The sequence below is a fragment of the Schistocerca cancellata genome, chromosome 2 (genome assembly GCF_023864275.1).
Source record: "Schistocerca cancellata isolate TAMUIC-IGC-003103 chromosome 2, iqSchCanc2.1, whole genome shotgun sequence".
Lineage (NCBI taxonomy): Eukaryota > Metazoa > Arthropoda > Insecta > Orthoptera > Acrididae > Schistocerca > Schistocerca cancellata.
In genome coordinates, this window is record NC_064627.1 from 169,430,461 (window position 1) to 170,007,176 (window position 576,716).

The following is a 576,716-nucleotide window of genomic DNA, read 5'->3' on the forward strand; positions in this document are numbered from 1 at the left end:
ACTATGGGGGACCTCCAGAAACTGATAGAATGGCTACCATTGCTCTGACTTCCCTTAACGTGGAAAGAGAGAGAGAGAGAGACACGAATGCTGGCATGGGTAACGTCCTCTCTGAACAAAGGTGTAGCGCCTCATCATCTTTTCAGACATCTCAATTATGCATACAGAGGCATGAAGGATGTATCCAGGTATGGGGGCTCAAGGACAATGGACGATCCCAGATCGTACTCGTCATCGTCATACAGGCTCAGCACCAAGTGTGATTATGTGGGGTGCATTGTACAAGCATGATCACCTCTGAACTGTGTAAGGTTATGCCCTATTGGAGTCTGCTATTAGGTGGCATGCATCCCATGGTCTCACAGCTCGCTAAAAGCAGTCTGTTGTCCCTGCACATCCTGGACACGTAATCCACATTGTATGACTCTGAACAAGTGGGCCCAAGGCGGCCTTCTTTCAAAACACAGCCCAGCCAGTCTCTAATCCCCATCCCCAATGAGCGTGTTGCCGACCCATCTAACAGTGTGTGGGCACACTGTCTGGCGGACCCTACGATCCTGCATGGCTCTAAGCACAATGGGACTTAACATCTGAGGTCATCAGTCTCCTAGACTTAGAACTACTTAAATCTAACTAACCTAAGGACATCACATACATCCATGCCCGAGGCAGGATTCTTAACTGCGACCGTAGCACCTGCGCGGTTCCGGACTGAAGCTCCTAGAACCACTCGGCCACAGCGGCCGGCTACCATCCTGCACTGATTGAATGTAGGACAGCGACCAGCAAACCAACACATCCAGACCACAGACCTGATTGCCATAAAACCGTCCACACAAAGGCGAACGGATCATGACAGACCCACTTAGCACAGGGAGGAAGGAGGGGGAGGGGTTTGGTGGATTGCTCAGTCTGTGATGAGTGGCTTAATATCTGCCTGGCAGGTCCCTTCACATGTGTTCGGAGGAAATTATGTATTCTTCGCGAGTTGTTGCATTGTTGTATCTGCTTGTGATGCAATGGTAAATACGGCGCAATGTTGAAATAAAGTCATGAGTTAGAGTCAACTTCATGATCTATTTTTTAAATCTTCCTTTGGGTGTCTGCTGACGATATCAGTCTAATGGAATCTCAAAGGTAACTCGCTAAATTTTCTAATTCACCAGCAACAGAAAAGATATCAAAAAATTTCCTGTAAGACAGTTCGTTACTTCGTCACAATTAAAGGAGTTCACATTGAAAATTTTCCTCAATCCTATAGCGGTCACCGCCCACCACAGCCCGTCGTCAGGCACCGTCCGATCAGGTGGAAGTGGTGTGGTGCTAAAAGGGTATTTATCGATTGTCATTTTCTTATGTGAAGTTCTAGTATTTATCTTTCAGCTTTGTGTTGGATTTTGGTTATTTCAAGCTAATGGACGTTGTTGAAGCATTGTAAAATAGTGTTGCAAGTGGAAAAATGTCTAGCATTTGCTACATATTATCGCTTTGTGTTTAATAGAGTGGCTGTTCCGTGAATGGGGGTGTGGGTCTGGCTCCTCACAGTTTATGGTCCTACCACATTGCGCTCATTCTCCACGGAGTCCAACTTGCTTCTTTTTTACCTGTACGTGCAGTTTAATATAGGAAATTGTAATTAAATATTTTTAATCACTGGTACTGATTCACATTTCATAATCCAGTGAGGATTAATTTATTCTGACTAGATTTGACTCTTTCTTATGGATTTTACGTAGGTTAAGAGACAGTTTATAAAAACGGTTATGTAACAACTGGGACAGCTGATGATTTTGACAGAGGTCATTATATTTCTGATGTGTTAAGGGTGGTGGCTGTACCATGTGATCCAACACACTGTGACGTTACCTTTCTGCGACATAAGGCAAGATCGCGAGTATCGCATACTGTTCTTCAAATGGCTCTGAGCACTATGGGACTTAACATCTATGGTCATCAGTCCCCTAGAACTTAGAACTGCTTAAAACTAACTAACCTAAGGACATCACACAACACCCAGTCATTACGAGGCAGAGAAAATCCCTGACCCCGCCGGGAATCGAACCCGGGAACCCGGGCGTGGGAAGCGAGAACGCTACCGCACGACCACGAGCTGCGGACCCCGCATACTGTTCTGATCAACTTGGATAGACAAGGTCGACTGTTACCATGGACAGAAATTTCGCCACACATCTCGAACACTGGGTTGCTGATAGGCAAGCTACCACTTCTCACACACTATGGTGGTAAAATTGGAACTAGAATTGAAACAGCACAGGATGCATAAAACCTGGCCGTTCAGCTACAGTCGCCATTACTGGCAACCTCTCAGAATTCCAGCCCTCTGCACGTTCTGGCAATACTATGGGAAGCGAAAGTGTTCGGAGGAAATTATGTATTCTTCGCGAGTTGTTGCATTGTTGTATCTGCTTGTGATGCAATGGTAAATACGGCGCAATGTTGAAATAAAGTCATGAGTTCGAGTCAACTTCATGATCTATTTTTTAAATCTTCCTTTGGGTGTCTGCTGACGATATCAGTCTAATGGAATCTCAAAGGTAACTCGCTAAATTTTCTAATTCACCAGCAACAGAAAAGATATCAAAAAATTTCCTGTAAGACAGTTCGTTACTTCGTCACAATTAAAGGAGTTCACATTGAAAATTTTCCTCAATCCTATAGCGGTCACCGCCCACCACAGCCCGTCGTCAGGCACCGTCCGATCAGGTGGAAGTGGTGTGGTGCTAAAAGGGTATTTATCGATTGTCATTTTCTTATGTGAAGTTCTAGTATTTATCTTTCAGCTTTGTGTTGGATTTTGGTTATTTCAAGCTAATGGACGTTGTTGAAGCATTGTAAAATAGTGTTGCAAGTGGAAAAATGTCTAGCATTTGCTACATATTATCGCTTTGTGTTTAATAGAGTGGTGAAGGTGATGGATATAGCTCGAAATCTTTGTGTTCTGTGTGGGGCGAGCGTCTTTATGCAAAACACGTTATAAAAAGCTTTTATTGTTGCAAGACCATGGTGCCCTTACCTCTCAGCCAGGTAGCTCCTCAATTTGGCATCGTGAGGCTGAGTGGTTTGTAGCGCAGTTATCGCATCAAGAAAAAATCCCTGGAAGCACCGGCAATCGCACTCGGCTTCTCTGCTTGAGGTTCTGACTCGAGCAAAGGACAGTGCGGACATAATATTTTGCATCTCATGACTCAAAAAAGGTGTTGTGCATTACAAACTCCTCCCAAGGCGTGTGTCCATTGCCGCTGGGGTTTATTGCCAACGAATAAGGCAACTTTTGACCACAGTTTAAGATAAGCGACTGACAAAACTACATTACGAGTTGCTACTACACAATAATGCGTTCTGATGATTTCAAAAACAAAGCTATCTGTCAATTTGTTTGGTACGTCATCCTTCATCAACTTTGTCTTTCGATCTTACGCCCTCAAATGTTTACCTTTTCCGCTCGTTATCAAACAACCATCAAGAAAATTCCCTTCCAGACTGAAATGCACTTCAAACCTGGTTTGACGGCATCATTAACTCAGAACCAATAGGTTTCTACAGGGGTGGAATTTGTAAACTACCTGAGAAAGTCAGACTGTTTTAGACTATATGAGAGGAAATATTGCTAATGACTAATTTCTCTGTAATTTTCTCTGTTGTGTTCAGTAATCTAATTTGCATTGTATAATACAAATATAATGCAATTTACTGCAATAACCTTAAGACAAAAATTTATTTAATGAAACATAACGTATCTGTTGCACAACTGTTCCTATACCGGCACGAATTAGTGAGATATTATTCACACTGGACTTCGAAAAGGTCTGTGTTTACTTCTGGTCCTGTGTCGCACTCATATAGTACCGAAATGTGGCATTTCGCAAATAAAATTATGTATTCAAAAAATCAAAAATGATGTCGGAAAAAGTGGAAAGAGGCACTATCAATTGTGCAGGATGATAAGTTTTTTGCCACGCTGGAAGTAATCATACGACTTTCGATAAAGAAGTTTTCTTAAGATTTTCTTATTGATTTCCGATCTGGCTGCCTGCAGCTAAAAATCTGGCTTTCATCGGGACTGTAGCCATGAGCCAAATCAAGCCTCTCTTACAGGCGATCAATTTACCACACAGGTAGAAAGAGCCGTGGTACTCGCCTTTCCTTGTTGCTACAGCGATGGCTAGGAGAGATTAATCACAATGTAAAAGACTAGATTAGTTGCAATATACATGTGGGATGATTTTCCTGGACTCAAAACCATAATTTTATAGCCCTGTCTCACATCTTAAGTGAAAATCACTCAGACTACTGAATGGAAATGTTACCAATATATACAGTGAATTTACCAGGATAATTTGTAAGTAGGCTGTTTATGTTTTCTTTATGTAAGTAGGCTGTTTATGTTTTCTTATTGGCAAAGTTACGTAGCGCTTAATTCCTGTAACACTGATGTATATGTCTATTTCTATTCTTTTGTAAAGCCTGTATTACTACAAATGTTATCTGTATTGTTATGTTCTTTAATGATGTATTTTGTACCTTTATTATTGTATTTTTATGTTATAAAATTGTAATTGACACCAGTTAATCAAATTAAGTAACTTGTAAGTTACATTTCACTGCACACGTTTCTGTTGGTCATACTATATGGACAATATGTGAGAAGTAGGGACTGATAGTGTTTGCACGTCTGTTAATAATTCAGCAAGGGACTGGTTAACAGCATTGCTGGTTCTAAGGATAAAAAAAAATTAAAAAAAAACTTTGTGAATGCACAAGTGGTGGTTTATGGACTTGCTATCTTCTCTGCAAGAATCTTCGATGGTGATTGTGCACCTGCACAGTCGCAGCAGATGGCTGCTGGCCATCTCTACAAGGACTACAGTGGGTCTGCACCTCTGGTGGCCCACCAATACCATACTCTCTACCAGGACTCCAGTGGGTCTACTCTGTGATGACCTACCTACCAATATTCATCAACTTCGACTGACTCTGCTGTGGGTTTGCTCTGTTGTGGCCCATTACCTGTCAGCATATCAAGAGTCAGCACTGTCTTTCTGTTGGAAGGACAACACTACTTCTTCAAGACTGCATGGACATCCACTACATCCGTGTGCATTGTCTTTTACTGCTCAGACTTTGATAAAAGAAACGGCAGTTTTACTGTGATGAATGATCAGGACTGTCTTTATGGACTGTGAGAAAATTTTAGCTTTTGACCAACATTGTATAAATAAGTGTGTGCATTTGATATCTTTGTTATTGTAATTATGAAAAAATTTATCAAATCATTATTGGCCACTGGCCAAAACAATTTGTACAATTTTTTGTGGGGAGCATGGGGGCTATGTAAGTAGGCTGTTTATGTTTTCTTTATGTAAGTAGGCTGTTTATGTTTTCTTATTGGCAAAGTTACGTAGCGCTCTATATGAAAATCACTGGCTGTGCTGTGTGCAGTCTGTGGCTAGTTTGCATTGTTGTCTGCCATTGTAGTGTTGGGCAGCGGCAGCTGGATGTGAACAGCGCGTAGCGTTGCGCAGTTGGAGGTGAGCCGCCAGCAGTGGTGGATGTGAGGAGAGAGATGGCGGAGTTTTGTAATTTGTCATGAACTGCTATATATATATTATGACTATTAAGGTAAATACATTGTTTGTTCTCTATTAATATCTTTCATTTGCTAACTATCCCTATCAGTAGTTAGTGCCTTCTGTAGTTTGAATCTTTTATTTAGCTGGCAGTAGTGGCGCTCGCTGTATTGCAGTAGTTCGAGTAACGAAGATTTTTGTGAGGTAAGTGATTTGTAAAAGGTATAGGTTAAAGTTAGTCAGGGCCATTGTTTTGTAGGGATTATTGAAAGTCAGATTGCGTTGCGCTAAAAATATTGTGTGTCAGTTTAAGCACAGTCGTGTATAAATTCTTCAAAGGGGACGTTTCAAATTCTGTGCTATTTAGCAAGTAACTCATCGGTCACAGAGTTGACAAACATATCCTGCGTTTTTGTCAAGATTCATTTATATTACCAGTAAGAAGAATACCTGCCAGGGTGCTCCTTGAGTGGGATGGGAAGTACGTACAGCTTGCTTCCCAAACACACGGCTGCAGATGGCAAGATAACTCAAAGTGAGTGTCGGTGAGTCTTAGTCGCATTTCTGTAACTAGGTTCATGGTTTAGAACGTACTTACTAATAATATTCAGATAAACCAATTGTAAACTGAACGTCATAAATCAATAACTGCCACAATTATTTCTGGTTGTCTTAAGCGTACTCAAAACTAAAAGGGTCCTCCACCAGATACGAGACACTTTCTTGGAATATCTGCAATGGTTATACTATAAACTTATGAGTAGGCAGTAATACATATTTTTTTTAAATTGCAGACTTAAAAATATTTTCTTGAGAATGCTGTCATTGCCACTATCCCCAAAAGAGATAGACATAAATCAAGAGGCAACAACATGGCACTGATTGCAAAAAGTGAACATCCCCAAGGAGACTTTGTAAACTACGAATGACATAGCACCAAATCAAGAAAGGATACTGTGCAACAAACCACATGCAATGACAGGAAACGCGAGATCAAAGAGCCGTTGGAAACAGAACCAGCTAATGTACGCAGTGAAAGTTCGAATCCAGTTTCTGCTAACACGAAATGAGAAGCAGCTGTTATCAGAACGCGGAACAAGGAACACGAAACGCTGACAGTAATGTCTAGAATAAGGCGTCCTTAACAAAACTGCCGTTTAGTCTATGCTGACGCTTTGTCAATAAATGCAAAAAGCGCCTATGTCGAAGAGCTTTCAGAGTGTAGTATGCTTAAGAAAGAGAGAACTTTGAAATAACAACAAGTTCACCCTGGTGCTGAGATTCCATACAGGACCGGGATAGAGTGTCGTTAGTTTAGACGCTGACGTTTTCATGTGAACGATACTTCTAGGCCAAGAGTTCTCAAACTTTTCCGCTGTTGGAACACTTTGAGACTCCTGGTACTTTGATGGAAAGCCTTGTTTATTATGAAGGTCAATAATTTTTCTTAAAAAGATGAGAAAGATTTCGTTTATTCAGTGATTACTTCAATTTTAAAGCTTCATTAATTATACGGAAATCACAATAAACCCTTATAAATAACTACGAGTAGTTTCGTCAACATGTCGAGAAAAAAAAAAGTTTTTGCGGAGCACTTATGCACTACACGCAGAACCTTGTGTCCCGTGGAACACAGTTTCGGAGTTGTGACGTAATGGCACACATGGGCAGACAGTTCTAAAATTTGCAGAAATTATCCATACACTGCTGATACCTAATGTCAAACTACCACAACATTGAATGATATAGCACTCCGTCTTCAGGCCACTAGTGGAGGGGCGTGTGGTCAACACACTGCTCTCCCGGTCGTTACGATGGTTTTCTGTGACCGGAGCCGCTAGTATTCGATCGAGGATCTCCTCAGCTTGCATCAAGAGACTGAGTGCACTCCGAAAAACGCAAACAGCGCAAGGCCGGCCCGGATGGTCACCCATCCAAGTGCCGGCCACACCCAACAGCGCTTTACTTCGGTAATTTAACGGTAACCGTTGTATCCACTGCGACAAGGCCGTTGCCCTTGCGTAATATAGCCCAGGCTGTATTTGTGCCTGTGAAAGAACTACTCAACAGTGGGTGAATAGTATCAACACCTCTGCGCCCCCCACAAAAACAGACCCATCATATGCCAATTAATCGCAGCAAAATGCCCTATGCTTGCATCTTTCTACCAACGAGTTAATTTCTTTCGCACGAGACAATAAACAAGGGTTACCGTCAATTGCACCATCGATTACACCCACTCCGTCCCACCATCCACCACATTCACTGTAACGGTCTCGTTAATTATGACCCTGAATGCTGAATTATATATATGTTAAGCAGCTTCTTGTTGCCATCTTTTCGGACTGGTCAGTCTGCCGTTGCTTCCAAGACAAATATTTAAAGTAAATGCAAATATTCTGTACGGCGAACATCCAGGGTTTGTATTCTTCCATATTCACGATTCAAAAATTACTGAAAGTAAGTGTCAGAAAAACACCTATGAGCTTATAAATTATAAACACATCAAAACGTTTTGCATCATCATGGTTACCAGAACTCCTAAAGATACACGTTCACTGTGGATTTATGACAGACACAGTCCTTTTGACTGTTCAGAGATGCCACTAAATCCGCCCAAAGATGTAAACAACCATACATCAGCAGCGCCTATAAGACGGAGGGGATCCGAGAGCCGATCAGTTCCATTCATTCCACCAGGAAGGAGGAACAGTGCTCGTGTTGCTAGTAGTTCAACCACGGTCAATACCGCGGTTCGATGACGTCCGCATTGTTACTTTGTGCCAGGAAGGGCTCTCAACAAGGGAAGTATCCAGGCGTCTCGGGGTGAACAAAAGCGATGTTGTTCGGACATAGAGGAATACAGAGAGACAGGAACTTTCGATGACATGCCTCGCTCAGGTCGCCCAATTGATACAACTTCCGTGGATGTCCGCTACCCACGGATTATGGTTCGGAGGAACCCTGACAGCAACGCCACCACGTTGAATAATGCTTTTCGTGCAGCCACAGGACGTCGTGTTACGACTCAAACCGTGCGCAATAGCCTGCATGATGCGCAACTTTACTCCCGACGTCCATGGCGAGGTCCATCTTTGCAACCACGACACCATGCAGCGCTGTACAGATGGGCCCAACAACATGCCGAATGGACCGCTCAGGGCTGACATAATGTTTTCTTCACCGATGAATGTCGCATATGCCTTCAACCAGACAATAGTAGAAGACATGTTTGGAGGCAACCCAGTCAGGTTGGACGCCTTAGACACACTGTCCAGCGAGTGCAGCAAGGTGGAGGTTCCCTGCTGTTTTGGGGTGGCATTATGTGGGGCCGACGTATGCCGCTGGTGGTCATGGAAGGCGCCGTAACGGCTGTACTATACGTGAAAGCCATCCTCCAACCCATGGTGCAACCATATCGGCAGCATATTGGCAAGGCATTCGTCTTCATGTACGGCAATTAGCGCCCCCATTGTGCACATCTTGTGAATGACTTCCTTCAGGATAACGACATCACTCAGCTAGAGTTGCCAGCATTTCCTCCAGAGAGGAACCCTATCGAACATGCCTGGGATGGATTGAAAATGGCTGATTATGGACGACGTGACCCATGAACCACTCTGAGGGATATACGCCGAATCGCCGTTGAGGAGTGAGACAATCTGGACCAACAGTGCCTTGATGAACTTGTGGATAGTACGCCATGACGAATACAGGCATGCATCAATGCAAGAGGACGTACTACTGGAAATTAGAGGTCCCGGTGTGTACAGCAATCTGGACCACCACCTCCGAAGGTCTCGCTGTATGGTGGTACAACATGCAATGTGTGGTTTCCATGAGGAATAAAAAGGGTGTAAATGATGTTTATGTTGATCTCTGTTCCAATTTTCTCTGGAAGTTTCGGTACTCTCGGAACCGAGGTGACGCAAAACTTTTTTTGATGTGTGTAATTAGTGAAATGTGGCGAATTAAAAAAATGTTCAAATGTGTGAGAAATCTTATGGGACTTAACTGCTAAGGTCATCAGTCCCTAAGCTTACACACTACTTAACCTAAATTATCCTAAGGACAAACATACACACCCATGCCCGAGAGAGGACTCGAGCCGGCCGGGGTGGCCTAGCGGTTCTAGGCGCTACAGTGTGGAACCGCGCGACCGCTACGATCGCAGGTTCGAATCCGGCCTCAGGTATGGATGTATGTGATATCCTTAGGTTAGTTAGGTTTAAGTAGTTCTAAGTTCTAGGGGACTGAAGACCTCAGAAGTTAAGTTCCATAGTGCTCAGTGCCATTTTTTTGAGAACTCGAACCTCCGCCGGGACTAACCGCACAGTCCATGACTGCAGCGCTTAGACCGCTCGGTTAATCCCGTGCGGGAGTGGCGAACTCTTCAGTCATCTGACGACCATGACGAGCTATGAAAAGTTCATTTTTTAACCTGAACAGCACTGAAGTACGAACTCAGGTGTTTGCTAGGATTCTGTTTCTTAATAAAGTTGCAGTCGTTTACAATTAAAATAGAGGAGGAACGAAAACATCTGACTTTAAATATACTTTTCCCGAGCGACTTGAATTTATGGCTACAGTTGTAGTAGTACACAGCTAGCGAGGGATCGAAATTGTTAACACCCTTTCAGTGCTGTAGTAGTGACTAAGGTAGAAAGAAGCAGATTTCCCGCAAAATTAATTGTGAGATACATTGTAGTCGTACAATAACCTTCTTGCGGTCGAAAAGTTAGATTTTCCAACTCATTGTCACTCACCAGGCGCGAATTGTTCAGAACCTTTCATCAATATTGCAAGTAAATACCTAGTGACCTTAGTCGGATACTGCAGTTCCAGTCCTGGAAGTCCAGCGACTATCACTAAGCTGCCAAACAACTTCCCGATGGCATTTTATGTGTAAATGTTTTTCGAGATTTTCGAACATTTTTCTTGGTATCCATGTAAAGGAACTATTTCCTTAGTCATTGTTCTGTGATCGAGCTAACCCATGTCAAATATATGTACATTAGAGTGTAGCGACTGTATACTCGGATAACCAGCAGTCAGTATATTTCAGAACAGTGGAAACAGGACTGCAGCGAGCTGATTATTTAACCAACGGTAACATAATGAACCAGTGTAATTATCGTCATTTCTGTTGCATATGAGACGATAATATTAGTTTAGCAATTTTATGCAAAATTAATGTAACTACCACAAGAATGAACTCTGTAGCCATTTTTGTATCATTAGCTGCATGAGTTTGGGACTATGTCCGTGAAGTCGGATTATTCAAATTGGTACCAAATACAAGTCCCGTTATTTTTAAATTGACTCTGCAGTGTGAGAAAAGTGTAACTTCTCCATTATATGTAAAAACGCTATTTACGAAACGAGGCGTAAAAAGAACCATTACAGATGAAAAAACAGTACTAAAACAAGGAAAATCATTAAAATTGCAAAAACAATACTAAAACAGGCGAGATATGGTGTGAAACAAGATGCATTAATTAGCATTACTTACAGCAACTACTTACTGCATGAAAAATTGCAGCTACGATCTGAAAACACGCGTTTGACGAAAAGTCTTTATAAATACGTAACTCATCTGCACATGACATATTTAACTTTATTTTCTACAAGTATTCTACTGTAAAGGTGTGCGACTGTATTCAAAATGTTTGCGAAAGAAACACACATAGGCAATACATAGATTTTTATTATTTCATTTGTCAGCCCACAGAAGCTCTAGAAGTTCTTATTATGGTAAAACGTGTACTTGTCAGAAAGTGGCAAAAGAACGAGGAACGATAGAGAGCTCAGAGTTGTGGCCAAAACTTGTCTTTTCTCTCATAGACTGAAGTTGTGTTTAATTATTCTTAACAACAGTACATATATTGCATTAACAGTACCAAATAACCGCCAAATGGCAATAGACGTAAAAATCATTAACGTTGGTTGTGAATATAACAGTCATACGACGTTACAATGCAGTAACTAACTGCAAAACAAGGAAGACGATGATCTCGTTCGAAAAGCAATACGTCATGGCACTCCATAGCTTACAATGAGGTGACGAAAGTTATGGGACGGCGACATGCACATATACATATGGCGGTAGTATCGCTTACACGAGGTATAAAAGGGCAGTGGATTGGTGGAGCTGTCATTCGTACTCAGATGACTCATGTGAAAATATTTCCAACGTGATTATGGGTGCACGACAGAAATCAACAGACTTGGAATGCGGATTGGTATTTGAAGCTAGGTGCATGGGGCACTGCATTTCGTAAATCGTTAGAGAATTCAGTACTCAGAGAACCAGAGTGTTAAGAGCGTGCCGAGAGTATCACAGTTCAGACATTACCTCTCACCACGGACCACGCAGTAGCCGACAACGTCGACTTAACGACCGAGCACCGGCGTTTGCACAGAGATGTCAGTGCTAACAGACAAGCAACACCGTGTGAAATAACTGCAGAAATCAATGTGTGACATACGACGAACGTTATTTAGGACAGTGCGGCGAAATTTGACGTTAATGGGCTTTGGCAGGATACACGAGAGCGTTTGCTAAAAATACGACATAACCTGCAGCGCCTCTCGCGGGTTGGTGACCGTATCGGTCGAACGCTAGACGACACGAAAACCGTGGCCTGGTCAATGGAGTCCAGATTTCAGTTGGTAAGAACCGATGGTAGGGTTTCAGTGTGGAGCATACACCATAGTTCATACATTACTGGCCTTTAAAATTGCTACACCAAGAAGAAATGATAAACGGGTATTCATTGGACAAATATATTATACTAGAACTGAGATGTGATTACATTCTCACGAAATTTTTGTGCATAGATCCTGAGAAATCAGTACCCAGAACAACCACCTCTGGCCGCAATAACGGCCTTCATACGCCTGCGCATTGAGTCAAACAGAGATTGGATGGCGTGTAAGGGTACAGCTGCCCATGCAGCTTCAACACGATACCACAGATCATCAAGAGTAGTGACTGGCATATTGTGACGAGCCAGTTGCTCGGCCACCATTGACCAGACGTTTTCAATTCGTGAGAGATCTGGAGAATATGCTGGCCAGGGCAGCAGTTGAACATTTTCTGTGTCCAGAAAGGACCGAACAGAACCTGCAACATGCGGTCGTGCATTATCCTGCTGAAATGTAGGGTTTCGCAGGGATGGAATGAGGGGTAGAGCCACGGGTCGTAACACATCTGAAATGTAACGTCCACTGTTCAAAGTGCCGTCAATGCGAACAAGAGGTGACCGAGACGTGTAACCAACGGCACCCCATACCATCATGCCGGATGATACGCCAGTATGGCGATGACGAATACACGCTTCGAATGTGCGTTCACGGCGATGTCGCCAAACACGGATGCGACCATCACGATGCTGTAAACAGAACCTGGACTCATCCGAAAAAATGACGTTCTGCAATTCGTGCACCCAGTTTCATTGTTGAGTACACCATCGCAGGCGCTCCTGTCTGTGACGCAGCGTCAAGGGTAACCGCAGCCATCGTCTCCGAGCTGATGGTCCATGCTGCTGCAAATGTCGTCGAACTGTTCGTGCAGATGGTTGTTGTCTTGCAAACGTCCCCATATGTTGACTCAGGGATCTAAACGTGGCTGCACGATCCGTTACAGCCACGCGGATAAGATGCCTGTCATCTAGACTGCTAGTGATACGGGGCTGTTGGGATCCAGCACGGTGTACCGTATTACCTTCTTGAACCCACCGATTCCATATTCTGCTAGCAGTCATTGGATCTCGAGCAACGCGAGCAGCAGTGTCGCGATATGATAAACTGCAATCGCGATAGGCTACAATCCGACCTTTATCTAAGTCAGAAACGTGATGGTACGCATTTCTCCTCCTTACACGAGGCATCACAATAACGTTTCACCAGGCAACTCCTGTCAACTGCTGCTTGTGTATGAGAAATCGGTTGGAAACTTTCCTCATGTCAGCACGTTGTAGGTGTCGCCACCGGCGCCAACCTTGTGCCAATGCTCTGGAAAGCGAATCATTTGCATATCACAGCATCTTCTACCCGTCGTTTAAATTTCGCGTCTGTATCACGTCATCTTCGTGGTCCAGCAATTTTAATGGCCAGTAGTGTATTAAACCAAAATTTGTTTGCAGTGTTACCCAAGAAGTTTGCTGTAGCTCAGCATCTTCAGAAGCATGAATACATGTTGGTGGTAATGAGATAGGTGCCTCGTATATTAGAGTGAGCAGAATGATGGGTTTTCCCTTCAAAAGTTACAGGTTTTAGATTCCATTGTATGCATTTTTTTTAAAGAAACGTGAAGCGGTGTAACAGATTAGGTGTTCCCAGCCGCGTATCAGAGCATAGCATATGTTAGCTAGAGGAGCAGTCTGAAATAGGCAGAGCTTGATCAGAGTTGCCAGAGGTGCCAGCACGCTATCTTTACGTAGGCAGTCATCGCTAGATCAAGTGCATCACAACTAAAGTCGTTCAAAGCAGATGGGCAGCGTAACACCATCACATTCACTGAGCACCCCTTGATTCCGGTGACACAATTGTTATTATTATCCGCTGACAACGATTACAATATAACTGTTGTTGATGCTTTGCACGAAAAGCGAAAACCGCCTTAGGAAAAAGAATTCCTTATTTCAATGTGCTTACAACGGGAACAATTTAAAATAATAATAAGAGGTTAACAAAGTAGAACAAAGGTGCAGACTCCAAGTATTTTCTCGAGTTATTGTAGTTTGATCTTAATTCCTGATAGTTGCACACTAACGGGTCTTTTCGGCTTTCTGAATATTCGTATAGGAATCATCGAAGCGAAATTACTAGAAGAGGCGACTATCTTAAACAATACTTCGTTGTAGGTTAATGTGACTCAGAAAGCAACATTAATTTGACTTTCAGTCCATCTGACGACTTACTGGACGATTTCTGAACTGCTCTGATCGCTGCGTTGCCTACCACTTAAGTTCTGTTAAGTGCTGCGGCAGCTGGCAGTCAGTGCTGAATGCAGACAGTCGCAAAAATCTTCAGTGGTGTAGGGGGTTCTCTCATTTGCTGGATGTCCCTCGTACCGTAATTGTTAAAAAATGTAAGGCTCATTCTGCAGAGAAACTCGATGCCTGCAAGTCCTTATTTCTGCATATTTGCTTATTGCCGCTCTATAATGTCTTACGGAATAATTTTCTGGAGGAACTCGTCACCTAGAAAGGAAGTATCGATTGCACAAAAGCGATCAATAAAAATAATATGCGGCGTTCAATAATGTAAGTCATGGATTTACCTCTTAAAGGACCTAAACATTTCAACAGAGCCATCATCACGCATGTATGCGCTAATGAAATAAATCCATCACAATTTGATAAGATGTCCGTACCTACACCAAGCGAGGTGACGCAATGGTTAGCACACTGGACTCGATATTCGGGAGAACGACGGTTCAAACCTCTGTCAGGTCTTCCTGATTTAGGTTTTCCGTAATTACCCTAAATCACTTCAGGCAAATTCCGGAATGGATCCTTTGAAAGGACACGGCCGACTTCCTTCCCCATCCTTTCCTAAGGCTGTGGGACCAATGACCTCGCTGTTTGGACACCTCCCCCAAATAAACAAACCGACCAGTCCATACTTACAACACTGAACGGCAAAATAACCTTTATTATCCATTGGTAGAGCTGTCAGTGATTCAAAAAGGAGTTCAATGTGCAGCAATAAAAATTTTTGGTAATGTGTACAATAATATAGAATATCTGACATGTGGGGAAGCAAGCTTTAAACCTAATTTAAAATAGTTTCTCCCAGACAAGTCCTACTCCACTGATGAATTTCTTCTTCAAAGCTGGTAGTTAGTATTTAAGAAAATAAAATAAATTCAAAAAGTGTAGTTGCAGGAATAGGACTAAGACAATAATGCGTTTATTAATGTTAACACTAATCATGTACATGCATCTTGTAAATTGACTCATTCTAAAGCATTTCGATAAAAGAATCGTTCAAATGATCTATAGAGCATGTAACTAACTAACTTAAATAACAATGTGCGAACAGTAATAGCGCATGAAAGGAAGGAATAGAGAGCTCCCTGCTTTTTGCAATCTTTTCGATCGGTACTGTGGTAAGAGTCTGTCATCATAAAACGCCTCAGAACCATAGAATGTTTATTACCTCATCTCAGACTAAAGTAAGTGCTATAATATGAGAGAAGGATATGAATTATATGATTCCCCGAAAAATTACTGGTGTATTAGTTCGGGTGCAAAAAAGCTCCTGAGTTCTTCTTGTTGAATTCTGGTTGAATTTTGGTATCAGCTGACACGATACTGCTTCCACTTGCTCCATCGCTTCGGTGAATAGATTCTCACGTTGGCTACTTGAATAATGTGCAGACAGTGATGGCTGTACGCTGCTTTCGGAGTCAGGATGACGTCTCTCCACCTATATCTTACCATCTGCTGCCCCATACACACGTTGGACGCTGCACTTGTAAGTCACGACATCGAGAGTAAAAAATTAATTTTGTAACTTTCTGTCACCTTAAAATACTTACACTGGTATATCATTCAATTTTTATTGTCGTTTGTCTTTTTAGTCTTAATGGTATTTATTCACACAATATGCAAATGTGATCGAACACACACACACACACACACATACACGCACACACACAGTCATTGTGTCCAGTGAGAGAGACGACCAATGCCTTCTCAACATACGCACCAATTCATTCCCTAGTTGTCGTCAACTGCGGGAGATTTCTCAGTTTGCTGGCACTGCAAGAATTATGAGAAGGAGCCTGAAAGATAGTATACTTTTATCACGAAGAGTTGCGATGAAGCAACTCTACTCACTATCAGAAGTCGATTGCATGACTTTTGCGGAAGAGTATTCTTCTTATAGGCAACTCATCCAGCATCTTTACGTAGCATTTTTCGAAGGCGTCATGGTACTGATTTCCCTATCTGTAAGTACGTCGATAGTGTAATGTAATGGTTTATCTCCCACCACGGATTTTCTATATTCGTCCAATGACGACTTGCATTTGTAGGTTCACAAGGCAAGGACCTCGATGGCTCTGAACCAGAACCCGCATCCTTCCTACTTCGCTGTGTATTCACAATGTTCTTCTTGATGCTACAATTTTAATTCCATCACTGAAAATACAGATTGTTCCCTTATCTACTACCTTAAATTGCTTCTTATGAAGGATACATTTGCTGCTTGGTGGCTCTTGATGTTATGTTAATTGGACTCATATGAAGCAAATTTTTTATTGCTGTAATTGGGGCTTGGATTTTTGTTACTTATTACTTTTTTGTAACTATGATCATCGCTTTGTAGGCATTTATATTACAGTGCTTTTCATAATTTTTGGTATTGATTGGACCACCAGCTTGCTTAATAGTGATTAAAGGTGCGAAATTAACCACTTTCAAATGAAAATAAAATTATTTATAAATGGTTACCTGATGCAGGAAAAATTTTTTTGTAGGGTTTCTCAGTAAAAAAAATTAAAAATAAGCTATTTTATACTCTTATTTCTTAGATTGATGTGGGTTAATTAATTAAAATGGAATGTTAATAGATTTTATCTCAGCCAGTAAACTTCGTTTGAATAACTGATATGCTCTGGTTGAGAACACTGCATGAATGTTTCTTTCTTTACTGGAGGCAGTACTATTAAAATAATAAAATATAGTACAGAAAAACTTAACTCCCCGTTTTAATTAAGCTGAACTCTGCCTTCCAGCAGCCTGGTTACATCAGACCGGCGAGTGCGTTGGTAGACGACATTGTTTGGAGGCCAATGACCGATCTGATTATTACGCGGTTCGCGTGATAACATCGCCCGGATTTTGACAGAAAAAGATCGGTAAAAATGGGGATGTATGAATTATAGTCTGATGGATTAAACGGCTAACGAACACTGACATTGTTCTGCCATGATCACCAAACAATGCGGCAGCAACTTCTCTTTGATGCTGCCTGAAACTGGACTAAAAAATGTATAATGAAATCACATGTAACATAATAGCAAGGAAAAGCATCTTCAAATGAAACAAGGCTACTTAACACTGAATTAACATAATTATTCAACAAAAGCGTGCAAGTTACACAAATGAGACTTACGCAGCTTATCTCTGTAGAGGAGGAAAAAAAAGAGAGAGAGAACAAACGAATGTATCTACCACACTTAGTTTCAGAGAGTCTTCTTTACGCTTCTTTAGAAAAGTCATGAATAATTAAACTACATCATTTCATCAGTACATAGTTTCTTTAAATAACATACAAATTTATTTATAGATGTAAAATTATTTGTATCATTTTCAGGCATTATTTAAAATTGGGGCTACGTTTTACACATTGTAAAATAACATTTCAGTTTCTTCTTTCTTAAAAACAGGACAATTTTCTTCTAACGTCTACGCAGTGAAGTCTTCCGCAGTTCACTCGAGTTTTCAATGCGATATTCGCGATTCTACATCGATTGTTGAGGGGGGTGGGGTTGCAATGAAACAATGCTATCGGTAATTAGTTGTGCACATAGTGTCAGGTACTTCCTTTTTGCATCGGCTATATTAACAACTCTCTCATACTTATCAAAATACTCAAACAACTAAAAAAAAAATGGCTCTGAGCACTATGGGACTTAACAGCTATGGTCATCAGTCCCCTAGAACTTAGAACTACTTAAACCTAACTAACCTAAGGACAGCACACAACACCCAGCCATCACGAGGCAGAGAAAATCCCTGACCCCGCCGGGAATCGAACCCGGGAACCCGGGCGTGGGAAGCGAGAACGCTACCGCACGACCACGAGATGCGGGCACTCAAACAACTGTCGTTATCCTTTGAAAAAGAAAAAGATACGTTTTCACAAAATTCAAGATTTCTGAAAAACAGATGCGTAGTAAAATAACGCTTATTTAAGTTTGAAAACACTGGAAGGTTGGGAGGAGTGGAGGAGGAGAATGGAACCGCGAGACCGGTACGGTCGCAGGTTCGAATCCTGCCTCGGGAATGGATGTGTGTGACGTCCTTAGGTTAGTTAGGTTTAACTAGTTCTAAGTTCTAGGGGACTAATGACCTCAGAAGTTGAGTCCCATAGTGCTCAGAGCCATTTGAACCATTTTTTGAGGAGGAGAAATATTGTTCATTTGATGGCCAGGATTTATTGACGACTGACGTTTATCACGTAAACGTACCTTTACAGCATGGAAACTACACTGTCAACCGGCCGGAGTGGCCTAGCGGTTCTAGGCGCTACAGTCTGGAGGTGCGCGACCGCTACGGTCACAGGTACGAATCCTGCCTCGGGCATGGATGTGTGTGATGTCCTTAGGTTAGTTAGGTTTAAGTAGTTCTAAGTTCTAGGGGACCGATGACCTGAGAAGTTCAGTCCCATAGTGCTCAGTGCCATTTGAACTACACTGTCAACACCATATATATTCACAGTGGTCAATTTTCTCAACTATTATACTTGTACTTCTGGAGAAATAGACGTTGTAATAATACATATTACAGCCCAAACTGGCAAAACGACGATAATACTAACGTTAAACATATATGTCTCATTAACACTGGCTGGCTCTGAGCACTATGGGACTTAACAGCTGTGGTCATCAGTCCCCTAGAACTTAGAACTACTTAAACCTAACTAGCCTAAGGACATCACACACATCCATGCCCGAGGCAGGATTCGAACCTGCGACCGTAGCAGTCGCGCGATTCCGGACTGCGCGCCTAGAACCGCGAGACCACAGCGGCCGGCCCATTAACACTGTTGCGGGAATCCACGTAACCTGCGAACAACGGGGTGTAGATACTGTGGCATATGGAGCAACGGAGAGGGCCTACTAATAACCGAGATTGTTAAGGCGACCGCTAGCAATCAGCGGGAAATCTGCGTTCGAGTCCCGGTCCGGCATAAATTTTCGTATGTCACCAATAGGTATGATTTCCACACCTAATACAACTGATGTCAAAAATATTTGTAATTGTGGCAGTTTTCGTAGAATATTTCTCTGCCACCGAACAGCATCTGTGGGCCAATTTGTAAGCGCATTGACACTGCGGAGAAGCATACAAGGCTGTTTTTGCTACTGTGGGGTCACAGTATGTTTGTCCGCTGCACTCGGCAACTATGTCCTCCATATGTCCACCTCCCATCAACAACCACCACATTCCCCTCACCAACACTGCAATACATACTTGACAGGAAACTAATACGAAATGGATCCCTCCTTGCCATTCAACACAAAGTTTGACGCCGACTCAAAGTACTAATAGGACATACCAGGGATTTACATCTTTATGACATTATCCTCACATATAAATCCCTCATACACCCTGTCATAACTTTTACCAACATTGCCAGACCCCTTCATCTAAAATTTCATACGGCCCAAAAAAGACTTGCACACCACCTCGCCCTCCCTACCGCGCGGGGTAGCCGAGTGATCTTGTCACGGTCCGCGCGGCTGCCCCGTCGGTGGTTCGAGTCCTTCCTCGGGCATGGGTGTGTGTGTGTGTGTGTGTGTGTGTGTGTGTGTGTGTATTGTCCTTAGCGTAAGGTAGTTTTAGTTAGATTAAGTAGTGCGTAAGCTTAGGGACCGGTGACCTCAGCAGTTTGTTCTTCACCCTTCACGTTCGCATGTCTACCACAACTCGTATCCTACGTCAACTCGTCCATTTCCCACATATTCCACTCTTCTTGGAGCACTTTATCATCCAGTTCATTTAACCGAAAACGCAGCCCCACCAACCGATACCCTACTCACCAAACTAGAAACCCTGCTGCGCCATAATACACCGAGGTGCCAAAGAAACTGGTATAGCCATGCGAATTCAAATACACAGATATATGTACACAGGCAGAATGCGGCGTTGCATTCGGCTACGCCAACGTAAGACAACAAGTATCCGGCGCAGTAGTTAGATTGGTTACTGCTGCTACAATGACAAGTTAGCAAGATTTGAGTGAGTTTGAAGGTAGTGCTATAGTCGGCGCACAAGCGATCGAATACAGCCTCTCCAAGATAGTGGCGATTTTCTTGTACGACCATTTCACGAGTGTACTGTGAATATCAGGAATCCGCTAAAACATCAAATCTCCAACATCGCTGCGGCCGTAAAAAGATCCTGCAAGAACGGGGCCAACGATGACTGAAGAGAATTTTTCAACGTGAAAGAAGCGCAGCCCTTCCACAAATTGCTGTAGATTTCAATATTGGACCATCAACAAGTGTCAGCGTGCGAACTATTCAACGAAACATTATCAGTAAGAGCTTTCAGAGCCAAAGGCCCACTTGTGTACCCTTGATGACTGCACGACACAAAGCTTTACGCCTCGCCTGAGCTCGTCAGTACCGACATCGGGCTGTTGATGACTGGACACACATTGTCTGGTTGGTGCAAATGGCTCTGAGCGCTTTGCGACTTAGCTTCTGAGGTCATCAGTCGCCTAGAACTTAGAACTAATTAAACCTTACTAACCTAAGGACATCACACACATCCATGCCCGAGGCAGGATTCGAACCTGCGACCGTAGCGGTCGCTCGGTTCCAGACTGTAGCGCCTAGAACCGCACGGCCACTCCGGCCGGCTATTTCCTGGTTGGACGAGTCTCGTTTCAAATTGGATCGGGCCGATGTTCGTGTACGGGTATGGAACAACCTCATGAATCCAAGGACCCTGCATGTCAGCAGGGGACTGTTCAAGCAGGTGGGGGCACTGTAATGAAGTGGGGCGTGTGCAGTTGGAGTGATATGGGACCCCTGATACGTCTAGATACGACTCTGGCAGATGACATGTATGTAAGCATCCTGTCTGATCACCTGCGTCCATCCATGTCCATTGTCCATTCCGACAGATTTGGACAATTCTAGCACGACAATACGACACCCCACACGTCCAGAATTACTATAGAGTGGCCCCAGGAACACTCTTCTGAGTTAAAACACTTCCGCTGGCCACGAAACTCCCCAGACTTGAACATTATTGTGCGTATCTGGGATGCTTTGCAACCTGCTGTTCAGAAGAGATCTCCACTGCGTTGCATTCTTACGGATTTATGGACAGCCCAGCATGATTCATGGTGTCAATTCCCTCCGGCACTACTTCAGACATAGTCGACTCCACGCCACGTCGTGTAGCGGTATTTCTGCGTGCTCGGGTGACCTTACACGACAATAGGCAGGTGTACCACTTTCTTTGGCTCTTCAGTGTATAGTATCACACCTCCACTCCTCTCCCAACTACAACTTCAATCCGTTCCCATTATCCAACGATGCAATCCGCCCAGAGACAAACTCTTCTTTCCATCCCCTCTCAGCAATATTCCACCTCATCGTATCGTTTCGTTTCCTCACTTCTCCAACCTCATGTAATGGATTACTCTACGCAAGACGATTTTTTGTATTTGTGTAATTTTCTCTGTTCTTGAAGTATTTTTCTGTGCTGATGTCAGATCCGTTATTGGTATTTTTCTAACACTTACAGTTTCCTCAAAAATCAAGTAAACTCAGTTTTCATTTAAACCTAAGTTCCACAGAGAGGAATTTTATTGCAAGGAAAGGAAATCTTAGTTTATTAAGATTCGGGCTATTAGAAGGGAAACTTTAGTTCATTGTTGACATGCTGTGGTGTTGTGAGCTTATATTTGTGCTACTAAGTGTAGTTTTGCAGCTTTTTAGAAATGAGTTACTGCAAGTGTATGAATAACCCAAACGTATTCTGTTCTCTGTATAATAGCTACATAATTTAAAGTAGACAGGCGCGGCAGTGAGAATTTGGATCGAGGAGGCAGGCGTGTCAGGATAATCCGTACAGTTGTGATAACCTCTGTGCCAAGGTAGGTTAGTGGCTAACGCACCTGCCTAGTAAGCAGGGGACCCGGGTTCGATTCCCAGCGTTGGTACAGATTCCCACTCGCCGCTTCAGTCTACATACATAAAAGCTACATAATTGCTAAGTAACGACAGGACATCAACACTTTCATGAAAAGTGTCTGCTACACATACTTTGGAGTAAGACACTTGGTGATCAAGATAAAAGCAGGGCACTGCACAAGGTATTCCGAACATATGTCGTGCGACTGAGACTGTGTAAAAACGGGAAGAGGAAATGAATGCCTTTTCAGTCCCTATGTTGGAAGGAACCTCAAAATCATGTATATTATTGTTATTTTTGTACGATTAACTTTAAAGCTCATAACGCCAGAAGGAGGAAGGATGTAAAATGTTCTAACATTTATCCGGCCTTACAATCAGTTGCGCACAGTGAATCTCTCTCTATTCCAAATCTGCCTAACATACCTAAAGATACGTGACATAAGAACAGCTTGAAAATTGAATGCGATGATAGCGATGATTCACAAGGTGGAAGAAGATGCTGCAGCAGAATTACTTGGTCCAAATGAACTAAATAATTAATTTGCTGCTTCAATCTGACAGAACACGCCGCTGGATTGCTTGGGTCAAAACTTAAACGGAGACAGAATATAATAAATGAATCTCTTGTCCAACCAAGCAAGATGCCATACCTTCGCTTCACAACTCGCTATGATTAAGGAAATAGTTCATTAAATTACTTGCAAAAGATGGTGACAAGAAGGGTTCGTTGTGGGATCACAGATCAGAAATTTCATGGAAGACAATTTGTTTGAAGGTGCGATGAATCCTGTGGAAAAGGGGCTTGGGTTCCGCTTAAAGAAGCAGTGGCCATCTTTCTGGGCAAGAATAAACATTCAAATTATAAAAGCCCTGTTAAAACAATGTTTCAGAATTCCATGAAATTAGGATGCAACATGAGTATGAAGCTTCATTTTATACACTCACAACTTTATTTTTGCAGTACGAACCTTGGCGAAATCAACGAAAAGCAAGGTGAACAGGTCCTCTAGAACATCAAGGATATGGAAAAGAGATGCCAGAGAACGCGGAACGCAAACATTATGGCCGACGACTTTTTTATAATTAAGCACTGTGGCACTGGTAAAGCGATACAATCAAGGAAGAGAAGTTTCTTTCCATGAAAGGACATGGTGCAGTGAAATCAGCGAAGTGAAACTAAATTGTCATACGTGTGTTGTATTTCTGTAATAATAATTATTAGCATTTTTAAGTGAACATATAAAACTGTCTACTGTAATGCAGTTCGTAATGATTCTATGAGATTACAAAATAATGTATTTATTTTTAATACAATTAAACAAATTCCCCGTCAGAAATAGTATAACTTTAGCTAGATCTCCGAATGTGATTTGTACAAAAATGTAACGTGTTTGAGCGTCATGAAGGTATTTTCAAAGAATTAAATGAAACTGGTTTAAAAAAGCAGTTAAATAGTATTATTGTGTAACGATCCACAGACCAAGCGTCCTTTACATGGGAACAGAACATATCTCTGAACTACATTCAAAATTTTATCGAGCAGTTTCCGGTTCACAAAGTATAAATTATACTTTCACTATGAGGAAATAAAGGGCAAACATTCACAGAGAAATAGTGAGAGGATATTACGAACGCTGTAACAGAAGAGTCCAACAAATTCCTATATTTAAACATCCGATGACTAAATTATTCGGAAAGCAATAACTTTATTACGTATGTTCTCTTAATGTTGTGGAAATTCGCCGGGAATGACAGGTCGTTCGGATTCCGTGTTACTATAAGACCCCTTTCTCCGCAAGCAATAATGGAATAAGTTAAAGACACCCAAGTCACAGAAGCGTAGTTCAAACGAAAATACTCCACTAAGCCCTTGAGCTACAGGGACATATTATTTTATTGGTTCAGTAAAGGTTTTATTTGTTTTAAGATGTACGGTTCCCCCTTCGCTCTTCGTTTAAGTAACACGTGTCTGACTGTATCAATATGATTGTTGCTGACGTACCTCCTGTGGTCTGGTGCCCAGCAATCATCATTTTGCGAGCATTCTACGGCTGGAGTGGCTTCTCGCTTCCCGCATTGAAGTACAGTGCTCCACTTGCTTCAAAAGATTAAAAACGGAAGACGCACAACGAACTTCCACATAGTCTTACAAGAAGACATCCACAATGTCCCTTGGAATAGAAGGTAAATTTCGTTGATATACCAATAATTATATTGATGTGCTATAAACTTGCAATAGTAATTGAACTTAATTGTCCGCAGCTCGTGGTCGTGCGGTAGCGTTCTCACTTCCCACGCCCGGGTTCGATTCCCGGTGGGGTCAGGGATTTTCTCTGCCTCGTGATGATTGGGTGTTGTGTGATGTCCTTAGGTTAGTTAGGTTTAAGTAGTTCTAAGTTCTAGGGGACTGATGACCATAGATGTTAAGTCCCATAGTGCTCAGAGCCATTTGAACCATTTTTTTAACTTAATTTCGTGGTTGCTTCAGGGTAAAAAATTCGCCGCGCCTGTATACATCATCGCCATCTTTGCTGGAGATAGTGAGACCGATTTCTGCCACAGCCTCAACCTCGTATCGATCCAGAGCTTCTACTCCTTCAGCTTCATTAGAATTTTTCAATATTTGTTCAACTTCTACGTCTATTGCTGGAAATAACAGCAATAAAAAAAACCGAAAATCGGTTATTTCAAGGAACGGTTATCTTGAGTGGTTAGAACAATGAGGTTAAACTGGAGACAAAAAGGAAACGATATAACGGAAACAGGTTGTCGCATCTATAGCCGCCATCCCAGGAGCTGCACAGTGTCGTTGTGACTCTCCTTCATTGCTTTCAGTGAACACACAGACGAGCTCCATATCAGCCAACTGTATCAGTAAAACTATTTATACAGCTGTGTATCAATAACAACAATAACAACTGCTTGCAAATCAGTAGACGATTGCAAATCCTTCAATTTGGACGCCACTTATGGCGACCAGCGTGTTCCTAATCTACTCCAGTAATCCAACCGACTAAAGGGACCCACAGTTTAACGTGGAACCCAAGCCGCATGTCATTCCTGGCGCCTCTTCACTTCGCTAGGAGACAAAGGCTAGAATAAACGCACACCGAAGAGTTCCCTGGTCCGACCAGGATTCGATCCCGCGGCCTGTCAGTATCCAGACATTCGCATTACTGTTAGTCGCCAGGCGCAAAGGTGCACCACGGTGAACGTAAAAAGACACTTCGTAAGAAACACACCTGAGACAGACACAAGCTGTACTAAATGCAAACTTGAGGGCTAAGAGTAAAGTGGCCATTACCGTAGTCACATGGTTCAAATGGCTCTGAGCACTATGGGTCTTAACATCTGAGGTCATCAGTTCCCTAGACTTAGAAATACTTAAACCTAACTAACCTAAGGGCATCACACACATCCATGCCCAAGGCAGGATTCGAACCTGTGACCGTAGCAGCAGCGCGGTTCCGGACTGAAGCGCCTAGAACCGCTCGGTCACAACGGCCGGCTTACCGTAGTCAACAGCAACTGACGCACACTATCTGATCAAAAATATCTGGGCACCTGCCAGAGGTCATTACTACGACCTGTGCGCACCCTTCACGTTTATGATGGTTTGGAAGCTTGCAGGGGCACTTCCAATGAGGTGTACGAATCTCTGTGGAGAAATGGCAGCCGATTCTGCCTCAAGACCGAAACAAGAGGGGGCAGTGGTGTTGAATATTGGCGTCTGGAGAAAGACGACGTTGTAACTCATGCCAAAATTGTTCCACGGCTCCAGGCCGAACTCTAGGCGTCCCACTCCATTCCAGATATGTTATTGTCCACAAATCACTGCCTCACAGATGCTGGGTTATGGCAGGGTGCATTGCCATGATCGTCAAGTTATCGTCTTAGAACTGTATACATTGTGTTCATCCTACCGCATTCAGCGTTTTCTTAAGCGCAATAAGACACCCACACCATACGCTAAATAAACACCCCATTACCTTCACAATCACTCGTTTCGAGCCATCCACAATCCAGTTGCTTCGCTATTTACACCACCTCAAATATCACTTAGCAGTGACAAACGAAATGTTTGACTTTTGAGGAGCTATTCGACCTTTTTACGCCATTCTCTTTAACTCTTTACGGCCAGTTATTGTACTAGCTATACTCCTAGTAGCACTTTGCAACTCACGAATGATTCCTTCTGCTGATTTCATGCGATTCGTTAGAGCCTCCGTAATTCCAGATGGTCCCCATCCGTCAGTTCCTTCTTGTTTACACTTCACAGTCACATTGCCAACAGTCGACTTGGGCAGTTTTAGAAGGGCTGAAATGTCTGGTGTATTCAGCTGACATCCAGTAACAAGTCGACGTTTGAAGTTATTGGGGTCTCCTGGCTGGTGTTCCTGCTTTCGCGCTGACAACACAATACTTCCAGCCAATTATTGAACTGCACGAAATAAAATCGTCATAACTTCTGAACGGTTTGCATTAGGACGTTCAAACTGCACGATTGGCCACGGGGCGTAATGGGAATTAGTATCCGCATGCATGGTTTGGTTAAGCGACGAAGCCCTCTTTCACTTGGGTTAGTTCGTCACTAAGCAAATTTGGCGCATTTGGGAGACCGAGAATCCGCATTTCACGATAGAGAAATATCTTCACCCTCAACGAGTGACTGTGTGGTGTGCAATGTCCAGTCACGGTATAATCGGTGCCATATTCCTTGATGTACATGAAGGTTTTGGAAGATTTATTTCATCCCCATTACCCAAAGTGACCCTGATTTCGACAACATGTGGTTCACGCAAGACGCAGCTCAACACCACCGAAGCAGGAGAGTGTTTGATGTCCTGGAAGAGCACTTTTGGGACCGCATTCTGGCTCTGGGGTACGCAGAGACCACTCGCATGGGCCTCAATTGGCCGCCTTATTCTCCGGATCTGAACACATGCGACTTCTTTTTGTGAAGCTATATTAAAGACAAGGCGTACAGCAATAACACCAAAACCATTGCTGAGCCAAAAACAGCCATTCATGAGGTCTTTCGACAGCATCGATGTTCCAAGAGTTCAGCGGGCTACGCAGAATTTCGCTATTTGTCTACGCCACATTATCGCCAATGATGGCGGGCTTATCGAACATGTCATAACCTAAATCTGAATATCTGTAGTGACGTTTACATGAATATAGAGTGTGCACGGCGTAGTTTGTAACTAATTTCCGTTTTTTTCATATAGTTCAATTATTGTCAAAAAATGGTTCAAATGGCTCTGAGCACTATGGGACTCAACTTCTGAGGTCATTATGTAAGTAGGCTGTTTAAGTTTTCTTATTGGCAACGTTACGTAGCGCTCTGTATGAAAATCACTGGCTGTGCTGTGTGCAGTCTGTGGCTAGTTTGCATTGTTGTCTGCCATTGTAGTGTTGGGCAGCGGCAGCTGGATGTGAACAGTGCGTAGCGTTGCGCAGTTGGAGGTGAGCCGCCAGCAGTGGTGAATGTGGGGAGAGAGATGGCGGAGTTTTGAAATTTGTAATACTGGATATTATGAACTGCTATGTATATTATGATTTTTCAACACTATTAAGGTAAATACATTGTTTAAAGTTATTCTGATCTTTTATGTATTTACTTATGTCATATTTCCTGTAACACTGATGTATATGTTTATTTCTATTCTTTTGTAAAGCCCCTATTACTACAAATGTTATCTGTATTATTATGTTTTAATGATGTATTTTGTACCTTTGTTATTGTATTTTTTATGTTATGAAATTGTAATTGACACCAGTTCATCAAATTAAGTAACTTGTAAGTTACATTTCACTGCACACGTTTCTGTTGGTCATAGTATATGGACAATATGTGAGAAGTAGGGACTGATAGTGTTTGCACGTGTGTTAATAATTCAGCAAGGGACTGGATAACAGCATTGCTGGTTCTAAGGACAATTCCAAAAAGTTTGTGAGTGCACAAGTAGTGGTTATGGACTTGCTATATTATCCGCAAGACTCTTCAATGGTGATTGTGCACCTGCACAGTCACAACAGATGGCTGCTGGCCATCTCTACAAGGACTACAGTGGGTCTGCTCTGTGATGACCTACCTACCAATATTCTTCAAAACTTCGAATGACTCTACTGTGGGTTTGCTCTGTTGTGACCCATTACCTGTCTGCATGTCAAGAGTCAGCATTGTCTTTCTGTTGGAAGGACAACACTACTTCTTCAAGACTGCATGGAAATCCACTACTTCCGTGTGCATTGTCTTTTACTGCTCAGACTTTAAGAAAAGAAAGGGCAGTTTTACTGTCTTTATGGACTGTGAGAAAATTTTAGCTTTTGACCAACATTGTATTAATAATTGTGTGCATTTGATATCTTTCTTACTGTAATTATGAAAAAATTTTTCAAATCTGTATTGGCCAATGCCCAAAACAATTTGTAAAATTTTTATGTGGGGAGCATGGGGGCTATGTAAGTAGGCTGTTTAAGTTTTCTTATTGGCAACGTTACGTAGCGCTATGTATGAAAATCACTGGCTGTGCTGTGTGCAGTCTGTGGCTAGTTTACATTGTTGTCTGCCATTGTAGTGTTGGGCAGCGGCAGCTGGATGTGAACAGTGCGTAGCGTTGCGCAGTTGGAGGTGAGCCGCCAGCAGTGGTGGATGTGGGGAGAGAGATGGCGGAGTTTTGAAATTTGTAATACTGGATATTATGAACTGCTATGTATATTATGATTTTTCAACACTATTAAGGTAAATACATTGTTTTTTCTCTATTAACATCTTTCAATTGCTAACTATGCCTATCAGTAGTTAGTGCCTTCTGTAGTTTGAATCATTTATTTAGCTGGCAGTAGTGGCGCTCGCTGTATTTCAGTAGCTTGAGTAACGAAGATTTTTGTGAGGTAAGTGATTTGTGAAAGGTACAGGTTAATGTTAGTCAGGGCCATTCCTTTGTAGGGATTTCTGAAAGTCAGATTGCGTTGCGCTAAAAAATATTGTGTGTCAGTTTAAGCACAGTTATGTATAATTGTTGAAAGGGGATGTTTCAATTATTCCCCTCGAACTTAGAACTAGCTAAACCTAACTAACCTAAGGACATCACACACATCCATGCCCGAGGCAGTATTCGAACCTGTGACCGTAGCGGTCTCGCGGTTCCAGACTGCAGCGCCTAGAACCGCACAGCCACTTTGGCCGGCAATAATTGTCACCCAGTATATTGGCGACTCCCTCTCTCTTGTCATCTAGTGGCCCTTTCTGCATTAAATAGGAGTTTCCGCATTCTTTTGATCAGATAGTATACAGCGAATAAATGGAGCAAGTTTGTTTCCAAATATGAATCACGGCTTATGCCATCGACCTGTGCCGAGCGCGGTCCAGATATTTTCAGTGAATTTCAAGCACAAAGATATGTAAGACGAAACTAAAACTGAAACTCTACGATCAGGTCCTGAAGATCAAGTGATGTCAACCGGCCGCCGTGTGGTACTCTGCCACTCGGCGCCATGTGGATGAGGTACGTTAGAGCATGGAGTTAGCACAGTGCTCTCATGAACGTTGTCGACATTTAGACCTTGGAGCCGCTACATCTCAGTCACGTGGCTCCTGAGATGGCATACGCTGAGTGCACCCGGATCCAGTCCTTCCCCCAAGGCAAAATCCTTGATGGTACAGGGAGTCGATCCTAGGTCCTTTACGTGGTGGCTATCTACTGAACTAAGTAGGCGGACCACAAATATAATTCGGGGCAAGAAATTAACCGAAATTCAATTACTCTTTTCTGATCCACCGGCGACCATGGGTCCCATGCACTAAAATATCCAGAAAAAATCCGTGAAGAGATTCTGAAATTTTGTCACTATAGTTCAACAATATCAGAGAGGGATATCAGGGAAATATACCGTCCGATCGCATTAAAGGCCGGCTGCGGTGGCCGAGCGGTTCTAGGCGCTTCAGTCTGGAACCGCGTGACTGCTACGGTCGCAGGCTCGAATCCTGCCTCGGGCATGGATGTGTGTGATGTACTTAGGTTAGTTAGGTTTAAGTGGTTCTAAGTTCTAGGCGACTGATGACCTCCGATGTTAAATCCCATAGTTCTCAGAGCCATTTGAACCATTTTCGTATTAATGTAACCACCTGTCAAGAGAATGAATCACCATCTTTTCCAGCGCGGACAGAGGGTCAGTGGGGTTCTGTAAGGTACTAAGAGGTACCAGGTTTAGAGAGGGTGCGTTTCTGGATGAGGTATCGAATATATTGCTTCCCCCTACTTACACCTGCCCTATGAGATCACGAATGTAAAATTAGAGAGATTCGGGCGCGCACGAAGGTTTTACGGCAGTCGTTCTTCCCGCGAACCATACGCGACTGGAACAGGAAAGGGAGGTAATGAGAGTGACACGTAAAGTGCCCTCCGCCACACACCGTTGGGTGGCTTGCGGAGTATAAATGTAGATGTAGATGTAGATGTGAAGCCATAGCGAATCCTGTGCCGTAGCCAGCTGCGCGAGGTTTCTCGGATGAGGATCCATGGCGCGAACAGCCCCATCGAGGCAGTCTCACAGATTCTCGATTCTCAGGGAGTTTGGCGGCCAAAGGGCATGGTAAACTCATCCTGATGTCCTTCGAACCACGGCAGGCTGTGTGACAAGTCTCATTGTCGTTCTGGTAGATGCCATCGTACCATGGGATAAAAATGCATCTCGCAGGGATGTACATGGTCTCTAAGGATAGATGCATGCCTTTATTGATCCATTGTGCTTTTCAGAACGACGAGATCATCCAGGAAATGCCACGAAAACATTCCCCAGTCCACAACGCTCCCTCCATCGGCCTGGACCCTTCCAAAGATTCTTGCAGAGCCGTACACGCCAACTGCCAACTGTCTGAGAAGAAAACGTGAGTCATTTGAAAAGGCGAACAGGCCATCTGCCGCTACTCAGTGGACGTCCATTAGCGGTGTTGTTGTGGTCTTCAGCCCTGAGACTGGTTTGATGCAGCTCTCCATGCTAATCTATACTGTGCAAGCTTATTCATCTCCCAGTACCTACTGCAACCTACACCCTTCTGAATCTGCTTACTGTATTCATCTCTTCGTCCCCCTCTACGATTGTTACCCTCCACGATGCCCTCCAATGCTAAATTTGTGATCCCTTGATGCCTCAGAACATGTCCTACCGACCGGTCCCATCTTCTTGTCAAGTTGTGCCACAAACTCATCTTCTCCCCAATTCTATTCAATATCTCCTCATTAGTTATGTAACTTACCCATTTAATCTTCAGCATTCTTCTGTGGCACCTCATTTCGAAAGCTTTTATTCTCTTCTTGTCCAAACTGTTTATCGTCCATGTTTCACTTCCATACATGGCTACACTCCATACAAATACATTCAGAAACGACTTCCTCGCACTTAAATCTATACTCGATGTCAACAAATTTCTCTTCTTCATAAACGCTTTCCTTGCCATTGCCAGTCTAAATTTTATATCCTCTCTACTTCGACCATCATGAGTTATTTTGCTCCCCAAATAGCAAAACTCCTTTATTACTTTTAGTGTCTCATTTCCTAATCCAATTCCCTCAGCATCACCCGACTTAATTCGACTATATCCCATTATCCTCGTTTTGCTTTTGTTGATGTTCATCTTTTATTCTCCTTTCAAGACACTGTTCATTCCGTTCAACCGCTCTTCCAAGTCCTTTGCTGTCTCTGACAGAATTACAATGTCGTCGGCGAACCTCAAAGTTTTTATTTCTTCTCCATGGATTTTAATACCTACTCCGAATTTTTCTTTTGTTTCCTTTACTGCTTGCTCAATATACAGAGTGAATAACATCGAGGAGAGGCTACAAGCCTGTCTCACTCCCTTTCCAACGACTGCTTCCCTCTCATGTCCCTCGACTCTTGTAACTGCCATCTGGTTTCTGTACAAATTGTAAATGGCCTTTCGCTCCCTGTATTTTACCCCTGCCACCTTCAGAATTTGAAAGAGAGTTTTCCAGTCAACATTGTCAAAAGCTTTCTCTAAGTCTACAAATGTTAGAAACGTAGGTTTGTCTTTCCTTAATCTATCTTCTAAGATAAGTCGTAGGGTCAGTATTGCCTCACGTGTTCCAATATTTCTACGGAATCCAAACTGATCTTCCCCGATGTCGGCTTCTACCAGTTTTTCCATTCGTCTATAAAGAATTCGCGTTAGTATTTTGCAGCTGTGACTTATTAAACTGATATTTCGGTAATTTTCACATCTGTCAACACCATTAGCGGTATTGGCATATAAATTCCAGCCTTCGTCGGCAATAAGCAGCAGTTAGCATGGATGCATGAGACAGGCGACTGCTGCGGAGGCCCATGCGTAGCAACATTCACTGAACGGTCGTCGCCGAGACACAGTTGGTAGCCCCTTGGTTCATGTGGGCGGTCAGTTGCTCAACAGTTGCACGCCTATTCGTCCGTACACATCCCCGTAGGCGCCGTTCACCCCTGTCATCTACGGCCCTTGGTGCAGCACCGTTGCCTCGGTGTTGGTTTTGGATAGAGCCATTTTTTCATGCACGGTATACTTTAAACACAACGGGACGCGAACAGTTTATAAACTTAGGCATTTCGGAAATGCCATCCCCCTATAATTGTTCCCTTTTGGACGTAGAATAAATCACTCCGTTTCTACATTATGACAACGACTGCACTTTTCTCCGCACTCCTCTCCCTCCCCACCCTCCCTGCTGGTGCTGGTACCTGCAGTCTGTGAGTTGTTACTGCACGATGAGTCGAACATAGGTGGTGGTCATATTATTGTGACTGGACCGTGTAGTATATAACGTTCTTTTGCAATTTATTAGCGACTGGTATGTTGGAGATACTGCAACAAGTGTCAGTCGTCCTGCTACCTGTCAGCCCAAGACGAGCGAGATGGAAATTGGGGGACAGAGGGCGTGGGAGGCACAGCCAAACCACGTCTGCAGAACGCAGATGGGGTGCGTGGGGAGGAATCGATAAAGACGGGACTGTGTGCGGCGCAGTGTGGGGCAGTGGCCTTTTAAATCAATATACCACACCGGCGGCGCACAGATGACGAATAGCCGCTCTGGGCTTCGGCAACATCCCTCGGAGCGCTGTTGGCCCCTGCCCTAGTCAGGCAGCCTGGCCTCCCAGCGCCGATCGATTCCGGAATCGGTAGCACACAGCATCACAAAGTCTAACAGGTCCTTGCCCCGAGGAAGGCCGCTGCAGCATGGTCGAAACATTCGTTATTTTAATGCATTGCGTGTGAAGAACAGTGAAGGAGTTGGAAGGGGAAAAGGAAACGGAATCAAACTTCGCAGGTTTAGACGATTTGTTGTTTTATTTCAGTGATTACGAAATCGAGTCAAATTTACAAAGAACTTGGCACTATGAGCCCCCTTATTAGTATGACACTGCAATCCCCTCTGGTCTGGATACTTCTGATGATTCGGTTGAGAAGGGTGTCATAAGGTCATTGTATCTTCTCCTGAGTGAAGCTGGCGTACAACTGTTGTAAATGGCCGTTGATGTCCTACATACTGACAGTGAGACGGAGTTGACATCCGAATTCGTCCCAAACATGTTCTATCGGGATCAGATACGGACATCCTGGTAGCAACAGGAGTACCTCATCATCACTCAGAGAGTTCGTAGTGACATATGTCGTGTATGGACAACCATTGTAGTACTGAAAAAATGGCTCCACGATACTGTCGAGTGGGAGGTAACGCATGTCCGAGGCGTACCTTTGTGCCGTCATTATTTTCTGGATCATACCAGTAGTCTCCTGAAGTCATACCTGACAGATCCCCTTAGCTTGATGCCAGGAGTAACACCGCTGTTTCTCTCCAGAACATTTGGAAGATACCACGTGTGGCAGGAAGAAAGAGGTGTGAATTTTTATTTAAATTCTATAAATGAAATCCAAGGAGTGCTGTTCACCATATAAGTGGTTTATTCAGTGAAACTGCATTAAACTGCATACGCAAGTTTTATCAAATTCATTTAACAATCACTCACAAAATATTCAAATAATGATAAACAAAAATAAAAAAAGATTGGGTCGCCAGATACTGTAGAAAGTATAAAAAAAATAGAACTGGATTGGCACCAAGAGCTCACAACAAGGGAATTATATGTGGTGCCTGCCCTGGTATTTGTCTTTTAACGTGAGGATTGTAGGACTTCATTCCAATTTAACATATAAATAAATTACACGAGACGGGTTGACCTGGTGTAATAAATGAGGAGGGAATAAAAAAGAGAAATAGCTGAACATATGACTGTCTTAACGAGCAGACGGTGAATACTGTGCCTTGCGTCTTTATGAGCATCTAAAACATTGCAAGGAAATTGAAGAAAGCGAAAGAAGAATGTGCAGCTAGGAAAGCGGGCGTTTTCTGTATTACCATGTGTTGTATAACTAGAGAAATCCGAAATGGTCGCGTTAAACTCAAGCAGTCTGGCGTGAGGTCTGAAACAGGATACGTAATGAATGCTATAAAGAAAAGTACGTTGCTTCTGGAATACTTAACTTTAATCCACATTTGTAGAACATTGCTCTTGATAATACAATAATAACCTCGCTTATAAATGGAATACGGCGCCTTGCTAGGTCGTAGCAATTGTAGCTGAAGGCTATGTTAACTATCGTCTCGGCAAATGAGAGCGTAATTCTCAGTGAACCATGGCTAGCAACGTCGGCTGTACAACTGGGCGAGTGCTAGTACGTCTCTTTAGACCTGCCTTGTGGTGGCGCTCGGTCTGCAATTATTGACAGTGGCGACACGCGGGTCCGTCGTATACTAGCGGACCGCGGCCGATTTAAAAGCTACCACCTAGCAAGTGTGGTGTCTGGCGGTGACACCACACCATGTTCATAGCGTGGTCGGCGTGGCGGTGGAGTCGGCTGATTGCGTGCGGCTGCATCAAGACTCTGCCGGCGTCGTAGTTGATAGCGTCTAACGTGCCCTACGCTGAAAATAGTGACCGAAACCTGCTACTGGAAGTTATAATTACTGGACGACGGTATGCGTCCATCTGCAAGTGCAAACCTACGTGAAACTGCATTAAACAAAGCTCAAAACTGTTCTAACAATACTACCGTCACCGGACATGTAGTAAATCAAATGATCCTGAGTTAAGCTCTTGATAACGCGCACAGTGAGTGAAGCTCGCCTACTTGGATCTAACAAACTTTGCTCTCTATGCTGTTTGCGACGAAGGCAAAGTGCATTGTCTCATGACAACCGATAAGAGAATCGTTGCGACTTATCGGAAGCAGTCTAGAGTGTACTCCTGCCTCCTCAGAAGCAATATTCGGAATGCCTAATACTAGTGCGTTCCTCGCACCTGGAGAGAGAGAGCCGCTCCCCTCCAGCGTCTAGTCTCCGCCCTTCCGCAAATTACGTAGCTCGTACTATCTTTCAAAGTGAACATTAGATTCTTGCCAATGAAGAAGTCCCTTTCAAAATTTCCTCCCTCCCTGCCGTCGCATTCCGCGACGAAAAGAGAGCCATACTCTGTGTGAGACAGAGTGTACAAATAAACCAAGACTTCTCCCTTTGAGTATTGCCGCTACGTTCCCAGGTGTTCCGCTCGCGGGAAACGGCCCAAAATTCCCCGGGTCACTTGAGATTCTTGGACACCCAAGTCGTGCTGTTGCTATTCAACTCGCCGCTCTGCCCGCGTTACCTAGAATCGTGACAAAACTGTTCTTCGCTCTAAGTTTGTAGTTTCCGCTGCCTCGGTTACACGTGCGAATGTCCACGGCTTCCCTTGGCAGCGTGTTAATGTATGCAGTGTCTTCGCCTGTCGTCAATCCTCTGGAGGCCCGCCCTCTGTGAAGCGTGCCGACATAGGCGCGCGACCGCCGTTCGCCCGTGCTCACAATCTGTGTCCACGTGGTCGCCGGGCTTCCTAGCTAGGAACGCATCAGAAGAATTCCTTTCATGCACAAAGTGTACCAAGTCTGCAAAGAGAAGAATCATAGCCTTTTACCGATGCTTAATGACACAATAATTCACCTCCATCACACTTCATATATTGCAATAAACAAGTGACATTTTAAAAGTAATGATCTCCTTTAATTATAAACATGAAAAACTTTGACGCTTTTCACATTGGAAGAATGGGACCTCACCTCAGATCGCCAGCATAGCCGCTGACGATTGTCATTCGTGGTGGTGCCCTTGTAACATCTGAATGCCCCACAGATCTGGGGATTGAACGATTTGATCAACCGGCCAAGTGGGGATAAAAAATGAGGCCCATTTCAGAATTAATTAGTGGCTGGAAACGCTGTCTTCCAAGAGAACACAACGTATTTGTGTCCTGCACAGTCTTCACTCGACATCTGGTGCATCCCTTTTATATCCCATAAGTCCTGGTAACAACAGCAAACACCAACAACACTGTATCACTCTGGAAACAATTCTGCCGGCCGGAGTGGCCGAGAGGTTCCAAACGCTACAGTCTGGAACCGCGCGACCGCTACGGTCGCAGGTTCGAATCCTGCCTCGGGCATGGATATGTGTGATGTCCTTAGGTTAGTTAGGTTTAAGTAGTTCTAAGTTCTATGGGACTGATGACCTCAGATGATCAGTCCCATAGTGCTCAGAGCCATTTGAACCATTTGAAACAATTCTACTTGTCACAGATATTTACAGATCACCAATTACATAAACGCTGATGGTGTGTTAGTGTACGAATTCACGTTGACATCTGGCCATATATAATTGGTACTTCACTGCAGGCAGTGTATTTAACATAAGATGACGCAACTGTACACCTAGAAGGATACTTGTGAGTACAGCAGGTGCTGTTCTGCATCTGTACTCCGAAGGCCCCCTTATCTTCAGCGAAAAAGTGAGTATGAATCACGGCAATGTGCAACACCACCGCTTCACAGTAGACGCACAGTGGACGCAGCAAGGAAACGGTGACTTTAGGACGGAACGTATGATGTTCCCGAGCTGTGACAGGAGTTTCGGCTCGAGAGATACCAGCTAGTATTTGTGGTTCCGGCGTACAGTTAACAGCAGCAGAGAAATGGAAGACAGTATGTCATCAACATGGTGTACAGTGAGAGACAAAGCAGAGGATGTCAGTTATATTTAGTGGATAATGCCCTACGTGGCAAAAACATGCACATCAGTGTGAACATCAGACCGAAAGTTGGAACTCTCAGGGTACGCAGTCAACGAATGTTGCTAGAAGATTTCCCTTCTTGAAGTGCGGATGAAACAACATCTCGTTAATTTCATTACTCTCTTTACTATTAAAGCTACTCTAATTTCATTATTTTTTGTCGGATATGTGTAGTTAGATGGTAACCATTTTATCATAGTCTCATTCTCCCTTACCTCTATCTTCCTTCCTTCTCTCCGTTACTTTATTTTCCTTAATTCTGTTTCTGCTTGTTAGGTAGTTAAGCAAAGGTGGTGTTAAGGTTTGGAGCTGTACTGATGACGATTTATAACTATGAATTGTAACGAATTACAATAAATATAGAACATGGCTTGCAGCAATAGAAGGAAAAGGATAGATTGCTACTCCACGTAAAGACGACACGTTGACTTTCAAACAGGTACATCAAAAGACAGTTACGATGCAGCTGTCGGTTGAAGCCTTCTTCCTGCTGGCGGAGATGGCGGCCATGTGTGTGAGGCGTGTTTTTTGTGAGAATGCATGTACGTGTGTTTTCCTTTCTGAAGAAAGCACTGGCCGAAAGTTAAATCGTAACAGTCTTTTCGTTATGCCTGTCTGCAAATCAGCGAGTGATAGATATCTGTCCTTTTTCTTATGTTGTTGATATTCCAACCTGGAGTCTCGATCGTTTGATTTTAAACATGGCCTGCAGTTGCTTCTAGGCTTAAAATCATACATAAAACGAAAACAAACACAAAGACACCTTACTGTGTTTGGTGGAGCTTCCATTTTGTACCACTATTTTCGCTCCAGCCCGTCGCTTTTCTATTTATGAATGTTATGCGAGGAGAGCGGCTGTCGATAAAAGTCGGTATGATCCCTTATTTCTTGTGCCATTTTTCACTTTTTCCGAGTAGGCGGAAAACTTCGATGGCTGCAGTTTGTAGCCCGTTCGCACAGTTGCAGTTGTTCTCTGCTGGATTATTGGCTCTGAGCACTATGGGACTTAACTGCTGTGGTCATAAGTCCCCTAGAACTTAGAACTACTTAAACCTAACTAACCTAAGGACATCACACACATCCATGCCCGAGGCAGGATTCGAACCTGCGACCGTAGCGGTCGTGCGGTTCCAGACTGTAGCGCCTTTAACCGCTCGGCCACTCTGGCCGGCTCTGGATTATTAATGTCACTCTTATGTACGAGGGTCGTTCAGTAAGTAATGCCCCACTTTTTTCTCAGAACGTACTTATCGTTAAGACTCAGAATTTGGTGACAATACACATCAACATGTCTTGTCCATGTTCTATTTTTCTACGTAGTCTCGATTACGTTCTATGGCCGCACGCCAACGTTATGGAAGGGCATGTATTTCCTGCTAGTAAAAGCTCTTGTGCTTAGGCGTAGCCATATTTTCACTGCATGACTGACCCTCTCGTCATCTTCAATGTGTGTTCCCCGTAGAGAATCTTTAAGCGGCACGAACAATGGCATCCGCAAGATTCAGCATGTCTGGAGCAGTGGCTGTGACAGGACGTTCCGAGCGCGGCTGACCATGGGGCTCTGTTTCTGCATTTCCTGAGGCTGTAACTTTCTTTACCCGTCGCCGAACTGAACTATCAACTGCAGCATCGCCATACACTGCACACGAACGTTTATGGATGTTCACCACGGTTTCTTTTCCGACACACAAGAATTCAATAACAGCACGCTGCTTGTAACGTGAGTCGTATATAAACGCCATTTTGACGCTGTACTACGGCTCTGCCATCTGCCTGAACGGTTAGAAACTTCACTGGCGCACAGAACAGACATCAAATGTGAAGCGCCAACAAGGACATTTGTCGATGTATATTAATGGCTTTTTAAAAACATGTGGGGCATTACTTATTGAACGGTCCTCTTACATTGCCGCAAAAAGAAATATAACATACTAAAGCGATGTGCTCAGTGGCAGCAATCGTGTTAGTTATTCATTCGTCACGGTCATCGGCGATCAGATAGCGTACCGGAGTCCAATCCGTGTACCCGTGTTTCGACTGTACAGGCAGTAACTGTGTTGAGTTCAGTGGTGAAGAGTGTTTCCAACATTCTTTCTACGATACAACCTTCCCCGCCGACAGGTATGTACTCCTTTTGAACAGTTTTAGCCATTTGAAGGGGGTCGCATTGTTGGCCTGCAAGAAGCTGGATTGCTGCACATGTTGGGCACAATGTGTCGGTGGTTCGTCACTGCCCTCAACAATGGACTTTGGAACGTCCCCACACCTGTAGACAAGTTTATGGACCCTAGCGTGGTGGAGAAGCACATCAAATTCGACGCAGTGTGCGATGAGCGGTTTCTCACCGAGCATCAGCCAAGAACGAAATCGGGGCACATATTGCGCCTGCTGTAGTCAGGGACCATTGGGAACCATCGGCTCGCAGCAGGATTTATATCACTTGTGCCTCTGGCCAGGCTACCACTGACATCACGAACCCGTTGACCATGGCTACTCTGGTATGCTGGAAGACATGTCAGGAGAATGGAGTGACGCTCTGTCGCCTTCAGTGATGAGAATAGGTTTCGTGAACAACAAATGACCTGCCCAGTAAGATCACCAATTCTCTCGCTAGTTGAACATACACTGAAGCGCCAAACCAACTGGAATAGACATGCGTATTCAAATACGTAAACAGGCAGAATACGGCCCTGCGGTCGGCAACGCCTTTATTAGACAACAAGTGGCTGGCGCAGTTGTTAGATCGGTTACTGCTGCTAAAATCGAAGGTTATCAAGATTTTAGTGAGTTTGAACGTGGTGTTATAGTCGGCGCACGAGCGATTGGCAACAGCACCTCGCAGGTAGCGATGAATTGGGGATTTTCCCGTACGACCATTTCACGAGTGTAACATTATCATCAGGAATCCGCTAAAACATCAGCTCTCCGACATCGCTGCGGCCGGAAAAAGATCCTGGAAGAACGGGACCAACGACGACTGAAGAGAATCGTTCAACGAGACAGAAGTGCAAAACTTCTGCAAATTGCTGCAGGTTTCAGTGCTGGGCCATCAACAAGTCTCAACCTGCGAACCATTCAACGAAACATCATCGAAATGGGCTATCGGAGCCGAAGGCCCACTCGTGTACCCTTGATGACTGCACAACACAAAGCTTTATGACTCATCTGGGGCCCATCAACGCAGACATTGGACTTATGGTAACTGGAGACATATTGCCTGGTCGGGCGAGCCTCGTTTCAAATTATATTGAGCGGATGGAAGTGTACGGGTATGGAGACTACCTCATGAATCCATGTACCCTGCATGTCAGCAGGGAACTGTTCAAGCTGGTGGAGGCTCCCCGATACGTCTAGATATGACTCTGACAAGTGACACGTACGTAAGCATCCTGTCCGATCACCTGCATCCATCCATGTCCATTGTGCATTCCGACGGACTTGGACAATTCCAGCAGGAGAGTGCGACACCCCACACGTCCATAATTGCTACAGAGTGGCTCCAGGAATACTCTTGTGAGTTTAAACACTTCCGCTGGTCACTAAACCCCCCAGGCATGAACATTACTGAGCATATCTGGGATGCCTTGCAACGTTCTGTTCAGGGGAGATCTCCATCCCTTGTCCTCTTACGGGTATAAAGGACAGCCCTGCAGGTTTCATGGTGTCAGTTCCCTCCAGCACTACTTCAGATATTAGTCGAGTCCATGCCACATCGTGTTGCGGCACTTCTGTGCTCGCGGGGACCCTTCACTATATTAGGCAGGTGTACCAGTTTCTTTGGCTCTTCAGTGTTTATGGGCATGATGATGCGGGAACTTACTAGTTCTCCAGGACCTGCAACAACTGTTACCAATTTGCAACAAAAGCGAAAGATGTTTGGGGCAGTGTATCGCAAGATGCTATGCGGCACCTTCATGATCGTTTGCATGACACAATACGCGCCTTCATTGCTGCCAGAGGCGGGGGAGGGGGTACACTGTGGATTGATGCGACTGTTTGGGCAGGCTTTACTGGCCCACGTGCGTTTCATTTTGTCTGATTTTCTTATCATATACTCATTCAATAATGAACTACTTGTCACCTCACTTGTCAATAAAGTGACGTAATCCTTGAGGTGGTGTATTTTTTTCCGGTAGCGTATACACACACACACACACACACACACACACACTCACACACACAATTTAAATTTTGTCTTGCCAATGGACAACATTTTGCCGGAAGTAAATTGAAGTAATTCCTACCCCCCAAATATCTATCCCTTGTTCCACGAAGTATGTTAGGGAGGTTTTCCTTGGTTGTAAGCCGAATAGCTGCACTGGAGGTGAACTGGTAATTCCTTCGTATTTATTCCCAACTGGGAAACGCCCCTGGTCCACTACCGTCCTGATGGGGTGTCTAGCTGCCAATTACTGCGCCTTTTAATGGTCCATATCTTAAAGAACCCCCGCTCTGTTCCATATAGTAAAGACTCATTACGCGAAAATGTGTGGGAGCAGGAAATATGTTGGCCGACTCTTCCTGGAACATACAGTCTTTGAAATTTCAGCAGTAAACTCATGATGCTCAACTCCTCTCTTGTAGGGTCTGTCAGAGATGGCTACCGAGTATCTCTGTAACGCTCTCTCGCCTACTGAATGGTCCAGCGACCAAAAGCGCCGCTCTTCGTGGGATCTTCTCTACATCCTCTATTACCGTGAAAGGGGGCTGTCCCATTTGCCATGAGGATTTTCAGGAAGTTTGGCCATATATGTAAATGAAGTTGCGAATTTAATAAAGGCACTCAACCTCTATAATATCGATGTATCATACATAGTCTTTGTAAGCCTGTGTTCGAGACCAGAGAGGTTGGTTAGAGTAAGTCAGAGAGTAGCAGTATGTGTTGGACAGTCTGGCAATGTACTTGGCTTGAAAAGAATGGTGTCTGGCATACCGTGTAGTGGAGGCAGCGTTATTTAAAAATGATTTTGTAATAACTTGTTTTGAGGAAAGCTATCGAGCAATTGAGATTTTATTAATGGAAGAATGGTAAAAACCAACGTTTAAGGTAATAATGTCTTTTATAATTGTATCTGTGTAGCTTTTTATAGTTAGAACATTGCGTATGTTTGAAGTATGCTGTAGAAATTTTGTAATGCAGTATGTGGTCTCGTCTTAAAGTTAAAAACAAGTGTCAAGGAAGGCAATTGTACGCTGGACAGTTATTAAGAAGTATTTTGCTAACTCGCCTAGGTGTGAGAAATTTATAAAAGGGTATATTGTTGTCATGTCTTAATTAAGTATAGTTAAATTCGGAGTCTTGATTCTGATTTATCAGCCGTTAAGATTAGTTCCCCACTTTCATTTTTACTTTCGTGACTGTATGCACGCTCGAGTTGCACAAAGGCGAGTTGCGTACCGAGAAACTTTTTAATGAAAACTGGTAAGATACGGTCTTGCATTGCACATCGCAAGTACGGGCAATGAAATATCGTTTTGACAATCACATTTTTAATTATTCCTAATAGCTGCAAGCTGCAGAGCAGACGAGAGTTCCGTGAACACAGGCAGTCTAATAAATTTAATTACCATCAAGTTCCCATCCACTGTAAGGCACAGTGATTGTGAGAGTGTTTTTGTGAAAATAATATCAAATTAATTCAGAGGATTAATACCAGAAGATTTCAGTAAAGTGCTTTCTTGTGAATTTTCAAGCTGTTTTATCAGAATATCAAATGCGTTAATTTTTATGTTCATTTGGTGTGTAATTACAATAACAGTTTTGATATAGTGATTGTTTGCTGGATTAGCAACATTCAGGACCAACATTTTAGTCTGAATCATTTTGTTTTGCAGTCAAATGGCGTATGTAAATTTCGTTGAAAACGGATTGCTTTCTCGCAGGCGGTTTACCTAATGTACCGGCGTGAACTACAAATTGATATTTCCACTTAGTTCTGTTACCATGCACCGAAATTAATATATTTCGATATCAAAATAAGTTTTACGTATTTTTCAGATACCAACTACAAGTTACTATGAAGGGCATCCTTATAACAGAACCGAGCGAGATGGAGCAGTGGTTAGACACTGGACTCGCATTCTGGAGGACGACGGTTCAATCCCGCGTCCGGCCATCGCGATTTAGGTTATCCGTGATTTCCCTAAATCGCTCCAGGCAAATGCCGGGATGGTTCCTTTCAAAGGGCTCGGCCGACTTCCTTCCCCGTCCTTCCCTAAACCGATGAGACCGATGACCCCGCTGTCTGGTCTCCTTCCCCAAACAAACCAACCAACCAACTTATAAGAGAAGCAGATTGACGAACGAATAGTGCAAGCATTTTGTAAGCCACTTATTTCATAGATAATTACATTTTCTTGAATTTCTCCCTGTGAATCTCTGTCTGGCAAATGATTTCCCTTCAGTTTAGTTTATATGGTCATGTTTAGCTATTTTTGGTTGGGTATTGTTTTCAGTAATTTGTCGCTAACATTGCAGTCAAATAACTGTGGAAGTCCTCGCCCATTAGCTACCAGTCCCGGACGACCGTACCACAATCTTTCTTTCACTTTGGGTGATGCAAGAATGAGAGATGGACTCAGTCTTCACCAGAACTTGACATTTTTATCAACACGAAAAAAAGGAAGGAAAGTTTGGAAAAAATTATTGTTGTAATAAAGAAAAAGAAATAATCGAACAGACCTGCCTTGTACTGACTTCATATCTGCACTTTTTCACACAATTTTAACTTAAAGATATTGTATTTGTCACTGAGCTTTTGCGTACTCGATCGCTCTATTAGGCTTCTCGCATTATAGATCGGTCGTCACTAACCTACAATAACAGTTCACATTAATGAAAGTATGGGAGGATTCGGAGCTGGTTACCAAAACCAGAGATGCCGTAGACCAGGAAATCAGGAGCTGTGCGCCAATCAGAGTGCAGAAATGGACGGGTGGGCTTGTAGCAGGCTAGGTGTGCACTCTCATTTTACCAGCCAGATCGTTTGTGAGTTTTTTTCAGTATCTGGTGTTTAATGTGTTTGTATGTCATCAGTCTTTTGACTGGTGTGATACAACCAGCCAGAATTTCTCTCGTCTTCCAAACTCTTCTTCTCAGAGTAGCACTTGCACTCAAAGTTATGAATTATTTCTTGAACATATTTCAATCACTATCTTCTGGTTCAGTTTATACCCTCTACAGCTTCCTCAGATATGATGCAGGTTATTCCTTGATCTCTTCGTCCTATCGCACTGTCCCTTCTTGTCAGTGCTTTGCACCTTCCGTTCTCCTCGCCGATTCTGTGGAGTTTCTCAGTTCTTCTCTCTTCAGTTCACCTAATTTTCCATCCTATCGCACCTCCTTGTCTAATTTTCAACTCCTCCTACAGCCCGCGTCTCAAATGCTTCGAATTTCTTCTGTTCCGGTTTTCCCACAGTCCGTGTTTCACTACCACGCAATGCTGTGCTCCAAACGTGCATTCTCAGAAATTTCTTCCTCAAATTATGGCCGTTGTTTGATAGTTGTAGACTTCTTTTGGCCAGTGATGCCGTATTTGCCTGCACAAGTCTGCTTTTTATCTCGCCCATAATGTTTTACTGCGCTTCCAAGGTGTCGAAATTCCTTTACTACGTCTACTTCGTGGGCCACACTTTTTATTGTAAACTTACTGTTAATCTCTTTACTGCTTCTCTTAATTACTTTCGCCTTTATTTGGCGTGCTCTCAGAACATACCTGAGATGGAGAAAGTCATGGGATAGCGATATGCACAAACACACCCCCAGATACAGAAGGGCAGTACATTGGAGGTGCTGTCATTTGTCTCACGTGTTTCATGTGAAAAGATTTCCGACATAAATACGGTAGCATGATGGGAATTAAAAGGCTTTGAAAGCGAAGTCATAGTTGCGAGATAGACGCATGGTACAGTCCATTTCGGATATCGTTAGGTAATTCAATATTGTAAGATCCACAGTGTCAAATGTGTACTGAGAATACCGAATTTCAGCATTACTTCTCACCACGGACAACACTGTGGGTGACAGCCTTCACTTAACGACCGAGAGCAGCGGCGTTTGAGTAGAGTTGTGTAACGTTCCCTGGCAGCACACACACTATTAATAAACTAAAATGACATTTAATTGTACTATGTACGCCGCTATGAAGCAATTCGTATATACTGTAATTATTTAACAAAAAATATTAGTTAATTTTGTATAAAGACATTGGTTGTTATTGTAATATTTTCTGTAATAATATTCTCGATGTATTTATGATTGTAATATTTCTATACTCATAATGTAATTAGGAAATATGTTAATATCTGCGATGAAAAAATGTAAAATATAGCCACAGAGGAAAATAATGTTGTAAGATTACAAAGAGATATTCATAATCAGCAATAGTATAAATAGCACTACATAATGTGCACTCTTTGTCATCTCCCTCGAGAGCTGAGAGAGAGGAACCTGTGACGTAGCATTATATGAATGAGTAGACTTCTTTTGTCTGTTTCTATCTTTAGCCGCCATTAAAGGAGAAATTATAAAGGTGTGTAATTTTAATTATTGTTATGGTCTAAATACATTATAATTCATCAAAATTGTGTATTACTAATGTAAATTAGCTTACCCATGTCATCTATAATATTTCTTTAAAGAATTTTCAGCACTTTTAGCGATTATCGTTGGTGTTGCTGGGCTGTGCCGCGACCGAACGATTAGCAGCGGCAGCACATTTAAAAAATTGTTCCGTTATAAAATTAACCAAACCCGTAAATCGGGAGCAGGTAAAATTAGCAGTGAATTACGAAATATTATTCTTTTACAGCGATCCTGAGGCTGACTGAATTTATTACTGGTTTTACATTTGTGCATTCATAGGCGGATAATTAACGTTGAAGTTGTTAATCAGTTGGTTCTTTCAATTTCTAAAGCAAATAACTTAAACGTATAGTGAAGTGTGTTTTGTCAATGATAATTAAACGTTCAGGTCGGCTTGGCAATATTTAACCATTTTATCCTAACAGAGACAGTCTTGTGTTCCATAGCTAACGCCGGGAAAGAATTCAGTAAATATTTAAAAACCCACTGCATCTAGAAAATATGTGCCAAGGCCGAAATACGTAAATTATTTAATTTAAATAATTTTCAAAGTCATAAATGTTATTAATCAGTTAGTTTGAATTTATCAGCATGAGAGGTTTGCTAAAGTTCACGTAATTTTAAATGTGCTTAATTCTGTCTAGCTGAATTTTTATTACCACACGTAAAAAAGGGGTTCTAGAACAAAGTTCGTTCTGAAAGAGTAAATAATAAAAATATTTAAAGCCATTTATTCCCCATTTTCATCCATTCATTTTACATAATAAATATTTTTTTAATATTATATATATATATTTTTTCATCAAACTGGCGCCCAACAATGCGGGGCCCGAATAAGCAGTGGCCACAAAATACCTGTGAGATAATTAGGGAATTATTGTAGTCGAATTTTGTTGGAGACCAATTAATAATTTTTTCATGTATTGTATGTATTGCCTAACCAATATTGTGTGGTAATACCTGTATATGATTTTTGCATGAGAACACTATATACCTGGAGGCAAACTGAAGAGGAGATCTCATTATATCAAAAAATTAATTACCTACCACAATACCAGGGGGCAGCTGCACCCAAGATAGATCACCAAAAGGTAAAGCTACAGTGTAGTTGTCCTGTGGATAGTAAAGTAGCCTCAGTGCGGTGTTCTCGGATCATTAGTGGTGTGCTTGTTGTTAAGTGTTTTTCTTTTTTTTTTTAAATAACAGGACATTTGAGTAGTTAGTCTTAAGTGTGTTTCAACAAATGACCATTTCTTGTGTGATTATGTCAGTGAAACCTGAGTGTTAGGATATTTAGTTCAGATTTTTTTCTTTTGTTGACTATGGTTAGATTGCGTAGTCAGAAAAATATAAACATGTATAATGAAGAACAGTTACTAGCAGTGATACCGAGTTAGAAAGAGGGGCACAAAGTAATGTTAGTGGCGTAGTTCAGAAAGTACAATATGAGAATCTGGGGGCAGAAGGGCAAGAAATGTTGCCACTGCCAGCCGGTGATTCACTTGAAAGTAGAGACACTGTGCCACCCGCACGCACTAGACACGGACCAGAGAGTGGTGAGGTGTCAAAAGTGCAATCATTAAGAGTTATGTTCGAGTGCATGCTCAATTTCCAAGCTGAATTTGCACGTATGCAAGCAGAACGCGATAGAGAACGTGATGCTAAACAAGCAGAGCGTGATCGACGCCTGCATGAGAGAGACTTGCAGTTAATGCAATCTTTGGAAGCTATGAAAAGTGAGATTGTTAGTTTGAGACAAAACTATGAAACCATACCCAAAGCGGTGCAAGAACTGAGCGAAAGAGTAGATAATATCCAGGTGGCTAACGCCAGTATCGTAGATGAAATCAGTGTACTGGCTAACAGGATGGAAAAATTAGTTGACACCAAGTCAAGCAAGAGAGCAGAAAATGTCCGAACAGGCGAACAAAACTGAAAAGGAATTTACGAACTGGTTAGAGGCAAAAGACACCGACCTTAAAAAACAGACGAGAAGGTGCACGCCGCGATTGAGGCTAAAGACTTGGACTCGTGTGCTGAAGTGCAGGACCTAACAAGGGCGGTGCACACTGACATACCGCTGTGGGAGCGGAATAACCGTCGTTTTGCGGAGCTGGAAAACAGCTTGTTGCACAGCATCGCACAGGCGTGTGTGACGCTAGCCAGGTCCAACAATGATAGGCATATAAATACAGCAGTGAAAAATTGCGACTGCGAGACAGAATAGGCAACCAATGTTGGCGAAACAAACAAATGTCACTTCAAAATAGTGATTGAAGAAAGCCTGATTAAAAACCGACAGTTTCAGATCTTTACAACGGAGAAGAAATCTGTTCACCCTGTAATATTTATCAGGGGATTTAGAAACATTTTGCCTAGTGTTTGGAGTCATACACAGAAAATACAGTACGTTATGTCTTACATACAAGGAGATGCTGTATTATGGGCAACCGAAGCAGCTGACAGTTGCGACACATATGAGCAATTTGAAAAGGCATTCTTGGCCAAATATTGGTCAACATGTATTCAGGAGAGATTACGGAAAGAGGTATATAATCCAGAGCCGTATTCTCCACGATTAGGCAATTTTCGAAAATATTTTGAGAAATACATTAATAAGACCCGTTACTCGGACGAGCAGATTTCATCGCGGGATTTGATCAGGCTTTTGAAATCACACTTGCCGATACACGTAAAGGAAAAACTTATACACGTACCGGAGAACGACATGGAACATTTCTTGTCTGTTCTGGACTCAATTGGCCTGATTCAGGAGGATGTTAAGGCAGCCTCTGAACAGGCTAGAAGTGACGGAAACGGTTACAGAAATGGTCGAAATAACACGCCTCCACCATATAATGGAAACGGCGGAGGTGACAATAGGAGACAAGATTATGTACAAAACGGGAATAGAGGTACAGACCGGAACGGCAATAGTCCGCCGGTGAACAATGACCGGAAAAGGAGGTTCGACGACCGATATGAAACAGGCCCACCAAGCAATAGTAGATGGAAAAATGCCAGGGGGCCGTGGAACACCAATACCTATAACAATGCAAACCGAACTTGGCCACAGAACCAGAGGCCCAGTCCGGACCGGCAAAACAGGGAAAGGTATGACAATAACCGACCGCCACCACAAAATGCGCCAATTGCGCAACCGTGGCGGCCGACGCAACACAACTTACACATAGTGGAGGTCAGCGACACAGAGCAGCCACACCCATCCACCAGTAATAATCCAACAAACTAGATTCAGCCGAGATACGCTCTCCATCGTCGGCTGAGGTTTGGAGTGAGAGCAGCCTGACACAGAACAAAACATCGGAAATCTGTATCCTCAGGTATAATGACGGGGTACAGATGGGACATGAATTAATAACTGAACCACCCACGTGCATAAAGGAGCACAAAGACAAAGTACAAACGATAATAGAGATCAAAATTAACAATATTGATGTGCAAGCAATCGTAGATACAGGTGCTACTGTCAGTGTCATGAGTATGGACCTATTCAGAGTACTGGGGAAAGAAAAGCGTATGCTGACTTTTCCTGTGAACAATTGCAAAGTCACTGGAGCCATCAGTGCACAGCGACAAATAATTAAACTCCAAGTGCGGGTAGAGATGTATACAGGGGGAGAAGCCATAGCGTGCTCGTTCCTGGTAGTAAAGGGTTTAAAGGTAGCCTGCATTTTGGGTGTAGATTTTTTGAGAGAAAGGGACGCAGTAATCGACCTTTCTCGGGGAAAATTAAGTTTGATGAACACGGGTAGGAGGATATAATTGTCCATGCTCAGATGTGAAGAGGTACATGTGCCTAATTGTAATGCTATTAACATAAAATGTAGGAATCAGTGGACACTACATTTAGACAATCATTCTCTAGGACAAAATCTCTATTATCCAGGCGTACAAGGTGATCAATTAAAAGCAAATGTGGACGCACTTGTGAACAAAGTATCACAGTCCGAAAATTTGAACTCAATGCAACAGGATTTGGTACAGTTATTATCTGACTATGCAGACGTATTTTCAGAACGACCAAGGAGGGATATCAATACAATATCGAGGTGAAGCCTCACAAAACCTACTGTCGAGCCTCATACTCCATTCCTTGGTCCAAGAAGGAAATAGTAGCTAAGGAAATTAGAAAGCTGATCGAGTGGGGAATAATAGAACCGTCTTTGTCCCCTTATAGTAGTCCTTTGGTGGCGGTGGCAAAAGCAGACGGACAGGTACGGTTAGTATTAGATGCAAGAGACATTAACGAAATTATTGTACGTGTCAGGACTCATCCGGAAAACTTAGATGAGCAAATTCAATAATTTTTTTTTCTTTATTGGAATTTTAATCACCTCATGCAGGCGGGATGTCAGCAGCATATTACACTGCTCTTCAGCCTTAAGTGGTACAATAATATGACATATGTGACACAGACAATACTATAAAAACGGCGGCAAAAAATGTAGATACAAAAAACAACAAACATGAAGCCGTTCACGCTGGACGAGAAAAAATACTAACACATGTTGACACGGCGCACATAACACGGATAACTGCGATGGCACACGTGAACAGTGGAGGCGTGACGGCGAGAGAACAGGAAACACAAAACAAAGGCACACACACGAGACACTGATGGCGATGACCTCCGGCGCGCGAAAGTCCACTGAGCGTGTACGAGTCCGGGGACCTGCCAAGAGAGGAGGAGGGGGGGGGTGGGAGAGGGAGAGGGGAGAGCAGAGATGCCATGGGCAGGGGAGAGAGGGGGAAGGGAGAAAGGGGGAGGGGAAGCCCGGGGGAAGAGGGGTGGAGGAAGGGGGATGGGGGGAAAAGGAAAGAGAAGGGAGGGCAAGGGAGGGAGGGTGCCTAAAGGAAAGGACACAGGAAGTGGGGGGAGGATCAAAGTTGATAGAAGGGATAGATGGAGGGGAGGAGGACATCAGCAGGGAGGGGGAGCTGGCGGAAGTCACCTTGGGAGAGGGTAAGGAAGGTGGAGAGATGGAGACCGGGTGGGACATGGGAATACAGGCGTGGCAGTGGGCGGGGGTGGGAGAGGAGGGGTGAGACAAGCTGGTGAGGAGGATCGAGTTTGCGGGAGGTGTACAGGATCTGTATCCTTTCAAGAAAAGGAGGAGGTGGGGGAGGGGAATGAGATCGTACAGGATCCGCGTGGGGGAGGGGAGAAGTATGCGATAGGCGAGGCAGAGAGCATGGCGTTCAAGGATTTGGAGGGATTTATAAAAGGTAGGGGGGGCGGAGATTCAGGCCAGATGGGCGTAACAAAGGATAGGGCAGATGAGGGATTTATGCGTGTGGAGGATGGTGGAGGGGTACAGACCTCATGTACGGCCGGAAAGGAGCTTGAGGAGACGGAGTCGGGAGTGTGCCTTGGCTTGGATTGTCCGGAGATGGGAAGTCCAGGAGAGGCGACGGTCGAGGGTGTTCAAAAATTCCATAGAGTGCAATATTTGACATCTGTTGATATGAAAAGTTCATTCTGGCAAATCCTGCTCACTCCCGAATCGAGGAAATATACTGCATTTATATTTGGGGGGAGAAGCAACCAATTTACGGTACTACCTTTTGGCCTAAATGTAAGTGCAGGAGTTTTCATAACAGCCCTCGACGCGGTTTTGGGTCCGGATTTGCTGCAAAGGGTAACAGTGTATGTAGATCTGGTGGTTGCTACTGCCACCTGGGAGGAGCACGTAGAACTACTGGGTAGAGTCTTAGAAAGGTTTAAGCAAGTGGGAGTAACAGCGAATCTTGAGAAATCCAAATTTGGACGTAATCAGATTAAATTTCTAGGTCACATAATAACACCACAAAGCATCAAACCTGACAGCAAAAAACTTGACGCAATTCGTGGCTTTCTGAGCCCGAGAACTAAGAGACAACTCAAAGCGTTTATAGGTCTTGCATCCTTTTTTAGACGGTTTGTTCCAAACCAATTAATGAATAACGAGTCGTTATTGAGCCTGTTGTGTAAAAATGCGCACCAGGTGTGGGAAGAAGAATGTCAACGCGCATTTGACGCTATCAAAAACGCCTTGGTGAATGCGAACATACTGCGACATCCAGACATGACAAAAGATTTTTGCATAGCGACAGATTCGTGTTCATACGGTCTGGGCGCTTGTTTGTTTCAGTGGGACAGGAGCTACGACCACACAACAATCAATGTAATCGGTTTTGCTAGCCGCACACTAAACAGCTCTGAGAGAGCGTATTCCGCTACCAAGTTAGAGGCTCTTGCAGTGGTTTGGGCGGTAAAGAAATTCAACTATTACATCCATGGCAAAGAAATCAAAGTATTCAATGACCACCAGGCTCTGAGCTATTTAATGTTTTGCAAATTATGCCATACCGCTTGCTAAGATGGAGGTTAGCATTGCAGGAATATAAAATTAATATTATGTACATAAAAGGATAAGATAATGTTGTAGCTGACGCCTTGTCGAGGCTCCCACAAGGGCTATCCTCAGTGTCAAAGATTTTGGAACAATCGGAGGAATATCGAATACTCTTAGTACAAGATAAGGTACATAGGAGGGACTTTTTACATATGTGTAAGAATATGTCTACATTGCAGGAAACTGATCCGATTTGGCGAGATGTCATTAGCAAAATTAAAGAAGGTACCAATCTTAAAAGTGTGCAGAACTTCAAAATAGTAGATAATATTCTGTATTATAAAACAGGTGTGTCAAATGACCATGGAGTCGTGTGTATACCGCAACAGGCTACCCCAACTACAGTGTGGCACACGCACTTAGCATGGGGTCACGCTGGGATAGGCAAAACAATAAGGATTTTATCCAGATACTGTTACTTTAAGGGAATAAGTCAGCAGACTCGCACCATTATCAGAACTTGTCCTCTGTGCCAAAAAGCTAAGTTTCAAAATAAATCCACAAGGTTTGAACTGCATCCTATAGTGCCTCAGCGGCCACTTCAGTTAGTATCTATAGACATAGCAGGACCTTACCCTCGAGCCAGGGGTGGATTAAAGTACATTTTAGCGGTATATGACCTTTTCTCTAAACACTTAAAAATATACTGCCTTAAATCAGCCACCGCTCGTGGAATAGTTAAATGGTTAGGGAAAGAATATTTTACACAGGTGGGTAAGCCTGAATCGATAATATCAGATAATGCTTCCTATTTTACAGGTCATACCTGGAAAAACTATTTACATGAACAAGGCATAAAGCACATACTAATATCCCATTTTCATCAGCAGGCAAGTTTAGTAGAAAGAACATTTGTAGAGTTAAATAAATTTTTCAGGTTATATATCGCATATAAGCACACAAGATGGCCAGATCTGATATCTAAATTTTTGGAAATTCACAACGCAAACCCGCATGCCTCTACGGGGTATCCACCAACCGAGATTATAATGAATAATAATAGAGTACTGAATGAGTGGCTGGCACCTTTGCCTAAGGTCCCAGTCATTCCTGAGCCTAAGGAAGAGGGGATAAGGAAAGCAGGGTGCAACCTTACCAGGTGCGCTCAGAAAAGGAAAGAAAAATATAATCGACATGTGACGAATAATCGAAAACTTAGAGTTGGGGACTTGGTGCTCTTACGCAATCATCCTAAGTCCTCAGTACCCTTGAAACAGAATAGCAAGTGGCAATTGGTGTGCAATGGACCTTTTAGAATAGTAAGTGTGCCACATGAGTGTAGCTATCTCTTAGCAGATCCCCAATCAGTGAGAGTACGGGGACAGTATCCGCGCAAGGATGTGAAAATATTCCTACAATAAATGACTAATAGTCCTATGTGTTATGTGTAAAAAGGTACACCATTCTTTTGGAAATGAATCAACATTAATGATGTGTGATCTGTAGAGATAATGTACTAGTGTAGAAGTATTTAGTGATAAGAATATGATTGACTTTCTCTTTTGCTTATGATTGTTTGTGTTATGTCTTCTTTTTAATTAGTGTTAGCTTAAACATGCTCTAAATCTCTGCACAGATAACCTGATTAGTGCAATTATTTGTAGTGTTGAACTGTGACAGAGATCAGTCAGGAGGAACATTTTAGTAGTGATTCATTTGTGTACTGCATGATATTCTATATGTGTGTCAAACTTGAAATATTTCTTGGTACAGTCTTTTCTATTTTATATATATATATATATATATATATATATATATATATATATATATATATATATATACGTCTAGCTGTCAGATTGACAGGTTCGAACCCAGAATAATATTAATAATATGAGACCCTGAGAACTTCATTTTCAAACCAGTATTATCAAAGAGAGCAATGCACCCAGTAGTGACCCAAGGGCACCATGGGAGGCAAACTTATTGCAAATTTAAGTAACGCAAAGTTACGCACAAAGAAGCTTCAACTGAAGCATGTGCAGATCGAATCAGTAAAAAGAGCTAGCCTGATACAGTCCAAGTCAATTTTAGCCTACAGAGACTACACTGTAGTTACATAGGACCTTGCAAGTAAAGTGAGACATAATTTCAAAGGAGTTCGTGAACAATATGCCTGAATCCGGCTGGAATGCACAAATAAAATCTACTAGAACATAAATATAGATGATTTTTGGGCAAACTAATACGAAATTTTAATATTTGTTACCACGTACGCAATTATCACACACCTTGGTAAAGAGCGAACAAAGAAGTTACGAATGTGCTGTTACAAAACATTGCACAACGGATATTGTAACTGAAAAAACTTAAACAAAAGTGCAGTATTGTGTGGCAGAGACAGGCAGTGACTGTTAAAACTGCAGCAATACGTCACGAGGTTGTTTTGAACAAGCAATAAGAAACTGTATCATCGCCGTGTGTGCAAATGGACAAGGAACTAACACGACACGAACAGTGAGCCGATAATAGACGGTGGACCAAGCTAGTGTCAAACTATAACTTGTACTCTTTGTGTGTCAAGGGACGCCAGGAAAGCGCATTGACTGCAGAGATACATTTTGTTCTAAGGTGAAAACTTGCGTGTGACTAATGACAAGTCAGGACATGGTGAAAAAATATTGTGTGCCCATAAAACGCGTTACTGTGACAACGAAACATTGTGCAAACCAGACTAGTGAAGGCCTACTGAATAATAACTGCCAATAACTGTGTGCGTTATTTCTCACAGCAGGAAAAATGCCCATTAGGATAGTACACTTTGTGAACTTGTTGCATGTTTGCTGGAGCACTGCAAGAAGATGTCACACGGGCGTGCTGATACACAACGCGCATCCGGCTACTTCAGCCATGCAGCGACCGTGTGAAGTTAGCACCCTTTTTTTCAGAAATGTATATTTTTTTCAGAGTTCTTGATAGATATGAAATAGTTCTAAAGTTCTTTGTACAAAATTTCAATAGTTCTGCAGAATTTAGCGAAGAAAACAACAATACTCGAAAAAATTTTCGTATCGAAAACATTCTTTGTCATTTTCCGCAAAATGTAAATAAGTACGACAGATCTGAGCACAGTTCTGAATAGAGCTCCAAGAGTTCTATCGAAAATCCCAGTAACATTTTTCTGTGCAGCTAATAGTTTTCGAAATAATTGCAATTTAAGGAGAAAATCATTTCACTTACTGTGAAGTTGGCACCCTTTTTTTCAGAAATGTATATTTTTTCCAGAGTTCTTGACAAATATGCCATAGTTCTAGAGTTCTTTGTACAAAATTTCAATAGTTCTGCAGAATTTAGCGAAGAAAACAACAATACTCGAAAAACATTTTGCATTGAAAACATTCTTTGTCAATTTCCGCAAAATGTAAATAAGTACGACAGTTCTGAGCACAGTTCTGAATAGAGCTCCAAGAGTTCTATCGAAAATCCCAGTAACATTTTTTTGTGCAGCTAATAGTTTACGAGATAATTGCAATTTAAGGAGAAAATCTTTTCACTTACTGTGAAGTTGGCACCCTTTTTTTCAGAAATTTATATTTTTATCGGAGTTCTTGACAGATATGCCATAGTTCTAGAGTTCTTTGTACAAAATTTGAATAGTCCTGCAGAATTTTGCGAAGAAAACAACAAAATTCGAATAAATTTTCGTATCGAAAACATTCTTTGTCAATTTTCGCAAAAAATAAACTCGTACAACAGTTCTGAGGACGGTTCTGAACAGAACCCCAAGAGCTCTATCGAAAATCCCAATAACATTTTTCTATGGCTGTAATAGTTTATGAGATAAATTGATTTAATGTGGGACCCACTTTCTCTACAGAAAATATAAAAATATTCGTACATCAGTTCTGATGACAGTTCTGGACACCATGTGAAGAGTTCTATCGAAAATCCTGGTGGTATTTTTTTTGTGCAGGTAATAGTTTAAGAGGAAATTGCAACATAATTAAGAACTCTATAAGAGCTCCCACTGTGAAGCTGGCACCCTTTTTTACAGAAATATATATTTTTTTCAGAGTTCTTGATAGATAAGCCATAGTTCTAGAGTTCTTTGTACAAAATTTCAATAGTTCTGCAGAATTTAGCGAAGAAAACAACATTACTCGTAAAAATTGTAGTATCGAAACGATTTTTTGTCGATTTTTGCAAAAAGTAAATTCGTACAACAGTTCTGAGGATAGTTCTTAACAGAGCCCCAATAGTTCTATCGAAAATACAAATAACATTTTTTTGTGCAGCTAATAGTTTGCGAGATAATTGGAATTTAAGGAGAAAGTCTTTTCACTTACTGTGAAGTTGGCACCCTTTTTTTCAGAAATGTACATTTTTTTCAGAGTTCTTGATAAATATGCCATAGTTCTAGAGTTCCTTGTACAAAATTTCAATAGTTCTGCAGAATTTAGCGAAGAAAACAACAATACTCGAAAAAATTTTGGTATAGCAAACATTATTTGTTAATTTTCGCGATAAGTAAATTCGTACAACAGTTCTGAGGACAGTTCTGAACAGAACCCCAATAGGTATACCGAATATCCTAATAACAGTTTTTTGTGCAGCTAATAGGTTACGAGATAATTGCAATTTAAGGAGGAAACCTCTTCACTTACTGTGAATTTGGCACCCTTTTTTTCAGAAATGTACATTTTTTCAGAGTTCTTGATAGAAATGCCATAGTTCTAGAGTTCTTTGTACAAAATTTGAATAGTCCTGCAGAATTTTGCGAAGAAAACAACAAAATTCGAATAAATTTTCGTATCGAAAACATTCTTTGTCAATTTTCGAAAAAAATAAATTCGTACAACAGTTCTGAACAGAACACCAAGAGCTCTATCGAAAATCCTAATAACATCTCTTTGTGGCGGTGATAGTTTATACGGTAACTGTTTTGATGGAAGACCTACTGTATCCACAGAAAAAAATTAAATCTTGCAACAGTTTTGATGAACAGTTCTGGATAACACCTCAAGACTTATATCGATCATCATAATAACATTTCTTGTGTTTATAATAGTTTGTAAGATAATTGATTAATTGTGGGGCTCACTTGCCCTAAAAAAAATTATGTCTATTCGTATGTTCTGATGACAGCTCTGGATTGCAATGTAAGAGTTCTATCGAAAATACTGGTAACATATTCTGTGCAAGTGTATTGTTTACGTAGTAACTGCATTTAATAAGGAATGCTTATGAGCATTTCCCGTGAAGTTGGCACCCCTTTTACGAGAAATTACATTTTTTTAATAGTTCTTTATATGTATGCAATAGTTCTAGATTTCCCTGCTCAAAACACGAATAGTTCTGCAGAATTTCGGGTAGAAAACAATAACTGGGCAAAATTTTGGTATAGTAAAAAATTATTTGTCAGTTTGGAAAAAATAAATTTGTATAACAGTTCTATTGGCATTTCTCGATATCACCCGAAGAGTTGTATTGAAACTGATAAAAACAATTTTGTGGCGATAATAGTTTATACGATAATTGTTTTAATCTGATACTTTCTCTACGAAAACAAAATTCGTAGAATAGTTCTGATGACAGTTCTAAATAGCACCTACAGAGTTCTACCAAAAACTATAATAACATTTTTCGTGACGATGACAATATATGAGATAATTAATGTGAGACTCACTTTCGTCATGTAAAAGTAATAAATTCGTAAAAAAGGTCTGATGGCATTTCTTAATAGGACCCTAAGTGTTCTACCGAAAACTGTAATAACATTTTTTGTGGGGATAACAATTAATGAGATAATATCATTTACGAGAGATCCACTTTGTCTACATTATAATAAATTGGCACAACCCTTTCTGGATAGCACCGAAAGAGTTCTTTTAAAAATACTAATAACATTTTTATGGTGCCAATAGATTATGAAATAGATTGTGTGTTCACTCTGCAGTGGGTGTGCGCCGATGTGAAACTTACTGGCAGATAAAAACTATGTACTGTGCCAGGTCTCTAACCCCAGGCTGTGACGAAGGAACATCGTCACAATATCCTTTCTTCCAGGAGTGCTACTTCTGCAATTTTCGTAGGACAACTTCTGCGAAATTGGGAAAGCAGGAGATGAGGTACTGCTAGAAGTACAGCTATGAGGACGGATCGTAAATTCTCACCTTTATTTTGGAATTATGTGAGACATAAACAATGTTACTTTGTGCAGTGCGGTACACAAGAACCTCTTTTATCCGGACTATGTGGGACTGGAAGTAATCCGGATAACCGAAAATCCGGATATATATTCTACTAAATACAAAAAGTCTAAATGTTCAGCACTGTACAAATGCCGGTACACCTTCTTAAGACTGATTGTAGTAACTGTAGGTGGAAGCGTGGGATGTGCACGCTTAGATGATTCAAAGAGAGAAGGCTCGTCAGTGCAAAACAGATGGCTGAGAGGGCAGATACATTCACACACGCCACTAACCAGGTGGTGTCACACCTGTCGAGAAGCGCACCAGAGGTACAATGAGCTCTGGTGGAGTGCGGTTGGCGTGGTTACCATGCAACTTACTTGATGGACACCAATACACCGCTATATTAATGTACAATACTTGAGAAACAATGTCATTCAAACACTCTGAGCTCCTTTATCACTCAGTACTAGACTAAATTAGCGGCCTAGTGATAAGCAGATACAAAGATACAAAAGATACAAATCTTTAGTTCAGTTTTCTGTAATCAACGTGTTTGCATACTGAGATACTGTTACCGGTATCTCATCCACTATTAAAGCTACATAAACAAAGCTGTGGATGAATATTAATATAGTGCTTGCCTACACACTGAATCACATTATTCAACAATGGATTAAGTATTTTAAGCTGCAGTATCTCATATTATGTTCTTAAATCATTAGGAGAAAAAATTTACTCTTAAAATACATTTTTTAAAAATAATCAAAACATGAAACGTAAATATTACTGGTTTGCTGTTTCAACAATGTAATAATTCAAAGAATAAAATTTGTTTTTTATCTTTTATTTGGAATAGCGTCAAGTACATTGAACCTAAAATAACATTTACGTGTAATTCAGCATGTAAGAATACATCCATATTCACTGCACAGTGTTTTCCACAGATTTACAATTTTTTTCACCTGGAGCTCACAATATACCAATTCTTTGATAAAAGTTTCATTCCTGAATCTATTGACAGTCTTGCATTATTAAATTTCAAAGTACCAGTAAAAACTACAGGCTGTGATGTACAGGTCCATTAACAACTCTTCTTCAGGATACACTAAACAATACACTACGTAAACAATACACTTGCACAGAATATGTTACCAGTATTTTCGATAGAACTCTTACATTGCTATCCAGAGCTGTCATCAGAACATACGAATAGACATAATTTTTTTTAGGGTAAGTGAGCCCCACAATTAATCAATTATCTTACAAACTATTATAACCACAGGAAATGTTATTATGATGATCGATAGAAGCCTTGGGGTGTTATCCAGAACTGTTCATCAAAACTGTTGCAGGATTTAATTTTTTTCTGTGGATACAGTAGGTCTTCCATCAAAACAGTTACCGTATAAACTATCACCGCCACAAAGAGATGTTATTAGGATTTTCGATAGAGCTCTTGGTGTTCTGTTCAGAACTGTTGTACGAATTTATTTTTTTCGAAAATTGACAAAGAATGTTTTCGATACGAAAATTTATTCGAATTTTGTTGTTTTCTTCGCAAAATTTTGCAGGACTATTCAAATTTTGTACAAAGAACTCTAGAACTATGGCATTTCTATCAAGAGCTCTGAAAAAATGTACATTTCTGAAAAAAAGGGTGCCAAATTCACAGTAAGTGAAGAGGTTTCCTCCTTAAATTGCAATTATCTCGTAACCTATTAGCTGCACAAAAAACTGTTATTAGGATATTCGGTATACCTATTGGGGTTCTGTTCAGAACTGTCCTCAGAACTGTTGTACGAATTTACTTATCGCGAAAATTAACAAATAATGTTTGCTATACCAAAATTTTTTCGAGTATTGTTGTTTTCTTCGCTAAATTCTGCAGAACTATTGAAATTTTGTACAAGGAACTCTAGGACTATGGCATATTTATCAAGAACTCTGAAAAAAATGTACATTTCTGAAAAAAAGGGTGCCAACTTCACAGTAAGTGAAAAGACTTTCTCCTTAAATTGCAATTATCTCGCAAACTATTAGCTGCACAAAAAAATGTTATTTGTATTTTCGATAGAACTATTGGGGCTCTGTTAAGAACTATCCTCAGAACTGTTGTACGAATTTACTTTTTGCAAAAATCGACAAAAAATCGTTTCGATACCACAATTTTTACGAGTAATGTTGTTTTCTTCGCTAAATTCTGCAGAACTATTGAAATTTTGTACAAAGAACTCTAGAACTATGGCTTATCTATCAAGAACTCTGAAAAAAATATATATTTCTGTAAAAAAGGGTGCCAGCTTCACAGTGGGAGCTCTTATAGAGTTCTTAATTATGTTGCAATTTCCTCTTAAACTATTACCTGCACAAAAAAATACTACCAGGATTTTCGATAGAACTCTTCACGTGGTGTCCAGAACTGTCATCAGAACTGTTGTACGAATATATTTATATTTTCTGTAGAGAAAGTGTGTCCCACATTAAATCAATTTATCTCATAAACTATTATAGCCATAGAAAAATGTTATTGGGATTTTCGATAGAGCTCTTGGGGTTCTGTTCAGAACCGTCCTCAGAACTGTTGTACGAGTTTAATTTTTGCGAAAATTGACAATGAATGTTTTCGATACGAAAATGTTTTCGAATATTGTTGTGTTCTTCGCTAATTCTACAGAACTATTGAAATTTTGTACAAAGAACTCTAGAACTATTGCATATCTGTCAAGAACTCTGAAAAAAATATAAATTTCTGAAAAAAAGGGTGCCAACTTCACAGTAAGTGAAAAGATTTTCTCCTTAAATTGCAATTATCTCGTAAACTATTAGCTGCACAAAAAAATGTTACTGGGATTTTCGATAGAACTCTTGGAGCTCTATTCAGAACTGTGCTCAGAACTGTCGTACTTATTTACATTTTGCGGAAATTGACAAAGAATGTTTTCGGTACGAAAATTTTTTCGTGTATTGTTGTTTTCTTCGCTAAATTTTGCAGAACTATTGAAATTTTGTACAAAGAACTCTAGAACTATTTCATATCTATTAAGAACTCTGAAAAAAATATACATTTCTGAAAAAAAGGGTGCTAACTTCACACGACTCCACAGCAACCCGTAGCAGACCAGACAGCCACACGCCTCTCCGCGCCGTAGCTGTGAACACCGGGGGCGGTGACCTACACGGAGCAGGCGCGTCATGCCGAGCGCCGCTCAACAATCACTCCGCACCGCTCACCAACTACAGCATTATTGACATATTCCAAAATATTTACACAAACTGCGTAACATGTCCATGAACTCGATTTTTGACAAACATTGAACACTTATTATGTATACCCGTAAATTGACGAGAGAAAATGATCACTAACAAGTGTAGGAGATGGATTTGTAACACGTAGGTAGTGAGAACATTATGAAAGTGACGTTGTACTAAATGATTTCAAAAAACTAAGTGATATATCCTAGGACAAGTGACCTTGCAGTATATCGCAAAATGATAACCCTGAGTTGTTAAACTCACACAACAAACTTTCGTTGAACTGTATGTGACTGTGATATTATGTAACCGTTGAAGACAAACTGCTAAATCATTTCAAAACAATTACTGTTAAAGAGACAAGATTAATCATGAACCAACTGGGCTCCGGCACAGTTTTGCCCAGGTTTCCTGTCTGCCTTCGCCCAAATGGGGGAGCCATGAACATATATAACCCTGGGACTAATTAAAAGAGCCATTCCATTAAAAAAAAAAAGAATTGTAAAGAACGTTACTGGCACCATTGTGTCAAAGTATAGAAACTCTTTGCCAAATGCTGCCAGGGGGCAATGTAACGTTCCCTGGCAGCACACACACTATTAATAAACTAAAATGACATTTAATTGTACTATGTACGCCGCTATGAAGCATTTCGTATATACTGTAATTATTTAACAAAAAATATTAGTTAATTTTGTATAAAGGACGTTGGTTATTATTGTAATATTTTCTGTAATAATATTCTCGGTGTATTTATGATTGTAATATTTCTATACTCATAATGTCATTACGAAATATGTTAATATCTGCGATGAAAAAATGTAAAATATAGCCACAGAGGAAAATAATGTTGTAAGATTACAAAGAGATATTCATAATCAGCAATAGTATAAATAGCATTACATAATGTGCATTCTTTGTCGTCTCCCTCGAGAGCTGAGAGAGAAAGGAACCTGTGACGTAGCATTATATGAATGAGTAGACTTCTTTTGTTTGTTTCTATCTTTAGCCGCCATTAGAGGAGATATTATAACGGTGTGTAATTTTAATTATTGTTATGGTCTAAATAAATTATAATTCATCAAAATTGTGTATTACTAATGTAAATTAGCTTGCCCATGTCATCTATAATATTTCTTTAAAGAATTTTCAGCACTTTTAGCGATTATCGTTGGTGTTGCTGGGCTGTGCCGCGACCGAACGATTAGCAGCGGCGGCACATTTAAAAAATTGTTCCGCTATAAAGTTAACCAAACCCGTAAATCGGGAGCAGGTAAAATTAGCAGTGAATTACGAAATATTATTCTTTTACAGCGATCCTGAGGCTGACTGAATTTATTACTGGTTTTACATTTGTGCATTCAAAGGCGGATAATTAACGTTGAAGTTGTTAATCAGTTGGTTCTTTTAATTTCTAAAGCAAATAACTTAAACGTATAGTGAAGTGTGTTTTGTCAATGATAATTAAACGTTCAGGTCGGCTTGGCAATATTTAACCATTTTATCCTAACAGAGACAGTCTTGTGTTCCATAGCTAACGCCGGGAAAGAATTCAGTAAATATGTAAAAACCCACTGCATATAGAAAATATGTGCCATGGCCGAAATACGTAAATTATTTAATTTAAATAATTTTCAAAGTCATAAATGTTATTAATCAGTTAGTTTGAATTTATCAGCATGAGAGGTTTGCTAAAGTTCACGTAAGTTTAAATGTTCTTAATTCTACCTAAATTAATTTTTATTACCACACATAAATAAGGGGTTCTACAACAAAGTTCGTACTGAAAGAGTAAATAACAAAAATATTTCCCCATTTTCATCCATTCATTTTACATTATATACATATATTTCATCTAAGTTGTCAGTGCTAACAACACTGCGTGACATAACCGCATAAACCAATGTGGGACGTACGGCTAACGTATTTGTTAGGACAGGGCGGCGAAATTTGGCGTTAATGGGCTACAGCAGCAGACGACCGATGCGACTGACATTGCTAATAGCACAACAACGCCTGCAGCCCCTTTCCTGGGCTCGTAACCACATCGATTGAACGCTAGACAACTCCGTAACCGTGGCCTGGTCAGATGAGTCCCGATTTCAATTGATAAGAACTCATTGTAGGGTTCGAGTGTGGCGCAGACCCCACGAATCCACGGATCCAAGTTGTGAACAAGGCACTGTACAAGCTGGTGGTAGTGCCATAATGGTGAGGACTGTGTTTACATGGAAATGAGGGGGTCCTCTGGTCCAACTGCTACTTGTAGACCATTTTCAGCTATTCGTGGTCTTCATGTTCCCAAACAATGGAATTTTTATGGATGACAATGCGCCAATTCTCCAGGCCACAATTGTTCGCTGTCGTTTTGAATAAAATTCTGGACAATTCGGGCAAACGATTTGGCCACTCGGATCGCCCTGAGTAGATACCATCGAACATTTATAGGGCATAACAGAGTGTTCAGTTCGTGCACAACATCCTGCACCAGCAACACCTTTGCAATTATGGCCAGCTACAAGGGCAGCATCGCTCTGCATATCTCCAGGGGCCTTCAAAGGACTTGTTCAGTCCATGACACGTCGAGTTACTGCACTACACCGGGCAAAGGGAGGCTCGACACGATGTTAGGAAGTATCCAATGACTTTTTTCACCTTAGTGATCATTAGGTTTATTATTGCGCGGAACACTTTCTGCAACTGTGCCTCTGTCTTACTGAGGATAGCAGTGTGATCAGGGAATCTTATCATTGACATCCTTACACATTGAATTTTAATCCCTCTTTTGAATCATTGTTTTGGGGTGATTTCCTCCTCACTGTATAGGTTGTACACTAGCGGGAAAGACTGCGAGCGTACATTACACCCTTTCTAATCGGAGCACTTCGGCTTTCGTCTTCTATGTCTTCCATTCTCGTCGTCCTCTACAGGATTTCTGTTGGGTAACCGAAATACACACTTGACGATATATTTCACGAGTATTCTTCCAGTTCTCACTCATGTGTCCGTGTTGTCGGTGAATCCTCTTCCTCCTGAAGCTGTGGCCCAGACTTCTTCGGATTTATGGGACGCTCGATCCAGCGACCACTGCCATCGTTCTTACAGAAAACTGACTGTAGGTACTGCACGCAACTGCGTCCTTGTAGGCGATCTTTCTCTTGCTTGACGAGCACGTTGGAAAAGGGAAGTTTCTTATCTCTCTGTCATGAACCTCAAGTTTTGATACAGATAATTCAGATGTTGAAAAATGCCTTTTAGATGGTGTCATCCGTGCCACCGGTACACGAATTGATCATCTACCTATCGGATGAAACAAGAAGGCTTTTGGACTGCTGACTAATGCTTCTTCAGATGCCGATATTAACATGCTGGCCATCACTTGTGTTGGCGGGAAGTCCGTCGCCACTTAATCAGTCTATACGTACAAGTAGGTACATGTCATACCGGAGTCACTAGAGTGGCTACTAATAAAGGTTTGCCACCAAATGTAGCGTTTTCTCAAATATGATAATAAGGCTATATTAAGTTTCAATAAACTAGTGGAAATAGCATGTATAATGTCGCAAGTGTTCAACAGCTAAACGTCATTAAATTGCTCTGTTTCAGGTGTAACGATATGAAATTCATACAATTGCGATCGGACCTGCGCTCCAATAATAATGTCGCGGAGAATAATTGCAACAGTGAGAGCAGTTTGCAAACTACAGCTATTGAAGTTATCTATTGGCTCTGGAAAGGTGAAAAAAAAAAGAGTATGCCGTATAGTAATGGTGCGCCATCGCTTCTCAATTTACGATATTACTGACTGTTTTATTCTGGATGTATTCATCGCTGCACTGCGAGAGAAATTTTTGCGTTCAAATAATTTCATTAATTCTCTGGTGTACCACGTATAAACAAAAATTACAGAGAACTCCAGTCTACGGAAGCTTACACAGAATCCATATGCTTTTAGCTCCAGTATTACTATGTACTTTTACTTCGGCAGCTGCACTGTTCTGTAAGCCCTTGAGACTTCAGACTGAAGACTTAACTGCGAAAAAGTATGAAAATTATGTATATTTCAGGTAACATTGAAAAAAATAAGCAACTAAGGTTAATTTTCGAAGGTAAATTAAACCAAAAAGAAGAATTCAGTTCTTTGGTTGGCGTGAAATTTTAAATTTTTCTTGGACATTAATTGGTAAAACACATTCCCCATAGTTTACAAGTCAAAAGCTGTATCGCAATCAGTACATTTCCCTACTTAAAGTCTTATATTAATTCACCGTCCAGCCACATTAAAGTGATAACCTGTAAAGAACAACCTTTCGCCGAGCGGTTCTAGGCGCTTCAGTCTGGAACCGAGCGACCGCAACGATCGCAGGTACGATGCCTGCCTCGGGCATGGATGTGTGTGATGTCCTTAGGTTAGTTAGGTTTAAGTAGTTCTAAGTTCTATGGGACTGATGACCTCAGATGTTAAGTCCCATAGTGCTCAGAACCATTTGAACCATTTGAGAACCACCTTTCGCAGCTCAGAAAGCTGGGAGACGCGAAGGGTTGGGTTGGGTTGTTTGGGGGACGAGACCAAACAGCGAGGTCATCGGTCTCATGGGATTAGGGAAGGACGGGGAAGGAAGTCGGCCGTGCCCTTTCAAAGGCATTGCCTGGAGCGATTTAGGGAAATCACGGAAAACCTAAATCAGGATGGCCGAACGCGGGATTGAGCCGTCGTCCTCCCGAATGCGAGGCCAGTGTGCTGACCACTGCGCCACCTCGCTCGGTGAGACGCGAAGGAAGAATGTCAATGAGTTTCTGGAAGGTACCGATATGGATGTGGAGCAATGCCAATTCTAATACCATGGCCAGCTGTGATAGGTTTGTCCACCAAGGATTCATGGCGCGAACAGCCCGATCGAGGTGGTCCCGAACATTCTCCATTGGGTTTAAACCCGGGGAGTTTGGTGGCCAGGGCAGTATGGTAAACTCACACCAGCGCTCTTCAAACCATTCACGTACACAGCGAGCTGTGTACATTGTCTTGGTAATAAACGCTGTCGTCTAGAGGGAAAAAGTGGCTTGGACATAGACCCCCTCCCCGTGATAAATGCATACTTGTGTCGATCTATTATGCTTTTCCGAGTGACGAGATCATCCAGGAAATGTCAGAAAAGCATTCGCATCCAGCCTGGATCCTTCGCTTTGAGATATTTTATTCCGTACACGCCAACGGCCACGAGTCCGACGGAGCATAAAATGTGATTCATCTAAAAAGAGCTCCCGTCGCACTCAGTGGACATCCAGTTGTGACACTGGCGGCGTGCACATTCCAGCCTTCGTACCGATGAACGGCAGTCAACACGGGTGTTTGTACAAGACGCCTTCTGCAGAGGCCCATAAGCAGCAACCTTCGCTGAACGGTCGTTGGGGATACTCAGTTGGTAGCCCCTTGGGTCATCTGGGCGGTCAGTTACTGTATTTCACGCATATTCGCTCGTACACATCTCCGCAGCTACCGCTGACTCCTGTCATCTAAGGCCCGTGGTGGAGGACACTTGCATCAGCGCCAGTTTTGGGTAACAGCTTTTCGCCGCGCAACGGTATACTTCAACCACGGTGGCATATGAACGGTTTATAAACTTAGCTGTTTTGGAAATGCTTCCACTCTTGCGCTGTATTTTGCACATCGGATAAATCGCCCCGTTTGCGTAATACGATAATGACTGCACTGTTTTCTGTATTCCCCACAGACTGGTTATGGGAGAATTAACGGGGTAGCTAAATCGAAACTTGTTGAAGTGGCTTTAAGTGCTTCATGTATTGAACGAAAAATTTAACCAGTTAAGTGTTTCATTCCACTTATTTTGATCTTATGAGAAATTATAAGGGCCGCCTTTAAGTTGCGATTGACTCGCTCGACAAAGGAAGGCTGTGAGTAGCAGGGAATTATGGTGACATGTTTAACAGTATTCTGAAAGCAAAAATACCTGCATTCCCTAAAAACAAAAGCAGGTGCGCTATCACTGAAACCCAAGGTGGACCAAAACGTGTAAATATTTGGAAATTTGTCGTAAGTTCCAAAAAATGTTCAAATGTGTGTGAAATCTTGTGGGACTTAACTGCTAAGGTCATCAGTCTCTAAGCTTACACACTACTTAACCTAAATTATCCTAAGGACAAACACACACACCCATGCCCGAGGGAGGACTCGAACTTTAGCCGGGACCAGTCAAAAGTCCATGACTGCAGCGCCTAGACCGCTCGGCTAATCCCGCGCGGCTGTGGAAAGTTCCTAGGGGACCAAACTGCAGAGTTCATCGGTCGGTAGGCTTACACACTATTTAATCTAACTTGAACTGACTTATTCTAAGGACAACACTCACACCTATACCCGAGGCAGGACTTGAACCTCCGGCGGGGGGAGCAGCGCGAACCGTGGGAAGGCTTCCCAAATGATGTATCGTCATGCCCGCATTCATAGCCTTACTGGAGATCAGTCACGAAAAACGATAATGCGTAGACGATCACAAACACATATATCCTACCATTTCTAGTCCGCGGTTGTGGACCGAAATAATCAATAAACAACTCATTCTTGGCTCCACATCTCGGTAAGACTGCAACAAGCCTTGCCTGGTATTCGGACTGGGCTTCGCTAACTGACGTTCCTAACACTTTAACACTAGCTTGTGGATGTCAAAATAGAGAGTTCCCCTAGTTAAGCGCTCCTTAGCCTTAGCTATAGTATTAAATACGCCCGGATAGTGCACGCAACCTGACTGATGGAAACAGATAAAAACGGCAGGCGCTAAATTAGCCGGCAGACATTTTCTGTTTATCATTCTCTAAGGCGCGGTAGCAAAGCAATCCGTTACTGAAGCTGCAGCCAGGTAACTCGACCCCCTCGGTGAGCTATTGGCAAATACTATTAATCTTGGTATCCTTTGCTTGTTGTTTGGCCAAATACTGGAATAACTCAGGGATTTCGCTGAGAACAGCAAAGTTACAGTCCGATGGCTGCCGCACGTACTTCACAACCTGCTCAATGTCACTAAACATTCTACTAAGATTATCAGCTGGCTGATTCTTCGTGGAATGAATATGTCTAAGCCGCGCGGAGTGGCCGCGTAGTTTAGGGGGCCATGTCACGGACTGTGCGGCCGCTCCCGCCGGACGTTCGAGTCCTCCCTCGGGCATGTGTATGTGTGTGTGTGTGTGTGTGTGTGTGTGTGTGTGTGTGTGTGTGTGTGTGTGTGTGTGTGTGGTGTTCTTAGTTCATGTTAGTTTAAACAGTTTGTAAGTCCAGGGACCGATGGCCAGCAGTTTGGTCCCATAGGAATTCACACACATTTGAACATTTTGAATATGTCTAACACAGATCGGAATGCAGAAATACGGAAGCCTTACTGCACTATGCGTCCAGTCACACGTGGCTAAGGGCTTATTATCAGTCTGAAGCTAAAAGGTTCGATGTTCTAAATAAAATTTGAACTTTTTTAAGGCATCCAATACTGCCAGAGCTTCTAAATCTTGACTGAATAATTGACCTCTGCACTACATAATTTCCTGGACGCATATCCGACATGACGTCGCTTGTCATCGTATTCCTGCAGCAAGACAGCCCCCAGTCCAGAGTTGGACGCGTCTGTTTGAAGCGTAAAGTATTTCTCAAAATCAGGAGTAGCTGTCACAGCAGCACTAAGAGCCTGCTGCAGGATATCAAAAGCAGCTTGCTGAATGACCATCCATTAAAACGGCACGCCCTTAAATGCAACACCTTAAGAGGAGATGCAAGCTCAGCAAATCCTGAAATGAAGTTACAAAGATATCGAGCAATATCTCTTTTACTGTTAGGCTGAGGAAGATCCCTGATGGTCTTGGTACCTTCTGTGTCGACCTTAACTCCACTTGGTGACACTAAATGTCACAGGAATGATATTTTCGAACGCTTCAAATTCACCTTAGTAGGGTTAACACTAAGACCAGCAAACCTAAACCTCTCCAAGACATTAGGTAAATGGCCAACCTGATCTTGAAACGTGTGGCTATGTACAATCATGTCATCGAAATAGTTTTATACGGAATGAAATGTCAATTTACCCAAGACAGAATTTAAGAGTCTAGACAAAATGTATGCACCAGTAAATAATCCAAGTGGGATTCAGTTAAATTCAAACAAATTGTAATCGCTGCAGAAATCAGTTAATGATTTCGAATCCTTTATGAGGGGTTTCTGATGAAAGGCATGGATGAAATCTAACACAGAGGAGAAATGGGCTCCAGCGTACCACGTAAAAAAATTGTGCAATTAGGGAAGTGGCAGTGGATCGATAACTGCGTTATGATTTAGTGCCCTGTAATCAACAACCTGCCCATCCCACTGCCCTTACGTTTGGGCACCAGAAACATGGGTTACGCGTATGGAGATGTTGATCACCTGGTAACCACTTCTTGCAAAGTTTTATCAATAATTTCTGTCATTTCCTCAATTTTGAGTGGGGACAATCTATAAGGTGGGTGGCGCACTGGGATATAATCAGTCAGCTGGACTCAGTTGGTTGGTTGTTTTGGGGAAGGAGACCAGACAGCGAGGTCATCGGTCTCATCGGATTAGGGAAGGACGGGGAAGGAAGTCGGCCGTGCCTTTTGAAAGGAACCATCCCGGCATTTGCCTGGAGCGATTTAGGGAAATCACGGAAAACCCAAATCAGGATGGCCGGACGCGGGATTGAACCGTCGTCCTGCCGAATGCGAGTCCAGTGCCTAACCACTGCGCCACCTCGCTCGGTTGGCTGGACTCAGTATTGAATACGATTAGAAACACCTAAATGCTCTGAAAGAACATCTTAAAATTCTTCCAGAACCGTCACCAAGCTCTCAGCGTCTTCCCTTGTCAAATGAGTAACATCAAACTCCATTTAATTTGCTCGAACATACACTACTGGACATTAAAATTGCTACACCATGACGATGACGAGCTACAGACGCGAAATTCAAGCGACAGGAAGACGATGCTGTGATATGCAAATGATTAGCTTTTCAGAACATTCACACAAGGTTGGCGCCGGTGGCGACACCTACAACGTGCTGACATGAGGAAACTTTCCAACCGATTTCTCGTACACAAACAGCAGTTGACCAGCGTCGCCTGGTGAAACGTTGTTGAGATGCCTCGTTTAAGGAGGAGAAATGCGTACAGTCACGTTTCCGACTTCGGTAAAGGTCGGATTGTAGCCTATCACGATTGCGGTTTATAGTATCGCGTCATTGCTGCTCGCTTTGGTCGACATTTGGAAGACATTCTTACCAAGTCCCGTAAGAGTTCGGGGAATACGTGTGCATCCGCACAGTAGAAGAAGGTCATGTCCGGTATTGCCAGAAGTATATACTTACATTGATATGGTGTCTGTTCTTTCGGACATGTCTTATATACTGTTCGACGTCCAACGTTGTTGCCTGTTTTGGGAGGAAGTGTGAGTTGGTACACTCTGCGGTACGGTGGCCTCAGATGTGGGGCTCATTTGCGGAAACTGTTAACACAAACCGCTGGATGCATCGTTTTGTGGGATACTGTTTGCAGAAGGTGAGCATCGCGTGCGTTCGATGTATGAGTCGTTCCCTTGAAAACGAGCTGTTGGCCTGAGCCACTTTCTCTTCGTGTTATTACCCTAAGGATTCATCTCGAATACATTTGAATATTTTATTGTGGTTTTAATTATCGGTTTCTGATGGCCATTTGCTCTCCACATAGGTTCTAAGTTGTTGAACATTTAACTTACAGCGAACTGTAAGTTGTGGATTTCAAATTTATTGTTTACCTCATTCTGAACTGTTGTGCACTATCACAAGTACGAAAGATGTTTACCTATAAATTATTTGACTGCCGTTGTGCGGAACCGAGCTATTTAGTTTGCTTTACAGTTAGCTCAGTTAAATTTATGAAGTTAAAGTTTTCCAATGGGTCAGTGTAATGGAAATTTTCTTAAAGAGTTCATTACCTGCAGATAAGTTCACAAGTCTTAAATTTTATTTGTTGCTCAGTTTTTTAAGGTTTCCTGTTTTAAAGATTTCTTTATTTATCTTCAGTTTAACTTACAGATTTCAACATTTTAAATATTGTTGCTCAGTTTCTAATAGGAATCCTTAGAATTTCACTAAGTCATTTGTGGCCGATACTGGCTGGCATTAAGTTTTAATGTTTTGTATCTTTTACACTGTACCCTCTCTCTCTTAGTTGCGCCTTAACTGTCCAAACGGCCAATCTGAGAATTCGTTCGCTGTGGGTCGGAACTGAATCACTGTAAAATTAAATTTGAAGTGTTCTTCCTGTTATGAAATGGTGAAATTGGTGATGAGACGCTGCCCACTTTGTCCACTTTTTTCACTGATTCACTTGCACTGGGTGTGTTAAATATTCTCGAGGATCAATAGAGAGACTGTTTAGTTTTGTTAAATATTTTCGTGGCGTAGACGTTTACCGCTAGAAAAAGCCTCACTCCATGTCAAATGGTAGCAGAGCATTCGTTTAAGCGGTAACTTCATACGAGGAAGGACGTTTAACTAGGCTGTATTGTTTATTGTAATTGTACTTAAGACTGAATTTTTCTGACTCTTGTGTAGTGCTCAAGCTCTTGCTTTCAGCTTTAACTGGTTATCATAGTTACACGAGAGATTTTGGGTATGGGGCATCTCAAACAAGCAGTATCTGACGTTTGAACTCTGTATGTGTGAGCAGCCGGTGGAAGGAAGTGTCGCGGAACTGCTGCAGAGGCTCAGCAACGCCATTGTCTGCCCCTTTTGTGTAACCGCGGAGACGGTGGTCGAGGTAAGGGACGCACTCCGCGTGTGCACTGAGCTGTTTCCCGGAATTCAAAACTATGTCGAACTCTTGCAGTGTAGTGACCCATCTTGCTGACAGTTGTGTCGGATTCAATATCATCTTAGTGATCTATAATCGGGTGGCGGTATAAGTGTTGTTAACACAAATCCCGTGGAAAATTTTATAACTGAATAGTTGTTACGAGGGTCACTCCAAAAGAAATGCACACTACTTTTGTAAAAATACAGTTTTCATTCTGCATGTGTGAATGTTTTACAGTGTGTAGATGCATCCTTCCCACTTGTTTTCAAACTTAGTTCAACCTGTTCCCGTGAGTGGCGCCGTCGCAGCATGTCTTCAAGACGGCTGCTACACTTGACGTTCGTCAGAAGCAACGTGCTGTCATAGAATTCCTGTGCTGTGAAAACGAGACAGTGGGAAACATCCACAAGAGGTTGAAAAAGGTGTATGCTGCTGTCGATCGCAGTACAGTTTGTCGTTGGGCGAGCAGTTTACGTGATGAAAGCGGACACGGCAACATTGAGGATTGTCCTCGCAGCGGCAGGCCTCGTACTGCACACACTCCAGACAATGTACAGAGGTTTAACGAATTGGTGACTGCTGACAGACACATCACAGTGAACGAATTTTCACGCTACGTTGGGACAGGGGAAGGAAGTGTTTGCAGAATAGTGAAAGTGTTGGCGTTAAAAAAGGTTTGTTCCAGGTGGGTTCCCAGGATGTTGACAGTGGCTCACAAAGAAACAAGAAAATCGGTATGCAGCGAACTTTTGGAACAGTACGAGAATGGTGGAGAAGAATTTCTTGGAAGAATTGTGACAGGTGATGAAACATGGCTCCATCATTTTTCACCAGAGATGAAGAGGCATTTGGAGGTATTTGGAATGGCATCATGCAAATTCACCCAAGAAAAAAATTCAAAACCACACCTTCTGCTGGAAAAGTTACGGCTACGGTGTTTTTCGATTCGTAAGGACTCTTGCTTGTGGACATCATGCCAAGTGGAACCACCATAAATTCTGATGCATATGTGACGACACTGAAGAAATTCAAGCTCGGCAGTGTCGTTTTCGACCACATCGGCAAAAGCAGGACGTTTTGCTGTTGCGCAATACTGTACGGCCACATGTCAGTCAAAAAACCATGGAAGCGATCACAAGACTCGGATGGACAACACTGAAACACCTGCCTTACAGTTCTGACCTGGCTGCATGTGACTATGCTCTCTTTGGAAAATTTAAAGACTCTCTTCGTGGAACAAGGTTTGAAGATGATGACTCCCTTGTGCACGTTGCCAAACAGTGGCTCCAACAGGTTGGTCCAGAATTTTACCGTGCGGGTTTACAGGTGCTGGTTCCAAGATGGCGTAAGGCAGTTGAGAGGGATGGAAAATTATGTGGAGAAGTGAAAATATTGTTCCTAAAGGATGTATCTACACGCTGCAAAACTTTCAAACATATAGAATAAAAGATGGATTAAAAAAATAGTGTGCATTTCTTTTGGAGTGACCCTCGTAGAAAAAATTGTTTTCCTTCACAGAAAATGAATGTGCTTCATTGTGAGGGCAGTGAGGAAGGTCAGACGAATTCGGATGTCGGTAACCATGGTGACAAATCAGTTAACAGCAGGCAGACTGAAGTTTCCAACTCTTCTGGTAAATTTCCGAATCCGATATTGCCGATTCTACAAGGGGTTGTCAGCTTAGCATTGAGATAAAGGCCAGTATTGTAAAAATTTCATGCTTATTTGCTAGGTTAATGATCCATGTTGAGGTTTTTCAAATTTCTCATGTTGTCATTTTACAAATGGTTTATCCATTGGCCGAGGGGCGCCTGGTCAGCATGATTTATAACATTATTCTCGAAGGTCAATCACTGAAGCATTTCTGCGATAAAATTATTGAGGTAATTGTCTCAGAGAGAGTGAGAGATGATCCTAGTCTTCTTCTTCCATTGTCACTGCATCCCAGGGTGGGACTTGGTCTCCTCAAGAATTTTCAACCATTCCTTTCTAGACTTCGCTGTAGACCTCCAGTTAGGCAAGCAATTCGGGTAGCGTCTTCTCCAACCTCATCACTCCATCTCAACCTCGTTGTTCCTCTTGCTCTTCTTCCTCCAGATTCACTACAGCAGGCTTTCCTTGCAGGATCTGTCTCATGAAGTAGTGTTACATGTCCGGCCCATCTTATTCTACAAGACTTTATGAATTTGACCACATCATACTCTTTATAGCAGTCATAGAGCTCGTCATTTCTTCGCCTTCTCCAACTCCCATTTTCGTACGCAGGTCCAAAGATTCTCGTCAATATACTCCTTTCATGTGATCGCAGTCTGCTTTCACCCTGGTTTGCAATCGTCCATGTTTCTGAACCATACGTAAGTACTGGGCGTATCAGCGTTTTATAGAGTCGGCACTTAGTCTCTCGTGTTAAAAGCTTGGATTTAAAATGTCGCAGCATTAGTTCTTATGGGGGCCATAATCTCAGTCGAATTGCTGCCATTTTCTTCTATCTTTGCGCCCAGATATGTGAAACACTCCACTCGTTCAAACGTCATTCCGTGAAGGGTGAATGTGAGTTGTAAAGGTCGATTTGTGCCATTATACATATATTTAGTCTTTCCGTCATTAATTTTCAGACCCATCTTCTCAGCCCTCAGTTCTAGAGGTGAGAAGGCACTTTGTAGATGTCTAAATGTTCTGCTCACTAGGTCCAAATCATCTGCATATTCTAACAAAAAAATGGTTCAAATGGCTCTGAGCACTATGCGACTTAACTTCTGAGGTCATCAGTCACCTAGAACTTAGAACTAATTAAACCTAACTAACCTAAGGACATCACACCCATCCATGCCCGAGGCAGGATTCGAACCTGCGACCGTAGCGGTCGCTCGGTTCCAGACTGTAGCGCCCAGAACGGCACGGCCACTCCGGCCGGCGCATATTCTAACAGTTGTACGGACTTACTGTAGACAGTACCTCTTGTCTGGATAACCGAGTCACGCACCAAATTGAAGAGTAGATAGGAAAGCCCATCCCTTTTGTGTTAGCCCAGTTCGTGTGGGAAACTAAGGTGATAGCCTAGACTGCACTCGCACAGTACACTGGGAATACCTTAGGGTGACCTCTATCAAATGCACCAACTTCCCAGGCACACGAAATTCCCGTATAGCCTCATAAAGCGTAGCACGATTTATTTTGTCGTAAGCAGATCTGAAATCAGTGGAAAGATGGTGCACAGCAACATTAAATATTTGTTTCACAGTAGACTTTCCTGGTCTGCATCCACGTTGATAACTTCCAATAATGTTTTCTGCAATAGGTGAGAGTCTACTAAAAGTGTCATGCCTCCGTAGTTGCCACATTTAAGTATATCTTTCTTATGTATCAAACGCACTATCCCTAAATTCCACTCTTATAGCAACTCTTCCTTTTCCCAGATAAGGCACAAAATCTTGTATACTCTGCTTTTTAACTCAACTGCTCCGGCTTTCAATAGTTCTGATGTAATATTATCAGTCCCTGGTGTTGGGTTGGGTTGTTTGGGGAAGGAGACCAGAGAGCGAGATCATCGGTCTCATCGGATTGGGGAAGGACGGGGAAGGAAGTCGGCCGTGTCCTTTCAAAGGAACCATCCTGGAATTTGCCTTGAGCGATTTAGGGAAATCACGGTAAACCTAAATCAGGATGGCCGGACGCGGGATTTAACCGTCGTCCTCCCGAATGCGAGTCCAGTGTAGTCACTGGTGTTTTATTGTTGAGAGGAGATGAACCTATTAACGAATTTTATTTTCGCGTTCAGTCGTCGACCGAGTCCTTTGCTAACTACGTCAAAAGTAATAGGATGGCTAAAGTTTCTTTAGGCCTTAATGTCACTGAAGAACGAACTTTTGCTAGTATTTTGACGGTATGCAGCAGGAAGGTCGCCCGAGAGTTGCATTCTGCGAGAAACCTGAAAGGTTTCGTGTTCTCGATCACATTGCTAGCACTATTGGAGGAATTCGTTTTAGTGAAGAGAAAAGGGACAGTCCGAAGTGCGTTGTTGAAGAAAGTACAACCCCTTCTCACGTGTTTATTGAAAAACAATATCCTATCAAGCATAGAAATTGTGCGCAACCAGTCCATTTGGCCAGAAACTGCCCGGCATGTAAAGAGAGTAATACAAGCTGTCGCCAGTAGCGGCCCGCCAGCCGTCGTCGTGCGTACTGGGTGCCGCCAGGGTGTAATAACCTCAGTGCTGTTGGTCGTGGTACGTTGCTGCTTGTGTGCGCCTTATTTAACCAAGAGCCAATGTGTGCACTTTGCAACTAGGGCAGCACTTTGAGTTTAATCAGTTTACAATGGTTTTTAAGGTATACAAACATTTGTAAATTTTCTGACCTAACACCAGTGAAGCAAAACTCTTTCAGTTAATGGCGAGTCTGCTCCTATTATGGATCGAGTGAGGGTTCACACTAAGATTTATGATTTCTCTTGGACCATTACCTTCGGCATCGTGAAGTGTCTGCCTCTTGATAACATTTTGCGTTGTGATTTTCTAGATAAGGCAAACTGTGTGTTGAATTTCGCAGATCTTTTGATTTAAGCTCAGGTCAGGTCTGAGTTATCAGTTTTGCAGTCATTCTAAGTTCGCGTTTAATTACACTATTGGCCATTAAAATTGCTACACCAAGAAGAAATGGAGATGATAAACGTATATTCATTGGACAAATATGTTATGCTAGAACTGAAATGTGATTACATTTTCACGCAATTTGGGTGCATAGATCCTGAGAAATCAGTACGCAGAACAAACACCTCTGGCCGTAATAACGGCCTTCATACGCCTGGGCATTGAGTCAAACAGAGCTTGGATGGCGTCTACAGGTACAGCTGCCCATGCAGCTCCAACACGATACCACAGTTCATCAAGAGTAGTGACTGGCGTATTGTGACGAGCCAGTTGCTCGCCCACCATTGACCAGACGTTTTAAATTGGTGAGAGATCTGGAGAACGTGCTGGCCAGGGCAGCAGTCGAACATTTTCTGTATCCAGAAAGGCCCGTACAGGACCTGCAACATGCGGTCGTGCATTATCCTGCTGAAATGTAGGATTTCGCAGGGATCGAGTGAAGGGTAGAGCCTCTGGTCGTAACACATCTGAAATGTAACGTCCACTGTTCAAAGTGCCGTCAATGCGAACAAGAGGTGACGGACACGTGTAACCAATAGCACCCCATACCATCACGCCGGGTGATACGCCATTATGACGAATACACGCTTCCAATGTGCGTTCACAGCGACGTCGCCAAACACGGATGCGACCATCATGATACTGTAAACAGAACCTGGATTCATCCGAAAAAATGACGTTTTGCCATTCGTGCATCCAGGTTCGTCGTTGAGTACACCATCGCAGGCGGTCCTGTGTGTGACGCAGCGTCATGGGTAACCGGAGCCATGGTCTCCGAGTTGATAGTCCATGTTGGTGCAAACGTCGTCGAACTGTTCATGCAGATGGTTGTTGTCTTGCAAACGTCCCCATCTGTTGACTCAGAGATCGAGACGTGGCTGCACGATCCGTTACAGCCATGCGGATAAGATGCCTGTCATCTCGACTGCTAGTGATACGAGACCGTTGGGATCCAGCACGGCGTTCCCTATTACCCTGCTGAACCACCGATTCCATATTCTGCTAACAGTCATTGGATCACGACCAACGCGAGCAGTAATGTCGCGATACGATAAACCGCAATCGCGATAGGCTACAATCCGACATTTATCAAAGTCAGAAACGTTATGGTTCGCATTTCTCCTCCTTACATGAGGCATGACAACAACGTTTCACCAGGCAACGCCGCTCAATTGCTGTTTGTGTATGAGAAATCGGTTGTAAATTTTCCTCATATCAGCACGTTGTAGGTTTCGCCACCGGTGCCAACCTTGTGTGAATGCTCTGAGAAGCTAATCATTTGCATATCACAGCATCTTCTTCCTGTCGGTTAAATTTCGCGTCTGTAGCACGTCATCTTCGTGGTGTAGCAATTTTAATGGCCAGTAGTGTAGAACCCAATACGTTGTCGTCGACGTCGCATGTTCATCAGAGACAAGGGTATCGTCAGGAGTGCCCCAGGGTAGTGTGGTAGGACCGCTGCTGTTCTCTATACACATAAATGATTTGGCGGACAGGGTGGGCTGCAATCGGCAGTTGTTTGCTGAAGATGCTGTGGTGAGCGGTAAGGCCTTGTAGTTGAGTGACTCTAGGAAGATACAAGACGACTTAGACAAAATTTCCAGTTAATGTGATGTGGAAAAATGTAAGTTAATGCTGATGAGTAGAAAAAAACCGTAATGTCCGGATACATCTTTAGTAGTGTCCTGCTTCACACAGTCACATCATTTAAATATCTGGGCGTAACACTGCAAAGCGATATGAAATGGATCGGGCATGTGAGAGCTGTGATAGGGAAGGCGAATTGTCGACTTCATTTTATTGGGAGAATTTTAGGAAAGACGGTTCACCTATTCTTGAGTACTGTGCGAGTGTTTGGGATCCGTAACAGGTCGGGGTAAAGGAAGATATCGACGCAATTCAGAGGTGGGCTGCTAGATTTCTTACCAGTGGGTTCGAACAAACCGTATGTGTTTGGAAGGTGCTTCAGGAACTCAAAAGGGCGTTCTTATCGGGAAACACCCCGCAGAGAATTTACAGAAGCTGACTGCCGAACGATTCTACCGCCGCCAACATACACTGCGCCTAAAGGTCACGAAGATAAGATTCGAGAAATTAGGGTTCATACGGAGACATATAGACAATCGTTTTTCCCTCGCTCTATCTGCGAGTGGAACAGGAAAGGAAATGACTAGTCGTGGTACAGGGTACCCTCGGCCACGCACCGTACGGTGGCTTTCCAAGTACCTAAGTAGATGTATATATAGATGAAGGTGCAGAAATGATCCTGCTGTATCAAGGCACCATAGCGTCATGTAATCCACAAGTGATGCCCAGCAAGAGGATACACAGGCTGTCCATAGCTGAGTGAGAATGATATTTACCCTTTGCTCATACCAGACTCGGACATCAGCGTTACCACATACACTCCTTATGGGCTCTGCAAGAAAGTCCTCAGATGAACACTGACTTATGCCGACAACAAGTCACAGCAATCGGCCATAACTTCACAGTTTCGCTTCCAGGGCCGACTCCACGTGAGCCTCAGCTCACTGCTAGAAGAAGCCTCACCAAACCCTACGGGCAGCGTCCCCAGAGCGGCCGCTGGCAGCTTTAGGCGAATGATAACACACATAAAATCAAATCGAGCTGTCAGTCTCGAGCACCAAACTGACTGAATTATAATAAACCACCTATGCAACGGATCGTATATGAGACATGCTCCTAACAAAAATCTCTTCAACCAAGTCTAGTAAATTACTTAACTCTAGGGTATTTTGTCGAAAACTGACATGGTGAGAGAGTGCTCTTTAAGAATTAACCGGTAAACCTGTAAACCACTCCGTAGCTCGTGGTCTAGTGGGTAGCGTTACTGCCTCTGGATCACGGAGTCGCGCATTCATTCCCGGCGGGGTCGGGGCTTTTGTCCACCTGGCGACTGTGTGTTTGTGTTGTCCTCACCATCATTTGGGTAGTGGCGAGACTGGAAATGGAAAGATTGGAACTTGTACGGGCGCTGATTACCATGATGTTGAGCGCCCCACAAACCAACATCATCATCATACAAACCACTCAGTTTAAATTCATCTCATCTCTTACATCTAAAAGTCCAGATATCTTTCAATGTTATGCTTCACTCCTAACAGGAGCGTCGCCTATACCCTTGAGGCTGGAAAATAACACAACCCGTCTATTTATAAGAAGGCAAATAAACGAATGCGTAGAGTTACAGACCTGGGCCCTATTGCATTCTTTAAGCTCAAATATTAAGTTCTTGAAAAAAAAATGAACCTGCTCTCTAAGAATGAACACCGATTCAGGAATAACCACTCCTGTGCAACAACGCTTGTTTTATTCACGTACGAGTATGGTATCTTACAGACTGTAGATGCAGATGAACAGGTAAATTACGTATCTTGTCTAACAGGGTCCAAAACGGTATGCTAGACCCTCTTTTCTCAATATTTTCTCCTTTGGGGCACACTAAAGTACGTTTCAAACTTTCACGACACACCAGCATGTGACTTTTTTCGTAGACGCAAAAAAGCAACTACATAAGTTTATTTATCTTATTATGGAAGGATATGATATACTAATTTTATAAATTTACTGGCTGAGAAATCTGGCATTGCCCACCTCAGAATATATGGCATGGGAGAAAGCATGAATACCATTCTAGATACGAGATGCATACCGACGTATATCTCATTAAGGATATTATGAATGCAATTTACCTGTTGGTAAGGTAGTCCAGCCGTGGTGCATGTCAGTGGGTGAGTGTGGTTAACAAAAACCCACGAAATATGGAGCAATATATACTGTCATGTAAAGCCAAATGACAGGTGACTTACTGTATGTGTGAAAATGTTTTTATTGTTCAGGACTATTAGTTCTCTTAGAAAGAACGAAGTGTATACTAATGGACTGAACAATTCAAAAGGGGCTGAACAGACATAAAGGCCCAAAGGAAGAGCAAGATGCCCAGCCACATCTACCACTGGCAACAACATTGAGAAATTCCGTGACCTGAATTTGACTAACAGTCGAGTGACTGTTGATGAAGTGATCGACCAAGTGTACATTAGTCATATTTCTACATACTTGGTCAAGTCAGTGAATATGACTACCTGTGAAAGGCCTTTGCAGTGCGAAGAGCTGCGAGACGCTCCGTAAGAGAGTCAATGCGGTTCTAGATGGTACAAACAGAGAACGGGAGCCATGCTGACTCCACAGTCGTGACCAGTTGCTCAAGGTTTTTGGGTTGTGGATCCATGACGCGAACCACCCGATCGAGGTGCTTCCCCAGATTCTCATCTGGGTTTAAAGCCGGGGACTTTGGCTGCCAGTGGAATATAGTAAACTGATTCTCGGGCTCTTATAACCACGCACGTACACTGTGAATGCGTCATAGGTTGCGTTGTCCTACTGCAAGATGCCACCATGCCGAGGATGCAACAAACTGCATGTAAAGTTGGGCATGGTCCCCGAGGATAGATCCATAATTCATTGGTACATTGTGCCTTCCAGAATAACGACACCACCAAGGGAATGCCACGAACACATTTCCAAGATCATAATGTTTCCTCCTCTAGCCTGGATCTTCGACAACTGTTGCAGGGCCTTACACGTCAATGGCCATCTTTATGATGGAGCGTAAAACATGGTTCATGTAAAAAGGCCACCTGTCGCCAGTCAGTGGACGTCCAGATGCGGTATTGGCACGCAAATTCCTTCCTTCCTCGATAGTGAACAGCAGTCAGTAAGAGTGCATGAAACAGATGTCTGCCGCAGAGGCCTATACACAGCAACGTTCGCAGAATAATCATTGAGGAAACGTTGTTGGTAACCACTTGGTTCATCTGGGCAGTCAGTTGCTCAACAGTTGCAGACCTATTCGCCCATGCACATCTCTGCAGTCATCCTTCACCCCTGTCATCTATGGCCCATTGTGCAACACATTTGCCTTGCCACCAGTTTTGGATACCGTCATTTTGCTATAGACCGTGTACTTTCACCATCTACATCTACCTCTCCATCAATACTCCACAAGCCACCTCACGGGGTGTGGCGGAGGGTACCTTGAGTACCTCTGTCGGTTATCCCTTCTATTCCAGTCTCGTATTGTTCGTGGAAAGAAAGATTGTCGGTATGCCTCTGTGTGGGCTCTACTCTCTCTGATTTTATCCTCATGGTCTCTTCGCGAGATATACATAGGAGGGAGCAATATATTGCTTGACTCCTCGGTGAAGGTATGTTCTCGAAACTTCAACAAAAGCCTGTACCGAGCTACTGAACGTCTCTCTTGCAGAGTTTTCCACTGGAGTTTATCTATCATGTCCGTTACGCTTTCGCGTTTACTAAATGATCCTGTAACGAAGCGCGCTGCTCTCTGTTGGATCTTCTCTATCCCTTCTATCAACCCTATCTGGAACAGATCCCACACCGGTGACCAGTATTCAAGCAGTTGGCGAACGAGTTTACTGTAACCTACTTCCTTTGTTTTCGGACTGCATTTCCTTAGGATTCTTCCAATGAATCTCAGTCTAACATCAGCTTTACCGACCATTAATTTTATATGGTCATTCCATTTTAAATCACTTCTAATGCCTACTCCCAGATAATTTATGGAATTAAATGCTTCCAGTTTCTGACCTGCTATATTGTTGCTAAATCATAAAGGATCTTTCTTTCTATGTATTCGCAGCACATTACACTTGTCTACATTGGGATTCAATTGCCATTCCCTGCACCAAGCGTCAATTCGTTGCAGATCCTCCTGCATTTCAGTACAATTTTCTGTTGTTACAACCTCTCGATATACTACAGCATCATCCGCAAATAGCCTCAGTGAACTTCCGATGTTATCCACAAGGTCATTTATATATATTGTGAATAGCAACGATCCTACAACACTCCCCTGTGGCACACCTGAAATCACTCTTACTTCAGAACACATCTCTCCATTGAGAATGACATGCTGTGTTCTGTTATCTAGGAACTCTTCAATCCAGTCACACAAGTAGTCTGATAGTCCAAATGTTCTTACTCTGTTCATTAAACGACTGTGGTGAACTGTACCAAACGCCTTGCGGAAGTCAAGAAACACGGCATCTACCTGGGAACCCGTGTCTATGGCCCTCTGAGTCTCGTGGACGAATAGCGCGAGCTGGGTTTCCACGATCGTTTTTTTTCGAAACCCATGCTGATTTCTACAGAGTAGATTTCTAGTCTCCAGAGAAGTCATTATACTCGAACATAATTCGCGTTCCAAAATTCTACAACTAATCGACGTTAGAGATATAGGTCTATAGTTCTGCACATCTGTTCGACGTCCCTTCTTGAAAACGGGGATGACCTGTGCTCTTTTCCAATCTTTTGGAACGCTACGCTCTTCTGGAGAACCAAGGTACATCGCTGCAAGAGGGGGGGGGGGGGGGGGGGGGGGCAAGTTCCTTCGCGTACTCTGTGTAAAATCGAACTGATATCCCATCAGGTCCAGCGGCCTTTCCTCTCTTGTTTTTCTATCCCTCTTGCATCTATTTCGATATCTACCATTTTGTCATCTGTACGACAATCTAGAGTAGGAACTACAGTGCAGTCTTCCTCTGTGAAACAGCTTTAGAAAAAGACATTTAGTACTTCGGCCTTTAGTCTGTCATCCTCTGTTTCAGTACCATTTTGGTCACAGAGTGTCTGGACATTTTGTTTTGATCCACCTACCGCTTTGACATAAGACCAAAATTTCTTAGGATTTTCTGCCAAGTCAGTACACAGAACTTTACTTTCGAATTCGTTGAACGCCTCTCTCATAGCCCTCCTCACACTACATTTCGCTTCGCGTAATTTTTGTTCGTCTGCAAGGCTTTGGCTATGTTTATGTTTGCTGCGAAGTTCCCTTTGCTTCCGTAGCAGTTTTCTAACTCGGTTGTTGTACCACGGTGGCTCTTTTCCATCTCTTACGATCTTACTTGGCACATACTCATCTAATGCATATTGTACGATGGTTTTGAACTTTGTCCACTGATCCTCAACACTATCTGTACTTGAGATAAAACTTTTGTGTTGAGCCATCAAGCACTCTGAAATCTGCTTTTTGTCACTTTCGCTGAACAGAAAAATCTTCCTACCTTTTTCACTATTTCTATTTACGGCTGAAATCACCGATGCTGTAACCGCTTTATGGTCGCTGATTCCCTGTTCTGCGTTAACTGTTTCAAATAGTTCGGGTCTGTTTGTCACCAGAAGGACTAATATTTTATCGCCACGAGTCGGTTCTCTGTTTAACTGCTCCAGGTAGTTTTCAGATAATGCACTTAAAAAAATTTCACTGGATTCTTTGTCCCTGCCACCCGTTATAAACGTTTGAGTCTCCCAGTCTATATCTGGTTACTTAAAATCTCCACCCAAAACTATAACATGGTCGGGAAATCTACTCGAAATATTTTCCAAATTATCCTTCAGTTGTGCTGCCCTAACAGCTGGCGGAACGGGAAAAATTTTACCAACTTAGCCGTTTGTCAATGATCGTGCTCTTTTGGATGTCGGATAAATCTCTCCGTTTCCGCGTTACGATAACGGCTGTACTGTTTTCCACGTCTTCCCGACACGCTTTATATGTCATGCTGCTACTGTCGTCTGTGAGTGGTTATTGCTAGTTGACGTCAAAGATAGGCAGTAGTCACCAGGTCCAACTTTCGTAAAGTCTCTGTAGGATCAGTTCCGAAACAGCTCCATGAAGAGCATAAGCTCAGTTAAGTGACAATCTGTCAGCAACTACTGGACCGTAGTGGTAATGAAGATGAAATTTTGTGAAAAGAATCGTCACTGCAGATTAAATACGGGTTAGTTAATTTGAACCAGAGAGCAAGCGCCAAAATGGAAACTTCCCGGAACTGCCACCAAAAAGAAATTCAAGAGGGAACCCTTTGGAGAAAAATGATGCTCAAAGTTTTTGGGACGCACAAGTGTCGCTTCTGGAGATGCTCAAAATTTCTGGAATTCACAAGTGTCGCTTCTGGAACATTAACTAAAAAGGCGTCAACAGTAAACAGTCACTTCGGAATAAGCTTTTCAAATGGATTTCTTTTTTTGCTTGACAACAGGCGTCAACATATTGGCAACCATACCTTTCAAACTCTTCAGAATAGGTGCCGTATTTCAAAATGATAGTGTACCTGTATAAAGTCCTCATCTCGCCCCGTCTGTTGTCCATTGGTCTGGCCGATTCAAAGATAATCTAGGACGCTGTCGATTCAGCTCCGATGAAGAGATGGAGGAAGAAGTGCACACGTAGCTTCCTGCTCAACGGAAAAGGTATTTTTCCGAGTGTATTGGGAAGTTTGTGAAACTTTGAATGAAGTACACTCAAAATTATGGTGAGAAATGATCTCATTATAGATTTTGTACTGTTATTGTAATGGATTAGAAAACTGTTGTGACAATGCTTTTTGACTTACCTTCGTACTTGTGAGAAGTAGTCTAAACCACGTGATATATAGTGGTGTATACCATGGAGATGCAGATGTACTATGATAGTCAAGTATTAGGACAACCTAATTTTGGTTCCACCTGGTTTGCATGCCACCCACATAACGGAACTGTCTTCAAGGTCCTCTGCTCTCTTTTCGGTACACCCGTTTGACTAAATAAAATGGTTACTACAAGAGACCATTAGAAAAAAACGTCTCTCTACCATTATTTTTCAAGACGCAAATTAATACCATGATAAAGCAAATATAAAAAAACACGTTATTGAAGATGACACAGTTCTTAACGCTTGTAAACTCAAATTTACTGTAACAGTTCACATTTCAAAAAGCAAGTTTCAACTTGAGGTTACATGATCGACATTTTTGTACTAGAACTGGGCCAGAGACTCCACTCCAGCAACTACTGTCCGTATTAACAAACCAGGAAAGATGTTGCATATGGTTTCAGTCACAAATAAGACGGCGTGCGAATGTTTAAACTTGAAGTGACTTGTTGTAAAATTTTGTGCTGGGCAGAGATTCGAAATCAGAAAGTAAAAGTAGTAGTAGCTTTCCTCATCTGTAGATTTTTTGCAGGAATGTTGGACATATCTTGATACTTCAATTTAAAAGCAACAAAAATAAAGGAATTCACATATACAGACTTTTACATACTTACAAGTCTAGTATGACAAGGATGGGACTGATAGTTGGTCGTGGCCTTATATTAGGAACTATCCAAGCATTTTCCTGAAGTAAGTTAGGGAAAGAACGGGAAACCAAAATCAGGATGGCTGGATCAAGATTGGAGCCTCCAACCCTCCAGAGTACAAGACTACTGTATTTGAAACAGAGCTGCCTCATTCGGTTTATCCCTAGTGTGGAATATTGTTTTGCAAGTAAGTTATTTGTTAATGTAAAAGGCTTTGGCACATCAATCATTTCTCACATCGCGCCACTACACACATTGTACATGTATGTTTCATAACTCTCCACATCATCTGACGTCCAGAAACATTTAGCGTACTGCAGCTTCCCATTTGCTAGCCTGAGAAACTAAGATCGTTAAATAATTACAATCAAATGTTGGATATCAAAATATTTCAACAATAGCGAGATGATTAAAAGTGAAATTTGTTTTCAGTTTCAACATTTTGTTGACAGGGAACTAACAACCTTTTTAATATTTCGTGCCAACACTTGCAGTATACTTGTTTGGTGGATAATTTGGAACCAGTTGATTCATTTTCAAGTCAGACCTATTGAGGCTACACTGAGAATGCCTGGTCTCAACAACGCACATCAAATGTCAATGCGTGCTACATTATGTGATCAAAAGTATCCGGACACCCCCAAAAACATACGTTTTTCATATGAGATGCATTTTGTTGCCACCTACTGCCAGGTACTCAACATCAGCGACCTCAGTAATCATTAGACATAGTGAGAGAGGAGAATGGAACGCTCCGCGGAACTCACGGACTTCGAACGTGGTCAGGCGATTGGGTATCACTTGTATCATACGTCTGTACGAGAGATTTCTACACTCCTAAGCATCCATAGATCCAATGCCTCCGATGTGATAGCGAAGTGGAAACGTGGAGGGACACGTTCAGCACAAAAGCGTACACGCCGACCTCTTCTGTTGACCGACAGAGACCGACGACAGTTGAAGAGGATCGAAATGTGTAATAGGGAGACATCTATCCATACCATTACACAGGAATCCCAACTACATCCGGATCCACTGCAAGTACTATGACAGTTAGGCGAGAGGTGAGAAAACTTAGATTTCATGGTCAAGCGGATCCTAGTAAGCCACACGTCACGCCGGTAAATGCCAAAAGACGCCTCGCTTGGTGTGAGGAGTGTAAACATTAGACGATTGGACAGTGGAAAAACTTTGTGTCGAGTGACGAATCACGGTATACAATATGGCGACCCCATGGCAGGGTGTGGATATGGCGAATGCCCGGTGAACTTCATGTGCCAGCGTGTGTAGTGTCAACAGTAAAATTCGGAGGAGGTGGTGTTATGGTATGGTGGTATTTTTCATGGAGGGGGCTTGCACCCTTTGTTGTTTTGCGTGGAACTATCACAGCACAGGCCTACATTGATGTTTTAAGCACCTTCTTGCTTCCCACTGTTGAAGAGCAATTCGGGGATGACGACTGCATCTTTCAGCACGATCGAGCATTCATGGCCTTTGGTGGTGTGTTTACACGACAATAACATCCTTGTAATGGACTGGCCTCCACAGAATCCTGAAATGAATCCTATAGAACACCTCTAGGATGTTTTGGAACGCCGCCTTCGTGCCAGGTCTCACCGACCGACATTGATACCTCTCCTCAGTGCAGCCCTTCGTGAAGAATGGGCTTCCATTCCCCAAGAAACCTTTCAGCACCTGACTGAGCGTATGCCAGCGAGAGTGGAAGCTGTCATCAAGGCTAAGGGTGGGCCAACACCATACTGAATTCCAGCGTTACCGATGGAGGGCGCCACGAACTTGTAAGTCAATTTCAGCCAGGTGTCCGGATACTTTTGATCATATAGTGTATGTAAAATGTCGCAGAATGACTGTCACATATGCCTCTTAGCTGCTAAGAGCCATTACTTTTTACCGCGTTTCGTCTCTTATAACTGCGTAATTGGGGGCGTAGTGACTTTTCCACATATTATGTGAGAAATACTGGTGTACGAAATCCGCCACGGCCAAATTTACCTGAAAGAAGTGCCTTGGTGCGTTAAGTTCGTGGAGATTTTGTTTGGCATTTTGTCACACAGTTTGTTACAAGCACGTTTATCAGTCGTCACTTATTATTTGCGGTGCTACACTGTTATTGCATTGATGATCTATTGAATGTTGCACATTAGATGGTTGTGAGGATTGTTGTTTAAGCGTCAGAAAACGGAGCCTGAAATGGGGAAGAAGTATAACATTTGCAACATTTTGTTCTCTCTGTATCTAATAGAGGGTTGCAGGAAACAGAGGTAGCTGGAAATATTTGTGCCAGGTATGAGGTGAGTGCGCAGAAGAAATCACGTCAGAAAATTGTTTTCTCGTTTCAGATACGATCGTTTAAACGTGAAGTATTCAAGAATACCAGTGGGTTTTGATGAATGACGTTTCTACAATTTACCAATGTACTTCACCCGATTATTGGCAAATGTGGTGATCTGCTGCCATTCAACCTTCGTGAGTCACTTGTATTCAATGGATAATTTCAAAGAAAAAACGAAGAAGGAAGCCTAAGGTTAAAGGTCCCGTCGAATGCGAGGTCATTAGAGACGAAGCAGAAGCTACGTCTGCAAAAGATGGGGAAAGAAATCAACTGTGTCCCTTCAACCGAAAGCTCTCAACATTTCCTTCATCGATTTAAGAAAATAATTGGAAACCTGAATCAGGTCGTTCAGTCGGGGTTTGAACCACCGAGTGTTAACTTCATAAGAGAAAATAATGATAGACCATAGCAAGGTATCTGAAACAAGGGCTAGTGTATCCTCAGAATATAACCGGCACAAAAAGGTGATTTGCGCTAAGAACTGCATTCCAGGGATGTACCCATCATAGATGCCAGCTGCTGCCAACAACTGAGAGGCCTGCGGTTGGCAACATTAGAACAGCGACTAAGGAAACTGCATCCGGTGTTGTTACTAAACGAGAACACCCATCTACGCTCTGTTGATTTCACAAAAGTAACTATCCAGGAGCTTTGCTTGAAACCCATCCCTACCGCACTTTTTCTTCTAATACAGCGGCCTCCACTGTTTACCTTTCTTGTTCGTTATCAAACACCGCCCAGGAAAATTTTTTTGTGGACTGCAATGCTTTTCAAACTTTGATTGACGAAATCTTTATCTCCGAACGTAGATTTCTACAGGCGTGGAATCCAAAAACTACCTGAGCTCCATGAGACTCTTTTTGTTAACGTGCTGTACGTTTTTCTGTTGTATTCAAGAAAACAACGAGAAACGCAATAAAAATATGCCCTGTTCCAATACAAATGATTACAACTAACTACGTTACCCTTACGGAAAAAATCTAATTTAATAAAACAAATAGTATTTATAATTCCAGCCTGCCAAAAATATTACCCATTAGCAAAATATTTCACGCTCTTGAGTACGATTTGGGCTGTGTCTATGTGAAGTGTTGTGTCCTACCAAAGACGCTTTTCGGGAGAACTACAAAACCTCGCAGTGAGAGTAGACCACAAAAGAAACCCAATTCACTTAGCTAGCTATTTTTTTATTTTTAGTAACTTCTTTCATAGGTTTAAAATTGATATCCAACTGAAATTGCCTCTTCTGCTATATCTTTCCTGCGACAATAAAGGTCTCTTTAAACCTGAATCAATCCTTCGCAATGAAGCAGATAAATGAACAAAAAAAAAAAAAAAAATATGTAAAAGCGCGTTTAGAACTTCAAAGGTCTCTTCAAATTAATAAATGTTGGCTTGTAACTTATTTGAGTTCAAACTTATCAAACTCTTACTAGCGTAAATTGTGGTCTTCAACAACTGCAAGCAATACTTTTTCAGTACCTGCTGAAGCCTTCATCACTACCGTAGCAGTCCTGGAGCAAACGAAGACCCCACCGGTCTATACCCATGTCAGCTATCCCCTTTTTCAAGATCATATGTTAACTATTTTTCATTATTTGATTCTCTGTTTTCCGAAAAACATATTCCCAAAATATTTTTGGTTATATTTTTGCTTTTACAATGCAGTTTCCTTACCTACATGTGGACATATTGATCAAATTCCAGTATGTTGTTTTGGCCTTTTTGTTCATGGTGTTGTTGATAAAGTTTCCAAGTAACCACACTATAACTTTATTTTACTGTTCAGAAGACAATACTTTTGTAGTAAAATATATTATTCATTGTAAATTATCTTCCATCACTTCTTTTGATGAAGGCAGTGAGAGTAGACTCATGAAGAAACCAAGTTAACAAATACCCCGCACCACACATACTCAATCGAATTGTGTATTTACAAAAAAGTAAAACGTATGTTGGTAGAAGCAGAAAAATATAAATTTTAACAAGGATACAATACCACAACCCGTTAAAATTTTCGCCTATATATCTAAGGAGTAAGAATTCATGTCTGCCACAAAGCTTAAGATGGAGAAGTTAAGATTTTCCGTATACGTTTTCCAGCCAGAAGACTAGAGCTCCGAAAGAGCAGACGTAAAAAGCAATCAACTTATATAGATGTACAGAGAGATTAGAAGTTAGAGCTAATGCGTCTTCCCTTTACAAAGCGGTAGCATTACCACTTTTCTAGCGAGCCGCCGCTAACTGCCGTACGGTGTCATTGTTGTAGTGATCGACAAAACAGATGATTTTCAATGTTAAGTGTATGATTAGTTATAGAATCTACGTGAAATGACCTTCTTACAAGAAAAATAATAAATTAAACAACCCAATGCAGCCCCTAAACTGAGAATCATTCAGAATATTTATCGGAAATGACAAGGAATTACCAAGTGAATTTAACAGCACAATTCTGAACCACTCAAGAAGTAAATCGACGATTACATTGTTGTCAAATATGTTCTACTGTTGACTGGCGACTCCATAGGGTCGTGTGTGCACAACGACCATATACGTGAAATTAGAAGGAAGGTCAGCGTTGGCCGTAATTTTGATGGTTTATTGACAGCAAAATCGATTTTCGATCATATAGTGATCATGTTCAGTGTTTAGTATTTTTTGAGGGATCTAAAATTAAAATCCCCTCTCACACCGGCCTGATTTAGCTTCACTGATCAGGATAGTAAAAAATATGCGTATATGAAGGGAATTTTCATTAACAAAGCAGGCTTATCACATTCATACAGTTAAATACTGTTCTATCCTGATTAAATTGAGCTCAACTTAAATTCCATCAGGCAGTGAAGCAATTTCGAAGTCTCGGTGCGACGGAAATTGTCAGTCGATCTCCTGCAAACATTTGTAATAATTATTAACTTTCGGTGATCACATGGGGAAGACCGGAGATCTGCTGTTAAGACCCTGTTAGCCTATTTATTGGTAGTAATAAACTGGATATCTTGAGCATACAAAACGGCAGGTTCATCCAGTGTAAATCAGACGTTCCCCACTGATCCCGTGCAACACAGCGTAGTAAGCAGACACTGTCAATAATAATCAGTTAAATAATACGCGAACACACTTAATTTTGTTTAGTTCATGTGTTAAATGCCTTCTCATACAGAATCTCATCAAGATGGCGACTAGCTCAACAATACATACATATATATCTTCGTTCTTTCACCGCTAATCCCCCACCACTCCTTCATTCTTTTCATAAGAGAAAACAGACAGCGGAGAAGCTATTACATGGAGTAAATGGACGCTCCAAGGAATAATAGATATTTCGAGATACGTACTGAGTTATATAATTTATAAAATTTCTGAAAATATCGCGGAGAGACCGCTGCAAGAGACATTACAAGTGCTGTAGTGTACAAATTAAACTCATAGGCTCTGGTGTCAATTTATTATCAGTTACCAAAGCTATGTAACAATCACAATAATTGTACACAGTTTACACGCTGTTTACCTCAGTTATTGTAATCGTTTCATAGCTTTCGTTGTTTCAGCATCCTGCGCTGTATACACTGTACACTGCAGCCTTCGGAACACCGTCAGTTTAATTGTAACCACTCGGTACATTTTCCCTTCTCTGTCAACTCTGAAAGTTTGTAACACCATCACGGTATCACTCTGTTAATATCTACGATGTAAGGGGAAGATGATGCTCACCCACCACGAGTAGTCGATTTTGACCTGAAAGTCGCCCGTGCAAAACGGGCTTCAGTCGCCGCGCTCGTCCAAGCACGTCGCAGGTGCGTGTGTGTGCTGCGCTTTTGTTTTGTTGGTCGCCGGGCGGGGTAAGGCGAGCGGCAATAACTCGGGCGGTGCGCCGGCAGGCTGCGCGCGCAGCCGGTGGCGTGTCGTGGTGGGGGCGGCGCCCGGCGCATCTGCCCCCGGCCGCCTCACTCGGCTGCTCGCCGCTGCCGCCGCCGCCGCCGCCTCCGCACGCCAGCAGCTGCCCCCGCCAGCATGCTGCGCGCCGTCTTCGCTGCCGTCCTCGTGTGCGCCGCACTAGCTCCCACAGGTAACAACACCTGCCACTCCTCACTGTCCCACCGTGCTGCCCACCTGATAGTTTACTACTCCTCAAAATTCCATTCTTGCTTCCTCTTGCCCTTCAGATGTCATGGGAACTACAGCGGCTATTCTTAACAAACCGAGAGCATAAAATTAATTATAAAGTTAATAATAAAAACCATCTACATTATCATTGTTTTTACCATGGCAGGGTACCCAGCTTCACTGTATGGACTTCTTTTTCTATATAGGAATGTCAACACGCCAGATACATGTACTCTCATGTCGGATATGTAGTGCATTTTTAAAAATTTACGAAATTGTTGTAGAATATATAATTACCACCATTTCGCAAACTGCATTTGTGAATACACAGCTACGGGTATCTGGCATGTTGATATCCTTATATGTACACTGAAGCCCTGACGATGAAACTGTGACTTTGAAACGTACTCTGGGGTGGTGAAAACACTGTAAACGTAGACGGTTTTTACCGTTAAGTTTTCGTCTAACTTTTCATATCGAAAATCATATTGTACAATCATGAGCTGCTCTGGAAGACATTCGTCACTGCTGACAATTTCGAAAATTTTCAAAAAGCATCGTAAGACAGAGGAAACTTTGTGCAGAAGATACAGTGTTTTAATATTGTAAGCGTCACGTCCAGTGTCAGTTTCTGACGCATGACAGAGCGGGGTTGAACTTCATGTATGTATTTAAAATTTCCTGTGTCTGATCGTGATTTCTGATCACCGGAACTGGTAGCAATAATATAATTTCCGACATGTAAGTCCGATCTGTGGTGCGCCAGCTACTGAAAATATGTCTTACTTTTCCTTTTATTCTGATGCAGTTTAAACTTGATACCTAATGTTTTTCCCTCATAAACGGATAGTTTCCCCCTGTACGTTTGGTGAGCCACCTAGACTGTTATCCTCAAATATTTTAGAAAGGACTGATGGCGTATAAAGACGGTAGTTTTCAGTATGCTCCATGCTGCCAACTTTTTTGTCTACCGATATACAGGGTGTTACAAAAAGGTACGGCCAAACTTTCAGGAAACATTCCTCACACACAAATAAAGAAAAGATGTTATGTAGACATGTGTCCGGAAACGCTTAATTTCCATGTTAGAGCTCATTTTAGTTTCGTCAGTATGTACTGTACTTCCTCGATTCACCGTCATGATTTCATACGGGATACTCTACCTGTGCTGCTAGAACATGTACCTTTACAAGTATGACACAACATGTGGTTCATGCACGATGGAGCTCCTGCACATTTCTGTCTAGGTGTTCGTACGCTTCTCAACAACAGATTCGGTGACCGATGGATTGGTAGAGGCGGACCAATTCCTTGGCCTCCACGCTCTCCTGACCTCAACCCTCTTGACTTTCATTTAGGGTGGATGTATGTATCCTCGCTAACGGAGGACATTTTGAACATTTCCTGTAACAAAGTGTTTGAAGTCACGCTGGTACGTTCTGTTGCTGTGTGTTTCCATTCCATGATTAATGTGATTTGAAGGGAAGTAATAAAATGAGCTCTAACATGGAAAGTAAGCGTTTCCGGACACATGTCCACATAACTAATTTTCTTTCTTTGTGTGTGAAGAATGTTTCTTGAAAGTTTGGCCGTACCTTTTTGTAACACCCTGTATAGAATCAATAATTTTTGTGTGGTCCGACGTACATCCTTCTGCGACATCTCGGTGCTCTTTGAATTTAAAATGCAACGTATGTCAGCGTTTGCAGTGAAACGTTTTACTACAAATCAGCCAGTAATTTTGCTATATACGGAGGTGCCCATTGCTGAAACACAGCAGTTTCAGCTCTGTTGCTATGTAAACAAAGACTAGCTGGTCTGAAACAGTATATGGCAGAAGAAATGATCCTCACATCCGGATCATTCACATTTTCTGCAAGAACATTCACTGCCAACATTCAGAAGCGTTATTTAATTGTGCTCCTCCTTTCATAAGTCTCAAAGAATCGTTTGAAAAGTTCTTCCATATACTTGCTTCAGTATTTTAGAAGACAAGGAATTTACTATCGTTCGAAGGCCACACTATCACCTTGCCTGCATGTCGGTGCAACATAGCCGCATCAGTCGCCCTGGGTTGCAAGTAAGCTGCAGCAACGCTCTCAATCGTAAACTTTTTGATCACTATACGGAAAATAGCTGCCACTTTTGCGTACCGTTAATACTACTACACTTTTTCTTTGTATTTGCTCTATATATGCACGAATAATAGTTTTCTACGCTTTGTTGGTTTCCTGGGAGCTATTCGCGAAGTTACCTCCAGCAAGTGTATTTCCTATTAGTATTGCTTACAGGCCTATATCTGCTGAATTGCAGCATTCAGAATTTTACATTAAGGTACATCGTCACATTCGATGTACGCCATATTTCAGTTGAAAGTCAGAGTTTGGAAGCAAGTTGCTTATTTAGAGAGGTCACAATGCCATACGACGTACAGCTGCCCTTATTACCACAGCGTCTACGAATGCCACACCGAGAGACTATCTACAGTGTTGCGGCACACGTAAACCGATGTTTTCTTCTGTTCCTCCCGCAAAGCTGCGAAATGTGCTGCACTAGTTTTGAGGGCTAACTTGGGTAATTATAGAGTTTGGAAGTCTCCCTTGCGTTACTGAGCAGTAATGGTAAAAATGGGAAGTTCTGGTTCGTAATTGTTGACCAATACTGGAGGCAAATAGTTATCCAGTGAGTCCTGGTAGGCTTCGTAACTGAAGTTTATAAGGACTAATACTGATGGATCGAGAGATGGATCGAGACCAAATTACAAAATATACGTCCTTCCTATGATGTCCGTCAAATTTTGCAGTCAGAGCAATGTCCTCTGGTACTTACTCAGTGCGACCAAACGCGTCTAACAGACAGTCAAAGTCAGTATCGTAGTCTGTCAGTTCAAATAACGCTCTTCCATTGTTGTGGAGTCAATTGGTAACCACGTTTCCCACCCGTGTAATCGCAAGGAAGCGTTCTTATCTCTGGCCTTTAGTTTGACTAGCAGATTCCTAGTATAAACTCACTTCTACCGTTCGTAGTAGGACTGCATTTATCGAAAGCATATTTCCATCGAAAAAAGCACATTCTATTCCACTACACACTGACGATGTTGCCGGTTAAACGTATCTCGCTCTTGGCAGAGGGAACTGTGAAGCGCAATTGTTTTTTGTTTACTTTTGACTACCGTATCACTCACAAGAGTACCACGCCTACTCGTAATCACTGATTTATGATATATGATATGTGCGGGGCTTGGCCTGACAAGAAAGTGACATAAGTGGAAATTCCAGAAGGTGAAGCTTTTTGAGTGTTCGTGTGCGTCGGTTGATACACTAGCTATTTACATCCGAGGGTCTGGGAGTCGACTCCCAATCCAGAAGCTTTTTTCCATTTTTTATTTGCAATTTTTACTTTACTTACACTGCACATAAACCGAAGTAATGCCCAGTATATTGTATTTATTAATATCTTCATAAAAGCCATGAAAAGGAAAGGCAAAAGAAATTTGTACTGCAAAATAATTCCCAAGAAAAGACTGACTTACAGCGTCCTCAAGGACTCTGCGAGTAACTTTCCAAGTACGGATTGTAATTACAACCTACAGGGCTTCCGTTGATTTTCGAGCAGCCCTCGGCAGCTGCAAGTGAACAGTAAGTGCCCAGTGTTTTCGATTAATATCACCACAGCACTGTAAATAATCAGTTATGAAATAATAAAAGACTCTAATTTTGTATACAGAGTTCTCGTGTACGCCCTACAATACCTTCCTGGAAATTTATTTGCAATCCCAAATTTGTTTTTGCCTTTTCTTGTCATGCCTTTAATGAAAATATTAAAAATGCCGTACACTGAGCTTTATTTCTGTTTATTTTCTCTATAATTTAGGTAAAAATTGAGAATAAAAAAAAAAGGTTTCCACATAGTGAGTCGACCCAACGACCCTTGGGTTATCGTTCCGTATTCTTTCCGCAGCGTCTGTCGCTGCATGGACACTACGCCGACACAAATGCCTCATATCTCGCCCATCTAGCGCTAAAAATGCTACTTTCTTCTAAAAGCTTCACAGGTTTTGCTCTCCCACTTTCGTTTAAGGCCAACCCCTGCTTACAACATGCATCAACATGACATCGGTGATGATGATTGGGTTGGTGCCCTTGCTACTGTTGAACGACTCGTATGAGTATGAGTACAATATGACGTATTGAATGAAAGAATGGGTAAGATCGTAATAATTATACTTTCAGTCTCGAATTCTGTTAATGATATCTGTCTGTTTTACACTTAACAAACAGTTTCTTTTCAAAATACAGAGATTCCATAGACGTAAGACGCACTTGAGTTGCGCTTGATGTTCGCGTAGTTTCTTTTTAATGGTGGATGCAGGAAGCTATCCCATCCATATCCTACCAGTTATAGCCGCCGTGAAGTCCGGTGTACTCAGCGCATTCGTATTATCGGTCTATAGGCTCCCGGATCGCCATACATCCTTTGACAGCGGTATCATTAAAGGTACATCGGACAAGAGAATAGCAAACTTCATCCTGAAAATGGAATGACTTTCATGAATAAAATGTTGCTAATGAATTGTCTGTGTTTGTATTACTGGGATATTGATGAAGAAAACGGACATACGCCGTCAGTAATATTTTTGTACATAATTTTTATGTCTGTTTCTTCTTTAGTGCATGTACGTAGATGTCTGTTATAGCTTAGTGATCACTGATCACTGGACGCAGTGAATGAGAACACGCCACAAGGTCTACATCGTTACTGGGCTTTTTCAGTGTGCGTCTGCAAATATTTCACCATCACAACCATTTTGTGAAGCTCTCATGTCATCAAAGTTTAACAAAACTAGACCTCAGGATCTGTACACCATGTTTCACAGACGTGTTAAGTCTCAACTTTATCTATGATAATGAATAGAGGCTGAAGCAATTAATTAAAACTTGCATCAAGACCGGGATTCGACACTGGATATTCTACTAAGATGGCAGATGCACTAACCGCTGCGTCACCCTGACACAACTGCTAACACAGCTGTATGGATTGCCTTAGTACGTCTCCCTCCCAAACACAGACTCCACGCCTCAGTCCATCTCGATGTCCCTCTTCTTAACGCATATTAGTTTTGCAGAGGCCTTCTAATATTGGAATAGCGCTTTAGCATTGAGCCAAAAAGAGGATAATCCTGCCAGTACGTCAGGCTGAGATGATATGTTAATCAAATGACGTTATATGTGGCGCAGAGACGTGTTAAGTCTCAACTTTATCTATGATAATGAATACAGGTGGAAGCACTGGATTAAAATTTGTACAAATGCTGGGATTCGAAACCAGGTCTTCTCCTCACGAGGCAGATGTGATAACTACTGTGTCACCTTGGCAGTACGGCTAACACAGCCGCATAGATTGGCCTAGTAGGTCTCTCTCCCCAACACAACACCAATTCACGATTCAGCCCGTCCTCGTTTTCCCCTCATTAACTCGTATCAACTTCTGTCTGTATTCTTTACCATTTTTTCAAATGCTTATAAGCTATGGGACACCACATACAAAAATACATTGCTTATAATGGTATTTTGTTCGCATAAAAGGTATGAAGGAAGATTACAGTTTAACATCCCGTCGACACTAAGGTCATTGGAACCATCTTGGCATTTGCCTGGAGCGATTTAGGGAAATCACGAAAAACATAAATCTAGGTGGCCGGACAGGGACTTGAACCTCTGTCGCTCCAAATACGACACAATTATGTTAACCACTGCCCTACCTTGCTCAGAAATTTTTCTTGTCTTCTGATTTTTTAAACGAATATCACTTACCATAATATTTAGAAGCACCTTGTGAAACACAGAATGACGAAAGTGTGTGTGGCCGAGTAATTCGCTCAGTTTCGGATTTAACACATAACATTCTGCTGGTCAAGTAGCGTCAGGAGGTATATGAAGCCACCAACTACCAGTAATATTGCCACAAGCCATATAACAATGCCGACTCCATCGAGAAACTGGAAAAAGAAAAGAAGGAGCTTCTGCTTGTCAAGAAGGGCTCGTGGTTCAGGAAATGGTAGGAGTGCAAAGCGGCTGTGGTTCGTGTGAGTGTAAGCTCTTAACGAAGTTTAATTCAGTTTATTAATAAGTGTAAAAAGCCCAGAGATCACATAAAAGCCGGCCGGGATGGCCGAGCGGTTCTAGGCGCTACAGTCTGAAACCGCGCGACCGCTAAGGTCGCAGGTTCGAATCCTGCGTCGGGCATGGATGTGTGTGATGTCCTTAGGTTAGTTAGGTTTAAGTAGTTCTAAGTTCTAGGGGACTGATGACCTCAGAAGTTAAGTCCCATAGTGCTCAGAGCCATAAAAAAAAAAAAACAACCAGAGAACCCAGCACCGAGATTAACAAAATATCACTTAAAACCTAATACAAGGTAATGCACCTGCATAAAATTTGCCACGTTAGAAACAAACACTTTACAATAAAGGGGGCACAGATTAATTTAATAAATAACAAAATACTATTATCTAATATCATTCGACAGAGTTTCAAACAATTAGCTCCTCCGGACTGACTTAGCTTTACAATAAAAGGGGCATGAATTAATATACACAAACAACATCAAGGAGACTACGAGAATACTCAGTATGAGGTGGTGTCCAAGAACTAAATGCTAAACTTTACCAAACCAAATCTGACGCTTTATTTAATACTAAACAACTAATACAAGACAGACAAAATTCACAATAAAACCAGCCATATGTACACCCTGAAGTACACAAAAGGTAAAAACAATAAAACCATGGAATACAACAGAAATAGCAAGTAAAATCTCGCTAGAGTCACTTCGATCAAGTAGAACTACTTCAGCTAAATACACGAGACTCAACAGCAGCCTCGTTGTGTTTCTGAAATATAACAAATAGGTTTCCAGAATGAGATTTTCACTCTGTAGCGGAGTGTGCGCTGATATAAAACTTCCTGGCAGGTTAAAACTGTGTGCCGGGCCGAGACTCGAACTCGTGACCTTTGCCTTTCGCGGGCCAGTGCTCTGGAAGTTTCATATCAGCACACACTCCGCTGCAGAGTGAAAATCTCATTCTGGAAACATCCCCCAGACTGTGGCTAAGCCATGTCTCCGCCATATCGTTTCTTTAAGGAGTGCTAATTCTGCAGGGTTCGCGGAAGAGCTTCTGTAAAGTTTGGAACGTAGGAGACGAGGTACTGGCAGAAGTAAAGCTGTGAGGACCTGGCGTGAGTTGTGGTTGGGTAGCTCAGATGGTAGAACACTTGCCCACGCAAGGCAAAGGTCCCGAGTTCGAGTCTCGGCCCGGCACACAGTTTTAATCTGCCAGGAAGTTTCATAACAAATAGATGACTTAAGTAGGCCAGCCGTGACTCGGTCATATGTATTACAGGCTAAGCACAGGTCACGCCACACTCAGTCTCCTCTGTCGTATCCGAAAACACGCCACAGCGACCAACTCTTCACACCTAGCTTTTCTGGGTTCCCAGGAACCGCAAAGCCAAGCACCTTCCGTTGCTTTATATGAAACAATGCTCCAAGCTGACAGCGGGGCACCACCAGCCACGGCTGTCTGTCCACCCGGCTGCCACGTTACTGCACCCCACCCTACCTGCTTCGCCTCTCCTGGTGGCTCTTCTCATACTCCCAGTCGCTAGTAGTGTTCTCTGTCGCTGGCCGTTCTGAACTCCCTCTGCTCCACTGTGGCCGTCAATATCGTGGCGACAGTGGCTTGTCTGTTGGCAGTCCAAAGGGAGCTGCATCGACACTGGCGACCCTGGGTCAGTAAGGCCAGCTCACAAACAAGCTCAGCCAGTATCCCATGCATGTCCCCAGTGTACCACCAACGACATGCCCGCCACTGTCCGTGGACTCAGGTGCTAGCTCCAAGATGTAACTGTCACTACAGTTCCGATCATCAGACTTCCCACTGCTGTACCTCTTGGGCACACCTCATCTTGGCGTGGCTCTGCATCCGCAAAACTAGCAGATAAGTGCACCTCCAACTATGGCACAAACAGGCGCTGGGTTCAAAGTGGGGAGGGAATTCAATTGCGCTGTGAATTGTAAATTACGAAATTCTGCGGCCATGAGGTTACGAATACCTCCATGTCGAGTGCAACGGAAAAGTGGTAGTGTGTGTGTGTGTGTGTGTGTGTGTGTGTGTGTGTGTGTGAGAGAGAGAGAGAGAGAGAGAGAGAGAGAGAGAGAGAGAGAGAGAGAGAGAATTGTGTCATTTACATTTCAAATTTTACAATGGTACTATATCCATGCCAGGAGAAGTTGCAGCAGTTTTTTTTTCGTAAGTCAGCCTGAATTACCACAGAGATGGCTGACGATTGCCACAAGGACTTCACCACTTGCGGATATCTCATGGCATGACTATAGTGCATTATTTTTATGTACTACGGTTGACACTTTCAGATGTATTTGCAGTTCTTATTTTATTTGAAATCGATTTCGGTGTCACATTGAATCATTTTAGGAACATTGTGCAATGTACTGCTTGTTAACGTTGACTGCCCCATGACTATGATCTTGTTCATTGTGAATTCACAGGCTTGAGCCATTACCCAGTACGGCACACCGAATGTCTGAACATCAGTATTCTGATAGGCGGAGGCAATCAAGTTCAACGAACTGTGAATCTCAGAAGGGGCCTGAAGATGGTAATCGATTGCCAATAAAATAGGACGTATACTGCTAAACGTGTCATGCGTGCTATATAAAGTTATAGTAAAAGCTGTTATCCCACAATACGTCGCAAGATGGACATATGGACATATGGACATGGTACGTAACGATTCCACAGAAAACAGCGACAGCTCTTTGTGCAATTCCTATATTTTATGGCTGTCTGGTCCTGCCATAGCAAGTAAAACCTTTTTTATCTACGTGAAAGAGACCCACCTCACACGTCTTTATTTTATTTGTTTTCTGGTAACGTTCCAGATCATCCGAGAACATTCGAAAACATCGTAAAAATGAACACACTAAAAATCGTTAACAAATTAGAATTTCACCCTCAAAAATATGTCGAATGCTCAAAAATACTGTTAAGTACTCTTAAATCCATTGAAGTACTCAACAGAACTTCCAATAGTGCTAACGAAATTTTGCCACTCACACAACACATTCCTGCTATTTCTCTACTAAATTTCTTGGCATCGCAGAAGTGGTATACTTGATTTATTTTACCAATGACAACGTGTTTTTTGTACTCTTTAGCCGTGTTGTAACGGAATTTTTCACCTGCCAAGATGTAATATCTACTTATTTTTCTTTGCGCATCTCATACACTAATGTTTTGCTCATGTGCTTGCGGTCGTCATCCTCCACGAACTAAACTCATTGCAATTCTACTTGGGTCAGTTCGTAATCTGATTTCTTGAGCAGTTTCTCTACGGCTACCTGGTGAGTGTATCACTCGAACCTCCTCTGTAATTTCATCTCGTTGTTCATCTTTTAAGTTTGCTCTCAGTCTATTCATTCTCTTTCGCTCTGAAGTTGAAAATTACACAATAAATAAAAATGAAAACCCACTGATGATGGCACAGTGGTGCCGAAACATGTTTGGGTACTAAAAAAAACGGTGTTTTGCATAACTGGCGGACCTCACACCCAGCAATTCTAACTCCAAACACGTCCAACACAAGGAGCTGCAAATAAAAATGATGAAAAAATGATTCTGGCTTTTCAACAGTTTCATTTCTTCTCCTTCTTTTCTTTTCAGCGCAGGCAAGATCTCCACTCCAACTTTTCGGCATTTACTTGAATGTTAGTATTACTTAATAAACTGAAATTTCTCTTACTACACTGTTCACTACATTAAACAATTCACTTTCACTTGAACCTTTTTCACTTTCTGTCGGTTTAATTTTTCCTTGATCCGCTCTAATCGATTTCCATATGTAAACTGACACGTGCACCTTTCCATCGCATATGTTATACCCCTCTGAGCTGGAACGGACAAACAACACTAAACGCTGATTAAGTACTGCCCGCAAAAAAATAAAGCAACCAGAAGACATGGTAGAATGTCAATATAACCTCCTACTCATACACGCCATCGACGGGTGTATCATCTGAATTGTAGTTCTCTGTAACAGGTAGGATGGCCAGCAGAGAGCACTTTTTTCATCGTTTTTTTTTTCATCGTTATTACCGGCCGTGGTAGGGACTAAGGGGTATATAAGCGTCAAATGTTCAGTGATCACTACGAATGCAGACAGATGCCGTTTACTGATATGAGACATCTGAAAGAGTTTGAAAGAGGCTTCATTGTGGATCTCCATTTGGCTGGTTGGTCGAATCATGAATTGCCACGTTTGTGGGGGAGTCGGATGTGACAGTGACCCGATGCTAGACTACATGGCAACATGAAGCAGTCATACTTGTCGTCAAGATTCCAGTCTGCCATGTCTGGCTTCTTCAGCCTGCGCCTGCCCTCCCAGAACAAGTACTCCCTAGGACATCCTTTGTCACCCCCACACCCTTGGCTGGAGACCAGCAGCAGCCGGCCTGGAGAATTACCCCCACATGCGTAGGCTGCCGTCAATACCACAACGCAAACGGCTGGGTCTGGGCCGGGACCCTAGCCTGGAAACATGGACTGCTCATGAATGGTGTTACACCGTGTTCAGCGATGAATCGAGGTTCTACATTACCCCGGATAGCCGTCGTGGGCGACTATGGCGGAGACATGGGCAGAGGTCTCATTCATCCAAAGTTAGGGAGAGGCACAGCGGTGTTGCTCCAGGCGCCTTGGGAGCCAGAGGATATGATTCTAGATCACGGTTTGCTAGTGATTGGAGGAACACAAATGCCACAACGGTACTGGACGGACATCTTGCGTCGTCACGTTCTACCTCTCGTGAGACAGTAGCATGGTGCTATTTTTCAACGGGACAGTACTCGTCTACAAGTGTTTGAACTGTCTGGATGATATTGTACTCCTGTGGCAGGAAGATTCTCTAATCTATCCCCTGCACAACATGTGAGAGACCAGCTTGGTTGTCAGTTGCATCGAAGTGCTAGAATGGACGATAACAAGGCCTTGTTACATTAGTTGTAGACTATCTTGTCTCAGAACAGAATCATTTCATGCATCCAGGCTATGGAGGTGCCACGTCATACTGTTAAATGAGTTCATACTGCAGAGTTCTTTGTAAATTTGACTATATTGTAATCACTGAAATAACATCGCATACCTCCTCAGCTCGTAAAGTTTCATTTCCTTTCCTCCGTCCCTTCTGGGTGGTTCACATCTTATTTTATTTTATTTTCATTTTTTTATTTTCTTCCGGCAGTATATACAGTGTGTTCAATTTGTCTGAAGGCACTGAAATATCTTGAAAACGACACACTGGATCCAAAAAATTTATAATTCAGTTTATAATTAAAATTTGGACGTCTCAAAGGGAGACATCCAATGATACGAAACTGGAATTTCCTACTCCAACCCGTGTTTGGTGACGGGTGGTGGATTGAGGGGGGGGGGGGGGGGGAGTTCAACCAACTTTTGAATGGTAACCCACATTTTTCGCTGCAGATTTGGATTATACGGAAACAAATACATCAGTTTTATCTGAAACATCATTTTTGTCGTTTCGCGAGACATGATGCTGTACTTGAAAAGATCAAAATAGGTAGAAAATTGTATGTTTAAAAATGCTTTCCAATGACACTTGATTTAACGACCCATCTCCACGCTGCGAGAATAGGACAGACAGTTGTTTCATAACTTTTAATTGGAAATCCCGTTCTCAATGTTATATTCCTCCTACGAAACGAAATGGGGATTGCTCGACGCACCAATGCGGCCGTGAAACAAACTACGACTTATCATAACTGACGTTACAATCCCATTAAAAATTATGAAATAATTTCCTGTCCCACCCTCACATCGTGGAGCTAGGGGAGGTTAATTCAAGTGTCATTCGATAACGTACTGAGACAGGGTTTTATTTCCATTTTAGTTTTTCCGATTACAGCGCTATGTGTCACGAAACAAAAAAATGTTTAAGACAAAACTTATGTTTTCTTTCGTAAAATCTGAATCTGCAATCAGAAATGGGAGTTACCGTGTGAGATTATAAAGTGGCCCCTTACCTCCACATGAGGGGTGGTGTAGGGTATCTAGCTTGGTGTCGCTGAATGTCCCGCTCCGAAACAAATAAAAAGATTTAATCATAATTTTTTCTGATCCGATGCGTTGTTTTCGATATATTTCAATGTCTTCAGATAAATTGAACATCCTGTATGTTGATTTACATCCCTTGTTCACATGTGGTAAGCGCAAGGTCATGGTTCACCACATCGAGCAGCCTTTTCAGAGGGAGAATTAGAGTGGTCTGAGCGGGATGCACGAGATGCACGGGCCCTTGCACGAACTTGTGACGTCACACTAGTAGGCTTGTCCGCCACTCTTCGGGAACTTTCGGCTCCACGCAGGGCCCATGCGAAATCAGTATTTAATTGAAAAGGTACCCACTAAAGGTCGCTAATCGTCATCGACAACTTGCGAGGATTTAAAAGCACAGTTAATAATTATTAAATTCCTATGAAATAGTTATTCGCTCCCCTCCGGACACGGCTGCTGGCACTCGTAAGACCTGCACTGTCACGTGCTGTGACGTACGCGCCACACACTTTCTTTCTCGTGGACCTCGAGTGTGGGTTGCTTTGTTCGCAGCGAACGGCGTTCGGCGAGCTTCGGCGGATGTCACGTCCCGGCCGTGCGATACGGCCATCAGTTGTTCCAGCGACCGTCAGTGCAGCAGGAAGCGTGCTTCATCGTCCGCGCTTAACTGCACTACTGATGAGAGATGACTCTGACATCTGTTCCACATTTGCAGTCCTACTGGTATTCAACATTTTCCATAAATTAATGTGTCCGCCCACAATAGCTGAGTGGTCAGCGCGACAGAATGTCAGTCCTGAGGGCCCGCGTTCAATTCCCGGCTACGTCGAAGATTTTCTCCGCTCAGGGACTGGGTGTTGTGTTGTTTCATCCCCATCGACACGCAAGTAGCCGAAGTGGCGTCAAATCGAAAGACTTGCATCCTGCGAACGGGCTACCCGACTGGAGGCCCTAGTCACACGACAAAAGAAAAAATAGATTAATGTTACAGTTAGTGATGTTTCCAACGATGAAGTCTTATTCTCCCACATCAGTAAACGAATATGCGAAATGTCGGCCGTTAATTGAAAGTTTAATTATGCTCCTACTGCCAGTAGCGAGCCAAAATTCGCATCGGACCTTCCAGAAAGCTACAAGGGGCATTCGTATGTAATACAACACATTTTGTTCCTTAAAGCAGGTTGGTTTTATTCAGGATGCCAATAGGCCATAGTATTAAGGACTCTTTTGGCTACAAAACCCTATTTTTTAACATTATCTCCGTTCAACATGCCGGCCTTACGCCACCTTACTAGGAGGGCTTGTATATCAGCATGGAACCATTCTACGGTCGACGTCGGAGCCAATGTCATGTATCATCAATAACCTCCCCATCATCCTCCTGCCTGTGGAGTGCACCCTTCATCGAGCCAAAGAGATGGAAGTCGGAAGGCGTGACATCCGGAAGATGAGGAAGAAAAGTCCAAAGAAGCTTTCCGAGCTCCTGTCGGGTGCGTAGGCTTCTGCAAGGCCTTGCGTTGTCTTGGAGTACGAGAAGTTTTTGTGGCGACGAGCACTCTGAAGTCGTTTCTTCAATTCCCTGGGGCTAGCACGATACACATCAGATCTGATCATTGCACCATGATGGAGGACATCAAACAGAACAACCGCTACAGAGTCCCAGAAGACCGTCGCCATGATTTTAGCGGCTGAAGGTGAGGCTTTGAACGTTTTCTTCAGAGAAGAGGTGGTCTGGCCCAATCCACGGATCGCCGTTTTGTTTCCAGTTCGAAGTGATGAAATCATGTTTCACAGCTTGTGACGATCTTCAACAAAAAATTATCACAATCAGCCTCGTAAGGCGCAGACAACTCCGCACAAATGTTCCATCGTTGCTCTTCATGATCTTCTGTTAGTCGGTGAGGAACTCAGCGGGGACACACCTTTGAGTACCCCAACTGTTGCACTGGTGTGTCAGCACAACCAACACAGACCTCCAGTTGGGCAGCGATGTTTTTCATTACGATCCGTCGGTCACCTCGAATGAGAGCGTCCGCACGTTGCCACACTGCAGGAATCACAGTTGTGTCCGGCCGGCCGGCACACGGGAAGTAAGACAGTTTTGAGCGACCTTGATGTGACGATGACAGACGCCTGTAATATTTCTGGCTTAGTCAACCATCATATTACACTCCAAGAAGCTGTTCCCAGAGCAGTAGAGATGCAAGAAGTCTATAGATGACGAAAAGTGGTGTGAGGTACGTGTGACAGATGTTAGATTCACTACCATTCCCGTGAAAAGGACCGCCAGCATAATGCTACTGCTCTGTGATTGGCTGCTGTGTTCGGAACAAGGGCGCCAAAATGTTAAAGTATAGTTATTATTATTAGTTAAACTACACATGGTAATGACTTCACTTTTTAATATACATATCTCTCAACAGCTGACTATCAATCAGTCATTTTAGAATTATTAAAAACCATTTAAATCAGAAACAAAAGATTGACGAAATTGCAGACGAAGCACTTCGGAACCGTTCGGGTCACGCCTTTTCTGGTACGGCGCGCGAAGTGTTTCCGGCTGTTCGTCACTCTGGATTAGGCAGTCGAGAAGAACAGACATGTTGTCTGTCGTAGAATGTGTTTCCAATTTTTATTTAAGTTCCTCTTCGTCACTCCGGATTAGGCAGTCGAGATGTACAGTCATGTTGTCTGTGGCAGGATGTGTTTGTCAGTATTCAGTATTAAAAGATTCACTCCGGTAGTCATGAGGCACAGACACGTGCCACAAATAATGTAAAGATACATTTTCGTAAACATTGTGTTTGATCGTGTACTTTGCTGTATCAAAAGGTGTTTTATTAAGATCATGTAGTCTTCTCGTGTGGCTATATTAAAATACGCGAGTGGCATCCAAAGAAGTGATACATTATTTCAGAACAGAACCTCGCTAAAAGTCAGTTTCAGCCTCAAGATACAGAACCTACGACCTGCGGGCTGTTTTCTGCTCTGGGGACATCAGCTTGAAGACAGCAGGTTAGTGAACTATAACAGAACCTTCGTATTCCACACAGTGCAGTGGAAACAACTAGGCGCCTCACGTGTACTGCATGCACAGAACAAATGTGATCAGTGACACGTCATCTGCAGTAATGCAGAGGAGGTAAAGAGGATGATCGTTTTTAACACCAACAGTCACTTCATTCTTCCTTTCTTGAGGTACGCCTCGTCCAACGATTCACCGTGCTTTTGTTCACTGTCAGGTCTCCGTAGATATTCTGCAGGCGCTTATGAATAGTTGCTCTCGGTTCCGCCAATAGAAACTCAGTGATATCTCTCTGCTTGGAACATACCACCGTTACAAACTCCCTTTTGAAGGCTACGTATAGCGCTGCCACCTATCGGAACGTCATATAACTACAGGGACTGAAGTGGGAATATTCCACGATGTCCCACAACAAATTCTGCATTTTTTCAACCGAAACTGGCCGACAAAAAATGGGTTACATTACTTACTGAACGCCCCTCGTACAACCCCACTTCAAGATGTTCTCCACAAGGGGTAGAATACGTTGAATTTTAACGAGAAATTATTCCGACCACGACACAATATTCCGGAATATTTTAATAAGTATGTACCCTCTGTCACACTTCATACCATGGCACAGACGTAGATGTGGATAGACGTAGGGTCATCAGTATTTCCTTAAAGCAGTATTCATTGCAGTTTCGTGTGTTTTGTGGTCACTTTAACAAAGCCCTGTCGGAACGTTCCATCCATTTACACTACTATCTGGATCTTGGTCTTTTAATTAGGACGTAATGTTTATAATGGTGAGAAGTAGCTGGGTCGATTAATGCATGTATTTTTTGTATTCAGTATTATACTACTTACGTCCACGCAACGTGGTAAGCGTTTCTTATAGAGCACCTTATGATTTTGATTTGAGCAACGTCTCTCAATCGACTCATTTTCCAAGGCAACGAACCATCAATACAACTATTGTGCAACGACTTGCCTATCTCCATTACTTTAATCGCTTTCGTAAAGCCAAAAGTGAACGGCTCCTGAAAGATGCACTGGCTTCAATGTCTTTATACTGTCAGAAGGGCTGAATACCAGACCAGTACTACGTCCAGCTTGCGGTGGTAGATTATTCGGGTGCACAATGGATCCAAGATCAATACTTTTTATTTGTAATTATGATAACCGGTTTCGGTTTATAACGCCATCCTCAGACAAAACGCTCCAGATGACGTAAGTAGTAGGTGCATTGAGCTGCTCTGTAGTACCCACTGATACCTGTCAGTAACAGCTCACAGTACCACTCGGTATTAAAGAGCAGCTCAGTACACCGACTCCTTACGTCATCTGGAGCCTTGGGTCCGAGAATTGTGTTTAAGCCGAAACAGGCTACCATAATAAAAAATAAGAAGTTATTGTGATTTGGACTGCTTTTTATTAAAATACTGTACTATAAAGGAACTATGAATTTATGCTCTTGATTAGCGGCTATTAGCTATGAAACTAACTCTTTAATTATTTTTTTTATTAAACACTGACCTACAAAATTTTCCCTGACAAAAACAACTCAGACTTAACCTATTTATTTATTACCCACAATATACAAGCCCAATGCAGTATGACTGCTATACATTGATAACATGACTTCCAATAATTAACAGAAAAGAATAGCCCTGAATTGCAAGAAATCCTAACAATAATACAGATCCAAAAAATATGTAATTAAAAAAATATTAAACTATCTCCAGCTCTGTTAATTGCCTAAACTCATTTCCATCACGAATCCCGATAGCGGAACCCTATTCTTTTTCATAAGCCACGTACCTCACAGAAAATCTTCGTAACACGAACTACAGCAGTTACAGCAAGTAGCAACAACGGCCAGCTAAAAAATGATTCTACGACTATAGATTCTTAACTACTAGGAAGCATATGGTTAGCAGAAAGGAAGATTTTGTTGAAGGAGCAAACAATGTATTTAGAAAATTTTACCTTATTCATGTGACATCCCGTTCTAAAAATTATATATTGTTAATAATTCCACTATCTAACATTGTCAGTCATGCATTCATCCTCACACATTTCCTTGCGTATTTTCTTATAAACGTGTCATTTCATCTCACTTTACAATGCATGTCCTGCCAACACAGAGTCTCCACTAAGAAAATCATATCCATACACTTCCCTATCCACTCGCTAACTGCTAGTCCTTCCAACCACAGAATCTCTTGCCGAGGGTGCAGAGTGCTGTCAGCGATATTAACACAGTCTATAGCGCTGCCAACATACAAACAGGATACTCACAGCTACACTGTCCGACCTGTTGAGAACTGTGGTGTCACCGCCAGACACCACAGTTGCTAGGTGGTAGCCTTTAAATTGGCCGCGGTCCGTTAGTATACGTCGGACCCGCGTGTCGCCACTATCAGTGATTGCAGACCGAGCGCCGCCACACGGCAGGTCTAGTCTAGAGATTCACTAGCACTCGACCCCAGTGGTACAGCCGACTTTGCTAGCGATGGTTCACTGACTACATACGCTCTCATTTGCAGAGACGACAGTTTAGCATAGCCTTCAGCTACGTCATTTGCTACGATCTAGCAAGGCCATATTCAGTTACTTCGAATGTATTCTGAACAGATACTATTGTGAATCATGTACCGTCAAAAGCGACGTTCATCATTAATGGATCAAAGTTAAGTATCAAACTAATTACGACCGCTTTCTGAATTCTCATTCCTTTGCATGTTCCAGACATCACATCAGTATAGTTCTTCCCTCCTCACGCCAGCCTGCGTGAGATAAAACGCGTGCATTTCGGCCTCCTCTAGTAACACAGTGTTGGCTCTTCTGTCAACACAACAAGAACTCAGCGTATTTTCTTAGACTTGTCCAGGAAAATGCCTCGACGGTGCCCTACCTTCACGTCCGAACGCAGTTCTCACAATGTTTTTCATGGTATTGAGATTAGTAACGATATACTGATGTTGAAATATCCCGGAGTACGTAAAACAACGCTTTCCGATTTCTTGATGAGTGAGAGTCTTTCAAAGCAGTTTCTGTTAGTTTCCTGAGAACGCAGAGAAATAGTGACCACAGTTTTTGCAACACAGACAGTACCTGACGCATAGAATCACAATACGCACTGCCGCGAGTGATTTTCCTAAGTGAGTTATGGGCATATTTCTGGCTATTTATAGGTCGTGTTTAACTGAGATCAACAAGAGTGCCCCAGCGAGACAACTAGACATTCTGTTTCTGCTCAGCAGAGAATTAACGTCGTCTCGGTTCGTTTAACTGCAGTGGTGCACCAGAGTGTGGGTTTCAGTCCGATGGCCTTCCTTGTTAAGCGCTTGGAGGTTTGCCAGAGGAGCTTCTCATGACAGAATGATGCCAACACGTTTCCGTGATCCCCTCTCGGCTGACTGCAGTGCAGCCGGGAAACGCACACAAAATGTCCGATGCACTAAATCAAAAACTTAAAAAGTGCATTTCTCTAGTAGCACACTCATGCAGTGCAGATGCGGTTATCTGAATTAAAACTACTTCAGAAAATTTATGATAGATGAAAACTGTGCACACTACCGAGACTCCAACACATAATCCTGTATTTCGCGGGCGACGCCCTTACAGAGTGATCAGTTCAGAGTGATCAGTGATCAGACGGCGCTACTTTAGGTCAGACACTTGCCCACCGCCCAATACGATGTTTTAATCGAAAAGAGGAGAGGACACATTTAAAAGTTTTCTAGTTGTTTTCCTTTAATAAAATATGTTTGGAATGTAGGAATTGCTGTGTAAGGTAAGTTTTGTGTATGATTTGTTTCAATTGCATTTATACATCAATCAAATTTCTTCTAAGTTTTAATATAAAGCGACATCGTACAAGTTTGTCTTCAGTATTTGACAGTGTACCGTTAAGACCGTGTCACTGTAAGCAAGACAAGTGGTATGATATACAATGTTCATACTGTAATTAGCCAGAATCCTTTCCTTTAGCTCTGTAGTATTGTAAACACAGTATCAGAACCCAATTGTCATTTAATTTCATATTTTTTAACAGGCTGAGGACGGACGACACTGTCCGAAACCGTTCAGTCTGAGTTAATAAACTGCGATCGACAGATGCAAAATTAGTGTCTTCCTTACAAACAAGGATCGCGGTAACTCGTCAACCTTCAATTATGTCCAGTTTTTAAGAAGCATCGGAGGAGTTTGAAAGTAGGAAAGAGGTAATGGCTGGAGTCGTATTTGCAAAATTCATTCAACAACAATATTTCCTGTTAAGGTCTACTATCCTCTTTCCATATCTCACGTCTAACAACTTCAGTCTTTCAGCTACTTTCATAATAGCGTTCCCTCTGTTGCAGAATGATTACAGTCATCTCACAGTTACATATACTTCAAGTACTGGAAGTCCATTTAGTTACTCACTTACAAGTCGCATATTCATGAAACCGATAGCGCAGGTTTCATTACAACAACTTTAATCTGTTCAGTTAAAAACCTGTTGCTATTACTGTATCTGGGAGCGAGGGCGTTCCGGTCTTTTTGGAAAAAAAAGAGGGCCCCTCCACGCCCACACCGGCATGATGGCCTACTCAATAGGTCTACTGCCATCTCTGCATAAGGGTTAGTATTCACTAAAGTGAGGTGTCGCAGGATGTGGGTACTGTGATATTTGCGTACGTCTGGTTAGGGTTAACCATTAATACGCGCTCATCTGGAGATAGATTGGGTCGAAATCGAACGAAGGGTAGCGGTTTGAAGGGCAGAGGAAGAAAAGTGCCAAGGCAAGAGCCAACGGAAAAAACCTCTGCGATAGTTAGGTCGGGTGATAAGAGCAGTAGCGGTTGTCTTGTTGCCTGCGGTAGGTCGTGCAAGGATAGGCTTTGTTAGTAGTGGGTATCATGCATGTCGATACCTTGACGTTGTGCAGTTGTGCTGCTCGGCGGCTGGCGCTGGGTGCTGGTACAGAGTCCTCGTTCAGCGTCAGCAACCTGCAACAGTTAGGTTTATTATCGATCTTGTGTACGATAGGTCATATACCGGAAGCACAGTGTGAGGGAATGTTGGCTGGTTGTTTGTGCGTCTGTGGGCGAGCTCGTCGTTGTCCCTGCTGTGGCCTGTTGGTCGGCTCTAGTAGCAGCTGGTAGTTACCAGTCAGTGTTGCTCATATGCAGGAGCTTGCCGACGTTTGTCGCTTGTTTGCGTATGTTAGCTTACCATAGGTGGCTATGCCCTAGCTATCAGTGTCTTTGGCCGCTTGTGCTTCCACCTGTGGTTGTGATCGTAGTTTCCCAGAGTGAGGATGAAAGGATTGTTCGAGTGTCTCGAGTTCCTGTACATTCGTGTGGCGTGTTTTTTGAATACTTCCTTGAGGGTATCAAGGCGGTATTCATGGTGAAGATCCACGGTGCGTGTGTAGCGTGGGGCGTTGCTAATGATTCGTAGCACCTTGTTCTGTATGATCTGCAGGCGGCGCAGTCGTGTAGGAGTTGTATATCCCCAGACGGGAGCTGCGTACGTCATCAGAGGTCTGCTCAGTGTCATGTATATGGACCTCGACACCCTCTTATTCAGTGCGCTTTCCCTGTGGAGCATTGGGTAGAGCCGTTTGAGCCTCGCGTGCGCTCGGTTGGCAACGTACTCGATGTGGTCCCCCCATGTAAGTTTCCGGTCAAGCCAGACACCAAGGTATCTGACTTTCTCTCGGAAACGTATTGGGCGTGTATGTAGTGTTATCGGTCTACAGTGTTAATGTTTGCGCATTAGTTTCGGTCTGCGTGTGAACAGAACTGCTTCGCACTTGTCGACATTTACTTTAATACGCCATCGCTCCAGCCAAGGCTCAGCTGTTCTGAGTGCTATCTGTATTCGTGAATTGATGTTCGACGGTTTCCAATCTTGCGCAAGGATGGCGGTGTCATCCGCGTAGACGGCTAACGTCGTGTTTTGTGTTGCTGGGAAGTCATTAATGTACAGGTTAAACAAGATGGGCCCCAGGATGCTTCCTTGGTGTACTCCAGCTTGGATACGGTGTTGTGTTGATTGTTTATCCTGCTCGTTACTGTTGAAACATCTGTTCGTGAGATATGAGTGTATGAGACGTACGAGTCCGTCCGGGAAATCAGCTTCGCTTAGTTTGGATATGAGTCCGTTGTGCCAGAGACGGTCGAAAGCCTTTTCGATGTCCAGGAACACGGCCCCTGTGGCTTTGTTGATGTTGTAGCCGTGTGTTATATGTTCGACTACGCGGAGGAGTTGCTGTGTTGTCGAGTGGTGATTCCTAAAGCCGAATTGCTCCGGTCTTAGGGTGTCATTGGCGATGTAATGCCTAGTGATACGTTTTAATATTACCTTCTCAACAATCTTGCTGAGCGAACACAGCAGGCTGATGGGTCGGTAATTTTGTGGGAGGGAGTGGTTTTTCCCTGGCTTCCTGAACATCAGGACCTTGGCCAGTCGGCTTAGCGTGAGTTTTTATTGTGGACGCGCTGAACAAGTTGATAGTACAAATGGCTCTGAGCACTATGGAACTTAACTTCTGAGGTCATCAGTCCCCTAGAACTTAGAACTACTTAAACCTAAGGACATCACACATATCCATGCCGGAGGCAGGATTCGAACCTGCGACCATAGAGGTCGCGCGGTTCCAGGCTGCAGCGCCTAGAACCGCTCGGCCACGCGGCCGGCTTGATAGTACACCGAGGTGAGGAAAGTCATGGGATAGCTCCTAATATCATGTCGGACCCCCTTTTGCCCGGCGTAGTACTGCATCTCGACGTCAGAACCCTTGCAGAAATGTAGTGTCATGTTGCCTCTATAGCCGTCCATAATTGCGAAGTGTTGCCAGTGAAGGATTTTGTGGACGAACTGACCTCTCGATTATGTCCCATAAATGTTCGATTTGATTCATGTTTGGCGCTCTGGGTGGCCATCTCATTCGCTCAAATAGTCCAGAATGTTCTTCAAACCAATGGCGAACAACTGTGGCCCGGTGTCATGGCGCATTGCCGTCGATAAAAATTCCGCCGTTGTCCTGGAAAGAAGACCATGAGTGGCTGCAGATGGTCTCCAAGTAGCCGAACATAACCATTTTCGGTCAGTTCTCGGTTCACTTGGACCAGAGGACAGAGTCTATTCCACGTAAACACAGCCCATACTGTTATGGAGCCACCACCAGCTTGCACGGTGCTTTGTAGACAACTCGGGTCCTTGCCTTCGTGGGATCATCAGCTCTTACCAATTGAATCTGGGATTCACGGTATTCCAGTAGTCTAGGTTCCAACCAATATGGTCAGGTGTCCAGGATAGGTGCTGCAGGCGATAATACACTCTTAGCAAAGGCACTAGCATCGGTCGTCTGCTGCCGTAGGCCATTCACGCCAAATTTCGCCGCACTTTGCTAACAGATGTGTTCGTCGTACGTCCCACATTGATTTCTGCTGTTATCTCACGCAGTGTTGCTTGTCTGTTAGCACTGACAACTCTACGCAAACACTGCTGCTCTCCGTCGTTAAGTGAAGGCCATCGCCCACTGTGTTGTCTGTGGTGATAGATAATTCCTGAAATTTGATATTCTCGGCACACTGTTGACGCTGTGTATCTCGGAACATTGAATTCCCTTACGATTCCCAAAATGGACTGTCCCATGTGTCTAGCTCCAATCGCCATTCCGCGTTTAAAGTCTGTTAATTGCCGTCGTGCGGTCATATTCACGTCGGAAACCTTTTCACATGAATCATCTGAGTGCAAATGCCGGCCGGGGTGGCCGAGCGGTTCTAGGCACTACAGTCTGGAACCGCGAGACCGCTACGGTCGCAGGTTCGAATCCTGCCTCGGGCATGGATGTGTGTGATGTCCTTAGGTTAGTTAGGTTTAAGTAGTTCTAAGTTCTAGGGGACTGATGACCACAGCACTTAAGTCCCATAGTGCTCAGAGCCATTTGAACCATTTTTTGAGTGCAAATGACAGCTCCGCCATTGTACTGACTTTTTATACCTTGTGTACGCGGTACTTCCGTCATGTGCATATGTTCATACCACTATCCCGCGACTTTTGTTAGCTCAGTGTATATGCACTGTTCTCTTGAAACGATTCACAGTGGGATGCGCTTTCGTAAGTCACCACTGTACATGTTAACTGAAATCACGTGTTTCTGGTAACGGCAACGGGGCATCATGTGCAATAATATCGTGGTCGTGCAGTTTAGCACTGCATCTTCATGACGAACCTGCGTGACCGGCGTTCATTCCCCATCACTTCCTCTGCACGCAGTACGGAAGTACGCGCCAGGCAGTTTCCTTAGTCGCTGTCAAGCGAGAGCGCCCACAGTGGGTGAGGGGCAACTGGCGATGGGCCATGTCACGCGGCTAAGGAAACACGGACTTTATACAGCTCCGTCACAGCGTACCGGCACTAATTGACCTGCCAAGCGTTATAGTGCATTTAGAATTTTAATTTTGCTTCAGCTGTCGATTTTCCATGTTTTCTGCGGTGAAAGTATAAGCTGTACTCCTGAGTTTCGCCAGGTACTACCACAGCGACTGAGTATGATTATGTGTAGCGAAAAGTGATAATCGAATAGTGAATGTTACACAAGATCACTGATTTAGCTATGGAACTGTGAATTTACGTGAATGATTAGATGATGAATTAATGTGAATGTAGGGTCCGTCGGCGTATACTGTTGGTGAAAATCTCCCGTGTTTCCGGCTCGCTGGCAGTGTTGAAATACCGCGACGTTTCGACGAGTGTCACACTCACCGGAAGGCGATGGGTTTGAGACCCGTGGAAACGTCGCGGTGATTTAACAGTGTCAGCAGACTGGAAACCGGAGAGTTTTTCACCATCTGTTAAAACAATGTTCACATTGAGTCTGCAGCTATAATCGGACTGACGCTGGGACTTATTTCGCACAGAACAAATGGAAAAGACTGATCAGAACTGTATTCGCGACTGCTCATACATTGAGACTCCTGCCATACAATTTACTGGCATCTTATGAAAATTTGTGCTGGAACGTGACTAGAATCTGGATTTTCCGCTTTGTGCGAGCGGTCGCCTTAACCACTTCGGTTATCTGTGCAAGCTCCTAGGACCGAGCCAAATCTTCATATGTCACCATACGTCCACTTATTGCACTCGCACAATCGCTCTGATTCCCGCATACGACACTGCATAGTAGACAGTTAAACACAGACACTGCAAATGCACTGAAGAGCCAAACAAACTAGAACACATGCCTAATATCGTATATCGCGAGCACACAAAGTGCCCCAAGACGACGTGGCATGGACTCGACTAATGTCTGAAGTAGTGCTGGAGGGAGCTGACGTCATGAATTCTGCAGGGCTCAACATGAATCGATAAGATTACGAGAGGATGGAGGTCTCTTCCGAACAGCACGTTGAAAGGCAGCCCAGATATGCTCAATAATATTCGTGTCTGGGGAGTTTGGTGGCCAGCGGAAGTGATTAAACTCTGAAGAGTGTTCCTAGTGCCACTCTGTAGCAATTATGGACGCATGGGATGTCGCATTGTCCTGCGGGAATTACCCAAGTACGTCGGAATGCACAATGGACATGAATGGATGCAGGTGATCAGACAGGATGCTTACGTACGTGTCACCTGTCAGAGTCGTATCTAGACGTATCAGGGGTCCCATATCACTCCAGTTGCACACCATTACAGAGCTTGAAGAGTCCCCTACTGACATGCAGGGTACATAGATTTTCAATATTGTCTCCATACCCTTACACGTCCATCCTCTCGATCAAATTTGAAACGAGACTCGTCCGACCAGGCAACATATTTCCAATCAACAATAGTCCAACATCGATGTTGGCGGGCCCAGGCGAGGTTCAAATGGTTCAAATGGCTCTAAGCACTATGGAACTGAACATCTGAGGTCATCAAAATTACTACACCACGAAGATGACGTGCTACAGAAGCGAAATTTAACCGACAGGAAGAAGATTCTGTGATATTCAAATGCTTAGCTTTTCAGAGAATTCACACAAGGCTGGCGCCGGTGGGGACCCCTATAACGTGCTGACATGAGGAAAGATTCCCACCGATTTCTCGTACACAAACGGCAGTTGACCGGCGTTGCCTGGTGAAACTGTGTTGTGATGCCTCGTGTAAGTAGGAGAAATGCGTAGCCTATCGCGACTGCGGTTTATCGTATAGCGACATTGCTGCTCGAGTTGGTCGAGATCCAATGACTGTTAGCAGAATATGGAATCGGTGGGTTCAGGAGGGTAATACGGAACGTCGTGTTGGATCCCAACGGCCTCGTATCACTAGCAGTCGAGATGACAGGCATCTTATCCGCATGGCTGTAACGGATCGTGCAGCGACGTCTCGATCCCTGAGTCAACAGATGGGGACGTTTGCAAGCGAACAACCATCTGCACGAACAGTTCGACGACGTTTGCAGCAGCATGGACTATCAGCTCGGAGACCATGGCTGCGGTTACCCTTGACGCTGCATCACAGACAGGAGCGCCTGCGATGGTTTACTCAACGACGAACCTGGGTGCACGAATGGTAAAACGTCGTGTTTTCGGATGAATCCAGGTGCTGTTTACAGCATCATGATGCTCGCATCCGTGTTTGGCGACATCGCGGTGTCGCACATTGGAAGAGTGTATTCGTCGTCGCCATACTAGCGTATCACCCGGCGTGATGGTATGGGGTGCAATTGGTTACACGTCTCGGTCACCTCTTGTTCGCATTGACGGCACTTTGAACAGTGGACGTTACATTTCAGATGTGTTACGACGCGTGGCTCTACCCTTCATTCGATCGCTGCGAAACCCTACATTTCAGCAGGATAATGCACGACCGCATGTTGCAGGTCTTGTACGGGCCTTTCTGGATACAGAAAATGTTGGACTGCTGCCCTGGCCAGCACATTCTCCAAATCTCTCACCAATTGAAAACGTCTGGTCAATGGTGGCCGAGCAACTAACTCGTCACAATACGCCAGTCACTACTCTTGATGAACTGTGGTTTCCTGTTGAAGCTGCATGGGCAGCTGTACTTTTACACGCCATCCATGCTCTGTTTGACTCAATGCCCAGGCGTATCAATGCCGTTATTGCGGCCAGAGGTGGTTGTTCTGGGTACTGATTTCTCAGGATGTATGCACCAAATTGGTTGAAAATGTAATCACATGTGAGTTCTAGTATAATATATTTATCCAATAATACCCGTTTATCATCTGCATTTCTTCTTGGTGTGCAATTTTAATGACCAGTAGTGTAATATACAGAGTGTTTCCGTAAGAGCGTACAAAAATGTATCAGGACATAGAGAATGCTCCACTGAACAATTTGAGGTAGGAAGCCTGGGGTCGGAGAAGGCAACTGAAGAATATATGGATGTATACTTGTCTACGACTTTATTTAGCACCACTGTTTTCCAGCTTATTTACAACTAACATGCGTGCAAGTTTACACGTACTCTGCTGTTTATTTGCCTGTACATTGTTTCCTGCAAGGAAACAAGGAGGTCGTGCCTGGTTACTAGGAAGTCATCATTCTGGTTTTGTTTAATTTGTTTATACATAAGGTATTTACATATTTATGCATAAGGAATTTACATTGTTCAATGACAGAACGTGCTACGAATCAACGACAGACCCATTCATTACTCAGCGCTATTTAGAGACTGACAGTACAAAACGATGGAGCAGTACCTGGTACAGTTTCGCAGAACTCACTGACATTGACAGTGTGTGTGGGAAGGACGTTGCAATGCTCACGCCGGCGGAAGGCGGCACAGGGAACATTTTCCTCACTAGTATCATCCGTCACAGCGAGTGTTTTATTCTCTCGCTCAACGGATTTGGGGAGTAGTTCTCTGGAAAGAAGAAGCGATGGATCTGATAACATGAGGGCCACTCGCACACCTAATTTTGAAGAGGAGATGCTGGTACATGTTGCAGTTGATCCCACTGCCAGTACTCGTCGTATTGCACGTGAAATGGGCGCCGCACATACCAGCGTGTGGCGTGTTTTCCACGAACAACAAATACACCCACATCACCCATAACGAGTTCACGCAATGCTTATGACTGTCTTTACACCAAGGGTCAGATTGTGTCAGTGGTTACTCAGACAAGACATTTATCTACCCGATTTCCTCCAGATCGTGCTGTTTACTGACGATGCATCATTTGATCGCGATGTTATTTCCAACAGCAGGAATAGCCGTGAGAGGGATGAGGAAAACCCTTACGCTGTAGTAGAGTCACACCATCAAGTACGTTCTGCTGTGAATAACTGGGCCGGTACTGTAAGCGACGATCTCATTGGGCCATATCATCTACCTGGCAGTGTAAATCGCCACCTGTACTTGAGATTCATGTAAAGAGTCGTGGGAGAACGTACCCTTGGCTGTTCGTGATGGTTCAAATGTATCTGAGCACTATGGGACTTAACTGCTGAGGTCATCACTCCCCTAGAACTTAGAACTACTTAAACCTAACTAACCTAAGGACATCACACACATCCATGCCCAAGGCAGGATTCGGACCTGCGACCGTAGCGGTCACGCGGTTCCAGACTGTAGCGCCTAGAACCGCTCGGTCACTCCGGCCGGCGGCTGTTCGTGAGAGGATATGGATACAACACGACGGAACACCACCTCACTGCAGTATGAGTGTCCATATCCATCCCAGTGCTGTATTTCATGGTCGCCGGATTGGAAGGAGAGATCCTACTCCATGGCGTGCGAGGTCACCTGATCTGAACCACTTGATTATTTTCTGTGGGGGGAACCAAAGTCACTTGTGTGCGAGAACCGAGTGGATAGGGCCATGGAATTAGTTGCCAGATTTGTAGTTGCCTGTAATGTAATTCGAAACATAACAGGGTGCGTCAGAATTTTGTTCGCCGATGTCATGCTCGCATTGAGGTAGAGGGCCGTCAGTTTCAGTACATTTTGTAAGATACAGTACAAATGATAAGTTCATTATTTCAGTGATGGTATTTGCAGTTACCTGTAACTAATGTAAATAAAAAAGTACACAGCACTGTGATTTTATTCCTATTATCTCCTTAAGTACGCTTCTCCGACCCCAGGTTCCCTACCTCAAACTGTTCATTGGAGCATCCTCTACGTCCTGTTAAATTTTTCCACTCTCTTACGGAAACACCCTGTTAAGAGATAGTGTTTTCTCCTTCGGACACACATGTCCGCCAGAACAGACGTCATACCTATGTAATATTTGTACGACAGACGGCGCCACGACATTTCAGTGCAGAGGCGCAACAGTATGCGATCCCTAGCTGGAATATGGTTAGGCTGCGAGGGAGTGGATTAATGGATAGCAGGCGCTGCTCTGTAACGTGCGACATATGGAGAGTTGGGTCCGACGGGAGCGTGCTCTGTTAGCTGAGATGGTGAAGGAAACCACTCGCGTAAAACGGGAAAATCGAGTTCGACTCTCGGTCCAGCACGAGTTTTCATCTGTCGTTGCTGAGTCCGCCCAGTGCCCCCCTGCAGATAAACGTCGGCTACTTCTTCCGTCACACATTTGTTTTTCATCTCGAATGCGGGTCTCAAATGCTTCCCGAAAGGTGGATGTCAAGAGGTTCAAATGGTTCAAATGGCTCTGAGCACTATGGGACTTAACATCTTAGGTCATCAATCCCCTAGAACTTAGAACTACTTAAACCGAACTAACCTAAGGACATCACACACATCCATGCCCGAGGCAGGATTCGAACCTGCGACCGTAGCAGTCCTGCGGTTCCGGACTGCAGCGCCTAGAACCTCACGGCCACCGCGGCCGGCGATGTCATGAGGACTTCCTGTTTCGTGACTAGCCCCTTCCCATGATTCGACCCCACTGGACTTTTTTTACTGTGGGGCTTTGTGGAAACATTTTGAAAGCAAAACTTCTGCAGAGATTGAAGAGGGTCCTCTGACAAGAACTCTTCTTACGTGAGATAGTGGCACTATCAGCACGTGTAGAACATCATGTGAAGATGTCCTGCCTGCTTACCAGTTAAGGTCGCCACTATGAAAAACTCCTCTAAATATGGCAACCTTTGAACGTGGTGCAGTTAAATAAACTTGTTAGAAAACTGTGTCTATATGGATTTGATCTTCAGACCAAGATATCAGCTGAAAATATGCAGTCTATAAACGAGTCCGTGATCGTATATGGCACTTCGGTCGTAACTGTCCGTCTTGACCACACAATATTGTACAGGGTGTCCGAGGAGGAATCAGTATTCAGGGATATGACAGGAACGATCATTCGTAGCCAAAAATTGTATTAAGCATGAGCTCTAATGCGCACTTTAGGAGGTGTAAGTGTGGTGTCACCGCCAGACACCACACTTGCTAGGTGGTAGCCTTTAAATCGGCCGCGGTCCGTTAGTATACTTCGGACCCGCGTGTCGCCACTATCAGTGATTGTAGACCGAGCGCCGCCACACGGCAGGTCTAGAGAGACTTCCTAGCACTCGCCCCAGTTGTACAACCGACTTTGCTAGCGATGGTTCACTGACAAAATACGCTCTCATTTGCCGAGACGATAGTTAGCATAGCCTTCAGCTACGTCATTTGCTACGACCTAGCAAGGCGCCATGTTCAGTTACTATTGATACTGTAATCATGTACCGTCAAGAGCGACGCTCATCATTTATGGATTAAAGTTAAGTATTCCTCCAGCCACGTCCGTTTTTTGCTAAAGTCTAATTTCCTTGATCTGTTCCAGACCTCACGCCAGCCTGCGTGAGCTAAAACGCGTGCCTTTCGGCTTCCTCTAATATCACGGTGTTGGCTCTCCTGCCAACCCACAACAGTAAGCACTTGTTCATGTTTGACAGTGTGAAATCTCTTCTACCCTAAGCTCTTTGCGTTTCATAGTTTGGAAGGAGATAGTATGGACAAAAACAAAACAAAAAATCTAAGTAAACGTGAGCTCTGAAATGTATACTTGTTGACTAGAACAGGTGTGTTTAATACGTAGTGGCGACGATGAACAAGTGCTCGTAACTCTTTAAGTTATGCCCTTTAGAGTCTATGTTTAATGAACATTTTTTCTTGTGTTAGTCCATACTATCACCTCACAAAATTTGAAAAACGAAGAACTCGTAGTAGAAGAGACTTGTTTTACAGTATCGAAGATGAGGACGTCCTCATAGCTGGTAAGGTATGCGTTTTAGAACCTATGTTTAATAAACTCCTATGATTGTTCTTGTCATATCCCTGACCATTCTTGTTGGGACACCCTGTATAATTCACAGTATGACTAGGGGTCGTAAAAACAAAATCGAAAAGAAACTCTACTGTTAGTATTATAGGTTCACTTGACTGAAGTGCAAGCGTACAGAGAAAATCTAAGAATACATAATGAGGATAACATGAGTGATAGCACTAACAAACGATTAAGACTGTTCCGATAAACGTGTCAACGTCAAATGCTTTGTACACACAGTTACACGAACAACTGCCAAGTCAAGCGAATGTCGAATCGGTAGATTCAGGGCGGCGGCGACAGTGGTCTCCCAACGACAGCACCGGTACAGGGGTGGCAACACGTCGTATTAATTTATTAAACACTTCGTTGTATTAATTTATTTGTAAGTGAGTCACTGTACGCGCACCGTAGCTTGACATTCAACGCATGGGCTGCTGGGAGCGACTGCAAACGGTTCTGGCTGTTGCACTGCTCCCAGAAACCGCCGAGTACGAAGTTACATTGTGTGTAAAGCAATGAGTTCGATGTAGCACATTATTGATTTTCCTGCCGCAAGAAGGCTATGAACTTAGCCCGAGTTTCAGCCGGGAATTTCGCTGATCTGCGCTTCAACAAGCGGATGGAATTCAGTCCACTCTAATTCTCAAACTTCTGACGGAGGGGAAAATTTACTCCTAAACTTCTACGTGCAATTTACCCGTCATTGAATTTTTCCAAGTTGGTCTCACGCATAGCTGTTGTGAACAGCAGAGCTGTATTGTTCCTTTTCTTAGCGCCTACGGCTTAGGCTTATCATTGATCTGAACGGGAGAAAGTGTAAAAAATAACGAACTCTAAATTGTTTAAGTGTGGAAAGGAGTTATAACAACAGAACTGCTTTGCTAGAAGAAGGCCTCATGAATACAGGTTGCAGTTTACTCAACCTGGTAAATGAGAACATACATTTCCAGTTTTTCGGTTACAAACGTTTCTGTAGGGTTCTCATAATATGCGTCACTGTTAAGATAAAAAGATTTTTTGATGTAATTATTCTATTTTCCACTGAAGGATCACTTGTTGTCGGTGAAAGAAATTAAGTGGTGGTATTCTATAGTAGGTGAGTGCAAGTACTCTTGAAACTCAGAGATATCTGAATTCCAACTCTAAGATGGAAATCTCACCGATAATAGGAGTTTCTTAGTAATAATGACATGAAACACTAAATACATCACTGATGTCCTGTAGACACTGTCAGTGCGTGTTCTGTTGAAGATAATCATTGAAAGACCGCAGGATACATTCGTGTCACGAAAACGATAAACCCTTTTCATTCCCACGAAAAAATATATCACAAATTTTCTGCTATTTTCAGCTATGAGTTGGTCTTCAGCACAGACTTTTTGGTTTCTTTTCTTTAAAATGTGACAAATGTCTTACTACCTGCTTCTATTATTTTGATGTTTAATAACACTCTGCAAATGGAAATACTTCCTACATGAATACTCATGACCAAAACAAGAGACATGCTCTTCCATATTCATATCTCAAAGCACGATACTTAAGTAATTTAGACCATCTAGTTGATTTGTTAGTACTCCTCCGGGGGGCGGGGGGAGTATACATGCACAGAAACTGCCTTGTAGCTCTCCTCTGATAAAAACGACTTAAAGTCGGCCTTAGACGGTTCAGTTTCAGTACGTCTTACAGAAGAATTTTTTTTATCATGATTACTCTGGAAGAAGACATTACTCTCGAAGAATACATGATTAGTTAATTTTACCACTCCACAACGTGGTCTGTAATACCGAAGAAGAGCAAATGTTTCTTGAAGCAAACGTGACTGAAGTTCGTAGATGCTAAGCAGCTCTGATGCCCATCAACCTGGCATCTACCTCTTCCAAGATGTTTTTGCATGTAGCCAATGACATTGACGCAGTTTCTGGAAATGAATATCTGGAAATGAATATCTGTACGCCACCGCCTATTCACCTCTTTGTAGGGAAAAGATGACGAGGAAAGTTTACCATGACATCCTTAGTAGCACAAAAAATACCCGTCACTTCCCACCAACAAAAGAAACACACCACTCTAGCGCCCGAACGTTACAGTTTACTAGGTGTAATTCCGTGGACTTCAATGTAACAAGACAGTGTTCGGTACCAAGAATTAAATTGAATTATCCTGTGGTATGAAGGAACGAAATGTTGTAAAAGAGTTCTCTCCTTTGCCAACCGCTGCATCCCACAGTAGCACTTATAACGAACGTCCTCAGTCATTCGTTGGATATATTCCAATCTCCATATTCCCCTGCGGTCTTACTCTCTGTAGCTCTCCATATACAATGCAAGTTATTTGTTGGTGTCTTAACGTATGTCCCTTCTTCTTGTCATTGCTTTCCATTTATTTCTTTCCTTGACGATTCTGGAGAACTCATCATTTCTGATTACACCCCAACATATCCGATAGCAAAACATTCGAACTATCGAAGCAGTCCCATGTACAGTACGAATGTAATCATTGCGTTTCATGAGGATAATATTTAACAAATCTGCGAGGCTTTGATAAATGACATGTGAAAGGTGTTTCGTGATTCCTTTACGCGTGACAAACGTCCTCAGGTGACGAATAATTTCGAAAGGGACTGGGACATTTGTTCCTAACCGAAGTGAATAAAGAAGGAACTCATTCACAGACTTCTTTATACCAGTTACCTTAGAGTATTCAGTTCCTATAAACATGCTGCATTCGTTTTATGGTACATTATCTGTTGTCATTCCCGATGGACACAGCTGATTTTTATCGGAAATTATGTACTATCTAGACTGCAGAAAGATTCTAGTGCCGCCAACGTACATTTCGCGTAAGGATCACAAAGAGAAGATAGGAGAAATTAGGGCTCATACGGAGGCATATAGACAGTCGTTTCTCTCTCGCTCTATTAGCGAATGGAACAGGAAAGGAAATGACTAGTAATGGTACAAGGCACCCTCCGCCATGCACTATACCGTGGCTTGCGGAATACTGCAAAATGACAGTAATGTTACAGGATGCCGCAAACAATATTACCGTTTTTTAGCCAAACTTGTCCGGGAAAGTCTTAATTTTATCCATTGCTACCAGTAAAATCTTATAAGAAGAAAAGCGTATAATGTGCATTGCATGGCCTAAGCCTTCTCCTTAGGGAATTTATATCTGCCGAAATGTCTGGCCGCGCGTTAAATGTGACAAGTCTTGAGCAATGTAGAGTCCCTTGACACTATTTTTTTTTTATGAGGGAAGGAAAAGGCTGCAGCGCCAAACATGAGATTTGTTCTTCCACTATTTCTTCCGTGGGTACGTTACTTTCGTAAAATAAAGAACAACAGCCTCCTGTCACAATGCACGATGCATTTCGAGCGCTGGGGGCTTGTCTTCAGGTGCTTTGACAGTATACATCGACTTTTTTCAGATTTGTTTTCAGATTTTAAACACGTTGTTTTAACTTATGTTCTGAAGTGTGGGGTTGATCTGTTATTCTGTTACTCTGCGCAACGGATTAATCTGAGATGTACCCTTTACCCGGTGGCTCCTCCGAGATGCAATTTCCACCCCCACACTACTACAGAAGTCAGACAAACGCTCCCAACGTTCTTAAGAGAAATGCCTGAAAAACTTTCAGTAATAAATATCTTCTGGAGTCGTCCGCTGTAAGGATATGACACAAAAATTCACAAAATTTCTTACGTAACTGATGGGATACTTGGGTACTGGAGAAGTGCTAGTTAGTGTAAGAAAAACATGAAACTAAAGAAAGTTATTATTTATTTTGCAAAAATTCTGAGAAATCACCATGGCACTTTTAGTTATGAGTTGAACAAGTTATATCCTGGTTCTTTTCGGAATGTTACCTCTCAAGGATAGGATTCCCTAATGAAATTTCGATGCAAAGTTTAAGATGGTTGTTGACTTGGTAGAATGGCTGAGAGGCGCGCCTACTCAACTTGAATAATTATCCTTTAGAATGTTGCTAGGTACGGTCGAGGCTGTAGCGTGTGAAATGCAGTGAAGTGTACTCTTGTGGAGGAAATATGGGACTCGCAATAGCTGTAGCGCACAATACCGTAAGCTGCGATGACTGCTGTCTGCGCGGCTCGCTGCTGACAAATAAGATAACTCTCATTCTATCAAGATTGACCTTCACCAATCAAACTCTCCCTATGCCTTGATGAAGTCAAGGACTCCTATTCGCCCCTAGTCTAACTATAGGCGTGGTATACCGGTCAGATAACCAGTCCACCGCGATGCCACTCAAAATTCGCTCGTAGGCGTTTAACTATAACTCTGTCCGTTCACACCGCGCAATAAGTGTGTCGGCCAACACAGTGAACAACGCTTAATCACAAGGACTCAATATAGAGTAGCACTTCGACTCGCTCTCGACAGAGGTGCTCTCCCAGTGAAGTACTGAGGAGAGACTTGTACCTCGCTCCAAGAGCGACAACGGAATGGCGCCTCTCCATGCTAGACATGAAGGGGTATATCTTTCGGTCTCTTCCATTATTCCTTCAACTCAAGGCGTCAGAAATATCGTCTGCCAATCAGCATTGCTCTTCTAAAACGGGAGAATGACGTTTCGTTTAAGGCAGGGCTTAACAACTGGCCTGTTTTGAGCGCGAGTACTCGCGTCTGCTCAGGCACGTGCTCGCGAGCAGGTGCAAGGTCGCGGAGTAGGGAGGGAGGGGAGGGAGGGGAAATGCGCGCACACGTTTGTATAGGGCCGCAGCGTGCCTATTGAATTCGCGCCGACTGTGTAACGTTTAAAGTACTAAGATCAGCTCTAACAGTCACTTCGCTGGTTAAGAATCATGTCAAGTCGCCGTTGTGTAACCCCAACCATGCTTACGCAGTTCAACCCCCATTGGGAAGAAATGTATCTGTTTACAGAAAAAGATGGTGTTGCAAAATGTTTAGTATGTCACAAAACGCTGAATTCTTTTAGGAAATTTAATTTGCAGCGACATTATATGTCGTACCACGCGAAAGACTACGGGAGTGGAAAATGTGATGGACCAGATCGTGCACAGGAAGTTATTAAACTTAAAAGGAAGCATCCGAAGAAGATCTGGACGACAAAGAAAAATCAACTGAGGCAGCTCTCAGAGCGAGTTACAAAATTGCTTTGCTTTTAGCAAAATCCCTGCGCCCCTTCACTGATGTCGATTTAATAAAAGAATGTTTGGTAGTTGCAGCGGAACATTTGTGTCTATCTCAAGTTGAACAGTTTCGAATTGTGCCATTATCTAACATGACCATTATGCGTCGCATACAGAACGTGGCAGACGACGTCCAGAGCCAGCTTGCAAATATCTGTAAAGATTTTATGGCGTATTCTCTAGCTCTGGACGAAAGTGTTGATATCACTCCAACAGCACAGATTGCCATATTTATTAGAGATGTTAATAGAGATCTTCAGGTGAGGGAGGAGCTCCTCGATGTAGTAGCTATGAAGCACACTACAACCCGAGGTGATATTTTAAGTAGTGTTGAAGAAAGTGTTTAAAATATAGGATTGTCGTGGAATTCTTTAGTTTCAGTGTCTACAGACGGTGCACCAGCGATGACAGGGAAAAAATCAGGTTTCGTTGCGCTGTTGAAGGAGAAAATGCAAAAACTGACCGTGCCGAATGAATAAGGGGTGTTCACTGTGTGATCCACCAGGAAAACTTATGTGCAAAGAATATCGCTCTAGAAAATGTGATGAGTGTTGTTGTTCATACCACCAATTATATAAGGAAGCATGGGCTAGAACACAGACAATTTAAAAGCTTTCTTGAGGATGTAGAAAGCCAGTATGGTAGACTGCCTTATTACAGCGAGGTCCGCTGGCTTAGTCGTGGCGAATTATTAAATCGATTTTTTTGCCTATTAGATGAGATAAATATGTTCATGGAAATAAATAACATGTGTGTTCCTGAATTGAAAGAGCCTTCATGGAAATGTGATCTCGCGTTCTTAGGAGATTTAACTAGCCATCTGAATGCTTTGAACATTTCACTACAAGCTAAAGATCTGCTAATTACTCATTTCATAGATCGAATACGAGCTTTTGAAATGAAATTGACACTTTGGGTGAGTATGCTGGAAACAGGAAATCTAGCTCATTTTCCTAAATTATCATCCATGCAAGATGTTCACAAAGACTGTGAACGTTATTCACATAGTTTAGTTGCCCTTAAGGAAGAATTTGATCAACGCTTTCAATATCTAACAGCACTAGACAGTGATTTTGATCTGTTCTCCTCTCCATATTCAGCGAATATTGAAGAGATTCGTCCTGAGCTGCAACTAGAAATTATTGACCTGCAGTGTGACAGAGAATACAGAGGCAAATTTCAGAACTAGAAAAACAGTTTGGAATTCTACAGACACTTCCCTCAGGATAGATTTCCTCATTTGCACAAACTGGCGGCTACAATAATATCAATGTTCAGTTCCACGTATGTTTGTGAACAACTGTTCTCTGCAATGAAATGTAACAAGACGCGCCTGAGAAACGCATTGTCTGATCGAAATTTAAACTGCACGCTGCGCTTACAATGTACAAGAACAGTTACTCGGAACATAGACGCAATTGTAAAGGGCAAAAAGTACAAGATAACCGAGAATCCCACACTTCAGTGACACCTTTTATTGTGTAACAGTTCACAAATTAATACGAATGTAGAGGCATACACTAAGCTAATAAAATTATGTGGCATGTGTACAATCTCCTTTACTTGTTTCATTTGTCGCAGTAATAACTCGTGAGTGATATCCCTGCAGGTGGCAGTGGATTTACATTGACTGGCGGCAGCTGTTGTGTGCCCCACGTGACTCTCCCCACTCTCCGTTCTGGTCCGGTAGTGGGGGTAGCGTGCTTGCGCTGCTCCGTGCTCGCGCCTTGCTGCTCACAGCTTGCTCCGCGAACACGTATGTTGTGAAGCCCTGGTTTAAGGCGACCAATCCAGAAACCTGTAGCATTGGCGTTTGGCGTTTGCTGTCTCCCTGTGAAAACCTCTGAAACTGCATGCTATGTGTAAAGAATGCGTAGGCTGGCCGCTCCCACACAATGTAGCGGAATTTGCTTTTAAGCCGAACATGGGGTTGTTCCCCCCTTTCACTCGGGCACACGCTGTGCGCTACACGGGTGGTCACCAGCCGACATAGGCTGGATCGTCCTCTGAAGGGACCAGTGTCCGGTTGTGTGGTTTCTTTCCCGAACTAAAAGCTTCTGTGACCATCATGTCTGGAATGTATGTGTGTACGCCAGCCTCGAGTACTTCAACCAAGGTGTGCTTACTTGTTAATTGCATATGGTTTACATGAATTCATACAACACTGACTTTATCTTATCGAGTTTGGGTTCGAATGAAGCGTCTTGATGTGCAGAATATGATTGTGAGGGCGGAATATGTAAGCAATGAAGGTCAGGAGACCATGACGTCTAACAATGTTTACAAAATGTGCTGTAGAATGAAAAGCGAATATGTTTACATATACGTGCTTTCTCACACTGTGCTTCAAAAACTATGTATCCACCACTGAAACAGACCAGAATTAACTTATATCTTGGGAAAAATCGATGTAGACTGTCAAAGCACCAGACGACGAGCCCCTAGGAGTCGAAATGCATCGTGCATCGAAATAAAATCGCGATTGTGACTTAAGGCAGTTGTTCGTTTTCTTTTTAATGCGCTGCGTTACTTATTGAAGGCGCCTATACATTACGGACTTAGTGTTTTCATTCGACTCACCCACTTCAGGCGCAGGGCCTGCAGCCTCTTTATTCATACGTCGATGCCTCGACCGTGCAGCTGCCGTGACTCCGGAGAGGGAGAGAGTACTCGAGAGCGGGTGGGGCCCAGCACGCGGCAGATAGGCGCCCCACAATAGCGGAAGCGGCGGCTGCGGACAGATAAAGCGTAGCCGCGCGACATCCTGCAACCAGGCCGCCGCCGCTGCTGCCTATTCCTGGCCTACCCCGGTCTGACGCTATCGCAAGGTGGGGCGCAAGACTGCCGCACTCGGCACGGCTTCCAGGCATGCCACACACTACCACCAGAGTACGTACATACTGTGCTGTCTGACAAAAAATGTCAAGTACTCAGAAGAGGAAAAGGAAACGAAATGAAATGTCACAGGCTGAGACGGTATGTGAAGTTAAGTCAGTCATTACAAAATCGAGTCACGTTGACATTAGTCCAGTCAAATTAGACATTAAGCCAGGCATTTTAAAAAACAAACTGAAACTTGGCAGAAACGTTAAGAAAATTCCAAAAGTCCCAAAAAACACACTTTGGGGAAAGTCTACCGTCTTGAAAAGGCCGTCGCCAACTTGAAATATTCGAGTTTTACACCAAATTAATAGTTGTAACGTATTACTATCTTTACGACGTTTCTCATCGAGCCATATACGCTACCTCGCATTTCTAGCTGCTTCTCTCACACAAATAATGATAAAAAATCAGAGATCCAGGGTCGCTACCTGCCCAAGCCCTTCCTAACTGTTTAGAAAAAACGGAGCTGGAAAGTTATTAGTTTAATTACTTTAATAATTTAATTACAAGTATGCAAATTTCTTTAAGTAACCAGATAAATAGCACTCCGTGCATGAAGCAACTTGATTAATTCAGGATTGGAAATCGGAGTAAGTGGGTAAGATCAACACCACAGAATTTATCTTTCACGTAGATTATTTATTGTAGCTAATTATTTGGTTGCACATCCTAACTACACATAACTGGTGCCTGACTAGAAATATTTAAGTAAGAATTACGTGAGAATGTGACAGAGCACAATTTAACTACAACAAGAAGAAACACAGAAAACGGGGGTGGGAGACAATGGTACTATAATGTCCTTTGCATTCATACCATAAATATATCTCAGTGAGATTAGCATTACGATTCTACGCATGCATTATTCTGGACAGAGGTTTAACCAATGCACGAGGCTGTGTGATAATTATTCAACATACTAACTGCGTCTGCTGCTTGCAAACGGACGAACTAGTGCCCATGGTGCATTCCGAATCACACTGTTGTACTGCTCTGTAGAAAGCGCACGAAAGAACAGATATTCTTGCAGAAATTATAGCTCATTAAACAAGCAAACTGTTAAAATAAAACCTATTACTGTGCCGTGGAGGACCTGAAGGGTCATTGATTACCAAACACGTGGCACAAAATCGACACACAAAGACAAAAGCAGCTTCCACACTTTTAACACAAACACCCAAAAATCGCCTGTTTAAAGCAATATAATTAAGGCACATTCGGAAAAATAACTCGCTTCACGCGCTTCAGTTAAGCTGAAGTTCTTAAGTATTTCAACAGTTAAACATAACGAAGTTCTAACTCAACCTGCTTCCTATCACCTGAGACCCCCCTTAAGACATACGATCCGTACTCACCAAGCGTTCACCGAAGAGTGCCCCTTTCTCTCACGAGATTACCTAACTCCCCGTGCAGCGGAAGCTACCAGAGGGGTAGCCCACCGTCACCAACTTCACACACAAAAACAGCCTTTGACACAGCCTTCGACTAAGATGGGTAAACCTCTCTGTTCAGGTATTGGAAACCTAAGTTGATCATCCTGTGCTCTCCTTCGAACGAGAAGCAACATCGTCAGCCGATGACCAACTCAGCGTTTCCCACAAAACAAAACCGAAACTCCACATTAAAACACACATATAATATTCAATAGGCCTTATTTGAGTTCTCAGTCTTTCTGGAAGAGCTCATGAATTGAGCTAAAATCAGGTAGTAAAGTGAATAAGTTGTACCGAATTCGACAAGCGTCTTATGTAACGACTTCACAGAGACGTTTCATGGTGTCGTCTAAAACTATGAAATTATTTACTATTGTCCCGTTTTGCTTTTCAAGAAACGTTTGTCATGTCAGAAGTTCTCGCCTAATAGATTAGCAACCCGTCGGACAGACCCATCACGCGGGCAGCCTTCTTTGCCCCTTCATGCCTCAGCATCGCAAGGGCAACACGATGCTGTTGTGACCGGCCACTAGGGGCACTGTTGGCGCCAGCAGAGGGCACTGCAAATAAAGAACAATCTTGCGTCCGCGCTCCAAGTGAAAGAGAAATGGCTTCCACAGTATTCCGCCACAAGTAGCTACATAAGCCGGCAACAGGATAGCACCAGTCAGTCATGGTTCGATGCCTTCCCCGGTCAAGGCGACAGGTGCCACTCACTCGATCAAACAGGACTGCACTCTAAGTCCGTCGTCGGTTGGTCTGTCGCACTCTCCCGCCGACTGATATTCAGGAACGTTAACTTCGGCAGCAGCACAGAGTGTTCATCAGTGACGTTATTCTCAATAGGACTTTCCAGCCTTTTCGGCCCAAGCTCTGAGTGTTATTTTATTGAACCGGAACTCGGACAGTCGTCGTCCTTGGACTCACGAGGGGACCCTCCATACTGTAAATCGCGGATTTTGATGCGCTTCAAATACGTGGTAGAGGTACTTACCCTGAGTATCTGGATATCCGGTTTTGTAACGACGGGCCTTGGTTTTTGAGAAAATCGATTTTGAAAATTCATTGCGCTATATATACGCTCCTGGAAATTGAAATAAGAACACCGTGAATTCATTGTCCCAGGAAGGGGAAACTTTATTGACACATTCCTGGGGTCAGATACATCACATGATCACACTGACAGAACCACAGGCACATAGACACAGGCAACAGAGCATGCACAATGTCGGCACTAGTACAGTGTATATCCACCTTTCGCAGCAATGCAGGCTGCTATTCTCCCATGGAGACGATCGTAGAGATGCTGGATGTAGTCCTGTGGAACGGCTTGCCATGCCATTTCCACCTGGCGCCTCAGTTGGACCAGCGTTCGTGCTGGACGTGCAGACCGCGTGAGACGACGCTTCATCCAGTCCCAAACATGCTCAATGGGGGACAGATCCGGAGATCTTGCTGGCCAGGGTAGTTGACTTACACCTTCTAGAGCACGTTGGGTGGCACGGGATACATGCGGACGTGCATTGTCCTGTTGGAACAGCAAGTTCCCTTGCCGGTCTAGGAATGGTAGAACGATGGGTTCGATGACGGTTTGGATGTACCGTGCACTATTCAGTGTCCCCTCGACGATCACCAGTGGTGTACGGCCAGTGTAGGAGATCGCTCCCCACACCATGATGCCGGGTGTTGGCCCTGTGTGCCTCGGTCGTATGCAGTCCTGATTGTGGCGCTCACCTGCACGGCGCCAAACACGCATACGACCATCATTGACACCAAGGCAGAAGCGACTCTCATCGCTGAAGACGACACGTCTCCATTCGTCCCTCCATTCACGCCTGTCGCGACACCACTGGAGGCGGGCTGCACGATGTTGGGGCGTGAGCGGAAGACGGCCTAACGGTGTGCGGGACCGTAGCCCCGCTTCATGGAGACGGTTGCGAATGGTCCTCGCCGATACCCCAGGAGCAACAGTGTCCCTAATTTGCTGGGAAGTGGCGGTGCGGTCCCCTATGGCACTGCGTAGGATCCTACGGTCTTGGCGTACATCCGTGCGTCGCTGCGGTCCGGTCCCAGGTCGACGGGCACGTGCACCTTCCGCCGACCACTGGCGACAACATCGATGTACTGTGGAGACCTCACGCCCCACGTGTTGAGCAATTCGGCGGTACGTCCACCCGGCCTCCCGCATGCCCACTATACGCCCTCGCTCAAAGTCCGTCAACTGACATACGGTTCACGTCCACGCTGTCGCGGCATGCTACCAGTGTTAAAGACTGCGATGGAGCTCCGTATGCCACGGCAAACTGGCTGACACTGATGGCGGCGGTGCACAAATGCTGCGCAGCTAGCGCCATTCGACGGCCAACACCGCGGTTCCTGGTGTGTCCGCTGTGCCGTGCGTGTGATCATTGCTTGTACAGCCCTCTCGCAGTGTCCGGAGCAAGTATGGTGGGTCTGACACACCGGTGTCAATGTGTTCTTTTTTCCATTTCCAGGAGTGTATATCTGTAACATTACATGTGTTCCTAACAAGTCAGCGTAGCACAGCGGTAAAGGTTGACGGCTACCGCGCTGGAGGTACCGTGTTCGAATCCTGCTGGTGTACTTTTTTTTCAAAATCGAGCGAATTTTTCAATTTCATTTCAAAGAATATCAACAAACAGTGTAAGGTGTTAAAAATTATAAGGTTATATGCATTTATTATTTTTTTCAAATATTCATTCCGTTTGTGGTTCGCATCATATACTCCCAATTCATCTTCTTCGTTGAAATCTATCAGTTCATCATCAATAATGATCTGTCTTTCGACCAAGAGATCCTGTATTGCGATACATATCTCATTGGCAATTGCAACGGAATTGACAGAGGTCACGCTAGGCGTTGTATTCGTTACGAGATTCAGATCGCGAAGTACATTTTCGGCGTATTTAATGGCATTTGTGATTTCGCCTTTTGATTCTTCATTCAACTCCTCTGCTTGTGGATTTTCTTCTGGATGCACTACTGCAGAAACTCTTGGTTCTTCCATTTCACAGAATTTTTCTAACACACGGCACGAGAGACGCTTTGCGAGCAACTGACGCTGTAGTTAGATGCGAACGTAAAGGAATGCAACTGACATCCTCATTGGCCTAGTAGCTGGGGTTCCCGTTACGGCTAACAATATTCACGGGAGAGGGGACGATAATGGGTGGAGATCGATTTCAGGAAATACATGAAGCGACCGTTGTACGAACATTTGGAACTCCAACTGCGGACCACAAACGGAATGAATATTTGATAAAATCAATAACTTAATACATCTTTATAATTTCGCACACCTTACACTGTTTGTTGATATTCTTTGAAATAAAATTGAAAAATTCGGTCGATTTTGAAAAAAAAAGTATGCGAGCAGGGTTGGAACACGGTACCTCCAGCGCGGTAGGCGTGATCCTAAGCTGACCTGTTCGGGACACATGTAATGTTACGGATATACAAACCACAACCGCGCAATGAACTTCAAAATTGATTTTCTCAAAAAACAAGGCCAGTCGCTAAAAAACCGGACAGCCAGGTACTAAGGGTAAGTACCTCTACAACATATTCGAAGCGCATCAAAATCCGCGATTTTCAGTATGGAGGGCCCCGTTGTCAGACGTAGCCACCATGAACTTAATATCGAGACTGTGATCATAGCCGATCTTAGCGCCTAGAAGGTGCTCACTGCTCATTTTTCTCCGGGCCGTGTTTTTACTCTCGGCGAACTTACTTTCTGACCAGTGGCATCGGCCCTCAGTGCCAGTCTAGCCCTGTTGTGATCCACAGTTATTTTGTACCTATTGTGTACGCGTTTATTCTTGGCTTCTAATTCCCTGCCGCTGAAGCAGAAGTTTTTTCAAAAATGGTTCAAATGGCTCTGAGCACTATGGGACTTAACATCTATGGTCATCAGTCCCCTAGAACTTAGAACTACTTAAACCTAACTAACCTAAGGACAGCACACAACACCCAGCCATCACGAGGCAGAGAAAATCCCCGACCCCGCCGGGAATCGAACCCGGGAACCCGGGCATGGGAAGCGAGAACGCTACCGCACGACCACGAGATGCGGGCCAAAAATGTTTCAAACGGCTCTGAGCACTATGCGACTTAACTTCTGAGGTCATCAGTCGCCTAGAACTTAGAACTAATTAAACCTAACTAACCTAAGGACATCACACACATCCATGCCCGAGGCAGGATTCGAACCTGCGACCGTAGCGGTCGCTCGGTTCCAGACTGCAGCGCCCAGAACCGCACGGCCACTTCGGCCGGCTACAGCGAAAGCTCACCGATCCGATTACGCTGAAGTATCCCACACGAGTCACTGAGCTGAGCCTCTGATGGGCTTACCGTAATGCGACGACAATACGGATTAGGAGAGGGGACTGGGGAGGCAGTCTTCTAATTGCGTGGGTGCTCCGCATCTGGCCCTACAAGTTGCAACAGGTTACCACCTGGTGACAATCTGGAACACGTGGAGTTGCAGTAAGCAGCGGTAATTACTTGCGTCTTCTGTGAAAGTGCTTTATCAGCTTTACTGTATTCGTGGGATATATTTCAACGAATTCACTTTGTTTTCATTTGACAAACAAAGAAAATGCTAGAGACATATCTCTATTAGTAAATACACTAATGATTGACTGTAAAGTTAGTTCACTGGAATCGCCGTGTACAACGGAACGAAAGCCCCATTTTCAGGATTCTAGCAATTTATTTGACGTGGCTATATTACTTGCCGGAGGCAGTAATACATACAACCACACACACACACACACACACACACACACACACACACACGAACACATAGACATACACATAAGAGAGGGTATGCAAATAAAAAAAAAAGAATGATCTTTTAAAAGCTATATATTTTCAAATTCTTTGCAAAACACTCTTATCCCCCTCAAAATACTCTCCATTACGACTAATACATTTGTCCCACCGATACCTCCGCGGTTCGAAGCATTTTTTGTAGTCGTCCTTAGAAATGCCTGAGAGCACCTTCCTTGCTTTTTCTTAACTTCTTCAGTGGTGTCAAGTTTGTGTCCTATCATGCCCTTTTCATGTGTGGAAATAAGAAAAAATCGGACGGAGCTAGGTCAGGCGAGTAATGTGCGTGGGGCAGCTGAATCATGCCATTTTGATCCAAAAACTGTCTAACAGAGATGGCAGTGTCTGCAGGTGCGTTGTCGTGCTGGAAAAACCTGTCTCCTACCTGCCACAAATCGGGGCTTTTTTTTACGAAAACTGTTGCTCCAAGATAATCCACTTTTCTCTGGCAATTGATCCGTTGTCTTTCGACGGTCTGTGAGTACAAGCTCTCGAATTTTTTCAATATTTTCGTCGATTCGGGCAGTTGACAGATATATAGAACGAAATTTGTCATCAATCGACATGTCGCCATTTTTAAATCGAGAAAACCGCTCTACGCTTCAGTTTTTCCCATAGCGTCATTTTGGTAAGCTGTTTTCAATATTTAAACAGTTACAGCAGCATTTTTGCCGAGTAGAAAACATAATTTCACACCCTGCGCGTTGTTAATTGAAACTTTCCATCATAAAAAACGAAACAAAAACAAAACGGCGCTAGCAAAAACAATCACTGCAGATCAACACAGGGCGGCACTGAATCGGCAATGAGTTGCGCTGTACATACCTAGCGGCAGAAATTCGTACGACACAAACTCCGCCCACGGCAGCCCGGTTTATTTTGGGATCCCCCTCGTACACACCATGATGGCAGTGAGCAAAAAGTGTGCTCACAGACAGTCAGTACCGTCACTCTCACTTCGTCAGTGATCATTAAATAGCCTACCTCATTAGCTACACACTGTTGGTGTCTCACTGTTAGCTAGGGGTAATGACTATGAGGACTTTTTTCCATGTACAATACTCTCTTTTTGCTCGAACTGTACGACACTGGATTAAGAAGTCAGCTTGTCAATGACTAGCGCAAACAATGGAGTATAATCTTCGAAAGCTCATGCGCCAAAGAAACTGGTAGAGGTATGCATATTGAAATACAGACTTACGTAAACAAGCACAATACGGCGCTGCAGTCGACAACGCCTATACGCCTATGTAAGACAACAATTGTTAGATCGGTTACTGCAGCTTGATTGGCAGGTTATCGAGATTTAAGTGAATTGGAACGTGCTGTTACAGTCAGCGCAGTAGCGATGGGACACAGCGTCTCCGAGATAGGGATGAAGTGGGTATTCTCCCATATGACCCTTTCGCGATTGTACCATGAATATCAGGAATCCGGTGAAACGTCAAAAATCCGCCACTGCTGCAGGCGCAAAAGATCCTGCTAGAACGGGACCAACAACGACTGAAGAGAATCGTTCAAGGTGACAGAAGTTCAACCCATCCCCAGATTGCTGCAGATTTCAGTGACGGGCCATCAACAAGTGTCAGCGTGCGATCCATTCAACGAAACATCATCGATATGGGCTTTCGGAGAGGAAGGCCCACCCGTGTACACTTGATGACTGCACGATACAAAGCTTTACGCCACGCTTGTGCCCCTCAAAGCCGACATTCGACTGTTGATGACTGGAAACATTTTGTCTGGTCGCACGACTCTCGTTTGAAGTTGTATCGAGCGGATGGACGTGTAGTGGTATGGAGACAACCTCATGAATCCGTGGACCCTGCACGTCAGCGGAGGTGTTTTCAAGCTTGTGGAGGCTCTGTAATGGTATGAGGCGTGAGCAGTTGGAATGATATGGGACCCCTGATACGTCTAGATACGACTCTGACAGGAGACAATTACGTAAGCATCCTGTCCGATCACCTGCATCCGTTCATGTCCATTGTGTATTCCGACGGACTTGTGTAATTCCAGCAGGACAATGCTATACCCCACACGTCCAGGATTGTTACACTCTTCTGAGTTTAAACACTTCCGCTGGCCACCAAACTCCCCAGACGTGAACATTTTTGAGCATATCTCTGATACCTTGCAACATGCTGTTCAGACGAGATCTCCACACCGTCGTACTCTTATGGATTTATGGACAACCCTGCAGGATTCCTGCAGTCAGTTCCCTCCAGCACTACTTCAGACATTAGTCGAGTGTTTGCCACGTCGTGTTGCGGCACTTCTGCGTGCTCGCGGGGGCCCTACACGATATTAGGCAGGTATACCACTTTCTCTTCAGTGTATATACGAGGATGACGGTGCAGTCAACTTCGATGTGAGTATTCTTCAGGCATAAGAGAGTCAGTCACGGGCTTGTGATATACTTAGGAAAATATGTAGTGGATACAATGAAATATTAGTAAATTACGTGCAAATGTCTTCGTGTGTGTGTGTGTGTGTGTGTGTGTGTATTTTTGTGTGTCTAGAGGCGCTGAGTTGGGGGATAAGAAATCTAAGTCTTCGGCTACACGTTTTAGAAGAGGAAAGCTATGTCGAACGTTATATGTGAGGAGCAATGAAAGCACTTTGAGAAGAGACTTTTTTTCATATAGGAAATAGAATGTGCGTCTTCCCATGTAAGTCAGCCGTTGTGGGGAGACACAATCGCGTAACGGGCGGGGTCGAACAGCCCTCGTTAAAGTGTCAGCCGTTCTCTCTGTCTTAGCTGACAGCAGAGCTTCCATCAGCCTCTTATTTACGACTTGGTTCGGCGGAGCTCGTAACACATCAGAGACGCCCACTGCTGGGAGGTGCCATTTATCTCCGCTCTGTTTGAGAACTGTCACGCCTTCGGAACGCTGTTGATCACGGAATGAAGCGTCCTAAAACAGCGCAGTTATGTAGGAGACAGTGGCTACTTGTAGGTCGTTTTGAAAAACTGATGCTTGCTCGTGGAAGTACTCCATGAACAAAGTCAGCTCTTTAAGCAAATGCAAACCTGTGAGGTCTTCCGGTCTTGTACCATCACGTGACACACTCCCCTACTGCCGGCATTCTTTTTTGTGACATCGACCTTGAGTGCCCGTTTCATTTGCTTCATAAATACGACTCACTTATTTTCTCTGGGGTGTTTTCCGAAGCAGTTTTCTTCATTTCCGTTTCCAGTACCATTTCTGTCAATGTTTCGAATGTATTTTTAGTACTGAAATAGTTGAAATATATTAAACGTACTGAAATTAACTGTTCATCATGTGGATTTGCTGTTCTTGTGTGTTCCGCGTTTGCAGATAAAATTATTTGTTATAAGATCTGCCTGTTATGGAAAACACTGTACTTCCAAGTGACCCAACCATGATTCAGCAACTGTATGCTATCATCATCAGTGTGTTTTCTTTATTAAAATGTGGAAATGTAAACATTGATAACTAAGCTACGAAAATTAGATCTCAAAACAGTATTTGTTTCTTTTTGTCGTTACCGTAACTTTACATTTAATGCTTCTGTAGGACCATTTGTATATTATCATATACTGGTATCGTGTCACCTGGCCCGCCCGATTAGCAGTGCGGTCCAATGCACGGCTTTCCGAATTGGGAAGGAGCGCCTGGTCCCCGGCACGAATCCGCCCGTCTGACTTGTGTCGAGGTCCGATGAGCCGGCTAGTCTGTGGATGGTTTTTAGGCGGTTTTCCATCTTCCTCGATGAATGCGGGCTGGTTCCCCTCATCCCGCCTCAGCTACACAATGTCGGCGATTGCTGCGCAAACAAGTTCTCCACGTACGTGTGCACCACCATTACTCTACCACTCAAACATAGGGGTCACACTCGACTGCTGTGAGACGTTCTCTGGGGGGGGGGGGGGGGGGGGGCACCGGAGGCCGAACCGCACAATAACCCAGCAAGAGTGGTTCGGTGTGGGGCGGAGGAGGGGTGAAATGGACTGCGGTAGTCGTCGTGGGGTTGTGGACCACTGCGGCTGCGGCGGGGACGGAGGTTCTCCGTCGTTTCTACGCCCCCGGTTAACATACAATACAATACCATACAATACAATCGTGTCACCAGCAGCCAAACGATGTTAATGTGAATATGGTAGACGAGTTAACACATCACTTTATGTTTAAACGTAATGTTGTAGTGCGAAGGCATTTCGTGCATATACACTCCTGGAAATGGAAAAAAGAACACATTGACACCGGTGTGTCAGACCCACCATACTTGCTCCGGACACTGCGAGAGGGCTGTACAAGCAATGATCACACGCACGGCACAGCGGACACACCAGGAACCGCGGTGTTGGCCGTCGAATGGCGCTAGCTGCGCAGCATTTGTGCACCGCCGCCGTCAGTGTCAGCCAGTTTGCCGTGGCATACGGAGCTCCATCGCAGTCTTTAACACTGGTAGCATGCCGCGACAGCGTGGACGTGAACCGTATGTGCAGTTGACGGACTTTGAGCGAGGGCGTATAGTGGGCATGCGGGAGGCCGGGTGGACGTACCGCCGAATTGCTCAACACGTGGGGCGTGAGGTCTCCACAGTACATCGATGTTGTCGCCAGTGGTCGGCGGAAGGTGCACGTGCCCGTCGACCTGGGACCGGACCGCAGCGACGCACGGATGCACGCCAAGACCGTAGGATCCTACGCAGTGCCGTAGGGGACCGCACCGCCACTTCCCAGCAAATTAGGGACCCTGTTGCTCCTGGGGTATCGGCGAGGACCATTCGCAACCGTCTCCATGAAGCTGGGCTACGGTCCCGCACACCGTTAGGCCGTCTTCCGCTCACGCCCCAACATCGTGCAGCCCGCCTCCAGTGGTGTCGCGACAGGCGTGAATGGAGGGACGAATGGAGACGTGTCGTCTTCAGCGATGAGAGTCGCTTCTGCCTTGGTGCCAATGATGGTCGTATGCGTGTTTGGCGCCGTGCAGGTGAGCGCCACAATCAGGACTGCATACGACCGAGGCACACAGGGCCAACACCCGGCATCATGGTGTGGGGAGCGATCTCCTACACTGGCCGTACACCACTGGTGATCGTCGAGGGGACACTGAAGAATAGTGCACGGTACATCCAAACCGTCATCGAACCCATCGTTCTACCATTCCTAGACCGGCAAGGGAACTTGCTGTTCCAACAGGACAATGCACGTCCGCATGTATCCCGTGCCACCCAACGTGCTCTAGAAGGTGTAAGTCAACTACCCTGGCCAGCAAGATCTCCGGATCTGTCCCCCATTGAGCATGTTTGGGACTGGATGAAGCGTCGTCTCACGCGGTCTGCACGTCCAGCACGAACGCTGGTCCAACTGAGGCGCCAGGTGGAAATGGCATGGCAAGCCGTTCCACAGGACTACATCCAGCATCTCTACGATCGTCTCCATGGGAGAATAGCAGCCTGCATTGCTGCGAAAGGTGGATATACACTGTACTAGTGCCGACATTGTGCATGCTCTGTTGCCTGTGTCTATGTGCCTGTGGTTCTGTCAGTGTGATCATGTGATGTATCTGACCCCAGGAATGTGTCAATAAAGTTTCCCCTTCCTGGGACAATGAATTCACGGTGTTCTTATTTCAATTTCCAGGAGTGTATTTGCTGTGCTTTGCAGACCCGTTTTCTTTTGCATCCGTATGAGTTATTGACAAGGACACACAAATACACAAACACTATATGTATGAGTATTTTACAGAATTTTGTTGTAATGAACACTTTTTACTTGATCAAAATACAGTGTAAATGTCGTTATAGTCTGTGTTCTATCTCAATCGACGTTCATTTGTTCTCATGTGAATTTCACGCCGAATATGACTTTGGTTTACTTTCTCTCTTTCTTTCTCCTCTCTCTCTCTCTCTCTCTCTCTCCTCTCTCTCTCTCTCTCTCTCTCTCTCTCTCTCTCTCTCTCTCTCTCCCCCTCTCTCTCTCTCTCTCTCTCTCTCTGTGTGTGTGTGTGTGTGTGTGTGTGTGTGTGTGTGTGTGTGTGTGGCGAGTGCGCTCACGTGCGTGGTTTTTAGCTGTTTATGTAATCTTCTCTGTAAAGTTCCTTTAATGTGTTAAATGGTGCGCCATTGCTCAGTGTCATTTATATCTTGTTTTCCTTACGCTGATGCCTTCTATATGTGGCAGTTTTCCTCTATTGTTAGTTTATGCTATTGGTTGTGTCTGTATTTTAGTATTTTCAGATCTGGTTCTATTGTAGATGGGTGATAGATGTTGGCTATTAGATGTTCAGCATATGTGCCATAGGAGCTGTTACTTTTTAGAGCTTTGAGGCGTCCGGAATTTCTTGTTTTAATGTTCCTGCATGTTTGTCCTATGTGCACCGACTGACAAAAGTTGCATGTGAGTCCTTACATGTGTGATCTGTTGAATTTATTGTGGTTGTTTCTTGTGCTCTAACCATTTTCTATGTTTTGTGTTGTCTGCCCTGTAGCCTAGTTGAAATCCTTCTTTCGTTAATGAGTTACCTATTCTGTGAACAGTTTCATTATTCTAGGTGAGTTTGTGCCACTTCATTTCGTATGTGTGTTGTCGCCCTGTTGTGCCTTGTATATGCTCACTGTCTGTGTTAATTCCATTTCCTTTTATATATTTGTTGGTTCAGTTTCCCTATCATATGGGGATCATAACCATTATCCACTGCAGTTTGCTTTATTGTGTTTAGTTCCTGAGTGCAGTTACATTTTCTTATGGATGTTCTCTTTAATCTGTGAAGCATGACACCGAAGTCTGCTAGCTTGTGCGCCGATGGGTGGTTCGATAGACTGTGAATTTCAGCCTGTGCAAAGGGACAGTGACAGTCGTATTTCTTCGTTAGGCTATCTTGTGAAGTTATATTGCATCGATAGTTCGTGGTTATACCGAGCCTTGTAAAAAGTAAAGATTAATCAATATGGCATAATCATCTGCACTGGGTACTTGACGGATGTGGTATGGAGACTGTCCGTGGGAATAGACGCTCGTATACGCCGACTGTTAAAAGATTGATGGGTTTACAGCTTGTTGCATATTCTGCTGCAACTAAAGAGGTGATATAGATGAGAAAATGGTATTTCAACTGGTTTAGTTTGTTGCAGAACGACAATATTTCAAGTAGCTGAATCTGTTACACAACGGAACCTTATTCGCAATGTCAATCACTTACATCAGGATACGTAGTATGTAACGACTTACATCTGGATGTATAGGATGTGATCGATGTAAGTGTGGATCTTATTATATGTGGTACACACATCAGCGAGGGTTGTTTTCCTTTGAGTCGAACAGTCTTCCCGCTAAAACATTACATAATTTACTGCCAGTTTCTGCACGGTCGTAACTGCACCACTGTGTGGACTACCGCTGTCATTATAGACTGATCGTTTTGCGTCTATGTGTCCGCAGTTCAACACCTGAGCTGCCGCCCAGGAAAAATACGAAGTAACGGCTAACTCTTGCCATACGAACTTTGAGGTGCTAACAAATCTAAAAACATTACTACTCCTAAGTGCTCTAATTATTAGTCTCCAAACGAAGTAAATACTGGTTTAATGTTGTACAGCGTACTGTCACCAATAAAAATATCTGCACTTATGCCCATTATGCCCTGTATATTCTGTGAACCACTGTGCGTGACAAAGCATACTTCCTATTGTACCATACAATTTATTAGACCTTTTTCCCATTCCATTTGCGTCTGGAGAACGGGAAGAATGACTGATTAAACGTCTCTGTGCGCGCTGTAATTAGAGTGACCTTGGCTTCGTGGTCTCCGCAAAAGCTATGCATATGGCGTTGTAGTATATTCCTGGATTCGCCACTTAATGCTGGATCTTAAAATTTCGTAAGAAAGTTTCAACATCCGTCTGTAAGTATCTTGCAGATGAAGTCTTTGAGCATCTACTTGACACTCTTGATGAGTGTAACAATCCTGTCACAATTTACGAACTTCCAGCATGCTGGAGTAACTTGAGTCAGCAACTTCTTTTAACCAATAGAACTAAAAACCTGTCCAACTTGCAAATATTTTATTTTTCATTGATGACTTGTTTCAGGACGAGACCCATTTTCAAATCAACATAACAAATTCATAAATAGCATTTCCGAAGATGTCTACAAAATGTGTAATGTACACACATCAAGAAAAGTTTTGCATCACCACGATTCCGAGAGTTCCGGAACCTGTACAGAAAATTGGAATAGAGATCAACATAAACATCATTTCTGCCGTTTTTATTGCTTATGAAAACCACAAAATGCATGTTGTACGCCCATACAGCAGGACCTTCAGAGGTGGTGGTCCAGACTGCTATACACACCGATACCCCTAATACCCAGTAGCACGTCCTCTTGCACTGAGCGATGTCGTTATCCTGAAGGAAGTCATTCGCAAGATGTGCACGATGGGGGCACGAAGTTTCGTCCATGAAAACGAATGCCTCGCCAATATGCTGCCGATATGGTTGCACTATCGGTCGGAGCATGGCATTCACATATTTTACAGCCAGCGGCGTACGTCGGCCCCACATGATGCCACCCAAAAACAGCAGGGAACCTCCACCCTGGTGCACTAGCTGGACAGTGTGCCAAAGGCGTTCAGCCTGACCGGGTTGCCTCCAGACACGTCTCCAACGACTGTCTGGTTGAAGGCATATGCGACACTCATCTGCGAAGAGAACATGATGCCAATCCTGAACAGTCTATTCGGCATGTTGTTGGGCCAATCTGTACCACGCTTCATGGTGTCGTGGTTGCAAAGATGGACCTCGCCATGGAAGTGAAGTTGCGCATCATCCAGCCTATAGTGCACAGTTTCAGTCGTAACACGACGTCCTGTGCCTACACGAAAAGCATCATTCAACATGGTGGCGTTGTTATCAGCGTTCCTCCGAGCCATAATCCGTACGTAGCGGTAATTCACTGCAGCAGTAGCACTTGGCCTGAGCGAGGCATGTCATCGACAGTTCTTGTCTCTCTGTATGTCCTCCATGTCGTAACAACATCGCTTTGGTTCACTCCGAGACGCCTGGACACTTCCCTTGTTGAGAGCCCTTTCTGGCGCAAAGTAATGATGCGGACGTCTTCGAACCGCGGTATTGACCGTCGAGGCATGGTAGAACTACAGACAACTCGAGCCGTATACCTCCTTCCTGGTGGAATGACTGGAACCGATCGGCGTCCAATAGGCGCTGCTCATGAGTGGTGGTTTACATCTTTGGGCGGGTTTAGTGACATCTCTGAATAGTCAAAGTGACTGTGTCTGTGATATAATATCCACAGTCAACGTCTGTCTTCAGGAGTTCTGGGAACAAGGCTGATGCAAAACTTTTTTTGGCGTGTGTACATCCACAGTGCATAGAGATAACTGGTAAATGATGAGTTATCTATATATATAGTGAATGTACATTACACATTTTGTTGACATCTTCGGAAATGCCATTTTCGGCTTTGTTATGTTGATTTGAAAATAGGTCTCGACCCGAAACTAATCATCGAATGAAAAATAAAACATCTGCAACTTGGACAGGTTTTTCGTTCTAGTGAAACTTGTCACAATTCGTGTCGCCTTACAATTTCCGGTGGAAAACAAATACTTTTTTACGTGAAAAATAAACAGAAAGTTTTCAACATAAATGTCTGGTAAGTACAGTACCACATAAATTAATGTTTAAATATGTTCTCTGCAGTTAAGATGCGAGTTTTAAACCTGATTAGCTAGCATGTGCGTAGAAGTATTAACACACATGAGCTTTCGAACCGAATGGGTAACATCTGGTACGTTTGTGTGGGAAAACTGCATCAGGTCCTGCTGAGAAATGACGTGGAACAGAAGTAGCATCTTAGGTTTCGATAGCCAACGGGAACAATGCTCTCCAACATCTCCTTCCAGGGACTTCTTAGGTCGGTAATGATTCGGTAGTAGATTGGCAGAACAAGAACCTACAGGATGATGGCAGCAAGGACTTTACTTCACATTTTTTATTTCATGTTTCGGTGCATGTGAATTTTGTATAGCACTTGCGGCAGTTAGTAATTCCTTCGTCAGCAGCTTTAGTCGTTAATCTGTGGTCGGCCGTGATAGAGGCGTTATTTCCTGCATGGATTTTTCTCCAGATTACACGTAGAAATGGACCCTTTTTCCCCAATTTTTTTAAAGATAGGACAAATATTTATTAACACCTCTTCAAATTGCTTTCCATGCTAATATTACAAAAAGAAATATTCCGAGGCATTACACATTAATTTTGCGTTATGCTTTGTGTAGTGTTTCTCCCACACTTTGTACGCTAGTTGATATCCATTAAGAAAATACATTGCTGGCCATTAAAATTGCTACACCCAGAAGAAATGCAGATGATAAACAGGTATTCATTGGAGAAATATACACTCCTGGAAATGGAAAAAAGAACACATTGACACCGGTGTGTCAGACCCACCATACTTGCTCCGGACACTGCGAGAGGGCTGTACAAGCAATGATCACACGCACGGCACAGCGGACACACCATGAACCACGGTGTTGGCCGTCGAATGGCGCTAGCTGCGCAGCATTTGTGCACCGCCGCCGTCAGTGTCAGCCAGTTTGCCGTGGCATACGGAGCTCCATCGCAGTCTTTAACACTGGTAGCATGCCGCGACAGCGTGGACGTGAACCGTATGTGCAGTTGACGGACTTTGAGCGAGGGCGTATAGTGGGCATGCGGGAGGCCGGGTGGACGTACCGCCGAATTGCTCAACAGGTGGGGCGTGAAGTCTCCACAGTACATCGATGTTGTCGCCAGTGGTCGGCGGAAGGTGCACGTGCCCGTCGACCTGGGACCGGACCGCAGCGACGCACGGATGCACGCCAAGACCGTAGGATCCTATGCAGTGCCGTAGGGGACCGCACCGCCACTTCCCAGCAAATTAGGGACACTGTTGCTCCTGGGGTATCGGCGAGGACCATTCGCAACCGTCTCCATGAAGCTGGGCTACGGTCCCGCACACCGTTAGGCCGTCTTCCGCTCACGCCCCAACATCGTGCAGCCCGCCTCCAGTGGTGTCGCGACAGGCGTGAATGGAGGGACGAATGGAGACGTGTCGTCTTCAGCGATGAGAGTCGCTTCTGCCTTGGTGCCAATGATGGTCGTATGCGTGTTTGGCGCCGTGCAGGTGAGCGCCACAATCAGGACTGCATACGACCGAGGCACACAGGGCCAACACCCGGCATCATGGTGTGGGGAGCGATTTCCTACACTGGCCGTACACCACTGGTGATCGTCGAGGGGACACTGAATAGTGCACGGTACATCCAAACCGTCATCGAACCCATCGTTCTACCATTCCTAGACCGGCAAGGGAACTTGCTGTTCCAACAGGACAATGCACGTCCGCATGTATCCCGTGCCACCCAACGTGCTCTAGAAGGTGTAAGTCAACTACCCTGGCCAGCAAGATCTCCGGATCTGTCCCCCATTGAGCATGTTTGGGACTGGATGAAGCGTCGTCTCACGCGGTCTGCACGTCCAGCACGAACGCTGGTCCAACTGAGGCGCCAGGTGGAAATGGCATGGCTAGCCGTTCCACAGGACTACATCCAGCATCTCTACGATCGTCTCCATGGGAGAATAGCAGCCTGCATTGCTGCGAAAGGTGGATATACACTGTATTAGTGCCGACATTGTGCATGCTCTGTTGCCTGTGTCTATGTGCCTGTGGTTCTGTCAGTGTGATCATGTGATGTATCTGACCCCAGGAATGTGTCAATAAAGTTTCCCCTTCCTGGGACTATGAATTCACGGTGTTCTTATTTCAATTTCCAAGAGTGTATTATACGAGAACTGACATGTGATTACATTTTCACGCAATTTGGGTTCATAGATCCTGAGAAATCAGTACCCAGAACAACGACCTCTGGCCGTAATAACGGCCTTGATACGCCTAGGCATTGAGTGAAACATAGTTTGGATGGCGTGTACGGGTACAGCTGCCCATGCAGCTCCAACACGATACCACAGTTCATCGAGAGTAGTGACTGGCGTATTGTGACGAGCCAGTTGCTCGACCACCATTGACCAGAGGTTTTCAGTTGGTGAGAGATCTGGAGAATGTGCTGGACAGGGCAGCAGACGAACATTTTCTGTATCCAGAAAGGCCCGTACAGGACCTGCAACATGCGGTCGTGCATTATCCTGCAGAAATGTAGGGTTTCGCAGGGATCGAAAGAATGGTAGAGTCACGGGTCGTAACACATCTGAAATGTAACGTCCACTGTTCAAAGTGCCGTCAATACGAACAAGAGGTGACCGAGACGTGTAACCAATTGCTCCCCATACCATCACGTCGGGTGATACGCCAGTATGGGCATGACGAATAAACGCTTCCAATGTGCATTCACCGCGATTTAGCCAAACACGGATGAGACCATCATGAAGCTGTAAACTGAACCTGGATTCATCCGGAAAAATGACGTTTTGCCATTCGTGCACCCACGTTCGTCGCTGAGTACACCATCGCAGGCGTTCCTGTCGGTGATGCAGCGTCAAGGGTAACCGCAGCCATGGTCTCCGAGCTGATAGTCCATGCTGCTGCAAACGTCGTCGAACTGTTCGCGCAGATGGTTGTTGTCTTGCAAACGTCCCCATCTGTTGACTCAGGAATCGAGACGTGGCTGCACGAACCCTTACAGCCATGCGGATAAGATGCCTGTCATCTCAACTGCTAGTGATACGAGGGCGTTGGGATCCAGCACGGCGTTCCTTATTACCCTCCTGAACCCACCGATTCCGTATTCTGCTAACAGTCATTGGAACTCGACCAATGCCAGCAGCAATGTCGCGATACGATAAACCGCAATCGCGATAGGCTACAATCCGACCTTTATCAAAGTCGGAAACGTGGTGGTACGCATTTCTCCTCTGTACACTTGCAATCACAACAAAGTTTGACCAGGCAACCCCGGTCAACTGCTGTTTGTGTACGAGAAATCGGTTGGAAACGTTGCTCATGTCATCACGTTGCAGGTGTCGCCACCGGCGCCAGCCTTGTGTGAATGCTCTGAAAAGCTGATCATTTGCATATCACAGTATCTTCTTCCTGTCGGTTAATTTTCGCGTCTGTAGCGCGTCACCTTCGTGGTGTGGCAGTTTTAATGGCCAGTAGTGTATTACCTGGATGCTCTCAGCATTTCAGACTATGCCGGTTATTGTCGTATTTAGAAATCACCACTCGTGAAAAACACAGCTTGCCCTTTTCTCACATTAGATTCTGCGAACCGAGGATGAAGGGTAACAGACAGATTCCATATTCCTAGATTTCAGGAAACCATGTGGCGCGGTGCTCCATTGCAGACTATCGACGAATGATCGAGCGTAAGGATTACATTCCCAAATATAGCTCGTAGCCTTACTACATAACACAATACAATAAATTGTCTTCGACGGTGGCTGTTCGTCAGAAATAACGATATCGTCAGAAGTGCCCCAGGGAAGTGTGGCAGGACCGCTCTTATTCTCTCTGTATACATTAATGATCCGACGGTAAGGGTGAGCAGCAATTTACGGCTGTTTGCTGGTGACCCTCCGGTCTACGGGAAGTTTTTACAATGAAATATTGTCTCACAATATGGTTGAAAACCCAAAGAGATACTGGTCGTATGTAAAGTACACCAGGGGCAAAAACAGTCAATTCCGTCACTGCGCGATATCGATGGAACTGTTTCCGATGATTGTGCCACTGAAGCGGAGTTACTAAATACTGTTTTCCGTAATTCCTTCACAAAAGAAGACGAAGTAAATATTCCAGAATTCGAAACCAGAACAGCTGTTAGCATGAGTGACATAAAAGTAGATACCTTAGGTGTTGGAAAACAACTCAGATCACTTAAGGAAGGCAAGTCTTCAGGTCCAGGCGGTATACCTATCAGGTTTCTTTCAGAGTATGCACACACAATACCGCCTTTCTTAGCAATCATATACAACCGCTCGCTTGACGAAAGGTCTGTTCCTAAAGACTGGAAAGCAGCACCGATCACACCAATATTCAAGAAAAGAAATAGGAGTAACCCATTGAATTTACAGACCCATATCACTCAACTTGCTGTAGGAGTCTTAAGCATATATTGTAATCGAACATTATGAATCACCTTGATGAAAATGACTTACTGATACATAACCAACACGGATTCAGAAAATATCGTTCTTGTGCAACGCAGCTAGCTCTTTATTCCCATAAAGTAATGAGTGCTGTCGACAAGGGATCTCAGATAGATTCCATATTCCTAGATTTCCAGCAGGCTTTTAATACCGTTCCTCACAAGCGACTATTAATCAAACTGCGTGCATATGGAGTATCGTCTCAGTTGTGTGACTGGATTCGTGATTTCCTCTCAGAAAGGTCACAGTTCGTAGTGATAGACGGGAAATCATCGAGTGGAACAGGTTGGATGGCCTCGGGAAAGTACAGAAAGGGCAACAGCCTCAAAGGGTGCGGGGCAAAGTCAGGACATGCGGGGACCAAACAGCAATGGGTATTGTAATTATAAACTGTCGAAGCTGCATTGGTAAAGTACCGGAACTTCAAGCGCTGACAGAAAGCACCGAAGCTGAAATCGTTATAGGTACAGAAAGCTGGCTGAAGCCAGAGATAAATTCTGGCGAAATTTTTGCAAAGGCACAGACGGTGTTTAGAAAAGATAGATTGCATGCAACCGGTGGTGGCATGTTTGTCGCTGTTCGTAGTAGTTTATCCTGTAGTGAAGTAGAAGTGGATAGTTCCTGTGAAGTATTATGGGTGGAGGTTACAATCAACAACCGAGCTAGGTTAATAATTGGCTCCTTTTACCGACTTCCCGACTCAGCAGCATTAGTGGCAGAACAACTGAGAGAAAATTTGGAATACATTTCACATAAATTTTCTCAGCATGTTATAGTCTTAGGTGGAGATTTCAATTTACCAGATATAGACTGGGACACTCAGATGTTTAGGACGGGTGGTAGGGACAGAGCATCGAGAGACATTATACTGAGTGCACTATCCGAAAATTACCTCGAGCAATTAAACAGAGAACCGACTCGTGGAGATAACATCTTGGACCTACTGATAACAAACAGACCCAAACTTTTCGACTCTGTGAGTGCAGAACAGGGAATCAGTGATCATAAGGCCGTTGCAGCATCCCTGAATATGGAAGTTAATAGGAATATTAAAAAAGGGAGGAAGGTTTATCTGTTTAGCAAGAGTAATAGAAGGCAGATTTCAGACTACCTAACAGATCAAAACGAGAATTTCTGTTCCGACACTGACAATGTTGAGTGTTTATGGAAAAAGTTCAAGGCAATCGTAAAATGCGTTTTAGACAGGTACGTGCCGAGTAGAACTGTGAGGGACGGGAAAAACCCTCCGTGGTTCAACAACAAAGTTAGGAAACTACTGCGAAAGCAAAGAGAGCTTCACTCCAAGTTTAAACGCAGCCAAAATCTCTCAGACAAACAGAAGCTAAACGATGTCAAAGTTAGCGTAAGGAGGGCTATGCGTGAAGCGTTCAGTGAATTCGAAAGTAAAATTCTATGTACCGACTTGACAGACAATCCTAGGAAGTTCTGGTCTTACGTTAAATTACTAAGTGGCTCGAAACAGCATATCCAGACACTCCGGGATGATGATGGCATTGAAACAGAGGATGACACGCGTAAAGCTGAAATACTAAACACCTTTTTCCAAAGCTGTTTCACAGAGGAAGACCGCACTGCAGTTCCTTCTCTACATCCTCGCACAAACGAAAAAAATGGCTGACATCGAAATAAGTGTCCAAGGAATACAAAAGCAACTGCAATCACTCAACAAAGGGAAGTCCACTGGATCCGACGGGATACCAATTCGATTCTACACAGAGAACGCGAAAGAACTTGCCCCCCTTCTAACAGCCGTGTACCGCAAGTCTCTAGAGGAGCGGAAGGTTCCAAATGATTGGAAAAGAGCTCAGGTAGTCCCAGTCTTCAAGAAGGGTCGTCGAGCAGATCCGCAAAACTATAGACCTATATCTCTGACGTCGATCTGTTGTAGAATTTTAGAACATGTTTTTTGCTCGAGTATCATGTCGTTTTTGGAAACCCAGAATCTACTCTGTAGGAATAAATATGGATTCCGGAAACAGCGATCGTGTGAGACCCAACTCGCTTTATTTGTTCATGAGACCCAGAAAATATTAGATACAGGCTACCAGTTAGAAGCCATTTTCCTTGACTTCCGGAGGGCATTCGATACAGTTCCGCACTGTCGCCTGATAAACAAAGTAAGAGCCTACGGAATATCAGACCAGCTGTGTGGCTGGATTGAAGAATTTTTAGCAAACAGAACACAGCATGTTGTTATCAATGGAGAGACGTCTACAGTCGTTAAAGTAACCTCTGGCGTGCCACAGTGGAGTGTTAGGGGACCATTGCTTTTCACAATATATATAAATGACCTAGTAGATAGTGTCGGAAGTTCCATGCGGCTTTTCGCGGATGATGCTGTAGTATACAGAGAAGTTGCAGCATTAGAAAATTGTAGCGAAATGCATGAAGATCTGCACCGGGTAGGCACTTGGTGCAGGTAGTGGCAACTGACCCTTAACATAGACAAATGTAATGTATTGCGAATACATAGAAAGAAGGATCCTTTATTGTATGATTACATGATAGCGGAACAAACACTGGTAGCAGTTACTTCAAGTGGAATGATCATATAAAATTAATTGTTAGTAAGGCGAGTACCAGGTTGAGATTCATTGGGAGAGTCCTTAGAAAATGTGGTCCATCAACAAAGGAGGTGGCTTACAAAACACTCGTTCGATCTATACTTGAGTATTGCTCATCAGTGTGAGATCCGTACCAGATCGGGTTGACGGAGGAGATAGAGAATATCCAAAGAAGAGCGCTGCGTTTCGTTACAGGGCTATTTGGTAACCGTGATAGCGTTACGGAGATGTTTAGCAAACTCAAGTGGCAGACTCTGCAAGAGAGGCGCTGTGCATCGCGGTGTAGCTTGCTGTCCAGGTTTCGAGAGGGTGCGTTTCTGGATGAGGTATCGAACATATTGCTTCCCCCTACTTATACCTCCCGAGGAGATCACGAATGCAAAAGTAGAGAGATTCGAGCGCGCACGGAGGCTTTCAGACAGTCGTTCTTCCCGCGAACCATACGCGACTGGAACAGAAAAGGGAGGTGTTGACAGTGGCACGTAAAGTGCCCTCCGTCACACTCCGTTGGGTGGCTTGTGGAGTAGAAATGTAGATGTGATATCTGGCTTTCCGAAAGGCAGTGTCATAGGCCCTCTGCTGTTCCTGATTTACATAAATGATCTAGGTGATAATCTGAGCAGCCCCCTTAGATTGTTTGCAGATGACGCTGTATTTCACCGTCTAGTAAAATCATCAGACGATCAATTCCAATTACAAAATGATCCAGAGAGAATTTCTGTATTGTGTGAAAAGTGGAAATTGGCACTAAACAAAGAAAAGTGCGAGGTCATCCACCTGGGTACTAAAGGAAATCCGATAAATTTTGGGTATACGATAAATCGCACAAATCTAAGTGCTGTCAATTCGACTAAATACCTAGGAATTACAGTTACGAGCAACTTAAATTGGAAAGACCACATAGATAACATTGTGTGGAAGAGAAACAAAGACTGCGCTTTGTTGGCAGAACACTTAGAAAACGCGACAAACCCACTAAAGAGACAGCCTACATTACATTTGTCTGTCCTCTCCTGGAATATCGCTGCTCGGTGTGGTATCCTTACCACGTAAGATTGGCGGAGGAATCGAAAAAGTGCAAAGAAGGGCAGCTCGTTTCGTGTTATCGCGCAATAGGGTGAGAGTGTCACTGATATGATGCGCGAGTTGGGGTGGCAGTCACCCAAACAAAGGCGGTTTTCTTTGCAGAGAGATCTATTTACGAAATTTCAATTACCAACTTTCTCTTCGGAATGCGAAAATATTTTGTTGACACCCATCTACGTAGGGAGAAATGATCACCATAATAAAATAAGAGAAATCAGAGCTCGAACGGAAAGATTTAGGTGTTCCTTTTTGCCACGTGCCATTCGAGAGTGGAATGGTAAAGAAGCAGTATGAAAATGGATCGATGAATCTTCTGCCAGGCACTTAAGTGTGAATTGTAGAGTAACCATGTAGCTGTAGATGTAGATGCCGTCTTTGAGTGAGTTAGGAGGATATAGGATGAGCTAGACAGAAATTGTAGTTTGTGTGAATGGCAGCTTGCTCTAAATGTAGAAAAATGTAAGTCAATGCGGATGAACAGGGAAAAAAAAAGCCTGTAACATTCGAATACTGCATCAGCAGTGTACTGCTTGACACAGTCATCTCGATTTAATATCTACGCATAACGTTACAAAGCGATATGGAGCTCGTCAGTCTGGTAGAAGGGAAGGCGGGTGAGCGACTTCGTTTTATTGCGAGAATTTTAGGAAAAAGCAGCTCACCTGTAGAGGGGGTGGTGTGTAGACCATTAGTGCGACCCATTCTTAAATACTGCTTTAGCGTTTGGGAACCCCACCATGTCTAATTATAGGATGACATCGAAGCAATTCAGAGGCGTGCAGCTAGATTTGTTACCAGCAGATGCGGTCAGCACTCAAACATTTATGGAGATGCTTCGCGAACTCAAATGGGAATTCCTGGAGGGAAGACAAAGTTCTTCTCGCGAGGCACTATTGAGGAAATTTAAAGAACCGGCATTTTAGGCAGACTGCAGAACGATTCTACTGCCGCCAACGTATATTTCGCGTAAGGACCACGAAGACAAAACGAAAGGCATTAGGGCTTGTACAGAAGCATACAGAGTCGCTTTCCCCCAATCGGTTTGCGTTTAGAACAGGTAAATAAATGACTAGTAGTGTTACTTGGTACGCTCCGCTATGCATTGTGCGATGGCTTGTAGAATATCTACGTAGATGTAGATGTAGACCCGCCAACAGCGTTGCGTCGACATTGATGCCTCCAACGACAACACTGGATGGACTCGGGAGGTTTTATCCTGATTAAAATGCTTCGACTTGGAATGATAGTTGTAGTGTCGCTTTTAAAATGAACAAAAAGGTACAAAATTATAAGAGTAAAATGGTAGAGAGAGGATACTCTGCATCTTAGTCTTGCTACATCCAGACGTATTCTAAACTTTCTTGCGACGTAAGTAGCACTCGCACAGGTGCAGCTGTGGATCAATGTATCTACATATACGGGCTGTCCACAAGTATTACCGTGCGTCATATTTTGTCAGGGAAAAAATGGTTCAAATGGCTCTGAGCACTATGGGACTTAACATCTGAGGTCATCACTCCACTAGAACATAGAATTACTTAAACGTAACTAACCTAAGAACATCAACCTAACTAACCTAAGTACATCACACACACTCATACCCGAGGCAGGATTGGAACCTGCGACCGTAGCGGTAGCGTGGTTCCAGACTGAAACGCCTAGAACCGCTCGGCCACACCGGCCGGCTTTTTTCAGGAAAATAAAGGTATCAGTTAGATCGGATCTATGTGAACAAATTTTGCCTGTTTATGTTCCGCCATACAAAGTTCCATCTTATCAGAGTATGTTTAAGTTCTATTCTTTTCTTAATAAGTATCAGATATCGATACATTTCTTTCTTATATACCTTTGGCTACTAATAACCGCTGGTGGTGTTCTCTCTGTCTTATGCAAACATACAAAAGATAGTACCATTAGACAGCGACAACACCAGCAGTAAAGAGGTGTAATCGTGCTTGAAACGAATGTTGAACAATGCTTACGCTGGTCAGTTTATCTAAAGGTTGCCCTGGATTCCATTAGACTTTCGCGTGCAGCCTAATGATCGTTCGGAACTCGTCTATATATACTTAAAAAACACTGGTTACTAGCAAGCTGGTTTTCCCAAACACAACAAGGAAGATATATCAGTGATTTTGCGCATTACTGCTTCCTGTACATTATAAAAACGAAATGAACTGTAACACTGAAGGTGAATTTGGTGGTGGGACAGGTTATGAGTGCTCTACTTTCAATAAAAAAAAAAAAGACGGCCGGCCGCGCTGGTAAGCCGCGCGGTCTAGGGCGCAGGGGCGCCTTGTCACGGCCGTTGTGACCGAGCGGTTCCAGGCGCTTTAGTCCGCAACCGCGCTGCTGCTGCGGTCGAATGTTCGAATCCTGCCACGGGCATGGATGTGTGTCATGTCCTTAGGTTGGTTAGGTTTAAGGAGTTCTTAGTCTGGGGGTCTGATGACCTCAGATGTTAAGTCCCATAGTGCTTAGAGCCATATGTACCATTTGAACGGCCCGCGCGGCTTTTCCCGTCGGAGGTTCGAGTCCCCGCTCGGGCATGGATGTATGTGTTGTCCTTAGCGTAAGTTAGTTTCAGTTAGATTAAGTAGTGCGTAAGCTTAGGGACCGATGACCTCAGCAGTTTAGTACCGTTGGACCTTACCACAAGTTTTCAAAAAATTTCAAAAAACGGCGTTGGGTTGGGATCGAAGGAGAAAGGATTGGAGAAGGGATTTTCTGAGGGACTTGGGGATTTCTGCTTTAGGATTGCTGGGAATGCTGTCTAAGCGGTGGAGCGAATATTGTTAAAGGAATTCTTCATATAGAAAAGAGAGATCCGTGGATTGACGTGCGGCAGCAATATTGCATTTGAGATGCCGCTCACAGCGAAGCGCTGGCATCCGGAAGGAAGGTACATACGTCGATTGGGGCACAGCTGTAAACGTCAGAAATAACATTCTATATGTATGGCACCATTCTCGCTCGCGGCTTCTTTGCATAAGAGCTTAGATAACACTGCTGAAAACCTACAGCTCTTCATTGCTGCCTTATGTCTAGTGTAGTCAAATTGCTGTGAGAGGTTCGTTTTCACATGTTCGCCCCTTTGGGGTGCAATATGATCTGCAGTCATTGGAGTGCTGAAATTGAGCGGAGATATCACTCCACGCAATCAGCAAAAAAATGGCTCTGAGCACTATGCGACTTAACGTCTGAGGTCATCAGTCGCCTAGAACTTAGAACTAATTAAACCTAACTAACCTAAGGACATAACACACATCCATGCCCGAGGCAGGATTCGAACCTGCGACCGTAGCGGTCGCTCGGTTCCAGACTGCAGCGCCTAGAACCGCACGGCCACTCCGGCCGGCAGCAGTCAGCATTTATTCTACTGTACCGCTCTATCTTAAGCCGAAGAAACACCATTTTTTTATTAAGTACATAGGGCAAAGAAATACTAACTGCAATAAAAACAGTCAGATAATAATATTTCAAATTTATTCGTAATTCTCGAGTACTACATGGACCATAGAGTGACTGTTGTTTATCTTTTCCGAAACAAATTATTTATTGTTCATGTTAATGACTTTAATGCGCTGTCATGTTGGTGTTATAGATCAAGTATTAAAATCTTCGTACGATAGAGGCGGAGTTTTGTCCGATGAAACAAATTTTTAATTCTTCTAAGTGTGTGGAAGTGTCTCTAAGTGGCAAACTCTAGTAACTGCACAATACTTCGGCAACTTTTAAACGGTCCTAACGTCTCTCCTTACTTACTGACTGATTAACTCCTACGACTGTATCCATATAGCTGGCGTGCTCCACGCTAGACCGACCGGCCGGAGTGGCCACGCGGTTCTAGGCGCTACAGTCTGGAACCGAGCGACCGCTACGGTCGCAGGTTCGAATCCTACCTCGGGCATGGATATTTGTGATGTCCTTAGGTTAGTTAGGTTTAATTAGTTCTAAGTTCTAGGCGACTGATGACCTCAGAAGTTAAGTCCCATAGTGCTCAGAGCCATTCAATTTACACGCTAGACCGGACGGTAATTAACACGCAAGGGAAAAACTAATATTCTCCTCACTCTATATTTAAACTAAGAATAAGGATTTGTTTGTACTTTCAACATTGCAGCCCAGTCAGCAATCGTGATAATCTAATGTGTAAGAAACTATCAGCCTCGATTGCAGTAATGAAGCCACCTTTACCTAGATTTCAGCCCAAATAACTGAGCCTCCTTCAGAAGATATACCTGAATCTATAATTTGCCTAAGAGGGCATAGTGAAATTGACCTCCGTCGGCCGTTAGAGTATAAGGGCGATGAAAGGGCGTTGCACGTCCGTTCACGCAATTACCATACTTTTTTACACGTAAAACATAATTTGACCTATGCTGGTCATTTGCTATTACATGGCGATGAAGTGGCGTTGTTCGTTCACTCACGCGTTATTTTTAGTAATATTATAAAAAATTAATCTTGATAATATTCTTCACTCAGCGCGTGTCAGCAAGAAGAAGTACCTTATATCTACACTCCTGGAAATTGAAATAAGAACACCGTGAATTCATTTTCCCAGTAAGGGGAAACTTTATTGACACATTCCTGGGGTCAGATACATCACATGATCACACGGACAGAACCACAGGCACATAGACACAGGCAACAGAGCATGCACAATGTCGGCACTAGTACAGTGTATATCCACCTTTCGCAGCAATGCAGGCTGCTATTCTCCCATGGAGACGATCGTAGAGATGCTGGATGTAGTCCTGTGGAACGGCTTGCCATGCCATTTCCACCTGGCGCCTCAGTTGGACCAGCGTTCGTGCTGGACGTGCAGACCGCGTGAGACGACGCTTCATCCAGTCCCAAACATGCTCAATGGGGGACAGATCCGGAGATCTTGCTGGCCAGGGTAGTTGACTTACACCTTCTAGAGCACGTTGGGTGGCACGGGATACATGCGGACGTGCATTGTCCTGTTGGAACAGCAAGTTCCCTGGCCGGTCTAGGAATGGTAGAACGATGGGTTCGATGACGGTTTGGATGTACCGTGCACTATTCAGTGTCCCCTCGACGATCACCAGTGGTGTACGGCCAGTGTAGGAGATCGCTCCCCACACCATGATGCCGGGTGTTGGCCCTGTGTGCCTCGGTCGTATGCAGTCCTGATTGTGGCGCTCACCTGCACGGCGCCAAACACGCATACGACCATCATTGGCACCAAGGCAGAAGCGACTCTCATCGCTGAAGACGACACGTCTCCATTCGTCCCTCCATTCACGCCTGTCGCGACACCGCTCCGTATGCCACGGCAAACTGGCTGACACTGACGGCGGCGGTGCACAAATGCTGCGCAGCTAGCGCCATTCGACGGCCAACACCGCGGTTCCTGGTGTGTCCGCTGTGCCGTGCGTGTGATCATTGCTTGTACAGCCCTCTCGCAGTGTCCGGAGCAAGTATGGTGGGTCTGACACACCGGTGTCAATGTGTTCTTTTTTCCATTTCCAGGAGTGTACATCAACTGATAGAAACACCTACTAGACCATCTGTGTACAGGTTGATCGAGATTATTTCATTATGGCGTTTACATGCTACAGTTTCGCTGGTTTTTGTCCTATGTCGTCTTTCATTAATAACGATGGGTGTGTTATGCAGTATTGGTTGTGAAAGGGCCGATATAGTCTAATAGTGTAAGTCGGGGTTAGTGACAACCTGGTGCAGAGGCATTATGTTTAAGGTTTTCAACCTTTCTATAAGTTATTTGTTTTAAGATATAACTGCGTTGGTATTTTATCTTTGACAGTCATGGTCTCAGTTAGACATGCGCAATGTTCCCCGCCATGTTGATTTGCAGCGCGTTATCTAGTTCTACTTAGTTTCACGTGAGCTCTCGAGGTCCACCGCACGGCGTTCATGGGGACGAGGCGCACGCCAGAGCTTAAGTCTTGGTGTTGACTTAGTACTTATGTACCGAATTTTATAAATGTGACTTCGCCTATTCAGGCTGCTTCAGTTTCATTTTTAGACCATGCCCTCTTAGACAAATTATAGATTCAGGTATATCTTCTGAAAAAGCCTCAATTATTTGGGCTGGAACCTAGGTAAAGGTTGGTTTCATTACCGCAATCGAGGCTGATAGTTTCTCATATATGAGAATAAGGACATTATACTGTGTTGTATAAGTAGTATCTCAGTACCAAAACGTGCCACGACAATCACTAACTGACTAAATAAACTTGATGCGACACTCACCTCAGTCAAATGCCGAATAAAGCGAAAATATCCCAAATTTGAACGAAAGCACCTATGATATTAACTGTCAGCTAACTTTTCTCCTTATGTCTGACTTTCAATACAAAGCACATCCACACCCACAATCTCACTCAAAAAAAGTATGTACAAGTACGGAAATAGATAAAAGTCTCCAATACTATATGCATTGCTCTGGAGGACGTAGATGTGGGCTTTCTCTGTACACTCCATAGGCTACGCTGATCTTGGAGGAAGACCAAGAACCTGTGACTCCGCAATAGAGTGGCGATGAACCTTGTTAGGCTAAATTTCTTAGCCAGGTTGTAGACCTTGACTAGTAGAACACCGAAAGAGCCTTCCTGAAGGTTGCAAGCCGCTTGGAGTGGCCGCGTGGTTTGAGGCGCCATGTCGCGGACTGCACGGCTACTCCCGCCGGAGGTTCGAGTCCTCCCTCGGGCATGGGTGTGTGTGTTGTTCTTAGCATAAGTTAGTTTAAGTAGTGTGTAAGTCTAGGGACCGATGACCTCAGCAGTTTGGCAGCTTAAGAATTCACACACATTTGAACATTTTTGAAGATTGCGATGACTAGTGATCAGGACAATAAAAGTGATCTGGCGTACTCTGAGAAACGTCAGAGAATAACGGCTAATCCTATTACACCAGAAATCCCCATTCCATAATAACATTTCGTGTAGTCAGGGTTTCCAATAAACTTTCGCAAGACGTAAACAATATAATTCGTTGTGACATTTAAAGGAGGGTTCGTATAAGCATATTATTATGCAACGCCCATTTTCGTCAGAATACTGCGACAAACTATTCTGAGAGTATCACACTGTAACCATTTGTAGAGCCTGTAACGCAAAATTTGTAACTATTTACTGAATACTGTCCACTACATGTCTGTGGTCTCGGGTCTCAGGCAATAATGACGAAACTTCCTGACACATTAAAACTGTGCGCCTACCGAGTCTCGAACTCGGGACCTTTGCCTTTCGCGGGAAAGTGCTCTACCATCTGAGCTACCGAAGCACGACTCACGCCCGGTCCTCACAGCTTTACTTCTCCCAGTATCTCGTCTCCTACCTTCCAAACATTACAGAAGCTCTCCTGCGAACCATGCAGAACTAGCACTCCTGAAAGAAAGGATATTGCGAAGACATGGCTTAGCCACAGCCTGGGGGATGTTTCCAGAATGAGATTTTCACTCTGCAGCGGAGTCTTCGCTGATATGAAACTTCCTGGCAGATGGTAGAGCACTTGCCCGCGAAAGGCAAAGGTCCCGAGTTCGAGTCTCGGTCGGGCACACAGTTTTAATCTGCCAGGAAGTTTCATATCAGCGCACACTCCGCTGCAGAGTGAAAATCTCATTCTGGAAACATTCCCCAGGCTGTGGCTAAGCCATGTCTCCGCAGTATCATTTCTTTCAGGAGTGCTAGTTCTGCATGGTTCGTAGGAGAGCTTCTGTAAAGTTTGGAAGGTAGGAGACGAGATACTGGCAGAAGTAAAGCTGTGAGGACCGGGCGTGAGTCGTGCTTCGGTAGCTCAGATGGTAGAGCACTTGCCCGCGAAAGGCAAAGGTCCCGAGTTCGAGTCTCGGTCGGGCACACAGTTTTAATCTGCCAGGAAGTTTCATATCAGCGCACACTCCGCTGCAGAGTGAAAATCTCATTCTGGAATAATGACGAAGTCAGTAATGGTTCTCTTTGGAAATAGTAGTTCTATTTCGGACGACTCCTTAAATTTTTATTTGTTAACTCGTTCTTTTGGTTTTTTTTTTCTTATTCAATTTAATGTGAGTAGTACAGGCTCAGTAATATTTTTCATTTCAGTGCTGCAGGTACGCCAGAATTTTGAATGTACGATGTCTGAACTTTTAACAGTAAAAGCACAACGTGATGCAGAACGCCTCTCCTGCACCGTTTGCCACGGGGAGTTGTTTAAGCAGCTCTCTGACGCTTTCGCACTTACGAAATGAACCTGTAACCAAAGCCACAGCTCTACTTTGGATGTTCCATATTTCGTCTATTAGTGCTCTTCGTGCAACGTCATTCCCGCAGTGGTAACACCGCTTCCCCGTCAGATCACCGAAGTTAAGCGCTATCGGGCCTCCTATCCGGTCTGCCGAGCGCTGTTGGCAAGCGGGGAGCACTCAGCCCTTGTGAGGCAAACTGAGGAGCTACTTGATTCAGAAGTAGCGGTTCCAGTCTCGTAAACTGACATACGGCCGGGAGAGCAGTGTGCTGACCACAGGTCCCTCCGTATCTGCATCCAGTGACGCCTGTAGGGCGACGATGACACGGCGACCGGTAGGAACTGTTGGGCCTTCATGGCCTGTTTCGGGTGGAGTTTAGTGTTTTAGTTTTTTTAGTCCTTATCGTACGGATTACAGATCGACGAACAGTGTTCAACTTCTGGTTTCGATACACTTCCTGAGGATTCTGCCAATGAATCCGACGAGTATCTGCTTTACCTTCGATTAGTTTTATGTGATGGTTCCATTTCAAGTACCTCCGTATGCATACTTCTAGATATTTAATGGACGTGAGTGCTCCCAGTAACTGTTCTTTAACGATGTAATCCTACAATAATAGGTCTTTGACTGACTATTTATGCGCAATACGTACACAATACCCTCTTTCAAATTCTAAAGGTGGCAGGGGTAAAATACAGGGAGCGAAAGGCTATTTACAATTTGTACAGAAACCAGATGGCAGTTATAAGAGTCGAGGGACATGAAAGGGAATCAGTGGTTGGGAAGGGAGTAAGACAGGGTTGTAGCCTCTCCGCGATGTTATTCGATCTGTATATTGAGCAAGCAATAAAGGAAACAAAAGAAAAATTCGGAGTAGGTATTAAAATCCATGGAGAAGAAATAAAAACTTTGAGGTTCGCCGATGACATTGTAATTCTGTCAGAGACAGCAAAGGACTCGGAAGAGCAGTTGAATGGAATGGACAGTGTCTTGAAAGGAGCATATAAGATGAATATCAACAAAAGCAAAACGAGGACAATGGAATGTAGTCGAATTAAGTCTTGTGATGCTGAGGGAATTAGATTAGGAAATGAGGCACTTAAAGTAGTAAAGGAGTTTTGCTATTTGGGGAGCAAAATAACTGATGATGGTCGAAGTAGAGAAGATATAAAATGTAGACTGGCAATGGCAAGGAAAGCGTTTCTGAAGAAGAGAAATTTGCTAACATCGAGTATAGATTTAAGTGTCAGGAATTCGTTTCTGAAAGTATTTGTATGGAGTGTAGCCATGTATGGAAGTGAAACACGGACGATAAATAGTTTGGACAAGAAGAGAATAGAAGCTTTCGAAATGTGGTGCTACAGAAGAATGCTGAAGATTAGATGGGTAGATCACATAACTAATGAGGAAGTATTGAATAGGATTGGGGAGAAGAGGCGTTTGTGACACAACTTGACCAGAAGAAGGGATCGGTTGGTAGGACATGTTCTGAGGCATCAAGGGATCACCAATTTAGTATTGGAGAGCAGTGTGGAGGGTAAAAATCGTAGAGGGAGACCAAGAGATGAATACACTAAGCAGATTCAGAAGGATGTAGGTTGCAGTAGGTACTGGGAGATGAAGCAGCTTGCACAGGATAGAGTAACATGGAGAGCTGCGTCAAACCAGTCTCAGGACTGAAGACCACAACAGCAACAACAACAACAACAACGTACACTTGTTCATGTAGAACGGGGCCGGCCGTGGCGTGCCAAACCATATTATGTGTTTTGGGTGTGCGGGCGGCGGGCAGGCCGAGTCTCGCCCTGTATCGGATTTTCTCGGTCCTTCTCCGCAAAGTTCTCACCTGGGTTTTCATTTTCTCGCGACATGCTTTACTCTGGTGTCTTAAGATCTGACCATATATCGACACTTTACAGCAACGGTGGGTTGTAGCGCCTTATTTATCAACTCAATACAACACTACCACGTAAGATTGACGTTTAGATGAAGAAGCCCGTACAAACCAGGATGAAATTTTAAGAAACTGTGGGTGGTTCAATTGGATACACCACTGCCAGGTGAGACGGAGATTTAGGGGCAGAAGCTTATTAAAACTAGGATGACACTGCATAAAACAGTGAGCATTATTTGTTATAAATGTACCCCGAAACAATACCAGTGAAGAGTAAGTTATCTTTTCTTTTTATATTTAATATTGAAGAGCTGTAGAAAATATTACAGGCTCAAAACCACATGCGTTAGAAAGTAACTTCGCATGTGTGGGCTCACAAACGAAGATCTACCTAGAAAACAGTACATGATGGAGTGAGTACTTAACAATACTAGCTGAAACAGCACTGAAAATTACAAACTGCAAACCAGTAAACTGAAGAAGACAGCCCAAGAAAAGAGTTGGTACTGTAATGAACATTCGCCTTTGATCTGAAGTGCAAGAAAGAAAAAGGATAATTAGGGGCATGAAGACAACCTTAAGAATCCATGGACCTTGCATGTCAGCAGGGGACTGTTCTAACTGGTGGAGACTCTATAGCAATGCGGGGCGTGTGCAGCTGGAGTGATACGGGACCCCTGTTACGTCCACATACGACTCTGACGGTGAGAAGTACCTACGCATCCTGTCTGATCACCTTCATCCATTCATGTTCATTGTGCATTCCAACGGACTTGGGCAATTTTCAGCAGGACTATGAAACACCCACAGGTCCAGAATTGGTACGAAGTGTCCCCAGGAATACTCTTCTGAGTTTAAACATTTCCACTGGCCACCAAACTCCCCAGACATGAACAGTACTGAGCATATCTGGGATGTCTTGCAACGTGCTATTCAGAAGAGGTCTCCATCCCACGGTACTCTTACGGATTTATGAACAGCTCTGCAGGGTTCCTGCTGTCAGTTGCCGCCAGCACTACTTCAGACATTAGTCGAGTCCATACCACGTCGTGTTGCGGCACTTCTGCGTGCTCGCGGAGTCCCTACGCCATATAAGGCAGGTGTACCAGTTTCTTTGGCTCTTCAGTGTATTTCTGTCCTTCTTGAAGCTGTGCTCTACTGCTGCAGGCGCCGGTTTCACTGGGCTAACAATGTTTTCTTCCTCCGAAAAGTGGTGCATGATGCCTCGCGGCAGCTGGTCAATGTACTGCTTATCCCACTCACAAATGTTGCTGTGATGCCAGATGCTCTTAGTCCTAGCAATAGAAGGCTCAGTCAAAGACCAACTAGGATACGGTAACTTGGCGTCCACAGCATGAGTTGTAAGTCGGATAAGCACTAGCATCGGCAACGCATCTCGCAGCGTTGTTTGCTTCTGCCAGAACAACACTGCAGAGGCTGCATCAACGAAGGACAATTATTTCTTTTTCAACAGACAAAGGTGTTTTGCCGCGCTAATCGCTTCTGCGAGTGGGTTGTCAAAGAGGCAACGTAAATACGAGCATATGGCGATCTCGTCAATTGGGACAGCGATTTCCAAACGACTTCCTTATGGAATCGGGTGCTAGTAAAAATACTTCAGGGACGCTCTGATGTGAAAGCGGCAGAGGTAGCGGGCAGAAGAAACTTGCAGCATTCGGACTCAACGCCCCAACACCTCATCACCAGGCCGTCACCCCCCCTCCACCCCCTCCCCCACCATCTACCACGATATCTCTTCCGGAACACATGCTTGGCCCACCTATTGAACCCTAGGCAGATGTCTGTGGTCCAGTGGCTATAAAGGTACGAAAGGGACAGGAATTTGACACTATTCATCTAAAGACTGAAATATGTACATATAACGAAATTTGTAAATTTTAATGTATTATCCAAGAGCATAAGCGATGTATCGATTACGAACATGTACGTGTGATGGAGGGAATGAATAGGGCAGTTAAAGATACAGTAAAAGAAAAAGACAAAAAGATGATTTTTGCAGATGATATGGTAATATGGGGTGATAAAGAGGTAGATGTACAGTTACAGCTTGATGCGTGGAAGGAAATAATGAAAAGGTATGGATTAAGAATAAATAAAGATAAGAGTGAAGTAATGGTATTTGGAAGAGAGAAAGGAATCAATGGAAATATTACCTTGAATGGAGAACCCCTCAAAGTGGTAGAAAGTTTCACTTATTTAGGGTGTGAAATATCTAGGGATGGAAGAATAACTAACGAAATTAATAGGAGGTTACAGAAGGGAGGCAATTTCTACCAAACAATGAAACATCTGATTTGGAATAATGAAGTTTCAGAAAGAGCAAAACTCCTGATGTATAAGAATTATTACTTCCCTATTGTCACCTATGGTGGAGAAACATGAACAATGAAAGAAAGGGACTGGAGCAGACTGCAAGCAGGGGAAATGAAATTTCTCAGAGCAGTTAAGGAAAAAACAAGAATGGACAGAGTAAGGAATGTAGAGATTAGAAAGGACCTCAAACAAGAAAGTATGAGAGAAGAAATTGAAAGAAAGAGATTAAGATGGTATGGGCATGTTAAGAGGATGCATGGGCAGAGACTCCCCAAAATTATGGAAGAACTAAAGATGGATGGGAAACGACCTAGAGGGCGCCCAAGAACACGGTGGAAAATGGGAGTGAGAATATCTGTTGAAAGGAGTGGTGTGACCTGGCAGCAAGTGGAGGAAGAAAAGTGGTGCAGGACCGAGCCAAATGGAGAGGACTCATCAGCACCCAGACCCGGCAGTAGCTGGAGCGGGATTCGGATATAGATAGACGTGTGAAAGAACGCTGCGAGGCAGCTATCGCTGAGGCAGAGTATGTGTAACAAAGAGCTTATGTTAGGTCGCGCAGTAGTGGGCAGTGGCTGCTCAGGAGTAGCAGGACTAGTGTCTGTTGCGATGCTCCGGAGTGGGCAGTCGCTTAGTATGAAATAATCAGTGTAATAATTTCAGTGTTGTGTATTACTGATTTATGGAAGAAATAAGATTTAAAGTAAAATTAATTAAGAAAATGCTACAAATATGATATTGAAATTTTGATGAAGAATCGGTCTACATATTGTTACATCGATCTACAATAAAGTAATCAATATTCATGTAGTTATGATCTTTTGCTGTAGAGCGAATCTGTATGAGACCAGCTTTGTGTGTAACCTCAAGTTTTATACTGTATTTTTTGTCAAGATCTTTCGTTTGCGTAAACGTAATTTTTGTGATATGGCTTAACAATTTAAAGTCAGTTTCACAGTATAGAAAGATTTTCAAATTAACATATTAGTCATTCTCATCAGTCATGTTCAGCCTCCCAATTACAAGTCGTTTTTATTTAAACAAATTGTAAATGTGTCTCAGTCAGATAGCGTTCATTTTGGCTTTTGCAGCTGTAGTTAGTTTAGTAGTGCTGAGAGCAGAACAACGCGTTATAAAGGCGACACCAGTAAGAGGTAAGAAATGTATTTCACACAGTTTATGGGTTTTCGCACAGGACCACTTTCGTACTTATTCAGACTTACAGGGCCGCAGTAAGATCGAGAAGATCTGAATGTACTTACCTCTAATTTTTCATTATACCGCACAGGCTTTAATTAGTTTGGGTTTACTGATATTGCTTTCTTGCTAATAGACATATTGTTTAAAACAGGATCAGGTACGTATAGAGTTACACGCAATCAGACCCGCAGTCAACACGCCTTACTTTAGACATAAGCGTTACAAGACGACGAGAAGAAACCTCATGGAAAAGTTGCGGTACCACAATGTCACGACTCTGCTGATGACCAACGATGACTGCATCAAGTTTCAAACTATTTATTTGATTCCAATGAGTTATTATCACTCAGTACAGACTAACAGAGCTAACTGTTACTAACCACTTCATGAGCCAATGAATTAGAATAATTAAAAAGTACAGAGTTTCTAAATATCTCTTCTGAACAACAGTCATCTGTTCTAAATTTGTAGTCGTTGAAATTCTAAAGCATACAGTTTTGCCTTAAAGTGCCCATAAGAATATTCGTGCTCATCTCCGGACGCACCACTTCCTGAGGTCACTGTGTGTTGCCGGGCTGAGAGAATTTCTGTGAATGCCACTAGCCAGATATGAAGCGTCTTACGAACTGCGCACATTCCGGCGAATAGTCTGCGTATAGCTCGCCTGTATGGCTTCCCAGTCGCCGGGATGTAGCGCACAGCTTCGCTTTTACGACCCGACGCCGCCGCCGCCGCCCCCGGCAGTCGGACGCCGGCCTAGTCTACGGGCGGCTGTCGCCCTCCCTGCTGCCTAAAGCTGCCCTTAGGCTGCCAATAATATTATGCAATATTTCATGTTATCCAATATCGTTGATCGTCTTTGAATATGACTGAAGGTTTTCCATTGTACTGTACAATGCAGTATACTGATGTATCTTCGAGAATCAGGTTTTTATTGCGCAAACTCGTTGCACTCTATAGTCTCTGTCCAGTATCGTACGAGGTCTGTTCAGAAAAATCCCAGAACATTCGTAATTTCGCGACAATGGTGAGTTGGAGCGAAATGCGGTTGGCATCCCTGCACACGCCTGTGCTTAATGTGGAACTACCGAAGTTGGTTGATGTGGAGTAGGCAAACTAACAGCGAGGTCTTCGCTCCCATCGGACTGGGGAAGCACTGGAAAGGAAGTCGGCCGTACCCTTTCAAAGGAACCATCCCGTCATTTGTCTGAAGCGATTTAGGGAAAGCACGGAAAACCAAAATCGGAATGGTCGGCTGCGGGTTTGAATCGTCGTAGACACGAATGAGAGTCTAGTGTGATAATCACTGCGCCACCTCGCTCGGTGCTAGTTACACTACTGGCCATTAAAATTGCTACACCAAGGTGAAATGCAGATGATAAACGGGTATTCACTGGACAAATATATTATACTATAACTGACCTGTGATTACATTTACTCGCAATTTGGGTGCATAGATTCGGAGAAATCAGTACCCAGAACAACCACCTCTGCCCGTAATAACGGCCGTGACACGCCTGGGCATTGAGTCAGACAGAGCTTGGATGGCGTGTACAGGTACAGGTACCCATGCAGTTTCAACACGATACCACAGTTCATCAACAATAGTGACTGGCGTATTATGACGAGCCAGTTGCTCGGCCACCATTGACCAGACATTTTCAATTGGTGATACATCTGGAGAATATGCTGGCCAGGGCAGCAGTCGAACATTTCCTGTATCCAGAAAGGCCCGTACAGGACCTGCAACATGCGGTCGTGCATTATCTTGCTGAAATGTAGGGTTTGGCAGGGATCGAATGAAGGGTAGAGCCACGGGTCGTAACACATCTGAAATGTAACGTCCACTGTTCAAAGTGCCGTCAATGCGAACAAGAGGTGACCGAGACGTGTAACCAATGGCACCCCATACCATCACGCCGGGTGATACGCCAGTATGGCAGGGACGAATACACGCTTCCAATGTGCGTTCACCGCGATATCGCCAAACACGGATGCGACCATCATGATGCTGTAAACAGAACCTGGATTCATCCGAAAAATGACGTTTTGCCATTCGTGCACCCAGGTTCGTCGTAGAGTACACCATCGCAGGCGCTCGTGTCTGTGATGCAGCGTCAAGGGTAATCGTAGCCATGGTCTCCGAGCTGATAGTCCATGCTGCTGCAAACGTCGTCGAACTGTTCGTGCAGATGGTTGTTGCCTTGCAACCGTCTCCATCTCTTGACTCAGGGATCGAGACGTGGCTGCACGATCCGTTACAGCCATGCGGATAAGATATCTGTCATCTCGACTGATAGTTATACGAGGCCGTTGGGATCCAGCACGGCGTTCCGTATTACCCTCCTGAACCCACCGATTCCATATTCTGCTGACAGTCATTGGGTCTCGACCAATGCGAGCAGCAATGTCGCGATACGATAAACCGCAATCGCGATAGGCTACAATCCGACCTTTATCAAAGTCGGAAACGTGGTGGTACGCATTTCTCCTCCTTACACGAGGCATCACAACAACATTTCACCAGGCAACGCCGGTCAACTGCTGTTTGTGTTTGCGAAATCGGTTGGAAACTTTCCTCATGTCAGCACGTTGTAGGTGTCGGCACCGGCGCCAACCTTGTGTGAATGCTCTGAAAAGCTAATCATTTGCATATCACAGCATCTTCTTTCTGTCGGTTAAATTTCTCGTCTGTAGCACGTCATCTTTGTGGTGCAGCAATTTTAATGGCCAGTAGTGTATTATACAGTGCTGTATTGAGTAGAACTTCGTGCCGCACATTTTGCGTATTTAGAGATGGCAGAGTTAGAGGAGCAACGTTTCTGCATTAAATATTGCTTGAAACTGAAGACAACCTTTACAGAGACACACCAAATGATCCAAGAAGCATACGGTGATAAGTTCTTAAGCCGTACTCGGTGTTATACGAATGCTTCAAGCGGTTTAAGAATGGCCGAACGGATGTTAAAGATGACCGTCGTTCAAGACGCTCTTCGAAGTCTACCGAGTACCGACGGCGCTCATGTCAGGAACGTCAACGAAATAGTGCATGCCAATCGAAGACTGACTGTCCGAGAGACTGCAGACGAGCGTAACATTTCAGTTGGATCAGGTCATGAAATCCTGACACAGCGTTTTGGATGCATCGTGTGGCCGCCAAGTTCGTCCCACGTCTCATGAGTCAAGATTAGAAACACTTTCGCCCCGCAATCTGAGAAGAGCTTTCGGATTTCTCAAATGAGAACGAGAAGTTCCTTAAAAGAATCATAACTGGTGATAAGACGTGGGCCTACGGTTATGATGTTGAGACCAAAGTTGAATCGACCGAGCGAGGTGGCGCAGTGGTTAGCACACTGGACTCGCATTCGGGAGGACGACGGTTCAATTCCGTCTCCAGCCATCCTGATTTAGGTTTTCCGTGATTTCCCTAAATCGTTTCAGGCAAATGCCAAGATGGTTCCTTTGAAAGGGCACTGCCGATTTCCTTCCCAATCCTTCCCTTTCCCGAGCTTGCGCTCCGTCTCTAATGACCTCGTTGTCGACGGGACGTTAAACACTATCCACCACCACCACCACCAAGGTTGAATCTTCTCAATGGGTCATGAAAGGTTCTCCAAGACCAAAGAAAGCTCGTCAGATCAGATCAAATCTCAAAACATGATAATTTTCTTTGACTTTGAAGGATTAGTTCATCATGAATTCGTGCCTCAGGGACACTTGTTAATTGATGGTATTATCGGGACGTGTTGCGACGTCTGCGAGAAAATGTGAGAAGGAAACGGCCTGAATGTGGCGAGAGAATTGACGGCTCTAGCATAACCATAACGCACCCGCTGTTGGTGCGTGACTATTGCACAAAAAAATGGAAATCACTGTGCTGCCCTGCCTTTTCCTACGTACCCTGCAGACCTGGCCCCTGCGACTCCTTTTTTTGTTTCCAAAGTTGAAAATTCCGTTGAAAGGACGAATATTTGCAACAATAGACGAGATAAAAGAAAAGTCGCAGAAGGCGCTTCACACGATCCAGCAAGAGGCGTACCAAGACTGCTTCCTGAAACGGAAACGGCAATGGGAGCGGTTTGTCTACTGTGGAGGGGAGTATTTGGAAGGAGATCATGCACAATAAATAAAAGATAAGAGTAGAAAAATTTTGTGGACAAAGTTGGGGAATTTTTTGAACAGACCTCGTATATCTTTGTCAGACCGAGAAAGGTAGCTCACTGGTTACTTGCTGCACTTGCCTTCGGGAGGAAGGCGCACAGTGGCCCAACTCGCTTCAAAACCTGGACAGAATAAAAACAGGCAAGAAGGTCCGCTCTCCGGCTTGACTCCTACGAAAGCACGTGTACACTGCACTGGTGCATATTTGTCCAACAATGCGGTGACATTCCAGTTACAATTCAATATAATACGTGCCAGGTGAGTTGCCGGTAAACAGCGAAGTTGGCAACGACACATTTTTCATTTCTTGTTTTTGTTTAATAGATGACAGCTATCCTACCCAGTTTTCAGGATAAGATAAGATTGGCAGCATTCCACAAGGTATGTTTATGACATTTTAATTGGTGTATTGACGCATATCGTCTTAAAACTACTGCTGTTGCCAACTATTGTTGGCAACAAAGGTTCCTCTGCGTGGCTCCACTTTCGTAAATTTCTCTCCTACTACCCCAATAATATACTTAACAAATTACAGTGTATTTGATTGTGTATATTTGCCCGTTCTTTGTGAACAGTTGGGCGTTTTTAGTGGACGCTCATTTTTTATTACCGTGGAGGAGTACCAAACTGTCAACTATTATTGAGCAATAATGAACAATATTCTGCAATAATGGCCGATGCACGGATATGGCATAAGCGAAGCTGCTCGTCGCTAATTGGTCGGCTATCTGAATATACGGAAGAAGCTCTGAATAAGGACATCCGCAGTTATGGAGAAGTATTGTTGTTGTGGTCTTCAGTACAGAGATTGGTTTGATTCAGCTCTCCATGCTACACTATCCTGTGCTAGCTTCTTCATATCCTAGTATCTACTGCAACCTACATACTTCTGAATCTGTTCACTGTATTCATCTCTTGGTTTCCCTCTACGATTTTTCTCCTCCACGCTGCCCTCCAATACTAAATTGGTGATCCCTTGATGCCTCAGAATATGCCCTATTAACCGATCCCTTCTTCTAGTCAAGTTGTGCGACAAATTTCTCTTCTCCCCAATTCTATTCAACACCTCTTCATTACTTATGTGATCTACCAATCTCATCTTCAGCATTATTCTGTAACACCACATTTCGAAAGCTTCTATTCTCTTCTTCTCTTAACTATTTATCGTCCAAGTTTCGCATCTATACACGGCTACACTCCATACAAATACTTTCAGAAACGACTTCCTGATACTTAAATGTATACCCGATGTTAACAAATTTCTCTTTCCCAGAAACGCTTTCCTCGCCATTGACCGTCTACATTTTATATCCTCTCTACTTCGACCATCATCAGTTATTTTGCTCCCCAAATAGCAAAACTCGTTTACTACTTTAAGACTCTCATTTCCTAGTCTAATTCCCGCAGCATCACCCGATTTAATTCGACTACATTCCATCATCCTCGTTTTGCTTCTGTTGATGTTCATCTTATATCCTCCTTTCAAGACACTGTCCATTCCGTTCAGCTTCTCTTCCAGATCCTTTGCTGTCTCTTCCTTTACTGCTTACTCAATATAAAGATTGAAAGATTGAATAACATCGGGGATACGCTACAACCCTGTCTCACTCCCTTCCCAACCACTGCTTCCCTTTCATGCCCCTTGTCTCTTATAACTGCCAACTGGTTTCTGTACAAATTGCAAAGATCCTTTCGCTCGCTGTATTTTACCCCTGCCACCTTCAGAATTTGAAAGAGAGTATTCCAGTCCACGTTGTCAAAAGCTTTCTCTAAGTCTACAAATGCTAGAAACGTAGGTTTGCCTTTCCTTAATCTTTCTTCTAAGATAAGTCGTAAGGTCAGTATTGCCTCACGTGTTCCAGTATTTCTACGGAATCCAAACTGATCTTCCCCGAGGTCGGCTTCTACTAGTTTTTCCATTCGTCTGTAAAGAATTCGTGTTAGTATTTTGCAGCCCGAGAAGTATTACGTACAAATATTCCCGTGAGTAAGCGACGCGTGACTTATTGCATCGGCTTCTGGCATCTCCGAATCCACTCATCTTGAGATTTCAGAAAATGCCGACCGAAGAAGATAAACATATGGCACCGCAGACAAAATATCTACTTCTAGAAACATCTCCCAGTGGACAATCCGACAGCGACCCTACTGCTAGGTGGACTCGCATTCGGCAGGGCGACTGTTCAATTCCGCGTCCGGCCATCCTGATTTAGGTTTTCCGTGATTTCCCTAGATCGTTTCAGGCAAATGCCGGGATGGTTCCTTCGCAAGGGCACGGCCGATTTCCTTCCCCATCCTTCCCTAATCCGAGCTTGTGCTCCGTCTCTAATGGCCTCGTTGTCGACGGGACGTTAAACACTAATCTCCTCCTCCTCCTCCTACTGCTAGCGATAGTAACAGAAACGATGAATGTCACTACGGTTTCGACTGGAAAATGTAAAATGTCAAATAAAACACTTCAGTACGCGAATTTCAACTTCTAACTCGCCACCAGAATCTTAAAATACTTAACATCGTAAGTTTCAGTCGAATCCGCTAAATTTGTAATTTTTAATTCTCCAAATTGTATCCACCAGTTTGAATTTTATAATGCCGACATCAGATTCGTAATTAGTGGCCATAAAAATCTAAAAATAACACCGTTTTGTAGGATTTTATATCCGTTTTTCTATTAAGCTTACGTCCGGTTTCTGGAGCGACTTGGCTAACTGTGCGACGCTTCAAATCCGATTTAGATTTTCCGTGACTTCCCTAAATCTCTACAGACAAATGCCGGCAATGTTCCTTTGAAATGGGCTTGGTCGATTTCCTTCCGCATTCTTTCGTAACCCAGTCTTGTGCTACTTTACTAATGACCTCGCTGTGGTTCATATGGTTCAAATGGCTCTAAGCACTATGGAACTTAACTCCTGAGGTCATCAGTCCCATAGAACTTAGAACTACTTAAACCTAACTAACCTAAGGACATCACACACATCCATGCCCGAGGCAGGATTCGAACCTGCGACCGTAGCGGTCGCGCGGTTCCAGACTGCAGCGCCTAGAACCGCTCGGCCACTTCGGCCGACTGACCTCGCTGTAGACGGGACGTTAAACTCTAATCTTCCTTCCTTTGTCAGCGCAGCCTGTGTCCAAAACTCCTTATCTTGCGCGATTTGTTGCGTTGTGTAAGCCGAACAGTTGAAATGCCTTCGAATTATGAGGAACGCGCGTCTATTTTATACTTGTTTGGGTTTTCCAGCCTTATGATGTGTAAAACGAAAGGAAATAGTAACCGTCAAAAAGATACCGAGCAGTTGTCGAAGTATAGAAAATTATATCCGAAACAGATAAGCTACAGTTACTGAAGAAGTTAAATTTAGTGGAGACTTTTAATGGAAAGTGCAACGAGTAGCGGAACTGGAACTGACGAATTAGTGGTACCAACACTTTGGTACTTTTGATGGAATGTACTTTCCTAAGGGCAATAAATCTCATTTAATTCAAATATAAACACAATTTTAGTGTTAAATACCTGAATACACTTTTCCTCGTCGTTATGTGACGTTTCAAGCATTCGACAATAGCTATGCTCACACCCGTCATCGACTAGCCCATATTGACTAGTGACATTACACTTATGAATTTTAAGTCTTCAAATGAATTCCCTCTAGCCAACTAAGTTTACATGAACAGCGTCTTGCAAACGGGTGTCATTGTTGCGACCAGTTTCAAAAGTACATTAAACTGAAGAGCGCGCATTCTCAGAGTGTTCCGATAATCATTTGGACCGCTCATCCCCACTTCAGTAAACGTTCATGCTGCCAGAATGAATTTACACTCTGCAGCGTGATGTGCGTTGACATGAATATTCCTGGCAGATTAAAACTGTGTACCGGACCAGGACAGGAGCGTGGGACCTTTGCCTTTCGCGGGCAAGATCTCTACAGACAGATCTTTCCAAGCGTGACTCAGGAGAACTTCTGAGAAGTCTGTAAGGTGGGAGATGAGGTACTGGCGCATATACAGCTATGAAAGCGGGTCGTGAGTCGTGCTTTGATAGCTCAGTCGTAAGAGATTTGCCCGCGAAAGGCAGAAGTCCCACGTTAGGCTCCCCGTCTGACACGCGTTTTTAACGTGCCAGTAAGTTTCTAATTTTCGTGTATTGGCCTCCCTCTCTTTTTATACTATCCCTTCAGCCATTTATGTTTCCTCTTTTCTTCCCGCTGGTGCCAAGCCAGCCCAAAGGCCAAATAACAGATTGCGTCCGTACAAGCCAAATCTGCACCTCCGTGATCTGGCGTGAAGTTAGCGCGTTATTACTTCGCCGTCTACAGTGGGAACAGTCAGTATATTGTGCCGCTTAATAGATTGCGCTGAACGAGACGAACATTGTCGCGGTTAATTTATCCTCACTCGATTGCGCTTGGCTGCGTAGTAACGTACGTAATGTCCTGCGTCACACTAAAGTTTCCTCGACAGCTTGTGGTATTAAGGACAACTGAGCATTAGCACACCGGATGAAAAAATTATGTCTATTCCTCCTCCCTCTTTCTCACACTTGACACATTGCGCCGGGTGTAGAGGACCGATTATTGCGAAAATGGTAATTTATTTCGTAAGTCAACACCAGACCTGCTCTTTATTTAATAAAGATGTAGCTAAGGGTGCAACCGTGGTCCCAAATGGGGGAAATTCTGTGCTTAGTGGTGTGGAAGATATGGTGCAGGAACCACGGTATATCACTGGGCACCGCTGACAATTTTGCAACCGACAGCCGACACCCGACTACCGTGCGACAATGCGGCGGTGTCAGAGATTCCCCATCCAAGGACGTTGCAGATTAAAAACAGTTAAATCGTATTGTCTGTTTCTGTGCTGTTCAGTAAGATCTCCTGGGCTGCAGACTAATTCAGCGCCTAGCCAAAATTGATTGGTATTGCCTCTGAATAATCTACGCCACTGTATGATAGTTACAGATACGACTGACGTCATATAGGAGGTGTGTGAGAAAAATAGTGACACTGGCAACACTGCCAGCGATCTGGCAACGCTTTGTACTTCTACTTGAGTAGACCGGTGTGTTCATCCCTTCCAGATGCTCAGTACGAGTTTCAGCTCCGTACAGCCATCACGGGATTTTTGAGTGTGACGTCAGTGACGGTGTGTTTTTGTTGTGCGTTATGAAAATGGAGCAGCGGAATTTAGAGCAACGTTATGCTATCAAGTTATGTGTCAAACTTTGGCAATCCGCATGTGTGATCTTTAAAAAGTTGAAATAGGACTATGGGGAACATTTCTTGTCAAAAGCACAAGCTTTTCGTTGGCAAAAAGCATTGTTGGAAGGCCGAGAACACGTTGAAAATGAACCTCGCTCAGAGAGACATTCATCTTCAAAAACCGACGTAAACATCGAACGTGAGCATGCTCTTGTGAGATCAGACCGATGTTTAACATTAAGGATGATGGGTGACGTGTCAGACTCTTTCTAGTACATGAAATTTTGACCGAAGTTTTGCACATGCGAGACGTATGTGCCAAAATGGTGCCGAAAAAAGTCACAACAAAGTAGGACAATCAAAGAGAAATGCGTGCGTTGATCTTCTTGAGAGGACTGCCAATGAAAACGAATGGTTCAGTCCTTCCTATATTTACGAGTATGATAGTGAGATACAGCGACAAAGTAAGGAGTTTCCAGAATGAGATTTTCACTCTGCAGCGGAGAATGCGCTGGTATGAAACTTCCTGGCAGATTAAAACTGTGTGCCAGACCGATACCCGAACTCGGGACCTTTATCTTTCGCGGGCAAGTGCTCTTTTAACCTGGCAGGAAGTTTCATATAAGGATACACTCCGCTGCAGAGTGAAAATCTCATTCTGGAAACATCCACTAGGCTGTGGCTAAGCCATGTCTCCGCAATATCCTTTTTTTTTCAGGAGTGCTAGTTCTGCAAGGTTCGCAGGAGAGCTTCTGTAAAGCTTGGAAGGTAGGAGACGAGGTACTGGCAGAAGTAAAGCTGTGAGGACGGGGCGTGAGTCGTGCTTGGGTAGCTCAGATGGTAGAACACTTGCCCGCGAAAGGCAAAGGTCCCGAGCTCGAGTCTCGGTCCGGCACACAGTTTTAATCTGCCAGGAAGTGTCAGAGTGAGGAGTGGCAGCCTCAGACATCTCTTCGACCGAAAAAACGCTAGAATGAGCAAATCAAAGATCAAAACAATGCTGATTTGATTCTTTGACGAGAGGGATATAGGGCATAAAGAATTTGTTCCTGCAGCACAAACTGTCAACCAAGTGTTTTAAAAAGATGTTCTTGAAAGGCTCAGGAAAAGTGAGAACTGAATGAGACCGGACATTGCAGACAAGAGAATGCTGCATCATCACAACGCCGCATGTCACACTGCCACTTCCATCACGGAATTTTGTACCTCTAAAGGTATTCCTGTTGTTCCAGAGCCCCCCTATCCATCTTATCTGAATACTTGTGATTTTTTCTTCTCCCGAATTTGAGAAATATCTTATCAGGACGTCATTTTGCGACTCTAGAGGACATTCAAAAGAACGTGACCGACATGTTAAAGGTTCTACCAGCTGAAACCTTTTTGCGCGACTGTCAAGACTGGAAACGACTCCGACGGTGTATAATTGTCGAAGGAAACTACTTCGAAGAAAATAAAAACTTTGGCAGATAAAAAAATCAGTATCATTACTTTTCTCGTACACCTAGTACGTATTGAGTTGAAGAATATATGTCGTCGTGTTACAGCTACAAACTGTGGCTTGTGATTAGCAGATTGCATTTATTGAAGTGACTTAATTATCTTGCATGCGTTATTGAAGTTCAGGCTGACCAATTCTGATTCATTTAGGGTTTAACATCATTACTAGAAAATGACAGTTTATTTATTTAATGACGGCGAGATTACTCTTTCAATTGAGTCAGTTTTTGCGTACTATCAGTTACGACTTTTTTCCATCGACTCTTCTGACTATTCTCATAGCAGAGTGACACGTTAGGGCTAGTTAACGATTACTAGTATCGGGGAAAATATGGGGATTTCAGTTAAAGCTCCGTTTCTGTGTGGTTTCTCCGAAAGTCGGCGACTACATCTCGAAGCGCTCAGGTTTCCTCAGAAGAGTCGGTTGATGAAAGACCTGCTCGTGAAGCACATAAAAACCGGACAATAGTAGAAACACGACACAGCTTGTGTGAAACATTCAACGACGAGTTACTGAATGCTGCGGCAGATTGGACAGAGTTTGACTTACGTAATTAAAAAAATGCCGGATGCAATTTCAATTTCCAGTATTGTACAACACATTTTGAGCCTTGAAGTTTTGTAACGACCGAAGATTTGTTTTTCTAATTATATCAAATTTTCCCGTTTCCCTGAGGCATCGTGCACAATAGCGGAATTATGAAGACCTTTCACACTGCAGGACGAGAACGGGATATACGAATATACACAGATCGATCCTCCATCCTTCGATGTATTGCAAAGAAATCAAATTAAGGGCTTGGGATCTACAAGCATACACATTAAAGAAGGGCGAGTCTCAGAACAATATCAGAAAAATTAATGTGTAAATCGTCTATTATCAGCACTAATAAAAGAAATAATGAAGCTAATGACACATTGTCTCGATGAAAATATTAGTTACAAGTTCCGAACCAGTGTAAAGTTGAATTAACATTTCTGTTACTTGTTACAAGGTCCCAGTGGTAATTACGGTCTTTAGCGTTGGTTGGTTTTCGGAGTACAGGTGTGGATTACGATGGCTAGTTTAATGAAACATGTAATTACAGGATTTCTGTCTATTTATAGAATTTAATATCCATAAAAGTAGTAAGGAAACTAATCACAAAACATCCTAACATATATTACGTCCCTGGATTAAAATTTTAAAAATCTACAACAGTTTGAAAAGCAAGCAGACCACACACCAGCGAATGGCATGATATGTTCGTATATACGTGTCCGTTACCAGGCAAAAGTCCCTGCACTGAGTAAGTGCTCAACCGTATGGGCCACTGTTATAAATTTCTGTCTGCTCCATTTTGCGTCGTAACGTCGCCTCCACTGCCTTCGCATAGTTTATGAATCGCTCTGTCGTAACCAGATACTACGTGATACGTAATTAAAGCAATTTGTTCAACAAAAAATGGACTGCTTCTTATTTCCTTGGTGATGTTGGCAGATTGAAATAAGGTATTATTTGTTAGGACACATATTAAGGCGTCAAGGAATTGTTAATTTGGTGATGGAAGGAAGGGTGGAGGACAGAAAGTTTATGGTGAGACCAAGACTTGACAACAAGAAGCTGTTCAAGTGGATGTAGAGTACAGTACCTACACAGAGATGAAGACAGGCCAGCATGAAGGTTTGCATCAAATCAGTCTGCAGTCTGAAGGGCACAACAACAACATTAATTACGAGGGCTACTCGGGTACTAAGTCCCGATAGGTCGCGAAATGGAAACCACTATGAAAATCTGATGAAGTTTTGCATATATGTGTTGGACAGTGTGTCTAAGTATGCCCGTCGAATGCAGCACGCTGCTCTTTTCAATTCTGAGGGCACAGGGAACGAGTAAAGATGGCTAGAAAATAGTGTTTCCGGCCAAGCACGAGGGGCTGGTGAGAGATTTCGCCTGATGTCGTGCAACTCACATAACATAACTGTCATGCGTTTCGTTCTTCATGACAATTCTCGGACGCACTTTGCAGGAGCAGAGAAGATGCTTCTGCACCGTTTTCGATGGGATTGATCACCCACAGCACAGTCAGTAATTGGCTCGTCCTGAGTTTAATCTCTGCTCACGAGAACCATTGAGTGTGAAGACAACATTTTGGCACAGACAACGAGCTGTGGACGAGCGTAGAGAATTGGTGGAAAGCACAGGTGAACGCCTTCTATGGCGAGGGTATTGAAACATTGGTACAATGCTACGACACATGTCTAAATCGGAGCGGCGACAGTACAGAGAAGTATCGCAAATGAAACGTTTTTATTTTCACAGTGGTCTCCATTTCACAACCGATCGAACTTACTTTGTGAATAGCCCTCGTATTTAACTAAGCACTCTAAACCTTGGATGACACATTGCAAAAGTCGTTATGTCTCAACTTCCGATACCATAATACTGCCAATATCAACACCAAATTTACCAACCAATTTTACAATAAGGGTACAAAAGTCATGGAATATCTTCTAATAACGTGTCGGACCTTCTTTGCCAGGAGCAGTGCAGCAGCTCGACGTGACATGGACTTAATAAATCGTTGGAAGTCCCTTGCAGAAATATTGAGCCTTGCTGCCTCTATAGCTGTCCATGATTGCGAAGCTGTTGCCAGTGTAGGATCTTGTGCACGAACTGACCTCTCGATTACACCCCATAAATGTTCAATGGGATTCATGTTGGAGAATCTGGGTGGCCAAATCATTCGCTCAAATTTTCCAGAATGTTCTTCGGAACAACAGTGAACAACTATTGTGGCCCAGTGACATGGTGCATGGTCCATCGTTGTTGGGAAAATGTAGTCCATGACTGGCAGCAAATGGTCCCCAAGTACCCCAACATAACCATTTCCGCTCAGTAATCGGTTCAGTTGGACCAGAGGACGCAGTCCATTCCATGCAAGCACCGCCCAAACCATTATGGAGCCACCAGAAGCTTGCAAAGTGCCTTGTTGACGACTTGGGTCCATGACTTCGTGGGTCTACGCCACACCAACTAAAATCGGGACTCTCCCTAGCAGGGCACAGTTTTACAGTCGTCTAGGATCCAACCGATATGGTCACGAGCACAGGAGAGGCGCTTCAGGCGATGAGGTGCTGTTAGCAAATCCATTCGCATCGGTCGTCTGCTGCTATAGCCATTAACACCAAATTTCGCCACGCTTCTTAACGGATACGTTCGTCGTAAGTCTCATTAATTTCTGTAGTTATTTCACGAATTGTTGCTTGTCTCTTAGAAGTGACAACTCCTCGAAAATGTCGATGCTCTCGGTCGTTAAATGAAAGCTATTGGTCACTGCATTGTCTATAGTGAGAAGCAATGCCTGAAATTTGTTACTCTCCATACACTCATAGTGTTAACACTGTGACTCTCGGAATATTGAACTCCTGAACGATTTCCGAAATCGAAAGTCCCATGCGTCTAGCTCCAACTACCATTCTGCGTTCAAAGTCTGTTAATTCCCGTCTTGGGGCAGTTATGATGTGGGAACCCTTTTCACGAGTACAAATGACAGTTCCGCCAATGCACTGCCCTGTCTTGTTTACGCAATACTTCCGCCGCCTATATATGTCCTTATCGATCTCCCATGACTTTTGCCACCTCAACCTACTCACACGGACGAGAACTAGCCACCAGAGAAAAACCCGTTATTTCCTTTCCATGTGCCCATTTTCGGTGTCTTCCTCTCTTAGAACCGATACCCCGTGCAGTACTTTCTTTATTTGCAAGATAATATAAAAGCCATTGATACCCAATTGCTTATCCATAAAGAGAACTGAAGCGATGGAGGAAATGTGTGGAGTGGAAATAGTTTTGAGCTGCACCCGAGAAGACCATAATTTCTTTCGCTATTGGCTGCACCGAATCTATTCTTTCATTATTTGTCGTAAACTGTCACAGAAATACCGTTTTATTGTTAGAAAGCCTTCAGCGTATCTTAGTCATAATTACACTACTGGCCATTAAAATTGCTACACCACGAAGATGACGTGCTACAGACGCGAAATTCAACCGACAGGAAGAAGATGCTGTGATATGCAAATGATTAGCTTTTCAGAGCATTCACACAAGGTTGGCGCCGGTGCCGACACCTTCAACGTGCTGACAAGAGAACAGTTTCCAACCGATTTCTCATACACAAACAGCAGTTGATCGGCGTTGCCCGGTGAAACGTTGTTGTGATGCCTCGTGTAAGGAGGAGAAATGCGTACCATCACGTTCCCGACTTTGATAAAGGTCGGATTGTAGCCTATCGCGATTGCGGTTTATCGTTTCGCGACATTGCTGCCCGCGTTGGTCGAGATCTAATGACTGTTAGCAGAATGTGGAATCGGTGTGTTCAGGTGGGTAATACGGAACGCCGAGCTGGATCCCAACGGCCTCGTATCACTTTTTTTTTTTTTGTCATCAGTCTACTGACTGGTTTGATGCGGCCCGCCACGAATTCCTTTCCTGTGCTAACCTCTTCATCTCAGAGTAGCACTTGCAACCTACGTCCTCAATTATTTGCTTGACGTATTCCAATCTCTGTCTTCCTCTACAGTTTTTGCCCTCTACAGCTCCCTCTAGTACCATGGAAGTCATTCCCTCATGTCTTAGCAGATGTCCTATCATCCTGTCCCTTCTCCTTATCAGAGTTTTCCACATATTCCTTTCCTCTCCGATTCTGCGTAGAACCTCCTCATTCCTTACCTTATCAGTCCACCTAATTTTCAACATTCGTCTATAGCACCACATCTCAAATGCTTCGATTCTCTTCTGTTCCGGTTTTCCCACAGTCCATGTTTCACTACCATACACTGCTGTACTCCAGACGTATATCCTCAGAAATATCTTCCTCAGATTAAGGCCGGTATTTGATATTAATAGACTTCTCTTGGCCAGAAATGCCTTTTTGGCCATAGCGAGTCTGCTTTTGATGTCCTCCTTGCTCCGTCCGTCATTGGTTATTTTACTGCCTAGGTAGCAGAATTCCTTAACATCATTGACTTCGTGACCATCAATCCTGATGTTAAGTTTCCCGCTGTTCTCATTTCTACTACTTCTCATTACCTTCGTCTTTCTCCGATTTACTCTCAAACCGTACTGTGTACTCATTAGACTGTTCATTCCGTTCAGCAGATCATTTAATTCTTCTTCACTTTCACTCAGGATAGCAATGTCATCAGCGAATCGTATCATTCATATCCTTTCACCTTGTATTTTAATTCCACTCCTGGACCTTTCTTTTATTTCCCTCATTGCTTCCTCGATGTACAGATTGAAGAGTAGGGGCGAAAGGCTACAGCCCTGTCTTACACCCTTCTTAATACGAGCACTTCGTTCTTGATCGTCCACTCTTATTATTCCCTCTTGGTTGTTGTACATATTGTATATGACCCGTCTCTCCCTATACCTTTCCCCTACTTTTTTCAGAATCTCGAACAGCTTTTTCCTGCAGCCATTTCGTCTTAGCTTCCCTGCACTTCCTATTTATTTCATTCCTCAGCGACTTGTATTTCTGTATTCCTGATTTTCCCGGAACATGTTTGTACTTCCTCCTTTCATCAATCAACTGAAGTATTTCTTCTACTACCCATGGTTTCTTCGCAGCTACCTTCTTTGTACCTATGTTTTCCTTCCCAACTTCTGTGATGGCCCTTTTTAGAGATGTCCATTCCTCTTCAACTGTACTGCCTACTGCGCTATTCCTTATTGCTCTATCTATAGCGTTAGAGAACTTCAAACGTATCTCGTCATTCCTTAGTACTTCCGTATCCCACTTCCTTGCGTATTGATTCTTCCTGACTAATGTCTTGAACTTCATCCTACTCTTCATCACTACTATATTGTGATCTGAGTCTATATCTGCTACTGGGTACGCCTTACAATCCAGTATCCGATTTCGGAATCTCTGTCTGACCATGATGTAATCTAATTGAAATCTTCCCGTATCTCCCGGCCTTTTCCAAGTATACCTCCTCCTCTTGTGATTCTTGAACAGGGTATTAGCTATTACTAGCTGAAACTTGTTACAGAACTCAATTAGTCTTTCTCCTCTTTCATTCCTTGTCCCAAGCCCCATATTCTCCTGTAACCTTTTCTTCTACTCCTTCCCCTACAACTGCATTCCAGTCGCCCATGACTATTAGATTTTCGTCCCCCTTTACATACTGCATTACCCTTTCAATATCCTCATACACTTTCTCTATCTGTTCATTTTCAGCTTGCGACGTCGGCATGTATCCCTGAACTATCGTTTTCGGTGTTGGTCTGCTGTCGATTCTGATTAGAACAACCCGGTCACTGAACTGTTCACAGTAGCACACCCTCTGCCCTACCTTCCTATTCATAACGAATCCTACACCTGTTATACCATTTTCTGCTGCTGTTGATATTACCCGATACTCATCTGACCAGAAATCCTTGTCGTCCTTCCACTTCACTTCACTAACCCCTACTATATCTAGATTGAGCCTTTGCATTTCCCTTTTCAGATTTTCTAGTTTCGCTACCATGTTCAAGCTTCTGAACGTTATCCTTCCGTAGATTATTCAATCTTTTTCTCATGGTAACCTCCCACTTGGCAGTCCCCTCCCGGAGATCCGAATGGGGGACTATTCCGGAATCTTTTGCCAATGGAGAGATCATCATGACACTTCTTCAATTAGAGGCCACATGTCCTGTGGATACACGTTACGTGTCTTTAATGCAATGGTTTCCATTGCCTTCTGCATCTTCATGTCGTTGATCATTGCTGATTCTTCCGCCTTTAGGGGCAATTTCCCACCCCTAGGACAAGAGAGTGCCATGAACCTCTATCGCTCCTCCGCCCTCTTTGACAAGGCCGTTGGCAGAATGAGGCTGACTTCTTATGCAGGAAGTCTTCGGCCGCAAATGCTGATTAATTATCAAAAGTTAGGCAGTGGCGGGGATCGAACCCGGGACCGAAGACTTTTTGATAAAAAAATCAAAGACGCTACCCCTAGACCACGAGTACCTCCCTCGTATCACTAGCAGTCGATATGACAGGTATCTTATCCGCATGGCTGTAACGGATCGTGCAGCGACGTCTCGATCCCTGAGTCAACAGACGGGGAAGTTTGCAAGACAACAACCATCTGCACGAACAGTTCGACGACGTTTGCAGCAGCATGTGCTATCAGCTCGGAGACCATGCCTGCGGTACCCTTGACGCTGCATCACAGACAGGAGCGCCTGCGATGGTTTACTCAACGACGAACCTGGGTGCACGAATGGCAAAACGTCATTTATTAGGATGAATCCAGGTGCTGTTTACAGCATCATGATGGTCGCATCCGTGTTTGGCGACATCGCGGTGAACGCACATTGAAAGCGTGCATTCGTCATCTCCATACTGGCGTATCACCCGGCGTGATGGTGTGGGGTGCCATTGGTTACACTTCTCGGTCACCACTTGTTGGCACTGGCGGCACTTTGAACAGTGGACGTCACATTTCAGAACTGTTACGACCTGTGGCTCTACCCTTCATTCGATCCCTGCATAACCCTACATTTCAGCAGGATAATGCACGACCGCACGTTGCAGGTCCTGTACGGGCCTTTCTGGACACAGAATATGATCGACTGCTGCCCTGGCCAGCACATTCTCCAGATCTCTCACCAATTGAAAACGTCTGGTCAATGGTGGCCGAGCAACTGACTCGTCACAATACGCCAGTCACTACTCTTGATGAACAGTGGTATCGTGTTGAAGGTGCATGGGCAGCTGTACCTGTACACGCCATCGAAGCTCTGTTTCATTCAATTCCCAGACGTATCAAGGCCGTTATTACAGCCAGAGGTGGTTGTCCTGGGTACTGATTTCTCAGGATCTATGCACCCAAATTGCGTGAAAATGTAATCACATATCAGTTCTAGTATAATATATTTGTCCAATGAATACCCGTTTATCATCTGCATTTCTTCTTGGTGGAGCAATTTTAATGGCCTTAGTGTAGTTTCGAGCTGCATTCGAGAAGACTGTAATTTCTGTCGCTATTGGCTGGACCGAATATATTGTTTCATTATTTCCGTAAACCGCCACAGTAATACCGTTTTATTGTCGGAAAGCCTTCAGCGTATCTTCTTCATAATTATTTACAGTCACGTCTAGGCATTCGTACCGCGGATGTCGCGGGTGAAGTTTCGGCCTGTGCGCGTGTCCTCAGGCGCGTGTTGTGCTGACGTCACTGCGGCGGCGGAGAGTGTCCGCGACGCGCAGTAATTAAGACCCTGGCAGCGCGCCCGCGGGCGTTGAGGCCGCCTGCCTCCACCCACGCACCATGTCCCGTGGCCACCCCTACAGTCTCTCCACAGTCACTCCCCTACCGCGTGAGGAATAACTCCAGCACGCCGTTCCGTGGCGCGAATTTGCGGTTCCGGCCACAGCCTTCGCCATAACAGCGAACTGAAACAGTCTCCCTAATGGAGACTCCAGCCGAGACGCGTCACTGGCCGTTATCCAAGCTCCAGACTCGTTATAATTGTCAGCGTACTTTTCTCATCAACCGCGTTTGATGAGAAGTGCAATTAGCGCTGTGCAGTGTCTATCCGTTTGCGGTCGCAAGTCACTTTTACTTGGCAATATGTGTCGTCGAAGCTGTAATTTAAGGTGTATTTGTATGGCACTTCTTTAGTTTTGCGACAGTTTGATAAGAAACAAGACTGTGTTAGAAATGCAGAATGGCATCTTTTGTTTCGAGATTTTTTTGAGGTGTGAAGCTGAGGTAATTGAAGGGGGGGGGGGGGGAGGCTGTAATCAGTCTTCTCCTGCGTCAACTTCTTCACCTCAGAGTAGCTGCACAGCTCCCTCTAGTACCATGAAAGTCGTATCGATGTCTTGACATATGTTCTATCATCCCGTCCCTTCTTCTTGTCAGTGTTCTTCATGTTGTTGTTGTGGTCTTCAGTCCTGAGACTGGTTTGATGCAGCTCTCCATGCTACTCTATCCTGTGCAAGCTTCTTCATCTCCCAGTATTTACTGCAACCTACATCCTTCTGAATCTATTTAGTGTATTCATCTCTTGGTCTCCCTCTACGATTTTTACCCTCCACGCTGCCCTCCAATTCTAAATTTGTAATCCCTTGATGCCTCAGAATATTCCCTACCAACCGATCCCTTCTTCTTGTAAAGTTGTGCCACAAACTCCTCTTCTCCCAACTCTATTCAATACCTCCTCATTAGTTATGCGATCTACCCATCTAATCTGCAGCATTCTTCTGTAGCACCACATTTTGAAAGCTTCTATTCTCTTCTTGTCCAAACTATTTACCGTCCATGTTTCACTTCCATACATGGCTACATACCATACAAATACTTTCAGAAATGACTTCCTGACGCTTAAATCTACACTCGATGTTAACAAATTTCTCTTCTTTAGAAACGCTTTCCTTGCCATTGCCAGTCTATATTTCATATCCTCTCTATTTCGACCATCATCAGTTGTTTTGCTCCCCAAATAGCAAAACTCATTTACTACTTTAAGCCTCTCATTTTCTAATCTAATTCCCTCAACATCACCCGACTTCATTCGACTATATTCCATTATCCTCGTTTTGCTTTTGTTGATGTTCATCTTATATCTTCCTTTCAAGACACTATCCATTCCGTTCAACTGCTCTTCTAAGCCCTTTGCGCCGGCCGCGGTGGTCTAGCGGTTCTGGCGCTGCAGTCCGGAACCGCGGGACTGCTACGGTCGCAGGTTCGAATCCTGCCTCGGGCATGAGTGTGTGTGATGTCCTTAGGTTAGTTAGGTTTAAGTAGTTCTAAGTTCTAGGGGACTTATGACCTAAGATGTTGAGTCCCATAGTGCTCAGAGCCATTTGAACCATTTTTTAAGTCCTTTGCTGTCTCTGACAGAATTACAATGTCATCGGCGAACCCCAGAGTTTTTATTTCTTCTCCATGGATTTTAATACCTACTCCGAATTTTCCTTTTGTTTCCTTTACTGCTTGCTCAATATACAGATTGAATAACATCGGGGTGAGGCTACAACCCTGTCTCACTCCCTTCCCAACCACTGATTCCCTTTCGTGCCCCTCGACTCTTATAACTGCCATCTGGTTTCTGGACAAATTGTAAATAGCCTTTCGCTCCCTGTACATTACCCGTGCCACCTTTAGAATTTGAAAGAGAGTATTCCAGTCAACTTTGTCAAAAGCTTTCTCTAAGTCTACAAATGCTAGAAACGTAGGTTTGCCTTTCCTTAATCTTTCTTCTAAGATAAGTCGTAAAGTCAGTATGCCTCCCGTGTTCCAACATTTCTATTGAATCCAAACTGATCTTCCCCACGGTCGGCTTCTACCTTTTTCTCCATTTGTCTGTGAAGAATTCGCGTGACTTACTAAACTGATAGTTCGGTAATGTTCACATCTGTCAATGCCAATGAAAATTTGTGCTGGACAGGGAGTCGAACCCGGATTTTCCGCTTTACGCTAGCGGTTGCCTTATCCACTTCGACTATCCGTGCACGGTGGACGGCCAGACCCAAACTTTCATACGGCGTCGTCCTTGTGCCACAACCTACCCTCGTGCATCACGTATATTCCCGTCCAGGAAGAACATATTTACAGAGAGTCGAGGGCCTGGTATTGGCGATTAGATACGAAATAACGGTACCTGCATAATAAAGAAGTGTGACGAAAATGTTCCTTCGGCCCTGGACTGTCAATAAGTATGTCCTTCTGAAAGGGGAATACGCGAAATGCAGGAGTGTAGGTTGTGAGACGTGAACAACGACGTGTGGAAGTTTGGCCCTGGCCAAGATTCGTGCACGGACAGCTGAAGTGGTTAAGATGAACCCTCACGCAAAGCGGGAAATGCGGTTCGAGTCGCTATTCCAATATACAGCCGATCGTGGTTCAAATTCGCAACTGCGAATACATTTGCCATATTTCTTGATGCTTGTAGTCGCTGTAGTGCCTGTTCCTTCAGACATGCACGTTCGTCAGAAGGAACATCGCATCGCACTTCTTAATTACATAGGCACTGCTATTTTGTATTCCGTATTCTTAATATGAGGGTTGTCCAGAAAGTAAGTTCCGATCGGTCGTGAAATGGAAACCGCAGTCAAAACCAGAAACATTTTATTTGCAGCATCCACCTACTTCTCTACATAGTCGTCACTCCAACTTCGAGTTTTGTCGAAGTGTAGTATCAGCTTTCCAATATCCTCGTTATAGGAAGCAGCCGCCTGTGCTTTCGGCCAGTTATCTGCACTGGTCTGCAGCTCGTTGTCTGTGGAAAAATTGTGTCTTCATAGCCAGCTTTTCTTGTGAGCGGAGACTCAGGGGGAGCCAATTACGATCTGTATTGTGGGTGATCAAATACTTCTCATCGTAAACGCTGTAGGAGCGTCTTCATTGCCCCTGCAGTGTGCGGCCGAGAATTGGCATGAAGAAGGAACTGCTCGACAGCTGTGTTATGTGGGCTGCATGACACAGGCGAAATCTCTAACCAGGCCCACATACTTGGCGGGAGACGCTATTCCCTACACATCTTTACGTGCTCACTGTTCACTCAAAACTTAAAAGAGCGGCGCGACACAATCGATGGGCATACTAGAGACAACGCCCAAACACATCTGTGCAAAACTTTACCGGATTTTCCCAGTTCTTTCCATACCGCAACAGATAGTAACTTACTTTCTGGACAACTCTCGTATATTTCTTTCTTCGCTGAAACTGTGGAGAATCTCTTAATTTCTTATCAGTTCATAATATCCAGTATAACAAATTTCAAAACTCCGCCATCTCTCTCCCCACATCCACCACTGCTGGCGGCTCACCTCCAACTGCACAACGCTACGCGCTGTTCACATCCAGCTGCCGCTGCCCAACACTACAATGGCAGACAGCAATGCAAACTAGCCACAGACTGCACACAGCACAGCTAGTGATTTTCATATAGAGCGCTACGTAACGTTGCCAATAAGAAAACATAAACAGCCTACTTACATAAAGAAAACATAAACAGCCTACTTACATAAAGAAAACATAAACAGCCTACTTACATAGCCCCCATGCTCCCCACAAAAAATTTTACAAATTGTTTTGGGCAGTGGCCAATAATGATTTGAAAAAATTTTTCATAATTACAATAACAAAGATATCAAATGCACACACTACTGAGCAGTAAAAGAAAATACACACAGAAGTAGTGGATTTCTATGCAGTCTTGAAGAAGTAGTGTTGTCCTTCCAACGGAACGATAGTGCTGACTCTTGACGTGCTGACAGGTAATGGGCCACAACAGAGCAAACCCACAGCAGAGTCATTCGACGTTTTGAAGAATATTGGTAGGTAGGTCATCACAGAGCAGACCCACTGTAGTCCTGGTTGAGAGTATGGTATTGGTGGGCCACCAGAGGTGCAGACCCACTGTAGTCCTTGTAGAGATGATGGTACTGGTGAGTCAGAAAAGGTGTAAACCCACTGTAGTCCTTGTAGAGATAGCTAGCAGCCATCTGTTGCGACTGTGCAGGTGCACTATTAAGGTAAATACATTGTTTGTTCTCTATTAAAATCTTTCATTTGCTAACTATGCTTATCAGTAGTTAGTGCCTTCCGTAGTTTGAATCTTTTATTTATCTGGCAGTAGTGGCGCTCGCTGCATTGCAGCAGTTCGAGTAACGAAGATTTTTGTGAGGTAAGTGATTTGAAAAAGGTATAGGTTAATGTTAGTCAGGGGCGTTCTTTTGAAGGGATTTTTGAAAGTCAGATTGCGTTGCGCTAAAAAAATATTGTGTGTCAGTTTAAGCACAGTCATGTATAAATTGTTCTAAGGGGACGTTACACAGCGTGCACAGAGACATTTGAGGAATCAATCTTTACGTGGTCGATACCTGAATATAACGGGAAAAGACCTAGAAAGTGGTCTTATCAGTTCACATTATTTAAAACATCCATCCATAGCAACACACCCCCAACGCTGCGATTATCTTTTTTTCTGGTTTTCCCACAGTCTTTGATTCATTTCCACACAGTGTTATGGTCCAATAAGTTTTTCTCACGGCCATATTTGTTATTAGCAGTCTTTGTTTGGACAGAAATGCCCTCTTTTCTCGTACTAGTCGTCCTTGTATGTCATCCTTGCTTCGTACATCATGAGCACAGAATAAGTGTCCCTTCTTGCTTGGATCTTGCTTGTATCTTCCTTGTGTCTTGCTTGAAGCATGTCCTTTGTAGAGTCTTGCCAGCTGTCAGGAAAGGGAACGGTGGAGTATATTACGCTGTGGATAGAAAGAGCAAAGTGGAAACATTTCACTGCAATCCCTATGAGAACAACTTCTGTATTCGCATTCTTAAGTGTACACCTTTTTAATGCTAGTACAACAGATTGGTGGACTGATACCTCGAACATGCAGCTAATAAGAAAATTGGCGACTGACTGCTGGCAATAAGTTGTCTCGTTGTTGGCATCTGAGTAGAAATTACTACCACGTACACGAACTGCAGACCTGTCGAGGTGACGCAGTGGTCAGGTCACTGAAGGTTTGTCGGGGAGCATGGAGTTCAGTCCCTATTTGATAATTACTATTTACATTGTCCTTGGTGTTGGTAAGGCGCTTAAAGCAATTGCCAGTATCATACCATTAAAAAGATGTAACTAATTTCAGTCCTCGTCACACAAAATACTTTTGCTTGTTGTCTAACCACATCGGTCTCTGTGAGATGTTAAATACTAATCTTTCTTCCTCCATTTATGCGAAACTGTTAGCCGCAGTTGCGCTCGCGTATGAGCCGTTTTGTTATGATAAGTGATCCTGAGTAAGTAAGCTGTTGTGCGCGAAATAACGTTCAATTGCCAAAACGTGTTTGCCTGTTCGAGCAAGCATAGCTCGTGATGTGCGCCATTCCCAACTGCTCCAACGAATGAAGTCGCATCAGGTGAAGCTCGCTGCCGAGCAGATAATGTGGAGGCACGTGGGCATCTACACTCCTGGAAATTGAAATAAGAACACCGTGAATTCATTGTCCCAGGAAGGGGAAACTTTATTGAGACATTCCTGGGGTCAGATACATCACATGATCACAATGACAGAACCACAGGCACATAGACACAGGCAACAGAGCATGCACAATGTCGGCACTAGTACAGTGTATATCCACCTTTCGCAGCAATGCAGGCTGCTATTCTCCCATGGAGACGATCGTAAGGATGCTGGATGTAGTCCTGTGGAACGGCTTGCCATGCCATTTCCACCTGGCGCCTCAGTTGGACCAGCGTTCGTGCTGGACGTGCAGACCGCGTGAGACGACGCTTCATCCAGTCCCAAACATGCTCAATGGGGGACAGATCCGGAGATCTTGCTGGCCAGGGTAGTTGACTTACACCTTCTAGAGCACGTTGGGTGGCACGGGATACATGCGGACGTGCATTGTCCTGTTGGAACAGCAAGTTCCCTTGCCGGTCTAGGAATGGTAGAACGATGGGTTCGATGACGGTTTGGATGTACCGTGCACTATTCAGTGTCCCCTCGACGATCACCAGTGGTGTACGGCCAGTGTAGGAGATCGCTCCCCACACCATGATGCCGGGTGTTGGCCCTGTGTGCCTCGGTCGTATGCAGTCCTGATTGTGGCGCTCACCTGCACGGCGCCAAACACGCATACGACCATCATTGTCACCAAGGCAGAAGCGACTCTCATCGCTGAAGACGACACGTCTCCATTCGTCCCTCCATTCACGCCTGTCGCGACACCACTGGAGGTGGGCTGCACGATGTTGGGGCGTGAGCGGAAGACGGCCTAACGGTGTGCGGGACCGTAGCCCAGCTTCATGGAGACGGTTGCGAATGGTCCTCGCCGATACCCCAGGAGCAACAGTATCCCTAATTTGCTGGGAAGTGGCGGTGCGGTCCCCTACGGCACTGCGTAGGATCCTACGGTCTTGGCGTGCATGCGTGCGACGCTGCGGTCCGGTCCAGGTCGACGGGCACGTGCACCTTCCGCCGACCACTGGCGACAACATCGATGTACTGTGGAGACCTCACGCCCCACGTGTTGAGCAATTCGGCGGTACGACCACCCGGCCTCCCGCATGCCCACTATACGCCCTCGCTCAAAGTCCGTCAACTGCACATACGGTTCACGTCCACGCTGTCGCGGCATGCTACCAGTGTTAAAGACTGCGATGGAGCTCCGTATGCCACGGCAAACTGGCTGACACTGACGGCGGCGGTGCACAAATGCTGCGCAGCTAGCGCCATTCGACGGCCAACACCGCGGTTCCTGGTGTGTCCGCTTTGCCGTGCGTGTGATCATTGCTTGTACAGCCCTCTCGCAGTGTCCGGAGCAAATATGGTGGGTCTGACACACCGGTGTCAATGTGTTCTTTTTTCCATTTCCAGGAGTGTATATCTTACACAGTGTGTAAATTGTCCAAGAAATTTAATAAGTTTTAACACGGTTTACGTTAACTGATATAAAAAATACATTCCTTACTTCACTCTCCCGGGGGCTTTTACTTTGTAAAATAACCAGCGTTCTTCCTCAGGGTTCAAGCTATCTCCATACCAAATTTCATCAAAGTCGGTTCAGGGGTTTAATCGTGAAAGTAGAACACAGTTACTTTCACATTGATAATATTAGTATGAATAAAGAATCGTTTAAGAAATCTACTAGTACAGCCTAGCACGCAGTGGTCTAGCTCACGGGACGGAAATGAGGCCGGCACGCATCGAATCGGCGGCAGAGTAATGACTGCTGGTTTGACAAACCGAGCTGCCCGAGTGTTGTTGTTAGGTTGTTAGGCAAATGCTGAGTTGGACACAAATCTCCACCTCAGGAAACGCTCTACACAAACAGTCCAGATACAATAACGCTGACAACAAAGATTACACCATTCGCAGCCTGGTGGCCATGGAGGTATAATAAGGGGCTCTGTACACTTTTTTGACGCTGGCTCCGCCATGTCAGTGGTCCCTAATTATTAGCAGACTCCTGTTTACAACTGCTTCTTGTTCTTAATTTCTGTCGTGTCCACGAAGTAGTTTTCGTAAATAGTAAATATTACAGTGCTTTCGTGAGTAACATTTGGTCAGGAGAACATTGTCAGACGTTTGCCAGCGTACTACAGGCAAATTTCACTCACTAATACGACGCATTTGGCCTCTTTAAAGTAACTGTCTTTTTGGTACACGTTTCTATGAACCAAGAAGGGAAGTACGTGATATGCTGCATTCGTAATCCAGCATTTTCCTTAACATGGAATGACGAAACTGATGCTCTGTCCAGAAATGCTGACAACATTTTTTTCTATCTCTGAATGGTTTGCAATGTTTCCTTCTCACAGAGTCCAACCAGAGCTATCTTCGAATTGTGTTGACAGGAAATCTAAAATCAAATTACGGAAATAAACCACTACAATAAAAGTAACCGCACGACCAAAATTCATGTATATGAAAGAAAATATCGCTTTAATGAGTCCACTTGCGAATGAAATGTGATTGATTTGAACTTTAGACTGTAATGAGAACGATTAGTACACCTGTAAATGATGCAACCTCGCATATCTTATTAAAAAACTTCCACCAGAAGCTAATGTTTGGGAGTACTAACATGTCGGACGTCGGTTTCAAGTATGTGATATCATGACAACTCCCGTATTATAAGTACATCTACGCTGATCGCGCACAATTTTCGCTCCCTTTATTGACGACTGCGGTGAAAGACCATTCTGCTGAATTAAAATAAATCTTACAAGTCGTCAAAATATTTGTAGTCCCTTTACGATGGTATAAAAAAAATTCAATTTTCCCCCTCAAAATGAATTCCTATCTGTTTAGATGACGCAGAACGATGTACGTGGGCCAAAGAAACAACATGAATCACTTTTATGTGATCTGCACTAACTTCTGCATACGTCCTCATGAAGGCACTGTCTAGTGTATGACAAAATGTACTACCCATTGCACCACTTTCTAGGTCTTTTCCCGTTATATTCACGTATCGACCACGTAAAAATTGATTGCTCAAATGTCTCTGTGCACGCTGTAATAAGTCTACTCTTGCCTAGTCCTACTTAACCTCCTGTTGTAGTACGTGCCTACGTTTCTCACTTAATGTTTCTATTTAATTTCTTTCAAAAATGGCTCTGAGCACTATGCGACTTAACTTCTGAGGTCGTCAGTCGCCTAGAACTTATAACTAATTAAACCTAAGTAACCTAAGGATATCACACACATCCATGCCCGAGGCAGGATTCGAACCTGCGACCGCAGCGGTCGCTCGGCTCCAGACTGTAGCGCCCAGAACCGCACGGCCACTCCGGCTGGCTTTTAATTTCTTCAATTTCTTTAATTTTTTAAGTAGGCTTTCGTGGTATGGTTGACGTCTGTCTTTGGGTGCCCCCAGTTCAAGTTTTTCAGTCGTTTCTGTGAGTTCTTCCATCCAACAAAGCCATCACCATTCGTGCAGCTATTCTCTGTACGCTGTAGGGTGAGGAGTGAGTACTGGGGTCCCAGATCACCAGTGGAAACACTGTTGACGGTTAAGAATTACTTTTACTAAGTGCAGTATATGATGTAGTGAAGCAAATAGGCCTCTCTCTGTTGTACCTGCCTTGTGCTGATGAACGGGTGGCGGCGTCCACCCTGGGTGCGCTACTTTCCTCAGCATCATGGAGAGCACACGGTCCCTCGATCCGCTTGCGTCACCACGACGGCGCATGGAATCAGCTGTGTGGGGGGTTCGACGCACTGTCCTCCGTCAGGAGTCGCATGTGACTGCATTTTTTTGGCCTCCAGCCTCCACTACGAACGCAGCATCGGTGGCTGCAGACACGGACGACAGGTGAGCAGGCCTGTTGCACCAAGTTCTCCGAAGTACTTGGTGCTAGCGGCAGGCACAGCGCAGTGTCGAACCTATGGCTGTTGTAGCTGGTGCGCGGTAACATCGCTGTCTGGTGTAGCTCTAGCATCGTGGTGGTGCTGCTGGTTTCTGGCACCAATAAGTGATCCTCTGCCTCGCAATTCAGACTTATGTATGTGCCTTGGGAGCACATTTGTTTCACTAAAATCTGGTAATTATTCATGTCGTCCATAACAAGAGAACTGCCCTGGTGTGGTGATATCACCTTGTTGGGTGCAACGTTACCGCTATGTGGTACAGTTTACTGCTGCACTCGCCTATCCCGATTTCAAAATCCACTTGCATGTCTATTATAATGACCCACATGTTGCCACATTGGCGGCTACCGATGTGCAGCTTTTAATGCAAAACTGAACAGTGGCTTACACACTACTTCTGCCAAACACTTACACTACAGGCCATTAAATTGCTGCACCAGGAACAAATGCTGATCATAAACGGGTATTCATTGGACAAATATATTATACTAGAACTGACATGTGATTACATTTTTACACAATTTGGGTGCATAGATCCTGAGAAATCAGTACCCAGAACAACCACCTCTGGCCGTAATAACGGCCCTGATATGCCTGGGCATTGAGTCAAACAGAGCTTGGATGGCGTGTACAGGTACAGCTGCCCATGCATCTTCAACATCACCATAGTTCATCAAGAGTAGTGAATGGCGTATTGTGACGAGCCAGTTGCTCGGCCACCATTGACCAAACGGTTGCAATTGGTGAGAGATCTAGAGAAGTGCTGGCCAGGGCAGCAGCGACACATCATCTGTATCCAGAAAGGACCATACAGGACCTGGAACATGCGGTCGTGCATTATCCTGCTGAAATGTAGGGTTTCGCAGGGATCGAATGAAGGGTAGTGCCACGGGTCGTAACACATCTGAAATGTAACGTCCACTGTTCAAAGTGCCGTCAATGCGAACAAGGGGTTACCGCGACGTGTAACCAATGGCACACCATACCATCGGTTCGATTCCCGGCGGGGTCAGGGATTTTCTCTGCCTCGTGATGGCTGGGTGTTGTGTGCTGTCCTTAGGTTAGTTAGGTTTAAGTAGTTCTAAGTTCTAGGGGACTTATGACCACAGCAGTTGAGTCCCATAGTGCTCAGAGCCATTTGAACCACCATACCATCACGCCGGGTGATACGCCAGTATGGCGATGACGAATACACGCTTCCAATGTGCGTTCACCGCGATGTCGCCAAACACGGATGCGACCATCATGATGCTGTAAACAGAACCTGGATTCATCCGAAAAAATGACGTTTTGCCATTCGTACACCCAGGTTCGTCGTTGAGTACACCATCGCAGGCCCTCCTGTCTCTGATGAAGTGTCAAGGGTAACCACAGCCATGGGGTCCGAGCTGATAGTCCATGCTGCTGCAAACGACGTCGAACTGTTCGTGCAGATGGTTGTTGTCTTGCAAACGTCCCCATCTGTTGAGTCAGGGATCGAGACGTGGCTGCACGATCCGTTACAGCCATGCGGATAAAATGCCTGTCATCTCGACTGCTAGTGATAAGAGGCCGTTGGGATCCAGCACGGCGTTCCGTATTGCCCTCCTGAACCCACCGATTCCATACTCTGCTAACAGTCATTGGATCTCGACCAACGCGAGCAGCAATGTCGCGATACCATAAACGGCAATCGCGAAGGCTATAATCCGACCTTTATCAAAGTCGGAAACGTGATGGTTCGCATTTCTCCTCCTTACACGAGGCATAACAACAACGTTTCACCAAGGCAACGCCGATCAACTGCTGTTTGTGTATGAGAAATCAGTTGGAAACGTTGCTCATGTTAGCACGTTGTAGGTGTCGCCACTGGCGCCAACCTTGTGTGAATGCTCTGAAAAGCTAATCATTTGCATATCACAGCATCTGCTTCCTGTCGGTTAAATTTCGTGTCTGTAGCACGTCATCTTCGTGGTGTAGCAATTTTAATGGCCAGTAGTGTAGGTAACAGCTTTATCTATGAGCATCACCCTTACTTTGGCCGCTTTTGAGAAACGTTTTAACGAAACCGTGTTGCCTGCTGGATTAGCGAGGCCTTGGTCGGAATCGAGAGCGAACGCTCCATCGGCGGGGCACGTCCCGCCGACCCAGCGGAGCGGCGTCGTATTGCAACCGGTATTGCGTTTCCAGGCGCCGCTCTGCGCCGTGACGTCAGAGGCCCACCCGCCCACACCGCGTCGGCATTCACATCCCCGTTCACATTCACTGGCGCCAGTCGGCCGGCCGGTGCCAGTCCCCTCGGCGCTGCGCCTGCAGTTGTCACTCGTCACGCGCACAACGGCGGCCGCCCGGCAGCTGGCGCCAGTTCTGCGCCGCCGGTACATATGCGGGCAGCGGCCGCCCACCGCTGCGCTGAATTTTACAGCTCGGTTAGCACTCAGCCAGGCGCGCCTAAAGTGCTAAACCATGTCGCGTTTTCACGTGATGACAAACGTAAAATCCCACTGTGCCTACTCCAATCCCCTGGCTCATAATCGTGTACATTTAGCGCCCACCCTCGTCCGAGGCATATCAAGCCGTTGCCTGTCCCGTATGCATCGTATGATGTAGCGAGAAATTGTGATAGGCGCTCCACAGGGTTCGATTTTCGGTCCATTATCGTATGCTATTTTTTTTTTTCCAGGTATTACCGCTATTCATAAAATTTGTTCGCCTTTCAGTACACTTTTCCCAGCGATGGATGACTTCGAAGAGACCTTTGAGTGTAGAAGGTCTCGCGTTCTTCGGCTGTCGTAATTTAATTTATTATTTAGTACACAAATTGATTGGTAATGGTGATTGTTGCTGACTTACATGGTGGGCCTTAATCAAAATGATATTTCATTCAGTTTTGAATTACAATTAAATGATTTTGTGAAGTTGTCTCTTTTTTAACAATATTTATCTTCAGTGGAAATTATTTGTTACGTTAATGACTGTAAGACTCGCTGAATCTTAAAACATGAGCATATACGTTGAACAATGATATAAGCTATACATATTAATTTCCTCGGCTAGTTAGTTGACTTTAAAGCAAAAAATCTTTAGTTATTCATTACAATTGCGGCCCACACACGCGCGAGAGCCTTTTTTCTTACCTCCGTTAACCATTGAATTGTAGTCGGCGTCCTGGCTCTGGCTCTCGGCTGTTGTACTGAAAATAAGAATCTTAAAGCTAAGTATTTTCTGCAACGTCGGGCGGCTGTGGAGAAAAATGTGTATTATGTCAATAGTGGGTGAGTTTTGCGCTTCCGCTAATTTTTGTAAGTTAATGTCGCCACGTAATGGCGTCGTTGGCTGCATAGGCTGCTGCGATTGTTGCACTGTAAATTACTCGAATGCATGTTAATTCAAGGAAGGTGGACATGAAATCGGGATCACCTCTTCCAAATTAACAGTGAACAGAAACATTAAATCAATATATTATCTGCTTAATTAGTTCAAATAGGCTTACATTTGACAGCACTTGCAAATGTCCGTCTACACGCAACCAAGACAAGAGAAGAAGTGAAGACGACTAAAATGTTAACAAAAGAGCGCATCTTGTCGTCTCTTTAGATCATTTTGTTTCGAGTACATCTTTATATTTCTTTGCCCTCGAAACTTACAGAGATGAATTGTTATAATACGGATACATGAGAAAATACATGTTCGCCTGAACGGCTAGTGTCCACTTATTATTCAATTTTTAAATGTCTCTTCGTTGTAAATACTGTTTCTAAGTCTTTTCTTAGTATTTCACTGGGTACGGTATAAAGGCTGCAGTCTGGCTGTTCAGTAAATGTTCAACTTCAAAAATCACCTTATTGTCGATCTGTGAACGCCTGCCACGCAGTAATTTCTTCATCCAAAGAAGAGGGAGAAATTATTGGGGTGTCACCTCAGGATAAACCAACGGCTCAGACAAAATTTTGCTGTCCCAAGAACTTGCTTTTGAGACAGTGTCATGATATGGAGCGCTGCCGTTAATCAAAACACTCCACTGGATAGTGTGCCATGACGCTTTGTCTTGGAAGCCACCAGTAACCTCCTGAAGTCATTTTGGTAGTCTGGTCCAATGGTAGTTTGCTCATTACGAGCATAATCTATTAGCATCACGCCGTGGTAATCCCAGTAAGCTCGTCGGGTGATTTTGGTAGACTGATCCTATGACGGTTTGCCCATTGCGAGCATAATCTGTTAGATCTACATCATGGTAGTCACAAAGAAATGTTATCACATTGTCTGATGATGGATGAGTCTCCTCGTTTCTCTGCGGACGTGAATCGACCGTTTCCACTGGCACCTTTGTTCTTTTGTCTCGGGGCCATAGTGAGACAGCCAGCACCCGCTTATACTGCCGAAGCGGTTACAGAAGTCGCTTACATCTACCTGAAACAGCTACAACATTTCTGCTACTGCCTTGGTTCGCTGGGTGTTTTGAATGGGTGTCAGTAACTGCCGAAATTTTCCGTGTTTCTTTTTTTGTGTGTGTGTGCGGGGGGGGGGGGATGGGAGGGGGGGGGGGGGGCGTCTTGGTGCTCAGTTACTATTAGAACTTGAAACATGGAGCAAAACGTTTTTAGTTTAGCCCGAACCAGCTGTCATTTCTATAGCCATTCGAAAATAGATGTCTTACTGTAGCTACAGTCTATAAGCAGGGTCTCAACGACGAAACGGAGCTGGTGTCCAGGCAAATTGTGGGGATGCATTAATTCCTTTTGCAAAAGATTTTAATTGGGCTGACATCAATGCTCAACTAATGCCACCATTTTCATGTGCACTGTTCGGATTTTACGTGCAAAAACAATCAACCTTAAGCAACTCGGGATTGGAGCGAGCAGAAATCACAGTTTTTTGCGAGTTTCTTAGAGGTGCCATTTCTGTTTTTCAGATTTGTGCGAATCGGTTCAAATTTGGTGAGAAGCTAGACAGAGGCATGTAGTTCATGGCTGTCCTGTTGTTTTATGAGAACTTAATTCTTGTCACGATATAAGCAACGTGGTTTGAAAGACAACAAAAAAATCTATACCGGATCAGTCATCGCCCGAGTCAACAAGCTATTGTGGTCTAATGTCAAAATTATGGTAGAGTAAAAGTTGGAAACCAGAATGGAATATCCTCCTGTCGTAGCATAAAGAAGGCGAATATGCCCTGTGCAGAGATATGGCTGGAAAATAAGGGAACTAGCTTTTTGACTTATCTGGCGGGTTCGACGACATATGAATCAAAACGTTTGGACATTTTCGCGCTTTGTACAAGTTAACCTGCCCACATTTCTCAAAACATTGCCGAGGCTATGGTTTTCTCACAGCACGTGATTCACAACCATCCATTTCTGTGCTCTAAATGTACATCCTCAGACATTTCTTCCTCAGATTAAGATCGATGTTCGATACTAGAAGACTACTCTCAGCCATGAATGACCTTTTTTGCCTGTGCTGGGCATTTTATCTTATTTTGCTACCAAGGGAGGAGAATTCCTTACCTTCGCTTAATTCCTGCTTTCCAGTTTTGGTGTTAAGTTTGCCGCCAATTTCATTTCTGCAACTCCTCATTACTTTCGTCTTTCTGCGGTTTATCCTACATCCGTATTCCGTACTCTTTAGACCGTTCAATTCATTCGAAACGTCCTGTAATTCTTCATCAGTTTCACTGAGGATAGCCAACTGTTCTCAGACAGCAGCAAGAATCCGTCGAGCTTAACGTGCAAACCTGCACGACGGATCATCTTCAACAGAATTACCTGCCATCATCGCTCAAGACACTAAGGAGGCTTTAGAATTTAATCCAAGACATCGTTGGAACGTTTGATAGTTAGATACTTTACATAATCACCTCTCCTTCCCTTTACGGGAAAATACTAGTGAGGAAAATTTCTTCCACCTCAAATCGTAGCAACTGTCTGCGCGTCTCTAGCCATCGCATACAGTATTGCTTCCTGTTATTAGTCATATTACAATTAAGAGAAGTGGTTGGCTACTAATGTTCACCAAAAATTTTGTAACGGGATGGTATAGAGGCTTTGTTTTCTGTTATGAACATTATTTTGGATTTGTCCCAATTCAAGGAGAAACAGAATCATAATTTTGGCATATTCCACGGGATACAAATCGTGGATTTCCTCACGCTGAGTCTGTACTTCTGCTGTTGGTACTGTGTGAGCTGAGATTGTGATTAATGAGCTAAAGGTATTACCAGTTGATGTGGGATCCGGTATATGGTACTGTCGGTAACAGTGTGTAAGCAAGTTGTGGGCACTTCAAAACACGGGCTAAAATAGTTAGCGTATATCGGAGAAGACACATCGTTCCATTCTCAGACAGAAGCAGTGAGGAAGGTACCTTTTAATATAATGCCCTAGTACTATGATCTTTGCAACTGCCAGAATATACGCGACTCGCGAAATATGATTTCCACGCTCCACTTTTGTGGCTATCACAAAATCCCTTTATCTCGTGAGGGAGCCAGACATTCAGTAAAAGTAAACACCCTGACAGAAATGGAAGGTGCTGCACCATGAAGACCTTCCAATGCAGCTCAACACCTTCTGTCCGTCTCTGCGAAAGATCTAATCACTGGCATGGGACATGGAAACATCATACCGACAGATCAGACTGTTGACTGTGGGGAAATGACTCCAGTGCGACTGGAGATAATATGGACTCGGGACGACAGTATGGCGAGAAAAGTGGGCACAGGTAATTTCAGAAGGATTGCACTACGTGACAATCATAAGACTGTTCGATTTTCACTGACGAATGGATGGGTGACAACAGCTGAGATCTGGCAGAGTGGCACACCGAAGCATAGGGGACAGATTTCTGGAAGCCGACTTGAGATTTCGAGTTGGCAGCCACCGTTTACGGCAGGCATCATACGAAAGGCAACTGAAACTTCAATGGAGCAGAGCCAGAATTAACTAGGACACTGAGTGGCATCCTGAAGTGTTCAACGATGAGTCCTCTTCTGGTTGAAATGGTCCGATCGACGTCAGTCACTCCGTAAACGACGTAGTGAAAATTCAGAGGAAGGAGTCATTCTCGAGACCCCTCCAACTCCTGGAATCATGATGTGAGAGGCATTTGGATACGACAGGAGGACTGATTTGGTAATTGTTGAAGGAAAGTTGAAGGCAGACCCTACACTGCAGTTCTCACCATAAAAATGTTGAGAAATATGTGGGTTGTAGATTCGCTTGCTCGGTTTCCTAATTTAGCACCCCTACAGCATGTTTAGAATGTCATAAGTGAACGAATGTTTTCATATCGGCCTCCAGACAGCAATATTCATAAACTGACACAAAAACGTGTTTCAGGCATGGCATGAAATTCAAGATGAATTCGTATTCAGCTTTGCTTCAGTGTCATAAAGAATACGAGAGAGTATCTTTGCCCATCAGGGTCACACGTACTGATGCTAATGAAGGACATCAGTTCCGTCTCGAATGAAACTTTGGTCATTCAATATCCATTATACGAGGAACATACCCACTAAGTTTGTAAATATGGAACTGACGCTTCACGGTGTACTACCTTGCGTTTTCATCAGTGTACGTGACGCCAGCTGAAGGCAGCTCCAGAGCCTTTAAGCCTTCTGACTTACTGTTGCCCGCTGGCTGTACCGTTGTCGTTCTCCTAATACAGAAATCGAGTGGTAAACAATCACCGGCAACCCACCTGATGTAATATCGACAGAGAAAATTGTAATTGACGATTTTATAAAAACAATAATTATTGTTAGCACGCAGATGTGTTTAGAAACCAAAACTGGACGGAAAGAAAGGTTGGAAGATTGGGTTTAACGGTCCGTCGACATAGAGGTCAATAGAGACGGGGCACAAGCTCGTATTGTGTCAAGAATGGGGAAGGAAATCGGCCGTGGCCTTTCAAAGGAACCATTCAGGCGTTTGCCTGAATAGATGCAGGTAAATCACGGAAAGCCTAAATCTGGATGGCCAGAAGCGTATTTGGATCGTCCTCCTCCCGAATGCGAGTCCATTGTGCTTCTTTGTCGACAATTGAGGCAATGGTTAATAGAGCTCTCTACCCGTATAATATTAACAAACGAAATTACCTAATGATAATACTGCTGATGACCAACTTTTCGTAGCTGAAAGTGAAAATACCCTTTAGGAAGCCATTTACAAATTAAAAAACAACTGTTAAGAGCTACATCTTAACAGCCTAGATTCTAATGACAAAACGCATGACTTCTCAAGATAAGAAGCATTGTCAAGCAAAATCATAATAAACACGAAAAAAAGAGTGAATGAACTCTGCGAGGGCATGCTGAAGAGTAATGCGTACGAATTTTTAATGTGAAGACTGTCAAAACGTTTTAAATAAAATAAATGCGATGAAAATTCTGCATTTTTATTCTTCGTGTCTACATACTGGCCGGCCGGAGTGGCCTAGCGGTTCTAGGTGCTACAGTTTGGAACCGCGCGACCGCTACGGTCGCAGGTTCGAATCCTGTCTCGGGCATGTATGTGTGTGATGTCCTTAGGTTAGTTAGTTTTAAGTAGTTCTAAGTTCTAGGGGACTGATGACCTCAGAAGTTAAGTCCCATATGGCTCAGGGCCATTTAAACCATTGTACATACTGTATTTGTCGTGCGGTAGCGTTCTCGCTTCCAACGCCCGGGTTCCCGGGTTCGATTCCCGGCGGGGTCAGGGATTTTCTCTGCCTCGTGATGACTGGGTGTTGTGTGATGTCCTTAGGTTAGTTAGGTTTAAGTAGTTCTAAGCTCTAGGGGACTGATGACCATAGATGTTAAGTCCCATAGTGCTCAGAGCCATTTGAACCATACATACTGTATTTATTTCTCAACATGGTCACCGTGGCGACGAACACTTTTTCCCAATGAGAGACCCGTTTGTTCATACCGTCACAGTAGAATGTTTGTCACTGCTGATAGAGCCACAACCGCACCTGTGCTTCCAGCGCTTCGTCACTACCAAAATGAAGTCATTGAAGGTGTACTTCAAGTTTCTGAAACAGACTAAAATCAGATGACAGCGAACCCAAGACGTCGGATTCTTCCAAATGTCGCAGCGCTTGTGTGTGGTCTGGTATTGTCCTGCTGAAGGAGGGGGTGCCCCATGTGTGGACGAACTGTTCGAACTCGAAACTCGCTGTTCCTTATGCACAGACTCAGTTACGTTTCATACCACCATGTTACGCGTTACAATTCGGAATCTTCTAGCGGCAGAGGACTGTAAGTATGTACGCATGAAGAACAAAAATGTTAATAACGTTTGTTTCTTTTAAAAAGTCTTAAGAGTTTTCACATAAAAATTTCAGAGGCTATATTTCCCATGATGCCATCGTACTTCTGGGTAAATACGGAAAAAGATTGAAAGATTCAGTTAGATTAATGGAAATGTGCACAGAACACTTAATGAAAGAAAACCCGAATTATGTGCTAGAAAACAGCAATACTAGCTATACTTTATGGCAGAGAGACCTGAACAATAACAGATGGAAATGAATGAAGAATAAAAACTGCAGAAATAGGATTATTAAGATAAACGTTATTGACTGTCTGGTAAGATAAGGAGCACAACAAACAGACAAGAACTAGGATTTAAAAGCGTAAATTAACACAATACGGGATGCAGAAATAAAGGAAGAACTCATCATCATCATCATCATCACTTAAGACTGATTATGCCTTTAGCGTTCAGTCTGGAGCATAGTCCCCCTTATAAAAATCCTCCATGATGCCCTATTCAGTGCGAACATTGGTGCCTCTTCTGGTGTTAAGCCTATTACTTCAAAATCATTCTTAACCGAATCCAGGTACCTTCTCCTTGGTCTGCCCCGACTCCTCCTACCCTCTACTGCCGAACCCATGAGTCTTTTGGGTAGCCTTGCTTCTCCCATGCGTGTAACATGACCCCACTATCTAAGCCTGTTCGCCCTGACTGCTACATCTATAGAGTTCATTCCCAGTTTTTCTATGATTTCCTCGTTGTGGACACCCTCCTGCCATTGTTCCCATCTACTAGTACCTGCAGTCACCTTAGCTACTTTCATATCCGTAACCTCAACCTTATTGATAAGGTAACCTGAATCCACCCAGCTTTCGCTCCCATACAGCAAAGTTGGTCGAAAGATTGAACGGTGCACCGATAACTTAGTCTCGGTATTGACTTCCTTCTTGCAGAAGAGAGTAGATCGTAGCTGAGCGCTCACTGCATTAGCTTTGCTACACCTCGCTTCCAGTTCTTTCACTATTTTGCCATCCTGTGAAAATATGCATCCTATGTACTTGAAACCGTCCACCTGTTCTAACTTTGTTCCTCCTATTTGGCACTTAATCCGTTTATATCTCTTTCCCACTGACATTACTTTCGTTTTGGAGATGCCAATCTTCATACCATTTCTGATCTAGCTCTTCGAATCTGCCATCACAACTAAGTCATCAGCATATGCGAGACTGCTTATTTTGTGTTCACATATCTTAATCTCACCCAGCCAGTCTATTGTTTTCAACATATGATCCATAAATAATATGAACAACAGTGGAGACAGGTTGCAGCCTTGTCTTACCCCTGAAACTACTCTGAACCATGAACTCAATTTACCGTTAACTCTAATTGCTGCTGCTGAAGAACTCATGTTCAAAATTGAATGAAAGTAGAATGCCCAAAATTATGATTTCTCCACCAAAAGGTAGAGCAAAAAATAGGTGGGGAGATCAAACAGAATGTACCCGAACACGTTAGAGACAGTGAACAACACGACGTAACTTGCGAATGCCTAAAACTTGAAGAAAGCAGAAGAATGAGGAGGCAGCAACGGTATTCCGTATACTGTTCGCCTACGGCAAGACTGCACGACGCCATTCACTGAGTTGCAGGAGCGCCGCTCGCTGCCGGAACGGAAGTGTCTGATCGGCGATGCGTGCAGGCTGCCGGCGGCATGGAAAATCTGACCGTGTAGCGATGCCACGCTCGCATACAATGGTCCGGGCTGTTCACCCGCCAAGACTGCGAGGCGACGGGTCCAAGCAGAGTGTTGTGTAGCGCCCACACTGCATCGCCAATTCGGCACCTCCGCACCTGTAAGGCCAGTACCATACTAACAGAACAGCTGTTCAAACAACACCGTGGACCCCTTCGCAATATGGAACGCTTTATGATCCCTTCCGCATTTTCTTCTCCTTCCTGAAACGTTTCTGCTTATGTAGTTCGTCCACAAAGCCTCATCCAAGCTTCTCCTTTCTCCCACAGTCCTCTTCTGTTCACACCATCCTTCACCTGGTCTCTCCATCTTGTTCGTTGCCTTCTTCCAGTTAGCCTTCACCCAGATTTGTTCATTTGGTGCTCTTCTTGGAAGTCGTTCAGGTCCCATTCTTTTAGTGTGGCCAAACCATTTGAGCCTATTATTTTCCATAGGTTCTTTTAGGGACTTTATCTGCAGGATGTTTCGCATTTTTTCATTCCATATCCTCTCCCTTCTCGTTTCATCCAGGATCCCTCGTAAAAAGGTGCATCTCTGTTGCTCGGATTCTGCTCAGGTATTTCTTTGTCCAAGTCTTACATTCTGATTCATAGGTTACAAATAACAGGTAATATGGCATATATATCATAATAACGGAGCTTCAAACAATTTTCTGTTCTCTCCTAAATTTCATTCCAGTTATTTTCTTTCTTGGTTCTCTTACATCCTACGAACTCGAAAGTATCTACTTATTTAATACTTTTTTCCATTTCAAAGTAGATCCTTCATCTTTTTCATTTTTCCTACTGATTGACATTACTTACCTTTTGTTAAGGTTATTTCCATGATTTCTTTTTCAATTACTTTGTGTCAAGTATTTACATGTTCTTACAGTTTCTGCTTATTTTCTTCCCAAATCATCACATCATCTGCATGATTTTAACATTATCTCCTATTGACAGCTGGCGAACTTTCCTTATGAAGTCGTCCATGATTATATAGAAAAGCACTAGTGATAGCCCACTTCTTTCCCGAACGTCTATGTCTGTTATAAAACATTCATATTTTTTCGTCTGTTATAACACAATTCAAGCATTTTTCTCATGTTTCTGATTCTCAGTTGCAGTCCTTTCACAATTACAGTCTATTGAGACTTTCCCCTATATCTTTCTTTCTAACAGTGTCATAATTTTTTTTTTTTACATCTATGAAAGCATCGACGATATCTTTCCTAAATTCTCATTTCTTTTCTACAACATGCTTGGTTGTAAATACGGCGTCTATAGGCGATTTTCCAGATCGAAATCCTTGTTGCTTCCGCATCTACACAGTAACAGTCGTTGTAACGTACTTGGTGTTCGGTCGGGAGCAATTAAAGAATTCAATTGATTTACTGCCAACGCTCCAAAAACTACAAACATTCTTATGATCAGTTGACGATGAAACACGGAAAAAATACAATACACTTCATTTAATCACAAATATGTTTAAAATTCTCCAGAAAATACTCACTGTAATACGTGTAAATGCAACTAACACATTATAGCAACTGGTAAAAAACCCGTAACGTTATTGTCTGGATCTATGTTAATATACTACTAGTCAGTTTGGGAAAGTGATGAAAATGTTAATTAGGTATGATACAATAAGTTTCTGGTCAAACAACTGAAAATCGATAGCTATTCAAATTCATATTATCAACAAAGTAAAGAAAATTCTTTCAATTTTAAGCAGCTCTTTGCACATGTTACAGTAACATAAGAAATTTTCTTTGTTAGGTTAATTAACACTGTATTTTTATTTAATATTAATTGACACAACAAAAAGACAAAGCTTCCTAATAGCCACTGACAACGATTTTCATTTACATGTATCTGTTAGTATTTAACGTCCGTAAATATTGGGAGAATATTTCAACTTCAAAAGTTTAATTTACTTCAAAATTGGTTCATTCAAAAGCATAACTACCCATAAAACTAAATAATGATACAAAACACATCTAACTATAATTATGATTCCTCACACGCAGGCCTTCCAAGTTCTAGCCATCAACTTTCCACGCTTTCTCCTCCTCTCTTGACAGTCCAGTCTTGATAGTAAAAAACCAATCATCTTTAGTTCGTGGTCCGATGTTGCCTTTCAACTACAAAAACAAGAGACATCCGCGCGACGTACGACTGTCGTCACATGGGACGTGTTTGCCATGCTGAAGAGCGCCAAACGTATTTATCAGCGTAGCTGGTGAATGCTCAGAAACGAGGTGGTACATCACACGGAACGAGTTCGTCATCTTAATTTGCTGCTGCAACGCTCTCCAGCAGCATTTCTTAGCTACATCTTGGCGGTAAACCGTAGATATAGATATTGTGTACCAAAGTGGATGAACGTAAAATAGCTACGTTAGCTCTGTTACTGATCGTCAAACGTGAAAGAAGACTGTGAAGAACGTCGATGTTTTGGACAATGAGTCGTTAAGTATATATCTAAATTTGCTTTGGTGGTAACTGATAGCGAATTTTAACTTTTCAAAATAATTAGGCAAGCGGCCGGCTTGGTAATTTTTAACACGGTATTTGATATTTTTAACATTTTACAGACACTGCTCTTCTTTCACAGGATGTATTAAAACGTACATTTGCTTCGTTGTCCACGTGATAGCCATGTCGTTCTGTATGAAGTATACACTGTACTGGATTGGCAAGGATCAGTGATCTAAACAAAAATCTTACAATTCGTCGGTCCACGTCCCCTATCATTTTGAAAAAATCGAATTAATCACCGCTGAATCGTTAACTCTCTTACTTATCACTAACTGTCCCCGGCCACGCTTTGCTGTGGCACAGTCTGGTTAAATGGAAATGAGAGAAAAAAGGGAGCACACGTTTCTAATATGCATGAGAATTGGATATACGTCATAATGTCCTTCTCCCCACAGTCTCTGTCCATCTCCTGCTCCCCTCTCTTTACCCTCTTCCTCCTTCCTCCTCTCTCTGTCCATCATCTCCTCCACCTCTCTCTGTCAATCTTCTCCTTGCCCCTATCTCCTCCTGCCCCCCCCCCCACTCTCTCTCTTTCTCTCTCCATCTCCTCCTGCCACCTTTCTCTGTCCATCTTCTTCTCACCCTATCTCTCCATTCGTTCTACTCCTCTCTTTACCCCATTCTCTGACCATCACCTCTTCCTCCCCCCTTTCTCTGTCCATCTTCTCCTCTCCCTATCTCACCACACGTTCTACGCCTCTCTCTTCTCCTCGCTATGTGCATCAGCTCCTCCCCATTTCTAAGTCCATCTCCCCCTTTCTCTCCATCTCCTCCAGCCCCTGTCCGTGCCCATCTCTTTCTTCCCGCTTTCTATGTCCGTTTCCTCTCATTACCAGCTATCATCAGCTCTTAACATTATAATCTTTAGTAAAAATAGACAACGGTGTACCTGAATACATATGTGCAGGAACCATAATACATATCTGCACCTCTGTCCATTGCCTCTTCCCCCCTCTCTCTGACCTTGCATCTTGCCGTTTCTCACTACTATATATATTAAAATGTGTAGCCTATATCCGTCCGCATGTATAAAAATTTGAAGCAAATTGAAGAAGAACTTTTCGAGATTTTCGGTAATAAAGTTATCCCTCTATAAATTACATATTTATTTATATATTATATACACTAAAGATAGGCACATAGAAACAAGCATTTATTCAAATGCAACGTTGTACCAAAATTTCGAAAGAATTGGTAAAAAACTTCGAAGAATTAGGATTTTTAACAGATGCGTATTTACATTTTTATTTGTATAAATAACAGTGAATATTCTACAACATGCTTCTGTTGATCTTTTCACTACATTATATCGTATATGCTCCACGATAGATTATCAGGGTTTCATAAGAGGACTGCGCGAAAACTACTAGACGTGCAAGAAAATATCATTGGATAGAACATCTCTCTAAGTTCCGACGCATAATACTCGCCCTGGCATAGTCGCCCTATATCTACATCTACATCTTCGTGATTACTCTGCTATTCACAATAAAGTGCCTGGCAGAGGGTTCAATGAATCACCTCCATGCTGTCTCTCTACCGTTCCACTCTCGAACGGCACGCGGGAAAAACGAGCACTTAAATTTTTCTGTGTGAGCCCTGATTTCTCTTATTTTATCGTGGTGATCATTTCTCCCTATGTAGGTGAGTGCCAACAGAATGTTTTCGCAATAGGAGGAGAAAACTGGTGATTGAAATTTCATGAAAAGATCCCGTCGCAACGAAAAACGCCTTTGTTTTAATGATTGCCACTCCAAGTCACGTATCATGTCTGTGACACTATCTCCCCTATTTAGCGATAATACAAAACGAGCTGCCGTTCTTTGTACTTTTTCGATGTCATCCGTTAGTCCCACCTGATGCGGGTCCCACACCGCACAGCAGTACTCCAGAATATGGCGGACAAGCGTGCTGTAAGCAATCTCTTTGGTAGACCTGTTGCACCTTCTAAATGTTCTGCCAATGAATCGCAGTCTTTGGTTTGCTCTGCCCACAATATTATCTATGTGATCGTTCCAATTTAGGTTATCTGTAATTGTAATCCCTAAGTATTTAGTTCAATTTACAGCCCTCAGATTTGTGTGACTTATCGCATAATCGAAATTTAGCTGATTTCTTGTAGCACTCATGTGAATAACTTCACACTTTTCTTTATTCAGGGTCAATTGCCACTTTTCAGACTATACAGATATCTTATCTAAATCATTTTGCAAGTCTTTTCACCGTTTAATGACTTTACAAGTCGGTAAATGGCGGCAGCATGTGCAAACAATCTAAGACGGCTACTCAGATTGTCTCCTTTGTCATTAATAGAGATCAGAAACAATAGAGGGCCTATAACACTTCCTTGGGGAACGCCGGATGTCACTTCTGTTTTACTCAATGACTTTCCGTATATTACTACGAACTGTGGCCTTCATGACAGGAAATAACGAATCCAGTCTCACAACTGAGGCGATATTTCGTAGGCACGCAGTTTGGTTAGAAGACGCTTGTGAGGAACGGTGTCGAAAGCCTTCTGGAAATCTAAAAATATGGAATCAATTTGACATCCTCTGTCGATAGGACTTTTTACTTCATGAGTATAAAGAGCTAGTTGTGTTTCACAAGAACGATATTTTCTGAATCCGTGCTGACTATATGTTAATAAATCGTTTTCTTCGAGGTACTTCATAATGTTCGAATACAATAGCCTATATGTTCTAAAACCCTACTGCAAATGTCAGAACGTGTAGACAAATCCGCTCGTATTATCACATCGAATTAGTTCGCATCTGCAGATACGTATTCTGGTACACCGTTGTCTACTTTGACTAAAGATAATAATGCTAGGAGCTGATGATAGCTAGTAATAAGGAGTTCCACGAGGTTCTTTTTTCCGCCTAATCTGGCATAACTGTTTCCTGATCGCCATCCGCTACTGAAGTTGGAACCATCTTAGTCTCTTCCTCATCTGCGGCAGTGCATCGACGTGCTGACTCTGTTCGCCGCGGGAAGACAAAGAGCAAAAGATCTCCCTCTCCACGGGGCTGCGGTCCCCGCTGCTACCATCCGCCCCCGCACGGAACATTCTGATCAATCACACGCTGACGTCCGCTTTTCATACAAATGCGTGGGCGGCGAGGGTGTGGTACAAGGGGTATGAGGAGGTGGGAGAGGAAGGTAGCCGTGGCTTCGGTGGGGAGGGGAGAAACAAAATGGAGAAAGAACGGAAAGGGCATCTGCGTGGGTCTCGTTGGGGGCACTCCCCCTTCGCGACTTGAATAACTCTAAAGAGGGAGAACCAAATGCCACGTGCCGGTGACCTCTGCTTTACCTTTCTTTTCTACATCTTCATTTATGTCCAACCTGTGAGTCAGAACATGAAGGGATTCTTTTCTAGATTACTTACTACTCCCCGTTTTTTCTTGTCGTTTCATGTCGGCCAACTAAGGGCCATGACATGCAACTATTGTGATAGAAGTGGGTTTTGATGTTCGCCCAGCAGTTATGTATCCTCTGACTGTGATGTTTCTTCCTCTCGTTTGAGCAGTGGACAACTGTCTTCTTTCTTGGTGGTTTGTCCTACAACCTTTTGAGAGGTGTCCGGTCTTTTAAGTCGATTTCCTGTACCTCGCAGTTCCTACAGATCTTTTATCATGTCCATTGACCATGATGACATGGTCTTCCTCTTTCGCCAGCATGCAAGAAGCTGACTCGTCGACCAACTAGGACACTGGGCTCTTCCTAGCGACGTACGCGATTTTTTCACAGTCTTTAAATAATTCGTGATGTGGTCGTCTTTCATAAACGTTACCTTACTTGGCTGGTCCCAGTGTTTTCCTCATTAGCTTCCTTTCCTGGATTTAAAGTTTGTGTGTGATGAGACCCTTCCTGTTGTGAACTAGACACTCTGAAGCACGGAGGACTTCAGGGCGGATAACGAGTAGTGTTTCATTTCTGTCTCACGAAAGAGACATTTTTGGTTACAGGTGCTCATGGTCTGTTGATATACCGGTTCCAGTATGTTTACTCGAGTTGATAATGTTGTTCATTCGGAAGAATGAGTTCCAGCAATCCTCCCAGGTATCTAGATCTGTTGGTTTTCTTGATTTCTCTGTGCCCCTATTGCAGGGTGCAGGGAGAATCACTGATTTTCGTGATGCGTTGTGTTTTTTTCAGGCGAAACATTTAACTCTACATTTTCTGACTGTTGTCGGTAACACTGAGATGATCTACTGACGTTTCTAATGAATAAAAACTGCCAGGTAGTCAACAAGTTCTAGGCAATCAACGTTGAGCGTGTTTCGTTTGGGCCCAGAGGGGTTACATTGGGAAGTTTCTGTCTAGCTAACTCCTTTCGGCACTCCCTTATTACCATCTCGAGTGCGCAGTTAAAGTGGGTAGTGTAGACACCATCTCCCTATCTTAGCTGAAGGTTGTCTAAATTGAACCACTTTCGAGACATTATCTATTATAGCCCAAACAATAAGTTACAAAATTATTTAAACAGTGTCATCCTCAAGTATAGGATGTTATTCTTGGTACATGATTTGAGGAAATGAAATTCTGAGAAAAATAAACATATTACACTTAATTTCCCAAATATCTGCAAGTGGTACAAATTAGGAATTTGTTTCCTAATTTGTATCAGTGGGTGCGTAAACAGTATCATCCTTATACACCATGTCCCTTAGCTTGAAGACATGTAATAGTCCAAATTTATAAGGAAATGATCCATATTTCAGTTCTTATATCAGTGTATGCAGGCATTACAGTAGAACTTTCCACTCTTTTCCCCGACCCCTGCAGACTTTCCATGAATTCACATTTTGTATTTCATGAGTGTGAATTATGTTTACATTCGATCTTTCAAACTAGAAACACCATTCCTCTCTCTTATGGATGCGTCCTTTGGTGTCCTCCCCGCAAAGTCTCCGGAATACTTCCCTTTCACAAGTGAAGCTGTAATTCTAGTTTTATTCTCCTTTACTGATGCCAACTTTTTTCTGCGTAGGCTATTCGTCAGCTGACAGGCTCCTTTGATAGGCATTGTAATTTTGCTCGGAACTTTCATCATTTCCCTCGGATTCGATAACATTTCTCTTATGGACATCTATAGTCCATATTTTCCTATCATGGCTTCTTCTGCATTGAAATTTTGATGAAATCCGTTTCGTTCTGCAAGTCGAAAGCAAGTTCCGACATGCATAAACGGAACATCATCTCTTCAAATGTAAGAATAAGCTCTTACAGTTGGTTTTCAACTTCGTTGGAAAACACATTACTGAGAGCAAACATTTTTATATACCCATTATTATTTTTATGTTCAGCATTCCTCTTGATACATGACTGAGGCACATTCTATAAGCGTGGGCATTCACTTAATCCATGGTTTCCATTTAGATATACTGTTACAGCTATACGCTAGTCATCTGTATTCGGCTTTCCAAAACGCCTTTGCGTTGTCATCCTACAATACAAAACAATTACTTAATTAAAGCATTACAAAATTCATTACATTCTTCCTAAACATTATGTTGTACTAATAATCGTACATGCATTTTAAAGCTCACTATGCTGGCAATTTCTTAAACTTTACTGGTACAATATCGGAAAATTACAGCGGAACAGAAACTTAGTGCGTTACATTACAGGCAACCGTTGTCATGTTCTCTTTGTCAGTATTCTTCAAACTAGTCACAAGGGATACAGATTCGTCACTGTCGGAAAAGTAATTTCATGTATATTCAGCCATAAATAAAACAAAAAGTTACGTGAGCGGTACAACAAAATCAATGCTGTCTTCAGACGATTTGTTCTTAAATTCACAGAATACATAACTAACAATAGCTCACGGGGACCTTATTAAATGTCGGATACTGGAATAGGTGAGAATTATGTAGTAATGGTACAAATTATCGTGAATCTCTCGCCCAGCACGAAGTCCCAGGTGATTGGAAAAAAGCCCCGCTGACTCCAGTATATCAGACGAGTAAAGAACAGATCCGCAAAATTACAGACCAGTATCCCTAACGTCGGTTTGCTGCAGAAGCCTTGAACACATGCTGACTTCGAATACATTAAAGTTTCTTGAGACTGAGAATCTAACCAGCATGGTTATAGAAAGCATCGCTAATATGAAACTCAGCTTGTTCTTTTCTCAAATTATATACTGCCAACTATGGATGAGGGCAACAGGCAGATATTTATACACTCCTGGAAATTGAAATAAGAACACCGTGAATTCATTGTCCCAGGAAGGGGAAACTTTATTGACACATTCCTGGGGTCAGATACATCACATGATCATACTGACAGAACCACAGGCACATAGACACAGGCAACAGAGCATGCACAATGTCGGCACTAGTACAGTGTATATCCACCTTTCGCAGCAATGCAGGCTGCTATTCTCCCATGGAGACGATCGTAGAGATGCTGGATGTAGTCCTGTGGAACGGCTTGCCATGCCATTTCCACCTGGCGCCTCAGTTGGACCAGCGTTCGTGCTGGACGTGCAGACCGCGTGAGACGACGCTTCATCCAGTCCCAAACATGCTCAATGGGGGACAGATCCGGAGATCTTGCTGGCCAGGGTAGTTGACTTACACCTTCTAGAGCACGTTGGGTGGCACGGGATACATGCGGACGTGCATTGCCCTGTTGGAACAGCAAGTTCCCTTGCCGGTCTAGGAATGGTAGAACGATGGGTTCGATGACGGTTTGGATGTACCGTGCACTATTCAGTGTCCCCTCGACGATCACCAGTGGTGTACGGCCAGTGGAGGAGATCGCTCCCCACACCATGATGCCGGGTGTTGGCCCTGTGTGCCTCGGTCGTATGCAGTCCTGATTGTGGCGCTCACCTGCACGGCGCCAAACACGCATACGACCATCATTGTCACCAAGGCAGAAGCGACTCTCATCGCTGAAGACGACACGTCTCCATTCGTCCCTCCATTCACGCCTGTCGCGACACCACTGGAGGTGGGCTGCACGATGTTGGGGCGTGAGCGGAAGACGGCCTAACGGTGTGCGGGACCGTAGCCCAGCTTCATGGAGACGGTTGCGAATGGTCCTCGCCGATACCCCAGGAGCAACAGTATCCCTAATTTGCTGGGAAGTGGCGGTGCGATCCCCTACGGCACTGCGTAGGATCCTACGGTCTTGGCGTGCATCCGTGCGTCGCTGCGGTCCGGTCCCAGGTCGACGGGCACGTGCACCTTCCGCCGACCACTGGCGACAACATCGATGTACTGTGGAGACCTCACGCCCCACGTGATGAGCAATTCGGCGGTACGTCCACCCGGCCTCCCGCATGCCCACTATACGCCCTCGCTCAAAGTCCGTCAACTGCACATACGGTTCACGTCCACGCTGTCGCGGCATGCTACCAGTGTTAAAGACTGCGATGGAGCTCCGTATGCCACGGCAAACTGGCTGACACTGACGGCGGCGGTGCACAAATGCTGCGCAGCTAGCGCCATTCGACGGCCAACACCGCGGTTCCTGGTGTGTCCGCTGTGCCGTGCGTGTGATCATTGCTTGTACAGCCCTCTCGCAGTGTCCGGAGCAAGTATGGTGGGTCTGACACACCGGTGTCAATGTGTTCTTTTTTCTATTTCCAGGAGTGTAGATCTCCAAAATGCATTTGACGCGGTGCCCCATTGCAGGCTGTTAACGAAGGTATGAGCGTATGGAATAATTTCACAGATATGTGTCTCCCCGACTTCTTAAGTAATAGAAATACTAAGGAGTGCCCCAGGGAGCGTCGCGGAGTGGCCGCACGGTCTCAGGTGCCATGCCACGGATTGTGTGGCCCCTCCCGCCGTAGCTTCGAGTCGTCCTTCGGGCATGAGTGTGTGTGTTGTTCTTAGCATAAGTTAGTTTAAGGTAGTTTAAGTAGTGTGTACGTCTAGGGACCGATGACGTCAGCAGTTTGATCCCTTAGGAATTCACACACATTTGAACTTTTTTTTTTTTTTTAGGGTGAGCTGTAATCTGCAGCTCTCTGATGATGATGCTGCGGTGTACAGGAAGGTGTCGAAGTTGGGTGAATATACACTACTGGCCATTAAAATTGCTACACCACCAAGATGACGTGCTACAGCCGCGAAACTTAACAGACAGGAAGATGATGCTGTGATATGCAAATTATTAGCTTTTCAGAGCATTCGCACAAGGCTGGCGCCGGTGGCGACACCTACAACGTGCTAACATGTCGAACGTTTCTAAACGATTATCATACACAAACAGCAGTTGACCGGCGTTGCCTGGTGAAACCTTGTTGTGGTGCCTCGTGCAAGGAGGACAAATGCGTACCATCACGTTTCCGACTTTGATAAAGGTCGGATTGAAGACCATCGCTATTGCAGTTTATCATATCGTTGCTCGCGTTGGTCGAGATCTAATGACTTTTAGCAGAATATGGAATCGGTGGGTTCAGGAGGGTAATACGGAACGCCGCGCTGGATCCCAATGGCCTCGTATCACTAGCAGTCGAGATGACAGGCATCTTATCCACATGGCTCTAACGCATCGTGCAGCCACGTCTCGATCCCTGACTCAACAGATGGGGACGTTTGCAAGACAAACAATCATCTGCACGAACAGTTCGACGACGTTAGCAGCAGCATGGACTATCAGCTCGGAGACCATGGCTGCGGTTACCCTTGACGCTGCATCACAGACTGGAGCGCCTGCGATGGTGTACTCAACGACGAACCTGGGTGCAGGAATGGCAAAATGACATTTTTGCGGATGAATCCAGGTTCTATTTACAGCATCATGATGATCGCATCCGTGTTTGGCGACATGGCGGTGAACGCGCATTGGAAGCGTGTATTCGTCATCGCCGTACTGGCGTATCACCCGGCGTAATGGTATGGGCTGCCATTGGTTACAAGTCTCGGTCACCTCTTGTTCGCTTTGATGGCACTTTGAGCAGTGGACGTTACATTTCAGATGTGTTACGACCCGTGGATCTACCCTTCATTCGATCCCTGCGAAACCCTACATTTCAGCAGGATAATGCACGACCGCGTGCTGCAGGTCCTGTACTGGTCTTTCTGGATAGAGAAAGTGTTCGACTGCTGCCCTGGCCAGCACATTCTCCAGTTCTCTCACCAATTAAAAACGTCTGGTCAATGGTGGCCGAGCAACTGGCTCGTCACAATACCCCAGTACCCCAGTCACTACTCTTGATGAACTGTGGTATCGTGTTGAAGCTGCATGGGTGGCTGTACCTGTACATGCCATACAAGCTCTGTTTGACTCAATGCCCAGGTGTATCAAGGCCGTTTTTACGGCCAGAGGTGGTTGTTCTGGGTACTGATTTCTCAGGATCTATGCACCCAAACTGCGTGAAAATGTAATCACATGTCAGTTCTAGTATAATATATTTGTCCAATTAATACCCGTTTATCATCTGCATTTCTTCTTGGTGTAGCAGTGTTAATGGCCAATAGTGTAAGAAGATACAAGACGACTTAGACAAAATTTCTTGTTGGTGTGAATGAAAAATGTAATTTCATACAGATGAGTGGGAAGAACAAACCTGTAATGTTCCGATACAGTATTAGTAGTGTTCTGCTCCACACAGTCAAATCGGTTAAATATCTGAGCGTAACGTTGCGAAGAAATATGAAGAGGAATAAGCATGTAAGCAGTATAGCAGGGACGACGAATGGCTTATTTCGGTTTATTGGGAGAGTTTAAGGAAAGTGTAGGTCATGTATAAAGGAGACCCTTGTAGGGCACTAGCGCGAACCATTGTTGAGTACTGCTCGAGTGTTTGGGAATCGTACCAGATCGGACTGAAAGAAGATTTCGAAGCAATGCAGAGGTGGGCTTCTAGATTTGTTACCGGTATGTCCGACAAACACGAAGTGTTGCAGAGATCCTTCGGGAACTCAAATGCGAATCCCTGCAGGGAAGGCGAAGTTCTTTTCGATAAACACTACCGAAAAAATTTAGAGAAGCTTTATTTGAAGCTGACTGCAAATGATTCCACTTCCGCCAACATAGAATACGAGTAAGGACGACGGACATCTACGTCTACGTGATTACTCTGCTATTCACAAGTAAGTGCCTGGCAGAGGTTTCAGTGAACCACCTTCAAGCTGTCTCTCTACCGTTCCACTCTCGAACGGCACGCGGGAAAAACGAGCACTTAAATTTTTCCGTGCGAGCCCTGATTTCTCTTATTTTATCGTGGTGATCATTTCTCCCTATGTAGGTGGGTGCCAACAGAATGTTTTCGCAATCGGAGGAGAATACTGGTGATTGAAATTTCATGAAAAGATCCCGTCGCAACGAAAAACGCCTTTGTTTTAATGGTTGCAACTCCAATTCACGTACCACGTCTGTGACACTATCTCCCCTATTTCGCGATAATACAAAACGAGCTGCCGATCTTTGTACTTCTTCGATGTCATCCGTCAGTCCCACCTGATGCGTATCCCACACCGCACAGCAATATTCCAGAATAGGGCGGGCAAACGTAGCGTAAGCAGTCTCTTTGGTAGACCTGTTGCACCTTCTAAGTGTTCTGCCAATGAATCGCAGTCTTTGGTTTACTCTACCCACAATATTATCTATGTGATCGTTCCAATTTAGGTTATTGGTGATTGTAATCCTTAAGTATTTAGTTCAATTTACAGCCCTCAGATTTGTGTGACTTATCCCGTAATCGAAATTTAGCTGATTCCTTTTAGTACTCATATGAATAACATCACACTTTACTTTATTCAGGGTCAATTGCCACTTTTGGCTACATGCAGATATCTTAAGTAAATCATTTTGTAGGTCGTTTTGATCATCTGATGACTGTATAAGACAGTAAATGACAGCACATCCGCAAACAATCTAAGACGGTTACTCAGATTGTCTCCTGTGTCGTTAATATAGATCAGGAACAACAGAGGGTCTGTAACACTTCCTTGGGGAACGCCGGATATTACTTCTGTTTTATTCGATGACTTTCCGTCTATTACTACGAACTGTGACCTTTCTGACAAGAAATCACGAATCCAGTCGCACAACTGAGCCGATACTCCCTAGGCATGCAGTTTGATTAGAAGACGCTTGTGAGGAACTGTGTCGAAAGCCTTCTGGAAATCTAAAAATATGGAATCAATTTGACATCCCCTGTCGATAGCACTTATTACTTCATGAGTATAAAGAGCTAGTTGTGTTTCACAAGAACGATATTTTCTGAATCCGTGGTGACTATATGTCAATAAATCGTTTTCTTCGAGGAACTTCATAATGTTCGAATACAGTATATGTTCTAAAACCCTATTGCAAATCGACGTTAGTGATATAGTCCTGTAATTCAGCGGATTACTCCTACTTCCCTTTTTTGGTATTGATGTGACTTGAGCAATCTTCCAGTCTTGTGAGCGAGTGGTTGTATATAATTGCTAAATATGGAGCTATTTTATCAGCATACTCTGACAGGAACCTGACGATGATAAGTTACGAGAAATTAGGGCTCATACGGAGGCATATTGACAGTCGTTTTTTCCCTCGCACTATTTGTTAGTGGAACAGGAAAGGAAATAACTAGTAATGGTACAAGGTACCCTCCGCCATGTACCGGACTGTGGCTTGCGGAGTATGTATTTAGATGCAAATGTAGATGTAGGAGCTAGTAAAGTATAAGCAACTTTCCCCTACACCTCTCTTGATTGCAGGATTTCTCGAAAGTGTTCCCATGAACTTCACTCGTAATCTGGTGTTGTTTCAAGTCTGCTGATTAATATTATGGATCTTCTGGTGCAGCCCTAGTTCCCGCAGGCCCTTCATGAGAGCAGGTCTGTCAGCCGAGTCATGGGTCTTCTTAAAATCCAGGACTACAACATATTTCTTACCAGCCATTTTCACTTGTTACAGCACTAACTCCAGGTGAACGTCTGGTCGCTACAAGGGCGTCCTTTTCTTAATTCTTTCGGGTTATATCATCACCAACATCACTATCAGGCATTCGACATCCGCTTTTAGTAATGATTACCTGATTATTGGCTGTCCCGGTTACGTTGTTACCTAGCAGCGCTCGCCGTAACCCTTTAGCGAATGATGATGAGAGATGATGATGATGATTGGTTTGTGGGGCGCTCCAACTGCGCGGTTATCAGCGCCCGTACAAATTCCCAAATGTTGCTCGGTCCAATTTCGCTACTTTCATTAATGAGGATGAAATGATGAGGACAACACAAACACCCAGTCATCTCGACGCAGATGAAAATCTCCGACCCCGCCGGGAATCGAACCCGGGACACAGTGCTCGGGAAGCGAGAGCGCGACCGCGAGACTACGAACTGCGGACATAACCCTTTAGCGATGTAAACAGTCATCAATACCCGTAAATGACTCCACCCGAAGTATCAATATCGACGGGTCGCTGTAGACTGAGTACTTTGCCTCCCACAGTTTAGCGTTCTTACGGAGTTTATCTAAGAAAGCGAGGGAAAATTGTTTTACAGTGTTTTGTCTGGTGATACAAGACTCACTGAAGTCAGAATGTGATAAATTATCAGGTAGAGTGAGTGGCACAACAGAACTAGAAAATCTGTCCGAGTTTTTATTGTCATTCACTTCAAATTGTTCCCTATTACTGAACTGCAGAATTTATTTCTAACTGACAGTTTAGAGCACATCGTGTGTCACATTTAGTTCGCAATATTACCGATGTTGGTAAGTCATCAACACTAATGAGAAAAAAATGTAGCAGTACAGAGTCTTCCCAGAATTCCAATAGTGCCAGCCTTGTAAACATATTCCATCATAGAATCTGTTGACAAAGTAAACTCTTTGATAAGAAATTGCGGTATGCATTCAGGGAACGCTAGGGGGAAAACTGTTTCCACTTTAATTACTCTTATTAAGCACTGAATAGAAAGGTTTTATTTTCAATAGATCTCCAGCAGAACTGAAAAACTGACTGATCAACTCCAAGTCTCCAAACCCGTGCTGAAAGTTTTTCCTGTGGCACACTCCTTCTATTTTGTACAGGGATTCCTCGCAGTAGTTCAGAAATTTTCTCCATAATGTGTTATTTATTTGCGTACTCCCTCACAACTTTTTTCCTGTTTTATTTCTTTAGTTTATTTTGTTTATCACTTTTCTAATCAGCATACTTTAAAACTCTATAACGGCTCGTTCCATTATCGCGTAGCTATGGCTCGCATGGTCACACGGAACCTGATAAATAAATGAAATAAAATAAATTAAAATAAACAAAACAGTAAAGCTGAAAGCGAAAGCATGCAGTTCTGAAGTGTTCGTCTGATACAACTATCAGCGTCATTGTCACTGTAGACATTTATACCTTGAACGAGTGTTACACATTGCTGATGATGGAGTAACATACAAGTGTCCAATATCAAATACTCGTTAACCTATAGTGATAATGTAGGGATGTTTACTGTCATAATTTGTTTTGAAGTTAGGTACTAGAAAACTGTTAGCGTTAGTTCAGCATCATATGTACAACAGACGTCGGCTTTGACATGGGACGTAAATGTGTGGTGACATGTGACGACATACGTGCACAAACAGAGGTAGAACTGAACTTTTACAATAGTGATTTTGGTTTTATGTCACTTTTTTTTATTAGGTTGTGGTGGCACACTTAAAATGTGGCCCGATGTTTGGAAGATAGCAGTTTGGTTGATATCTGGCGCAGCCAACAAATCGACGGCCTGTAATGTCTTTCGTCAGGGCTCGAAAAATATGGAAATCGCAAGGGGAGAGATGGGAACTGTGTAGAGGATGTGAAAGAGCTTCTAAGCGAAACATCTGCAGCGTTGATAAACGGCATCATTCTGTTGGTGCCCATATTTTGCCAAGATTGTTTCAACCACTTTGCAGATGTTTCGCTGGAAAGCTCTTCCACATCCTCCGAACAGTATCCCACGCGATTTCCATATTTTTGGAGGTTTGAAGAAATTGGGTCGCCGATGTGATTCAGACGAACAGTGCACGAATGTGTGCAATGACGGTTTCGTAGACAACCACGAACATTTTTCCATGAAGGCATTGACCGTGTTGTCTCGCAATAGGATGAACCTCTTAGACGTTATGCCGATTACTATTGAAATAATAAACAGTTTACTTACTTTTTCCCCATATGTCTCGTTTTCATTTGACTGCCTCTTACTTAAAACTTAAATGTCGATTTTGCGGCAACAGAATGAAAAGCATTTATGTTTAAACGAGTACATAGTCACAATACAAAAAAAAGTCATGCAATCAGCATCACATGAGGATTGGTGATGGCGTTTATACAATTTTACTAATTGAGAAGCACATCGAGCCCTTGTTGCAGTTGCTGTTCTACCTCCAAAGATGTCTCTCACAGACAGATACGAAACGTCAGGTGTAACTGGTATGTTGTTGTTGTGGTCTTCAGTCCTGAGACTGGTTTGATGCAGCTCTCCATGCTACTTTATCCTGTGCTGGCTTCTTCATCTCCCAGTACCTACTAAAACCTACATCCTTCTGAATCTGCTTAGTGTATTCATCTCTTGGTCTCCCTCTACAATTTTTACCCTCCACGCTCCCCTCCAATACTAAATTGGTGATCCCTTTATGCCTCAGAACATGTCCTACCAACCAATCCCTTCTTCTAGTCAAGTTGTGCCACAAACTCCTCTTCTCCCCAATTCTATTCAATACGTCCTCATTAGTTATGCGATCTACCCATCTAATCTTCAGCATTCTTCTGTAGCACCACATTTCGAAAGCTTCTATTCTCTTCTTGTACAAACTATTTATCGTCCATATTTCACTTCCATACGTGGCTACACTCCATGCAAATACTTACAGAAACGACTTCCTGACACTTAAATCTATACTCGATGTTAACAAATTTCTTTTCTTCAGAAACGCTTTCCTTCCCATTGCCAGTCTACATTTTATATCCTCTCGACTTCGACCATCATCATGTTATTTTGCTCCCCAAATAGCAAAACTCCTCTACTTTAAGTGTCTCATTTCCTAATCTAATTCCCTCAGCATCACCCGACTTAATTCGACTACATTCCATTATCCTCGTTTTGCTTTTGTTGATGTTCATCTTATACCCTCCTTTCAAGACACTGTCCATTCCGTTCAACTGCTCATCCAAGTCCTTTGCCGTCTCTGACAGAATTACAATGCCATCGGCGAACCTCAAAGTTTTTATTTCTTCTCCATGGATTTTAATACCTACTCCAAATTTTGCTTTTGTTTCCTTTACTGCTTGCTCAATATACAGATTAAATAACAGCGGGGAGAGGCTACAACACTGTCTCACTCCCTTCCCAACCACTGCTTCCCTTTCATGTCCCTCGACTCTTATAACTGCCATCTGGTTTCTGTACAAATTGTAAATAGCCTTTCGCTCGCTGTATTTTACCCCTGCCACCTTCAGAATTTGAAAGAGAGTATTCCAGTCAACATTGTCAAAAGCTTTCTCTAAGTCTACAAACGCTAGAAACGTAGGTTTGCCTTTCCTTAATCTATCTTTTAAGATAAGTCGTAGGGTCAAATTGCCTCACGTGTTCCAACATTTCTACGGAATCCAAACTGATCTTCCCCGAGGTTGGTAACTGGTATATGTGCAGGTATTTCTAGTGGTGACTGTAGACAGTTTATTGAACAATACTATATCAGTATTTACGTCATCTGCAGACTAATAATTACGTATATTACAAGTTGTATGTTTTTAAATTGGGTAGTAACTCTAAGTACACATGACAAGAGCAATCCATGAACGCTTATATTTGCCTGGGCAGCAGGTCAGGTGTTCAAGTGCGGATTTGTGGAAGAAAACGGTCGATCTATAATAACAGGTGTATTCCACTTAGTGGTGCAGTGAGGACAGAGCAAATGACAGCAGTCCGTAAGATTTGTGACCTGTCTGTGGGAAGACTGTTCGATGTGGAGAAAAATCAACGTACGCACTGATATGTGTACTTATTAAGGTACCACACATGAAAATACCTGCACTGATATGCGTTACATCCTTTAAAGACCATGGCATGTGGGTCCACAGCTCTTAAGAGTTAAACACAAGGTGAGAAAAATTTTAAATGTGATATGGTGCGGTCTAGACTAAAAATTACAGACAACATATTGTTAAAGTGATCTTGCACTCTTAATGATGATACATCAGTCGATGATATACAGATTAGTTTTTAATTGTTATATGTATTATTGTTTCCTCGCAACTGCTTTCAGTTGTTTCGAATTCGTTAACTGGGCGTATCGTTGCAAGACAGTTTTTCCCTGCCTCAGCCAGCCTATCAGTTTTCTGGCTGTCAGGAATTGGAAATCCCTGGCTTTGTGCTTCCAGTATGTGGAAAATAAGAGAGCTACTATTGCTGGAGGCGGTTAGGTGGGGGATGGGTGGGCAGCTGGGAGGGACGTGACGGTAACGTCGTGGAGGGTGGCGACGGGGGAAGGGATGGCTCAGAGCCGGTAGCGTAAACAAGGGGCCCGCGCCGGCCGGGCGCCCAGACCTGTTTGTTACCACAGAGCCTCACGGACCACGTGCGGCCACGCCCAGCTCGCATCACGGCCTCAGAACACCTCGACTGTCGGCAACCACGTATGCATCAACGAGTCGATGTGTTGCCTTCTGTCCTCCTATGTTACACTACTGGCCACTAAAATCGTTACACCACGAAGATGACGTGCTACAGACCCGAAATTTAACCGACAGGAAGAAGATGCTGTGATATGCAAATGATTAGCTTTTAGCGTTGCCTGGGGAAACGTTGTTGTGACGCCTCGTGTACGGAGGAGAAGTGCGTACAATCTGATTTCTGATTTTGATAAAGGTCAGATTGTGGCCTATCGCGATTGTGGTTTATCGTATCGCGACATTGCTGCTCGCGTTGGTCGAGATCCAATGACTGTTAGCAGAATATGGAATCGGTGGGTTCAGGAGGGTAATACGGAACGCCGTGCTGGATCCCAACGGCCTCGTATCACTAGCAGTCGAGATGACAGGCATCTTATCCGCATGGCTGTAACGGATATGCAGCCACGCCTCGATCCTTGAGTAAACAGATGGGGACGTTTGCAATACAACAACCATCTGCACGAACAGTTCGACGACGTTTGCAGCAGCATGGACTATCAGCTCGGAGACCATGGCTGCGGTTGCCCTCGACGCTGCATCACAGACAGGAGCGCCTGCGATGATGTACTCAACGACGAACCTGGATGCAGGAATTTTTTCGGATGAATCCAGGTTCTGTTTACAGCATCATGATGGTCGCATCCATGTTTGGCGATATCGTGGTGAACGCACATTGGATGAGTGTATTCGTCATCGCCATACTGGCGTATCACCCGGCGTGATGGTATGGGGTGCCATTGGTGTGTAACCACATCTTGTTCGCATTGACGGCACTTTGAACAGTGAACGTTACATTTCAGATGTGTTACGACCTGTGGCTGTACCCTTTATTCTATCCCTGCGAAACCCTCATTTCAGAAGGATAATGCACGACCGCATGTTGCAGGTCCTGTACGGGCCTTTCTGGATACAGAAAGTGTTCGACTGCTGCCCTGGCCAGTACTTTCTCCACATCTCTCAACAACTGAAAACGTCTGGTCAATGGTGGCCGAGCAACTGGCTCGTACCAATACGCCAGTCACTACTCTTCATGAACTGTGGTATCGTGTTTAAGCTGCATGGAGAGCTGTACCTGTACACGCCATCCAAGCTCTGTTTGACTCAATGCCCAGTCGTATCAAGGCCGTTATTACGGCCAGAGGTAGTTGTCCTGGGTACTGATTTCTCAGGATCTATGCGCCCAAATTGAGTAAATTGTAATCACATGTCAGTTCTAGTATATGTTTGCAATGAATACCCGTTTTTCATCTCCATTTCTTCTTGGTGTAGCAATTTTAATGGCCAGTAGTGTATTTCAAAAGTACAAGTCATCAGTCGGAACTATACTTGCAGAACTACCAAAGGCTACTGTAGATTCCCTTAAGTAAGAGCCAATTATAGTTAGTCAATATCGTACCCGTTTTACCTGTGTATTAGGCGTGTTGCATACCTATCAGGCGTTGCCTCGAAACAATTGCTCTTTTTATATACGCCATCAGCGTCGTATTAGGTTCCCATAGAAACTGGAAGCTGTGAACCATCTAGAAACGTATGGATTATTTTTGTTTTACACAGTTATCCTCCAGTCTGTTACTTAAAAACACAGTATTTACAGCAAAACTGAAATTATGAATGTTCCATGTTTTATTCGAAAATTGTTTTCAATTTGAAACAGAAGGACAGCACTAGAGAACGCAACTTCCTCAAAGAACGGTACTTAAGAAACAGGTAAAACAAAACGGTATCAAGCATCACTTCAGGACTTTGTCGACCTTAGATAAAATATGTTTCTTATATTGCTAAACAAATTTTGCACTTATTAGTAAGGAAAAACTCTTGCCTTTGATCATAATAAAGAACGTTCTGTTGAGTAAAAAAGAACAACTGTAATTATATGGTTTTTATGTTTGTGCATGTGAACTGCACTTGCATCAAAAGTAATTGCTTTAGTTACATAAGAGCACAGAAGTTATTTGGTCAGCTAATTTTTATTACTTATGAAATGCAATTTATATGTTGTGAGGACACAGAATACACAATGGACTAACGTTATAGGACGCTCTGTCCCAGCTACATGCTAAACAAACGAACAAAAACAAAGACAAGTCGTCAGCTCTCAATTTCTCTCTCGTATATTCATTTATGTTCCTTTACTACCAATGGTACCAACACTACGTGGAATCCTACCAATCGCTACGTCATTTACTTCAATTGCTATTTTATTTCTTATTTTTCATGTTTGCCCTTATTTGTCTCTTCCATTTATCTGTCAATAACGTTTTAGTCTTGTTTGAGTTATTTTCAGTTTGAGGTTGTCAGAGGCATCAGACAAAATTTGTACATACAGTTCATGTCCTTTTCAGAATCTTCTAGTGCTACAATATCGTCAGCAAATCGAATACAGTGTATTTGTTTGCCATTAATTTCGACCCGTTTATGCCGCCTTTCATTGTTTGTACTCTTCTTTCTATAAATAAATCAAATTTGGGGGGGAGAGGACAGCCTTCTCGGATACCTCTTCTTATGCTAGCCTCTTTCTTAATGCCATTGACATATATTTCTGTACTCTGGTTTTTGTGTAGACTGATCCGCCTCTGTAGTTTACTGGTCATTGTAGCGGAATGCCCTGCGACGGATTCGGGTTCGATTCCTGGCCGGGTCGAAGGTTTCCTCCAGTTTGGAACTGATCGTTTTGTTGTCTCACCATCATTTCGTCATCGTCGACACGCACGTCGTCGAAGTGGTGTCAGATAAAAAGATTTGCACCAAGGGACCGAACATCCTGAAAAGGGGTTCCCAGCCAAAATATGCAATACCATACGCACCTTTCTTTTTAGATTGATTCCCAGTCTCTTCTGTCTCCAGTTTCATTCAGTTTTTCAAACTGTCGTCTGAGACAGTCTACTGTATCAAAAGATTTTTCTAGGTCAATATACCTTTTTTTTCAAATCTAAGCTCGTCTTTGTAAGCGTATATAATTTTAATACCATTATCTGCCACCACATTTGAAATTCTTATAGTTTATGATTATATGCCTTCGCTCGGTAAACTTAACCCACTACGTGAGGTAACATATAGGTTATCTCGACGGATGCGAGCCTCGTTGTACCAATATCACACTCCCACTGTTATAGCTTGTTTTAGCAATATATTTCCGCAAAGCCACAAAGCCAGACTAATTCAGCTGAAAACACCACAGCTACATTAGCTATATACATATTAATGAAATGGTCGCTAAAGGATCGTTACCACTTTTAGTAGAAACGCTAGGTAATTTTAATATTTGGTTTATTAATTCAGTTGTCATCAACATAATAAAATCGCCACTACTTCAGTGGCGGACAAGTATTCAAAGCAATTTTTCTGCATTACTGGTGATATAGCTTTACTTGTATAATAAATATTGCCTTGGTGGGTGACGGTATCGGACACGGGTTTCCACCTGCAGTTTATTTTTCTCTCATACATAGAGAAACAATGGAGAGTTCAGAGAGTACTGGGAGAAAAAGTAAACTGTGGGTGGGTGGATGGGAACCTATGCCCGAAAACGTCACTCACCGAGTCAACAGAGCATCACATTCATAGGAGACAACGTCTGTCTACGCAACTACTAGCTTCATCTTCTCCATTGGCGATTGTGCCAATTAGTCGCGATCACTGAATAGCGAACGTCGTTGCGCGACCTTAGCATACAAAGTCACGTTTAGTGCCGAAGGGGTGCACTAGCGGCAGACGCCGATGACTGTGTAGCGTCGTTGGACAACATTTCTGACTCTCTACAACCCCTCGAAGTTTGTCCCAACATTATGGACACCCTGTCCATTTCTCCCGCAGATTTGTAGACATTTATCATAGCGCAGAACAAGATTCTGCCTGCCTTCCTTAGAGAATGTTGCCGTCTGTGGTGTCAATTCTGTGGTAACATGCTCTCTGACTTCGTGTTCGTTGTTGAGTCTCTGACGACCAAGAGCGCATTCAGGTGCAAAACCAGATGCAAATCTCCAGGAGCGAGTTCAGGGCTGTACTAAGGGTCGTCAAAGTGGCTCCAGCCAAGTTTCTATAAGAGTTGTCACGTCTTGTTCGTAGTGTGAGATCATGAGTTGCCATGAATCAAAACAACACCGTTGCGAGCTTTCCGCAGTGCTTATTGACGTGGCTTTATAAGCGTCCAACTACAAACATTGGCACAGACTTTCAACTCGCGCTAAAATGCACGCTAGTAGAAAGCCGTGCCTATCCCAAATGATTGTGCGCATGACTTTTCGAAGTGTCAAGATCTATTTCGCTTTAATCTTTAGTGTTGATGGAGAATGCCTCTATTCCACTGATATCGTTTCAACTGAAAGGATTTCATAAGCGACCCAAATCTCATCGACGGTCACTATTGCGATTAGAAAGTCATCACTATTTTTGTTTTAACGTGTCGAAAAGTAAAGTGCATTGACTAAATGCTGTTTCTTGTGCTGCTCTTTAGGAGTTTACGGCACCTGGCGAGCACACAGTTTTCGATAATTCACTCATCGATGAATGTCGACCAGTTTAGTGTTCTTCGCATTCAAAAAGCAAATTACAGACGTAGATTCAGAAGGGGGAGGGAGAGGAGGGGGGCAGGTTCAATCAACTTCGCCGTCATAAACTACCACCATACAGCTCAAACAACTTGTTCTGCAATCGCGTAATCATATAGTAGTGGACGTTCTGCCTGTTTATTCCCAATAAGTTATATTTATGCTGAGGGCCAACCGCCAATCCCTACATCAATTTCAGGTCTTCCTGCATTTCGCTACAGATTTATAGCGTTGAGATTTTTTTGTGCAAAACGGCGTCACGCGTGGGAAGTCTCACGAACTTTTCGAATTTATGCACTAGGCCGTTCGTGAATATTTTAAAATAATGGTCCTAGTTCACTTCCTTGCCTGAAGCTAGTTTCACTTCTGAAGACTTCTCTCCACTGAGAATGACATGTTCTGTTTGCTAGGAATCTAGTGTCCAATCACAGTGTTGGTCTGATATTCCGTGTGCCTGTTACAGGGTGTCCCAAAATAATATATACACTCTTTGAAACTGTACATCTCTTCAATGAAAGGTGCTAGAAATACATTTTTAGTGGTTTTAGGTGCGTCATGTTCCGACTTAAGGTGGTAAATGTGCAAACTGGTGTCCGTCCACCGCAATACACCATCGACAGCGACTTACGACTGAACGATATGCCCCCTTTATTGTTTCCAACGAAGTAGTATCACAGGCTTGCTCAGTCGAGTGTGTGTAGTCTCGCAGGGTAAACTGTGTTCTTGAGAGTACCCTACAGGAAGAAATCTAGAGGAGTTAAATCTGGAGATCGAGAGGGATACTCCAACTCCCTCTTCGTCCTATCCATCTGGCAGGGAATGTACGACTGAGAAGTGCCCTCATATCCAGGTGAAAGTGAGGTGGCGCCCCATCCTGTTGAAAGTAATAATCTTCATTTCCAAACACAACGCTAAGATCAGGAGTTATCATTTTCAAGATTTCCAAGTACGTGTAGCCCGTGACAGTGTTGTCAAAGAAGTACGGCCCGATTAACTCTCTAGAAGACGGACCACACCAGACTGTTACTCCTGTTAGATTAACATGCCTTTACTCGGTTACGTATCGATTCTCCCTGGCCCAGTACACACAATTATGGCGGTTAATTGTTCAATCAAGTTTAAACGTCGCTTCATCTGACCAAAGAATTCGATCTTGGAAACGTTGCTCTCTTCACATCTGTTAATGAACCACTCACAAAATTCGCCTCGCCTATCAGGATCATGCTCGTTAAGAGCTCGGAGAAGTCTTGGAATGTAAGGATTAAAGTTCTGAGACCGCAAAATCGTATGAACTCTGCTTCTGTAGATCCCAGTCTCACGAGAGCATTGCCTCACAGATTTCTTCGGAGATTGTGTATGTCTGGATTACTGCATCAACACTCTCATTGTCTGTTGGACTTCTCTTTCGTCCGCTATGTCCCTTCTTCATATCGTGCACCGTTCCTTCGACTTCAAACGTATCTCTGATTCTTGTAATTGTTACTCTTGTCGGTGGTGGTGTTCCAAATTCAATTATCTAACGTCGGCGTACCACACTCACATTCTCTGTTTCCTAGTAACACTTTAAAACCCATTTCCGTTTTTCAAACGATAACGCCATGTTTGTTGACTAGCTTGAAATAAAAGAAAGCATTGTTAAGTTTATCACCGCCTTCTAAATTATTTCCCATAAAAATTGTATTTCTGTCTCCTTTAATTAAAGAGATATTCTGTTTGAAAGAATATATACATTATTTTGGGACACCCTGTATTCCATTCGTTGAGCGGCAGTATGGAACTATGTCGAAAGGCTTCCGAAAGTCGAGGAAAACGGCATAAATTTGGACGCCTGTGTCTACAGGGCCTCGTGGGCGTACAAAGCGAACTAGATTTCACGTGATGTTTTCGGAAACCGTGTTGTTTCCTCCAGAGGTGTATGGACGTCAACGTCGTGCGTATCTACCCAGTCAGCTGTGCCTGTTAAAGCACTGCTTTCCCGATGGGGAGGTGCACTGACCTCGGATCAAGTCCGCCCGATGAATAAACGACGGCGGTCGGTGTAACAGCCAGCCTGGATGTGGTTTTTAGGCGGTTTCCCACACCCCATTAGGAGAGTGCGGGGTTGGTACCCAATTCTCGCCTCAGTTACACAATTCTCAAACTAATAAAATAAAATAGAGTTAGTACTAGACAAGGCTGCATCCGGAGGTATCAAACATGGAGAGTGATACACAACCAATTAAAAGAAGAGACAGTTATCAATGTAAATACAGAATACATAAGGAACTTAAGCAATATCATTAAGATAAACAGAAATAAATAAATGCAGGAAAATAGAGGTGTTTGAGGGAACCTACAGTTTGAAAGTGTGGTGGCACTGCATTTTAACATTAACATTATAATCGAAGCACTGGCTGTGTAACAGTTTTCATTAAATAAATGAGCAAAGTAAAATATGAACAGTATTTGATGAGACAACTACAAGGTGTGTTAAAGATGGACAGTAATACAAGTACCAGTTAAAAGAAAATCTTAACTATTGAAACTACAGTCTATGTGGAATACAAAGACTACTTCAACAAAACAAAGTAGTTGTTCATTACTTCCCACACTCTCACTTCCTACATATTCCCATTTTCCTGTATTCATTAAGTTGTTTTGTTTTGTCAAGGTCATACGCACATCTGATTTCCATATTAAACCTTTTACTCTTATAAAAGCACCCAGGATCGGACTGCTACATTCTGCTATGAACTGTGCAATGTTTGCGGATGTATATATATACACTTTATCTCTTTTTTTTTTTCTCTCTCGTCTGATAAAGGCGGTGATGACTGGGTGTTGTGTGCTGTCCTTAGGTTAGTTAGGTTTAAGTAGTTCTAAGTTCTAGGGGACTGATGACCATAGATGTTAAGTCCCATAGTGCTCAGAGCCATTTGAACCATTTTGATAAAGGCGGGACGCACCGAACGAAAATATCCTCTCCACCCCCGAGGCCGAACTTGCTTTCTCCGTGGAGGACAGGCAGATTGCCTCATCGAGTGATTTCACATTCGAATGACCGCCGTTCCTCTCGGATGAGCAGCGGCCCGGCGTCGGGCTGGAAACAAAACGATGCCGGCGACCCAGATGCAAGCCTTAGCGTCAGCGGATCGATGTCTGGGGAGGAGCCACGCAGACGCTGACAATAAACTAGGAATGCGGTGGACGCCGGGGTGTACACTAGAGGCGGGAGGCGGCCGTGTGGCGCTGTGCAGGCGTGGTCGGGGTTAATGAGTTGGCACGCCGCGCGGGGATGGCTCGCGGCCGCGCGCCCGACCCGCCTCGTTAGCGGGAGACGCCGCCCCCCGTCACGACAGAAGGCAGCCGTCCTGCTAGGCGCCCGCGCGTGTGGAGGACGGTGACCGGGTCCGCCCAGATATACTGCAAATGAGACAACACGCCGAGGGCGAACAGTTTCGCTATTTCCCGACTCTGCTTGTTTTTCTCTTGGCGGGAACGGATTAGCTGCCAAGTTCGATGCTCTTCGCTTTCGTTCCGAGCCAGATAAGACTGCAGCACACTTCGCGGACACACTTCGAGGATAAAGGCGATGGGGAGAAATTCGACCCTGCCAAGTCTATTAAAGAGAAAAATTTTTACGTTATTTTTGCAGCTGATATCGTGTTACTACTGTTGTGACGTTCCACCTATTTATCTTCTGTTTTGACGTTTCCCACCAGAGGTTATAAAACGCTCCTACCCTCTCGTTAGTACTGCTGTACGATTAAGATTGTTTATGAAACGTTGCAGCACTGTCACTCAGTAAACGGGTTCTATATTGATACCCACAGTCTCTCCTACAAGTACACTAATGTCCATTAAAATTGCTACACCAAGAAGAAATGCAGATGATAAACGGGTATTCATTGGACAAATATATTATACTGGAACTGACTTGTGATTACATTTTCACGCAATTTGGGTGCATAGATCCTGGGAAATCAGTACCCAGGAGAACCACCTCTGGCCGCAATAACGGCCTTGATACGCCTGGGAATTGAGTCAGACAAAGCTTGGATGGCGTGTACAGGTACAGTTCCCCATGCAGCTTTAACACGATACCACAGCTCATCAAGAGTAGTGACTGGCGTATTGTGACGAGCCAGTTGCTCGGCCACCATTGACCAGACGTTTTCAATTGGTGAGAGATCAGGAGAACGTGCTGGCCAGGCCATCAGTCGAGCACTTTCTATATCCAGAAAGGTCCGTACAGGACCAGCAACATTATCCTGCTGAAATGTAGGGTTTCGCAGGGATCGAATAAAGGGTACAGCCATGGGTCGTAACACATCTGAAATGTAACGTCCACTGCTCAAAGTGCCGTCAATGCGAACAAGAAGGGACCGATACGTGTAAGCAATAGCACCCCATACCATCATGCCGGGTGATACGCCAGTATGGCGATGACGAATACATGCTTCCAATTTGCGTTCAACGCGAATTCGCAAAAAACGGATGTGACCATCATGATGCTGTAAATAGAACCTGGATTCCCCGAAAAAATGACGTTTTGTCATTCGTGCACGCAGATTTGTCGTTGAGTACACCATCGCAGGCGCTCCTGTCTGTGATGCAGCGTCGAGGGTAACCGCATCCATGGTCTCCGAGCTGATAGTCCATACTGCTGCAAACATCGTCAAAGTGTTCGTGTAGATGGTTGTTGTCTTGCAAACGTCCCTATCTGTTGACTCAGGGATCGAGGCGTGGCTGCATATCCGAAACAGCCATGCGGATAAGATGCCTGTCATCTCGACTGCTAGTGATACGAGGCCGTTGGGATCCAGCACGGCGTTCCGTATTACCCTCCTGAACCCACCGATTCCATATTCTGCTAACAGTCATTGGATCTCGACCAACGCGAGCAGCAATGTCGCGATACGATAAACCGCAATCGCGGTAGGCTACAATCTGACCTTTATCAAAATCAGAAATCAGATTGTACGCATTTCTCCTCCGTACACGAGGCATCACAACAACATTTCCCCAGGCAACGCTGGTCAACTGCTGTTTGTGTATGAGAAATCGATTGGAAACTTCCCTCATGTCAGCACGTAGTAGGTGTCGCCACCGGCGCCAACCTTGTGTGGATGCTCTGTAAAGCTAGTCACTTGCATATCTCAGCATCTTCCTCTTGTCGGTTAAATTTCGCGTCTACAGCACGTCATCGTCGTGGTGTAGCAATTTTAATGGCCAGTAATGTAAATAGTCAGCTGATACCTTCCCTCAACTTGCCAATTAGCTTGTAAAATTTGTAAGTGCCTTACTGCACGTAACACGTAAGGGTTCTGTAGTAAAACGGTAATCAAAACACATAGTGAACTGTTGTGAATAAATGGTCACGCACCTGTCCATTTAACCCAACTCCTAATCAGACTGCTTGTATCTTGAACTTAATATGTCTGATCAACTGCTAGTTAAAATCTGTCCCTAAAAATGATTGACTGGAATCGTAGATATGGAACACAAACATACTTAACTCTCATGCAAAATAAATACATCTAAAAAGTGAGACACATGAGCAGATAAAATATTATGTAACATGATCTGCTGTAGCAATAATATCCCTGGAAATATGGGTAGGGAGTGCAAGTTTGTCACACGGAAAATTCCTTTCACCAAGCTAGTTAATTTGATGCGTATTGGTTTATTAATGTTAGCAATTTAACTCCGTTAAAATTTAGAATATCCTTAATGGGAGATTTTAATTATTAATCAGAGCAATCAAAAACCAAATAAACGTTCCCTGATTGGAATAAAGCCAATCTCAGCTCTCAAGAATGTGTGGTTACACGGCTAAAGATAATCTATCTGTAAGGAGTTTTGATTTCAAGTCGTAGTTAACTGATTATAAAGGATTCAGTATGAACGATTACATCAACACGCTTTGTTATGAGAGAACTGCGCAAAGTTCCGGCATTTGAAATAACCTTTACATCACAGACCGTAAATTTAATATAAGGTGCTACTGGAGGAGAAATGTTGAAGCGTTAAACTGGCATGAATTTAGTAATGCACTTTAATAGTATTTATTGATGGGAATTTGTATTGACAGCTCGCAGGAACGTAATGTCGATTAATAATCGGTAATGTGGTTGCAGAGATGCGCTTGCTGCAGCTTCCTCCTTGAGGCGATTGCTGTAAGATCTCTGGTGTCGATGCTCCGTTGTCTCTTTGTTCAGTGACCCGTCGAAGTACTCCATAAAAAAATTGCATTGTCTCCTAAGGACGGGATTGGTCGATCGAGTAAATTTAATTTGGAGAACAAAAAATGATTTCCAGAAAACATCAGTAGACGGCAGACCGAATATCTACCCTGACGTGCAGAACTTTCATTGTCCAGATTGCTCATTCTGGAGTGTGCCACTTCCCTTTTTCTCATGTTTTAAATATTTTGATCTTATCTTCACGGATGACATGCATGCAGCTTTAGGCAAAATCTAATTTTATTGTCCTGATCTTGTCCCTTCTTTTATTCGTAAGTGGCCGAGTTTCTGCACCCTAAGTAACTACGAAGGTAATCCCAACAGTAAGGTCTCCTATTTTTATAAGTACATAGACATGTTTATTTCTACAATGGTTTACATCAGTTTACAGCTTGAACAATCAGCTATTTTTCGACATAATCACCATTTCTGTCGATGCATTTTTGTAGACGCTGTGGCAGTTTTTGTATGCCGATGTCATACCAGCTCGCCGCCATGCTGTTCAGAAAGTTATGAATCTCTTCTTCAACCTCGTCATTGGGGCTGAATCGCTTACCGGTCAAATGTTCTTCTAACCTAGGGAACAGGTGATAGTCACTAGGAGCCAAGTCAGAACTATAGGGTGGGTGGGTGATTATGTTCCACTGAAACTGTTGCAGGAGAGCAACGGTTTGCCGAGCGATGTGTGGCCGACCGTTGTCATGGAGAAAATGTACGCTCTTGCTCAACATTCCTCTTCTCCGGTTCTGAATTGCCCGTTTGCGTTTTTTCAGAGTCTCACAGTACCTGACAGCGTTAATTGTGGTCCCAGCGATTCAGCTCCGACGACGAGGTGGAAGAAGAGGTTCATAACTTTCTGAACAGCATGGCGGCGAGCTGGTATGACATGGGCATACAAAAACTGCCACAGCTTCTAAAAAATGCATCGGCAGAAATGGTGTTTATGTCGAAAAATAGCTAAACGTTCAAGCTGTAAATTTGTGTAAGCCATTGTAGAAATAAACAGGTATATGTACTTATAAAAAAATAGGAGACTTTACTTTTGGGATTACCCTCGTACATTTTCTGTAATACTGTGGACTATTCTTTCCTTTGTTTGCCCCACTGCTATTGTTTCACATCAGTCAATCAACGTAGGAACTTTCTCAATCGTTTACTTTTCGTTGCTTTGGTCCCAGTACCCTTGCGAAAGCGCTGTCATTGGATATAATAGAAAATAAATATGTAAAATATTCACATATTCCGTCTTAGATGACTATCTCCGTTCCTTGTTTATCAATACACATATGCTCTGTCTTTTCTAAATCAATTTTAGATCCTTTCTTCTGTATTCCTTTTGCAGTTTATCCAGCAGGTGCTTCACATCTTGCCTGCTGTTTACGAAAATTATTTGGTCATCTGCAAAAAGAAGTGAATGCATTTTTTTACGATTCTTACAGAGATTGATCTATGAATGTCTTAAGATGTAATGGAGATACAGTGCTTTTTTTCTTAACGCATTTAGTGGCTTTATAGATTGCTGTCATTCTGTTTATTTTTACTTTTCTTTTTGTCTCTTTGAACATTTTCATGAATCTATTAACCATTTATCTCGTAGATTTTCTCTCTTCATGGTAGATGCAGTCACAGATCATGCGATGCTGTCGTATGATTTTTCCAAATCCAACCAAATGAAGATAATCACATTCAGTTGCCTCTTCCGCCTGCAATAATGTAACTGAAATTAATTGGGTCGATAGACACATTTTATGGTTTACCCGTAAGACAAGGGTAATTTTTAAAATAGGAATCAGTATTGAAGACCCAGCATTCGTTCGTCAGATCAGTAAACTGCAAGAATTTTAACGCCGGACGATTAACAACAGCCGGCCGCGGTGGCCGAACGGTTCTAGGCGCTTCCGTCTGGAACCGCGCGACCGCTACGGTCGCAGGTTCGAATCCTCCCTCGGGCATGGATGTGTGTGTTGTCCTTAGGTTAGTTAGGTTTAAGTAGATCTAAGTTCTAGGGGACTGATGACCACAGCTGTTAAGTCCCATAGTGCTCAGAGCCATTTTGATTGAGAACAATAAATACTAGTACAATTACGCACACACTTCTGTTCAAGGTGCCTACTGAGAGAGAAATGACAACACAAAGTACGTGAAAACATTTAAAGGGGAAAAGACTAACTGTTAGGGCAGGATACCACAATATAAATTGAAAGTGAAGGTGTTTTATTAACCTCTGTTGATTTACGCCTTCATACTTTTACACACACTGAAACATAAGGTTTAACTTAGTCACCACAGACAGCTCAAGTCTCTTCAGGAAGTTAGCTAACGTTATAAAAAACTAAGTGTTCCCTGCCTTCCATCCATCAGAACTACTTCTTCCGACGCGTAAACGAACTTAAGCGAGTTCCCAACGGCACTTTAGCTGCGAACAATGTGTCTTTGCGCTGCTTCAGGTAGAGTTAACTATTATTCCTTATTTCTAATTACACTCTGTCCCTCTCGCCGCTGTATGACGACCCCGATCAACGCCGACCTACTGCGATCCCACAGTGCGCCTACCCGCAGACGCACTTCACACCTTACTACGTTTTCAACTGAATGTCTCACCAAAATCAGTACAAGTCTTTTGTCTCTGAGCTCGTACATCTGCAAGTAAATCTACATGAATATCCCGCAAGCCACCGTACGGTGAGTGGCGGCGGGTACCCTCTACCGCTACTGGTCATATCCCTTCCTGTTCCACTCGCAAATAGAATGAGGGAAAAACGACTACAGGGTGCTCGATTGATAGTGATGGGGCCAAATATCTCACGAAACAAGCATCAAAAGAAAAAACTGCAAAGAATGAAACTCGTCTAGCTCGAAGGGGGAAACCAGCTGGCGCTATGGTCGGTCAGCCAGATGGCGCTGCCATAGATCAAACGGATATCACTGCGTTTTTTTTAAATAGGAACCCCCATTTTTTATTACATATTCGCGTAGTACGCAACGAAATATGAATGTTTTAGTTGGACCACTTTTTACGCTTTGTGATAGATGGTGCTTTAATAGTCACAAACGTATAAGTACATGGTGTCACGTAACATTCCGCCAGTGCGGACGGTATTTGCTTCGTCATATATTAACCGTATTAAAATGGACCGTTTACCAATTGCGGAAAAGGTTGATATCGCGTTGACGTATGGCTATTGTGATCAAAATGCCCAACGGGCGTGTGCTATGTATGCTGCTCGGTATCCTGGACGACATCATCCAATTGTCCGGACTGTTCGCCTGATAGTTACGTTATTCAAGGAAACAGGAAGTGTTCAGCCACATGTGAAACGTCAACCACGACCTGCAACAAATGACGATGCCGAAGTAGGTGTTTCAGCTGCTGTTGCGGCTAATCCGCACATCAGTAGCAGACAGATTACGCGAGAATCGGGAATCTCAAATACGTCGGTGTTGAGAATGCTACATCAACATCGATTGCATCCGTACCATATTTCTATGCACCAGGAATTGCATGGCGACGACTTTGAACGTCGCGTACAGTTCTGCCATTGGCACGAGAGAAATTACGGGACGATGATAGATTTTTTGCACCCGCAATATTTAGCGACGAAGCGTCATTCACCAACAGCGGTTACGTAAAACGGCATAATATGCACTATTGGGCAACGGAAAATCCACGATGGCTGCGACAAGTGGAACATCAGCGACCTTGGCTGGGTAATGTATGGTGCTGCATTATGGGAGGAAGGATAATTGCCCCCATTTTATCGATGGCAATCTAAATGCTGCAATGTATGCTGATTTCCTACGTAATGTTCTACCAATGTTACTACAAGATGTTTCACTGCATGACAGAATGGCGGTGTACTTCCAATATGGTGGATGTCCGGCACATAGCTCGCGTGCGGTTGAAGCGGTATTGAATAGCATATTTCATGACAGATGGATTGGTCGTCGAAGCACCATACCATGGCCCGCACGTTCACCGGATCTGACGTCCCAGGATTTCTTTCTATGGGGAAAGTTGAAGGATATTTGCTATCGTGATCCACCGACAACACTTGACAACATGCGTCAGCGCATTGTCAATGCATGTGCGAACATTACGGAAGGCGACTACTCGCTGTTGAGAGGAATGTCGTTACACGTACTGCCAAATGCATTGAGGTTGACGGACATCATTTGAGCATTTATTGCATTAATGAGGTATTTACAGGTAATCGCGTTGTAACAGCATGCGTTCTCAGAAATGATAAGTTCACAAAGGTACATGTATCATATTGTAACAACCGAAATAAAACGTTCAAACGTACCTACGTTCTGTATTTTAATTCAAAAAACCTACCTGTTGCCAACTGTTCGTCTAAATTTGTGAGCCATATGTTTGTGACTATTACAGCGCCATCTATCACAAAGCGAAAAAAAAGAGGTCCAACTAAAACATTCATATTTCTTTACGTACTACACGAATTTGTAACAAAAAATGGGGGTTCCTATTTAAAATTAAAAAAAAGTTGTTGATATCCGTTTGACCTATGGCAGCGCCATCTAGTGGGCCAACCATTGCGCCATCTGGTTTTCCCCTTCAAGCTAGACAAGTTTCGTTCTTCGTAATTTTTTCGTTTGGCGCTTATTTCGTGAGATATTAGGCCCGGTCACGGTCAATGGACCACCCTGGCTATACATGCCTCCGCATGAGCCCTAATATCTCGTGTCTTGGTGGTCCTTACGTGAAATGTGTGTTGGCGGCGATAGAGTCGTTCTGCTATCAGTTTCAAATGCTTTTTTTTTCTAGTTTTCCTCACTGGTATTCCTGGAAAAGTAAGATGCCTTTCCACCGGCAATTCCAGCTTGGCTTATCGAAGCATTTCTGTAATACTTGTATGTTGTTCGATCTTACCGGTAACAAATCTAGTGGCATACGCCTGAATTGCTTCGACGTCTTCTTTTAATCCAACCTGGTGCAATCCAAGCACTGGAGCAGTACTCAAGAATTGGTCTCACTAACGTCCTACATGCGGTCACATTTTTCAGATGAACCATACTTTCCCAAAATTCTCCCAATAAACTGAATCAGACCATTTTCCTTTCCTACCAAACTCCTCACATGCTCGTTCCATTTCATATCGCTTTGCAACATATGCCTAGATATTTAAAGGACGTGGTTGTGTCAAGCAGCACACTGATAATGTTTTATCGGAACATTTTGGGTTTATTTTCCCTACTTAGCTGCATTAAATTACATTCTACATTTAGAGCTAGCTACCATTTTTCACATCAACTAGAAATTTTGTCAAGTAATCTTGTATCCACCTACAGTCACTCAACTACGACATATTCCCTTACACTAAAACATCAGAAGAAGCCATTGCAGATTGCTGCCTAACATATCCACCAGATCATTCATATATATAGAAAATAACAGCAGTCCTATCACACTGCCTGTGGGACTCCTGAGGATACCCTTGTCTCTGATAAACACTCGTCGAGGACAACGCACATTCACTACGTGATCAAAAGTATCCGGACACCCCCGGAAACATACGTTTTTCATATTAGGTGCATTGTGCTGCCACCTACCGAGTAGTCATTAGACGTCGTGAGAGAGCAGAATGGGGAGCTCCGCACAACGTGGTCAGGTGATTGGGTGTCACTTGCGTCATACGTCTGTACGTGAGATTTCCACACTCCTAAACATCCCTAGATCCACTGTTTCCGATGTGATAGTGAAGTGGAAACGTGAAGGGACACGTACAGCACTAAAGCGTAACGGCCGACCTCATCTGTTGACTGACAGAGACCGCCGACAGTTGATGGGGTTCGAAATGTGTAATAGGCAGACATCTTTCCAGACCGCCGGCTGGTGTGACCGAGCGGTTCTAGGCGCTTCAGTTCGGAACCACGCGACCGGTACGGTCGCAGTTTCGAATCCTGTCTCGGGCATGGATGTGTGTAGTGTCCTTAGGTTAGTTAGGTTTAAGTAGTTCTAAGTTCTAGGGGACTTATGACCTAAGATGTTGAGTCCCATAGTGCTCAGCGCCATTTGAACCAAGCCAACAGTAAAATTCGGCGGTGGTGGTGTTACGGTGTGGTCGTGTTTTTCATGGAGGCGCCCTGCACACTTTGTTGTCTTGCGTGACACTATCACAGCGCAGGCCTACATTGTTGTGTTTTAAGTATCTTCTTGCTTTCCACTGTTGAAGAGCAATTCGGGGATTGCACGACGGTAATATCTCTGTAATGGACTGTCCTGCACAGAGTCCTGAACTGAATCCTATAGAACACCTCTGGGATGTTTTGGAACGTCGACTTCGTACCAGGCCTCGCCGACCGACATCGATACCTCTCCTCAGTGTAGTACTCTGTGAAGAATGGGCTGCAATTCCCCAAGAAACCTTGCAGCACCTGACTGAACGTATGCCTGCGAGAGTGGAAGGTGTCATCAAGGCTAAGGGTGGGCCGACACCATATTGAATTTCAGCATTACCGATGGAGGGCGCCACGAACTTTCAAGTCCTTTTCAGTCAGGTGTCCAAATACTTTTGATAACAGAGTTTATCTGGGAATCTATTCCGTATCAAATGCTTTCCGGAAATCTAGGGATATGGAATCCGCCTTTTACCTCGCATTCGTAGTTCGCAATATATGAAAAAAGGGCAAGCAGAGTTTCGCACGAGCGATGCTTTCTAAATCCGTGTTGATTCGTGGACAGAAGCTTCTCGGTATCAAGGAAGTTTATTATATTGGAACTGAAATGTTCAAGAAGATAAGCCTGTCTCCCGACGTCGCCATGTCACTGCACGATACACACATTTTTCAGGGGGACCACTAGCCACAGACGCGTTATTCTCCCTGCGGCTGAGTTGCAGCAACAGTCAATTGTAGGTTCCAACGTTTGGCCTTTAACTAAAGAATGTTAGCTACTGAGTTAAACATTCCGATAAAGATACCCAAAATGTATCATCACACGGTCACTCTCATATAGTTCATTATTTTATTTACAATACGACTATCTGAAAAGTACTTGTTGTAAATTACAAGTTCTTCAAAAACAAAATAGTACATATTCAGCAAAAATTAGTAGATATCCAGTTAAGACCATAAGCTGCAGATTCTAGGTCGTAACTCAATTTTCCAGGGTATCTTCTCTTCCAATTCTATTGGATGATGTGTTCCTTGATTTATTCATCATTTGGACTTGCTGCCTTGTATTTCCCATGCTTTCAGTTAACATTATTGGATGTAAGGTTCTCCTGTTTTGCAAAACACTGTTCTTCCATGTGACCCAAGCATATTTTATCGCCTCTGTGCCATCTTAATTGGGTTTTCTTTATTGAAGTCTGTGTAGTGAGAACATAATTTAAGTGATAACTAATCTACGAAAATTAGGCCCAAAGAAAAGTTTTTGATCGTTCTTGTCATTACCTTAATATTACATTCTACGCTTATGTAGCACCATTTGTGTAGTATCATGTACCTGTAGCTTGCCATTTGCACCCAGACGATGTTATTGTGAATTTGGTTCGCAAGTTAACACATCACTTTATGACACAACTCGAAAACCAAATTCACATTAACGTCGTTTGGTTGCAGTTGACAGGCTACCAGTACATGATAATGTACAAATGATCCGACATATGCGTATAAGGCAATTTAAGATAATGACAAAAACAAACTAAAAATGTTCTTTAGTCCTAATTATCGTAGATTAGTTTTCACTTAAAACATGTTCACATTTTACAGATTTCAATAAAGGAAACCCACTGATGATGTCATAGAGGTGCTGAAACATGTTTGAGTCACATGAAAAATAGTCTTTTGCATAACAGGCGAACCTACAGGAGAGGGATTCGTAGCGGGCCGCATGAAACCAGTCATCTGTCTTCTGACTGGTTTCATGCGGCCCGCTACGAATCCCTCTCCTGTGCCAAGCTCTTCATTTCAGAGTAGTCCTTGAAGCATGCGTCCTCAAATATATACTGAATGTGTTAGTGTTCCAATCTCTGTCTTCCTCTGGCGTTTTTCTCCTCTGGAGCACTCTTTAGTACCATAGTACCACGGACGTTATTCTGCGATGTCCTACCACCCTGTATCTTCTCCCTGCCGGTTTTATTCATATATTTTTTATGTCACCATTTCTGCGAAGTACCTCCTCATTGGTTATCTTACCACACTACTTAATTTGTAACGTTCTTCTATATCATCACACCTCAAATGTTTCGATTCTCTTCTGTTCCGATTTCCCCACAGTCCATATTTCGCTACCATAAAATTCTGAGCCTCAAATGTAGATTCTCAGAAACTTCTTCCTCAAATTAAGGCCTATATTTGATACTAACATACTTCCACTGGCAAGGAATGCCCTTTTTGCCAGTGCTAGTCTGTTTTCTAGTCCTTGCTCCTTCCGTCATGGGTTATTTTGTTGCCTAGGAAGCAGAATTTCTTTAACTTCATCTACTTCATCACCAATCTTCATGTTAAGTTTCTCGCTGTTCTCATTTCTGCTACTTCTCATCACTTTCGTCTTTCTTTGATTTACTCTCAATCCATATTCTGTACTTGTTACACCGTTTATTCCATTCAACGGATCCTGTAATTCTTCATCACCTACACTGAGGATAGCAATGCCATCAGCCAATCTTAGCATTGATATCCTTATCCGATGTATAGATTGAACAGCAGAGCCGAACGACTATATCCCTGTCTTACATACTTTTTAATCCGTGCACTTCGTTCTTGATCTTCCACTCTTATTGTTCGCTCTTAGCTCTTGTACATACTGCATATTACCAGTCTTTTGCAGTAGCTGACACCTGTTTGTATGGCACCTAAGCCGTGCTGTGTAGTTCAGATTCGAATTCGTACTCATCACAATAGAAACCTTTGCTCTACGTCTACCTCTCTTTTGGTATTTCCATCAATGTGAAGTGCATGGCAGAGGGTGCTTCTCATTGCACTTCTTTATCAGCGTGTCTTCCCACTCCATTCACGTATCGCTCTCTGGAAGAATTGTTTATTACACGCCTTTGCTCACACTGTAGTTAGTCTCATGTTACCATTGCAGTCTCTACGGGAACAATACATAGTGGGCTCTAGTACAGTCCTAGACTGCTCTCTTAAAGCTGGTTCGCGAAGCTTTGTAACCAGGCTTCAGCTGGTTTGTTTGCGTCTGTTTTCCAGCATCTGCCAGATAATTTTTCAGCATATCCGTGACGTTCTCTCACTCTCCATACAAACCTGTGACTTTCGTGCTGCCCTTCTTTGTGTACGTTAAAATTTCTCTGGTAGTAGTATCTAGTACTCGGTCAACGACAATATTGTAGGACTGGCCGCACAAGTATTTTGTATGCAATTTACTTTGTAGACATTGCGTTTTCCAAATATCCTACAAATGAACCAACGTGTACCACCTGCTTTAACTACGACAGAGTCTGTGTTGTCATTCAATTTAATATCCCTAAAAATCTTTGCAACGACGCATCTGATTGAGCAGACTGATTCCAATTGTAGTCATAGGAAAGAAGTCTGCTAGTAGCAAACATTGGCCTTAATTTGAGAAAAAAAGTACCTGCGAATGTGCTTTTCAAGCTCATCATCGTATGGAAGTGAATAATGAACTGTTTGAAAACTGGAACAGAAGAGGATCGAAGCGTCTGAGATGTTGTACTACACAAGAATGCTGGAAATTAAGTGGACTGATAAAAAATGAGAAGGTTCTCGGTAGAGTCGGCGACGAGAGGAACGTGTGGGGAACAGTGACAAGAAGGACAGGACGTTAGGATGTGTGTTAAAACATCAGGAATAACTTCCAAGGTACCTGAGGGAGCAGTAGAAGGTAAACGCTATAGGAGAAAACAGACATTGTAATATACCCAACGACTAACTGAAGGCATTAGGCGAATGTGCTACTCTCAGAGATGAAGAGGTTGTCACAACAGAGAACGTCATGGGGCACTGCATCTAACCAGTCAGAAGCCAAACAAAAAAATAAACAAATAAAAAATAATTACAAAAAACGTATGTTTTTCGTTTAGTTTTGTCTTCGGTTTTTAATGCCAGTACATAATAAAGTAGGTTGCTAAACTTTGCACCTCTTTGAAGTACTATGAAGATCTGGCAGGAGCAGCATTTTATTTGACAGTAAGTCATTACAGTTGATGATACGTCATCTGTGAAAATTCTGAGGTTATTATTGATATAAAACATGAACAGCAGGGGTAGGTTTCCGACACACTTACCATCTAAAGTTAAGGTTATTGCTGTATTACTGCTAAACCCGCTACATGAGTTCGTCAATGATTAATCACACAAGGGCATATTGTATTGCATCTCTTACACATGTATTAATTAAAGTCCACCACAGAGGTTTCTGTGTCTGTATTCGGTCTAACCTCAGAAACTGCTGTAGGGATTCTGATACGTATTTCACAAATAGGTAGACTGATTCAAGAGTAAACTTAGTGTATATATTTTATAAATATTTAGTGTAAATTCGCTGAACTATGATGAGTTAAATTCCCCCGCTGCTTTGAAAACGAAGCCATTGTCATGTAGCAGTGAACGGCGGACATCCTTGGAATAATTCACACATACACTCTAAGTCAAGAATAAAAAGTGACCAACCACTAATTATCCGAATGGGACGGAAATCAGTAGATGTGATGTACACGTACATGTATATACTCTACGAGAAAAATAAAAACGACGCACCACGAAGAAATTATCCGAATGGCACAGAAATCGGTAAATGTGATGTATATGTACGGATAAACAAATGCTTACATTTTTAGAAAACTAGATGATTTACTCTAGAGAAAGAGCTTCACAAACTGAACAAGTCAATTACGCATTCTACATCTACATCTACATCTACATGGTTACTCTGCAATTCACACTTAAGTGCCTGGCAGAGGGTTCATCGAACCATTTTCATACTACTTCTCTACCATTCCTCTCTCGAATGGCGCGTGGAAAAAAGGAACACCTAAATATTTCCATTCGAGCAGTGATTTCTCTTATTTTATTATGATTATCATTCCTCCCTGCGTAGGTGGGTGACAACAAAATATTTTCGCATTCGGAAGAGAAAGTTGGTAATTGAAATTTCGTAAATAGATTTCGTTGCAAAGAAAGCCGCCTTTATTTCAGTGACTGCCACCCCAACTCGAGTATCATATCAGTGACATTATCACCCCTATTGCGCGGTAACACGAAACGAGCTGCCCTTCTTTGTACTTTTTCGATGTCCTTCGTCAATCCTAACTGGTAAGGATCACATGCAGCGCAGCAATATTCCAGCAGAGCACGGACAAGTGTAATGTAGGCTGTCTCTTTAGTAGGTTTGTCGCATCTTCTAAGTGTTCTACCAACAAAGCGCAGACTTTGTTTCGAAAAAAATGGTTCAAATGGCTCTGAGCACTATGGGACTTAACATCTATGGTCATCAGTTCCCTAGAACTTAGAACTACTTAAACCTAATGACATCACACACATCCATGCCCGAGGCAGGATTCGAACCTGCGACCGTAGCGGTCACGCAGTTCCAGACTGAAGCGCCTAGAACCGCACGGCCACCCCGGCCGGCCTTTGTTTCGCCTTCCCCACAATATTATCTATGTGGTCTTTCCAATTTAAGTTGCTCGTAATTGTAATTCTTAGGTATTTAGGCGAATTGACAGCCCTTAGATTTGTGCGGTTTATCGTATACCCAAAATTTATCGAATTTCTTTTAGTACCCATGTGGATGATCTCGCACTTCTCGTTGTTTAGTGTTAATTGTCACTTTTCGCACCATACAGAAATTATCTCTAGATCATTTTGTAATTGGAACTGATCATCTGATGATTTCACTAGACGGTAAATTACAGCGTCATCTGCGAACAATCTAAGGGGGCTGCTCAGATTATCACCTAGATCATTTATTTAAATCAGGAACAGCAGATGGCCTATGACACTACTTCGCGGAACGCCAGCTACCACTTCGGTTCTACTCGATGATTTATCGTCTATCACTACGAACTGTGACCTCTCTGAGAGGAAATTACGAATCCAGTCACACAACTGAGACGATACTCCATATGCACGCAATTTGATTAATAATCGCTTGTGAGGAACGGTATCAAAAGCTTTCTGGAAATCTAGGAATATGGAATAGATCTGAGATCCCTTGTCGACAGCACTCATTACTTCATGGGAATAAAGAGCTAGCTGTGTTGCACAACAACGATATTTTCTGAATCGGTGGTGGCTATGTATCAATAAGTCATTTTCTTCAAGGTGATTCATAATGTTCGAGTACAGTATATGTTCCAAAATAATACTGCAAACTGAGGTCAGTGATATGGGTCTGTAATTCAATGGGTTACTCGTATTTCCTTTCTTGAATATTGGTGTGACCTGTGCTACTTTGCAGTCTTTAGGAAGAGACCCTTCGTCAAGTGAGTGGTTGTAAATGATTGCTAAGGAAGGCGGTATTTTGTCTGCATTCTCTGAAAGGAACCTGATTGGTATACCATCTGGACCGGAAGACTTGCCTTTCTCAAGTGATTTGCGTTGTTTCGCAACACCTAAGATATCTACTTTCATGTCACTCATGCTAACAGCTCTTCTGGTTTCGAATTCTGGAATATTTACTTCGTCTTCTTTCGTGAAGGAATAACGGAAAACGGTATTTAGTAACTCCGCTTTAGTGGCACCGTCATCGATAACATTTCCATCGCTATCGCACAGTGACGGTATTGACTGTTTTTTGCCCCTGGTGTACTTCACATACGACCAGAATCTCTTTGGGTTTTCTACCATATTTTGAGACAATATTTCATTGTGGAAACTATTAAAAGCGTCTCGCATTGACGTCCGCACTAAGTTTCGAGCTTCCACGAAACTTAACCAGTCTTGGGGATTTTGCATTCTTCTGAATTTGGCATGCTCTTTTCGTTGCCTCTGCAACAGTGTTCTGACGTGTTTTGAGTACCATGGTCGATCAGTCCCGTCTCTTATTAACTTATGCGGTATGAATCTATGTATTGCTGTCGATACTGTATCTTCGAATTTGAGCCATATCTGGTCTGCACTTACATAATTAGCTTGGAAGGAATGGAGACTCTCTCTTAGGAAGGCATCAAGCGAATTTTTATCTGCTGTTTTAAATAGATGTATTTTGCGTTTATTTTTAGTGGTTTTGGTTGATATGGTTTTGAGCCTCGCTATAATGACCTTGTGTTCACTAATCCCTGTATCCGTCATGACGTTTGTCCACCCGAACAAATACTCAGCACTTAAAGAATGAAGGAATTCGATGGAATGTAACAGAAGACAACTGAATTACTGAGGCCTAGAAGGAATGAATCAGAAAGTTGTTTATCGTATCACAGTCTGGTCACAGAGGAGAAGACCCTGCAAGAATGCAACTGGAGCACCTACAATGGAGAAACTGTTTGCATTGCGTCGGTAACACAATGATCGAAACGATGTGTGTGATAAAGTGGGCAGTGCCTACTGTAAACTGCTGCACGATTTGCCTCCTCGCCTGTGACTTCGGTGCCCATAATCCGCAAAGTCCACATGTCCCACGGTAATAGGTGAACCATTTTTCAAAATATCTGACTAAATCTTCCATGCTGCAGGACGGTGTGCGCTGGTGTGAAAGATCAACACATATATGTGAGCAGTGATATTATAGGGTGTTCCATAACATGCCGTAATGACTTAAGTTTCGAGTTTCCCAAAATACTGACAACGATGTTCAAAATTACCATTGGATAAAAACTGAGGAGACAGTCCACTGAATGTGACGCAACAATATTAAGAACGAACATTTAACAATTAATCATTCATTCTGAACTTGTACTACGCATCGTACATGGAGTCTTCTGAAACTTTTGTGGGATATGAAAAGTGACTTCTCCTCTACAAAAAAGGTGTTGCCATTCTTGGCGTAATTCATACACAGTCTGTCGACACGTACACTGTACAATAACATCAGATGTACTCTGTTGGCCATCAAGAGTGCAACACCATGAAGGCGACATGTAACTAGCGTCGAAATGGGAAAAGACAACCACGTGCTTGAATATGCAAATGATTACCATTTCAGCGCAACCGCATAGTTATTACTAACGTCTTATACATTCTGTATAAACTATCTGATTAAACATATACAGACATGACTATGTAATGCGGAATTGACTAAAAGTTTCCTCCCTTATTTAACACAGTTTTTAATTTCTGCCCAGTGACGTGCAAACGATGTGAATAACTGCTTCCAGCACTGCGAAGACACTGGCGAACGTTGTAGTCAGCTGCTGAAATAAACCTACACAAACTCTACACTCCGTCCGAACAGGCCTTGGAAGGCCCTACGGTACCGACCGGCCGCCGTGTCATCCTCAGACCACAGGCGTCACTGGATGCAGATATGCAGAGGCATGTGGTCAGCACACCGCTCTCCCGGCCGTATGCAGTTCACGAGACCGGAGCCGCTACTTCTCCATCAAGTAGCTCCTCAGTTTGCCTCACAAGGGCTGAGTGCACCCCGCTTCCGAACAGCACTCGGCAGACCGGATGGTCACCCATCCAAGTGCCAGCCCAGCACAACAGAGCTTAACTTCGGTGATCTGACAGTAGAAATAAACCTAAGCTTTCGCAAAATCTTTACAACTTCTTCTTCCCTTACGGAGTGCTCCAAACCTACGTCTTCCACATCAGATAATGGCAGATAACTGCTAAAGTGAGCATAGAACATGAGCTCGAATTGTCACCATGCTGCCCTTGACGCTCATCTCAAAGGAACTTGCTACCGGCTCATTCAACAACACGGCCATGGTAACGTGCAAGAGTCCATATTTCAGTGATGTAGTGGCGAAATTTAGACGCTGCAATGAAGCAAAGAGAAGTAACACTACACTTCAATTAAGAGTACAAAGCCAAATGCACACTGCACAAGACTGCTACTGCCCGCAACGTTTACAGGCTGTAACAGTGGACTGAAAAAAGCTAATTCGCAGTAAGGCGTCTCAAACAGCGAGATTTGAGAACTTTCTCTCTGTAGGCGCGAAGCTAATCGTAATATGGCAACTTCCTTTCTGCTGGAGAAGCTTCCCCGTTATTACTGTCTCCGCAAAAGAGTTGTACGGAGGTAGATCTCTGTCCCTCTTTAATCTTCCTGCCTTTCAATTTCGAAGTGGAGAAGTTTCACGCCTTTAAGAACAGCTCTTTCCCGGACTTTGCTTAGAGCTATACTGTGTTAACAATGAGCATATCATGACGTACTTTCGACCACTTCCTCTACGCGCAGAGCAATTACTAAGAAACGCCCTATTGTTTCTCCACCAAATAAGGTGATAGTGTTATGACAGATGGGTTGACGTACATTGCTCAGTTTACCCTCATCAGACTGATATATTGGCTAGAAGATAGTTATTATCATAAATGCAATAAAAAAGAAAGTTTATTGAATGGAAATGATTTTTAACAGTGTCTTGGATGAATGACAACGCTAACACACTTCGCAAATGTAATAAATTTTTGAATCAAACATTTACCAAAACTGCAACAATAATATTTGAACTGGTATGATGGTACACCAGATACCATGACAACTGTGACGATCTACAATCGTTCTATGACAAGTTATGCAATGCGCATAGTACACTTTAACTGCGTCCTCCGACGCAAGCGCGCTGATGTCAGCAACGGAGACAATTCTCCATACTTTTGCCCTGTGCAGGACCGATATTATCACCTGTTTTAGACGCGTTACAAGAGGAATCTATTGTCTACAGTCAACTTTATCTCTCAGCGTATCAAGTGATCGATCATTAACAAACATTAGCACCAGTCCGTCACGTTCACAGCACCTATACTTATAGTTCCTAACATTTACGAAACCATTACACTTGAGTGCAATCAGATATTAGCTAGTACCCCCACCGTCATCGGCATTAGCGCCTACTGAACTTCAGGAAAAAAAAGAATTTTGTTTGAAAATTTTAATTTTTAAAATGAAGAAAGGTAAATTATATTTTGTTTCTGTAGGTGTTTTTCTAAAGTACAAAATAATGAGTCAATAAGACAGTTGGCATTGTTTGTTTCTAACAACTTTTTTTAAATAGAATGATCAAGCAATACAGAGAGCGTCGCGAGTGCTACATACTAGTCCCTCTTAGGGTACATTATGCTTATAGTTTTTAAATCATTTGATTGCTAGATTCATTACTTCTGAAATGACAGAAATTGGAAGACTTCAGGCTCTCATTGCCTTCTGTATCACCACTTCCACTAAAAATATTATGTAGGTCCAATAGCAGTGTGCAGCCATTGCATAGCTGTTAGTGGGTCTGTTGTCTGTTACTGTAGTCCGTTTATTTGTCGCGAAATGAATAGTGAAGCAGTCAGTATTATAGTCTTACGAATAGTGATAACAGTAATAATCTTTTAAAAATAACTTAGTTTCGTGACCAAAACACAATCAAACTCTTTCGGTTTTACACCTCAGAAAATTACATTTTTCCCCTCACAAAGTAATCACCACCCAGACTGGGAGCCTCTGACCTATAAATTACTTTATTTCCACACGGTCGAACTATTATCTGTCTTCCAAAACCAAAACAGTTTTTCCACTCGGCATCAGACGGGGCAGTAGATACGTTTTCATGAATGTAGACTCATAATACTCGTACTATGTGTACTAGACGAAGCTCGACAGGTCTCCAGGAAAGAAAACGAACGACAAACTTCCACGAAATACGTGGCAGGATATGACAACATGTGTTTACTTTCATGCCCTTTGTTCCCACTCTCAGGGCCCTTCTCAAGGGCGAGATTAGTATACTATAAGTTTTCTTTACACTGTCTAGCCAACACCTTCTTTGCCACTATCCTCCCAAGTTAAACTTGCCAACCGACCATGTGCGGGTCCATTGATGATATTATAAGGATCACGACCCCAAAAAACACCTTACCAAAGGCGTTTATGTGACAAGAGCAAATCACTGAGCAACTGCACTGACATGGACATCTAAATGTTGTGGAAAGAACAATGGAGAGCAGTAACAAGGTAACAGAATAAAACCTCGTGCTTCCAGTCAGCTCAAATGGTTAAAATGCCACGAGCTTTCGACCATGTAGCTCCTTCTCTAATGAAAAATGGAAATGAGTGTATGGCATTTTTGGCCGGACGGCACCATCGGGGAAGTTCGGCCGCCGAGTGCCAGATTGGGCGACTTGTGTGTCGTTGATGAGGATGAAGTGATGATGAGGGCAACACAACACCCAGTCCACGTGCGGAGAAAATCCCCAATCCGGCCGGGAATCGAACCCGGGCCCGTTGCAAGGGAGGCAAGCACGTAACCACCCACCTAAAAAGGTGGACGTCGCTAATGACATCGATGATGACGGGACGTTAAACCCAACATTCCTTCCCCCAACATTCCTTCCTTCCTTCAACCATGTATTCTCCGGCTGTTATCATGTAGAATGCCTGTTGATGGACTACAAGAAGGCCCAGAATATAAAGTACCGGCCGTGTTGTGACATGTATCACCATACGTGAACACTGACTCGCGTTCGCTGCGACCTCATAAACCTTGCCATCGCTAGATCCCAAGCCGTGTCGTCATGCTTATTAAGAGTGTAGGCAGTTATTTTTACTTCGATGGTTTCTTTAATAACACTGCCCCAGAATCCGCTGTTGCTACCTACGACACAGGTGTCGTTAAATATAATCCGGTGACCGTCTTCTAGAGCAAACTCACCTAAAGCAAATTTTTTCGGGGTACCGTAGGCGATAAAATGTCTTTCGCTCCTTCACACGTTGTTCTACATTGAACACTGTTCATCTGACGTAAAATTGCCCTCACTCGCAAGGCATTTTGTAAATCGATGGTGTTGTAAGACCGGGTTTCAGTAATTGTCGGATATTCCTCAGAGGCCTGAAGATATGTTTGATTTAGTCTCTGTACAGCAGGTGCTTTATCTTACAGGACAGGGAGCCACAGAACGGCAAAAATGCAAATTTCTCTTCCTACTCTTCGTTGGTGGTGTTATCGTGGTTGTCACTTGAGATCACTTCATTTGTTGGATGATCGTGGTAGGCGTTACTTCTGAAATCCTCGTGCCGGTGGCTCAGCTCATGGTGCAGGTTATCGGCGTTTGATATCATTCTTGCACGATGAAACACAGTGCCCTTCTGTGTCAAGTGATGGTGGCTGATAACGTGGAAGTACAGATCAGCGTGAGTACGCTTTCTTTAGAAGCTGTGACCAACGCGTCAATTTCGTTTTTGCCAAGGAGCACGTCGAGGAAGGGCCATTTGTGGTAATACAACGATGTGCTCTGACTGTGTCTTGAAACCGCGGGCACTTTAATGAAATGACAACCGGGGCAATGCCCCTTGACCCTTGATAATAACTGAACTCCTGGCACCCGAAGGAAGAAAAGGAAAAAATAAAGTGAAGAGCAGAATTGGAAAAGTTATTAAAAATGATCAGTCAAGTGACTCCAGTTCCTATTTTTTCCAGTATTAGTCGACACACGCGGTGCCACTGCTGCTAGACATGACAGAACTTGCCGACTGTCGATATATTAGAGCTCGAAGTACTGGTTATAATTGCTTGCTAAATCACTCGTGTATGGCAGGATCGATGGAAGCGACCGATGGCAGGCGATATTCCTACCCAAATTACCAGCGACACATCAAATGGTTCTGAGCACTATGGGACTTAACATCTATAGTTATCAGTCCCCTAGAATTTAGAACTACTTAAACCTAACTAACCTAAGGACATCACACAACACCCAGTCATCACGAGGCAGAGAAAATCCCTGACCCCGCCGGGAATCGAACCCGGGAACCCGGGCGCGGGAAGCGAGAACGCTACCGCACGACCACGAGCTGCGGACAGCGACACATCGCGCGTGCACGTGGACCTTAATGAAATCGTCGTCGACGGGACAACTTGATTTGCTAGGCCATAAGGTCACAGTGTCGCAAGAGGTCACGCTCAAATAATACTAGTTTAAATTATTTACCATTGAATTATCAAGCAGTGATGCCTATAACGTCACACCTATAGCGCATATCGCCATTTGACTGCCAAAGTTAGCAGCGACTTCTGCTAACCCATTACTGGAAAGACTAGAACACAAGAAAATGTGAGCGTTCTGATCTGAGAATGAGGATACGAACTGCATTGACACAAAAGCGAAAAATCCAATTATTTGTCAGCAGAAGTAACAATTTTCAAATCACATTTCAAACCGTTAACAGTCACACTTTTCAAAGCTCCTTTTATTAAAAACTCAAATTAGCTTTCGGAGAAAAATGTAATTTAATGGATTAATCCATCTAGAAAAGAGGTTCTCAACCTTTCTGAGCCCATTAACGCTACGTGTAATCAGATATTCACTGGTATGACTGGTACTCCCTTCCCCCACACTTCTCCACTGTCATCGACATTAGTGTGTAACTAAATTTCAAATATTTCAAATATCTGGATTTTGTAGATGTTTCACTAAAGCACAAACTAATGATTGAATAAGAAAAAGTGTACTTCTATCCTCTAGCAGCGATTTTTTTATTTTTATTTTATTTCTTTTTTTATTTTTCGGAATGAAGCAGCCCTCAGCGCATTGTGGGTGCTACCTAGAACACCTGAGAAAAGGAAGCTAGCTGTCTGCATTGAGGGTGGATACTTGTTACAAAACATGCTTCCTCTGCAGTACTCTTCAGCCAAGGAGACATGATTCATACATACCCTGCACTCCGATACAAAATTAACCAAGATATAATATGTAAACTACAGTTATTGTTTCTAAATCGCTTGATCGCTGGACACCTTACTTCTGAAGTGGCAGGAACTGAAAGACTTCAGGCTTGTAGTCCCGTGTGTCTGACCACTGCCACCAGTAGTGATAACTACAATTGCCACCAGTAATGATGGTAATAATAATAATAATAATTACAATAATAATGCTGTATATGCCACACAGCAGTGCAGCAGCCATTACACAGCTACTCTTTGTCTTGCTGTCTATTACTCTGTCTCTTCGTTTATCTGTTACCAAGTGAATAACGATGCAATTCCTGAACCACTGTGGTCGCCACATACAGTTCAAAGAAGACATTCTCATGAAATATTTAAGCATATATGATGTGCATGAGTTTCACTGTCATGATTGGATGGTACAAAGTGCAAGAGTATGTGTCTTGTGGGGGGAGTATGAGAGTAAGTTCTGGTTCATACATTTGTTTCACAAACTTTAACCTCCACCACATTGCGTCTTGCGTTAAAAATGTAATTACTGGTAACTTACGTAAGTAGTATTACAGTCTTATGGAAAGTAGTGATACTAATTATCATTATAAATAATTTAGTTTTGTGACTGAAGCACAATAGAACCCCTTTGATTTCTTGCCTCTCAGAAAATTTCATTTTATCCCTCAGGGGGTAGTCACCCCCAGATTAGCCCAGTCGGCCAGCAGCGCGATCCAGCGCGCTGCTTCCCGAGCGGGATGGCGCTCAGGTCCCCGGCACGAATCCGCCAGGCGGTTTAGTGTCGAGTTTCGGGTCTAGTTTAGCAGGGGATACAACCCGTCGGCTTTGACCAATGACGTCAGAATTCGCCAGAGAGCATGTATTACAAAGATGAAAGAGCTGAGAAGAATGTTCAGAAACAAAGGAATGCCAGAGAGAAAAACTGTACCTCACATATATAAGGGCCAGTAGTATTTTCACGTTAACGATATCGCGTGTTTGTATCTTAGTATTTCTCCGCAAAATACAATGGAAAGAAATGAATGAAATATGTTACTAGCAAAGAATACATCAGATTACATGTATGTCAGTTGTATCTCGGAAGTATTTCGAACTGTATTGCTTAAGTTCAGTACGGGATACAAGTTCAGCGTAGTCGATTTCTTAGTTTCAACTAGCATTGCTGTCCTGTTGTTCACTTGAACTATGTATCCCCTGCTTCACTAAACCACAAATGAAACACCCGATACAAATTAAAAGCTCATTCGAAGTGTGTTGCTTAAGTACAGTCCGGAATACGAGTTTGTCGTGAGGCGATTTCTTCGTTTTCACTAGCATTACTGTCCTGTTCTTCACCTGAACGATGTATCGTCCGCTTCAGTAAACCCTAAGTGGAACACGGGATACAAATTGTAGATGTGCTGTTTATTTCGTCTCCGCTATTACTAACAGTCTTTTCTTACGTATGTATCAGTGTTACTGATGACGGAAGGACCTACGTATGTAATATATGTATACCAGACTTCCATTGACCTCGATATATGTACACTGGTAACGAATAGGTGGAAATACACGTACGTTACATTTGCAACCTGTTTCATTTTATATGTTTTGATTGTTTATTTAACCTTTGTGTTTCACTTGTTGAAAGGGAACTACACATTGATCTTGTCAAAAGCCGAGAAGCGATTCTTCTTAGTGTTGTAGCTCCCTGGGGCACTCTGGGATGCTCTCTGGGTCTCTCTGGGTCTCTCTGGGATTCTCTGGGACACTCTGGGATTCTATGGGTCACTCTGCCTTGTCCTGGTCACTTTGGTATTGTCTTCGTAATCTATTCTATTTTCAGTTTACCATTTTCGCTTTTGCTGTTATGTTTTAGTTTAGTTTTTTTATTGATTGCTTAATAAAGTAGGATCAGTTTATTCTATCTCGTGAGATTTTTTTTTAAAAGCCAAAAAACACTTATCAGCTACTGAAGCATCTGTATCTTAGGATCAGTTTATTCTATCTCGTGAGATTTTTTTTTAAAGCCAAAAAACACTTATCAGCTACTGAAGCATCTGTATCTTCTAATGGGTGCGGGAGTTCCGACTCCTGGGGAGGTGGCTGTCGTAGGTTCAGCTGTGTCGCTACGAAAGGCGGAGACAAGAAGACGACACATGTACAATTTGCATCCCGCACTTCACTATGGGGTACAGTTTTCGTGTTGCCTTGGACGCTAATAGTATCCCTTTCGTTACTTGAGCTATATAGCTATACGCAACATTTTTATATTGCTCGCGAATTGACATATATAGTGTCAGTGTAAAGGCGAAGTGAAGGACGGGATACAAATTATAGTTGTGTCGTCAGTGTAAAGGCGAAGTGAAGGACGGGATACAAAATTTAATTGTGTGGGGGGTTTCGCCTGTAATATAGCAAGTAAACATTCGAAAATGTCGAACTGATACAAGTGCTGGGAAACGAAAGAAGATCGACAGCAGAGAAATTTCTATTACGTACTTCACAACACGAAAACACACATATTGGTGGAATAAAACTGTGAAATATGTCAAAATTGTGAAATACAGTGAAAGAAGCGAATGGAAAAGTGAGCTTACCACACGGAAATATCGAGGAATAACCGAAGCTCGCCTAGACAGACAGTAACGGAAATTACATACCCACAAACAGGCAAATCCATTTATATAAACGAAAATAAGGTTAAAAATTGTTCTACAATAACAAACTAATACTCCAAATTACCTCAATATCATTATGAATAATTATTTTAATGTACAATGATAGCGCTTATCCGGAACACAGAACTCATTTATTATCTATGCCTCGAAGTGAAGACATTACTATCTGTGACTAAGGAATGACGTCATTGTTGAAAGCCGACGGGTTGTATCCCCTGCTAAACTAGACCCCGAGTTTCGTTGTGCCGGCCAGCCTGTGGATGGTTTTTAAGGCAGTTTTCCGTCTACCTAGGCAAATGCGCGATGGTTCCCCTTATTCCGCCTGAATTACACTATGTCGGCGACTGCCGCGCAAACACTGTCTCCACGTACGTACGCATACACCATAATTGCTCTACCACGCTATTTGGGATTACACTCGCCTGGTGTGAGACGTTCCCGGAGGGGGAATCCACTGGGGGCCGAACCGCACAATAACCCTCGGTCGAAGTTGGGCGGCGGTGGGGCGGGTGGACTGTTGTGGCCTGTTGTGGGGTTGTGAACTACTGAGGACTTCGGCGGGACGAAGCCTCTCCGTCGTTTCTAGGACCCCGGTTTAAATACACAATACAGTACACCCACAGATTGGGAACCCTGATCTACAATGCATTAGGAATTATAAAAATGTATTATTATTTACGATATCTCCACGGAAAACGTATCCTTCAAGACATCAAGGTGATACACTCGGCTGATTGAACATTATCCATAGGAGTACATGTGGCACGGAAACACCATAGGGAGATCGATAATCTGTGGTAGTTTGATTTTCTTATAAGTTCCAGATTTTTAAAATCTTGATTTATAAAATTCGTGATTTTCCACGACAAACTGCCTTAGACAATCGTGATAAAATTTTTGAATAACTGGTTTTGCTAAATCAAATTACTCTGAAGGTAACTACAATATCGCAAATCTACATATTCATTAAATGAATAAATACGCATGTAATAATTTTTGCTGTGCATCGCTAATAAGGTGCAACCGTTTTGATCCGTGTGTTTTGTTTTCGTTACGAGCAGGGAGAACTCAGCTGTTTGTTGGTGACTTACCTTCTGCCTGCTGTAGTCGACCCGCACCTCGCCGCGCTCTTTCACTGTTTTCTTGAGATGTTACTGACTAAAGGACATAGACATTCGTATTCTTCGCCGCCCGCCTCGTCTAAAACTGTTGCTGAGCAACGGCGAGGGCCGAAGCAGGGATCCCTGTACTGTTGAGAAATGGCGTCACTTCTCGATATGTTGTTGTTTATTCTAAGAGGACACGCGGAAAATAAATACCGCACAATTACAGAAACTATCCAGCGATAACAAATTACGGAAACTATCCGGCGATAACAAGACTTAACTGAGCTGATATCGCACTGCCTTGAAATATCTGAAATTGTCCTGAAGTTTCTAATAGAACCTACAGCTCTTACAAGAGCTGAGCATTCTTTTCTCAGTGAACAGCGGAAAGATGATGTCCTCGCAGCAATTTTAAATGTACCTACGTTCTACACTGAGTAAAGAACGGTTGTCTGAATACGAGGAGGACGCGATGTGTTCGGCCACACGACTGGTTGGCTCTGGAGAATGAGCGTAATACAAAAGTTGTAAAATCTTAACTGTCAGAACTTGAAGCTAGCCGCCTAACATCTCGCAAAAATTCGCTATGAGAGACGAAGTGCGGACGATGTTTTTGTTGACTTGAGATTGAGTTGGGTTACGAAGGCATAAAGGGGAGGGGAGCCCGTTTCAGGGACTTGCTCCCGCGAGTTTAGTTCGTTACTCTCCTCTTCAAGGTGCGGTCACCTTGGCACCGACATAGGGAGATTCCGCCGACAACCGACATCGGCCGAAGACGGCCAGTCTTGGCAAATCAGTACACCAGCACGTGCACGGTCTCACTGCAGCCGGTCTCAACGCTTGAACCTACGGGGTTCGCACGGCGCTCGATGGAATTCAAATTAGACTGCTTTATTCGGTGGACTCCACCTACATTACAACAGGCAAAATATACACTACTGGCCATTAAAATTGCTACACCAAGAAGAAATGCAGATGATAAACGGGTACTCATTGGACAAATATATTATACTAGAACTGACATGTGATTACGTTTTCACGCAATTTGGGTGCATAGATCCTGATAAATCAGTACCCAGAACAACCACCTCTGGCCGTAATAACGGCCTTGATACGCCTGGGCATTGAGTGAAACAGAGCTTGGATGGCGTGTACAGTTACAGCTGCCCATGCAGCTTCAACACGATACCACAGTTCATCAACAGTAGTGACTGGCGTATTGTGACGAGCCAATTGCTCGGCCACCATTGACCAGACGTTTTCAGTTGGTGAGAGATCTGGAGAATGTGCTGGCTAGGGCAGCAGTCGAACATTTGCTGTATCCAGAAAGGGCCGTACAGTAACTGCAACATGTAGTCGTGCATTATCCTGCTGAAAAGAAGGGTTTCGCAGGGATCGAATAAAGGGTAGAGCCACGGGTCGTAACACAAATGTGTTCAAAGTGCCGTGGATGCGAACAAGAAGTGACCGAGACCTGTAACCAATGGCACCCCATACTATCATGCCTGGTGATACGCCAGTATGGCAATGGCGAATACATGCTTCCAGTGTGCGTTCACCGCGATGTCGCCAAACACGGATGCGACCATCTTGATGCAGTAAACAGAACCTGGATTCATCCGAAAAAATGACGTTTTGCCAACGTGCAGCCAGGTTGGTCGCTGAGTACACCATCGCAGGCGCTCCTGTCTGTGATGCAGCGTCAAGGGTAACCGCAGCCATGGTCTCCGAGCTGATAGTCCATGCTGCTTCAAACGTCGTCGAATTGTTCGTGCAGATGGTTGTTGTCTTGCAAACGTCCCCATCTGTTGACTCAGGGATCGAGACCTCGCTGCACGATCCGTTACAGCCATGCGGATAAGATGCCTGTCATCTCGACTGCTAGTGATACGAGGACGTTGGGATCCAGCACGGCGTTCCGTATTACCCTCCTTAACCCACCGATTCCATATTCTGCTAACAGTCATTGGGTCTCGACCAATGCGAGCAGCAATGTCGCGATACGATAAACCGCAATCGCGATAGGCTACAATCCGACCTTTATCAAAGTCGGAAACGTGATGGTACGCATTTCTCCTCCTTACACGAGGCATCACAACAACGTTTCACCAGGCAACGCTAATCAACTGCTGTTTGTGTATGAGAAATCGGTTGGAAACTTTCTTCATGTTAGCACGTTGTAGGTGTCGCCACCGGCGCCAACCTGTGTGAATGCTCTGGAAAGCCAATCATTTGCATATTGCAGCATCTTCTTCCTGTCGGTTAAATTTCGCGTCTGTAGCACGTCATCTTGGTGGTGTAGCAATTTTAATGGCCAGTAGTGTACATTGTGAGAAATTTTTAAGTTTAGTAGGGGAAAGGAGTTTTTGACAATCTGAGGATGAGAATGGTAATGACACCAATATGACTCGAAATCTGTTTTCTGAAATCGCTATTTATTGGAAACCCCAGGCTTCTAACAACCAAAAAACTTAATAATAATATTTCAACAATATCTGACATAACATTACGCACACTCTGAGGCTGTCTAGCCATTTCAGCTCCATGTCGATACTTAATGCACCGTGTCATCTGCAAAACAGGCAAAATAAATGTTCAAATGTATGTGAATCCGAAGGGACCAAACTGCTGAGGTCATCGGTCCCTGGACTTACACACTACTGAAACTAACTGAAACTAACTTACGCTAAGAACAACACAAACAGCCATGCCCGTGGGAGGACTCGAACCTCCGGCGTGAGTGGCCGCCCGATTTGTGACATGGCACCTCTAATCGCGCGGCCATTCCGCGCAGCCCCAGACAAAATGTGTATCAAAAGTTTTGACGCTTAAAGATTCTGTAGTTTTTTTTCCTGTGGTAGGTCGGTATTAGCTGTCTTCGAGTTATTACTACTGCTTACTGACGTTTTTACGCCAATAGGATGGTAAGTGTGTTATATGTGGTGGTTAGCAAATGTGGTGTAGGTGTTTCCACTTTTCAGTATTTTGAGTGTTAAACAGATCCGTATCCCGAAATTTATGTTTCACACATATGCTGAATGGCAGTCACTGAAAATTAATTTAGAAATGTCTATTTTCTTGAATTTATTTGAAGTTTTAAAGAGTGTTTGTAACCTTATTCTTCACTGTCACCATGAACCGTCTCGAATATGTAATAGGACGATTCTTTCCTCATCTCATATAGTTTTGTCTAGTTATTCCACCAACTGAGCAAACACTGTGCAGTACGCGCCACGTTCGTTTCGAGCCAAAATAAGTTCTAACCTGCTTGTTAGAGCACATTCTAATCTTTCAAAATGATGGAGAACAGTAATCAGTCGTCTTTTCCTTTCAGACTCTAGGATCTTGAATAAACTGTGACAGAACCCCGAACAACAGGGGCCTGACGTACTAGGACATGCATTAAAACCCTGAATACCGCACTGATAATGGCTAGTTACTAACCTAAATCTAGATTCGCTGTAAAAAAGCCTGAAAGGAAAGGCGACTGACTGCTGTGCCCTCATCAATTTGAAAGTCATTTCACATTCGTTGAGTGCTTTCCACAATCTGAATGGAAGGTAACGTGACATTCTAACCTAACATAACCTAATCTAATGTCCTTGATACCGCCGAAAACTTGCGGAGGAGATCGAACGAGCTGTGAGCAAGATGCTAGCCGATGTTATCGGGCGACCTCTGGCGACCGTCGGCGATGCCACTGTGAACACTGGCTTATGTAAAGTGTTTTCTCTCGAGGTGGGACGCCGGCCGCTGTGGCCGAGCGGTTCTAGGCGCTTCAGTCTGGACCGCTACGGTCGTAGGTTCGAGTCCTGCCTCGGGGATGGATGTGTGTGATGTCCTTAGGTTAGTTAGGTTTAAGTAATTTTAAGTTCTAGGGAATTGATGACCTCAGATGTTAAGTCCCATAGTGCTCAGAGCCATTTGAAGCATTGCGAGCCGCGCGGGATTAGCCGAGCGGTCTCAGACGCTGCACTCATGGACTGTGCGGCTGGTCCCGGCGGAGGTTTGAATCCTCCCTCGAGCACGGGTGTGTGTGTTTGTCCTTAGGATAATTTAGGTTAAGTAGCGTGTAAGCTTAGGGACTGATGACCTCAGCAGTTAAGTCCCACAAGATTTCACACACATTTGAACATTTTTGAGCATTTCGAGGCGGGGCGCAGCCTACCGAGTCCCAGACTGGGCAGAGCGACACGCCGGTGGCCTGCTTTGCGCAGAGACGCGCCGGCGGCTTTTTAGGGAATGAGGAGAAATCTTAGAGGATGCAGGCTCGTATAAAAGGCGCGCATCTCGTAGACTGCGCAGCCCGTAGCTGTGTGTGGCTGGCGGGTTGCCCGGGCCGCGAGACTGCAGTGGCCGGCCATGTCTGCGCGGCTAGAGAGGACCAGAGAGACCCGCGGCCGCTGCCGCTATCGATGCGGGGCCGCGTCCAGCCGGCGCCTGCTCATCCATCACTTGCCCGCCGCCGCCGCCGTGTTGTTGCTGCTGATGCCGACGGTGGCGCTTCCGGCTCCGTCCACACCGGGCGCTCATTAGCAGGAGTGCCCGCAGAGTTAGTCACACGTCGCCACTGCGCGGTATTCCCAGGCACAGTGGCACCGCAAAGAATTGGCACACCTGCCATTATATATACACATTACAAACAAATGAAGGTGATGCCAAGGCACTGTTACTCGTACATTTATTTAAATTTACAGAAGTAAACCTATGGTTCTTCTAGTATAATTGGTGTCTCACAACAAAAATATTAACCTGTACTCATCTGGGGCCCCCACCGTCGTATGTGTCATATAAGGACATCATACTCAGAAGAGCCAAAGAAACTGGTATACCTGCCTAATACCGTGTAGGACACCGGCAAGCACGCAGAAGTGCCGCAGCACGACGTGGTATGAACGCGACCAATGTCTCAAGTAGTGCTGGAGGGATCTGACACCGTGAATCCTGCCGGGCTGTCAATAAATCCGTAAGAGCACGAGGGGTGGAGATCTCTTCTTAACAGCACGTTGCAAGGCATCCCAGTTACGCTCAATAATGTTCACGTCTGGGCAGTTTGGTGACCAGCGGAAGTGTTTAAACTGAGAAAAGTGTTCCTGGAACCACTCTGTAGTAGTTATGGAAATTTGGGATGTTGCATTGTCCTGCTGGAATTGCCCAAGTTCGTCGGAATGCACAATGGACATGAATGGATGCAAGTGATCACGTAGGATATTTACGTACGAGTCACCTATCAGACTCGTATCTAGACGTATCAGCGGTCCCATATGACTCCAACTGCACACGCCCCACGCCATTACAGAGCCTCCACCAGCTGTTAACATTCAGGATCCATGGATTCATGAGGTTGTCTCCATACTCGTATGCATCCATCCACTCGATACAATCTGAAACGAGACTCGTCTGACCAGCGAGACGTGCAGTCATCAAGGGTACACGACTGGACCTTTGGCTCCGAAAGTCCATAACGATCATGTTTCGTTGAATGGTTCGCACGTTGACACTTGTTGGTAACCCTGCATTGAAGTCTCCAGCAATCTGCGGAGGGGTTGCACTTCTGTAACGTTGAACGATTCTCTTCAGTCGTCGTTGGTCCCGTTCTTGCAGCATCTTTTTCCGGCCGCAGCCATGTTGGAGGTTTGATGTTTGACCGGATTCCTGATATTCACGGTACTCTCGTGAGGTGGTCGAATGGTCGTACGGGGAAACCCCCACTTCATCGCTACCTCAGATATGCTGTGTCCCATCGCTCGTGCGCCGTCTATAACACCACGTTCAAATTCACTTAAATCTTGATAACCGCCATTGTAGCACCAGTAACCGATCTAACAAATGCGCCAGACACTTGTTGTCTTATACAGGCGTTGCCGACCGCAGCGCCGTGTTCAGCCTACCTACATATCTCTTTATTTAAATACGCATGCCTATACCAGTTTCTTTGGCGCTTCAGTGTATTTCTGAAGTTGATGATGATGATGTTTGGTTTGTGGGGCGCTCAACTGCGTGGTTATCAGCGCCCGTACAATTACCCAATCTTTGCTCAGTCCAATTTCGCCACTTTCCTGGATGATGATGAAATGATGAGGACAACACAAACACCCAGTCATCTCGAGGCAGGTGAAAATCCCTGACCCCGCCGGGAATCGAACCCGGGACCCCGTGCTCGGGAAGCGAGAACGCTACCGCGAGACCACGAGCGGCGGACAATATTTCTGAAGTTGTCGAACTATGGAACTGTTTTCATAATGTCGTTACTTGGCAGGTGTATTGACACTTACGTCAGCGGCATAACATCGCTGACTCAACTGTCAATACAGCTGTCAAGTAATGTTATTATGAAATGAACTTTTAATAATTCAGTAACTTCAGAAATAACTGCTCCAGCTAAAGTTTATCAGCCACTACAGCTCCACTAACGTCAAAGGAACAAACTTATGAAGTGACAGCGATTAAGGCAGCGTTGTCGTATGGATGGCAGAACCACCTGCTATAACATGAGGATGGCAATCGCGCCGAAAGAGACCTACTGTAATAAAAATATAATCGAACACAGCAGCCTCTTGGTGTCATCGCATAACCAAAATATTAGTTTACAAAAAGAAACTCTTTGCTCTACACATCAAGAAAGTATTGGCACACCTACACAAAAATGAAGTTAAAGTCTAATTCCCGTAAGTCCTCAATTCTAGTAGCCTGTGTGCATACCATTGCCTTTGATGACAGCTTGTAGCCGTCTAGGCGTGGAGCGAACCAAGTTAGGAGTAATATCCCGATCGCGAGTTCTCAGAGCCGTACTTCTAGGGTCCTTGTCTTTTTGAATGTAAAATACGCCATCAGGACCCAGTTTCCGTGCACTACTACTTAAAACGCCTCGCACCATATCGATATATTGCGATGACCCAAATATCTTTCAAATGTTTCTGAGCGCTATTGGACTAAACAACATCTGAGGTCATCAGTCCCATAGACTTAGAACTACTTAAACCTAACTAACCTAAGGACATTATACACATCCATGCCCGAGGCAGGATTCGAACCTGCGACCGTAGCAGCAGCGCAGTTCCGGACTGAAGCGCCTAGAACCGCTCGGCCACAGGGCCGGCTGCGATGATCCATGACACGTTCAATGATTGCCAAGTTACCAACATCAAAAGCTGCCATGCATCCCCAAACCATTAAAGTTCTTCCCCCTTGTGTTACTGTAGGTAGGACATGTTGTGATTGGAGCTCTGTATTTGGTTTGCGGAACACTTCTCTTTCCATCAGATTCAAACAAGTTAAACTTTGATTCATCAGAAAAAACACAGTATTTCAAAATTCAATCGACTTGTTGACATAATCTTTGGCTCACTGCAAGCGTTTCCTTCGGTTAACTTTCGAAATAAATGATTTCGTTCTGAGAGAACTGCCATGAATATCAGCTACGTTTGAAATATTCCTAATGGTTTGAGCACTGGACGTTAAGTAGATGTCCCACACAAACGACCCTTCACTTTTAAAGGGCTCTTTTTGTGCAAGACGAACTATTCTTCAACGCTCCCTACATGTAAGAACTTTTGGGAGTCCGCGTCTGGGTTTATTGTCTGTTGCACCAGTCTCTTAAAACTTCTTGATAATTTCCCGCACTGTTGTGTAATTAACAGAAAATTGTTTACCAAATTTACTGTAACTTTTGCCCTGCGGATGCAATAAAACCTCCTTGATGTGGAAGGACACCGAATCCTCCTTTTCCTCGCCGGCATCTGTGACCGAGCGGTTCTAGGCGCTTCAGTCCGGAAGCGTGCTGCTGCCACGGTCGCAGGTTCGAATCCTGCCTCGGGCATGGATGTGCGTGATGTCCTTAGGTTAAGTTAGGTTTAAGTAGGTCTAAGTCTAGGGGACTGATGACTTCAGATGTTTTAAGTCCCATAGTGCTTAGAGTCATTTGAACCATCCTCCTTTTCCTCGTTGTGACTACTGATGCCCCTTACAATGGGTGTCGGGCAAGCGACGGAACTGTGTGTCAACTGTGATTGCACAAATATGCTATGCGCGGCGCTGTCTGTCAAGCACAATAACAAACGTCTCACAGTGTGCCAACAGTTTTTGGATCAGGAGGAAACCCTCATTTAATTTATTACATGTGTTTCTGTAGTGTTTGTAAAATATTTTAGTATACAAATTATTTCTTTTATTGAGTCAGAATTAATGGTATACCTATAATGTTCCTAGTATTTATACATTTTGTATTAGATACGAAAGGGTTTCTGTGCTAATACATGGACCGATATAAAGGGAGGTTGGCCCAAATACACGGCTGGTCATTGAAACAGAAATACAGTGAAGGTAGTAACAACGTTATATGGATATGGAGTGTAGGGAAGAGTGTTGTACAGTACAACAACCCCCTTGGATAGGCTACTAATACTTCATGCATGCGTAACTAGTGAACGTCACTTATACTGCACTGTCTTTGTAATGTTCCAAGAGAAGATGCTATGTAAGTAATTATCGATTTTGGCTTCAGCTTTTGGGGGATGACGTGCAATGAAAATTTCGATTAAAATACGTCTTATCTGGGATTTTAACTGTATAACATAGAAACACTTAGTTGGCTTTTAACTTTGACATCCTTTTTTAGATACTTTATCATCACAAGATTATTAACAAGAAGCGTGATTCAAATAACAAAGCACACACCGTTCTAGCACAAAAGAGAAAAAAATTTACATACGCAATTTCTCGTACAAAAAAACGAAATTCTAAACTGACGTAAAATAATCGCAACGACAAGGAGTTGTGCGACTAAAATTGGTAGGTGTGTATCTACATCTGAAAGGTGATGTGTATTCAAATTTCGTGCCGGTCGCACAAGAGTGGCGCCAGTAGCGCCACTATGAGGATGAAAGTCAGGTTTGCTTTAAATACACGCTGTAACGGTCGTGAGCGTTCGCTACCTCCGGCAATGGTTGCGCTCAGTTGATGTTAGTCAAGAATGCCTTCAACGCGACAAAGGCGCCATTATCAAGACCTCACAGACTTTGAAAGAGGTCGCGTAATAGAGAAGCTGCAGTATCGCAGAACGACTTGGCAGGATTGTAGCCACTGTACACGATTGCTGGCTGCGGCGGTCACGAGAATGTACGTTCGCAAGAAGACCGGGCTCCGAACGGCTACGTGACACTACCGGGAGGGAAGACAAACGTGTTCAGCCTAAGACTCTGGCACATCGTACTGCATCTGCAGCAGCAATTTGCGCTGCAGTTGGCACCACAGTGACACAACGAACTGTTACAGATAGGTTACATCAAGGACAACTACGAGTTAGACTCCATGTAGCGCGCATTCCACTGACCCCCAAACTGGCGCCATATGCGAGTCCTGTAGTCTCAGGCGAGAGCTCGTTGGAGGGAGGGGTGGAGGTCGGTTGTGTTTACTGATGAAGCCTGGTTCTGCTTCCGTGCCAGTGATGACCGAGTGTTGGTTAGAAGACGGACAGATGAGGGCCTGCAGCCAACCTGTCTGTGTGCTAGACACACTGGACCTATACCTGGAGTTACGGACTTGGGTGCAATTTGATATGACAGCAGAAGCTCTCTCGTGGGTATCCCACACACCCCGACGTCAGTCTGGTGAACAGCGCTCTAGGATGGTTCCTTTTTTCCTTTTTTTTATGGATTACGCTCGCCCACATACTGCTATTGTAACCCAACATGCTCTACAGAGAATTGATATGTTGTCTTGGTCTGCTCGATCACCAGATCTGTCTCCAATCGAACACATGTGAGACGTTATCGGACGACAACTCCAGCGTCATCAAATGGTTCAAATGGCTCTGAGCACTATGGGACTTAACATCTATGGTCATCAGTCCCCTAGAACTTAGAACTACTTAAACCTAACTAAGCTAAGGACAGCACACAACACCCAGCCATCACGAGGCAGAGAAAATCCCTGACCCCGCCGGGAATCGAACCCGGGAACTCGGGCGTGGGAAGCGAGAACGCTGCCGCACCAGCGTCATCCACAAACAGCATTAACCGTATTGATCGACCAAGGGCAACAGGCATGGAACTCCATCCCACAAACTGATATTCGTCCGCCGCTCGTGGTCTCGCGGTAGCGTTCTCGCTTCCCGAGCACGGGGTCCCGGGTTCGATTCCCGACGGGGTCAGGGATTTTCACCTGCCTCGAGATTACTGGGTGTTTGTGTTGTCCTCATCATTTCATCATCATCCAGGAAAGTGGCAAAATTGGACTGAGCAAAGGTTGGGAAATTGTACGAGCGTTGATAACCGCGCTGTTGAGCGCCCCACAAACCAAACATCATCCTCAAACTGATATTCGTCACTTGTATAACAGAATGCATGCACTTTTACATGCTTGCTTTCAACATTCTGGCATTACACCGGTTATTAATGTACAAGCATTTCACATTTGCAATGGCGTATCGCGCGCTTACATTAACCTGTGACCCTGTAATGTCGATCACTTAAACATGTTACCTAGACAAATGTACTCCCGAAATTTCATTTCTGTACATTATTTATTTTTACGAGATTGCAGTGCCGTGTGCGGTAGCGTTCTCGCTTCCCACGCCCGGGTTCCCGGGTTCGATTCCAGGCGGGGTCAGGGATTTTCTCTGCCTCGTGATGGCTGGGTGTTGTGGGCTGTCCTTAGGTTAGTTAGGTTTAAGTAGTTCTAAGTTCTAGGGGACTGATGACCATAGATGTTAAGTCCCATAGTGCTCAGAGCCATTTGAACCATTTTTTTGCAGTGCCGTTGTCACTCTGATGACGATGCACTGCGGCGACCACAGACGTTACTAAACACATCAGAAGAATTCGCAATTGCGAAAAACGACTACTATCAGCTTAGAACGGAATGACGACAGTGAAAATTTGCGCCGGACCGGGACTCGAACCCAGATTTCCCACTTATCACGAGCGGGAAATCCGGGTTCGAGTCATTCCATTCTACAGCTCATGGTTGTCATTATTCGCAATTGCGAATTTATCTGATGTGGTTAATTATTTTTGTGTTGTCACTTTTTTCCATCAGCGTGTAACAATCCACTTGGATAGGCTACTAAGACTTCATGGATACATATCTAGTGAACTTCACTAATACTGCGCTGTCTTTTTAATGTTTCAAGTTTTTGAGAAAAGATGCTATACAGCGTAAGACGTAACTTTCCTTTTTTTCCTGAACTGTTCCAGATGTCGAAACGAGATTTTCCGCAGTTCATAATAAGCTGAGGGACACGTAATGTTTTGTATGAATGAGGCTCTGAACTCTGATGTCAACAGAAATACTGAAAGAAGTCTTATTATTATTTTTTTGATGGAATCCTGCACTTTTTCTGGCTGCCTTAGATAGTTCTTGGAAAGGCAGTTAGAGCGATATAGCTCTTGTGAGTATTGACCTTGAAACCTTTCGCAAATAGTCCTAGAAAAGTACTCAAATTGCAGAGCAATGCGGCCAGAATCGGCGGAGGTTTCTTGCCTGGCTCTGTAGTTACGTGCAGCAAGACAGGCTGACGCTACTGGTGTAAAACCTCAATTCCTTTACGACATGGGTACAGGGTCAATATAAGCAATTACGGCTTATGCTAGCGTCTGGCACATCCGATGGGGCTTACAAAAACTATTTCAAATGTGTGTAAGTTTTCCACGTTTTTACAGAAGCGACTGCACTCTCGTCAGGCATTTCTCCATTGTCATTTGTGTAACATTCATCGTATAAAAGTAGCATGTCTAATTTCTCCTCAGTGGTGATCATGTTTGCAGACAAGAAATGTTGAAGAAGAAATGATCTGATGACAAGCAACACAGTTCCTACTACTTTTGCTGTACAGACAAGCAAACAGTCAAGAGGCTTGATGCAACGACGTAGCCTGGCATGACCGTGTTTACAAAGCAATAACCGATTAGCAACAACAGTTCTGGTAAACGCATTTCACTGTTACAGGTAACAGAACAAGTTTCGCTTATACCTTTCTACTCGTTCACTTCCAGACCAGGGTCACCTCAAATTGATATCTTTACCCATCTCCGTCATCCCTGAAAGTTTGTAACATCATCACGGAGTCACCCAGAATATCATCACAGTTGTCACATAACAATTGAAACGTTCCCTTAGAAAAATTATATATGACTGTGCTTAAACTGACACACAATATTTTTTTAGCGCAACGGAATCTGACTTTCAATAATCCCTACAAAAGAATGGCCCTGACTAACATTAACCTATACCTTTCACAAATCACTTACCTCACAAAAATCTTCGTTACTCGAACTACTGCAATACAGCAAGCGCCACAACTGCCAGCTAAATAAAAGATTCAAACTACTGAAGGCACTAACTACTGATAGGCATAGTTAGCAAATGAAAGATTTTTGTAGAGAAGAAACAATGTATTTAACTTAGTAGTCATAATATATATAGCAGTTCATGACATCATTCTTACAAATGTACTGTTTCTGATGGACACACCTCCAGACTATCCATTCTCAAAAATCCGCCATCTCACTTTCCCACATCCATCACTGCTGGCGGCTCACCTCCAACTGCGCAACGCTACGCGCTGTTAACAGCCAACCGCCCAACACTACAATGGCGAATATTAGAACAATGCTAACCAGCCACAGACTGCACACAGCACAGCCAGTGATTTTCATACAGAGCGCTACGTGGCGCTACCAATAAGAAAACCTAAACAGCCTACTTACACAATATACAACTTGAATAAAATCGTGGGCTGTTAAAGAGACTGCAACTGTGCGCACAACTGACTGACAGTGTTTACTTCTGTGGAGAGCTTCTTTACTGTATCATGAACTTGTTTCTAGTCGGTAAAGACTACTCTACATATAATTTAAAGGTAAGTTATGGAAAGCGTTGTATAGTAAGAACATTCTCTAAGAGGGTTGTCTTTTTTTCTTTTTTTTTTTTGGCAGAGCGAAATAGTGTCTTTGTACTTACATTCTTATCGCCGATAATCTAAAATTTTTTGTATGTGTTGCTAGTTAGGATGCTGTATTGTCATGATCCTTTGTCAGCTCTCGTGTGCTCTGTATGTTCTGATACGCAGTTCCTAGCCAACAGGTCTACCAAGCATGCAATAAAGTGCAGCGTGGGTGCTATGTAAACTAAACAACAATAAACAGGACATAGAAAACGCAAAACCTCAGCGCATTGTTCGCTAATGACAGACACCCACAGTTTTAGATCCTTACGACCTACACATTTTTTCATTTGTCGTCAGGTTATATTAGAATGCCGACCCCGTTGCAGCGTGAAGGACTTGTTTCGGGATTTCGACTGACAAACAGGCAGCGGACAAAGGTTTGCTTAGTAGGCACTGTTCCCTTCGGCCCATGTAACGGAAATGCGCAGCTTCCGGCCGAGGCAACGTGTCTCAGCTTTAGCCAAGGTCAGCACCACGCGTGAGGAATGAGAAGTGAACAACGGTTATCTGTTTCCCACAGAGCTTTTGAGCGACGCCGCTAAGTAGCCAGGGCTGTACTTGCAGTTGTGGATAGCAGTGTATTTCTTTCGCTTTCATGTTGTAGGTGTTGCGAAGCCTCTCTCGTTCCATGTGACTGTTCGCTCAATTTCCCGTGGTCGCCCGCGTAACTTCCGCGAGCCAGAATAGTTCGGTTTCAGTGATAGTGCAGCTGCAGCTAATTTTACTTGTGCCCTGTTTCATGTTTCTGAAGTCTAGCACTGCAAAGCAAAATAAAAAAGAATATACGTATTGATGAAAGAACAGTCGCTGAAAAATTTATATTTTTAACTGTTGTCATTTTCCGTTACTCGCTGACGTTTTATGCTTGTCATGCCTGAGTAACTAAGGCAAATCTTGTGTTGCACCTGTCTCAAGTACTGTGCTTTTTTCCAGAAGGCAGACATTTCGCTTAGAAAATCATTGGCTATATGCTGATAGTCATCAGGACTTTTTGATGTAATCGAAGGGATGACATATTTGGGAAACCATGACTGCTGTTATTTATTTATTTATTTATTTATTTAACCTGATCAGATTAGGGCCATCAAGCCCTCTCTTACATCGGACCAGTGTTTCACACATGCAGCATTTCACACATCAGAGTTACATCATGACAATAGTTTAAATAAGAAAATCTATGGCAATATGAATAAAGAGTGTTGACTAAGACCTAATAAAGTAAATGCTCGCAGTATTTTTACAACAAGTGCTATACATACAAATTATGATAAAAGCAATAATAATAACGGTAAAACAATCAAATAATAATGATACGCATTAATAAACTACCGGACCACTTGCTATTTTAACTACTTTTTATTAGGTCACTTTCGTGTCTTTCTGTCTTTCCGGTACAAAATTTGCAATTGATTTTGAAGCAACTTTCCGATAGTCAAGAGACTTGAAATTTTAAATATAGCTCAGCACTGGATAACAATGCAGCACTAACTCATTTTTTGTATGGTGTACGGTGGAGAGTACTTTGTTTAACACTACCACTGCCCGTTGAGCTAGAGAACTGAAACTTGCAGAATAGCTGAGAAACTGGACGGCAATGCAGTGCTCACTGGTTTTCTTGTCTGGTGTGTGACGGAGAGCACATGCAGTATACCACCGCCACTTGCCCCTTTTCCTGTACCAGCAGCGGATGGTTCGTGAGAAGAACGGTTGCTGGAAACCCCTCTGCGTGTTTTTTTGCGAGATGTACATAGGAGGAAGCAATGTATTGGCTGAATCAGGTGAAGAGAAACTTAAATAAATCTAAATAACCTGTGCTGTGATCTCATCAAAATGTTTGAAATCGACTGAAAAATATCACACACACACACACACACACACACACACACACACACACAACAATAAAAAGTAGAAATTAATTATTAAAATAAAAAGAAATTTTTAATATGTCGCGTTTTGAATCGAACTGAAAGTATAAAATAATTTCTCCTAGTTCAGTACAGATTCCTAATCCGAAAATACAGCCCAGAAAATTTGTGATTGTGAAATGCTGATAGCTACGAAAATACTTCTCGGATTTATAACGAAAAACGAGGGGCGCATGTAACAAATAGTTAGGAGGTGAACTATTCACGTCAGTTACGTATTGCAAGCGCCTCGCGTTTTTAATCTTGCAAGTGTTTTCGTACCTATTAAAAATTCACCATCACAAATCTCCAGAACAATCCATATGAGGTTGGCATCTTTATGGGGCTACGAGAAATTATTTTAAACTTTTTAGTACGATTTAAAAATATCGCATAGTAAAAATTCATTTTTATTTAAACAACTATTTGTTAAAACAAAGTTTCGATATGCTGCTGAGAGAGCTTCAAATCAAAAACAATTTTAAAAACTAGTGCTGCAAAGTGTAGTTCGTCAAAAATCCGAGGATACTTAAGAGAACTACAAAAATTGTACAACTTCCGTAGTTAGTTCCTCGCGTTACTAATAAGCTGCATTCCGCAGCACTAGTCTTTTCTTCGATCTGGAGATGATCTGTGCAATAGTTAGAAACGTGTTATCTGAATAAAAAAAGTTGCATATGCTCCACACGGCGTCTTTTATCTCACAAAATAATGGTTTTTGGACTATTGATATATCTTTTTCATTATTCTGTGCTAACAAAGGAGTTTTTGTTAAACGTCAAACAAAGATATCTGTTCAAGGAAACAGAAGAAAATTAAGGCAAAACACTCTTCAGATTTGTAGAGATGTTATAGCGCAACCTGTATACGTCGCGTTTTGCAAGAGTCGTGCGTTTTTCAGAAACATGATATCTGTTTTAAGAGCAACGCAAATGGCAACTTCGGTTACGGTATCATTAAAAGATCTGCCTTGTCTTTTCTCGTGGTCTTATAGCGATTATCACGCGTCAACACTGACTGCCTTCTACACCGAAGCAACGTGAGCCGTTGATCTTCATTACTGGCACTATTAGTACCCTACGGATCCCACAGTTCCTACATATGACGAGGAAGCAGCCTGTGAGCTCCATGATAAGTGAGAATCGTCATGTACAGAGTTGATGCCTACGAAATTTCGAGGTTTGGCACATCAAGTGAATTCCCTCGTCTGCTCATCGTAGAACTGTCCGTCTCTTGTAACAACGTTGTAAACGGAGCGCTAAATTCTAATCTTCCTTCGTTGCTTCTTTCCTTCCTTCACACAACAGTACCGCTGCGTGACGTGAGTAGCATTTGCGGTGTAAAATCGCTTGCGTGGCGTACGAAGCAAGTTTGGGACATTTGTGCAGCATTCTGAATCGCCTACAATCTGGTAAAACCCCAACTGAAAACGAAAAGTCCTGCCATTAGTCACACGCTGGAAACGATAAATTTTGTGACTTGTTCAGTGCTTGACAAGTTCTTGGAGGTGCCCTCAGGAATAATAGTCCTCTCAACGAAGGAAAATTATGGGAAAAATCATGCTGTCGCAAATTTTTGGATAGTGGTAAGAGGTAGTGTCGTGAATAACATACCAAAAATCCTGACCAGTGGGGTGTGAGCGTGTGCAGATACGTACATAGTGTCAGGTCCCCAGAGGATTTAAGTGATAAAATGACATAGCTATTCATAATGTAAAGGTTCAGCCAGTATTTCTTACGCGGACGCCGCGCAGTACCGCAGACACGGAAGGGAAAGTGTCACACAGTACAACTAGCCTGAGCTAGTAAACACGTCGAGGATACGAACAGCGCGTCTCCCGGACCTTGAAGGGTGAGAAGGAACTTTCCGTCCGGGACTGGGCCCGACATATCGAAACCAATGTAGGTCCACAGCGACGAAACGTCCGGGAAGACCGAAAAATAAGGTAGAGAAAGCGCATGCGAGGGCTGCGTCCGAGCAGGGCAGACCTTCACAATGGGTATTTAAGGGCATCCACGAGCAGCAAGAGGCAGAGTCGTCGCAGAAGTCGAAGAGGGCACAAGCAGCGCCCAAGGCCCGGCAGCATCGAGAAGGTAGCAGCCGCTACTGATGAGTTTATAGTAACTGCAACTACGAGAAGACGGTGATGCTCTGGTGGAATCAACTACAACTGTCAGTTAAGTAGAAGTTTTACTGTGGAATAGTTTTGAACAGGGATAGTTGTCTCTGTCTCAAGTAGCCTCTACAGCTAGTTCAGCAATAGAAGGAACAAGCCACTGGCTGGTGCTTGTCTCCTGTGGATAGTATAAAGGTCCTTCATATAAAGGAAGAGTAAAGTGGAGATTCTGGCTGAATCTATAGAAGCATACAGAGTAAGGGGAAGGGTCTGACACCTCACATGTTCTTTGTGATATTAGTTTAATAAATTACTTTAAAGGAGACATCTCACCTTACTGTTTTTTCAGTGCTGCCAATTCCCCCCTTGTACCCGCTACCTATTGGAAGTATTGTATAAGGTATCTACACCTCCTACACGCCCTTAGACAGTCCAGGAGATTCTACTCCCTCTCATCTCCGTAATAAAGACTAGTTAAAGGGAACCGCAAACCCATAATTGTCGTCAACGTCCCGATTGCGCTACGCAGGCTCGACCAACTCTATATTGGCATCCGGGACCTGTGCCGGGACGCGACATAAAATTTTGGTGCCAGGTGTGGGGTGGTGCCGTGTATGTGTAGATCCATAATACGAAGGTAGGGGGAAGATAAGTAGCAGCAGACAGTTGTACCACCGAGTATCACCGCAAGAAGAAGAAGCCAGTACGAGTAGCAGGGCCCAAGATTTGGCAGACCAGAGGATCCCAGCAGCCCAACGAGAGATCGAGCAGCAGAGCCCGCAGTAGGAAGGCCCAGCAGAGCCCAGCGGACGGGACGAGCCGCGCAACAGTAGACAGCGACCAGAGGAGTGCAGCAGCCCAGCGAGTAGATCAAGCAGCAGACACAGGCAAGACAGCACGTCGAAGTAGTAATAAGGTCCCTTGTAATTGTAAACAATGACGTCCTCCAGTACTGATAAGAGTGGCATAAGCGCGAAGGATGCGTTAGTTTTAGTTCCTAAGGTTTTCGAGGGTAACCGAAGTGAATTACAAGAGTTCATTGAGAATGTGAATGCTGCATTCGATGTTGTTAAAAGTGAGGACGAGAAGTTATTGTTCCAATATGTAAAATCCAAAATAACAGGGGAGGCCAGGGCGAAGCTATTAGTGAGGGATAGAACAAATAATTGGCCGGAGGTTCGAAGCATATTGGAAGAGAATTATTCGGATAAGAGAACTATAGATTTCTACGCATGTCGTATGTTCCAAGCAAGGCAATATCCGGGAGAATCTGTAGCATCTTGGGGTAATAGGATAGACGAGCTATCCAAATCGTTCAGAGTTGCCGTAACACGAGTAACAGAGAAGGCGCAGCTGAAAGGCGCATTAGAATTGGTTTACGCACTAGGTCGTGCATGCTTTATTCAGGGGCTAGTAAATGATAGAATACAGACGATTGTGCGCAGCAGAGGGGAAGAAATAAGTCTTGGGGATGCAGTAGAAATAGCACAGCAGGAGGAAAGTGCACTGCTATCGATGAAAGAAAAGGGACAATTTTATAAAGGGGCTCGTAGAGAGACGGAAATTAGAAATAACTGGGGAGAAAAATGCTATAATTGTGGGAAAAAGGGCCACATTGCTAGAGAATGTAGGAAACCAAAGATGATTAGTAAAGTACGATGGGTAAAGACACCCACTAGGGCAGAGGAAGCTAGGAGGTTCCAGAATTTCTGTTATAATTGTGATGAGCCAGGGCATACGGATGCTATGTGTAGTAAAATTATAATTTGTGAGAAATGTCAGAGACGTGGGCATAAGGCGACGGAATGCCGAACCCCCAAGTGTTTTATATGTAATAAATACGGGCATACCGCATACCAATGTAGGGAAAAAGTAAAAGTAACCTCAGGAAAGAAGAAAGTGGTTTCGGGAAACTAAGGAGGTGGGATACGGAGCAGTCTCGTGTTACCACCATCAAATGGCCCAAGGTTAGGGTGATAGACTGCGACGCAGAAAATGATGTTATGACGGCTCATTGCCAAGAAATCGGTAGAGGATTGAAGTTTTTAATAGATACAGGAGCACATATTAGTCTAATTAAGGAAGAAGATATGATCCCAGGATTACCAGTTAACAGAGCACAAGTGCGGAGGTTAAAAGGGGTAACAAATGGTACAGTAAGTACACTGGGTACTGTGATATTAACTCTGAGAATAGGCGAAACTGTGTTGGGGAAACACACATTTCACGTGTTAAGCAAGGGAACAGATGTCCCGTATAATGGCTTGGTAGGCAGGGATTTTCTACAAAAGCAAAGAGCAGTCATTGATTACCGAAATAGAAAGTTAGAAATAAATGGATGGACCACGCCATTATTAGCAGTGCCGGAAGAGGAAGCAACAAGAGAAACAAGCGAAGTACAAAGTATGAGAGAGATAAATGCGCATCAGAAGGGTAAGGACCCAACAAATGGAAAATGTAGGAAGAAACGATGTTATAGGCCGCGCCACGAAAATTTAAAGGACCAGAGTGTCGTCGGTGAAAGTAACGGACCGAGACAGCCATCAGGCGGGATGACTCACAGCCAGGAACGCGAAAGTAGCGACAGAAGTGGAACAATCGGACCAAGGGAGGAGAAAGTTATGAGAATTTGCGTCAAGGGACACGAAGCTATTTCAGAGGGCGAAGAGATTATTGTACCAAAACAAGAGATAACACAGGGTATTTATGTTCCAGAAGCGATAGTACGAAACGTACAAGGGAAGTGTATCATTAGCGTACTGAATACAAGAGAGGAAGAATGTGATTTAACTTCCATACAATTAGTGGCAGAAAAGATATGCAATGAAGCCACAATACGAAGGGTGCAAGACGCGCCGGAACAGGCAAAAAGTTATAGGGATCGCAGTTTACAGGTTCGAGAAGCTTTACGAACGGAGCATTTAAATGACGAGGAGAAGCATGAGTTGCAGAAATTGTGTAGTGCATATTGCGATGTGTTTCATTTAAAGGGGGAATTGGCAGCACTGAAAAAACAGTAAGGTGAGATGTCTCCTTTAAAGTAATTTATTAAACTAATATCACAAAGAACATGTGAGGTGTCAGACCCTTCCCCTTACTCTGTATGCTTCTATAGATTCAGCCAGAATCTCCACTTTACTCTTCCTTTATATGAAGGACCTTTATACTATCCACAGGAGACAAGCACCAGCCAGTGGCTTGTTCCTTCTATTGCTGAACTAGCTGTAGAGGCTACTTGAGACAGAGACAACTATCCCTGTTCAAAACTATTCCACAGTAAAACTTCTACTTAACTGACAGTTGTAGTTGATTCCACCAGAGCATCACCGTCTTCTCGTAGTTGCAGTTACTATAAACTCATCAGTAGCGGCTGCTACCTTCTCGATGCTGCCGGGCCTTGGGCGCTGCTTGTGCCCTCTTCGACTTCTGCGACGACTCTGCCTCTTGCTGCTCGTGGATGCCCTTAAATACCCATTGTGAAGGTCTGCCCTGCTCGGACGCAGCCCTCGCATGCGCTTTCTCTACCTTATTTTTCGGTCTTCCCGGACGTTTCGTCGCTGTGGACCTACATTGGTTTCGATATGTCGGGCCCAGTCCCGGACGGAAAGTTCCTTCTCACCCTTCAAGGTCCGGGAGACGCGCTGTTCGTATCCTCGACGTGTTTACTAGCTCAGGCTAGTTGTACTGTGTGACACTTTCCCTTCCGTGTCTGCGGTACTGCGCGGCGTCCGCGTAAGAAATACTGGCTGAACCTTTACATTATGAATAGCTATGTCATTTTATCACTTAAATCCTCTGGGGACCTGAGACCACTGCTTTTCACCCCCAGACGAATGGAGCGTTAGAAAGGACGCATCGAACGCTAGTGGAATATTTAAGGCATTTTATAAACGAGGACCACAGCAATTGGGATAAGTGGGTTCCTTACAGTACGTTTGTTTTTAATACTACTCCTCATAGCAGCACCGGGTATACACCATTCGAGTTACTGTTTGGGAGAATTGTGAATGTACCAGGAATCTTACAGAAAGAGACAGCCACAATAGGGTACAATTATGACGATTATGTAGACCAGTTCAAAACAAGAATGCAGGAAGCACATAGGGTAGCACGAAAGAAAATAAAAGAGGCAAAATTAACCAACAAGGCTTACTATGACAAGACAGAGAATTCCCGAAACTTTAAGATAGGTGACAGAGTGCTAGTACATGACGAGACCGTGAGACGCGGGAGATCGAAGAAACTAGATTCCCAATTTAGAGGTCCCTACGAAGTTGTGGAAGTAGATTTGCCTAATGTAGTATTGAAAACGCATAGGAAGCAACAATTAAAAGTACATGCTAACAGGCTGAAGCCATACTATTAGGCTATGAAATTTCGCTTACAGGCCCAGCATGGTGCCCAGACCCGCGAAGTTTTGGATTTGGATGGTCATCTGCGTGGGGTGGTCATACGGTTTTCAAGCACCTGGTGAAGCGGACAATGTTGTGGAAATTCACCCGATAAAGGCGTCTCCAGGGCTGTACTACCACCATGAAGGGGAAGTAGAGATTACTAGTACAACGTGGAAACTGGTAACATATGTTAACCTTAAAACTTTAGATGAGAAATTCTATGCTGCTGCAAGGATGGGAACAATGGCAGTGCAGCAATGTAGGGAAAAATTAGCGCGTTTAAACATTAGCAGAACTGAGTGTAACGTATTAAGTAATGGAGTCGAACAGAGTGTAGAAAGGTTACAAGAAACAAAATCACTAATACATCAATTAACTAGGCCCGGAAGACGGCAGAAAAGAGGTATTTTCAACTTTGTGGGAGAAATCAGTAAAATATTGTTCGGCACTTTGGACGAGGCGGATGCTGCATATTATAAAACACATATCGATCAGATGGAAGCAAGATCCGAGCAGTTATTGAAGTTATCAAAAGAGCAAGTGGCGGTAGTCAGAGCCACGCTGACTGGTTTAAACAGAACGGTAGAATCAATCAGTTCGAATGAGCTATTGCTCAAAAACGGAATGGCCAAGCTGGAACAATTTATCACGTATTCGTTGAAAACAACCGATCATGGTCTGAAACGGATGGCAGCATTCATGACGATCAATGAGCAGCTCCTACAGTTACAAGGCTTATTTAATGAGATAGGTGCGCAATATGAACAATTAGTAAGTGCCATAGTTCATGCACAGAAGGGTATCCTTGCACCTCATATTGTGAATCCAGTACAGATTGTTCAGAATCTAAGATTAATTCAAAACGACTTAAGGGACGTAAGATTTCCCATCCCTCTAGTAGAAGAATATGGGTATATACTTTTAAAAGTTATGGATCTTGATGTATTTGTAACCAAGGAAGTATTAGGTTATGTTATTAATATACCCCTAATTGAAAATAAGGAATTTAATCTGTATAAAATGTTATCACTACCAGTGGAAGTAACGGCTGGCACAGGACAGTTTACTTACATACAGCCGGAAAAGGAATATTTATTGTTAGATAGCTCTAAAAAGTTATATGCTAAGGTATCCTATGAGCATTTAGAATGTAAAGAAATAGATAAGAATAGAAAAATATGTAAACAGACATTTGGCCTAATATCAATGTATGACCAAGAGGACTGTGAAGTGAAGTTACTACAAGAGTCACAGATCCCAAATAATTGTGTTAAGAAAATGATTTCCTTGGAACGAAGTTTATGGACTCGTTTGAGTACCAATGAATGGTTATATATAGTACCTAAGGAGGAGGACATGACGATTTTATGCAGTTCACATCCTTCACAGGACGTAAAACTTCTTGGGAGAGGAATAATAAAATTCAAAAAGAACTGTAAAGGATATGGGACACACATATATATTCAATCAGACAAAGTGATTCAAAGCAACTATACTAGGAAAGATATTATACCTAACGTAGATATTAATTTAGATTGCTGTGAGGAAGTGAAAACGAAGATTAATGAGTCGGAAATAAGATTTGATTTACCTTTGAAGCACGTCACTTCCAATCTAGATGATTTAAGAGTAGCAGGTAAAAGACTGGACGAAATTAGTAAATTCATAGACAAGGAACAAATTGAATTAGAGAGAGAGAAAAGAGTCCAAACATATTCAATTACTACGTATATCAGTATAAGCTTAATTGTCATAGTCATTGTATTTCTGTGTTGTGCGAAGTGTAATTGTTGTAAATATTTATACAAGCAGTTGTTTGACGAGAAGGGAGGAGGCAGCTGTTGTCGCTCGATTTGTGTAAGAACAACGGTAGTGAACGCAACTGAAACATCCAGACTACCTGTACGATCAGGAGACAGAGACGAAGAAGTAGTAATTTATGAAAGACATCCACGAGATGCGGACGACAGAGTATTTATAAAGAATAGACGATAGAACATAGCAAGTAGTCATTTTTCTTTCAGGGTAATATAAGGAACACTTTTGTGATATTGCGATGTAAATTTGTTTCTCTTTCAGGAAAAAACAAAGAATTGTAATAATTTTGATGTATTAACGGCACTTTGAGTAGTGCGCATTAATGTACTTTTGGGGGGAGGTGTCAGGTCCCCAGAGGATTTAAGTGATAAAATGACATAGCTATTCATAATGTAAAGGTTCAGCCAGTATTTCTTACGCGGACGCCGCGCAGTACCGCAGACACGGAAGGGAAAGTGTCACACAGTACAACTAGCCTGAGCTAGTAAACACGTCGAGGATACGAACAGCGCGTCTCCCGGACCTTGAAGGGTGAGAAGGAACTTTCCGTCCGGGACTGGGCCCGACATATCGAAACCAATGTAGGTCCACAGCGACGAAACGTCCGGGAAGACCGAAAAATAAGGTAGAGAAAGCGCATGCGAGGGCTGCGTCCGAGCAGGGCAGACCTTCACAATGGGTATTTAAGGGCATCCACGAGCAGCAAGAGGCAGAGTCGTCGCAGAAGTCGAAGAGGGCACAAGCAGCGCCCAAGGCCCGGCAGCATCGAGAAGGTAGCAGCCGCTACTGATGAGTTTATAGTAACTGCAACTACGAGAAGACGGTGATGCTCTGGTGGAATCAACTACAACTGTCAGTTAAGTAGAAGTTTTACTGTGGAATAGTTTTGAACAGGGATAGTTGTCTCTGTCTCAAGTAGCCTCTACAGCTAGTTCAGCAATAGAAGGAACAAGCCACTGGCTGGTGCTTGTCTCCTGTGGATAGTATAAAGGTCCTTCATATAAAGGAAGAGTAAAGTGGAGATTCTGGCTGAATCTATAGAAGCATACAGAGTAAGGGGAAGGGTCTGACACCTCACATGTTCTTTGTGATATTAGTTTAATAAATTACTTTAAAGGAGACATCTCACCTTACTGTTTTTTCAGTGCTGCCAATTCCCCCTTTGTACCCGCTACCTATTGGAAGTATTGTATAAGGTATCTACACCTCCTACACGCCCTTAGACAGTCCAGGAGATTCTACTCCCTCTCATCTCCGTAATAAAGACTAGTTAAAGGGAACCGCAAACCCATAATTGTCGTCAACGTCCCGATTGCGCTACGCAGGCTCGACCAACTCTATATTGGCATCCGGGACCTGTGCCGGGACGCGACAATAGATTCCGTATAATACGTTTCTTGCTTTAATATTGTTAATAAGCTATATCAGTATTCCATGTAGTGTTAAAGTATTTTGTGGAAAATCAATGTCCGCGGGCATGTCTGTGCACTATGTCGCCACTGATTCATTAGGCGAGCTGCGAAGGGTCGGTACAACTTCGTGAAACAACCTGTAGTTGCTTCTTGTGACGTTGGGGGCGGGGGGGGTTAGTGTGGGGGATCACCTGTTAGCTCTTCATTTTCCAGACCTGTGAAGGAGGGAAGTGCTTGACCACAATCTGGTGGCCTACTTTCCTTCTTCTAACTTTCATTCCCTCCCCATTCATTCTGTTACAGCCCCAGAACCTAATTTAGCCATCACTATGGCGCTACTGCAGTTAGGTGTGGTACACATATTTAATATTTGTTCTTAAACCATTTCATTTAACAGTAACGTTTATATAATTAAAACACGGTTTTTAATAATATGTGATTTTTCCAACCCCTCTAACGCGGCAACTAATATTCCTACAGAAAAAATAAACAGGACTTCTTTGTAGGAAATTTTATCTACTTTAATTTTTTTCTGATAAACATTTTTCGCTAGAATCCGCAGTTTTCAACACATTCAAGAAAAGCATGGAAATAAGACCTCTGAACGCCCTCCGACTCCCACATCCACACCTCACTGGTCAAGATTTTTAGTATGTTGTTCGTAACACTGTCTCCCACCACTGTACAAAAATTTGCCACTACACGGTTTTTTTTTCTCCTATTCGACTTTTTCTGGCCTTCGTTGACTGGTTTATAAAAGTTTCAGGCGAAGCAAGCAGCCGTACAACAGGCTGGCAGCGCAAGATCGGACGTAGCGTGGAGGCGCGAGGGCGCTGGGCAGTAGCTGTTGATGAGCTCTGCCACGGCAGCTAACGAGGCCGCGAGAAACTGGCACTTCTTTCATTACGCGCCTCTTTGTTTCCCCACAGCCCGAGGAGTGCCGTAGCACAACGCTGGAGGCAGCGAAGCGCGGCTGCCACCGAGACCTTCCACGCTGCTGCACGCCTCTCATTCGCTGAGGGGCGCCCAACCAAGGCGATACCTGTTAATTATACCCCCATGTTCTTTTCATTTTGTTTCTGTTAACTATAGTGACAATACCCCTTGGCTATCCATTTATTATCGCCATGTGATTTTATTTTCCAAATTGTTTTCTCAATTCGTGTGTAAAGACGTGCTGGAAGTGGACGATGATTGCTCTTCCGGCAAAATAGTGTCGCAGAAGAAAATAAGTAGCACAGTCACTATGGTATAGTGGTTATGATACTGGACTGCTGCATGGAGGATCGTGAGTTCACAACACATCTAAAATGTAAAATTTTAAATTCTGTATGTGGTTCGAGTACATTCTAGATGGCTCTAAGCACTATGGGACTTAACATCCGAGGTCACAGTCCACTAGACTTAGAACTACTTAAACCTAACTAATCTAAGGACAGCACACACGTCTATGTCCGAGGCAGGATTCGTACCTGAGACCATAGCAGCAGCGCGGTTCCGCACTGAAGCGCCTAGAACCGCTCGGCCACAGCAGCCTGACATTCTAGAAGTATTCACAGGCAAGAACACATACGGTCTACATAAGTTACAGACCCCCTGAGGGCCTGTATGAGTTTAAGGTAATGCCGTTTGGCTTATGTAATGCACCAGTGACTTTTGAACGGATGATGGATAATCTTCTACGTCACCTGAAGTGGACGATGTCTTTGTTATTTAGATGACGTAATAGTGTTCTCAGAGACATTTGATGAACATACAAAAAGACTGAGGGTCGTTCTTAAGTGTCTCCAACAATGCGGACTGAAACTTAATCCAAGAAAGTATCTCTTTGGAGCAAATGAAATCCAAATACTTGGACACCTTGTGTCAAGGGAAGGTGTGCGGCCAGACCCAGAAAAGGTGAGATCTATAACGGAATTTCCTGTTCCTAAAAGTATTATAGATGTGAGAAGCTTCCTCGTATTACGTTCTTATTACCGTCGTTTTATCAAAGACTTCTGTATGAAAGCCATGCCACTCCAAGTGTTGTTAAAAGCCGATGCTAAATTTATCTCGGGTGGTGCTCAACAAGATTCTTTCGATTTGCTGCGGTAAGCTCTGACGACTGGCACTGTACTTGGTCTGTATGATGAGGCAGCACCTACAGAACTACACACAGATGCCAGTGGGTATGGGATCGGTGCTGTTCTGGTGCAAATTTCTGATGGAAAAGAGAAGCTTATAGCCTATGTTTCTAGGACACTTACAAAAGCCGAGAGAAACTATTCAACTACGGAAAGAGAATGTCTTGCTGTGATCTGGGCCATGTGCATATTTCGACAGTATCTCTATGGAAGGCCATTTACAGTTGTTACAGAACATCATTCACTTTGTTGGTTGACAGGTCTTAACGATCCAACAGGATGACTCGCCAGGTCGGCGCTACGTCTTGAAGAGTATGACATTACCATAGTGTACAAAAGTGGAAGAGAACACCAAGATGCCGACTTCGTTAAGTGAAGTTAGTGTTTGTCATTCATCTAGTTACACCTTCTTCTACGTGACAATATGAACAATTTTACAATGGCAAAGAAGATAAGATTACAAAGTCAGGGAACTGAGTGATAAAGTGGATGAGTGTTAAAGGTGACACAGAGTGATACGAGGTAAGACAAGCAAGGATAAGAGAACAAGTGAGAGAAAGTGAGAGGATTGGGTGACAGATTAGATGAAGGATATGAGAGATTTAAGTTACGTAAGTGAAGGGGATGAGAGAGAGGAATTGAGAAACAATGGGCAGTGTGGAAGTGGTGTTCGAGGGGAAGTGAGAGAGAGGCAGTGTTGGGGAGTCACCGTAAGGAAGCTTACAGACGTGGATGTAGAGGGAGGTATAAGGGAGTATGAGAGAAGTGGGTATCAGACAGATGAGTTTGGTGGGAAAGGATTGGAGAGGGATACGGTGGGGAGGTGTGTGAGGAAAACATGATATGAAGGAGACTTACTGTTAGTGCGGAAGAGGAAATATGCGATAGGCATCAGTGTTAGAGGAAAGAGTGTAGAAATATTAACATCATTTTTAATGCATGTGGCTAGTGTTTATGTTACCGCATTGCATCTTGAAATAGCACCCTGTTGCACAAAATTTGCAAAGCTGATTCTCCGCATTGCAATGCAAAGAAAGTACTTTATTGTTTACCCATCCCCCTACATTTCCGAGAACACTGTCTGAACGATTAGAGTTCAGTCCGTGCTACTTGGTGTCGAAATGTAAAGCAGTGCTTATGTAGCACATACCGTTGATCGTCTATGTAATGTAGCGTAAGATCTGGGTGGAGTGCGGTTTGAGCTTGGAGCTGTGCAGACATGGGCTCAATTTTACAAAGAATTTATTAAACATAAAATAATCTTCTTGACAGTAAAGAAATGATAACAAAACAAAACTTAATTTACAGTCCGTTGTAGTGCTAGAAGGAAGGGCTGAACGTGAGAGTAACAGCATAAAACACCTTTAACAGAATGAAAACAAAATGCAAATCTACTCAACCCTAGGTAGAATCGGGCCAGTAATAATTCACAATATCTCTCTGGCCACAATCAGAAAAATGACAATAAAATTAACTCCTGAGGTTAACTCTGGGAGAATGATCTACAATCTCTGATTTAGCACTCAACTAAATATTCAGCTACAACCACTCCTATCGCCAATTAGTCACTAAAACTAAGCTACTCTCAACCACCACTCAAATAAATATAGAGCTACGACCATCCCCGTCACCAACTAGTCACTAAAGCAAAGTTAATATCTACCACCTGCAGAATTATCTACACAAATTCCTCTGTAACATTTTGTGTACAATATAGCATACAAAACAGACCACTTTTACAGTGTAAAATAACAAGATCAATTTTAATACAATGGCATCAACAAAATCAGTGACACCACAGCATAGTAATAACAACATCGGCTGCTGTACGATGGCACATACGAAATCCATTACGATCAAAAATAAATACCAAGATCTAAATAGCTCTCACTTTCAGAGAAACCACAATACCATGCCAAACTGTACTCAGAGACCTCTATGTGTGATATTACTGGTCATCTGATACACTCAATCCACAACTTGTTCTCTTCACTGAATACTGTTCTGCATCATTCTGCTACTTTCGGTCACCATAGCATCTAGTTAGCACCTCTGTTTGTGGCTCCACTGGACTAGCCTTCCTGTCGCCCAGAGAAAGACACCAACAGTTCCATTGGGTTGCTTAGTGATTACATAGTGGCCATACCTGCACTGGCCATTAGTGACGTCCAACAGACAGCTTCTTGGTGTACTAGCTCAGAGAGGACTTCTTCGCTGTCCACCAACTGCTCCAACTGTTCCATGCAAAACAACAGAAAACATGGATGGCCCTGCTTATGGCATACACAGTATGAATAACAGACTCTGCTGTCCACAAGGCAACTCCAGGAAGCCATCTTTTGCCTTCATCGCATGTCCAAGGCATCACAACTCTGCCTGGCTCGCCTGCTGGTGAGCCCAAGACTCGTCCTCTCGCCTGCCGGTCAGCTGAGGACGCGTCCTGCTCGCCTTCTGGTCAACCCAAGGCTCGTCTGGCTTGTCTGCTGCTCAGCCGAAGAATCGTCTGGCTGGCCTGTTGGTAAACTCAAGACTCGGCCGGCTCATCCGCTGGTCAACCGTAGAATCGTCTAGTTCATTTGCCAGTCAGCCCAAAACTCCTTGCTCTGATCTAGCACTGCCTGGTCGGAGAGGCGCCAACAGCACCACAAATTCTGTCATCCACGCTCCTGTCCAAGTATTGGCGCGAGAGCAGTTCTAATGTGAGCATCTGATCGGGACAAGAAACAAGATCTACCATGAACTAGAAATTCACTGTACAGTATAAACAAGCTGGTTTAAAATATAATGCTTGCGAAAAGGATGAAATCGAGGTCTGGCAGAAGACTTCATTCATCACAACATTCACGAAGGAGGTAAAACGTTGCGGCCAGTGTCGAGCATGAGACAGATTGCCACTTGGTGGCGTTGCGGTCACATGAAGTGGTATCGAAAGTATATGAGCGATGGGGAATAATTCCAGAGGCGATAAGGCCCACAAATGAGGTGATCCACTAACGTAAGTTACTTTGATTCTGCGATGCTCTTACAGCCTGGCACCTGGGAACGAGCATCTAGGAAATGGCAAAGCTAGTTGGCTTTTCAGGTGCAGCTGTCGTGAGCATTTATGGAAAGTAGTTAAAGGATGGTAGGAGCATGGGTGCACAACAAGGTGTTGGAAATCCAAGCCTCATCACAGAACATGGAGGTCAAAGATTTTCTGACAAGAGAGTACAACGCCAATGCAGCCATAAGTGTTTCAGGGGACATTGGACAGCACACGTTGTTGATTATGGACCTCTGTGTACTGCTATGTTGCCGCAACAACATCGTCAGTTATGACTGCAATGGGCATAGGATCATAGAGGCTGAACTGGGGGTAGATGGGAATGTGTCACCTGGTCAGATGAGTCACGCTTCTTGTTGCACCAGATCAGATACGCTCTCATCTACGCCTATGGCTGCTGAAATCATGTACTGTACCACAGAAGCAGATTGGTCGAGGCAGTGTTGTGCTATGGAGTATGTTGATCTGCACTTCTGTGGCACTGGTGATAGTAATAAAAAGGTACCACAATCGCCGTGGATAGATGAAAATCATAGTGAACCACCTACACATCCGTTCACTCTTGATATTGCTCCCGACGGCGACTAGTATTTTCCAGCAGGGTAACTGTCCATGTCACAAGGCTATAATCAGTGATTTCAGGAGCCTCGTAGTGAATCCATGTTGACTTCTTGGGCATCAAACTTGCCTGGCATTAACCCGCTGTAACAGTTCTGGGATGCCATTGACCTCGTCACTCACAAACCACTGGCCCATAATCTATGGAAGTTTCATGACGTGCGTAGACATATGATGCCACATACCTCCAAGGACGTACCACGAACTCGTCGAATGCATACCAGGGAGACTAGTTGCTCTGTGCGTAGGGTTAGTCCCCTCTGAAAGCATGAAAAATAAGTGATTTTCGTGATTTTTCACGTAAAATAAACAATAATGATACAGTTATATTTCGTAGACTATTCTTTAAGAACTCAGTTTTGTGTCCACATCGGACCCTTCCTGTAACTGCTGGAACAGGTGGAAGTGGCCCCTGGCAGCCAGAACATTGGTCATCGGAGGGAATTCTGGAAGCCCTCCTATAGACCTGTAACAAAATAACTTTGTATAAGTCATTTCCAGAATATTTTCCAGAATGATACTGCGGACAATTGAAAAATGTTCTTACATAATGGTGACATGTTGATGTTAACGCCAGTTTTTCGCCCAAAAAATCGAGACAAAGTCGTTCATCGAAAAAGACTTTTGAAGATACCACAAAACAACTACGTATGCTGATCGATAAATTAATTTAGAACGTCGACATCGAATTTTGATCAAAGTTGCGTGTACCATTCGAAAGCTATGTTTCCCGCCAATCTGAGAAAACGGTTTCGACAAAAACGCTTTTAGTGTTTTGGGTTACATTTTTTTGTAGTTAACGTAAGTTAAACATACCTCCAGTCAGCGATCCCTGGACCATACAGAAATCCTTCTAGATCGAAAAGAAGGACCTCATCCATCTTCTTTGTCGTCCTGCGCACCTCTTTGGCAGCTTCTGTCACCTGCTGCTCTGCTCTCTCGATACGCTTTTCGTCCATCGTCCACTTTTTTTACAGAAGTGCAGAAGTTGTAACGCGCTGCTCTTATCTCAAGTTCAAGTACTTTTATGATTTCCGCAATGCCGGTTACCGGTTAGTCCTTCGTTAAAAATACATGCTGGCACCCTGGCCGCAATGTCGGCTACTTATTTCCAGCTGTGAACGATTTTCGGAGACACCTTTTCACAAAGCGCGTTGTAATTCGGTAACGGAGTTTCTGACAAACTTGGAATGAAAACTTCAATGAAGCAGAGATCCCAGTGAACATTTTGTGCAAAAAAAAAAAGAATTTTTTGAAAATTTTCAGAGAAGACTACCCCCTCATGCAGGTGCTCATGAATTTGTGACTCATCGGTGTATTTATTACTTTGCATGAGCAACATTTCTGAACGGTTTTAGCCCATGTTACTGAGCCGGTCCGCAGTCGATGGCGAATATTTGCTTCACCTCGTGAACGCATGGTATCGCCACCTGCTATGAGGTGGGTTAATCATGGCATCGATAGTTGAAGTTGGTACGCTGGAAGTCTCGGAGAGGGTGTCGATTAGCTCTGCCTTCTGCCTTGGCTAATGTGTTAGTAAGTTTTCGAGTGCTTTCGTTTTGAGTTGATGAAGTCCTACCAGTCTCTTTGTGGTCCGAAGCCTGTAGTGGGGCATCGTGTGCCATGTATCAATTGCCACAATGAACATGAGACGTCGGCGTGGTGTTCGGTGGCGATCACGATCCAAAGTTAAAGGAATTCGGTGTCTCCATTTTGGATAAATGGAGGCGTCTTCTAAATCCTGTCTTCGCAGTTATGGAGCACTCTGAGTGGATTCATAACTGGCTCTTGGAGGTATCTGTGGAGGCTCTAAAGCGCTGCATTTTGAAAACGGTGAGCATCAACGTGTTTTCACTTAAATGATTTCTTGCCTTAGCCGTCAGGTAACTGGTGGAAATTTGCACTCTCGCTTCGACGCCTCGCGGAGTGGCCTCGCGGTCTCAGGCGTCTTGTCAGGGTTCGCAGGGCTGCCCCAGTCAGAGGTTCGACACCTCCCTCGGGCATGGTTGTGTGTGTGGTCCTTAGCATAAGTTAGATTAAGTAGTGTGTAAGCCTAGGGACCGATGACCTCAGCAGTTTGGTCACATAAAAACTTACCACCATCATCACCACCACCACCACCACCACCACCTGAACGACGTCACTGTTACACTTTAATTGAAGTGAGCTATTAGGAACTTTTCCCTTGTAATGCTATGGCTCCTTCTTGTGCTGCATGTCCGGTGTTATTGGTTTTCAATAAATTTATTATTCCTTTTGAAACCGTAAAGTAGTAGCACCAAGCCACATGTACCTTTATTAATTGAAAGCATATTCTGGCCCATTCTTTTCACAACTGTGCCTACTCGTAATTCGTTTGCGAACAGGGCGGCTAACAGTTAGCGTAGCTATTTAAAATTTTAGATGTGAGCCGTTACTTTTACTGTACTCGCGAGCTTGGTTTAAAGTTTTATTTGGTTTATATATATATTTTACGCTCGTATTAATCTCTCTACGTTTGGACAATGTATGCGTTTTATCATGTTTAAGTGATGTTAATTTTTTTTAAATGTGTGAAATCTTATGGGACTTAACTGCTAAGGTCATAAGTCCCTAAGCTTACACACTACTTAACCTAAATTATCCTAAGGACAAACACACACACCTATGCCCGAGGGAGGACTCGAACCTCCGCCTGTACCAGCCGCACAGTCCATGACCGCAGCCCCCTAGACCGCTCGGCTAATCCCGCGCGGCGATGTTAATTATTAATCCCTTTGTTGGTTAAGAGTCTTATATAGTCTCGAGCTCGGATGGGTTTTCTTTTAAAGGGCGTTTTATATTAACGCAATGATTTATTGAAATATTTCATGTCTGGTAATTGTTTTATTTTATGTGCGTTGTAGAAATTTTTGTCCGTATTGTTGTTAACTGTTTTTTAAAGCTAATCTCAAGCTGCCGGTGTTGGAATTCAGTGAGGAGGTGTAGCTGGTTGCTTCCGCAACTACAGTCATTTGTTGAATGCGGTGTGGTAACGCTTTAATTTCATGGGTTTCCATTTTTGATTAATTTTGTACGTAATCAATATTTTGAACATGGCTGTGGTTAAAAGTCAGTAAATCAATCCAAAGCACCCAACCATTTGCAACAAAGGTGGTTTTATGCAGCGTTTGACCATGGTTTCGACGGATGTAAACCTGTCTTCTTCAGAAATACTTGAAGACAATGTAACAGCCGGAAACAAACATGTCAAAGTCAAGCGTCATACAGAGACTACAACCCCACAAAGAGGTAGGAATATCACATATATCATAAAACATTTCCAAAAGACTAAAAACTAGGACATACTAAAAAATGTAAATGTCGTGTGACTAGGGCCTCCCGTCGGGTAGGCCGTTCGCCGGATGCAAGTCATTAGATTTGACGCCACTTTGGAGACTTGCGCGTCGAACCTACTAAAATTTCGCATTGGAAAAACAAATAATGCAGCGATCTGACATTTTACCAACGAAAATATGCTATCAGCGAATATCATTTTACATATTATTAAATTGTTGGCCCCTATCGTCAGGGCTTATCAACTAAGAATAGCTAAAATCCAGAAATGAAACCAATGAAATAAAATGTCAGGTAATGTTACGAACTGCACGCCAAGTGGCAGGAAACGGAGTGTGTGAACACCAAGAAAACAGGACAGGTGTCGCGTGCGCCGAGATGGAAGAACACTTGTGGCGTAAACGGCCAGTAAGTCGAAATGCGTTGAGGAGGCATGGGGAAGGAGTGAGAGGACAGTGAAAAATGAAGAATGTTAAAGGACGATACTCTAAAGTAAAATACACTAACACTGAAACCCTTATAAGACCACAAGTACATTATCGTACGAACAGTAATAAAGTTAATACTTGAAAGTGCTGCGATAAACTTACGTGACGGTGAAAGAGACCAGTGCATGGGTCATCATATAGTGCAAAACATACAGTAACGAGATTGGGTAAAATCAGTGTCTTCACAAAATATAAAACTGGGTAAATGAATACGTTTGCACAAATAAGGTATATTAGAATTCTGAGGAATCAGCAGCTCGTAAAAGGCTACCGGCAACCGTGTGAAGACTTTTTGGACAGCATAGATTTGAAGCCTTCAAGAGAATGTCTGCAAGCAAGGTGCAGCTGGTCATTCAGTAAATTTCCGTTCCTTCGTTCTAGATGTTTACAGACGTCTAGTTTTTCCCGAAGATCCATCTTACACCTTCTGACTTCTCTGTACAAAAGTCTGGCCATCCTGATTTAGGTTTTCCGTGATCCCCCAAAACCACTTCAGGCAAATGCCGGGATGGTTCCTTCGAAAGGACACGGCCGACTTCTTTCCCCATCCCTCCCTAATCTGACGGGACCGATGACCTCGCTGTGTGGTCCCCTCCTCCAAATCAACCACGCACTCTTCTCTGTACAAAATAACTGTGGCTTCCAAATTTTTAGGGGAATGGTTAGCAATCAGTAAGCTTCCGGCAAACGTAGAATTATCTACATTCAGATATGATGTAAATTTTTTTTTTGAATTCTGGTTAATCTGTAAGATCATTCCACACATCGAGTCTGAGCGTTTATTTCTGTTGTGCTTTTCTGATTAAGTCTGTGTTCTTGAAACGCCAACTAAACCCGCTGTGCACAACAGGTGATTAGGATAGTGGAAAGGACCAGATAAGGTGTCTGCCAGGTTCACTCAAAATTGTAATTTATTGTAATTCAATAACACCTTTAAACCAAAACGGCACATAGCCGAATCTTTAGAACTACGAGTTTCAAAGAGGAAATTATTTCACGGCTGAAGGCCTCCAAACAAGAAATCTTAAAGCAACAAGATAAATCTCAAGTGGTAGAAACATGCAGTTAAAATTGCAAATAAAATAGTTATACATACACAGCGATGCTGAGAGCCTCAAGGCAAGGGTGAATAGACAACCATAAACAAGATGCGATACAAACAGCTGAAGGCCCACAAAAAAAAATTTCAAGATTTTAAAATAAATTACCATAACCTTTCAAAGGCAGAAGGCCGCAATTTAAGTGGCTGAAGGCCCACAATTGATTTTTCAAAATTCAAAAATACATAAAATCCAGTAAAAGCAAGAATTTTTTAAATCAGTAGCTATGATCGATTATAAACAGACAATTAAACACCGGTGAGAAGGACAATAAGGAAAACGGCACTCAGAAGCCTCCAGGCAGGTCGGTCTGCCCTCGTTCACTTAGGTGAGACAGGTGGTGAGCCCAACTACACTTGATCCATCGGAACCCAACAAGGGGACAGCCACGGACCGACCGACAAAACAACTTTCCTGCCACCAATCGGTACATGAGAACCCAAACACAAGAAGTTACAAACGTGATTATCCACAATGAAATAGGTATTACCTGTCAAAACTAAACACCATGCTGGACAGTGACAACGAGTGAGGAAAGGGCACTGCCTGAAATTACGTTAGTTACGAAGACACTAATGGCCACAAGGCACAAAATTCCGCTAGTGCACTTGAATTGTAGTCAACCTATATAGTTAATTCCACCGCATGGTGGGTAAATTTCAGCAATAGAAACACTCAGTGTTGCTCACAGGAATACCTCCCCAACAGTGAACCACCGAAACGAACAAACAACATGAATGGACGTGGGTTGGGTAGTTGAAACTACTACTCAACTTTGACGTCCTGGGTCGGTGAACCACGAAGCTCGTAGCGATCGGACAGCTCCACACACGCTCCGACACTGCGATGGGGCTGCCAGCGGCCCCAGCCGACTGCACCGCGCGGAGATAACTTCACTGGTCCGCAGCAACTGACCGACTGCCTGTAGATCCCCTAGCCGGAAACCATATGAACAAAACCAACGCTGGTACAAGGTGCAAATATCGATACAAATCGCTGCTGCCACACGTAGAAGGAAGAAGAAACACGACATAACAGCAACAAGTGTGGGAAACCAAATACAGATAGACAGCAAAGTTCACGAAAACTCGTAGTTGGGAGTGAGCACGGCTCAGTTCTTATTTATGTCTCTGCTCTTTGCATTAAGGGGGGGGTAGGACGTCAAACGGGCCGACTTGGAGCAGGAGAGGCACCACAGGACATTTTAATTTCCACTGTCTATACTTTTACAAGTAAATTCATAGAACTTTGTCAGAATTACCAGGAAGGATTCAAGATTCACTCTCGTAGCAGCAGAAGTTCAAAAACATAACAAAATAATTTTTTTTACATGTGAAATTTCATCATTTTTTCACTTAATATTGGCTGCATTTGTTGTTATAGGTACACTTTTCTTCATATGTAAGAGAGACTGTTCGATGAATTTTGCACAGCATACAAACAATACTTACAGGTGTCTGAATCTCTAGAATCTATTTAATTTATGAAAAAATGAATGAGGTGTTACGTTTTAAACTTTATGTTTAGAAAAAAATCAAATTTAGTAGTTAATTATCTCAGTTTTTACCACAGTTTTTAATAGATTTGGAAAATTCTAGAGTTTCATACACCTGTAAGTATGATTTGTATGCTGTGCAAAATTCATCAAAGAATTTCTCTTACTTGTGAAGAAAAATGTACCTATAGCAACAAATGCAGCCAACAGTAAGAGAAAAAATAATGAAATTTCATATCTAAAAAAAATTATTTTGTTATTTTTTTGCCGTTTCTAACAACCCTACGACAACAAAGGTCAAAATTTAATAATGATTGCGGTGTTGCTCACGCTGCTAAGTACTGCATTTTCGGGCAACAACAAAGTTATTATGTGGTAGGTGTCATTAGAGCACAGTTAATAAAGTCGTTTCATGTAATAATGAATAAAATATGCACTCATCTTTTCGTGTTTCCCACGCTGGTCTCGTTGTAAAATCATGGCTCAATCGTCGAAAATCTAGGTGGTGATGATTCCAAGCTCGGATGCAGAGAGGCCTAGGTTTTATTCTGCTATATTCAAAAGTTTTATAGATGTGTTTCACAAACCATTATTGAAGATTAAACCTTTGAAAGGTTGCACTATGGTGATGTAAAAAAATAACCAGCACTCCGAATTTAAGTTACACTTCCTTTTTATTTCTTTTGCTGCAATATCACGCAACACACAAAACATCACTTCATAATACAAAACATTCTTGAAAACATCTTCCTCACTGTTAAACTTCACATTTTATAACCTGACTGCAATTTACGTCTTTTCAACATGACGTCCAAGACTTCACTTTTTCAAGGTCCCACTCTCTAACTATTGCTTACGCGGCCAAAAATCAAGAGTTACAAGTATGTCAAAGATCATAGTGACAAAAGAAAGAATAGACCTAAGAATAATATCATTGCAACATAAACATATCGATGTATCAAAGTATTTCTACATTAATGAAATCAAATCTGAATGTTGTCTCAGAAATATGTTAACTACTTTACAGAAACACAGTAGAATATTACTGGTATCGAGAGGTTCAGATGAGGTGCCGTAATGGTTACGTAATTCAAGTACCATTACACCTTACACTGCTATGAGTGTGAATCCTGAATCCTTCCTGGCCATACTGACAAAGTTTTATGAATTTATTTGTAAAAGTATAGACAGTAGAAAATAAAATGTCCTGTGGTGCCTCTCCTGCTCCAAGTCGGCCCGTTTGACGTCCTACCCTCCTTGAGTAATTTTGTTGTGCTTGTGACTAATTGAAGTCAGTAAGCAATATGAGTAGTGTGATGTAATCAAAACATGAAGTAACGTGATTCTAGAGCTTAAAATAAGTCGACCACAGCACATTTACTTCATTTCATTGATTATTCGTTGTTTTCGTTGCCAACGATGCCATTCATTTAATTTCAAGGTGTTAAACTGAGTAAGTCCTGCCGCTAGTCCTGTGCGGGTGCGCGCCTCTGGAGTGCAATGCTTCGGTCTGCAGGCCGGCCGGTGTGGCCGTGCGGTTCTAGGCGCTTCAGTCCGGAACCGCGCGTCCGCTACGGTCGCAGGTTCGAATTCTGCCTCGGGCACGGATGTGTGTGACGTCCTTAGGTTAGTTAGGTTTAAGTAGTTCTAAGTTCTAGGGGACTGATGACCTCAGATGTAAAGTCCCACAGTGGTCAGAGCCATTTGAACCATCTGAGCTTGGGGTTGCAGGTGGCGCGGTGAAGTGCTACCGGTGCGCAATGGGCGACCCGCGGTGCGGCGGGCCCGGCATGGACCTGTCCGAAGTGCCGACGGAGAACTGCACGCTGGCCGCCGTCGCCACGGGGCTCACCGAGTCCGTGGGCGAGGACCGCTTCCCCAAGATCGAGAGCGAGGCGGGCATCGGCTCCTTCAGCCTGCCGGAGGCCACCGCCGCCGCCATCCCACTCGGCTGCCTCAAGCTCGAGAAGCGGAGTGAGTACCGCCCGAGCCGCCTCCGTCTGGGCACCTCTACTGCACAAAAAATTCCAATATGTTCCTATTTACTGAACACACTTTGACTGAAAAGTGCGGTACAAGCTGCCTCGTTCTATTTTACACCTACATCTACATACATACTCCGCAATCCAACATACGGTGCGTGGCGGAGGGTACCTCGTACTACAACTAGCATCCTCTCTCCCTGTTCCACTCCCAAACTGAACTAGGGAAAAATGACTGCCTATATGCCTCTCTACGAGACCTAATCTCTCTTATCTTTGTGGTCTTTTCGCGAAATATAAGTTTAATAATCAGCTTAATAATCAGTTTAATAAGCCACAGCTGCAAAATACAAACGCGAATTCTTTACAGACGAATGGAAAAACTAGTAGAAGCCGACCTCGGGGAAGATCAGTTTGGATTCCGTAGAAATATTGGAACACGTGAGGCAATACTGACCCTACGACTTATCTCAGAAGCTAGATTAAGGAAAGGCCAACCTACGTTTCTAGCATTTGTAGACTTAGAGAAAGCGTTTGACAGTGTTGAGTGGAGTACTCTCTTTCAAATTCTCAAGGTGGCAGGGGTAAAATACAGGGAACGAAAGGCTATTTACAATTTGTACAGAAACCAGATAGTAGTTATAAGAGTCGAGGGGCATCAAAGGGAAGCAATGGTTGGGAAGGGAGTGAGTCAGGGTTGTAGCCTATCCCAATGTTATTTAATCTTTATATTGAGCAAGGAGTGAAAGAAACAAAAAAAAAAATTCGGTGTAGGTATTAAAATCCATGGAGAAGTAATAAAAACTTTGACGTTTGCCAATGACATTGTAATTCTGTCAGAGACAGCAAAGGACTTGGATGAGCAGTTGAACGGAATGGATAGTGTCTTGCCGGCCGCAGTGGTCTAGCGGTTCAGGCGCTCAGTCCGGAACCGCGGGACTGCTACGGTCGCAGGTTCGAATCCTGCCTCGGGCATGGAAGTGTGTGATGTCCTTCGGTTAGTTAGGTTTAAGTAGTTCTAAGTTCTAGGGGACTGATGACCACAGATGTTAAGTCCCATAGTGCTCAGAACCATTTGAACCATTTTTTTGATAGTGTCTTGAAAGGAGGATATAAGATGAACATCAACAGAAGCAAAGCGAGGATAATGGAATGTAGTCGAATTAAGTCGGGTGATGCTGAGGGAATTAGATTAGGAAATGAGACACTTAAAGCAGTAAAGGAGTTTCGCTATTTGGGGAGCAATATAACTAATGATGGTCGAAGTAGAGAGGATATCAAATGTAGACTGGCAATGGCAAGGAAAGCGTTTCTGAAGAAGAGAAATTTGTTAACATCGAATATACATTTTTCAGGAAGTCATTTCTGAAAGTATTTGTATGGAGTGTGGCCATGTATGGAAGTGAAACATGGACGATAACTAGTTTGGACAAGAAGAGAATAGAAGCTTTCGAAATGTGCTGCTACAGAAGAATGCTGAAGATTAGATCGGTAGATCACATAACTAATGAGGAGGTATTGAATAGGATTGGGGAGAAGAGAAGTTTGTGGCACAACTTGACTAGAAGAAGGGATCGGTTGGTAGGACATGTCCTGAGGCATCAAGGGATCACCAAATTAGTTTTGGAGGGCAGCGTGGAGGGTAAAAATCGTAGAGGGAGACCAAGAGATGAATACACTAAGCAAATTCAAAAGAATGTAGGTTGCAGTAGATACTGGGAGATGAAGGAGCTTGCACAGGACAGAGTAGCATGGAGAGCTGCATCAAACCAGTCATAGGACTGACGACCACAACAACCAGTTGGCGGCAGTAAAATTGTACTGCAGTCAGCCTCAAATGCTGGTTCTCTAAATTTTGTCAGTAGCGATTCACGAAAAGAACGACTCCTTTCCTCTAGAGCAGGGCTTCCCAACATGTGGTCCGCGGACCCCTTAGGGGTCCGCCGGCTCTTTCTAGAAGGTCCGCGGCCACTTTTCACCAAATCGTGTAAAATAATGAGTAAAATTATTGAATAAAGATGTGAAAACCAAATTCATCACTATTTTTTTGTGTGTGTGAAAAACATGTTTACTTTTACTTCAGGTCGTATTCCCAAGCAGCCTTTGCGGTTCCTAAGTGAGAACGCATACACAGTTTAGTGCCGGAGAATGCGGCTTCTCTGATCGACTGTTTCGCGACAATACGGCGGTCGTTTGTGCGCCGGCTCACGGCGCTAGATGCGCTGAAACCTTTTACGCATGCGCGGAGCGAGCTTTGTCGACCAATCAGCGAACAGTTTGGACGTGACGTTGATTGCTCTTGGTGGAAGGCAGCTCCAACGTGTGAAATGTCAATTACAAAGTAATTTTAATCAGGCTATAGTGTGTTGAAAAAAGGGAGTAAATCCACTAGTAACAGTCTGGATACAATAGGAATTCAAATTGGATCGTTAATTTGAAGTTGTTTTCATTCATCTCTAAACCAAAGACTACTCATACTTTGGAGGGAGAGGGGTCATTTGGAACATGGCATTTGCATTAAGAAGCTTTCAGTTCCCATGGGTTTCGCTCTGAAAGTTAAAGTTACTATGCTCTTGACTGATTAAGGGTCCGCCATGGATTTTCGACTGAATAAGGGGTCCGCCAGCTGAAAAGGTTGGAAGGCCCTGCTCTAGAGACTCCCACCCGAGTTCCTGAAGCATTTCCGTAACACTCGCGTGATGGTCAAACCTACCAGTACAAAATCTAGCAGCCCGCCTCTGAATTGCTTCTATGTCCTTCCTCAATCCGACCTGACAGGGACCCCAAACGCCCGAGCAGTACTCAAGAATAGGTCGTATTAGTGTTTTATAAGCGGTCTCCTTTACAGATGAACCACATCTTCCCAAAATTCTACCAATGAACCGAAGACGACTATCCGCCTTCCCCACAACTGCCATTACCTGCTTTTCCCACTTCATATCGCTCTGCAATGTTACGCCCAAATATTTAATCGACGTCACTGTGTCAAGCGCTACACTGCTAATGGAGTATTCGGACATTACAGGATTCTTTTTCCTATTCATCTGCATTAATTTACATTTATCTATATTTAAAGTTAGCTGCCATTCTTTACACCAATCACAAATCCTGTCCAAGTCATCTTGTATCCTCCTACAGTCACTCAACGACGACACCTTCCCGTACACCACAGAATCGTCAGCAAACAGACGCACATTGCTATGCACCCTATCCAAAAGATCATTTATGTAGATAGAAAACGACAGCGGACCTACCACACTTCCCTGGGGCACTCCACATGGTACCCTCACCTCGATGAACACTCACCATCGAGGACAACGTACTGAGTTCTATTACTTAAGAAGTCTTCGAGCCACTCACATAATTGGGAACCAATCCCATTTGCTCGTACCTTAGTTAGGAGTCTGCAGTGGGGCACCGAGTCAAACGCTTTCCGGAAGTCAAGGAATATGGCATCCGTCTGATACCCTTCATCCATGGCTTGCAAGATATCATGTGAAAAAAGGGCGAGTTGCGTTTCGCAGGAGCGAAGCTTTCTAAAGCCGTGCTGATACATGGACAGCTACTTCTCTGTCTCTAGGAAATTCATTATTTTCGAACTGAGAATATGTTCGAGAATCCTGCAACAAACCGATGTTAAGGATATTGGTCTGTAATTTTGAACATCCGTCCTTCTACCCTTCTTATATACCGTAGTAGTAGTAGTAGTAGTAGTAGTAGTAGAAGGGTTTTGTGGGCGCACGACAGCAAGGTCTTCAGCGCCCGTTCAGTATCATAGTGAGACGGGTGTCAAGAAAAAACTCAGAACATTTACATCAAACGGAACATAAAACACGGGGAACAATCATTGAAAAAAGATGTGCTCACCCACACCGAAGCGTGGGATGAAGCATTGTGTCAGCAGTAAAACACGGACAACACAGGAAGAAAAAGGTAGAGGGAGCTAAAACAATGGAGCAGATGGAAGTGGCTGGCTGACCGCAAGGAAAAAAGGGAGGAGTCAGCCACTCTGCAATACACTAAAACCGCCAGCCTAAAAGTTTAGGCCAGAGTCCAGACACATCACAAAACTTACAAACCCTAGACACACACGTCTCATCGTTAGCTAAAACACAGGGCAGATCCCCATCAACTTGTGCTTCTGCCCTTGCATCACGGTATAAAACGCAGTCTGTTAAAATGTGCCGGACAGAGATGTGCACACCACAAGCATCACAAAACGGAGGATCCTCCCGCCGTAATAAATAGCTATGTGTCAGAGGACAGTGCCCGATCCGAAGACGTGTGAGGGCCACCTCTTCCCGCCTGAGCAGCCGGCAGGAGGAACGCCACGGCCGAGTGGTTGACTTTACCGACCGCAGTTTATTGGCCGTCACCGCCAGCCATTCGTCCTCCCACAACTCCATGCACTTCCTGTGGAGTGCAGCGATGACTGACTGCAAGGGGAGAGGACACTGGACCACATCCTGCTCTCTGCAGGCCTCCTTGGCAGCCCGATCAGCCTGTTCATTGCCCCATATGCCGACATGACCAGGCACCCAGCAGAAGGATACCTCTTTACCCCGCCGTTGGAGCAAGTACAGTTGGTCATGTATCAGCTGGACCATCTCGTCAGTCGGGTACAGGTTCTGCAGTGATTGTAAGGCACTAAGAGAATCGGAGCAGAGAAGAAATCGATCGCCCCGAACACGATGCATCCGCTCCAGTGCCGTCAGGATCGCGTGGAGCTACGCTGCGAAAACGGTATATTCAGCAGGGAGGCGAATCCGGGTAACATGATCAGGGAACACCACAGAACAGCCAAGGAAAGTCTCCTGTTTGGAGCCATCAGTATAAACGACAGTGAAACCGTGATGCACATCTAAAATGTTAAAAAATAGAGATTGGAACGTAAAATCTGGTGTGCCAGCTTTCTTAAAATTAGTCAAATCTAAAATAAGTTTGGGTCTCCGGAGGAGCCAAGGTGGAGATCTGCTCCAACCGCGGCGTAAAACACGAAGACCAGCCATAGACATCGCACCGAGGCAATCTTGTGCGCGAATCCCATAGGGCTGCGTCGCACGTTGCCGGTTATGAAACAATCGTGCCAGAGGAGGCTGAGCAACGGTATGGTATGCAGGGGTGTATGGTGTGGACAAAGTTTTATACGCCTGGCGCACTGTAAGTAGCCGTCGCCGCATATGAAGTGGCGGTTCACCAGCCTCTGCACAGAGGCTGGGTATGGGGCTAGTTCGGAATGCCCCAGTGGCCAACCGAAGCCCTTCATGGTGCACAACGTCCAACATTTTCAAGTAAGAAGGCCTCGCAGACCCATACACCGTGCACCCATAATCGAGCCGAGACCGCACAAACGCCCTGTAAAATTGGAGCAGACAAGTCCTGTAAGCTCCCCATGTACTGTGGCTAAGACATTTTAAAATACTTAAAGCCTTAAGTGACCGCCGTTTCAGGTCTTTAAGATGAGGTAACCACGTGAGCTTCGAGTCAAAAATGAGCCCCAGAAATCTCACCGTGTCTTTAAAAGTAAGAATAGCGTCCCTCATCCTCAACTCAGGAAAGGTTAAAATCGAACGAGAACGGTTAAAAAGAACACATACAGACTTCTCGGTGGAAAACTTAAAACCACTCTTCTGCGCCCAGTCATCCAAACGCCTAATCGTAAGTTGCAACTGGCGAGTTGTCGTTGCAAGGCTTGAAGAAGAGCAAAACAAGGAGAAATCATCCACAAACAAAGAACACTGGACAGGACTTTTCACTATGGACGTAATGCTATTAATAGCGATGGCAAAGAGAGTCACACTTAAAACGCTACCCTGAGGGACACCGTTCTCCTGCTCAAAGCGATCAGACAGGACGTCACCAATCCGGTATCTAAAATATCGTGGCGAGAGGAAAGACTGAATAAAAAGAGGAAGACAACCACGAATACCCCATTCGTGAAGCTGCTCCAGGCTGAGACGCCTCCAAGTAGTATCGTAGGCCTTCTCGATGTCGAAAAATACACCTAGAAGGTGATGACGGCGTAGGAAAGCTTGTTGTATAGCCGCCTCCAGGAGGGCAAGGTTATCGAAGGTGGAACGAAACCTCCTGAACCCACACTGAAAGCGACTAAGGAGTTGCCGGGATTCTAACATCCAGACAAGGCGGCGGTTGACCATCCGCTCCAAGGTCTTCCCTATGCAACTAGTGAGGGCAATACTACGGTAGCTACTTGGGCCTGTGCGGTCTTTCCCAGGTTTTAAAAAAAGGGATTAAAACTGCCTCACGCCACGCGTCAGGAAAGTGACCCGACGCCCAAATGGCATTAAAAAGTGCGAGGAGGACTTCTCTGTTGCGCATTGTGAGGTGCCATAGCATACTGTAATGGATCCTGTCGTGACCAGGGGATGTGTCACGAGCCCCAGACAATGCAGAATCCAGCTCCCACATAGAAAATGGGCAGTTGTAAACTTCATGAGAGGTGGACTGGAAGTTCAGACTACATCTCTCAGCAACCGCTCTATGGCACTGGAAACCGGGATCCTGACTGGTTGTTGCAGTAACTGTGGCAAAATGCGCTGCCATAGTCTGGGCAATGTCTCGCGGATCCGTGTGGAGAGTGCCGTTAGTCATTACAGCAGCTATGGGGCACCTCCCTCCTCTGCCAGAAATTCTCCTGATGGTCTCCCACGCAATGGAACTTTTGGTGGAACGATTAATGGTGTTCAGGAACGTTTGCCACGACCTCTTCTTGCTCTGACGAATAATGCGGCGACATCTTGCCCTCGTCACCCGAAAGGCTGCAAGATTCTCAGCAGTCGGCCGACACTTGAACAGACGCAGAGCCGCACGCCTGGTCCTGATTGCAGAGCGGCATTCGGCACTCCACCATGGCACAGGTGGCCTCTTCCGGTGGCCTGTGGACTGTGGAATGGATGCTGCAGCGGCGTGGTGGACCGTTTGGGTAATATGATCCACCCACACCTCAACATTCACACAGTGTTCGAATTGGGCCAACTGGCTATAAAGTGTCCAGTCAGCTCCACTGAGCACCCATCGTGGTGGTCTCCTTTCGGGGCCCACGCCATCTGGCAGGTGAATCCAGATTGGGAAATGATCACTGCCGTGCAAGTCAGCGACCACTTCCCAGTGAGCACTGGCGGCAAGAGCTGGAGAGCAAAGCGAGAGATCAATGGCAGAGAACGACCCAGTCGCCGTGGAGAAATGAGTACTCTGTCCTCCATTGAGCAAGTAGGCACAGGATGACAGGAGAAGCCTCTCAATTGCTCTACCCCTGGGGCAGGTGATTGCAGAGCCCCAAAACACATTGTGGGCATTAAAATCACCACAAATAATGAATGGCTGGGGGAGCTGGGTAAGAAGGTCGGTGAGGGCCGCTTCATCATGAGCATCATTTGTGGGCAAGTAAAGTGAACATACAGTCAATGGATGACGCACGTGCACGGACACAGCGACGGCCTGCAAAGTCGTCGTAAGTGAGAGAGGCGAGGAGTGGTAGTCCGTCCTGATGAAAATACCTACACCTCCTCTAGCTCTCTCTCCACGCAGGTCGTCCTTTTTGTGGAGTGTGTAGCCTCGTATCTCAGGGGAGTATGATGGATGGAAATACGTCTCCTGGAGACAGAGACACAGTGGTCTACCCTGAGAGAGTAGACGAAGTTCCTCCACATGCGTCCTGAACCCTTGCAAGTTCCACTGGAGTATGGGAGCCATCTATGTTGGGGGTAGCACCTTCATCCTGTCTCTCCGACGGGGCGGGGAGAGCGCAGCAGGTGGAGGGGCAGGCGTGGGACGAGATGATTGCCCCACACATACATCGTACTCCATCAACTCTGGGGAAGAGTCAGATGAAGCCTCACGTAAAACAACATCCGCATGGTCAGATGGTTTACCACGGGATTTGACGCGCTGTTGCTGCTGTACGGTAGCTTTCTGTGGTTTGGTGGACTTTGGGGGAGCTGATGTTGGAGTGGTAATCGGCGCACTGGGCTTGGGAACAGCCTCAGCTGTTGGAGGCGCCAAGGGCTGGCCCAAGTTCGCCACTGTACCTTTGTCTGCCGTTCGAGTAGGGGCTACTGGCTCTGAAACACTGGCTGCGTTACAAGTGCACTGACAGCTGCAGGTGTTAGTGCCAACACTCACCACCTCAGTCTGCGTTGAGGCATCGACTTTTGGAGTAGGCTTCTGAACCAGGGATGTAAAAGATGTAGCAAATGTGGGAGGTTGCATCGACTTATAGATCTTCTTGGCCTCACCATAGGGGATACGCTTGGTTGTTTTTATTTCCTGGACCTTGCGTTCCACTAAAAATATGCGGCAGTCCCTACTCCAAACAGGGTGGTTCCCAGAGCAATTAATACATTTAGCCGGAGACGAGCAACCAACACCTTCATGAGCAGCCTGACCACAGTTTCCACAAGTCGCTTCGCCTTTACAGCCTAAGGTGGTATGCCCAAAACGCTGGCATTTAAAACAGCGCATTGGGGTTGGGAAATAAGGCCTCACACTAAGGTGAAGGAAGCCAGCTTTAACATGTTCAGGAAGTTTTGTGCTACTGAAGGTCAGAATAAAGGAGTCGGATTTGACAAGAGTGCCATCAACCCTCTTCATGATGTGTTGGACATCAACGATACCTTCTGGAACCCACTCACGTTGCAGTTCTTCCTTGGGAATGTCAACTAGATCCCGGCATGTCACAACACCTTTGCTGTAGTTCAAGGTGCTGTGCAGTTTAGTGTCTATGGCATACTCTCCAAGGCATTTAGCAGATTGGAGGTTAGTTGCTTGCTGGGAAGTGGAAGTTTCCACTAGCAAGGTCCCATTACGTAAGCGCTTCACCGATTTTAAGGAGCCACAGATTCCCTCCAATCCCTTTTGTATATAGAAGGGCGAAACTTTCTCGAAACTACCCTCCTTCCGTTTCACAATGAGAAACACATTCGGATTACCAGAATGCATTCTGTTACCTAAGACTGGACTTTTCAAAGAAGCACCGGAGTCAGGGGGACTGACTGCAGGGGCCCTCTTAAGAGACTGGGTGTTAGAACCTTCCAGCGGCCCACCCTTTCCGCTGGGAGGAAGAAAAGAGGATTTCGAAGGATCCATCTCGGTCCCACGAGCAGCTAGGGAACTAGAAGTCCACCTAGACAGAGCCCCGCGTGCCTAGGTAAGCCTTATACAACTGAGGTGCGGCAGGTTCCCCAGAGGTTGCCCGCTATCGACTGTTCCACCTCAACAGCCATGCATCTCATCAGCGCGCAGCACACCTTGAGATTGACGGTTTTTTATAGAGGTTTGTTCCATCCTCGCGATCTGGGCGGTCAAGCCAAGATCCCCATTCCCTGAGACACACAACGTTCCACCGCCGCGCCGCACGGTGGTCGCTGAAGTATGCTCAGAGCTTACGGTGACAGGGGACTGGTGGCGCTTACCAGTCCCCAGCTCAGGAACCCCGGGGTCGCCAAGCCCGTACCCAGCAAATGAATGCTGAGCCCCTGGGGGCCCTTATATACAAGCGTCACCTGCGCTTTTTTCCAGTCGCTCGGGTCTTTACGTTGGGCAAGAGATTCGCGATAAATGCTAGCTAAGTAAGGAGCCAATGCAGTGGAGTACTCTCTGTAAAACCGAATTGGAATCCCATCAGGACCTGGCGATTTATTTATTTTCAACCCATTCAGCTGCTACACAATCCCAGGGATGTCTATCACTATGTCCTCCATACGGGAATCTGTAAGAGTCTTAAACGGCGGTGTGTTTGTTCGATCCTCCTGCGTGAAAGATTTCTTAAATGCTAAATTTAAAATTTCATCTTTCGTTTTGCTGTCTTGCGTTGCCAGGTCAGACTAATCAGCAAGTGATTGGATGGAAGCCTTCGATCCGCTTACCGATTTTACGTAAGACTAGAATTTCCTTGGGTTTTCAGCAAGATCTTTTGCTAAGGTATGACGGTGGTAGTGGTTGAATGCTTCGCGCATCGCTCTTTCTACAGCAGCACGAATCTCTACTAACTTTTGCCTGTCCTCATTCTCCCGATGTTTCTTGTACCACGAGTGCAACTGCCTTTGCTTCCTGAGCATTCTCCGAATTGCGCTGTTAAACCACGGTGGGTCTTTTCCGTCCGTAACCCACTTTTTCGGCACATACTTGTCCAATGCGTGATTTACAATGTGTTTAAAATTTGCCCATAATTCTTCCGCGTCCATCGTACCGGAAGGAAATGAAGTCGATTCCTGAGCACCTTTAAAATTTTTCCAAAAAATTTTGGCACGCGAATGAATTCGCCCCTTTTTGAACACGCAAAGCACCTGTAAAACCCCCAGAAGCTTCCCCAACTGTAACTCACTCACACCCACTAGTGAATCGCTGTAAGTCGGTCATACCCATCCACTGTCAGTTGCCCTTTCTCACTCTCCCGTTCAACACAACTCATTATCATTATTTCTTTATGTCTCTCTCTCCTTGTCTCCAACGTCACAGCCGCAGTTCCCTTCGTTCTGACCTACCATTACAGTCTCCTCTCTCCACCACTGTCTCCCTCTTGCTCTCTCTCTTACTGCTTGTTTCTCATTCCTTCCTATCTAACGCTGATGACTTCTCACTATGACTATCTCCCTCATTCCCATCTTCATTGTCATATACTCTGTCCCTTACCTCCTTCCACTTTCTCTTTCACTTTATTCTCCTTCCCTCCTCCACCCCCCCCCCCCCGCCCTCCTCCTGGCAGTGTCTCCTTCACTCTTTTCTAGCACTGTTCTGTGACTGTCCATTACGTTCCACTGCCACTGTGCCTCTCTCTTTCCCTCACACTGCCACTGTCTCCTTCACTCTCAACATGATAAAGTGCGAATATGTTCACCTGCAAAATTTTTGCGAAAATATTGGAAGGTGCTGATGAATGAGGCAGCTACCTCTTCACTTTTCAACCACTCTTTTAAATACACTACTGGCCATTAAAATTGCTACACCAAGAAGAAATGCACATGATAAACGGGCATTCATTGGACAAATATATTATACTACAACTGACATGAGATTACATTTTCACGCAATTTGGGTGCATAGATCCTGAGAAATCAGTACCCAGAACAACCACCTCTGGCCGTAATAACGGCCTTGATACGCCTGGGCATTGAGTCAAACAGAGCTTGGATGGCGTGTACAGGTACAGCTGCCCATGCAGCTTCAACACGATACCACAGTTCATCAACAGTGGTGACTGGCGTATTGTGACGAGCCAGTTGCTCGGACACCATTGACCAGACGTTTTCAATTGGTGAGAGATCTGGAGAATGTGCTGGCCAGGGCAGCAGTCGAACATTTTCTGTATCCAGAAAGGCCCGTACAGGACCTGCAACATCCGTTCGTGCATTATCCTGCTGAAATGTAGAGTTTCGCGGGGATCGAATGAAGGGTAGAGCCACGGGTCGTAACACGTCTTAAATGTAACGTCCACTGTCCAAAGTGCCGTCAGTGCCAAAAAGAGGTGACCGAGACGTGTAACCAATGGCATGCCATAGCATCACGCCGGGTGATACGCCAGTATGGCGATGACGAATACACGCTTCCAATGTGCGTTCACCGTGATGTCGCCAAAAACGGATGCGACCATCATGATGCTGTAAACATAACATTGATTCATCCGAAAAAATGACGTTTTGCCATTCGTGCACCCAGGTTCGTCGTTGAGTACCCCTATCGCAGGCGCTCCTGTCTGTGATGCAGCGTCAGGGGTAACCGCAACCATGGTCTCCGAGCTGATAGTCCATACTGCAGCAAACGTCGTTGAACTGTCCGTGCAGGTGGTTGTTGTCTTGCAAACGTCTGTATTACCCTCCTGAACCCACCGATTCCATATCCTGCTAACAGTCATTGGATCTCGACCAACGCGAGCAGCAATGTCGCGATACGATAAACCGTAATCGCGATACGCTACAATCCGACCTTTATCAAAGTCGGGAACGTGATGGTACGCATTTCTGCTCCTTACATGAGGCATCACAGCAACGTTTCACCAAACTGCCGTTTGTGTATGAGAAATTGGTTAGAAACTTTCCTCATGTCAGCACGTTGTAGGTGTCGCCACCCGCGCCAACCTTGTGTGAATGCTCTGAAAAGCTAATCATTTGCATATCACAGCATCTTCTTCCTGTCGGTTAAATTTTGCGTCTGTAGCACGTCATATTCGTGGTGTAGCAATTGTAATGGCCAGTAGTGTAAATAGGAACTTATTCACATTTTTTGTGTTCTGATAGGAACTGTCTTATTCAAAGTCAATAATAACACTAAAATCGATATACGATGCTCCCGTGGACATTAAAAAAGGCGGGGCATGGATCTTAATACGGTGCGTCATCAGCACGGGCCGCAGTGTATGCTCTGCAAAGTGCTGTCCACGAGGTTGATAAGTTCTTGTGGTACAGCGTTCCATTCCTCCAACATTGCGGTTGGCATGGACTGGACGCTTGTTGGCGCATGTCATCGTGCTGCAATATGTCTTATCAACGCATCCCACACGTGCTCGGGAATTTAAGTAGGACGACGGGCAGGCTAGTCGTTTCGATGAATATCCTGTCGCTCGGAGAATTCCGTCTAATTGTTTGACTTGCACCAGGCCATGAAGCCACTACACCACCGTTCGGTGCGGTGCGCATCGACATCTATAAAAATGAAGTCAGTGCCGAATACACACCTGAAAAGACGCACATGGTAAAGAAGTGCTGTGTCACAATCGTTTGACCAGTAGTGTACTGTTTTGAAAGATTTAGAGATCAGAACGCCCATGGAATATTGTACATCCGCACACCAGAATACCTGCACGATCCATACGGCCATGTTCACTATGGGTGGATGTACCGTCAAGTGATGGGAACACGTAATGCACTCAGGAACACTGCCGAACGAGATCGTATTGGTGGTCCACGTGTTACAGTTTGAAGTGGAAAAATGTTGCATGGGCGTACTGATCTCCAAGTCTTCCAAAACAGTACACCACTGGTCAGCATTATTGTGAGACTGCGCTCCTGCCCCATGTGCGTCTTTTCAGGGGTGGTTTCGACCCTGACTTCAATTTTATGCGCCGCCGCATGGTGCTGCACTGGCAGAGGAGGTCTTGAAACAAGAGGCTAGTGGGTGAATGGACTGGCCTACCCGTCCCCCGACTTAAATCCCAGCGAGGACGTGCGATGCGTCCGGAAGTGTCGCAGGGCGGTCACACGCACTGACGACCACACAGCACCTGTGAACCGCGTTTATGGAGGAATGGAACGCTCTATAACAAAAATTCCTTACCAACCCCGTGGCCACCAAGGGAGCACTTTACAGATCGTGATTTGTCGTCCGTGGTACCACGCACCTTATTAAGACTCATGTCTCACCTCTTGTAATGTGCTGGGGAACATCATCAATCGGGATGTAATTACTGTCTTCGAATAAACGTGCCATTTCTGTTCTGAATGCGTATTTCTTTCAGTCACCTTCTGCAGTAAATGAAGCAGGCAAAAAGGAATACAAACGTCTCAAAAGTGAGATCGACAGGAAGTGCAAAATGGCTAAGCAGGGATGGCTAGAGGACAAATGTAAGGATGTAGAGGCTTATCTCACTAGGGATAAGATAGATACTGCCTACAGGAAAATTAAAGAGACCTTTGGAGAAAAGAGAGCCACTTGTATGAAAATCAAGAGCTCAGATGCCAGCCCAGTTCTAAGCAAAGAAGGGAAAGGAGAAAGGTGGAAGGAGTATATAGAGGGTCTATACAAGGGCGTTGTACTTGAGGACAATGTTATGGAAATGGAAGAGGATGTAGATGAAGATGAAATGGGAGATACGATACTGCGTGAAGAGTTTGACAGAGCACTGAAAGATCTGAGTCGAAACAACGCCCCGGAAGTAGACAACATTCCATTAGAACAACTGACGGCCTTGGGAGAGCCAGTCCTGTCAAAACTCTACCATCTGGTGAGCAAGAACTATGAGACAGGCGAAATACCCTCAGACTTCAACAAGAATATAATAATTCCAATCCCAAAGACAGCTGGTGTTGACAGATGTGAAAATTACCGAACTATCAGTTTAATAAGCCACAGCTGCAAAATACTAACGCGAATTCCTTAAACACGAGTGGACAAACTGGTAGAAGCCGACCTCAGGGAAGATCAGTTTGGATTCCGTAGATATGTGGGAACACGTGAGGCAATACTGACCTTATGACTTATCTTAGTAGAAAGATTAAGGAAAGGCAAACGTACGATTCTAGTACTTGTAGACTTAAAGAAAGCTATTGACAATGTTGACTGGAATACTCTCTTTCAAATTCTAAAGGTGGCAGGGGTAAAATACAGGGAGCGAAAGGCTATTTACAATTTGTACAGAAACCAAATGGCAGTTACAAGAATCGAGCGGCATGAAGGCGATGCAGTGATTGGGAAGGGAGTGAGTCAGGGTTGTAGCCTCTCTACGATGTTATTCAATCTGTATATTGAGCAAGCAGTAAAGCAAACAAAAGAAAAATTCGAAGTAAGTATTAAAATCCATGGAGAAGAAATAAAAACTTTGAGGTTCGCCGATGACATTGTAATTCTGTAAGAGACAGCAAAGGACTTGGAAGTTGAACGGAATGGACAGTGTCTTGAAAGGAGGATATAAGATGAACATCAACAAAGGCAAAACGAGGATAATGGATTATAGTCGGGTGATGCTGAGACAATTAGATTAGGAAATGAGACACTTAAAATAGTAAAGTAGTTTTGCTACTTGGGGAGCAAAATAACTGATGATGGTCGTAGTAGAGAGGATATAAAATGTAGACTGACAATGGCAAGGAAATCGTTTCTGAAGAAGAGAAATTTTTTAACATCGAATGTAGATTTAAGTGTCAGGAAAACGTTTCTGAAAGTACCGGGTGATCAAAGAGTCAGTATAAATTTGAACACTTAATAAACCACGGAATAATGTAGATAGAGAGGTAACAATTGACACACATGCTTGGAATGACACGGGCTTTTATTAGAACAAAAAAAAAGTATTGCTAGACTCGTGAAAGATCTCTTGCACGCGCCGTTTGGTGATGATCGTGTGGCCGGCCGCGGTGGTCTAGCGGTTCTCGCGCTGCAGTCCGGAACCACGGGACTGCTACGGTCGCAGGTTCGAATCCTGCCTCGGGCATGGATGTGTGTGATGTCCTTAGGTTAGTTAGGTTTAAGTAGTTCTAAGTTCTAGGGGACTTATGACCTAAGATGTTGAGTCCCATAGTGCTCAGAGCCATTTGAACCATTTTTTTTTTTTATGATCGTGTGCTCAGCCGCCACTTTCGTCATGCTTGGCCTCCCAGGACCCCAGACCTCAGTTAGTGCGATTATTGGCTTTGGGGTTACCTGAAGTCGCAAATGTATCGTGATCGACCGACGTCTCTAGGGATGCTGAAAGACAACATCCGACGCCAATGCCTCACCATAACTCTGGACATGCTTTACAGTGCTGTTCACAACATTAATCCTCGACTACAGCTATTGTTGAGAAATCATGGTGGACATATTGAGCATTTTCTCTAAAAAACATCATCTTTGCTTTGTCTTACTTTGTTATGCTAATTATTGCTATTCTGATCAGATGAAGCGCCATCTGGCGGACATTTTTTGAACGTTTGTATTTTTTGGTTCTAATAAAACCCCATGTCATTCCAAGCACGTGTCTCAATTTGTACCTCTCTATCTACATTAGTCCGTGATTTATTCAGTTTTCAAATTTGTACTGACTTTTTGATCACCCTGTATTTGTATGGAGTGTAGTCATGTATGTAAGTGAAACATGGACGATAAATAGTTTGGATGAGAAGAGAATAGAAGCTTTCGAAATGTGGTGCTACAGAAGAATGCTGAAGATTAGATGGGTAAATCACATAACTAATGAGGAGGTATTGAATAGAATTGGGGAGAAGAGGAGTTTGTGGCACAACTTGACAAGAAGAAGGGACCGGTTGGTAGGACATGTTTTGAGGCATCAAGGGATCACAAATTTAGCATTGGAGGGCAGAGTGGAGGGTAAAAATCGTAGAGGGAGACCAAGAGATGAATACACTAAGCAGATTCAGAAGGATGTAGGTTGCAGTAAGTACTGGGAGATGAAGAAGCTTGCACAGGATAGAGTAGCGTGGAGAACTGCATCAAACCAGTCTCAGGACTGAAGACCACAACAACAACAGCCTTCTGCACTCTACTATATCAGATATTTTTATGTATGATAAACATTTCATCGAGGTATGTTACCTGGCGGTGACAAGTGAATTTTACTTTCGTCGTTTACATTTTTCACACTATTAGCTGTCTAGCGAAATGATTACAGCGAGAAAAATCAAGAAATTTGAACTAATATAGAGGCGACAGTTATTCTTCTCACCCGTCATTCGCGATTGGAACAGAGAAGTAGGGACCAGTTTGTGGTACCAGAAGTACACTCTGCCCCACACTGCCACATAGTTCAGATGTAAATGAAGATTTAACACAAGTTTTCAGGCTTTGCAGCACTTTGAAATCTTAACGAAATCTGACTGCGTATTTGTGTACTTCTACATCTACATCGATGCTCTGAAAATCACATTTAATTGCCTGGCAGAGGGTTCATCGGATCACCTTCACAATTCTCTATTATTCCAATCCCGTATAGCGCGTGGAAAGAATGAACACCCATATGTTTCCGTGCGAGGTCTGATTTCCCTTATTTTATCTTGGTGATTGTTCCTCCCTATGTAGGTCGGTGTCAACAAAATATTTTCGCATTCGGAGGAGAAAGTTGGTGATTGGAATTCCGTGAGAAGATTCCGTCGCAACGAAAATCGCCTTTCTTGTAATGATGTCCAGTTTCTGTGACACTCTCTCCCATATTTCGCGATAGTACAAAACGTGCTGCCTTTCTTTGAACTTTTTTCGATGTACTCCGTCAGTCCTACCTGGTAAGTATCCCAAAACGTGAAGCAGTATTCTAAAAGAGTACGGACAAGCGTAGTGTAAGCAGTGTCCTTAGTAGATCTGTTACATTTTCTAAGTCCTGCCAATGAAACGTAGCCTTTGGTTAGGCTTCCCCACAACATTTTCTATGTGCTCTTTCCAATTTCACGGGGTCCCGGGTTCGATTCCCGGTGGGGTCGGGGATTTTCACCTGCCTCGAGATGACTGGGTGTTTGTGTTGTCCTCTTCATTTCATCATCATCCAGGAAAGTGGCGAAATTGGACTGAGCAAAGATTGGGTCATTGTACGGGCGCTGATAACCACGCAGTTGAGCGCCCCACAAACCAACCATCATCAACATCATCTTTCCAATTTAGGTTGTTCGTAACTGTAATACCTGGGTATTTAGTTGATTTTACGGCTTTTAGATTAGACTTATTTATCGTGTAACACTGCCCAGTCACATCACCAGTCAGCAGCTTGAATAAGCAGCTTTGGCAGAGCGACCCTCTGTGAGACGCGCAGGAAGAGAATCAGTGATCTTCTGGAAGGTACTAACCGGGACGTGGAGCCATGCCGACTCCAGTTTGTGGACAACTGCGCTAGGTTTCTGGGTTGAAAATCCATGGCACGAACTGCCCGATCGAGGTGATCCCATAGATTCTCGACTTGGTTTAAATCCGGGGAGCTAAATGGCCAGGGAAAAGAGGTGAACTCGATTTGGTGATGTAACCCACGAACGCATACTGTGCGTTGTGTGACACATTGCGTTGTCCTGCTGGTAGATGCCAGTGTTTCAAGGAAAAGAAAACTGCATGTTGGCGTGAATGTGGTCCCGAAGGATAGATGCGTACTCATGTTGATCAACTGCGCCTTCCAGAATGACGAGATTACCCAGGAAGTGCAGCGAAAAGATTCCATAGACCAAAACGCTCCCTATCCGGCCTGGACCCTTCACATGCTTGTTGCAAGATTAATGCTTTCAGTCCATTGGAGCGGAAAACATCTACCTGAAAATGCCACCCGTCGCCTCTCAGCGGACGTCAAACTGTGTTACTGAGGCCTAAGTTCTAGCCTTCCTCGCCGATGAACAGTAATCAGTATGTGTGCATGAAACAGGAGCCTGGTCCGAAGGCCCACACGAAGCAATGTTCGCTGAACAGTCGTTGAGAGCACACTGTTGGTAGCCGCGTGGTTCACCTGGTTGGGCAGTTACTCGACAGTTGCACATCTATTCAGCCGTCTTCACTCCTGTTATCTATGGCTCGTGGTGCCCACAGTTGCTTTGGCACCGATTTTGGACAGACAGCACCATTTTGCCATGCGTGGTATAATTTAACCACGGCGGCACGCTAACAGTTCACAAACTTAGCAGCCTCGGAAATGCTTCCACCACTTCCCCGAAAGCCAATGATCGCACCCTTTTGCATGTCAGATAAATCACGTTTCTGCAATACGTCCACGACAGCACTGTTTTCGGCGTCGCCACACTACAGTCTCTATCCCGTCCACAGCTAGTTCTGCCATTTGCCGTCTCTAGGTTGTTATTGCACGTTGACGTCGAACATAGGCGGTGGTCAATTTAATAAGAGTGGAGCGTATACAGGGTGGTCCATTGATAGTGACCGGGCCAAATATCTCACGAACGAAAGAAACTACAAAGAACGAAACTCGTCTAGATTGAAGGGGGAAACCAGATGGCGCTATGGTTGGCCCGCTAGATGGCGATTCCATAGGTCAAACTGATATGAACTGCGTTTATTTAGATATGAACCCCCATTTTTATTACATGTTCGTGTAGTACGTAAAGAAATATGAATGTTTTAGTTGGACCACTTTTTACGCTTTCTGATAGATGGCGCTGTAATAGTCACAAACGTATAAGTACATGGTATCACGTAACATTCCGCCAGTGCGGACGATATTTGTTTCGTGATAGATCAACCGTGTTAAAATGGACCGTTTACCAATTGCGGAAAAGGTCGATATCTTGTTGATGTATGGCTGTTGTGATCAAAATGCCCAACGGGCGTGTGCTATGTACGTTGCTCGGTATCCTGGACGACATCATCAAAGTGTTCGGACCGTTCGCCGGATAGTTACGTTATTTAAGGAAACGGGAAGTGTTCAGCCACATGTGAAACGTCAACCACGACCTGCAACAAATGATGATGCCCAAGTAGGCGTTTTAGCTGCTGTCACGGCTAATCCGCACATCAGTAGCAGACAAACTGCGCGAGAATCGGGAATCTCAAAAACGTCGGTGTTGAGAATGCTACATCAACATCGATTGCACCCGTACCAATTTCTATGCACCAGGAATTTCATGGCGACGACTTTGAACGTTATGTACAGTTCTGCCACTGGGCACAAGAGAAATTACGGGACAATGACAGATTTTTTGCACGCATTCTATTTAGCGACGAAGCGTCATTGATCAACAGAGGTAACATAAACCGGCATAATGTGCACTATTGGGCAACGGAAAATCCACGATGGCTGCGACAAGTGGAACATCAGCGGCCTTGGTGGGTTACTGTATGTTGCGGCATTATTAGAGGAAGGATAATTGTCTCCCATTTTATCAATGGCAATCTAAATGGTCCAACGTATGCTGATTTCCTACATAATGTTGTACCGATGTTACTACAAGATGTTTCACTGCATGACAGAATGGCGATGTACTTCCAACATGATGGGGTCCGGCACATAGCTCGCGTGCAGTTCAAGCGGTACTGAATAGCATATTTCATGACAGGTGGATTGGTCGTCGAAGCACCATACCATGGTACGCACGTTCACCAGATCTGACGTCCACGGATTTCTTTCTGTGGGGAAAGTAGGATATTTGCTATCGTGATCCACCGACAACGCCTTACAACATGCGTCAGCGCATTGTCAGTGCATGTGCGAACATTACGGAAGGCGAACTACTCGCTCATGAGAGGAATTGAGGTTGACGGACATCATTTTGAGCTTTTATTGCATTAATGTGGTATTTACACGTAATCACGCTGTAACAGCATGCGTTCTCAGAAATGATGAGTTCACAAAGGTACAGGTATCACATTGGAACAACCGAAATAAAATGTTCAAACGTACCTACATTCTGTATTTTAATTTAAAACACTCTACCTGTTACAAACTGTTCGTCTAAAATTATGAGACTTATGTTTGTGACTATTACAGCGCCATTTATCACAAAGCGAAAATAGTGGTCCAACTAAAACATTCATATTTCTTTACGTACTACACTAATGTGTAATGAAAAATGGGGGTTCCTATCTAGCGGGCCAATCATAGCGCCATCTGGTTTCCCCCTTCAAGCTAGACGAGTTTCGTTCTTTGTAGTGTTGTCTTTTGATGCTTATTTCGTGAGATATTTGGCCGGGTCACGATCAATGGACCACCCTGTATATAACTTGTTAAATAAGGCACAAAAGATGAATAATTCCCAAAGAAAGTGGAATAAGAGAACCACAGTGTGTCGAAATGTGACAGGAAGAGGAAGCCGTGCAGTTCGTGAGACGATGCCCTGATTGCGAGAGCGTAGCGGCGTTAACCTTTGCACGAACGAGGCTTCCGCTCGTTATGGTGATTCACCTGCGGCTAATGGCAGTGCGTGGGAACGTAAGCAAGATAACGACAGTCTGCAGCCGGTAACACGCGCCAAATGTGCTCACTGCACTTGCCCCACGCGCGGTAATTACAGCGTCGTCAGCGAGTTATCACTCAGGCAACTAATTTCTCTTCGCTGTCCACGTTCAAACAGATTCTGACGTGAGTAATGTCCATCGACGATTCCAGCCCAGTAGTTACCTGGTACAATGTCCAGCCAGCACGAAAACGGTTGTTTACAATCACAGTACGTAATTACAATTATTACCGGTTCGGCAGACACAATTCCCATCTTCAGAATCTACTCACCGTAAGTGGCGCATGGTGAACAAAGCGTCCACAGCAAACTCGTCCGTAGTCACACACTGCTAACTATTGAAACTGCGACACCAGGAAGGACAGCAAATAACACAATTCTTCTTAATCCATGTGATTCGGGGCTAATCATGGTGTGAAATTCTATACTCAAAGATGGTACCTCTAGCAGCAACGATGGCTCTAATCTGGCTGGGCTCGGATGACACAGTCCGTTTCGTCATTCGACACTGCTTTACCTGTGCAGCAGAGTTCATCAATTGCAGCAGATGTCAAGCAGGGATGCGCCAGTCTCTTGGCATCTCGCGATCAGTTGTTTCGGTAGGTTTGAGGTTTTTGAACGTACAGGTCAGGACAACAAACACAATCTGTACGGAGGTACTTTAAGATAGCACTGGAAACATGCGGTCATGCGTTATGCTACTGAAAGACAATGCCGTCGAGACACCGGAGACAGGGCACAGCCACTGTCATTCAAAATCGTTCAAATGGCTCTGAGCACTATGGGACTTAACTTCTAAGGTCATCAGTCCCCTAGAACGTAGAACTACTTAAACATAACTAACCTATGGACACCACACACATCCATGCGCGAGGCAGGATTCGAACCTGCGACCGTAGCGGTCGCGCGGTTCCAGACTGTAGTGCCTAGAACCGCTCGGCCACCCCGGCCGGCCCACCATCATTACCACGTCAGAAATGCAATGCTCGCTGTCGAAATTATCAGCTACGAGAACATCAGGTTAACTTCTTGTGTACTCAATGGCACTTCTTACGACCGCAGTAGGTGCTGGTACCGTATGACGTTGAAATCTGCAACAGCCGTTCTGTTTGGAGGCTCCGCATACGATGAAACTTAACTGTTTGAATTTATTTTATTGAAAGTGTATATGTAATATTGATTGCATTTTTTATGTTAAATTGTCTCTTAGATGCTAAACTTTGGACTTCCTGTTTTGAGCGGTGTGCATACCACACCTTAAAGCTGATAGCTTGCATAACGCTGACTGTTGGTGATAAAATTCAACTGCGAAAATTCTAAGAAAAACATGCCCGATTCAATAACTTATTGCTGTCGTAAAGTCCGACAGCAAACTTCGTTGAAAAACTGATTACTTTAAAACTAAAGCTGGTACCAGTGAAATTTAATTAACGAAAGGATCTGTTTTCTACATTATTTGGCTTACCTCTGTCACACTGGATAACGCCATGCAAACTATTCACGTAGCTACAGCACGTCTGGATAACAGAGCTAAAGAATCTAACTACTGAGATACGCAAAGGTGCAATTCTTCAAAAACATTACTATCAGTCTTGGTTCATAATTTTTAATAATGGTTTTAAATAAGTTGAAAAGAAATTGACTCATTGGATGTGGGCAACGACTCTGGGTTAAATGATCTCAGCAGCAGTGTCATATCATTTGACTTAATAACATTTAATGAAACTTCAATAACAGTTATACAGCTTTGTGTCAAAAAAAATATGTACCCGTAACAGTACCGATATCGTTCGAAGCTACAATCGCAATAAATAGGCTACCTAAGAGAGCTCATGTCGAGGGCCATAGTCTGGAACCATTAATCACAATAACAGTCCACAAAGAAGACGAGTAGTCCGGCTATTAACCGAAGTACTTGTCTTCCACGGAGGTCATCAAATAGCGACTGGTGTTCGTCGCCGGCATTATCTTACATAGAAGTGTCAGCGACTGGCGTGGCCCAGCGCATGCGGATCTTGCCGTGGTAGAGTCTGGGCGCAGACTGCAAGAAATCCTGCTGTGCACAAACAGAGTAACTGTAAGTGCAAGACCTCATGTTTTCACAGGGTTCGTGATTCTTTCGGTTAGTGTAATGTGTGGTGCTGTTTGAGATTATATTAAGCCCTGAACGCCGATAACATACGCTACTTAATTTTTGTGTGGAAGTAAATACACAGGAGAAACACGCCCACGTATCCGTGGGATTAAAGGCCGCTTCCATGATGGGGTGATGCGCCCCGGCCCCGAAGTAAATCCGCCCGGCGGATTAACGACAGGGATCGGTGTGCTGGCGAGACTACATACGATTTTTAGGTGGTTTCCTACATCCCACTGTGTGAATACTAGGCTGATACCCAATTCCCTCCCCAGTAACGCGACTCACAGCAATTATAAAATTTCGCACACTTTCCTATGAATAACATTACACACATTATACAACCGTTCGCTCGACGAAAGATCCGTACCCAAAGAGTGGAAAGTTGCGCAGGTCACACCAATATTCAAGAAAGGTAGTACGAGTAATCCACTAAATTAAAGGGCAATATCGTTAACGTCGATATGCAGTAGGATTTTAGAACATATATGAATGACAGATGTGAAAATTACAGAACAATCAGTTTAATAAGCCACAGTTGCAAAATACTAACACGAATTCTTTACAGGCGAATGGAAAAACTAGTAGAAGCCGACCTCGGGGAAGGTCAGTTTGGATTCCGTAGAAATACTGGAACACGTGAAGCAATACTGACCTTACGACTTATCTTAGAGGAAAGATTAAGGAAAGGAAAACCTACGTTTCTAGCATTTGTAGACTTAGAGAAAGCTTTTGACAATGTTGACTGGAATACTCTCTTTCAAATTCTTAAGGTGGCAGGGGTAAATTACAGGGAGCGAAAGGCTATTTACAATTTGTACAGAAACCAGATGGCAGTTATAAGAGTCGAGGGACATGAAAGGGAAGCAGTGGTTGGGAAGGGAGTAAGGCAGGGTTGTAGCCTCACCCCGATGTTATTCAATCTGTATATTGAGCAAGCAGTAAAGGAAATCAAAGAAAAATTCGGAGTAGGTATTAAAATCCATGGAGAAGAAATAAAAACTTTGAGGTTCGCCGATGACATTGTAATTCTGTCAGAGACAGCAAAGGACTTGGAAGAACAGTTGAATGGAATGGACAGTGTCTTGAAAGGAGGATATAAGATGAACATCAACAAAAGCAAAACAAGGATAATGGAATGTAGTCGAATTAAGTCGGGTGATGCTGAGGGAATTAGATTAGGAAATGAGACACTTAAAGTAGTAAAGCAGTTTTGCTATTTGGGGAGCAAAATAACTGATGATGGTCGAAGTGGAGAGGATATAAAATGTAGACTGGCAATGGCAAGGAAAGCGTTTCTGAAGAAGAGAAATTTGTTAACATCTAGTATAGATTTAAGTGTCAGGAAGTCATTTCTGAAAGTATTTGTATGGTATGTAGCCATCCATGTATGTAAGTGAAACATGGACGGTAAATAGTTTGGACAAGAAGAGAATAGAAGCTTTCGAAATGTGGTGCTGCAGAAGAATGCTGAAGATTAGATGGGTAGATCACATAACTAATGAGGAAGTATTGAATAGGATTGGGGAGAAGAGAAGTTTGTGGCACAACTTGACCAGAAGAAGGGATCGGTTGGTAGGACATGTTCTGAGGCATCAAGGGATCACCAATGTAGTATTGGAGGGCAGCGTGGAGGGTAAAAATCCTAGGGGGAGACCAAGAGATGAATACACTAAGCAGATTCAGAAGGATGTAGGTTGCAGTAGGTACTGGGAGATGAAGAAGCTTGCACAGGATAGAGTAGCAGAGAAAGCGGCATCAAACCAGTCTCAGGACTGAAGACCACAACAACAACATGAATTACCCCGAAGAAAACGGTCTATTGACACACAGTCAACATGGGTTTAGAAAACATCGTTCCTGTGAAACGCAACTAGCTCTTTATTCACATGAAGTGTTGAGTGCTATTGACAAGGGATTTCAGATCGATTCCGTATTTCTGGATTTCCGGAAGGCTTTTGACACTGTACCACACAAGCGGCTCGTAGTGAAATTGCGTGCTTATGGAATATCGTCTCAGTTATGTGACTGGATCTGTGATTTCCTGTCAGAGAGGTCACATTTCGTAGTAATTGACGGAAAGTCATCGAGTAAACCCGAGTAAGACAGAAGTGATTTCAGGCGTTCCCCAAGGTAGTGTTATAGGCCTTTTGCTGTTCCTTATCTGTGTAAACGATTTGGGAGACAATTTGAGCAGCCGTCTTCGGTTGTTTGCAGATGACGCTGTCGTTTATCGATCAATAAAGTCATCAGAAGAGCAAAACAAACTGAAAAACGATTTAGAAAAGATGTCTGAGTAGTGCGAAAAGTGGCATGTGACCCTAAATAACGAAAAGTGTGAGGTCATCCACATGAGTGCTAAAAGGAACTCGTTAAACTTCGGTTACACGATACATCAGTCTAATCTAAAAGCCGTAAATTCAACTAAATACCTAGGTATTACAATTGCGAACAACTTAAATTGGAAGGAACACATAGAATATGTTGGGGGGAAGGCTAACCAAAGACTGCGTTTCACTGGCACGACACTTAGAAAATGTAACTGACCTACTGAGGAGACTGCCTACACTACGCTTGTCCGTCCTCTTTTAGAATGCTGCTGCGTGGTATGGGATCCTCACCAGGTAGGGGTGACGGAGTGCATCGAAAAAGTTCAAAGAAAGGCAGCACGTTTTGTACTATCGCGAAATATGGGAGAGAGTGTCACAGAAATGATACAGGATTTGGGCTGGAAATCATTAAAAGAAAAGCGTTTTTCGTTGCGACGGAATCTTCTCACGAAATTCCAATCACCAACTTCCTCCTCCAAATGCGAAAATATTTTGTTGACACCAACTTACATAGGAAGGAACGATCACCGAGATAAAATAAGGAAAATCAGAGCCCGTACGGAAAGATATGTGTGTTCATTCTTTCCGCCCGCTATACGAGATTGAAATAATAGTGAATTGTGAAGGTGGTTCGAGGAGCCCTCTGCCAGGCACTTAAATGTGATTTGCAGAGTATCCATGTTGATGTAGATGTAGACAGACATTTAGTGTACACAGGAGGCAAGAGGAAGAGCACCCGGCCACCCTTTAAACTAACCAAATGGTTCAAATGGCTCTGAGCACTATGGGACTTAACTTCTGAGGTCATCAGTCCCCTAGGACTTAGAACTACTTAAACCTAACTAACCTAAGGACATCAACACATCGGGCCGGCCGCGGTGGTCTAGCGGTTCTGGCGCTGCAGTCCGGAACCGCGGGACTGCTACGGTCGCAGGTTCGAATCCTGCCTCGGGCATGGGTGTGTGTGATGTCCTTAGGTTAGTTAGGTTTAAGTAGTTCTAAGTTCTAGGGGACTTATGACCTAAGATGTTGAGTCCCATAGTGCTCAGAGTCATTTGACCATTTTTTGAACATCAACACATCCATGCCCAAGGCAGGATTCGAACCTGCGACAGTAGTAATCGCGCGGTTCCAGACTGTAGCCCCTAGAACCCCTCGGTCACCACGGCCCGCTTTAAACTAACCATGCCAGATCCGTTAATAACCATGCCGACTGTGGACCGATGTAGGACAAAGGCACAAGAAAAAATAAGCAAGCATGCAGAACAAGAAAAAAAATTGGTCAGCGCCAAGACATATCACGCAAATAACGTGTAACACGCCTCTAGTATTGATAATGGCCTCAACTGATCCAGGAGTGGAGTCCATAAATTTCTTCAGGTACCCCATAACTAGCTGAGCCACTCATTGATGAACAAATCCTGTAGAAGTACTAAATACCGAGAATGTAGATTGCTGCGTTTCACTTGCTATTCCACATATTACAGGTATAAAGATAGCGTGATGTGGGGTGCCAGTGAAACGCAGTAGGGTGCCTCAGTGTTCACAAAACCAGTGGCTCATGAGCACAGCGTTGTGCTCACGGCGGTAGTCAAACTGCAAGGTAAGAGTGTCCAAAGCATGGTCGTGATGTAGAAGAAGAACAACACAGAACCACGGCCAGCCAGAACTGCACCCTATACACCCTGCTCTCGACGCCTTGTATCATTTAAAAAGAGGCAAAACTGCGGCTCGTTGGATCATTCTACACACTTTCTTTCAGCTTCTAACCGCGTTCTGTGTTGTTTGGCCCACTGACGACGTGCAGTTTTATGTGCCACACTGAGAAATGGCCTTTTTTGTGAGATGCAAGACACCAGTTGCCCTTTTAATTGATTGATTTACACGCGGTGGCAGAATAACGGTGGGCATAGTCCACTGTCGCGCGCACCGAAACTGAGTTTATCGCTTCATGCCATTCTGCATCCACTTTTGTCTCGCTGCAGCGGCTGATAGAGATTTCAGAGCTGCTCGGATGTCTGAATGAATGTAGATGCCACGGTCCTTGTCTCACCTGCGCAGAATATCCACTACGCATACTGCGATAGCGGATATTTCCGCCTGGAATATCGTGGCCAGCTTCCATAGAGAGATTGCTCTCTCTCGAGCCTAGGCTGTATCCCTTATACCATGGCCTCTACACATTCGTCTGCCTATTGCATGCATTTCCCTTCGCTATCTTCTTTTGGTAACTGGATGACATAGACCTGCATTCACTGACAGCGTAAGTTCCCCACTGTGTGTTTCTGTCTAGCCCAGATTTACCTACCACTCTATAAAAAGTCTATGTATTACCAAAACTATGTACCCACAAACTGTTACCCAACTTAAACTGCCGGCCGGAGTGGCCCAGCGGTTCTAGGCGCTTCAGTTTGGAACAACGCGACCGCTACGGTCGCAGGTTCGAATCCTCCCTCGGACATGGATGTGTGTGATGTCCTTAGGTTAGTTACGTTGAAGTAGTTCTAAGTCTAGGGGACTGATGACCTCCGATGTTAAGTCCCATAGTGCTCAGAGCCATTTGAACCATTTTTTGAACCAACTTAAACTCGTATGCCGACCTTTGACTAAACAGAACCTAATTTGAATTGAACTGTAACTCGTCTGAACACGATTTGTCTCTACAGTAAATGCGCAGCTGAAGTAAAACAATTACCTGGCCCTAATCAGAATTTCCACTAACCTCGTGTGTTGACAACATTCTTGAAGATTTCTCGAAAGCACAACAGCGAACAGCAAGCAGCTAGTGGCTAATATAGATTTCTATTTTTTGTAAATAAAATTTGGAAACAATATTCCAACTGTTGCATACTACAAGGTGCGACAACAAAGTAATGAGACTGATGTGAAAAAAATGTTGCTTACTGTTTTAGCCAAGTTTCGTGTGGTCTCCTTCAAAGTAATTCCCTTCTAATTGCACACACTTTTTCCAGCGCTTCTGCCATTGATGGTAACATTTCTGGAACTCATTTTCTGTAATATCTTCCAAGACCCTCGTCACAGCTTTTTGGACATCTTGTGTTGTCTGAAAATGGTGTTCCCTGACCGCCGTTTTCACTCTTGGAAATAGGAAAAAAGTCGCACGGAGCGATATCTGGTGAATAAGGTGGAAGTAGTAGTACTGAAATTTGTTTTGAGGTTAAAAATTGCTGTACTGTCAGAGCAGTATGGGATGGCGCATTATCGTGATGCAGAATCCAATTATCAGCAAAGTTGGCACACCAGACAAAAAGAACTCTTTTACGAAGTCTTTCTAAAATTTTTTTGTAGTAATATTGGTTAACTGTTTGTCCAGGAGGCACCCACTCTTTATGAACAATTCCCTTGGAATCAAAGAGTGGTTCAAGTGGCTCTGAGCACTATGCGACTTAACTTCTGAGGTCATCAGTCCCCTAGAACTTAGAACTAATTAAACCTAACTAACCTAAGGACATCACACACATCCATGCGCGAGGCAGGATTCGAACCTGCGACCGTAGCGGTCGGCCGGTTCCAGACTGTAGCGCCTAGAACCGCACGGCCACTCCGCCGGCGGAATCAAAGAAGCACACAAGAATGCATTTCACTTTTGACTTTGACATGCGAGTTTTTTTTTATCTGGGGGATCCCTTTGAGCATCATTGCAAATTTTGGCGTTTTGTCTCTGGATCGTACTGATCGGCTGCCACATTTTTCCGCGTTTCTCGCTGTTGTGGTGTAAGATTTTTGGGGACCATTTTTCCACAAATCTTTCTCATACCAGGATCTTCAGTTATTATTAGACGAACCGTTTCTCGCTTGATGTTCAGTTCTTCTGAAATCATTTTCACGGATAATCTTCGATCAGATCGTACGAGTTCACGCACTCTGGCCAAGTTGACATCCGTCCATGATGTTGATGGTCGTCCTCTGCTGTCTTCACCTTCAACATTCGTTCTGCCTTCACTAAACATTTTATGCCAATGAAAAACATGAACTCTTGACATAACCTCCTCCCCAAAAGCCTTCTGAAGCTTACCATAAGTTGGCTTCACGTTTTCACTTAATTTAATGCAAAAAGAAGTGACGCACCGTTGCGCAATATTATGCAGTTCCATTTCTGTGACGAGAGACACGAACACGTGTTAACTTATTACAGCACGACTCACGACTGAGCAGTTGCATCGATGTGCTGCTTGGCCTAGAAGCAGCTTATAGATCAAGGTCAAAGATATTGTGCCTACACAAGCCTGCAGGGTTCCCACATCTTGCAAAGAAAATCAGTCTCATTACTTTACTGTCGCACCTCGTATATGATGCATTGTGGTAATGCATAACGGTAAACATTCTTTAAACAGTAGGATAGGTGAGTAACTATCCCTATCAAATGGTATTCCTAGATAAAGATTTTAGAATGTAGTCAAAAAGACAGAGTAAAACTTCGCCTTATCTAAACACACACACACACACACACACACACACACACACACACACACACACACGACGTTGGTCTGACTATACTAGGCTTAACGAAGTGAACAAGGATTTAAAAAGGGTATAAGGTTAACATACAATTTGTATAAAAACGCTAGGAAGGCATCTGGCCCAAACGGTATCCCCGTAAGATTTTATGTTGACTATATTACAAATATAGCACCACTCTTTTCCATCATCTATCAGAGATCATTAGAACAGCGGAAAGTTCCACGGGACTGGAGGAACGCCCAGGTCATAGCAGTCTTAAAAAATGGTAGAAAATCAGCTGCACATAATTGCCGGCCAATTTCACTGACATCGATTTGTTGTAGAATCATGGAACATATTTTGTATTCAGACATAATGACTTTCCTAGACTCTGAGAAGCTCATCTGCAGAAACCAGCACGGTTTTAGGAAACAGCGGCCATGCGAGACGCAGTTGGCCATCTTTGTGCATGATATTCAACAGGCTCTAGATAGCGGCTCGCAAGTTGATGCCATATTCCTCGACTTTCGAAAGGCGTTCGACTCAGTTTCGCACTGTCGCTTGCTCCAAAAAGTGCATGCTTATGGTCTATCCGATGAAATATGCTGTTGGATAGAAAGTTTTCTAACAGAGAGCAGTATGTCGTCCTGAATGGGGAGACTTCAACAGAATCAAGTGTAACTTCAGGTGTGCCCCATGGCAGGGTAATTACGATTTACATAAACGATCTGGTTGATGGTATTGACAGCAGCATTAGACTGTTTGCTGATGATGCTGTAGTCTACAGGAAAGTAGTATCATACGAAAATTTTGAACAAAATAATGAGGATTTGCAGAAAATAATTGCGTGGTGTAAAAAATATGGGTGAAATGGCTCTGAGCACTATGGGACGTAACTTCTGAGGTCATCAGTACCCTAGAACTTAGAACTACTTAAACCTAACTAACATAAGGACATCACACACACATCCATGTCCGAGGCAGGATTCGAACCTACGACCGGAGCGGTCGCGCGGTTCCAGACTGTAGCGCCTAGAACCCCTCGGCCACACAGGCCGGCACCATTCAATGATAAGGGAAATTAGATCTCTTACTGAGGCGTTCAGACAGTCGTTTTTCCCTCGCGCGATCCGCGAGTGGAACAGAGGGGGGAATATGACTTTGGCGCGAATAGTGCCCTCCGCCACACACCGCTAGGTGGCTATCGGAGTATACATTTAGATGTAGAACCGCTTATTCAGTTGATATGTTAATGTATGACTCAACCCTGAGCAAGTAAACAAATTTTACTAGCTTACAATAATCATTCCGACAAACTAGTTGCACAGTGCTGCAGTCTTAGCTCAAACTACTGTTCCAAAAAATAACGTTATTCAAAATTTATATTCTTTTCGCCTTTCAGTATATTCATCACATTCATCCTTTCTGTCTGTTACAATAAATACTTCTTTATCTAAAAGATACAATCACAAGTCAATACAGGTCAACTGAATAAGCCCATCACCTACAACACCTCAACTAAGAATGTATCAGACTGCACAGAAGCAAAGACTAGGCCATCAGAGGACCAAAGATTGTTTGACATTGACATTAACATAACTTGCTCTCTCCCTCTCTCTCTCTCTCTCTCTCTCTCTCTCTCTCTCTCTCTCTCTCTCTGACATGCACATCGATAACTTACAAAAGTCAAAATGGCATGCCCACCTTACAACAGCTGTGACACCTGTGGGGTTAAAAACCGATTGTCACTGACAAGGCGTGACGCTTGTTTACATATCCTGTCGGTGAGGATCTATCTACGACCACAGTTTTAAAGCCATGTTACGTGGTTGCAGGTGGTACACCATTCCTCGTAAGCAGCGGAGGAGGGTCACATGACAGCCTGACATTACTATCACGCCATCCATCTAAAGTGCTCCAAAGCCATCTGTGTTCTCTTTTAAGCAGATGGCTAACACACAGTTAACATTAATATAATCGACAAACTGCAGGGACGGATTCATGACTGGAAATCGACAAAAAAAAGCCTCTGAACATGTGTACGGAACCGAGCGAGGTGGCGCAGTGGCTAGCACACTGGATTCGCATTCGGAAAGACGACGGTTCAATCCCGCGTCCGGCCATCCTGGTTTAGGTTTTCCGTGATTTCCCTAAATCGCCCCAGGGAAATGCCGGGATGGTTCCTTTCAAAGGGCACGGCTGACTTCATTCCCCATCCTTCCCTAATCATATGAGACCGATGACCTCGCTGTCTGGTCTCCTTCCCCCCCAAAACAACCAACCATGTGTACGTAAGTCCATCGTTGGCACGGTAGATGGCGCTGACGAATGGCAGCTCTTCTGACACACGTGCCGTGTGTACCTTGCGCGTTGGAGGCTGTGTGATTGATGCAGTGTATGTAAGTAACAGAATGGCCTGGTATTCATGTCGGGAACAAGCCAAGATGGTGTTTGTGTACGACCAATCAGATGGAAACCATCTAGAGGCAGCACGGCGATACCACAACAAGTACCCTTGCAGAAGCCAACCGCATCACACAACATTTCAAGCAATTTTGGGTCGTTTGTGTGGTCATGGGTCCTTTCCGACAGACGAAACTGCACGCAGGTGGCGGGCTGTGCTTACACCAGATGTGGAGGACCAGGTTCTACAGGACCCTGAGATGAATCCTAGCACAAGCTCCAGATCTTGTGTACGTACAGTCTACCAATCACTGCACGTTCTTCTGCCTGAAAGGACCCATAATCACGCAAACGCCTAAAAAGTGCTTGAAATGTTGCGATATGTGGTTGGCGTGTGTGACAGTATTTGTTTCGATATAGGCGTGCTGCCTCTCGACCGTTTCCGTCAACTTGCCCGCACACAACCTCCATCTCTGCTTGATCCCGACAGAAGTACGGGACCATTCTGCTGCTTACATTACGCTGCGTCCATCACACGACCTGCAACACACAAGGAACACACGGCACATGGTCAGAAGAGCTCCCATTCGTCAGCGCCATCTACCGTGCCAAAGATACATTTCCAGATAGATATTCATGGGACCTTTTCCCCCCATTTCCAGTCAGGAATCACTCTCTGCAGTTTGTCCGTTTTTTTAATGTTCACCCTGTATTTTGTGTAGTGAGCTTCATTCACAAACTCTGGTACTGTTCTTATCAAGATCACGAGTCCCAGTCCTGACGTCATGGGCATATACCACGGATGATTAACATGTACGTTAAATACAGGTGTTTGGTCATAAAAGTAAATAGGAAAGGGAAAGAATATGTTTACGTAGTTAAAAGTTATCATACCGTATCGTGAGAACAACGTTCCGTGCCATACGAAGCATTCAGATGGGAATGGAGCTGGTTAGAGGCAACCATCTGTACTTTTCAGTAATTCGAAAAAATTTTGACAGAAGAATTTCTTAAGTTTTAGAAAAGTGTACACATTCTCTGGAGGAAAATTGTTACCGGATGGATAGTCAAACTTAGCCTAGCACAACCTGTTTGGAATAATATACAATACACTTAGTAATTTAGTTTTCCACCATAAACAATTTGAAAAAAAAACTGAAAAATCAAACAGTCAAGTATATTGTAAAACTATTTGTCGAAAATTAGGAAGTTACATACTTTAGAGAAACATTTGACGCACCTTTGAATATTGCTCGAAATCGTATATAATAGGTGAAATCCTCATGTATCACCGACGTAAAAACGACTGAGTGAAATTCCACCAGACAAATATCCTCCACTACTTCCTCAAATTGTAAGTTAAACATTGAAGTTTAAATTCTCAATCGGTACCTCGTATGCTGTACGTGACTTCGAGCACCATTCGGTGGTGCATCAAATGTTTCTCTAATATTTTTCATTTCTTGCTCTTAGACAAATAATTTCACAAAACATTTGATCGTATTTTTTAACTTTTTAATTTTTAATTTTTCTCAGAAAGTTTGAAATATATTTAAATGCACATAGGTATTCAGTTATTATGGGGAGTATATAGATGAAGGGAATGCATGGAAGTTTCATACTGAGATTTTTTTAACGGTTCATTTACATAGCTAGCAGCAGCTTTTTGTCAAATATTTCAATTTTCACTCAATTTACTAATTAATATTCCCTTAATTACCTTGATTATTATCACGTAATTATATTTTTTTCAAAACTAGGCCTCACGCTTGTCAATTTAATACCCCATTTGTCCATTTCCCACTCTTCGTTTGGCTATGACAATACTGATTACAACCTATTTTGTATTTTCCCCTCAAATCACTAATTAAGGTTTCTTAACCATCCTGATTAGTTTCAAGCAAAAGCACATCTCACGCAGGTTGATTTCATACCTTATTTGTCCGTTTCAAGCTCTTGGTTTGGCTTTGAAAATTCGGGCAAGCCTCCAGTGTGTATTTTCTATTGAGTCTTGTTTTCGCTCCACTCGCACATTTGACCAAAAATATCCCCACGAATTTGAATACTCTTCCAACCATCGCATGTTCAGTATTAATTCTCGTAACTCCTTTAGCTTCCTATTCTCATCAGACATCGCTCTCATTCAGCATGTCGTAACGATTTGTAAAATGATCTTGGCGTTCCTCAGTCATCGGCCCGTCTTTTCTCGAAGACCCGCCAAACATACAATGGAGGGGGTGAACGCTGCGGTATAATCCAAAGAACCTGTAGCGGTAAACACGTGCCTTTTGGTAATTCTGAATCTTGAGACGCATTTCGTTGCCAGACATAGCTAATTAACAGCACTGTGAAGTATTTACGACACTCTTGAGCACGAAGGTGTCATTTACTGAGCCATTTTACAGCTTGGCTGAAGCCGTACTGCATGAATTTCAAAGCACGCTACATGCAAAGTACGTCTGATAGCTGCCGTCCTTGGCATACGAATTGGGAAACATGAGTGGCTGCGTGATGAGAGCACAAGTCATTGTCGCATTTCTATTACAGTAGCGGAAGTTGCATGTTGACTGCACAAGTCCATGTGACGAGTATCAGTCGCCATAAAATGAACGATAATATGGGAACTATGTAAAACGTTGTCCTTGCATTCCCACTCTTAAATGATGATCATGTTAGTGCTTCATACTCCGACCTAGGGTGGCTGCGGCCGGACAAATTGCGTGACTACCACACTCTGTCTACTTCACTGACTACTCGTCGCGCAAGCACCCCAGTACCTTGCTTCAGAGATTAAAAACCTGTCATGCCATCATAATCGAAACACGAGGTCACTCTTATTTGGTATCATAACTGTGCCCACTCACAAAACAAAAACTTTTGCAAACTCCTTCTCAGTTGCCGCTGTCCGCCTCTGGAACAAACTGCCCCTTACCTTGCGCAAAATTCAATCTCCTGCTGCTTTTAAGAAGAAGTTGAAGCATTTCCTACTATCATCCTCATAAAGTTCTCCACAAAATTAATGTACAAGGCCAATCCTCTCATCTGTCAAAGCTAGCGTCTCCTATCTTGCTCCTGAGATGCCTTCCTCTTCATCTATCTCTATTAGCTACGCAATCTTCTTTTCCTTTATATTTCCTTAATTATGTTTCATCATGTCTCTCTGTTCTTCTCCTCCTTCACCTTGTGTCTCCCTCATACTCCCTGCTGCCAGCACTCCTATCTAAAATCTGTCTCTTCATTAATGTCTTATTATAACAGTGCTTATGATCTACAAATATAAACTCTATATGTATGTATTTTTCCAGGTGTACCTTTCTAATTGTTTATTTCACTTTTTGTACTAGATGTAGTTTAACATGCCTACTAAAACATATGAATGTAAAATAAGTAGAATGCCTGGTTAGATGTAAGAGAGTGCCTGATGGCCCTAATCTTGCCAGGTTAAATAAATCAACAAATAAACAAAAAAATAAATAAAACGGTCTATTAATAAGTACTGTAAAGAAAAGCACAGCAACAAACAGTTTTGTACAGGACCGAAAACCTTATTCCTTATCTTCACTAAACTCGTGTGTTTGATCCAGTTTGTCATTTTATTCCGTCAAACAGAATGTGACTTTACAGTACAGATAACATATTCATTCTATGAAAATGTGTTATAAATAAATGTGATCTACATTACAGATCCTTTTTTTTAACTGATAACCGATAAGTGCCGAACAACTTCAAATACACTCCTGGAAATGGAAAAAAGAACACATTGACACCGGTGTGTCAGACCCACCATACTTGCTCCGGACACTGCGAGAGGGCTGTACAAGCAATGATCACACGCACGGCACAGCGGACACACCAGAAACCGCGGTGTTGGCCGTCGAATGGCGCTAGCTGCGCAGCATTTGTGCACCGCCGCCGTCAGTGTCAGCCAGTTTGCCGTGGCATACGGAGCTCCATCGCAGTCTTTAACACTGGTAGCATGCCGCGACGGCGTGGGCGTGAACCGTATGTGCAGTTGACGGACTTTGAGCGAGGGCGTATAGTGGGCATGCGGGAGGCCGGGTGGACGTACCGCCGAATTGCTCAACACGTGGGGCGTGAGGTCTCCACAGTACATCGATGTTGTCGCCAGTGGTCGGCGGAAGGTGCACGTGCCCGTCGACCTGGGACCGGACCGCAGCGACGCACGGATGCACGCCAAGACCGTAGGATCCTACGCAGTGCCGTAGGGGACCGCACCGCCACTTCCCAGCAAATTAGGGACACTGTTGCTCCTTGGCTATCGGCGAGGACCATTCGCAACCGTCTCCATGAAGCTGGGCTACGGTCCCGCACACCGTTAGGCCGTCTTCCGCTCACGCCCCAACATCGTGCAGCCCGCCTCCAGTGGTGTCGCGACAGGCGTGAATGGAGGGACGAATGGAGACGTGTCGTCTTCAGCGATGAGAGTCGCTTCTGCCTTGGTGCCAATGATGGTTGTATGCGTGTTTGGCGCCGTGCAGGTGAGCGCCACAATCAGGACTGCATACGACCGAGGCACACAGGGCCAACACCCGGCATCATGGTGTGGGGAGCGATCTCCTACACTGGCTGTACACCACTGGTGATCGTCGAGGGGACACTGAATAGTGCACGGTACATCCAAACCGTCATCGAACCCATCGTTCTACCATTCCTAGACCGGCAAGGGAACTTGCTGTTCCAACAGGACAATGCACGTCCGCATGTATCCCGTGCCACCCAACGTGCTCTAGAAGGTGTAAGTCAACTACCCTGGCCAGCAAGATCTCCGGATCTGTCCCCCATTGAGCATGTTTGGGACTGGATGAAGCGTCGTCTCACGCGGTCTGCACGTCCAGCACGAACGCTGGTCCAACTGAGGCGCCAGGTGGAAATGGCATGGCAAGCCGTTCCACAGGACTACATCCAGCATCTCTACGATCGTCTCCATGGGAGAATAGCAGCCTGCATTGCTGCGAAAGGTGGATATACACTGTACTAGTGCCGACATTGTGCATGCTCTGTTGCCTGTGTCTATGTGCCTGTGGTTCTGTCAGTGTGATCATGTGATCTATCTGACCCCAGGAATGTGTCAATAAAGTTTCCCCTTCCTGGGACAATGAATTCACGGTGTTCTTATTTCAATTTCCAGGAGTGTATCTCTTAGGCATCAATAAAAAGCATGCTAAATGGGACTACATACAACTAAACTACTTAACACATAATCAAAATAAAACAATACATATGCGATAGTAGTCTCAGAGCCGCCTGTCACTTGTAGGTGTCACTATGGTGTGCAGAACAAAACGTGGGATTTCAAGAGGAGTGGGGGAATAGTCATTAAGAAGACATTAGAATGTGTCGTACTCTTTGTGTGGCACTTTCATATGACGAAGTCATATTGCCTAAAACAAAAAGCTACGAAGTTAGAATTACAAATAGTTTTGTAAGCTAAAGTCACAATAGAAGAGAATCTTTCAAGTCAAATATCGAACATAGTTTTCACTTATATCCTTTGTCTTAAATGTGCACGATTCAAGACTGAAATATAGACTGTATATAATACGTGGCTTGGGCAAAAACTGCTGAGAGCACAATCCCACGTGATCAGCTAAGTTGCTGTGTAGAAGCGAATCGTTTTATGTACCTTTTATTTGCTTCTTTGTAGTATGTCATTCGGGTGTCGTACATAATTTGTGACAGTTATCTGTGGTACCCTGTGGAACAAATTACTGGGCTGAAACCTTCCACGAAAAACAGTCAACACAGTTTTCACTTTGGGTCTCTAAACATACATTTTCACTGTGTTTTTGGTCTGTTTCGTAATGTCCCATGGACGTTCACAGTCTGTAGAGGCTTCTTTTTTTCTTGGCAGCGAACATAATTAACAGAGCTTGATGTTTATTTAATATCCACACCTGTAAAATTGCCGAACACTTGTAACAGTATTAACGAAAAGCCACTCGATGAAGCAACTGAAACTTCCAACATGATGACAGCAGGACATCTGATGGAAGACTGAGTGTGTCAGACACACAGTTGGACGATGACGTCATTGCACTGAAATCAGCATCTCGACCAGCTGACAGGTGGATACCAGCTCCAGGAGGTTTATGAAGTAAATGTTAATCTTTCTTTGCGGTAGTATTTTTAGGCAAGATATATTGATTATAATGATGAAACTTCCTGGCAGATTAAAACTGTGCGCCGGACCGACACTCGAACTCGGGACCTTTGCCTTTCGTGGGCAAGTGCTCTACCAACTGAGCTACCCAAGCACGACTCACGCCCCGTCCTCACAGCTTTACTTCCGCCAGTATCTCGTTTGGAAGGTAGGAGACGAGATAGTGGCAGAAGTAAAGCTGTGAGGATGGGGTGCGAGTCGTGCTTGGGTAGCTCAGTTGGTAGAGCACTTGCCCGCGAAAGGCAAAGGTCCTGAGTTCGAGTATCGGTCCGGCACACAGTTTTAATCTGCCAGGAAGTTTCATATCAGCGCACACTGCACTGCCAAGTGAAAATCTCATTCTGATTATAATGATGATATCTTGCACATCTTGTACAATGAAACGCTAACAGAGAAAAATGTGTGAAATGCATTAACATTTAGCACAGGTAAAGTTGTCTTAAAAATATCAGCTTTCTCCATGTGGGTGATTATTCGTGCATCAATAATTTATGGATAAATATAATTATATATCTCTTTCAAAGGTAAATGCGTGAATTCTGAAATAAGGATTTCCATGTCTTTCTTCTTTATGTCTTGACAAGAATTTCATTCTTGTATAATGATCAGTACTGGTAACATTTTTCCTACACGTGAAGTTCAAAGTAATGTTTTGAGTGCTGCCTTGGGAAGGAAGAATTTGTAGGCAAGCGGGGTGCAGCTATTCAGCAAACAATTTTCGCCTGGCTGTTTTGACACAAAGGCCTTTGTATCGGAAAAAATAGCTACACAGATAGCTGTATTACATAACTCCCTTACACAAAATAATACACACATATGCAAATAACGTTTAATACGACTTCCAGAAAGGAACGGCCCCCCAGGAGGTCCACAACTCTTTTGTGGATACGTGCGTAGCGAGCACGGGACCCCGAGCTAATGTGGCCTTCCTTCCTTTCCGGGCTGCATACCTTCCCTTTCCGCATCCTTCCCCATCCCTCTCTTCGCCCCTCCTCCCCTCACCTCTGGCTCTTTCCTTCCCTTTCTCCCCATCTGGGAGTATGGTTTGTGCCTACGTCTGGAGACGGACGCTCGTAAATGTACTGCATTCTTCGCCTTCCTTGCTTTTATGTCTTCTTCCTTCCTTTGTCCTTCTCCTTTCCTTACCTCTTCTCTTTACCTTTTTCTCCGCTGCGGCGTTTGAGGCCTCTCTTCTTTCCTTTCCCTTTCTCTTTCTTCCTCCCTGTGCGTGTCTGAAGGCCGACCCACGCCTTTTGTGCGTAGCCGGTGACGGGGTAACGCGTAATTCCCCGCCCCGGGTAGACAGGTAGGACACGTACGTACCCCCTGGTAACGGCCAGGCCCAGGGAGGGGTGATTACCCGAGCTGATACCTTCCGAACGTGCCGATTGGTCCCTCCGTCCGTTTGTCGGGAGGTGTGACCTGAGGTGTGAACAATCACCTAAGGCGGGAGTGCCCTCAGAGAGGGCCCCCACAAGGGAGGAGCGCGCCATCGGAGACGCCGGTAATCATGGAGGATTCTTCCGCAATGGTTTCCTCACCTTCCACTATGTCTGCTCACAAACGTAAGTATGCTGAGTCTCAGCCACAGACGATTCTTCCATCGTTGCCACAGTTCCTTGTTGTTTCTCGGTCTGACGAAGGTCACGACTTCTCCACGGTCAACCCTTTCATTATTCAGAAAGGTGTCGACGCAATTGCGGGTCCTGTAAAGTCTTGTTCCAGATTACGGAATGGCACCCTGTTGTTAGAAACACACAGTGCCCTCCAGGCACAAAGATTGCTGCGTACTTCTCTGCTCCACACCTTCCCTGTCCGGGTGGAACCGCACCGTACCTTAAATTCCTCATGTGGAGTCGTTTATACACGCTCCCTCGATGGATTGTCTGACGAAGAAATTCAGCACTACCTGTCTGACCAGGGCGTAACGGCTGTTCATAGAGTTATGAAACGGGTTGACACGAACATCATTCCAACCCGCACTGTCTTCTTGACATTTGACAAAGTTCAACTCCCATCGAAAATCAAAGCCGGCTATGAGATAATTTCCGTTCGCCCTTACGTCCCAAACCCTACGCGTTGCTATCGATGTCAGCGGTTCAATCACACCAGCCAGTCCTGTTCCAATCCGGCCAAATGTGTTACGTGTGGCAAGGATGCCCATGAGGGTGCTTGTCCACCTCCATCCCCTCGCTGCATCAACTGTATGGGTGACCACCCTGCTTCCTCTCGAGATTGCCCCGTTTTTAAGGACGAAAAGCTCATCCAGGAAATAAGAGTGAAGGAAAAGGTGTCGACCTTTGCTGCTCGAAAATTATTCGCCAGTCGACAGCCCACCGTGCCTCAGACAGGAAAATACAGCACTGTCCTTGCTTCTCCTCGGCCAACAAAGGAGGCGGCCACGCAGACTTGTGACCTCACCTTTAGTACCACGCTCGTCAGATCGGCCAGCGCAAAGATCGCCCGTTCAACCTCACCACTTTCGCCTGCCCACTCAATGGCTCACCCTTCGTCGGGTTCTGCTAAATCTCGAGCCCAAAAGTCAGACGCCAAGTCTTCGAAAAAATAGCATACTCGTGAAGAGTTTTTACATACCGCAACTTCACAACCATCGGTTCCTCCTTCATCTAAACATCATACTTCCAAGAAGGCTACAAAGAAACCCAGTTCCTCTCCTTCTCCGCCAAGGCGTGTCCCATCTACAGCACCACCTGGCGGAAATCGCCCTCGGCCGTCTTCTGTGTCGCCGATGCGCACTGCTGGTGGCCGGTCAACCAGCCGATCGCTGGTGGCAGGGGCTGCTCCTGACCAACCTATGGATCAGGATCTTCTGCCTTTGGCTGAATGCCATTCCATGCTGTCGGTCGCAAGCTCTGAGCAGTCGTTGAGTTGACAGCACCCTTGGTCACATTCCTCCATTTTCTGTTCACCCTATGTCCATTATCCACTGGAATATCCGCGGCATTCGAGCCAATCGGGATGAATTGTCGGTCCTCTTACGATCCTACTCGCCGGTCATCTTCTGTCTTCAGGAAACAAAGCTGCGTCCCCATGACCGCTTTGTTCTCCCTCATTTTCAGTCCGTCTGATATGACCTCCCCTCTGTTGAAGGCACTCCAGCCCATGGAGGACTCATGATTCTTCTCCATGATACTCTCCATTATCACCCAATCCCCTTAAACAGTTCCTTCCAAGCTGTCGCCGTCCGTCTTTCCCTTTCTGGATACACGTTCTCTCTTTGTACTGTATACATTCCATCATCCACACCAATGGCACGAGCTGATCTCCTTCATCTTCTTGGTCAGCTTCCACCCCCCTATTTGCTGGTTGGGGACTTCAATGCCCACCACCCGCTTTGGGGATCTCCACATCCTTGTCCACGTGGCTCTCTATTGCTAGACGTCTTCCACCAAGCGGATCTAGTTTGCCTCAACACTGGGGTCCCCACATTTTTGTCTGCCTCCACGACAAATTTATCTCATTTGGATCTTGCGGTCGGTACTGTTCCGCTAGCTCGGCGCTTCGAATGGTTCGCCCTTGATGATACACACTCGAGTGACCACTTTCCATGTGTCCTTAGACTGCAGCCTCCACTGCCATATATGCGCTCGCGACGCTGGAAATTTGCCCAAGCCGATTGGACACTTTTTTCGTCTCTAGCGTCATTCGATGACCGTCGCTTTCCCAGCGTCGACGATGAGGTCACACATATTACCGACGTTATTCTTACAGCTGCGGAACGTTCAATACCACGCACCTCCGAATTGCCCCGGCGCCCCCCAATTCCTTGGTGGAACGAGGCATGCCGTGACGCAATACGTGAGCGGCGACGTGCTCTTCGCATTTTCCGTCACCATCCTACTTTGGCCAACTGTATCCGCTATAAGCAGCTCCGTGCGCGATGCCGTCGCGTCATCCGCGATAGCAAGAAGGCAAGCTGGAAATTCTTTATTAGCTCATTTAACACCTTCACTCCCTCCTCGGAAGTTTGGAGTCGGCTTCGACGGTTCTCAGGCGCGCCTAGTTTCTCCCCGGTCTCTGGGCTCACTGTCGCGCATGATACCTTAGTGGACCCCGTAGCAATTTCTAACTCGTTGGGTCAGCACTTTGCTGAGATTTCGAGCTCTTCAAATTACCCGCCAGCGTTTCTCCCGAAGAAACGTGCAGCGGAAGTGCGACATCTTGCTTTCTCCTCTCAAAATCACGAAAGCTACAATACTGTTTTCTCCATGCGGGAACTCCAACATGCCCTCTCTTCTTCTCGCTCCTCCGCCCCAGGACCGGATGGTATCCATGTCCAAATGTTGCTGCATTTATCAACCCATAGTCTGCGTTACCTCCTTCGCCTTTATAATAGAATTTGGACCGACAGTACCTTTCCCAGACGGTGGCGGGAAGCTGTTGTCGTTCCCGTTCCGAAACCTGGAAAGGACAAACACCTCCCCTCTAGCTATCGCCCCATTTCTCTCACGAGTAGTGTCTGTAAGGTTTTGGAGCGTATGGTGAATTACCGTTTAGCTTGGTGGCTGGAATCCCGCAGTCTTTTAACACCAGCCCAATGCGGATTTCGGAAGCATCGTTCTGCAGTTGACCATCTTGTTGCTCTCTCCACTTATATCATGAACAATTTTCTCCGGACACGCCAAACGGTAGCAATATTTTTTGATCTGGAGAGAGCATACGATACCTGTTGGAGGACAGGCATCCTCCGCACACTGTTCTCTTGGGGCTTTCGAGGCCGGCTGCCCCTTTTTCTTCGCGAATTTATGGCAGAGCGCACTTTTAGGGTGCGGGTGAACACTACTCTCTCCCGTACTTTCTCCCAAGAAAACGGGGTACCCCGGGGATCCGTGCTGAGTGTTGTACTGTGTGCCATCGCCATAAATCCAATTATGGATTGTCTCCTTCCTGATGTCTCGGGCTCCCTCTTTGTGGACGATTTTGCGATCTACTACAGCTCTCAACAGACCAGCCTTCTTGAACGGCGTCTTCAAGGATGTCTCGATCGCCTCCACTCGTGGAGCATCGAAACCGGCTTCCGTTTCTCACCCAGTAAGACCGTTTGTGTCAGTTTTTGGCGACGTAAGGAGTTTCTTCCGCCCTCCTTACATCTAGGTCATGTCAACCTTCCGTTTTCAGACGTCGCTAAATTCTTGGGTCTTATGTTTGACAGAAAACTGTGCTGGTCCTCCCACGTTTCCTATCTTTCGGCTCGCTGTCTGCGATCGCTTAACACCCTCCGTGTCCTGAATGGTACCTCCTGGGGAGCGGACCGAGTGGTCCTTCTCCGCCTCTATCGCGCCTTAGTGTGCTCGAAATTGGATTATGGAAGCATAGTCTACTCCTCTGCTCGGCCGTCTATTCTTCGACGTCTCGACTCTATCCACCACCGTGGATTACGTTTAGTGTCTGGAGCTTTTTACACTAGCCCTGTGGAAAGCCTTTATGCTGAGACTGCTGAACCTCCGCTGTCCAATCGGCGAGCAGTCCTCCTGAGTCGTTATGCTAGCCATCTGTCTTCCATGCCTGCTAATCCAGCCCATGACCTTTTTTTCGACGCCTCCTTTGATGTAGGGTATGCAGGCCGCTCCTCCTCCCTACTACCCCCGGGAGTCCGCTTCCGTCAACTGCTCCATTCTCTTTCCTTCCGCTTTCCTAAAACCTTCTTGACAACTTGGGGTACAGCACCGCCTTGGCTCCGTCCCCGGATCTGCCTGCTCCGTGACCTTTGTCAATTTCCCAAGGATGGTACCCCTTCACTTGTTTATCGTCGGGCATTTGCTGCTCTATGTGCACAAATGACGGGCGCCACATTTATTTACACCGACGGCTCGAAAACATCGTTAGGTGTAGGGAGTGCCTATATTGTTGGCGACACCCCAAATCGCTTTCGGCTTCCCGACCAGTGTTCGGTTTATACTGCGGAGCTTTACGCTGTTCTCCAGGCTGTCCACTACATCCGCCGCCATCAGCGGATACAGTACGTTATCTGCTCCGATTCTCTCAGCTCTCTCCTCAGTCTCCAAGCTCTTTACCCTGTGCACCCTCTGGTCCACCGGATTCAGGACTGTCTGCGCTTGCTCCACCTGGGGGGCGTCTCGGTGGCGTTCCTCTGGCTCCCGGGACACGCTGGTATCTGGGGGAATGAGGCGGCTGATATAGCGGCCAAGGCTGCAGTCTCTCTTCCTCGGCCAGCTATTCAGTCGCTTCCCTTCACCGATCTACGGAGCGGTTTATGTCGCAAAGTTGCTTATTTATGGCATGCGCATTGGTCAACACTTCCCCGTAATAAATTGCGGGAAGTGAAAGCCCTTCCTTGCGCTTGGACCTCTTCCTCCCGCACGCGTCGTCGGGAGGCGGTAATTTTAGCTAGACTCCGGATAGGGCACTGTCTTTTTAGCCATCGACATCTTTTAAGCGGCGATCCTCCCCCACTCTGTCCCCACTGCTCTCAGCTGTGGACGGTAAGACACCTTTTAATTGAATGCCCCTATTTTAATCCGTTACGCTCCCGTCTACAGCTATCGCCTGATCTATCGTCGATTTTAGCAGATGACACGCGCTCAGCCGACCGCGTTCTCCAGTTTATTAGTGACAGTGAAATGACGTCAGTCATTTGAAGCTTTTTTTGGGGAGAACCACCCCCTTTCTGTAGTGGTTTTTAAGCATTCCTTCTATTTTTAGTTTCTCCAATTTTATGACTTTGTTCCCATTGCTGCTGGTTTTCAATTTCGGTTTTTTACTGTCTTAAGTCACGGGCTGGGCGCTAATGACCATAGAAGTTTTGCGCCCTAAAACCAAAAAAAAAAAAAACAAAAAAACAAAAAGCAAAAAACAAAACAGAAAGGAACGAAGTTTTCTTTCCACTTCAATATGTTTTGATAAGGGCACCGTTAGTCGACCAACAGCCTGCATTTTGATTTTACCAGGTGACTACAAGAAGTTAATTACACATGTCTTCCCATGTTAAGACCGCTGCACGACAAGAGTGGCACATTATCATAAGAGGACAGATGTTCCGAGTTTCCTGCGGACACAGTTTTGCTGGGATACGGATAGCAAATGCATGACGATGTATGGCTGAAACGGCGAGACAGCTGGAAACATACTGCAAAGCTGAAGTACGCAGCACAGTACGATTCTTGTGGGCAAAACCTCCACACAGATTTACCGTGAATTCCTGACCATGTATGAACCAAATTCAACGTCGCATCCAGCCGTAACGACATGGTGCCAACAAACTGACCAACGTCGCACAGACCTGGGTGATGCTAATCGGATAGGAGACCATCAACATTGCCCACGGAAGACTTACAGTCGAGGAACTGATTCGCAGAACTCGCAGATTTTACACCGTTGAGGAACATATACTGTATTCGAACATTATGAAGTACCTCGAAGAAAACGATTTATTGACAGATAGTCAGCACGGTTTCATAAAATATCGTTCCTGTGAAACACAACTAGCTCTTTATACTCATGAAGTAATAAGTGCTATCGACAGGGGATGTCAAATTGATTCCATATTTTTATATTACCAGAAGGCTTTCGACACCGTTCCTCACAAGCGTCTTCTAACAAAACTGCGTGCGTACAGGGTATCGCCTCAGTTGTACTGTCAGAAAGGTCACAGTTCGTAGAAATAGACGGAAAGTCATCGAGTAAAACAGAAGTAATATCAGGCGTTCCCCAAGGACGTGTTATAGGCCCTCTATTGTTCCTGATCTACATTAACCACATAGGAGACAATCTGAGTAGTCGTCTTAGATTGTTTGCAGATGATGCTGTCATTTACCGTCTTGTAAAGTCATCAGATGATCAAAACGACTTGCAAAATGATTTAGATAAGATATCTGTATGGTGCGAAAAGTGGCAATTGACTGTGAATAAGGAAAACTGTGAAGTTATTCACATGAGTACTAAAAGAAATCAGCTAAATTTCGATTGCGCGATAAGTCACACAAATCTGAAGGCTGTAAACTCAACTAAATACTTAGGGATTACAATTACAAATAACCTAAATTGGAACGATCACATAGATAATATTGTGGGTAGAGAAAACCAAAGACTGCGATGCATTGGCAGAACACTTAGAAGGTGCAACAGGTCTACTAAAGAGACTGCTTACTCCACTCTTGTCCGCCCTAGTTTCTGGAGTATTGCTGTGCGGTGTGGGATCCGCATCAGGTGTGACAGACGGATGGCATCGTAAAAGTACAAAGAAGGGCAATTCGTTTTGTATTATCGCGAAATAGGTGAGATACTGCCACAGACATTATACGTGAATTGGAGTGGCAATCATTAAATCAAAGGTGTTTATCGTTGCGGCGGGGTCTTCTCATGAAACTTCAATGACCAGTTTTCTCCTCCTATTGCGAAAATATTCTGTTGGCACCCACCTACATAGGGGGAAATGAGCATCACGATAAAATAATAGAAATCAGGGCTCGCACAGAAAAATTTAAGTGCTCGTTTTTCCCGCATGCCGTTCGGGAGTTGAACGGCAGAGAGACAGCTTGAAGGTGGTTCTTTGAACCCTCTGCCAGGCACTTTATTGTGAATATCGGAGTAATCACGTAGATGTAGATGTAGATGTAAATGTTGTACATTTGAATGGCTCTGTGACTAAGGAACGGAATTCCATCGTCCAGATATTGGACGACTGATAGAACGATCTGACCACTGTCTACAGACTGGCTTACTATATTGAAAACTAGTGTGATGTGCCTGTGCCTTTTTCAAGTGCACTTTAGCATTCAATAAAAGTTTCTTGGCCGGCCATAACAAAACAATGTATAACTTGTATTTTGTAGCCTCCTCGTACATTTCATTTTCCGATTCAGGTTATAATGATCCTCCGTATTTCCCTGAAGTGGCAGCATTGTACCTCTTTTCCTTTAGGTCAGTCCAAGCCACGCCGTGCCAAACTTCGTGTGCGGACGGTGTGTGTGTGCTGCTTGCAGGCCAAGGCCGGGCCTGTCTCAGCTTTGCTCGGTTCTTCTCGGACGTACCCGGAACAGGGTGACATTTCACTGAGTAAACGGAAGTTGTTTGGAGGAGGGAGAAATGAAGGTAAAGGGAAAGGGAACGGATTAAAGATGTCGGTTGCATCAGAACATTATACGGAATCAGCGGCGAGGAGTTAGAATGTGTAGTGGGCCGGGATTCGATCCCTGGAGCTCCTGCTTACCAGGCAGGTGCGTTGACCTCTGCACCGTATGGGACAGTGTTACCGCATCTGCGCGGACTACCTCGGCACACTTTATTTCCGACCCACAATCCAACTGAGGGCCACCTACATGCAGTCCCTGTGCATTTCCTCCATGCTCGCTGCCCTGAGATTCCCACAGGAGGTCGGAAGAACAGAGAACACGCATTCATATAATTTCAGTGAATAATGCGGTGCGGCATTTTTCGGTAGCGATCTATCGTCACAAGCCTATAAAAATTAACTGAAATGTCAGAAGAGAGGGATAAGAATTCTCAGTTCACATTACGCTGACACACAAGCGACCGGTAAAGCAGATTTGCTAAGAAAAGACATTAGAACATCTTCAGAAAGAACTTAAGGATTTAGTTGACAGTGAAAGAGCAAAATACTACAGTGATCGACAGGCGGGATTCATAAAGAAGCAGTTTGTGCTAAATTTACTGGCCTGGAGCAGGTAAAGAACTGTTGCTATGAATTGTAACATTGCTGAAGTCGGACGCATTATTCCACTGATGCAACAGTTTTCGATGGGACTGCACGAAGCGTAACGAGACTTTATATACTGCTGCTCAAAGTATGTTGGTTAAGTGAAGTGACATTCCTGGAATGATTTTTCGATTTAAAACTCGCTATTCTTGAATTTATTAAGGAAAAAGTAGTGCAGGAACGAAATTATAACGTACGGAATGGATTACAGACCTCTCATTTTAAGTAGACCTGACTGTTCACTGTCCAGAGTAAGACACTGCAAGGTGAGAAATAATTCCTTTCTGATTTGAAGAGGATTCATACGCAATAGGAAAATCACTTTGAAGGAAGGACACATTCTGATGAACACAGTCCAATTTGATAAGACCACTGGCGTTAAAGAAAGCTTTAGGTTTGAAGAATTCATTGTGGCCTTGAATGAGATACAAGGATAGTTTTCTAAACGCTTTGAAGACTGTCAGTCTTACATCTGTTTCTGAGACCATTTGCCATTTCAGTTGGAAGCAGCCCTGTGTATGAGCAGAAGTAACTGGCTGACCTGCAAGTTCATTCTCATTTTAAAGACAAATCCCTTTAAACTTAAAAATGTCCAGAACGTCTACATAGCGTTCCTCAGGTAGAGTTTCACGTCACCGCAATGAGGTTGCAAAACTGCTACAATATTTCGATCGACATATTTATATGACAGGCTTTCTCGATTATGAAACTAAATAAGTCACGATTACATGGCAACCTGAGTTCGAAAATCTGTGACATTGTCTGCGTCTGTCCGTATGCCGACATTCTGTACCAGATAAAAATTATATAATGTCTTCAGCGTGCCAAAAGTAATTAAATAATATGGAATTTTTCCAGAATGAGATTTTCACTTTGCAGTGCAATGTGGGCTGGTATGAAACTTACTGGCAGAGTAAAACTGTGTGCCGGACCGAGACTCGAACTCAGGACCTTTGCCTTTCGCCGACAAGTGATCTACCAACTTCTTTTCCTGTATTGTTCGTTGAATTTGTTCGGGGTAGACGTCCGATGACACTCTTTTAGGTTCTTTGTTGATCCATTCACTCAATTTTTTTGTTAGTCAGTATAGCGAACCCTCTGTCCGAACACGCTGAGCTACCGTGTCGGCATCAATTGAGTTATAAAAGCACGACTCACAGTCCTCCCTCACAGCTTGAATTTGGAAGGTAGGAGAAGAGGTACTCGCAGAACTGAAGCTGTGAGAACGCATCGTGAGTTGTGCTTGGATATCTCAGCGGGTACAGCACTTCCCCCAGGAAGGGAAAGGTCCCGAGTTCGAGTCTCGGTCTGGCACACAGTTTTAATCTGCCAAGAAGTTTAATACTGAAAATTTGTTTCTGATCTGTATTGCTGAAAAATGTTAAATATGAAACCAAGTCATGTGGAGTGCGACTACACTGTCATTTAAATATGGAGCATTGGCAGTCCCCCACTCATTCCCGCTGCTCGCAATCACCCGGCGTGACGTGGCAGTGGGAGCATATGTCAACCAATCTGTGCGCTATGCCACTCGTGCCAGCGCGCGGCTCACTAACGCAATAGTGGCCATCCCTGCTTTAGGTGCTTAAAATAAATAAAAAAATATTGGAACAGTGTATGACTGTTCTTTTCTTCCGACACTAAACGTACTAGAGTTAATGAAGTATCAAAACGTACTGAAAATGATGTAAAACGGTTTTGCCGTTCTGGCCATCATAGTAACCTACATGTTCAGAATTTTGTCACTACGAAATCATTCTTTCATGACTCTTCATGGTCTTAAATACCTGTATTTAGTGAAGTAGTTGAATTTTTGCTGGCTCCTCGCTGGTCATCATTTAATCTACGGGTGATCAAAAAGTCAGTATAAATTTGAAAACTGAATAAATCACGGAATAATGTAGATAGAGAGGTACAAATTGACACACATGCTTGGAATGACATGGGGTTTTATTAGAACCAAAAAAATACAAAAGTTCAAACAATGTCCGACAGATGGCGCTTCATCTGATCAGAATAGTAATAATTAGCATAACAAAGTAAGACATAGCAAAGATGATGTTCTTTACAGGAAATGCTCAATATGTCCACCATCATTCCTCAGAAACAGCTGTAGTCGAGGAATAATGTTGTGAACAGCACTGTAAAGCATGTCTGGAGTTATGGTGAGGCATTGGCGTCGGATGTTGTCTTTCAGCATCCCTAGAGATGTCGGTCGATCACGATCCACTTGCGACTTCAGGTAACCCCAAAGCCAATAACCGCACGGACTGAGGTCTAAGGACCTGGGAGGCCAAGCATGACGAACTTGGTTGCTGAGCACACGATCATCACCAAACGACGCGTGCAAGAGATCTTTCACGCGTCTAGCAATATGGGGTGAAGCGCTACCCTGTATAAACATCGTACGTTCCAGCAGGTGTTTATCAGCCAGGCTGGGGATGATGCAATTCTGTAACATATCGGCGTACCTCTCACCCGTCACGGTAGCAGTTACAAAACCAGAATCACGCATTTCCTCGAAGAAAAAAGGCCCGATAACGGTAGATGTGGTAAATCCAATCCATACCGTGACTTTCTCGTCGTCGATGGATTTTCTACGGATAGCATCGGAGGGTACGCCTAAGTGTATGGAATGCCGGTGCGACGTGCGACTGCACGAGCGCTAACTTCCCCGTGCGTAGACGAACCCGCTACAGTCTCCATTTCTTCCTGAACTGTCTCAGCAGCATTACGCCTTGTGCTCGGTCGGCCACTACGGGGTCTATCGTCTAAACGACCCGTGGCTTCGAACTTCGAAATCATTCTTGCCACAGCTGCATTTGTCAACGGACCTTTACCCGTTCGAATCCCGTTCCTACGGCGATAGGATCGTAACGCTGAACTAGCACATTCTCCATTCTGATAATACAGCTTCAGTAAAAGCGCCTTTTCAGGTAACGTCAACATGCTGCGGCTGCTGGCGCATCTGATTCTCTCACTCATTATAGCTCCTTTCATAGACTGTCATGCGCAGTCACTGACGTTTTTCTGTCCAGCGCCATCTGTCGGACATTTTGTGAACTTTGTTTTTATTTTTGGTTCTAATAAAACCCAATTTCATTCCAAGCATGTGTGTCAATTTTTACATCTCTATCTACAGGGTTATTACAAATGATTGAAGCGATTTCACAGCTCTACAATAACTTTATTATTTGACATATTTTCACAATGCTTTGCACACACATGCAAAAACTCAAAAAGTTTTTTTAGGCATTCTCAAACGTTCGATGTGTGCCCCTTTAGTGATTCGGCAGACATCAAGCCGATAATCAAGTTCCTCCCACACTCGGCGCAGCATGTCCCCATCAATGAGTTCGAAAGCGTCGTTGATGCGAGCTCGCAGTTCTGGCACGTTTCTTGGTAGAGGAGGTTTAAACACTGAATCTTTCACATAACCCCACAGAAAGAAATCGCATGGGTTTAAGTCGGGAGAGCGTGGAGGCCATGACATGAATTGCTGATCATGATCTCCACCACGACCGATCCATCGGTTTTCCAATCTCCTGTTTAAGAAATGCCGAACATCATGATGGAAGTGCGGTGGAGTACCATCCTGTTGAAAGATGAAGTCGGCGCTGTCGCTCTCCAGTTGTGGCATGAGCCAATTTTCCAGCATGTCCAGATACACGTGTCCTGTAACGTTTTGTTCGCAGAAGAAAAAGGGGCCGTAAACTTTAAACCGTGAGATTGCACAAAACTCGTTAACTTTTGGTGAATTGCGAATTTGCTGCACGAATGCGTGAGGATTCTCTACCGCCCAGATTCGCACATTGTGTCTGTTCACTTCACCATTAAGAAAAAATGTTGCTTCATCACTGAAAACAAGTTTCGCACTGAACGCATCCTCTTCCATGAGCTGTTGCAACCGCGCCGAAAATTCAAAGCGTTTGACTTTGTCATCGGGTGTCAGGGCTTGTAGCAATTGTAAACGGTAAGGCTTCTGCTTTAGCCATTTCCGTAAGATTTTCCAAACCGTCGGCTGTGGTACGTTTAGCTCCCTGCTTGCTTTATTCGTCGACTTCCGCGGGCTACGCGTGGAACTTGCCCGCACGCGTTCAACCGTTTCATCGCTCACTGCAGGCCGACCCGTTGATTTCCCCTTACAGAGGCATCCAGAAGCTTTAAACTGCGCGTACCATCGCCGAATGGAGTTAGCAGTTGGTGGATCTTTGTTGAACTTCGTCCTGAAGCGTCGTTGCACTGTTATGACTGACTGATGTGAGTGCATTTCAAGCACGACATAGTACGCTTTCTCGGCTCCTGTCGCCATTTTGTCTCACTGCGCTCTCGAGCGCTCTGGCGGCAGAAACCTGAAGTGCGGCTTCAGCCGAACAAAACTTTATGAGTTTTTGTACGTATCTGTAGTGTGTCGTGACCATATGTCAATGAATGGAGCTACAGTGAATTTATGAAATCGCTTCAGTCATTTGTAATAGCCCTGTACATTATTCCGTGGTTCATTAAGTTTTCAAATTTATACTGACTTTTTGATCACCTTGTACTTCTGTCAGGTAAATGCCCAGTTATTCATCTACATTTTCAATGACACTATGAAATAAACTCGTTATGTAACACCGCTCGGGGTGCATGGTTTCGTTGTAAGACTACGAGTTTTTCAAGTATTTTATGTGGGCCGATGTAAGCAATCGTTTGTATACTTTCCACATGTCAAGAAGTGTCTCGTCTTTCGGCCTCCCAATGTGACATTCGTCTACAGGCGAATGTCCGTCAATGCATGAAGATGAGTACCGACATCTCAGCTCAGTGTTCAACAGAAGACTCGACAGAATTTGCATACCAGTATACTGGTTCACTTTCACGGTAAAGTGAATGTATGGGCCGAAGATGTGATAGGTACGTAAAACTCACCACAACATCACGGAACTATCTCTGACTTGAATTGCACCCTCCTGACATTGCAGGTTAATCGTCTCATAGGGCTGTCGGTGCACTCGACGTCTTGCATCGTTTGAAAACAGGCGAAACAGTGTCTGTCGAACCACAGTACAGTCTTCCAATCATAAGGGGACCACACAGCAATCGAATTTACGCAATTATATATATTGATGTACAAAAAATCGCAGCACCAAGGAGGAGATGTGCGACATGAACGAAAGTTGGTAGGCGTGTTTATGCACCTGAAAGATGATTTCTATTTAAATTTCGCGCGAGTCGCATAACAGTGGAGATAGTAGCGCTACTATGAGGATGCGAATCAGGTTCACTTTACACGCACGCTGCTACAAATGGTTCAAATGGCTCTGAGCACTATGGGACTCAACATCTTAGGTCATAAGTCCCCTAGAACTTAGAACTACTTAAACCTAACTAACCTAAGGACATCACACACACCCATGCCCGAGGCAGGATTCGAACCTGCGACCGCAGCAGTCCCGCGGTTCTGGACTGCAGCGCCAGAACCGCACGGCCACCGCGGCTGGCCACGCTGCTACAGACGTCAGCGTTAGTTACCTTCGATATTGAACGTGGTGAGTTGAGGTTAATCAATAACTGTTATTAATCAATAACTGTACAAGACAATAATAATCCCCTTAAAGGGGACAGAAGAGCCATTGCCAATATATCATTGAGTTTGAGCAAGGTCGTGTAATAGGGCTACGAGAAGATGGATGTTCGTATTACGATATTTCAGAAAGACTTGGCAGGAATGTAGGCACTGTACGTGATTTCTGGCAGCGGTGGTCACTACTGAGAGGGAAGATCATCGTCTTCGGCGTATGGCCCTGGCGCATCTGCTGCAGCAGTTTGAGCAGCAGTTGGCACCACAGTGACACAACGAACTGTTATAAATCGGTTTATTCAAGGACAGGTCCTAGAGACACGCCCTGTAGCGTGCATACCACTGAACCCAAACCACCGCCATTTGCGACGTCAGTGATGTCAAGCGAGAGCTCATTGCAGAGCAGGGTGGAGGTCTGTTACGTTTTCTGACGAAAGCTGGTTCTGCCTCGGTGTCAGTGATGGCCGTGTGTTGGTTAGGAGTAGGTCAGTTGATGGTCTGCAACCAACCTGTCTGCGTGGGAGACACACTGGACCTGCACTCGGAGTTACGATCTGGGCTGCGATTTCGTTTGGCAGCAGAAGCACTCTCGTGGTTATCCCACCCACCCTGAGAGCACATTTGTACGTCGACCTGGTGGTTCGCCTTGTTATGCTGCCATTCCTGAACAGCATTCCGCGGGGTGTTTTCCAACCGGTTAAGGTTTGCCCACATATCCCTATTGTAACCTAACATGCTCTTCAGAGTGTGGTGTCACCGCCAGACACCACACTTCCTAGGTGGTAGCTTTAAATCGGCCGCGGTCCTTTAGTACATGTCGGACCCGCGTGTCGCCACTGTCAGTAATTGCAGACCGAGCGCCACCACACGGCAGGTCAAGAGAGACGTACTAGCACTCGCCCCAGTTGTACGACTTTGCTAGCGACTACACTGACGAAGCCTTTCTCTCATTTGCCTAGAGACAGTTAGAATAGCCTTCAGCTAAGTCCATGGCTACGACCTAGCAAGGCGCCATTAGCCTTACAGTGCTTGTATTTAAAGAGTCTCATTTGTATCGTCAAGAGCGATGTACCACAATGATGGAATAAAGTTAAGTATTCGAGGAGCTACGTACTTTTCTTTATAGCATTCATTCCGTATCCTGTTTCAGACTTAAGCAAGCCTGCGTGAATTAAACGCGTGCCTTTCGGTTACCCGTCACTGTGGACTGGCTGTCTTGTCAGTCCACAACACAGAGTATCGACGTGTTGCTTTGGCCTGCTCGATCATCATATCCGTTCCAAACGAGCACATATGGGAGGTCATCGGACGACAACTTCAGCATTATCCACAATCAGCATTAACGCTCCCTGTGTTCACCTACCAAGTGCAACAGGCACGGAACTCCAGCCCACAAACTGACACCCGGCACCTGTACAACACAATGCATGCAATTCTGCATGCTTGTACTCAACATTCTGGCGATTACACTGGTTATTCATGTACCAGTATTTCACATTTGCAATGGTTTATCTCGCGCTTACATTTACCTTTGGTCTTGCAATGATTATCTCTTAAATATGTTACCCAAACAAACGTATTCCCAAAATTGCATTAGTCTGTGCTAATTACTTCTTGGCACTGTGATTTTTTTAACAACTGTGTATATTTATGATGGGTTAAGTTCAGAACTCAAGTATCAATCTCCAATTGCTTGGCGGTGAAACTCTCCAAGATTGTCGATGTTTCCAGAGCGTCTTTAATAACCTATGAAAAGATCAACGTCTTCAACAGATAGTGTGGCTCTGTCGCACGACGACGTACTGTTAAGTAATACCCAGACTACTTAATGTGAAAAATCTTCAAGCTTTTTAAGTACAACAAACATTATTAACATTCTATATCTTTATTCTTCAAGTCAACAACATGCAGCCTCTGCCGCTAGAGGGCTCCGAATTGTAGCTTGTAACATGGCGGTGTGTAACCTAATGATGGCGGTGTGTGAGAAACAGTGTGTTGTAACAGAGTTTCTAACCGCAGATTTGTTCGTCCACACCCTCTCCTTCAGCATCACAGTGCCGCACCACACACGAGCGCTGTGATATGTGCAACAATCCGACACGTTGGGTTCAGCGTCATCGATCATCCTCCATACAGTCCCAACATGGCCTCATCCGGTTTTCATCTGTTTGCAAAACTTAAAGAACACCTTCGCTGATTACACTATGATAGTGATGAAGCGGTGCAAGCAGAGCTAAGTTTGTGGCTGGTTAACAAAATCACACTATGTACAGTAAAAGTGTCAACAAACTGGTCACTCGTTGGGAGAAATGTGTTCGTCTTCAGGGTGACTACGCTGAGTATATATATATAAAGTGACCATTTTGTTGACACTTTTACTGTACATAGTAATATATCTGTGATTCATTTTCTAAATCCAAAGAAAGTTAAACCAAAGGAAATTCATCGGCAAATCTGCGAGGTTTACAGACAAAATGCTATGAGTGATTCAAGAAGATGGGTGACACTGTTCAATGAAGGACGTGATCAAGTGCACTATGAAGAACGAAGTGGACGCCCGTCTGCGGTTACTGATGAACTGGTTCACACAGTTTAGTAGAAGATTAAGCACAATCGTAAGTTTACAGTTAGTGCCCTTGCTATGGAAGTTCCACAAATCTCACGTCATGAAATTGTTACTGAAAAACTGAAATTTCGAAATTTGCTCACGCTGGGTATCCAAAATTATTACTGTACAACACAAAAAACAACGGATGGGCAGTGCACATTAGTTTTTGACACGCTAAAATGAAGAAGGCGATGGTTTTCTTTCTCGGATAGTCACGGGGGATGAAACTTGGGTATCGTACGACGCCCCCGAAACAAAACGGCAATCAATAAAATGGAAGCACACTTCATCCCCAGAGAAGGTTAAGCCTTAGCAAATCTTGACACCTCGAAAAGTCATGTGCACCATTTTTTGGGACAGAAAAGGCATTTCGCTGACCTATCTCTTACCACGAGGCCAAACAATCAATGCACATGATAACTGCGAGACCATTAAGGAATTGCGCCGCGCAATACAGAACAAGCGCCAAGGATTACTGTCAAAAGGTGTTTTTTTCCACGATAGTGCCCGACCTCACACGGCGCATGTGACCAAATAACTCTTATGGAAATTTCACTGGGACGCTTTTGATCATCTTCCGTACAGCCCGGACCTCTCTCCTAGCAACTTTCACCTCTTCTTACATCTAAAATCTGTCCTTGGTGGTCAACACTTCAACGATGATGACGAGCTGAAAGAACATATTACCACATGGTTGAATACACAGACGGCTACCTTCTATGAAGAAGGCTTACAAAAGCTTGTGCCACGCTATGGAAAGTGCCTACAAAATTTCGGAAACTATGTAGAAAAGTAGTTTAACAGTTGTAGATTTTTGTAAAATAAATATTTTTTCTGTATCTGTACACGTTTGTTTTATATAACCAAACGGAACTTACTTTGTGGACATACCTCGTATATATGAAAAATAAAGATGTGGAATGTTAATAAAGTTTTCTTTATTTGAAAGGCTTTAAGAGTTTTCGCTTGAAATATCTCAGCACACCTCGTGTAACACTCGCTTGCTACGTAGGGCTCTGGAGATCTAAACCCAGCCCATACAAATTTTTAAACTAAAGTGCATGTTCTACGAGCATTTTCCGGACAAAAATATGAAAAAATAAGTCGTGCTGGAGACTAGTAATCTCTGTATCACTGATTCGAGTCTCGTTTCTGTCTTTATTTTTCTCGTTTCTTCAGTTCATTTGAAGTACCTACGTCAATTAAATATAAAATTCATCAAGTTTATGCTACTTAAAGTATAAGTAATTGTCATTTTTACGAAAAACTTACCTCTTCTTATTTTTAATTATGTATCGTCCACTAAAATCAAGAGTCGACCGCAAATGTAAATCCTTTTATAAAAGGTTCTTAATAAAAGTAAATTAAATTTAATAAAAACATTGCAAACTAATATTCCTTTTCATACCTACGTATTTTACTGATTGCGGAAATTCTCATGTAACATGCACCTTTGTTGAAAAATTTGCCACTCTGTTGACTGAACCCATGCCGTCCACGTAGTAGGATAGCCTTTATTACAGAGCCATGTGGCCCACCAGAAACAAGACGTTCGTTGTTTCAGTGTGTTAAAGACGCTCGGAAAACTTCCAGTTTGATTTCCTCGGGAATTTTTGAGAGTTGTACCGACTTGCTTTGGTGGACTGGTATTTGAGTTTTGGATTTCACGTGCTATAAATATAAAGAAGTACAAAAATACGATTGCTGTGTGGTGTCCTTGCCCGCTACAATGCATTTCCTAGATGAATGTTCCATTGAAGACGTGCAAGTGTATATAACACTATGTACCGCCTTTGCCAACGGCGAGGTAATCTAAACCAAATTAGAAGCGTTGTTTCAAATAGTATTAAGTGCACAGACCATAGCTTTACAGAAAGCGAAAGAAACGTTTCGCCTCCTAACCAAAACAAATATGTCAAAATTCTCAACAGCAGGACATAGGTATCTAGATTATATTCCAGAATTAGTCATGACTAAAATCATTTCCCAACACATGAATGCGCCATTTTAATTTTTAAATTGCACTTAACACGCTTTGAACCAGTCCACTAAACAAAATATTTCATCTCATCATATTTTCACATAATATGTTCTGAAACGTTCATTTCAATTGTTTGTTGAATTCATTGTTGCACATGCCCATCACGTAAGAAAACAAAGTTATTAACATGTTTTGACGGTAGATCGATGTGTCACAGTCTTGCAGTAAGTTCATCTTACTTGTCCAAACAGTTACAGTCCTCATGAGTCGTCCTACCAGTTTCAACTGATGACACATCCATGTTTAGTACCGAAGCATAAACCTGTGAACTATCAGTCTCTGTCCAGTTGTCCCCAACTCTTGTTTTCAACATATTATCGATACCCAGTTACTTAGCGTAAGGTAACACCGTTCGTCAATCAGGGGAGGCTCACGTACCTGTTCAATCGTTGTACCTCGTTCCAGAAGGATTGCGAATCGCTTCAAGTGGTCGTCGAACCTATCGTCGGCTGTATCTTTACTTTGCAGTAAGATTACTCACTTTTCTTTAGAATCGCTCTCTTCATTTCTTTAGTCCTATCCATTTTCTTAAAATACCTGGCAATCATTTTGCAGTTCCTTAAACAAACCATTATTTGCCTAGAAATTTTACAGCTTCCACGACCTGATAAATCTCTCGGTATTCCTCAGGAGGCTGGTGTCCCAAACACAATGTTGAACTGAGTGCGGAAAATGTTACGTAAGACCATTTTTTCACTTTCAAGTCAGCATGTACATTCGCATTATATATCTTTGAGAGCTTTTTTACCTTTGATTCCGCTAGAACATTATATGTGTGACTTTTATTACTGATGTAGTGTAATTCCCTTGATCATCTTGTTCTCTTTTTGCACTAAACACAGTACTCTTTCTAATGCCGCCTCTCTCTCCTGTCAGCACTACCATTCTTAACAACTTTTGATATGTTGTTAATCCTGGTTTCACTTACCCCAAATACTTTCTGAAAGAATTTCGAGCAGACCAGTTTTGACACCAGTTGCAACCTAGAAAAGAAGAATAAACAGCTCCTGCAGCCAGATTCCCTTGGTGAGATCGGATGTGCTATACAATAAGATAAACTTTCTGTAACACAACAAGGAACAGAAGGGCAAGGTGCCTGACTGTTACTGCTCTACATTAATTAGCTACTCAGCTATTTACTTCCGAATGCTTGTGACGTCTCAAAAACAACATATCATTTAACACTTAAATAACAATATTATGAAAATGATAGATTGCTACTTACCATACAACGGAGTGCTGAGTCGCAGATAGGCTCAACAAAAAGACTCTCAAACAGTTAAGCTTTCGGTCAAGGCTGACAGCTTACTTGTTTGGCAGTCTTTTGTTGTGCCTATCTGCGACTAAGCATCTCCGCTATATGGTGAGTAGCAGTCTATCCGTTACATAATATAGACATTATTCCATCCTGGATTTTCCATTGTCTCATTTTGCCAAACGATTTAGTAGCAGTGTTATAAACAACACTACAAACTACCTCATACGACACAACAATGGAATTGCGGCTACGCTATGCTGTATAATTCTGTCCTGTTCTTCGTGGTTTTGGAGATGTAACTTCATCACATAACTGAGCCTGTGATCTTGTTCCACTTTATTCGATTCGCTGTAAACTTTACTTTTTTGTTTTTGCCAGGTAGAATACTGGGATGCTCGCACACTTGAATCTACCTTCTTTGTGATTACAAGGTGGGACAAAATTACTTAAATGTGGATCTCGTTTGAAGTACGAAAATATGTCTCCTCAGGTCATAACTACAGGTAGTAAAGTTCAGTCAAAGTATAAAAACATGCATTTATGCAATCTTTCCCACACATTAAAAATTTCATTGAAAATCATCATTCGTAAAATACATCAGGTATTATTACATGCTGAGCTTCCTTTTCACAGTTTCTTTTAGTATTCGTAGCTGTAATTCGCACTCTACTTCCTTTCGATAGTTCTCCCACAGATAAATAGAGATCGAAAGTGCACAGTCCTGCAATCAGCAACACATTGTGAGCTGCAAGATGAAAATACCGGGAGTAACCAAGGAAAAAGCGGACTAATAACGCAGGCTGGGAAACATGTACATAATTAATTTTAAACCTTCGGCTGTGGTGTACATAGTGAGATTTGATCTAACTTACTATTGGAAAGAATACGAAATGATTCCATCCGGCTCAACAGCGCTAAAGAGTGTAACATAACTGGGGGTAAAACGGGACAAACTGTATTTTGACTTCAGCTGTATTTAATACGTTTTGAAACAATGCTTCTCAAACCCTTCAAACGCGGTTCTCTTAGTAATGATCGTTCTGAAATTGGTTGAGACTCCAGTTTAGTTTAAAACAGACTGTGATGGACATGGTGTGACTCTTGTCTCCGGTCTCTGTCGGTTAGGATATATTTGCGACCACTGTTCTTACGGCGAGTTACGTGGCTGCTAGTGGTAGGCCTACACCATTCCTTGCAGACGCGTTGGTCACAATCCGCATTGATTACATCAACATGACGAGTAACGTACGTCACTATATGGCCATGGTCACGTCCAAACACGATTGCCGTTGTATCTAATCTCCTCTGCAACCCCCCACCCCCACCCCCGTGCCCGAACTTTCTCAAGCGGTGGAGAGGCACATGTTCCCCTGGTACTAACTCTACAAGATCTGTAGCGTTCCAAAGCGACAAGTATGCTCTTTTATGCGGGTGACTAACGTTTCGTCTGATGGGTGCATTATAGACTATTCAAACCCTTTATATGCTCTTGCTTTGTTAAGGATTCTGTCGTTTGCGCATACGTCGTAGACCTGGTGAACTCTGTCTTATAGAGTGCATTCAAAACCTAACCAGTGCTTTTTATGTGCAAAATGTTATTATACCCGTTATTTTGCTATTCTTTCAACAGAACGTGATCCATTGCTCCAACAGGACAATACTCGGCCACACACTATCCGTGAAACTCAACACGCTCTGCAAGACATGCAGCAACTTCCCTGGCCAGCACGGTCTCTGGACTCGTCTGCAATAGTGCATGTGTGGGATATGATGGGACGAGAAGTGACTCATGCAACTCGTCAGCCAACAGCTCTTACGGAACCATGTGAATCGTTCGAGCAGGAGTGGAATAACGTATCCCACGACAGCATTTGCCATCTATACGATCGACCTAATGCCAGAGTCAGAACAATTTCTGATGATATTTATGTGTACCTCCGGAATTAAACATGTATTTTCGCCAACATATCGAGGGTAAATTAAAGTCACCACCAACTATCATCGTATGAGTCGGGTACGTGTTTGAAATCAGACTCAAAGTTTTCTTTGAACCTTCCAGCAACTGTATCATCTGATTTGGGTGGTCGGTAAAAGGATCCAATCGTTATTTTATTCCGGTTGCCAAGAATGACATCTGCCCATACTAACTAACAGGAAGTATCTACTTCAATTTCGCAACAAGTTAAACTACTTCTGACAGCAACAAACACGCCACCACCAACCGTGTTTAGCCTATCCTATCGGAACACCGTTCTGGGCGCTTCAGTCCGGAACCGCGCTGCTGCTACGGTCGCGGGTTCGAATCCTGCCTCAGGCATAGATGTGTGTAATGTCTTTAGGTTAGTCAAGTTTAAGTAGTTCTAAGTCTAGGGTACTGATGCCCTCAGATGTTAAGTCCCATAGTGCTCAGAGCCATTTGAACGATTTGAACCACTTTCTAGGACAACTACACTGACGGAAAAAAAAATCTCAATACTACACTACTGGCCATTAAAACTACTACACCACGAAGATGACCTGCTAGAGACGCGAAATTTAACCGACAGGAAGAAGATGCTGTGATATGCAAATGATTAGCTTTTCAGAGCATTCACACAAGGTTGGCGCCGGTGGCAACACCTACAATGTGCTGACATAAGGAGAGTATCCAATCGATTTCTCATACACAAACAGCAGTTGACCAGCTTTGCCTGGTGAAACGTTATTGTGATGCCTCGTGTAAGGAGGAGAAATACGTACCATCACGTTTCCGACTTTGATAAAGGTCGGATTGTAGCCTATCGCGATTGCGGTTTATCGTATCGCGACATTGCTGCTCGCGTTGGTCGAGAACCAAAGACTATTAGCAGAATATGGAAACGGTGGGTTCAGGAGCGTAATACAGAACGCCGTGCTGGATCCCAACGGCCTCGTATCAATAGCAGTCGAGATGACAGGCATCTTAGCCGCACGTCTGTAACGGATCGTGCAGCCATGCCTTGATCCCCGAGTCAACAGATGGGGACGTTTGCAAGACAACAACCACCTGCACGAACAGTTCGACGATGTTTGCAGCAGCATGGACTAACAGCTCGGAGACCATGGCTGCGGTTACCCTTGATGCTGCATCACAGTCAGGAGCGCCTGCAATGGTGTACTCAACGACGAACCTGGGTGCACGAATGGCAAAACATAATTTTTTCGGATGGATCCAGGTTTTGTTTACAGCATCATGATGGTCGCATCCGTGTTTGGCGACATCGCGGTGAACGCACATTGGAAGCGTGTATTCGTCATCGCCATACTGGCGTATCACCCGGCGTGATGGTGTGGGGTGCCATTGGTTACACTTCTCGGTCACCACTTGTTCTCATTGACGGCACTTTGAACAGTGGACGTTACATTTCAGATGTGTGACGACCGGTGGCTCTACCCTTCATTCGATCCCTGCGAAACCCTACATTTCAGGAGGATAATGCACGACCGCATGTTGCAGGTCCTGTACGGGCCTTTCTGGAAACTCTGGCCAGCACATTCTCCAGATCTCTCACCAATTGAAAACGTCTAGTCAATGGTGGCTGAGCAACTGGCTCGTCACATACGCCAATCACTACTCTTGATGAACTGTGGTATCGTGTTGAAGCTGCATGGGCAGCTGTACCTGTACATGCCATCCAAGCTCTGTTTGACTCAATGCCCAGGCATATCAAGGCCGTTACTACGGCCAGAGCTGGTTGTTCTGGGTACTGATTTCTCAGGATCTATGCACCCAAATTTCGTGAAAATGTAATCACATGTCAGTTCTAGTATAATGTATTTGTCCAATGAATACCCGTTTATCATCTGCATTTCTTCTTGGTGTAGCAATATTAATGGCCAGTAGTGTAAAAAGTAATTAATGTAGAGTAATGAAATTTCGGGAATACGTTTGTCTAGGTAATGTACTTGAGTGGTTAACATTGCAAGAGCACGGTTTAATGTAAGCGAAACGTAAGCCATTGCTAAAATGAAATGCTGGTACATTCACAAACAGTGTAACCACCAGAATATTGAACGCAATCATGCAAACGTGTGTGCATTGTGTTGCACATGTGCCGGATGTCAGCTTTTGGGATGGGATTCCATGCCTGTTTGACCGTAGTCAGTCAATACAGCGATCGGTAATGTAAGTTGTTGATGCTGGAGTTGTCTTCCGATGATGCCCAATATATGCGCGATTGGAAACAGATCTACCGATCGAGCAGGCCAAGGAAACGCGTCGACAGTCTGTAGAGTACCATCTGTTACAACAGCGGTATGTGGGCGAGCATTATCCTGTTGGAAACCACCCCATGGAGTACTGTTCGTGAATGGCAGCACAACAGGCCGGATCCCCAGACTGGCATACAAATTTGCGGTCAGTGTGCTTGGGATAAGCACGAGAGTCGTCCTGCTGTCATACAAAATCGCACCCATGATCATAACCACCAGTGTGTCTAGCATGCAGACAGGTTGGTTGCAGGTCCTCCGTCCACTGGTCTCGTTCTATCAAACACACGGCTATCACTGCCACCGAAGCTCAAACAGATCTCATCAGAAAACACAGCAGACCTCCACCCTGCATTCCAGTGAGCTGCCACTTGACACCACTGAATGTCACAAATGGCTGGAGTTTTTGCTCTGTGGAATGCGTGCTACAGGGCAGCTGCCTCGGAGCTGTGCTTGAAGTAACCCATCTGTCACAGTTCGTTGTGTCACTGTAGAGCTGCTGCTCAATTTGATGCTGCAGAAGCAGTACAATGTGCCAGAGCCATACGCTGATCACGATGGTCTGCCCTCTCGGTAGCACCACGTGACTATCCGCAGCTCGGTCTTCTTGCGACCTTACATTCTATTGGCCACCGCTGTCAGCGGGCCTCTACAGCGGCTATATTTCTGCTCTTTCTGCAATATCGCAGAGCGAACATCCAGCTTCTCGTATCCCTGTTACACGACCTCGTCCAAACTCAGTGAGGACCAGATAATGGCGTCTTTGTCGCCTTAAAGGCATTCTTGACTATCATCAACTCACCACGTCCAGTCTCAAAGGTAACTAACGTTCACGACCGTTGTTGTTGTTGCTGTTGTTCTAGTGGTCTTCAGTCCTGAGACTAGTTTGATGCAGCTCTCCATGCTACTCTATCCTGTGCAAGCTTCTTCATCTCCCAGTACCTACTAAAACCTACATCCTTCTGAATCTGCTTAGCGTATTCATCTCTTGGTCTCTCTCTACAATTTTTACCCTCCACGCTGCCCTCCGATACCAAATTGGTGATCCCTCGATGTCTCAGAACATGTCCTACCAACCGATCAAGTTGTGCCACAAACTCCTCTCCACCCCAATTCTATTCGATACCTGCTCATTAGTTACGTGATCTACCCATCTAATCTTCAGCATTCTTCTGTAGCACCACATTTCGAAAGCTTCTATTCTCTTCTTGTACAAACTCTTTATCGTCCATATTTCACTTCCATTAGTGGCTACACTCCTTGCAAATACTTACAGAAACGACTTCCTGACACTTAAATCTGTACTCGATGTTAACAAATTTCTCTTCTTCAGAAACGCTTTCCTTCCCATTGCCAGTCTACATTTTATATCCTCTCTACTTCGACCATCATCATGTTATTTTGCTCCCCAAATAGCAAAACTCCTCTACTTTAAGTGTCTCATTTCCTAATCTAATTCCCTCAGCATCACAAGACTTAATTCCACTACTTTCCATTATCCTCGTTTTGCTGTTGTTGATGTTCATCTTATACCCTCCTTTCAAGACACTGTCTATTCCGTTCAACTGCTCTTCCAAGTCCCTTGCTGTCTCTGACAGAATTACAATGTCATCAGCGAACCTCAAATTTTTTATTTCTTCTCCATGGATTTTAATACCCACTCCGATCTTTTCTTTTGTTTCCTTTATTGGTTGTTCAATATACAGATTGAATAACATCGGGGATAGGCTACAACCCTGTCCCTTCCCAACCACTGCTTCCCTTTCATGGTCCTCGACCCTTATAACTGCCATCTGCTTTCTGTACAAATTGTAAATAGCCTTTCGCTTCCTGTATTTTACCCCTGCTACCTTCAGAATTTGAAAGAGAGTATTCCAATCAACACTGTCAAAAGCTTTCTCTAAGTCTACAAATGATAGAAACGTAGGTTTGCCTTTCCTTAATCTTTCTTCTAAGATAAGTCGTAAGGTCAGTATTGCCTCACGTGTTCCAACATTTCTACGGAATCCCAACTGATCTTCCCCGAGGTCGGCTTCTACCAGTTTTTCCATTCGTCTGTAAAGAATCCGCGTTAGAATTTTGCAGCTGTGACTTATTAAACTGACAGTTTAATAAGTCCAGTATACACGACCGTTATAGGGAGTGTTTAGAGCAAACGTATTGTGCATAATCGTAGCGGCGCTACTAGCGCCCCTCTCATCTGACTGGCGCAAATTTTGAACAGAAACACGCCCGCCAACTCGCTTTTATGTCGCACAACTCCTTCTTGGTGTCACGATTTTTTTCTGTCAGCGTATATTTGATTTATTTGCAAGTCAGAACATTGTTTCTTTCTAACAGCGTTGCAGAATTTTGCAACGAAAGTTTTGAGGACAACTGTTGTAAAACGTATTAAGGAACCAATGTTCACCGCTCGTAAACAAATGCAAACGTCTGAAGAAAGGGTGAATATGAAATGAATACACTTCGTATTTTGAGGCATAATTTGTTGTAGTGGAGTGTTGGGAAAGGGAGTGCCATTCAGATCGGTGCGCTGCCCCATAAACACTAACTTCACGGTCTGTATAGTTCTGATTTTGTACGCTACGAGCGCTGCTGTCGCTGACGCCGGCCCGACAGCTGGAGTGCATATGTGAATTAGGCCCGCAAGTCACCAAAGGTTGTGAACCATGCCCTCCCTACGTCAAAACCAAGTGCATGGGAATAACTGCTGTGTGTGGTTTGTGTCCAGCAGACGTGACGACGGGCGAAGTGAGCACGGCGCGGCACTGCATCTGGCTGGGCCACGACGACGTTGATGCGTGTGCCGCCATCAGCGCCTCTGCCGACGTCACGTACTGCGCCATCTGCGACTACGACCTGTGCAACGCGGCCGGCCTGCCAGCCGTGACGTCACTGCTGCAGCTGCCACTGTGGGCGCTCGCCCTGCGACTGCTTTCACCATGAGACCAGGGCGCCACCCATGTTGTGGACCCTCCCACTGGGGCCGTCTGAGGAACTCGTACTTAAGCTATTTATTTGATACAGACACGTATATAAATTGAACACATAAAGTACATTGGAACAATATAAATAGGTGTAGGATGAAAATAGTTTCATTATTATTTTGCTAAAAATATACCGTAAGATTGTGAACGTGCGATCGCTGTACACGGTGATCTGAAGAGGAGTCAGCTTGATAATCAGTAGGAACAAACGCCTCTCTGAATATCAGTTTCCAGAAGAGTGACAAGGAAATTTCTAGGAAGGCGCTGTCAGTTTCCTGGCCAATTTTCGATGTATTTTGTTCCTTGGGAAGTGCTTACAACTTTTAAGTCCCTTTCTTGCCAGTTTTCAACTAGATCGGTGTTTTTGTCCACAATCTTTTTGACTGTCTCTTTTTTTCTTTCTCTGGGACCAATTTCTGTGACTTCTTCTATCATTCAAGTCTTCCTATTCTTTATTTTTTTCCATTTACTTTATGAAGACTCTCTTTCTGTTCATAGTTTCTCCTTCACTTCATTTACTACCATATTATCAGATTTAACTGGCAATTCAATTTTTTTTTGTTTCTACAAGCTTTGCAAGTTATTAACATTTGTGAAACCATCACAAGTCGTCTGTGTAATTTCCATTTTCATCACATCACACAATCAGTCAAGTTTAATTTGTCAGGAATATGAGTTTTATAGAATTCTTGTAGTTGTCATAAAAACTGAACATGCCTAGATACTGTTATAGTACTATTAAATACCGAAAATTTAAAAAATGACTATGTGCTCTTAAATGAAATGTGTGTTCAGGTTCAAATCACGTTATGGATTCCCCACAGAACATAAAAGTCACTTATTAGGAATGCGATTGGTGAGCCACAGAAAAGCAATACCGATGCCCGTTCCTTACAGAAAACGACAATACCTCCCAACATTCTACTGCAGTAAAGTCCTGGCTCAAACCGACTAGAAAATATACCCACTGCTATGTTGTACCCATAAATTCGTAGTTTAGCGCTTCTGTCATAAAAAAGTTTCTTAAACAGACCATCTACTGTTCCCGTTTTACCCTTTCCTTTAAATATGTTTGGCATATCTCATTGCATTCCTCGAGAGAGAAGAATATGCAGCATTACATTTCTCTTTATCTGAAACAACTCAGCGTAGGAGCAAACGTATGTGTAAGAGATCGATTCTGTTCTTAATGGAATTTGTTAACAGATAAAATAGTCGTCTAGTAATCATAGCAGTCCTTCATTACCTAATACTTACAGAAGCATTCAACAACCCGAGCTTCTCTTGATAAAGCTCAATACAAATACTCACCTTCGGATAACCGTGTTACCATGCTGATTTCATTGTATTCTGCCCTTCTACATGATGTATATAGCAGAGCCTTTTTAAAAAATAAAAAACAGGTTTCAGAAACTATTCTCTGCGTCACAAAGCTGCCTTAACTGTGTAAATATAATTGAAAGCTACTGTTGTCGCTTATCTAGTTCCAAATACCCTTCCTTCTTAGAAGTAATGTTCCCATTTTCATTTCTTTCCTCGGACCTTACATAGTTCTCAACTACTGCGTCGTTTTCATTTGTGGACAATTTAAACTGGATGTAACTAAAAGGAATAACACTGTTTCATTTGGTTGGTATTCATGTTGTGTGTATATATGTTTGCTGTAATTAATATGGTGGTTTAGCTTTATGACTGAACTCACTGTGCCTGCTATGTGCCTGAATAAAGAGCAAATTTTCATGATATGTAAATACATGCCTTTAGTAGCAGAGTCCTTGGATGTATTTTCAATATATATGGATTTACACAATGGAATCATTGTAGTGTCTGTTTACTAGCGCCTAGTAAATGGTGTAGAATTTTAATATATGGATTTTGCTGCAAGTCTGCGATGACAATGTTTTTTATAACAGAGAAAGGCACTTGAAAAGTATTACAGTGCACAATATTTCATGACAAACACGGGTCTTACATAACGGAGCTTCAGCGAATAGGTTTAAAATGTTTGTTCTGAATACTAATATTATACATTATTCAACGAAATGCAATACTCAAAGTGTGTAACGCAACACTCGATACATGACATTGTATTGTAACTTCCCGGCAGTGTTAATGTGCAAGAGTATCGTATATAAAAAGGAAGGGTAATTATTATGTGAGGTAGCAGAAAATGGATAATCTTTTTCATGTAACAGAAATTTTATGTCAGTTTACTGCATCTGTTGTTCATGGATGTGACACTTAAATTTAGCTGTTAATTATGTAAAAAACTGTGCTGTTTGTATTTATTATACTCAAATGGGGATTGTATCTAAATAAAATTATTTTACCTATCCCAATTTTCGGCTAATATTATTTAGTTATATAGTGAGTAGCATTGTTTCGCTACGGTGACTGCTGAAATAATTATTTTTATGACGTTACTGAATAGATTTGTTCCCGACACTCTCATTCTACTTATGAAGTAAGTAATATTTCAATGACATTCATATAGGAAGACAAATGTAAAGTTCTCTATTTCACTTCTTTTCCCTTTAATAATCATTCTTGTTAATTACATGCGAATCAACGTCAGTGCATGTATAAGATGTGTATGCAACACTGCAAGTGGAGAACTGTTTTTTATTGGAAGATAATTTGGCCAGGCAACTCAATATGTTACACTCTAGTCTTACCTATACACTGCTCTACAGCTTCCTGCAACTACCCACTAAGGAATATGGTTGCTTATCACTCACATTAATCACTGCATACTACTGTATTGAAGGCAGTTAATACACCATATAAAGTTATTCTACTCAGTGTACAATTGCAGTGTCAATTGTGTTTCCTTTTATTAGCTTGTAAATACAAACTGTATCCATTATGGGAACGTTAAATCATTTCTTGCAGAGTGTTCTTTTGTGTCTGTAGATGACCACTGGCTAGTTGAAATGAAAGCATTTTTCAATGCTCATGTGATGTTGTCACAAAAAATAAAAGAACATACCTAACTGTGTTGTGAACACCATTTGCCATGAACCAATAGAAAAGTTGTCTTACCAAACATCTTACACATTTCATATTACACCAATATGCACTAGTGTGTAGGTATAATTAGTGAAAGATAACCTTGAGGAATTTTAATAAAACGCCAAACAAATTTCTTCATTACAAAACAGGGAACACCAAGGATTTCTTAAATCGAAGCAGCCAATAATCTAATGAACCACAGAAATTCTGTCAGTAGAATGAAACATGTGACAGACTCACAGCATCTAAAGCAAAAGATAAACTGAGCAGTGTCATAAAAATCAAACTAGGTCGTTATCTTTCTCCTCCAGTTTAGTATACACTGGCAATGAGTAGCTAATACTATTGTGGTCCGTCAAACTTCACTGTCACAGTTGCCTTGTTATGTGACTGTTACCACATCAGATCCAGCTTTATTTGACAAGAAAGCGAATCTGTATTATTTTTGAACAAGAGCTACTTAAAACTTGATCAAAGAGAGATCACAGCTATACATTTGACAAAAGGAAGTGGTTAATTTTCGAAGGCAACTGAAGAGTCCCATTGCGAATAACACTGAATAAATTTCCATTGCAAGATTCCATTGCATAAATATCGAGATGACATGTCAGTGAGTTTTCAGTGTCCAATTATTTATAGTTTTAAGATAATTACATAGTTTCGTGTATTGCAGGTTCAAATTGATACGTTACTGGTTTTGGCCGTAAAAAAATCTTCACATCTGAGAACATGTGTAACTTCGGGAATCCAGATTTTAAAATGACTATTCATGCACTAAATTAGCCAAATATAAATTAAAAATTACGATCTAGATGACACATTAAATTTATTGTTTCGTCTGTGATTACTGTCAGACATTAAGAATTTCTTGAAGTATAATACCATTTAGTACTTAGACAAGTCCCCAGACAGTTATTGATCCATTGAAATGAATTATATTCAAACAAGACTGGCCATTTTCTACACATGTCACAAATTGTAAAAATCATCAGTATGAGTGTTTTTCCAGAATAGTTATATCCTTCAGGTATTATAAGAAGAAACAAATGTGCTAGTATTAATCTTTAATCTGCAGCTGTAACTGATGGTGACTAGTTAAAAGTCGCAACTAGATGTGGAATTAAGTCAAGGTGCAGCTGAAGCTGTTGTTTATTTAGCATACATGAAATTTATTAAAAATATTGCGTCACATCCCACAGTATGTTTCAGTTTAGCAAGCATACGTGTGTCGATATCGAAGGTAAGAGAATTGATGTTGTGTTAGCAATTGCATAAGAAGTTTAACTTCAGATTACATCAGCATCCTTTTTTCCTAAAACAGTAATGTGAGGCATCAGTGAGGTGTCTAGATCTTGGAACCATTGCAGCCATCAGATCTGCATACAGTGCTTACGAAGACGACCTGCCCTGCACCTTGCGGCACACAGCCCTCCAGAGTGGATTCGCCTTCGCTGCCTGTGCAAGAGCGCTGTATGCCATCTGGAACCAACACAAACACAAGGGCATTAGAATGGTTCATTACGTAACCCTTTCTCCCCATGTGACAGGTTAGATATAGCCCTCGAGAGTGGAGGCGTTGTTGTTGTGTCTGCAAGACCACTGTGTGCCATCTGAACCAGCACAAACACAAGAGCATCAAAAAGATTCATTAAACAACCCCTCCTGTCTTGCGCTATGTGAGACGCAATGTGTCAGAGCGGAAGTGTTACGCTGTGTGTAGGACTGCTGTGTGGCATCTGCAACCAACACAAATACACACACTAATACTACAGTAATAATGAATTGAGGACGCGTCCTCCTTTTTGGAAGTACAAAAATTATTGTTTTGTTTTATCACCCAAACAAGTTTCATCACAGTTGTGTCAGCCTCAGTATTTTGTTTATTATTATTTTCATTTTATCCTACATTTTGTGTGTTTTGCGGCTGCCAACGAAAATCAGCCACAGGTTTAGATTAGTACACTATGAGGGATGTTTGAAAATCATTTACACTGAATTTTTCATTATCCAATCTTTAAAATGTATGTGCTGGTAAAATTCGTGGCATGTATCCGTTTTTCACCAACATAACAGGACGCAGTACTTATAACCAAGCAAAAGAAAACGTCCAGCTCAACAGCATGACAACACATTTGGCACGTAGAAACAAAATTGTCAGGACCAAGGACTAGCAAAATACTATAATGGTAAAGTAAAGAAACGGACATACGCTACGAATTTTACGAGAACATACATTTTAAAGGTTGGATAACAAACAAAAAATTCAATGCTGACGATTTTCAAACATCCCTCGTGTTTGCAGATGACATTGTTTTCTAATGTAGACCTGCGTCCGGTTTAGGTTGGCAGCCATGAGACACACACAATGTAAAATAAAGGGATAATAGTAAAAATAACGCTGAGGATGCCACCACTATGGTTAAGGATGTTTGAGCGCTTAAATAGAACAACAATTTGTGTACAGTACTTGCGAAAATGTGGACCCTTCCCTAATTCGTTATTAGTTTTCTGCATGCACTGGAACCGAGCTCAGAACTTCAATATGATACTAACACAAGAGCATTACAAAGATTCGTTATACAAATCATCCAGATCCCTGACTGTAAAACACATTCGAATTCTTTCCATCAGCAATACAAAACGGGAGCCCAGCATAGTTGTTTCATCAGCCCTCTAGTGCATTCCATACCCTTTACTAACAAACCTGCAAGTGACTCGCTCTCCCATACAAACGAATGTTCACCAATATTTAACGATCATATCATCTCTACCTCTTCCCTCCCTATTCTACACCTCATCAGGATTTCTCTATTTTTTTCTCATTTCCCTTCATACTGTGACTCTTTTGACACCCCAGTCCCATAATATCCACCAACCACACACGCAACTGTGCGTTGTTCATGGGTTTTCGAGTGGTTTTTCCACATAAAGTCCATGTCTCATTTCCATAAGTGAAAACTTTCAACATACATACATAGCAAATTGTAGTTCCAGAAACATCATAAGTGTATTTTTTTGCTCTGCGTACTTTGGAAAATGTACCACACATCATTTGAAATGCTCTGTTATTTTCTTTCCCTTCCATTTAATATCATGTTCAAATGGCCTAAATAAATTCAGAACAAGTTCCATGAACGTACTGTTAATTTGTACAAGTTTTCTTTGAATGTTAGTAAGACATTAACTTTGTCTTATTCTAACAGATTTTTCGAACAGGTTCTCTTGAGATCTTCCACTTGCCATTGAAGTTTATCTGCACTACAGTAAACAGTAAAATTTCCTCCCTCTGCAAAATGATTGATATAGGACACCCTATGCAAAGTGTGACATTATACATTGAACGTTTGCGTCTGAGGTGGGCGTGTCCCACAGCCTCTGAAGCAATGAGAGTAGGCTGCCGATGCATGTGGTTCTGTCAGACTGGCTTACAGCCAGAAATCGAGTGTGATGAGTTTTGAGACTTATCGCCACGTAATATGGCGGTCGGGCTACTGAAATTTTAATATAGACACATGTTGTGGACACCAACCAATTTCCAATGGACAATGCGACATATTAAAATGCATGACGCCCAGTTCATTTCAGTACACATCTGTATAGGTCACATACAAATCACTTAAGATGTCTGAAGTTGAACGAATAAGTCACATGCAAATCATTAGAAATTACCAACAGTTTACTAAAAAAATGGTGCAGCAGTGATCATTATGTCAACTTAAGAAGGCCTTCAAGACACATCAAGAATTAAACTTGCATTTGCCAGTAAAGAAATACCAGGGCCCTTCAGTAAGTAATGCAGCATATTCTTTTCTGAAAGCAGGTTGATCTTATTCAGTATTCCATTTCACCATATTAATTCCCGGATTCCATTATACCATATTATGTCCCATTCTTTTGGCTGTAAAACACTATTTTTCAACGTAAACTCCGATCAAAACCTGGCTTTAGGCCATCTTACTGGTAGGACCTGCAGGTCTTCATGGTATCGCTTTACTGCTAGACGTCAGAGCCAACCTCTTGTTGCCTCAATAATCTTACCATCACCCACGCACTGCTCCCACAGAGTGCATCCTTCATTGGGTAAAACAGTTGGAAGTCGGAATATGCGAGATCCGGGCTGTAGGGTGGACGAGGAAGAACACTCCGATGAAGTTTCGTGAACTCCTGTAGAGTGCGCAGACTTGTCTGAGGCCGTGCATTGTCATAGAGAAGGAGAACCTCGTTTGCATTTTTGCGACGAACGTTCCAACATTGCAGGAGTCACAGCTGTGTGCGGCCAGCCGGCGCGCGGGAGAAAGAAAACGTTTGCAGGACCTAGTTGCGATGATGACATGCGCCTCGCCCAACGACTCATCGTTCTTTTTTCACTGCCACATCTTTGTAGGCATTCCGCAATCACCTACGTATATCTGCGATGCTCTGGTTTTCCGCGAAAAGAAACTCAAATGATAGCTCTCCACTTGGAAAACACCTCCGTTACAGACGCCATTTTGAAGGCTATGTATAATGAAGCCTCCTATCGGGACTAAATCAAACAACTGGGAATATTATACGATCTCCCGCAACAAATTTCACATTTTTTCAACCGAAATTGGCCGAGAAAAAGTGTGTTGCATTACTTACTGAACGCCGTCGTAATTCAACAAGAACTGACAATTGTATAGTAACTCAGCATGAAATGAAGCTGATTCAACACGCAAGTCACCTAGACATAACAGAAAGTACACTTTCAGGAACAACAACCATAGAATTTGTAATGAATTCTATTCATTTGTTAGATTAACTCCAGTCGATTAATATGTTCCCTATCTAAATCGGCCGTAATTGAAATTGTGCTGTGTCTGTTACAAACTCATTAGACCAAAGGAAAGATCAGTTAATTTTGCAAAAGAATGGAGTGCCCTTTTACTCTTAATTTCTGAATTTAAGGAACTGTTAATTATTTAATGAAAGTGTATATCATAGTGACTATCTTTTTTTGGTAAATATTAGTAAACTATTAAACGTGTAAGCTCCTGCATCAGGTTATTTTAATAAGTTAGACTCAGCCACACTCGGGTGTTGCATTTATTTTTTGGTTTAACTAATGATTTATTTCGAGCTTCAGCACTCTAGACATGCAATATTACAGCAGTGCCTGCAGTTTTTGGGGTTTTCCACGTAGTCTACGAACTTTAACATTTATTAAAGGTACTATGTGCTGAACTACTGCAATAGTGAGGATACATAGACAATTTAAGCTTACGTTGTACATCATGAACTGGTACAAATTGGTGTATGAAACTTTTCCTTCAAATAAAATTCAGTGACATTAACGTAAATAGTTTCGTCTCTGCTACGGCGATCTACAGCCATCACTAATCTAGCGCTATATTATGTACTTATATCTACTGTGACGGGACAAAAATCGCAACACTAAGAAGTAGTTGTGCGACTTAAACGAATGTTGATAGGTGTACTTCTGCATCTGAAAGATGACATATATTCAGATTTTACGCCAGTCGCATTAGAGTAACGCTAGTATCGCGATATTGCAGTAAGACTTGGTAGGAATGTAGCCAATCGTGCATGACCGCTGGCAGTGGTGGTCAAGAGACTATACAGTTGCAAGAAGATCGGACTCTAGTGGCCCACATGGCACTACCGACAGGGAAGACCATCATATTTGGCATATGGCTGTGACGCATCGTACTGCATCTGCAGTAGGAATTTGAGAAGAAGTTAGCACCTCAGTGACAAAACGAAGTGTTATAAATAGGTTAGTCCATGGACAGCTCCGAGCCAGCCACCCTGTAGCGTGCACTGCACATATCCCAAACCGCCGCCATTTGCGGCTTCAATGGTGGCAAGCAAGAGTTCGTTGGAGGACAGGATAGAGATCCGTTGTGTTTTCTGATAAGAGCTGGTTCTGTCTCGGTGCCAGTGATACTCCTGCGTTCGTTGACAGCAGCCAACTCAGGAGCTGCAACCGTCCTCTTTACATGCTAGACACACTGCACCTGCACTTGGACTTTCAGCCTGGTGATTCGACACGACGAGCTGCCATTCTTAACAGCATTCCTGGGGACGTTTTCCAAAAAGATAACTCTAGCCTACATACCGCTGTTGTAACACAACATTTCCCTTCGCCTGCTCGATCACCAGATCTGTCTCCAATAGAGCGCATATGGGACATCATCGGACGACAAATCAAACGTCATCCACAAACAGCGTTAACTACCTCCGTACAGACCGACTAAATATAGCAGGCGTGGACTTCCATCTCACAAACTGACATCCAGTGCCTGTTCCACACAATACATACACGGGGCTTGCTTTGAACGGTCTGGGAGTTACACCTGTTATTAATGTACCAGCATTTCAAATATTCAATGGCTATCTCGCGCTTACATTAACCTGTGATCTTACAATGTTAATCACTTAAATGTGTTAACTAGACAAATTTATTCCCGAAATTTCATTACTGTACATTGATTATTTTTGGTGTTGCGATACTTTTTCCCATCAGCATATTTAGGTGCAGCTTATGGACGACTTCTTACTCACAGTAAGAGATTTAGTCACACCCTCCAACCTCCCTATCCCCTACCCCCCCCCCATGACCCACCTCCCCCAAGACAACGTATAACCAGGAATGTGGTTTCATTTTAGAGCTCAATTCTCTTTATCTATTTTTAACACTATATAGAGTTTCATTTTCGCATTTTGTTCGTTATTTAGACACAACACAGAGAAAACAGAGAAAAAATACTCTGACAACGTTTAGTGTCTTGCACTGGATGGAAAACTGATCATATTTCAAGCAGAGACCCATTACAAAAATTCATGGTTTGGGTGGTGTGGGATGTCGAAATTAGAAACAGTCCACATATGGTATTGGATCGGTGTTCCTTGTTAAGAAACAGAATAGCAATTGCTAAACGAGCGCTCTGAAATATTCTGCCTAAATTCATTACCTCTGGCAGTATTTCCGAGTGCATCTTGGGTGAATAGCTTTCTTTTTAGTGCGTGAATTTACTTTAGGTCCGATTATAACACTCAATAGTATTTGAATTTATCTTAGTACACGTATGGTTGGGTATATGGTGAAGGGGCTGGCGATTTCGACGCCCCTGTTGGTAAACGTCGACAACAGCTGGTTGCCCACCGGATATATGAAGATTCTGTTCCCTTTCAGGCATCTCCACAAACTAAGTTGGACTCCCCTAAGGATGGCATCAGCCACTAGTTAGCGGTTGTCAGGGGTGAATATGGAATATACCATTATGAGAAGAAGATGTAGATATCAGAACAGGAACCTCCAAGTTTCCTAGCATGAGAAATAAGAGGGAAAGCGAGGTTAATCTGCAATAAAGAAATCTAAAAGTCTTCACTGCAGTGGCCAACCATCTGCCACTATTCTTCCAAATATGTGTTATCCCCTTGTAAATGCGTTGCTGCTCCTAATTCTTCTCAAAAAAAAAAAGTCAGAAACTTTCTTTCTGCAGAGTCTGTAGGGATTCAGAGATCTACTAACCTGTACAGGCGTATAGATAGCAGTCCGTACGTAGTTTACGTGGAAAGTTTGGATAAAAACGTAGGCCATCTGCCTACTATGACCTAGGGAAAATTTTCCACCTTTCCTTGCTTGGGCTAAGCAATGCTGTAATAGTCTGTCGGGAAACCAAAGCGAAGTTTGGATTTAGAAATCCAGAAAAGGCCAGTTCCTTCATAAACAGCAAAGTATTAAAACCTAATAATTTGGAAGCTTACGCTCCTCCTTTTGTTGCTTCCAAGTAGGAAGTAATAAGAAAAGATTTTAAAAATCTTGAAGCAGCAGAGATTTTGAAAGTCGTGCAGTCTATATTTTCCATAATAGGCGTTCAAAGTATTGCTACGCATTATGGAAGGGATGGTAAAGAATAAACTGTCAACCTACATAACTGCTTGTTGACCTTCAAGCCTCAAATTTTACCATGTGCTATATTTGTCTATGGGACTGGATGTCCTGTAGATACTTTTATGCGAACTGCCAGGCAGTGCTTCATATGCCTCCGATATGGGCATATCAACAAACAATTGTTCGTCTCAGATAAAATGCAGCAAATGTAGTGGGCTACATTCTGTAGAATCCCACGCTTCGTCTTTCACTCTTTGTGCTCGCCATGGCAGTCAACACCCATCCACGGGTCGATCCTGTCCTGAATATCATAGATGGCGAAGAGCTCTGGAACAATCAACATGTAATAACACAGACTTCGGGGTTGCACTGAACATTACCCATATGCCAACATTCATCATATCCATCCTGTGCCGATCTTTTCTGCTCAAACAAAGAACAGCATGCTAAATTATCAAAACAGAGACCTTTTCCTGTCAAGCACCTAAGGTTATTAATACACAAATAGGATCGTTGCTAAACATGTTAATGAGGCTCTTCGGACAAAAACTGCTCCGTTGACATGCAGAAGTAAAAGAATGCTGTGATGCAAATTAATGGTCTTAAGTAGATTGTTTTTGTAGGTTCTGGCTCACTAGCTCAGTTTTATAAAAAATAAAAGATTGCACATTAACACTAACAACTTTTTGTTGTCCATGAAATTGGTCTAATTACCCAGAACCTACAAAAAATCTACTTTATTTACTAAATAGAACCTTTAATAAAAGCTTTATTAAGTAGAATAATTTTAATAAATTACTAAAAAAATCATTTGTTTTACATACTTTTGCCATAGGTGAATGAAATAAATTAAATAGAAGAAATATATAATACATAATAAATTAAATATATAAAATTATTTACTTTCTACTTTAGCAGCCATAAGATTATTATGATCTGTTGTTTGTAAATGTTTTTGAGATAATGCTTATTTCCAGTTCTACCACATTCACAAGTAACTTTAATCTTTTTAATAACAAATCCAATGAGTACCAGGATTATCAGATGTAACTAAATTTACCATAGCACATTCAATTTTTAATGGTCTGTTAGCGACAGCTGAAGCAGTCTTAGGACAATCATTATACACCACGAAAGTGCTTAATTTTCTATTGATTCGTAAGTTTTTATATATCAGAATTACTTAATGCATTAGGATATTTATCAGTTACTTTATTAATTTCTTTTGTTTTCTTTATTCCAATACCAGTGGCAGTTTGAGCTGGCTTAAGTCTGTGTCCAACTTTTTCTCCATTTCCAAATTATGTCTTTTTGTTCTTCTAATTCTTTATCATTTTTCTTTTTGTTTAATACTGCATTTGCAGTTGCTGCAGATCCTCCAGCTAATGAACCAATTGTTGCTAACTAAGGTAATGCAGCTAATACTAATGGAAGAAATTCTTCTTCATGTTGTGTTAGTCCTTTACCTTCTTTCTTTTTTTTAAATATTCAATAATTTTTTTTACAAAGGAATACCTAATGTAATAAGTAAATTTCCACCATTGACAGCTGAAGCAGTCATCAGACTGCATCCAACTTCCTTTTCTTTCTTTCTTTTTTGAACATCTGTTAAAAATGGCTCAATTGCATTTAATTGTTCATTATTTAACTTTATTTAATTTGATTTGTTTTGCCACTAGGTAGCAAACTATAATCAATTGTCAAGTTATTCATTTATATAGTTAAAAATTTAATAAAGATTTTTATATAGTTTAAAATTTATAAAGATTTTTTATATAGTTTAAAAAGTTATAATGATTTTTATAATTCCAAACCATTTTCATCAAGATGTAAACCCATACCTAATTTTCGTTTTTTCCATTCATTATTTCTCTAACAGGTATTGCTGCTACTTTTTCACTGAATGAATGATCACTTGTATACATTCTATCTTTTGCAGCTAACTGAAGTTCTTTATCAGCTATATATTTCTTTTTTCTAAATCATTGTTATCTCTGTAAGCAATATCATGTTGTTTACAAGTTTCATTTATTGGATTTATACTTTTATCTCCTGTAGCTTATCTTTCTTCTAATTTTGTTCCTGGACCACAAAATCTATAATCTGGAAGATGCATTTCAAATGGTAATTTTTTAATTAAAGTATTTACTAATCCTTTTCCATATTTATCACTTTTCCAAAATGTTTGAGGAAGATTATTTAAAAATCTAATTAAATATGGAATTCCTTTTGGATTATCAATTATAAAATCACTAAATTTATTTGTTAACATTTGTGCAATACTAACTTTTTCATTATGACAATTTTTCCAGCTAGTTCTTCACCATGAATTACTGCGAATCTATCAATTAATGGTCTAACATCGTTTATCCAAACATACTCAATTGTCTTATCTGTATATTTTTTAACTAAATCTTCACCTATTTTTTTCAGGAGAACTTAGTTCTGAAGATTGTATAGTTGATTTTCTTCTTAAGTTTGGAAAATAATCATCAACAGTTGTTCTTAATAAGTAATTATATTTATTACCTCTACTTGATCTTTCATTTTGACTGTTATCAGAATACAATGCTCCTGAATTATCTAATATATCAGCATAATTTGGTAAATCTACACCATCAAACTTTTCATTTAAATCATCTATAGTTAGTTTTTTTCAGTTAAAAGTCCATCTTTACCTGCATATGTTTTTTCACCTATGTTTAATTTATGACCATCAAATTTTACAGGTAAATTATCAACATATTTAGACATGCCAACAGATTTTAAAGCAAATACTTTATCTTCACTATGATTAATATACTTCAATATTCTTTCACTAACATTTATCTTTTTACTTTCATTTATCTTTTTACTTCCATTTCCTTCTTGATATTTAATACATCCTTAATTACTGTTTCATTTATTGTATAATCATATTTTCCAGGAATATCATCAGACCAATCTGTTAATTTTTTAAATGGTGATAAATTTCCAAAATCTTCTATATGATGACAATATGGAATTATTTGATTTTCAACTTCCGTATTTTCTTCTATTGGTTTTAAAACATAATCACCAAACCTACAGTAACTTGCTATACTTTTTCAATAGCATTAATAACAGGTTGATCTTCCTTTTTATATTTCTCATATTCTGTTCTTGGTAGATTTTTCCAAAGTTTAAATTTTTCTTTTACTTCTTCTGCTTTCTGTATATTTTGCTAAGCTTGTTTAACAAATTTCTCATCATTCTCTGCAAACATTTATTAAGGAAAAAATTAGTTATGGTTAATGTTTAATGTTTATGTGTATGTTTATGTTTATGTTGTCAAGAAATGCTGTATAAATTTACCTTCATTTAGTTTTCTAGACATATCTATTGTTAAAAAACGAAACTCATCATTCCAACATTTTCTACAGATTTCTTTAAAGTTATTAGGATTAAATCTCCACCAACAAACTCATGGTACACATGATTTAAATTTATATCATCTTGTCTAAATATATTTTGAAAATTTAGATTGTGTCTGACTAACTGTTTTGGTAATTTTGAATAAGCTTGAGCTAAGTAAAAGCAATCTATTCCTTTGTATCTACCTCTATTAAAATAGTCTATAACAATGTCTTGATTATCTAGAAACAAGTCACAAATACAACAACTGAATTTTCTCACATTCTTCTAATGGAATAATTTCATCATTATTTTCAATAAAACTAACAATTTGTATATTAATTTTACCTTCAATTTTTACATTATGTTATATCTTCTTGATATTTTGGGTGATCTAAACTTTTGAATAAACATACAAATGTTCAATTTTATTCCAATTCAGCCATCCTGGTGCTAAAATATAATTATCGATCATTAATGTTGTTTTACCTCAACCACTTGGTCCAATTGTTGCACATCTTATAGGATTTGGTATAAGTTTACCATGTTTGTTTTTTAACTTATTGAGTGGAATTCTTAGTTGTGGTTATCAATCTGTTTTCTTCATTTATTAATATTTTTATATATTAATAATTTTTTCATGTGTTAATAATTTTTTCATGTATTTTATAATTTTTTCAATAAGAAATGTGTAGATTATTTCAACTTAGTGGTAAATCTTCTATATTTAGAAAACGATTAACTGTTCCAATATGTGATAGTTATACTAATGTTCCATTAGTTTGTTTTTATTCAACTTCATTAACACCAAATATTACAACAAAAAATAATAAACTTTATTGTGATGGAGAAACAATAGAAATTCCTGTAGGGCCATATAGTTTTAAAATATTAAAAAAATATACACATTTGAAAAAACTAAATATACAAATTAATACTGTGAAAATTTTAAACAGAATTGTTATTGAAGGTGTATATGGATATAGAAGATAGTAATGGAAGTTTACTTGGTTTTAGTAATCAAGTTGGTCAAGCTATTGAAAAAGCTGTAGCTAAAGATGTTTCTAAAATAATTCTTTTTGATTAATAAATATAAATTTTAATCTAGCTGATGGAATGTATGTAAATCATAATGATCGTTTTCATAAAGAAACTTATATTATTGCTTCATTTAAACATAATGCAGAATATGGTTGACCCATAAGTAAAGAACGAAATTATACCATAAATTATCATATTAGTAATACAGTTCAAGATTTAGAAGTTGCTATAACTGATGAAAATGATAATTTAATTAACTTTAATGGTGCTACAGTAACAGTTGTTTTAGAAATATCTTAATACCTTAATACATGTTTCCTTAATTAATAAGTAATTACTAAAGCCAAAAAACAAAAATTAATTTCAATGTTCCTAACAAAGGTACAGAAATTGAAATAAATATTGGTGATGGTTGGCTTCATCCAAATCATGCACAATTGTAGATGCATTTTAGTGTTATAGGTGATAATGGGTGCAGATTATCCAAATTATGATAGAAAATGAAACAAAAAGTTAATTGATAATTATGTAACTAAATTGTTTGACTATATAACAATAAAAAAGGAAATAATATATTATCTAGAATTGAACATCTTTTCATTTCTTCATATGTTTTACTGCATGTAACTTCATCTGTAACTGAGAGAATAGTTTTAGAAGGACATGTTCTTAACACAGGAAAAATAAATAGTAAAAGAAATGAAGTACTTTATCGATTGACAATGGTTGGCAGATTTTTTAAGATTACAAAGAAATTATGTTTGAAGGAGACTTAACTGTAATTTTTACATGTAGTTCATCTTCTGGAGATGTAATTCTTCATTGGTCTGATAAAAATGCTGCTGGTGTTGAAGGTGTAACTACACTTCCAAAAGAAAGTAATATAGTTATAGAATCTATACAAATGCGCATCCAGTTGTTAAATATGAACCAAATTATGAACTTGAACAATGTGAAAATATTTTTAAATATCCTAAAATTCCTATTTCTTTTCATGAACTTCAAAAAGAAGAAGTTGCTGGATTATCTGATAAAAAGGGTTTTGGACTAGATATAATAAACTACTATAACTCCACCGAATTTGATATGCCATATTTTGTTTTTGTTGTATTTCAGACAAACCGAAAAAATAATCAGTTAGTTGATTCATCATTATTTGATCATGTTAATCTACAGATTATATCTTTAAAAACTGGCAGAAATGAAGTTTTTTCTCAAGAAATGTGGAACATTAACCTACCAAATAGTTTTCTAAAAGATATAAAGCATTTCTTGATTTTAAAACAATTACTTTGCTAAAATCAGATATTGATATTAATGCATTTAATTTGTTAACAAATTATAAAATTTATACAATAAATAGGACATGTAGAAAAATATTGTAACTACACAAAAACAACTGTGAAACTTTGCACAACTTTTAATGACAAATTCCAAATGATACACTTGCTTGTGTAATTATGTATGGTAATAAGAATCTTACATATGATGCACAACATAGATTACTTACTGAAAATTTTAATTATCAACCTTTGCTTCTATATAAACAAATGAAAAACTTAAAAAATTTACAAAAGTGTTAACTTCATGCTATACACATTTATGAAACATTTTAAGAAATATAGACATAATAAAAACCGATTTTTAAATAATGTACTTTTTTAACTTATACATTTTAATTATAAACTTCTATTCACAATGTGATTTTTAGAATAATGTACTTTCGTTAACTAATACATTTTATTTATTTACTTACATTCACAATGTAAAATTATAAAACAATTATTTTTCACATTATTTTTATCTTTTTTAAATGGACAACACTAAGCCATAGCTAAGACAGTGTAGTCACTGTATGATTAAAGAAAGTATTGAGGAATTTTATAAAGATAAATATCGTACAGGTGGACATTGTTATGTATGTGAAGAATGCTGGAATGAACATCAGAAAACTAAAGTTACTTGTGAATGTGGTAGAACTGTAAATAAGCGTTCAGTCAAAAAACATTTACGAACAACAGATCATAATAATCTTACGGCTGCTAAAGCAGAAAGTAAATAATTTTATATATTTAATTCATTATATATTATATATTTATTATATTTAATTTATTACATTCACCTATGGGAAAAGTATGTAAAATAAGTGATTTTTTAATACTTCATTAAAATTATTCTACTTAATAAAGCATTTATTAAAGGGTCTACTTAGTAAATAAAGTAGATTATTTTTGTAGGTTCTGTGCGATTAGATCAAGTTTTTGGAAAATAAAAAATTGTGAGTGTTAATAGGCAATTTTTTATCTTTTATGAAATTGAACTAGTGAGCCAGAACCTACAAATACCATCTACTCTCTTACTATCGAAACCTGCCATACCCCATGCAATATGCAGTCACTCCTGTAAGTCAGAAACACTATCTGCTTGGTACCAACAGGGTGTGTTTGATTGTGTCCGCACGTTTGAACAATGCAGGATTCATATGTGCGTGTGGCCAGCTGGGATGCAGAAGATCGGACATGTCTTAGCGACCTTGTTGCGATGATTACAGACGCCTCGCTCGACGATTCACCGTGCTTTTGTTCACTGTCAGGTCTCTGGAGATATTCTGCAATCACCTATGAAATCATTTTCCCTGAATTTTTTATTATCCACTCTTTAAAATGTATGTACTGGTAAAATTCGTGGCATGTGTCTCTTTTTTACCATCATAACAGGATGCAGTATTTATAACCAAGCAAAAGAAAACGTGCAGCTCAACAACACAAAAACACATTTGGTACATAAAAACAAACTTGTCGCAACCAAGGACTAGGAAAATACTATAATGGTAAGGTAAAAAACGGACATACACAACGAATTTTACCAGGACATACAATTTAAAGATTGTATAAGAAACAAAAAATTTTGTGCAGACGATTTGCTAACATCCCTCATGTTTGCAGATGACATGGTGTTCTAATTTAGACCTACGTCCGATTTAGGTCAACAGCTGCAGAACACACACAATGTAAAATAAAAGGATAATAGCTAAATAACACTGAGGATGCCACTACTGTGGTTATAGATGTTTGAGTAATAAAACTGAAGAATTTGTGTACTTGCGAAAATGCAGGCCCTTCCTTAATTCGTTATTATTTTTGTGCATGCTCGGGAACCGAGCTCAGAACTTCAGTATGATACACAAGAGCAAAGATTCGTTACACAAATCACCCAGATCCCTAACTGTAAAATACATTCGAAACCTTTTCATCAGCAATACAAAATGGGAGACAGGCATCATTGTTTCATCAGCCCCCCCTGCGACGTTCTAGTTTCCCGCCAAAACAAACTCAATGACAGCTATCTACGTGGAACGCAAATCCATTACAGACGCCATTTTCAAGTGAATGTATAGCGCCGCAACGTATCGAAACTTCATGAAACTATAGGGGCTGAAATGGGAATATTATACGATGTCCCACAACAAACTTCACATTTTTCCATTCGATAGCGGCCAAGAAGAAAAAATGTATTGCATTGCTTATTGAACGTCCCTAGAATTATTATTATTGTTGTTATTATTATTATCATTTGTGGTAGTGATCAGTCAGGAATTATTGGCAAACTGAAGTCTTCCAGTTGCTGACGGTTCTGAAGTAAGGAGTCCATCAATCAAATTTTTACAAACAGTAGGAGGAAGTTGGTTGATCTTAAATGTGGGTGCAGGGCGTAGATGAAGCAAGTGTCGCTAGGGAGAGGAGTGGTGCAAAGGAAGCAGTTTTTGTCTACTCTCAGAGTGAGTAACTGAGGAGGAGCTGTACGTAGCACTCACTAAGAAATGCTTCATCTTTCCGCAGCAGAACGTTGTTAAAAATAAGTAGCACCAACATTCTCAATGACGCATTTCTTCATTGTTTACTAAAATCGTACGAAACTAAATACCATTTATCGGTCGTCATTTTAAAAATGAAAGTGTTCTAAGAAAATTCTTTTTCATTATAAAGTTTAGTTAGGTGCTAATGATGATTATGGTGTTGGGAGGGGTAGGAGAGGGGGGAGGGGGGGCAAGAGCTAATATTTGATAGTCATTTGTATTTTCAGTTTTTCGATGGGTGTTCATGGTGTTCATGATTAAGTTTAACTTAAAAGTTACGAGTCTGCCGTCTTGCACGACACACAAAGCAACAGAGACGACAACTGCAATTCTGTGAATCGTTCGGTCTCTGTGCTGTATCTGCACTGTAGAGGATGACGTATAAAGTTGTGTGACAGCTGCAGTGCGATTACCGCTTCTCATGTAATGCCCATTTCTAATCCAGCTGCATAAATACAGTGTTCAAACAAGTTTCAAGTTGTTTTTACGCTGTTATGTTTTATCATACAAAATATATTACGTTCTTTTCTCACGCGCGACATGAGCTGATCTTTAGCTTTTACAAATTTAGTTTACAATCTACTATAAATACACAGATTGCGCCACACTTTAGAAAAGTATAAAAGGTATTCTACTTCACATGTTTTAATATACACTGTGGTGACAAAAGTCATGGGATAGGGAAAAGCATATATACAGATGGCGGTAATATCGCGTAGACAGGGTGTAAAAGACAAGTGCATTGGCGCAGCTGTCGTTTGTACCCAGGTGATTCATGTGAAAAGTTTTCCGACGTCATTATTGTCGCACAACTGGAATTAACAGACTTTGAGTGCGGAATGGTATTTGGAGCTAGACGAATTGGACGTTCCATTTCGGAAATCGTTAGGATATTAGGTCTTCCGAGATCCATAGTGTCAGGTGTGTTCCGAGAATACCAAATTTCAGGCATTACTTTTCGCCAGGGATAACGCGGTGGTCGACGGCCGACGAAGCCATGGACCGAGGTTGGCAACAAGGCACTGTACAAGCTGGTGATGGTTCCATAATGCTGTGGGCTGTGTTTACAGGGAATGGACACGGTCCTCTTGTCCAGCTGAACCGATCGTTGACTGAAAATGGTTATCTTCGGCTGTTTGGAGACCAGTTGCAGCCTTTTATGGACTTTATATTTCTGAACAACGATGAAATTCTTATGGATGACATTGCGCCATGTCACAGGGACTCAGGTGTTCGCGATTAGTTTGAAGATCATTGTGGAGAGTTCGAGCGAATGACTTGGCCACCCAGATCGCCTGACATGAATTTCATCGAACATTTATGGGACACGATCGAGAGGTCAGTTCGTGCACGAAATCCTGCACCGGCAGCAGTTGCGGAATAATGGACAGCTTTGGGGGTAGCATGGCTCAGTAATTCTGCAGAGGATTTCCAACGACTTGTTGAGTGTATGCCACGTCGAGTTGCTGCAATATGCCGGGCGAAAAGAGGTCCTACTACTTTTGCCACCGCAGTATACACGTAGTATACAAATACTTTCGGTTGTCTGGAACTGAGAGTTTACTAGCGCCACTAGCTCCTATGACTGCAAAATTTACTGATCCATAAACCCCCCCCCCCTATCCCCTGAATAATTGCCCTTGCCATGGTGAGCAGGCTTGCATGCCTCAACGCTACAGAATATAGATAGCCGCACCATAAGTGCAGCCACAGCGGAGGGGTATCTCTTGAGAGGCCAGACAAACGTATGGTTCCTGAAGAGGACAGCAGCCTATTCGATAGTTGCCAGGGGCGACGTCTGGATGATTGACCGATATGGCCGTGCGGGATTAGCCGAGCGGTTTCAGGCGCTGCAGTCACGGACTATGCGGCCGCTCCCGGCTGAGTTTGGAATTCTCCCTCGGGCATGGGTGTGTGTGTTCGTCCTTAGGATGATTTAGGTTAAGCAGTGTGTAAGCTTAAGGACTGATGACCTAAGCAGTTAAGTCCCATAAGATTTCACACACATTTGAACATTTTGACCGATCTGACTTTGTAACTTCAACCAGCATGGCTTTGCTGTGCTGGTACCGTGAACGGCTGAAAGCAAGGTGAAACTACATCCGTTATTTTTCCCGATGGCATGCAGCTTTACTGCATAGTTAAACGATGATGCTTTCCTCCTGAGTAACGTTTCCGGAGGGAAAATGATCCAGTCGGGTCTACTCAGGACGATGTCGTCACCACGGAAGACAAAAGTGCGGGTCGGAGCTTGGAATATTAGGTCGCATAATCTGGCAGGTAGGTTCGAAGATTTAAAAAGGGAAACTGATAGGTTGAAGCTAGGTATAATGTGTACCAGTGAAGTTCTGTCGCAGGATGAACAAACTTCAGAGAGGAAAAGCTTATACACAACTTGTACAGAAACCAGACGGCATTGATAAGAGTCGAGAGGCATAAAAAGCTGTGGCCGAGAAGGGAGTGGGACATGATTGTAGCCTATCCCCAATGTTGTTGAGTCTGTACACTGAGCAAACAGCAAAGGGAACCAAAGAAAATTTTTGTGAGCGAATTAGAGTTCACGGGAAGGAAATAAAAATTTGAAGTTTTCCAGTGACATTGTAATTCTGTCAGAGTCAGCAAAGGACTAGGAGGAGCAGTTGAACGGAACGGACAGTATCTTTAAAGACAGTGTAAGTGGGCTGCTTCTGTGTTGGCAGCGCTGGGTAGCGCTTTCCTTTGGCTGGTCGGACTCGTTGTTGGAAGTTAATCGCCAGTAATGTGGGGCAGTTGGAAGTTAGTCGCCAGCAGTGATGGAAGTACTGTTGGGCAGTTGGAGGTGAACAGCCAGCTGTGATAGATGTTAAATGTGAGAAGTTAGCATTAGTGGAGAGTAGAGGTCTGAAGTGTTAGCGTAGGTTAACGATCTGTACATGTTCGACTTGGAGACTGAATATTATTCATGCTTATATATCTATCTACTAGATGTCAATGACGATTTATATTCGTGTTTGAACTAGATGTCGCGTTATTAAGGTAAAAAAATACATTATTTGGTTTGCAACAAAATCTTTCCTTTGCTAGTCACATGCCTATTAGTAGTTAGTGGCTTTAGTAGTTAGAATCTTTTATTTAGCTCGCAGTATTGACGCTCGCTGTATTGTAGTAGTTCGCGTAATGAAGATTTTAGTGAGGTAAGTGCTTAATGAAATGTATAGGTTATTGTTAAGATTTATTTTTAGTCAGAGCCATTCTTTTGAATTAATTATTTGAAGTCAGGTTGTAATTTTTTTGAGCAGTCAGATTGCGTTGCGCTAGAATATTGTGGGTCAGTGTTGACATGATAAGAAAAAGCAAAGAGAAAGTAGGCTCAGAACGTTCAGTTTTACTCAGCTGTTTCAGAATCAAATAATGTAGAAGTTTCATCTTCTCAGTCATTCTGCAATTTAAGTACAGACACACTCATTTAAATAAAGATGTTTCAAAGGTTATAACATTAACTTCAACAAAAGCAAAACAAGAGTGATGGAATGTAGAGAAATTAAATCAGGCGATGCTGAGAAAATTAGATTAGGAAACGAGACAGTAAAAGGAGAAGATGGGTGTTGCTGTAACTGACCTGGCCGAAATACAGAAGATGCAAAATGTAGACTGCCAATGGCAAGAAAAGCGTTCTGAAGAAGAGAAATTTGTTAACATCGAATATAGATTTAAGGTGTTAGGAAGTCTTTTCTGAAAGTATTTGCATGGACTGTAGCCATGTATGGAAGTGAAACATGAACGATACACAGTTCAGACAGGAAGAGAATAGAAGCTTTTCAGATGTGGTGCTAGAGAACAGTGCTCAAGAATAGTTCGGTAGAACATGTCACATATGAGGAGGTAGTGAATAAGACTGGAGAGAAATGAAATTTGTGGAATAACGCGACTAAAAGAAGGGATCGAATGATAAGACACATTCTGAGACATGAAAGAATCACAAATTTGGTATTGGAAGAAAGTGTTGGTAGTAAAATTTTTAGAAATAGGACAAGAGATGAATGCAGTAATCAGGTTCAAAAGGATGACGGTTGAAGTAGCTGTTTGGAGATGAAGAGGCTTGCACAGGGCAGAGTAGTGTGGAGAGCTGGACCAAACCAGTCGTCGAACTGAAGACTACAATAACAACAAAAACTTTTCCACAAATATGCATTTTTTGCTCTTGCTGCTGTAGCTTTTAGGTAACTTGTTCACTTTCTTCCCACATGTAATGTCTATTTTCTTGTTTCGTATCTGTGTTCATACGTTTTTATTATATCTTCTAATTTTTAGATAAGATTAAGGCTGCAGTTATCAGTTTTAATGCAGTAACATGTACCCAAGGTAGTGACTTGTAATTTAATCCGATTTATAGGGTATCTGTCTCCTCAGCAGCTGCAAATGGGCTCATTTCCTGTCATTCTTAAGGATTTTATTAGAATAAGCATCCCACGCCACTACTTCCTCTACACTAAGTGCGCTCCTCTGATCGGCATAGAACGCGCACATGATATATTGTAGAGCAATTAAAAGGAATCTCACCTTTGGAGCTTTTCTTGACACAGAACCCATCCTCGATTGGGCAGGTCACCAGTAGGTCCTCAGGATCGCTGAAGGGATCTCCACAGCGAGGATCCTCTGCGGAATTGCATACGTAGCACTTAATGGCGTCAACTGAAACAGAGAAGGGGCTGACTGAGTGGTTGCGCTTACCGTCCAAGTCAAAAATGACAGCAAACTCAGATGGTAAGCGCTGGGGACCATGCACAGCTGTTTTTGGCTGGTTCCAGGTGGAAGTGACTTATCATTGAATTCTTCGAGCCTGCTGTTTAACACTGAATGACTACGTTGTGTGAATGACTTTGATGAATCTTCCTGAAGAATAACGTGTTCTCTGTGTCATTGTGGGAGGAAGGGATGGAGAGTGTCGAACCGAGTACTGGTAGTAAGACTACGGCTCTTCAATAACACAAAGAGCTTTAAATTTACATCCAACCGAAAGATCAACATCACAAATATCATATGCCCTCACTGCGTGAAACACTGGTAAATTGTCTGGAAGTTATCCCCGAAGATGGGCGCAGGGTTTGGTTATAAGGAATCACTATATACGTCACTTTGTGTACTACGTAGTGATGAAAATATCACCAACTACGGGGGCCCTAGCCACTTGGATCGAGCGCTACCGCTTATCAGGGTACTGGTATAAATCGTAATACACAGGGACGTCCTTATCTAAACACTCCAAGGCTGAACCTATGATGTCGAAAATTTTGTGATGCCTATCCAGAGGAAAACAGCATTTTACGACAATTTCCAAATAAAAAACTGTAAATAACAATAGCTTAACTAAAAAGATTTAGATAAACCTTTTATGATTTAATGAGTGATACCCAAGATGCCGGCCGAAGTGGCCGCGCGGTTCTGGCGCTGCAGTCTGGAACCGCGAGACCGCTACGGTCGCAGGTTCGAATCCTGCCTCGGGCATGGATGTTTGTGAAGTCCTTAGGTTAGTTAGGTTTAAGTAGTTCTAAGTTCTATGGGACGGATGACCTCGAATGTTAAGTCCCATAGTGCTCAGAACTTTTTTTTTTTTTTGTAAGTGGCAACAAACATTTTTTTTTTTTTGCAAATGCTAAATAACAAATGGAACGTGTCAACCAAACAAATTTTATCATCTTTTAATTAAAATACGATACTTTTCCAAATAATCAGCCTCAAAATGAACGAAATAAAATATGGCGTTTCAGTCTTCGATCGCTATTCTTTTATTTTCAATTACCGGTTTCGGGCTAGCTGCCCATCTTCAGATCTGTTAGACAATGTTAAAAATGTAATTAATAATAGAGATACAGTTAGTGATAAAAATATCTTAGTTTACAAAAAGAAATTTTGGAACGTATTAAATGCCAACATACCATGTGTTGTAGTTACAGAGTAACTTGTCCGCACAGAACACACAGTTCACTGTCATAAGTAAAGTAAAATTCAATCTGTTAAAACATTATATCGCAGTATTTAAGAGTAACCTGAGTGGTAACAGTAAAAAGTGCCCTCTATCTAAAACAATTGTGCATCTGTTATTATATCACCGTATATATTAATGGCGAATATTCTTTTTAATAAAACAATTTTTAAGGTAATAACATATGAATAATCTTTTTGAGTGGACCATGAAACGAAAGATTTTTACATTAATTTAAAATTCCTTTATAAAGAAACATAAAATATAATTAAAATGTAGATATTCTTCCGAAAATGTGCGTTTGCTCTTCTTTGTTTTTGATTGGTGGTGGAGTGGATTTCCCTACGTCAGATTACTGAAACCGGTAATTGAAAATAAAAGAATAGCGATCGAAGACTGAAACGCCATATTTTATTTCATGAACGATCGCGGAATTCCCAGTGAGACAACCATGTCCAGTTTTGATCAAAATGAACGGTTTAAACCAATCTTATTCGCTAATTGCTCTGCGCCTACACTTCAACCAATGAAGCTATTTACACTAAAGCGCCTAAGAAACTGGTATATGCATGCGTATTTAAATACACTGATATGTAAACAGGCATAATTCGGCGCTGCGGACATCAAGTGTCTGGCGCAATTGTTAGACCGGTTCCTGCTACTGCAATCGGACGTTATCAAGATTTAAGTGAGTTTGAAGCTGGTGCTCTGTAATGGTGTGGGTATGTGCGGCTGGAGTGATACAGGACCCCTGATACGTCTAGATACGACTCTGACAGGTGACACGCACGTAAGCATCCTGTCTGGTCACCTGCATCCATTCATGTCCATTTTGCATTCCGACGGACTTGGGCAATTCCAACAGGACAATGCGGCACCCCACACGTCCACACGTCCAGAATTGCTACAGAGTGGCTCCAGGAACACTCTTCTGAGTTTAAACTGTTCCACTGGTCACCATACTCCCCAGACATGAACATGATTGACCATATCTGGGATACCTTGCAACGTGCTGTTGAGAAGAGATCTCCACCCTCTCGTACTCTTACGGATTTATGGACAGCCCTGCAGGATTCATGGTGTCAATTACCTCCAACACGACACCAGGCATTGGTCGAGTCCATGCCACGTCGTGTTGCGGCACTTGTGCGTGCTTTCGGAAGCCCTACATTATATTCGGCGGGTGTACTAGTTTCTTTGGCTCTTCAGTGTATAACGTCTTCACAACTCAGTTGTCTTAAAATATCACTTTCCAAACTGAGCAACGCTAAAATGTTAAACCGGTCTTCTAGCATGGAGCTTTGAATTCTGTTTGCGACGGAGATATTCCCCCTTGTATTTAATGAAACAGTGATGCTGCTAAAATTCGTTGTCTGATTTACTGTCTATGGTTCTGGTGTGGATTTTTATAGCCTTTCTATACAGATCCTAAAATGTAACACGTATGTAAATGTGTGTAATCTAATCTGTAAACGTCTATTTCGTCATTGTACCATTGTATTAAGTCACTGTAATTTTTGTGTTTTCTCCATTACGTTAAAGCTTATACCACATCTTTGTAATTAAAACGAATGTGAAGACAACTGAAACTGGAACGATGGTGAAAGCCAGGCACCGTTTTTGTTTATTGTGAGAAGGAGATCTCTTTTGAGCCTAGTCGGACTGTAAGGTGTGAAGCAGAAGGATAAGGAGGACTAAACAATGACGTCTTGGCGGGAAGTATTGGCAAAATCGTAACTGAACACCAGGCATACTAAATATTCAGATGCAATGAAATCGACCTTCTAAGGGAAGAGGAAGATCTCAAACAAGAGAGCGGAGATCAGACATCGCGTAATGGCGTGTGGCACATATGGTGCTCTTCCTAATGAACTGAACAACTAATAGGTCTGTCAACGAAATGTATTATACTAAGTGTGAGAGTTAAGTTCCGTGGACTTCATTGTTCAGCGAGGTGACAGACCTAGATGGACTGTAGAGTGCGGACGAGATTGAACTTACGAGTAGTATTTATCGGAATTTGATAGCGTTGTTTGGACCTTCGTTAGCAACAACCAGTTTTGAACGACTTAATTTAATTATGTGCGTGCGTAGTACATCTGAGTGGAGCGTCACTCGATCAAAAGAAACTGTTGTATGAGTGGATTGTTACTATACGATTACATAGACTGCATTTAGCCACAGGCCACCTTTAAATCTCATCCTGCAGTTTTCTATCAAAAGTGTACATGTCATGTCACCAAGTTGTTTAATTTATTTTATTTACGTAATTTAGAACAATTGAAAGGGTTACAGATGCCATACTGTCTTCGTCTTGCGCCAACAGTTTCGGTGTCACCAGAGACTACGTCGCCTCCCCCTTCCGTTTCCAACAGTTTCGACTGTCTCAGGTAGGAAGTGAGAGAGTTTGCGTCTTTGTAAAACAGGTCACATGAAAACAATAGCACGGAAACCTGATTACGTCAATGAATTAGGATGCAAACTGTAAAACATTTATGAAATTTAGAGACTTAATAAAATATAAGAAACGATTATATGAAGCAAGAACAAAATAACAAAAGTTCAGTTAAGCTCCCTTGCATTTCAAAACAGTGGGAATAAATTCGCGTTATCAGTATCCAAAATATATGTAATTACGCATATTGCGATTGTGGCTTTCTCACAGTTATTTGGCTTACAGTACAAATAAAGTTTGTGACGCCTACGACAAGATCTGGTAAGACAACCTCGTACACAAGATGCTGACACAGACCCCTATACCAGGAATGCGTTCTGGCATTTGCCAATTATCGGTAGGCACTCCGTAAGGATCGGTGTTATCTCCCATCCTTTTTAATATGTATGTAAAGGATATGCCAGTGATTCCCGAGTGCCACCTAGCACAATATGCTAACGACACAGCACTATACACCACTGGCCGCATTACTGACGCCGTCGTCGCCCGCCTCCAGCGACAGGTGGACGCCACTATCACCTTGTGCCAGACAAACAAAATAGCTCTCAATGCCGCCAAAACTACGGCAGTCTATTTCACGAAACGGCGCCCAGTCCTCCGCCGTAATATTTCGATTGCAGGCGTGCAGGTGCCCTGGTCCCCGACAATCACCTATCTCGGGGTCCAGATGGACCACAAGTTGCTCTTCCAGGTCATGCGGAGTATGTCGCCAACAAGGGCAAAAGTTGACCAGGGCTTTGTACCCACTCTTCCGCAGTAGGGAATTTAACCTGCATACCAAGCTCAGCATCTACCGAACAGTTATCCAGCCTGCCATCACGTATGCATCCGCTGCATGGGCCACGATTAGTGTCACCAGGATGCAGACGTTGCAGCACCCGCAGAACAAGGTGCTCAGGTAGAGCCTGCACGCCCCGCCACTCACGAGAATTGTCACTCTCCACTCTGAAGCGAATATCGTCCCCCTAAAGACGACCATACGTAACAACGTTCGGCGGCTATCTGAGAAAGTGGATGCCTTGCGGGACACTGTCCATGGGTTACGCCACGTTGGAACCACACTTCCACGCCGCTGGCATCGACATCCGATTCCTCTAACCATCCTAGAGGAATCGGACTCCGACCATGGCTAACGACAGGCCTGGCACGCCCACCATGGATGCATCCTTTGGCGAGAGTAGGCCCCATTCTACGTCCAATACTTTCCCACCCTACCTGCCCACGTTAGGCTAAATTTTTCTGCCTGACTGCTGTAGTACTGTCACCGTCGGAGGGTGGTATGGGACTCAAAGTCCCACCGCCACACTTCCAAAGTGTATTGCAGTGACGCAGTCTCACTGCCCTGTGGATAAATTTACTGCCTCACCAACACAGTTAGACCGCAAAAGACCGGTGACGCTGCATTGTAACATATCACAAAAAAATAATACACGTTGCGTACACTAGAGTAATCCTGATTCACTGCGAAGTGGTAGAATTGTAACGCCGATGTGGTTTTAAAACGTAGTTACTGTGTAGTATTGAACATTGACTACTTATTTTATGTAGGTAGCGGAGTGTGAAATCGACTTCACGCGCTTTTGATATCACTTTGAGGTTATTTCTTGGTATGCCGAGTGTTCAGCTTTCTAGCAGCTTGTTTTGTGAACATTTTGAAATAAGGTATTGTGCACTTGCTGAATGTAGCAAAAGTTCATGTCAGACAGAGGGCGTAATTTATCATCATTTTCCAAAAAATGTTGAACCACAACTTACAAGCTGAACAAATCTAACGAAGCAGACTTCTGTACTGACCAAATAATTTCATTTAAAGATCAGGAAATTCAAGAACTACAAAAATAATTGTTTAGTCTGAGGATTAAAAATGTTCTACTGGAACAAAAAATTAAGTCTACGAAAAAAAGTTAAAAAACAGGCTGCATCTATAAAACGTAGTGGGTGTCGCACTAAGAAGCATAAATGTGTATGCTGGATGTGAAAACTATACGAGGGCAGTTCAATAAGTAATGCAACACAGTTTTTTTCTCGGCCAATTTTGGTTGGAAAAACCGGAAATTTCTTGTGGAATATTTTCAAACATTCCCGCTTCGTCTCCTATAGTTTCATTGACTTCCGACAGGTGGCAGCGCTGTACGGAGCTGTGAAAATGGCGTCTGTAACGGATGTGCGTTGCAAACAATGGGCAGTGATCGAGTTTCTTTTGGCGGAAAACCAGGGCATCTCAGATATTCATAGGCGCTTGCAGAATGTCTACGGTGATCTGGCAGTGGACAAAAGCACGGTGAGTCGTTGGGCAAAGCGTGTGTCATCATCGCCGCAAGGTCAAGCAAGACTGTCTGATCTCCCGCGTGCGGGCCGGCCGTGCACAGCTGTGACTCCTGCAATGGCGGAGCGTCCGAACACACTCGTTCGAGATGATCGACGGATCACCATCAAACAACTCAGTGCTCAACTTGACATCTCTGTTGGTAGTGCTGTCACAATTGTTCACCAGTTGGGATATTCAAAGGTTTGTTCCCGCTGGGTCCCTCGTTGTCTAACCGAACACCATAAAGAGCAAAGGAGAACCATCTGTGCGGAATTGCTTGCTCGTCATGTGGCTGAGGGTGACAATTTCTTGTCAAAGATTGTTACAGGCGATGAAACATGGGTTCATCACTTCGAACCTGAAACAAAACGGCAATCAATGGAGTGGCGCCACACCCACTCCCCTACCAAGAAAAAGTTTAAAGCCATACCCTCAGCCGGTAAAGTCATGGTTACAGTCTTCTGGGACGCTGAAGGAGTTATTCTGTTCGATGTCCTTCCCCATGGTCAAACGATCAACTCTGAAGTGTATTGTGCTACTCTTCAGAAATTGAAGAAACGACTTCAGCGTGTTCGTAGGCACAAAAATCTGAACGAACTTCTCCTTCTTCATGACAACGCAAGACCTCACACAAGTCTTCGCACCTCAGAGTAGCTCACAAAACTTCAGTGGACTGTTCTTCCTCATGCACCCTACAGCCCCGATCTCGCGCCGTCGGATTTCCATATGTTTGGCCCAATGAAGGACGCAATCCGTGGGAGGCACTACGCGGATGATGAAGTTATTGATGCAGTACGACGTTCGCTCCGACATCGACCAGTGGAATGGTACCATGCAGGCATACAGGCCCTCATTTCAAGGTGGCGTAAGGCCGTAGCATTGAATGGAGATTACGTTGAAAAATAGTGTTGTGTAGCTAAAAGATTGGGGAATAACCTGGTGTATTTCAATGCTGAATAAAACAACCCCTGTTTCAGAAAAAAAATGTGTTGCATTACTTATTGAACTGCCCTCGTACTTTCACAGTGTTTCACACCAACACAAATTCGCTGTTTGTTAAAGAAGAGAAAGCAAGTAATCTGGAGCTCAGAAGACGTTGCAAATGCTCTTGCTTTGGGAGCTTTGTCTCGTAAAGAATATACATATCTGAGGAGGAAGAACTGTTCTTTTCCCTGCAAGTCAACGATCCAGAAATTGAGAACAGAACAGTTGAAGTGCCAACCAGGTATTTTGAAACCAGTTTTGGGGTTAATTAAAGTTAGGTCAGAAATGTTTACGTCATTAGAGGCAACTGCTGTCCTAATCTTTGACGAAATAAACACTGACGGCCGTGTCACTCAAGATTTATCCGACGATGTAGCACTCGGACCACACAACAATCTCCAAGTCTGCAAGGTTCGCCACTTCATTTCGAGGTAGAAGCAGCCGCTGCATTATGACTTTGATGTTGCAATGTTCAGTGATTTGCAGAACATCATAAAAGAAGTTGCAAGAGCAGAAATCCATATTGCAGCCGTTACATGTGACATAGGAGCAAAAAATCTGAAAGTGTGGAAGCACCTTAGTGTGTCAACATCCAAGACTTTTTTTTCGAACACTGTTGTTCACAGCAGAAAAGTCTGGGTTTTCTTTATGTTCCATCTTTGCTGAAATTAGTAAGAAACCATTTTCTTGACGATGGTGTCCTTTGCCTGATGGTATTGCGATCACAAAAATTGTGATAGATGATCTTCTTCGACATCACAAAGGTGATCTTTCGATCATTCCTCACATATCGGAGCTTTACTTTAACGTTAATGGACGTGATCGTCGGAATGTCAGAATGGCTACACAGCTACTTTCACGTCGCACTGCCCAAACTGTGAAATACCTTTGCATGAAGATCGTGAAGGAAGCTGCATAGATCAAGTGAACGATGTGCTGAACTCGAGATATAAAGCTCCATTTAGTAGTTACGAGTTTAATATCAGCAGTCAGGAAAACTCTGTAAAAAGATTGCCAGAAATTTGTTCTAATGTGCTAATAGGGAAAGTATTTTACAACTATCCCACACCTTTCGAGGTGAAAAACAGAATTCGTTCATTAATACTGACCGGAAGTGCAAGTAAGTCTCTTGGTTCTTCAACTACAGAGGACAGAAATGAGATTTCTACTGTTGAAAACTACCCAACACCTGCTGATGAAAGTGAGGAAGAGTTCCGACGTTTTTTCTCCAGTGATTTGTGTATCAAAGTGACTGATGAATCATTTGACATCGCTACAGATGATGAAAATTTGATCTTAGATTTCGATCCCAGTGATTCAGTGTACGCCAGTGAAGGCGTGAATGATGACGCTTTAAAATATCTTGCAGGATATACAGCTTTCAAGTGCAAAAATATTGACAGTTGTTTGGGAAACACAGTTGTTGTTGTTGTTGTTGTTGTGGTCTTCAGTCCAGAGACTGGTTTTATGCAGCTTTCCTTGCTACTCTATCCTGTGCAAATTTCTTCATTTCCAACTACCTACTGCAACATACATCCTTCTGAATCTGCTTAGAGGATTCATCGCTCGGCCTCCCTCTACGATTTTTGCCCTCCACGCTACCCTCCAGTAGTAAATTGGTGATCCCTTGATGCCTCAGAACATGCCCTACCAACCGACCCCTTCATCTTGTCAAGTTGTGCCACAAATTCCTCTTCTAATCAATTCTATTCACTACCTCCTCATTAGTTACGTGATCTACCCCTCTAATCCTCAGCATTCTTCTGTAGCACCACATTTCGAAAGCTTCTATTCGCTTCTTGTCTAAACTATTTATTGTCATTGTTACACTTCCATACATGGCCACACAAATACTTTCAGAAAAGATTTCCTGACACTTAAAACATATAGTCTATGTTAACCAATTTCTCTTCTTCAGAAACGCTTTGCTTGCCATTGCCAGTCCTCTCTACTTCGACCATCATCAGTTATTTTGCTCCTTAAATAGCAAAACGCCTTTACTACTTTAAGTGTCTCATTTCGTAATCTAATTCCCTCAGCATCACACGACTTCATTCGACTACATTCCATTATCCTCGTTTTGCTTTTGTTGATGTTCATCTTATATCCTCCTTTCAAGACACTATCCATTCCGTTCAACTGCTCTTCCAAGTCCTTTGCTGCCTCTGAGAGAATTACAATGTCATCGGCGAACCTCAACGTTTTTATTTCTTCCCCATGGATTTAAGTCCTACTCCAAATTTTTCTCTTGTATCCTTTACTGCCTGTTCAACATACAGATTGAATAACTTCGGGGAGAGGCTACAACCCTGCCTCACTCCCTTCCCAACCACTGCTACCCTTTCATGCCCCTCGACTCTTATAACTACCATATGGTTTCTGTAAAAATTATAAATCTTCCCCGAGGTCAGCTTCTACGGGTTTTTCCATTCCTTAGGAAATACAGTAGGAAACTCTGTTGTTGATACAGAATTAAGTCTGAAGAAAGACTGCATTACTATTAGTTCAAAAGGGGGCCTAATTTCTCCCTCTCCTGACTGGTTGGCTAAAATACGTGAACTAGAAATTATATCTACTGCTTTTCATGGATCATACGTTTCTCGTTGTAGTAAGATTTACAATGACAGTCAAACTACCCAAATTACTTTACACGACGGATAGTGACTTTCAGATAACCTAAAAATTATAACGATGCACACACATGAGACGGACAAGGACAAGTAGCCCACCGTTGCAGTTGATGCACGGTGCAAGTGATGGGAACCTTAGCAGATTACACACATGCGAAATTTCCCGAATTTAATAGCAAAATACTTGTCAGAACAAGAACGAAACTCATATGATGAAACGGAATTCGGCAAGAAGGAATCTACTCTGGACAGCGTCGCCTTAAATATCTTTGGCCTAGCTTCTGCGTCAGCTTTGTGAGGTATATTTGAAAATTATTATCATTTTATTCACAAAAATACGTGTCAAATAAGAAGTACGAAATTGTAAAACATTACAATAGTTATATGCCTAAAACACCAGCATGAATGCGAACATCGCACACTAGTTTACCGTGGCGATATAACATTGCTGATAATATTTAACGCATTTCTTTCTGGAATTTTGTATATAACATTAACACTAACTGTTGTGAACCCTGTCAGTGCAAAACTTTAAGTTAAATGGGAAGATAAGAGAGGTGAAGAAATTTGTTTTCTAATATCCCATACACTACAAGCGGAAACGGTTGCCGTCTGGCTACCGGATCACGTAACAAGTCGCAGACAAATGAGAGTGCACTAACACAACCTGGCATATCTTTTTTTATCTACGTTCGTTGTAGTTAATTTTATTGTACTATATTATTCCACTTTTATATTCTGCTGTATAGTAGTCTACGAAAGAGTTAGTACATATGGCAAACCGACACTAGCAACGTGACATCTCAAAAATCTCATTTGCGGGTAACCACTTTCGAATATTGGACTAGCAATTTGGTTTCCTAGTAACGTTAAGATCAAAGTATTAATATTTTCATGTGTACTTTAAGTATTTATCCAAACTTTTTCTGAGATTGTAATCATTTTAATATTTACATATGTATAATTTTTATTAGTCATCAAAACGGGTTTGGAAATATCACGTTGCTCTGTTAGCCATCAGGGAACTGAGCTGTAGCTTTTTCTGCAATGAAGTATCTAAATAAAAATCAGTTATCTTTACATATAACTGTATAGTAAGTTTAATTATCTCTCTAATTTACAACCATAATTGTGAGTTTATATGTGCATACATTTGGTGATGGACCCTTTGCTTCCATCTCCTTCATGCCACGTACAACAAGCTCCTTTTTTCATTTCGTAGTCAAATATTGTCAGATTTAGTAGACACTTAACCTTTTGTAATAGAAAACTGGGACATTAGCTTTAGGTGCAGGAAGCACTCCTTGTAAATCATACTCATAAAAGACCTGGATTCAGTTTATCAAGCTCTTTTTGACTCTCGCAATGTATTTCTCCAATTTGAGTCATACTTGTTTTTTTTTTTTTTTTTTTTTTTTTTTTTTTTTTTTTTTTTTTTTTGCTAACATCATCATAATTCCCGTATTCCATACAAAATTCACATAAATCTTTTTTGCCGCCGAGAAAAGACACACTGAATTCAAAGTTGTATATTTTTGAAAACATAGAGAGAATACTATACGTGTACCACTCTTTTTGCAGTCTTCTATTTAGTCTCTGTAGATACATGCAATAGTTCTTCCTGTCTCAGGACGTCTGCACTCATAGATAATGACTCTCAATGCGAAGGGATTATTTAATGCTTGCGCGCATGTTATTTTTTATGTTGTCATCAACTGAGGCATGATTAGTCTATGTGCCCCAAAGATCCTCTAGTACAAATCCATCTTTAATTTTTTTCGAAGTTAGTAGGAACCGTTCGTCATATAATATCCAAGGTACACACAAAACTGTTTACAGATTGTCAATCGATGCTCTTCGAAATAGAATGCGTGTTTCAGCTTTCTCTCTTTCTTCGGATGCTAACACTGAGGTTCTATTTCGACAGTACGACGTACGATGTTTACAAGTTGAATAGACAATTACCGTCTTCCAGTAATTTGAAAATATCCGTCATCTGTCATCTTTAGTGAGTTAAGTGGTACAATTTTGAGAACAGTTTTGAGACAATGACTTAGTACTCCTCGATGATTTTTTGTTCTGCTTGTAAGGAGAAACACTTTTGGCCCGAATTACGAATTTTTTTTGCTTTTCAATGCTTCCATAGGAACGATGAGTTGTTTTTCGTTTTTCCTTTGCTGTTTACATTATTTTTGACTGCTAAGTTTTCTTCATTGCTAGTACTACACAAGAATCACTTTTTCGAAACCCCGTAATTGTCTCCCATTCTCACTCATGGCTCAAAGTTGCGTGTAACCTATCTCTTTAACGTCGCAAAAGCTTGACACCCTGCAACGTCACACTCGGGCTTGGCGAAGGTTCAAAAGACAAGATGTCGAGCCATAGCTGAGATGTTCATGTGAATTGCAAGACGGGTTAATGACTTCACGTTGGCACCAAATTGCACCACAATTGGCGCCCTAGCGACTGAGGTCAGAACCGCGACACCCAGCGTGGAATCACGCGGCTGTTCTCGTGGGTGTCCGAGGAAAACATTTCAGGCCCACCACCTCTCAGAGTCCACAGGAAGACGTCTCAGGGGGTGGCATAAAGGGCGTCTGTGAAACCAACTCTTCGCTTGGGACATTGATTCCCACACATTCAGCTTCAGGAAACGAAGGTTCGTGGTGCTATGAGCAACAAGACGACATTCTACACAACGTTCGACACAGCTGCCACTCCCTGGGCGTTTCAATCCTTCTCAAGGGCATGGTGGGACTGCAACCCCATTGAACTTGATCTGACCATTTTGGAGAGTAGAGAGACCGCAGGTTTTCTCTGCTGTATATCTGGGAATCAATAGGGACAGTTACAAACCATCCATCGAAATGTGAACGTGATCCGAAGCAGCAAAGAGTTCCTATGCTTTTTCTACCTCTACATCTACATAGATACTGTGCAAGCCATCGTACGGTGCGTGGCGGAGGGTACCCAGTACCTCTATTTGTCATTTCCTTTCCTCTCCCACTCGAAAATAGAGCGAGGGAAAAACGACTGTCTATATGCTTCCGTATCAGCCCTAATTCCTCATATCTTATGTTCGTGGTCCTTACGCGCAATGTATATCTTATCTTCGTGGTCCTTATGCACGATGTATGTTGGCGGCAGTAAAATCGTTCAGCAGTCAGCTTCAAATGCCACTTCCCTATATATTCTCAATACTGTTTCTCAAAAAGAACGTCGCCGTCTCTCCAGGGATTCCCATTTGAGTTCCTGAAGCATCTCCGTCAACACTTGCGTGTTGTTCGAACCTAACGGTAACAAATCTAACAGACCGCCGCTGAATTGCTTCGGTATCTTCCTTCAATCAGACATCGTACGGATCCTAGACACTTGAGCAGTACTTAAGAACAGGGTCGCACTTTCGTCCTATATGCTGTCTTCTTTATAGACGAACCACAATTTCGTAAAATTCTTCCAATAAACCGAAGTCGACCATTCTCCTTGCCTGCCATTTTCTCACATGCTCGTTCCACTTCATATCGCTTTGCAATGTTACGCCCAGTTATTTAAACGACTTGACTGTGTCAAGAAGAATACTAGCAATACTCTATCCGAACATTACAGTTTGATTTTCCTAATCATCCGCAATAACTTATATTTTTCCACGTGTAGAGCTACCTGCCATCATCCTACATTTTTTTGCTTCCTCCTATGCCATGTCATAGAAGGGAAGCAACATTAACATGCTTGTGAATAAAACGACAAAGGGTCCCTGTAAGACACCCCGTTCGGCAACACTCCTCGTTGTCTCCCAGTTACCCTAGTTGAGCCAAGCCTCAATGCAGACAAACACCACCTGAGGGTTGTCGAAGGGATTGCCTAACTCCCTGGCGCTAGAGTAGCTACGCTGAGCGTGTGGCGAAGTTTCTTGGAGGTATATTCACGCTTTCAATACTTTTCAGTGGAATTTTCTGAGAAACTTTTCCATCGCTGTTAAAGAGTTAATACTTATCATTGTTTGCTTCAAAGCACATTCTTCCATTTGAGCTTTTGACTACAACAGGAAACAGTGAAAACACTTTTCTCAAAAGGACTGAAAGTATTGAGCATATTTCAAATTGTTCAGCAGCCAAATACATTACTGGTCATTAAAATTGCTATACCATGAAGAAATGCAGATGATAAACGGGTATTCATTGGACAAATATATTATACTAGAACTGACATGTGATTACATTTTCACGAAATTTGGTTCCATAGATCCTGAGAAATCAGTACCCACATCAACCACCTCTGGCCGTAATAACGGCCTTGATACTCCTCGGCATTGAGTCAAAGAGAACTTGGATGGCGTGTACAGGTACAGAAGCCCATGCAGCTTCAACACGATACCACGGTTCATCAAGAGTAGTGACTGGCGTATTGTGACGAGCCAGTTGCTCGGACACAATTGACCAGACGTTTTCAATTGGTGAGAGATCTGGAGAATGTGCTGGTCAGGACAGCAGTCGAACATTTTCTGTATCTAGAAAGGCCCGTACAGGACCTGCAGCATGTGGTCGTGCATTATCCTGCTGAAATGTAGAGTTTCGTGGGGGTCGAATGAGGCGTAGAGCCACGGGTCGTAACACATCTGAAATGAAGCGTCCACTGTTCAAAGTGCCGTCAATGCGAACAAGAGGTGACCGAGACGTGTAACCAATGGCGCCCCATAGCATCACGCCGGTGATACGCCAGTATGGCGATGACGAATACACGCTTCCAATGTGCGTTCACCGCGATGTCGCCAAACACGGATGCGACCATTATGATGCTGTAAACAGAACCTGGATTCAACCGAAAAAATGACGTTTTGCCATTCGTGCACCCAGGTTCGTCGTTGAGTACACCATCGCAGGCGGTCCTGTCTGTGATGCAGCGTCAAGGGTAACAGCAGCCATGGTCTCCGAGCTGATAGTCCATGCTGCTCAAACGTCGTCGAACTGTTCGTGCAGATGGTTGTTGCCTTGCAAACGTCCCCATCTGTTGACTCAGGGATCCAGACGTGGCTGCACGATCCGTTACAGCCATCAGGATAAGATGCCTGTCATCTCGACTGCTAGTGATACGAGGCCGTTGGGATCCAGCACGACGTTCCGTATTACCCTTCTGAACCCACCGATTCCATATTCTGCTAACAGTCATTGGAACTCGACCAACGCGAGGAGCAATGTCGCGATACGATAAACCGCAGTCGTGATAATCAGACCTTTATCAAAGACGGAAACGTGATGGTACGCATTTCTCCTCCATACACGAGGCATCACAACAACGTTTTACCAGGCAACGGCCGTCAACTGCTGTATGTGTATGAGAAATTGGTTGGAAACTTTCCTCATGTCAGCACGTTGTAGGTGTCGCCACCGGCGTGAACCTTGTGTGAATGCTCTGAAAAGCGAATCATTTGCATAGCACAGCATCTTCTTCCTGTTAAATTTCGCGTCCGTGGTGTAGCATTTTTTAATGGCCCGTAGTGTATTCCCACCGTCAGCCCATTTCTTGAAATTATAGTAAACACGCTTGCTAGAACCTTCTTTCATGGTTTCATCTATTTCTTTCATCTTAAGCATTCGCTCTGGTTCTGTATGGTCTACAGTGTTTTGTGCCTCTGCTGTCAAAACTATTTTTTGACATCTCCCAGTGAGGACTGGGATTGTTAATATCGTGATTTTAACTTCTAAAATATCAAAAAAGAAAAATAAAGAAGTAAAAGGAAATGATGCCTATAGTATATATCACACTTTTCTGTGCAGTGGAAATTTACTTAACAAACTAATATTAACGAGCAACATTACATACCACAATAACGTAAACGGGCAACATTACAAATCAAAATAACGCAAACGACCATAGCACGAATCAAAATTAAACAGAAAAGTAATACTATTTTACATAATAGTTTAGGCAAATAATGTGACAAGTACAAAATGAGTTGCCTAGTACTGTGATGAATGGAAAATCCTATGGGAAACAAGCAACACAAAAATTCAAAAAGTTAATCTACTGATCCTGCACAACCATCTTTTTTTCCAACACAGTACTGTTACAGCAGCCATCTCTCTGCAGTTCTGCACACTAGGGTTATCGCAATACTACATTCGTTGTTTCTTTTGTGGCACATTAGTGGTGACGGCGTGTGATATTCTGGGTATATATCAGCAAAGAAAGATGTGAAGCAGTTCCAGGAAACCGAAGTTGTTTATCAGACAGACTGTCAATTCTAAGGGCCCGGGTTCGATTCCCGGCTGGGTCGGAAGATTTTCTCCGCTCAGGGACTGGATGTTGTGTTGTCCTAATCATCATCATTTCATCCCCATCGACGCGCAAGTCGTCGAAGTGGCGTCAAATCGAAAGACTTGCACCAGGCGAGCGGTCTACCCGACGGAAGGCCCTCGTCACACGCCATTATTTTAGTGCAGAAGTTATTATTATGAACAGTCGAAAGGACTGCAGCCTTTCTGTGCACATGTCAGAGTAGTAGTAAAGAACATCTGTAGTTCGAATTAGAGAGACACATTAAAGAGTCGTTACAGAATTGATAGCTGTTTGTTTTCACAAAACGATCGCATGTGTACCAACAGTCATCCGAGTCATTCAAGGGTAGTAAAGGTAAAATAAACAGATTTAGCAGACAACTGACGTGTCTGGAAATGTATTACGTTCTTGATTAAATTCAGGTTAGAGAATTATCTTTTTCCACTGTTTGATCATACAGTACACTTTGCAGATGATATTCATAGTATTATAATAAATACCATTAGAGAGAAAACAACATTAGAGTGGGCTAGTGTTGTTTTTCAAAACATTATTAAGTGGTTTTACGAAAAGCGTAATATCCAGGCAGCGGCTGGCACGGTGGAAAGAGTACAGAACTAAAATCCGAGGGTCGTGGACTTGACTCACTATAACGACACTTCTTTTTATTTATTTTTTATTTTCCACTTCTACGTTATTTACATTGGAAATAAACCAAAATAATGCTCAATATGCAATATTTAGTAATATTTTCATACAAGGCATGAAAAGGAATTTTTGACTGATGTGATGAAGCCCTATGTGCACAACAAAATTATTCCATTAAATTCTTCTTGGGGGGTGAATAAATCAATAATTATAAGATGAGAATATTCAAGGTGAAGAAATACTGACATCGTGAAACATTAACGTGATTCTCGTAAGTGCACTCCGCTAGCGCAATCTTGCGAGAACTATTTTAATTTTCAGATAAACAATTTCTTCAAAAAGCTTCAAAACTGCTCTTATGTCATTGAGAGAGTAAAAGAAATCATACTCAGGGGAGACTGCATCAAAATACATTCCAGCGCACATCATCAGCTATCCTCGCCGATACTTTGCGAAATAAAGCTAAACGGTGTGATTAGAGACAAACTTTTACGAATATAGACCAGGTCTGCTTTTTTATAGAAACCTTAAACAACTATGCGATTGTAAAAATGCGGCGTTTATAAAGCGAGCAAGACGGATATAAAATTACTGTTTTCTTGTTTATGCAATGAATATCACCCTGATACGTGTAAATCATCAACTGTAAAATAAGAACAGTATCTAATTTCATATAAGAAGTCCTCGTGTCCGCCTTACAATCCCTTCCTGCAAACTTATTTACAATGCATAATTTCCTTTTGCCTTTTGTTTTCATGTCTTTTATGAAAATATTAATAAACACAATGTACTGAGCATAATTTCGGTTTATTTGCAATGTTAATAACGTGAATGTTGAAAATAAAAAACACGTATTGTTTGCGCAAAAATGAGTAGTAAGAATAATATGTCATGAAGTCTTGTTCAAGGTGCTGGTTACTGTAACTGTACCATCACAAGACAGATTCGATAATGAAATTCATCGTAAATAATCGATCACAATTTGAGAAGAAGTGTTGACAATATCTAAAAGATAGAAAAAATACCTTTATTGAATACTAGCTGCGCGACGCTTACCATTACGCTACTAACTAGCAGCTGCAGAAGTCGATAACATTTTCTGTTACACCTCAAGCGATAACAACTCAGTTTATTCAATGGAAATGACAGGAAATATCAAGTGAACTTTGAAGCTTAATTCCGTGCACACCAGGAAGTAACTCGTCGATCACAGAGTTGCCAAACATACGTTGCCTTGTTGCCAAATCTCAGTTACAGTACCAGCAGGAAGAAGACAACGGATGTGATCCTACGGCGAGCTGGGAAGTGACCATAGCTGGCGTCTCAAAGATGCGGCTGCTACGGCCTGGAATATGTAATGTGTCTGATTCGCATTTGTGTAACTAGGTTTAGGGACTGGAGCGTAGTTACTAATAATACTCAGAACTGACCGCTAACTAAGTATCATAAATCAGCAACTCTAATTGTTGTTTTTATACTTCTTTCGTAACTGTACGCAAAACTAAGAAACTCATTACGGACGTTTTCGTGCCTCGCCGATAGTCGAGCACAACAAACAAAAATAAAAAGAGTGTGTGTGTGTGTGTGTGTGTGTGAGAGAGAGAGAGAGAGAGAGAGAGAGAGAGAGAGAGAGTGAGAGAGAAGAGATAAAAATAAAAAATGAGAGAGAGGATAAAAAACTGTTGTACAGAAATTGAATACTGGTATATAAAGAAATCTTTCATTAAAATGACACGTTCCACATCATTACAAAATGTCGCATTCATGATCTATGGAACAAGAATTAATCTAATCTAATCTAATCATATCATATTGCTGACTAGCCATGAACAGTCATGAATTCCCGAAATTTTCGCCTAAACTAAATCTAAATTTGAAAATAAAAGACGACAGTTTTTGTAATAAAGCGGGACTCATATCAAGACTCTTTCATCCCTGTTAACTAACCACGAAAGATGCCTGATACACCTCAATTCAGAAGTAACAAAGTGTGTATGCATTTAAAGATGAAGCGCATGATATGAAATTCTGTGACGGAGATACGAACCCAACACGTAATCGGATTGTTAACTAAGTAAAATCAAATGTTACGTATCGGTTTTTCTTGCCAGCTGCTAGGTGTTTGAATCTAAAATAAGGATACAAATTTTTGTGCCTGAGCGCAATCGAACCGCACTGCTATCGATCTTCTTTATCGTCCACGAATATAGCTTAAGTACGAACTGCTTACTCACCAACAGTAAGATGTGTGCGTGTTTGACCAGAAGTTGTTGGTAGCACATGAACAGACATTAAAAATGCACGTTAATTTTCACTAGCAGGCCGGTGTGCACGTGATAGGGCTTGAAATGAAATTATGAATAATTTTGTACTGGATCAGGATTCGGAGGCACATTGTTACCTTTGGAGCAGACCCAGAGAATACTGCACTCTTGGAAAAAGGAACGAAATGATTGAACTATACTGTTCCGAGAGATTCAGATTCTCGAAAGAGGAGATACGAATTCGAATCACAGTCCAGCACCAAATTTTTCAGCGTCTCTAGTTCAATCAAGTACAAGTAAAATAAGAGCCCTGTTCCTTTAAATGGCTATCGGTTCATCAAATAAAATAAAATTTTCAAATGTAAGTAAGTTTACTGGCGACAGTATTTCTGTTGACCATGACTTCCACGTATGCCATTTCCCAACGTAAACCGGCTGTGCCCTTTTGGTAATGAAGGAACGTTTTGTGTAATGCGTATTCTGGATTATAACATCTTTCTCTTGAGGTTACCAGAGGTAAAGTAAATCTTTTTGTGCCTCTTAAAGGTAAAGGTCTTAACCCACGCATTGTTCTTGTGATAGTTCGTTCCACCAGACCATTGTGGTCACATTTCCCAACCCCAGGCGTGTGCTGAAGCGGATGCTTACAAAATTAGTCACGGTGGTAAAAATGCGAGTCTATTAAATGGTTAAGTAGAAGGAAGCTTCTGGCGTGGAGATTAAGCTATTCTCATGTCAGCAGGATTTAAAGACTCTTCTAGGCATCATAGCCTCGATGTGAAGCCGTTTGGAAATTTTCACTAATTCAGGAAATTTCTTAGTTCCAGAAAATCCACTGTGAAGTGTGAAGTTACCGGATAATTCGATTATTATCGTCATTATTACTATCATTTTATTCATACCGCTGCTTTAACCCATGTGCTTGAAGATCATTTAATGCCTTTTGGTCATTATAGAAGTAGCTGCCCAAGAACAAGTTCTTTCCCTGTCTACGGAATCCTTTTCATGTTGATATCAAACGTCAGCAATTACTCGTAGATCACATTAAAACTAAAGTAACTGATGAAGACGTTACTTGATAACAAAAACGCGCTGCCTTTCTTCATTTACTTGAGCCTAGAAATGGCTGTCGAATACTGCCTATCCAAAAGTCAAGATATCTTACTACCTTCCGAAATACGTCGCTGTCAGTTCTTCGATATGATTTTGGTCAACGTGACCTGTTTCATGTTGTGTATGACAGAGAATGTTTTAGAAAATCAATTGTTTTCCTTTGCAATAAACAGAAAGATTTTCATTCTAAGCTTTCCAAATCCAAAATGTTCGCAATATTAGTTGAAATTTCTATTATGTAGGAAAGTATTTCACAGTTGCAAAACCCGCATCCGACTCATTGTCCTTACACTTAGTCGCTGACCATAAATTCTAGCTCAGAGTGACACCAGTTTAAGTAACCTAAAGTAGCGAAGAGTGTTTGCCAGTGCTCTTTCTCACCGGAAAATATGCAATTCACCCATTGGGTTCCATAAGTACACTGTAACAGTAATTTCTGTGTGTATGCAATGCATACGGATTGTAGAATTTAGTGGTGCTCTTTCTTACACTTCTGTATACAATACACCTGACCTAAACGTGACCTTTATCATTACAGGCCCTGGGCGGTGCAACATCATACTGACAACAGTAATGTGCTTATACTGACAACTTCGCTGTTCGTTTTACCTGATTTTGTAATCCTTTAAATAAAACAACATGACCTTCCAGTGGGAGACATTTCGTCCCCCTTTTCCTTCTGTGAAATTTTTCAGTAAGCTTTTTGACTTCCAACCAGCGAAATGCGGCAGAGTACGACCGGTAAACGATTCACAAACCAGACGATTTCTTTAAACACTGGCGTAGCTGAAGGAGTTTAGTGTTTTCTTAAATCGTCTTATGCAGCAACTTTCACAGATATCTCAAATAGGAAAAGCTGTTTATCCAGGTACGAAGGTTGTAAAACAAACTTCCCACAGTATCAGGTCGATCTTTTCGTCTGACAGCACTGCGTAAGTATTTTGTCTGAGAGGTATCACAAGTAGTGCTCCTGTAGCTGTAGGAATCATTGGGTGTAAACGAGTTTAACACCAATGGGTACAATACCGCTAAATATTCAGAATGATTATCAACCTAAGTCTGCGTTCATCCACAAACTGAAGCGTATTTGTAATATTGAAGCTAGACTGAGTATCCTTGTCTTCCTTGAGTGGGCATTGGAAGGCGTTTACACACACGTATACGAGGGTAATCCCAAAAATAAGGCCTTCTAAGGGACACGCAAGTGCCAACGCAGGCACAAACGGAGATCCTAGTTTTAATGCTAAGCAAAAACCACAGTGTTGGCTGCGTGGTGGCAAGGTGATAAAGAGCAAGACTACGGACATAAAGGTCTCAGGTTCGATCCCTCGTCAGTCCCTCGTTTTTTATGTGACATTTTACACTTATTTCCCCTCGGGCAGTGTTTTTTTGATGTGAAAAATGCCGAGTTTCACTGTGGTCCGAAAGCCACGTTAAACTGTAGGTTACCCTATTAACTGGTTAGGTAAGTCAACTCAAAGGTCGGAGGAAAGCAACGGCATACCACCTCCAACAAGACCGTGCCTATTAAGGCACTGTGGTGTTCAAACCACTCTTCCAACTGATGACTGCTTTACTTTCTATGGGTTCCAGAATTAATGATCTTAGGGTTATTAAAATTTTTGTGTTTTCATGCTGTAGCTTTGATACCAGTAAACGTAAGTAACCGGCCGAGCACTGTCACCGTTCGAATTTTCAAGGTGGTAGACGACGATGCTGTCGACCCCAGTTACAATCTTGGTCATGGCTATATTTCAGTCGAATACCGCTATGTGCCTTTCTGCGTATTTCAAGATATACTTTTATATACTTGGTACGCATCCAAATTGATATCTGATAGAGCTGTATACAGCAACATTTATCAGATATGTTTTCCGTGCAATATATCGGACAACACGTCAGTGCAGCGAGATTTCGTTTGTGTGTTGCGCATGGTGCAATAAATACGTATGTTTTGCTTGCTTCTCTGATAGGTTTCACCCCACTGAATGCGAGCAACTCACGAATAGACTGTCAATAACTGGAATTTCGCAATAATACACTTAAAAGTTGTATTTTTGCATTATGTATCCCTATGAAAATAAATTGAATATAAAATAACTAAAATGAAAATAAATAAGTAAAAATAAAGAGAGAGAGAGAGAGAGAAAACATGAATGTATTTCAAATATCAGCTCAGTGACGCCATTTTCGTCTCATGATGTAAAGCAAGGATAGTTGTTAGGTAATATGTCATTGTACTAGCGATATGTATGGCTACAGGTTTCTTTGTTTTCTCTCTGCAAATAACCTGATCAGAATTCAGTAACAAAGTGGTAAGAACACCTACGCAGTGCGCCAATTAAACACTCAGCCATTCTTGGTTATTTTGTTAATCGTCTGTAATGCAGTAAACATCCTTGAGTATTGATTTGTTATTACTACCATTGTTATTGTTATTCGTCACCTCACAACAGCTTTCATATCACTCAATACCGCAGATGCACGTAACGAATGGATCAGGATGAATGGAATGTGGGATGTTTCGTCACGGAGAATATACACATTTATCTCGGCGTCTTGTGTTCAGGGTAATATGAAACTCTCAATAAGAGAAGACGACAATGGGATGCCGGTAATGCAGGCAATAACACCCAACTATTTCTGTCGACTTAACACCATGACGACAGACAAATTGGCGTCTCACTGTGTTTTGATTATAATTCGATAGTCATCTTGCGATCTCGTTTTAATGGGAGCAGGCGTAATGTTTTGCTTTTTGAACACCGAACAATAACACACAGAGATAGTAGATAGAAGGATACAAAGAAACAATCAGACTCATGGGTGTGGATCCAGTTCATCAAATGGTTCAAATGGCTCTGAGCACAATGGGACTTAACATCTATGGTCATCAGTCCCCTAGAACTTAGAACTACTTAAACATAACTAACCTAAAGACAGCACACAACACCCAGTCATCACGTGGCAGAGAAATCCAGTTCATCACTAGAAGACTAAACAAGAGAGAAACATTACGAAAGCAATGAATATGCTGGTTAGCACACATTATTTGAATAGATCTGAAGATGAAAAAGCCCAGATCTGCACAGTGCCCGCATCTGCACTTAAGTTTCTGTCTTAATGGACATAATTTTTAGTTTCTTCTCTTCTGAATTTTCAAATGAAATGATTATTACGTGGTATAGAATAATCAGTTAACTGCGTTTCTTACAGCTTCCATTCGCACCAACATTTTTCTACATTCTGTTGCATTTCATGAAATTCTACTTATATGATCACAAGACTGCACATAGATGCAATCGATTTCCAGGTGCAAAATATTTGTTATCTTACTTTTCGTGACAGCTGGGCAAAGTTGAATTCCAAAGACATTTTATTGTACTGAAATAATCTTTTGTCACATAGTAACAAGGTAAGTGTTTAATTCGTATATATTTTGTGGGAAACTGTAATCGTGATGGAAGATTACACACCTGAATGTTTGACACAACTGGTAGGAGAAAACGCAGCATATTAACCAAACCCCGCACCTCCTCTCCGTATCCTCCTAAGACACCAGCACGGGATTCTCCTCCTATAACGCTACAGAACTGTTCCTAGCACAGATGAGAATTGGCAACATCGTCACAAACATTTGGCAGATACAGTGCAATCACTTCCGCGTATGGTACTGAATTGACTCGCTAAATTACTTGATATTCCCTTTCCATTTGAATGACTCTTGCTGTATAATCCTCATGTAAACTAAGACACTGAGACAGCAACTTGAATTTTTTGAATAATGAAATGCTGTTCTTCACGTCAGTGACAATTTTTATTATCGTTCACGATGCGTTATGAGGCTGAGCGACCAATACCATGATGAGAGTGGCGTACCGGTAGCAGTGTGTCCGTAGCCCCGTGATACCGCGTGTGTATAGTACTGGAACGCTTGAAGGAATCGTCACATCTAATCGTGGCAGAGTCCAGCGTGTCCAAACTTTTTTCCGTGGTTTATTTTATGCAGCTGCGAATTTCCAGAAAAAATTCTGTAACTAAATCGGATGAAAACCACACATCAAATCCTCTTTGCAGCTCGACTCAGTAAGTTGCGTTAATGGTCATAGATCTCGGCTTTCTACTGCCAAGCTGCTTCACAATACAAGAATCTCTGAAGAAATTCGAGTCGAGCGTCAACGATACGAAATTCAATATTGTTCTTCACTTAAGACTCACATTCCAGGGTGATAAGTGTGAAGGAAATGAATTGATAAGCAAAACGCAAGAAAATACTTTCAGCTCATAGTGCAACGGTGAAAAATTAACAATGTTGCACAACAGGTAACGCCTCTTTCCGCTGCTGACAAGCAAATTTTGGGTTTCTAGGAATACATAACTTTATTTATGAAATGCCACGTTTGCATACCTGTTGAGTATGACACAGCATACCAATTAAACACAGACCCAATCGAAATCTAAGTGAGTAGTATTTTACTAATTCGTGCCGATAGAGGCACGCTTGTGTACAGATACTCAGTTTAATTAAAACAGACTTTCGTCGTAAGGTTATCGTGGGTAGTTTTATTTCATTTCTTATAATACAGTGCACAATTGTCGTAGGGTTTCTTTTAGTGTTGTTAAAACAATACTAAACATGAGAGAGAAATTAATCATCGACGATATATGCGAATTCTCTTATGTTATCTATAACAGTCTGACAATGCACATGCAGTTTATTGATTACATGCATGTAGAAAACTTGTTCTGAGTTAAAGCTGTCAAACAAGGTTTGAAGAAGAATAAAATACCACTACCAGACGACAGATAATGTAGAAAATACTTTTCTGACTATTTTGGCACGATGCGCTCTCCCCAGACATAATACAAAAGCTTCGAGATGCATCTGCTGCATGGCCGTCTGTTAAGGGGAGCCGGAGGTGGTCGAATCCAAAAAATTACGATTTTTTTCTTTTGCTACCGAAAATTAATTTGAACATTCCTCTTTAATGTAAACTTTGAATTATTGTTCTACTCGCCCTAGAAGTGGAGTTATTACCATTTTCCCCCACGCCTGCAGAGGAAATGGGCGGCCGCTGAATGCATCTAACACCCTCTCGTGACTTCCTGGCGAACTGCTTGGGATTTTCTCGGCCTGTTACGCATACAGCGCCTTATGTTACGCATACAGCGAGTGTGCAAGGGTTGACTACATTGTTTTCTGTGACAAATGAAGCGCTAAGAGCGCGGAACATCGTCTCTTTGCTGTTTACCGTTTCGAATTAGTTCAGTGTTGCGCCTGTTGTTGGTATTATTATACTTCTTGTGTAAAGCGTTGTTCTGGTTACGATGCCACGTTTTAGTAACTGTGTATATAAGAAGAGGAAGAACGTAGGGAAAAGAAAATTAACACTAATACCAAGTTGCGATACTACAATTACTGAAACAGTGCTTTCTTCTGCTAAGCAACACATGGCCGGCCATAGCCCTGTGACATCTCCTAGCAAATACTACCTTGGGGATGGTGACTCCAAAGGTTTCAAGACTATAGAGGAACTGAAACCATACGGAAATGAATTTGTAGTTGAAAAGTTGGAATGCACTGGGCATGTGCAAAAGCGTATGGGTGCACGGCTTCGAAGGCTCAAACAAACTTTGGGTTCAAGTGAGCTCAGTGATGGAAAGACAATAGGAGGGAGAGGCAGGCCTACTGATGAGATGACTGAACGCCTACAGAGATACTATGGGTATGCTATAAGGCAAAATACTAGTAATGTTAGTGACATGCGAAAAGCAGTGTGGGCATTGTTCCTTCATACTGCCTCTTCCAATGAATACCCTCAACACAGCCTGTGCCCAAAAGATTCCCGGTGCAAATATAATGCAAGAGAGGTCTATGATCACAAACATGGTTTGCCAGCAGCTGTGATAAATGCAATAAAAACAACTTTTCATGACTTAGCACAGCCAGAATTGTTACACAAATGTCTACACGTAAAGACGCAGAATCCTAATGACAGCGTAAACAATTTGATTTGGAAAGTGATTCCTAAAAGGGTGTTTGTAAGCATAAAAACACTGCACTTTGGCATTTATGATGCAATAGCAACCTACAGCCAAGGGAACAGTGTGAAGTTCTGAAGGCATTAGGATTTACAGCTGGGGTGAACACTGTACGAGCACTAAGAAATATTGACAGAGAAAGGATAAGAGGAGCAGAAAGAAGAGAAAGGCATATGAAGTATGATGGAACAACAGGCCAGAAAAGAAGACAGAAGAGGAAGCTTTTGGAGGATGAAGAAGAAGACCCTGATAATCCATCCTATAGTGCAGGAATGTATTGAGAAACTTTGATAGCCATTTCCCATAAATTAGAATTTTTCGAATATAAGGAACATTTTCTAAAAATCCACTCAAGCTAGAGAGATGAAATTTTTATACAGCACTCCTAGTGGTCAAACTTACATTGTAACACAGCCATTTGGCAATATGTTCAGTAGTTTCATTTCAGTTTAATTATAAAGCAATCATTTGTAAAAAAAAATCGGGTCATTAATAAAAAAAATAATTGGAAGGAAACTAGAAAAGATACTCCAAAATCCCTCTGTCATAACTGCAATACTAAACCACTCTATATGTAAAAAAAATTCTAATTTTTCTATTTGGTAGTTTATTCATAAATGTTCCTCAAACTTAGTGATTTTAACATGGGCAGCATAGGCATCTCCGGCTCCCCTTAAACCTGAAAAGAACTAAATATCGCAGAAGTTAGCCCTTTTTCCACATGCGACTATTTTGGGTTGAGATGTGAAGGGAATTATGGTCAACGATCCATTAAACTGATAACTTCAGCAGACAGCATAACTGCGTTTTAAAAAATGTAGCAGCGACTGTAATAGAACTCGCGACGCCTTATCGACAGTGCGCGACGCTTACCATTTCGCTATTTTTTTTTTTTTTTGACTGCTTGTAGCTCTTTCACAGAAGGTATAAAAACGTTGTAGTCAGCGAGACTGGAACTGCGAACCATAACAAACGCTTTTTCACAGGTCAGCACGTAACCACAGAGCCAACGAAGAGGTATGTGTTTCTTTTTAAGTGCTCTACCAACTTTTTTTTTCAGACCATAAGTCTATGAACCTATTATCAATCCAACTTTTTTTTATGTATTTGAACTCGCGACGGTTTTTTTTTTCTTGGACCTCTTCCACTTCAGGCGTTGGCCCCTATCACCCATATCACCCCCAAAATCCTATCTAACCTAAAAATAAATAAAAATAAAAATAAAAAAAGAGCAATCTGTTGCCACCGCCACTTTCACCCTAACTTAACCTACATTTTTAATTTTTTATTTTTTTAAAAATAGTATCTAAAGAAACTGAATAAATCTTCTTTCTGTGACAAACTGTCCAATACCCGTAAAACAGAAGAAGACGAAATCAATCAAGCACTTCTGATTTGTTTTATGTTACGGCTTCTGGCAAAATTAGTTTTCCTGAGGCACTTTGACTTGCCGTACTATAAAAATAAATAAATAAATAAATGCCAACTTAATTATAATGAAGCAAAATTAGTATCGACTCGTTTTAGTGTTGTGCACCAACCAAAAAATTACCGCTTCATTATGGCAAAGTGTGAAGTAAGAAATTTTGAAACAAAGCGTTGCATTTCCGACTTCTTTTTAAGGTTATGGTGCTCTTCCATTATATACTGTATGTACTCGTCTATACTCGCATGTGTATTCGTAACTGCAAAATATCCAAACTGGCCGATAATCCAAGTGTAGCTATTGTGCTTTGTTGCAGGAAAGAAATGCCAGTCTGGTTCAAGTACATCTTTAAGTGTTATAGCAGAGTCTGTGGTTCTAGTAATTATTGCGAGTTTTTTTCTAGTCCAGTTCCCTATGTGGTATTGGTCTCGGCAGATGAGAATGTGTGCCAAGGTATCTGCAGTATGGCAATGATCGCAGTACGGACTCCGCTTCATTTTGATATTGTGCAGCTTCTCACCTGTGGGGACCTTCCCGTTTACAATGTCATACCAGGTGGACACTACTTTGGAGTGGAGGATGGGATTGTTAATGTTTTTCCAGACGTTACTCCAGTTGACTGCTGGATATTTCGCTTCCATTGGGTTTTGCCTATGGTGTCTCGTGAGGTGGTAATAGGTCCTTCTGGCGTTAAGCAGCTGTGAAGTTTCTTGAATATAGCTCATTTCCAGGTAGTAAGTCCGGACGTGATCGAGTTGAGCGCTGATGCGACCAACATCGACTGGGGCCTTTTTGCTCGTTGGGGCTAACCTGTTGAATAACGTTTTCGTAATTGTCGGATGGGGTGACTGCAGTATTTTGCGGATTCGATCCACATATACGGCAGTGCATTGGTTCTTGATGTCTTTGACGCCCAAATCACCAGCGGCGCGGGTTAACACTATGGTTGGCATGGTGACTTTAAAGATGTTTCCGCTCCATATGAACCAATACGCTGCAGCTAAAATCTTTTGCGCTGTATCCTTGGGTACTGGTAACACTGCTGCGATGTGATATACTTTGCTTAGCGCATAGCTATTAATCAGTAGAGCCCTCTGTATCCGATTGGGCGTTCTAGTTTTGTGTTCACGGAGAGTAGCCCTGAATATATGCAGTTTATGGTCCCAGTTGGCTACTGTCATCTCTCTTGGGTTGGCCGTTAGAATCATACCTATGTGGTTCGTCTTCTCTGTCCTTTGTAGCCATGTTCTTTGAATGGTCTCCATATGGGGTCCGACAGGTAAAATTTTCGATTTTTGTCCATTGAGTTTGGCTCCGGAAGAGGTGGCGTAAGCGTGGATTATTTGTTGAACGACTTCCATTTCTGAGCGCGTGTTAACTACTACACTGACGTCATCAGCATAAGCGTGACACACGGTTTTTGTACCGAACACCTGTACACCATGTAACCTGTGATGCAGGTTTAACCGTAACGGTTCTACGGCGATTGCGTATAGTGCCATAGAAAGGGCGCAGCCTTGTCTCACTGATTGCTTGATCGAGACTGGTGAACTTAGCTGACCATTAATTTTGATTCGAGAGGAAGTTCCGACTATACATTCGCGTATGATCTGAATAAAATGAGAACTGAATACCATCCGTTGCATTACAGTTAGTAGAAAGTGGTAGTTGATGCGGTCAAAAGCCTTATCGAAGTATAAAATCATGAGACCAACATTGCATTTACATAGCCACGACAAATATATTATGTCTCTATATTCACATAATGCATTCGACATTGATCTCCCTGGGACAGCACTCATTTGATAAGGGCCAAGTACTTTCGGCAGTACCGTCTTCAGTCTACAGTTTAGGAGTCGGGTGAAGATTTTATAGTCGGAATTGAGCAGTGTTAGTGGTCGAAAATCCTTCAGCGTAGTGATACGTGGTTTTTTGGGGTCAGGACAATCAGTCCTTCGGTAAACTGAGATTGCATCTGCACGTCTTCCAATAATTCATTGCATATTTTGGTGAATTCCGGTCCTATGATGTGCCAAAAACAAGCATAAAATTCTATGGGTAGGCCATCTAAACCAGCAGATTTCTTTGTAGGCGAATCTTTGATTATGGAACATACTTCTTCCTCAGTTATGTGGGCTACAAGGTCGGCGTTGTCAGTCGGATGGGCCGTGGATTGAATGTTGGATAAAAGCGGCTCACTTGCCGTCGCATCAGTCGCCGATGCGGAGTAAAAATCTGTATAATGTTGCACCACGTAGTTTTTTACTGTGACTTGTTGATCGTATTCGTTCCCCTGTTCATCACTGAGAGTGTGGATTAACTTTTGTTTACCTCTCTTGGCTTCCCGTATCACGTGATATACGGACGTATTCTCCTGCGTCAGTTCAATCGGAGGACGCGATCGAACTTTTTCCCCCCCTAGTGATTGTCGTACCAACGCCGTTATTCTTGCTTTAGTGCGTTTTATTCTAGAACTGTTTGCTACTAATCCCATGGGGTCATCATATAGTTCGCGGAGGCAAAGAAAGTGATACTCCAAGGTGCGTTTTCGCCAGTACGCTTTCATGCGACCATATCGTGCGATGCATTTTTTTATCTGCGGTTTCGCAGACTGTAGCCACCACATGATGCGTGTTGCATATCTAGATTGCATTCGAAGACAACGCTGCCATGTATCATGGATCTCCTGTTTCAGTACTGCGTCCTCCAAAAGTGACACGTTTAGCTGCCATACGCCCCTTCCCAGGAATGTTTTTTGTTTAGTATGCTTCGCGGTTATATGAAATGCGCAGTGATCCGAGAAGTTAAGAGGCCAAATTTCACAGTCAGTTACATTATGGATAAAACCTTTCGTTACATACAGCCTGTCTAGTAAGCTTGCCGAAGTACTGGATACGTACCTGTATCATCGGGTGTGCGGGCGAAGGTGGCACCAAGCATCTATCATATCTACTCCGTTAATTAACATCAACAGCTCCTCACAAAAGTTGAAGTTCGGGATTTGATCTTCTGGACGCAATACGCAGTTAAAATCTCCACCCGAAATTATGTGTAGTCGAGGATCAGTTATTAATGGGACAATTTCGTCCCGGAACAGGTTGCCCCTTGCTCGTTTTCCGCTAGATCCAGAGGGAGCATATATATTAACAAGATGTAGATCATATATTTGTGCAGTCATGCCTCGTCCAGATTCAAGTATTGCTTTTGCTGTACATGGTATGCCGTGTTTGAACAATATTCCTGTTCCACATTCATTGCCTATGTTTAAGATCGCCTCATATCCGTACACATCCGCTATTTTGGTCGTAACTACCTCTTGTAGCATCGCTATGTCAATGTCGGCGGCATATAAGTAATCTTTCACAGATTGTAACTTTACGTCCGAAACTATTCTGTTTACATTGAGCGTGGCGATTTTATACGCCTGCGTCATTCGGTAGTCCAACTAAGTGCATTCAGTGTCGTCAGACCATGCTGTCCCCGTATCAGTTCCGCAGCGGTCAACAGTGTCCATTGGTTCTTCAATTGGAGGGGCGAGGTTCATCTGTACGTCCTCATTCGGGTTGGGGCTGTCTGGTTTTCCGATGTCTACCACGTCTTGCTTTCCGCTTCGATCTGTTTTAAGAATTTTTTTGGTACGGGAGAGTTTTTTCTCCAGTTATTGAATCTCTTCAGGGCTCTGTTTTCGTGTTTGCCGTTTAGGTTTCACCGGCTGCTGTCTGATGTTGTCTTCCTCAGCATTGTTCAAATCATCTAAGCGGGTGGTGTTTCGAGCCAAATTGTCGACCGTGCTCTTGGTGGATGATGGTGTCAATAGAGAAATCGGTTCACTATGAGGTTGCTCATTTCGGGATGGTTCTTGCATGTCATTCTCAACAGCGGAGGAATCGGAGAATTTGCTGGGGCTCCCAATATCTTTCGGTGTCTGTTGCGTTGAAACCGTTACAGCTGTCACGGTTTCCTTAGGTTCGGGTGATCTAGCTTCTGTTGTGTCAGTGGTGGCAAGCCGGGCTTCTTCTCGGGTTGGATGGTTCTCCGAATTCACATCAGGGCTTGGGGTCAGGACTTGGCCGCGGGCAGCCGTAGCGTAAGTAGCTGGCAGCGCAGTCATAGCCGGCGGTCGCGGCGCCTCGCCAGCCGGCAGCTGCGCCACTCGCCGCTGTAAACACTCGGCGCGGACGCGGCCGGGAGAGTTGCACGCCGCGCACGTCCTCGGCTGGCCGTCGTATATAACGATACCTCGGTATCCACAGACGCTGATGTATGACGGTACATGTTTGTGCAAATCGACCTTCAATTGTCTCACTCCGTTGAGAACTTGGAATTTGCGCGCGTTGGACCACCGTTCGGCAACTGAGAACTTTACAGTACGGCGCTATCACTGCGTTTATTTGTTCCGCCGGTACTTCGAATGGTAGTTCGAATATCCTGATCGTTCGTATTCCAAACCCTGCATGTGTTACGGTGACTTCGCCTACGTTTCCATCACAATGTTTAAACTTCATAATTCCTCCGCAACACTAAACTATTTTGTCACATAAGTTAGAATTTCCTCAATTTCACATCCTCTGAATCAACTTTCAGTTCGTATTCCAACCAATCGTGTAGTTTAGGTCGGGAGTAATTAGGATCAAACGAGAATTTCAAAGTATCTTGCCTGTTCAAGTGGGCCATCACGGATTCATATTCCAAATTTCAATATGCGTAGAAGTTATGCAACGATGCAAGAAGCACTGCGACTTAACACGCCGAAGCACAGCAGACCGCGGCGCACGAAACTCAGCACACGTCCGCACAGCACGGCTGACGCGGCGACACTGAACGCTAGTAGCTAGCAGTTGCAGAAGTCGACAACATTTCCTCCCGATCTTCCGCATTCCACAGTGCTGTGAGATAATGCATAAGGCCGAATCTAGACTTCTGAGAGGCAGACAGTTACAGCTTTTCTTTTGCACTGCACGACCATCCCAACAAACACATAGCGCAATAGAGTAGCTCAAATGGTAAGGAACACTTCCTATTTAAATTTCTGCATCCTACACTGTTGGCAGTTCTGTGTAGGTGGCAGTTACTTATTTTATTTCAGTGATTACAAAATAGAGTTGAATGTATGCACTGGATAGCCGAGGCAGCTAGTTCATGGCGATTCGGTCAACCAAGTAAATGACTGTATTGAACATGCTGCAAACCACTACAGGGAGCCTGTGTGTCAGAGTTCTCATCGAGTGTGCCGCATCGGTTTTATGATAGGAAAATGAGTAATAGAGAAGAGGATTTGGTGGTTCTGTGGGATTGGCGATAGGTTCATATACTGACGGTCTAGGTTCGATTCCACCTTCCGTCGATGATTTTTGATAGGGAGAGAGAGATTCTATTCGCTTCTGGCTACGCCAAGTGACGAAGGTATAATGGAATTTTGGTATGAAATTCACATTAAACATGATATTCCTTCGCTACCAAGTAGACGTTAGGTTGAACCACAATAAAGTCAGAGGTGGCGAAATGTAGAAACTTTATCACCAGTATCCTTTCTTATACTAGTTATTCATTTCTAGTGACGAAACAAATGCTATGTAAGATCACAGGACACTTATTCCATATTTTATTTGAGCTTCTGTATGCCGATAAAATTGGTTCTGAACTGGGAATGCAACTCAGACCGCCCTTAACGCGGAATTTGATCCCTTCGTGACAATACAGCTTGACTACAATTTGTTGTTTGTTCAAAACTGCAGATTCCTCAACATGTCCACATATTGCGCGTGAATGGGTTAGTATCTTGGCCGGGCACTAAGGTTTTCATCATAAATTATCAAGCTCTAGCATGAGAACACCTATCTGCTGGTGGATAATAATTTTGATTTTTAATGCATTTTCATTTGTTGTCAACACTAACGTTATCTGACGTCTTTGACTCCCAGTGAGACATATAACTATTTGCGAGATCACTGTAAGTTCAAGGATGTTATTCCGAGCTGCTGGTGGAGCAAAATTCGGTAGCTGACGTCTATTTGTGTGTAGTCAACAACGATATGTGTGGGGTTCGATTCCCAGTCAGCACTGAACTCTTCGTCATATTATTTGTAGTTCAAACATGCTCACATGTTGCTGCTGGTGTAACAAACCCGTATTTAACGTTCGTTTTCTCTAGAATATAACAGCGATAGTTGCCGGGTTGGAGTCCTGGGAAGGAAAAAACTAATGTTTCGTCTCGTCATTTCAGTTAAAAGATCTAGCTACTGCCGAGAAAATCCGATATGTCACAGTTGATTGCGCTTCGATAACAATCCGATTAGGTTCTGGGTTCGAATCCATGTCCAACACAAAGCTTTACCTCACGACTTTTCAAGTAAGTTACTTGTGAAGAAGCAATATTTAACATATCTCGTAGTTCTTTAACAGGGACGATAGATGCTGGGTAGGAATTCGCGTCCGTTAAAAATGTTAACGTTATGTAATTTAAAGTTGATATTTGCTATCTGATACTGTCTAAAATCGAGGTATATCCCTCTCTGTATGCCTAGTCAGGAATGACTTTTAGTTTCCGTCAGTCACGAAATCTTAGTCTGCATGACCTGGGTTTGAATCCATATGCAGAACGAGACGGTTCGTCGTGTCATTTAAAGTTCATACATATTCTCAACTAGCTGCTGGTGAATAGCTTAAATTTTTAATGTCATCTTGTGTTAAAAAACAAGTACGGTATGTTACATTGAAGAGGAAATCATGAGTACGACGAACGTACTACATGCATTACCTATCTGACGTAATAATGAGAGTGGTAACATTTCAGGTATGTCATTTATTGCAATAAATGTCAGCTTACAAGCCTTCAGGAGTCTTATCTGCGATAAGGTGTCCCCTGATATTTCTAGTATCGTGGTATTACTTTACATCTTGAGTTATTGTGATACAGAGCAGTGTTTCTTAGTGGTGACTTGTTGGAACAATTTTCAATAGTCGAACGACTGTACCAAGGAGCGATTAGAGGACCTGCTAGACAGCTGCGTTATGTGGGTTGCATGCGAATTAGGCGAAATGCAATTCAGGTCGTTCGGATATTTTTGAGCACGACTGTACATGCACAGAGAAACAAATGATAACTAATTCAAAAAAACTGATTATTTATTTAAGAGAAAGAGCTGCACAAATTGGGCAAGCCAATAACTCTTTGGTCCACGTCTAGCTCTTACGCAACCAGTCATTGGGCTTGGCATAGACTCATAGAGTTGTTGGATGTCATCCTGGTGGATATCGTGCCAGATTGAGTCCAATTGGCTCGTTAGATCGTCAAAAATCCCAGCCGGTTGGAGGGGCCTGCCCAAAATGATACAAACCTTCTCAGTTGGAGCGACCTTGTCGTCCAAGGCAGGATTTGGCAAACATGAACTCAGGCAGTAGGAACTCTCAGCGTGTGCGGACGGGCATTATTTTGCTTCAATGTAAGCCCATGATTGTTTGCCAAATGGACAACAAAACGGGGAGTAGGGCATCGTCGACCTACCACTGCATTGTAAGGGTAGAGTGCCGCGTATGACAAGGAGTGGACTCTTGCTATGAAAGAAATCGCACCTCAGACCATCACTGCCGGCCGTTGTGGCCGAGCGGTTCTAGGTGCTTCAGTCCGGAACCACGCTGCTGCTCTGGTCGCAGGTTCGAATCCTGCCTCGGGAATGGATGTGCAGGTTCGAATCCTGCCTCGGACATGGATGTGTGTGACGTCCTTAGGTTAGTTAGGTTAAGTAGTTCTAAGTCTAGGGGACTGATGACCTCAGATGTTAACCATTTTTGAGACCATCACTCCTGGTTGTCGAGCTGTATGGAGGGCGACAGCAGGTTGGTACCTCATTGCTATCCATTGCTATCCGATGCGTCTCCAGACAACGTCTTCGGACTAGAATCTCATTGACTGGAGTAGAATTGTCTTCATTTATGAGTGCCGCTTCCAACTGAGCCCCGATGACCATAAGACGTGTCATCCACGGCACAGCTGTAAGGCGATGATGTTTAACGCCCTGTTTTGTATACCTTCATGACAAGCCATCCTGGACTTACATTTCAGCAAGATAATGTCCGCGCACACACTGCTTGTCTTCGTGCTTGCCAAATTCTACCTTAGACAGCAAGACTGTCAAATGGCTCTGAGCACTATGGGACTTAACATCTGTGGTCATCAGTCCCCTAGAACTTAGAAATACTTAAACCTAACTAACCTAAGGACATCACACACATCCATGCCCGAGGCAGGATTCGAACCTGCGACCGTAGCAGTCGCGCGGTTCCGGACTGAGCGCCTTAACCGCGAGACCACCGCGGCCGGCAACAAGACTGTCGAATGATTCCCAATTGAGAACGTATGGAGCATTGTGGGCAGGGATCTCCAACTAGATTCGGATATTGACGATATAACGCGTCAGTTTGGCAGAATTTGGCGCTTTATTCCTCCAGCAATCAATGTCAAGCGGAATAACTGCTTGCGTAAGGGTCAGAGTTTAACCAATGCGTTATTCCTCAGTTTGTAGAACTCTTTCTCTTGAATAAATCATCCAATTCTTCTGAAACTGTAATCATTTCTTTGCAGTACATGTACATTAGATATACCGATTCCTTCCCAATCGGATAATTACTTCACGGTGAGCCGGTTTGTTTTTTTTCTTTTTTTTTTTCCTAGAGTGTATGATGGCTCATAATGATCGGTATTGTTTTATAGTGTGAGGGATCTACTTGTACGTGGAGCCCGATTTTGTAAATGGTTATCACATGTAGAAGAGATTGTATCTTTGACACCACTGAACCAAAGATGTTGCCTGAGTGGGTGAATCGATTGATAAGTGGAGGCGCCCAGAGTGCAGTAGCAGTTGCCGTTGTACTCTGTTAAATGCAGGATGTAAGACTTAAAGCTAGTCGCTACCTGTGATGGTTCAATTGTATGTACTGTACCGTTGTTTTGGTACGCAGACTGCCGCAGTGGATGGAAACGAACATTATGTTACTTAAGAATGGACTGAGACTGCTGGGGCTGATTGTGATGAAAGTTGCTGTTGCCAAAATTACGCTTAAATTCCCTTTTTGCTGTTCATCGTTTCGATTTGACTGTGACCATTGGTTTTTGTGCGTGAATTTATTCCCTTGCGGTTGCGTAAAATTACTGGACTGGGCTATACTGGCAAAGCGGGGCGGTGGCACATTGATCCTCGGCTGGGCTTGTCGATCGTATTGTTTTTGGATATTTCCGGGCTGCTGCAGCTGCGGCAAGAATTGCGGCTGGAAACTGTGATTGTTGACGTCGAAATTCTGATGTAGTTGCTGCTGCTGAATACACTGTTTATCAAAATGTTGTCTCTTGTTAGCATGTCCATGAAAATCGTCATTGGAACCAAATCTTTTATTTCGACTGCTCGTTGTAACCGAATGAGTTGTTAACTTGATTGCGGTTATTAAAGTTCTTATTGACAAAAGAGTAGTCCGACTGCTGAATTTATAATAATTGTAAATGCTTTCCTTTTGTTGTCCGGTGAGAAGGGAAACTCGTAATAAGCACGGAAGTTTTGAGATGCATAATTGTATGATTGCAGATTGGCTATACGATTCGGTCAGGCACTGCTTTTGATGAACCATATCCTCAAAGAACTGGGTCATAGTTGGAAAACTGGAGTGTTCAAAATTGGAAAAACTAATTAGTTGATCTTTAATGTGTCACTGAGTCGTTTCCGACCAATACGCAGATAGAAAATCATTTTCAAAGTCTTCGACGGAGTGGCATTGTCTTGCTCTGGGTCTCATACGGCCAGCCGCTGTGGTCGAGCGGTTGTAGGCGCTTCAGTCCGGAGCCACGCTGCTGCTACGGTCGCCGGTTCGAATCCTGCCTCGGGCATGGATGTGTGTGATGTCCTTAGGTTAGTTACGTTTAAGTAGTTGTAAGCCTAGGGGACTGATGACCTCAGATGCCAAGTCCTATAATGCTTAGAGCCATTTGAACCATTTTTGGGCTCATAGGCATCGAAGGTTCTCCCTCTAAAAAGCTCCAGCTTGTGTGTCACTGGCCAGTTGGGTGGCAGCGAAAATGCAAATTGCTGCAACCAATCAAGGGGATGCAGGTGTGTGCGATTATTTCTAAATACCTTGAGTTTCTTTACAGATAGGAAATATTTATAGTCGAATCCTTCACGTTGTAGATTTTGAGAGGGTTCGGCGCCGTAAAAGAACTGATTGTGAGATGGGTGGCTTGTATCAAAGTTAAGCACTCTTTGTAGTCTGCTCATATTATAGTGAGGTTGTAAAGTAGATGACTGTTGCTGTTGCACGTTGGTTTGAAACTGATTACGTGGAGAAAATTTTCTGATATTGCCTACTTCCTGATGCGAACTGTTAACTTTCCTATGTAGCGAACTGTTATATGCATCAAGCTGATTTAATGTTTGCTGCATGTACTGATATTCTCGAGAGATGGTGAACGGAATGGGAGCTGCGTCGTCTGGTTTATTTTCGGTTTGATTTTGAGGTGTTTACAATCATGCCGATAGCTCATCAGATGTTTCTGTGAGCGTAATAATGTGTGCGGAATTGTTTGAATCCAAAGCGTCTTCTGTAGTTTGCGTGTAGTTTTGTTCATCTTTTTCAAATCTGCTTTAATTGCGTCAGGGTCCTGCACCAGCTCAATTTGTTCAAGACGAGAGCTTAACGACTCAGTGTCATCCGTACACTTTTCTTCAACTTTTTGGATTCGTGTGTCACCAGTGGTTTTGAAATCAGTTACATCTGTCTGTATTTGGTTCTGTGATTGATTTACTCTATTAACCTCGTCTGTAACGGAAGTTATACTAGCGTCAACATGGATTGTAAGACTAGTGAGTAACTGCTGTTCTACTTCTTGTCCTTGTACTGCTAATGACGGTAACAACTGATTGTTTTCCTCTGTGTGTTTACGGATAAAGTCTTTGTATCGCTTTTCTGTGGTCTCTGTGGGAACTTTAAGAAGTGCATCTAATCGAAGGTCTTGTTGATCTATTCTTTCATTAACTGATTGGATTTCATCTGTAAGCTTTTTATAGGTTCACTACATTGATATCTTACAGCATTTATGTCATCTCTCAAAGGTTTGGTACTGTCTGCGCATTGCCTGGCTTTCGCTTCAATTGTGTCGCAAAGACGTTTTTCACTTGTCATAATATCTGCATCTACCTGTCTGAGACGGTTATCAGTCGTTTCTGTGTACGATTTAAGCTCATCACGTATGGTGGAAAATTGTTCATTGAACTGAGTGGTGGTGTCAACATGGTTTTCTCGTATACTGGAAAATTGTTCATGGACCTGAGTGATCAGGTTAATCATCATTTGCATGAGAGTTTGCAGCGTCGCTTCCGTATTCTTTTCAATTGATGTGACGGATGGTACCTGTGTTGTGTTTTGTGGTGTGAAGACATCATCTACAACCATGGACGTCTCGTTTGTTGCATTATCCGCACAATTACTACTACTAAAATCCGACGGATTTCCAGTAACAGACTGAGCACTTTGCACTATTCTTTCCTCTGACATACTATTGGCCGTCTGGTTAATTGTGTAAAAAGTAGGTAAATTAATGACCTCATTCGTTAAACAATCAAGGTTTGAATTGTGCACATCAGTCATGTGCTGATCAACGGCATGCGCAATACGCGAATCTACCGTCTGATTACTAGTCAGATTTGTGGGTGAAATTATAGTGTCAGGAATTTGCTCTTTATTCTTAGAATCGGCATGTACATTGTCTGTGGTGTTTTGCAACTGTTGCACCGTAGAGTGGTCATTATCATTCTCAACATTGTTGTCAATAATCGGAAAGTCGTCCATTTCGGTATCTTTAATTGAGAGATTATGCGCCGGAACCTTAATAGTTTTGCGAGGCATCTTAAATCACATGCAGAGTGCAAATCCTAAGACAAAATTTCGACACTCAACTCAATGAAAAAAACAAGGTGGAGCATAAGAATTCCAATAAACTGTGGAAAAATTTTATACAAGTTAGTAAACAGTGTTGTTCCAAAAAAGATTTAACTACTATTATTGCTTCAGAATGGTTGAGAGAACAGAATATATTTATCGACTATTCTAATATAAAAAATTTACAAAGCGAACAACTGGAGGAGCTATCGCCAAGTGTAACGTTCTTTAAAAATAATATCATTTTGTGCTATCCAAATTTACTGTGTGTTGTGTTGTCGAGCAAATGGTGTGCTTAATCAGCTTTACTGTAATCCAAAGAAAAATTAAACAACTTAGTCTGGAAAACCAGTATATAATGCCTATAACGAAATCAATCCCTCTGAAGTTTACTCAGTGTCATGAGTAGCGAGTTCTATGACCCTGTGCAATAAACTGATAAAATTCCCTATGCAAATAAACAATGAAATACATTTTCCTTAGCTCCTGAGTCGCAACGGATGTAATCTTGGTATTCTGTTCTCTCCACAGTAGGCATACAAAATATTCCATCTTGGCTCAGCAAAGGCCGGCCGTGAAATAGCTTCATACAAATGTCAGTAGATTAGTTGATAAATGAATATCCTTGCAAATGTTCAGTGATAATTTTGGACATTGGCTCAGCGCTGTACAATGCTACTCGCATTGAAACTGTTACAAACATTAATACTTTTCTAATTGTGGAGCATTATTTTTTTTTTTTACTCTGATCAAAAAATCATTTCTTTTCAAAAATATTCACTGGATTTAAATAAACACGATGTGGAAGAGGATGAGGTACTGATAAGGGGATACGCTAAGACCGAATTCTTTAGTTCAAAAATTGTATTCAAAATAAAGTTTCTCCTTCACAAAATCTGATATGAAACATCTTACGTTAACTTACAAATCAGTGAACTTCTCAACTGTTCTAAAATTATCACTTACTGACGTGGCTAACAATACTTGGATAGTTACATGACAAAAGGTCTTACATCGTTTGACAAAATATATTCCAAAATTTAACTTTCGTGTATCAGGTTTACAAAATACGCAAAATATTACAAATTGGGTATACCTAATCAACCTATTGGTTCCTACATTCAAGGATCGGTACTGTTAGAATGTGCTAAAATCCGCATTGCGTTGCTGCATACTTGGAACTAAGTATACAAAGTTCCATTACCTTATAAAACGGTATTATGCTGCGTACATAGGCCAACAGCTAAATTCTCACAGCCAGCCACTAGCTTAAATTCTTAGATACTACCTTTAACAGAGTGCAACGCTAACGGCTACTGCGCTCTGCGCGTCCCTACTTAACAATCGATTCTGCCACTCAGGCAACATCTTTGGTTGAGTGGTGTCAAAGATACAATCTCTTCTACATGTGTTAACCATGTCAGGTCATTTTTCATGAAATATATTACAAAATCGGGCTCCACGCACAAGTAGACCCCTCATATAATAGAGGGGTTATTATACTCCTGTCACAAACGGTGAGAAGTACATAGTTCCCATCTGACAGACGAATTCACCACCATCGCCTGAACTCGTCCTTATTCTGTAGGACACAACAACAATTCTTTGACATACATCACAAATTTGATGCTTCTCATGTAAAGATATTTCACCCACATTTCAAACATTGCCTGTGAAAGGGACATAGCTTATTACCAGACCAAGACAGAACGAGACAGCCATTACAAAGTGTTGGGCCTAGACGTTATACCGTTCGTCATTGTATGGAGACAGTGAAGTTGCCTCTCAGATATAAAAATCTCTTAAAGTTAACTACGGCACCTATCATTAGCATAACGCACGCTAATGCTACAGAGTTCAACGGAAAGATAGTAAGTTGTGATACTTCCGTTGACAGAAATCATCACCGTCTGTATTTGGCCGTAAAGAGGATCGTGAGGTGTTGGTGCGTAGTCCGTAGTCTCAACTACCTCAGTTAAATGCAGTGCCTCACCACAGTGGAATGTTTGGTATATGACCATTAGGATAAAACAGCATCAAACGTTAACACGCAAAAAAACACTGGAATATATATATATATATACAGGGCTATTACAAATGATTGAAGCGATTTCATAAATTCACTGTAGCTCCATTCATTGACATATGGTCACGACACACTACAGATACGTAGAAAAACTCCTAAAGTTTTGTTCGGCTGAAGCCGCACTTCAGGTTTCTGCCGCCAGAGCGCTCGAGAGCGCAGTGAGACAAAATGGCAACAGGAGCCGAGAAAGCGTATGTCGTGCTTGAAATTCACTCACATCAGTCAGTCATAACAGTGCAACGACACTTCAGGACGAAGTTCAACAAAGATCCACCAACTGCTAACTCCAGGAATTCGCAATTCACCAAAAGTTAACGTGTTTTGTGCAATCTCACGGTTTATAGTTTACGGTCCCTTTTTCTTCTGCGAAAAAAACGTTACAGGACACGTGTATCTGGACATGCTGGAAAATTGGCTCATGCTACAACTGGAGACCGACAGCGCCGACTTCATCTTTCAACAGGATGGTGCTCCACCGCACTTCCATCATGATGTTCGGCATTTCTTAAACAGGAGATTGGAAAACCGATGGATCGGTCGTGGTGGAGATCATGATCAGCAATTCATGTCATGGCCTCCACGTTCTCCCGACTTAACCCCATGCGATTTCTTTCTGTGGGGTTATGTGAAAGATTCAGTGTTTAAACCTCCTCTACCAAGAAACGTGCCAGAACTGCGAGCTTTCGAACTCATTGATGGGGACATGCTGCGCCGAGTGTGGGAGGAACTTGATTATCGGCTTGATGTCTGCCGAGTCACTAAAGGGGCACATATCGACCATTTGTGAATGCCTAAAAAAACTTTTTGAGTTTCTGTATGTGTGTGCAAAGCATTGTGAAAATATCTCAAATAATAAAGTTATTGTAGAGCTGTGAAATCGCTTCAATCATTTGTAATAACCCTGTATATATATATATATATATATATATATATATATATATATATATATATATATATATATAGCTTTGTACATTCATAAAAAAACAAAGTAAGACTTCGCTCACGAAGTTAGACCAAATTTCATACTAACTACGATTTTTTTAAAATTTGTAACACTTGCCCATATCACCCGTTTATCAGGGTTAGATGACCAGAAACACAAGGGATAGATGGCCAGCAGGGAACAAAAGTTTAAAAACAAAGAGGAAATCGTTAGAAAGAGTATCTAATAATCTTAACATGTTGTTATTGAACTGCTTGTTACAGGTAAGTTTTATAGAGACAATTATGGAAAATCACACAAGTCGCTCTTCATTTGTTGAACACAATAGGAACCTGGTCCCATTGCATTTTTGAATCACAACCGGTTTGTATTTTTCGTTCTACGGATTTGCTTGGAATATTAAACTCTACAGTACCTTTTCTGACAGAATAACTATCTTTTATTTTTTCTTTATTAATAGCAATTTGAAGGTCTTCTTTCTCCATCTGCTTTTAGTAGAACCGATCTTGGAGACGTACTTGGTTGGTATCCGTAAAGAAGTGAATTCTCGTCAAAACTAAAAATTAAACAAAGTTCTACGGCGTGGCTAACTGTGCAAAATGGTTCAAATGCCTCTAAGCACTATGGTACTTAACATCTGATGTCATCAGTACCCTTGACATAGAACCACGTAAACCAAGCTAACCTAAGGACAACACCCACATCCATGCCGGAGGCAGGATTCGAACCTGAGACCGTAGCAGCAGCGCGGTTCCGGACTGAAGCGCCTACAGCTGTTTGGCCACAGTGGCCGGCTCTAACTGTACCAAAGGTTGTGTGGCCATCTCTTATAATCCCCGGGTAGAGATGACCATAGTGCGTCATCAACCATGGTGGACAAGAACGCAAAGAGAATCATGACAGTATGCAGCGAGACCTCTATAGCCCTGAACTGTAGATATCCGTAACTACTCACAATGTAACTTACGGAAAAACGGAAAAGTATTGACATGGAATGCAATTTTAAGGTGTATTAAAATTAAAATTATGAAAAATACTTACTTTTCTGCTGAAAAAAAGTGTCAAGGTAAGAATCTACGTGTCAATCGCGGCAAAGACGTGAATCACCGGACCGGCAGCGCTATAAAGCGGGTAGTTGGAACATCACAGCCGTTGGACAACTCCCTCGAATGGCTATCTACCCCTGTTTTACGGTACGTATAGTGATCAGCGCGTCGGCTGGAGACCGTAAGCTCGATGGCGCTAGCTGCTATGATAGAAGGTTTGACTCTCTCCTTTCGTTTCATTTCCATAATCGTACGTAACAACACAAACAAGAGACGATATTTTACACGCTACTGCGTGAACACCACACACAACCATTGACGTCATTCACATGCCTGAGTGCCGCATTTCGCGGAACATCCGCTACTCAGACGGTGGTGATAGTCCGCTAGGACCTCGAGAGGAGAACGCGAAATGTCCCACATTGTCGCCATGTCCACTAATGCGTTCAAGGACCCTTTCCGTCATCATTACGAAGCGCGCGAAGCCGTCAAGTAGGCGAGTGTAAATTGCGACTCACCCGTCACGACTGCGACAGCGGCGGAGAAGAGGGCGAGCAGCAACAGACGGCGCATCGCGAGAGACTGGCCCACACCAGCCGGCAGCCAGGCGCTGTCTGGTGCCTGCTGTGTCGCGCAGAAGTGACGCCGCCAGCCTTGAACTTCCACACTGGCAGCTGATAGCCTTCTGGTAGTCACATCTCCGCAGTCAGACGGCGTCCGCCCGATAGCAGCCACTTTTTCCTCTTCCGCTCTCACTGACTGTCGGACAAAGTCGCCTGCTTGGGAACTGGCATCCACCAGATGCATGCTCACAGGAGTTCCATTATTCTGCAGTCGTCCTTTTTTCATCTGGTTTGGACTCCTCTCTTCTTTTTCGTGTCTTGTTCTAATCTTTTCGCCGGCTGGTGTGGCCGTGCGGTTCTAGGCGCTTCAGTCTGGAACCGCATGACAGCTACAGTCGCAGGTTCGAATCCTGCCTCGGGCATGGATGTGTGTGATGTCCTTAGGTTAGTTCGGTTTAAGTAGTTCTAAGTTCTAGGGGACTGATGACCACAGATGTTAAGTCCCATAGTGCTCAGAGCCATTTGAACCATTTTTCTAATCTTTTCATCCCTATTTTCCTCTACATATTGTTTGTACGAGGGTAAGTCAATTATTATCCGCAGTTTAGTTATATTTTTGCTTATTTTGGTAGTATTGTCGTTTCACGTTGATGACGCATGCGTTTTTTATTTTTTGTTATATCTCTACAGTTTTCGAGCTGATATTAATTATCGCTACAGTGCTGTTAATCATGGCTGCTCCGCTGTCTATTTGCACCAAAGGAGAGAAACGTTCAGTGATCCGTTTTTGTGGTCGGAAGGCCTATCAGGGGCCGAAATTCATCGAATACTTTCGGTACAGTATGGGAACAGTATTTTGCCACAGTGAAGTGTCTGCGAATAGATTGAAAAATTCCGAAATGTTTGCACTAGTGTTACGCACGATGAACGAGCCGGACGACCGCTTGCCACCACAAATGAAGAAACATTGAGCGTTCATATGAAGATAGTGTATAGTTAAGGCTAACCGGCCATGGATCTTCTTCTTCTTCTGTGCGGATGCACACGCATTGCCCGAACTCTTACTGGACTCGGTAAGATTGTCTGCCAGGAGTAATGAGTGTAATGGGCAGGGGCACTACGAATGCAGTGTGAGGGCATCAAGTCGGGAATGTGGGTCTCACGGAGAGCGTGCAACGGATAAGTCCCTGCAGTCGCTCTATCCTCTGTGCCCTCGGTGGCTCAGATGCATAGAGCGTCTGCCATGTAAGCAGGAGAGCCCGGGTTCGAGTCCCGGTCGGGGCACACATTTTCAACTGTCCACGGTGATGTATATCAATACCTGTCGACAGCTTAAGGTCCTGATTTAATTATGATTTCATTGAGCGTTCACTTGAAATGATTCTCTTAGACAGACGTATAACTATTGACGAAGTGGCACATCGTTTGCCAATTAGTCACGGTTCTGCCTACGAAATCATCCACAACAGACATGGGTTTCATAAAGTTTGTGCAAGATGAGTCCCAAAACAGCTCACACAGTTGCATAAACGAACGCACTTGGACATCTGCAAAAAACATTTGGATCTCTATGGTAAATAAGGGGACAACTTAGACAGAATCATTACTGGTGACGAAACATGGATCCATCATTAAGAGCCGGAGAGTAAACGGCAGAGTATGCAATGGAAACATCCAAATACGCCGTGCAAGAAAAAGTTCAAGACCCAGCCGTCCGCAGGAAAACTGATGCTTACTGTTTTTTGGGACACACAACGTCTAGTACTGGAACATTATGGGGAAAGGGACGCAACAATGAACAGTCCACATTACAGTGAGATGCTTACTGCCTGGCTAAAGCATGCAATTCGAAGCAAACGCCGAGGATTGCTACCAAACGGTGTTGTGTTGTTGCATGACAATGCCCGTTCGCATACTGCTGCCCACACTGTTGAAACGCTCCAGAATCTCGAATTTGCAGTACTGGATCATCCTCCATATAGTCCCGATCTTGCCCCTTCTGACTATCACTTGTTTGGTCCACTCAAACAGGCATTAAGGGGCCGTCGATTTGCCTCGGACGAAGCAGTAAAACAAGCGGTGCATTCCTGGCTCGCTCCTCAACCGACAACCTCCTTTTATGAGGGCATCAGGAAGCTTGTACAACGATGGACGCAAGGAGACTATGTCGAAAATTGATGTTCCTGTAAGTTTCCTATTTGATTACAATAAAATTTTATAACTACTTTGCGGATAATAATTGACTTACCCTCGTATGTTGTAGTCTTTGCCCATTCCTACTATTGTTCCCCTCTATCGCTCCTTCCAGAGCCAATTAAATTTTCTTGTCCGCTGTAGCAGCACCGTGTTTCACGTTTCCCCTCGCTTTTCCGTAAAATATTGTACTATGTAGACGTACTCTCTCAAGAGCCTCTTTCTCATTTTCATATCATCTACAATCGAAAATTTTTTGCCTATGATGTTGAAGCAAATATGGTTTCTTAAACTGAGCATACAGCGAGTATAGTGATGTAACTGTTGTTAATGTTCACGATGAAACCTTTTGCAAATACATCCGAGAAATGAGCTCAGTGGGCTCCTCGTATCAAGCTCCACCTTTGTTTCAGTCCTTTTGAGTGTTTACTTGTATCCACAAAAACTGTTCTCCTACAGATGAGTATTTATATGAACTAAAAATGCTCGTAGTTTTTGTGAGCTGTTCTTATGAGCTACAGTTTAGCATCCACTTGCATACACAATAGTCGAGCTGACTCTTTATCTACGCCGTATAAAGTAAGGCCAAGAGGAACTACGTTTTATATTACTAGTATATGTGTGTCTTCTTGTTGATATAACGACTGAGCTTCCTATAAAATCCCCACTTGGCAGAGCTTACGATGCAACAGCCGAAACCCGCAGCCTTGCCTTTTAACTTTAGTTTGTTTGTCACATAAGTTTCTGGAAATTTTTAACGCCAACGTTGACGAGCGTTATATCACTGTACTCGCCTTTATCAGAGCTTCCGAATCTGTTAAAAATACATCGCTCTATTTAAAAAAGTATATTTCCAAAATCAAGTTGGTTGACACAAGCGTTAGTAGCAATACCCCTACACAAAATTACGTGCCTCTCTGCCAACGAACATTTCCTGAAAATCTCGTTTCGATATCATGATTCATACCTCCAACATCAAGTTTGGTTGAGACAGGTGTTAGAAGCAATATACCTACACAAAATTACATGCGCCTCTGCCAACTATCATTTGCTGAAAATCTCGTTTTTATTACATATACAGGATGTGTCATAATAGCATAAACGCGTACCGTCGAATGAACACGATACAGGAGGCAAAAAAGTCTCAGTAAACATAGGTCCGGAAACGAACCGTTTGCAAGATAATAGCGACTTTGTGGTTACCAGCCACCACTGACTTCGTTCTGTGTAAACGTCATCCCATTTAGGAAAAGGTAACAATACTGTGCAGCATTAAGGTAAGTTATTAGAGATACTTTGGTAGAAGTGTGGGTGTTCTAAATGAACACGCCATCAGTTACAAGACTGTACTCATAGCTAAAGGAGGTGTTCAAAGTGTCGTTCTTATACCCGGATGCAGGCCTGTATCCGACACCGCAATGAGTTCCGAATCCTTTCAAAAACGCCTGGATCTTTTCGAAATTCCTCACAAGCACTGGTAAGTCTCTCTACAATTCTTGAACTATGTTAACCGAAGTGGAGTACACTACACCTTTAATGTAGTCACAAACTCAGAAATCCATGGGGTGCAGATGAGGTGATCTTGGAGGCCACGATACACATTCTCCTCGCCCAATCCAGCTTTGGCCATATCGGCGCGTTAGATGCAGCAAAATGTACCGGTACTCCACCATGTGTGTACCATATTCTCCGGCGTTGCTCTAAGGGAACATCCTCAAGTAATCCTGCAAGATGATACCGCAGAAAGTGAAGGAAATTCCGTTTGCTGAATTTTTTTGGTACAATTTATGGCCACCTGAAACCCCTAAACACATTTAATGAGAAATTTGTCTGATATGGAGACTCATGCACAACACGTAGTTTGGAGCCTAGATGACTCCAAACGTGTGAATTGCGATAGTTAAACACACTATCACGAGTGAATCCTGCTTCATCAGCAAATAAAATGTTATCGACAAACTGTCAAGCGTAGGGTAGCCTACAGCTTGTTGTTGCATCTAGCACCAAAGTTTGCCTCACTAAGACACTGAACTCGCTTGAGGTGGAATACGTACCTGGAATATTTGTGGCAAGTTTTCTTGTTGAGATTCCTGAAGAGTGGTCAGCTGTTGCCACTACATCTTCAAGCACATGTATAATTCGTGCATGCCTACCCTCTCCCCCAGTATGCGCAGAGCTCTTAGTTTCTTGAAGAGTCTTGTAAATAGTCAACGCTCAGGATTCCTTTGAGCAGTGATTGCTTCTTGGTACAAGTGAGCAGCCTCCCGCACATTACTGTTAGCCATAACATACATGAAATGTATATCCTCGTACTCGTTATTATAATGTTCCACGTTACTACCAACATTTATACAAACAACTGCCACTGCACAAAGGAGTGACATGAGTGTCACTCTGTGTACCGTACTGTCAATCCATTCTGTTTACAAATCGGTGTCTCGAAAATGTAAACAAATGGCCCAGCATGCGGTGTTTACATAGAATCACGTCAGTAGAGGCTGGTAATCAGAAAGTAGCAAGTATCTCACAAATGGTTCGTTTAGGAACGTATTTTTACTGAGACCTTTTTCTAATATCATGTACTTTTAATTGTACGCCTTTAATTATGATATAACCTGCATAAGTCACGCAAATTATTGTGGGCTTTGTCATTTTAGTTGTTTGAGGATGAATATTTTTCCCTTTTCAGGAGCGGCTCATAAAATAAACAAAATAGTGAAAGACTATCTGCGACCGATCAAGTAGATATTGTAGCAGCGATGGAAGTTTGGGAGTTGCTGTTAAAGATAAGACTCTTGTGTGGCACCGATGGTGCTAAGGGGCCGAATCTGAATGGTTTTCTCTAACGCAGTTATTTCCTTGTCCGTCTCTTTCGTATGAAATGTTGGTGTTTATTGCACATGTCTGTGATGAGTGCACGTAAAGCGTAGTGTAGTTTAAATTCAAATGGTTCAAATGACTCTAAGCACTATGGGACTTAAGACATCTGAGGTCATCAGTCCCCTTACTTAGAACTACTTAAACCTAACTAACCTAAGGACATCAGACACATCCATGCCCGAGGCAGGATTCGAACCTGCGACCGTTGCAGCAGCCCGGTTCCGGACTGTAGCGCCTAGAACCGCTCGGCCACAGCGGCCGGCTCGTAGTGTAGTGCACCTGATAAAAAACTCGAAGCCAGCATGCGCAGGGCCGGTTCGAAAATATTTTTCCACAAAAGCAACGCATCGTTTGGCACCCCACCCCTTTTCCCGGTCTTTTGTTGGGTTCTTCTTATTAAGTTTACAAATAAATCAAAATGTAGTGAGTGTGGAAATTGATAGTTATTTTCTTTGAAAGTGCTACTGTATAGACAATCCTCTGTGATAAAAATAAATTTCTGAATCTTACTCAAGCGCTACATTCTGAAAGAAGGAACAATCGATTTCATACAAGATAATTATTCAGATCTTCAAAAGGTTTTAGCGAAAGTAGAAAGAACAAGACCTTTTGTACTGTTCTGGCTTGAATAAAATATATTATTTATTAAATTGAGTATATAGAATGAAAATATAAAATTTCTCTTTTTTTAATTCTTTTTTTAATTTGATAATGGGACCTTGCTATTCTATAAGTGACTTTTCATTTCACTTTCACCGGAAAAAGTACGTCAGAGATAGAAATATATAGTTTAATTTTGTATTGATGTGTTTAAAACAAGATACTGTTTAACTTCATAAATCGAATGTTACAGGTGAAGGAAATTAACCAATAAGTAGTTAAATTTTAGAAAATTTACCACCCGTAAAAGCAGTTGAAAACTGATAAACATTGTCAACATTTTAGTTATTTAGAAGGAAAATATTACATCAATAAAATGACATACAATTCCTACAGTTGTTCAGTATAGGTACCAACAATTTTTCTCTTGCACAAAAGCATTATACCTTACATTTTTCTAGCCTTTAAGTTAGCAAAATATTTCAAAATAAAATTTTCATCTACTGACTTTGAGGTATCGCTTTCAGTTACTTGAGTCGAAATTCCATACAATAGCTGTTAACGAAAAGTAACGTCCTGAGTTTTGGGAAACTTCTTTCAGCGCTAACTACAGATAACCGTAAAATGAAGAGGGTTACAAACGTAACCATTCAGGTAATATGTCAGCAAAATTCCTCTCCTTAAGGTAACATGATGAGCTTTGTGTATGTCTTACAACGAAACGAATGGCCAGTAAGATCAAAACTTCATGGTTTGGTGAAATTTTAGCCAAGTTATTGGGGACTTAATCGGAAAATTGGATGATTTATTCGAGAAAAGCTTCACGAACTGAACGAGTCAATAACGCGTTGGTCCACCTTTGGGCCTTAAGCAAGCAGCTGTTCAGTTTGGCATTGATTGACAGAGTTGTTGGATAACCTCCTGAGGGATATCGTGCCAACTTCTATTCAGTTGACGCGTTAGGTCGTCAAAATCCCAAGATGTTTGGAGGGTCCAGTACAAACTCTCGCCAGGTGCGGGCGGGCATTATCTTGCTGAAATTTAAGCCCAGGATTGCTTGTCACGAAGGGCTACAAGACGGAATGCAGAATATCGTTTACGTACCGCTATGCTGTATATGTGCTATGGATGACAACCAAAGTGGATCTGGTATGAAAAGAAATGGCACCCTAGACTAAACTTGGTTGTCGGGCTAAGCAGAGCGCGACAGTCAGAATGGTATCCCACCATTTTCCAGAGCGTCTTCAGATACCTCTTCAGCCTTAAGTCTCATTGACTGGAGTAGAACTGTTCCGTTTCGAACTGAGTCCCGATGACTAGGAAGAAGTACCTGGAGAAAGCCCGGACACCAGTTGGATACCAACTTGACTGTCGCCTGCCATATGGCTCTGCAACAGTGAATGATTGTCTCGGGTGGGATTTCTTTTCATAGCAGGGACTCTTTGGTTGTCATGCGCGGCACCATTGCAGCACAGCGGTTCATCGGCGATATCCTACACCCCATTTGCTTGTCCTTCGTGTTAAGTCATCCTGGACGCGATAATACCCGCGCAGACACGGTGAGAGTTTCTACTGCTTGTGTGTGTGCTTGCCAAACCCAATATTAGTAAGCAAGGTCCCAGATCTCTCCCCAACTGACAACGTTTGGAGCAGGACAGAGCCGTCCAACCATCTCCGGATGTTGATGATCTAATGCGTCAGTTGGACAGAATGTGACACGATATCCCTCAGTAGGACGCTCAACAGCTCTGTCTATCAGTGGAAGCCGAATAACTGCTTGTACAAAATCGAGAGGTGGACCAACGCATTATTCACTTGCCCCAATTGCGAAGCTCTTTCTCTTGAATAAATGATTCAGCTTTTCTGAAATCGTAATCATTTGTTTTTCTGTACATGTATATCACATGTGCAAATTTCCGTCCCATTCAGATAACTTCTTCGTGGTGCTTCGTTTTCTTTTCATTTCTTTTTTCTTTTTCTTGTTTTTTTCTTTTTTACAGTGTAAATTTATATTATCTAGGACAATATTTCATACTAAAGTCAATGCGGCTGGTAAACCACAACTTCTCAGTTATCTGGCAAGCGTCTCGTTTGACGCGCTCTGTTAATGGGAAACATTGTTCTGTACGTTACTTCCTACCATCATCCTTGTAAATCTTGCACTTTCCCCTGTTGCTCCCCTCTCAGCATGGCACTGCAAGCGGCCACTTGTGTTGTTCCTTTCGAGCACATAGCCTCCTCCTTTCCAATGGCACCAAGGGGACAGCCGAAGTTAATGTCACCGTCTGAGAAACAGATCACCATCAACAGTGCCACGTGCTCTCACGCCATGAGACCATTTGGGGAGGTTTGGGAAATAACTCAGTTAATTCCGCGTTGTCTGGTGATGAGGAGGAACGCACCAGTATCTCAACTCCAATTTCCAAACAAATGCCGGTTATAAAAACGTCTTAATCCACCGAGACTCGAAAGGACTCTTTCCAGTTCGATGACCTCTACGTTACGGTCGCTTAGCGAGCTGTACCATAATCACGGACGCAGATACCAGTAAAAGAACAGTAACGGTGACGAAGGCAGAGAGGGTGGCAGGTGGCAACGAATGTGAAAACAGTGAAGAGGGATTACGAGAATTTGAAGTTTACTGGTCTGTAAACCAGAAGCAGTGCAAATGACCGGTGACAAAAGCATGAAGCTACCGCTCATGCATCTTTTTCTCCTGGGCCAGAGCCAGCAGAAACCCAGTTTAACTTATGTTCCGGTACAGCATTTTCATTCCATCTTCATTGATTTCATCCTCGCAACCTACATTCATTTAATATCAGTGACTTCACCTTAGCCTCCATACTAATAATGAAGTTCCCCTCCCACAAAAAGATTAGACTGGTTCCTTACTGATTTCGTGCTTGTCATGCAGCCATAGCAAGAAATCTTTTTAATAGAGATGTCTGTAACTTTTCCCCATTTAAATGTAGCTCATGGCTGCATTCGCTTCTGTAGTCTCTGTTGTGTTTGATAAAGCGCGAGATCTTTCTAATGAAAAAGAAAGCATTCTGCTGCATATAGAGCTTCTGGTTGAATGAACCTGCAATAACATTTAAGCTCACTGTTGACCAATGTATTTCCATTTAAATAAATAAACAAAAAGAAACAAGTAAATTACAAATTTACACTAGATTCATGACCCACTGTGCAATCAATCCACCAGAAGCCATATGTTCTTCTGAATAACTGTCTCTTAAGAGAAAGGTCCGAAAGACGGGAGCAAAACATTGTGATGAAGGTACTGAGATAAAGGGCCTACACAGTAATCAAACGAACTGCAACTTTCTCAAAGTGGTTCCGCGTCTGTACAGGAGACCGTGCAGGTTGAGAGGAAGTTTCAAAGCTGTAATGAATAAGGGTGCGGGAATCAGAGAGTGGTAAAAAATTTAGCCCAGCAACTTTATCACAAACAATTTACATAAGTCGCATGTTGATAGATTGAGCATATTTGATAAAGTCAGATGATTAATGAATTGTAAAGCACTCCGTCTTCAGGCCACAAGTGGCCCATTGGGACCATCCGACCGCCGTGTCATCCTCAGCTGAGGATGTGGATAGGAGGGGCATGTGGTCAGCACACCGCTCAACCGGTCGTTATGATGGTTTTCTTTGACCGGAGCCGCTACTATTCGGTTGAGTAGCTCCTCAAGTGGCATCACGAGGCTGAGTGCACCCCGAAAAATGGCAACAGTGCATGGCGGCTCGGATCGTCACCCATTCAAGTGCCGACTGCACCCGACAGCGCTGAACTTCGGTGATCTGACGGAAACCGGTGTGTCCACTGCGGCAAGGCCGTTGGCAATGAATTATTAAGGCGCCGAAAATACTTTAATGACGCCAGTAAGCTTTTATGATGCGGGATGGCAACCACTACGTTCCGTGGAGCCAAAAATTATTTCCCTGTTACTAACGATAAGTGGGTGGAAGGTGGCCAGAGGAAGCTGGACAGACAAGCGAAAGATGAGTTAACGCAAGTGCACTTTAAATTAATATTTTGTACTCAGATTGTGGTTGAAGAAATGTTACACTGTTGACAACTTGTGGCAACCGTGACTAGCTACAAGTAGAGGCGTCACACGAGCGTGCATCTACGTGCGCTAATTGTTTGTCAGAAGAGCTAACTCACAACAATTCGGTGTAACGTCCGACACCATCTAGCGGCACGGAAATAATGTCGCAGCAGCCGAAGCAATCTTCGAAGCACCGGCTCCGGTAACACCGACAAACAATTACATCCACAACCAATAAAAGGTGCCAACCTATAAAATCTGTATTAAAAAAAAATCAGTATACGTAGTTTAAATTCGCCAACGAGCAACAACAACAAAAAAATTATTGACAGCGACAATAAAAAGACAGTTCACCACCAGGAACCCTTTAAAATCACGAAAACCAAATTAAACAACGTAATGCGAAAAAAATTATTTTAAAGCTGCTAATAATAATAAGAAAAAAATTACCAACATCAAAACGGTTTAACTGTGCCAAAAAGCAGAACAAAAACGTAACCGTTCCATGGATTTAAACCTGGTACAAATGGACTTCAAACGATGCGGATTAAATAACAATCCAGGATTGATGCTAACGAAGAATACCATGGGCTCGCACTGAAAACTTTGTCTAGAAGCTGGTGTTTACATTCAACATCATCCGCAACATTCTGCCCACCTGATTTTACACAGACAAAATAAAAACACACAAATTTTAGAGGTCTAAAACAGAAAAAAACAATGTTATCACATATACATTAGCATGTTGAAACAACTACGTATCATGTAAGAGAAGAAATCAGTTTTGCATGTTTCCAATCACTCGCAAATTATCAGTTACTAGGCGGCCCCTCTGGCCGAATCACACAAATTTAATCGAGTGCCTCCGGTTAAACACCAAGCAGTTTCTGACAGAAAGCCTCCGTGGCGGTGTGATACTTACAGACGAAACCAAATCACCCAAGCTACCGCTGGCACTTGCACTGGAACTTAAGATAAAAGCAACACACAGACGGTGGGGGAAAAGCCGAACTCCCGCGACGGTTAGTGAATTCACTGGCCTTCAGCGCAACTCACAAGGCGAGGTCTTGACGTTCGGATCATGGGTTTACCTTATTCTTCTACAGTTTTTGCGGGCCGCGGTCGCAGGTTCGAATCCTGTCTCGGGCATGCATGTGTGTGATGTCCTTAGGTTAGTTAGGTTTAAGTAGTTCTAAGTTCTAGGGGACTGAAGACCTCAGATGTTAAGTCCCATAGTGCTCAGAGCCATTTTAACCATCTACAGTTTTAATAGACCTGTTTCTTCATCAGTCTTCTGGCTGGCTTGGTGTGGCCCACCACAAATTCCTCTCCTGTGCCAACCTTTTCATCTCAGAGTAGCACTGCAACCTGCGTCGTCAGTTATTTGCTGGACGTGTCCTAATTTCTGCCTTCCTCTATGGTTTTTATCCTCTGCAGCTCCCTCTGGTACCATGAAACTTATTCCTTGATACCTTAGTACATGTCCTATCATCCTGTCCCCTCTTCTTGCCAGTGTTTGCCATGTATTCCTTTCTCCTCCGAGTCTGCAGAGAACTTCCTTAGTCCTTACCTTATCAGTCCATCAAATTTTCAACGTTCTTCTGTAGAACCACATCTCAAACGCTTCGATTCTCTTCTGTTCCGATTTGGCCACTGGCCATGTTTCACAGATTAAGACCTACTTTTGATAAGAGTAGTCTTGTGTTGGAAAGGAATACCCTTTTTCCCTGTGCTAGTCTGCGTTATATGTCGTCCGTGGTCCGACCGTCATGGGTTATTTTGCTGCCGAGGCAGCAGAATTTCTTACCTTCGTCTACTTCGTGATCACCAATCCTGATATTAAATTTCTCGCTGTTCTTGTTTCTGATACTTCTCATTACTTTCGTCTTTCTTCTATCTACTCTCAGTCCATATTCTGAACTGATTTGACTGTTCATTCCACTCAACACAACCAGTAATTCTTCTTCACTTTAACTGAGTATATCAATGTCATCAAAGAATCTTAACATTGATATCCTGTCACCTTGAATTTTAATCGCACCCTTGAACGTCTCTTATTTCTGTCATTGCTTCTTCAAAGTACAGACTGAACTGCACTGGCGAAAGACTACGTCCCTGTCATACACTCGTTCTTGGTCTTCTATTCTTCCCTCTTGGTTCTTATACATATTGTATATTACCCGCCTTTCCCTATAGCTTACCCCTGTTTTTCTCAAGATTTGAAATTACGTTATCGAAAGCTTTTTCCAAGTCGACATTCTATGAACGTGTCCTGATTTTCCTACAGTCTTGCGTCCATTATCCACTGCAACGTCACAGCTGCCTCCCTGGTTGTCCATTAGGACAACATAATGTGCAATCAGTGAGACGTACTACTTAGGCGATTTCGAGAAAATTCCAAGAAAAATTTTACGCTTCGGTGATGTACTGGTACGTTGCTATTCTGAGCACCAGCTGGCGGCGGTCGTGTTAGCGTTCAAGCTCCGTAATCGCTGGATCACTGGATCTTCTCTCGCTCAACTTTTTAAAATATTTCTTTCAACACTAATCCTATTATCTCGTACACATTACATCTGAAAGCAAACATGATAAAAGACACGTGTACTTTCATGAACTTTTATTGAATTTCCAATTATTGCGCTATTTACTAGTTTTTATTAATATGAGAAATATAATGCGACTTTTATTTCTATATGCAAATTAAAAATTTACTCAAGCGCCTTCACAATTGTTCATATTAGACTGAGAGGGAACGAGAAATTGCTTCGTGTGAAAATGCTATTAAAATACATCAACCTACAGTGTCAATTTTCGGCACCAATATTTGCGAAAATGTTGCGTTAACTGTAGTGTCACCGCCAGACTCCACACTTGCTAGGTGGTAGCCTTTAAATCGGCCGCGGTCCGTTAGTATACGTCGGACCCGCGTGTCGCCACTATCAGTGATTGCAGACCGAGCGCCGCCACACGGCAGGTCTAGTCTAGAGAGACTCCCTAGCACGCGCCCCAAATGTACAGCTGACTTTGCTAGCGATGGTTCATTGCCTACATACGCTCTCATTTGCAGAGACGACAGTTTAGCATAGCCTTCAGCTACGTCATTTGCTACGGCCTAGCAAGGCGCCATATTCAGTTACTATGTCTTCTGAACAGATAATATTGTGACCCATGTAGCGTCAAGAGCGACGTTCATCATTAATGGATTAAAGTTAAGTATCAAACTAATTATGTCCGATTTCTGAATTCTCATTCCTTGTCATGTTCCAGACCTCACGTCAGTATAGTACTTCCCTCCTCACGCCAGCCTGCGTGAGCTAAAACGCGTGCATTTCGGCCACCATTCGTAACACGGTGTTGGCTCCTCTGCCAACACAACATTAACAAAGATTTGCAACCAAACTGTCGGAAGAAAGAGCAGTTTTTCAAAATCTCAGCGAGCTTTGTTTTTCGTTAGAAGCTCTGAAGATTCCTTGTGCATGCGGGAAAATTACATTCATTTGATTTTACTCAAGCTGTTTTAATTCACGTTTTCCCTGTCTATTTGAAAAATAGCATCTTGCAACTTGTAATATCGAAAGCACATCCGAAGATTAATCGTACACTACAATAATATCCTGGCGTATTATAATTAGCTGTAATATTAGATAAAGTTGTTTTACATTTTATTTATCGATGTTTGACTTCGCCTTTCCAAGCGTATTTCTCGCCCTTGAAACCTGCGTATGCAGATAGAAGCGTCCAGGTGCAAGGCAGTTCTTGGTACCGTACTGCAGGCATAAGGTACTTCGCGAATCACAACAGGCATACATTTTCAGGTAAACATTATGCGTTTGGCCGTTTCGACAGTTATAAATAAAATATTTGATGTAATAATCAAAATTAGCAAAAAACAAAATAACACTGGAAACTGAATAAAAGCTCTATAAATGCACTTGTCTTTTCATATATTACCTTTCAAATGTATGAAATAGCATGATTAGTGCTGAGAAAAATATAAATTTAAAAAAAAAGAAAAACATGTACCGGACTTGATCCAGCTATGCATTGATTGCGAAACGTGAACGCTATCACCGGCCGCGGTGGCCGAGCGGTTCTAGGCGCTTCAGTCTGGAATTGCGCTGCTGCTACGGTCTCAGGTTCGAATCCTGCCTCGGGCATGGATGTGTGTGATGTCTTTAAGTTAGTTAGGTTTAAGTAGTTCTAAGTTCCATGGGACTGATGACCTCAGATGTTAAGTCCCATAGTGCTCAGAGCCATTTGTGAACGCTATCCACATCACCGCCGTCATCTCGTACCTACATTCCCAACGCACTACTACATCACTGACTCGTGAAACTTCTCATCCGATTTTCTCTAAATCGCCTAAGTAGCAAGCCTTACTAGTTGCGCATTACGTTGTCCCCCCGCTAATGGACTACTATAAATGTACAAAATTTGAAGTAAATCTGTGATTCCCTTGTCAGTTACTACGCAAGACACCAGACGGGAGCTCATCACAAACTTTCGTTGTATAATGGTAACAGCTGCCACACTGCTTCGCAGGAGCTATACTTCGGTGAAGTACTTTCGTGGCAGAATAGAATCTGGCAGGGCAGGCAGGGTAGAAATTTTGACAGAATGAATGACTTCGTCACAGCTCATAAGTATTTATACAGAAAAAAGAAGACAGCAAAGTTCCAGCTGGTTATAATTTAAGTTCAGTTCTTCACGTAGGTCCATTGTGGGCTGTAATTATCGTATGGCAGCGAGACTTGGTAGATACGAGCATGCTAATGCGTTAATGCGGAACAGATTTACGCTCGTAAAAAATTAGTCCCAGTGTTGGCCACCAGGTGCAAATCTTGTGCTGTACAGCATCACGTCAGTGACTTCAGTGCTCATACTGAACGAATTATTTAAGTGGCGGTTAATAATAAAATCAACATTAAGTCTGTCTTACTTGTTTTACCTTTCTTGTCGACTTCCAGGTTCTAATCCATTTCATAGGAACACATTTCTGGACGTCTTTGTTTCATTCATGGACGAGACTGAAATCAGTTTTTTCCAGCATAAATCGGTTCGGAACTAACGCATTATAAAACCTACCAAGTTTCGCTGCCGTACATTAATTATAGACCCAGCTGACCTTTGTGAATAGCTGCACTTTAGTTATAACCACCCAACACATAGTTGTAGCTTTGCTCTTGGGAGGCGAAAAGAAAAAAAATTGTTATTTTATATTTTTTGAAAAATGTCGAAAAAGTGAATATTTTGGTGGGCCACTGGGCAACATAATCAGGGGTTGATTACACTATTATAATTACATACGTAGAGCATTAAATTCATGGTTGGATTATTTTGAACAAGAGCAGCAGATTGATTTATTTGAAATCGTTCGGAAGAAACATTATCATTTCTGTGCATTTTTATAGTCGCGATGTAGTCATATCCGGAACAACACTAAGGGACCGGAAGATTTATAGACGTTAAAAGAAATGCAACACTACACAATTAAAAGAAAGAGCTGATTCAGAAATAATAGGAAAACGATAATGTTCCTTCTGCCTCATGCTGCGTTCGGCCCATCAGCGTGATGGTAATTTCTGGTGATGAACTAACACAACAGAATTAACATTAAAGTAAATGAGGAGATGGAAATCATGAAGGTTAATTTACTAAAATAAGCACACTTATCTTTAACACACGATTTTCAGTGCTACGTACCTTTTCATATTAAATTACAATAGATGACCATTGTGGTTAAATACTTTATACATAACAGTCAAAATGTCCTCTTGATGCTGTCTGTTCGTAATCAATTACAGGAAAGTACATGTTTTCTGATTGTAAAAATAACAATTAGCATATTTACTGAATATTTTCACATAAAATATAAAATACCGATGCGGAACGCAGCAAGTCCGCGTCCGCCTTTCATGGAATACAAACAGTAAAAGGTGAGGCGCCCAATGCCTCATTTGTCTTGAAACAACAGAATTCTTTTTTTATATATCATTAATCGATACATGTACATAGAGATTTACAGGCACCGCGCAAGAACGGCAAAGATAAAGAATAATAGATTCTGTCGCTGCTATGCAATGGTTCATTTCTTTTACTTTACAATTGTTCGATAACTTTAGGCCATCAGGTATTTACTATTGAGCGTATATTAATATTTGTGAGGCGAAAATGACTAATATTACATAGTGCAGATGTTAAAATAGCCATAGGACACAAGATCTGTATAAAGTTTACTTTCCGTCCACGGCTATATGGTTTGTCAAGGTCGTGAGATATAGAGGAAACCAGGCACTCTTCAAGGTACTTAAATGTGATTTGCAGAGTAGCCACGCAGATGTAGAACATTCGAAACACGACACTTCCCTGCCAAAGAAATAAATACCTTAAGATTTTGTGCAAAAGTTGGTTACTGGGACAGGCATGGTACAAATAACAAATGTAAGCTAATTCTTCTCGTAATAAGTCACGTGCCTGATCAAAAGTTTTTAACGAAACTGAAAGAAAACCTGGACTAATCAGCAACGCATACTCATTTTTAGCAAAAACTGTTGTGTTTCCTGTTAAATATTCTTATGCATACCACGTGTATTTATGAATAATATCACAAACGTAAAATATCCTCCTACCAATCTTTCCACGTATACAAACATCTGAATAAGTTTAAAAAAGGAATACTAGAGCTAACTGAATAGCCACACTACATGTATCTTCGACAACATACATACCGTGCTAACTACAGACGGTTGGTCTCCACTTTGGACCCTGGAAGACTAGGTTGGCTTCGCGTGTTTCTCTTCGGGCGATGGCAGGAGACCAAACATGAACCATCCCGTCTGAAATCTACGACATGCAGATATGGTATGAGGGGCATTCAATAAGTAAAGCAATACAGTTTCTACCCCCAGTTTCAGTTGAAAAACTGCAGAATTTGTGGTGAGACTTCGTAGGATATTCCCGCTTCAGCTCCTACAGTTTTATGAAGTTCCGATAGGCAGCAGCGCTATATGTAGTTTTCGAAATGGCGTCCTTAACGGAGGTGCGTTCCAAGCGGAGAGCAGTGACTGAGATTTTTTTTTTTTTTGGCGCAAAACCAGATCATTGCTGATATTCATAGGCGCTTGCAGAATGTCTGGTATGAACAAAAGCACGGTGAGTCGGGTGAATCGTCTGCCACCATCACAAGGTCGCGCAGACCTGTCCGATCTTTCGCGTGCCGACCGGCCGCGCACAGCTGTGAATCCTGAAATGTGTTCGTTGCCACAGAAATGCAGTGGAACTTCTCCATTACAACGCACGTCTACGTTCCCGAGAGGAGCTTAAACAACTTCATTGGACTGTTTTTTCTCATCCACTCTACAGCACTGATCTCGCACCTTCCGACTTCCATCTCTTTGTCTCAGTGAAGGATGTACTTCGCTGGAACCAGTAGGACGTGGATGAGGGAGAGGGGGCGGGTTCTTGATGCAGCAAGACGTTGGCTCCTTGGCTCCAAAGTCGACAAATATAGTGGTACCATGTGGTCGTACAGGCCCTCCAAGGAGGTGTCAGGCCGTCGCGTTGTACGAAGATTATGTTGAAAAATGTTTTTTTAGCCAAAAGAGTGCGGAATAAGTTGGTATACTGGAATCTCGAATAAAACCAACCTACTTTCAGAAAAATAAGTGTGGCATTACTTATCGAACGATCCTCATAGAAGAGACTGCAAATGTTATATTCTTGGGATCATAATTTGGTGATAAAATCTATAGGCTCGCTTGATAGCTCAGTTGTAACTTACTCGGTTACGAATGCAATGGTTTTGAAACTGATCCCTAGTCATTCTGCGAATTTTATCTGTCACTTATCACTTCTTTCACCTGTAGTAAAATTTGTTGAACCGAAATTTCCTGATTTGCAGCGTGATTCGAAATCCATGTTAAGCTGTAGCTCCTCCTGCAATTAGATGTGTAAGTCAGTTCAAAGTTCGGAGGAAGACAACGGCATACCACCTTCAACAGGACCACGCCTGGTAAAGTGCTGCGAAGTTAAATCCATCGTTAGGGTAAATTACAGATTCTGCCTATAGCTTTGCCACGCTGGTAACAGCGATTCCCGCCCCATTTCCAAAGTTAAACAACGCTGGGCCCGACTGGTACCTGGACGATTTGAGGCAAACCGGGTGCCGTTGGTTTTCGTGACGCGCAAATCGCTGAAGTGGCTTCCAACTGAGACTTCCAGCAGGGCGTTGTACCACACGGCATTTTATTACAGATTATCGTTTTCATAAAATCAATTAGGAGAAATATACCACGGAATTGTTGAAACGCCTGATCAAGTCTTTGTTGGCAATGCAAATGTTGTCGAGCAGACGTCATATAAAAAAAAAGAAAAAAAACTGGCATGTTCTGCTCACTTTCATTCCATAACCGCGTATGGATAAAGCACGAATCAAAGGTTTTCCCTGTAAAAGTGTGTATTACGAAGCATTTACGTTGTAAATTCAATAACATCCTCCAGAGGTCTGTTCAAGGAACTGGACCTAGTAACTACTTAGTCGCTGGACCATCTTATGCGTTGTAGGTCATGCCCACTGTAAATTTTTGTTCCTGACACTTCATCCAAAGCAACATTGGACATATTCAGAGGCACTTCTGATATCGCTGAGTCTTATCAACTGGCAGAACCAGGCACACCTAGGAGCCCATTATCCAGTGATAATCTACTCTTCATGTTTGGACAATTAGTTTGTTAGCTGCAACAGGTAAAAGATGTGGTTTATTGATGCTGCGCATTTTCATAAATTTTGACAGAGAAACTAAAGCTGCAGTGTTCTTCTTCGGTACGCCAGTGTAGAAGCTGGCAGAGAAACAGCTAAGTATTAAATCCTTGAAATTCGCACGTTTATTTATACAAAGCCAACTCCAGGATTTTCCTTTGTGGGAGACTGTGTCTGCGAGATTCGTGTGCGGTTTGAAATTGTACATTCTTATAGTTGTATTTTACTGTTAGTGTAGCTTCTGCATAATCTTTGATTTACTGTATCAATATCCGTTTGTATTGTGATATATTGTGTAATTTCGAACATTCGCGAAGGACGCGATAAACTGCTACGTTATCGTCAATTATAGGCTTCAACTGATTTGTGCTTTTTTTTAATTTTTGAGAACCGTTGGCCTTTCCCCGTTCAAAATAATCGTTCTTTAATTTCATTGTATAATTGATTGAGAAATAGATTTGTGAGGATTTTCGGAGGCTTACAAAACTGTATTTTCGTAAGTTATGTTATACGTATTTTTTTAATAACTTATTTCGTAGTGATGTATTTGTGATACACAGCTACTACTGAAGAACTGATCACCCCGAAATTCATTGTATATTAACTCAAATAGACGTGCATTTTTGAGAATTTTTGGAAGTTGCCATTGTCCTGTGCATACTCTAACTTGTAGTAAATTGGCATTCGTGATTTAGTTACTGTAGCAGATATTCTGATAAACATATTGAGTTACACCTGCTTTCTCCTTGAGGAGTGGAGTATATTATTTACGTTTATCGTACATCGAGTCTGTTTCGAGTTTGCTAATAACTGTAATTAACCTTACAATGTTTTAGAAAACAAGTAATTTTTACCACAGGTTTTTCTGTTACCTTATCAGAAAAAAAACTGGCATGTTCTGCTTACTTTCATTCCATAACCGCATATGGATAACGCGCGAACCAAATGTTTTCCCTGTAAAAGTGTGTAATACGAATCTTTTATGGTGTTACCTTATCAGAAAAACAGATAATCACCAGGCTTAGTTTGAAGTTATTTGTTCACTGTACTGTAACACATTCCACCAGCCAAAATGCAGCCCCACTGCAAATGCTGTTCTTGAGCACGGGGGTGAGTTGGTTGACGTTCTTTAGCAGCTGGAAACCGCCCTGTTATTATCAAACGATTGGCAGCTGCTGTGAATAGGTTGGAAGACGTCCCGAGAGTCAAGTACCTGTTGTACCGGTTCCAAAAGTACCTCAAGTACTATCCTCTCCTGTGGATCCTGTCTCCTCTGCAGAAAGTGCGGGATCGTCCACTTGACCGTGAATGGCGTTTTGTGGTAGATTTAGGCGTCTCGTACTGTGTCGAGGAGGATCATGAAGGACTCAAGGTGTTATGCCGATCCCCCTAACCAAAAATTTCGACGTACCATCTTCCACTTAAACTGAAACTCAGTCGATGAGACTCACTTCACCTCTATTGGGGGGGGGGGGGGGGGAAGACCTTATTGTCCGTTGTCAAGAGGAGGCAAACGCAAAAGTGCACAGGTCTATTAATCGTCGGCAGTTCAAACGTATGGAGAATGATGTACCCCTTAGGTAAATGGCAGCAAAGGACAGGAAAGGACGCCAGGTTCACTGCGTGTGTATGTATGTGGGCCTCATTCAACATGTTGAAGAGACTATTCCGGCAGCCATTGAGAAAAGAGCTGCAAGGAACAGCAGACTGTGACACAGGCTGCAACAAATGATGCCTGCAGTCTGGGCTCCGAGGTCATACTTGGATCGTTCCAGCGAGTGTCAAAGAAGGTTGAGAAAACCAGCCTTGAGCACAGGGTTTCAACGAAGCCCACAATTTGCAGCATAGTCCTCAGAACTGATCCGTGGCTTCTTGAATCCATGTCAAATAGAAACACTGAGTCAGTTCTGAGACAAGTTAGGCTGAGACTTCCTCGATTTGCTCGACAGGGTTGAGAATTGTAGGGTGCCCCTAAGTGGGTCAGATGTGCGCTACACATCAGAGGCTGCTATCCAGGTAACTAACTGTATGTGGGATACACACAAGGCCTTTTTAAAACAGGCGAGTCTCCATCCAGTGCACATAAAGATCGCTGTAGGGAACCCCGAAAGCATGCCTATTGATAGAGAGATGCAGAATGGCTGTCAAGGGGGCAATGCGTGGATCCTTCAATGACTACGGTAGCAGAATATTGTCAAATGATCTTCCACAAAACTCAAGGAAATTCTGGTCGTATACAACGTCTGTTATTGGCACCAAAGTTAGTATCCCGTCCCTAGCGAATGAGACAGGAACTGAAATTGAGGATTGCAAAGCAAAAGTTGAAATGCTTATCTCTGTTGGGAAATGGTGATTTGCGGATGAATACACAGGAGAACTGCCCAAAGATTAATCCTCGTACAGCTGAAAAGATGAGTGAAATTAGTATTAGCGTCAAAGGCGTTGAGAAACAGCTGAAACTGCTAAAACTGAACAAAACTCCAGCGCCTGATGGAGTCCCTATCAGATTCTGTATTAAATTTGCAGCTGAGCCAGCTCCTCTTCTGACTATAATCTATTGTAGATACCTCGAATCAAAAACCGTGTCCAGTTCATGGAAGAAAGCACAGTTAACACCCATCCTCAAGAAAGGTAGTTGAAATAATCTACCGTCCAGTGTCTTTAACATCGATTTGTTGAACATATTCAGAGCTCAAACATAATGAGGTATCTTAAACAGAATGAAATCCTCCATGCCAACCAGCATGGATTCTGAAAACATCGATCATATGAAACCCAACTAGCACATTTTTAACATGACATACTGATAGCTTTGGATCAAGGCAGTCAGGTATATGCTGTATTTCCTGAATTCCGAAAATCATTTGACTAAGTATTACACCTACGATTATTGTCAAAAGTTCTGAGGTGTCTAGTGTAATTTTTGGCTGGACAGGGGACATTTTGGTAGAGTGTAAACAGCATGTTATCTTGAATGGAGAGTTATCGTCACATGTAGAAGCAACCTCGGGTGGGTCCCAGGGAAGTAACCTGACAGACAATATTACCGGTAGCCTCAAACTTTTGCAGATGATGCAGTTATTTATACTGAAGTGCAGTCTGAAAGAAACGGCACAAATATTCAGTCAGACAAAGATTGGCAATTTGAATTAAATGAGTAGAAATGCAAAACAAAAAGAAAAAGCATAATATCCTATGACTATAAAATTAATGAGTCACAGTTGGAATCGTCCAACTCATACAAATACCTGGGTGTAGCGCTTTGAACAGATATGAAATGGAATGACCACATAGGCTCTACCGTGGATAAATCAGGTGGTAGACTTCGGTGTATAGGTAGAATACTGGGGAAATGCAATCTGTCTACCAAGAAGATTGCTAACAAACCACTCGTGCGACCCATTCTAGAATATTGCAAGTGTGTGGGACCTGTACCAAATAGGATTAACAGAGGATATTAAACATCTACAGAGAAGGGCACTACGAATAGTCACAGGTTTGTTTGACCCATGTGAGAGTGTTATAGTGATGCTGAAGAATCCGAACTGGCAGACTCTTGAAGACAGACGTTAACTATCCCGAGAAAGACTAAAAACAAAGTTTCAAGAACCGGCTTCACATGATGACTCTAGAAATGTGCTACAAACTTCTATGTAACGCTCACATAGGGATCGTGAGGACAAGATTGGACTAATTACAGCACTCGCAGAGGCATACAAACAGTCAATTCTTCCCGAGTTTCATACGTGAATGGAACGGGAAGAAACCCAAGTAACTGGTGCCGAGGGCGTACCCTCTGCCATGCACTTCGCGGGGGTTTGCAAAGTGTGAATGAAGATGTAGGTAAGGTGAGAAATGTACAAAGCTATAACGTTGGCCTAAGGATAAAGGCGAGAGTGGTCTAACAGTTTCAGAAATCTATTTATGCGCATATACGTGTTGTACGCCAAGAAAACAGTCTAAATAATAAATAAATAAATAAAATTATCGAAAAGGTGTACCAAATAGGGAAGCTTGCAAACTTAAAATTTCACTTAGTAATTAAACAATCTTGTCTTATAGTATGGGAACTATGAATAGAACTGTTGTTTAGGTATTGATTAGCTGTAAGCAGAATGCCAGTAAAATTGTGGAGATATCTTCCGTTTTGTAGTTCAGGTTGTTTGTTCTAGGGGTAATTTTTAAAACGGTTAGCAACGTCGATTTCTTCTAGAATATTCTTTTTCCATCCTTTTCCTGCCCGATGAAGGATTTGGAGGAGGTACTCGTAAATACTTTGGAACGTTAGTTTGCTGTGCATGACGATGGCACTTGCATTATTTTCGTTTAAGTTCTTGTGCTATTTCAATCGAATCCGAAAATTTCTTCCGTTTTACAGTACATATAATGTTCCCATTCCATATCAGTAATTGGTGTGCTTTCTTTTACAGATGATAACTGGCCAATGCCTAAAACCGCCGAAACCGGAGGTGAAATGAAAGAAAAGTTTGAATAAATATTCATTCATTATACATATGGCTGTCTCATCCTCCATGAAGAAAATAAATACACAAATTTTCAAGTTAATTACGCTTGTTAATTTGCTTTTAAATAAATAACTTTGATTCTGATTTATTTGAGATGGCTATTTTCTAACAGTATGTTAGTTTTTTGTTATTTACACTAAGCTCTGCTCATTTTGCTTTCTTTTGCTGTCGATGTTTCTCAGTTCCCAAAGACGTATGCAAAGAAGTCTCTCCTACCTCGTGACCATAATACAGGAAGTTGTCATAATATGAAAGACACCCCAGGCATTAGCTTCAACGGAAATGTTTTGATAAAAAAAATGCCAGCTTTCACGATTTACAGGTGAACTAGTACGTCTGATTGTAGTATCACGTTTAAACCAATAACATTTAATTCGTAAGTGGATTCGCTCAAGGGACATGTTCTTTCATACACATGACTTTTAGTTGCTCTCGTTATTTTACTGTAGTGGTTTTATTTGTATAATTTGGCTTCAGATTTTCTATCAGTACAGCTCGCATAGCACTCTGCTTGAACGCTGTGAGAAGAAACTATTGTAATCCGTCCAAAAATAATAAGATATGTTCTCAGCATTTTCGGCCAGAGGACATAGATGTAAACATTAGTTTCGTCATCCTGTATTAAGGAAAATGCTGGATTACGAAAGCACCCTTTTTGCATCACATACGTCAGTTCTTGGTTATTCTAAACGTGTAACAAAACGAGAGTTACATTAACGACGCAAAATACATCGTATTACTGGATCAAATATGCCTTGAAGACCAGAAAAACGTCTGAAAATGCCTTCCCGACACTACGTTGTTCACGAAAATAGTGTAATATTTACTATTTAAAAGAACTGTTGTGTGAACACGACAGAAATTGAGAACAGTTCTAACACTAGTCTGCTAATATTTGGGGGCTACCAACATGGCGGCGACGCCTTCAAAGCAATGTACGTATAAAGCCTAGTTTACGCTACGACACTAGGTTGCAGGCAACTGCTCTCCCGGACACGGCGCCCCGAGTTGGCGCAACTCGTCGGTGAAACTAAACAGTTTCAGCGTGTTCCAACTTCGGCGACACTAGTTGCTTGAATTTTGAGGTTATGTGTGTTTGTAGAGTGTAGACAAACTGAAATGTGAAGTGGGGAACGGAGAATAATGTTCGATTTTTGGATATCTAAGCTTTGCATAGGTGTTTGTGGGATTTCAGTGATGCTGATTACAAAAATAAGCAACATATTGCTGCTCCTGAGAACTTCACATTTGATTAGAACGTAGATAGTTTGACAATATGTGATGTGTAGGGCAAAGTTTATTGAATCAGGAACACATACACAACTGAATTATGAAAAATACAAGCAAATGTAATTCGAGCTGTGGAAATGCTCTCGTCTACAAGACTAAAATCCCATCGTTCGTTCGAGTTGGCTGACTCTTTTTTTCTTTTTTCTTTTTTTTTAAGGAATATTGTTGGCAGGAGGGAAGGCTACGTAAATCAAGAAGCTGCATTCTTTATTCGGTATTTATCTATTTAAAACGCCACAGCAGTGCTCCCCATTCACATATGTTTGAATTTTGAAATATTGCCACTGAAGAGATCTAGCTTCAAGAGAGTAGTATGCAAACCATTCTCTTCTTAATGCGGCCTGCTTCGATTAATTACTGCTGTTAATGTTAATAATTATTACTGTTAATGTTAATAGTTATTGGTTTTAATGAGAAAGCGTCATCACCAACTAAAACCGCATCTTATTTCATTCCGAGTGCTCTCGATTGTGATGCTCGCAATGTGATATATAATTTCAGTTCTGGCGACAGTGCGTCATGCATTACAGTATCTTTATTCCTTATCGCATAATTAACACTATTTCGAAGAAACGTGAAAAGTTCTGGTAACATTTTAAGATAGTTAAAAGAACTTCTTGGGTCTTCCAATATGCTGAGCATCCGAGCTGACGTCTTTTCTTCATCCAGTCATGAATCGAAACACGTTTCTTATTTTTTTTCTTGTGCAGCGATTCCACGCTACAAGCTTGTAAGTGCATCACAACTCGTGCGACGTGCAGCTGCCAAAACTTTCATTTCAGACACGGCTCAGGAACCATCAAAACGACGAAACTGAAGTGTATACTGGTTTCGCCGCGTCTACAGTCAAATATGAAACCATTTGCGTGCAACTCATTCCAAGAAACGAGTGACGCAACCCAATGTCATAGTGTAAACTAGGCTTTAGCCCACAGTGCCTCCTCCCGTTATTATACCTCCAAGTTCGTGACGTATGAAGACTGCGAGTCGTGAACGAGTTCCTGCTTTCGCTGATTTCGCTAAGATGATGTGGTCCCTTTCTTGATTTTATAGTAATACGCACTAAAATCGTGTTACTGGAGCTCATGAAAGGCAATTTGGGTTGAACTGACAGCTTTTCTGAAAGTTACAAATAAACTTGGAGTTGAATATGATGGAATGTCCATGTGGGACTAATATTTTCAATTCACTCAGTATCGCCTGTTTTCAGATTGTAGAGACGTGATCATTTATTAAACAGAATAGTTACACAAAGCTACTATGTGAGCTACGACTTCACAGAATTTTTATAAAGTCATCAGACGTTTCTCCGCGTAACTTCGTAAAAGGCCACATTCTTTCGTCATGTACAGCTCACACATCAGCTCCTCTATGCTTATAAATCGCTTGCAAAATCTCAACAGCTTTAAACGCTTGAAGTCAGACGTTATTTACTCCACGTGTACACATTTTTTCCCTAACTGTTAGTCCCTGAGAAGTTTAAATTCACTTTCGTTAAATTTTTTGTCTATAGGGAACTCACATCATTACTCAATTCTCTGCTCGTTATCGTTCAACTATCTCCGTCCCCTGTGCCTCTGGTTTTTCATTAATTATAATTTCTTTGAGCAAAGTACTTATGCAACAGAAAATATACACAATCATTATTTTGTATATAAGGTCATATAATTTATGTAACTTATATGGCATGAGAGACGGAAACAAACAATAATTAAACAAAGAGAATCACTTCACAAGTGTTTTGTAAACAGGTTTGTTTCAAACAGAAAATACTACAACTACAACGACATGTTGTGCGGAATGGCTCCCTTTTCCCTCAAGAAATAATGTTGAGCACCGGTGAAAAACGTAAGAGGCCCTATTTATATCTTAAGGTATGTACAATACGAAAAGTCCCCAGGCGACTAAGAACCAAGCAGCCGAGTAAGCCCCTGCAGCGAATGGGTACAACTACAGGCTTTGTTTACAGGTCTTTCACTCCAGAAGCTCATTTTCGAAGCTTTTCACGTAAAAGTTTTCGCAGCTTTTCAGGTCAATGAATTAGTAAGCACACTCGCAAAGTCATTGAAAGGGAGAACCGTTGCGTCGCATGCGTGGGTATGGCACACCGGAAACAAATTGCTAATTAAATAGAATACTGTAGGCTAATGCAAATTTTCGTTTGTTGGAAGCTTTTAAATAAATGTAAAGTTTTAATTTTAACGAAAGTTAATTTTAACCTTAGGATGGCAGAGTTTACAGCAGTATCAATAAACATTTTTAGGAAATACTCTTCAGTTTTATTTTATGGTGGATTCTGCACTACAAGAAATATAATGATAAACTGCCACAGAAGTCGTACTTCTGTGAAACTAAATGGGTTATCATATGAAGAAGGCATAAAATAAACAGAGGACTTTAGGATTAACTTGTCAGAACAACCTACGTACCGTCAACTCCCAAAGTGTGTGACTTGAGAGTCACGCACTTCTATTTGCTCTTTAGCTTAGTGTGTGCTTCTTCCTGTAATAAGACGTAAACTGCAATATCCCACTACAAGAACTGTAAAACTGATGACACTCAATTAGATCCAAACGGTCAAACTCATCAGCTGTTCCATGGTGACACTGTGATTGTTTCTGATGGAACATGCACTTCTACAAGAATGCTTACTCAGTTTAGGAGGTTCCATTTTAAAAGAAGTTAACATAACGCCTGTATCAGTTATTATACTACCAGCCATCACAAAATTAGCCCACCTGTTTGTGCAAGACATAAGAGAGAGACGAAATACCCTCAGACTTCAAGGAGAATGAAATTTATCTAATTACGTAAAATGCAGGTGCTGAAAGGTGTGAATATTATCGAAACAAGTCATGGTTGGTAAATACTGACACAAATTATTTACAAAAGAATGGAAAAACTGGTGAAATAGACACTGGTTAAGGTCAGTTTGTGTTCTCGAGAAATTTTTGTGTTTTAATTAAATATATTAAAATTTTGTTTTTTCGTTACATTCCTTCCATTACCTTCCATTTGCCTGCCAGCAAGGTATAGTAAGTTATTGTTTTTAAGGAAGTACTGATTTTTATGAAAAATGTATAAATCTCAGGTTTTTGTTCTTGTTTTAAAAAGTAAACTTGTTGATAGCGATGTTGATAAATCATTTTGAATATCTCAGTGATTCCAACTCTTTTCTTGCTTTTAATCTCATTAATTCATTAAACCGTAAATCGTTCAGAACTTTCAATACGATTAAATAATTAGTCTTAAATGCTGTTTCCATTGGTAGGGCTCACACAACAGGTTCAGCCTAGGGGTCTGTACGCAGTAGTACAGCCCTGATGTTGACATTGGGGGTGTGTTGAAATGATGAAAGATGTCCTCCAGGCTGCAGATGGGTACAGACTCGAGTACATCCTCGTGGCAAATGAAATATGTGCATGTCGGATGAGGATCCCAAACTGTACGTGTCTTCAGTGGACTATACGTTAGCTGTTGATGTGATATGTCTTTACGTCCTGTATATTGTCATTTGGTATACAAATCGTTCACTCAGTGCCTTATTACATGGTTGGTACATCTGAGAATTTAAAAAGAAATGTATGTAATAATATACAGTGCACACGATAAATCATTACGAATCATAAGAACACAGAATGCTAACCAGCAATAGAAGCACATTTTTTCACTATTAACGAGAATAGGAGTAAATCCAGTATTTTGTTCGGTAAATAAACTCTCAGATAAACTTCTGATTACAAAGTGGTAGCCATAAAATAAACATTAATAAACCATGTGTATTGAGAGAAATCTGTCAGATCCCTCTCATACGTTGCTTTTCTTTCTTGGCTGTTCATTTACTTTTGCCACCTGCTACCCTGTCTCAGAGTGTTATCAGTCTCTCAAAAGAAGTATGTCGTTTTATACTTGAGGTTCACTTTATTAAGTCCATATCCCTTAGTGATATCCTAAGCCAGGTAATATGGAAATACAGTCCGACAGCGGATAACGAATGAGTAAATTAATAAAGGGAACATAGGAAGATTCTGTGGCTTGTCTCACAATTTGCAATTTGAGTGAGACACCGCCCCCCCCCCCCCCCCCCCCCCCCGCCGCTGTGATAGAAATTGTTGAAGATCAATTTCCACCAGTTATGTCAGTGTAAGCATAAGCAGAGCAGAAATAATTGTAATCAGCCTAGTAGCTAGGTCCCTTTTTACGCTCGTGTAGACAGGTGATCTACACCGATTTTTGTTTGTTTGTTTGTTTTTTTCTTTAAACGCATTTTTTGCTGTTGAACACCTTCTAAACTTTTCTAAGCTTTTCAAGCTAATTGAGCTCGTAGAAACATGGTCTTTTCTGAGTGTACTTCTGACCAAAAAGAGATTCTGGTTGCTGGAGCCCAAGCTTTTTGTTAATCATGCTTTTTGCGTTCTTGTGGTGATATTTCCATAGAAACTTTTATCCCCTAACACATATTTCTCTTTATCTAACCGAGACGCGAAATATCAATTTTCATAATCCAGCTTTGTTATTTTTAACATATCAAAATATTTTCTTAAAAATTTTCTTCCTCTATTTCATCTTATTTCGGAGTTTAATCTCCGAAAACAACTAAACAGGTATTTTTTCTGTTTGTAATCGAATAGTTAGACACAATTTTCATAGCTGCAGCTTTGAAAATGCTTTAGCAGTTTTTAAATAATTATTTATATTAAAAAAACTGTCACACATTATTTTACCCCCTTCGTTGTTGACTTTCCAAAACTGCTGAAACATACACTTTTTTATTTATACCTGAGAAACCAAATACCAATATTCGAAGTTACAGCTTCAAAATTGTCTTAATAGCGACATATTTTCAAAAAGCCTTCCATCCTCTATTTAACCCCCTTAGGGGTGTAATTTGGAAAAATCCTTTGTTAGACTATGTTTACAGTACTCGATCAACACCCTTGACAAATTTCAAGTTTGTATCCTTAGCGGTTTTGGCTGCGCGATAATAAATCAGTTAGGAAATTGACTTTTACGTACATACATAGATTAGATGCTCCTCTTAACATGACAAGGAATAAGCAAGTCATATTTCATTAAAATAATAGTATTTTTCGTACGTTGCAATGTCTAGCATGACACGTTTCTCATTGGAGTCTCGTCCCACCTGGGCATAGCAGCCTGTGTGTTCCTCAGACGACGGACAGTTCCTTCACTACATGTGTTATACGAATTCATGCGACATTGGCAGACCGCTCACCCCGCACTCTTTTCTGGCAAGCTAGGGTCCGTCATACTAAAATTTCACTGTGATGGTCTGAGAAAGACAACCTTCTGATTGACGCCTGCCACAGAGGCGCCAGCGCTCGTTACTAGTGGGCAGTAAGAATGTTTCAAGATGTAGTTAGACGTTTCAAAATTATTACGATTGTTAGGGAAAGGTGGGAGTATTTAATTTTGTGTCTTGGGCTGACGATGATACTGCACTGAAGAGCCAAAGAAAGTGGTACACCTGCCTAATACCGTGTACGGCCCCGCGAGCACGCACAAGTGCCGCAACACGACGTGGCAAGGACTCGACTAATGTCTGAAGTAGTGCTGGAGGGAATTGACACCATAAATCCTGCAGGGCTGTCCATAAACTCGTAAGAGTACGAGAGGTTGGTGATCTCTTCTGAACAGCACGTTGTAAGACATCCTAGTTAAGTTCAACAATGTTCATGTGTGGGGAGTCTGGTGGCCAGCGGAAGTATTTAAACTCAGAAGTGTGTTCCTAGAGCCCATCTGTAGCAATTCTGGACGTGCGGGGTGTCACATTGCCCTGCTGGAATTGTCCATGATCATTGGAATGCACAATGGACGTGAATGGATGCAGGTAATCAGACAGGATGCTTACGTACGTGTCACCTGTCAGAGTCGTATCTAGACGTACCAATGATCACAGACGCGCAGGGTAGCCGGAACGTCTGAGCGCCTAGCCACGGTTCGCACGGCTTCGCCCGTCGGAGGTTCGAGTCCTCTCTTGCGCATGGGTGTGTGTGTTGTACTTAGCGTAAGTTAGTTTAAATTAGATTAAGTGGTGTGTAAGCCTATGGACCGATGACCTCGGCAGTCTGGTTCCACAGGAACTTAGCACAAATTTCCAAGTTTCCACGATCCGTCCTAGGCGCGTCAGTCTGGAACCGCGCGACCACTACGGTCGCAGGTTTGAATCCTGCCTCGGGCATGGATGTGTGTGATGTCCTTAGGTTAGTTAGGTTTAAGTAGTTCTAAGTTCTAGGGGACTACTGATGACTTCAGATGTTAAGTCCCATAGTGCTCAGAGCCAAATTTCCAGAGGTCACATATCACACCATCAGCACACATGACAGAGCGTCCACCAGCTTGAACAGTCCCCTGCTGACTTGCAGGATCCATGAGGTTGTCTCCATACCTGCGCACGTCCATCCGCTGGATACAATTTGGAACGAGACTCGACATAACAGACAACATGATTAAAGTCATCAACAGGACGATGTCGGTGTTGACGGGCCCAGGTGAGACGTAAAGCTTTCTGTCGTGCAGTCATCAAGGTTACATGAGTGGGCCTTCGGTTCTCGAAAGCCCATATCGATGATGTTTCGTTGAATGGTTCGCACGCTGAAGCTTGTTGATGGTCCAGCATTGAAATTTGCTGCAATTTGCGGAAGGGTTGCCCTTCTGTCACGCTGAACGATTCCCTTCAGTCACTGGCCCCGTCCTTGCAGGATCTTCTTCCGGCCGCAGCTATGTCGGAGAGTTGATGTTTTACCGTATTCCTGATATTCACGGTGCACTCGTGAAATGGTCGTACGGAAAATCCCCACTTCATCGCTACCTCGGAAATCCTGTGTCCCATCGCTTGTGCACCGATTATAGTACCACGTTGAAACTCAGTTAAATATTGTTAACCTACCATTGTAGCAGCAGTAACCGATCTAACTACTAAGCCAGCGACTTTTTGTCTTGAATAGGCGTTGACGACCGCTGCGCCGTTTTCTGCCTTGTTTACATATCATTCTATGTATCTGAATACGCGTGCTCACACCAGGTTCTTTGGCGCTTCAGTGTAGAATTCGAATTGGCGGATAGTACACGCTATGAAACAGAAAAATCGAAGCACCAGGGGGGAATTATCCGAATAGAACGGAAGTCGATAGATGTGATGTGCATGTACAGACAAACAAATGATAACAGTTTTAGAAAAATTGTATGATTTATTCAGTAGCAAAAGGTGAAGTATGAAAAAAGTTTCGATATTATTTTGCTAAAATGATATCGTTTAATTGCCGTACACAATGATATTAAGAACATGCAGCTTGTTAATAACAAGAAAACCGGTATCATTGCCTATCGGTTTCTGTGGGGATGTAACAATGAACTTTCTAGCAACACTCCTTGGTTTCCTCACCATTTTTTGAAGCGTTGTGATTCTTCAGAATTGATCCTAATTTCTGTTTCTATTCCTTGTTAATTTACATTCAAATGACGTTTTTTTTTAATTTGGTCGATTATGTCTCTTTTTCCTTACTCTGGGACCAATGTCATGAGTTCTATTATGATTAATGTCTTCCTGTTTTTACATTTCTTCAATTTAGTTTACGAAATCGCATCTGCTGATAGTTACTCCATATTTACGTTTCCTGCCAAATTATCGTATATAAAAGGGAATTCTATTTTTTTTGTTTCTAAAAGCTTTTTGAAGTGCGTGTTAATATTTTTAAAATATATTCTTTTTTCTTTCTGTCGCATCCCTCCCCCCTCACTTAGCACAAACAGTCACGTCTAAAGACTTGCGAAAGTGTGTATTTATAATATTCTTGCAGTGTCTCAAGTAACTATATATCTTTAGATGTTGTTTATGTTGTTTTAGTGCCGTAGAACCTGTGAATTACAAAAAGGCTAGTACGGATGTACCTTTATAGTCATATGTGTGTTGAAGATGTTATGGATTCCCATTGGACATCTACATCAGTTCTTAGACTTGTGCCTAGTAAACCAAAGAAGAATCGTGCGAGACAGATGTCGAAATGCTCCATTCTAGTATACTGACAGAGTTCACGTACAAGAGTGTTGTACATAATAATAACAAGACTGGTTAGCAGGTTAGTATTAAGTGTAGTAGCTCAAAAGAGATAACCTCTGTCATGGAACGGATATGTTACGGCAGTTTCCTTCACCTTATGTTCACGTGTAAGACACTTAAATTTGACCTAAATGATGTAATTAGACTTCCTTATTTATATTTCTTAAACTTACAGACGTTTATAACAGCATAAAATACACCAGTAATTGGAGATACTGTTTACTAATGTTAGTGTATTGCAGTGATTGCTATACTGTTTATTTTTGTGATGTTACTGCATAACATCTTAGCTTCTGGGGCTAAACCAGAACCTCGTTCTACCTACGTAGAAAGTAATACTGCAGTTATAACAATATAAAAATACAAAACTACAGTTCCATTTTCCCCTTCATTTCCCTTTATTAATGATTTTAGCTAAATACTTACAGCTCACTATCAGTGCGTCGCGTCTTTAATTCGGCTCTGTAACCTCGACTGTCAAGAACTATTCGTCACAGGTAGATAATTTGTCCAGACAATCCGATATGTTACATTCTGGCCTTACTGACGTACACTCGTACGTTGCTCTACATTAAACTGCAGCCTCCGCACAGCTAACCTTGATGTTAATCACTTATATTAACCTTTTCATGCCACTCTACTGTGAGTAGTTAATGAATTGTAAATAATTATTCTACTCAATGTTCAATTGTAGTGTCAATTGTGTTTCTTTTTGTTCACCAGCTAGTCAGAATCAGTTAGAGCATTCTGAAAGTCTCTTGTCATGTTATTAAAAAAGGAAAAGGAAGTATGTACGAGTATTTGTGTTGTGACCAGTATGTACTATGAGCCAATGGAAATGTTTTCTTGCCAGACATCTTATAAATTTCATAATATATATATTCACACTAGTATGTGGAGCACTTAGTAAAACGTATTTTACGTAATACACAAAACAAATTACTCTAACGTAGCAGGAAAGACCAAGGGTTTCTTAAACCAAAGCAGACAATAAATCACATGAATCTCTGAAATATTGAGTAGGAAATACTTCCTAATGTTCTGCAAAATTATATTTATTTGTTCACGAACCGGATTTCAGCCTCTTAGGCCATCTTCAAGCGTTTTACTTTTTCAATATTCTTATTATTTTATTGTTAGTTAATACATCTCTGAAAGTTTGTCAATAGAATTTGAATCTCCCTTCAAAATGTGTGCGAGCATCATATTGTCCAAAGCTCTTATAAAAATCAAATTACCTTCTCATCTTTCTTCTCAGGTTTAGTATGCAATGGCAACAATTAGTTAATGGGGTGGGATATAACTCTATTACATGAATTGCAAATACCCTTTTTGTTTTGTGATCTTTGCTCTGTAATTATGTCTATGTATCCCTTGCTTAGGCCTTTAACTACTCTGTGGTATCTCGTATGGACATCTTAACTTCTTACTGAATGTTGGGGTTCATGTTACAGTGACTTTAATTAACAACGATGGGCCTCTTTAGTTATATATTTACTGGTTCTACAAAGAAATTGAAATTTAATCAACTGAACACGCAACGGATAATGCTAGATGTACCTCGAACCAACACATTCAGTACAGTGGGTAGCAACCGTTTCTTTTATCATGACTACAGTTAAGCTGTTATTTGTTATCGTTCGTTAAAACCATTAATCATTCTTCCTGCAATATTTTACACATTTCAAATCGTTCTTTGCAATGGGCTTCAACACAATCTTCATTTGGTGAGGAAAGAGAGTGATGATCTTGTTAAACTGACCTTAATAGGTGGTTCTTTAGAGTTATATACATTTATTCGTAAGACACTGCCTTCAGCATGAGGTTATGTACATAACATATATTCTTCGTGTGGTAATCACGTTTCAGTTAATGACAACAGGTACGAACTTTACCATTTTCCATCTCCTATGTAGAAAAAGAAGTCAAACTATAGTGTAGGTTCATGGATTACAACAGTCGTACATGTACACGTAAAAACCACTGGACGGTGGGAGGAGGGATCAGGATGGGGGATGGAAGTACGTGCCTTTGGTATTCCGAATAATTCCGACTATTATACTATTTCGTAAATATTGGCATAATTTCTCTGAGATTACAGTAATCACATATTTACATTTTTATAATAAATATATAGTTTGTTGGGATGACAGTTTAGTGTTTCTGTATTCTTATTTTTGACCGTAAATAGGCATCTTTAAATACGCAAAAATATTTCACCAGTGCAATACAGGTTTGAACATAACTGTTCATTCTATAAGCTAGACCTGAATAAGTGAAACATTTACGATCCAGAGAGACATTTAATTTATTTTTTGTACATGATTACCTCCTGGCATTAATATTTTTCGAACTGTAGCAGGATGTAGTACTTAAAAAACAGCCTCAGATGCTCATTCCATTACTGGAATTAACAGTAACGAAAAGATACATATCATCAACAGGTTCTATTAATTGTTTGTAAAAATCTGCAGAGTGACTGCCATTCCCGGACAGATTTCTTTTCCTTCTCTTCTTGTTATGATTTAGAAATGTCCTACGGTCGATATTGAACATAAAGACGACACTAGTGATGATTAATTGAAGGTTATAAATAAATCCACATACAATTAATTCTACTGTTTATTTACTACATATTAAATTTTAAATATATTCTGTGACATGCTGCAATATATCTCAGTTCACCAAGCTTATGTGTATCGATATAATAGGTGACAGGTAACAGAGAAAATGTACTGTTTGCAATTCAGAGGTGGAGTTTACTTCAGTCGTCATCAGAATCGGAGCCATTACAGCCATGTGTAAAGCAGAGAATGGTGATGGTCTCGAACCTCTCTGAACCAAGCTTCACACAGCATCCCGGACTTTTGTCGTCATCTTCGCATCGACAACACCGCTCTGCGCCACCTGGTACAAAAAAAAAAGCACAGGACCATTAGAAAGGCTCATTACATAGCTCTTCTGTCAAACAAGTCACACCCTTAGACACTTCCTTGAAGAGTTGAGGTGATACCACAGCCAGTGCGATACCGCTGTATGCCATCTGAAACCAACAAAAGAAGTGATGAATTCGGGGAGTGGTATCCAGAGAGGGGAATGTGCCACCGCTTCCCACAGGAAACTCCCTCCCCCCCCCCCCCTCCCGAGAACTTTATATCTACACTGGCGGAAAAATAAAATCGCAGCACCAAGAAAGAGTTGTGCGACATAAAAAAAGTTGGTAGGCGTGTTTCTACCTATGAAAGATGATGTCTATTCAGATTTCACGAGCCGGCCGCGGTGGTCTAGCGGTTCTGGCGCTGCAGTCCGGAACCGCGGGACTGCTACGGTCGCAGGTTCGAATCCTGCCTCGGGCATGGGTGTGTGTGATGTCCTTAGGTTAGTTAGGTTTAAGTAGTTCTAAGTTCTAGGGGACTTATGACCTAAGATGTTGAGTCCCATAGTGTAAAAAAAAAAAAAAAAAAAAAAAAAAGATTTCACGATAGTCGCATAAGACAAGCTCTAGTAGCTCCGCTATCAGAATGGAAATCAGGTTTGCTTTAAATACGCGCTACACCAGTCGTGAGAGTTAGTTACCTTTGAGGCTAGACGTGGGGAGTTGATGTCAGTGAAGAATGCCTTCAAGATGACAAAGACACCATTATCAGCGCCTCACTGGGTTTGAACGAGGTCGCGTTAACAGGTCTACCAGAAGCTGGGCGTTCCTTCTGCGATATTGCAGGAATACGTGGCTGGAACGTAGCCACGATGCTTAATTGCTGGCGCTGGTGGTCACGAGAATCTACAGTCCCAAGATGATCGGGCTCCGACGGCCACGTGGCACTACCGAGATGATAGGCAACAAGTAATAGAAACGATGTGCTGTTAGCAGTTTACAGGTGAAGTTTAATGTGAGATGTCACCAGCACCCATTTCTATTAGTGGTTTGGTTTGGTTTGGTTGTTTGGGGAAGGAGACCAGACAGCGTGGTCATCGGTCTCATCGGATTAGGGAAGGATGGGGAAGGAAGTCGGCCGTGCCCTTTCAGAGGAACCATCCCGCCATTTGCCTGGAGTGGTTTAGGGAAATCACGGAAAACCGAAATCAGGATGGCCGGACGCGGGATTGAACCGTCGTCCTCCCGAATGCGAGTCCAGTGTCTAACCACTGCGCCACCTCGCCTGGCATTAGTGGAATTAACAGAATTGACAAGAGTCTTCTCATCACCTGGTTCTACCAATTATTTGTAAAAATCTGCAGAATGAATGCCCTTCCCGAACAGTAACGGTTGGACGTGGGAGTTCGTATGACAGCAGGAGCACTCTCGTTTTTATCCCACGCATCCTGACTGCAAATAAGTATGTCAATCTGGTGATTTGTCCTGTTGTGTTGCATGGATCTGCGTCCAACACTCCCATCCGGCACCTGTACAACACAATGGATGCACGTTTGCATGTTTGTATTCAACATTCTGGCGGTTACGCCGGTTGTTAAGGTACTACCATCTGCAGCAGTAATATGAGCAGCATTTGGTACCACAGTGTCACAATGAACTGTTACTTCAAGGGCAGCTCCGAGCCAGATATCTTGTAGCATGCGTTCCACTGACCCGAAACCACCGCCATTTGCGACTTCAGTGGCATCAAGCGAGAGATAATTTGAGGGCAGGGTTGAGGTCTGTTGTGTTTTCCGATGGACACTAGTTCTGCGTCGGAGCAATGGCCTTATGTTGGTTAGAAGGAGACCACTTGTGGGCCTGCAACCAGCCTCTCTGCGCGCTAAACACACTGGACCTATATCTGGAGTTATGGCCTGAGGTGCAATTTCGCATGACAGCGGAAGCACTCTCATGGTAATTGCACGGACACTGACAGCAGAATTGTACGCCAGTCTGGTGATTCGACCTGTTGTGTTGCCATTCATGAACAGCATTTCTATGCGTGCTTTCCAACCGGATAACGCTCGCCCACATACCGCTGTTGTAACCGAACGCGGTCTACAGCCTGTCGACATGTCTTGCCTGCTCGATCACCAGATCTGTCTCCAAGCGAGCACGTGTGGGATATAATCGAACGACAATTTCAGCATCATCCTAAAACAACACTAACTGTCCAGTATAGACCGACCAAGTGCAACAGGGGTGGATCTCCGCCCCATACTGACATCCAGCGCTTATACAAAACAAGCGAAGCACGTTTGCGTGTTTGCATTCGAAATTCTGGCGATTACACCGCTTGTTAACGTACTATAATTTAACATTTGCAGTGGCTTATCTCGGGTTGCATAAACCTGTGATCTTGCTATTTTAATCACTTACGTATGTTATCCAGACAAATGTATTCCCGAAATTTCTTTACTCTAGACTAACAATTTTTGGGTGTTTCGATTTATTTCCGTCAGTAAATTTGTAGGCAAGTTTAAGAGTCAAAATAATGTATGAATTTAAATTCTCGTCTTGACTGGTGATATGTAACAGTTAACAAGCTTACATTGTTTTGAGAAATTGCAACTGTGCCGGCAGTATGAAATCATAAATGGACAAATCTTGATAATTTTGCATATACTAATACACCAAACAGGAATTAGGCAAATACAAATGCTGCCGCCTGCTAAACACTACGACATGCCGATTGGTCTACACTTACTGCAAACAAGCTTCGAGCCTTGAAACCTCTTCCCACGGCTTGGACGACCTCTTCACGCCCTTCTCGGCGGGAGGAGGTCGTTTTGGCCCGGTTACGGATTGGACACTGCCGGTTCGGCCATCGCCATCTGCTGACGGCTGCGCCGGCGCCGTTCTGCCCATGTGGGCAATTGCTGACGGTACGCCACATTTTAATGACCTGTCCGAATTTTAATACACTGCGCATTGATCTTGGCCTGCCATGTACTCTGGATGACATTTTAGCGGATGACCCAGGAGCAGCTGCTCGCGTTCTTCGTTTTATCCACTTGACAAACCTGTCTAAGGACATTTGATTATGGTGTTTTCTTTTATTCCCCTGCCTGTTAATGTACCTTTTATAGTGTTGTCCTTTTTAGATGCTGTTTTAACCTAGTGCCTCGCAGTGCATTCATAACTTAGTCTGGGCGCAAATGACCACTGTAGTTGTGCGCCCTAAAACCACAAAAAAAAGACACTAGGAAGTTTCCATTATTATAATAAATTTCAAGTTCATTTACATAGATATTCTAACGGTTTTGTCTGTCAACAACTTAATATGGAAGAGTGATGTGACTATGCAATGTGCGGCGGTCTTAGTCAATTCGTGTACGAAAAGAAATGTTAGCATCGAAATACAATATCGAAACAACAAACGTTATTTGATTTCTTTTGGTACAAAAGGCAGCTTACTGCGGAAAATGTAAATGATTGCGAGTCTACTGAAAGAAATGCTAGTGAATCTACGGCTAGGCTACATCCATACAACGCAAGCCACCGTATGGTGCGTGGCGGAGGGTACCCTGTACCTCAACCAACCGTTTCCTTTCGTGTTCCACTCGCAGCGTGGGAAAAATGCCTGTCTATATGTATCCGTATGAGGTCTCGTCTGTTGTATCTTACCTTCGTGCTCCTTCAGCGAAACGTAAGTTGGCGGCAGTAGCAACGTTCTGCAGCCAGTTTGAAATGTTGGTTCTCTAAATTTACTCAGTAGTGTTCCTCGAAAACAACATCGCCTTCCGTCCAGGAACCCCAACTGAGTTCTCGAAGCATCTGCCTATCACTTGCATGTCGTTCAGACCTACCAGTGACGAATCTAACAGTCTGCCTCTGCATTGCTTCGATGTCTTCGTTAATTCCGACCTGGTGTGGATCCCAAACAACAGTAGTCAAGAGTAGGTCGCACTAGCGTCCAATATGCCGCCTCCTTCACGCATGAACCACACTGTCATAAAATTCTCCCAGTAAATCGAAGTCGATTATTCGTCTTCCCCACCACAATCCTCACATTCCATTTCATATCGATTTGCAACGTCACACCCAGATATTTAAAAGACTCGACTGTGTCATTTAGGACATGTAAAGAATGGCAGCTAACTCTAAGTATAGATAAATGTAAATTAATGTAGATGAATAGGGAAAAGAATCCCGTAATGTTTGAATACTCCATTAGTAGTGTAGCGCTTGACACAGTCACGTCGACTAAATATTTGGGCGTAACATTGCAGAGCGATACGAAGTGGGACAAGCATGTAATGGCAGTTGTGGGGAGGGCGGATAGTCGTCTTCGGTTCATTGGTAGAATTTTGGGAAGATATGGTTCATCTGTAAAGGAGACCGCTTGTGAAACACTAATACGATCTATTCTTGAGTACTGCTCGAGCGTTTGGAATCCCTATCAGGTCGGATTGAGGGAGGACATAGAAGCAATTCAGAGGCGGGCTGCTAGATTTGTTACTGGTAGGTCTGACCATCACGCGAGTGTTACGGAAATGCTCCAGGAACTCGGGTGGGAGTCTCTGGACGAAAGGAGGCGTTCTTTTCGTGAATCTCTACTAAGGAAATTTAGAGAACCAGCATTTGAGGCTTACTGCAGTACAATTTTACTGCCACCAACTTATATTTCGCGGAAAGATCACAAAGATAAGATAAGAGAGATTAGGGCTCGTACAGAGGCACATAGGCAGTCATTTTTCCCTCGTTCTGTTTGGGAGTGGAACAGGGAGAGAAGATGCTAGTTGTGGTACGAGGTACCCTCCACCACGCACCGTATGGTGGATTTCGGAGTATGTAGATGTAGATGTAGATGTAGACACTATAAATGCTGTATCCGATTGCTGCGGGTTGTCTTTCCTATTCATCCGCATAAACTTAAATTTTTCTACATTTAAAGCCTGCTGCCATTTATCACAACGACTAGAAGGTGTGTCTAAGACATCTTGTATCATCCTACAGTCACTCATCTTCCATACCTCCACGTACACCACGGGATCATCAACAGACAACCATAGACTGGTGCTCACCTGATCAAGCAGATGATTTATGTACAGGGTAACAATTATTGAATGATATGAAAAAAACGTAAATTACTTACAAACTACGGCGTGCACATTTATTCAACATGTAAACGTCACTAAAGATATTCGGATGTAGGTTATGGCATGTTCGATATGCCTGCCATCATTGGCGATGATGTGGCGCAGACGAATTCACTATTCGTCCACGCCACATTCCGCATGAGCCGATGAAGTGTCGGAACATCGATGATGTCGATGACCTCCTGAATGGCTGTTTTCAGCTCAGGAATGGTTCTGGGGTTATTTCTGTACACCTTGTCTTTAATACAACTCCACACAAAGGAGTCGCATATATCCAGATCCGGAGAGTATGGCGGCCAATCGAGGCCCATGCCCGTGGCGTCTAGGTACCCCAGAGCCAGGATGTGGTCCCCAAAGTGCTCCTCCAGGACATCACACATTTTCCTGCTTCGATGCGGTCGAGCTCCGTCTTACTTGAACGACATCTTGTCGAAATCAGCGTCTCTTTGGATAAGGGGGTAAAATCATCTTCCTAATCCTTCACGTACCGTTCGGTAGTCACCGTACCATCAAGGAATATCGCACCGATTATTCCGTGACTGGACACTGCACACCACACAGTCACCCGTTGAGAATGAAGAGACTTCTCGATCGCGAAATACGGGTTCTCAGGCCCCCAAATGCGCCAGTTTTGGTTATTGACGAATCCATCCAAATGAAAGTGGCCTTCGTCACTAAACAGAGCCATACTAATTCCCATCATTCCCCGCGGCCAACCGTGCAGTTAGAACGTCCTAACACAAACCGTTCAGAAGTTATGACGATTTTATTTCATATAACTTAGTTCAGCAACTGTCACCCCGTACCTGGGAAATAATCTCAGACATATCGCGCTCCCCTGGGGTGAATTGCTTTCTGGATCTCCAGCTACTCTTCCTGTGTCTTCGTACTTAAAATTTACTGTCTATAGCCCATCCGTAAGTCGTCATCCAAAACAAACTGTTTAATGGGAGACCTTTTGTCAGCAAAAATCGGAGTATAGGTACATTAGGCTGTACTTCGACCGCAACCGGGATGGCGTCTTCTTGCAAATTGTTTGAAATGCATCTAAAAGCGATATCGAAGAAACAGGGGGCTGTTCATTTCTGTATCCTCCACTAAATTCAGAGAAGCTACTGGAAGCACCGGAAAACTGCAATCGCACGCCAAATCAGAAAAACATGCGAAAGATCTCGCACACGAAAATTGTAAATTATAGAGATTAAATGCTCCGATTTATGCGCAGATGATTAAACACAATGAAACTGAAATAGTGTTAAACCTCCAAGCAGTGACTTCCTTAATTGGAAGTGTGTATTTCTTTACCAGGGAAGAAATCCCCCACACAACAAATATGAGCCTTTAACTTTATTACAGTACCAAAAAGTGAGATTAATCTTGAAAAATGGGTTAAACTTCAGTGTGAAAGGTCTACATTTGTCAGCAAATACACTGCTTCAGAATTATTAAATTGTGTTGGTGAGGTTTTATGCAGAGCCAAGATGAAGCAGTTCTATAAGATACTTTTCCTTAATGTCAAACGAATCTGCAAGTGTTTCCGACCAAAGTGATTTGGCTTTGCTAGATCGTTATGTTGCGCCATCTCGGTCTTTTGAAGCGACAGAATGGTTTTGAGGTCTGGTTTAACTGACGAGTACTAAAGCTGAACCTACATTTAGAGCAGTTGATAATAATCTAAAGTAACGAAACCTTCTGTGTGGTAAATTAGTAACATGCTCTTTCTATGGTGCTGCTAATTTTAGTGATTCTGTCAGTCGGGTCCACGCTCGATTATCAGAGAACAGGTGGCACAGGTTGCCATACATTCACTGCAGAGGACACGTTTTGTCAGTTGCTGCTAATAACTGTACGAATAAATATCCTGTATCAAAACATGCATTACATATTGTTCAGGACATTATTTTATAAAGCTTTCAACACTTCTCCTACATGAGAAAATGTGTTGCATCAAAATCAGTGTTCTTTACGAAAACCTGTTTTAAAAATACCTGAAGCTGTTGACATCCACTGGTTGAGTACGTACAACACATTTCAAGTTATATTCCTGGGATACAAGTCGATAAGCGTGACATGTGAACAAACGAGTATACACAAGGGCGATATGGATTTAGCAAATCTGGCAGTTGTTATAAATGATGCGTTACAATTTTGTTGTACGTTTAGTGATTTTGGATGGTACATTAAACGCCGTTTCAAACTCAATAAAGTTTTGCAAAGAAAAAAAATTCGCAACTCCTAGCACTTGCTTCTGGAACCTGGAACATTTAAGGCACATTCACTGGATGAAAATGAAGCACTAAATAAAACTGCAAAACCCTTCAGAGAAAAGTCGCCGTATTCATCACAGTATACAAGAATAAACTCAAGAGCGTTAGAAACATTCAATACACATCCCTTCATGCAAGAGAATCTCAGTCGCAAATATGTAAAACTAAAAACAAATGATAGTTCTTTCTGTGTTAAGTTTGCACAAAAAAGGCGAGAATATATGGTTGAAAACGGAAATGCAACAACAGTTCAAGAAAAAATCAGTTTAATATGTTAGTACATAAACTATGTTTGTACTAATTCTACTAACCACCTAACATATGAAGTACGTTTTATCCAAGCTATCATAAACAAAGCTCTAAAAGATAACCGCAAAGAGATTACGAAAAAAGCTATGTCAACACAGACAGTCAAATGTTAATATTACATCCTACAGCAAAATATGCATTACATATTGTTCAGGATATTATTTTACAAAGTTTTTCATGCTTCTCCTAAACGAGAAAATGTGTTGCATCAAAATCATTCTTTAGGACAGGGGTCAGAGCTCTCACAAATTTTTGCCAAGAGTAGGAGTCAGAACTCTCACAAATTTTTGCCAAGAGTAGCAAATTCCATAAACATTCACTTCAATAATAGCGAACTTACTTTTCTGAACAAAAGCCTTAAATGTAATGTATAGAAAGAACTTAATCATAATAACAACAAGGACATCATCTGTTCAGTAAAAATAGCAGCTAATATGGCCAGACTAAATAAAAAATGAATAAAAAGTAATGGGCCACATACTATTAATTCAATAGAGAAACACCTAAACTAAAACCCAATAAAAGAAGTTGAAGAGGAGAATCTGTTGCTTAAAAACATCAACAGGGAACTCTATGAGGGTGACACATTGGTAGCAAAGGGCACTGAAGGTACTAGATGAGTGATTATGAACAAATGTGAATATGTAAGTAAGACACTTCATTTCCTTTATAATTCTCATACACAGAAAATCGCACAAGATCCCACACAGATTAACATTAACTTAAAGAAGCAGCTGAATAAGACATTTTTCTTATCAATTAGTGAGAAAATTCGGAGATTAATAATAATGAATCCAGCAGCTCCAAAGTTATGGGCCCTACCAAAAATCCATAAGGCTAATGTCCCCATCAGACTCACTGTTAATTCAACTACCTGTACAGGCTCCAAAGCTATGAAAAATTTACATTCAATTTTACAAAATCAGTACAAATTGCAAATCTTTTTTTCAGCGTAAATTGGTTACCAAGCAAGGCATCAAAGAACTTCAGATTCCAGTCAATGCAAAGTTTATTTTCCTAGACATAGTAGAATATCAGACTATACTCACAGCTGAAATAGTTCTACTAACAGAATGACTTGAGCTGTTCTCTCCCACAACTATTTAAAATATAATAGCAAAATGTATAAACAAGATGTAGGCCTAGCAGTTGATAGTCCAACTCAATGGGATCATTGCAGAAATTTTTATTAATCACCTTGAAAATAAATTTCTGAACAATAAGAACAATATCACTCAGAAAATTGTGCACTGCAGATATGTAAATGAGATATGCACGGCATATAATGGAACAAACAAGAAATAGGTTGTTAAGTAGATTCAATAACTCACATAATAACATCCGTTTCACCATAGAGCATCAGAAAGATAATAAAATAACTTTTTAGACATGATAATGACCAATATAAACTAGACCCTGAATATCAATGTACACAGAAAACCAACAAACAAGGACAATGTTATAGATAAATCCTCCACATAACCCAACTCATATAAACAAGCTGCTTCCAAATTCTTCATAAACAGAGCACAAAAACTCCCACTTCATAAACAGAGCACATTAACTCCCACTGAACGCTACTGACTACGAGCTTCATAATATGCGGTACACATCATACCACATAAGCAGTGTAAAGGCACAACAGAGAAACTTTATTATTGTATAGGCGGCAGCAGGTTGGATAATAAAGTTTCTGTTGTGCCTTTACGCTGCTTATGGGGTATTATGTGTAAGGCATATTATGAAGCTCTGTTTACTGGTTGATTATGTGGTCTTCAACACTAAATTATTTTAAAAATTTGTTCGGTTTCTTTTTTGTTAGCACATATTGTCTGCACGATTACTCCTGAGTAACTATGTTTTTTTCTGTTGAACATGGTAGTTCTTATTTATTTGATTGTAAAGAAATGGCAAATTGTCGTTTCTGGTCCTGTTTTCAGTAATTTCCTCTTATTATTACTGCTAATATATTTACATTCTTGCCATGCTGTCCACTTAACCTCCGCCTTTTTTGGCTCCTTAATCTCCATGCTCCTCCTCCTCCCTGTTTCCCACCCTTCTATCCTCAGCCCTCTCCCCCTACCACTACAGTCGCAATACCACTCTACATCCACATGGGTATGATCATGTTACGTCTTTCTCAGGAGGGCAAGTGCATTTTTGGTGCCTAGAAAAAGACAACTTTGTGGTTTAATGTTTGTTTTTATGTGAGGCATATTATCAACAAGTTGTTTTATCTGCACATAATTTGTAAAGTTTGGTGTGGTAAGGTTTTTATGCTTGTAAATATCCAGAAATTTTGAAGATTTTTAATCTCATATTGTGTTGTTTATTTTAATACTAATGTTCCTGTTCATATTTAATGATTTTTAAGTGCCAACACGGCATACAACTTCGTAATACGCGTCATGGGTGGTGTTCTTGTGTTTTACTGTTCTGTATTTTCAAATTGTTCACTGTTTTTGGTAAAGGATTGAAAAATAATAATTGTGTTGTTGACTTGTACAGTTTCACATTTAAGATTTTTATGTGCCAACATAGCATACACTTTCTAATACGCGCCGAATGTGGCGCTGCTGTGTACTTTTCGTCAGTCAATTTAAGTATTTGACTCTTTTTGGTAAAGATTTTAAAAGGTATTAATTTTATTGTGAACTTGTATGGTTATTGTATAAACTGTTGTATTCGTGATGGTTGGAGAACATTTTAATAAAGAAGAAGGTTTCCTATATCCTGATATGGTGCCTCCTTCCCAAAGTTTCCTTACGACAGTGGAAGGAGTAAACTGCCAGTAAATGTTCATTGCACATTTTTGACATCTTCGGAAGTGCCATTTTCGACTTTGTAATGTAGGATGATTTGAAAATTAGTCTCGAACCGCCAATAGGCATCGAATGAATAAAAAAAATTTGCATCTTGGACTGGTTTTTGTTCTACTGATTGACAGAAGTTGCTGACGCAGGCTACTCCAGCATGCTGGAAGTTCGTAAAAACCCAAGTATATAACTACAGCATACTTAGGAGTCGTTTGAGAGAACATAGCAAAGCAGTCTAAAAACACAGATATCAGCCTAAGTGTCACCGCCAGCAACAACCTCAGGAAGTATCTACTTCGTGACATCTCTCAATTAACAGAGAAACTGAGCAAGTCAGGAATTTATAAAGCTACATGCAGTCATTAAAAACAAATACTATAGGACCAAATAGGCAGAAATTTTATAACCCATTTTCACCGTTTAAGAATTTAGAAAGGCAACAAGTCATCCATAGCAAAACACAGATTAAACAGGGAACACCGTTGCAATAGGCAACGATTTTAAAGTACTGCATACTTGAGAAACGAGCTTTAAAATCGAAATCTTGGAGCAAATACAAATATTCAGCCCTTGGAGCAAATAGATATATTCAGTCACAGCGAAAAGTGGAAAAACGAGATCCTAAATGAAGTGCAACAGTTTGAGCACTTACGTTTCTTCAACAGTTCCAAGTTAGTGCTCTTAAAACAGAAAATACACAAAAATTAATATTATATATTAAAGTAGGTCACAGAAATACCTTTGCATTTCTTTAAAATAAATTTATTCTGTCATTTTAATATAAAATTGTCAGAGTCCCTCATTTTGTGATATGTAACTTCGACCAACATCAGTGATGTGACAGTAAGAAGAGCAGAAGACACTGCAAGTGACTGACAGCACAAGGATCGAAATAACCTTCGCTGTGACAGCCACATTTTCTCCTACTGGTTGAGTTGTTTATTGTATTGTGTTTCAGGTTACGATGAAGTTTGTGAACAATGGATAACAAGTTAAGAGTGAAATGGAGATACCCAAACACATCACAAGAAGGCAATCACTCGACTAGAACAAAGTGAGTGATTATTTGAAAACTTTCATTTGACCAGAAAACCAACATATGAAGAAACATAGCTAACCTCTCTTTCTTCCCAGAATGAGCAGAACACATACCAAGACTTTACAAATAACTTTAATATCCATGTACAATTTTATTAAACGTTTTTTGCTCTGGCAGCATGGCCTGATGATGAAACAGGTTGCTGATTAAATAATTAAATAGTCAACACATTTTCTGACTGGTAACGGTACTTATAATACCTTTTTGTAAAAGAAAATACAATGTGAACAATAAGGAAACCAACAAAGAACAGATATGAATTTCTAGACCTTTTTCTTACATTTCCAGTCAGCAATGTGTCCCTGCAGTTTCTCAGTTTTATTAAAGTTCACCCTGTATAGAGAAGAGCTGCATAGAGAAAAATAATTCTGACAATTTTTCCTGCTATTGCATCTCCTCTGCACAAGATACCCTGCACACTTTTCCAACTGTCAATAGTTTAATTTATTGTGCTATTCACAGTACGCCATACCAAAAAAGAATACCTGGCAGACACAGAAAAAGTTATTAAAACGCGAAATGCAGGCTACATATAGCATATATTTTAGAAATCAACAAAACTAATTTGGTTGTACTATTATGGTAGTGTTCTGTAATTGTTAATTATAAATGTGTTGTGAAATTGTGCCACTTCTCCTTTGCTACAGCTCTTGTGACTACCAGTCATCACAGGACATTTCTCTACTCTGTGACAAGATTTGCGGCTTCACTGCTGGCTTCTTCTGTTACTGGTCAGACTCCAGAGAAGCATCGCAGACATCATGGCAAGGTCACCATTTGTCACGCCTCAATTATGACGTCAGACAGCTATTAAGCTCATAGTGCCCCACTGAACTTCAGATGGCGCTAAAAGCGTGTGAGATAGCAGCAGTGGCTACAGTATATTGTAGTGCAGAATTGGTTTCTCATGATTGGTTATTTTATGCCAAAATATTTACTGAACAAAACTTAGCCCAAAAGGCACTCGTTTGTTGCCAATCTGTATCTCGGTTGGATTGGAGATTTTTCATTTTGTTGAGGGAGATAAGTCATGTTATCACATGAAGCCTTTATTTGAATTTGAAGGTGGAGAAAGTACACACTAAGGAAACTGTGCCTCTACATTGTTGTAATAGCAGATTTGATGGTGAAAGCAAGCACTCAGGAAATAGTGACTTTGCAGTATCGTGTTAGGCTTCTTTTGCGGCTTCAGTGTGGGTATTGATGTATTTTAGTTAATGGTTGTAAATCTCTATACAGATAATAAGACAGTGTTATATGTATATAGATATGTAATTAGGAGAATGAACAGTTATAACCAATCTATGTTAGTTGGAGATTTGGACGTGTGGTCTCGGATTTGGTACCTTTTCCTATAAGGAAGAGGACATGCTAATTGTCTCTCCTATCATAGACAATATCCTGAATCTTATTTGCCTCATACTCATATTTAATATTTAAAGATATTTTAAAAGTATAGCTCAGTTTTATAGCAAACGAATAATTTGCAAGTATCTTAAAGTGGTAAAAACACGTGACAGATTACATAAACAAAAATCTCCAAAATTACAAAAATCAAACGTTATTCAAATATAATTCCCAACTAAAGAGGAATCTTGGTTCAGATTTGTTAATTTCCAAAGAGAGAAATTATTTCAGATTTCTTAAGTTAAAAAGGAGACAATGTCTTTCCAGGATTTTATTTAAACGGAAAGATGGTTAATTCTTGAAAGAAAGATACTTTACATATTTCTGAGGGTTTGAGAATCTTAAAACGAATTAACAGATTGGTATTCAAGTCATGCAACGATATTGTTGTACCGTGGTTGCTACACGGAGCTAAAAACTGAAGGAAGTTGTCATTACCTCATGAACTTGCAGACGACGTCAGCCATCTTAAGTAGCCCAAAACATTAGGTTCACCACATTCATACCTCTACGGATCACCACGGTGATACTTCCACGTGATGTCACTCTGACGTGCCCTTGCCCATTTTCTGTGCGGGATGGGTGCTTTGATTGAGTGGAGACGTGGTTGTTTCACAAAAAATGCCAGCTTGCGTTGTTGACGGATGTTCTAATCGATCCCAGCGTAATCTAAAGTTTAAAGGGATCACCTTTCATTCGTAAGTGGAGCCGTTCAAGCAATATTTTCTTCCGCATATATGAATTGTGGTTGTTTATTTTTATTTTAATTACCTCATTTGACTTCAGATTTGCCTTCCTTTACTCAGTATCCATTCTTTCTCTTCTTTGCTGTGCTTTTCATTGCCATCCAAATCATAAACGCTCCAAGGTCCGAGCCACACTGTTTCAACGGTCTCTTTCCGGCTTACCACACGGCTATGTAATCACTGTGATTGTTGAGGCAACATCTCATGCCCTAAATTCCCCCTGCCGATAACTATTATTCATTGTTCACATTTCCTCTGCATCTAAAAAAGATTCTAGCTAGAACAGCCAGGGACAGCGGTGTGTATAATTGTATGAATGTGTATGTGTGCTTTTCTTACTTTCTGAAGAACTCTTTGGTTGAATATTTATGTGCACACTACTTCGTCGTGTTTGCCTGCTGCTCGGCGTGTGAGTAGCAATCCATCCGTTTCACTGTATAGTTTTTCCGTCACGAAATTTGTTGTAAATAATCCATTGTGCTTCAACAGGAACAATGATGGACGTAATTACAATATCAGACGAAAAAATGACATTCATTATGCTACATTAAGGTTGTCTGTATCTCAAACAAGAGTTCGCGATGCTGCAACCAAAAGGTTTGATTTTTTACCGATTCACATTAAATGCCTCACACGCAGCAAAGTAAAAATTGAAAGTGAACTGGAAACGTTTCTCTTTGACAGCTCCTCCTGTTCCGCAGAAGAATCTATTCTTGTAACGTGTAAATATTGGTCACTAGGGTTTACTGACTAACATCTTTGTGTCTTTAATTAAAAAAACAAAAAAATAGTAAATGATCAGCATGGAAGCATACTTACAAAAAGAATCTGATGTTAATATAAAATTACTCGTTCCACATCATAAAGATTTATAGTGCAAATGATAGGTGGAACATGAAACTATGCAACTAACTATTGGTTTATCACAGGGCATGGTATAGACTTCCGTACTTCGAAAACTTCAGAATGAAATTCAAAAGTAAAATGAAGGAAATTAACAAAGAAGACGTGTATTCCAACTGTGATATGTTTGGTGATTCCCGAAAAACTGACAGGGTTACTGGCGAGAAATATTCTTGGAAAAGAAGCAAATAGGCTACTACTGGAAAGGTAAGACTTTACGTTACACAGGTTAGGCTATCATTTCTAAAGAAATAACTTACATCCAAGTTAAAGCAAAATATCCAGTTTACGGGGGTCTAATCGATTGAGGCCATTCCCTTAATAGCGCTTATAGTATTGCACAATGCTGGAGCATGTTTAAAACGTTGTTTCCTCTTTTTACCCAATAAATTACTGTTACTGATCACACACAGAATGAAACAACATAGGTTAAAATCTCAGAGTGGGAAGGTATGTAAATTACAATGAACTAATGCACTGACAGCCTAATAAAACAAGAAGTCTATTCTGCTTAGAGGTACGTCTCTATGCAGCTCTGTTTCTTTGACATTTCAATAAAAGTTCACTTTGTTGCCATGCAGAAGAGACGATTGCGTCCCTTGCGTCTTCCCTCATTCCTCTCATTTATGGGCTAGCAAAGAACAAGTAAATAAGTTTTTTGTAAACATGAATCTGAAAAATGTTATGCATACGAGTTGAACAGCTGAAAATGTAACGAACCAGAAGCAGCACGAGTAAGCAAACAAGTATTCGTTTCGGGGTTCCAGATTCATTTGCTATCGATAAAAATACAGTAAAAATGGAACTGATTCCGAAAGCATGTCTTTCACATTATTTTCTTCTCTTCTTGGTTACATCTACATCTACATCCACACCCCGCAAGCCACCCAACGGTGTGTGGCGGAGGGCACTTTACGTGCCACTGTCATTACCTGCCTTTCGTGTTCCAGTCGCGTATGGTTCGCGGGAAGAACGACTGCCGGAAAGCCTCCGTGCGCGCTTGAATCTCTCTAATTTTACATTCGTGATCTCCTCGGGAGGTATAAGTAGGGGGAAGTAATATATTCGATACCTCATCCAGAAACGCACCCTCTCGAAACCTGGACAGCAAACTACACCGCGATACAGAGCGCCTCCCTTGCAGAGTCTGCCACTTGAGTTTGCTAAACATCTCCGTAACGCTATCACGCTTACCAAATAACCCTGTGACGAGACGCGCCGCTGTTCTTTGGATCTTCTCTATCTCCTCCGTCAACCCGACCTGGTACGGATTCCACACTCATGAGCAATACTCAAGTATAGAACGAACGAGTGTTTTGCAAGCCACCTCCTTTGTTGATGGACTACATTTTCTAAGGACTCTCCCAATGAATCTCAACCTGGCACCCGCCTTACCAACGATTAATTTTATATAATCATTCCACTTCATATCGTCCCGTACGCATATTCCCAGATATTTTACAGAAGTGTTTGTTCCGCTGTCATGTAATCATACGGTAAAGGATCCTTCTTTCTATGTATTTGCAATACATTACATTTGTCTATGTTAAGGGTCAGTTGCCACTCCCTGCACCAAGAGCCTATCCGCTGCAGATCTTCCTGCATTTCGCTGCAATTTTCTAATGCTACAACTTCTCTGTATACTACAGCATCATCCGCGAAAAGCCGCATGGAACTTCCGACACTATCTACTAGGTCATTTATATATATTGTGAAAAGCAATGGTCCCATAGCACTCGAAATATATCAGCAAAGAACAAGTTACAGTAACGAGGCTAAATGTGTCGTATTACCTGAGCAAATACGCATTTAAAAATATAAAAACGTTCCAAATTGCCTTCCTGACACTATGTTGTTCATGTAAGAATTGTAATTTTTTGTATTTAAAACAGTTGTTGCGTGTACACGATAGTAATAATGAACAAGAAGCAATCGTTAACAGCAGCCTGCTAATGTTTTGAGCTATTTAAGACGGCGGCAGGCCCCGCCCACTCTAGCTTCCAAACAGTGTACAGCGTAAGTGTATAACGCCATCTCTCTTCTTTCTCTTTTTCTCGACGGTTGCTATCTACAGAGGTTATCACTCATCACTAACATTAATCGAACAAGAGAGTAAATTATATCTCTGAAGATGCGATGTAAAACAAATATTATATAAAATGGCCGACAAGCACACTACAGTTAGCTGGTTCTATGTAATATGGTGGTGGTTTTGATCCGAAAAGTTTTTTATACAGTATTATCGAGAACGACGGCTCGTATTTTTTTGTAAGAGAGTTGAACATTTCTGTTACGCCATTGCTAAGCGAGCTGCGTAGCTGTGTTGAGGCTGGAAGACTTTATTTTGTTGCTGTTGAGTGGTAAGGTCGAGTATCTGATTTTCTATCCAACGCATACTATAGTGCATAAGTGTGGTGTGCATACTGTAATACCTTCAGTTCACACACCATCAGATTATTTGACTTGTCGCTCTAACGAAGTAGGTGAGTGCCAGCAATATGTCTCGTGGTCTTATCGTGGCGTGTTTATCTTCTGCTGTTAGGTCAGACGATAGAAATGCCACTTGCACGCTTAGAGTAGCAGATTGACAGTGACCAACTTTAAACAGAACTTGATTAATTTTCACACACATTTATTAAAATAATAACAATACATAGACTTTACGTAACTTGTTTCTCAATGCTGTTTACAATTGACAATCTGACATTCCCTTGGTCTTGGTACATGAATCTTATTCTCTCATATCTCTGATACTTGACTGTCTATTGATTTATCTTCATGGCTATGTACAGGAATATAGTAATCTTATTAGGCGCAGACTGAAACTTGACTGCAGACTAATGCAGACTGACTAATCGGAGGTCTGCACACTCGTTATAATACCTCGAGTGTTCAGGTATCACTGCACGAGTGTGATCTGCGAGGAGAAAACGTTCTACGTTAGCAGCAATCTCATTGGCTGCGAGACATATTAATACGCGGATCGGCGAAAGCAGAATTTGGTCCGTCTCTGAGACAGCGCCATCTCGTAGTGCGGAGACGGACGAGTGCTGCGCCTACGCTGTTGTGCTTAGCGGGGCGCGCTCTAGTGGGAAAGTTGTGTACACGCTGACTACGCGGAACTATGTACACAACAATAAGCATTTTCTATTTAAGTTGACATCGTCTTTGGTGGTAGTTATTCGTACGAACCTCGTAGTTTTCTTTTGATAGTCAGATGCGTTATTAACATCATTATTATCAGATTCCAGTAGGTACCACTAGCCCGTCAAACCACAAATAGTATCTGTGTCAACTCCGTAGCGCACATCTTGTTAGTGGTACACAGTATGGGCTGTACCAAGAGAATTTCAACATCTGAGTAAAAGTGTCTACATTGTGATCGGCACAGACGATATTTCCAAAACAGAAGTTTACGCCCGTTGGCTATCTTAGGCATAGTCTTGCCTGTGAATTCGAGTGACGTACTTCCACAATAGACCTAACATAGCAGATTCTTGTGCTGTTCTTCTTGAGAACAACTGAGCGAAAGTAAGGTGTTGATTTCTGCTGTGCACCGTTACTTTCCTCATACGTGTCACTGTACCTCTGTAGTGTCTATTGGCTCTCTGATTTCTACATAGGTGGTCATGCCTGTAGGATTGCGCAGTTCACAGTCCAGGTCATCATCCCTGGTTTCCAGACCATATGGCGTACGACAGCCACGTTTGTATCCCATCCTTGTCTGAGGCTGCTCTAGAAACGTCTTCTGCCTACTGTCCCATTGATTGGACTAGAATTGTCTTCAGTGATGAGTCGTACTTGGAAGTGAGGTCCGGTGATCGGTGAAGACGTGTCTGGAGACGTATTGGTAGGCTGTGGGATACCAACCTGCCTGTCGCTACCATAAGCCTGACAACCAAGAGTGACGGCCTGGGGTGCTTTATCGATCCATAGGAGGACCCCTTTGATTGTCATCCGTGGCACACTTATAGCACAGCGATATACTCTACTTCCCGTTTTGTTGACCTTCATGCTAAGCCGTCATGGGCTTACATTTCAGCAATCTAAACTCCACCCACACACGATGAGAGATTTTGCTGCTTGTCTTCTTGTCAAATCCTACTTTGGCCATCAAGGTCACCACGTGTCTCCCCAACTGAGAAAATTTGGTGCATTATGGGCAGGGCCGTCCAATCAGTTCCGTATCTTGACGATCTAACGCACCAATTGGACAGAATTTAGCAAAGTATCCCTCAGTAGGATACCCAACAACTCTGTCAATCAATGCCAAGCCAAATAACAGCTCGCTTAAGAAGATGGACCAACGGGCTATTGGCTTGCTCAGTTTGTGAAGCTCTTTCTATTGAATAAATCACTCAGTTTTTCTGAAATTATATTAATTAGTTTGCACATTCATGTACAAGGGTCACTCCAAAAGAAATGCACACTATTTTTTTTTAATCCATCTTGTATTCTACATGTTTGAGAGTTTTACGGTGTGTAGATACATCCTTTAGGAACAATATTTTCATTTCTCCACTTAATTTCCATTCCTCTCAATAGCCTTACGCCGTCTTGGAACCAGCGCCTGTATACCCGCACGGTAAAATTCTCGACCAACCTGTTGGAGGTACTGCTTGGCAGCGTGCACCTTGTTCCACGAAGAGAGTCTTTCAGTTTCCCAAAGAGATGATCGTCACATGGAGCCAGGTCAGGACTGTAAGACGGGTGTTTCAGTGTCGTCCATCCGAGTTTTGTGATCGCTTCCTTGATTTTTTGACTGACATGCGGCCGTGCAGTGTCGTGCAACAGCAAAACATCCTGCTTTTGCTGTGGTCGAACACGACTCAGTCGAATTTGAAGTTTCTTCAGTGTCGTCTCATATGCATCAGAATTTGTTGTGGTTCCACTTGGCATGACGTCCACAAGCAAGAGTCCTTCGGAATCGAAAAACACCGTAGCCATAAATTTTCCAGCAGAAGTTGTGGTTTTGAATTTTTTTTTTTCTTGGGTGAATTTGCATGATGCCACTCCATTGATTGCCTCTTCGTCTCTGGTGAAAAATGATGGATCCATGTTTCGTCACCTGTCACAATTCTTCCAAGAAATTCATCTCCACCATTGTACTGTTCCAAAAGTTCTCTACATACCGTTTTTCTAGTTGCTTTGTGAGCCACTGTCAACATCCTGGGAACCCACCTGGCACAAACCTTTTTCAACGCCAATACTTTCAGTATTCTGCAAACACTTCCTTCCCCTATCCCAAAGTAGCGTGACAATTCGTTCACTGTGATGTGTCTGTCAGCAGTCACCAATTCGTTAACTCTCTGCACATTGTCTGGAGTGTGTGCAGTACGAGGCATGCCGCTGCGACGACAATCCTCAATATTGCCGTGCCCGCTTTCATCACGTAACCTGCTTGCCCACCGACTAACTGTAGTGCGATCGACAGCAGCATCTCCATACACCTTTTTCAATCTGTTGTGGATGTTTCCCACTGTCTCGTCTTCACAGCACACGATTTCTATGACAGCACGTTGCTTCTGACGGACGTCAAGTGTAGCAGCCATCTTGAAGACATGCTGCGACGGCGCCACTCACGGGAACAGGTTGAACTAAGTTTAAAAACAAGCAGGAAGGATGTATCTACACACTGTAAAACTTTCACACATACTGAATGAAAACTGTATTTTTACAAAAATAGTGTGCCTTTCTTTCGAAGTGACCCTCGTACATTGCATCCACCGATTTCCGCGACACTCGCATATTTTCTTCATGGAGCGTCTTTTTTGTGGTCTTAAAAGGGTAGGAGTGAGGATTATGTTGTTATTTAAATTTATTTGCTTTTTTTTCTGCAGATGTCAAATCAGAAGAAAACAGTAAACAAACGAACGTCGGAAGCGCATCACAAACGTAAATCCGTGCAGTGAAACGTGTGTCCAAGCCACAGCAACATAATAAGATGAAGTATTCAGAAATGATCAGGAGAAAACATGAGTAAACACTGTAAAAATACGAAACATAATCCATGAATAACAAACTACACCCAATAGTTCGCCATGCCAAAGTTTTACAAAATTTTTACCTATGTCCACAGTCCAACAACTACACAAAACACCTTTATCACACAAAAACAAACCTCTCACAGCTCGGGATCAGACAAATATCAAAACGGTAAGGCCAAAAACAGGCATATGCCACGATTATTTACCTGCACATACAATTTAAAGAGTAGATTATAAACAAAAATTCAGTGCAGACGATATCCTAACATCCCTCATGTTTGCAGATGATATGGAGTACTAATTTACACTTGTGGCTGAGTTTGGTTGGCAGCCACAGGACACACATAATGTTAAATATAAGATAAAATACATATATAGTTTAAATAACAATAAAATCCTATGTAACATATAGCCTTTCTAAAGATAATCTGTATGCATGTATTTGAGAAAAATAAAAGGTAAAACCCCATTGAGGACTCTACTTCTGTGGTGGAACATTCTTGGGTGTTCAGAAACAATAATTTATACTCTTTAAAAAAGCGGAACCGTACTTAATTCATTGCTGTTTTCTGCAAGCACGGGAACTGGACTCAAAATTCCAGTGTGACTGTGATGCACTCTGTATATATGTGTACCTCATAAGGAGTGTATTATACACTTGACAAAGCCTTACTAATGTTGGCTACAGAAGGTGGTTTTGCTAGATTATGTTGGGTAAGAGTAAGCCCACTAGCCTGTACTCGTGCGTTTTCTATTTAGTGATGGTTGATTCAAATAAACAGCATGATTGTTATTAGAAGATATGACATTTTCACACAGAAAGAGAACAGTATGGTAAAACCACTGCAGAATAGCTGATAAGCCCTTCTATCCTGCCACATTTAGACTGGAGCATATATGGTGCACCTGGCCTAGGATGGTACACACTAACAGATAGGACAGGTCGGAGGGAACCAGAAAAGCACACAATGGAATTGGCTTATCCTTGGAGAACCCAACTTTCATTAGCCGATTAAACTTAATAATTGTAAACTGACCAAGAATTCAGTCACCATTCTAAGCTGCGCTCAACATTTACTACCGTCCCATTTAGTGCGACATCGATAGTGCTTTTATTTACTTCAATAATTACTTACTTACTTACTCCTTGGCGCTACAGCCCCTGTAGGGCCTTGGCCTCACTGAAGATCACAGCCCAATCCTGACGATTTTTTTCTCGTTTCCTCCATCTCCTGACTCCAAACTTCCTCAAATCATTTTCCATATCCTCCAGCCATCGTTTCCGAGGTCTCCCTTTGCTCCTTTTGCCACCTGAATTTCCTGTGTACATCTTTTTGACAGCTCGATCCTCTGACATTCGCTCTACATGGCCCAGCCATCTTTATCTGTTACACTTAATTTCAGTCACCAAGTCAGGATTTCTATACAGTTCTTTCAATTCCTTGTTTCTCCTTATCCTCCATTGCCCCGCATCATACACGGTTCCAAAAACCTTTCTTAATATTTTCCTCTCCCATCTTGTCAAGAGCTCCTCTTCTGCTACAGTCATTGTCCATGTTTCTGAGCCAAACGTTACCACTTGTCTTATGACTGTTCGATAGACAGTTACCTTCGATTTCCTGCTCAGGCTACGTGACTAAAGGATCTTGATCACGGCCCAGTAAGCTCTATTTCCTGCAGCAATCCTAGATTTTATTTCTTCTCTTATTCTGCTATACTCTGTAACCAGCACTCCCAGCTATTAGAACTTCTCATATCTCTCACAATTGCCTCTGTTCACCTTCATATATTTCTCTTTAACAACAGCATTTTTCCTGGAAGCAAAGAGATACTATAAGCTAGATTTTGGTGCGTGTGGTTAAACAGAGTATACCTCGGTTATCAATCTCCACCCTTCGCATCACTCTCTCCAACCTATTTTGAAGAGTAGTTTGGATAATACATCACCCTGTCTTAACCCTTGGGTGACCTCAAATTCCTTAGAAAGTTTTCCTTCTACTTTTACCTGGCATTTTGTGCTGATGAGGGTCATTTGTACCAGTCTGATAACTTTACTTGGGAATTTCATCTCCATTAATGTGTCATATAGCTTTTTCCTTTTAACACTATCATAGGCCTGTTCAAAGTCTACAAAAAGTTGGTGTACGTCCACATTATATTCATAACACTTTTCTATTGTTTGCCCTATAATGAAGATCTGGTCTGTTGTTGATCTGCCCCGTCCAAAACCGCACTGCTAGCTCCAAGTATTTCTTCTGTTATTGGTGTTAAGTCTGATAGCAACGACTTTGGCAAGTACTTTGTACACCACGCTGACTAAAGCAATACCGCGATAATTTTCACAGTTTGCTTTGTTATTTTCTTATGAATAGGGCATATAATGGTCATGTTCCACTGGTCTGGCATCTCTTCCTTTTCTCATATTTCCACTATCAGCTGATGTACCAATCTTGTTAGATGTTCGCCTCCACCCTTGATCATCTCTGCTGAAATATTATCGTTACCTGGAGCCTTATTATTCCTTAGGCTTTTAATTACTTTCCTAACTTCCTCTATTGTTGGTATACGTACAGATCTTTCATCCTGACTAACATTCTGCCACGGTTGGTGACCCTCTGTTTCATTTTCTTCCAGAACTTCTCTTTCTGTAGTGACACTCAGCAGCTCACTGAAATATTCGGCCCATCGGTCTAGAACCTGTTCTTCTCCTCCTATAAAATTTCTTTCTTTATCTCTGCAGAATACCGTACGTGATTGGAAGCCTTTCATAAGTTCCTGAACTCTCTTGCACGATTTTCTTACTTCTTGATCATTATATTCTTCTTCTAGCTCTGTAATCCATCTCCTCTCTAATTCTCTTTTCTTTCTTCTGCAGATCCTACCTGCCTCTTTCCTTTTCTTCATGAATTCTTCTGTGTTAGATCTTGTTGTCCTGTTCATCATTTTCTTCCCTGCCTCATTTCTCTCATATCATCCTGCCCTTCTCACCCTTTCTTCTAAACCAAAGACTTCTTCTGCAGTTTCTTGTAGAGCCTCTTTAATCATACTCCACTTCCCTTCGATGCTTTCCAGAGCTTGGCTTTGTTTAACCTCATATTTCTTCTGTAGTTCTGTTTCAAACTTTTCGGATACTACCTCTTCTTTCAATTTAGAAACATTGTATCTTCGAGGAGCTTTTCTCATCCCTCTGGATCCATATTTCACTCTTACCATATAATGATATGAATCGCAGTCAGCCCCCCTGCAGCTATCAACTTCAAGGATGTCAGATGCATGTCCCCTGTCGATTACCACATGGTCAATTTGATTAAAAGTAGTGCCACCTGGCGAGCGCCATGTGGCTTTCCTTGGGTCATTTCTCTGGAGCCATGTACTCTTCACTACCATTGCATTGCCCATGGCAAAGTCTATAAGTCTTTGTCCATTTTTATTCGACGCCTCATGCACGCTTTCATTTCCTACTGTCTCTCTAAACGCTTCTTCTTTTCCCACTTTTGCATTGAAGTCACCCATCACTATCTTTAAATTATTCCTTGGTATGCCTTCTAATTCCTGTTCCAGTCGACCATAAAACTCATCTTTCACTTCATCCTCATCATCTCCTGAGGGTGCATACACACATACTAGAGTGATGTTGAAGAAGTGGGCCTTCATTCTCAAAGTACACATCCTTTCATTTATAGGGATAAAATTTATGACTGCTGCTTTATACTTACTGTCTACAAGAAAGCCAGTACCACCTACTATACCACTGTCTCCTCCACTATACATAATTGTGTAATTACCACTTCTTATGATACCTTCTCCTGTCCATCTGACCTCTTGAATTGCTGCTACTCCTATACGGTATTTCCCCATCTCTTGTTTGAGCCCATGTAGAGCTCCTGGTTTGTTCAAAGTTCTTACATTCCAAGTAGCAAAGTATATATCATTTCTCTGTTCACGTTGTCCTTTTCCTTGCATGGGTCGTTCATCAGTATCATCAGTCCGGCTGTTCCTATCTTTGAGTTTCGTAACAATATGTTTTTTTCCGATATGCGGTTGTTAGCCCCATGATCAACCCCCAACCTGGAGAGCCTGGATTTGTATTGGGTTTACTCCCTTAGGGAGACTGGCTTCACCACGCCTCTAGAGCCCTCCCTACCCTATGTTGTAGAAATTGAAAATGATAAGGAAAAAGGATGGGCTTAGGATAGGATAGGACAGGAGACAGGTTATCGATAGGTCGTTGTGCGACTCACTTGGTCTGGCTCCTCCCCTTCGGGCCGGCCGGGGTGGCCGAGCGGTTCTAGGTGTTACAGTCTGGAACCACGCGACCGCTATGTTCGCAGGTTCGAATCCTGCCTCGGGCGTGGATGTGTGTGATGTCCTTAGGTTAGTTAGGTTTAAGTAGTTCTAAGTTCTAGGGGACTGATGACCTCAGAAGTTAAGTCCCATACTGCTCAGAGCCATTTGAACCATTTGAACCTCCCCTTCGCCCTGACCGGCATGGGTGGCCCTGCTGGTAGCTACGCTACCGCTGGCATAGCCCTCCAGATCCAGAGCACGCAAACCTCCTCGCCCACACCGACAGTTTAGGTTCGAAAAATGTACAGGGAAGCTGCTTCACAAGTCATTGTGCAGTAAAAACGGAGTCAATTATGCAATTATGACCGTTAGGCATAGGAATACCAGATTTTCACGGTAGCCCGAAGCCAAGGTGAAAGCTGCGACAGCTGCTTTCGGCACTATGTGGCCGTGTCTTGCCAGCACAGGGTGTGTTTGGCCTTGGCTTGTGTAAGGCTACTGTAAGGCAACTGTCGGCGATGGTTCCTTCCTGTCAGACCCGTTTCAGTTGGAACCCTAAGTCAGGTGGTGCGAGAGCTGCTCCACAGACAAATTTGAATGGCGAAGGTATAAAGCCACCAATGTCTCGTTGTCCAAAGATGTCACGCAGTCGCCCTCATCCCAACTCTTTCACACCAACAGGAGCAGTTTTTCCAAGAGATGAGCCTGTCTCGACATTTCTTCCGCTGCAGCATATTACTTCCTCTCAGTTCTGGTTAGCCCCCATTAAATTACCCCTGGGAGGGGGGGGGGCGATTATACCTGTAGAAGAACAATGTGCTGTTTCCATGTTTCTGTACAATATATGTGTGTACTCAAGTGTACTGCTTCATTTAATTTCAAGGAAAGCTTTGGCTGTAGCTAGAACATCATCATTATAATCCTGAACAGTTTCCCATCACAGGCTGGGTCTGTTTGGAACATAAGCCTCGCACATCTAGTTCCATTTTCCCTCCACCCTTCTTTGTTCACTCTGGTCCATTCCTCGCGTCCTTTTTCAACACACTCCTGTACATCTTTCAGCCATCGATCACCGATCCCTTGGTCTTCTTCTTGATCTTTTCCTTCGCAGCTCCATTTCATGTATCTTTTTGGTACTCGTTTTCCATTCTCTTTAAGTGCCCATACCATCTCTCTCTCCAAGGATTCTACTTTCACCATTTCCCTTATCCTTTCAATCCTCGTCCTGTCTTTCCTTGTCAATCATATCCTACTTCTGAGGAACTTCAGTCGCATGCCAGTAATCTGCTTACATCTATTTTCTTCATTACCCATGTTTCAGACGCAGAGGTCAGTGTTGGGACGTAGCAACTTCTGTATATTACTTCTTTTGTCTGTAGCTAGGTGCTAATTTCAATACAGTGAACTCGGAACTGGCAGCCCAATTTCCACTGCTAAGACCATCTATATACACTCTAAAACAAAACAAACAAACGACTAACCACGGAGGAGCTATCCGACAGGACGGAAAGTGGTAATATGTACATGGACAGATAAACAAATGCCGGCCGCGGTGGCCGTGCGGTTCTGGCGCTGCAGTCCGGAACCACTGGACTGCTACGGTCGCAGGTTCGAATCCTGCCTCGGGCATGGGTGTGTGTGATGTCCTTAGGTTAGTTAGGTTTAAGTAGTTCTAAGTTCTAGGGGACTTATGACCTAAGATGTTGAGTCCCATGGTGCTCAGAGCCATTTGAACCATTTTTGATAAACAAATGATTACAATTTTTAAAAAATTGCATGATTTATTCAAGAAAAAAGCTTATCAAATTGAGCAGACCAATAACGCTTTCGTCCACCTCGGGGTCCCTATGTAAGCAATTATTGCGATTGGTATTGTTTGATAGAATTGATGGATACCCTCCTGAGGGCCATATTCTGTCCAATTGGTGCGTTGTATTGTCAAACTTCCGACCTGGTTGAGGTGGTGCCATGTAAATTATACTCCAAACGTTCTCATTCTGGGAGGTATCCGGTAACCCTTCTGGCTATGGTAGTGTTTGACAGCACGACGACAAGCAGTAGAAACTCTCGTCGTGTGCGGGCGGGCATTATCTTGCTGAAACGTAAGCCCAGAATGGCTTGTCAAAACGGGCAACAAAACGGAGCCTAGAATATCGTCGACGTACCTCTGTGCTGTAATCGTGCCGCGCATGACAACCATAGGAGTCCTGCTTTGAAATGAAGTGGCATTCCAGACCATTACTCCTGGTTGTCTGGTTGTCGGGCCATATAATGGGTGACAGACAGACTGGTATCGATTGCTGTTCGTGCAAGACGTCTTTGCTGACCACAGGGGCTCTGTTCGAAGCGTGATTGATAACTGAAGACAGTTCTACGCACTCAGTGAGAATCCAGCCCGAAGCCGTATCAGGAGACACCCCAGACAGCGATGGGATATAAATGACTGTCGCCTACCGTATGGCCCGACAATCAGGAGTAATGATCTGGGATGCCATTTATTTTTATAGCAGGACACCTTTGGTTGTCATCTGCGATATCCTTACAGGACAGCGACACGTCCAAGATATTCTTCGCCCAGTTTTGTTGCCCTTCATGACAAGGCATGCTGGGCTTACATTTCAGCAAGATAATGTCCGCCCGCACACAGCGAGAATTCCTACTGATTGTCTTCATGCTTGCCAAACACTATCTTCGCCAGCAAGGTCGTCGGATCTCTCCCCATTTGAGGTTTGGAGCCTTATGGGACAGCTGGACAGAATTTGACACGTTGCCCCTCAGTAGAACACCTTACAATTTTATCAGTCAATACTAAACCAAATAACTGCTTGCATAAGGAGCCAGAGGTGCACCAACGCGTTACTGAAATGCTCAAATTGTGAAGCTCTTCTCTTGAATAAATCAACCACTATTTTTGAAAAGGCAATAATTTGTTTGTCTGTACATGTATATCACATCTGCCGATTTTCGTGGCATTCAAATAATTCCGTCGTGGAACGTCTTTTTCTGGCTTTGAGTGTAGTACTATATTATTCTCTTATAAATACGACCTTCTTTAACGTTGAGGAACTGTGGAACAAAATATTACTCCACCCTTTAAAGTAATGGTAAATAGTAATAGCAAATCCTCTGTCCTCAGTGTTACAGGAAACGAACCTCTCATGCAAGTGAGCAAGTAAGTCCGAATAGCTTCTCCAAGGGAATATTTATATAAACATTCTCTTTGTGTGTGAACTAATTTCACATGCAGAGCAACATCTTCCAACAAAAGATTATTCGTCCCTCAGCTTCCATCACTTCTGCTCAGCTCCACACCTTCGTTTTGCCACATTTCTCCCCAAAACTATCAAAAGAAAGGATGCGAAAAATACGATAAAGAGACACCATGATAAGTAATGTGTTGAGGCATCAGGAAATTGTAAAGTGTCAACCTTAGGTGCTATAGGCACCTGATGCTTGAAGCTGCGACAGCGAAACTCGCCACAGGATGGCAACCAAACGACATTTTCTGATTGTAGTGTTAGATGAGCAGCTCACGCATCTCTTTGGACGATTATTAGAACGCAGATATTTGCACAATGAAGGCTATTTGATGGCATAATTTGGGTACAAAGCTGAACACGTAGCTGGCAGATATCCAAGAAAATAAATGCAACCAAAGACAATGCTTTCATAGAGAAATCTTCTTGGCTAGTGTGAATTTTCTTTACCATGGAAAAAGTCAACTTTATGGAACAACAGGAGATGATTTTACCAAACAATTAGACGTCACAAAAGAGCCACACTGCCGACAGGCTGCTCAATGTCCTTGTCAGAACATGCGCTTAAGCACTCGAGTCATACTCGACCTGCGACCTGAGATGTTCTGCGCGCCTAACGGCAATAACTTCAACCCAGAAACACGAACAAGTGCTTTTCTTTAACATAATGAAAGAAACGTTGAAGACGGGTATTTGCAGATTTATGTGAAGGGTTTTCACAATGTTGATTGGACTACTCTCTTTGGCATTTTGAAGATAGCAGGGGTAAAACACTGGGCGACAAACATTAGCCACATCTTATACAGAAACCAGCCAGCAGTTGTAAGAGATCAGGGAAATGAAAGGGAAACAGTCGTTGATGCAGGAGTAAGACGGAGTCGTATCATATCTCCAATGTTATTCAGTCTTTACATTTAGCAAGCATTAAGAAAAATCAAGGAGAAATTTGAAAAGGGAATTAAAGCTCAGCGAGTAGATATAAAAAGTTCGGGTTTTGATGATGAAAATGTAATTTAGTAAGGGACAACAATGGACTTAGAAGAGTTCTTTCCGCAACGGACAGTGGCTGGGAATCAGACTATAAACAGAACATCAACAGGATTAAAAGAAGCGTAATGGGATGTTCTCGAATCAAATAAGGCGATGCTCGGGAATTACAGTAGGAAATGAGGCATTAAAAGTATTAGATGAGTTGTCCACTTTAGGTAGCAAAAACCTTATGATTGTCGAAGCTGAAAGGATGTAAAAAGTAGAAAAAGAGGATTTTTTTGCATCTGACATAAATTTAGCAGCTGCATTTCTTTTTGGAGGATATTTGTCTGGGGTTTGGCCTTGTACGAAAGTGAAACGTGAACAATAAGCAGTTCAGACAAGAAGAGAATAGAAGTTTTTGAAATGTGGCGCTATAAAAGAATATTAAGGATTGCATGAGTAGATCGAATAATTAATGAGGAGATAGAAAAGAAATTTATGCCACAACTTGATTAAAAGAAAGGATTAGCAGTCAGAACACATCCTGAAGCATCAATAAATAGTCAATAAGCTAGTGAACTGATGTGTGAGGGGTAAAAATTGCTGAGGCAGACCTAAGTATCAACACTGTAAGCATGTTCCAGTAGTTATTCAGAGACGAAGAAGTTTACAAAGAATAGATTAGAATAAATTGCTGGTTCAAGATGGTTTTCAGGCTGAAAACCACAATAACAACAATAGGCATTTTGTTGTTTACTGACATTACTCATAATAATGGGAAAATATCCTAAAAGGAAATTAACTATGCTTGCTACAAGAAACAGATTTAGTTTGTGGAATTAAAGTGATTGTAATAAACTGTATTTATATTTCTGTGGATGGTGTATATATACTCTGTATGCAGGGTGTAACAGTTATAAGTGGAGATACTATTACTGGTGACTGAGGATACTGTATTGATCAACACTACAGCAGTATTTACTTCATTTGCAGAATGTTAATTGCGGCTGTTAGGAGTAGTATGTTTTTATGTTTGTTAGAGCCTCCAAGTACATGTAGCAAGAGCAAGTCATGTTTATTTTCCCTTGGGCAGCACGCCAGATTTTGAAGTGTGGGCATCACAAAATTCATTGTACTAGAGAGAATATAGAGGGAAAATTGTTGAAGACAGAGACTGAAATATTACGAGAAATAATTTCTACTTGTGGTACTACGTTACTTCGCTTCACAACATTGGTCCTAACTAAATTAATCACAAATTCAATGTTACTAGAGAGAATATAGAGGGGAAAAATTATGAAGACAGAGACTGTAATATTACGATAAATAATTTGGTTGTTAGGTGTGGGTGCTACTCTGAGAAGAAATTGCAGTACACCGTATCAAATCAGTTATAAGATCCACTGTCAAAATAGGAGAAAAAAGAAAGAATACCCGGCCAAGGCCATCAATTTGTTCATCAAAGCCCATCGATAGCATTTCTTATTGTCGTAGTAAAGCACATTGAAAATGCGACCCCCTAACTCACGATCTAATTCTTTGGCTGGCTTTGCTTTAGTGACGTTCGACCCTCTTAAACAGCGAAACATGTAAGTTGCTTAATAAGATATTTGTCCTCACCTTTTCCGGAGCATATTATGTGAGGTCTTCGAAAATGCTAGCACTATTGGCAAGGAGCAGTAGTAACAAAAAGCAGTGAATTTATGCGTGCCTTCGAGCAGCGGTTTCTCTAAACAGTCTTGCGAAATAGCCTATCATGAGGACTACAGAGAGCTACTATCTCTATAGTTATTTGATATGAGTGCTCTCCGTAGTAACATTGATGCTGAAATAAGAAAGTAATTACTCGGTGTTCGCTCTTTGTTTCCGTAATTAAGGATCCTACATACAGCAACGGCACTCTTCTTCCGCCACGGAAAATCCCCTTAACTCGAACAGAGGGACCGCGTTAACTGAGCAAGATCCAGTTTTAAGAGATTTGTGGTCAGTTATCTCCTCTCTCTCTCTCTCTCTCTTCTTACTCCTTTTCCCTTCTGAACATCACCTTCGTGTGATGGTGTGTGTGTGTGTGTGTGTGTGTGTGTGTGTGTGTGTGTGTGTGTGTGGTGCATGCCAATTAGGTACTGTTACAATGCATACTGACACTTAAAAACAAGATCAGTTAAATTACGTCCGCTGTCTGCCTTACAAAGGTGTAATACACGAAATACAGTGGTATTACTATCTCAATATTTCTCTTTGATTTCATTCCACCTGTAATACGCTTTAGTTTTCAGCTAATCATGGAACATTTCAACTTTCTGTCCTTCGCAGGTCAGAAGCTACAGAGCAGCTGCGTATCACCCAGTAAGGAGTCTAGACTTAGAACGGTTTCCAGCTCGTTGGAATTACTTGGTATTTAAGCTCTCTGATCGAGAACATACTTAACAATAATGGGAAATGTTTTTGTTATTGTGGTCTTCAGTCCAGAGACTGGTTTGATGCAGCTCTCCATGCTACTCTATCCTGTGCAAGCCTCTTCATCTCCCAGTACCTACTGCAACATACATCCTTCTGAATCTGTTTAGTGTATTCCTCTTAGTCTCCCTCTACGATTTTTACCCTACACGCTGCCCTCCAGTATTAAATTGGTGATCCCTTGATGCCTCAGAGTATGTTCTACCAACCGATCCCTTCTTCTAGACAAGTTGTGCCACAAACTTCTCTTCTCCTGAATCCTATTCAATACCTCCTCATTAGTTATATGATCTACCCATCTAATCTTTAGCATTCTTCTGTAGCACCACATTTCGAAAGATTCTTCTCGCTTCTTGTCCAAACTAGTTATCGTCCATGTTTCACTTCCATAGATGGCTACACTACATACAAATATTTTCAGAAACGACTTCCTGACGCTTAAATCTATACTCGATGTTAACAAATTTCTCTTCTTCAGAAACGCTTTCCTTGCCATTGCCAGTCTACATTTTATATCCTCTCTACTTCGACCATCATCAGTTATTTTGCTCCCCAAATAGCAAAACTCCTTTACTACTTTAAGTGTCTCATTTCCTAATCTCATTCCCTCAGCATCACCTGACTTAATTCGACTACATTCCATTATCCTCGTTTTGCTTTTGCTGATGTTCGTCTTATATCCTCCTTTCAAGACACTGTCCATTTCGTTCAACTGTTCTTGCTGGTTCTTTGCTGTTACTGACAGAATTACAATGTCATCGGCGAACATCAGAGTTTTTATTGCTTCTGCATGGATTTTAATTCCTACTCCAAATTTTTCTTTTGTTCCCTTTATGCTTTCTCAATATACAGATTGAATAACATCGGGGAGAGGCTACAACCCTGTCTCACTCCCTTCCCAACCACTGCTTCCCTTTCATGTCCCTCGACTCGTATAACTGCCATCTGGTTTCTGTACAAATTGTAAATAGCCTTTCGTTCCCTGTATTTTACCCCTGCCATCTTCAGAATTTGGAAGACAGTATTCCAGCCAACATTGTCAAACGCTTTCTCTAAGTCTACAAATGCTAGAAACGTAGGTTTGCCTTTCCTTAATCTAGCTTCTAAGATAAGTCGTAGGGTCAGTATTGCCTCACGTGTTCCAATACTTCTACGGAATCCAAACTGATCTTCCCCGATGTCGGCTTCTACCAGTTTTTCCATTCGTCTGTAGAGAATTCGCGTTAGTATTTTGCATCCGTGACTAATTAAACAGATAGTTCGGTAATTTTCACATCTGTCAGTACCTGCTTTCTTTGGGATTGGAATTATTATTTTCTTTTTGAAGTCTGAGGGTATTTCGTCTGTCTCATACATTTTGCTCACCAGATGGTAGAGTTTTGTCAGGACTGACTCTCCCAAGGCCCTCAGTAGTTCTAATGGAATGCTGTCTACTCCCGGAGCCTGTTTCGACTCAGGGCTTTCAGTGCTCTGTCAAACTCTTCACGCAGTGTCGTATCTCCCATTTTCTCTTCATCTACAACCTCTTCCTCGAGTACATTGCCCTTGTATAGACCCTCTATATACTCCCTCCACCTTTCTGCTTTCCCTTCTTTGCTTAGAACTGGGTTTCCATCTGAGCTCTTGATATTCATACAAGTGGTTCTCTTTTCTCCAAAGGTCTCTTTAATTTTCCTGTAAGCAGTATCTATCTTACCCCTAGTGAGATAAGCCTCTACATCCTTAAATTTGTCCTCTAGCCATCCCTGCTTAGCCATTTTGCACTTCCTGTCGATCTCATTTTTCAGACGTTTGTATTCCTTTTGCCTGCTTCATTTACTGCATTTTTATATTTTCTCCTTTCATCAATTAAATTCAGTATTTCTTCTTTTCCCCAAGGATTTCTACTAGCCCTCGTCTTTTTACCTACTAGGTCCTCTGCTGCCTTCACTACTTCATCTCTCAAAGCTATCCGTTCTTCTTCTACTGTATTTCTTTCCCCCTTTCCTGTCAGTTGTTCCCTTATGCTCTCCCTGAAACTCTGTACAACCTCTGGTTTAGTCGGTTTATCCACGTCCCATCTCCTTAAATTCCCACCTTTTTGCAGTTTCTTCAGTTTTAATCTACAGTTCTTAACCAATAAATTATGATCAGAGTGCACATCTGCCCCTGGAAATGTCTTACAATTTAAAACCTGGTTCCTAAATCTCTGCCTTAGCATTATGTAATCTATCTTAAACCTGTCAGTATCTCCAGGCTTCTTCCATGTATACAACCTTCTTTTATGATTCTTGAACCAAGTGTTAGCTGTGATTAAGTTGTGCTCTGTGCAAAATTCCATCAGGCGGCTTCCTCTTTCATTTCTTAGCCCCAATCAATATTCACCTACTACGTTTCCTTCTCTCCCTTTTCCTACTATCGAATTCCAGTCACCCATGACTATTAAATTTTCGTCTCCCTTCACTACCTGAATAATTTCTTTTATTTCGCCATACATTTCTTCAATTTCTTCGTCATCTGCAGAGCTAGTTGGCATATAAACTTGTACTACTGTAGTAGGCGTGGGCTTCGTGTCTGTCTTGGCCACAATAATGCGTTCACTATGCTGTTTGTAGTAGCTTACCCGCACTCCTATTATTTTATTCATTATTAAACCGACTCCTGCATTACCCCTATTTTATTTTGTATTTATAACCCTGTAATCACCTGGCCAAAAGTCTTGTTCCTCCTGCCAGCGAACTTCACTAATTCCTACTATATCTAACTTTAACTTATCCATTTCCCTTTTTAAATTTTCTAACCTACCTGCTCGATTAAGGGATCTGACATTCCACGCTCCGATCCGTAGAACGCTAGTTTTCTTTCTCCTGATTACGACGTCCTCCTGAGTAGTCCCCGCCCGGAGATCCGAATGGGGAACTATTTTACCTCCGGAATATTTTACCCAAGAGGACGCCATCATCATTTAACCATACAGTAAAGCTGCATGCCCTCGGGAAAAATTACTGCTGTACTTTTCCCTTACTTTCAGCCGTTCGTAGTGCCAGCACAGCAAGGCCGTTTTGGTTAGTGTTACAGGGCCAGATCAGTCAAACATCCAGACTGTTGCCCCTGCAACTACTGAAAAGGCTGCTGCCCCTCTTCAGGAACCACACGTTTGTCTGGCCTCTCAACAGATACCCCTCCATTGTGGTTGCACCTACGGTACGGCTATCTGTATCGCTGAGGCACGCAAGCCTCCCCACCAACGGCAAGGTCCATGGTTCTTGGGGGGGGGGGGGGGGAATAAAAATCTAAATAAATGTTTGTTATAAAAAATACCGTTAAACAGAATATTACAGTTACAATGTTCGTTGTACAAAAGGAAAAGAAGAAGAAAAAAATTCACTATACGCATGTTGCTCAGTCGGTGTTTCTAATAGATAGTTTCCAGTTTTCAAATTTTTTGCATTTATCGAAATGCACGCGACAATGAAGCTATAGCCAAGACAATTACTCACATAGTTTATAAGGAAAGGTAAATCATCTAGCCCACAGTTTATCACTTCGTATCCGCTTTCCGGAGCAGACATGTGCTTCTTAGGATGCCTTTAAAAATTTGAAACGTGACGTTAATTGGATATGAACTGCAACTATGGGGACAATATTTTCTAATTTTTCGAGCAATAACAAGCGTTAACGGACAAACGAAAACGAAACTCCCAATAAATTACAGTATGTATGGCGGTTCACATAGAAAGTGTTACAGATAGGGTCTATTATTTTCTTTATCATCTAATGTGCCACTTGAGGACCAGACTAGTGATTCTAGTCCTGGATAGAACAGATCGTAGTTTTCTCTCAAGAAATATTGTGAAACACTTAAGAATCGCAAAAAGTTTACCAAATTATAAATACGTGTGGATATAAATATTTGTGGATATTTGGTAGGGGATTGTGATCTAGTAGTAGCGTCTTTTACTAATAATCAACATATCCAGTGTTCCGGGTTTGAATCACGACACTGTTTAAATTTCGTATAAACATCATCAGAAATCGCTTTCGAACACTCCCAGTATCTGGCGTCACCCTTGTTCTGCCAAAGGGTCGTCAAAGAACCGGAGAAGTGACCAGAAGTTTAGGGCAACCTCTTATCCTTGGGAATCAATCATCAATGATGAACGGGATGAGGGCGCCGAAGGCAATGGAAACGACTGCATAAAAAAAACACACACTGCTGGCACAAGACAAGTGGTCTGTAACCGGAAAGTGTCATGATGATCTCTCCATTGAATAAACAACTCGGACTAGTGCCCCAATCGGATCTCCGGGAGGGGCTGCAAAGGATGAGATAAAAATGAGAAAAAAGGCGAAAAAACAAATGGAAGGATAACGTATTATAAATCGGAGAGTGGAAAATCAGAAGTTTTGACGTGACAAGAAACCTAGAAAATCTGAAAATGTAAATGTAAAGACTCAGTATATATGTAGCGGAGGAAAGTGAAGTGAAATGGAAAGAAGGCAAGGATACCTGTTCAGCCGATTATAGCGTAGAAAATGATAAAACGTGAATATGAGTAGGGAAGTAGGGCAGGGAGTGATTTACTGTGAACAATTCAGTGATAGCCGGCCGCTGTGACCGAGCGGTTCTGGGCGTTTCAGTCTGGAACCGCGCGACCTCTACGGTCGCAGGTTCGAATCCTGCCTCGGGCATGGATGTGTGTGATGTCCTTAGGTTGGTTAGGTTTAAGTAGTTCTACGTTCTAGGGGACTAATGACATCCGATATTAAGTCCCATAGTGCTCAGAGCCATTTGAACCATCTGAAGTTCAGTGACATGGCTGTTCTCATCAGTATCGACAGCATAACAACACCGACAAGAATAGGTCAGGTATAATTGCTGACGTTGCAAACGGAACGTGAGGAGACAGAGTCAGTGTATGAGGGTAATGAACGGATAATTCAGTACATAGTGGGAAATTAATAATAATAATGATCTGGGTGTGGAATGTGGTTGTAGTGGAAGGAGAAGAAGAAAGGGCTGCAGGAGAATATGGGTTTAGTGGCAGGAATGAGAGAGGAGAAACGCTAACTGAGTTCTAAAATAAATTTCTGCTCGAAATAACAAAAGTACTGTTCAAGAATCATAAGAGGACGAAGTATGCTTGGAAAAGGCTGAGAAGTACAGGAAGATGTCAGCTGGATTTCATCATCGTCAGGCAGAGATTCCGAAATCAGATATTGGATTGTAAGGCCTACTCACGAGCGGTTCACAATATTTGCTAATGACATAGAGTAGGCAGAAGTTTAACAGGCACGTCCCTAAGAATCAGTGTGCAAATACTGAGGAATGAGATAGGTTTGATGTTGTCTAATGCTACGGACACTGCGATAATGGATACCACAGTAGGAATTTCACTTGAAGAAGAATGATCATTTCTAAAAACGCCTACATCTTGAAAGTGTTGTTAATAAAACTTCTCTATTTAAACTAGACTGAACTGCATGTGACTGCTTTAGTCTTTAATAAAACTTGCATCTGACTGCGTATTTAACTGAACTGAAGTTTATCTGACTGCATGAAAATATTGTTGGAAAATTAATACTCAAAATACACATCTGACTGCATGAAAGTTTAGTGGTAAAAATAAATGAAAGTCACCAACCTGCATCTGACTGCGTCTGTGGACTTAGCTCGTGCACTCCTTCCCGTTTAGCCGATAATAAAACATATATTCAACTCAGCCGTAGTGCAATGGCATAAAATTGTCATTTCAGATAACTTTACTCATTTTGGCCCTGTTTGTTACTTAATAAAAATTCTGTCCTGATCTGAATAATTTGCCAACTGTGCAATGGCATATAGATTATTTTACTCTGATAAATGAAATTATTAGCTTAACTCTTGGGAACTTTACTTTAATGTGCCTTTTGGTTCAATGCAAGCACAGGATGTGGAGAACGACATAAGGTGTGAGATGAAACTCTAGTTTTATCTAAAAATTATTTATTGTTCAAACTTTTAAGGCACATGTGAATAACTAAAAAAAACTTCTATAGCATGGATTTACGAGAAAGTTTCACAAAACGCTTATTGCATCAACAATAGGATTTCTATCTAGCTTTTAGACATTATTTAACCAAAGAAAACCTATTTTATTAATTATTCTTTCTAGTTTCCCCAGGTATGTGCCGAGTTTCGCTCAATATATAGCTTATTATGTGCGTAGCGCCAATTCTTACTTTGATGCTGTCACGACCCAGCTGCCTCCTGCAGGCATCTAGCTCCGACTCGAAACACGTCTGCTGCCTCTGTGCATCTCCTCAGCACTATTCAAACTTTTACTGCGTGCACCTAGCTCTGTTAGCTGTCAAAGATCTTACTACTCGAAGATGTACTACTCGCCCAACCTTGCAGTTGGGAACTATCGACATTTTTCACTGGCTCTATCCTGATCGAATCTCAGAACATACCTTTCACAACCCGCTGGTCCGATGGACCAGAATTTTGTGGGGGAATCTGTGCAGTTAGCACAGATTTCCCCACGAAATTCGTAAAAAAAATTACAATGGAAGATACAATATAAAATATACATAGTATTCTCATGAAAAGAGTATTACAGAGCAATCAATAAACCTAGGACTTTAAGTAAAATGTATAATACCATGAGATTTGCTATTCACAGTGAAACAAAGAACATCAAAATGTACAAAACCAAAACATCTCTATATAGGACAAAAACGTCAGACATATAGGGTATTAAGTGAGATGTATCAAATCAAACTTCACCAACAGTCCAGGTCTGCAAGTCACAGTGACTCAAAGAACATCGAAATGTACAAAACTGAAATACCTGTTACATAATACCAAATGTTACCAAATACAAGCAGAGAAATATGAGGGAACATACCTCACATAACATGAAACTCTACTTAACAGTTATGTAGAATGTGAGAAAAATACGTAAAATAGCGAAATACAAGTGAATCATCAATGTCACACAATACTAAGTGTTACAAAATGGAAACATAGAAATACAAGGAAAAATATCTCGAAAAATATCAAAGTTTACCTAATAATTACATCATATAAACTTGAATGTTACCACAGAGAAGTGTAGAAATATGAGGGGAAAATACCTCAAATCATATCAAAATTTACCTGAAAGTTATATAGAATATGAGAAAAAATAGCTGTAGTACAAGAAATGTAAGAATTCAGGTGATGGGACACACTGAACCACTACTAATGTACATTTTACTATCTTGTCACATCAGGTGATAGAACACACTGACCCCAATAGTGAGCTGTAGTACAAGAAATGTGAAGAATAAAAGGCATCAGGTGATGGGACACACTGAACCACTACTAATGTACATTGTACTATCGTGTCACGTCAGGTGATAGAACACACTGACCCCAATAGTGATCTGTAGTACAAGAAATGTGAAGAATAGTTGGCATCAGGCGATGGGACACACTGAGCTGCCGATGATGTCCATGTACACAGCATGTCACGTCAGGTGATGGAACACACTGACCCCAATAGTCAGCTGTAGCACAATAAATGTGAAGAATAAAAGGCATCAGGTGATGGGACACACTGAGCAACCGATTGCCTGTTAAATCAGGGGTAACTCATCCTGTAACAGAGGTCTCAGGTGATTACAAACCCTGAGCCATGGTAGTATCGAGTGTGAAATACATGTCCAGTCTGATGACAACACCTACTGACATTCAGCTACAATTATCAGTCACAGAAGGCATGTTATGTCAGGTGGCAGTCCACACTGACGTACTCTTAACATCGTTAACTTCAATTACTTATAGTAGACATTTGACATGAACAGGTAGCCCACACTGGCTTTTGTCACATTTTATTAAACTTACATCTAGTAGTATTTCAGGTGACAATTCAGTCTCTGTTATAATATTAAAAGCAATGTACAATAGGCAGTGGACATTTACTGCAAAATGTGTTATCTACATTTAAGTTAATAAGAAATTAATATTTAAAGTAATATACAAGAACTGTATGCAGTGGACATTTGCTGCATAAAGAATGTGTTATATATCTTTAAGGTAACAAGAAATTAATATTTAAAGTAATTTACAATAATTGTCTGCAGTGCATTTACTGCATAAAAATGTGTTACATATCTATAAGATAACACTAATGCTACCAACTCTCTAGCAAGAATAGTCTTGAGTTGAATAAAATCTGTGTACAAAAAAATTCCTTTAAAAGGTAGTAAAACATGCTTGCATACTGTGTTTGGATAAAGTGCAGTAAAGTGATCCTGCACAAACATAGTGGGAATAAATTGTACCTAATCTTCTTACATACAATGTCAATTGAAGTGCAAGAAAGTCATGCTGCTCAATTGCAGCATGATTAACAAATTTCATACAATCTCCTTACATACTAGTTATGTCAAATTTATAAAAGTCATGCTGCTCAATTGCAGCAGTAATCAATGTTCATGAAGAAATTCCTTACAAGATTCAACAGTACAAGTTTAGGTTAAGTCCTATTCAGTAATTTGACTTCGTACTCACATCAGATAAATTAAACCTTCCATTTACATCATACAATATAAGCCTCTCAGTATGAAACAGTAAGATCAATTCTATCCCAAAAATTTGTATTCAAAAGCTTCCTTTCTTTTTACCGTAAACATACATTATTAAATAGTCTTCACATAGGTATTTCAATAAAATATTCACAGTGCAAACACTCCCAAACGTCTCACATTAGGGAACATCAAGTCGATCCTACAAATTAGTATTGAAAAGCTTCCTTTCCTTTCTAACATAAACGTAATTCTCGAAGCCTTGCATTTTAAATCCTAAGTACAATGAAATGGGGCATTACAGATAGTGATTTTACTTAACAGAGAACTGGTACACAGATATCTGACAAAAACAACAGAAAAAAATATTTAGAACAGAAATAAGAGTAGACTGAGAACTCAGAAAGGAAGAATGAGTTCTACAGAGCTCAAGGATATGGGGCACCAACGTCACATGGTGTGTCAGTTAAAGAATAACCGACCCTCTACCCCATTTAGTCCTGTTGTGTAGAACAAATGGGTACTGTTTTATCATGTGTTAATGTTAAAATCATGTCAATCTTGGAAATCATGTGTGAGAAAAAAACCAAAGTTAGTTATATAAATAACACACAGAGACAATAAAGAGCTTACTAATTACTGTAGCTGAAAATAATGTTAGTTATGGGGCACCAAAAGACATGAGTATCATGGAAATAAAAACACAGTAATCTTATATTGATATAGCATGAAAATAACACACTTAGGGAACAGGCATTAGGAATGGACAACACACTGAGCTCAGTCAAGGAGAGGTACTGTCATGTGTCAGCAAGTAGCAGTGTGACAAAACAGAAGTGTGCATAAATAGAAGCATATATGCATAGTATGTGGCCACATAATCAACATCACAAAGTACAAAGGCAAAAGCATTGATTAAAAGATCCATAAGCAGTGTAGCACAAATACAAATAATAAATATGTAGACAAAGTATGAAAATAGCTGTAATGAAATGCAAGAAGTTAACGTCAGATAATAAAGCAAATTAGCATGCCAACACAGAACAAAATTTCAGCAGAAAGCATATGGCAGATAAAAAAGCAAAAATATCAGGTCAACACAGAACAAAATTTCAGCAGAAAGCATAAAGCAAAATTAGCAGGCCAACACATAACAAAATTTCAGTAGAAAGCATAAGGCAATATTAGCAGGCCAACACATGACAAGATTTCAGCAGAAAGCATTACTCTAATCCTGAAATAGATAATCTTACAAAAAAATAAAAGTGCAGAAACACAGAAAGTCACACATAACACACATGATAAGCAATGAGATAGAAACAGCTGTTTATATCTTGGCGTGAAAAACACATGATAAGAGAAGAAGCAACATACAACGTAGTACAGAGACATCATAAAAGGCAATAAGTGTAATACTTTTGGTGCTGTAGGTATGAAAAAAAAGGATTAATCAAAAAAAAATGCTGTAGTGTTGCATGACTTAAGTCCTCAGTAGATCCTCAATAACGAGTCCAGAAACAACTCCAATTGGCCTCTAGTAATCCCAAGTTATCACATTATTACATTAATGGCATCTGAAAAATAGTTGAGCATTAATAGGCAGTTTAAAATTGGAGACACAAAATGTTAAGTTTTCAGAAACGCGAATGGTCTTATTCTCAAAGACAAGGGTTAAAATAGAAGTTACTGCCGTAAAGAGAAACTGCATAATAGCATAAACCATGTGTGAACATATTACTTGTATTGTACTCATCATGAAAATACCTGAATATTCCATTGCCCAAGGCAACAAGAACATTAATACACCATCTGTACTGGCAACATAAAATGAAAATATTCTGACAGAGGTAAATTCTGGTAAACTTTGTACATCTGAAAATCGTTGATACTTATTGATAAAAGCTGTGAAAAGAAATTAACTGTTAAATAGTATGAAAGCGAAACCTGAAACTTGTCATATAACCATTTTTGACATTCCTAGCAAATGCAAAACCACATCACTCACACTTCATATTTCTGTCGTCATAACCTCAGCACACAGCATTTGCTAATCATCACTTGTAGCGTCCAAGATCCCAAAGTCTCAAAAAAAAATGCAACTTCAATGTAACAATGCCTCATTCTCCACATAAACTTCCAATATCATCTTAAAAACTCTTATAAACCCTCATTTTCTTCAAATACATAAAATTCATTGAGAGCATTAGTCTCATCTTCATATCCTCATAGTCAATACTCATATTCAATACATGTAATACAACCTTAAGTACTAAGACCCTACGTAAACTTCAGGAAGATTGTTACCACTAGCTCAACATCAACATACAAAGTAGCCTTCGTTACGACAAAATCTTCATACAAGCAGTGTCATTATGTAATAATTCCATGTAATCATCGCAAAGTAACAGTGGTGAGCGACCAACAAAAAAAAATAATAAGAGCAAAATTATCACATAGTAAGTATCAACATCAAATTGATGAATGATGACCAACATACTCCACTGTAACGTCAACTTCGAACGCCAGCATGAAATGTGTCCCACAGAAAACAATAACGTAGTTTATTATTAATGTACAGAAAAAATCTCAGTTTATTACAATAAGTAAGAAATCTGTAAATCTCAGGGAAGAAAACAGGTAACATTAAAAAAGGTGTCTCCAGAAAAAGATGTCTCCGAACTCTTGTCTTTATCATATTGCCAGAACAAAACAGAATCGGTGTTATTTGAAGTTTGTATACGGTCAGAATCTTCGCGCTCTGTAAAAGAAAAGCGCACGACGCAGGACGATGGATGTGAAAAAGAAAAAAGTTCTACCTTCCTGAGGTAGTTGACTGGGGCTCGAGAAAAAAAACTAAGTGGCCAACCACCTGTCGCTAATGTGGCTCCCAGGCAACTGTACTCTGGCCAGGGAGAAATAATGTGAACAAACTAGCTGGACGTATATAGCTGGGATTACAGAAATAGATGTAAGAAATAAGATGTAGAAAGTTCCCAAAGAAAGCAGTATTGTCTATTCAATAAAATGTTTGCAGTTTGTGATGTGATGTACACCACATGATTTCTTTGTACGTAGGGTTTGTACTTCAATTGCATTAGGATGTGCTATACGGATGACACGATATGGGCCCTTATATAACAGAAAGAATTTCTGACTGAGATTGCGGGCTTTATTGGATAGCCTGTGGGAGCGGACCAGAACTTTATCTCCTACTTGAAAAGAAACATTTCTCTTTGTTGACTTCAATTGGCGCAGCCGTTGGTCAGCAGCTCGTTTAATATTCTGCAACGCAATTTGAATAATCTCATGATGCCTTAGGCAACGAGACTGTGGGAAACGTATGAGTTCTGTAATCTTGTCAGGTGGATGTTGATTCTTTAAAACCAGATGTGGAGACAATTGTGTGGAAGACTTTGGTAACGAATTTATTACATCCTGAAACATGTGGAGGTATTTATCCCAGTCATTGTGTTTTGCATGACAAAAGATCTTAAATAATTTCACCAACTCCTTCATTAACCTTTCTGCTGGGTTGGAAGATGCGTGGTACCTGGAAATGAAAATGGGGGAAATTTTGTGATTCTGAAGAGTACGTCGCCAAGTGTGCGAACGGATCTGCGGCCCATTGTGGGATATTACGGATGTTACATGACCCACTTCTTTCAGGAAATGTTTAGTAAAAGCACGTGAAACAGTGCAGGCCGTAGCTTTACGTAATGGGGTGAAAGTGACGAATTTAGAAGTTAATTCCACACAGACAAAAACATAGGCGTAACCTCTATTTTTAGTAGGAATCGGGCCAAATAAATCAACGGCCACCAGCTGACGAAGACGTAAAGGTATGATGGGGAATGTCTGAACAGCAAAGGATACTGTAAGTGGTTTAGCTTTTTGACAAAGTCTGCACTTTGCAAGGACTTGGCGAATACGTTTTTCCATATTGAAAAAGTAAGATGTTTGTTTAAGCAGCTGATAACATTTGCACGGTCCATAATGCGCATAGCTAAGGTGAACATACTGTAACGTGCGCGTGGGGCACACGATACTCTTTAAAGCCTGTACTATGGTAAGTTGACGGGCTTCACCTTATGAGAAAGCATTTTCGTATAGATATTGACCGCGAGTACCTGAATGGAGGCAAATCAGACTTACACCCACTCTGTAATAACAATGATACGTCAAGCAAGTCCGAAATGCAACTACACGTCAGGACGGACTAAAAAGCGACACAGGAGATGCTACCAATTTGTTAATAATACGGTCGCCAGCCTAATTAGGCATTAACTGAGTTTCTTCCCTATACAAGTTGGCAGATATTCGTGCAAAGCAACAAGTAGTAACACTGCATAATGTGGTAAATTTTAGAACTAGAAAATCTATTGAACTGATAGTTACACTTTCTGTACTGATAGGGAAAAACTATGAATACACCACCACACTACAATGTATATTACCAAACTTCGTACTGTCTATTGATCTGATTAAAATCGGGCATAGGTTACCCTAGAAATAGTAATTTCGAGCCACAAACAAAATGTCAATTTTAATAAAGATTAAACACTGATAACTTTTGGCTTTTATATTGACTTTAACTTTTGCTGGTCAAATCAATTTAAAACACTTCAGAATTCAAATGAATAAAAAGGGGGGCGGGGGTGGACCTTGGAACTGTTATGATCACTGTATTAAAAAAATTAATTACTGACACCATTATGCACTCAAGATTTCCAATATATGAGTTACTACTCTCTTTATCTTATTTCCTACTCATTTAAATACCTTTATATCTGTCTCAAAATAATTAAATTCATTACTAAATCAATATTAAAGCTATCTTCCAACTTTGTCATACCTTCGTTATTCATTGACTGGTTCATTAACAAAACAGTTCTTTAAACGCCATTCTAACATAGTTAGGTCTGCAGGTAATTATTATTAACACAAAATTTAATTTTTCATTTCAGGACACTCGGATTGCACAACATTTAGTTGTGAGGATAATAAAATGATATGAAAGTTCTAGTAAAATTTAAGTTGTTATTGAACAGTATGGAACAAAAGTAACACTTGTCCATACGAATACAGTACTAAAAGTTTCAACCTGTTTGTATCGATGCGGCGGTTGGCAGGCGGCGAGATGGCGAGGCACAGAGCACACATACAACCACAGCTATGGCTCTTGACGTACCGGCACTTTATTTCTTCATAGCGTCACAATACTTTTCCATTTAGTTCCTATGGAATTTTGCCATGCTGTATAGGCGTTGGAACGGCATACCCGAGGCTCAATGAAACTACGTCTTCCAGGAGAGCCTCCTCGCTCCAGAACGTGTTGTTCAGACCAATGCCAAACTCCAACTGCTACTGCTGAGCCCGTTGTGCCGTGCAGCGCCCGTGCGCATTTTGCCGCGCTCGCCTGCCATCCACCTTTTACCGCTCCCTTACAGACAGGGTATTCACCCGAGGTTTTGCATTCGACATATTCTAACACATTGCCTACGTATGGACCAGACGCACAGTTACAATTTTAAACATGTTACAACAGTTTCAACATTTGTTACATTTCAATTCTGTTACAATATTGTTTGACATTTGACATAAACATTAATATTCACATTGAAAATTGTTTACAGTTTTCTTAACACAATGACATTAAACAAAATGAAATCAGAACATCGATTACACTAATTTATCGAAAAATCAGAAGAAAAAAATATTATTTATATGTACAATAGTACAACGTCGTTGTTGTTACAATACCAAATCAGTTTGTTAATTAAGTCTTCAGGGATACAAACTAGCCACGTTGTCGTATCTGGTTTGATACTGCGGAACAGAATATTGTTGTGTATAAGGTAATACTGTCGTAGAGAGGTATTATTAACATCGCGCCATTGTTGTTTCACGTCTTTCCAGATGGAATCTTTATCTTGTTCTGACGCAGTATTGTGTAGGGCATCGGAAACAAAATTCTCAAATGCGACCTGGCGCATATACAGTAAACTGAAATTGTTATGGCAGAAGGTGTTGGCTGGATCGTTGATGTCGGTTTCTAAAGTGCGTGACAAAGCGTCAGCAACGACGTTTTGAGGCCCTGGTACATACACAATTGAAAAGGAGAATTCTTGTAGCAAGAGAGCCCATCTCGCTAAACGACCATGGGATAGTTTAGCTGACATCAAAAATTCTAGTGCTCTATGGTCTGTATATACTGTGGTGTGTCTACCGAAAAGAAAAGGTCTGAACTTGGAAAATGCCCATACAACAGCCAAAGCTTCTAATTCTGTGATGGAATAGTTTCTTTCGGAAGAAGTTAATACTCGACTAGCAAAGGTGATGTTTCTTTGTACTTTAGTTTCACCTTCCATAAACTCTTGGAAGAGGTGAACTCCAAGGGCTGTGTTTGAAGAATCTGTTGAAATGCAAAAGTCAGTCGTAAGATCAGAGTGAGATAACGGGGGTGCATCTATAAGCGACTGTTTTAATGTCTCAAATTCCTTCTGAGCAGAATTATCCCAAAGCCATATAGAATTTTTTCCAGTTAATTTGCACAAGGTAGGCGTATCTAACGCTTTGCTGTTAATGAACCTGCGAAAAAAGTTTATCATTCCAAGAAAGCTGCGAAGTTGCTTCTTCGTACGGGGAACCTGTATGTCATGAATTGCTTTCAGCTTATCAGGGTCTGGTTGAATTCCTGTCAATGAAATGAGATGGTCTAAAAATTTGATTTGAGCTTGTCCAAAGTGAGATTTTTCCAAATTTACTGTAACACCAAAGCTAGAGAACGAGTGAAGGAGTTGGGTTAATATTTCATTATGCTCTTGCCAGGAAGAAACGGCAATAAGAATATCATCCACGTAGGTGGTAATCCTGTCTTTCAAAGGAGCTGGCGACACAGTATTTAATCCACGGATAAAGGCTGCAGATGAGATTGTTAACCCGAAGGGCAGTTTGCGAAATTGGTAGCATGTACCGAAGCCAAGAAAAACTGTGTATTTACGACAATTGGGGTGTAGTTCGATTTGCCAAAAACTATTTCGGAGGTGCAGCGACGAAAAAATAGATACACCATGAAACTGTTGTAAGATTTCATCCAATGTTAACGGCCTATCCGTTTCTGGTATGACGATCGTATTGATTTGCCTTGAATCCAAAACAAGACGAATTGAACCATCCCGTTTAGGCACAACATGTATTGGAGAATTGTATGGACTGGTAGCAGGTTCAATAATATTGTGAGCTAACATAGATTGGTTTCCTGTTTGACTTTGTCACGGTGACCTAACGGTATTGGATAAGGTGGAACAGCAAAAGGGGTGTGGATTTTTACTCTAAATTCATATACAAAATCTTTGATTGTACCTGGAGCTGTGGCGAAAACATGGGAAAATTCCGTTAAGATGGCATGTAAACCTTCCTTTTCCTGAACTGTGGCTGAATTGACGACCTTGATTTTATCCTCAATAGTGTCGCTAATCTCTGGAATCGTATCATTATTGTCCATATGTGGGTAAGGAACAAAGAATGACGTCAGTGTTACGTCCGACGGGAGCTGAGACTGAATGAAGTTGGTTTTGTTAATATCTTGTTCTGCTTTCGACAACTGTTTGTGAAAGTCCATAAAGAAGCAAACTCCATCATCACAGAGACGAATGAAATTATCTTCAAAATCTAAAATGGCTTTATATTTGTTCAAAAAATCTATCCCCAAAATGACGTCTGTAGTGAGGAGCGGAACTATTAAAAATGTAGCATAAAGAAGGTGTGTGTCAACTTGAAATTCCAGATAACATTGTTGTCTGATATCTATACTCTTGCCAGGAACAGCACCACTGATCTTGGTATGTGTAAGCGGAAGTGTTGGAATGGTAGAAATAGCAGCGCATTTTTGAAAGGCAGCTTCACTGATAACAGAAACGGGAGAACCCGAATCAAGTACAGCAGAGAATTTTTGTGTGCCAATCGAAATATGAATGACCGGATGATGAACAATAGGTCGCAATTCGGTTTTTTCCAGCAGAAGATCCTCTCGTATATCATCACAACGGATAACGTGTGACGTTAAATTTTCTGAAGAATCATGGCACCGCCCGCTCTGCGGAGAGCATTCAGTAGGCGGTTGGTTGGTTGCTTGGTTTGGGGAAGGAGACCAGACAGCGTAGTCATCGGTCTCATCGGATTAGGGAAGGATTGGGAAGGTAGTCGGCCCTGCCCTTTCAGAGGAACCATCCCGGCATTTGCCTGGAGTGATTTAGGGAAATCACGGGAAACCTAAATAAGGATGGCCGGACGCGGGATTGAACCGTCGTCCTCCCGAATGCGAGTCCAGTCTCTAACCACTGCGCCACCCCACTCGGTCATTCAGTAGGCGGAGCAGTTAATACCCCGCTCGGTCATTCAGTAGGCGGAGCAGTTAATTGCTACTGTTGGTATTCTGTCTCACGCTGCGTATCTGCATTATTACGTGGGTTTGGTGGACGAGCCTCTACTAACTGTACTGTTCGACCGGATGAATTGTTGATATCTGGTCTGGGGTGCAACCGGGAATTTGGTTGATGAAATGGTACACTTCCGTCTTTGCCGTAATTCTGTCGGCTGTCACTGGTTTGTCTCCGTTCCTGATTTGCATAATTATAGTTACGATATGGGAAATTCTGTTGACTGTGCTGATGAGAGGGTGGATGGTTAAGGGTTTGTCGTCGTTGGTAGTCATTATTGTTTCCGTATGGTTGGTGGCGGTTCTGGTCCCACATTTGGTTTCTTTGTACGAAAGCAGAGTTGGAATTATTCCGTTAATTATCCCAGGCTCTCTGACTACTACCGTACCGCCGATTGTCTTGTGGGGTATCATTGCGGAATGACATTGAGGGAGAAGTGTGATAATTTTGATTCCTTGATGAATAGGCATTCACATCATTCTGCTGATACTGGGATTGTGGAAGAAACTGTCTTGCATTTCCATATTGGGGTCTGTTATTCGGAAACTGCCTACGGTTATTACGGAAACGATTGTCTCTATTCTGTTGCGTTTCCGCGAAAGAGTGTTGACTAGATCGTGAATTATGAGTTTCGTCTAGTTCAAGAAGCTGTAAGACGTCACGGAAAGTGTTCAAGTTTTCCGTGCAACTCCCTGTCAGCAACGGAACTCGCAATGATCTTGGTAATTTGGAGATACAGAGCTGAATGAGACCAGACGGACTGTAAGGTACTGTGAGATGTTGGTTTTGTTGGATCATGTAATCAAAATATTGCGTCAAGGTGCGGAATTGTGAGTTATGGAAAGGTGGCATATTTAACAACTGATCTTTTACAGCACGCTGTGAAGTGGGATTCCAGTAAGCATCCAAAAATTGTTGTTGGAATGATTGGAAAGACAAGCATTGTCGTGCAACGTGTCGCATTCTCGTTGCAGGTTCACCCTCCAAGAAACTACAAACAAGTCCTAACTGATGTGCGACTGGCCAATTCGGAGGAAACGCAAAAGTAAATTGCTGAATACAATGAAGTGGATGTAAATAGTTCGGGTTATTCTGGAACGTTTTGAATTTCTTAATTGAAAGACAGTGTTTATAATCGACATTGTCCCGGCGGGGAAAGGAAGAAACATCATGGGGTAGGGAAAAACTGCCTGGGAAGGTACTACCTTGTTGAGGGAAATCCTGTGAAAATGGAGCCTGTTGTTGTAGATAAGCATCATTATTTCCCTGGTGTTCTGGGACAAAATTACTAGTAGAACTACTTAAACCTAACTAACCTAAGGATATTGCACACATCCATACCCGAGGCAGGATTCGAACCTGCGACCGTAGCGGTCGCGGGGTTCCAGACTGTAGCGCCTAGAACCGCTCGGCCACCCCGGCCGGCCGCTGTGAAGAATCTATGAATCTGGAGATACACCATCAGACTTTCTGAAAAATATCACGTACACAATCCAGAAGTGTAAAATGACCGATAATTGCGATACACACCGCACAATGGCTCTGAGCACTATGGTACTTAACATCTATGGTCATCAGTCCCCTAGAACTTAGAAATACTTAAACCTAACTAACCTAAGGACAGCACACAACACCCAGCCATCACGAGGCAGAGAAAATCCCTGACCCCGCCGGGAATCGAACCCGGGAACCCGGGCGTGCGAAGCGAGAACGCTACCGCACGACCACGAGATGCGGGCACACACCGCACAATGAAGCTATCGACAGATGCACCAAAGTTGCAGACTAAAATAATATACAGAGTATCGGAAAAGAAAACTGAGGATATATTAGATGACGACCAAATTGGCTTTCGGAAAGGCAGGATCACGAGAGAGGCAATTCTTAAGTTGGGACTGATAGTGGAAGCAACACATATGGAGAAAATCAAGACACGTAAATAGGATCTGTCGACCTAGAAAAAGCGTTCGACAATATAAAATGGTACAAGATATTCAAAATTCTGAGAAAAATACGTGTCTGCTATAGAAAATGGTAGGTAATTCTCAATACGTGCAAGAAACAAGATTGAATAATAAGAATGGAAGATCAAGAACTAAGTTCTCGGATTAAACAGTGTGTAAACAGGAACGTAGTCTTTCACTCCTGCTGCTCGCTCTGTACCTTGAAGAAGCAGTGGCGGAAATAAAAGAAAGATTTAGAAGAGGAATTACAGTTCAGAGTGACTGATGACATTGTTATGTTCCCTGAAAATGAGGAAGAGTTCAAGGACGTGTTGAGTAAAGTGAACAGGCTGATGAATACAGAATATGGACTAAGAGTAAACAGAACAAAGATGAAAGTAATGAGGATTAACGTAAGTGACGAAATGATGAAATTGGGGACAAAGAAGTAAACGAATTTAAGTAATTCAGCTACCTCGAAAGCTAAATATCACATTACGGACGAAGCAAGGAGGACGTAAAAAGCAGACCAGCACCGGCAAAAGGGCATTCTTGGTCAAGAGAAGTCTATTGGTATCAAACATAGACCGTAGTTTGAGGAAGAAATTTCTGAGAATGTACTTTTGGAGTGCAGCATTGTACGGTAGTGAAACAAGGACTATGAGTAAAGCATAACAGAAGAGAATTGAAGCATGTGAGATGTGGCGCTAGAGGAGAGTGTTGGTTCTAGAGGGACATGTAGAGAGAGAGAGAAGAAACATAGGGAAAAGCAGAGTTTGGAAAACATCGAACAAAGAAGTGAGTACGTAGGGTGTAACTGCTACTCTAAGATGAAGATGTTAGCACACAAGAGGAATTCGTGACGGGCTGCTTCATACGCGTCACAAGACTCATGAACCCTCGCCCCCTACCAGGATAAAAAAGAAACGGAGTAGGGTGGGTGTAAAAAACTGCCCCATGTTCCAACCCGCCAGTTCAGGGTATCCACACAGTTCATTGTATTCTTATTTCTTGATCACAGTACATGTTCATTTAAGAGTAACCACACAAGACAAATGAGAATTTTTGGAAGACGTTATGCAGTATCTTGCGTTCCTCTACGAAACGTGATAGTGCCTGTTATGTTCTTGATGTATATGAATGATTTAGAAGACAATCTGAACAGCCCTCGTAGACTGTTTGCAAATGATGCCGCCGTTTACCCTCTAGTCAGATGAAAGGAAGATCAAAACACGTTACTGAACTACCCTGATAAAATATCTCAGTGGTACGAAAAGTAGTAACTGACTTCAGTAAAAAGTGTTTGATCCTCCTGTTAAATACTAAGAGAATTTCTTTCAATGTCTGTTACGTGGTAAATGACACATGGAACAACTTGAACTGGAACCATCATATAGAAAATATTGCAGGAAAAGCTAACCAAAGACTTCATTTTATTAACAGAACATTTAAAAGATACATAAAATCCACTGACAGACTCCTCATACTACACTTGTACGTCAAGATCTGCGCAGTAGACAAATCTGCTAGACAGAAATGTCAGAAGACATCGAAAAATTTCACGTTTAGTGTTAACACAGTTTTAAATTTTCATGTATATTATATGTGAGTTGCTATCATTAAAGCAAAAGCATTTTTCATTGCTACGAAATCTTTTCATAAAATTTCGGTCAATAACTTTCTCCTCTGAATGCCAAAACATGTTGCTTCTCTCGTTAATGCTGGTAACAAGTACCTTCCGCCATTCACTGTTATATACTTGCGAAATACATACACAGATGCAAATCTCTATAAACTTTTGACACTAAAAATCTCCTTTCTTACAATAAGCCACGATGGGAGAGCTACTGCATAGATTCTGCGCATTTCCCATTCGTTGCGTTTTGCCTTCAGATTCGGACACGATAAAACTTCGATATATCAATAGACTGGAAACTTATAAATTTGCTACCAGTGAAATCTCGCACTGCATGGCAGACATCAACTGTTAAATCAGAACAACATACGAAAAATCTCTTCATCCATCAGAAGTGAAAAGTGTCTACTTTCGGCGTCGATGAACCGGACGCAAAGCATTATGACATCTTCCCTCTTATTGCTGTCGAGCTGCGCTCTGATTAAGAAACATTCTGTTAATGTTTCCTATAATCTAACATCTCACGTGGGAAACAAACATTATGCTGTCAGGAGCACCCTACTTACTTCATTAAAGTCTTAACTAGATTAACACATTAGGGAGTGTCGTACTAATTCGCTGGACCTCAAAAATAAAACTAGACTAGTATAGGGTAAATGAATTACCATGGCCCGTTATATTAGGTATTGTTTATGGTAGGTTTTTATGAGCATGATTAACTCATGAAATTTTAATTTTTGCTAAAAATACAAATCGATAATAAAGGGTCGAAAGGATACCTAACTCGCTCTCTCTGTCTCTCTCTCTCTCTTACAAAAATGTATGTTATGCATATGTCATGCAAACATATAATCGATGAAAGATACTGTTGGTGACTTATTTGAGAAATTCCATGCATTATATTACATGTGTACCGAGAAACTCTGAATTAAGGCCGTTAGCATCTTGATAAGACAATGACGAAAATCTCAGATACCTCTGAAAGTATGTATATTTCATATTATCATCTCGAAACAAAATTGCTATCACCTGATGATAATTTTAAAACAGCTACAACAATGATACTCAATACGACCAAGTAATGTATTAAACTAATTTTCATATGGATTCTGATACTCTCTCTAAGAAACAAGGTATTCCTTATTTAGATTCAAACGTCTTCTACAACTTGCCCATAAACACACTAAAAGAAAATGGATAACGATAAAAATTCATAAATTAAAAGCATAGCTCATTACTCACTCTTCTACGAAGTATGTGATTATTCGCATTGTTGATTTTCAAATTCCCATACGCACTATAGGGTACAATGTTCTCTAGGGTACAATGTCCACTATAGACAAGCCTCCGACTATATCGAGTATGACAGCTGTTATTATCAAACTGTAAGAAGTTTGTTCCCAAAAATGTATAGATAAATGAACTGAAAAGCCGCAGCTTTTGACAGAGGAGTGGATTCTATATTAACCCCGTAAGAAGTTTCAAACTTAGTGTTCATGGACGTCATTTAGTGCCCCTGGTACGGAAAATGTTTCACCTACTACTCATCATACTTAATTGTTAGTGCAATCTATGGAAGTAGTTTATTGTGCTTGTAATAATGTATGCCTTGACTCGTTTCTGATCATTAGAAATTTCGTCTCGTGATGTCAGCAGCAGACAATGGACTGAATGAATCATTATTGTGTTTACGTCGATAATTAAAATATCAATGACAGTGTTAACCGTTCGTACCACAAAGCGTCAAGCGCACAGAGAAGTAGGAAGTTCCCTCCGTCACACGAAATAACCACCATCGCCTGATCTCATCCGCATTCTATAAGATACACCAACAATTCCTCAACATACATGACAAATTTAAAGTTGTTCATGCGAAGGTAAATCGTCGGTATTTCAAATATTACCTGTCCAAACGACATGACTTGGTTACAGGAGCACGACAAAACTTTGGTGTTGAACCTAGACGTTACACTATTCTCCAGTATGTGTAGATAGTGAAGTTTCCTCTCAGACATAAAAGAAGTAAAAAGGTAAAGTGCTGCTCCTATCATTATCAGAACACACGTTAATATCAAAAGGTTCAAAAGAATGGTAGTCAATTGTAGTGCTGTCGTTGCTAGAAATTTTCACCATCTGGCTGGAAAAAGAGGGTAGTGATGTGTTGGTGCTTAGTTCGTAGTCCCGATAGCGTGTATCACAACGATGACTTAAATCCAGTACCTTTCCATAGTGTCATGTTGGAACGGGGTATGTGCCACTGTGTGTAGTAATCAGTCTGTCGGACGGAGACCTTATAAGCTCGACAGCACTACAGTCCGATTAAAATTACTTGATAGTTGACACTTCACGATTTTGGAGCTGGTTTCCTCCAGAGAACTCAACTGAACGTCCAAACCGTTCGCTGTTGCCAAACTGTCACAATAATTGGTCAAGTTCACTTCCAGTAACTTGTCTGGCATTCTTTGTTGTGTCTGGCTCCCTGGCACTTTTATTTCGTATTTCATCAGACATGAAAACCACACCAATAACAACACACACACACATACACGCACACACACACATACATGAAGCAATGCTAATGAAATCCTCACGTTACATATAAAGCACTAACCAAACTCTACTGGATACTTCCAGACAAGACGCGATTCAGCGTACGTTTACAATTTTTCACAATCACAGAGATCGGCTTACATTAGAGAATCTTCGCACGATGTTGTGTAAAGCAGAATTTTCGAAGACCGCAATTCATCTTTGCGACTGGGTCACGTCAGTCGTAAATATAACTACTTAATCCAGTGTTATGGCATAGCGTAATGATTAGCGTATAAACCTGCCGTGTATAAGTTCTTAGGTTCGTATCTCGTAAAACGCAGCGAGACATTTTTGTTTTTAAATCTAATGAAATGATTTTGATTGTTATATTTATTCAGTTAATTGATTGAAATGTAATCTGTTTTTGTTTCTAATTTTTTTGTCCCGTCATTTTCATCAGCGTATTAACTTTTTTTATTTGCTCTTTTTTTTCCTATCATTCTGTTTTCGTTTGAGATCTGCCTGTGTCGCCTATAATCTGTAACCTCGTCCCAACGAGGACTGCACGTCGGTTGGTAACGCGACAGCTCGTGTAGTCAGTGTCAGGACAGGTTGCTTTCAACGCTGAAACTGAAATTTTTCTGTACCGAGTTTGCTCGTAGAGGTTAGCTTTAATCGGCGTGAAAAAAGCGATCGTGATTTTAGATCTGCCGCACGTTGTTGATAGCTGTTTTCTCGTATACATTGGGCATCACGAGTTAAAATTAAAGTCTAAGAAACGAGTAGTTGCTGTAGTTCAGTAACTTGTCACTTATAAGTTGTCGACAGAACATCTCGCATTTCCGACATACCTCGGGTGGCCACTTCTAACTTTGCTCCGCGTTACACATTAACTGTATTTGTAAAGTGACCCGCCATGATTTGTGTCGCCTATAACTAAGCAGTAGTCGATGGCCGATATGACAAGACGGTAGCCGCTAGTGACAGACGTCAACTATCAAATAATTTTAATAGGACTACAGTTGATCTGTCACCAGGTTTCATCCCCTCTTCTCATTTTCACAATCATACAGAACAACATAAACGAGACACATTATTGTACAACCTATTGCATAAATACTACACACAGTCATTGACATGGTTAAGCCGCGCATTTGGCGCAGCATCCATAGGTCAGAGAATGGCAGTTGTCCACTGCGACTTCGAGAAGAGAACGCGGAATGTACCACCTTGTCACCACGCCGAGTAGTGCTTTCAAGGACCCTCTCAGGATCACTGCGAAGTGCATGAATCCGTCAAATACGCCAGTGGAAACTACGACTCACCCAACACACGTGCCACAGTGGCAGAGCAAAAGGCCAGCAGCAATAGTCGGCGCATCGTGTGGGACTGGTCCTCACCAGTCAGCAGACACTTGCTGTGTACTGTGGCGAGCAGAAGAGGCGACCATCCTGGAACCTTCATACTGATAGCTGATAGCCTTCTGCCATCTTGAACACAGCAGCCACCTGCGTTCGGCTGATAGTAACTAGTTTCCTCCTCGGCTAACACTGATTGCCCGGCAAGGTCGTGAACTTTGCAACCATAACTCTTCTGTTTGGTCTCACCAGTACCCAGTTTTTTTAACTCGTCACTCTTTCAGTTAGATGAACACCACTTCTTCCAGTATTTCCTAAATTTTTCGCTTCTGCATAGCCACTATTCCCATTTTACTCTATAATACTTTTTCATATTCTAATCTTTGTTCATCGTTGCAGATTTCCCCTCTACTGCTCCATCCAGTGCCCAGTTAACTATTTCTGTCCGTTGTCGACGTTGTTGTTCCCGTATCTGTATTACTTTCGTAAAAACATAAACAAAGAGATATTAAGTAGGGTAGGACGTCAAACGGGCAGACTTGGAGGAACCACATGACATTTTAATTTCCACTGTCTATACTTTTACTAATCAGTTCATAACACCTTGTCAGCATGACCAGGAAGGACTCAGGAGTCACACTCATAGCGGTGGAAGTTCAAAAACATAACAAAATAAATTTTTTACATGTAGCTATAGGTACACTTTTCTTCGTAAGTAAGAGAGATTCTTCACTGAATTTTGCACAGCATACACACCGTAATTACAGGTGTATGAAACTCTAGAATTTAGTTAGTTTATGAAAAACTGATTGAGCTGTTACATTTTGAACTTCATGTTTAGAAAAACTCAAATTTTATAGTTAATTATCTCAATTTTTACCACAGTTTTTAATAGATTTGGAAAATTCTAGAGTTTCATACACCTGTAAGTATGATTTGTATGCTGTGCAAAAGTTCATCGAAGAATCTCTCTTACTTATGAAGAAAAGTGTACCTATAGCAACAAATGCAGCCAGTAGTAAGTGAAAAAATGATGAAATTTTACATGTAGAAATTTATTTTGTTATGTTTTTGAACTTCCACTGCCATGAGAGTGAATTCTGAATTCTTCCTGGCCATGCTGACAAAGTTTTATGAATTTATTTTATAAAAGTATAGACAGAGGAAATTAAAATGTCCTGTGGTGCCTCTCCTGCTCCAAGTCAGCCCATTTGACGTTCTACCCCCATTAAAACAGTAGTCTTGAGTGCCGAGATAGTAAGTTACTGTAACGTGCTGTCAGGGCAGTGATACTGAAGATGGAGAACAGTATGTAGTGAAAGGGGTCAGGCAATCCAGCTTCACAAAAACTTTACACGCAAACATTATAGGAGAGCAAAATCTAGTGACGGGTAGGCATGGAGATGTCGAACAAGCTGAATAGTAACTCCTAACTCTTTGCAATAGGATGGGCTCGACACTTTCTAGGGGCACTGGAAATCACGTTGTTATATCACGTGTGAAAAGAAGGTAACGTTCACGAAAACTCTCTAGGATGCTCGAACAGTTCCACGACCAGTGGCACTCTCGCAAGCCACTTAGTGTCACGCTAACTGGCGAGCAGAGTGTCTGAAAGTATGGTCAGGAACAAACACGGAACACAGACAGAATGAAAGCACAAAGTATGCACAACACTGATCAAATTAGCGTAGGCCAAGTAAACAAGAAACCAGACCAGTGTCAGTATGCAGCTGACTTCGAAGTCCACGTGGACGCACCAGGAAAACTACGACTCCGAAGTCACTGCTCACTGTATGCAACACTCACACAGATCAGTCCGACCCTCGACACCTCCTTGTCCGACATTCAGGCGTCTGGTTGGGATATAAAATCCTTCCCCCCCATTAAGGAGCGCAAAGGGCCAAAAATGCTCCAGCCTGTGCCAGAGTCGCCGACAGGGATGAGTACGTCCACTGGGGTTTCCTCCTGGGTACTTTGTCCATGGTGCTTAGAAGTGACGCTTGGGGTGACGACGGGCTTCCGCTTCACTAGAGACTGGAAGTAATGGAATGGTGAGGAGGAGGGCCAATGGCACTTTCTGCTACCTGTGGCTAAGAAGGAAGAACATATCCCACATTTATCAGACAACTTCCTCCCTCTGGTGTGTTTCTCCAGGCAGGGGCTGCTAATGGCAAACAGGCAGTGGGATAGTCGGCAGGTGCCACTCGTTAGTTGATCCTTCCTACCTGTGTTAACAGCTTCTATGTGCCTGCACGTACATATGTATCTCTGTTAAGTCTGACGCAGAGGTAGTTGGTTCTTTTGGCATACCAGGTGCTGCTGATCTACCTCAAATGTATAATGTTGTCACAACTCATGTCGCACCATAAGGGCTTGTATCCATCCAGGTGCGTGCCCAGAAGATGAAACCTTGCTGATACTGTGGCATATCCTTTGCATGAGAGGTGCATGGCACAGGGACTATAGATCGAAGAGATCGTGAAGCTGATCGTCAAGCTGCGCATCAGCTGAACTGTGTCCATTGACTGGAGGAGCTCAGTAAAGTTCCAAAACAACTGGACTGGACATCCAGTCTGGGTACTGCCAGAAATGTTTTCTTTAGCTGTGATTTGAACGTCCCGACCAACCGCTCGACCTCTGCATTTGGTGTTGGATGTAACACAGCAGTGGACAGTTGCCAGAGCCTGAGTCTACGTTTGGGATCTGTTGTATCGTTTGCGGGTTCGTACCCTCACCTGACGTGGGGTCGCTCTACGGTCTATTGCTTTATTGCAAATTTCAGGTTATGGTATGTCTCGGCACAACTTTCAATGTAAAGTATTTATAATTAATGTTTCAATAAAAAAAACTTTAAACAATATCTAAACTGTTTCGCTTCTGGTATTTCACTTTTAATGTCTTTTCATAAGAGTGAAACCTCAAGTTCAATATTGAACGTAAGGTACTTTTTAAGTTGAGCGTAAGAGGGAAAGAAAATGTTGAACAATAAATTGTTTTAAAGAGTACTTGGTAAAGGATGATGTTCAGTAGTTTTTCCGGCCCTTCCTCTAAGACGTGTTGGTTGTCATCCTCTTAAAATACAAGCTCTTGTTGGCTGTATTAAGAAGTATAACCGAAAATCAGTTAAAAACAGTATGAGACAGAAGATATGGGCGACGAACACAAATTCACGATTTCAGGACAGGGAAAACTGTTAAGACATTGCAGAAAGTTAGTTCATTTGGAGATATGACGTGTTACATGGTAAGAGACATTCTTTGGCTTCAAGTTACCAGGTGGTGGACGACCGATGGCTTAATTGCCCATAAGTTATGTAATTAATTTTAAAAATATACAGAATTTTGCTCGCCATTAAACTCTGTAACTGGAGAATTTACAATAGCTTTCAAGTACCACTTAAATAAGTAGAACTTGTAATATTTGCAAACAATTCACAAACCAATTGTAAGACAATAATAAAAACTGTAGAAAATGCCGGAAACTGCTTGTGGTGGTTTTCTGTTGCGGATTCCTTCAAGTTATTCTAAAATCAGTCAAAAGACCTAAATGTTGACCAGGAACCATACATTGTCCTTAGTTACATCACCCTTCAGTCACCAGAACCTCCTGTAGCAGAATACTGGGGATTCTTACCAACCAGAATTTAGAGATGAAATGGACAAGATAAAAAAAAGAGCAGTGCGTTTCGTTGTACATTTGTTTAATAAGGACGAAAGTGTCACGGAGACGCTCATTCAACTGCAATGACAAATGCTGCAAAAGAAGAGTTCTGTGTCACGCAAGGGTTTGCTGTTACAATTCCGAGAACAATATATTACATCCTCCTACGTATATCTTATGAAAAGACCACGACGGTAAAATTAGGTAGATTCGAACTCGGTCAGGAGCTTAGCAACAACTGCTTTTCAGGCTCACCATTCGCGACTGAAACAACAAATGGGGGAATTGGCAGTTTTACACAAAACCATTGGGGGGGGGGGGGGGGAGGGGCAGCTGAGTGTACATGCGGATGGCGAGCCTGCAAATATTTAGCCATGGCGTACATGGCGTTTTTCTGCATTGTCGTTGACTCTCCTCACATTAAGCCGATGGAATTCGCAAATAGAAATCGCAATGGTAGGATCAGTAGCACAACAAGATTGTTGGCTGACAATGTGCAAGTTCCACTCAACGATGAAAAATTGGGGGAAAAATGTCATGTAGTCGCAAATTTTTGTACAGTGGTAGGAGGGAATGTCATTAATAACATACTAAAAATTCCGGCTGGTGGAATGTGATCGAAGGACTGGGGGTGAGAAGGGCACTTTAGATTTCCTTTGACTCGAAAACGGCAGTTTCTAGCGAAAATGATTACACTACAAAATTAAATTACATTATAATTCTTACGAAAAACATCGCATACTTTTTTTTGTCTGTGACTTATGGTTTCCACGTTCTAGGGAATGTAAAAGTAAAAGATTATTAAAAATAGTGTTTTAAAGATATAAAATTAATGTCCATTTTTAAATGACGCGGGTTGAGAAGAAGAAATACTTGTACCGCATGTAAGTGCAGTAGATTTGTATTTATGGATGAACTTTGTTCTTGCGGTGTAACAGACTGATTAGCCGAGTGGTCTAGGGAGCTGCAGTCATGGACTGTGCGGCTGGTCCCGGCGGAGGTTCGAGTCCTCACTCGGGCATGAGTGTGTGTTTGTCCTTAGGATAATTTAGGTTAAGTAGTGTGTAGGCTTAAGGCTGATGACCTCAGCAGTTAAGTCCCACAAGATTTCACACGCATTTGGACATTTTTTTGTAACAGAGTGGAAAAGCCGGGGCGGAGCTTAGAAGCATCAGGGAAGGTGGATCAAAGATTTTTGTCTTACACTTCCCTCTTTCAAAGGTCTGCAAAATGAAAAGTGAGCAGGAAGTTCCCCTTTCTCTCTACTGCACTACTTCACAACAAGCAACTAAATAGTATTTCACGAAGTTATAGCGACTCTTCCATAGTTTGCCTTATGAATCACCGGCGACGCAGTGTGCAGACAGGCCTGTGGATATTTGTTTTTCACAACAGTGTGTTAACACTGCATGGAATACAGGTATGAATGACCAACAATACCAACGCAAGGAAAGCATACGGTGAGAATCTAGGTAAATCACTGCACAGCCTTCTGCAGTGCTACAGGGGAAATTACAGGTGCAGCGTTCTTCTGCGAAAGGCCACTTCCATTATCACTAGTGCTGCTCACTTTTCAGTTTACAGATACACTACACCTCCCCATCCCTTCCTGTGCAGTTCTATCGTGTGAGTAAGCAAAATAACTTCACTGAGCTAGTATCTAGGTAGTGAAGTTATTTTCACTTTATTGACTATTAATGAGTGGTAGTCAAATGAAAACGAGGCAAATGGAGAAAATGTAAGTAAACTATTGTTATATCAAAAGAAATCACCATACGTGCTAATACACTTATCCCACAGCGAGACAAGATGGTCAATGCCTTCACGGAAAAATGTTTGCTGTTGCGTACGGAACTAAGTGAACCTCTTAGTTCAAACCAAATCGACTGCCAGGATTATCTTTCTTCAGGGCTCCAGTAATATGAAAATCGCATGGGAAGAGATCGGTCTGTATGGAGAATGTGTAAGGGCTCCTCATCAAAACTTGTGCAGAGTATTCAGAACAACCTTGGCAACACGTGGGTGAGTTTTCCATCCCTCGGAAATTACTAGTGGTAGAGAAAAAATTGAAGATCACCTTTCTTGCAGACATTTTAATCTAGTTTTTGTACAGGGAAGCATTTTCGCTTGAAGCAGCAGTTTTCAATATATTCAAGAAAAACCTAAAAATGTGCCCTTGAATGAATGAATGGCGTGTGACGAGGGCCTCCCGTCGGGTAGACCGCCCGCCTGGTGCAAGCCTTTCGATTTGACGCCACTTCAGCGACTTGAGCGTCGATGGGAATGAAATGATGATGATTAGAACAACACAACGCCCAGTCCCTGAGAGGAGAAAATCTCCGACCCAGCCGCGAATCAAACCTGGGCCCTGAGGATTGACAGTCTGTCGCACTGACCACTCAGCTACCGGAGGCGAACAATGTGACCTTTAAAAACACACACACACCACCGATTCCCACGCTCAAACGTCGCAGGTCAGGATTTTTACTGTCGTTCATGACTCGCCGCCCTACCAGTGTAGAAAAATTTGCGACTGCACTATTTTTTCCCCTAGACGATATTTTTTGCCTTCATTGCCTGGGCTAACGCGTAAGTATTGCCGTTCAACGATCCCAAGGACAAAATTTGTACAAAATTTCCTCCTGGTGTTGTGAATGACAGTTCTCTTTAAATATGGATACATGAAAAGATAATACCGGTAAGAATGGAGTAGTATCCATTTAAAAGATTGTTGGCAATAATCTTGAGCACATCACCTAGCACAAGCATTCAGCGGTGGCATTAATGACGTAAAATGCTTAGATTCGTTGGAACATTTTTGGAAAAATACAGTGCATCCATAACGGTAATCGCACACAAAACGCTAGTGCGACCCATTCTAAAAATTCAGTGATGTCTCACCTCCGATTCCTCAAGGAATTCTACTCCCTTGTATATAACAGCTTCAGACATCTGATAACTTTACCAGCAGGTTAGTGTGTTAAATACACACATCAAAAAAGTTTAACCGGCCGCGGTGGTCGTGCGGTTCTAGGCGCTTCAGTCCGGAACCGCGGGACTGCTACGGTCGCAGGTTCGAATCCTGCCTCGTGCATGGATGTGTGTGATGTCCTTAGGTTAGTTCGGTTTAAGTAGTTCCAAGTTCTAGGGGACTGATGACCTAAGATGTTAAGTCCCATAGTGCTCAGACCCATTTGAACCATTTTTGAACCAAAAACGTTTTGCATCACACTCGGTTCCGAGAGTTCCAGAATCTGCACAGAAAATGAGAATAGAGACCAACATAAACAATATTTGCGCCCGTTTTATTGCTCATGAAAACCACACATTGCATGTTGTACCACCATATAGCGAGACCTTCAGAGGTGACGGTCCAGACTGCTGTACACACCGGTACCTACCCAGTAGCACGTCCTCTTGCACTGATGCATGCCTGTATTCGTCGTGGCATACTATCCACAAGTTCTTCAACGCTCGGTTGGTCCAGATCGTCCACTCCTCAACGGCGATTTGGCGTAGATCCTTCAGGGTGATTGGTGGGTCACGTCGTCCATAAACAGTCCTTTTCAGTCTATCCCAGCCATGCCGATAGAATTCATGTCTGGAGAACATGCTGGCTACTCTAGTGGAACGATGTCGTTATCCTGAAGGACACTTCCCTTGTTGAGAGGCCTTCCTGGCACAAAGTAACAATGCGGACGAGATCTAACCGTGGTATTGACCGTCTAGGCATTGTTGAACCATAGGTAACACGAGCTGTGTACCTCCTTCGTGGTGGAATGACTGGAACTGATCGGCTGTCGGACCCTCTCCGTCTAATAGGCGCTGCTCGTGCATGGTTGTTTACATCTTAATGGACGGGTTCAATGGCATCTCTGAACAGTCAAACGGACTGTGTCTGTGATACAATATCCGCAGTCAATGTCTATCTTCAGCAGTTCTCGAAACTGGGGTGATGCAAAACTTTTTTTTTTATGTGTGTATATGAAGTTACTTATTACTGGAGACGAAAAACCCTAATTAAGTTGGCTTCGATGGTTTCGGATTACTCTCTCACAGACAAATGAAAACGTCACAACCAAAACTGGTAAATCAAAAAATAAGTGATTACCGCTTTATCTGTTCATGTAAGACCTTCCTCTCAAACAGTCCACAGTGTCAGACCATTAATTTTTGGCTTGATCGTAGCAAGTGTTTTCTTGCGTGAACAGCGGCAATGAAGTAAGTGATAAATTTTTATCCTTTATAATTTTGTGAGAAGTGTCGGCGAGAAAATGTTTCGGAAGAATTTGAAATTATGTGTGAAGTTTGTTTGAAATTGCTGAATACTCCTATTCAGAAATACGGGAAAATATAGTCTGGGTAACTTGCGCTTGATTTAACACTGCTCCAAGACGTACACGCAGTTTCTAACTTTAATACTTGATTTACTATGATAAACCTTTAAAGCAATATTATACGTCATATTCAGTTGATTATGACTGCACTTTAAATTTCTACGTTTAGTCAACAGTCATATGAAATACTGAAAATCAGTTTGTTGTCGCTGCTGAAAGCCTTTGGATAGGTTTCTTATAACTCGGAGTGCGGCATGGGATAGCGTATACAGATGGCGGCAGTATCGCGTACAGAAGGTATAAAATGGCTGTGCACTGGCGGAGCTCTTATTTGTACACATGTGATTCTTGTGCAAATGTTTCCAACGAGATTATGGTCGCACGACTCGAGTTAAAAGACTTTGAACGCGGAATGATACTTGGAATTAGACACATGGACATTCCATTTCTGATAACATTAGGGCCCTCAATACTCCGAGACCCACAGTGTCAAGAGGTGCAGAGAATACCAAATTTCAGGTATTACCTCACACCAAGGACAACTCAATGGCCGACGACCTTCACTTAATGACAGAGGGCAGCGACTTTTCACATAGAGTTGTCAGTGCTAACAGACAAGCAACACTGCTTGATATAACCGCGGAAACAGATGTGGGATGTACGAAGAACGCATCCTTTAGGACAACGCGACTAAATTTGGCAGATGATCGACGCGAGTGACATCGCTAACGGCACATCACCTGCAGAATCTCTTCTGCGTTCGTGACCATATTGGTTGGATCCTAGAACACTGTAAAACCTTGGCCTGGTCAGATGATTCCCAATTTCAGTTGGTAAGAGCTGACGGTAGGTTTAGAGTGTGGCACAGACGCCATGAAGCCGTGGACCCACGTTGTCACAGGGCACAGTGCAAGCTGATGGTGGCTCTATAAAGGTGTGGGCTGTGTTTACTGTGGACTGGGTTCCCATCACCGACTGGAAAACGTTATGTTCGGCTACTTGGAGACCATTTGGAGCCGTTCATGGACTTCATGTTCCCAAACAATTCAAAGAAGGAATATTTGTGGATGACAATACTCCATGTAAGCAGACTACAACTGTTCGCGATTGGTTTGGAGACCATTTGGAGCCGTTCATGGACTTCATGTTCCCAAACAATTCAAAGAAGGAATATTTGTGGATGACAATACTCCATGTAAGCAGACTACAACTGTTCGCGATTGGTTTGAAGTACATTCTGAACAATTCAAGCGGATGATTGGGCCACCCATATCGCCCAACATGAGTCCCATCGAACATGTATGAGACAAGCGAGAGATCAGTCAGTGCACCGAAATATTTCCGCAATGATGGACGGCTACAGAGGCAGCATGGCCCAACATTCCTGTAGAGGACTTGCAACGACCTGTTGAGCCAATGCCACGTCTAGTGGCTGCGCTACGCCGGACAAAAGGAGATGGGACACGACACTACGAGATGTCCCATGGCTTTTGTCACTCCAATGCAGATCGTCCCAATGATTGGAGTCCGTATCAAGTAGGCGGGGCAACAAGTATTCCAACGAATTCAGGGTCGTGAGAGTTCGATTCAGCTTATAGGAAAGTGTAGCAAAAGCACTGGGAGAACTTGAATTGAAATCTTTTTAAAAACTGACATATTACCAAATATAAGCATATGATACTCGTAAGTGTTCGTATAATAATTTATTACGTATCGATCGCTTACAATGTGTAATAATACATATTTTTAAGCGATCTTAACTTAAAACACTATTACAAATATCTTGAAATCCTTGGAAAAGGATCTGCTACTCCAAGAAGACTGGACGACTATTATACCTCCATCTTCGTACATCTAACGTATGGTTCATGATAGTAAGAAGAGAGATATCAGAGCGTGTACAAAGGAGTATAGAGGTGATTTATACCTCACTCAATATGTGAATGAAATAGTACATTAAATCTCTTCTATTGATACGTTGCACCATCTGCCATATGCCATAGAGTGGTTTGTGGAATAAATATGAAGACGTACATATAGATGCCTTATCAACCATTTTTTTTATTTTTTTATATTCCCAGAGGAACTAGTGAGAACGTTTCTGATCTTGGAAGGCGTAGAACAGCATACCAGCTTACACTGAAGTAGTCGATACGTATATCCGGCACCCTCCCATTTGGATGCACCTATGATACTCTGTCAGGCTCCATAGTTCAGAATCCACAAATTACTGAGACCAAAGTGGGCACGGCTACGATGTCACTGGTGAGCTGAGTGGCAAAGTATAGGGTTCTGATAAGAGGGCTGCATCATCTTGTCCTACCATAAAGGCAGCACGCAAAATGTACCAACGGTTCGTATGGCGACCGTGATTAATTTGCGGAGCATAAAATTAACCAAACATCAGAACAAGAACAAAAAGTCTTCAACTACACAGACCAACGACGAAAAGAAGAGTGGCTGATTCTTGTGGTTGTTAGTGTGCTGAATCCTAATTATATAATAAGAAGCCATATAATCTACCACTTTTAAGATTAAGGCACGATAATTAACACCATTTTTAGCAATTTAAATCATACAAGGTGAGCACAATTTCTTTCAAGAATTATTAACATTTATTTATAAGAAAGTATTTCACATATAGCTATGCGGGATGTAGCAAGTGGTAGCTTACCTCATAAAGGTTTTATGGAATAATTTCAACATTCCTATCCTGTTTTCTGTAAATGATAGGTTAACTGAAGAAATTTTTATGGAAACACTTTCACGTGTGCTCTGATAGTAATTTCTTTCTTTTCCCTCTGTCTTATTACTAATAGCTCGATTTACGAGTGCTGTTGTCACAATTGTCCCTATACAGGAGAAGTGCAGTGCATTTTGTGCTTTTATGAAACACGGTCGCCTATTACATTTCAGTGACAGTTCCGAAGTACCTTTGTTCGAGATCCTCCAGATACGAAGTGCATCAGGGGAAAGTATGAAAAGCTTAAATAAAATAGCAGTGTTTGTAATAAAACAAGGAGCAGTAGAAGTAGAGCGAGCGGCGCTGTTGATAGGAGAGCGCTTCGTCGCAGACCTCGGAAATTGACGCGTTCTGTTCCCACAAAAACTGGCAACCCTCAGAGCATTGTGACGGCCGGCCGTGGTGGTCTAGTGGTTCTAGGCGCGCAGTCCGGAACCGCGGGACTGCTACGGTCGCAGGTTCGAATCCTGCTTCGGGCATAGATGTGTGTGATGTCCTTAGGTTAGTTAGGTTTAAGTAGTTCTAAGCTCTAGGGGACTGATGACCACACAAGTTAAGTCCCATAGTGCTCAGAGCCATTTGAACAAATTTGAAGCATTGTGACGAACGTATGACGAAAACGCTTGCATTAGTACTAATACACAATGCATTCCCGCAATATTTTTAGCAAGACGAAAGTCCAAACTTGCTGAGTTCTTTAGGAACACGCTCAAAAGAGTCGACGTAGACACTGAGTGCCTTGGTACACTTTGGTTTCTCCATGAAGCGACTTTTCACATCTCCGGAAAAGTAAACAGGCGTAATGTCCCGATCTGAGGATCAGAGAACCCATAAACGAGTATTGTGGGACAGCAGATACGGGAAACCCGAAAGAGTATGTGGGTTGTGGCTCGGTGCACAATATAATTATTTGACCGATCTTTTCTCTGACACTACCATTATGGCAACAATTTACCTGTACATGTTGGAAACTTTATCTTGGCTCACATTTACAGGAGTTTCAACCGTGGGTAGATTTCACCAATGTGGTCCATCGACACAACGGTCGTTATTTATTCTCCAGTTTTCGGATAAAACCTTTCTGGACAAAGGCGGTCCAACATCATGGTCACCATGCCCACCAGACATTAACCCTCCTGACATTTTGTGGGGTTTCCTTAAGAATGAAGTGTTCAGTTCGCAAACTCCTGATGTGTAAACTCTTACACCAGGGATAAGAGATGTTGTATAGGTGGTGATGGAGGAGATACTAGCGACGACATGGAGACAAACTGAATGTTTTCTAGACGTTCTAATGCCGGAAACGGAGCACCTGTGGATTGGTATCCGTAAAAAAATTTATGAAATAATTTTACGAAACGCATTTTAACTTTTCTGTATTAAATTCTACACATTTATTCCGACTGGCTTCGGTTTTCAACCATTTCCCAGGGACTATACCAAATAGACAGACAGGAACACTACATGCGACGGACGAAAAAGACATAATCCATAGTCATTAAGTCCTGAAATATCATACATGAAAGTAACCGAAAACGAGTACTTGCAAAGCGAAAAACAATACGACTTTTACATTTAAAGTAAAATGCTGCAGAAAAGTACATTACTACAGGGCATATTATGACACACATCATTAACTACCATCGAAATATTGTAATTCATTCAACTGATACACAAAGACTGAGGGTCAAGGATACTTTTAGTACGACCAATAAGCATATGGCGTCGCAGCAAACAGTTTACCTGTCAAAGATACTACAGTCCAACAAGCAAACACGATTTACAAACAATCACTATGAAAATATCTAATATATATTTATATATTTATATAATACAATACATTCCAAATTCACATCTGCATATTACCCGGATGTCAAATTAACATAAGTAACTTCAGGATTATAGCCGGCCACCTTGACCGAGCGGTTCTAGGCGCTTCAGTCTGGAACCGAGCTGCTGCTATGGTCGCAGGTTCGAATCCTGCCTCGGGAATGGATGTGTGTGATGTCCTTAGGTTAGTTGGGTTTAAATAGTTCTACGTCTAGGGGACTGATGACCTCAGATGTTAAGTCCCATAGTGCTTAGAACCGTCAGACTTATATTAGCCGCTCCTAGCCGCGGAATCACCCCATACATATGTGAAAAACCTTACTGTATTTAACATTAAAATGAAATAAGACTTACACATAAGAACAAAGTACATCAGCTTGGTATGAAACCAAATGTAATGCTTACATTCAATGAACAAAGAAATCTCCTAAAATCGTGTGAATAAAATGATTGTTGGGGAATAAAAAGTACAAAATATTACATATCACACAAAATCCATACACGTGTTACGTTGGAGAAGCATTACAGATTAAACAAAGTGACACAGAAACAAGAAATGTAGTTTAGCACACGACAGACAAAGAGGAATGCGTGGGCAAATCACCAATACAAAAATCTTTCCAATAATTTTTGGTCTAATGAAAGACATTCATACATAAATATACCAGCGACTTTATAACTACACCAGTCCCCTGACAAGTATAACATCTTAAACCCATATTCTTGTAAGAGAGTAGGTAGCATGATGCGAACATGCAAGGGAAAAATGTGTAACAATATTAGGTACCTAGACATATTTTTGGGAGTGATTATCATATAGGAGATAATCCATTCCCAAGACGCTGCACAACACCAGTGCAAATAGTAAATCATTTCTTTACTGGGACACATTTTATACAAGAAAGTGGATACCATTTTATGGGAACATTTTAACAATTCTGTAGCAAGGTACATGCTCTAACACCTAAGAAGTGAAGTGTTATTGTGAGACAAATCATAACTGAATTGTATCTGCAATTACATGAGGCAAATTGATCTGTAACTGTCATCCAAGAGTATCCAGTTTGGGAGTCATTGGAGAGACCCACGAACGTAGATTCAGTGAAGACAACAATATCTGATAAGCCAGAACTAGAACTGGAAAGTATTAACAAGAGACTAACAGTTGTGAAAAGTAGAAAAATTAGTGAAAACCAGATTTAGACATCTACTTGTCGCAGTATTTGTAGCCACATGTGGTCAAACACTGAGGAAACATCAGTATCAAAATAAAAAATAAAGTATGGCTGTAACATGACATGAGGCAGTCCAGGTGGTGCTGTAAGCATAAGCTATGAAGCACTTATGTCAGTTAGGAATAAGAACTATGTCATACTATAGAAACAATTTTTATGTTTCAACCTGATTCCATTAGAAGTTTATCAGCTGTATTATTTTTCTCTGTTGCCAGTTCCTAGTAAGAGAGAATATTACTGTTGTCCCTCATGTTCTGCACTTATTTGACTTATAAATCGATTATTCTATATGAGAGTCACTTCCAGAAATATGTCTAGGTACCTCATATTGTTACACATTTCCCACCTGGTTATTCACATCGTGCCATCTATCCTCTTATGAGAATATGAGGTTTAGATGTTATACATTTTAGGGAACTAGTGTAATTATGAAGCTGCTGGTATATGTATGTATGACTGTCTTTCATTATTCAAAAAAAATTTTTAAAGATTTTTGTACATGTGATGGCATTCCATGTTTGTCTGTCATGTACTGAACTACACTTCTCGTCTGTACGAGGGTTGGAACTTTAATAGTGGCATCTATTTCTTTATAGCTCGTACAAAATAGATACGTGTTTCAAAGATTTACTGACCTTCAAAGTAGTCACCAGCGTTGTGTATAACCCGTTGTCAGCGAAGTGGAAGTCGTACGATACTCTTATCGGTGCCAGTTGTGTTAACAGTTTGAGCGGCGCGGTCTATTGCCCGACGAATTTGTGGCAGTTCTGAAGCGAGTTGAGCTTAGGAGGTCTTAAGTCAGGGGAGTGCAGTAGGTGGTATAGCACTTAGCGGCCCCATCAGTCAAACAAATCAGTAAGAGCTTGCACTGTACGTGCTTGAGCATTGTGCTGCGAAATAATGGTCAGGTCCTGCAGAAAGTGTCATCACTTCTGTCTCTATGTTGCTCGTTTTTGAAAAACAACCTACGATGCCCGTGTATACCTCTGTCTACTTGCCTAGCAATATAGTCGACAGCTTTGACCAATAAAACGAGGGTAATTTCCAAGAACGTTTGCCTATCGAAGCCGCGGGCTGCAACGACAAAAGAAGAACGTTACTAGAATACGTGTATTTACAAGGGAAACGACTTACCTCACTCGTCGTCGACATGTTCGTCATGAGAAAGTTCATTTGGTGTATATGCTACGAGAAGCATTCCCTAGTTGCTGTAACCTGGGTACACTCTGCCTATGTCAAGCAGAAAAATGGGTGGAGTGTCACATGTATCAACTTTTCCTTGCAACCGCAAGTCTTGGAAATACAGATACTGAAACAAGTAGAGTTGGTCTATTTCTCCTGGACGCCCTTCTCTTTTAATGAAAGATTTCACCGATTTCCACAGCCGCTCGGTGTTCTGCGTGTGCACACTGTGAAACGTCCCCTTTGAAAAATTGTACAAGATTGTGCTTAAACTAACACACAATATTTTTAGCGCAACGCAATCTGACTTTCAAAAATCCCTACAAAAGAATGGCCCTGACTAACATTAACCTATACCTTTCACAAATCACTTACCTCCCAAAAATCTTCATTACTCGAACTACTGCAATACAGCGAGCGCCACTACTGCCAGCTAAATAAAAGATTCAAACTACGGAAGGCACTAACTACTGATAGGCATAGTTAGCAAATGAAAGACTTTAATAGAGAACAAACAATGTATTTACTTCAATAGTGTTTAAAGTCATAATGTATATAGCAGTACATGATATCCAGTATTGCAAATTTCAAAACTCCGCCACCTCTCTCCTCACATCCACCACTGCTGGCGGCTCACCTCCAACTGCGCAACGCTACACGCTCTTCACATCCAGCTGCCCAACACTACAATGGCAGACAACAATGCAAACTAGCCACAGACTGCACACAATACAGCCAGTGATTTTCATACATAGCGCTACGTGGCGTTACCAATACAAAAACTTAAACAGCCTACTTACATAGCCCCCATGCTCCCCACAAAAAATTTTACAAATCGTTTTGGGCAGTGGCCAATAATGATTTGATAAAATTTTTCATAATTACAATAACAAAGATGTCAAATGCACACACTTATTGATACAATGTTGGTCAAAAGCTAAAATTTTCTCACAGTCCCATAAAGACAGTCCTGATCATTCATCACAGTAAAATTACTGTGTTTGTTTTCTCAAAGTCTAAGTAGTAAAAGAGAATGCACACGGAAGTAGTGGATTTCCATGCCATCTTGAAGAAGCAGTGTTGTCCTTCCAACGGAAAGACAGTGCTGAGCCTTGACATGCAGACAGGTAATGGGCCACAACAGAGCAAACCCACAGCAGAGTCAGTCGAAGTTTTGAAGAATATTGGTAGGTAGGTCATCACAGAGTAGACCCACTGTAGCCCTGGTAGAGATTACAGTATTGGTGGGCCACCAGAGATGCAGACCCACTGCAGTCCTTGTAGAAGTAATGGTACTGGTGAGTCAGCAAAGGTGTAGACCCACTGTAGTCCTTGTAGAAATAATGGTATTGGTGGGTCATCAAAGGTGCAGACCCACTGTAGTCCTTGTAGAGATGGCCAACAGCCATCTGTTGTGACTGTGCAGGTGCACAATCACCATCGAAGAGTCTTGCGGATAATATAGCAAGTCCATAAACACCACTTGTGCACTCACAAAGTTTTTGGAATTGTCCATAGAACCAGCAATGCTGTTATCCAGTCCCTTGCTGAATTATTAACACACATGCAAACACTAACAGTCCCTACTTCTCACATATTGTCCGTATAGTATGACCAACAGAAACGTGTGCAGTGAAATGGAACTTACAAGTTAATAATATGATGAACTGGTGTCAATTACAATTTTATAACATAAGAATACAATTACAAAGGTACAAAACAATACAGATAACATTTGTAGTACAGGCTTTACAAAAGAATCGAAATAACATATACATCAGTGTTATAGGAATTATGACATGAGTACATACATAAAAGATCAGAATAACTTTCGAAACATCAACTTCACACATGAGCATGAAAACATAACAGAATAAATAATGTCTAAACATCTTTACAAAGAAAATAACATATTATTAGAAAAATTCTACAACATAACTCTTATTAGCTAAACACACTAAGACAGGAAAAACACAAATTCACATAGTGTAATAACACAAAAATACAGGACAGGGTTTGTTTTCAGTGTGACATTTGGTACTGCAGTCCATCCTAAAACTTCGTTCCATAGATCTTTCGTCTTATTTCAACATCTGTTTCCACCAAAAAAATCCTATCCAAGCATGCTTTCTGTATTTCTATGTTCACATACTACTTACCTCATTATTTACTTTCCATTATCTTACCTCATCATTTATTTCCAAGAAAATCCTACCTAAACCTGTTGTCCCTAAACCCTACTTTTTTGCTCATATCCTCTTTCAAAATACTTTTTTGGCCAAACCATTTTCTTATAGCTTCTCAATGCATTTCTTCCAATTCATCACAACTCGTTCTCTTATATAGCCTACCCCATCTTAAGCTAACTTAAATCTACTGAGCTCAGATGCTAAACAAAGGAACGAGGCAATGCAGCAGCACAAAACAATTAACACAAACAGCAATGATAAAAAATAGAAATGGCAAAGCAAGCAGCATAAATTAGCAAAGCAAATGCAATATTACAACTAATATAAGGCAATGTGAAGCAAAGAAGAAAAATAAACCCACAGTAAAACTGGCTTAACAGAGTAATACAAAGTGAAATTTAGTAGCACTATACCTAGCAAACAGCAGCAGCAAATGCAATAACTTATATCTAAACATGACATAGCTCAAGCAGAAAAAATAGTACACTAAAGACAACAATGCAGATAAAGGAAATGTATAATCACATCTTAATGTCTATGTAATTAAAGTGGTGCATCACAACTATTTCTACAAAAGAAATTACCAAGTATTTGAAAAGAAAATTATATATGCAGTTACTGTTATTAGTCCCTTCTTATTGTTCTTACCATTCCAAGAGCTCCTTTTTCGAAGTATGTGTATCATAAAATAATTATTTAATAGATCTGTTGACAGAAAGTGTTCACATTAGCAAATGCAGTTAAGTTTATTTTATAAAACCAATGCTGCAACACAGCTGGAAAACAGATATCAAATGAAATAAGCAACTACGCAAACCAAAGCATAAAAACATCATTCAACAGCTATGTGGCATTTCATAACTCAGTAGAAATTCTCTCAATTCTCGTAGAAAGACACTTATAATAATCAGGTGTGCAGATGTACGAATATTTCCCATCAATTCATAAGCATTTCAGTAAGTAGCACAAAGTACGAGTAATCATGTTTCCAAGTAATGAGCATGTCGTATTTGCGATGCTTTCTACAAAAAAATGTCCACAGCGAGGATAATGGCCTCTTTTTTTCTCCGCCTGTGCGTCTGAAAGGCACACACTAATGGCTTTTTTCCAGGCAGATGGTATAGCTGAGCGTCCACGATGCATTATGTGAAAGTCACTTAACTTCCTTACCGAAATATGTACGACAGCAGTTTCCGCTACAGTGACAGTCTCATATAAAAATATTTCACAGGTCAAGAATTTGCATTACAAATCTGTAGAAACAAAATCCTATTGATATAACAGCGTCCAAAAAATTTTCGTCGGCATTGTAATACATTCACGCATTTACATACATTTCATAACTCTTAAAGTACGATTCTTGGTTTCCAACAACCAAACCAGAGTCCCTAACATCTACTCATTATTCCTTACCTTATTCGTCGACACTTCTTCAATATTTCATCATAACAGATATGTAGCATAATCAAATGACTCATAGAGCATCAGCTTATTGATCATAAACATACCGCAACAGCATAATACACATATTCATCGTAATAATAACATCATAACACCTCAGTCAACTCTCAAAATCGTCGTAGCTTCCTCCAATAATTTCAAAACCTAAAAAAAATTCCCTGCTCATGTCAAAAGTGTCATCTGCCTCAAACATACTTTAAAAATCGTGATCCCATACCAAATATATCATTCAAAGCTCTCATAATATCACAATGGGTCCGAAAAAATATGAAGAGTTCACGAAGTACAGACAAAATACAATTTCGTAAGTGTGAAGTTATCCAACGGTGTAATTACGTAAACATCTGTCACTGCCGTAGTAAAAAAGTTTGTCTCTCTCAGTTAAATGATCAGATAGCTATGTAATTTATGTGATAGAGGAATATGGTACCAATGTGTAAAGTTGTATAAGCAAATACCATATTAGCTAGGGCTCCTTGTGCTTGCCAAACACATGATACACAAAGTAAGCGTGTACCCCCCTGAGGATTAATGTAATTATACCCTCAGGTGTTACAGATTACAACAATGGAATGAAATGTATTACGGAAATCCTTTGTATCACTGTACTTCAAATATCTTTAAAAATAAATGATTTAAGTACAAAATTAATCACTCAAATACGTGTCCTGTAGCGCTAAATGTGCGTCTTGTTGTAAGATAATCTCTGTGGAAGTGTCGTAGTTATTGTCCTCCGAAAGCTAAGTTCTGCAGAAGTCAATGTACTTGCCTCATGATAAACAAAATTGAAATGCTTTGCGTATAGATATCTTAATCACGCTTATTGTTGTGATGAAGAAAGTACTGTGCTGTAACGTATTGTTGTGCTACGAAAGAGGCTGTCTCCTTGTAGCTATACCACAAAAGTTACTACTAAAACATGTTTTACTTTACAGAAGAATTCAGAAAAACTGTGCAGATATGAAACAGATACACCGCAAAAGCAACATTGTAAATTGTCACTCATTAGTAACGTCGTGATATAATCGTGTAGCTGTCACATAAACTAACCACTGTGTCATCTGGTATCTCACAGAAAGTACTTTAAATCCAGAATGTTTCTTCAAGTAAACCAAAATGTTGCATTAAAATCTCATTAGCAGTACCAGTATATGTCCTAAGTATGTAAGCCTGATAGTCGTCACGTAATCGTGGAACTAACAAGCTAGAATGTACACACACAGTAACACTGTGTCCTCTGTTCACTATGACAATGCAGTGGTAATTACCGTCTAAATATGTACCCTAGGTTCTAGACTGGATAGTTAACTTCAAAACATAGTTGCATGATAACAGTTTCTAAGTCTGACAAAGCATACTAGTAATGTAAAGTGAAAACTTATATGGCAAAGACAAAGTTAAAAAGCAGATTATCTCTCAATAAATGGTTTTACATGTGAAATGTGGTGTAACCCTTTGCTCTTCCCAGTACGTAGAGTTTCAACTCAACGCAATTATCATGTGATATACGTCGGTAAAGAATACTGGAATTTTTCTCAAGTTTAGCGTCTATGTTATTTTTCTCTGAGCCAGCCGGCGCGAGTCATTGTCTGCTATCTCTTCGTTGGCGTGCGTTGTTATTGGGATTAGGAGACCTGACTTCCACAAATTCACGCTGTCGAGAGTGCCCTGCTCTGTTTGAATCCTGCCAGTTCAGATGAAATTCAGGTATGTCGTTATGATTATATCGTCTGTCGTCATGTCGGTAGTTCCTGTACTTTCTTTCTTGTCGGTTAAGTGGTGGAGAATATCTCCCTGAATCGTAACTGCGCGCTGGACCGTTGCGTCTAAAGTTATTCTGTCTCCCCTGATAATAATTGTTTTGGTTCCCATATTGTCTATTTCTATGGTTGTCTCTGTCACATTCATTACTACGGAAATGCGATCTTTCTCTGTAACTACTCCTGGAAATGGAAAAAAGAACACATTGACACCGGTGTGTCAGACCCACCATACTTGCTCCGGACACTGCGAGAGGGCTGTACAAGCAATGATCACACGCATGGCACAGCGGACACACCAGGAACCGCGGTGTTGGCCGTCGAATGGCGCTAGCTGCGCAGCATTTGTGCACCGCCGCCGTCAGTGTCAGCCAGTTTTCCGTGGCATACGGAGCTCCATCGCAGTCTTTAACACTGGTAGCATGCCGCGACAGCGTGGACGTGAACCGTATGTGCAGTTGACGGACTTTGAGCGAGGGCGTATAGTGTGCATGCGGGAGGCCGGGTGGACGTACCGCCGAATTGCTCAACACGTGGGGCGTGAGGTCTCCACAGTACATCGATGTTGTCGCCAGTGGTCGGCGGAAGGTGCACGTGCCCGTCGACCTGGGACCGGACCGCAGCGACGCACGGATGCACGCCAAGACCGTAGGAACCTACGCAGTGCCGTAGGGGACCGCACCGCCACTTCCCAGCAAATTATGGACACTGTTGCTCCTGGGGTATCGGCGAGGACCATTCGCAACCGTCTCCATGAAGCTGGGCTACGGTCCCGCACACCGTTAGGCCGTCTTCCGCTCACGCCCCAACATCGTGCAGCCCGCCTCCAGTGGTGTCGCGACAGGCGTGAATGGAGGGACGAATGGAGATGTGTCGTCTTCAGCGATGAGAGTCGCTTCTGCCTTGGTGCCAATGATGGTCGTATGCGTGTTTGGCGCCGTGCAGGTGAGCGCCACAATCAGGACTGCATACGACCGAGGCACACAGGGCCAACACCCGGCATCATGGTGTGGGGAGCGATCTCCTACACTGGCCGTACACAACTGGTGATCGTCGAGGGGACACTGAATAGTGCACGGTACATCCAAACCGTCATCGAACCCATTGTTCTACCGTTCCTAGACCGGCAAGGGAACTTGCTGTTCCAACAGGACAATGCACGTCCGCATGTATCCCGTGCCACCCAACGTGCTCTAGAAGGTGTAAGTCAACTACCCTGGCCAGCAAGATCTCCGGATCTGTCCCCCATTGAGCATGTTGGGGACTGGATGAAGCGTCGTCTCACGCGGTCTGCACGTCCAGCACGAACGCTGGTCCAACTGAGGCGCCAGGTGGAAATGGCATGGCAAGCCGTTCCACAGGACTACATCCAGCATCTCTACGATCGTCTCCATGGGAGATTAGCAGCCTGCATTGCTGCGGAAGGTGGATATACACTGTACTAGTGCCGACATTGTGCATGCTCTGTTGCCTGTGTCTATGTGCCTGTGGTTCTGTCAGTGTGATCATGTGATGTATCTGACCCCATGAATGTGTCAATAAAGTTTCCCCTTCCTGGGACAATGAATTCACGGTGTTCTTATTTCAATTTCCAGGAGTGTATTATTACTCTGCCAGTGTTGTCATATGGGTGGTGTCTGTTTTGGTCACGATTTGCGTTGTAACAATAGCCTTGTTGTGTATTATTTCTGCCATCGCGGAATTGTGACTGATGTGATCTGTAATTGTTGTGCTCCTGTTTTCGCGTTCCGCGATTGTCAGTGTCAATTTCCAGTTCTTGTAACAGTCCCTGAAAAGCTTCAATGTCGTCTTTGCGACGTCCTGCTAAAATAATATGTCGTAAATGTTCAGGCAGTTTGATTAAGCAAATGCGGATGAGTTCTGAGGGGCTGTATGGGTTTGACAGGTACTGATTCTTGTGCAACATGTCTTCAAAATATTTCACAAGACTGGAAAATTCAGATTGTTCGAAATGTTTCATCATTATGATGCTATGTTTTACTCGGTCTTGTGTAGCTTGAGACTAATATGCTGAGAGGAAGGCATGGTAAAATTCTCCTTCACTGTGAAAATCGTCAATGACCGATCGCATTCTTACAGCTGGTTCATTCTCCAAGTAGCCACACATAAATTCTAACCTGTGCTCCAATGACCAGTTGGGTGGAAAACAATGAGAGAATTGATGGAGCCACGCTTGTGGATGAATGTCGTTGGCAGCATTCTTAAACGTTTTGAATTTACGTGTAGTAATGAACAGCTTATAGTCAAAATCATCGTGTCGGCGAGTAGCATATCGGTCATTGTTACGTCGTGTCGGCGGTTCCATCTCAACATTCGGTGCAACTTGCCAATTTCTTTCATAATTTCCGAAATGCCCTGTGTTATTATTTTGTGGCTTTTCCGTATTTCTAAGTTCCTCTTCCCGTGTTGGAGCGCGAGTGTCCTCTGAAATATGAAATTTTTGTATTACTTGTGCCAACTGATCTCGTACTTCCCGGATTTCTCTTTTGTATTGCGTATTAATTTGATTCTGATTTTGTTTGAATTTCTTAATTTGTTCATACTCTTCTGTGTCAGTGATGGCTACAGATCTTGTGTCATTCAGATCATCATCTACCTTTGCAGATAAGTTAGTGAACTAATCCGAAAGTTCGGCTACTTTCTCCGATAGTGTACTTATTTCCTCAGTGTGTTTTTCTGAACCAAGTTTCAGAGTGTCCATTTGTGTTGAAATCGTATCTACTGTGTCCTTTAAGTTTTCTTGAGTGTTTGCAAGTTGCGTAACCGAATCGGTAGATGCAAATGAGTCAATTTTAGCTTGCAAGGTGTCGTGATTTTCATGAACAATAGTTTGCAGTTCTTTTATGGCTGCTTCGTGATTCTGTAATGCATTTTCATGACGCGAAAAAATAGGTTGGAAATGCTCACAAATTTGTGTTTTTACGTCATTACAGACTTTTTGACATTTCGTTTCGATGTTATGTAACTCAGTAGTTAAATCTTCACGTGTTTGTTCAAGCGTGGTGTCTAACTTTTGAAGATTTTATTCCATTGTGTCTAACTTTTTAAGATTTTGTTCCATTGTGTCTAACTGTTGCTGTGTTTGTCTCTGGTGTTGTTCCATTGTGTCTAACTTTTGAAGATTTTGTTCCACTGAGTCTAACTTTTGAAGCTTTTGTCCCATTTGTTGCATTAATTGTAATAACAGTGCACTGGTGTCTGAAACATGTTCCTCAGTGCTTTTCGGCAGTGAATTTGCACCGGCAACATTCACAGTTTGAAAAGCAGAAAATGTGTCTTGACTTATTTGAGAAAAGGGTGAGGACGCAAAATCTGAATCTACAGTATTTGCAAGATTGTGTCCTGTCATTTCGGATTCCTGAGGCAAGCTGTTGCCGACCGATCGATCGATAATGCTTCCCTGTTCACTACTTGTTTCACTGTCTGCACCATTGTTTGGAGCCCGCTCCATTTCCCTATGTACAATTACCAAATTACTACTTTGAACATTAGTTAATTCATTACTCGGTGGCGCTAACACACTGCTTTCGTCTTCACTGTCATTTCTCAGTTTACTTTGGAGCCTAGTATTACGTTTTTCACACGCCATTATTGTCACAATATTTCACATGATAACACAGAAAAACACAATTTGAAGAGCAAAAATAGGGGAACACATTAACATAGCACTGAAAATAACATCTAGTTAATTGCAAGCGCAGCTGCGAAAAACTTGGTGCAAATCTACATGCATGCCACAACTGTTTTACTGTACAACAATGAAAAACTACAGCTACAAAGGAAATTCTCTCTATAATTATGCGCTAGCAATAAACAATAGCTACACTAATTACACAAACTACAAGAAAAAAAATCAGAAGATTCCAGTGAGGTATCCTCGGCTAAGGGTCGACATATGAAACGTCCGCTTTGAAAAATTGTACAAGACTGTGCTTAAACTGACACTCAATATTTTTAGCGCAACGCAATCTGACTTTCAAAAATCCCTACAAAAGAATGGCCCTGACTAACATTAACCTATACCTTTCACAAATCACTTACCTCCCAAAAATCTTCATTACTCGAACTACTGCAATACAGCGAGCGCCACTACTGCCAGCTAAATAAAAGATTCAAACTACGGAAGGCACTAACTACTGATAGGCATAGTTAGCAAATGAAAGACTTTGATAGAGAACAAACAATGTATTTACCTCAATAGTGTTCAAAAGTCATAATGTATACAGCAGTTCATGATATCCAGTATTGCAAATTTCAAAACTCCGCCATCTCTCTCCCCACAGCCACCACTGCTGGCGGCTCACTTCCAACTGCGCAACGCTACACGCTGTTCACATCCAGCTGCCCAACACTACAATGGCAGACAACAATGCAAACTAGCCACAGACTGCACACAGCACAGCCAGTGATTTTCATACAGAGCGCTACGTGGCGTTACCAATATAAAAACCTAAACAGCCTACTTACAACTGGGCTCACCGGAAGACACGAACCCTACGGAGTGGTTGACGAACTCATGGTTGAATCCTTCTGCTTTCAGTGTCTTGTAGGACTGAAAGTCGACTGTAAACACTTTGCTAGCGGGCACTATGAAGCGCTTTATCAAACTGACTACAGTTACCTTGTCTCTGGAGAACATTCTAATCACAAAGCACTTCCGGGACTCTCGTTCTATACCACCAAATACCCAAATATGTTTCATTTCATTCTTTAAAGGTCGTCCTCTCTGGTTTCACCTTCTTGCTTTGTGCGATTCGTCCACTTCAACAACTTTGTTTGGTCAACCGATCGGTACACTGTCGTTCGTCACATAACACACTTCTCTGCAAAACCCGAAATAGTGGCACACGGTATTGATAGATAAGTCAGTTTCCGATGCTGTTGCTTGCTGGGTGTAGTCCCTAATCCAGCAAGATACAAGAATTAGGATGGTCTGGATCGATAATTTGGAATAGTCAAACAATGTATTTTTCCTGATAGTCTTTCGTTTGCCACAGTTTCCGCAACGAAACTTTAAAGGCATCTCACTGTCAGAACTCTTCTTACGAACTCTTACAGACTTCGCCCCACTGCAGTCTACACAGTCACTCCCTTCGTCATCCGGTATTAGTCCATATTTCCGACAAAACTTCGAACAATTTTTCTACATTTCATAAGCATGGAATTAGATTCTTCCACGTGAGGCAATCTGCAGAAGAAACGTCTACAATAATAGTCATCCCACTCACTACCGACATAAATCGTTTGGGCTTCCCTAGCAACTCACAAATAATTTATCATAACGCCCACCACCACAGTCGCGTGATAGATTTAGAATCGCAAGTTCGATATCTTTCGTTTGGAGCCCGCGGCGTCGATAGGCAAACATTCTTGGAAATTACCAAAACGAGTAACATGATATGCAAATTTTTGTTAATACATGCTGGCTCAAGTCATTCAATGATGGGCAAAGACAACTATGTGATATTTATCTACGCCAAAGAGTAACTGATCACTATGTAATAGATCTTTGTACACTAATTTATTTAGTATAGCCTTGAGTGGACCACACACATCGCATCGAAGGTTTGAATAGCTAAACGTTGGTACTTATAGCACAATACAGTAATAGGCTAAAAGAAGTTAGAAATCTCTTACCTGGGAAGTCTGTTTGTCGCTGAGTATAGGTTTCAGTGGGTCACTGATGGCACTATATATGTCACAGCATCTCCAGAGCATCAATTAATTTACGCTTGTTCACATATGTAGGCCCTTCAAAGAATCTCAGTGCTATTGGTCTTTTGATTGCTATTTTGCAGATGTGCACTAAATTAGAATTTTCAAATCTGGCTTGTATTTGTGTGCTCTCTTAGTCAGATGCAAACACAGTTACCTGTTTTCCCCACCAGGAACTTTCAGAGTCATCAGCTCTGATATTCCCGAATTGTGCAAATGGTTCCGTTTTGTGGGTGGTGTGCTGACTGTCTTTGACATCTTGCTGTCATTGTGGAAGCTTATTCGTACGTTAGTTTCATGACAATCAGGGACTGTTCTAGCTGATATATCAACATACTAAGACAAAACAATGAAAAGCTGAGGCAAAAGCGAAAAAGTCATCATTTCAAGAATTTGTTGAAGCCTTTTACTCGTATTTCAAGAAGTTTATGAAAAAATAATACTTACAAATAGTTTCACTAAATGGAGTCGTACCCATTTATGCAATAAATATTCGTTCAAATTAGAACCAGAATGAAAATGCTCCTATCGTGCCACAAAAAAGGCGAATATGTCCTGGCCAGAGTTAGGGATGTAAAAGAGGGGAACTAGCTTTTTGAATTACCTGACAGCTTCTCAGACATTTAAATCAGAACATCTTGACATATTAGCCCAGAGCATCACGTTACACACTCCAATTTTAACTCAAAAGTGACTGAATGACAGGGATGTGTGGGTATGACTCATGGAGGTTGTTACCAAGTTCCGGGACAGTAAACGTTATTAACTTTTTATTCTATTGGAAAAGTTCAAAACGATATTCTCGTCCTATAATCCTCAAATTTCACGTCTTGAACAGATACCGTGATTATTTCCCCGAAAATCTGTATGACGTCAGTAAGGAACAACGTGAGTGGTTCCACGAGATCATTAAAATTATAGAAGCACAACAGTAGGGAAGCTGGAATATCCGTATGGTGAGAGACTACTGTGTCACCAGGGCGAACAAGAAGCAGTTCATGAGTGAAAAAGTTATATTAGACCTTTTGAGGAGAAGAGAGAACGGAAACATAATCCAATGGAGACTTCATACGGATGTAATAAAGGGATGTTTACGTGGTTACATTTAATTAAAATCTTTTTAAAACTGAGAAATTAATTTATTTTTCTTTCGATTTAGTTGTGTTTTGTTAATTTTCTCATTAGCAATGAGACCAGAACGTTACAAAACTGTATGCTCCGGGAAAAACCTTAAGTTCGATAAGCAGTTAGTGTAAATAAGCTATTACATAACAAAAAATTACCGAAATACTTTTTTTTTGTTTTGCTTGGCTGTGTTGTTACTGACGACTGCATATTATGGTTTATATAATAATCACCATTTCGGTAGATTGTTGTTTCTTTGAGAAGAACATCATCCCCAGCAGCAGCAGCAGCCATCTGACATCCATTATTGGGTAACGTACTGCTGTGGACTGCTGCCCTGCTCCCATCATTGCAGTCTTCCAATAAATGCATCCATTTGTTCCTTGCTGTTTCCTAATGTCACCCACTCACCTTCAATGATGTTGTGGTCTCGGTGCATTCTGATTTCGTAATATCCAGCGAAAAACTTCATTTGGGCATTTACGATCTATCTGCCTGGCTGTTTGTCCTGCCCGCCTACATTTCACAGTGTCTGATCAAAAAAATCCACAGACCCTTATGTAACGCAAGACTGAGCCCTAGATATCACGAAAAGCGGACCCGCCTGTGTAAAAGGAGGTGGGGGAGTATCATGCTGTCACCAGAGAAGTAGGAACAGCAGAAGGGCTCGGTCAGGAGAGTCAGTGGCTTTGAATGTGGACCTGTCATTGGATGTCACCTTAGTAACGATCTCACCAGGGATATTTCAACCATTCTAAGGCCGTCCAAGCTGACTGTTGATGACGTCATTGTGAAATGGCCACGTGAAGGAGGAACCACTGTCAATCGAGACCAGGCAGATCTCATGTGCAGATGGACAGGGACTGTCGGGTGGTTGTAAAAACTTCGACGAAGTCAGAGGAAGTAATCACGTGTGAGTTACAAAGTGCTACCAGCAATCCACCTAGCACAATAACTGCGCGCAGGGAGTTAAAAAACTAGGTCGTACAATGGTCGAGCAGCTGTTCCCGAGCTATACATTCCTGTGGTCAGTGCAAGTGACGCTTGAGGGGGTGTAAACACCGTCGCCATTGGAAAGCTGATGGCTGGAAACGAGTGATGAGTCATGATGTACCCTGCGGCAACCAACAGAAGGGTTTGCTTTGGCGAATACCTGGAAGAAGCTACCTGGCACCCTGTGTTGTGTCAACAGCAAATAGTGGAGGAGGCAGTGTTACAGAATGGGGTAGGGTGTGATCCACTTGTTGCGTAGAAGGATATGTAAATGCATGTGTTTAGTAGCAAAGACCTTTTGAAGTACGTTCATGACATATGGATTTACAAAATTTTCTTTTGTCTGGTTACTAGGACCTGATGTCAGTCGACTGGGCAGATTTTTTTAAATTTTGTTGCAGTTCTGCAGTGATTATATATTGTGAGTATTGAATACAAATATTTTTAAAATGCATCTGCTGAAGTTCCATGTGTAAGCCTCATTTTTGTTAAGTTGTATTGTACTGTAATAGCTTACAAGTGCCTTTATATATATATATCAACGAAATGTAATACCATACATTTATATTGCTCATACTCAAAGTATTGTATTATAATTTCGTGACTGTGTTCATGTACAAGAGGCACCCTTAAAATTGGCTACAATAGTGTAATTTGACTGTGCTATTTATATTTCCTACATTCACAGAATTTTTGTAACTGAATAACACATCCCAGTAATTGGCTTGTACAGTTTAGTAATGATGAAGTGTTACAGTGATTACTATTTATTTTATTAATAATGTATTCTTTCTATTGGTTATAGAGCTCTGTTGTCTGTGGATTATTTTAAGAAATACAGCACCCACCCACTTTTTAATTATTTTTATTTAAGCTAATACGCGTTTCAGGCTTTGACCCAATCCTCAGTTACTGTAATTTATATCTGGATCTTCGGTAGGTATATCGTTAAAACATCGATGGTTGCTGCAGCTGCCTTTTTACTCTGCTTGTTAGTATTTCAATTTTTGCGTTTGTAGATGTGGCACTTTTCCACTTCTATCTTGCACAAAATCAGCTTAGTATCCCGCCATGTTGCCAGCTCACCATTCCGCCATGTGGTGTCGGCGACATGGCGCTTACTGGGCTGTTTTTGTACAATACAGAAGAGGAAAGTGTTTGTGCCATTCTACAAACGCTAAAATTGGAATACTAACAAGCAGAATAGAAAGTTAGTTGCAACATGCAATTTGCTCTCGATGTTTTAACGATGTACCTACTGAAGACCCAGATACGTGTGACGCTACTTCAAGATGTGTGAAAGGCCAAAACGCGTATTAGCTTAAATAATAACACATAAAAAGTGCTTTACTTTGCTCTACGCTAACCTGCAACTTCACCACAACAAACAGTTGGTGCTAATTACTAATATCAGCCATTGCAAATCACTCTTTTGTAGGTAGTTAATGATCTGTAAGGAATTATTCAAGTCAGTAAACAGTTGCAGTGGCAGTTCTGTTTCTTTGTTTTCACTTCTAAAAGATGACGAAGTATTTCCATTACGGGAACATAAAGCTGCCGCCTGCAGCATGTACTCTTACTCAGAAGATGAAGACTGGAAAGTCGAAATCCGTTAGAGCAGTCTGAAATGCTCTTGTGATGTAATCACAAAAAGCAAAACAACATGTGTGACTGTGTTGCGAACAATATGTCGATGGAAATGTTTCCTCACAAAACGACTTATACATTTCGTAGTACACGTATTTGTGCGGGTATGTGGTGTACTTAGTGTAATATAGCCTTAAAGTATTTTAGGTAATACACAAAACAAATTACTCGCCATACAAACAGGGAGCGTCAAGGGTTTGTTAAATCAAGCAGCCAACAAATCTGATGAATTTTGAAATATTAAATAGGAAAACACTTCCTAATTTTCTGCAAAATTATTTTTATTTGGTTACAAACTGGATATCGGCATCTTATGCCATGTTCATGTGACAACTGAATGTCATAAACGCAGATAATAATCGTGTTTTATTGTACTGAAGATACGAAAGTGTCATGCAGTGTGTACGTAGGAAATAACTACATTTTTTGTGGCGTAGGAGTAGTTGCGTTAACTAAAACCGCAACGAAAACGTAATCTAATAAAAGGGGAAAAAATAGCTTTAGCCTGATTATTGCCACAGCTCTGCCTGACTGACCATTATACACACAGACACATTGCATTATACAAACTACTCTGAGCCAAGGTTTGTAATTTGTCGTTACTATTGAATAAAAAATGTTATATATTGGTTAGGTTAGGTTAGTGTTGTTTAACGTCCCGTCGACAACGAGGTCATTAGAGACGGAGCACAAGCTCGGGTTAGGGAAGGATGGGGAAGGAAATCGGCCGAAAACGATTTAGGGAAATCACGGAAAACCTAAATCAGGATGGCTGGAGACGGGATTGAACCGCCGTCGTCCTTCCGAATGCGAGTCCAGTGTGCTAACCACTGCGCCACCTCACTCGGTAAAAAATTTTTACATAACGTAAGTATTATAAAATGCATGTCTGTAGTTGCGAGACTTTAAATTTTGTTCAAGATCATCTGAAACGTTGTCAGTATATGGGATTATGCACCAGGCTTTACAGGTATTGAGGGACTGCTTTTAGTCAGAATACAGAAGTGGAGTATTTTTACGCTTTTTTTTCCTTAGTATATTATCGCTCAGGGTAGACCTATTGTCATTGCTGGAAGTGAAATTTTGGCGGTCTATAGTCCTATCTGGAAGCCTGTTTGGATAACAGAACAGATATTAGGTGATGCTCCATCGAATGAAAACTGGCATGTTTGTGACTGATGGATGCTGGGAGCTTGCACGGACGTCTTTGGTAAATGCTGAATAAGTATCTCCTTATGGTAATATCTATATTAAGGTCAAATAAATTTATTGTAGGATCTCCCAATGCGATTTTGAAGTGAATTTTCTGTTTTAAATGAGTTTAATGTATTTCATTGTCTAGTGGTTCTGGTCCACATATCCGAATCATTACATTAAAACCCAATTCTGTGACTGTTTTTGTACAAAAGTTTGTTCCAAATTGTCCATGAGAAATTCAGATGGTATAGGACTGAGAGGTGAACCCATACCTAGATCTCAGGCTGACTATAACACTGATCTCTGTAAAACTGTAAAAGATCTGTTAATATGTTTGTAAACTCATCAGTAGGAACATTTCAAAATTAGCTAGTGACATCTAACGATACTTCTTTACAACTGAATTGGATTTACATATCTTTAATTTTATCAATAACAGCCATCTATTTCTTGCTACTGAAATTAGGTATTAAACTTGTTTCCTATTAGGTGATATAATGTAAACCTTTCCCTAGTAAACAACAAGGTTCAGAAATGGATTACACTAATGGGCATAATGGAATACCATCTTTATATAATTTAAGTAATCTGTATAATGCAGGAGCCACAAGATTCACATTAACAAGCATGTAGCCTTGAGAGAGCTGGCCATGACAAACCTCTTCCATCTGGTAAGCAAGATGTGTGAGACAGGCGAAATACCTTCAGACTTCAAGAAGAATACAATAATTCCAATACCAAAGAAATCAGGTGTTGACAGATGTGAAAATTACCGAATTATCAGTTTAATAAGTCACAGCTGCAAAATACTAAGGCGAATTCTTTACAGACGAATGGAAAAACGAGTAGAAGCCAACCTCGGGGAAGATTAGTTTGGATTACGTAGAAATGTTGGAACACGCGAGACAATACTACCCCTGCGACTTATCTTAGTAGATAGATTAAGGAAAGGCAAACCTACGTTTCGAGCATATGTAAACTTAGAAAAAGCTTCTGACCATGTTGACTGAAAGACTCTCCTTCAGATTCTGAAGATAGTAGCTATAAAACACAGGAGGCGAAAGGCTGTTTACAATTTGTACAGAAAGCAGATGGTAGTTATAAGAGTCGAGGGGCATGAAAGGGAAGCAGTGGTTGGGAAGGGAGTGAGACAGGGTTGTAGCCTCTCCCCAATGTTATTAAATCTGTATATTGAGCAAGCAGTAAAGGAAACAAAAGAAAAATTCGGAGTAGGTGTTAAAGTCCATAGAGAAGAAATAAAAACGTTGAGGTTCGCCAATGACATTGTAATTCTGTCAGAGACAGCAAAGGACTTGGAAGATCAATTGAACGGAATGGACAATGTCTTGAAAGGACGATATAAGATGAACATCAAGAAAAGCAAAACAAGGATAATGGAATGTAGTTGAATTAAGTCGGTTGATGCTGATTGAATCAGATTAGGAAATGAGACACTTAAAGTAGTTAATGAGTTTCGCTATTGGGGAAGAAAAATAGCTGATTATGGTCGAAGTAGAGACGATATAAAATGTATACTGGCTATGGCAAGAAAAGTGTTTCTGAAGAAGAGAAATTTGTTAACATCGAGTGTAGATTTAAGGGACAGGAAGCCTTTTACGAAAATATTTGTATGGAGTGTAGCCATGTATGGAAGTAAAACGAAGGTAATAAGCAGTGAAGACAAGAAGAGCATAGAAGCTTTTGAAATGTGGTGCTACAGAAGAATGCTGAAGATCAGATGGGTAGATCACATAACTAATGAGAAGGTACTGAATAGAACTGGGGAGAAGATGAATTTGTGACAATTTGACTAGGAAGAGTGATCGGTTGGTAGGTCACGTTCTGAGGCATCAAGGGATCACCAGTTTAGTATTGGAGGGAAGAGTGGAGGGTTAAAAATCGTAGAGGGAGACCAAGAGATGAATACACTAAGCAGATTCATAATGGTGTACGTTGCAGTAGTTATTCGGAGACGAAGAGGCTTGCATAGGATAGAGTAGCATGGAGAGCTGCATCAAGCGAGTCTCTGGACAGAAGACCACAACAACAATAACAACAAGAACAGCTATTGGTTTAAGATACAGTGGTTTATTAATTTGATGGTGGGTTGTATTTGTTCAACGAAATCTGCCATCAGAACTTTTGGTAGATGTTCAAACACAGGACTAAGGAGAAATTGGTTCACTCAGACAATGCAATCGCCTATGTTCAAAATAGCTGAATGACATTCTTAGATATTGTTTTATTCTTAAACCTGCTTGTGAACAGGTGTTGTAAAGGCGTAAATGCAGGTCTCCACTAAATGTATTGCGTCAAAAAGAAAAACTGTGGCAGTTAACAACAGATAAAACATCGACAACACCTGTTCGTAACCAACAGTTATTATGTAATAGTAAAGATTTTGATTAAATTTAAAGACAAATAGGCACAGAGTGGCTTGTATAAAATTATACAGAAGCAATGTGATACAGTATATATTGATCAGTCAGGCAGTGCTGTGGAAGTTAGGTTATCTAAACATGAGAGAAGCTGGAGATTAAGGAAGAAAATTTCAGTCTTTGCCGTACATTGTCTTAACAGAAAACCTTTTGTATGCTGTAGAATGTAAAGTTTAACATATGAATAGCAAACATGTGGTCCTACTGGAAATACTGGAAATCAACAAACTCATGACACTCATGACAAACTCATGACAAAGGATCAGACTCAATTTCCTCTTTTCCACTTTGTTAAGGTATATTTTAATTACAAATACTAGATTCAAACCGTAAAATCATTCTGTTTCTCATCAGTTGTTAAATGAATCTCCACATAAGAAACTTTGTTCCCTTCCCCTTTTTTGTTAATGCTATTATCTCTTTGTGATGAAGAAACAATATGTTCGTATGTATGTATATCATTTTTTGTATCTTCTTTGCAGTTGATATCTGCAGTAGATGCACATCATTATTACAGTGCTTGCGACATTAAATTATGCCCTAAAAATACCCAAAGAAGCCAAAAGTCAGCCCATGACCAAATAAATATACTAAACATGGCCTACGAACCCGAAAGCCAGTACATTTTTGCGGAACATCGGGAAGCGCTTATATTTATTAATACGTTTTGATGCTCTGCCAAGCAAAGAAGAAAAATTCAGTTAATAAATCTTTGATAGTTTGTCAATAGAGTTTGGAACGTCCCTACAAAATATGTGATAGCCTGGCCGTGTCTAAAGCTCTTTTAAAGATGAAATAATGTCCTTACCTTTTTTCTCACTTTAGCAGTACCGACAACATTTAGCTAAAGGTCTGTGGATTACTCAGTTTCACTGCGATAACTGTCTTACTACGTGACTGTCACAGCATCAGACAAAGGTATATTTGGCAAGGAAGCGAATCTGGGTTGTTTATTATTTTGTGAACAAGATGTACTCAAAAATGATCAAAGATACATTACCTCTGTTCATCTGACGAATAAAGTCGGTAATTCTTCATATAGATCTCAATTGAATACTGTCACTGAGATAAAATTGAGTAAATTACTGAAGCAATTTTCCGTTGAGTAAATATTGACATTATCTCTCTGAGACTACAGTAATCATTTATTCAGATTTTTCGAATAAATTTATAATTGGTTTCGATGACAGTTCCGTATTTCTACATTCCAGGTTTTGATTACAAATAATCAACTTTAGTTATGCAAACGTATTTAATCAATGGAATATATATGTTGAAATAAACTGTTCATTCAATAAGGTCCTGAATAGCTTAAATATTAATGATCCAGAGAGACATTTCATTTATTCTTTAGAACATAGTTACTGCCTGACATTAAGAGTTTTGAAACTGTTGCAGAATGTAACACATAACAAACAGCTTCAAATGCCCGTTCTGTTATTGGCATTCACAGTATTGAAAATAGACTTGTGATATTCTGACTCTACCAGTTATTTGTAAAAATTTACAGAATGAGTGTCCTTCCTGAACAGGTCTCTTTTGCTCTCCTATAATTATGACTCATAAATGTCCCACAATTGATACTGAATCTGCAGAGGACACGGATGATGATTAGATAAAGGCTGTAGATATATATGAAATTAAATCCAGGTAAATTTTATTCTGCAGTTTATTTAGTATATATTAAATGTTTTAAACATATGTGTGGCATGCTGCAATATTTCAGTTTAGTAAGCATACGTTTGTCGACAGAAGACGTATTAGATAACGGAAGTGACGTCCTGACGTACTTCAGATGTCATCAGCATCATTTTCTCTTTACAAATCTATGTTGGAGCCATTGCAGCCATCTGAAAAGCAATAGCTGTTTCTGTACGGTGACCGATCACGCTTGGCACAGCATCCCAGTCTGGTGTCGGTGGCGTTACACGAGCAACATCGCTCTATGCTATCTGGATCTAAAACAAACACAAGAACACCATTAAAAAGGCTCATTATGCAACTATTCTGTCAAGCAAGGCGCCGAAGTTCTCTGTGTATTGCCTGTCATCCGCAGCCAACACAAACAAAAACACTTCACCATTACAAATGTTCATTATGCATTCTCTCCTACCCTGTATCACGCAAGTCACAACACTGAGGGGGGACACGTTGTTACTGTGTGTGCAGTATTGCCGGTTACCATCTGAAAGCAACACAAACGCAAATAAAACAGCATTAATAAGGCTCTCTATATAATCCTTGTCGCCCTGCTCCATGTGGAAGACAACCCTCCAAAGTGGAGGTGCCGTCCCTGCTTGTACAAGATTACTGTGTGTCATCTGGAACTAATATAGTCGCGGACATAAGAGCATTACAAAGTTTCATTATCTGATCCCTCTAGCTCACATACCGTTAAAAAGAAAGCACACTTAAACCATTCTATTAACAATGAGAAATGGACCCCAGGTATACTTTTTTCTCAACCTCATATACACACACTGTAGACTCTACCAACGAAACTGCAATTCACTCCTTCACCTAGACAAACGGATCTGCGTCAGTATTTATCCATACTGTCAACTCTACCTCTTTCCTCCCTATGCTATTCCCAATGAGGGTGAGGTGAAACAAACGCTGTATCATTGTAAGAGGTGCAGAGGCGAGTGAGTGTACCTGTGCTTACGCCAGTTGATTACTACCTGCGCCACATGATTATAATGCGCCAGTGCTTAACATACAAACAACCGCGTTTTCATCTAAGAATGAACTTAAAAAATGGTTCAAATGGCTCTGAGCACCATGGAACATAACATCTGGGGTCATCAGTCCCCTAGAGCTTAGAACTACTTAAACCTAACTAACCCAGGGACATAACACACATCCATGCGTGAGGCAGGATTCTAACCTGCGGTCGTAGCGGTCGCGCGGTTCCAGACTGAAGCGCCTAGAACCGCACGTCCACAGCTCGTCCAGCTGAAATTAAAAGTTAAAATAACTTTTTCAAACTTCGCCATTATTGACTTAAGTATATTAATGTTAACATTGTAAGATCTCAGAATAATCAAATGAATATGTTAGGTAAAATATATTATCTTAAAGAAAAAAATAAATAGCACTGAATAATAAGACTACAAAGCTAAAAATTGTTCAGAATATGCAAATATTTGTCACCACCTAAAAGCTACATGTCTCAACTTGATCAGGTCAATATTTCGGCCAAAATTGGCATTTTAAAAAAAAATTGAAGCCGCTAAATATTAGACTCTGAAAGACAAAAATTCGTATGTAATCTTAGTTACTTGTGAAAACATTATATATGTGACACCAATAAGCATACTCTTTTTCAAGTTATTTACTAAAAACCAGATTTAGAACGAAAATGTCGTTATTCATGATAGATAAAGTATCATTTATACTTGTAACAGAAAGTTCTACTTGTAGCACTCGATTATATTCATGCAATAATACAACTGTACCAAGTTTCAAGACTGTATCGTAAGTAAAAATAATTTCAAGTAATCCTAAAGAGGCAGTTCAGAGGTCACGTTCTAATGTCGTTTCCATTCAAAAAATACTAACTGATAAAGCTTCAATGCAGTCGAGGCAAAACTTTGTCGGTAACATATGCAAACTTAACTCTGTTTATATAAAAGTTAAGAGTACTGTTATTTGTTAATCCATGAAGAATTTAATTAATAAATGTTCGATGAAGAGGCCATTTAATTACTGCCTGCTGTTCCTAGGGCCGTTGTTGGCAGATGTTCCGTTTAGCGGTCCGCTGCGCCGCTATATAACTGCAAGCAAAGAGACAATGAGAAGACACACTTCGCACCGAGATACCAGTCTGTTCACGTCAGTCAAACACCTGAGTGCATTGTTCCCCGGATGACGTCAGGATTGGGTTTTCGATAAAAGTAGTAAGTGAACTCGTGAGGACCGTACGCTCTCCTGAATGACTTAGATTTCTGTTTGTGTGCCGCCCATAGTGTTTCCAAACCCGCGTATCAAGTACCAAGATTATTTTCCACTTTTAAGGCGAGCAGTTAACGTTTTCTGATTATAAGTCAGGGCGACAGACTATTTTACTTGGAACCTTCCGTAGAGGTCGCCTCTGAACAGTTAACAGTGCTGTATCCAATAGGTACATAAGATAGAACACTAAGACTTATATTTTGTGCATATGAACTTTCACAAAATATATCAGTCAGTTAAAATTCAAAACTTTTATTTATAGTCATAGTTCCTGATCCTGCTGAGTAAACAGCAAGTAAGAACTTATTCTTTCAGTGAGCACAAAGAGACTTGCAGACTGGAAATTAAGGTCATAATGTTTTCCATCGCTTTCTGGCTGACCGCAAAAATAGTTTTAAGACCCTTGTTAAAGGCGAAGGTAAGTGTAAAGCACGCACAGACAATTTAAGTGTTTTCTCGTAACGACGTAACGGAGATTATTAGATTATTACCCACCGCCCCACAAGGGTTTCTCCTCTAAATACCCATTTTCTTTGTTCATTTCTACTTCATAGCGTGACCGTCTGCGTCACCCAGTCCACTATCCCATTCCTGCCTCCTAATATCCACTCTCCTCCCACGCAACTCTGTATTGTTCACTGGATCTCCATAGTTTTTCAAATGTTTTGTCATTTAAAGTCCATCTCCCACTGCCATAAATCAGAGCTGGCAATACATACACTGAAAGTAAACTTCAGTTTTCACAAATATCAGAATGTGTTGTTTCAGTCTTATGTATTTTGAAAGAAGTACTTCAGATCTTTGGGACCCTTCTGTTTGTTTCTTCCCTTTTGATGAGGCCTTGTCTTCAAATTCTTAATAGACTCAGAGCTAGTTTTATGAAGTCAGCGTTACTTTCTACAAATTTATTTCCAGATTTTCTTAACACATTGATCTTGTGTTATTAGGACACATTTGAAGCCCTTCATTCCCAACCATAATCTTATGAGATCTTCCACTGTTAGTTGAAGTTTATCTGTACTGGAGGAAACAGAAAAAAGAATGATACTGCGCAACATACAGGGTGTAATATTACATATGGCATGCTCACACCTAAGTATGACATATCCTGTATTCTGCCAAACTCTAAGAGGGCAACTGTCAGTGCCTGTGGGTCTGTCAAACAGATTTAGTGCCAGAAGTCGGGTGTCACACCATTGACGAGCTACCGCCAAGCAAGGTGGTAAACGGGCTATTGTATTTTCAACATATGTTCGCGTTCAGGACACCAAAACATTTACAGTGGCCCATGACATCTCTTACTAAACAGCATGAGGTGCTATTCAATTAAGCGGACATTTATATAGGTCTCATAAAAATCACTAAAGTTACAGGAAGTCGAATAAAGATGTAATACAGAAATCGTTACAAATTGATTACAGTTGACAACATTAATCAAAATGTCAGCTTAAGAAGCTCATCAAAACACATGTGGCGGGGTTGCAATGGGACACTCTCCTCTAACATTACCTTTTTTTTTATAGAAATAATCGATATCATTTATACTATCGATTCTTGTGTAGGTGGATATTCTCAGGTGTTTAACTAAATGAATTTCAATTGATTTTGTATACGATATATAATATTTCAGGCTAAAATGTATAAAAAGAAATTAATTTGTTACTGTCGATATGTATGAGTTCTAACGGTTAAAATTACTCTTCTTTCAAAAAAAGTATTTGAAACTACTAAATTCCTGGCATGCTTAAAATTCCTAGTATTAATGGCACAATCTGACATCATCATCATCATCGTCATCATTTAAGACTGATTATGCCTTTCAGCGTTCAGTCTGGAGCATAGCCCCCCTTATACAGTTCCTCCATGATCCCCTATTCAGTGCTAACATTGGTGCCTCTTCTGATGTTAAACCTATTACTTCAAAATCATTCTTAACCGAATCCAGGTACCTTCTCCTCGGTCTGCCCCGACTCCTCCTACCCTCTACTGCTGAATCCATGAGTCTCTTGGGTAACCTTGCTTCTCCCATGCGTGTAACATGACCCCACCATCTAAGCCTGTTCGCCCTGACTGCTACATCTATAGAGTTCATTCCCAGTTTTTCTTTGATTTCCTCATTGTTGACACCCTCTTGCCATTGTTCCCATCTACTAAGACCTGCAATCATCCTAGCTACTTTCATATCCATAACCTCAACCTTGTTGATAAGGTAACCTGAATCCACCCAGCTTTCGCTCCCATACAACAAAGTTGGTCGAAAGATTGAACGGTGCACAGATAACTTAGTCTTGGTACTGACTTCCTTCTTGCAGAAGAGAGTAGATCGTAGCTGAGCGCTCACTGCATTAGCTTTGCTACACCTCGCTTCCAGTTCTTTCACTATGTTGCCATCCTGTGAGAATATGCGTCCTAAGTACTTGAAACCGTCCACCTGTTCTAACTTTGTTCCTCCTATTTGGCACTCAATCCGTTTATATCTCTTTCCCACTGACATTACTTTCGTTTTGGAGATGCTAATCTTCATACCATAGTCCTTACATTTCTGATCTAGCTCTGAAATATTACTTTGCAAACTTTCAATCGAATCTGCCATCACAACTAAGTCATCCGCATATGCAAGACTGCTTATTTTGTGTTCACATATCTTAATCTCACCCAGCCAGTATATTGTTTTCAACATATGATCCATAAATAATATGAACAACAGTGGAGACAGGTTGCAGCCTTGTCTTACCCCTGAAACTACTCTGAACGATTAACTCAATTTACCATCAACTCTAACTGCTGCCTGACTATCCATGTAAAGACCTTTAATTGCTTGCAAAAGTTTGCCTCCTATTCCATAATCTTGTAGAACAGACAATAACTTCCTCCTAGGAACCCGGTCATATGCCTTTTATAGATCTATAAAGCATAGATACAATTCCCTGTTCCACTCATAACACTTCTCCATTATTTGCCGTAAGCTAAAGATCCGGTCCTGACAACCTCTAAGAGGCCTAAACCCACACTGATTTTCATCCAATTGGTCCTCAACTAATACTCGCACTTTCCTTTCAACAATACCTGAGAAGATTTTACCCACAACGCTGATTAAAGAGATACCTCTGTAGTTGTTACAATCTTTTCTGTTTCCATGTTTAAAGATTGGTGTGATTACTGCTTTTGTCCAGTCTGATGGAACCTGTCCCGACTCCCAGGCCATTTCAATTATCCTGTGTAGCCATTTAAGACCTGACATTCCACTGTATTTGATGAGTTCCGACTTAATTTCATCCACCCCAGCCGCTTTATTGCACTGCAATCCATTGACCATTTTTTCCACTTCCTCAAATGTGATCCTATTTCCATCATCATTCCTATCCCATTCTACCTCGAAATCTGAAACATTACTGATCGCAATTTCACCTACATTGAGCAACTCTTCAAAATATTCCCTCCATCTGCCCAAGGCATCCACAGGATTCACCAGCAGTTTTCCTGACCTGTCCAAAATACTTGTCATTTCCTTCTTACCTCCCTTTCGAAGACTGCTAATTACACTCCAGAATGGTTTTCCAGCAGCTTGACCCATAGTCTCCAACCTGTTTCCAAAGTCTTCCCACGATTTCTTCTTGGATGCTGCAATTATCTGTTTGGCTTTGTTTCTTTCTTCAACATAACTTTCTCTGTCTACCTGGGTTCTGGTATGTAGCCATTTTTGATACGCCTTCTTTTTCCTTTTACAGGCTGCCTTGACTGTATCATTCCACCAAGCTGTTTGCTTCATCCTACTTTTACACACTACTGTTCCAAGACATTCTTTAGCCACTTCTAGTACTGTGTCCCTGTACCTTGTCCATTCCTTTTCCAGTGACTGTAATTGACTACATTCAACTAACTGGTACCTTTCTGAGATCGCTGTTATGTACTTGTGCCTGATTTCCTTATCCTGAAGTTTCTCCACTCTTATCCTCCTACATATGGACCTGACCTCCTGCACTTTCGGCCTCACAATCCCAATTTCACTGCAGATTAAATAATGATCAGTGTCATCAGAGAATCCCCTGAATACACGTGTGTCCCTCACAGCCTTCCTGAATTCCTGATCTGTTATTATATAGTCAATGACAGATCTGGTTCCCCTGCCTTCCCAAGTATACCGGTGAATGTTCTTATGTTTAAAAAAGGAGTTTGTGATTACTAAGCCCATACTGGCACAGAAAACCAAGAGTTGTTTTTCGTTCCTGTTGGCCTCCATATCCTCTCCAAATTTACCCATAACCTTTCCATACCCTTCTGTTCGATTTCCAATCCTGGCATTAAAATCACCCATGAGCAGAACACTGTCCTTGTCCTTTACTCTAACAACTACATCACCGAGTGCCTCATAAAAACTATCCATCTTATCTTGATCTGTCCCTTCACAATGCGAATATACTGACACAATCCTAATTTTCTTGCTAGACACTGTCAAATCTATCCACATCAGTCGTTCGTTTACATACCTTATTGCAACTACGCTGGGTTCCATTTCTTTCCTGATGTAAAGCTCTACACCCCATTCTGCTATTCCTGCTTTGACTCCTGACAGGTAGACCTTGTATTCTCCCACTTCCTCTTCTTTCTCACCCCTTACCCGAATGTCACTAACACCCAAAACGTCCAGCCCCATCTTACTTGCAGCCTCTGCCAGCTCTACCTTCTTCCCAGAGTAGCCCCCATTGATATTAATAGCTCCCCATCTCATTACCATTTGTTTGCCAAGTCGTATCTTAGGAGTCCCTAGTTTGTCAGTTAGAGGTGGGACTCCGTCACCTCCAAAGGTCCGAGGCATTTTGCTCTGATTGTTGCCAGCATCATATTTAAAGTACCAGGGAAGCAGGTTGCTAGCCTTACTTGCCCCGAGTCCCATTGGGTTTTACCCCTAACGGCTGAGGGACTAACTGGTGGATTTGGTAGTCTTTGCCGTATGAGCACGAAGGTGACCACGACTCAGAATATGTCCGAGATGCCCAGCCTTATTCCAAAGTAACTGGTATCCCGACTGTCGGGACCACTTACTTGGTCACTCATACGTTGCCCGTGGTTCATGAACTAGGACATGACAACAGGAACCCACACCATGAACCACAATCTGACACTAATCATTAAATTTATTTCTGGATTCATTTATAAATTAATGTTATATCTTGGTGATGATTCTTCTTTGTCAAGAAAGTTTCTAAACTCTTTTGCTTTGTAAACTCTTTGGAATGTTGTGAGTACCGCAGAATGTAGGGGCAGTGTGCATGCCTCTGATGGATGCAGACGAATTTATAATCTGTTCAGCAACATTGTGAATTTATGTTCTGAATCGGAAATTGCAAAGTCGATGTGATGTAGAAGAATGGGACAAAATAAAAGAAAATCATAGCAACAGATAGTACTTCAACAGTTATTTAGTCATCTGTAACCCAGTGAGTCAAAATTTCAGCCGCAATAATGTACCCCTAGACGCAAGAACTGGAGCCAACAACAAGAGAAAATGAAGATAAGTAAAAAGTTATTCTTTTGTGTGTCTTACGCCTCATGAAGCTTTCAGAACTTATGCAAAGACAGAGAATTTTAATAGTGATGTGTGGGAGGGAGGGATTATAAGGTACAAGAATCTTTTTCACCAACTAAGTATCTCATTGAGATATGTTGGGTACATGTAGAATCGGTATAAAAATAAGTTAATTTAAAATGGAAGACTGCTATAGTCACTAGTAACTAGACCTTCTAATATATCAATCAAAGTATTTACAATGTAAGTTTTTCGTAATTTATTACGTTAATTCCAGCCAGTGATTATACTCGCTACCAAAGTAACCCTTAATTCAAATTGTATAGTATCTACAACAAAAGTATTTGCACTCACGGAACGAACGGTTCATTTTACAAAAAGATGAGATGCCACGTTTCTTTTAAAATATGAAGCATTGATAATCACATGATGAAAGTGTGCTACCATCATGATAACCTTTTTGTAAACTTTGAGTGAACTATTAACCATACAACCCCCGATAATACTCTATTTCAATCAGCACAGAAGTGTGCTAACTTTTGCGATTATAGAATAACTGTGCTGGTGAGTAGTCTGAGCCTAATGACTAGCCATAGAGGGAGTGCAATTTACCTTTATATAAAGATGATCAGAAACTGGAGTGGAATACTTGAATTTGGGATCATGAATGTCAGTCTACGCCCCTGTACGCCTCGCGTACCGGTTTTAATTTAGAATTTAATGTGTGGGTGTTGAAGGTACTTGAGATTTTTTCGGCGTACTGTGATTTTTCGAACTTTATCAGTTTCCTCATGAGCTGTTGTGAGAGTGTGTACTGTTTGTCGTGAGTTATCCATGCTCGGAAATTTCATTTATTTTGTGGTTTAACATAGTTTGATTTATTTTGAGCTTCAGCGCTCAGGACTTGTATCATTACAGTTGTGACTACGTTCTATGGATACTCTCGACGTCTACAAACGTTGTCTTTTACTGGGTGCACTTAGTGCTGTTGCACAATAATACTTGAGGAAAAGAGACCATTTAAGCTAACCTTACATACTAGGAATATTGTAGATATAAACGTGTGACCATTTTCCTTTATACGAAATACAGTGATATTAATACAAATAATTTGTTGTTAGCTACTGTGATAGGTATTAGCTTGCCCACGAACAAACTAACTTTATATAGCTATTTAGCTGCATGTTATCTGCGACTCTGAACTGACAAATGCAGACAGCAACGAATTCGAATTGAAACTCAGTCAAGCAATACCCGTTTTGGGATGAACACCGCCACGAAGTTTGATAAATATCTGTTTCCTCATGTGCAAGCGCTTTCCACATTCGATAGTGTGATTTTGACTCTGGTATCAGAATTTCAGGCACGGCGTAGATACACGCAATACGGTCTTTCCCCTGAATTTAAGGAATAGCCAGTAGGGAACCATGACAGTTTCAGTGCAGCTTGCACTATTGTCATTTTCCCCTGATATTCTTTCTCTCTGGTTTTATGCCAATATATTGCAGATGGAATGAATGAAAGGGTACGTTCCCTAGTACATGACACCTCTTCCAGTAGCTGACATCCCTAGTGACTGGCATCGTCTTTTTGATTCATACACCAAAGTTATATTCCCATCTCTCTGAAGTGGTTAATTTAATGAGGAAAGAGGCTTGTAAAGGGAACGAAAGAAACACAGTTGCGAACTTAATAACTGCTGCTTAACCCACTGATTTTATCAATAGTGCCAGTATGTAAGCTGTTTTTTTCTTTTAAAAATATTTTATAATAACTGAATTATGACAGTAATATCATGTGTGACTTGTGCTTGAAGTCCTCCGTAATGAAGCAATTTTAGTTTGCAATAAAGTTTGAATTTTCGCTGGGGACCAGTTTTTGTGAATGATGTATTTTCGAATTATTTAATGTCGACGGATGATGGCGGCTAGCTTTCAAATGTTCAGCAAAAGCCAAGTGGTGTATGGCCTGACCAGTTTTGTTCAATAAATGTTTGCAGAATCTCTTCTTAAACATCCTACCTGTTTGTACAATGTAAGCAGCATCCTATTCAGTGCAGTTGCTCCTATAAAACTCAGAACCATTAAATTCGTTCGTCATGAATATAACAGCTGTGCACGTTATTAGCCGACTATACAGTGCTTTTTTTGGGTCATTAGTCTACTGACTGGTTCGATGCGGTCCTCCACGAATTCCTCTCCTGTGCGAACCTCTTCATCTCTGAGTAGCACTTCCAACCTACGTCCTCTATTATTTGCTGGATGTATTAAAATCTCTATCTTCCTCTACAGTTTTTGCCCTCTACAGTTCCCTCTGATGCCTCATCTCTTAACAGTTGTCCTATCATCCTGTCCCTTCTCCTTATAATTGTTTTCCACATATTCCTTTCCTCTCCGATTCTGCACAGAACCTACTCATTCCTTATCTAATCAGTCCACCTAATTTTCAACATTTGTCTATAGCATCACATCTCAAATGCTTCGATTCTCTTCTGTTCCAGTTTTCCCACAGTCCATGTTTCACTACCATACAATTCTGTACTCCAGACGTCCATACCCAGAAATTGCTTCCTCAAATTAAGATCGATATTTGATATTAGTAGAATTCTCTCAGCCAGGAATGTCCTTCTTGCCATTGCTAATGTGCTTTTGTTGTCCTCCTTGCTCCGTCCGTGTGGTTATTTTACTGCCTAGGTAGCAGAACTCCTTAACTTCATCTACACTCCTGGAAATGGAAAAAAGAACACATTGACACCGGTGTGTCAGACCCACCATACTTGCTCCGGACACTGCGAGAGGGCTGTACAAGCAATGATCACACGCACGGCACAGCGGACACACCAGGAACCGCGGTGTTGGCCGTCGAATGGCGCTAGCTGCGCAGCATTTGTGCACCGCCGCCGTCAGTGTCAGCCAGTTTGCCGTGGCATACGGAGCTCCATCGCAGTCTTTAACACTGGTAGCATGCCGCGACAGCGTGGACGTGAACCGTATGTGCAGTTGACGGACTTTGAGCGAGGGCGTATAGTGGGCATGCGGGAGGCCGGGTGGACGTACCGCCGAATTGCTCAACACGTGGAGCGTGAGGTCTCCACAGTACATCGATGTTGTCGCCAGTGGTCGGCGGAAGGTGCACGTGCCCGTCGACCTGGGACCGGACCGCAGCGACGCACGGATGCACGCCAAGACCGTAGGATCCTACGCAGTGCCGTAGGGTACCGCACCGCCACTTCCCAGCAAATTAGGGACACTGTTGCTCCTGGGGTATCGCCGAGGACCATTCGCAACCGTCTCCATGAAACTGGGCTACGGTCCCGCACACCGTTAGGCCGTCTTCCGCTCACGCCCCAACATCGTGCAGCCCGCCTCCAGTGGTGTCGTGACAGGCGTGAATGGAGGGACGAATGGAGACGTGTCATCTTCAGCGATGAGAGTCGCTTCTGCCTTGGTGCCAATGATGGTCGTATGCGTGTTTGGCGCCGTTCAGGTGAGCGCCACAATCAGGACTGCATACGACCGAGGCACACAGGGACAACACCCAGCATCATGGTGTGGGGAGCGATCTCCTACACTGGCCGTACACCACTGGTGATCGTCGAGGGGACACTGAATAGTGCACGGTACATCCAAACCGTCATCGAACCCATCGTTCTACCATTCCTAGACCGGCAAGGGAACTTGCTGTTCCAACAGGACAATGCACGTCCGCATGTATCCTGTGCCACCCAACGTGCTCTAGAAGGTGTAAGTCAACTACCCTGGCCAGCAAGATCTCCGGATCTGTCCCCCATTGAGCATGTTTGGGACTGGATGAAGCGTCGTCTCACGCGGTCTGCACGTCCAGCACGAACGCTGGTCCAACTGAGGCGCCAGGTGGAAATGGCATGGCAAGCCGTTCCACAGGATTACATCCAACATCTCTACGATCGTCTCCATGGGAGAATAGCAGCCTGCATTGCTGCGAAAGGTGGATATACACTGTACTAGTGCCGACATTGTGCATGCTCTGTTGCCTGTGTCTATGTGCCTGTGGTTCTGTCAGTGTGATCATGTGATGTATCTGACCCCAGGAATCTGTCAATAAAGTTTCCCCTTCCTGGGACAATGAATTCACGGTGTTCTTATTTCAATTTCCAGGAGTGTACTTCGCGACAATCAACCCTGATGTTAAGTTCCTTGCTGTTCTCATTTCTGCTACTTCTCATTGCTTTCGCCTTTCTTCGATTTACTCTCAATTCATATTCTGTACTCATTAGATTATCCATTCCATTAGCAGATCATGTAATTCTTCTTCACTTTTGCTCAGGACAGTAATCTCATCAGTGAATCTTATCATTGTTATCCTTTCACGTTGAATTTTAATATCTCTGCTGAACCTTGCTTTTATTTCCATCATTGCTTCTTCAATGTACAGATTGAACAGTAGGGTCGAAAGACTACTTCCTTCTCTTACACCCTTTTTAATCCGAGCACTTCGTTCTTGGTCCCCAGTTTTATTAATGGCTCTTGTACATATTGTATATTACCTGTCCCTCCCTATAGATTACGCCTACTGTTCTTCGAATTTCGAACATGTTGCACCATTTTACATTGTCGAACGCATTTTCCAGGTCGACAAATACTATGAACTTGTCGTGATAAGTCTTGCTTCCATTATCAACCGCGACGTCAGAATTGCCTCTTTGGTGCCTTTACCTTTCCTAAAGCCAAACTGATCGTCATCTAGCACATTCTCAATTTTCTTTTTGCATTCTTCTGTATATTATTCTTGTCAGCAACTTGGATGCATGAGCTGTTGAACTGATTATGCGATAATTCTTGCACTTGTCAGCTCTTGCAGTCTTCGGAACTGTGTGGATGACATTTTTCCGAAAGTCAAATGGTATATCGCCAGACACATCGATTCTACTCACCATCGTGAAAGACGTTTTGTACCCACTTCCCCCAATGATTTTAGAAATTCCGATGGAATGTTATCTGTCCCTTCTGCCTTATTTGATCGGAAGTCCTCCAAAGCTCTTTTAAATTCTGGTTCTAATACTGGATTTCTTCTAAATCGACTCCTGTTTCTTCTTCTATCACATCAGACAAATCTTCCCCCTCATAGAGCCTTTCAATGTATTGCTCCCATCTACCCGCTCTCTCCTCTGCATTAGCCAGCGGAATTCCTGCTGCACTTTTAACACTACCACGCTTGCTTTTAATGACAGCGAAGGTTCTTTTGACTTTCCTGTATGTTTAGTCTGTCCTTCCGACTGTCATTTCTTCACATTTTTCATGCAGCCATTTCGTCTTAGATTCCCTGCACGACCTATTTATTTCATTCCTCAGTGACTTGTATTTCTGTATTCCTGAGTTTCCCGGGACATTTTTGTACTTCCTCCTTTCATCTATCGACTGAAGTACCATGGTTTCTTCGCCGTTACCTTCTATGTACCTATGTTTTTCTTTCCAACATCTGTGATGACTCTTTTAAAAAATTTCCATTCAACTTCAACCGTACTGCCGACTGAGCTACTCCTTATTGCTATATCTATAGCCTTAGGGAACTTTAAACGCATCTCGACATTCCTTAGTACTCTTGTATCCCACTTCAATGCGTATTGGTTCTTCCTAACTAATCCCTTAATCTTCAGCCTACTCTTCACCACTACTATATTGTGATCTGTGTCTATATCTGTTCCTGGGTACACATTACAGTCCAGTATCTGATATCAGGACAAATGTAAGGATGTAGAGGCTTATCTCACTAAGGGTAAGATAGATACTGCCTACAGGAAAATTAAAGAGACCTTTGCAGAAAAGAGAGCCACTTGTATGAATATCAAGAGCTCAGATGGAAACCCAGTTCTAAGCAAAGAAGGGAAAGCAGAAAGGTGGAAGGAGTATATAGAGGGTCTATACAAGAGCGGTGTACTTGAGGACAATATTATGGAAATGGTAGAGGATGTAGATGAAGATGAAACGGGGGATACGATACTGCGTGAAGAGTTTGACAGAGCACTGAAAGACCTGAGTCGAAACAAAGCCCCGGGAGTAGACAACATTCCATTGGAACTACTGACGGCCCTGGGAGAGCCAGTCCTGACAAAACTCTACCATCTGGTGAGCAAGATGTATGAGACAAGCAAAATACCCTCAGACTTCAAGAAGAATATAATAATTCCAATCCCAAAGAAAGCAGGTGTTGACAGAAGTCAGAATTACCGAACTATCAGTTTAATAAGTCACAGCTGCAAAATACTAACACGAATTCTTTACAGACGAATGGAAAAACTGGTAGAAGCCGACCTCGGGGAAGAACAGTTTGGATGCCGCAGAAATGTTGGAACACGTGAGGCAATACTGACCCTACGACTTATCTTATAAAATAGATAAGGGAAATTTCTAGCATTTGTGGACTTAGACCTTTCAAATTCTAAAGGTGGCAGGGGTAAAATACAGGGAGCGAAAGGCTATTAACGATTTGTACAGAAACCAGGTGGCAGATATTAGAGTCGAGGGGCATGAAAGGGAAGCAGCGGTTGGGAAGGGAGTGAGAGAGGGTTGTAGCCTGTCCCCGATGTTATTCAATCTACAGTATATATTGAGCAAGAGGTAAAGGAAACAAAAGAAAAATTCTGAGTAGGTGTTAAAGTCCATGGAGAAGAAATAAAAACGTTGAGGTTCGCCGATGACATTGTAATTCTGTCAGAGACAGCAAAGGACTTGGATGAGCAGTTGAACGGAATGGACAGTGTCTTGAAAGGAGGATATAAGATGAACATCAACAAAAGCAAATCGAGGATAATGGAATGTATTCGAATTAAGTCAGGTGATGCTGAGGGAATTAGATTAGGGAATGAGACATT

At 42.5% G+C, this 576,716-nt stretch overlaps 2 protein-coding genes and 1 non-coding gene across 3 annotated transcripts; 2 read left to right on the forward strand and 1 right to left on the reverse strand.

The window, feature by feature from the left end:
* Nucleotides 1–92,992: 92,992 nt before the first annotated feature.
* On the forward strand, nt 92,993–371,995 carry LOC126161487 (uncharacterized). The gene is made up of 3 exons (XM_049917385.1): nt 92,993–93,093; nt 300,946–301,188; nt 367,428–371,995. Exons 1-3 carry the CDS (start codon nt 93,039–93,041, stop codon nt 367,637–367,639), a joined length of 510 nt encoding a protein of 169 aa, XP_049773342.1. The 5' UTR covers nt 92,993–93,038; the 3' UTR covers nt 367,640–371,995.
* On the reverse strand, nt 371,813–435,615 carry LOC126161488 (uncharacterized). Its single transcript, XM_049917386.1, has 3 exons — nt 435,464–435,615; nt 391,380–391,511; nt 371,813–372,171 (listed from the first exon to the last, which is right to left on the reverse strand). Exons 1-3 carry the CDS (start codon nt 435,516–435,518, stop codon nt 372,038–372,040), a joined length of 321 nt encoding a protein of 106 aa, XP_049773343.1. The 5' UTR covers nt 435,519–435,615; the 3' UTR covers nt 371,813–372,037.
* A 1,102-nt stretch (nt 435,616–436,717) lies between these two features.
* Trnat-ugu (transfer RNA threonine (anticodon UGU)) lies at nt 436,718–436,792 on the forward strand. Its single transcript has one exon. It is a non-coding gene; the product is annotated as a tRNA-Thr (tRNA).
* The last annotated feature ends 139,924 nt before the right edge of the window (nt 436,793–576,716 follow it).

Coding starts and splice junctions, on each gene's coding strand:
- LOC126161487 (XM_049917385.1), top strand. CDS start 93,039: ATGCTGCGCGCCGTCTTCGCTGCCGTCCTCGTGTGCGCCGCACTAGCT. Junction 93,094..300,945: donor CGCCGCACTAGCTCCCACAG/GTAACAACACCT, acceptor TTGGGGTTGCAG/GTGGCGCGGTGAAGTGCTAC. Junction 301,189..367,427: donor CCTCAAGCTCGAGAAGCGGA/GTGAGTACCGCC, acceptor TGTGTCCAGCAG/ACGTGACGACGGGCGAAGTG.
- LOC126161488 (XM_049917386.1), bottom strand. CDS start 435,518: ATGCGCCGTCTGTTGCTGCTCGCCCTCTTCTCCGCCGCTGTCGCAGTC. Junction 391,512..435,463: donor CGCTGTCGCAGTCGTGACGG/GTGAGTCGCAAT, acceptor TCTCTGTTTCAG/TTGACGCCATTAAGTGCTAC. Junction 372,172..391,379: donor TGTCAAGAAAAGCTCCAAAG/GTGAGATTCCTT, acceptor TGTTGGTTCCAG/ATGGCATACAGCGCTCTTGC.